We start from the raw sequence: 560,736 nt of genomic DNA, 5'->3' as shown, positions 1-560,736 counted from the left end.
ATTATTTTTTTCCCAAGAATAAAATATTGGTTGGAAGACATATTGCACTAACTGGAGTTTGCCAGCGCCGAGCCAATACCTGTTGCTAAGTGATACATCTTGCATCAAAGTTAAAAGTTAGATCCTCTAAAACAGATTTTGCAGAGGGAAATTTAACTTGTGCCAGCTTACTTACTCCATGGAAATAATTCACCTAAATTCCAGCTTCATTCATTATGGACTCTGTAGGTACAAGAAATAACAAATGTGTTTATAGTTATATAGAGTTAATCTTAAGTTAAATCAGGGTTGTGGAACCTGTGGCCCTCCAGATGTTGATCGGACTGCAACTCCCATCATCCCTCATCATTGGCTAGGGCTGATGGGAGTTGCAGTTCACCAACATTTGGAGAGCCATGCGTTCCCCACCCCTGGGTTAAGTGATTTGCAAAAAGGACCTTAGATAGAATTAACACTGTTATATTGCAAACCTCTCCCACCCCAAAACAGGTACACTGCTGTTGCTAAATAGAGCCCCCTTCACACATGAGTCCATCACACGATCACCATGGCCCAGCATAGGGCACACTGCTGGCCAGACCCAGAAGTCCATGTGTTGGTATGGATCTCTTCACCAATGGAGCAGACATGTGAGCCACTGCTCACACATTGGTTTCCATGGGATTGGGTCATCTGCATGATTGGGGCCCCCAGTTGCATGGAAGCCTACGTGCAAGCGGCTGCTCATGCCCACACTTTGCCATGACACTGTGCTAGTGTTTGGGGTGGGGCCAATAGCATGTTGGACAGCAGGGGCAGGTCACAGCCCCCCTCGATGGCCCACATGCAATTTATGCTGAAAGGGGCTTAGGAATGACTGCCATCTCGTTTCTTTCCAGTAGTTTTTTTGCAACAGATAGAATAGCAGCTGGTTGAGCTTTTCCCTTCATTGCATCCCAAGGGCAGAAATAGCTGCAGTGTTGAATTTCTATAGGGCTCGCAGCCATTAAGGCAGGAGTAGGGAACTTTGTTTGGATGTGGGACTGATGACCCCCCCCCCCTCTGCAGGCTGAAAGATGTCAGGGGTGTGGTCAAGGCCCCTGACATCAGAGGGCGGGGCGAGGGGTCATTTGGTCCCTGACTAACTTTGCTGTGTGCCAGCTTTCTCCAGCCTTGTGAGGGTAGCTTCACCTGCCCTACTGCTGCCCCCACTGAGGAATGATGAGGGGCAGGCAAAGCCCACCTCCACCTACGCTTTCCCTAGGCAGGGAAAGCCTGGACAGAATGAGCTGGCTGAGGGGTCAGGTGTAGTATCTACCCCCTGCTCCAGCCAGAGTGGCTTTGCTCACTCACTTCTTCCCCCATTGACCTTACCCCATTGGGGAGAACATGTGAAACCAGCCCTACAATTAGGCAGAGTGCCTCAAGCAGCAGATGCTGGGAGGTGGCAGCAAGGTGTCGGAGGAGAGAGCTGTGGGCCAGGCGGTCTGCCTTGCATCCCTTAAGCTATCCTGCTGCCTTCCGGTGCTGTGGAGAACGCTGTCTCATTGCCAGCATTGAAGAAAAATTCAACAGTCACCTTTTGTATGTGGCATGAGAAGGGGCAGCATCTTGTCCTCAGACAGCAAAATGTCTTTGGCTGGCCCTGAGAACGTGGTATGGGCAAAGCCAAAGGAGGCCTCGCCTAACCTGTCCTTTCCTCCATAGGGAAGGATACGGAGCTGGCAAAGCTGAGCCAGCTGAGATAGCAGCAGGGATCTCTCTCCCTACCTCCTCTCCAAGCCTCCCAGTAGCTGCCAGGAACAGAACCTCTGCCTGGAAAGAAGTAGAGGCCTAACAATTAGGGCCTTCTCAATGGTGATGCCCCATCTTTGGGATACCCGCCCCATAGAAGCTCGAGTGGTGTTGCATTTCCTATCATTTCAGTGCCAAGTTAAAACTTAGTTGCCCAGGCATTTTAAAGGTTTAAAATTGGTTTATGTTACTTTCCCCTGCTGTTTTTATGTCTCTGATTTGTTTTTATTATGGTGTTGTTTTATTATTTTATTGTATTGCATTGGGGACATATTTTAGTTTTTTCCATGCATTGTATATCATCTGGCATCCATTAGTTTAAAAACATTTTAATTAATGTAACAACAGCAGCAGCAACAACAATAATGTAAGCAAGTGTAACGTGACGCACGTTGGGGCAAAAAATCCCAGCTTGATGTATAACTTAATGGGATCTGAGCTAGTGGTGACCAACCAAGAAAGAGATCTTGGGATTGTGGTGGACAGTTCCATGAAAATATTAAGTCAGTGTGCAGCGGCTGTGAAAAAGGCAAACCCTGTGTTAGGCATAGTTAGGAAAGGAATTGAGAATAAAACTGCCAATATCATATGGCCGCACCATAAATCTATGGTGCAACCACACTTAGAATACTGTGTACAGTTATGGTCACTGCACCTAAAAAAATGATATTGTAGAGCTGGATAAAGTGCAGAAAAGGGTAAATAAAATGCTCAAGGGGCTGGAGCAACTCCCCTATGAGGAAAGGTTACAACAGCTGGAATTGTTTAGCTTGGAAAAAAAGGTGAATAAGGGGAGACATGATAGAGGCGTACAAAATTATTCATGGTGTGGAGAATGTGGATAGGGAGATATTTTTTCCCTCTCTTATAATACTAGAACCGGGGTCATCCCATGAAGGCTGATTGGTGAGAGATTCAGGACAGATACAAGGAAATATGCATACTCAAACTATGGAATTTGCTACCACAAGATGTAGTGATGGCCACCAATTTGGATGTCTTTAACAGGAGGTTAGGCAAATTCCTGGATGAGAAGGCTATCAATGGCAATTAGTCCTGATGCATCTGTGCTACTTCCAGTATCAGAGGCAGTAAGCCTATTGTAATGGCCCCAGGCCTGTAACCAAGTCACCTGTAGTTTTAGAGGGGTCTAGAGATCCATTATGCTTTGCTTTGATTCCCTATTAAGTGCAGTTTCCTTGCTAGCGGGCTCTGAGCTTGTGAGATGAGTCAAAGGTCGATATCACCGCCTCAGCACATTCCATGCTAATGAGCTACCGTTTATCTTATCAGGGCCTAGGCAGTGCCTGAGAAGCAAGGCTCTGTTTAGGCTCTGTTTACAGGTGTCTGTGCTGTCTCCCCTCTGACGTGGGGCTGTTAGTCTATGCTGGGAAAGTTGCAGATGAATGCTAATTAACGCTTGCTTCTGTCATGCTGCCCCACCGCTTACATGCATAGTATAAGACCCATTGCACCCCTTGGCTCTCGGTTCAGAGAAGCTGTCTGATCCAACCATTGGGTATGCCTGTGTACTGTAAGTACTCAGTAAAGTCTCCTTGTAAGCAAACCTGGATCTGGCTTATCATTATCTCAGCACCTCCAAACCTTAGCAGCCCACGGCCAGAACATACACCTATGTACTCCAGTTGCTGGGGAACATGGGTGGGAAGGTGCTGTTGTACTCATGTCCTGCTTGTGGGTTTCCCATCAATAGCTGGTTGGCCACTGTGTGAACAGAATGCTGGACTAGGTGGACCCTTGGTTTGATCCAGCATGGCTCTTCTTATGTTCTTAACAACAATAACAGTAATAATGGTAGTAGTAGCAGTAGTAGTAACCTAGCACCTTGGTTACAGGATGACTTCTCTTCCTACATATCGACAGTCTTAAGGAGGTATAACAGACACACTTGAACTGAGCTCCTGTGCATTTAAGCATGGAAGCCTGCATGAGTGTGAGATGCATCATGCATATAATAGACAGGATGTGGTCCTGGGGCAAATTTTAAAATTAGCAAAGTCACCCCTTCCCAAGCTAAAAATCTGTTTCACATCTTTGCTTTAGTAATACTGCAGCTAGTAAATGCAGAGCTATAGTTTAGATCAGGAACGCTGAACCTTTTTCAGCCCAGAAGTGAATTCCAATTTGGGGAGGGTCTTGGGTCTTGTTGAGGCTTAGGGCATGGGATGGGGCCAAAGACATAGAAAGCAAAGAGGGCAGGGCAGATGTAAAGAAAGATAGCAGGCTGAGCAACATCTGTGGGATTAGTAGGACATCTAGTTTGGGCCCTTGTGCTGGCCTCCAGCTAGGATTCCCTGACGAATCAACTAGTATAATGCTACAGAAATATTATAAAGTCTTGTCTCTCTAGTTAGTGGACTATAGCAGTCATCTGGTGATAAGTATGTTGATTCCCACTGAAGTTCTCTCATTAGCAGACAGTTGATGTAAGAATGAGTTTCCATGTGAGCAGCTGCTATGTAGAGAAATTGAGAAGAAAGAATCTCTGTCCTTGGTTCAGTCATGTTACTGAAAAACACAGTTGCCCTGTTACACCTGAGGTATATTTGGGGGTATGCCTCACACACCTTGACTCTAAAATCTTCATTTTATCCCAGAAGTCTGATTAAGCAAGATTTTAGGATCAGCCAGAGAATAAGGGCTACTATTTATAAGGGCTGGCCTCTAACCTAATTAAATTAAATTAACCACCTGGGATGCAAGGAATGGAGACCCTGGAATGTGCAAATGTCTTTGTCAAGAATGGGTTAATTGAGTAAAGCTTTTTGAGAGTCACTGGGATAGTCAGGTACACCACAGCACCTGGAGGTTGAGGAGTTTTGGTCGTTTTTCAGCCTGGCAGCTCAAGGCCATGAGTTGCTCTGCCTAATTGGGAAAGTGATAACAGCCCTGCCTGGTGGGAAGAATCACCCTCCTTGGGAGGGTGGGATGGGGTGACCTGAGACTGAATTTGGATTGGGTGCTCTAAATCTGCCTAGAGTTGCTAGGGCTAGACAATAAAAGGAGAGCAAAGGAAGGGGTGGGTGTCTCTTCTGGCCCTGACGGTACTAGGGGGCACTGCTGGTCGATGGCTATCCTGAGAGGCCCATACTTTGGTATGTATAGGATAGACTAGCTAGCTTTATTGTTTTACTCTTGGGAGTGTCTGCCTTGAGGTTTGGCATTTTTGGTTTTGTTTAGAGTTTTGTACTTGTTTGTCCTTGCTTGTAATTTCCTGTACAACCTACCACCTCTCCCTTATTTCTTTCCCTTTGCCCTTTCCCTTTTCAATAAACTTATCCAACTTTCAGTTGGTGTGGTCTATCTGAATAACTTCAGTGCTAAATACAGTGCCTATTGGCCTGGGTGAGAGCTACTGGGTTACTTTGGGGAGATTTGTGGCTGAGTTAGGCCTGTCCTACCTTGCAGGGTTTTTGGGGTGAAACCAACAATCCTTCACAGTCTTTCTGATTGCTGAGTCACTATCCTAATCAAGCTACTCAAAAGTGAATTTCAAATCAGCCAATCCAGAGCACTGGCAGAAGAGATACTATTCTAATATTAACTGTGTTATTGAATGGAATAAGTAGTATGCATGAGTAATAGGCTAGCCACTATCTCAATTATACTTTTACTTATTGTATTTGTAGTGTATGTGGTAATTTGCCCTGCTTGCTTTTTAATCGCAAATGTATGTTATTTGCCAAGATTGCTTAAGCAATAAATATCTATATTTTATGGCGCCACTTTGAGTTGTCTGTCTTGAGTGGTGTCTCAGGGAACATGAACTCAATAATTCTTGAAGCCCAGAACATTCAACTGAGATCTATAAATCTGTAACTGAGTGGAGGCCATCTATATAGCTACAGTTTCTCTCCTGGCCAAATGAGCCACAGGTGCACCTGGCTCAGGTCTGGGAAACTAGTTAGCCAGATGGAGTGGGGTTAGTCACCTTTATTTTGAAAATACCCCCCCCCCTCAGGGTGCTGAAGGAAAACACAAGTTGAGTGTTAACCTGCACTCCTTACGAATGGCTGAGCTGGTATGATATCGCAGAAGTCTGGAGGTCAGCGTTAACATGCAGTGCAGTGCAATTTACCTTCCCATGAAGTCTCTCCATCAAATTTCCAAAATGCCTTGTGGGGTTCATAAACCCCTGTATTTTATTAAACCATCTTTCTCATGATGCCTCTTCCCCCACCCCCATGCCTTTGGTTTAGTCAAATATTCCCTTCTGCCAGAGTCCTCCGCCACATCCAAAGGGTTTCTGCTAGGGCTATGCACTGCCTTGTCACGAAGCCTGAATAATGAGGCAAAGCGGGCTTATTCGGAGCAAAATCCTTGTGATATGAGGCGGGTCAGAGCAGTACCGAGGTGCCCCAGGGCGAAGCACCCCCACACATACATACAAAGCACCTCCTCCGCCTTGCATATCCGCAGCTCTGCTTAATGCTTGAGCAGTCCAGACAGGCTATCTCCAAAATGTATCAACTTCTCAATGCTCATGCAGAGGGGCATGAAGAGGGAGGGAGAAGGCGAGTGGATGCAGGAAGGTGAGTGCAGGAGGAGGAGGGAGTGTGCTTTGGTGAACAGGAATTCTCAGCCAGAACTGATGCCAGCAGTCTCCAATCAGAGAGAGTGGTGGAGGAAGGGGGTATATATATGTCGGCAAAAGGCTGCCTTTGGTTATTGCACTAGCTGTGTCTTTGGGAGAGGGCTGGTGTGGGTAGATGATCATGTGTGTGCGCGTGTGTGCATTCCTAAGAGTTGTTTCTTCAGTTTATTTGATATTGATCACTGTTAGGCTTTCCTCAAAATTTAAATTAAAAGGAAACCGCTTGGTTGAACTGGGAGTGTTCCCTCACTCCTTGCTTGTTCATCCCCTTTGGAACAGTATCTTTTGCAGCACCTCTTCCAGCCACCTTCTCCTATTACTTTCTACCTCTGACTCATTTGTTATTTGTATTTGATTAGATTCTTCTCTCCTTTCCATATTTTTTCAAACTAACATAGCTTTTCCTCACTTGTTCCTGCTATGCTCTCCCCTCCCCCCCCCACTCCTGTGTTTGTTTGTTTATCCTGATTTTGAAATCTAGAAAAGGCTGCATTTGTTGTTTAAGGTCCACCCTCACTTCTGCTTTCTCCATTCTATTTCCTTGTTGTTTTTGTCTGTCAACTCTGTCTCTTTTAGATTTTTAAAAACCCAGTCTTATTTCAATTTTTAAAAGCAAACATTGACTTCTGGGCATATCCCCCCACCTTTTTAAGCATATGCTTTTTAAGTCATATGCAAACATTTCATTTTTTTCTTTCTAAATTCTTAAAGAAAGGTATATTATAGCAGCCTATGTGTGTAGTGTTTGGTCACCCCACCCTGTGCTGAAGTGAACCATCTGTGTCTTCTCTCTGTGTTGATCCTCCCAAAACAGAAATTAAAGGAGGTTTAAAAAAAGAAGAAGTTTGATTTCTCTTGGCTCCTATCTTATCACCAGCGCTGTCCTGTATTTATTGAAGTTACCCTGCCTTCCATAAAAGAACATGAAATATAAAACAATAAATTAAAGACACCTGCTATTTGCTTAGGGAGTTCTGCTTTTCTTTATCTCTTGTGTGTCTGTGTCCATCCATGCTAGGTTGTTGTTCCACCAACACGATACTTCCAAATTTCAAGGCAGTGTTGAAAAAGCATGAGACACATCGTATTTATATTAATTACCTTCTTTTTCCAATAACACTCCACTGTGTGGCAAAGCAATCCAGCGCAATATGAGGCATCTTCGGGGGGTTGGCGGGGGCAGAGGTGGGCGAGGTGCTGCTGTCAGTAGCAGCACCGTTGGGCAAGTTGTCTGTGTCTTAGTCCAGATAACGCATCTTGGTGCAGTAGGGCAGCAGAGTGCAGAGGCCAGTTGCAGTGCTCGGGCGTCTCTGCTCAAGGAGGCTGGTGTGGGCAGGTGCAGTAGCTGCACTCTTGTCCAAGGCGGAGCAGCATCTCCTTCTGTAGTGGAAGAGGGGAGCCTGTGGATGGATGTTAGGTCAGAGGTTTCTGATGTCCTCAGCAAGGTGGAGGGCAAAAAGGAGGAGATCCTCCAGGGTGTGTTGGAGGAGGAGTGGCAGGCAGAGGCTCCAGCACCCAACCCCTCTTCCATTGTTCTCCCCGCTCGTCCAGAGTCAAGGCAGGCAGTCTGCATCTCCTCCTCCCCTGAAATGTCAGGGCAGCATTGTGTGGGACCACTTTGAGCTGGGAGCAGATCCCAGCGTTCCGTGTGCCACCACTGCAAGGCGTCTCTGAGCAGGGGGAAACAGCCAGGGCACTATAGCACCAGCAGCCTGCTCCTGCACTTAAGGAGGCTGCACCAGTGGGTCTTGCTTGGGGAACAGGCCCCCACGTCCCAGCGGGCCAGCATCAGGGGCAAGCATAAGCCTGGTAGTGCTGCAGGAGCTCCTGCAAGCTCTCCGTCTCTCACCCCCAAGAGGCTTAGGCAGGCCACCATGGAGGAGATAGGGTGGGGGAAGTATGGGTCTACCAGGTGGAGGTTTCAGCATTCAAAAATCAGTGGCCCTTCTGGGCAAGACAGTGACCGCTTTCAAAAATCAGTAGCCCTTCTGGGCTAGGCACTGACCATGCTCATTCAAGATACATTCAAAATACTCCATTAATGTGTGCTAGAAATAAACAAAAGCAGATAAAAAATAACCTCTTCCAGCCTGCCTTCCAGGTAGGGATGGCGGAGAATTCTGCCATGGATTCCAGTGAGGCCAAATTCTTTAGAATCCGGCCCCCCGGAATCTGTGGTGGAACGGTCTCCTGCCCCCCCCCCCAGGGAATCCCCCCGGGACAGCACTTACCGGAGCCGGATGCAGCGGTGGCGGATTCGGTGGTGGTAGCGGCGGCTCCGGCGGCAGTGGCTGGTCTCCTGGCTGGCCGCGGCAGGGCTGCTGCCGCCACCATTGCCGTCCTTGCAGCAAGCCGTGAAAGGCTATGTGAGAATTTACGTAGCCTATCACAGCTAACATAAAACAACAACAACAAACAAACACGCAGCGTACGCAAATGGCGGCTATGGCGGCCGTCATTTGCGTGGCCTATTTTTTGCCAACTTACCTTACGTCAATATTTACATAAGATAAAATGGCGAAAAAAAAGGGGACCGCCAATAGCATAGTGGACGCTGTTTGCGTTCCTTTATTTTTCCCCGTTCTGGCCTATGTAAAATATTTTTACGTAAATATTTACGTAGGCCAGAACGGGAAAAATAAAGGAACGCAAATAAAGGAAAAATAAAGGAACATGTCTACCTGGCAGGCAGGCTGGAAGAGGTTATTTTTTATCTGGTCTACGTAAATATTTATGTAAAAATATTTTACGGTAGGCCAGAAAGTGAAAAATAAAGGAACGCAAATAGCGTCCACTACGCTATTTGCGTTCCCCTTCCCCCCCCCCCCGTTTTATCTTACATAAATATTGATGTAAGATAAGTCGGCGAAAAATAGGCCACGCAAATGGCGGCTGCTGTAGCCGCCATTTGCGTACGCTGCGGGTGTTGTTGTTTTTTTTTACGTTAGCCGTGATAGGCTACATAAATTCTTACATAGCCTATCACGGCTGGCTGCAAGGATGGCAGCGTCCACACCAGGCTGTCTGCGGCTGGAAATCCGGCTGCGGACAGCCCTGGCCGGCTGCTCTGCAGCCTGGCCACGGAGCGGAGCCGGCCATCGAGGATTCCAGGGGGGAGGGCTGGATCGCCTCCCCCCCCATCGAGGATTCTGCGCGGAGGGATGGAGCAAAGGTAAGTCAGTTTCGTACATCCCTACTGCCAGGTAATGTGCGTATTCAGCCATAGAGAGGCTGAGCCGGTGATTCTTCTGAATAAGGGTTGTTTTGCACTTCAAAGAAACCTGCAGCAGAGATTAGGGACCTCTGCTTCAACACACTTTCCCTTCTGAGTTTGGTCTGAGTTTCTGGGAATATCAAATTCAACCTGCGCCTCGCACACAAGCCAGTGGGCCAAACTGCCCGGGCTTTGGGGGGAGCGATGCCCTCGAGGGGGGCTGGGAGAAGTCAAGGTGTCACATGCGTGTGTGGAAACAGGGAGAAGTTACAGCTCTTTGCTTTGAGAATGTCTGTGGAAAATATCAGATTTTAACTCTGCCTAGCACATAACCCACTGGGCCAAACTGTCTGAGATTTTGCAGGTTGCCACCTCTCCAGGGGGGTGGAGAGGTCCCCAAATTTCATGCCTGTATCTTTAAAACTAAAAAAAAGTTATGACCGTTTGTGTTTTCCTATGTAAGTCAATGGGAAAACGCCAAAAACGGGCGATCCAGATATCCGAATCTTACTTCAGATTCGGATCTGAGTTGGAGCGGAGGGGGGCCGAATTGGTCTGAGGTGGATAGGGGTTGATTCTGAGGATCCATTCACAGCCCTAGTTTCTGCCTCTATAGTCTATAGTACACTGACTAAGGGAACTTTCAAGCCAAGGAGACCCTCACCCCCCTTGCTTGTTCCCTTGCAACAATATACTCACCTTGGAGTCAGGAAGTTTTGGGGATCCTAACATTGCTCCCAGATATAAGGTAAGTTTTGAAGCAATTAATGCAACTTTAATTGCTTTAAAACTTACCTTACATCTAGAAGCAATGTTAGGATCCCCAAAACTTCCTGACTCCAAGGTGAGTATATTCTTGGACTGCAGCAAGGGGGTGGGGGTCTCAGTCAAAAGGCCATCAGAATCCAGAGGGTTGGACACTTTCTCTCTTTGGGGTGGAGGACCTGCTCCAGTGTTCAAATTACATGGCGTGCCCCACTCCTTTACCTTCTGAGACTGTCAGTGGTGTAAGTAGGTAATTTTCGACTCTGGATTTAATGGTCTCTATGGTGTTCCTAACAGTGAGAATACCTTTTCAATAAGGCCTTTCCCACAGCAGGCAACACCTTCTACCACACACAGGAACACTGCCACCAGGATCTTTACCTCAGGTCTGACACATTTACTTTGGGAGGTGTGAAGACACACTGGCTTTTTTTCTGAGCTGTATTATTCTGTCAGTTACTTTACCCTTTTTATAGCCGGGAGCAGTAGGCGTAGGTTTTTATAAATAAAGAAATCTTTATTAATTACAGCATTAAGACGTTAAATAGTAAGTAACTTTTAAAGCTTATATATATCTGTATCTATATCCTCCCTCATCCACACACACTTAATTTCTACTTTAGTTCTATATGCACAAATCCTAGTCACAATTCCTCTCTTCACAATCTACTTCTTCACAGACCCTGTCCAAACTCTATCTGTTCCCTATCCATTCCCTCTCTCTCTCTCTCCCCCCCCACAAGCCCTATTTGAATCACACAAGCACAGCACTGTTTATATAGCACACACCATTTCACACACCTCCAATCACTCAGCCAGTCATCTCACATATGCAATCATTCCTCCTGTCACTCATCCCACTCTCACTCTAGACCTACTTACGATATACACATAGAGTTAGAACATTAATACACACATATAAAATCAGGTTCATAATATACATACATGTAACATTCCAATCACTCTCACACACCTTTTAAATAGCCAAAGAATCATAGAATCATAGAATAGTAGGGTTGGAAGGGGCCTACAAGGCCATCGAGTCCAACCCCCTGCTCAATGCAAGAATCCAAGTCAGAGCATCCCTGACAGATGGCTGTCCAGCCTCATCTTGAATGCCTCCAGTGTGGGAGAGCCCACCACCTCCCTAGGTAATGGGTTCCATTGTAGTAATACTCTAACAGTCAGGAAGTTTTTCCTGATGCTCAGCCGGAATCCGCCTTCCTGTAACTTGAGCCCATTATTCCGTGTCCTGCACTCTGGGATGATGGAGAAGAGATCCTGGCCTTCCTCTCTGTGACAGCCTTTCAAGTACTTGAAGAGCACTATCATATCTCCCCTCAGCCTTCTCTTCTCAAGGCTAAACATGCCCAGTTCTTTCAGTCTCTCTTCATAGGGCTTTGTTTCCAGTCCCCTGATCATCTCTGTTGCCCTGCTCTGAACCCTCTCCAGCCTGTGTGCATCTTTCTTAAAGTGTGGTGCCCAGAAATGGACACAGTACTCCAGATGAGGTCTAACTAGTGCTGAGTAGAGGGAGTTAGTACTTTCTGGGATTTGGAAGATATGTTTCTATTAATGCAGCCCAAAAGAGCATTTGCCTTTTTTGCAGCCACATCAGATTGTTGGCTCATCTTCAGCTTGTGATCGACAACAATTCCAAGATCCTTCTCGCTTGTAGTGTTGTTGAGCCACGTATCCCCCATCTTGTAACTGTGCATTTGTTTTTTTTTTCCTAGGTGCAGAACTTGGCATTTATCCCTATTAAATGTCATTCTGTTGTTTTCTGCCCAGCGCTCCAGTCTATCCAGATCACTTTGAGTTTTGTTTCCGTCTTCCAAGGTATTAGCTATCCCGCCCAATTTCGTGTCATCTGCAAATTGTGTATTACTGTTGAGCCATGTGTATTACTCACTTACTTCAAAATGTAGTAAGCTAGCCATGATTATTTTGCTGAGTGGGGCTCTTTACTTCTGCCCCCAAATCATGCCCTGAACCTCCAGGGGTGGGTAACATGTGACCCTCCAGATCCTTTTGCTTATGACACCCATGATCCCCACCATTGGCTATGCTGGATAGGGCTGATAGGAATTGCAGGCCAAAACATGTGGAGGGCCACAAGTTGCCCACCCCTGGGCTACTGATTATAGGAGGCTATGGGGAGGGCATGATTGGCTAGTGTTAGGGAGGGATCAAGGGCTGGTGCTATGGATTTCATTATGTCCCTTGTTTTCTCACTCATGATTTGACCACTGTTGCAACTGTACTACATCATAGCTACCTTAGTGGTTCAGACTATTGAAAATTCTTTGCTTGCATTAATCAGTCTCTGGGCCGGTTCACACATCACAATAAGCTGTCCCGAAAATAAGTTATGGTAGGTTGGTTGTTCGCTCACTAATCCACATTACTCCCCATAGATGATCAAGTACTCTGTGGCTTGCTATGGCTTGTTTCCCCCTTCCCACCCACTCCAGGCATGTATCCCATGGGCCTTTGCAGCACAACCTCTGCAGTCTACTCCCTTACTCAGCTAATGACCGCAAATAGACTAATTAATAATGAGAGTTTATTGTGTAGATTTTTTTTTCACCTTCAGGAAGATTTGTGCATATTTAACTTTTTTTCACCTTCAGGGAGATTTGCACAAATTTAGTATTATTTATTTAATTATTTTAACTCTCGGGGAGATTTGTGCAAAATTGCTACTGCACTTTAGCAAATGTGTGCAAATCTCTCCAAACAGTAAAAACAACAACATAAAGTTAAATTTGTGCAAATCTCCGTTAAGGTGAAAAAAGAAAGGTGCCGCTGTCTAGGGAGGAGACTAAGTGGAGGAGTAAATTCACTAGTGTCATTTCAAGCTGTAATAGATTGGGGATATCGTTAGTGAGATCACAAGGAGCAACTGGGTTTTTTGCCACTCTTGCCAGGCAACTCTGTAGTCCTTTCCAACAAAACATGCACAAGCCACTCTGCTGGGTTCGGATGTCACAACAAGCTACCCTAAACAACCCAACAACAAACCATGGTCATGTTTGGATGATTGTGGGGGTGAAAGAACCCATTGTGGCTCCTTCTCCCACATGACCATGATTTCGATACTTACACGTGGTGCAGCGCAGGTTACTGTGTCTTTTGAACCTGGCACACATTGCCGTGGGTGTGGCTTCTTACCCACCCCACAACCCATGGCTTACAGTACAGGTTGTGGGGTGGGTGAGAAGCAACCCCTGCTGTGCTTCATGCCATGTTCGGACAACGCAGCACCCTGTGCTGCATCATACGTAATTATGCAAATCACAGTCACATGCGCGGGGGCAGGGGAAGAACCCATGATAGGTTCTTTTGCCCCTGTGATCATCCGAATGTGGCCCATGAGCTCTGAGGGGGGCTTGTGCATGTGTGTGGTTCCTCAACCACACTGAGGAAACCATGCCAGGTTTGGATGTCATGACAAGCCACCCTGAAACAAACAAGGCTGACAACCCACCATGGGTTGTCATGTCATGAGAACTAGGTCTCTGTGTAATTTGTTTCCTCCTGGGATCATATCTTCAGTCTCAAGGAGGAAAGTGCAATACTAGGAAACTTCTCTAGGTCTTCTTTAACAGGATTTTTCCAGACATTCACAGTGCCTGAAATGCAGCGGCCCTTTCTGAATTATCTACAACTTTTTTTGGCTAGAGGATGGGTTATTCATTTTTTCCTTCTTGGTCTCCATTTTTAAAAAGCCCAATTTGATGCCAGATCTTTAATCAAGAGTTGATCTATTTATAGATATTCCACTCCGCTGCCACGGCACATTCTTCAAACATATTTCAATAGAAGAAAATATCCAGTATTTCATTTTTTTTGTTGCAAAACAAACCCCTAGTTTCTTCTTTGATTTACTCTTGGGTGTCTTTCCTCTTAGACATTACAGCAGTGCAATGAGAATAAAATGAATGCAGAAGAGAAGGAAGGATCCTGACTCTGGATGCCATCCAGAAAAGCACTTGCAACTGCAATTGAGTTCACTCCATTCTACCAGTTTCCCCTGGGCTTCTCCATATCAAGTCCTTGAATGGTATTAAACAGCGCAGAAATACATTTTCTTAAGGATAGTGAATGTCAGGTCCATACTCATGCAAAAACATCTGAATCCCCCGATAAAGCTGGCAACACACATTGATCCTATATTTCTGTTGTTACATTGCATCTAATCTGGACAGGAGAACACAGTCTTTCACTACTTATTAGAGTAGAAAAGAAGATGAAGTTAAAAAAACAAGAGTAAACCAAAGGAGAGGGGAGGCTATGTTGGGAAGTGGTAACTCTACATCCGGGGTAGGCAACATGGTGCATGTGGGCACCAATATGCCCTGGACACCTTTTTGGCACCCGTCAAGGTACACCAGCCCTCCCAGTTAAAAAGTAAGCCATGAGGGCTTATTTTCCCTCCTCGCACATGCTGGTTGCGAGCCGCCTCATTAATATAATTACCCTTGCTGCGTGTATGTTGTCATGACATCTGAACCCAGTGAGTGTGAGTGGCTGGGGTGATTGGCTGGGGTGAACACCCTGAAAACCTAGAAGCAGCCACCATGGGTTATTTATTTCCCTCGGTGATTGTGGGAACCCAGTTAGTGAGAGAGGAGGTGTTTGGATGATTGCAGGTGGGGAAAAAGCCATCATGGCTTCTCCCCCCACTCCCATGCGTGCTGTGCGTGCCTGTTGTTTACATAATTACCTGCGCTGCAATGTGTGTTGTGCAAACCTGGCGCCCGGCGCAGCAGGAGTAACTCCATACCCTCCCTACAGCCCTTACTGCACCTACTCTTCTTTTGAGTTCAGTTGTAATCTGTTTCTTCTCCCATCCCCTCAGGGCAAGATGTTTCCTCAGAAGCCCTTCTGATGGCAGTTGGGGGAAGGAAGGGACACCACTGGGAGCTGCTCTCCCTAAAGTGATTGTCCCATTGTCAGGATGCTGTGCATTACCAGGGCTGAAATAGGATTTCAGGAAAATCCTATTCAGGAAATATTCCTATTTCAGGAAATAGGAAATAGGATTCAACTGCCAGTCTGGTTGGCTTCTGTACAAAAAATGCGGCGGGGTGGGGGGGAGGCACTCTTTGTCTCAGGCAGCAAAACATCTCGGGCTGGCTCTGCCAAGTGCCATTGCCACCACGTTGTGTACATTTGCCAACCATTAACCTAAAGACGGTGTGTTCTGTTCACGTTCATGGTGGAGAAAGAAACTCAGCAGGTGGGGTTTTTCCCATCATCATGGTCATGCTGTGAGGCAGAGTGAGGCAGCTACCTCAGGCAGCTGATTTGGAATGTCCTGTAAGGGCAGCAAACAGTTCTTTAATTTATTATTGTTGCATTTGTACTGCAAAAGAAGGGGTTTCTTATGAGTTTGTTTATTTATTTATTTATTTATTTATTTATATTTCATTTCTATACCGCTCAATAGCTGAAGTTCTCTGGGCGGTTCACAAGAAGGGGTTTTCTACCTCAAGTGCCAAAATAACTTGACCAGCCTTGGGTACTATGCATCTTAACTGTGTATGTGTGTTATTTGCCGCTCTGCCTCAGGTATCAAAATTGGGCCAGCCCTGAGGAAAAGCCATGTCTGCTGAATTTGTCCCTTCCATGGAAGTAATCAAAGGCACAGAGGGAAATCATACGTCCAAGCAACATAGGCTATTTGGAATTGAATGGTATCTTTTCTGTTCTGTTGCCAGAGCAAACTACAGTGCATCACTTCGTTTTATTTTTATGGCAAAGGTTTTCTTCAATTTACAATCGCTGCCTCACATCTTAATATGAGGTGACCTGCAAAACTACTCAATAACGTATGTGATTAGGAAGGTACAGCCCCAGTATTGTTGTTCAGGCTTTAAACAGAGAAGGCATGAAACCTGGGGAAACTGCCAGCTTTAATGTGCCAATCAACAACACACTAACATTCCAGCAAACTCTGCATTCACAGGCAGTTGCATAGCCCAGTGCTGAACATCTAAAGTAATAGGGAAGAGGAAAGAAAACCCAGGGCAGTTTGGCTGTTAAACTCTTTAGAAGACTTTATCCATCTAACACTGTCTAATGTTTCTGGAAGAAGGGGTGGTGAGGCAACTGATGTATTCTCATCTGGATACTTGCCTCCAGCTTTGCAGACTACAGTAGGGGTTACCTTAAGTTATTGCTAATGTTAAGCTTTCTTCATGAAGAGTGAAAGTCAATAATGAAGCAATAGACATAAATAGAAATTATTTCCTTCCGAACAAAAACAGAAAAAGAGGAACTGTCTGCTAGGACAATGTGTCCCTTTATTTGATCCTTTTCAGAAGGTAACTAGAATGTTAACGGTTGTGGTGGTGATAAATTTAAGAAGTGAAAACACTCAGAAAAGCTTCACTCAGGTGCTCCCAAGTTACTCAGTACTGGCATATATAAGCACTTCCCAAAGAACCTTAAGCAATACAATACAGCCTAATTTGTTTGAGTGACCTAGGGGATACACAAATGCTCAGATAATCAGAGCTGTAGCTAAAAGAAGCAATATTTACATAAACGTTATGTTGGCATGAAAATATGTGGGGAAACACACAGTGACCATGTTTGAATGATCATTATTATTATTTATTATGTTTCTATATCACCTCATAGCTGAAGCTCTGTGGGCAGTTTACAAAATTTAAAACATTAAAATGCAGTATACAAAGTCTAAAATCCATTTACATAAAAGCACACAGACCATATACACAAACAACATATAATTAAGAACAACTTTGAACAGTCAGTCATAACTAAAGACACATCCAGGACCTATTAAAACTCATCATGAGCTGCCAAATGCCTGGGGAAAGAGATAGGTCTTAACCTGGCACTGAAAAGATAACAATGTTGGCGCCAGGCGGACCTCATTGTGGAGCTTGTTCCACAGATGGGGGGCCACCACTGAGAAGGCCCTCTCCCTCGTTGCTGCCTTCTGAGCTTCCCTCAGAGGAGGCACTTGGTGGAGGACCTTAGATGCTGAACGTAGAGTACGGGTAGGTTCATTTCGGGAGAGGCATGTCGTCAGGTATTGTGGTCCCAAGCTGTGTCAGGTTTTATAGGTTAAAAAACAGCACCTTGTACTGAGCTCGGAAGCATATAGGCAGCCATTGCCAGTGGGCCAGAGTTGGTTTTATAGAGTTGTAGACCTTCAAGTCCAAGTTATCAATCTGGCAGCTGCATTTTGCACAAGCTGCAACTTCCGAGTCATTTTCAAAGGCAGCCCCACATAGAGCACATTGCAGTAATCTAACTTGGAGGTTACAGAGCATAGACAACTGAAGGCAGGTTATCCCTGTCCAGATAGGGGTGTAGCTGGGCCATCAACTCCATTCCACTGAGGTCACCTGAGCCTCAAGTGACAAAGATGGCTCCAGGAGGGCCCCGAAGCTACAGACCTGCTCCTTCAGGGGGAGTGCAACCCCATCCAGAGCAGGTTGGTTTATGAAGCTGTGGATGAGCACCCTCATCCTCATCCCCCCTCTACCCTCCTCTCCTCCCAGCACTGGCTTCAGTGCAAAGATCCTGGCTTGCTTTTAGCCAGAGTTCCCCATTACATCTGAACTGGGGATGTCTGGCTTAATGTCAGTTAAAAAAAATAAGAAAATAAGCTGGTTTAAGACAAGCCAGAATTTTCATGCCAAAGCCAGCATGCAATAGATGGAGGGAAGGGGAAAGGGTTGTGTGTGTGGCTATAGCACTTGTCCATCGTTTATGATGCGTTGGACGTTTGCTCAAATGTGGCCAGTGAATTGAATCATGATGACCTTCTGCTGCTGCTTCCACGCTTATTCCAGTCCTAATGCTTGTGCTGAATGAGGAATATTGCTCCTTGTTAGACTGTTAGATGCACAGGCAGGATATACCAGTGTGGCGTAGTGGCAAGAGTGTTGGACTAGGAGCTGGGAGATCCGGGTTCTAGTCCCCACTCGGCCATGGAAGCTCACTGGGTGACTTTGGGCCAGTCACAGACTCTCAGCCCAACCCACCTCGCAGGGTTGTTGTTGTGAGGATAAAATGGAGAGGAGGAGGATAATGTAAGCCGCCTTGGGTTCCTTGCAAGAGGAAAAGAGGCGGGGTATAAATGCAATAAATAAATAAATAAATAAATAAATAAATAAAATCTCTCACCAACTATGCAAAGCTCAGCCTCCTCTCACCCCACAGGCTTGCCATATGTAACAGAGGTTCACTGGGATCTAATCACCTTTCATGACATAGCATATTGACAAAGACACCAGAGAAAACAGCAAAGGAGGATGTCAGGGGAAAAGTGTTATGGCCACAAAATATGAATACTAAGCCATGGTTTAATGTGAGGTTTGTTTTTGTCTCCACATTTTTTTCCCCCGTATGTATTCCAGTGGGGAAACCTGCCCCTTTTCCCAGAAGTAAAATCTGAATCAAGTGATCAAGAATCCCTACTGATTCCCAGATGAAATCTTTGTGAGATACTATGGCAAAGTTATGCATCAAATTAACATTGAAATAATTTATTAATACAGCCACACAGAATCCCCCTGGTATGCATCCAGCACATGCAGCATGAAAAATAAATCACCATGGCTTATTTCCCTGTCCATGATCACACAAACCCGGTCATTGTAGGTAATACTGAGCTAGATGGTCTGATTCAGTATATGGCTGCTTCCTATATTCCTAACAGCAGGGACAAGGCATACCTTGGTATGTTTCTATAGGTATCCTTAGTTGATTTTATTCATATAAAAATAAAGAGCCAGTGTGGTGTAGTGGTTAAAGTGTTGGACTGGGACTTGGGAGATCTGGGTTCTAAGTCCCCGTTCAGCCATGAAGGTCACTGGGTGACTTTGGGCCTATCACTGACTCTCAGCCTGACCTACCACACAAGGTTGTTGTAAGATAAAATGGAGATGAGGAAGAGCATGGAAGCTGCTTTGGGTTCCTTGCAAAAGGAAAAGGGGATATAAATGGAATGAATGAATGAATAAAAATGGATACCCCATTTTTCCCCTCCAAAAAGGAGGCACAGAATCATAGAATAGTAGGGTTGGAAGGGGCCTATAATACCATCAAGTCCAGCCCCCTGCTCATTGCAGTCACTCGAAGAAGTTTACAAAATATAAAAAATACATAAAAATAATAATTCATATCAAAACAATGACCAAACTAAAAGTAGCATAAAGACAAACACACACACAGCCAAAACTATCAATACATTAAGGGTGCAATGCTATGCATGTTTAGATATGCTGGCTGGGGAATGCTGGGAGTTGTAGGATCTTTTTCTCTCTAAACATGTATAGAATTGCACCCTAAATTGGCAGCAAGAACATCTTTCAGTCTGGGGTTGGTCATCTGTAGATATTGTTCAGATAGCAGAAGATGATGATACTGATAATAATAAATATTTGAGGGGTCAAAGCACTGTTAGCTTCTGCTGGGCTAACAGGTAACACTGCTTGGTGCAGCTGTGCAAGATTCCTCCAGCTGGAGCCCTGCATTAAGCCCTTTCTCTTTGGTTGCCAAGGAGAACCTTAAAAGATCCCGCAACATTTTTGGCAACCAGTGTAAGAAACAACTCAGATGGTATGCCCCCAGATCCCCTCTTTCAGCAAAACAGTTTCTAACAACCATGATAGTGCACAAACTTTTACTAAATAAGCATATAATAGTTAGCTGTAGTTTGACTAGTGAATATGGACAATACCCTGCAGTTGCATTCAGCTGTGTTAAGGCTGAAACAGAACAAACAGCCAAATATTTTGCTGTGACTATTGCAATGAGATCACAATTAATTAATGGCTGACAATAATGGTTATTGGGAGATAAAAGGTAGGCACACTTTGTAATGTGAAGTTGGTTGCTGATTTTATGTTATGTTTGTATGTTTTGTTTTACGTAGTTTTTTTAATTATAAAGACACATTGTAATTGTATTAATTTATTATATATTCTATTCTATTTATTTTATATGACAGTTTGTCCTTGTTTTACTACTTTGCTGTAATAACTAGTGTTATGTGTTTGGGATCAGTCCATAACACCTCCAGGGGTCAGTACTGCAAGTACAAAGAGACTGAGGATTTTCCCCCAACAACTCAGACTCTTGAACTGGTAACCTTTGACCTACAAGGCCGGAGGGGGTTGGAGGAAATGAATCTTAGACAAAGAGAGAGGGGCTCTTGCCTTGCAGATGAAGATCCGCTGGGGCTGGGAAGCAGAGAAGAAGCAAGGTTTGCTTAAGAGTTCTGTTGTTGTAGGCCTTCATCCTGAGCACAGTGTAAATTAACCTTTATGAAAGGAACACAAGTCTTCAGTGCCCTCTTTCTAGGAAACCGAAGTCTGAATAAAGGGCTGAAGCCCCCTGCAAGTTCACCCCTCTCAGGACTGGGGTGCAGGACCGTAAAACTATTTTTATGTACTAATATGTGGAAAAGTTTATGCCTCTGTGACTCTAGACTCTACAGATAAATAAACACTTCTGGTTTGGGTTACTTGGCTGTGTGATTTAGAGGCCGTAGAATGGCTCAGGAAACCCCCCTAAGGTTGGAGACAGCACACCGACCTTGGAAGGGGAAGTCGCAGATCCAACCTCAGACCCCTCCTCCTCACAGCCAATGCAGAAAGAACTGCACTGGCTGCTTCTCTAAGGTTGGAAAAGACCACTGTTCCTCCCGCCCTGCTGCTTTAGACTGACAAGAATCTTGGAAGTCCCTGTGTTTGGGGGCTTCCAAGCGGCGAGGGTGCATTTCATAGGATTCCACCCTTTGAGTCCAATCCTATGCATGCTTAGACAGAAAAAGACGTACAACTCCCAGTGTGGCTGGCTGGGGCCTGCTGGGAGTTGTAGAACTTTTTTCTGTCTAAATATGCATAGGATTGCACCCTTAGTTGCCACCCACTTAACCTGGAAACAAAAATCTGGTTCCCCGGCAAGATATGCTGCTATGTAAGTAAGTCTTTCCAGAGTTCAAAGAATTGCAGTTAGCATTTATCAGTTCTACTTACTGTATACTGTGTATGTCATTATAAGTACCCCTTGGCATGTTGATTAACATTTTTCACAACACATAGGATACATAGTCATTTACTATGATCAGAAATTGTCTAAAAGCCAGGGGGCATCATTTTTATCTGAGGAAATAATATTGGTTAGAAAAGATATATTTTATAGTAGTATAAAACGTGAAGTGTTGGAACCTTGGCAAGAAGGAGCCGAGGTACAGAGATGAAATTAACAGAGTATCAGTGGTAGGCATTAATAGGAGGAGCTTGTAAATTATGTTGCTCTGGCACCTTGGGCAGGAACTCCGCTTGCCAGAGAGAAGAATTATCTCCCCTCCCCTTAGAAAATTCTAATAAGATCAAGATGGAACCATCCTCAGTTGAGAACTGAGTCTGTCCTCTTTTGAATTATTTTGAGGGGAGTTCAGTTGCAGTGTACTCAGTTTGTCTGAGGGAGTTGTGGGTTTGTGGGCTGAGATAATTGTAGAGTACGTCAGGGCTGCCTAAAAATAAGAATGGAACCAATTACCTAGGGATGTAGTGGGCTCTTCCACGCTGGAGGCATTCAAGATGAAGCTAGACAGCCATCTGTCAGGGATGCTTTGACTTGGATTCCTGCTCTGAGCAGGGGGTTGGACTTGATGGTCTTATAGGCCCCTTCCAACCCTACTATTCTATGATTCTATGTAAGGGTCAAAACAGACATTCTTATTCCTAGGGCATCCCTCAGTCAGTCACAGCACTGGTGATTCTCAGGTTGGAATCTACAGTTACTTCAGCTCACTAATGTCTATTACTTAATGTCTATTACTTAAAAGAGGGGCCGCGGTGGCTTAGTGGTTAAGACGCTGAACTGCAGACTGGAAGGTCGGCAGGTCAGCAGTTCGAGACCCGAGTGCTGCGTGACGGAGTGAGCTCCCGTCTTCAGTCCCAGCTTCTGCCAACCTTGCAGTTCGAAAGCGAGAAATTGCAAGTAGATAAATAGGTACCGCCTCGGCGGGAAAGGTGACAGCGTTCCGTGCACCTCGGTGTTCAGTCATGCCGGCCACATGACCACGGAAGCGTCTTCGGACAGCGCTGGCTCTTCGGCTTAGAAACGGGGATGAGCACCGCACCCTAGAGTCGGACATGACTGGTTGGGGACACCTTTACCTTTTTATTACTTAAAAAGCTATGTCTTTTTCATTTTTACTCTAGAGTAGATGCAGAGGATCCAATCCAGAATAAGACAGTACCCATGGGGGGGGGGGGACCTTTACGCCTTTCCCTATCAACCTGATCTGGATTGGGCCACCTGCACCTACTTTAGAATAAAAATGAAAAAATTATTTAGCTGCTAACTAAGTTGTTCAAGAAATGTATGTTTTGGCCCTAAGAAGAGCCTTGCTGCATCAGATCAAAGGCATATCTAGTCCAAAATCCTGGGTCGCACAGTAGCCAACCAAATGTCTATGTCTGGCGTCTCCAATATGATGCCTGCAGACACTAATGTACCCACGGACGCCTCTGTTGGTGCCTGCCAGACTCCCTGCCTCTCTTGATTTTTATGTTATTTGTTAAGATTATTTTTCTTTTTTTTTCTTTTTTTACTGGGAGTCAGATATGCTGCAAAGCAGAATACTGTCCTCCAGTGCCATCTTTGGGTTCAAAAGAGTGGTTTTGGATTTCGGAGCTCAGTCTCCACCTCTAATTAGGTTCTTGGAAAAGTTACTTTTCATATAGTCTCAACAGTTTGCCTTCTGGGAAATTTATTATTATTTTATTTATTTACAATATTTCTATACCGCTCATTCATGGATCACTGCCTTATTGTGGCAAAGGGGCTTGCGTAACTCAGTGAAGTCATAAGCTATGCCGTGTAGGGCCACCCAAGACGGACAGGTCATGGCGGAGAGTTCTGAAAAAATGTGGTCCACTGGAGAAGGAAATGGCAACACACTCCAGTATTCTTGCCAAGAAAACCCCATGGAACATATCACAAGGCTAAAAGATATGACGCCGGAAGATGAGACCCTCAGGTCGGAAGGTGTCCAATATACTACTGGGGAAGAGCACAGGGTATTTCCAAGTAGCTCCAGAAAGAGTGAAGCGGCTGGGCCAAAGCCGAAAGGACGCTCAGCTGTGGATGTGTCTGGTGGTGAAAAGAAAATCCGATGCTGTAAAGAACAATATTGTTTAGGAACCTGGAACCCAAGGGAACATTTTGTGCAAAGACGGGCATGATAAAGGACAAAGAAGGCAAGGACCTAACAGAAGCAGAGGAGATTAAGAAGAGGTGGAAAGAATACACAGAAGAACTATACAGGAAAGATCTTAATGTCCCTGATAGCCATGATAGTGCGGTCATTGAACTTGAGCCGGATATCCTAGAGAGTGAAGTCACGTGGGCCTTAGGAAGCATTACTAACAACAAAGCTAGCAGAGATGACAGTATTCCAGCTGAGCTATTTAAAATCCTAAAAGATGATGCTGTTAAAGTGCTGCAATCGATATGCCAACAAATTTGGAACACTCAACAGTGGCCACAAGACTGGAAAAGGTCAGTTTACATTCCAATTCCAAAGAAGGGCAGTGTCAAAGAGTGTTCAAACTACCGCACAATTGCGCTTATTTCACATGCCAGCAAGGTTATGCTCAAAATCCTACAAGCTAGGCTTCAGCAGTATGCGAACTGAGAACTACCGGAAGTACAAGCTGGTTTTCGAAGAGGCAGAGGAACTAGAGATCAAATCGCCAACTTTCGCTGGATCATGGAGAAAGCAAGAGAATTCCAGAAAAACGTCTATTTCTGCTTTATTGACTAGGCTAAAGCCTTTGATTGTGTGGATCACAACAAACTGTGGCAAATTCTGAAAGAGATGGGGCTACCAGACCACCATACCTGTCTCCTCAGAAACCTGTACGAGGGTCAAGAAGCAACAGTAAGAACCAGACATGGAACAACCGATTGGTTCAAAATTGGGAAAGGAGTACGACAAGGCTGCATATTGTCACCCTGCTTATTTAACTTATATGCAGAGTACATCATGAGAAACACTGGATTGGATGAATCACAGGTCGGAATTAAGATTGCCGGGAGAATTATCAACAACCTCAGATACGCAGATGATACCACCCTAATGGCAGAAAGCAAAGAGGATCTAAAGAGCTTCTTGTTGAGGGTGAAAGAGGAGAGTGCAAAAGCTGGTTTGAAACTCAACATTAAAAAAACGAGGATCATGGCATCTGGCCCCATCACTTCCTGGCATATAGAAGGGGAAGAAATGGAAGCAGTGACAGATTTTATTTTCTTGGGCTCCAAGATCACCACAGACGGTGACTGTAGCCTTGAAATTAAAAGACGCTTGCTCCTTGGGAGGAAAGCTATGGCCAACCTAGACAGCATAGTCAGAAGCAGAGACATCACCTTGCCGACAAAGGTCCATCTAATCAAAGCTATGGTTTTCCCAGTGGTAACGTATGGCTGTGAGAGCTGGACTATAAGGAAGGCTGAGCGCCGAAGAATTGATGCTTTCGAACTGTGGTGCTGGAGAAGACTCTTACGAGTCCCCTGGACTGCAAGGAGGTCAAATCAGTCCATCCTAAAGGAAATCAACCCTGACTGCTCCTTGGAAGGACAGATACTGAAGCTGAAGCTCAACTATTTTGGCCACCTAACGCGAAGAGAAAACTCCCTGGAAAAGACCCTGATGCTGGGAAAGACTGAAGGCAAAAGGAGAAGGGGACAGCAGAGGATGAGATGGCTAGATAGCATCACGGATGCAATGAATATGAACTTGAGCACGCTCCAGGAGAGAGCGGAGGACAGGAAGGCCTGGCATGCTATGGCCCATGGGGTCACGAAGAGTCGGACACGACTTAACGACTGAACAACAACAACAACTAATACCTTAAACCTGGCCCAGTAGCAAATAGGCAGCCAGTGCAGTTCCCTCAGCAAAGGAGTTACACGCTGAGGGGCAGCTCCCGACAACATCCGAGCTGCTGCATTCTGCACTAGCTCCAGCTTCCAGACCAGCCTTAAGGGCAACCCCACATAGAGCGCATTGCAGTAATCCAGTCTTGAGGTTACTAATGCCTGTACCACCATGGTCAAGCTATCCCTGTCCAGGAGAGGCCGTAGCTGGCGAACCAGCCAAAGCTGGTAAAAGGCACTCTGAGCTGCTGCGACCACTTGGGCCTCCAGCAACAATGATGGATCTAGGAGTACCCCCAGTCTACGGACCTGATCTTTCAGAGGGAGTGCAACCCCATCCAGAACAGGCAATGAGCCTTACTCCCGGATCCGGGAACCACTCACCCACAGAACTTCCATCTTGCCAGGATTCAGTTTCAGTTTATTGGCCCTCATCCAGCCCATTACTGAGTCTAGGCACTGATTCAGGACTTGCACAGCCTCACCTGTTTCAGATGTCACAGGGAGATAGAGCTGCGTGTCATCAGCATACTGATGGCATTTAGCTCCAAATCCCCTAATGATTGCTCCCAGCGGCTTCATATAGATGTTAAATAACATTGGGGATAGGATGGTACCCTGCAGCACCCCATAGCTCAATTGCCAAGGGGCCGAGGAATAGTCACCCAATGTTACTTTCTGAAATCGGCCCCGTAGGTAGGACTGGAACCACTGTAGCACAGTGCCTCCAATACCCATCCCACAGAGTCGATCCAGGAGGATATCATGGTCAATGGTATCAAAAGCCGATGAGAGATCGAGCAGAATTAACAGGGTTGCACTCCCCCTATCCCTCTCTCGAGTGTTTTGTGAGTGGCCATGCCCACCATGGCTGCCACTTTATGAATGAGCAAGACCCCCCCACTTGCCATTTTGTGAGACTCTTGTGAGACCATGAGACTCTCAGAATTCCAAATGTGCTCACCGACCCAAAAAGGTTGGAGATCCCTTGTCTATGGGAAGCCCGCAAGCAGGAGATGAGGGCAACAGTCCTCTTCCATGGTTGTTCCCCAGCAAGTGGTATACTAGGCAAAGTGCCTCTGATACTGGAGGTAGCATATAGCCATCATTAGTAGCTATTGATAGCTTTATCCTACAGGAATGTCCTTTTAAAGCCATCTGAGTTGGTAGCTGATCAATACATCTTGTGATAGAGAATTCTATAGTTTGAATATGCACCATGTAAAGAAGTATTTCCTTTTGTCTGCCTTGAATCTCCCACCATTTGCCTTCATGGGATGACCCTGCGTTCTAGTATTATGAGAGAGGGAGAAAAACTTCTCACTGTCTAAGTTCTCCACACAGTGCATAATTTTAAACATCTTTCATATGCCCCCTTAGTTGCCTTTTTCCCTAAACTAAAAAAACTCTAATATTATAGCATTTCCTCCTAGGAAAGGTGCTCCAGTTCTCTGATAATTTTGATTGCCCCTTTTTGTACCTTTTGTAGCTCTACAAATATATTTTCTTGAGATGCAGCAATAAGAACTGTACACAATATTCAAAATGTAGCCATTCCACAGATTTTCCTAAGGGCATTACAGTACTGCCACTTTTATTTTTCATCTGTTTCCTAATAAGCCCTAACATTTTGCACAACTGCTGCATGTTGTGTCAATGGTTTCATTGCGCTGTCCATCATGACCCCAAAATCTCCCCCCTGGTTAGTTACCACCAGTTCAGAATCCCATCAGTGTAGATGTAAAGTTAGGACTTTTTGCCTCACTTTACACTTACATACACTGAACTGCACCGGCATTTTGTTTCCCACTCACCCAGCTTGGAGAAATCCATTTGGAGGTCTTTGCTATCCCTTTTTGTTTTTACTACCTTGGATCATTTGGCATCATCTTTTGCAAACATAGCCACCACACTGTTCACCCCCTAACCGCAGATAATTTATGAACAAGTTAAAAAGCATAATACAGATCCTTGTGGGACCCCACTGTGAAAACTGTCCATTTATTCACATTTCCTGTTCTTAAACTTATCCTCAAATCCCATGTTTACTAAGGAGACTTTGAAGACGACCTTTATGCAAAGGTTTTTTGAAGTCCAAAGTGTATAGCATTTACCAGAGAGACAGTGAGGACACAGGCAGTGAGATAATGTCAAGTCACATGTGTTATAGCCAGTTATACTAGACCAGCCTTCACCAACCTGATACCTGCCAGATGTTTTAGACTTCAACTACCATCAGCCCCAGCCAGCATGGCCAATAGTCAAGAATTCTGGGGGTTGTAGCCCGAAACATTTATAAGGCACCAGGCTGGGGACATGCCCAAGGAAGGGACTGGGGTAATGGGGTGGGGAGTGGGAGAGACATGGAACAGTGGCAGCTGTTTGTCTCTTGTAACTTCTAGTTCTGCCCTCATACATAATGATTTCACATAAGAGATGTGAATCGACCCTCAGAGTGTTATAAACAGCACAACAATTACTTCCAAAGTGTACCTGATCTACAGTGCAGACACAGCCTTAAGAATCTTACTTTGACCTCCTTGTTAAAATGTATGTTTTCATGCAGTTTCCCCAACCTGGTCCCCTCCTTCCATATGTTTTGAGCAACACCTCCCAGCATTCGTGACCTTTTGCCATGCTGGCTAGGGCTGATGGGAGTTGAAGTCCAAAACTGAAGGCGCCAGGTTGGGAAAGGCTGCAGTAAGCAACCTTTCCTCCACTGCATCCTACTCCTAGTAAATATCAGGCACTTAAGGAGAAGGTAGAAAGGGGGTTTGGACTTCACAGATCAGCGGGAATGTGTTTTAATCTAGGACATTGTATACAGGCTTCGAGGGATGAACTGGTTAGACTCCCTAATGAACTGTGTACTTTTCTCTTTTTTTGCAAGTACCTGTATGGAGTTCAGCTTGCAAAGTTCCCAAACTTCTATGCTTTAAAACAACGGCAACAACATGTGAACGATATGTCCAATGGTTTCTGAAGCCAGTGGTTCATCTCTTTCCTAGCAGATGTGTTTTATGTTCTACTGGGGGTGGGGGATAAGGAATAACCACATAAATTGCAACTGGAAGCAATTTCTTCCCTGGCTGTCTTTTTCTGTCTTATCTATTCCTAAAGGGACAGTATATATAGATTCTAATCAGGCCTTCCTGTTCGTGTCAGGCATTTCAACAAGGCCAGAAAGAAAAGAGGCATTGCCTACTGCATCCAGAACCTTGCATCCATGTGCACAACATTCCCTAAAGAGAAATTACCTCTTTAGATTGGGGTGGGAGGGGAAATATTTATAGGGTCTGGCTCTGTTGGCCTGCATTTTTAAAAGGTGTGTGTGTGTGTGTGTGTGTGTGTGTGTGTGTGAGAGAGAGAGAGAGAGACAGACAGACAGACAGACAGACAGACAGAGAAAGACAGAGGGAGGGGAGTGGAGTGGAGTGGAGTGGAGTGCGGGGAGGTATGTTGCAATGTTCATACAACCAAGTGTTTTCTACTGTCTTTAAAAATTATTTTAGAATTGCAATCTCATGTCAGTCTAATGGGATAATCTTACAACTGTTATTCCAATAATTCATACATGTTCATTTATCTAGAAAGTCTCCAAGGATAAGGGAATAATACATTCTCTTGTTAAAAAAAAAAGTGGCCAGTTTATCAACAAGCATGTGGAGAGAGGTGTTCCAGTAGACATGGCTTCCTTGGACTGTCAACAAAGCCCCCCACCAAAAGATCCTGAGTTAATGTAGCAGTCATGGGATAAGACTGGGGTGTCCAACCTTTTTAGGCCTGGGGACACATTTGGATTTTTGAAAAAATGTTGTGGGTACTGTCACAAAATGGCTACCATGGGATATGGGCAATCAACACTCCAACAAATCATGCATTGCTCCAACAAATAATGCATTCACAAAAAAGCAAGCCAATTTCCTCAAGTCACCTCTAAATAAATTATTATACAATTATTTTCCCAACATTGATTTCCCTGAAAAAAAGATCACCCCCTTCATTCTCCCCCCAAACACACAAAACTCAGACACCCGATGCTGCCAACACACAAAAATCTCTCTCCCAACCTCTCCCTATATCACCATTACATATTGTAATGGTAGAGGAGTTTATCTACTGATAACTAGGTTATCTACTGATCTGCTGGATAGGAGGCTTTCTCATATCCAGCGTACCTGCAGTGAACAATGTTTGCTGTTCTCCATGTTTCACTTGCTATGTTTCTTTATCGCATAGCACAATGGTGTTGGATCCAGGATCTGCCTTCCATGCTAAGAAGGGACTTTCTATAAGAGGAAGAAAGGGATCCCCTGTAAGAGGAAGGGCTCTCTGGTTTTTGGGCATCCCTTGGGTCTCCTGACTCTATGTGTAGCATTCTCAGGGGGCTGGAGGGGCTGCTGTAAGAAGGAGAGTGCAGGAGAGTCCACTTCCATCAGCACAGTTGATCCAGTGTAAATCTGGATCCAACCCCATGTGTATATCTTGCAGTGTCAAAGCACATGACACCAGCAACTTCCTTTGCAATAGGGAAAAGTGAAGGGGTTAAGGCAATGGTAGTGGAAATGGTAAGATCTTGGCAAGAAAGTTGGATAGTCTCAGTGAGCCTGATATGACCATAGCCATTGTTGTTATGTTTTTCAATTGTATTACTTCGTTGTAAACTGTCTTGGGAGAGTGTTACTGAAGGGAGGTGCATATGAAGAGGATACAGCTAGGATGCACTGAAGGGGATGTGCATAGGTTGCTAATACCGCTAGCATCACATTGAGAAGTTTGCAATAAATGCAGATTCCACCCTGTTGGTTTTTCCTTTCCCTTTTAGTCCTCAGCTGGCTGATTTTAAGGTAGTGCTGCTGAAGATCTTTGAGCAGACATTATGGTTGCTGTGATCAGGAAGAGGAGTCCAAGAATGTTTGCTCATACAATGCAACCAAGGGCACCAACTGTTATAATCTCTTAAAGGGGTTGGCTGTGTTTACAGATGGATGATTAGACATTAATTAGCACATAGATGGGGAATCAGATGGGCTGTCTGTTCCCAGTTCTCTGTCTTTGCGTCATTCTGTGACCCTGGGCAATTCATTTTACCTTCCAGGGCCTATTTCCCCCACACCCACAGATTCACCGGCTGGTGTTTTCTATTCTAATTTTATCTGTTTTATCAAGCAAAATTAATTAACTGGAAACGGATATAAAAAATGGCGCAGTGGGATTAGGGGAAAGAGATTATTTCCCATCTGCTTAGTGCTGAGTCCTAGTGGTTTCTTGAAAGCATCTGAAGTTGTAGGCTATAAACGGGCTAGATGGTGGATCAATTATTCTCAAACAGAACTCCAGTGCTGATAATCCGCTCTTGTTTGTTTATCAAGCCAAGGTCAGGGTGGGTTTTTGTTGTTCCCTCCACTAGCCACCCCTGCACTCACATTTTTTACTTGACCGACATGAATGTTGTAAAAATAACCTATTGCACTTTCAGCATTTCTAAAGAATCTATTAAAATAAAACCTAAGTACAGGTAGAGATCTATGGGGATAACATCAAAAACACACACACCATGCTTTTGTGGTATAACTCTTCTTCAGTTATTTAGACAACTAATCACATTCTCTTTCTTTGATCTCAGAACTCAGAGGGAGAATCATGCTCAAAATCAGAATTCCAGGGTCACTCTTACACCTACACCAATCTGGATAAAATTTACTACAACCATGTATAAAAGCTCGTGGACAGCTGAAGGCTCATTCACATGGACATGCAGGATATGTGTGTACACATGTAATGGGGGAGGGTGCTGCTGCACTCATGTCTTGCTTGTGGGTTTCCCGTTGACAGCTGGTCAGATACCGTGTGAACAGAATGCTGGACTAGATGGACCCTTGGTCTGATCCAGCGTGGCTCTTCTTATGTTCTTATGTCCTATTCCAGGTTAAAGATAAAGAACCATAAGAACTGCTCTCCATCACCAGTGAGCACCTGGACAGCAGGCTGAACAGGCAGGACATGAGTGCAACAGCACCCTCCCAAGACAGGAGAGCCCTTCAAATAGAGGATGACCCTCTGGAAGCCTTTCAAATAAAAGACTGTTCTCTGTAAAAGGACCACCTTTGGAATGCCATAGCCCACTTGTGGGCTCCAGCCCACAGTGAGAATGCTACTCTACTGTGAAGGGCTCAAGCCAACATACATGCTTCTCATCTCCCCCCGCCCCCATGTTATCCTTACAAGTACCCTGTGAGGTAATCTGAGAGATAGCAGCTGACCAAAATCTTCATAGCTGAAATGGGATTTTTATCCACATCTCCCTGGTCCTAGCCTGACACGCTAACCAGGGTGGGAAATCTCTTTCAACCCAAGGGCTGAATTCAATTTTGGAGAAACTTGCTGGAGCTGCATTCCAGTTGTGTGTGGAGCCAAAGACAAAGGGGGTGAGGCCAAAAAGCAACCCCCCTCCCCCAGCATATTGCAGTTTAAAGCTCTTACTGCCTGTAACTAAGTCTTAGAAGAGACATTTCAGCCTTTTAGGATGGGGAATAAAACTGCACAAAAGCTGGGAAACCAGCAAACTATCGAAGTTTGGCGGAAAGGGGATGAGGCCAGGGGGAGGGGGCATGGTCATCTGGATTGAGACCCAGCAGGGCCAGATTTTTGTCTCAGGCCTTATGGTTCCCCATTCCTGGTCTAACCCTTACCACACTGGCCACTGATAACCAAAATGGCCCTACTCATGAGGGATCTGGCTTTGTAAAGGTAAGCTGCTGGCCAGGTGGAACTGTAAAGCGTTTCAAGCCAGTCGACGGAGGATTTTGCCCGATGGTACTACTGTTCCCATAAAACCCACCTTGGCTTGAGTCTGCTAGCTGGAGCCCATGTGAAGTGAAGGAGCTTTGAGACCACCTACAGTCATGTCAGTTTGTAATCCTTTCTCTCTCTCTCTCTCTCTCTCTCTGACATTCTGGTTTTATTTTTGGTGGTTTTATCTAGGTGGTTGATTAGTATGGATGGTGACAAATCTCCTGCTCCTTATTTTGTGTTGTGCAATCCTCCTTCTCTGCTCAAATTGCACTAGGGAAATATTTTAGAAAAGGGAAGAAGTAAAGGGGCTTTTGGTTGACTCACTTGGTAAATCATGTCTTTGAGGCATAAGGATTGTAGCATGACTCCACGGCTTGCTACACATTAGGTGAGCGGACAAGATTAAATAGGTCCTGCTTTTGACTCGAGCATCACCTGCTGGTTTGTGATCAAATTAGCACCATTAGCTAGATACCGAAACCTCTGCAGTCCATGAGAATGTGCCAGGCTTCTCCCTTGCTGAATATTCAATAAGGATGGTGAATGTAAATATCATGTACTTTCTCTATGAGTTCCTGCTCTTGTTCTGTGTTTTAGAATAACAGAACTAAGTTCCAAAACAGACAGTACTTCTCATTTTTATTCTAGAATACATGCAGGGCCCTGATCTAATCTGGACCCTAGTGTAGAAGGCTTTAACCCTTCCCTACTTCTATGGGCCCAATCCAGATCAGGGGACCCACACCTGCAGTTTCTATTGTAAAATATCCAGAGGGGTAGCTGCGTTAGTCTGTTGCAGCAGAAACAAGAATGAATCTTGTGACACCTTAAAGACTAATGGATTAATTCTGGCATAAGCTTTCATGAACACTGTCCACTTAATCAGATGCATGAAGTGTTAACCTCAAATTGGCAGATTTATATACACGTGCTAGGTGTGGGATGGGGAGATGTAAACTGTTGTCAGAGAAAACTGAAATGCAAAAAAGTACAGACAGTGATTATTATCTTAACAGTTGCCATTCACAAAATATTGTTGGGTGATAACACAGACATCATTGCAATGGTGAGCTGATTAACATCAACATATTGCAAACCAGTGTTCCATAAAGCAAAAAATCCACAAAGAGTGCCAGTGTGGTATAATGGGTAGAGTGTTGGACTGGGTCTCTGGCAACCTGAATTCTAGTCTAAATAAAATACAAAGTGGTCCCAACTTATCCATGAAGCAAACTGGGTGACTTTGGGCCAGTTATTGACTCTCAGCCTAAAACTACCCCACAGGGTTGTTGTGAAGATAGATGGAGAGAAGGAGTGCCATGTATGCCACCTCGGCTCTTCAGAGGAAAGACAGGATATAAATGTAACAAACAAACAAACAATGGAAATTAAAGGTATCAAAAAGACATACTAGAACCTGGGGTCATCCAAAGAATTTGGATGCTGGAAGATCCAGGACAGATAGAAGGAAGCCCTTCTTCACACAGCACATAGTTACCTTATTGAATGTGTGACCACAAGATAAGATGATGGTGCTCAAATTAGATGGCTTAAAAGGAGATGAGACAAATTCATGGAGGTTAAGGCTATCAATGGCTACATGCTACCTCCATAGGCAGCACACCTCTGAATACCAGTCACTGGGGAACAACAGCAGGAGGAGACTACTGCCCTCATGTCCTTCTTGGAGGCTTCCCAGGGGATCTAGTTAGCCACTGTGTGAAACATAGGGTGACCAGGTGCTCTCTTTTACAGAGGACAGTCCTCTATTTGAAAGGCTGCCAGAGGATGATCCTCTATTTGAAGGTGTCCTCTATTTGAAGGGCTGTCTGATCTAATTCCAGTTTAATAATAAAGAACAGTAAGAGTTGTTCCCCATCAAGAATTAGCACTTCTACAGCAGACTGAACTGAAAACTACATATGTTGCCTGGTTAAAGCCTTCCACACCATGGTGTGATGTATTTCCATTTAAATTGAAAACCCCTTTTTGTTCTCCTCATTTGGGCAAGACTTCCAGTTTCTGAAGGAACCTTCTTTAATAGCTTGCTTGACTCTGCTCATTAACAATGCTGGTGACCTCTTGGACCTGGTGCTACCTTTCCTGATCTGCAGTATACATTCTAGCTGAGCTTCTATGATTGTGGTTTTGAGTAACTTCCAAGCATTTTGGAGAGATTTAAAAGCATTCTGGAAATATTTAAAAGTGATGTCTTGCTTACCTGCATTGCTTCCCTATCTTATATAATTCACAGTCGGGAGTTAGTTGGTCCTCCCTTTTTGACTGCCTTCCCATTGACCGATTCTCATGAAACACACTTCATTGGAAAGCTCTTCACATGGAGATTCCACAAATAATAACAGGTTTCAGTATAATTCAGAGTCAGGGGTTTATTTATGTCCATAAAGCTTCTTCTTTTAAGAATTAGAAATCCAACGCCTGGAACACTGTCCCAAATTCCAATTTATTCACAACAAGTGCACCCTGGAGAGTAAATCTGTATTTGCTGCCTACCCTCTGACTGTTGGTAATGGTACCACTGGTAATGGTTCCCAGCTGTTGGAGAAGACATGATAAAGATCCCAGACTCATGCATTGTTAATGAGGACATTGCCATTGCTGTCTATGGGACTGACTTTAGCGAGGCAGATGTATGTGCGAATGCAGGAAAGGTCATTCTGTGTCCCAAGAACGAGCACCGTGACTACATCAACCAGACGGCATTGGATAGAATAGAAGGCGACGGAAGGACCTACTTGGGTGCAGACAAAGTCACTAGCATTGATGTGCAATACCCTTCGGAGTTCCTAAACAATCTCAACCCAAGTGGTTTGCCACCAAGCAAGTTGACTCTGAAGAAGGGAAAAGTCTGCATACCTGCATTTATGTTTGGAAAACGTACACTTTTAAAAATGGCACTTTAAAAATGCATGATTTCCCCCCAAAAAGGACTTATTTTCATGCTTTATACTATGGGAGGAAATGGTGCATTTGGATGTGCACTTAAAAAATGTGTACTAAAATGCACACTTTCCCCATTCAAACAAAAAGAAAACCAGATCACAATCAAAATGGATGCAGACAAACTGGAGAGGGGTCAGAGGAGGGCAACGAAGATTATCAGGGACTGGAAACAAAGCCCTATGAGGAGAGACTGAAAGAACTGGGTATGTTTAGCCTTGAGAAGAGAGGACTGAAGGAGGTATGATAGCACTGTTTGAGTACTTGAAAGGTTGTCACAGAAAAGGAGGACAGGATCTCTTCTCGATCATCCCAGAGTGCAGGACACGGAATAATGGGCTCAAGTTACAGGAAGGCGGATTCCGGCTGAGCATCAGGAAAAACTTCCTGACTGTTAGAGCAATACAGCAATGGAACCAATGACCTAGGGAGGTGGTGGGCTCTCCCACACTGGAGGCATTCAAGGTGAGGCTGGACAGCCATCTGTCAGGGATGCTCTGACTTAGATGCCTGCATTGAGCAGTGGGTTGGACTCGATGGTCTTATAGGCCCCTTCCAACCTTCCTATTCTATGATTCTATGAAAAATGGAAGCAATCCAAGGGGTAGAGTCGGAGAAGTTCAGCAATCTCAAACGTTGCTGATTCTCCCATCCCTACCTATGGACAGAACTCCCTTTGATTTCAGCAAAGAGCAGAACTGCCCTTTAGCTCTGATGAAAAAGGTAAAAGAAGGAAGTAAGAGCACCAAAGACTATAATGCATGACCAAACCACACCCAAAAAGAGGGCCTGCTATTAGAAAGAAGATTGTCAGCGCATTAGAGAATCCTGCAATCTAAAGTCTGTGAGGGTGCTAAGAATTCTGCAGGAGATTCCCTGCCCCTTCACAGAACTACAGGTTTTAGTGGCCCTGCTTTGCATTTGTAAAGGGATGCTAGAATAAATGTGTCTTTAAGGTACTACAAGACACTTGGTTGTTCTTGGTGGAAAGGGGCACCCAGAAGAGCCATTGTATGATATGGTAGCTTAGCTGTGTTCCAGTGCATATTTGCAGCTGCAAACCTCTTTTGCAGTTGTGGGACTTGTAGCTGGCTGAGCTGCATTGCTTAAAAGTACTGAAATTGCACATCTGCTCCCCCTGAAGTAAATATAAGCTGCTTCCATAAACTATTGACAGAGCAATAGCTTGCCTCACCTATTACTATCCTTTTTGGCAGAAACATGGAGGGTGTAAGGCAGAGGTCATTACCAGGCTAGGGTACTTGAAATTTTTGACTGCAGATTGACAGGGGTTGAACCTGGGACATTATACATGCAAAACATGTGCTCGTGCACTGATTTACAACCTTTTTGCATTAAAGATGTGCACGGACTCCTTAAGGTGCTATCCTCTAAAGAAGATCTGGAGCGAAGTCCTGGGGTGCTCAAATAAACTGCTCTTGCTCCTAGTTTTCTGTGTTCATGCCCTCATGAGTGCATTGTACCTTTAGCAATATTCCTGCACTCAATACCAGACCAGAGGCACTGAATGCTAGGGTGGCCACCATGTGCCCTACTTTACAAAGGACTGCCCAGTATTTGATGGTATCCTCTATTTGGAGGTCTGCCCAGTCCAAGTCTGGTTTAAAGATAAAGAGTCATTAGAAGGGAGAATGTGTAGAAAGTGAGGGGAGAATGAGAGGGAGGAGACTCAGAGACCATGACTGTTTATTATTTTCATATTTATACTGTAAATAATAGAGATCGATGAAGAAGTAAACAAAAATGTTAAGATGCAGTTTGGAAGAGGATCCAAAATCTGATGGAGAAGAAGAAAGAAAAGCAGCAGAGCCTGAAAATGAACAAGGGCAGCCAAAATGAAGCACTTGAAATCCTGTATGGCCTGAATTTATCCACCCTGGCAGTGAGATGCCAAAGGAAGACATCAGTAAAAGGGTAATGTTTCTGTCATCATCCGTCTTGGAAACCCTTCTTTCTTTTCCTGTGTTCTGAGACACCAAGCACATGGGAGCATCAGGGATTACTCCAAGCACCTTGAGATGTCTGACAGCTCCAATTCTGAATGAGAGTTGGAGCAGCTAGATCAGGGGCCAGGGGAGGGGCCCTCCCTAGTGAGCCAAGATACTGGGAGAGATTCCTCCTCCAAAGACCTTGACAAATAGATGGCCCAGGCTGAGTCCCTGCCCCTTCCCTCCACGTGAGAACTCAAGTTTTGGAGGAGGAAGAGGAGGAGGAAGAGGAAGAGGAGGAGGAGAGGTGTGACTTGAGAGACACTAGGGCATGTCGCAAAGCACAGCGAAAAAAGTTAGGGGCAGGGCTCAGACACTCCTCCAGGATAGCCACTCTTAGAAGCCAACATAGGAGGGAACCACCCTAAGGGAGGGACATCACTGCGAAGCCAGTGTAGCCATGAGGGTCATGCCCAAACTGTTGGCTACTTCACTACCCTCGTCTTCTCTAATTAGGATCAAAGACTAGTTGTTTAAGAGCCTGAAGCAGTCTGAGAGTTTCTTAGAATCCTGTAAAGCATTTGTAAAGAAGCTAGTTTCTAGCTAAATAAAGTAGTATTAAACTGAAGATTTGTCTCCCTGTAGTGTTAATTGCAAAAAGAGAAAGATGATCCATTTCTGACAGGGAGGAGCAGGAAACTTGAGGTGCGAGGGTTGAAAACAAGGCCAGAAGCCAAGGCTATCAACCACTCAGATATGGTCTTATGGTTGACTGTTACACGTTATTTTTAGATATATATTGTCTCTGTGTGTGCTGTCTGTTTATATGTTTTTATGTAAATGGTTTTATACATTGTATAATGTATTTTTGTAGTTTTTAATCTTTGTAAACTGCCCAGAGAGCTTTTGCTATGGGGTAGTATAGAAATGTAATAAAGAATAATAATAAAAAATAATAAAGTTTCCCATCAGCACTAGGCCCTGTGCAGCAAACTCAGCAGGTACGCAGGGCACCTGGTCACATTCTGCTCCACTATGGCGAAATGTATTTAAATTATAATCATAATTTATAAAACTGTGTGTATGAACGTGGGAGTGTGTGAGAGTGTGTGCTGAAGTCCAAAACATACAGATATATGCATGCATGCAGATTTTATGCAAATCTAAGTCCTCTTTTTTCTTTTGTTTGGTAACACGTAAGTGGTCAGCCTACAGAATGCTCTCTTTGTCCAGGGAGGATCCATAGCTCAATACTAGTGTTCCTGCTTTGCATGCACAAGGTTTCAGGTTTAATCCTTGATATCTCAAGTTAAAAGGTTCTTAGACAGGAGGGCTGGGAAAGGACATGCTTTACCTGAAACTTTGAAGAGCCACTGCTGGTCACAGTGGACCAGCCTTCCCCATGCTAACTGGGGATGATGGGAGCTGAAGTCCAACACTTTTGGAGGGCACCAAGTTGGGAAGTCTGGAGTAGACAGTATTGGGCTAGATGGACCAATGGGCTGGCTCAGTATAAGCCAGCTTCATATGTTTAGACTGATACCCATAACTTAGCCTTCCCCAACCTGGTACCCTCTGAAGGTTTTGGACTACAACTCCCAGAATTCCTGACTACTACCAATACAGGCTGGGGCCAATGGGAGTTGAAGTTAAAAACATATGGAGGGTACCAAAGTGGGAAAGCTGCCTTAACTTAACTAATCAATTCTAAGAGATTTATAGTGCAATCCTATGCATGTCTACTCAGAAGCAAGTCCTACTGAGTTCATAGGGACTTACAGGGACTTACAGGATTGCAGCATCAGAGGCATTTCCTACATGAATTTTTTCCATAGTGCAGTCTGTACAATTAATGTTTTTTCATAGGAACCCCCATAATTTAAACATAAAATAAAAACCCAACAAGTCAGTGAAGATGCTGGTTTTAAAGTCCGAAGAGTGTACCCAAAATGCACTCAAGAACTGGTCTTCACTTCCAAGCAAACCAGTTTAGGTTCAGTTGCAAGAGTATAAGTATCCTACTGGCATTTCTCAAATAGATCCCAGCAGTGTGTTCTAGTTAAGAAGATTATTATTAAATCTTATTTGTATATTTTAAGCATCTTTCATGCACTGCTCTTGGTTCATATGATAAAGCAGACATACAGACTGGACAGCCTGCAGTTGCCATGGTGACCAGTTGTGAGCTCGCATTGCTTAAAGGAGAAGTAGAGAATGACATTTAAGTATTTTAGAGGGATAAACCCTTTTACTGCAGAGGCCTGAAGCAGTGCTACAAAGTGCAAGCATTATTACTGGTGCCAATGCAGCAGGCCTAAGCTATCTTCTCATGTACTCCTAGATCAGTTGATTATTTTAGAGTTTGTTTGGGTTTGTTTTATGAAAAGCTGATGAAAATAGCTGTCTATTATTATTATCATCATCATCATCATCATCATTTCTATACTGCCCCATAGCCGAAGCTCTATGGGCAGTTTACAGAAGTTAAAATATTAAAATACAATATACAGAGTTTAAAAGCCATTTACATTAAAGCACACAGACCATATACACAAACAACACATGACTAAAAACAACTTTGAACAGTCAGTCATAAATAAAGAGACATCAAGGACCTAAAACTCGTCATGAGCTGCCAAATGCCCAGGAAAAGAATTGGCTCTTAACATGGTGCTGAAAAGATAACAATGTCGGGGCCAGGTGGATCTCATTGGAGAGCTTGTTCCACAGATGGCGGGCCTCCACTGAGAAGGCCCTCTCCCTCATTGCCACCTTCTGAGCTCACCTCAGAGGAGGCACTCGGAGGAGGACCTTAGATGTTGAATGTAGAGTATGGGTAGGTTCTTTTCGGGAGAGGCATGCTGTCAGTTATTGCAGATTAAATCATAGAGTGGCTGGGTGACCAGCCAGATGGGCGATTAATAAATTTAATAATAAAAAAAATAAATAAATAGGTTAAAACCAGCATCTTGAATTGAGCTTGGAAGCATATAGGCAGCCAGTGCAAGTGGGCCAGAGTTGGTCTTATATGTGCAGACCTTCTAATCCCAGTTATCAATCTGGCCGCTGCATTTTGCACAAGCTGCAGCTTCTGAACCATTTTCAAAGGCAGCCCCACATAGGGCGTATTGCAGTAATCTATCTTGGAGGTTACCAGAGCATAGGCAACTGAAGCCAGGTTATCCCTGCCCAGATAAGGCCGTAGCTGGGCCACCAACCAAAGTTTGTAGAAGACATTCTGTGCCACTGAAGCCACCTGAGCCTCAAGTGACAAAGATGGTTCCAGGAGGACCCTAAGCTACTGACCTGCTCCTTCAGGGGGAGCGCAACCCCATCCAGAACAGGTTGAACACCCTCCATCCAGTCAGCAGAACCACCCACCAACAGCATCTCGGTCTTGTCTGGATTGAGCTTCAGTTTATTAGCCCTCATCCAGTCCATTGTCTTAGCCAGGCACTGATTCAGCACATCCACAGCCTCACGTGATGAAGATGAAAAAGAGAGCTTCATGTCATCAGCATACTAATGACTACAAACCTCTGGATGACCCCACTTAGCAGTTTCATGGAGATGCATGGGGGACAAAACCAGCCCCTGTGGAACCCAATACTGGAGAATCCATGGGGCCAAGCAATATTCCCCAAGCATCATCCTCTAGAGTTGACCATCCATTAGGAGCAAAACCACTGCAGTGCAGTACCTCCCACTGCCAACTCAGACAATCAGCCTAGAAGGATACCATGGTTGATGGTATTGAAAGCCACTGAGAGATCAAAGAGAATCATCAAGGTCACTCTCCCTGTCTCTCTCCTGACATAGGTCACCCTACAGGGCAACCCAGGCTGTTTCCATGTCAAAATCTGGCCTGAACCCCAACTGAAATGGATCCAGATAATAGGTTTCATCCAAGAGTGTCTGGAGCTGCTTGGCAACCACCTGCTGAAGGACCTTGCCCAGGAATGGAACATTTGCCACCAACCTAACATTATTACGATTTTCTGGGTCCAAGGAAGTTTTCTTTAGCAGTAGTCTCATCAGCGCCCCTTTTAGGTAGCATTCTCTCTCACAAGGAGACATTGTTCATCTCCCTGGCCAAGCCAGCTATTCCCTCCCTGCCAGTTTTTATAAGCCAAGAGGAGCAAGGATCCAGTCCGGAAGTGGTTGCACGAACCTGTCCAAGCTCTTTGTCCATGTCCTCAACTGAAACTCATCCAAGAAAACTGGACCAGGCTGTGCTCTGAATACCTCACCTGGTTCACCAGCAGTAAAACTGGAGTCTTAAATCTTGGCAGATGCAAGAGATTTTATCTTGGAAGTGCCTAGCCAGTGCATTACAGCATTCCTAGTTGCCTTGGGAAGCAGCTGTTGAAAATTAGCATCCTATTGTGTGTGTGTGTGTGTGTTTAATATTGGCAGCATTGCATGCATTACCATTGCAAATGTTTCTGATACTCTGCTAGGTACTAGAGCAGAGGGGTGATGGTCAGGAATTCTGAGGGTTTTGGTCCAAAACATTTTATTTAATTTATATCCCTCCTTTCTTCTATCATGGAACTCAAGCAACAGGTGGCTACATGTTGTTCACAGGTGGTCTCACCTCCAAGCACTGACCAGACCAAGCCCTGCTTAGCGTCAGCAAGGTAGCTGTCTCATATGCCTTCAGACCATGCCTGGGACATCTAGGGAGCATCAGATTGTGAAAGGCTGGTCTAGGATGAGGCTGCTATCAGCAGGCAGTAAGGCAGGTGCCGATTGCACATTGACAAAAACACAACATTTTGAAAGGGAAAACGATGCCATCTATTCATGTAATAATCCTAGAGCAAATTGCAGATTATCCCTTTCTCTCAGAATCATACAGTTGTAGGGACCTCAAAGGAAGGAAAGCAGGAAATCCACTATAACAGTATCCCTAAGAGATGGCCAACCAGCTGCTACGTAAAAACCTCTATGGTATCCACCACCTTCAGAACAATCTGTTCCATTACTGAATAGCTCATACAATCAGGAAGTTCTTCCTCATGTTTAGTTAAACTCCTTCTTCTTATAATTTGCACCCATTGGTTCAGGTTGTACCATCTGGAGCAACAGAGAACAACATGACAGCCCTTCAAATATTTGAAGATGGCTACCATAGCTAGGGATGTCGGAGAAATCCACAAGGGATTCAAATGAGTTTGGATTTCTGTGAATCCAACCTACGGATTCTGTAGCAGACTGATTTTTTCTGAGTTGTGCAGATTCTGTGAACTTGCAGACCAGTGTTTTTTTTAACTTTCGGGAGAGATTTGCAGAAATTTGTGGTTGCACTAATGTGCATCAGCACTAATGCGTTTTAGTGCAAGTGCGAATTAGCACTAATGCACATTGGTTCGAGGGGAAATAAATTCTTGTACATCCCTAAAAAAAAAAAATGATTCCATCAATGATCAGACAATGGAACGAAAGATGTCTGTCAATCTGCAAAACACAGACAGAACAGATTTAACAAAATCTGTACATCCTTAACCATAGCACCTCTTAATCATCTCTTCTCCATGCTAAACGTACCCAACTATTTCAACCTTTCCATATAGAACTTGGTCTCCAGTCCCCTCACCATCTTTGTTGCCCTCCTCTGGACACATTCTTGCTTGTCAATATCTTTCTTAAACTGTGGTGACCAGAAATGGACACAGTACTTCAGGTGAGGTCTGAGCAAAGCAGAACAGAGTGATACAGTTACTTCTCATGATCTGGTTAATATCTTTCTGTTGATGTAGCCTAGAATTGCATTAGCCTTTTTAGCCACAGCATTGCACTGCTGAGTCATGTTAAGCCTGTGGTCTACTGAACCCCAAATTGTTTTCACATGTACTGCTATCAAGCCAGAGGCCACCCACCCTGTATTTGAGCAACTGATTCAACTTGCCTAAATGCAGAACTTTACATTTATATCTGTTGAACTTCATGTTAGTTTTGGGCCAGTACTCCATCCTGTGAAGATCATCTTGAATCCTGTTTCTGTCTTCTAAAGTATTAACTACCTCACCCAGTTTGGTGTCAACTGCAAAGTCCTGGAAGCCAGATTCCGGCTGAACATCAGGAAAAACTTCCTGACTGTTAGAGCAATACAACAATGGAACCAATTACCCAGGGAGGTGGTGGGCTCTCCCACACTGGAGGCATTCAAGACGAAGCTGGACAGCCATCTATCAGAGATGCTTTGACCTGGATTCCTGCATTGAGCAGGGGGTTGGACTCCATGGTCTTGTAGGCCCCTTCCAACCCTACTATTCTATGATTCTATGATCCTCTACTCCTCCATCCAACATCTGTAAAAAATTTAAACAATATTTGGTGTGCCTGCTGCAGCATTGCGAGAACTGCTTATTATATTTCTGCAGTTGCATTTTCAAGTCTAATGCTGTCAGAGCTGGGCTACCTGGCTCCTCAAGTAATTCAACCCGAGAGTCCTTTTGCATTCAGGCTTTTATTTCCCTAGATCAGGTTGCACAGATACACAGTCCAAAGACTTGTGAAATAGCTTGCAGCACTTAAACTCTCTCCCACAAACAATTGGCTTCTTCACAGCAAAGGCCCCTCAGCTTGACTCCAGAAAGATGATCTTAAGTTAAAATCCATTCAGTGTTGTAGCTCCTGGCAAATATTGACATAACTCGATACCAAATTATCATTAACAAGAGTTTACAGAGTGACCAAGAGAATTCAGACCTGGTAGATATCCCAACAGAAAAGACATTGATCTCCGCGAGATCTTGTCAGCTGGAGCCTACTTTAAATACCAGAGTAGGCCTAGTTAATGCCCCTGCTCAGACCACTGTTTCTTACCCAAACTTTAGCCCATAACCACAGAGAACACCACAGGGTGCGGCGCTGCTCCTCTGTCTTTGTTTGATGTTTCACCCTGGGTGACATACCCGATCCCCAGTCCTCCTCAGAAGCCTCTTGTTCTTTGGCTCCCACTGTCTCAAACACTAAACCATGGGTGTGACATGAAGCCTTATCTGGCAGCTGGGCCTGATCTAAAGTTACACTCCCTGTTGTCATGTAATCAGGTGCAGAGTCAGGCTGCACCAGTTTCCCAGGCCTTATGGTTTCCACTACAGTAATGGAATCTAAGGGCTTCATCACACAAGGCTAAAAATCCTACAGTTTACCAGGGCTTCTGCTTCCGGAATCTTTGTGGGATCAGATCAGGTCCTTAGCACATGGCTTTAAAAAAAACCCTAACTTCTCAATGAGATCTGTGTGTTTCATTTCAAAGCCACTAGGTGGTGCTCTTATTTTATTTGTAATAAAAGTAACTTTAAACTGTACACCCTCATTTATGTCGACTCCATCGTGGGAGAAGGGAAAATGCCAGACTTTCCTCATCATGGAAACAATGCATGAGGGCTGCATCATGTAGAGGACCTGCAAACTTCTGTGAGTAAGCAGTCTCCATACCAGGATAAAAGCCGGTGTGAAAGAGCCCTAAATCATCTTTCTCTGATTCGGAATCAGACCCAGACTCGTCAGTGTTAAGGCCCCCTGTGATGCTTGGGCCACTTCCCACAAACACAGGCATATTTTGGAGTTCTGAAAACTCTGTCGGGGCCTACCCTCATGGACCCATCGGGCAGCTATGTCTCGCAGTGGACTTTTAAGTTGTGGGCTTTAAGTTCATGGGTTTTTCAATGTATAAGCTGGGAGCCTAGGGCATTGTGCTGAGGTATTTCAGGGTCTCAAGCCAAGCACGAACACATACACATTTAGCTCCCCTTCCTTGACTCCTTCCCCCTATGTTCCCTAGCCTCTCTGCGTGTTTGTTCTTTTCCTCACAGTAGTTAGGATCCAAGGAGTGAACTTGCTCCAGGACTCTCCATTCCAAATTCTCATTTTGAACTGTATCCTGCACCTTTGCAGGGCTCCAGAGTGCCTAATAATGGCTTAGCCAGCTCTTCACCTCCTCCTCCTCATCTTTTGCCCAAGGGTCTAACCATCTTGGGATATACTAGAGTGAGGGATCATTCACACTGTGGTCCTCAGTCACATCCAGACCAAGGCCAAAGCTTGTGTGGTAAAAGCCAAGATAGCCCATGCCCATGAAGGCTTTCCTAGTGATCATGACCAACTAGGAAGTACAGTTCCTTATGTCCCCCTTCTTCTGAAATAAGGTAAATATACCCACTGTGACTTTATTTTCTCGTTTTTCTCCTGAAATCATTTTAAATCTTTCCATTCTGCTCGTCACGTGGCCCAGCCTTTGCCACTGGTACTTGGAAGTCCTCCTATTGTGCGTCACCCTTCAAGCTCTGCCTTGTCACTTCCCTAGCACACTCCTCAGTCCTTAATTAGTGAAACATAATTTATCACTATTATTAGGGGGTTAGTGTACTAATCAACCATTTTCTTTTCCACAAGCATATATGATAAGAATAACTTCTGTGTTTCAACTCTCAGTGTTCTTAAGCTAGGTTCCTCCATTTTGTCTAAGTTCAGTGTTAAACAGGGGTGTGGAATTTCAGGCCTGTGGGCCAAATCTGGCTCACCTGGGGTTCCGATCCAGCCTTTTTCCAGATGGCCACGCCCCTTCCCCTGGCCCAATCCCTTTTCTGCTGACTGCCAATCATTTGGTGGTTTCCTAGCTTTTGTGTGGTTTTTTCCTCGTTCTAAAAGGTTGAAATGTCTCTTGTAACAGTTTTATTTATTTATGTATTTATTCATTTACTACATTTCTGTACCACCCAGTAGCTGAAGCTCTCTAGTTATTGGCAGTAAGAGCTTTCAGCTAAACTATGCTGGCATTTGGGGTATTATTGATCCTTTGGCCTTGTCCAGCACTGGAATGCAGCCCCAAGAGTTTCTCAAAAACTGAATTTGACCTTTGGGTTGTGAGTTTCAACACCCCTGGTGTTAAATCTCCTATGTGTACACCATGCCTTTGTTGGGAATATTACAACCTCATCTACAAGTTACAGAAATGGGGCAGTGTTGCAGTTAGCTACTTAATGCATGGGAATGTTGGGCATAGCTAGCCTTAGGAGCTCTATAGTTTACCGTGCGGCCCCTCCACTCCCCTTGTCCCTCTCTGACCTGCCACCATTGCTGGGAGCACATGACTTGCTCTCTCTCTTGCTCCTGCCTGTGTAATGGAACACAAAGTGGAGTGAACAAACTCCTTTTGAAACCCTATACTATACCCGGATCTTCTAGGCAAGAATATTATGAGTAAAGCTGTTTTCTTTCTTCATTAAAGAGAGCAGTCTCCTTTTTGTTCTAAGAGAGTTTTGTGCACATGTGGGACTGGTACATGCTCATTCTGGTCTGCCTTTTGTTTTTTCTCTGCTAGCTGCCTTTTTAACAGGAGGCAGCAGTACCAAATAATCCCATTAGTCTCTGCAAAAGATCCCTACATTTTGGAGTTTTGTTGGGTATACACATACACATGCGGGTTTGTGTTCATGTATGAGCGAGTACTTTTGGTAACAACAGAAATAGAAAAATTATTACACAGCGAGGGCACTGGTAGAAATAAACATCACGAGAATGAAGCCAGTAGCTGACTCTCCCTGAATAATATAGTTCTCAAATTTCTCAGCTGAACTGTTACGTTACTGCACCCAATGCATAATCATGCTGTTGGCACAAAACATTAAAAAGTAATAACAAGGTAGTCCATCCCATTCTTAACCCTTGCCCTTCCAGTTCCTACAGCATGTCTTGTTTATATTTATTTATAAAAAATGTTGTTGTTGTTCAGTCGTTCAGTCGTGTCCGACTCTTCGTGACCCCATGGACCATAGCACGCCAGGCCTTCCTGTCCTGCACTCTCTCCCGGAGCGTGCTCAAGTCCATATTCATTGCATCAGTGATGCTATCTAGCCATCTCATCCTCTGCCATCCCCTTCTCCTTTTGCCTTCAGTCTTTCCCAGCATTAGGGTCTTTTCCAGAGAATTTTCTCTTCACATTAGGTGGCCAAAATATTTGAGCTTCAGCTTCATTATCTGTCCTTCCAATGAGCACTCAGGGTTGATTTCCTTTAAGATTGACTGATTTGACCTCCCTGCAGACCAGGGGACTCGTAAGAGTCTTCTCCAGCACCACAGTTCGAAAGCATCAATTCTTCGGCGCTCAGCCTTCCTTATAGTCCAGTTCTCACAGCCATACGTTACTACTGGGAAAACCATAGCTTTGATTAGACAGACCTTTGTCGGCAAGGTGATGGCTCTGCTTCTTACTATGCTGTCTAGGTTTGCCATAGCTTTCCTTCCAAGGAGCAAGCGACTTTTAATTTTATGGCTATAGTCACCATCTGCGGTGATCTTGGAGCCCAAGAAAATAAAATCTGTCACTGCTTCCATTTCTTCCCCTTCCATATGCCAGGAAGTGATGGGGACAGAGGCCACGATCTTCGTTTTTTTAATGTTGAGTTTCAGACCAGCTTTTGCACTCTCCTCTTTTACCCTCAACAAGAGGCTCTTTAGATCCTCTTCACTTTCTGCCATTCGGGTGGTATCGTCTGCGTATCTGAGGTTGTTGATAATTCTCCCGGCAATCTTAATTCCGACCTGTGATTCATCCAACCCGGCGTTTCTCATGATGTACTCTGCATATAAGTTAAATAAGCAGGGCGACAATATGCAGCCTTGTCGCACTCCTTTCCCAATTTTGAACCAATCGGTTGTTCCATGTCCAGTTCTTACTGTTGCTTCTTGACCCTCATACAGGTTACTCAGGAGGCAAGTAAGGTGGTCTGGTACTCCCATCTCTTTAAGAATTTGCAAGAGTTTGTTGTGATCCACACAATCAAAGGCTTTAGCGTAGTCAATGAAGCAGAAATATACATTTTTCTGGAATTCTCTTGCTTTCTCCATGATCCAGCGAATGCTGGCGATTTGATCTCTAGTTCCTCTGCCTCTTCGAAACCCAGCTTGTACTTCCGGTAGTTCTCAGTTCGCATACTGCTGAAGCCTAGCTTGTAGGATGTTGAGCATCACCTTGCTGGCATGTGAAATGAGTGCAATTGTACGGTAGTTTGAACACTCTTTGGCATTGCCCTTCTTTGGAATTGGAATGTAAACTGACCTTTTCCAGTCTTGTGGCCACTGTTGAGTGTTCCAAATTTGTTGGCATATTGAGTGCAGCACTTTAACAGCATCATCTTTTAGGATTTTCAATAGCTCAGCTGGAAGACTGTCATCTCCGCTAGCTTTGTTGTTAGTAATGCTTCCTAAGTCCCACTTGACTTCACTCTCGAGGATGTCCGGCTCAAGTTCAGTGACCGCACTATCATGGCTATCAGGGACATTAAGATCTTTCCTGTATAGTTCTTCTGTGTATTCTTTCCCCCTCTTCTTAATCTCCTCTGCTTCTGTTAGGTCCCTGCCTTCTTTGTCCTTTATCATGCCTGTCTTTGCACAAAACGTTCCCTTGAGATCTCCGATTTTCTTGAAGAGATCTCTAATCTTTCCCATTCTGTTGTTTTCCTCGATTTCTTTGCATTGTTCATTTAAGAAGGCCTTCTTGTCTCTCCTTGCTGTTCTCTGGAACTCTGCATTCAGTTGGATATATCTTCCCCTTTCTCCCTTGCTTTTCGCTTCCCTTCTTTCCTCAGCTACTTGCAAAGCCTCCTCAGACAGCCACTTGGCTTTCTTGCATTTCTTTTTCTTTGGGATGGATTGAGTTGCTGCCTCCTGAACAATGTTACGGACCTCCGTCCATAGTTCCTCAGGCACTCTGTCTATCAGGTCTAATCCCTGAAATCTATTCCTCACCTCCATTGTATATTCAGAAGGGATATGATTTAGGTCATAACTGAATGGTTTAGTGGTTTTCCCTACGTTCTTCAATTTCAGCCGAAATTTTGCAACAAGCAGCTCATGATCTGAGCCACAGTCAGCTCCAGGTCTTGTTTTTACTGACTGTATAGAGCTTCTCCATCTTTGGCTGCAAAGGACATAATCAATCTGATTTCGATATTGACCATCTGGTGATGTCCATGTGTAGAGTCGCCTCTTGTGCTGTTGGAAAAGAGTGTTTGCTATGATCAGCGTGTTCTCTTGGCAAAACTCTATTAGCCTTTGTCCTGCTTCATTTTGTACACCAAGGCCATGCCTGCCTGTTATCCCGGTGATTTCTTGACTTCCTACTTTACCATTCCAGTCCCCTATGATGAAGAGGACGTCTTTTTTTGGTGTTAGTTCTAGAAGGTGTTGTAGGTCTTCATAGAACCGATCAACCTCAGCTTCTTCGGCCTCAGTGGTTGGGGCATAGACTTGAATTACTGTGATGTTGAATGGTTTGCCTTGGATTCGTACTGAGATCATTCTATCGTTTTTGAGATTGTACCCCAGTACTGCTTTTCCCACCCTTTTGTTGACTATGAGTGCTACTCCATTTCTTCTAAGGGATTCTTGCCCACAGTAGTCGATACGATGATTTATAAAAATAATGTAAATACATATGCAGTTATATATTTTTAAAGATGCTTTCATCCATCCCTTCAAAGCAGCACACAGATTCATTCTTAACTCCTACCAGAAAATTGCTCAATTTAGCCATGTGGTGGACTGCAGCTTGTGCCCCCAGGAATATTTGAACAGGGCTTTATTCACTGTAGGCTACATGAAGAATGCTCAGATGACTTTAAGAAAACAACCCTGGAATATATTTGATGATAAGAGAATAAATGAGAGAATAAAATTCGGACATGTTAGCATCTATTCCTCTTCTTGATCAATGTTCACGGTTGGGGAGCTTCAGCAATCAGAAATGATGAGGAAGGTAGACACAAATGTCAGATTAGGGACATAAATTCCCTCTGGGCTTTCTAATGTCTAGAATCACTCTTGCTTCAGACAGGATGATTATCCAGGTGCAACACAGAAATATTGGCCTTTAAGGCTGAAAGAGGGATGCCAGCTGTCCAATATTTTAAAAATCTATTGCTTAGAATTCCATGCTAAGAAAGAATGCCACGTGTGGGAAATGCCACAGGGGATCACGGATGTGCACGTTTCCCCTTGAAAAGTGACTGGTTCCCTTTTGCCCACCGACCACAAAGCGCCATGTCCTTAAGAAGACATGCACGTGACACAGAGCTTTTTCTCGGAAAGCTTCTGCACTGTCTCTCCACAATATTTATTCTACTAGGATCACATCTCTCCATCAACTGTAGCAGAACAGGAACACTACAACACAACCAATAACTTTAATAACTACCCCAATATGGTATCATTTACTATTACGCTTCTTTTGTCTTCACAACAACTCTATGATATACTCCAGAGAGCTTGGCAGGCCCAACATGCCTCAGCAAGCTTTTTGGCTGATTATGGATTTGATCTTGGGCCTCCTCCACTCTAAGTCCAACTCTCTCACCGCTACCTGTCATTGTATAGATCAGGGGTGTTGAACCTCTTTCAACACAAGGCCGGATTTAATTTTGGAGAAGCTCTCAGGGGCATTCCAGGCTGAAGGCAAAAGATGGCAGTGTCACATTCCTTCGTCCTTCCCCTTCGCAATCAACACACTTCAGGAAACAAGGCTTTGGGCTACACTACTTTATTAGTTAAGACTAGCTTCTTTACAAATGCAGATTCTAGGAAACTCTCAGACTACAGTGGAAGAGCTAATACACATCATCGAGGAATATCAATAGAGGAGATGAAGTAGAAGTTAGAGAAGTTGCCAGCAGTCTGGGCATGGACTTCTCTGCCAGACTTGCTTTGCAGGGATGCCCCTCCCTTAGGCTGGCTCCCTCCTATGTTGGCTTCCACGAGTGGCCAACCTGGCAGAGCGTCTGAGCCCTGCCCCTAATTTTTCCTGCTTCACTGTGCGATGGACTGTAGCATCCCTGAAGTCATTCCCCTTGCTCTCCTCCTCCCCCTCCTCTGAAACCTGGGTTCTCATGGTGGAAGAATGGGGTGGGGGGCATCCAGGCTGGGCAATCTGTGTGTCAAGGCCTTGGAAAAAAATCTCGCCATATCTGAGCTCACTGGGGAGAGTGCCTCCCCCTGTTCTGGCTGTTCCCATTCAGATTCTGAATCTGAGCTGCCAGACATCTCCACACGCTCAGATTCATTCATGATAGGCAGGGCCCAGAATACCAGAAATACCAGCATACTTTAGCTTAAAGCTCTTACTTCAGGTGATCAGGCTTTAGGAGAAGGATTTAAACCGTTTATAATGAGGGAACAGTAACTGCAGTTTAGAGTAACTGCACATGTTTGGATTGGGGCCAGTGTACACCAGTAGGGGAGGATTAATCCCCCCCCCCATTTGCTTCCTGAAGTTCCCCCTGCAGGGATTTAAAAAGAAAAAAGTCTCAGTTGACTCCAAAAGCCAATAGAGGCTTTCTTTTTCTTTTTTTCATCCCTGTGCGAGAGGGCGGCGATGTGTGTGTGGGGGGATGATGGAATTTCAGTCGCACATCTCCCCCACTCTCTTTTGTTTAAAGAAGCAACAAATAAACCACTGCTGTTGTGAAATCTGGTAGTTCAGGTACTCCACCTCCTCCTAGCTACTATCAACTCAGCCCATTCATAGGAACATAGGAAGCTGCGTTATACTGACTCAGACCATTGGTTCATCTAGCCCAGTATTGTCAACACTGACTGGCAACGGTTCTCTGAGGCTCCAGGCAGGAGTTTTTCCAGCCCAGGGGTGTTTCTGAGTGCAGGGAGTGGGATAGCAGTTCAGATTCTGAAGGAGAACCATCAGATATACAGTCAGGGCCAGAAATATTGGAACAAGGATAACTGTTTTGGCAGTTGGCCTCTGTACACCACCACATTGAAGTTGAAAGGAAGCACACCCAGATGGGAGCGAAGTCAGGACTTTCAGCTGTAATTCAAGGGGTTTGACAAAAATGGAGCACTAACTTGTCATGGTGCTGGAGCTTGAGCACTTCAATGATGTCATGAGCTAAACCGTGAAGGGACACCCAAGACGGGAAGGTCATGGCAGAGAGGTCAGACTAAATATGATCCCTGGGGAAGGAAACGGCAACCCACCCCAGTATTCTTGCCATGAAAACTAAATGGATCAGTACAACCAGAGATATGTCGGTATACCATCGGAAGATGGGACTCCCAGGTCGGAAGATGGTCAAAATGCTACTGGGGAGGAACAGAGGATAAGTTCAACTAGCCCCAGATGTGATGACGCAGCTAGCTCAAAGCTGAAAGGACGGCTAGCAGCCGCTGGTGCTGGTGGTGAATGACAAATCCGATGTTCTAAAGATCAACACACCATAGGAACCTGGAATGTAAGATCTATGAGCCAGGGCAAATTGGATGTGGTTATTGGGGAGATGACAAGATTAAATATAGACATTTTGGGTGTCAGTGAACTGAAATGGGCTGGAATGGGCCATTTCACTTCAAATGACCACCAGATCTACTACTGTGGACAAGAGGACCACAGAAGAAATGGAGTAGCCTTCATAATAATAAAGTGGCTAAAGCAGTGCTTGGATACAATCCAAAAAATGACAGAATTATCTCAATTCGAATTCAGGGCAAGCCATTTAACATCACAGTGATCCAAATATATGCCCCAACCACAGATGCTGAAGAAGCAGAAGTAGATCAGTTCTATGAGGATCTGCAGCACCTACTGGATAGTACGCCAAACAAAGATGTTATTTTCATTACAGGAGACTGGAATGCTAAGGTCGGTAGTCAAACGACACCTGGAATTACAGGCACACATGGTCTGGGAGAACAAAATGAAGCAGGACATAGGCTGATAGAATTTTGCCAAGACAACTGACTGTGCATAACAAACACTCTCTTCCAACAACCTAAGAGACAGCTTTATACATGGACTTCACCAGACGGTCGACACCGAAATCAGATTGACTACATCCTTTGTAGCCAAAGATGGTGGACATCTATGCAGTCGGTAAAAACAAGACCTGGAGCTGTAGTTCAGATCACGAACTTCTTATTGCACAATTTAGAATCAGACTAAAGAGAATAGGGAAGACCCACAGATCAGTTAGATATGAGCTCACTAATATTCCTCATGAATATGCTGTGGAGGTGAAGAATAGATTTAAGGGACTAGATTTCGTAGATAGGGTTCCGGAAGAACTATGGACAGAATTCACAACATTGTTCAGGAGGCGGCAACAAAAAACGTCCCAAAGAAAAAGAAAACCAAGAAGGCAAGATGGCTGTCTGCTGAGACATTGGAAGCAGCCCAAGAAAGAAGGAAAGCAAAAGGCAACAGTGATAGGGGGAGATATGCCCAATTAAATGCAAAATTCCAGAGGTTAGCCAGAAGAGATAAGGAATGATTTTTAAACAAGCAATGCACGGAAGCGGAAGAAGAGAATAGAACAGGAAGGACAAGAGACCTCTTCCAGAAAATTAGAAACATTGGAGGTAAATTCCAGGCAAAAATGGGTATGATCAAAAACAAAGATGGCAAGGACCTAATAGAAGCAGAAGGGATCAAGAAAAGGTGTCAAGAATATACGGAAGATCTGTATAGGAAGGATAATAATATCGGGGATAGATTTGACGGTATGGTCAGTGAGCTAGAGCCAGACATCCTGAAGAGTGAAGTTGAATGGGCCTTAAGAAGCACAAGGCAGCAGGAGATGACAGTATCCCAGCTGAACTGTTTAAAATCTTGCAAGATGATGCTGTCAAGGTGATGCATGCCATATAGGGTTGGCGGAGAATTTCTCCCCGAAACTTTGGGGGGGCCGAGCGGCAACGTGTTCGGCCCCCCGAAGAAGTTTCGGGGAGAAATTCTCCGCCCCCCCGCACCCCGCACCCCCCCCCGGGACGGGACTTACCTTTCCCGAATGTCCCTCCTGGCGGCGAGTCCCGGCGGCGGTTCGTCAGGTCTTCATCAGGGGCGGGGGCAGCAGCCAATCTTTCGACCGGCTGCCGCCGCTGCCATTCCAATAAAACTAAAAAAAAAAAAACGCCCCCGTGATAGGCTACGTGATGATTAACGTAGCCTATCATGGCTAGATTTGCAAAGTCAGCCATGATAGGCTACGTAAATCGTTACGTAGCCTATCACGGGTGACTTAAAAAAAAAGGCTGACTTTGCAGATCTAGCTGTGATAGGCTACGTTAATCGTCATGTAGCCTATCACGGGGGCGTTTTTTTTTTTAACTTTTAATTTCGCGGCCGGGTGAGGCGAGGCGCCTCCTCCCCGGCCTGAATTTCAGCCGGGCGAGGCGGGAAGCCTCCCCCCCTGGCCTGAACTTCGGGGGGAGAGCAGCAAAGCGCCTCCCCCCCACCGCGAAAAGCTGCGAGACCAGGTAAGTGGCTTTCGTGCACCCCTAATGCCATATGCCAGCAAATTTGGAAAACACAAGAATGGCCAACAGATTGGAAAAGATCAATTTATATCCCCATACCAAAAAAGGGAAGCACCAAAGAATGTGTAAACTATCGAACAGTAGCACTTATTTCACATGCCACTAAGGTAATGCTCAAGATCTTGCAAGGTAGACTCCAGCAATTCATGGAACGAGAATTGCCAGATGTACAGGCTGGGTTTCGAAAAGGCAGAGGAACTAGAGACCAAATTGCCAGTATCCGCTGGATAATGGAGAAAGCCAGGGAGTTTCAGAATAACATCTATTTCTGTTGTATTGACTATTCTAAAGCCTTTGACTGTGTGGATCATAACAAATTGTGGCAAGTTCTTGGTGGTATGGGGATACCAAGTCATCTTGTCTGCCTCCTGAGGAATCTGTATAACGACCAAGTAGCAACGGTAAGAACAGACCACAGAACAACGGACTGGTTTAAGATTGGGAAAGGAGTACGGCAGGGTTGTATACTCTCACCCTACCTATTCAACCTGTACGCAGAACACATCATGCAATGTGCTTGGCTTGATGAAGCCAAGGCTGGAGTTAAAATCGCTGGAAGAAACATTAACAATCTCAGATATGCAGATGATACCACTTTGATGGCTGAAAGCAAGGAGGAGCTGAGGAACCTTATGACGAAGATGAAAGAAGAAAGTGCAAAAGCTGGGTTGCAGTTAAACCTCAAAAAAACCAAGATTATGGCAACCAGCTTGATTGAGAACTGGCAAATAGAGGGAGAAAACGTGGAGGCAGTGACGGACTTTGTCTTTCTAGGTGCAAAGATTACTGCAGACGCTGACTGCAGCCAGGAAATCAGAAGACGTTTACTTCTTGGGAGGAGAGCAATGACAAATCTTGATAAAATACTTAAGAGCAGAGAAGGAAGATAGATGCTTTTGAACTGTGGTGCTGGAGGAAAATTCTGAGAGTGCCTTGGACTGCAAGAAGATCAAACCAGTCCATCCTCCAGGAAATAAAGCCAGACTGCTCACTTGAGGGAAGGATCTTAAAGGCAAAACTGAAGTACTTTGGCCATATCATGAGAAGACAGGATACCCTGGAGAAGATGCTGATGCTAGGGAAAGTGGAAGGCAAAAGGAAGAGGGGCCAACCAAGGGCAAGATGGATGGATGATATTCTGGAGGTGACGGACTCGACCTTGGGGGAGCTGGGGGTGGCGATGGCCGACAGGAAGCTCTGGCGTGGGCTGGTCCATGAAGTCACAAAGAGTCGGAAGCGACTGACCGAATAAACAACAAAAACAAAAAACAAAAACAAAAAACAGGAAGTACAGCCAGTGGCATACACACACACCCATCGTTGGTGGCTCATAAGTAATGGAACAAACCAACATCATTTCAAACTTAAGGATCGCCTTTAATACCTGGATGAAAATCCTTTGCAGTCAATGACTGCCTGAAGTTTGGAACCCATGGACATGACCACATGCGGAGTTTCCTCCCTCGAGATGCTTTGCCAGGCCTTTACTGCAGCTGCCTTCAGCTGCTGCTTGTTTGTGGGTCTTTCTGCGTTCAATCTTGTCTTCAGTAAGCGAAAATTATGCTCTATTGAGTTGAGATCAGGTGACTGACTTGGCCATTGAAGAACATCCCACTTCTTTGCCTTCAGAAACTCTTGGGTAGCTTTTGCTGTATATTTTGGGTCATTATCCATCTGCAATATGAAGCGGCGTCCTATCAGTTTGGCAGCATTCGGCTGGATCTCAGCAGAAAGTATAGCCCTATACACTTCAGAATTCGTCCTGCTGCTTTTATCAGCAGTCAGGTCATCAATAAACACCAGTGACCCGGTTCCATTGGCAGCCATACATGCCCAGGCCATAACACTGCCTCCACCATGTTTGACAGATGATGTGGTATGCTTTGGATCATGAGCTGTTCCTTTCCTTCTCCATACTTTTCTCTTTCCATCATTCTGGTACAAGTTCATCTTGGTTTCATCAGTCCAAAGAATCTTATTCCAGGACTGGGCAGGCTTTTTTAGGTGTTTGCTGGCAAAGGCTAATGTGGCCTGTCTGTTCTTGAGCGTTACCAGTGGTTTGCACCTTGTTGTGACGCCTCTGTATTTACATTCATAAAGCTGTCTCTTGACTGTAGATGTTGACAATGACATGTCTACCTCCACAAGAGCGTTCTTGACCTGGCTAGATGTTGTGAACAGGTTCCTCTTCACCGTGAGCAGAATTCTGCCGTCATTCACTTTAGTTGTCTTCTGTGGTCTTCCAGGCGTTTTGCTGTTGCTGAGCTTGCCAGTTAATTCCTTCTTTTTCAGGATGTTCCAAACTGTTGTATTGGCCACTCCCACTGTTTTTGTGATCTCTCTAATGGGTTTATTTTGTTTCCTCAGCCTAATGATGGCCTCCTTCACTCGCATGGACACCTCTTTGGACCTCATGTTGGGAGTTCCAGTGAACAGCTACCAAATGCAAATGTCACACTCAGAACCACCTCCAGGCCTTTCATCTGCTTGATTGGTCATGGGGTACCCAGGAAACAGGCCACACCTGGCCATGCAGCTGCTTGTCAGCCACTCGTTCCATTACTTATGAGCCCCCAACGATGCGGGGGGGATGTATGCCACTGGCTGTACTTCCTGAATGGTTAGTGCCCCACTTTTGTCAAACCCCTTGAATTACAGCTGGAGGTCCTGACTTTGCTCCCATCTGGGTGTGTTTCTTTTCAACTTCAATGTGGTGGTGTACAGAGGCCAACTGCCAAAACAGTTATCCTTGTTCCAATATTTCTGGCCCTGACTGTAGGGGAGGTGTTTTCCAGATATAGTCCAGATATGAGTAGGTCTGCTTCTCAGGTTGCAAACATCCAGATGGCTGAGCTTGAGGGTCCCTCCTCACCCCCCCCTCACCCCATGAGAGGCAGCGAATAGGAGGATGACCTAATAGATGCCAGGCACAGGCACAAAGAGGGAGAAGGCAGGGGTGGAACTTAGTCTAACTGATTGGCCTTGCGTGAAAAGCTGTGCTTAAGAGGCCTCACGACAAGAGAGGGACCTCCCCCCCCTTAAGTTAGGCTAGCAAGACCTCCTCCCTCTTCAAACCGGGCAACTCATAAATTCCATTTGAATCCCCTGAAGGCATTCCTTTGTAGACGGAGAGTCTCTGAGAATTCGCATCTGCATGACCCTGTGAAGTAATGGATTACAAGGTGTAGACTGAAGCCTCCCATCTGTGTATGTTTGGGCATTGAAGTGAAGTGGGGGCTAAGGGAATCCTGACATCTACCTGGAGATGCCAGACACTGAACCAGGGACTGTCTACATGCAAAGCAGGCGCTTTACCACTGAGCCAGAACCCCGCTACTTGCCCTCTCCCTCTAGGTCTAATTACCACCACCACCCAGAGGAAGGGGGCCAAGGAAGTGGAAGCTGCTGCTCCTTCTCCTTGCGCTCATCACTGCTTGCTTGCTTGCTTGGAGACGGCAGGTGAACAAGGAGCAGCAGCAAGGAGAAGCAGCAACAACACGTCTCTGGATCGGCAGGAAGCCCCCTGCTGAAGGATGGGCCCTGGCAGGTTCCCAGTTATGCCTCCCATGACACCAGCTCCGCATCAGGCAACACTTTAGTTAAAATCATTGTGATAGATTCGTTCACAGAAGGCATGGGGAACTTCAAGCCCAGAGGCCAAATCTGGCCCTCCTCAGGTGCCAATCTGCCCTTGGGGGTCCAGCAGATGGCCCCACCCCCTTTGCCCTCAACCACTGACCATTAGGTGGTTTCCTGGCTTTTGTGCAGTTCTAGGTTTTAGAACCTATTCTAAAAGGTTGAAATGCCTCTCCTAAAACTTAGTTAGTGGCAGTAAGAACTTCAACCTACAATGTGCTGGCATTTTTTTGTATTTTTGCTCCCACCCTTTTTGCCTTTGGCTCCACCTACCACTGGCATGCAGCCCCTGAGAGCTCCACTGAAATTGAATTAAGCCCCTGGGTTGAAAAAGGTTTAACACCCCTGATTCACAGTAATTAAGATGGCCTATCTAACAGTGGCACAAAAAGTGTGGCGTAATTTCATCATATGCTTTCAAGGTCACTCATTTCCCTCCAACCCCTGTTCTCCCAGCACCGTCACTTTCGGAATTACTGTGGCTGATTGCTGGAAATCTAAAGTATATTGTCAGTAGATGTAATAGCCGGACCCAACCAATCAATACCTAATCTCACCAGCTTCAAAATGAAGTAAATTTCTATGTGTTTTGCAGATACAGTGTGCCCTAAAAATTTTGGCCCATGAAAGAGAGTAATATGTGAAAGAGTAGTCTAAATACATTGTTAGACAGGGCTGTGAAGACTGGATTGGGGAATAGCAAAATATGCACATTTGGGAGGGATGTTCAGGAGGCAAAGTATCATAAAGTTCCATCTTGTTCATCCCAAACATCTTGCAGGGAAAACATGTCCAATTAAACCATGCAGTAAGCTGACTGGACAAAATTGTGCGCTGTGCAGAAGGTAACTCATCATGCAGCAGGAGTGGCATCTACTGGCAGAAGAAGGTAATGTCTGAACATATTGCTTCCTGCAGAAATCTCCATTAGTATGTACCAAAAACAGGGTGATGAAAATATCAAAACATTGAATTATGTTTCTTGGGCTAGAAGACTCCCTGTGGCCTGAATTATGACCATTTTTAACTGTGTTTTCCTTTTAAATAAGAAAAAGAGGCCAACGTTAAACTATTTCACAGCAGAAATTCTTTCTTCAATGGCGTTTTTCTTCTTCTTCAGTACTATTATTTTTGCCATATGAAAATTTATGCAGATTTGATTATTCAGTTTATTAAAATTCAGATCATTTATCAACCAAGATTTCTTTTATCAGGTGACTGTTTCAATGTTGTTAAACATTATTACTATTATACAAATTATTACTATTATTTCAAACTTTCTTGTTTTTCCAGAACACTATATATCAACCCAGACTGCAGGATGAATTATTTTTGTTTCCAGTGATGTAATGTAATGCTTTGGAGATAAGGCTGCAGAAGTGCAAGTTAATGAAGCAAGGGGACATCAAGATATCATAGAGCAAGGCGAGTTCAGATAACCCTCCCTAGTGTTGTGAACTGCCCAGAGAACTTTGGCTTTGGGCAGTATAGAAATGTAATTAATAAAATAAATCATAAATAATAAACTGTGTTAAAAGAACATGGGAGGGGGTGCACAGTTGCACAGGCTAGTCCCACCACTGTGCCATGTGGTTGGCTAACCTGAGAAGCAACCTGGTTGGCCCAAGCCCCTCTCACATGGACTTCTGTGTGCATAATATCTGTACAGTGTTGGGCACATTAATAATAGGATGGTCCATGGCTCCCCAAGAATGGGCAACATCAGACCATTTTCTATAGGCACAGCGCCTTTTTTCAAAGGGATCAGCCAAAGTTAACAGAAATCCAACAGACAAGCAGGCAGATGGTAAAAGGGACTTCCTTTCAAGCTAAACTTCCCTTGACAGGTTTTTTTTTTTTTTTTTAATGTTCTACATCGATGTTTCCTCATCAGGGTAAAGAATCAAAACTTGAAAAGTTTACCCCTTCAAAATGTGTAGACAGGCCATTAAGAGAGGGGATGGGTAAATGTTTTGGCAAGAGATGGTCATTTGTTGTCTGGCGAATGATATTCCCTGAAAAACAAAGAGGGAATAATTGGGTTTCAGTCCAACTCCCCTAGGTCAGGGCATGTTTTCACTGTGTAAGTGACTCTGTCAGCTCATCCTTGTGGATGCATGGCTGGATGGTTTGGAGCAAAAACAGCTCAAGAAATAGCTTTTCTATCACCATCCTTTAAAAACAACAACAACACACCGCTTTTTGCCAGGGCTTGCAGCCACAGGGATGCCGGCAAGGTTCCCAGGCAGTCTGTAACAGCACAAACGGTATTGAGTAATGAGTTGTTCATACTGAGGGGCTGGGGTAGAGTGAGTGATTTGGTTGGTTCCTCAGGTCACCTGATCCTGCTGAGCTGAAAAACAGCAATGGCCCTCTGCAGGGTGGTGTGCAGATCAGGCACAGGGAGTAAGGTACCTGGATCCCATAGCCACTACCTTCAGCTTGCCACCTACTATTTGTGGTTGGACTCGATGGTCTGGTAGGCCCCTTCCAACCCTATGATTCTATGATTCTATTTAGGTGTTGAGCACTTAGGTTGTGTCCTTTCTCCAGTCCAGAAGGAGTAGAGGGTATGAACCTGGCAGTTGAAGAGGTCTTAAGAGCTTGGCACAGAGCCTCAAGGGATCTGTTGCATCAATGCCCATCTGGCTTAGATGGAGAGCCTGTGTAGGAGCTGGAGGCATCACCTTTTCCTGCCTCTCAACCAGGTGTTTACATGGGATTCACCCTCATCCTGAGTAGTCCTGTCATGTAATGGGCTGCATCAGGCAGCTAGCTGGGCACTCCACCAGCAACCTTGAAATTCTTGTCAGGTTTTTAATCTCTTCTGTTCCTATGGCCCTGAGGATGTCAAGGGTGCAGGTGTCTGACAACTGTTGTGGAGTCCTCCAGTGCTGAGGCTAGAACATTAGGGTCCAAAGACTGCGCAGCAACAATGGGCTCCAGTCAGGTTCCTGGCAGCGCTGGTCTGTGTGTGTGTGATGCTCCTCTTCTTCCAGGGAGACCTCAAGTTCATGGTCCGGGCATGGCTGGATCATGACAGGAGATGAACAGCTAAATCACGTGCACTGAACATGGCACTGCGAAAGGAAAGCCCTGCCATTTATTACCAGAGCAAAAAGACTGCCCTCTGTAAAAAAGCTAGCGGTATGCAAATACTGAGGTAGGTTGTCAAGCCAGGGATCAGGCAGGCCATCAAGCAGGTAAGTGGTGGAATGGAGAGCAGTTAGTCAGTTTGCGCAGACTGAGCCAGACCAGAGCCAGCAAGTTTATAGAACCCTATTGGTCCCTTGGGTCACCTGACCCTTGCTGCATTGACAATTGTAAAACAACCCCAGGTCATCCACAGCGATGGTGCTGAACTGCCTCAGAGACCAAGCCTTCATTCCCTTCCTCTGCCAAGTTCTAATGGGGTACACAATGAAAGGTGCCTGATTCCTGCTGTGAGAGCCAGGGCCTTAACAATGTCTCCCTAGATATCTGGAGATACCTGGGAGTGTCAGGCCTCCCCACCGCTCTGCTCCCTTTACAGAAAGCTGCAGTCTGTCATTAAAGCGCTAGATGGCAGCCTCAGACCAGACAAATTTCCACAAGCGCTTCTTTGGCTCCATGCATTGTTAACTACTTCAGTCCCAGAAAATGACACAAAAGACAGGAAAGGTGATGATGCCTTTGCAGAAGCCACATTTGTGGATGAATTTCAGCCTCAAGGCTATAAGGTAATTTTGGTTTTAAAAAAAGACAGGAAAAAGAAAGGCTGTTCCACAGTTATAGATCTCATCGATCTCATCTCATAGAATCATAGGGTTGGAAGGGGCCTATAAGACCATTGAGTCCAACCCTCTGCTCAGTGCAGGAAGCCTGATTCCCAGGCAGTCTCCCATCCAAGTACTGACCAGGGCTGACCCTGCTTAGCTTCCGAGATCAGCCAAGACTGGGCGCATCCATATCCTCCTCTTTATCCTCAGCTCTTCCATATGACAAGCATGTAGTCTATTAGTAAGATGAAAACCATGCCAAAACATGGTTTTAAAAATAAATTCCAAAATCCATATTAGTGTAATACCTTTATTAGGCCAACAAAGGTCACAAAAAACATGTAAGCTTTTGAGACCTCCAGATCTCTTCAACAGGCAAGTCATTACAAAGGGCGGGGTAGTGTGTGTGTGTGTGTGTGTGTGTGATAAAAATGAAAATGGCTGACATGATAGTGAAGTCATGATGTCTGCATTGTCTGAGTCTGAAGATGAAGTTGGGGATGAGGCTTTGCAGACATTCAAATTGGGCTTTACCAGGTGATGCGGTGGTTTCAGGCTTTACCTGCAGCTGCCCCTAAATAACTGCCCCTTGGCGTAAAAGGGCAAAACATTTTGAAAAGGGTTGTGTTGTTATACCTTTAGCACCACTCCCTCCACCTCCAGTGTGTGCTGTGGAGAATCCCACCAGCTGCTCTCCTGCCATGGCATTTACAGCCAGCAGGAAGGGGCGTGATGCGGTGGTGTCAACTTGTGTTCTCTCCTGCACTAGGGTGGATGTCCACGGTAGGAAAGCCTTCCTGCATAGTCTGTTAAGCACATAGGCCACCCTTGTTCCTGGAACACTGGTCATGCCGGGTTCCAGGGAAGCTTCCATGTGTAAAGGTTTAGGCACAAAGTCTCCGCCTCACATATCTGTGCTGACATGTGGAGGGAGCGGTGGGTGGAGCCATGCAACATCAGTGGTGGGGCCAAAGGCTAACCTCACAGCCCCTTCCAACTTGCTTTGCCTCTTTAAGAAACTACTGCACAGAGATGGCTGTATGAATAGCATCTAAGCCCTGCACAGGCAGTGTGCGTGCGCATTTGTGTGTGGCTGTGTGCGCACGCACACGCGATTGTAACTATGGCAGCAGTCTCCATCCCTTCAGCACACCCAATCTCTACTTGTTGGAGGACACATCTGCATAGTGGGCATCAACTTTGTGATCGGCACACCCCATTTTTTTCTGGTGTACGTGCAGTTGGTGCCAACACATAGGAGGTTAGGTAAAGGTAAAGGTGTCCCCAACCAGTCGTGTCCGACTCTAGGGTGCGGTGCTCATCCCCGTTTCTAAGCCAAAGAGCCAGCGCTGTCCGAAGACGCTTCCGTGGTCATGTGGCCGGCATGACTGAACACCGAGGTGCACGGAACACTGTTACCTTTCCCGCCGAGGCGGTACCTATTTATCTACTTGCAATTTCTTGCTTTCGAACTGCTAGATTGGCAGGAGCTGGGACTGAAGACGGGAGCTCACTCCGTCACGCGGCACTCAGATCTCGAACTGCTGACCTGTCGACCTTCCAGTCTGCAGTTCAGCGTCTTAACCACTAAGCCACCGCGGCCCCGGTTACATGCACGTATATTTACATATACGTAAATATACGTAGGAGGTTACATGCACGTATATTTATTTATAATTATTTTTAGGCTGCCTTTAAAGATGGAGCCCTCTCATTATGCAGATGCATGATGAATTCTTTTGTATTCATTTTTTATTTTGTAAATAGATATATTTTTTAGATATCTAAGCAATATACAAATTGATTAAATAAATAAATACACACACACACACACACACAAATAAAGTGCCCTTCAACATGTGGAAGTCAGGGCAGGACTTACCATTGTAGTCACAATCTTCTCACATGCACACATCTGCACAGGGCTCTAGTATATGGTACACTATGGCTTAGATGGCACTACATTATCAAATCTCTATCTACTTGCAGCTGTTTGGTATCCTTACAGACCACGGTGGCATCATTAGTTGTACTCGTTGAAACCTTTGGATTTAGGAGGAGGGGTAGGCAGAAAATGTTAATCTGCACTTAAGGGATTGTTTTAAGTAAGCAAGTAAACAGATCTTTAATTTGAAAATAAATCATTTACATTCTGCAGACTGAATGGGAATATAATGCAAAGAGAAATCAGGAATACATTAGTAGTAACTTGGCCATTTCACAGTTTCAACAAATTGCAAACTATTATTGATTTCTAAAGATAAGCTGCAAAAAAAGAATTATAAAACTTTTCAGGAGACTGAAAAGCCGATATCGACCAGCCTGCAATGACATTTAGGAGAGCGATGCTTAGCTGATGAAAATAAATAGCAGTAATATAGCTTCTCACTTGTAATTTTTATCTAATATTGTATGAGCTCAGTAGCCCTTTCCAAGTGTCATCTCATGCATCATTACTGACTGAAGAAACATGTAGAATGAACAAAGGATGAGCTCTGGCGATGGCACACCTGAGCTATTGAAGCTACGAAGAAAGCTATTAGCTTGATGTATGATTCTGTTCTCTGATTAAAATATAAAAAGAATTAGGGTGGATTTGTTCAATTCCTGCCCCTAACACTGTTGCTCTGATCTAGTTAGGGAGAAAATGTGCAGAAGCAGGCTTCCACTATGTCTCCATAGCATAGAGCACACAATGAGTAGCCACACATATGAACAAGTGCTTTTATATAAATGGTTCTTCTTGCATAAGCAGCTGCCTTAGGGTATCTGGCAGCAGCTCTGCAGGGTCTAAGCTGGAGATCTTTCATATTAGCTGCTACTGCTACCTGATTCCCCCACCCCCTTTTAAAGGAAGATGCTAGGGATTGAACCTGAGACCTTCTGAATACAGGGTGTGTTCTCTTCTACTGAACTGTTGTCATGGTGAGGGCTGAGTATTGTTAGGTGCTGGTGAGGCCTGGGTTATGGATCAGATCTTTACAGGGTTTGGGGCAAGTTAGGTCTTCTAGGAAGGCAGGAACGGAAAGACAATAGCACCATAGAAAGTTCCATGTGATGCTGGGCAGGTAAGCTTGCATGTATGTTGCTCCAACAAGCAGCAGATCATGACTGAGCCTTAAGCAGGAGTTTGACTCCCTTTAGGCAGGTTAGCCCTGCCTCCACACTGGCTAAGGCCACTTTCTCTTAAAGGGACCTGGTCTGTTTTAGCAGCCTCAGACTGTGATGACCCTGGGGTAGTTGTGGCATGTTGGTGTCTTCATGGCTGGTGTCCTCAGAGTCTGAGGCAATGTGCAGTGTGACCTCCTCTAGAAAGCTGGGTCCTGAGGAGGTAGAATTGTTCTACACTGCCTTGGTGGCTTTTTAGTAGTTAAGGTCGAATACGAAAATTAATATTAAACAAATAAATGAATAAATGCCTTATTATGCCTTTCTGTACCAGGTCCTCTCCCTGAACAGTCAACTCAGGAGTCTCTTCTTCTGAAGGCGAGAGGTCAGGATCCTCTGAGGATGAGGTTTTGGGGTTCTGGTCCATGTCAACTATGGTCCTTCCCCCAATCCAGTTCTTGATGCTCTGCATGCACACCCCAACAGATAATCTGTGAGAACACTGTGTGGGCAGCCAGCAGGCAGGCTTTGGGGGTGGCGGGGGGCTCTGGTGGGTGGTGCAGTGGAAGGCTTTGGCAGCATTGTGCCAGAGGGCCCACTGGATTCTGATGCCGGCCTTGGTCCCAGGCTCAGGAGAGGAAGTGGGGGGCTGGGCTTTGTCCCCCTGCTCTCCCTCATCCCAAAATAGCTGACTGGCATAACTGATGGATATCTAGATGCTGCCCGGCTTGGTTGCTCACATGCATAGTTGGACCTGAGGTGGTGATGTCTTTATAGTTGGACCCACATGGAACAGATAGACTGAAATTTCCATTGTGAGATGGATTCTGATGCCAACATTTTTTTTCCCAACAAGAAAGAGGTTTGCAGCTAGTCACAAATGTGGAGGCAGCAAGAGACAACAGTTTTCTTATTGGAAGGGACAAGAGACATAGAGTGAAAGAGAATGGAGTAAGGGAGCTGTGAGCGGCGAGCTGCCTGAAGGCTGCATTTATTCTCTAATTGTATATTTGTAAATAAAGCAAAAATTACCAAGGCACCAAAAGTCTCCAGTGCTCCCTCATGCATAGGTAACCAAAGCTGGCAGTGCTGCCTGTGGAACCTCAGGGAAGTGGGCAGCATGGAACAGAATCCATCCATTTAATTGTTTCTCTTTCACCATTGACTTCCTCGGCTCAGTTCACGTGTGCCATTATCCATTTGGTAGCCGCTGATACAGCCTCTTTCACCTTGTCTCCACAGTTCCCAAAGCCCCTCTTTGCTTCCCATGATTCCTTGGGACAATTCTAGGGATGATCCCGCTTCCCGCTTTGGAATACGATGTTTGATTTGATGACGGAAGAGGCACACCACATACTTGTCACAGTACTAGCAGGCTTGTTTGTGCTGGCAGGGGAAAAGTCACTGGTGGCACTAAGGAAGCCCTTTAAGGTGTCAAATAATTCTTCTGTGGTTTTAGCAGGGTGTGTAATTAAATTTAACTAGCTATATAATGGATGATCAACATACGGAAGCAATGTCACCCGGTCCATTTCAGCTAAATGAATGTCAGCTGATGACAGGCTCGGCTTCAGAGCTCTGTGTTTGCTGGTGCTTGACATATCTGTTCCTGCTAGGATGTTACTGCCATACGACAGGTAAATCTAAACTAGAAATAATTGTTTCGTGAGCCTGTACATGTACATATATGAGAGGGAATGGTACTCACATGTTTCCTTAGCAAGTAGATCCGGCCTCTTCCTTGGAGCAGGAATACCAAAATCAAATGCTCTGGAACTAGGGTGGCCACTTACATATCATCAAAAAAGAGGACAGTAATTTGCATTACAGTTGCATATGCTAATTTATATGCAGAAATACAATTTTAGAGATAATAACTAGCATTTAAATAGAAATACAATACATTACACCATAGTGAGGGAGAGTGACCAGGTGAGTTGTGTGTCTGCTCAGTCAGCTGTCCAGGTGCTAACTCTTGATGGACAACTTCAGGGCCCCTGGTGGTCTCCTGTTTTTTTTCTTTAAACGAGACTTCATCTGGGCAGTTCATCTAATAGAGGACACCTTCAAATAGAGGATCCTCTGTAAATTATGACACCTGGCCACCCTAGATACATCACCTCTGTACAGCTACCAACCTTCTGCCTTGTGTAGCCACCATCTTTAAGGGATTTACCAAGCTCAGACACGCTTCGATGTCATGATGTTCAAAAATTCAGAGTGCACAAGTCTGAGAAACATGATAGAAGTACCAGATTGGTACCACACTTGATAGCTCTTTATGCACGCACGCACGCACGCACGCACGCACACACACAAAGTAATAGCCCTACTGGAAATTCATGTTCCTGATCACTGAATGAAATGTGGGAACTGGGAAGGGAGAATGTTCCTCATTTGGGGGGAGTGGGGGTTACATTACCTCCCCCAGCTTCCTGTTGCAATCCAGTCCCAAGTTCCAGGCTCCCAGCTTTTCTTGCAGTGCAGCCAGTTTAAAAAAAAAGTTCTTTTTCCTAGTTTGGTTTTCATCATGATACACTGCATTTAACTTCATTGGCACATGCTCCTTATGAAATGAAAGTAGGGAGTGATTTCTTTGGCCGCCCACATCTGGTGAGGTCCTTTGCCTTCTATCTTTGTATTGGCATTGAATGAATAGAGCAGCTATTGAATGTAGAGATGGAAGGCAGAAGGTCTGTGGAGATGCTGACTAGCCTGGCCTGAAGTTTGTGTAAAGGGAGGGAATGTTGCTCAAAATAAAATTAGAGGACCCCTGTGGATTAATCTGAGAGAAATTCGCAAACTGGTTGTTTTGAAAGCTTTGTCTGCTCAAGTAATAGTTTCCCACACCCTTGATGCTGGAGTAATGACCCAAAGTGGCTTTTGGCTGCTGTGGAGGCCAACGTTTTTGCTGTGCTAGGTTCTGAGACTGCTGGATCCCTACAGCATGGCATATATCACAAACATGCTGAATTTGGGATGAGAGATATTTTATACTTTGACACACTGGCCCTGTTGTCATGGAACAATAAACCAGGATATTATGGATTTGGGAGGAGAAGGAGGAGGCCACAGAGGAGACTCCCAAGGACTGTACATGGCCATGGGCTGTGGGTTGCCCACACTCAGTCTACAAGATACCCTGCTGCAGGCCTGTGTTAAGAGCCCTGCCAGAGACATGTATAGAAAGCCCTCCTGAACAAACTGTTCCATTATTGAAATCAGTAGAAAAGGTTCAATGGACAACACACCCCAAAGCTAGCCCAAACAAGAGCTTTCAGAATCTGCCTATGACCTCAAAGGATTCTGCCAGGCTCCACTATATACTCTATTTCATAAAGCCACAGCAGTTGGTTTTTAGCTCATACTGACATGAAAGTTTCTGTATTTTGTTGTCACTTTCATACTGCAACCAATTTCATTGCAATGGGCTCTCTATTTTAAAGGCACAGTCAGGGAGGACTACGTGTAGCTCAGTGGAACACTCCCTGACTTCTCCCTGACATAGTTTTCTCCCTGATACAGTTTTTTCCCCTGTGCGCAGGGTATTCTTGTCTTGTTTTTTTTGTTTTGTACAGAAGAGCATTCAGTCATGTGACTGCAGTCTGAAGTTGTACAGCTCAGACAGATTTGTCACCTCAGTGAGAACTGAGGTCTCTAAGAACTAAGGTCTTAGGAGAACTAAGCTAGCCTAGTAGATAGTGCTGAGGTGGAGTCAGTGGTTGTGGTCCATGTTGGTACCAACAGTGTGGGGAAATGTAGTCATGACGTCCTGGAAGCCAAGTTTAGGTTGCTAGGTAGGAGGTTGAAATCCAGGACCGCCAAGGTGGCTTTCTATGAAATTATACCTGTTGCATGTGCAGGGCCAGCTAGACAGGCAAAGCTGAGGAGTCTCAATGCATGGATGAGACAGTGGTGCAGGGCAGAGGGGTTCAGATTTTTTAGGCATTGGGGAACATTTTGGGACAAGCTGGGCCTGTACAAGAGGGATGGGCTCCACTTGAACCAAAATGGAACCAGACTGCTGTCATTAAACATAAAAAGGGTGGCATAGTAGCTTTTAAACTAAACCCTGGGGGAAAGCTGACAGGAGCTGGGAAGCATCCGGTTCAGGTTAAATCATCCCAAAGGGGTGAAGATGAAAATGTTTTTGATTGCCCAAATGTAGAAGGGGAGGAAATAGGCCAGGAGCACATGGTAGAACATAATAGCCAATCAAAGAGGCCAACGTCCCATAGCAAAAGATGCACACGCCAGAGGCATCTGGGAAGGATACCATGTACAGATGTTTCTGTACAAATGCTAGAAGCCTCCGCGCCAAAATGGGAGAGTTGGAGTGCTTGATTTTAAAGGAAAACCTGGATACAGTGGGCATTACAGAATCCTGGTGGAGCGGAGAGAACCAGTGGGAAATGGACATTTCTGGGTATAAACTCTAGAGGAAGGACAGAGAAGGGTGTACTGGGGAGGTGTTGCCCTGTATGTCAAAGAGGGCATAGTGTCAAGCGGACTAGAACACCTAAAAGGGGTAGGCTCTTCCACAGAAGCTCTGTGGGTGACAATACCAGGCTCTAAAACTAATTTAGTGCTAGGAACTTGCCATCGTCCCCCAGACCAGAATGCTCAGAGTGACCTTGAGATGGAAAGCGAAATCAGGGAGGCCTCCAAACAAGGAAGTGTTGTAATAATGGGTGACTTCAATTACCCCCACATTGATTGGATAAATGCATGTTCCAATCAGGCGAAAGAGGTTAAATTTCTAGATGCCCTAAATGATTATGCCCTAGAACAGTTGGTCATGGAACCGACCAGAGGGACAGAAGCTAAAAGGGGGACTCAAGAAGATTAAATCCCTTCAAACTGCTTGGGGATTACTCAAAACCACAATAATAGAAGCCCAGCTAAAATGTATACCACAGGTTAGTAAAGGTAGCGCCAAGTCCAAGAGGTCACAGGCATGGATAACAAACAGTGTTAAGGGATCTATTAGAGAAAAGAGAGCTCATTTCAGAAAATGGAAGTCTTGCCCAAGTGAGAAAAACAAAAGGGAGCACAAGCTTGCACAAAGGCGATGCAAGCAGACAATAAGAAATGCAAAACAGCATTTTGAAAAGCATATCTCTAACAACATGAAGGCCAACAATAAAGAATTCTTTAAATATATCAGAAGCAGAACACCAACTAGGGAGGCAGTTGGACCATTGGATGACAATGGAGTAAAAGGAGTACTGAAGGAGGACGAGGAGATTGCAGAGAAGCTGAATGAATTCTTTTCATCCATCTTCACTGCAGAAAATATAGGACAGATACCTGTGCCTGAACTGATGTTTTCAGGAAGGCAGTCTGAGGAACTAGGGATGTACGAAACACCTACCTGGCTCCGCGCCGGGCAATCCGCAGTGGGGGGGAGGCGCTCCATCCCTCCCCCCGGAATACTCGATGAGGGGGGAGGCGCGCCATCCCTCCCCCCAGAATCCTGCCTGGCCGGCTCTACTCCATGGACAAGCCGTGGAGCCGCCGGCCGGCTCTGGCTGCCTGCAGCCAGACATCCGGCCACTGGGCAGCCCTGCAGGGACACAAATGGCGGCTGTACGCTGGGTTCCCCCCCCCTGCCATGATAGGCTACGTAAATACTTACGTAGCCTATCGCAGCCTCCACAGGGACGCAAATGGTGTCCCTGCGTTAGCCGTGATAGGCTACGTAAGTATTTACGTAGCCTATCATGTCTATGAAGAGGAGGAAGCGAATAGCGGCCGCAGGACAGCTGCCATTTGCAAAGCAGCGTGGACAGGAGCAGGTAAGTGCTCCGTTTCGCGTGCCTTTCGTGGGGTGGGGGGCGGGGGCTTCGTTCCGCGATGGATTTCGGGGGGCCGAATGCCCTGGCATTCGGCCTCACCGAGATCCGTCGCGGAATTCTCTGACATCCCTATGAGGAACTGTGGCAAATAGTGGTGACAAAAGATGAAGTTCTCAACCTTATTGATAAATTGAAAGCAAATAAATAACCGGGCCCAGATGGTATCCATTCTAGAGTTCTCAAAGAACTCAGATATGAAATTGCTGATCTTCTAACCAAAATATGTAACATGTCCCTAAGTTCAGCCTCTATACTAGAGGACTGGAAGATGGGCAATGTAACACCAATTTTCAAAAAGGGATCTGGGGGGATCTGGGAAATTACAGGCCGGTTAGCTTAACATCTGTTCCAAGTAAATTGGTCGAAGGCATTATTAAATATAAAATTAGTAAGCATATAGAAGGATAAGCCCTGCTGAAAAAGAATCAACACGGCTTCCGCCAAGGTAAGTCCTGTCTCACTAACCTTTTAGAGTTCTTTGTGAGTGTCAATAAACATGTAGACAGGGGTGATCTGGTAGATGTTGTTTACTTGGGCTTCCAAAAGGCTTTTGACAAAGTCCTTCACCAAAGACTCCTGAAAAAACTTAGCAGTCATGGAATAAGAGGACAGGTCCTCTTATGGATCAGTAACTGGTTAAAGAACAGAAAGCAGAGAGTAGGAATAATGGTAAATTCTCCCAATGGTGGGAAGTAAATAGTGGGGTCGCACAGGGATCTGTATTAGGACCAATGCTTTTCAACCTGTTCATAAATGATTTGGAATTATTTATTTATTTATTAAATTTATTAATCGCCCATCTGGCTGGTCACCCAGCCACTCTGGGCGATGTACAACACACCATAAAACAATTTAAAACAATAAAATTCTACCATAATTTTTTTTAAAAAAATACCCTAACCCACCCCAAATGCCTGCCTGAACAACCACGTTTTTAATGCACGACGGAAGCTCATTAAAGAGGGGGCATGACGGAGTTCCTTAGGGAGGGAGTTCCACAGAGTGGGGGCCACCACAGAAAAGGCCCTCTCCCTCATCCCCACCAGTCTAGCTGTCCTGGCTGATGGGACAGAGAGAAGGCCATCCGAGGCTGATCTTGTTAAGCGGCCTGTCTGGTGTTGCTGGAGGCGCTCCTTGAGATAGGAAATTAGGAGTGAGCAGTGAAGTGGCCAAGTTTGCAGATGACACCAAATTATTTAGGGTGGTTAAAACAAAAAGGGATTGTGAAGAGCTCCAAAAGGATCTCTCCAAACTGGGAGAATGGGCATCTAAATGGCAACTGCAGTTCAATATAAGCAAGTGTAAAGTGATGCATGTTGGGGCAAATAATTCCAACTTCAAGAATAGCCTGATGGGATCTGAGGTAGCAGTGACTGACCAAGGAAGGGATCTTGGGGTTGTGGTGGACAGCTCAATGAAAATGTCAACCCAGTGTGCAGCTGTTGTAGAAAAGGCAAACTCCATGTTAGGCATAATTAGAAAAGGGATTGAGAGTAAAACTGCCAACATCATACTGCCTCTATACAAATCTATGATGTGACCACACTTGGAATACTGTGTACAGTTCTGGTCACCACACCTAAAGATATTGTAGAGCTGGAAAAGGTGCAGAACAGTGCTACTAAAATGATCAAGGGACTGGAGCATCTCCCCTAAGAGAAAAGGTTACAACAGCTGGGATTGTTTAGCTTGGAAAACAGGAGGGAAACGGGAGACATGATAGAGGTGTACAAAATGATGCATGGTGTGGAGAATGTGGATAGGGAGGCATTTTTCTCCATCTCGCAAAATACTAGAACTCAGGGTCATCCTATGAAGCTGATTGGTGTGAGATTCAGGACAGATAAAAGGAAGTACTTCTTCACACAGCGCATAGTTAAACTATGGCATTCGCTACCACAGGAAGTAGTGATGCCCACCAATTTGGATGGCTTTAAAAATGCGTTGGACAAATTCCTGGAGGAAAAGGCTATCAATGGCTACTGGCCTCAATGGCTATGTGCTACCTCCAGTACCAGAGGCAGTGAGCCTATGTACACCGGTTGCTGGGGAACATGGGTGGGAGGGTGCTGTTGCGCTCATGCCCTGTTTGTGGGTCCCTGATCAACAGCTGTTCACAGAACAGAATGCTGGACTAGATAGACCCTTGATCTGATCCAGCATGGCTCTTCTTATGTTCTTAAGGTCTATTTGTTGCTCCTGAGAAACAACAAGGTTTGTTTAGGCCTTGTGGATATTTTGGACTTGAAGCAAGTCTATTTTCAGACTAACGTTGAACCTTTGCTGGCTTGTGAACATTCCATGAGTGCTACCAGGCAGTCCAGACTGGGGGCGGGGGCGGTGTCCTAGCACCAACCATCGAGAAGACATTGTGAAGCAATTCTGTCCTTGTCCCCCTGCCCCAATAGATTTTCCATGGTAAGGAAAGAGACCAGTGGAGCCTGGTGGCTTCAGTTTCGGCAGGGCTGTGCATCCAACCAGCCAGAACTCTAACAGAGTTGTCCAAGGTGCTAAACCTATTTGGGGGTGGGGTTCAGCACCTTGCATAGCTCTTTTAGAGTAATGGCTGGTTCTGACTGAAACCCAGAATGGATTCACAGAATGGATTACTTGCTGATTATATCAAATTCTCTTTGGTCTCTCTTTCTTTGAAATGACACTTGCCTTCATAAAATCCTAAATAGGGTTAACACATTGAATGTTCTTCCAATATAAACCGCATGAACTGAATGGGGTGAGTGGTGGGTAGACACCAAGAGGTTCTCCCCTGCCTGGCTCTGCTCATTTAGTTTCCATGTGTCAAATTAATTTCACCCACGGGGGTATTTTTTTGTAAACACCATCTGATTTAGAGAGCTGTGATTTCTCTTAACAATCAAAACCTGAATAGGGCGCAGGTTGGTTTTAAGGAACTGAGCAACACAATTTAAGAAGCAACTGAGGCGTGTAATTGAGTTTGTCAGGGTAATTGTATTTTGGGATAGATAGCACTTTTTATTTTTTTTAATTGCTAGCGAGTCTTGTATTTAGGGTGCTGATTAATTCTATTAGAGGAATTAATTAGACAGAGAAGGGAGCTGTGTGTTATAGATTACATCTAAATCATTGTAAACATTGTATCTAACTTCACTTTACTAATTCTGTGTACCAGGGATGGGGGCACGCAGGGTGTTTGTGTGTGGTTTGAACTCGTTAAGAGGGTTCAGTGTTGCTTGAAAAGATGAGCTCTAGCACAATGTTTTTCTTTCTTTCTTTCTTTCTTTCGTTCTTTCTTTCTTTTTGGATTTTTTTTTTAACAGATACGAGATTTGCTATCGCTGTAGAAAACAATACTAGTGTTCGCTCCAACCCAAAGCCCAAATTACAGAACGTTCTGTCTTGCAGGGCATAACATTAGGTAGAGCAGGGGTGGGGAACATCAGGGCCCCTCTAGCGTTCCCTAGATGGCCACGCCCCTTCTGCTGGCCCCACACCTTTCCTCCAACTACCAATCATTTGCTGGCTTCCCAGCTTTTGTGCATCTCCCCTGCCCCATTCTGAAAGGCTGAAATACTTCTTCTAAAGCCTAGTTACTGGCAGCAAGAATTTTAAGCTTCAGTGGGCTGGTATTTATTTATTTATTGCCCCCATCCCTGTTGCCTTTGCCCCCACACCCTTCACCTTCAGTCCTGCTCACCACTGGAATGCAGCCCCTGAGGACTGCTCCAAAACTGAGTTCAGTCCTTGGGCCGAAAGAGGTTCCCCACTCCCTAGGTAGAGTAAGGCTCACTCAGTGGAGTGAGTTTGGGGTGGGGCCTGTCATCACGGGCCTGTCTGCTGGGGCCTCTCCCACTGGCGGCTACAACTGCCAGCTGACCAGCCACTCCCCTCCTTCACAGGTATCTCAGAGCGGGGCTGCCAGAGGCACACTTAGCGTCGCACTTGGAGAAGCACATGAAGACCCTCTCCAGAGATACCAGCAACCAGTTACCAGCAGCAACTAGCAGCAGCAGAGGGCAGCAGCTTTAAAGACCAGGAAGGAAGGGACAAGTGCAAATCTTATCTGCTCCTTCCTAGCTGTTGCTCTCTTTTATATTGTTTATATTTTACATCTTAACATTTTAATATGTTCCTGGGAAGTCCATTGAGCAACTCAGAGGGTCGAGGAGGTGCCACCATAACTGTGGTCACAGGTAGGGGGAGGTATGGCGTTGGGGGCCAGCTGAGGAGAAGAGGGGCTTGACACCTTCTGGCTATCCCCTCTTCTGGTTCTTCCCCCAACCTGATGGTTCCTGGAAGCCTTACCAGTCTGCCCTTGGGTCTGGCGGTGCTGCTGCTGAATGCCAGGTTGGCCCAAAATAAAATCTCCCTCATCCATGATTTGATTGTGGATGAGGGGGCTGACCTGGTATGTATTACTGAGACCTGGGTGGGGGAAGTGGGAGGGGTCACTCTCTCCCAGCTGTGCCCTCCTGGGTACTCAGTGCAGCACCAACACCGAGTCGATGGTCGGGGAGGGGGGGTTGCCGTGGTCTATAGGAATTAACTTCCTCTCTCTAGGCTTCCTGCTCATTTCAGTGCAGATCTTGAGCACTTGTACCTTGTGCTGGGTACCCGGGACAGATTAGGGATTCTGCTGGTGTACTGCCCACCCCACTGCCCATCAGACTCCCTATCTGAGCTGATGGAGGTAGTCTCAGACTTGATGTTGAGGACCCCCAGGATGATGGCCCTGGGGGATCTCAACTTCCATGCCAAGGTTACTGTATCTGGAGCAGCTCAGGACTTCATGACCACCATGACAACCATGGGGCTGTCCCAACATGTCATCGGCCCAACACATGTAAAAGGACACATGCTTGATCTGGTTTTCTCGACTGGGCAGGAGGATGGTGATCTGAAAGTGGAGGAATTAACATCTATCCCTTTGTCATGGTCAGATCACTTCCTGCTGAGGTTTAGACTCTTGGCAGCCTTTCCCCTCTGCAAGGGTGGGGGACCTATTAAAGTGGTCTGCCCCTGGAGGCTAATGGATTCTGATGGATTCCAGAGAGCTCTGGGGGGTTTTCCTTCTGGTATGGCTGGTGCTCCTGTCGAAGCCCAGGTCGCTCTGTGGAATGCAGAGATGACTCGGGCAGTTGACATGATCGCGCCCAAGCACCCTCTCTCTCTGAGCAGAGCCCAGCCAGCTCCTTGGTATACACCTGAACTGAGGGCAATGAAGCAAGAGGGGAGACTGCTAGAACACAGGTGGAGGAAAACTCATGCTGAGTCTGACCGAACACAGGTTAGAACTCATTATCGAGCTTACTCTGTGGCAGTGAGGATGGCAAAGAGACAGTCTTTTTCCACCAGCATTGCATCTTCTCAATGTCGTCCAGCAGAGATTTTCTGAGTGGTTCATGGCCTGTTACATTCTGGGACAGGGAGAGAGACTTTGGAACCCTCGGTTGCACGCTATCACAAGTTTGCATGGCACTTTGAAGATAAAGTCACTCAGATTCGTCATGAATTGGACACCACGATTAATGCAGTTCCATTGGTAGAGGCATTCAGAGCACCGTCTGATCCAGTTTTATTGGATGAGTTTCAGTTACTGAGGCCTGAGGATGTGGACAAGGTGCTTGGCCAAGTCTGATTGACCACTTGTGTGCTTGACCCTTGCCCTTCATGGCTTATTAAATCAAACAGGGAGGGGATGTCTGGCTGGGTCCAGGAGGTTGTAAATTCCTCCTTCAGAGAGGGAGTGGTACTGGCCTCTTTAAAAGAGGTGGTAATCAGGCCACTCCTGAAAAAGCCTAACCTGGACCCAGAGGACGTTAACAATTATAGGCCAGTGGCCAACATCCCCTTCCTGGGCAAGGTGCTTGAGCAGGTGGTTGCAGAACAGCTCCACGCACTCTTGAATGAAATGGATTATCTAGATCAATTTCAATCAGGCTTCAGGCCTGGTTTTGGAATGGAAACTGCCTTGGTCGCCCATGGGATGACCTCTGCCGGGAGAGGGACAGGGGGAGTGTGACCCTGTTGATTCTCCTGGACCTCTCAGTGCCTTTCGATACCATCGACCATGGTATCCTTCTGGATAGGTTGTCTGGGTTGGGAGTTGGAGGCACTGCACTGCAGTGGTTCCGCTCCTACTTGGATGGCCGATTCCGGAAGGTGTGCTGGCAGATTATTGCTCTGTGCGTTGGCAATTATGCCATGGGGTTCCACAGGGCTCTATTTTATCCCCCATGCTGTTTAACATCTACATGAAACTGCTGGGGGAGGTTATCCGGAGGTGTGGGCTGAGGTGCCATCAATATGGGGATGACACCCAGCTCTACCTCTCTTTCTTATCAAAACCAGGTGAGGCAGTGGCTGATCTGAATGAGCACAGTAATGGACTGGATGAGTAATGGACTGGACTCAATCCAGACAAGACAGAGGTACTGTTAGTGGGTGGTTCGTCTGCCCGGCTAGGTGATATTCAACCTGTTCTGGAGGGGGTTGCACGCCCCCTAAAGGATCAGGTTCATAGTTTGGGGGTGCTCTTGGATCCAGAACTGCCACTTGAGGCACAGGTGAACTCAGTGGCACGGAGCACTTTTTATCAGCTTAGGCTGGTATACCAACTACGCCCTTATCTGGACAGAGATAGCCTAGCTACAGTGATCCATGCTCTGATAACTTCTTGTCTGGATTACTGCAATGCGTTATACGTGGGGCTGCCTTTGAAAACGGTCCGGAAACTTCAGCTGGTCCAAAATAGGGCAGCAAGATGGTTAACAGGGACTGGCCAGCAAGCTCATATTACGCCAGTACTTTTCCAGCTGCATTGGCTGCCAGTCCATTTCCAAGCCCGATTCAAAATGCTGGTATTAACATTCAAAGCCCTTAACAGCTTGGGGCCAGGTTATCTGAAGGACCGCCTCCTCCCATATGTACCTGCTCGGACCTTAAGATCATCTTCAGAGGCCCTTCTCCATGCCAAAGGAAATGAGGTGGGTGGCTACTAGGAGGAGGGCCTTTTCTGCTGTGGCACCCCGGCTGTGGAATGAGCTCCCTAGTGAGGTTCGCCTGGCACCTACATTGTATTCCTTTTGGCGCCAGGTGAAGACCTTTTTATTTTCCCAGGCATTTTAGCATTTTAGCTTTCTAGATTTTTAGCTTGCTGTTTTAAATCTGTATTTTAAATCTCTGTATTGCCGCTAGGTTTTACTCTGGTTATAGTCTGGTTGTATTGTTGTATTGTTGTATTGTGGTTTTAATGTTTTTATATTTTATATTGTTTTACTGTGTGCTTTTTGGTTTTAATTTTTGTGAATCGCCCAGAGAGCTTCGGCTATTGGGCAGTATAGAAATGAAATAAATGAAATGAATGAATGAATGAATGAATGAATAAGGTGGTGGATGGTAGGGGGCAAGAGCAGCCCCCCCATCCATTTCCACCCTCCTGAGCCAGTGCCCTGATGGTGGCAATGCCTGGACTAGCCTGGACTAGCTGGCTGTCTCGCCAAGGCACCTTCTCCCAACACCTCACAGACACCACCATTGGGAATGGGCCCTGGCAAAACAAGCAGCCAGAGAGAGAAAGAGTGTTACGGAGGAGTTCTGGTGGGCTGGATACATGTGTTTTGTGCTGTTGGCATTACTCTGACACCTTGGCTGCAGAAGCCATATTGTTCCATGAAAAGCTGCCAGAAATGACGATAATGAGGTGAAGGTCTGAGGCCCACTGTAATACACGTCCTAGGCACGTCCAGGATAAAATCTCTTGCATCCGCCGGGACTTAGGCCCCAATGTTACAGCAGGTGAATCAGGTGAGGTGTCCAGAGCACAGCCTTGTCCAGTTTTCTTGGATGAGTTTCAGTTGGTACAGCTTGAGGACATTGACAAGGTGCTCGGACAGGTTCGTGCAACCACTTCCGTACTGGATCCATGCCCCTCTTGGCTATAAAAACTGGCAGGGAGGGAATAGCTGGCTGGGCCAGGGAGATGATCAGTGCCTTCTTGTGAGAGAGAATGGTCCCAAGCCACCTAAAGGAGGCGGTGCTGAAACCACTGCTGAAGAAACCTTCCCTGGACCCATAAAATTGTAATAAGTTTAGGCCAGTGGGAAATGTTTATTTCCTGGACAAGGTCCTTGAGCAGGTGGTTGCCAACCAGCTCCAGATGCTCTTGGATGAGACCGATTATCTGGATCCATTTCAGCTGGGGTTCAGGCCAGATTTTGGCATGGAAACAGCCTTGGTCGCCCTATATGATGACCTATGTTGGGAGAGAGACAGGGGGAGCGTGACCCTGTTGATTCTCCTTGATCTCTTGGAGGCTTTCAATACCATTGACCAGGGAATCCTTCTGGAAAGATTGTCTGAGCTGGGAGTGGGACGCACTGCATTTCAGTGGTTTCGCTCCTACATGGATGGTCGGCTCTAGATGATGGTGCCTGGTTACTCAGCCCCATGGATTCTCCACGATTGGATTCCACAGGGGTTGGTTTTGTCCCACATGCTATTTAACATCTACATGAAATTGCTAAGTGGGGTCATCTGGAGGTTTGTAGTCACTGGTATGCTGATGACACGCAGCTCTATTTCTCCTTTTCATCTTCATCACGTGACGCTGTGGATGTGCTAGATCCTTGCCTGGCTGTGACAATGGACTGGATGAGGGCTAATAAACTGAAGCTCAATCCAGACAAGACTGAGATGCTGTTAGTGGGTGGTTCTTCTGACTGAATGGAGGGTGTTCAACTTGTTTTGGATGGGGTTGCATTCCCATTGAAGGAGCAGGTTCATAGCTTGGGGGTTCTCCTGGAGCCATCTTTGTCATTTGAGGCTCAGGTGGCCACAGTGGCACGGAGTGTCTTCTATCAGCTTCAGTTGGTGTCCCAGCTATGCCCCTATCTGGACAGGGATAACCCAGCTTCAGTCACCTATACACCTATCTAAGTGCGATTAGATAGAGGGAGGGAGGGAGAAAACGTGGAGGCAGTGACAGACTTTGTCTTTCTAGGCGCAAAGATTACTGCAGACGCTGACTGCAGCCAGGAAATCAGAAGACGTTTACTTCTTGGGAGGACAGCAATGACAAATCTTGATAAAATAATGAAGAGCAGAGACATCACACTGACAACAAAGGTCTGCATAGTTAAAGCAATGGTATTCCCCATAGTAACCTATGGCTGTGAGAGCTGGACCGTAAGGAAGGCTGAGTGAAGGAAGATAGATGCTTTTGAACTGTGGTGTTGGAGGAAAATTCTGAGAGTGCCTTGGACTGCAAGAAGATCAAACCAGTCCATACTCCAGGAAATAAAGCCAGACTGCTCACTTGAGGGAATGATATTAAAGGCAAAACTGAAGTACTTTGGCCACATCATGAGAAGACAGGATACGCTGGAGAAGATGCTGATGCTAGGGAAAGTGGAAGGCCAAAGGAAGAGAGGCCGACCAAGGGCAAGATGGATGGATGATATTCTGGAGGTGACGGACTCGACCTTGGGGGAGCTGGGGGTGGCGACGGCCAACAGGAAGCTCTGGCGTGGGGTGGGCTGGTCCATGAAGTCACAAAGAGTTGGAAGCAACTGACCGAATAAACAACAAAAAGTGTGCTTACTGCAATGCGGGGCTGCCCTTGAAGACAGTTCGGAAGCTGCAGTTTGTGCAAAATGTGGTGGCCAGATTCATAACAGCGAGAAGGAGGTCTGAACATAACACTGATTCTGGTCCGCTTGCGTTGGCTGCCTGTATGTTTCTGAGCCTAATCGAAGTGCTGGCTTTGACCTACAAAGCCTTACATGGCTCGGGACCACCAGTACCTGACAGAGTGCCTCTCCTGGCCTGAACCTACCTGTACGCTACACGAATCATCTAAGGCCCTCCTCCAGGTGCCTCCTCTGAGAGAGACTTGGAACGTGGCAACAAGGAGAGGACCTTCTCAGTGCCCCCCCCCCCCCAATTATGGAATGAACTCCCCAGCAAGGCCCACCTGGCACCAATGTTGCTATCTTTTTGGTGCCAGTTTAAGACCTTCCTCTTCTCCCAGGCACTTGGCAGCGTATGATAGGTTTTTAATCAGGTCATCGGATATTTGGATAGGTGTATGCGTGTCTGCTCTGTTTATATGTTGTAGCTAAGCTGTTTCTATATTATGCATAATGCTGTATTTTAAGGTTTTTAATCTTTGTAAACCACCCTGAGAGCTTTGGCTATTGGGCAGTATAGAAATGTAATAAATGAAATTGCTGCAGGGTCCGAGTAATTGTGTATGTGTTTCCTATTTTGATTAGACTAATGGGACTCATCCCCACGTAGCTACAGAAACATACAAATGTCTAACTGATTCCCAAGCCAACAAACCCACCTTTAGAATGGCCAGTCCAGAGCCTTGGCAGGAAATATGGCCCAGTACTGAAACGTTCCCCTTCATGGATCACTGCTTTGTTGTGGCGAAGGGGCTTGCGTAACTCAGTGAAGCCATAAGCTATGCCATGCAGGGCCACCCAAGACGGACAGGTCATGGCAGAGAGTTCTGACAAAATGTGGTCCACTGGGGAAGGAAATGGCAACCCACTCCAGTATTCTTGCCAAGAAAACCCCATGGAATGTATCACAAGGCTAAAAGAGATGACGCCGGAAGATGAGCCCCTCAGGTCGGAAGGTGTCCAATATACTACTGGGGAAGAGCAGAGGATATTTCCAAGTAGCACCAGAAAGAGTGAAGCAGCTGGGCCAAAGCCGAAAGGACACTCAGCTGTGGATGTGTCTGGTGGTGAAAAGAAAATCCGATGCTGTAAAGAACAATATTGTTTAGGAACCTGGAATGTAAGATCAATGAATCAAGGTAAGCTGGAGGTGGTCAAACATGAGATGGCAAGATTGAACATTGACATCTTGGGAATCAGCGAACTAAAATGGACAAGCATGGGTGAATTTAATTCAGGTGACCATCATATCTATTACTGTGAGCAAGAATCCCTTAGAAGAAATGGAGTAGCACTCATAGTCAACAAAAGGGCGGGAAAAGCAGTACTGGGGTACAATCTTAAAAATGATAGAATGATCTCAGTACGAATCCAAGGCAAACCATTCAACATCACAGTAATTCAAGTCTATGCCCCAACCACTGAGGCCGAAGAAGCTGAGGTTGATCGGTTCTATGAAGACCTACAACACCTTCTAGAACTAACACCAAAAAAAGATGTCCTCTTCATCATAGGGGATTGGAATGCTGAAGTAGGAAGTCAAGAAATCACCGGGATAACAGGCAGGCATGGCCTTGGTGTACAAAATGAAGCAGGCAAAGGCTAATAGAGTTTTGCCAAGAGAACATGCTGATCATAGCAAACACGCTTTTCCAACAGCACAAGAGGCGACTCTACACACAGACATCACCAGATGGTCAATATCGAAATCAGATTGATTATATCCTTTGCAGCCAAAGATGGAGAAACTCTATACAGTCAGTAAAAACAAGACCTGGAGCTGACTGTGGCTCAGATCATTAGCTTCTTGTTGCAAAATTTTGGCTTAAATTGAGGAACGTAGATTAAACCACTAAACCATTCAGGTATGACCTAAATCATATCCCTTATGAATACACAGTGGAGGTGAGCAATAGATTTAAGGGATTAGACCTGATAGACAGAGTGCCTGAGGAACTATGGACGGAGGTCCGTAACACTGTTCAGGAGGCAGCAACTCAATCCATCCCAAAGAAAAAGAAATGCAAGAAAGCAAAATGGCTGTCTGATGAGGCTTTACAAGTAGCTGAGGAAAGAAGGGAAGCGAAAAGCAAGGGAGAAAGGGGAAGATATATCCAACTGAATGCAGAGTTCCAGAGAGAATAGCAAGGAGAGACAAGAAGGCCTTCTTAAATGAACAATGCAAAGAAATGGAGGAAAACAATAGAATGGGAAAGACTAGAGATCTTTTCAAGAAAATTGGAGATCTCAAGGGAACGTTTTGTGCAAAGACGGGCATGATAAAGGACAAAGAAGGCAGGGACCTAACAGAAGCAGAGGAGATTAAGAAGAGGGGGAAAGAATACACAGAAGAACTATACAGGAAAGATCTTAATGTCCCTGATAGCCATGATAATGCTAATCTGGGTTGGATGAATCACAGTTCGGAATTAAGATTGCCAGGAGAATTATCAACAACCTCAGATACGCAGATGATACCACCCTAATGGCAGAAAGCAAAGAGGATCTAAAGAGCCTCTTGTTGAGGGTGAAAGACGAGAGTGCAAAAGCTGGTTTGAAACTCAACATTAAAAAAACGAAGATCATGGCATTTGGCCCTATCACTTCCTGGCATATGGAAGGGGAAGAAATGGAAGCAGTGACAGATTTTATTTTCTTGGGCTCCAAGATCACCGCAGACAGTGACTGTAGCCATGAAATTGAAAGACGCTTGCTCCTTGGGAGGAAAGCTATGGCAAACCTAGACAGCATAGTAAGAAGGAGAGACATCACCTTGCCAACAAAGGTCCGTCTAATCAAAGCTATGGTTTTCCCAGTAGTAATGTATGGCTGTGAGAGCTGGACTATAATGAAGGCTGAGCGCCGAAGAATTGATGCTTTCGAACTGTGGTGCTGGAGAAGACTCTTATGAGTCCCCTGGACTGCAAGGAGGTCAAATCGGTCCACCCTAAAGGAAATCAACCCTGAGTGCTCATTGGAAGGACAGATACTGAAGCTGAAGCTCCAATATTTTGGCCACCTAATGCGAAAAGAAAACTCTCTGGAAAAGACCCTGATGCTGGGAAAGACTGAAGGCAAAAGGAGAAGGGGACGGCAGAGGATGAGATGGCTAGATAGCATCACCAATGCAATGAATATGGACTTGAGTATGCTCCGGGAGAGAGTGCAGGACAGGAAGGCCTGGCGTGCTATGGCCCATGGGGTCACGAAGAGTCAGACACGACAGAACGACTGAACAACAACTGAAACGTTCACACCCACTAGGCAGGCCAATAGGTTCAGTTACCCCGTGGGCAACTCTTGAGCTGCCTTTTGTTTTGAAAACTTTACTGTGCTTGCAGCTAGATAAATGCCAGCCACTTCCCCCCTAAATCCCCCCCCCCGAATTTACCTCCATGCGTAGTGGGCTAAGGAAAAAATACCCTCCATTGGGTGATTTTAGGTGGGGGTGGGGGTGGTAGTGGCTGGATGGAAAGGTTTAACCCCCATACTCATGTGTGGCAGTCGCACTCCAGATTGGGCACCCGCATGCTTGCACCAGAGTAAAAAAAAAAAGGTAGTATGCAATGTAGCATGCAATTGAGCCCTGTCACTCAAGTGATTATGGAAACATGGACAGATAAGACACCATCCACCATAGATGCCTGGATCAAAGAATTGTTTGATATAGCCAGTAAGGGGGGAAAGTTATTTTTAAGAAAAGGGAGAATACGGAAACCTTTTCTTTTTCTTTTCTCATGCAGTAATTGATCTATCCACTTGGGACAGCGATACTGAGCCAGTAGCCCATGAATCTTCAGAGTACCAGCGAGTGCATGGAATCCATGTTGGATGGGAGCAGCAGGGGCAGAGCTGGCTCCAGGGCCCTTGGGCAAGGCCCCCTCCCTCCGTAAGTCTGCCTTCTCACCACCCTTGTCACCAGCTGCTATTGGCCCTCATCTTCTTTCTCACCACTGGTTGACAGGCAGAGAGCCAGTGAGCAAGCAGGCCGTGGCATCTGCTCCTCCTCCTTCTCACCGCCACTGTTGCCTGGGCCAGAGCAAGAGGCGGGTGAAGAAGCAGGTTGGAATGGCAGAGAGGAGGGGCAAGTCCAAGGGGCGCTTGTCAGTGGGCCCCTGCTTAGGTGTGGGCCCTTGACAGGTGCCCAGCCATGCCTACCTTTGATGCTGGCTCTGAGTGGTGGAGAGAGGGAGACTTGATGGGGGGATGTAGAGGCAATATGGTGCTCTATAACACCCATGGTTGACAGTTGATATTATTTTTAATATCTTTTTGTAATATGGAAATAACATTTTAAAAGACCGAGGAGCAGAAAAATGAACAACTCCCCCCACCCCCTCCCAATCTTGTGTGCTCAAGAAGTCATTGGCACAATATGATCTTCTGAGTGGCTGAGAGCACTGTGAATAGAGTGGTCGGTCGCACACTGACTGTTTTAGGGATCTGGGATGGCTTGCCAACCATGGCAACAAGCCACCTTCACTGGGTTCACGTGTCACGGCAAGCTGGACTGGTAAGGGTAATTATGTAGATCCCCTCCCCGCAGCGTGGGCAGTGGGGGAAATAAGCCACCGTAGCTTATTTCCCCCTCCGTGATCATGCAAACAGGCCCACTGAGAAAAAAGAGGACATGTGTTACCAAACCAAGTGGACAAAAGAGTACACAGATTTGCATGACATTTGCCTGCATTAATTTTTGTATGTACAGGTGCAAACTTAGAAATAATTACTGTTATTTAAATAGAAATACAGTATATCTCACCATGGTGGGGAAGAGTGTGGCCAGGTGTTGATGGGCAAGTTCAAGGCCCCTGCACTCCCTCGTTACAGGTTCTGATGGTTCTTTATCTTTAAACCTGACTTGGACTGGATGGCCCTTCAAACAGAAGACACCTTCAAAGAGAGGACTGTTCTCTACTGTCTTCTGACAGACTTTCAAATAGACACCTGACCTCTGTAAAGTAGGGCATCTGGCCACCCTAGGGAAGTTGTGGGAACAGGAGAGTTCAGACAAACCCTCCCCACATGTACGAGGAACAGCTGAGGGAGATCGGGGGGGGCTAGCACCACCCCATCAACAGTGCGTCCAATGGCCAAGCCCTCCCCCCCACCTGTGCATTCAGTGCATGTGAGAACAGGTACTATATATATACATACATACATACACACACACACACACACACATACAGTATAAGATAAATAAGAATATAAGAAGCCCCTGCTGGATCATATCATTGTTCTATCATGCCCAGCATCCAGTGGAGAACCAGATGCCTCTGGGAAGTCTGCAAGCAGGACGTGAAGGGCAGAGTTCTTTCCCATGGTTGCTCCCCTGCCACAGGTATTCAGTGGCACAATGCCTCTGAACGAGGAGGTTCTAAACAGCTATCATAACTGGCAGTTACTGATATCATCTGTGAGTGCCTCAGAATTTGCTTTATGACACCAAGGGTGCTTCCAGACGGATGGCTACAAGTGGTACCCATCAGAAGGCATTGCGCAGCTCTTCCATTTGTACTTTGTTAAAGGATTTTCTGCAATAAGAGAAAGGATGGAAGAAGTGGTGGGAAAACACAGGTGGGTTACAAGTTGAAGATGGGGGTGGTGCCATAAAAGCCTCACCTGGAAGCACCCCAAATGGGTTTACCATAAGCTCTGGTTATAATTTCCATAAGTGCTGATTGGCTTCCAACACCGAACTGTGTATTGCAAAAGAGCTGGACTTTGCTTACATAACACTGTGGTTTGCCTGCTCTTGTTCTCTCTGTTATGGGATCCTGGAAGCATCGGACAGGTCACTGTTGTAAACAGGATGCTGGACCAGTGGACCCCAGTCTGATATGGTAGAATTCTTTTCAGTGTTCTTAGTTTCCTTAATTCTTCTGTAACGATTAAATAAATGACACCTCCAAACACAAAGGGGCACTATTCCATTTTCTTACTGCGTAGCTAAGGTTCTATGTCTTGTCTTGTAGTGAACATTTCTCTACTGATTGTTATGGGGAAGGGCTGTAGCTCAGGGTGGGGCACATACATTGCATGCAGAAGGTCCTGGTCCAGTCCTCAGCATCTCTTGGTAGGTCAGGGAAGTACTCCTATTTGAAATCTTTAAGAGCCTATGCCAGTTCATGCAGACTGGCTTTTCCCAACCTAGGGCCCTCCTGACCTTTTGGACTACAATTCCCAGCATTCCTTGCCCCATGCTGACTTGGACTGCATGGACTGGTGGGAGTTGAAGTCCAAAACATCTGGCGGGCACCAGGTTGGAGAAAGCTGCTGCAGACAATACTGAGCTAGGTGGACTAATTGTCTGACTTGCTATAATGCAGCCTCCTCTGTTCCTAATTACAATGAAACTTCTATTACTAGATATAATCCTCACTAACAATATCATAGATATATATATTGTGGGCTTTTGTACATGAGGCTTTTAACCTGCATCTTTACCAAGGCTTCTGCATCTGGTTTCTTCGTGGGATTAAGATTGGCTCCTTTACGCGTGTGTTTTTCTCTGCCTTTCTATACGTATGTTCCATTACACAACCACTAAGTGGTGATGTGGTATAGCGGAATTGTGCAATTGCATGAGGCTTCTATATCGTCACTGAGAAAAATACCAGACTTTCCGCATTAGGAAAAAAACGCGATAATGCTTGCAAAGCACGGGAGGGGCCCTGGAGGATGATGACATTGTGTAAACTACCGTGAGTGAGCAATCGCTAGTGTACAATAAAAGCCTTATGTAGAAAGGCTCCATGTCTTTTTATATACGCTGGATTAAAAATAGCAGAGTGATAGCCATATCCTTAATAGCAACATAAAATGTTTGCAGGTCATTGCACTGATTTTAATGGAGCACAACTATGTATACCTTTGAGATCACAATATTGGTTTGAGGTTGTCCAGGCATCCAATAAAGTATTGGATCCCAAACCAAACTGGGACAGTAATAACTCGTGCCACTCAAATCTTTGTATAATTATGAAAAAATGACATCGTCATTAATCATTTTTTCTTAATGAATTCTGAAACAGGTGTTTCTACTGTTAAGCACTCAGAGGAGCCATTAGTTCTCTGGCTGGCTGTTTCTCCCCATCTGTTTGGATTATATCTACTGCAATTAGCATTTCAGCCAAATCACTCTCATCCTGTCCCTTCTCTCATCACCTCCACAAATTAATAACAACCACATTTCTTTGCAAGGGGAGTTTGTAAACAGCCGCAGTTCTTAGATATACAGCAAGTGGTACATCACAGCTAGAGCTGCCAATCCATGGCACAGAAGTGTGGATTTCATTTATTTGCAGCACAAAGAATCATGAGGACCTAGCTTTAAACTTGTTTCTAAATCAAATTTCTAGATCTTATTTCAGCACAGAAATGCTTTAAACTGCATCTATATATATGGACACAGATAGGAATTTCATCCTCTGCAGAGTACTTTACAGGCTTTTCTGGGTTTGCTTTGTTAGCCTTTACTGGGTTTATTGCAAAAACCTTGCAAGTTAAGATCATTACATTTGAAGGCAGAGAATAGAAGCTGTGAAAGTGTGACATACAAGTGCAGGGCAATTAGGTCATGACAGAGCTGAGGTTTCAGATCTGCCATAATCAAATACAGCTCTCTTTCCACTGGGCCTCATTGGCTCTCTGAAATATCAAAGCCTAGAGGGGAATTCATTAGGAATTCTAATGTTTAGGGTATAGGAGTTCAGTGTCCAGTGTAGTTCCTTGTTCCTTCCGCTTGGCACAATAGTACAGGTAGGTAATTTTAGACCTTGGATGTAATAGTCTTATAGGGGCACAGCTTTAGAAGGCCATATGTGTGACTTAAATTATGAAGCACATAACTAATATTTCTCCACACACCCTATTTCATGCTTTAAAACTGCTTCTACATTCATGAGAGGTTAGAGCAAAAAACTGTGTGCCAGTCCTGATTTTTAAAAAAAAGAAATACTCTGAGCATGTGCAGTTTTACATTTTAAACTCACTTCAATTACCACACCAAAATGACTACAGGAATAAAATGGTGTTTGCTTCTGCTGCCCTGATGCTAAACACATTTACTTGGGAATAGGCACCATGTTTTTGTAGGAAAGGGTAACATATTTTTCAAGTAAAAGGAATGAAATGAGCACCTGTAACTATGTACATGCCCTGCTGGATGCCCCTGATTATAAAATGTTTCAAAACATAAGGAAGGATGCTGTGGTGAGCAGCATCAGCCCCAGCGGGCTCCGGTATGCCTGTGCTGGTACTGATGCTGATATTGGGCCTATTTGCTACTGCCCCCATCACATGCTACTGTCTGGGTGATCATTTGTGGGCTCCTTGGGGTGGGCAGGGGCGGTCCTGGACTTTGGCCTTGTGGTCCAGCCCTGGCTGTGCCACTGACTCAGCAACAAGTATTCCAACACACCTGTCCTTTGTTACAATACTCTTCCTGCTTTCATTATCCCAGACTTTGGGCGGGAAGGGCGGGTAAGTGCCATAGCAACATAGATCCTATTGTGAATGCACCGGTTGCACTTTCCTAAACTCAGTGCTGCATTTCATAGCTGCACCACCACAGAATCCTGCAGAAGGGACACCACAATTCCACAGAGTCCCCTTTTTTGTTGTTGATGCAAAGTCTGATTTGGCATTTCTAGGGATCAGGGTCTTGTGGAAGTCGCCATGTGTAACCAATGTGGAATGCTCATGCCACCACCAGTGTTAATCTTTAAGGTATCATGGGACTTTTTGCTGCTTTTGCTCAATAGACTAACATGTCCGCTCCCTGGAATTTGTTAACAGAGAGCTAAGTACGCGAGCCATTTAATCAAATTTCTCAAGGCTTTGATATCTGCATAGCACATTGGAATAAATGGACATCTTTTTTGTGAGTATATAAGAATCAAGAGGAATGATGAAAGGTCATCTCCTCAATGGGAATTTCTGTTTAGTTTGTGTACACATTTGTACTCAGTGCCAGCCGCGATGGCAGAGTTCATTCCCCTTAATGAAGTATGTTTATGAATGAACCTTTTATAACTGAGCCAAATCAAATATCGGAGGGTGGGGGGGGGGTGTTGTAGAGAAATCCTTGAGCTGAGGGAATGTGTCCTAGCCAATGCTGATCATCTTCAGCTGAAACGGCTGTTCAGATAAATGACAGATGAAAAGATTGGGCCTGAAGAGTATGCAATTCCCTTCCGGCTCTGTTGAAAACAGCTTGCTATGCTGCTGGTTGTGCATTGCATAGAAGTTGGTGGTTTGTCTGGAAGAGAAGGAAAATCCATTATTGACTTACACACGTCAGTTCATTCAAATACAGGCACATTTCTCTTCTAGCTGAAGATTCTGAACCATTTTCAAGGGCAGCCCCACTTAGAATGCATTACAGTAACCCAACTGGAGGTTATCAGAGCATGGACTACCATGGCCAGGCTATCCCTATCCAGGAAAAAGTGCACCTGCGAAACCAGCTGAAGTGCCTCAAGCCACTTAGGCCTCAGGTGAAAACATAGGATCAAGGAGGTCTTCCAAACTGCGCACCTGCTCCTTCAGGAGGAGTATAACCCCCATCCAGAACAGGTAATACACCAATCTACCAGACCTGGGAACCACCAACCAACACTGTCTCCATCTTGTCAGGATTCAGCTTCCATTTCTTGGCCCTCATCCAGCCCATAACCAAATCCAGACAGTGGTTAGAAAAATAACATAACAAATCTGTTGGCACAGAATGCACATATTGGCTAGTGTACTGTTTAAACATTGAAAATGCTGCTGCTGACTTTTACTCAACACATTCTGGATTTACTCACTAAAATATTATTTGCAATCAGGCCAAATTTCTTCTATTTTACACGTGCATGTGCGCACGCACGCACACGCATGCACACACACACACACAAGCACATGGTGGCAAGAGCACAGGGGAAACAGACAGCTGGGCCATTTTTCTACTCTTGTCTTCTTTGGGGAGCAGGGAGAGATTTCAGCATGTATTATGTGTATTACAGATTAAAAGCCTTGTCCTGCATTTTAGTGCACCCAAATGCATATGATTGAACTGTAAATTGCAAAAACACAAATGTTAAGATTACTTTCGTTAAGACTACTTTTCATACCTCATAATAACCATTGTAATACTATCTACACAGATAGTTGGGAGGAAAGGGTTTTTTGGTGCATGGATGTGCATTTTTTTTTTGCGGATACCCATTTAATTGTTTATGGAAGTCAATCTGTGTTGGAACTTGATCTGAAAAGGAGGTAGAAAGCTGACTTTACTCTCTGCAGGAAATCCGATGGCACTTAGGGCTCCCCTTAATGTCTGATGCGGAGCAGAAATCATGAAGTTTTTAAACCCTCATTATATGCTCAGCCTATATATATATATATATATATATATATAAATAAATATAAACTTTATATCACAGAAGTCTAGCTGATCTCCTTCTAAGGCAACTGAAACTTCGACAAGTGCTGGATCCCCTGAAATTTCTCACCGGCCAGAAGTTGGATGCTCAAATATAACAGTTTTAGTTATTGTACACTGCCTTTAAGATGTTTTATTTCCTTAAAAGTTATCGTATAAATGCTGAAAATATATGCATTTTTATATTACGCAGCCACAAATAAATATATAGCATAAAGAAAAAAAAACCAACCCCAACGACTTCAACCAATAGATAGTTCTTCAGCTATTGGGTGGTATAGAAATAAATATAATTAATAATAATAATAATAAATTTCCCCGTCTCTAGCCCCTGTTAGCTTTTTTGTATGACTGTTGAGTTCAGATACTCGGGAGAAATTAGTATTGAACCACAGAGCTACGAAATGTAGAAACACACCAGGGCAGAGAGGACGGGCAAAGGCTGCGCTACTTGACGTTGCACATGCTCCCATGCAGCACATGGCTCATAGAGGCTCGTAGTAGAAGCTGATTAGCAAGCGATGGTCATGTGACAGCTGAGGGGGCGGGGTGGAGGGTTGCAATATGGCTGCGCCCATAGACTGCGAGTGTTTGAAACGTTTGCCGTGTCCGGCTGAATTCTTGTGGGCACATGGATCGGGGGGGTTTCTTGGTCTCCCTGACGGTGAGTGAGTGAGACGCAGAGGCTCGAACAAAGTTTGCTAGATTTGGTTAGAGATAGAAAAGCAAATGCAAAATTGGGGATGCGTTTTATTAAGGAGCGGGAGCTGGGAACCAGGGTTTCCTTTTAAACTGCACAGCGCCCTTCAAGCTAAAATATTTCGGGGAAGACGAATGGCGGGTCAATAGTCTGATCTTATGCACCTTTATTTGAAAGTAAGTCTTGCGGACACTGCAATTGTTATAATTAAAAAAAAACTGCAGTCATGACTGCGGGGGAAGGGGCACTTACTACGAAGTGTTAATAGGACTGAATCCTGCAGGTTGTAATTGAGGGTTCAAGAAGTTTGTTTCACTTCCTCCATAGAACGGGTGAAATTAAGAGCAGGGGGCCTGCTTGCAAAGTAGACGCGCGGAAAAGGGTTGGCTCGCTCCCCGTTACTGCGTTGCATTTGATCCGAAGTGGGTTCCCTTTAAATACTTGCGGTGTCGCATTTTGACATGGAGTTTGAGTTTCCTGGGGGTGCTAACATATGAGGCTTTTATGGCGCTTTTGCCCTGCCTCATTCATAGAATGTTATTGGGGTTCATCTTCCACTTATAATCCTCCTGTGTTTTCCCACCATTTCTTCTGTGTTTTTCCTTAATGTAGATAATCTGTTAAGGGGGAAAAAAACGGAATAGCCCCACAGTACCTTCTGATTAGTAGCGTTAGAAGCATCCATGCAAATGCTGTTTTCTGGCTGTGCTCACACACAGTAGTTCTTCAGAAGTCCCTTTTGGGCCCCAAAGTTACATGATGGATTTATCATCCATTCTCCTATTTGAGAGGTAGTCAGATATGTTTAAAACTCCATGGTTGGTGATAACATTTCAGAGCAAACTACTGTCTCTCCAATCCCAATTATCTCACATAGTTATTGTGAACAGAACAAAAAACACAGGAACTATAGAACACTTTCCACTTTAGATAGTGCTTCAAGAGTTATCAATAATAATGTTCTCCTTTCAGTGCTATGTATGTCTCTAATCGGGGCAAGTCTCATAACTGCTCTAATGCATTTTACAGCTCAGTCTTGTGCATGCTTACTTGGAAGTCATTGCAAATTCAAAGGGACTTGCTTATATGTACGTGGATATTTACACTGTGATCCTATGGGTGTTTTACTTGGAAGTAAGTCCCACTCAATTTAATGGGATTTATCTGGAATAAGTAGCAGGTATATGGGATGGCAGCTTCTTCTGAGAAAATATGCTTAGGATCCTGCTGTAGGTTTCTTTTCAGCCTTTATACCAATTTGGGCTAAAGGCATCAGTAGAGCTGACCTTACTAAACTGGTTAAAGTTGGGTGTGCATAATAATCCCACTGGATCCTGTTTTGCTTTGCTTGTTTGCATGAGTCATCTCAAGCAATTTCCCCCCTCACCACCTTAGGGCACAATCCTATGCATGTTTCGATGCATAGAAATTCGATGCACATGAACTGACCTACAATTCCCAGCATTCTCCAGCCACCATTCATCTTCTTTTGAGTTCCACATTCATGTGAGTCCTTCTTTTCCAATTGTAAAAAAACACACACCCTGTCTGAAATCAGTTCCTGTTTAATGAAGCTTGAAACAATCCTTTAGAACAAATTGGGTCTCTTTCCTAATACTGTGTGTTTGCTGTTCCTTAGCTCCAAAAGAATGACAGAAGGATGCCTGTGTGTAGATTTCTCTGAATATGCATATATGCACATCCTTCTACTTTTGTTAATCATTTCATTTTAAGGACAACTCTTAAAACACTTTTTGAAACTTGGGATACATGGCACCGTACTGAATCTAAACTCCTGGCAAGTCAAAATTTAGCTGCTGGAGGTATAGAAAGATTAACAGTGCAATCGTAAGCATGTTTCCTCAAATGTGCTGCTCTACGTTTGGTGGGATTTATTAGTGCGTTTAGGTTTGCAGCCTAAGGCAGGCTTCATGCAAACTTGGTGGGAATTTGTTTGGCCCAAGCAACATTTTGTCAGGCCCATTACAGATGTGTAGCATTGGACCCAATCCATCCCACTCCCTACATACTTAAGAAATAAAAGGAAATGGTATATGTAAGTAACATATGTAGGCCTTGCCACTTAACCGAGCTTAGGGCGCAATCCTATGGACTGCAGCCTTGCTATACAGAAGCCCCTGAACTTGAAGTCTTCCTAAGATTCCTATGCAGGAAATCTGGCAGGGCAGGAGAAGCAGAGGAGGTGATCTTTACCTCCCCATCCTCCGATCTCCTGTATTTTCACTTGATGGGCTTTTCAGCCCATCTAGCAAGGGTGCTTTGGAGAGGGGTGGACAGAAGCTGCGGAAGGCTCAGGATAAATTGTTTCCTGGCCTCTCCAGCCTCCTCCCCTCCCTGCCCACCAGCACCCCCGCCCCCTTTTCCCTATCTGAGGTCAACTTTCTGATCTTGGAGAGGCAGTCAGCATGAGGGGTCAGATCTCCAACTTCCCGTTCGAAGGTCGGAGCACTGTCTCTGACCTCAGAAGGGTTTTCTGAGCTATCCTATGGTCCTTGGGCGCTCACCCAGGGACCATAGGATAGCTGTAGCCAACAGTTACTGTTTATCCTGAGTATTTATTCTTGCATTGAATTCCCTTATCTTTGCTTATGCTATTAAGGAAAATGATTGGGATTTGGTGATTTCAGTAATAGTGGGGCTTACTACACCTTATACTGATGGGTATTTTAAAGTTTAAATACCATTACATTTTAGAATTGAGCTGTGCTTTCGTATTTCTGAAAGCTGTTGCACCGGGGCTTACTTCTGAGTAGGCACGTGAAGACTTGAGCTGTGCTTTGCACGCTTGGTGGGAAAATGTCCAAATTGGTAAGAATTACATTTGTGTATATCTGTGGGTCGATGCAATGAATATGGACTTGAGCACACTCCGGGATAGAACGGAGGACAGGAAGGCCTGGCGTGCTATGGTCCATGGGGTCACGAAGAGTCGGACACAACTTAACGACTGAACAACAACAACAATATCTGTGTGTACTCAGCATGTGTGGCCCTCGGGGTCCCCAGCATATCCCAGATGCAGCCCTCAAGGCCAAAAAAATTGTACACCGCCCATGATTGTTTTCTGTCGGCAGCTCTCCAGGGTTTTATTGAAGATGTTTCCTGGTCTTGCAATCCTTTTAACTAGTGATGCTTGAGGATTCAATCTAAGAGCACAAGATTTGCATGCTATGGGCTCTCCCCTAATTTTTTGAGGCAACAGGAGCAACTGCCGCCCAGCACAGGCCAAAAGACGGCCCCAAACTAGGCATCCTGCATACACAAAGCTGGTTCACATTGGCAGTACATTTTATTTATTTATTTTTAAAAAATTCTTGGCTGTCCTTCAGGACAGAAGCCCTCCCAAGGCAGCTCACAGCAACAAAATGTATAAAAACAGTTAAAATATTAAAAATGATAAAACATAAACACAAAACAGCAATAAAAGCAACAATAAAACCACCAGCAACAATAACAGCAACAATAGCAGTCATATTAAGAGAAGGCCATGGTAAAATGATACGTTTGCAAGGCCTTCTTAAAAGCCTACAATGATGGAGCATGGCGGACCTCCGATGGCAGCTTATTCCAAAGACTTGGGCCACTGCAGAGAAGGTCTTGCAAACGTGTGGTCACCCACCTAACTGCTGTCACAGGTGGGCAAATGAGAAGGGCCTCTCTTCTGATCTTAAAATGTGGGCAGGCTGATATGGGTGAAGGTGGTCCTTCAAGTAACTTGGTCCCAAACCTTTTAAGGCTTTAAAGGTCAAAACCAGCACTTTGAATTGGGCTTGGAAACACACTGGTAACCAGTGCAGCTGGTGCAGTATAGGCATTATGTGATCAAATTACCCCACCCCCACCAGTACTCGGGCAGCCGCATTCTGCACCAGCTGAACTTTCTGAACCGTCTTCAAAGGCAGCCCATGTACAACTCATTACAGTAGTCCAGCCTGGATGTGACTAGTGTGTGGATAAGTGAGGCAAGGTCCATCCTCTCCAGATAGGGCCACAGCTGGTGTACCAGCCTAAGCTGGTAAAATTCACTCCTGGACATTGCAGCCACTTGGGCTTCCCCAGTTAGCTCAGAGTCCAGGAGGACTCCCAGACTGCGCACTTGGACTTTTAGGGGGAGTGCAACCCTGTCCAAGACCAGTTGATGGGATACACTTGAATCGAGCTGCAGAAGACAGGCAAAAGCAGTTCTATGCGAAGATTTCTATTTACCAGCTTTAAAGGCACAGATGTAGCATTGAGAAAGGGTGTCTAAGTCCCCTTGTTGTCTAAAAAAAATACTATTTTCCACAGATGGAACTGGCAGCCAGGTATTTACACTCTCCTGCAGATGCTCCATTAGCCACTTCATGAATTTAAATTACATTTAAGATACAGAACTTTGAAATCCAAAGAAGCAATTAGCAACTTTTGATTCATGCTTTTGCCAGATGGCTAGATTAAAATCAGATCAATTTTCTTTTTCTTCTTTTAATCACTTGGTACAGATAAGAATTCTGATGGAGAAGGAGTAGAAGGATATGGGATGGAGGTAAAATCAATGCATGCAAAATAGACAAGCAGATTAAAAGAGTAATTAACTTATTGATTAAAACTTTAACTGTAGCCAGTGAGCACCTCTTGAATGGGGTGGAAAAGAATATCACAGCTGAGGACAACTTTCCTCAGCTTCTCTTGTCAAAGGATTCAGCAGTACTATGTGAGTTGAAATTAACTACTGTTCGCTTGATTTTTCAAAGCAAATGAACATTTGATGAATCTTTGGTCTTTATTTGGAGAACTAACTTGAGTTGTCATGCTTGCTGGCTTATTATGAGACAATGCCGCTTAATTTTACCATGTGATAGTGAAGCCTTGCAAATATGTCAACAACATTTTAGTAGTGTACACAAGTTTTTATTATTCCATCTGCCTGCATCGCCCTGGATTAGTCACCTTTGGTCTAAAAGAAAAAGCGTAATTGTAAAGCTTCCCTACCTGTTCATCTTTGTAAACTCTTAACTTGCCATTAAGGGCAAGCAGGCAAGTGGCTACTTAAAGGACTGTGATTGTATCAAGGGAGGAGTTGGGCTGAAGCAGCTTTGCTGCTCTGGTGTTAATAGTGGTTAAATGTCCTGCACATTTCCCTTTTCTAGTTTAGCATGGAGGTGAATGTAAGACATAAGTTAGCCCCTGCAGTTGAGCTTTTGGAGTTATTGTTGTTGTTGTTCAGTCGTTAAGTCGTGTCTGACTCTTCGTGACCCCGTGGACCATAGCACGCCAGGCCTTCCTGTCCTCCGCTCTCTTCCAGAGTGTGCTCAAGTCCATATTCATTGCATCAGTGATGCTATCTAGCCATCTCATCCTCTGCTGTCCCCTTCTCCTTTTGCCTTCAATCTTTCCCAGCATCAGGGTCTTTTCCAGTGACTTTTCTCTTCGCATTAGGTGGCCAAAATATTTGAGCTTCAGCTTCAGTATCTGTCCTTCCAATGAGCACTCAGGGTTGATTTCCTTGAGGATGGACTGATTTGACCTCCTTGCAGTCCAGGGGACTCGTAAGAGTCTTCTCCAGCACCACAGTTCGAAAGCATCAATTCTTCGGCGCTCAGCCTTCCTTATAGTCCAGCTCTCACAGCCGTACGTTGCTACTGGGAAAACCATAGCTTTGATTAGACAAACCTTTGTTGGCAAGGTGATGTCTCTGCTTCTTACTATGCTGTCTAGGTTTGCCATAGCTTTCCTCCCAAGGAGCAAGCGTCTTTTAATTTCATGGCTACAGTCACCGTCTGCGATGATCTTGGAGCCCAAGAAAATAAAATCTGTCACTGCTTCCCTTTCTTCCCCTTCTATATGCCAGGAAGTGATGGGGCCAGATGCCATGATCTTCGTTTTTTTAATGTTAAGTTTCAAACCAGCTTTTGCACTCTCCTCTTTCACCCTCAACAAGAGGCTCTTGAGATCCTCTTCACTTTCTGCCATTAGGGTGGTATCGTCTGCGTATCTGAGGTTGTTGATAATTCTCCTGGCAATCTTAATTCCGACGTGTGATTCATCCAACCCGGCATTTCTCATGATGTACTCTGCATATAAGTTAAATAAGCAGGGCGACAATATGCAGCCTTTTTGTACTCCTTTCCCAATTTTGAACCAATCGGTTGTTCCATGTCTGGTTCTTACTGTTGCTTCTTGACCCTCGTACAGGTTTCTCAGGAGACAGGTAAGGGGGTCTGGTACTCCCATCTCTTTCAGAATATGCCAGAGTTTGTTGTGATCCACACAATCAAAGGCATAGTCAATGAAGCAGAAATAGATGTTTTTCTGGAATTCTCTTGCTTTCTCCATGATCCAGCGAATGTTGGTGATTTGTTCTCTAGTTCCTCTGCCTCTTCGAAACCCAGCCTGTACTTCCGGTAGTTCTCTGTTCACATACTGCTGAAGCCTAGCTTGTAGGATTTTGAGCATCACCTTGCTGGCATGTGAAAAGAGTGCAATTGTACGGTAGTTTGAACACTCTTTGGCGTTGCCCTTCTTTGGAATTGGAATGTAAACTGACCTTTTCCAGTCTTGTGGCCACTGTTGAGTGCTCCAAATGTGTTGGCATATTGAGTGCAGCACTTTAACAGCATCATCTTTTAGGATTTTAAATAGCTGGGATACTGTCATCTCCACTAGCTTTGTTGTTAGTAATGCTTCCCAAGGCCCACTTGACTTCACTCTCTAGGATGTCGGGCTCAAGTTCAGTGACCCAAGTTCATGTTCAAGTTCATGGCTATCAGGGACATTTTTTCTGTATAGCTCTTCTGTGTATTCTTTCCCCCTCTTCTTAATCTCCTCTGCTTCTGTTAGGTCCCTGCCTTCTTTGTCCATTATCTTGCCCGTCTTCGCACAAAACGTTCCCTTAATATCTCCGATTTTCTTGAAAAGATCTCTAGTCTTTCCCATTCTATTGTTTTCCTCAATTTCTTTGCATTGTTCATTTAAGAAGGCCTTCATGTCTCTCCTTGCTATTCTCTGGAAGTCTGCATTCAGTTGGATATATCTTCCCCTTTCTCCCTTGCTTTTCGCTTCCTTTCTTTCTTCAGCTACTTGTAAAGCCTCATCAGACAGCCACTTTGCTTTCTTGCATTTCTTTTTCTTTGGGATGGATTGAGTTGCTGCCTCCTGAACAATGTTACTGACCTCTGTCCATAGTTCCTCAGGCACTCTGTCTATCAGGTCTAATCCCTGAAATCTATTCCTCACCTCCACTGTATATTCATCAGGGATATGATTTAGGTCATACCTGAATGGTTTAGTGGTTTTCCCTACATTCTTCAATTTAAGCCGAAATTTTTCCAACAAGAAGCTCATGATCTGAGCCACAGTCAGCTCCAGGTCTTGTTTTTACTGACTGTATGGAGCTTCTCCATCTTTGGCTGCAAAGGACATAATCAATCTGATTTCGATATTGACCATCTGGTGATGTCCATGTGTAGAGATGCCTCTTGTGCTGTTGGAAAAGCATGTTTGCTATGATCAGCGTGTTCTCTTGGCAAAACTCTATTAGCCTTTGTCCTGCTTCATTTTGTACACCAAGGCCATGCTTGCCTGTTATCCCGGTGATTTCTTGACTTCCTACTTTAGCATTCCAATCCCCTATGATGAAGAGGACATCTTTTTTTGGTGTTAGTTCTAGAAGGTGTTGTAGGTCTTCATAGAACCGATCAACCTCAGCTTCTTCGGCCTCAGTGGTTGGGGCATAGACTTGAATTACTGTGATGTTGAATGGTTTGCCTTGGATTCGTACTGAGATCATTCTATCGTTTTTAAGATTGTACCCCTGTACTGCTTTTCCCGCCCTTTTGTTGACTATGAGTGCTACTCCATTTCTTCTAAGGCATTCTTGCCCACAGTAGTAGATATAATGGTCACCTGAATTAAATTCGCCCATGCCTGTCCATTTTAGTTGATTCCCAAGATGTCGATGTTCAATCTTGCCATCTCCTGTTTGACCACCTCCAGCTTATCTTGATTCATTGATCTTACATTCCAGGTTCCTAAACAATATTGTTCTTTACAGCATCGGGCTTTCTTTTCACCACCAGACACATCCACAGCTGAGTGTCCTTTCAGCTTTGGCCCAGCCGCTTCACTCTTTCTGGCGCTACTTGGAAATTCCCTCTGCTCTTCCCCAGTAGTATATTGGACACCTTCCGACCTGAGGGGCTCATCTTCTGGCGTCATACTTTTTAGCCCTGTGATACGTTCCATGGGGTTTTCTTGGCAAGAATACTGGAGTGGGTTGCCATTTCCTTCTCCAGTGGACCACATTTTTGTCAGAACTCTCCACCATGACCTGTTTGGTGGCCCTGCACGGCTTAGCTTATGGTTTCACTGAGTTAGGCAAGCCCCTTCGCCACAACAAGGCAGTGATCCATGAAGGGGAGTTATTGGTGTACTAGTGAATAAAGCAACTGGTCCCAGTTTGCTGGGAAATAATTCAAGGCAAATAAGGTAACTTGTCAACTTGTAGGATCAGCAAATCACAATTTGTCTCTTGACATATTTCATGTGGCTAGTTGGCTATGTAGTCCGGTCTGGCTTATTTGTACCTTTGCAGATTTCAAATTGTTTGAACTGATTGAATTTGGCTATAGGGACCATTTTTCTATTTACTGGTATCTGGAATAGGTTCACTGCATCCTCCCTTCTAGCAGGTGTGCTGCTGCTCAGGGTTCAAGCCAGCCCTTCCCTCCAAACAGGGCATTCCGTGCTCCTCCTTTCTGTTTTCCTTTTTCTGTCATTCAAGTTTCCGTGGCAACTGAGCTTACTTACGGTGCTTTTATCAAACCATCACCCTGCCTTGTTCAGGGAGTTTTATGGGCAGTCCATACATCGTTATAATCACTGACTTTCATTCGTAACCTTTCCCTGTTTTCCCACTGCCTCTTCTCCCTTTTTTCTTAATGCAGAAAACCTGTTAAGGAGAAAAAGATGGAATTGCTGCACACTGCCTCCTAATTCAGAGCCCTAGGAGACCTCTGTCTGGAAGCACCCTTAGTCCTCATTGGCTACAACTGGGCATGCTTAGTCCTTGCTGGCTGTTTTTTTTGGGGGGGGGTACTGATGTTTTCAAGCAGCTATTTTCATTCTTTTACGAACTTCAGGGGTTCCCTAAACATACTGACACCTCCTCTTTGTTTCTCAGCAGTCCCATTTTGGCTCCAATCCTGTCTGCGCTCACCACTTGAATGCACTTTTAGAAGGAATGGTGATGATGTTATTTATTAAATGTAGTTACACAAGTGTGACCTGCAACAAAATGCTGCAGGACTAAGTGCTCCTGTTCAGGGTTCCAGTCAGCCAGCTATGCTTTATTTCAGGATATTCCATTCCATTCTCCCCCCCCCCCCCAGCGCTTCTCTTTTCTGTTGTCCCCAATCTCAAAAGGCACTCCATAGTCTGTGGCCGCTGAGCATGCCCAGTCCTCATCTGGCTGTTTTGGGGATTCATACTTCTGCAGACCTTGGGGTTCTTCTGAACTTGCTGATAGCTCTCTCTTGTGCATGGTTAGGGCCATTTTGGCTACTGAAGGATCGGTACTCAAAGAATTGAGTTTGCTAATAGTAGGGTGATGATTATGCTTATGTCATAGTGCACCGAGTGCTCTGTATCTCCCAACAATTAACAAGGGATAAGAATAATTTTTTTTTATAAGTTTGTAAAAATGTTTAACTCTGTTTTATACTTAAAAAAAAAAATCCCCATGAGTACCTTTTCAGTTTTGTTCACCAAGCCAGTTCCCACTTCTTCTGGATCCAGTTCCAACATTTTCCTGGAAAAGCTTGTGTTGATCTCTCTTACGCCTTTACTTTCACTGTCATGTGACTACCCCTTATTGCACAATTTACTTGTCAAGCTCTCATCCCTATCTCAGCTGAGATGGATACTGTAAGCAGGGGCTGTGTCAGTTCTTTTTACATCGTCGTGCTTAGCGTAATGCCAGTGATAAATAAATGTTAGCTATCTGGTCATGTCTTCCTGCTGTTGCTGCATACGTATATCCCACAACAATTTGGGGGGGGGGGGTGGCTAATGGCATATCATTCTGATATCATATTTGCATATTGTAATGTGCTTTGCTGGCTTATTTGTTTCTGTCATTTCACCCAAACTAGCAAAAAGCAATTACTTTTAAATTAAATAATGATGAAATGTGACTTTATTTCTCCCCCCACCCCCATGACATTATGCTGGTGGAAAACTGCAACACCCACTTATTGCACTAATAGGGAAAACATCTGGGGTTTTTTCTCACTCTAATCTGGACACTTTACACCTGGCTGTGTTATGCCCTTCTATGCTATATTCCCATGTGCTTGGCACTATGTTTGTTCCATTCATCACTCTTTCATAAGAGACTGGGTGAGGGGATCAAGGCGGTGGTGAACGCCTCCCTTGAGGAGGGAGTGATGCCATCAGCCCTCAAGGAGGCAGTGATAAGACCGCTCTTAAAGAAGCCCTCCTTGGATCCTCAAGTTCTGAACAACTTTCGCCCAGTCTCAAATCTGCCATTTTTGGGCAAGGTGATTGAGTGGGTGGTGGCGGTGCAGTTGAAGGCACACTTGGAAGAAACTGATTATCTAGACCCATTTCAGTCGGGCTTCAGGCCTGGGCATGGGACAGAAACGGCCTTGGTCGCCTTGGTAGATGATATGAGGAGGGCTCTGGATAGGGGTGAATGCTCCTTCCTTGTTCTCCTCGACCTCTCAGCGGCTTTCGATACCGTTGACCACGGTATCCTCCTGGAGCGCCTGGAGGGGTTGGGCACTGGGGACACCGTATTGCAGTGGTTCCGGTCCTTCCTCTCCGGCAGGTACCAGAGGGTAGCACTGGGAGAGGAGGTTTTGGACCCGTGGCCACTTACTTGTGGGGTGCCACAGGGCTCCATCCTCTCCCCGATGCTATTTAACATCTATGTGAAGCCGCTGGGGGCTATCATCAGGAGGTTTGGGGTGCAGTGTCATCAATATGCGGATGACACGCAGCTCTACCTCTCATTCAAATCTTCACCAAGGTTGGCCGTAGAATCCCTGTCCAAATGTCTGGAGACGGTGAGTGGCTGGATGGGGAGGAATAGGCTGAAGCTGAACCCTGACAAGACCGAGGTACTTTTGGTGGGAGACAAGAGGAGGCTGGGGGATGTTGACCTGGTGTTGAATGGGGTACGGCTGCCCTTGAAAGACCAGGTCCGCAGCCTGGGGGTCATTTTGGACTCCCAGCTGTCCATGGAGGCTCAGGTATCAGCTGTGAGCCGGACAGCGCTGTATCAACTCCATCTGATACGGCGGCTGCGCCCCTTCCTTCCTGACCATCTGCTCCCATCGGTAGTACATGCCCTGGTCTCCTCTCGTTTAGACTACTGTAATGCGCTCTATGTGGGGTTACCCTTGAAGACGGTTCGGAAACTGCAGCTGGTACAGAACGCGGCGGCTCGCCTGATTAAAGGCAGCCGCCGGCGAGATCACATCACTCCAGTGCTGAAGGAGTTGCACTGGTTACCAGTTGTTTTCCAGGCCAAATTCAAGGTGTTGGTTTTGACCTTTAAAACAGTATATGGTTCCGGCCCAGCCTGTCTTAAGGAGCGCCTCCAGCAGCACCAGACAGGAAGCTTAACAAGATCAGCCTCGGATGGTCTTCTCTCTGTCCCATCAGCCAGGACAGCTAGACTGGTGGGGACGAGGGAGAGGGCCTTTTCTGTGGTGGCCCCCACTCTGTGGAACTCCCTCCCTAGGGAACTCCGCCATGCCCCTCTTTAATGAGCTTCCGTCGTGCATTAAAATCGTTGTTGTTCAGGCAGGCATTTGGGGTGGGTTAGGGTATTTTAGAAAATGTTTTTATTGTAGAATGTTATTGTTTTAAACTGTTTTTATTGTATGTTGTACATCGCCCAGAGTGGCTGGGTGACCAGCCAGATGGGCGATCAATAAATTTAATAATAAATAAATAAATAAATTCATAAGAAAATTTGTTTTCAAAACTGTCTAGATAAGTAGAGTTCTACTCAGTTTTTGAACATCTTGTTTGGATTGCTAGTGGGTGGGCTCAAGTGCATTTTTATTATTTGAGTTTTCATTCTGTAGCATTGATCATGCTTTTAAAAATCTTGTTTTTGTACTGAGAGGTAGATAGTGACCTTGCCCAAGGCGACAGGTAGTGGTTTTATGTCTAAGCCAGAACTTTGAATCTCAACCACCAATATTCAAGGCTCACTTTCAAAAACATTGGTGTACATCAGGGATCCCCAGCATTTTCGTGCCCACACATTTGGAATTTCAGGAAAATGCAATGGGCACTGTTACAAAATGGCTGCTTTGGTAGGTGTTGTGCTAGTGTGACAAAAATACCTATTTCATAGAAAGGCAAAACACAAAACCACAATTTTCTGCCCCAGCAGAACACTCCTTTCACAGAGGATAAAATGCTGAGGCTAAAAGGCAAGTTATTTGCCCAGGAACCTGAGCTCAAGACAGAGGTGGTGGATGACCTCCAAATGCCAAGCCACATATTTTCCCACACAAAGTACCACAAAATACTAATTTCACAGAAAGGAAACTGGTGATGCTCAGAGAAACACACACAGGCAAAACATACACAAAATACCTCACTGCCTCACACGCACACATACAAGCACCCCCCCACAAAAAAACCAAAACATACACTGCAAACGCAGGCAAAACAACCCCCCAGCCCACCCGTCAAAAAGACACACCACAAACCTTCACAAACACACAGGCAAAATACGTACAAGAAATAAAAACCACACAAATACTCAGGTAAAATAGGCAACACAGTCCCTCAGGACCCCCCCCCCCCAAAAAAAAACAATAACCCTGTCACAGACATCCCAGCCCCATGCATACTCCTTCAAAGAAACTTCATGGGGTGACCCCAGGTTCTAGTATTATGAGAGAGGGAGAAAAGTGTTGTTGTTGAAACGTGGGTTATTGTGTTTTTTGAACCCAGCCGCACAAACAAACCATGATTTGTTAACCGTGAACAACCCACAAATCACAACCCAACAACAAACCATGAGTTCTCTTCATGGGTTGGTCATGGTTAACAAACCATTGTTTGTTAGCGTGGTTGGGTTCAGACAACATGATAACCCACGTTTCAGTAAGAACTCACGGTTGAACAACAACCCACACTCAACCCATAGTAAACCCTTGAGTGTGAGTTATTGTGTTGTCTGAACCAGCCAGTGGCTGTGTTTGGATGATTAGAGGGGAAAAAGAAGCCACTGTGGCTTCTTTTACCCGCCCAGTGCATGCTGCATGTGCGACTGCCATTTGTATAATTATCTGTGATGCCTCACAAGTTGCCATATCTGAACAGTGGGGGGAGGGCCTTCTTACCCACCCAACAGCCCCTACTACAAGCCATGGGTTGTAGGGTGTGTAAGAAGTCACTCCTGCTGTGCCCCGCCCTGGGTTTGGAGGACACGGCAACCTGCGTGGCGTTGCACGTAATTATACAAACGACAATCGTGTGCATGGCACGTGTGGGGGCAGAGGAAGAATCTATGTTAGCTTCTTTTCTCCCCGTGATCATCTGAACTCAGTCAATGTATTCTCCAGTTCACCTAACAATATTCCTGATTTTCTGTTAATATGAATCATTTTATTTTCTTGTTTGTCTTTCTGCTTTTCCATATTTTCAAAGGCTGGTGGACTAGCTGGAGCCTGTGTTGATCTGATATTGTTCCCTTTGGATACAGTCAAAACTAGACTACAGAGCCCTCAGGGATTTAAGAAGGCTGGTGGCTTCCGGGGCATCTATGCTGGTGTACCTTCTACTGCTGTAGGTTCTTTTCCAAATGGTAAGGTTGTGTTATATATGTTGTGTATTTGCGGTCATTGCTGTCACCTAGAACTGTAACCAAAAGCCATAATGCATGGCTTGGTTGCAGGCCTAGACCTTGCTAGTAACACTGCATAATGCTTGACAGCATGAAGATAGTGTAGAAACAAATACTATTATGTTTCCTTTCCCTGAAAAAAATCACACCAGCTTTCAGATCTTGTTCACTGTGTTTTATTTGAAAGGATTATGATGATGATAACACCTGTGTAGCACTTTCTAATGTCAAAAGCACTTCACATGCATGATCTGGGTGTAATCCTTACAACAACCTTGTAAATTAAGTTAAGCTGTTGGGGCGGGGGCAGGGGGATGAGGCTAAGAGAGTGCAGCCGCCTAGTAAGTTAATGGCAGAGGTGAGATTCAGACTGGGGACTGCTGTACACCACTATTCTACACCAGCTGTCCTTCAGACAGTGCAGGGGGCTACTCTTTCCTTATAGGAAGCTGCCTTAGACCTTGTCAGACCATTTGTTGATCTAGTCCAGTATTGTCTGTCCCGACTGGCAGCAGTTCGCCAAGGTTTCAGCCAGAGCTTCTTCACACCACCTGCTACCTGTCCTGCTTTTAAGTGGAGGTGTCGGGGATTGAACCTAGAACCTTCTGCATGCGAAGTGTGTGCTCTGCTGCTGGGCTGTGGTTCGTTCCCCATATCTTCTGCTGTCTTTAGGCTTAATCGCATAATTACTTGCCCTCCCGTTTTCAAAGACTCATCTCTGCTCCCTGGGCCTGAAGTCTTGGGCTTGCTGAATTCCAAGCGATTATGCTGCCTTTGGCATTGCCTCTAGAGCAGGCCTGTACAACTTGTGATGCCTCAAGCCAAATGCAGTCCACCAAGTAGGTGTGCGTGTCTTTCTAGCCTGACAGATCTTCTGGTGTTTTTGTTTCCTGCTTGCCTTGGACTGCAAAAGAAGAGGTGTTGTCAAGTACCTGGCAGGCTGTAATGCGTGGCTTAGTAGCCTGTGTTTGGCTTGGTGGGTCACAGGAGCTGTGGAGTAGGCTTCTTCTACTTGGACAAGGAGAACAGTAATGATTCTTACCATTTGGGAGATGCTTAGGTCCATAGCTTGTGGGCTGGTGAAACACTTTAAAATACTACTTGACATTCACGTTTGGGCAGTTGCAGAAATTGGGCAGAAATTCTGACCTACAGCCAATCATCCCCTTTCCTGACAGGTAATGCTACTTGTGTTGTGCTCAGTATTGATTGGCTAGCTCCATGTGATGTCCTAAAGTCACTTCACACTCCCTTTCTGGAGCAGCTTTTAAAAACTAGGTTGTGGATTTAAAACTATAGTTTGCCATGTTTGGATAAAATAGTAAACCATGGTTTTCCAAGAAGCCAGAAGTTGGTTTAGAAATTGCAGATTGAGAGGGAAGGCGGGATGGCTCAAGTCCAAGGTTTGCTCATGCCTGTGCATGTAACACCAAAGCATGGTTTGGTGTTAAGTCTGAAAATGGTCACTGTAAAGTTTCTTAAACTTAAAAAGTTAAAAAAAACACAGTGTCAACATGTGAAGAAATGCTTTTCTTTCTGTGCTCTTCTTGACATCTGTTAGTGGATGTTAATGAAAGCATCCTTGGGCACCTTCAAACCTTCTAAGCCCTTCCTAAGATGATATGAAATTTTTCTGTTCTTTATCTTCTCTGCTGTTATCTCCTTTTGGACAAGATAAGCATCTTTTGATTAGCAGCAGAGGACAGCAGATGCAACCCTGTAGCACAATTAAAAACTGTTCCTCTTGGCAAACTTTACAGTTTTTCTTTTGCACTATTTGCATGTTTAAATTCTAAGTGTGTTCTGGTTATAGGAATATAGTGAAGGTTAGAAATTTTAAATGACATCAGAGTAAAGGCAAATGTTTTGTTAGATTTCTCTACAGTACAAAATATTGCTACCATTTCAATATCTAGCTTTGACTTTTATGCTGCTGCTTATGTATACTTGGATTAGTGGTGATTTTGGGGGGGGGAAGAATATTGAAAATAAATGTTGACTAGAATTGGTGTTTCTGAACACTTGATAGTCTGAGTTGAATTCCAAATTGGTTGTGTATGTACAATCTGCAAGTTAGCTCCTCACCTTAAACTTCCTTGAGTTTAAAAAGCAGTTTGATTTGATGCAAGAAATGCAGAAGTGGAAATTACTTCTGGTACGTGTGTTAATTTTTTTACCCCCAATGTATTTTCCTCTCAACAACTCTCATATTAAATCTTCGAATTACATTTTAAATTCAGGCAAGTTTGGGAGGCAGTTTGGAGTATCACTGAGTGGAGAAGCTGAGAGAAACAAAGTAACTTGTTATACCTGTGCGCCTCTGGGAACTTGTAGCCTTTGTTTGTTTGGTCAATAAATCAGAACTGTGTAGGAATTTTTATATTTTATTTCACCAGAGGCAAAGAGTGTTCCTACCTCAAGGTAGGATTTAAATCATATTAATATATTCTGTCTATGGAATAAAAGCACTGGAGGTTTTTGTTTTTTTTAAACCTCAATTGGAAATTGCAAGTTCCAACTCAAAAACGTTTTAAAGGGACATTGCTTTTTTTTAAGTTGTTGAAAAGTTAGCACTTCTTTAAAAAATCTTTTTTAAAAATGTAATTCTACCCCCCCCCCCTTAATTCTATAAGGGTGTAATCCTATGCATGTTTAGACAGGGAAAAGTCCTACTGTGCTGACTGGGGAATGTTGGGAATTGTAGGACTTTCCCCTGTCTAAACATGCATAGGATTGCACCCTAAATGTAGTGTTAGCAAGGCTGAATTTCCACTTCCTATGTGCTAGTATCCATTTTTTTAGGTGCCTAGCTGACCAGGGGTTTGGAGTTTTTCTAGCTGTCTTATCTGTCTTCTATCTATAGTTGTAGACAAGAGGTTGTTTGTTAAAAACAAATGTTGGCTTTTCCGTGCTGATTTGCCCAGGACATTTGGTTGTTTTACTAAAGTTCCATGCCTGAAGCTTCGTCTGGCATGTCAGGCCACCTCCTCTCTTCAGCTTGTGGAAATTTGTTATCTGGATGATGCCATTTAATTGCAGGGGATTTTGTTTGGAGAATCATCTTGGGTTAGAAGAACTTCAGCTTCCAGCACTTGGAGTTTACACTGAAGCAGCAACTTCATGTGCTACCAGGGGCCCTTGAGTAGCTTAATAGTCATTCTGTTCTATGTTTCAGCTGCTGCCTTTTTTGTCACATATGAATATACGAAAGCCATGCTCCACACAGATGCGTCTCCATATTTAACTCCAATAACGCACATGCTGGCCGCGTCCTTTGGCGAAGTTGTAAGTAGAAGAAACGTGAAATATGAAATGTACAGGGGATGTGGGGGGTTCTTATGATTTAGCAATGCACGACTGGACAAGGACGCCTTATTTAGTGGTGCTTCTGTGGTCAGAGGCTGCTTAGCAGCCTGCAAGATGGCAAGCCAATGCAGATACAGCCTTTGGAAGGATAATGAACCTGATGGTAGAGTTGCCATATACCCAGCATGGCAAGATGTCTGCTTAAGACAGGGATATTGAACCTCAGGCCCGGAGCCAAATCAGGCCCACTTGGTGTCCTAATCTGGCCCTCTGGAACTCCCCATGGCCCTTTTCCCCGACTGCCAATAATTTCCCAGGGTTTGTGCATGACAGGTTGAAATGCCTTTCCTAAGGCTTTGTCAGTTCTTTCATCCTCTCCCTTCGCAATCAACATACTCCAGGAAACAAAGCTTCAGGCCAGAGCTGTTTTATTAGTCAAGGACTCGCTTCTTTACAAATGCAGATTCTAGGAAACTCTCAGACTGCAATGAAACAGCTAATCCACACATCTACAAATATCAATGGAGGAGATGAAGTAGAAGTTAGAGAAGTTCCCAGCAGTCTGAGCATGAACTTCTCTGCCAGACTTGCAACTAGGGATGGCGGAGAATTTCTCCACGAATCTCCGGGAGGCCGAATGCCAATGCATTCGGCCCCCCGAAATTGGTGGGGAAATTCTCCGCCCCCCGCCCCCCCCGGATGGGACTTACCTCTGTCAAATGTCCCTCTCGGCGGCGGGTCCCGGCGGCATTTCGGCGGGGGCGGGGGTGGCGGCGGCCGGTCTTCCGACCGGCTGCCACCGCCACCATTTCCCAGTAAAATAAAATTTAAAAAAAACATGTGATACGCTACGTAACAATTTACGTAGCCTATCACGGCTAGATTTTCAAAGTCAGCCATGATAGGCTACGTAAATCTTTAGCCTATCACGGGTGACTTTGAAGAAAAAAAAAAGCGCGTACGCAAATGGCAGCACCCATGGGCGCCGCCATTTGTGTTCCTTATTTGGGCACGGGTAGTCTACGTAAATCTTTACGTAGTGTTGCTACGTTGCCCTTATAGCATTGCCCTTATTTTCGCTGTAGTCTACGTAAATCTTTACGTAGACTACCCGTGCCCAAATAAGGAATGCAAATGGCGGCGCCCATGGGTGCCGCCATTTGCGTACGCGCTTTTTTTCTTTTTCTTCCAAGTCACCTGTGATAGGCTATGTAAAGAGTTATGTAGCCTATCACGGCTGACTTTGAAAATCTAGCCGTGATAGGCTACGTAAATCGTTACGTAGCCTATCACGTGCTCCCCCCCCAATTTACTTTTTTATTTCGTGGCCGGGGAGACGGGACGCTCCCCCCCGGACAGAATTTTGGCAGGGAGGGATGGGGCGCCTCCCCACCACCAAGAATTTCGGGGGGAGAACCGGAGCGCCTCCCCCCCCACCGAAAACAGCTGCAGGACCAGGTAAGGGACTTTCGTCCATCCTTACTTGCAACGCAGGGATGCCCCTCCCTTAGGGTGGCTCCCCCCTACGTTGTCTTCCATGAGTGGCCAGCCTGGCGGAGCATCTGAGCCCAGCCCCTGACTTTGCCCTTTTTGCTCTGTGACGGACCTTAGCATCCCTCAAGTCACGCCCCTCGTCCTCCCCCTCCAAAACCTGGGTTCTCATGGGGGAGGAATGGGGGAGCCGTTGAGGCTGGGCTATCTGTGTGTCAAGGTCTTGAGAAGAAAGTCTTTCCGTATCTGGGCTCACTAGGGAGGGTGCCTTCCTCCGTTCTGGCTGTTCCCATTCAGATTCTGAATCTGAGCAGCCAGACATCTCCACATGCTCAGATTCATTTCTAACAGGCTTAGATACTGGCAATAAGAGGTCTAAGCTACAATATGCTGGGTTTTTTTGGTATTTTTGCCCCCACCCCCTTTTGCCTTTGGCTCTGCCCCTTTTACCCCCACCCACCCCACTGGCATGTGGCCCCCAAGAACTTCTTTGAAATTGAATTTGGGGCTTGGGCTGAAAGAGGTTCAACACCCCTGAGTTAAGAGTTCTGAAGCAGGGCAGCATTCTACAGGTACAGTTTTTCCTGTCCTTGTTCTAGGGAAATCTGCAGCTATGGAATGGTTGCCTTCCATGGAGGTCTGAAGGAAATGTAACAATGTGCTGCACCAACAATTGGTAGGAGGCCACACCTGCTATAGGAAATAAGGCCCCAGAATACTAAGTATTGTATAGAGAAGCATATAACTGAAAGATTTCTCCTAGTAGAACACTGATATGCCTCAAAGCCCCTTTTGCTGTTGGCAACCTCCACATTAATGCAGCTCCATACACCAGCCTTTCTGATCTAAAATAGTTTTTACTAAGGTTCATACTCCTTTTCCCTGCATTTCCTCTTGTGAAGAATTGAACCAGGAGTTTTAGGTTTGGTACAGTGGCCCCAGAGGTGGCACAAATGTGGGAGATCTCTCTCTCCCTTGCTCACCACAGTCTAGCGTTCTTTGATTTTCTCCCTCCCATGTATCCCAGATTGCACACATCAGGGTGAATGTGAATGTTGTAATTATAGTTTTATTGATTAGTCATTACGTTTTAATCAAGCCATAACCACGGGAAAGGCTATTACTTTGAAAGTAGGCCTCAACTTTCAGCACCCTTCCCCCTCCCAACACTTTAATTGCTTGGTCGTAACAAACGGCTTCCATATTGGTGTGCAGTAATAAACCCGGAAGCACGAGTTGTGCCAGGGTTGCTAAAAAACCTCACTTCACACTTTCATACTGGCTCTCATACTGCAGAATTGCTGCCCTTCTATAGGGTGCATTGATGGAGCTCTGTAGAAAGCTCTTGTGCCTGCTCTTGCTTCTGGATTCCCGGGAAGCGTTTCAGAGAACTCTCTTTATCTTGTGGCTTTGTGTTGGGGAGGGAAAACTATGCTATGGGAAACATATTAGTGGTCCAGGGTTCTTGAGTCCGCAAAGAGACAGCGTTAAGGAGCTGTTGCTCAGATAAAATGGCTTTGTGGAAAGAACAAAGTGAGTTGGGCCGCAAGCTTATGCACACATCTAAAGAGGTAAAGGTGTCCCCAGCCAGTCGTGTCCGACCCTAGGGTGTGGTGCTCGTCTCCATTTCTAAGCTGAAGAGCCAGCGCTGTCCGAAGACGCTTCCGTGGTCATGTGGCCGGCATGACTGAACACCGAGGTGCACGGAACGCTGTTGCCTTTCCTGCCGAATCTACTTGCAATTTCTTGCTTTCGAACTGCTAGGTTGGCAGGAGCTGGGACTGAAGATGGGAGCTCACTCCGTCACGCAGCACTCGGGTCTCAAACTGCTGTCCTGCTGACCCTCTGGTCTGCAGTTCAGCATCTTAACCACTAAGCCACTGCGGTCCCCCAGGTAGATGCACACGATCTACCTGTCGGGGTTAAGCTCCGCTGAACACAGTGGGGCAATTCTATGCAAACATGCATAGGATTGCAGAGCATGTCTCTAAAAATGGAGTTAAGAGATTAAATCGATGCCTCGTAATAGTAAAAAGGAGATCGGAATATGGAATTGGGTGAAGGAAATTCAGTTTATAAGACAGGCATAAAGAAGGGTAAGATCCTGATAAGGTACAGGTTAAGGAATATTAGTTTAGAAATACCTTTTTGAGCTTTGTTCTTTCAGTAGAAAATGACAAGAACATTCTGGTATTATGAATTCTGTGTGACAATGCAATATAAAATGGTAGCATATTATAATATTGTCCTCTTCCCTCTTATTCCAGTCCAACAGACATCAGTAACTCCTTCACACTTAGGCAACACACTTTTACCTGAAGTTGTACTACAGGCCTACCTTGAATAATGTTTGAAACCATTGCAAGAGTTGATTCAAATATTCAGAAAAAAATCACATGCTCTTCCTGGAATCATATAACTTTAGAATGCAGATGGGTTTTTTTTTGTGTATAAAGGCTCCCCGTGTTGCAGATTTCTGTCATGTAGGAAGCTAGCACGTTGGTGTGAAGGATTCTAGGTTAGCCCTCTTCCTTATATGCTAATATTCCACATTGTAATTTACTCCCCCCATTTTATTGGGGCAGACCTTTCCTTTATTTTTGGTGTTCAGAGGTTGAGTGCCGTTGCTTACGTAGCCAAAATGGCACCATCCATGCAGCGGAGGGAGGTATTGGCAAGCTTAGAGAAACCCCAACACTTGCAGAAATATAACAAATCTTTTAGAAAAAGAAACACTAACAAGGAGGAAATTCCCGAATGAGCCGAATGAGGACTGACTGTACTTAGTGGCCATGAAATGTTTGACCCGGGGGGTGGGGTGGGGATGAAAAATGGAGGGTGGGAAAGTGGAATAGAGTGGTCTGAATCCACTCTCAGTGTTTGGACAGTTGAACAATACAGCTGGACTCTTGATCTTGTATCGACCCCTGTATTTGCAAATAATTTCCAAAGAGGGCATTAAACCTTGAGTGAATTGCATGTGCTGCGCATGTTGTAAATGCATACTGCACACAGGGATTATGCTGCCATGTAATGAGGTCACTTGGCTACAAATTGTGATGTCCACAGCAAGTTGTGTAACATAGGCATCAGAAGGAAATGAGCATTGTTTCTTAAATGTATCATGTTAGGTTCTGAAATATTCATAAACTATGCTGGGTGCTCTGCCAAGTGCTTGTACAGAAGAGCAATTGAGCACATTGTTAAAAACGTTGTGGAGAAAATGAGATTTGCAGTCATTAGGACCTGGTGGAGAACACAGAGAAGAGGGGCAGTTATATTGGAAGGAAACTCAAATTAAGGCTGCAGCTGGAAATTGCCTGTAAATAAAGATGAATGGAGGAAGAGAGCTACAGACGCTGCCAGCAGATTCATCACACAATTAAAGGCTGAGACCAGCAAATTAAGAACTGTCAGATACCTAACCAGCTGTCTACACAGGCTCCCGTGCATACATTCCTATACATGCATGTGTTCTCTTCCTGTGTTGTTCCTCCCATTACTTCAGTTTCTCTGGTTTCCCATCTGTCTGTGAACTTCTTTTCTCTCCCACCATTAACCCCACCCATACCAACTCTCTTTTTTGGACTGACGAACAGGATAGTAGCAATATAATTTCTGCAGTATAATTCCTGCAATGGAATTCTTTCTTTGTAACCATTCGTAATAACAGGGAGACTCAGAAGAAGTAAGAACACATACAAAAAATATATGTATTAAGATACCTTGTTAGGATCATTGTATCCTAATCCCAGCAAGGAGAGTGTGCATTTTATATGATTGATTTAAAACTATATTTCATTCTTGAAAATTAGTCATGAAATTTACTAGTGACACCCCCCCCCCACACACACACACATTAATACCCAGCCAACAAACACAATACCTGGAGGTGAAAATAACTTTAATCTCCAGATTCTTAAAATAATGATTAAAAAGAACTGTTCTTGGATTGAATTTTTAAAAAACAAAAACAGGGTGGGGAGATATTTTGTATTTTATCTTGATGTACACCTTAAAGAAAGCCATTTTGTTTTCATTTGCCAAAATGGCAAAAAAAGGCTGACGTTATGGTTGTTTACATTTAACTGCAAAGGAGTGTTCACAGCAGAGTTTTTTCAGCTGAGTATCCCCTTTCCTTTTGTTGTTCAGGAACTTAAGCCAGGCTTGCCAAGGACTACCTTTCCCCCCTAATCCTAAAACCTTTGAGCATGTGCAAAATGGTTGCTTACTCACTTCCCTGACTTTAATCCATCGGTACATCTAAAAACAGGAAAATCAAGGAAAGACTATAAAGCAAATGAACATGGACTCTTGAGTCACTGGCAGTTAATGAGCTTCGGTTACATATGAATGACCATACCAATGCTGTAGTAGGAGATGAAGAGGTACGTGCTGGAGAGGATGAGCACACAAATTTGAAGCTGGGGAAAAAGGGAAGGGAGACAAACTGTGAAAAAGTGTAGTGCTGGGTATCTCAAAATGGTGCCTGTAGAGGGAGGGATTAGTGGTATCTCTGGTAGGGCTGATATGACCACCATGACACCAACGCTTCTGCCATTCGCAGCAGGCAACTATATACAATATTTGTGTGATTACTGTTTTCCCAGCAATTGGACATTGTGATGCAGGCCTATGCGTACCTAAGAGTAAACCTCATTCAACTGAATAGGATTTACTTCTAAATAAACATGCATAGGATTGCCCTGTTTGCAGTCGTTTCTGGAAAAGAATTATTCACGTTGAACAGGAATGCTTTCTGGGGTGACACTTATGGTAAATTTGAATTGTTGTTGCCATCTGCTTGAGTGAAGGTAACCTCTGGAAGGGTCCTTTTTATCTGTGCCGTTGCAGCCATCTATATGTTTAGGTTAATTTTTTTCCCTTAAGCACAAAATGCTGTCTTGTTAATTATATTGACTTTGCTTCAATCTGTGTCACTGTTGCTCCCATTTTATAGATGGGGAGCTGAAGCTTAGAGATAGTGAGTGGCCAAAGCAATAACTGAGCTCTGATTTTGTATCAGAGAGTTTTCTGGTTCTATTGCACAATCTCCCTGGAGCTGTGTAAGTACATGCCCTCATGGTGCACGAAGGCATGAGGAATTCTCACATGGTGACATGGTGGTATTCACTACGTGGGGGACTCTTAATTCTCAGGTATTAATTGTTATCAAATGGGAGGCCATTCAAGGCCAAACTGAATGTGACCCCATTCACCCAATTAGTGTTTCCATGAATGGTTTTAAAGGTCTAAATAGCAGGCATGGGGTGTTGCGTGCTCAATCTGGACTGGGAGTGGGTGGAGTGGGCTTTAACCTTTTGGCTCCTGTTGTGGTCCCAATCTGTTCCCCCCCCCTCCATACCTGCTGTTTTCACTTAAACAACCATTCATAGAAATGCTAATTGTGTGAATGGGGTCACATTTAATTTGGCCTTCAGAAGAAGTACATCTCCCCAAGAAACTGAGGTAAGATTGTATAATGATTACCTTAGTATGTCAAAACTGAAAGAATTGGGTCTTGCTGATAGTGGCAGGAAGGTGTCTGGAGGCTATATGTGTCTTTTTACCTCAAGACCAAAGGCTGCTTCAAACTGGAACTTAACGTTAGATGGCGTATATATTTTTGCCTGGGTCATAAAGTTACTGCTGTAACATGGTCTTTTGAATCATACTTTCTGATCACATCCCAACCTGCCTCCTCTGATTAGGTGATGAGCTGATGTGATAAAAAGGAGTGATTGATGATATCAGTCTGTGATAACAGGCTCACGCGAAACAAGTTAAAATGATAAAATTCTACAGTTTGGAGGGAACATGTTTTTGAGGCATACTTATTTTGAAAGGTTCTTGAGGTTTTTTTTTAATTAGAAGGCCTGCTGTTTTATGTACTAAAGTAAGCTTTTAATGATAGTTAAAGGATTAAATTTCCTGCTTCTTCCCCACCCCCATTCCCTGGCAATATTGGCAACTTTAGTTGAGACTTTTGGAATGCACTCAAGAACTACAATTGCCCCCCCCGGGGGGGGGGGTAGAAAGGGTGTGGACACATTTTTTTAATTTAGGCTTTTAAATTATCTAATTTTATTGTTTTTAATGTTCTTATTAACTTATTAACCAGAAATGCCAGAGGTTGAACCTAGAACTTTGATACATGCAAAACGTGTGTTACGTTGCTGAGCTTTGACATGCCTTGTTGTTGTTGTTCAGTCGTTAAGTTGTGTCCGACTCTTCGTGACCCCATGGACCATATAGCACGCCAGGCCTTCCTGTCCTTTGCTCTCTTCTGGAGTGTGCTTAAGTTGATTTTGACATGCCTAGGAGGCATTAAATCATGACTTTTCAGATCAAGGGTAACGTCAAAGGTGATACCCATTTATTCAGGGTAGTTGTTTAAATGCAGCATTGTCCCATGGCAGCAGATAGAAACAAGTAGCTAGCAGTGCAATCGTATGTATGTTTTGTTGTTCTTTATTCGTTGAGTCACTTCTGACTCTTCGTGACTTCATGGACCAGCCCATGCCAGAGCTTCCTGTTGGCTGTTGCCACCCCCAGCTCCCCCAAGGTCGAGTCCGTCACCTCCATCCATCTTGCCCTTGGTCGGCCCCTCTTCCTTTGGCCTTCCACTTTCCTAACATCAGCATCTTCTCCACGGTATCCTGTCTTCTCATGATATGGCTAATGTACTTCAGTTTTGCCTTTAATATCATTCCCTCAAGTGAGCAGTCTGGCTTTATTTCCTGGAGTATGGACTGGTTTGATCGTCTTGCGGTCTAAGGCACTCTCAGAATTTTCCTCCAACACCACAGTTCGAAAGCGTCTATCTTCCTTCGCTCAGCCTTCCTTATGGTCCAGCTCTCGCAGCCATAGGTTTCTATGGGAAATACCATTGCTTTAACTATGTGGACCTTTGTTGTCAGTGTGATGTCTCTGCTCTTAACTATTTTATATTGTCGTTGCTCTCCTCCCAAGAAGTAAACATCTTCTGATTTCCTGGCTGCAGTCAGCGTCTGCACTAATCTTTGCGCCTAGAAAGACAAAGTCTGTCACAGCCTCCACGTTTTCTCCCTCTATTTGCCAGTTATCAATCAAGCTGGTTGCCATAATCTTGGTGGGGTTTTTTAGGTTGAACTGCAACCCAGCTTTTGCACTTTCTTCTTTCACCTTCGCCATAAGGTTCCTCAGCTCCTCCTCGCTTTCAGCCATCAAAGTGGTATCATCTGCATATCGGAGATTGTTAATGTTTCTTCCAGCGATTTTAACTCCAGCCTTGGCTTCATCAAGCCGAGCACGTTGCATGATGTGTTCTGCGCACAGGTTGAATAAGTAGGGTGAGAGTATACAACCCTGCTGTACTCCTTTCCCAATCTTAAACCAGTCTGTTCTTACCGTTGCTACTTGGTCATTATACAGATTCCTCAGGAGGCAGACAAGATGACTTGGTATCCCCATACCACCAAGAAGTTGCCACAGTTCGTTATGATCCACACAGTCAAAGGCTTTAGAATAGTCAATAAAACAGAAATAGATGTTTTTCTGAAACTTCCTGGCTTTCTCCATTATCCAGCGGATATTGGCAATTTGGTCTCTAGTTCCTAAGCCTTTTCTAAACCTAGCTTGTACATCTGGCAATTCTCGTTCCATGAATTGCTGGAGTCTACCTTGCAAGATCAAATCGCCAACATGCGCTGCATCATGGAGAAAGCAAGAGAATTCCAGAAAAATGTCTATTTCTGCTTCATTGACTATGCTAAAGCCTTTGATTGTGTGGATCACAACAAACTGTGGCAAATTCTTAAAGTGATGCAAGTACCAGACCACCTTACCTGTCTCCTGAGAAACCTGTACGAGGGTCAAGAAGCAACAGTAAGAACCAGACATGGAACATCCGAGTGGTTCAAAATTGGGAAAGGAGTACGACAAGGCTGCATATTGTCACCCTGCTTATTTAACTTATATGCAGAGTACATCATGAGAAATGCCGGGTTGGATGAATCAGAGGTCGGAATTAAGATTGCTGGGAGAATTATCAACAACCTCCGATACCACCCTAATGGCAGAAAGCGAAGAGGATCTAAAGAGCCTCTTGTTGAGGGTGAAAGAGGAGAGTGCAAAAGCTGGTTTGAAACTCAACATTAAGAAAACTAAGATCATGGCATCTGGCCCCATCACTTCCTGGCATATAGAAGGGGAAGAAATGGAAGCAGTGACAGATTTTACTTTCTTGGGCTCCAAGATCACCGCAGACGGTGACTGTAGCCATGAAATTAAAAGACGCTTGCTCCTTGGGAGGAAAGCTATGGCAAACCTAGACAGCATAGTCAGAAGCAGAGACATCACCTTGCCGACAAAGGTCCATCTAATCAAAGCTATGGTTTTCCCAGTAGTAATGTATGGCTGTGAGAGCTGGACTATAAGGAAGGCTGAGTGCCGAAGAATTGATGCTTTCGAACTGTGGTGCTGGAGAAGACTCTTACGAGTCCCTGGACTGCAAGGAGGTCAAATCAGTCCATCCCAAAGGAAATCAACCCTGACTGCTCATTGGAAGAACAGATACTGAAGCTGAAGCTCAAATATTTTGGCCACCTAATGCGAAGAGAAAACTCCCTGGAAAAGTCCCTGATGCTGGAAAAGACTGAAGGCAAAAGGAGATGGGGACGGCAGAGGATGAGATGGCTAGATAGCATCACCGATGCAATGAATATGAACTTGAGCACGCTCCGGGAGAGAGTGCAGGACAGGAAGGCCTGGCGTGCTGTGGTCCATGGGGTCACGAAGAGTCGGACACGACTGAACGACTGAACAACAACAACAACAACAACCTTGCAAGATCTTGAGCATTACCTTACTGGCATGTGAAATAAGTGCCACGGTTCGATAGTTTGAACTTTCTTTGGTGCTTCCCTTTCTTGGTATGGGGATGTAAGTTGATCTTTTCCAATCTGTTGGCCATTCTTGTGTTTTCCAAATTTGCTGGCATATGGCATGCATCACCTTGACAGCATCATCTTGCAAGATTTTAAAGTGTTCAGCTGGGATACCGTTGTCTCCTGCTGCCTTGTTATTAGCAATGCTTCTTAAGGCCCATTCAATCTCACTCTTCAGGATGTCTGGCTCTAGCTCACTGACCACACTGTCAAATCTGTCCCCGATATCATTATCCTTCCTATACAGATCTTCCATATATTCTTGCCACCTTCTCTTGATCTCTTCTGCTTCTGTTAAGTCCTTGCCATCTTTGTTTTTGATCGTACCCATTTTTGCCTGGAATTTACCTCCGATGTTTCTAATTTTTTGGAAGAGGTGTCTTGTCCTTCCTATTCTATTATCTTCTTCCACTTCTGCCCACTGCTTGTTTAAAAATAATTCCCTATCTCTCCTGGCTAACCTCTGGATGTATGTATGTTTACTTAAAAGTAAATCTCACTGTGCCCATGATTGCAGCCAGAGTAGCAGACAGGTGTATGCACTTCTCTGTGGTTGCTTGGTTCCCAGAATGGGAAGTGTACTTGACACTTGGGATTACAGGAGACAAGATAGGAAGGTGTGGATACACAGAGGTGTATGGCAATTGCAAAAGGCATGTAACTATGTGCAGAACTGAGCAAGCAGGATGGATTTGCAAATCTGGAGAAATGGGTTGTGATGTGAAGGCCTGGAAATAAGCCAGAAAAATTTGGGGGAAAAACTGTTCCCCCCTTTTTTCTGGGAACTGTTCCCCCTGCCCCATATTGGAAAAACTGAACATCTTTGGATTATGAAATATTTTCTTTTAGAATTTAATACAAAGTATTTATGTATTGTTATCAAGCCGTTACTCCCCCAAAAATGATTTCTAAAAAGTATGTAATAAGAATACTTTTATAGAAAGAGTAGAGAAATAAAATGTTTGGAAATAATGAAGCCATGGGGAAAAACATTTTTTAATCCTCTCTGTAAGATTCCCAGCATAGTTACTTATTTCATTCCTCATTAAAATTATTGATCTAAAGTATATTTTACTGATAGAAATTTATGCTCAGTTTTCCAGCGTGTGAGTAGAGTCACCATTGTGCATTCTTGACAGTAAATGTGCATTCTTGACAGCTTGGGTTTTGTTCTCTGGAGTCCTGTGTTTCTGATGCTGTAGCAGTCAATCTATTCAGACAGTAATTACAAATTTACTGAGTTTACTTTTAAAAGTGTTAAAATGTAATGATAATTTTATGACCAAACTAAGTCTTACATAAAGTAACTTTAAGAACAGAAAGGCTGCTATATGTTCCTAAAGCAGTCCTCCCCAACCTGGTGCTCTCCGGATGTTTTGTACTACAGTCCCCTGCATTCCTGACCATGGGCCATGCTGCCTGAGGCTGACGGGAGCTGAAGTCCAAAATATCTGGAGGATACCAGGTTGGGGAAGGTGGTCTTAAAGCAAAAAAATGACTTTAGAGCTGTGAAGAGCATTAAAAAAAATTAGTATTGCTTATTTTTCTAAAATTTCCAATTTTTCCACATCCCCCCCCCCCCCCCGAAAAAAACAACATTTTTTCCCCATGGCCTTAACATTTCAGGGAATTTTACTTCTCTAGTTTCAAGTAACTCTCTTATGAAGTTACAATCTTTGGTATTTTCACAACAAAAACTAAACTTGCACAGACTTAACATCAGTTATACCACAGACTAATAGCAAGAGATAAATATTGCTGTTGTGCATTCCTTGTGAGCTTACCCATGGCATCTGGCCAGCTTCTGGGGGGATGATTACATGTTAAGGTAAATGTGATCATTGTTGTGATCTGGCATGGTGGAGCTATTTGTCTCCCACGAATGTATGTGGTGTCAGTTGTATAAATCGAGGGTGGGGAACATTTTTGGCCTGAGGTTCCCCACCCTTTTGGAGAAGCTCTCAAAGGCCACATTCCAGTGGTGGGCAGGGCCAAAGGCAAAAGTGGGCAGGGCCCACCTACCGTCCCCAAGTTCCATTGTAGGCCATTTATAATAGGAAGCATGTCTACTTGGAAGCATGAACATCATGTCTACTGACAAGTAAGCAGGGCAGGCCTCTGCATGGCCTCTGAGAAGTAAGCAGGACAAACTGCTGGAGGGCAAGGCTCAGAAGGAAGCAGGACTGAATTAGTCAACGTCTTTCTCCCCTGGCCCCATCGCCTTTGCCCTTCAGGAAAAAGCTCTTAGCTCAGATCAGCTAAGTTACATACTTTTCCCTGCTAAGCACTGAGAAGGGAGCCTTTTTCAGTGCTTATTTTCGATGAGCTGCTAATCAGAGATGAAAACTTTACCCTCTGTGGCAGAGTGGGCAGGGCCAGGGAAAGAAGCTGCCAGGCTGGATGGGAAATCACAGGCCAGAGGTTCCCCATCCCTGGTACAAATCAAATGAAGTCCATTAAGTGTTACATGATTTAATTTAAAAATCATATAGTTGAAGGCTATATATTTTGAGGCTTTGGGACTGTTGAGAGAAATGTTTCCTGTTTAATGGTGGGGGGCTTACCGTGATAGACTACGACCTTCTGCCACCTTCAGTCTATCGTTACATTAGATGCTTCTTTAAAAGGTTTGCCACCATTTCAAGTAGTACTGCAGATTTAATCAACAGCAGCCTGGCAGCATTCCTCACTGCAAATGGCCCAATAGGAGCAATGCTACCTTGGATGCAGCAGAGTTCCCAAGGGAATTCCTGGTTAAAAATAAAAAGATGGTGCATCCCCTTCCCCCCCAGCGAGGAATGCTCTCTGCTGCTGATGGCAGAACTTTTTCACCAGTGTAAGACCGACAAACTACAACCCTCTGCTGCCTTGTATCTATCATTGCAACCCCCCACCCACGAGAGATTTCTCTGAACCCCTGACAGTCACACACAAAATATTTTAAGGGCCATTTTTACCCCCTTATGCCCTTACCCTGATATACTTTGGTCCAGCATGAGTTGGCACCTTACCATCCCATTCCTATCCAGAATGGCTGCAGTTACTTATTTTGCACGGCTTAATATTGCAAGGCTTAATTTAAGGTTGAAATTCATTTTATTCCACTTTTAATAAAGAGTGCTCTGGAAGCTTTTTATTAATAATATTGTTATTAAGCATAAGCTGTTACACGAATGGTGCTTTGACAAAAGACATTGACAGTCTGAAAACTGCTTTCTTATTGCCATGTGGAGTAATAACTTGCATAGTTCTTGCCCAGACTGTTACTGCGGCTACATCCGGAAATAATCTCATTCAATATTTCCATTCTTAGCCAGCTAAGAATCAAAAGGAGTCCATTAAGTGCTACATGGATATAGTTAAAAAATCATATAGTTGTAGGCTATATTATTCTAGACTTTTTAAAACCATCTTCTTGCTTCAGAATTTGTGTTTTCTCTGCCTCCCGGCCAATATCCTTTCAATGTAACATCACCCTGTATCCAGCAGTATGTTGGGACTCTTGTTTTTTCCCCCCAATTTATTTTAATATTTCATCCTGCGGAGCAGCTTCCATTTTCCGTGAACCAGTTGCCATTTTAGGTACGTCCCTGCGCTTCCTTAGCAGAAAACACTGTTTTTATTGTGTTTCTCTCATTTTCACTATCATACCGGTGTTTTCTTTTTCTTTTTGTTTTGTTTTTTGCTGCCTTGGGAGGGCTTCTGCCCTGAAAGGCAGCCAAGAAATATTGTAAGTAAAATAAATAAACAAACAAACACTGCACAGCCCTTGGCCCTCCCAAGAACAAAAAATGAGGAAGGTCTTGCCACTTTCATGGAAAATGTTTAAAACAGCCTTTCCCCACCCTGGTGCCCTCCAGATATTTTGGAATACAACTCCAAATGACTATTGGCCGTGCTGGCTGAGGCTGATGGGAGTTGTAGTCTAAAAATGTAGAGGGCACCAGGTTGGGGAAGGTGGGTTTAAACATGTGAGTACAATTCTGTAAAGAACTCCAATCCACTCTATATCAATAATCCATAATGTATATTCCTAATTACAATCTAAGAACTTTTTTGCTAGATAAAATTTTATTTATTTATTTATTTATTTCATTTCTATACCGCCCAATAGCCGAAGCTCTCTGGGCGGTTCACAAAAACTAAAACCAAACAACACACAATAAAACAATTTAAAATATATAGAACATTTAAACCACAATATAACAATACAACCACAATAAAACCTAGCAGCAGTAGAGGAGTTTAAAATACAGATTTAAAACAACAAAGACAAAAATTTAGAAAGCTAAAATGCTAAAATGCCTGGGAAAATAAAAAGGTCTTCACCTGGCACCGAAAGGAATACAATGTAGGCGCCAGGCGAACCTCACTAGGGAGCTTATTCCAGAGCCGGGGTGCCACAACAGAAAAAGCCCTCCTCCTAGTAGCCACCCGCCTCACTTCCTTTGGCAGGGGCTCACGGAGAAGGGCCGCTGATGATGATCTTAAGGTCCAGGCAGGCACATATGGGAGGAGGCGATCCTTCAGGTAACCTGGCCCCAAGCCGTTAAGGGCTTTGAATGTTAACACCAGCACTTTGAATCGGGCCCGGAAATGGACTGGCAGCCAGTGCAGCTGGAAAAGTACTGGCGTAATATGAGCTCGCAGGCCAGTCCCTGTTAACAATCTTGCTGCCCTATTTTGGACCAGCTGAAGTTTCCGGACCGTTTTCAAAGGCAGCCCCACGTATAACGCATTGCAGTAATCCAGACGAGAAGTTATCAGAGCATGGATCACTGTAGCTAGGCTATCTCTGTCTAGATAAGGGCGTAGTTGGTATACCAGCCTAAGCTGATAAAAAGTGCTCCGTGCCACTGAGTTCACCTGTGCCTCAAGTGACAGTTCTGGATCCAAGAGCACCCCCAAACTACGAACCTGATCCTTTAGGGGGCGTGCAACCCCCTCCAGAACAGGTTGACTATCACCTAGCCGGGCAGACGAACCACCCACTAACAGTACCTCCGTCTTGTCTGGATTAAGTTTCAGTTTATTGGCCCTCATCCAGGCCATTACCGTGCCCAGGCACTGATTCAGAACAGCCACTGCCTCACCTGGTTTTGATGAGAAAGAGAGGTAGAGCTGGGTGTCATCCCCATATTGATGGCACCTCAGCCCACACCTCCGGATAACCTCCCCCAGCGGTTTCATGTAGATGTTAAACAGCATGGGAGATAAAATAGAGCCCTGTGGAACCCCATGGCACAATTTCCATGGCACAGAGCAGTAATCCCCCAGCACCACCTTCTGGAATCGGCCATCCAAGTAGGAGCGGAACCACTGTAGTGCAGTGCCTCCTACTCCCAACCCAGACAACCTATCCAAAAATGCATGTTTTCTGAAAGGATCTAATAGTTCTGTTTGAGGAATTCAGTCCCTCTCTATTGGCTGAAGACCTAGAACTGATGAGATGACTTGAATGCTTCTGAGGCTCCAAATGATCAACAGGCAGCTGGTCTAGTAACCTGTTTTGAAAAAAGGGTATTAAATGTAACCAATAATAGGTCAGTTAGAATAGCAAGGTGGATATGCAAGATCTGTCAGTGTTGCAGTCTTCACTGTAACTGCTCACTTCGTAAAGTATCTTCAGCCATCACCCTAGTTTCAATGTCTTTATTGGGTAGTATCTGGACTCGCCAGGAAAGGTGAACAGAGGCACACGTTCCATCTCATCTCATTTGAATGACAGAATTGAGCTGTTTGCCTTATAACGTTAACTTGCTCTGCCCCACTTTACAAATCAGCATTCTAATCTGAATATTTAATTTTTTCCATGTCAGCCGGCACCGGATGAGTTCCCAAATCTTTATTCACCCCAACTAGAAAGGATGGTTACACCTGGCGTTTGTAGAGTGCACATTTTAAACAGCCAGAAAGCTTCACGCATCTCTGTAATCTTTACAATAGCTCTATACAGTAGATGAGCATTATTATTTACTCATATGGCATACAGGGACTGATGCTGAGGAGGTAAATGTTTATATAATTACAGTACAAATCGCAACTGATCTTGAGCCACTGCCAAACCACTGAAGAATGTGATTTCTTGACTATACACTTTCTAATGTTACGGAGTTCTGCAATGTGTTTTAGGTGTATTGCAGTCCAGTCCTGAGCACCAGATGGCAGCATTGATACATTTATAGGATAATGCAGATTTGAAGGCACGTCTCCTTTTGATGTGGGTCCTAATTAACAACTTGTTACCCTGAAGAGAGGTTTTGTGTACAAAAAGCAAATATGCATAGGTTCATTTCCAGTGTTCTAACTTGTTGCCTTTTCCTCCCTGATAGTATTTGTAATTAGGGATGGGAGAAGGAGCGATATTCAAGCTCACTGAGGTTGATGCTCATCTCCCGAATGTGAGCATCTTCCCCCCGTCCCCAAAAGGAAAAGTGCACATCTCTGAACATGAAAAATGTGCACTTTTCTTAGCACATCTTAAATGTGCACTTCCCCCATAGGCTAAAGGGGGAAAATGCGCAGTTTTAGTGGTAGTACATAGCAGCAGTAAACATGCCAGAAGCCTCATGTCTTGCTAAAGGTGCGTGTCAAATGGAACAATTGACAAATATCCGTCCCTATTCACACTGTAAAAAGTAGCACATTCCTATCACTTTCTCTGTAATTACATTTATAACCTGCCTTTTTTCCCTCTTGCAAGGAACCCAAGGCAGTTTACATGGTTCTTCTCCTCTCCATTTCACCCTCACAACAACCCTATAGGTTAGGCTGAGAGTCAGTGACTGGCTCAAAGTCACTCAGAGAACTTCATGGTTGAGTGGGGACTAGAACCCAGAACTCCCGAGTCCTAATCCGACACTCGCATCACTATACCAAACTGGCACTTTTTATATGTCCGTAAGGAACATGAGAAGTGGTCCTGGAGGCCCAGGATGTAATTTTACCGAAGTCTGACTTTAACATGGCATACCATGGTTCTATGCCCTCCCGTAGTTGCTGTGGCTGAAGTGTATGAGGCCTGTGGCCCAAAAGCAAAGAAGAAACTCATTTTTGTTACACTTCAAACTTCATGAAGTAGAAAGCAAAAGGCCTCCTTGCTTCTCCTTGCGTCCTGTCAGGTGCACGTGTAAAACGAATGTAGCAAGCCCAAAGTTCAGATGTAAAGTGAGAATGTCAGCCTTCCATCAGGGATAGACCCCCCTGCCCCCCAGTCTCTGTGCACAAACCTACGAGAGTGCCCTACACAACCACCCTGACAACAGACCTTCAGAATGACATTAGCTTTTATACCACTACAATGTGATGCTCTCTTTTTTTGTTCCTGTGCAGTGAAATATTCCCTTGTAGCTCAAATTCAAATCTGAAAGACATCAAAGTACAATATGAAACAAAATGGAAGGCACCGCAAGTGTCTGGGAGAAAATAGAGGGAGGTACATTACTTTGTAGCTCCCCTTCTCATGCCAAGATTGCAACGCCACAGAAGTCAGGAAGCCACAGTGGGTGCCTTGGATCCCCTTGGTAGGTTAGATTGTTTTTCATCTGTAGTATTTCTAAAGTCTTTTTCCTCCAGTATTAAGGAATAATATATATATTTTTAAAAAACACCACAGCCCTTAATATAAGGACATTGTGTGTTATGAAGCATGAAGTTCTATAAATATTTATGCCAAACTACAAAAAAAAGTTGACAGTTGTTATTTTCTCAGCCATATTGGGGTCATTTTGTTGTGTTTGACCACAGGATTGAAGAGCACACATGAGTTTCTACCTTTTCGGAATGACATTTGGATATTGGCACATTTCTCTCTCTCCTTTACTTTTGATGAGTTTCTGAACTGACCATTTCACAGGCACTTTTAAAACTCGCAGCAAGGTATCTAAACTAACAAATAAGATCCTGTGCCTTGTTGGCCACAACATCAAACCCTTTAAAGGTGGGGTTTCTAAAACATTAAAGCTGCAAGCAGTCCTGTGAAAAATGGGAATGAGTCCTTGGGGGACTTGCTTCCAAGTAAACATACATTAGGATTGGGCTGATGATGGAGTTGATATTTGGTTCTAGTGCTATGGGAGGTGCTGGAACCAAAGCCACGGCTCAGTGGTGGAGCACGTGCTTTGCATGCAGAAGGTCCCAGGTTAAATTCCCGGTATCTCCAAGCAGAGCTAGGAAATAATCCTGCCTGAAATCCTGAAGAGCTGCTGCCAGTCAGTGTTGACAGTACTGGGCTACATGGACCAGTGGTCTGACTGGCAGATTTCTGTGTTCCAGCATGATTACTGTAGCGGTTCAGGTATTATGGCTGCCTCTGCACACCAGTGCAAAAATTGTGGAGGCACTGAGCCTTGTGGCTTGTTTAAAGCAGGGGGTGGCAGACTTGTCAGATCTACTTTTTTTTTTACTAGAACCCAGATAGCCATCAAACAGAGCCAGGGGCGCAATACTTAACCCTTAGATTTAAAGTGCAGGGTACCTCTGAGCACATTAAGAGGGCAAAACTACATGCTACATTAAATATAAAGAAGCAGATAATCCTAACTTGCCTGTTCTCCTTCAAGTAAGTGCAAGGGCCCTGATCTGAATTGGGACTAGCACGTGTAGGTAGGGGAGGTTTAAAGCTTCCCACCCAACTGCTTTCCCCCTTAAATTTGCTCGTCCCCACAGCATGGGAGCTAAGAAGATGGGGAAAACCTCCATGGGCACCAATGCAGTTTTTCTTTTTAGCCCGTGTGTGTGTGTGTGTATTGGGGGCAGGGGGCTGCGGTGGCGTGAGGAGTGGCTGGTCCTGATCTGGGCTGGAGGCCTGTGCACTTCTTGAAGGAAAAAACGTTGGGATCATCTGCAAGCAACATATTTAACATAGTGTGAAATTTAGCTCTGAGCTTATGTGAATTAGTTTTCAGTACTAGAACTGACCTGAGCTCACGGTTCTTTTACACACAACAAGAGTTCTTTCAAGAGTTCTTTATTTTAGTAGCCTAGTTTAGGTGGGTGAAGTCATACTGTTGTTGTTGTTGTTACCTATTTGGGAATAAGCAATTCTTGCTGATCTACTGCAAATCACCCAGAGATCTGCTTGTAGCTTCCAATCTACCTTCTGCCCACCTCTGGTTTAAGGTGTATGCACAGATATGAGTGGGGCGGGAAAGACACATTGGGAAGGAATTAGTGTTCACTAGCGACTTCCTTTAGAGTAGACAGCTATGTATTGTCAAAAAAGAGGAAATGTATCACTCAAAAATAAAATTTGTTTTAACATGGAGTATTGTGAGGTTCAACTACTGGTATTTGCTCCCCTTTCCCTTAAGGTTGTGCGCATAGATATACTAATATAATGTGGCTCTAAACACAAAGGGTTGGGTCCAGAATTCATCTTGCTTAGAGTAAACCAATTGAAATCAATGGAACAAGAAAGTCTTGACAAACCTAAGTCCCATTGGGTAGATCTTGTTGTGCCCATGCACTTGTTGGAGTGAATGGGGCTTTCCGCGACAGGGCTTTCATAATTCTAAAAATAACACAAAACAAATGGAAACGCTTGTTTCTGGAATGGGGCAGGTGAGCGGAGCTTACAGAAGGGAGCTCTGTTGACCTGTCCCATTCTAGAAATGAGTGTTTCTGCTAATTTCCGGGGTTATTTTTTAGAAGCACAAAAGCCCTGTTGCACAGGTGCTTGCTCCTGCAAGCACAATGGAGGCAAAGCAGCCCCATTGGATACTACCCATTCGTTTCAGTAGCCCTACTCTAAGCTTGACTATGTCTGGATCCAACGTAATGCGAACCAGGGTAAGCATACTTCCTATAATAGGAGTCTCCTGGGCAACTATGCAGTGTTAGGTACCATTTAGCAGAAGTCACTTAACCATTTAGCAGCATACTGGTTAATCCATCGTTTCGATATAGTTTCCTAGTCTTTATTGTTACTAATTTGTATGGGAACTTGTTGAAATTGGCAGGATGATTTCAACAAAAATTAGTTCTGTTTTTATTCTGCATTGGTATATCATTGGTTTATTCTGCCTCAGTGAGTTACAGAGTATATCCGAGAGTTGCATTTTTGCGTGCTCACATGTTTTCGATATATAGCTTTGACTACAGGTACTTGCTGTTGGTCACTAGATGGCATTGCCTGCCTGCCTTATCTTTTAAGGAGAACAGTGTGGATGTTCCTGCTGTCTGAGCTTCCCAAGTACATGCTAATATTGGAAGAGTGCATACTTTCAATCTCACTTAAAGTACCAATAATTCCTTTATCCAAATCAACATTTGCTTTATGAGTGGAAGCCCTGGCAGAGAGTTGCAAACACACACGGCTGTTCAGAGAGATACAAAATTATATCTTGTTTCCCTAACAAGAAAGGGTCACTGGTTAAAGAAACGGCATCTTAGAGCATGTTGAACTCTATGAGCTTCTTACTGAGGTTTATGCTTCTTTTGCAGGTTGCTTGTCTAATACGGGTTCCCTCCGAAGTTGTGAAACAGAGAGCACAAGTCTCCCCCTCTTCCAGTACTATACGGATCCTTTCCAACACTATATGTGAAGAGGTAGGAACTGAAGCAGTAGCATCTTCTTTCCCTGTTTACCTGTCCCCACTGTGTCCCCTTCCTCTGTTGGTTTCCCTCTGTTGAAGTTTAGTTTACAAGCTTCTCGGGGCAGGGATCTATCCTCCCATCCTCTGTAAAGTGACATGCATGTTGAGGGCATTATCTCAGTGAATAGCTTTTAGTTAAGGAGAACTTTTGAACCATTAATGCTATAAGAATGCAAAGTCACTCATTTATTCTCCAAATCATTTATGATTCTTAATCTTAAAACTCCCTGCTCGTTTATCCATTCATAGAAATCCTACTTTTACAAAGCCTTTAGACACTAGGTTAACATATTTGTATTTAGCCTGCTGTTTCAAATGTATGTAATGCGTCTGCATTGTTTCTGTGGTTTTTAATTGCTGCCTTTTATGAAGATGCTGCGATATTGACCATGTTGTTTCATTGCATGCTGTCCTGAAATGGATGAAGGGTGGCATAAAAATGTTTTAAATTAGGGTGTCAAACCTCTTTCAGCCTGAAGGCCAAATTCAATTTCAGGGAAGCTCTCAGGGGCCAGATTAAAGTGGTGGGCAGAGCCAAAATGCCCCCAATACCAGCTTATTTTAGCTTAAAGCTCTTCCTGCCAGCAACTAAGCCTTACGAGTGGCATCTCAATCTTTTCGAATAGGGGAAAAACTTCTCAAAAACTGGGAAACCGCCAGATGGTTGGTGGTTGGGGAAGAGGAGGGGTGGCCCTCTGGGGAACCCCAGGGGCCTGGATTGGGACCCCAAGTGGGCCGAATTTGGCTCCCAGGCCTGAGGTTCTGCAGCCTTGGCTGAAATGAATAAAACCCAAAGCCATGCAGCTGTCTCAGGAGAGGTAGCCCTCATGCAAAAGATTGAAATGCCTAGTTGAGGAAGTAGTAGCTGTATGTTGTTGTAGGATGTGTGTCGTGTGGGGATGTGTTGCAGGCACAGCAGTGAATACTTTCGGCGGGGGGGGATGATGGAAATTGGGCTAAATTAATTGGCAAGGTGATGAGCAATGGTTTTGCAATTGTTTGAGTTCTTTTCCATTATTCTTAAATAGTGGCTCTTTGTGCCGCTGCAAACCTGTCGAAGGCAAGGAGTGTCTGAGCATAGGTATAGCTGTTGGACCACTATGAATGTATGGAATTGCATCAAAATAAGACAGTTTTCCCATGGAACAGTATGCACAGGTGCATATGTGTGTTTCCTGTAATAATATCTCCATGTAGGAAAAAACCCATTTGTTAAGGGACCCTCAACTAGGGGCTGCTTTCCATGTTCATTATGTTTATTTACTTAAACCATTTTTACTCTGGTTCTGCACCAAAAAAGCTCCCAGAGTGGTTTACATACAATTTGGCCGCAGGCTTACAATCTAAAAGACATGTCACAAAAGGAAAAGGGGATGAGGAAGGAAAAGGGAAAATAAGCAAACTCTGGTTCCAATTTGTAATGTTATGTGGTAGCTGTTAGGATAATGAGCTGGAATGGAAACAGTTCAGGGAGAGGAGGAGCCCAGTGGAGCTGATGGTATGGCCCATTCCCATCTCTCCCTCTGCTGCAGCCTGATGTAACATCTGGCAGCAGCCATTCTAATTTGGAGCCATGGGATTGCTTCTGAGAATCACTTGTACAACTAAAATTATAATGCAGGGAGAACTTCTGCATGAGAGAATCTTGGCATGTTATTGTCTGGTTGGTAAGCACACAAATGTCTAGACAATTGTCTTGTTACCTCTTCAGAAATACGAGTGGCTTGTAGTTGAACTCTTAAGAGGGGAATTGACATGATAGGTGTTGGGCAGGGATTTATCCTGTGTGCCACCATTAAGTTTTGGAAAAAGGGGACTGCAGGATGACCAGCCAGGCCTGTAAGAATCCTCAGAAGCACAGTGATAGGCCAAGGTATCATATGATACCATATAACTCAGGATGGGCCTGGTCCTTGGCCAAAGCAACAAGGCAACTTGGCTTGCTGCCATTCCCTCCCTCAAACTTTCCTTGTCTTCCACCTCAACACAGGCAACTTTGACTGAACTTATTCTTGGACCTCCTTTGGCGAATTTAGCAGGATTGATGACATAGAAGTAATTGAGAAGCCATAAAAACATAAGAAGAGCCATGCTGGATCAGACCAAGGGTCCATCTAGTCCAGCATTTTGTTCACACAGTGGCCAACCAGCTGCCCATGGGAAACCCACAAGCAGGACACGAGTGCAACAGCACCCTGCTGCCCATGTTCCCCAGCAACTGGTGTACATAGACATACTGCCATACTTGTCATTAAAGATGCTGTTTTAAGAAAACCAGAGGACAAGATCTGTAGAATGAACACAAATGCATTTTTAAATATTCTGCCCATTTTTGAAAGCAATGAAACCTTTTTTTCTTGGGAATAACTGAACCATTGCTCTTAGAAATTAAGAGTAGGCCTACAGATGCATTACATTTTGGGTTCCCATCAGCCTTGGAAATCCTACTGCTCTCTTTATATGCATTTGGAATAGCTGATGATTCTAGATACCAGCTATGCTTGGCAAGAATGAGTTCACACATTTCTATACCTTATTTATTTATTATTAAATTTATTTATTTATTTATTAAATTTATTAATCGCCCATCTGACTGGTCACCCAGCCACTCTGGGCGATGTACAACCCACCATAAAACAATTTAAAACAATAAAATTTTACCATAATTTTTTTTTTTTAAAATACCCTAACCCACCCCAAATGCCTGCCTGAACAACCACGTTTTTAATGCACAACGGAAGCTCATTAAAGAGGGGGCATGACGGAGTTCCCTAGGGAGGGAGTTCCACAGAGTGGGGGCCACCACAGAGAAGGCCCTCTCCCTCGTCCCCACCAGTCTAGCTGTCCTGGCTGATGGGACAGAGAGAAGGCCATCTGAGGCTGATGTTGTTAAGCGGCCTGTCTGGTGTTGCTGGAGGCGCTCCTTAAGATAGGCTGGGCCTGAACCATATAGGGTTTTAAAGGTCAAAACCAACACCTTGAATTTGGCCCGGAAAACAACTGGTAACCAGTGCAACTCCTTCAGCACTGGAGTGATGTGATCTCGCCGGCGGCTGCCTTTAATCAGGCGAGCCGCTGCGTTCTGCACCAGCTGCAGCTTCCGAACCATCTTCAAGGGTAACCCCACGTAGAGCGCATTACAGTAGTCTAAACGAGAGGAGACCAGGGCATGTACTACCGATGGGAGCAGATGGTCGGGAAGGAAGGGGTGCAGCCGCCGTATCAGATGGAGTTGATACAGCGCTGTCCGGCTCACAGCTGACACCTGAGCCTCCATGGACAGCTGGGAGTCCAAAATGACCCCCAGGCTGCAGACCTGGTCTTTCAAGGGTAGCCGTACCCCATTCAACACCAGGTCAACATCCCCCAGCCTCCTCTTGTCTCCCACCAGAAGTACCTCGGTCTTGTCAGGGTTCAGCTTCAGCTTATTCCTCCCCATCCAGCCACTCACCGTCTCCAGACATTTGGACAGGGATTCTACGGCCAACCTTGGTGAAGATTTGAATGAGAGGTAGAGCTGCGTGTCATCCGCATATTGATGACACTGCACCCCAAACCTCCTGATGATAGCCCCCAGTGGCTTCACATAGATGTTAAATAGCATCGGGGAGAGGATGGAACCCTGTGGCACCCCACAAGTAAGTGGCCACGGGTCCGAAACCTCCTCTCCCAGTGCTACCCTCTGGTACCTGCCAGAGAGGAAGGACCGGAACCACCGCAATACAGTGTCTCCAATGCCCAACCCCTCCAGGCGGTCCAGGAGGATACCGTGGTCAACGGTATCAAAAGCCGCTGAGAGGTCGAGGAGAACAAGGAAGGAGCATTATCCCCTATCCAGAGCCCTCCTCATATCATCCACCAGGGCGACCAAGGCCGTTTCTGTCCCATGCCCAGGCCTGAAGCCCGACTGAAATGGGTCTAGATAATCAGTTTCTTCCAAGTGTGCCTTCAACTGCACCGCCACCACCCGCTCAATCACCTTGCCCAAAAATGGCAGATTTGAGACTGGGCGAAAGTTGTTCAGAACTTGAGGATCCAAGGAGGGCTTCTTTAAGAGCGGTCTTATCACTGCCTCCTTGAGGGCTGATGGCATCACTCCCTCCTCAAGGGAGGCATTCACCACCACCTTGATCCCCTCACCCAGTCTCTCTCTGCAGCTCATAATGAGCCAAGATGGGCAAGGATCAAGTAAGCAGGTGGTCGGCCTTACAGATGAAAGCACCTTGTCCACTTCATCAGGAGGAAGAAGCTGGAACCGATCCCACAAAACCGGTTTGCCACAGGCCGCCTCTTGCTCACTAACTGTATCCACAGTGTGCAGAGTAACACACCTAATCTGATCAATTTTATCTGCAAAGTGCCTTGCCAAAGCCTCACAGGAGGCCTTAGAATGCTCCAGTGGTTCCGGAGCCACAGGACCGACCAGGCTCCGGACCACTTGGAACAGCCTCCTGGGGCAGCACTCTGCAGACGCGATGGAGGCAGCATAATATTCCTTTTTTGCTGCCTTCACCGCCACGTGATAGGCTGAAGATATAGCTCTAGCCCGTGTCTGATAGTCTTTGGAGCGAGACTTCCGCCACCGGCGCTCTAGCCTTCTCACCTCCTGTTTCAGAGCTCGTAACCGCGGATTGAACCATGGTGCAGTCCGAGCTCTGTTCAGGGGGAGAGGGCATTTCGGAGCCACCTGATCTAATGCCCCAGTAATTGCGGCATTCCAGCCACCCACCAGGGTCTCGACCGAGTGGCCATTGGCATGCCCCAGAGAATCCCCAAGCGCGTTCAGGAATCCATTTGGATCCATAAGACGCCTGGGGCGGACCATTTTAATGGGTCCTCCACCCCTGCGGAGGGGTTGTGGAACCGAGAAGTCCAACATCACCAGATAGTGATCTGACCATGACAAGGGGGTGGTGGATATACCCCCGACTTCCAGATCACTCCCTGTTTCTCCAGAAACAAACACAAGGTCTAGTGCATGACCGGCTACATGGATGGGCCCAGTTAGAATATGGTGCAGCTCCCAGGAGGCCATGGTCTCCATGAAGTCCCGAGGTGCTTCTGTGAGGATGGCCTCCGAATGTACGTTGCAGTCCCCCAACACCAGTAAGTTAGGGGACTGTACACGCACATCAGAGACCACCTCAAGCACCTCGGCCAGGGAGTCAGTCGTGCAGCGGGGTGGACGGTACACGAGCAGAATCCCCAGACTGCCCTTTGGGCCCAACCTCCAGTACATGCACTCAGCAACCTTGGTCTCCCGGAGAGGGGGTCTGGTGAAGTCCAAGGACTCCCAGTAGATAACAGCCACTCCCTCTCCCCGATCCCCAGCCCTCGGCTGCTGTGCATACAAAAATCCGGCTAGACACATGGCTGCAAGGGTTGGAGCAGCAGCCTCGGCCAGCCAGGTCTTCGTAATACATGCCAGGTCTGCACCCTCATCCAGGATCATGTCATGGATGAGGGAGGTTTTCTGGGTAACAGACCTGGCATTGCAGAGCAGCAAACGAAGGCCAGAAGATGGGGTCACGCCTCCCCCAGCCATCCTTTGGCTCTGGACAGGCCCGGAGCAGGGGACAGATACTACACATCTCTCCCTTGTTCCCCTTACCTGGCATGGACTGCTCCTAGCGCTCCGCCAGCACCTGCCGCCCAGCCTCGGTATGTTCCGGCCCCCAACACTCCCCCACTGCCTCCATCAGGTGGACACATGCCCCCTCGCTCCCGCCTATCAGGCAGGCTACCCACCCCTAAAAACACAACAAAATCCCCCCCAACAAAATAAAACAAACAAACAAAACAATTAAAATCCCCTTAAAAATGCCAGGCAGGAGTCCACAGGGAAGGCCTGGTGGCGGTGGTAGCGGCGACAGCGGCAGCAGGCCCAGCAGCAGCAAGCACAGCAGCAGCAAGCACGCCTCTTCCCCGGTGGTGGTGGTGGTGGCTTCTCCTGCAGGCCCTGGCTCTCCCAGGCCACCTCAGCCAGCCAGCTTATGTAGCCCCTCCAGGGAGGGGCAGGTGGAGCAGCACAGCTGGCTTGGTACCTGGGGACCTGGTCCTGCAGGGACTGGCGGTCTGCCAGGCAGAAGTCCACAAGGAAGGCCTGGTGGTGGTGGCAGCGGTGGCCGCAGCAGGCCCAGCGGCGGCCGCAGCAGGCCCAGCGGCGGCCGCAGCAGGCCCAGCGGCGGCCGCAGCAGGCCCAGCGGCGGCCGCAGCAGGCCCAGCGGCGGCAAGCACGCCTCTTCCCCGGTGGTGGTGGTGGTGGCTTCTCCTGCAGGCCCTGGCTCTCCCAGGCCACCTCAGCCAGCCAGCTTATGTAGCCCCTCCAGGGAGGGGCAGGTGGAGCAGCACAGCTGGCTCGGTACCTGGGGGCCTGGTCCTGCAGGGACTGGCAGTCTGCCAGGCAGAAGTCCACAAGGAAGGCCTGGTGGTGGTGGCAGCGGCGGCAGCAGCAGGCCCAGCGGCGGCAGCAGCAGGCCCAGCGGCGGCGGCAGCAGCAGGCCCAGCGGCGGCAAGCACGCCTCTTCCCCGGTGGTGGTGGTGGTGGCTTCTCCTGCAGGCCCTGGCTAATAAGTTACCTTCCTGTTCTTCCAACTTAATAATGTGACATATTATCCCTTTGACATGCAGCTGTAACTTATTATTTTTAGTAGCTGTTAAATAAGTTTTGAAAGTAGGGATAAAGCTCTCCTTTGTTAGTAAAGCTAGGAAGACAATATTTAGTGTGGTTTTAATCAATATTGTCAATTTGCTGGAAGCCTAGATATTAGGCTCAGTAAAGCTGTTATACCTGATATGTAATAATCAGTAAATTGCAATCTTTGCTAACTTAATTCTTAATAGCTGACACTTTTTCTTGTTGATTTGCAGGGTATTCTAGGACTCTACCGAGGTTATAAAAGCACAGTATTGAGAGAGGTAAAACACTTCTTTAAATGCTTGAATCTTATTTATTTATTAATTTATTTATTATGTGGGTCTTTGGACTTTCTTGAGTTATTTTTCCACAGACCTGTTATGATAGCAATGCAACTCAATGAAAAGGATGGAATTATAAAACGTTCTCTCTCTCATGCTTCCCTTTACCCAGCCAATCCTGACAGCGCCCCTCTTATAGGCAAGAAGGGTCAAATGGACTTTACAGCTCACTCGACTCTTCTTTTTCTTCGGTGTTATGCAACATATTTAAGGTATTGGCATTGTTGTTGCTCTGGCTCCTTTTTATCCCTGGCTGCAGAGGTTTAGTTTTATTATTTATTAATTACATTTCTATACCGCCCAATAGCCGAAGAGCTCTCACAACACTTAAAGCCGCAAAATACATAATAAAATACAATATAAAATATAAAAGTTTAAAACTACAGTGTAGAAGTATAACCAATGGTTGGGAGGATCGCAGTGGAACAAGAGATCGCAGAAGGATCAGAAGAAGCCTCTGCAGCTGCTTTCTGTCAAGGTGATAGAAACTTTCCTGGCCCTGTTTAGCTTGATTCTGTCTTTAGTGAGGGGCTCCAGCCAAGATCCCTCTCCTCTCTTCCTGTGGTGCACTGCCACTGCTTGAGGCAGGACCCTCCATGCCAGAGGTCCACAGTTAACATTAACTATGGTTCGTCAGTTTGGGTGATAGAACAAGCTTCGTTTAAGCGAAGACAGAAATGGAAACTCCTCTTGGCTATGCCAGAGGAGGAGAGGGGAACTGGAAGTGGGTGAGGCCAGGGCTTGTTTTGGATTGTTTGTCTCATGCTAACCTATGGTGCGGTGCCCATGGGACAACTCTCTTGGCGCCCACCAAGCTCCCTGCCCCTCCTTATTTTTATTTCTTAAGGTTTGGAGGGAGCAATCTTATGGCCGCTAGACAGCAGCTAGATGGCTGTAGGATATGTTGTTTTCCGGGAACCGACCTCGGAGCGCAGGCTCCCGGAGAACTGACCTCCCCCCACTTCCGCGCTGCCTTGGAGGCAGCGCAGAACAGCCCCATCCTCTGTGCTTGCAAAAGGAATGCAGAGTGGACGGAAAGGGGTGTGGCTGGGAGCATTCTGGGGCAGGGATTGCGTAACTGTCTGTACGACACATCCTATGTGTCGTGCAGCAGCCTCCTTCCCCGCTCCGTCCTCCTGCAACTAGACAGCTGCAATCAGCTGTCTAGCCAAAAAAGCAGGGCAGGAGAAGCACAGGAGGAACTATCCCCTGTGTGCTTCTCCAGCCCTGCTTTGGATAGGTGGTCGCCTCTGAGTTCAGAGGCAGCCGCCTATATAGATAGGATTGCTTCCTTAATTAATTAATTTTTATCTGGGATGCTGGCATGCTGCAAAGCAAAGTGCTGCCCCCCAGTACTGTATTTATTGGGGTTCAAAAGAGAGGTTTTTTGTTCTGGACCTCAGTCCCACCCTCTGCCTTGTAATTAGGTTCTTGGGCAAGTTACTTTTCTTTAGTCTCACCATTTTGCCTTCTGGGAAATGATTGTTTTGTGACTGGCAATGCCCACCATGGCAGACATTTTCTGAATGTGCAAGCCCCTCCCAGCAGCCATTTTGTGATACCACCCATGGCTACACTCTTTATTCCAATTGTGCCCACCAAACCCAAAAGGTTGGGACCCCTTGCTTTAGCCTGACACCTGAAAGTAGCCATTGTTATCACACAGTGTAAGAGGAATAAGAAACAAAATGCACATGCATATTGGAGCTGAGAAAACACTTGGCTTCTAAAAACTTGGTTTGACATCTGGGACAAATTTGAAAACATTTATCTAACTAGGATGATGGCAATATGTAGGAGGAGAAGGAACACAACTTTTACTATAATACCAAAATGTCCATTTTTCTCAATTTTTGGGGAGTGGGGTAGGAAGACTGGGGCCATAAGGCAAGAAAACTGAAAATTATAGTATGCTTGTAAAACAAAATTTAATACAATATAAATAACAGCAAAACAAGCTCAGAGTTCTTTGACAAGTGCAAAGTTTCCTAGTGTTTTAAAGAGAGCTTCAGCTATTGGTCAGTATTGAAACGGAATAAATACATAAAACAAACTACCAGTTGCAAATATTTCTTCAAAAATTTACTTATTCCTTTAAAATCTTTCCTCTGTGCATTTAGATCAGATGGTGATGACCACCTTAGGTTGAAATGAAATGACAACTGTTTTATGTCCTGTGTCAATACTTTTATATAACAATAAGAAATTCCACCCTTAGAATAGCTCTAGGTACTGGAGAACGGTAACGAGGTTTTCTTTGTTTTATCACCTCCGAGAGTCTCAAAAATTAGTTATTTGTGTGAAGAGATGACACCTGTTTTTCTCAAACCTAATCCCTACTATAGTTTCATCCTGTACTTATTTTCTGCCTCACTAAGCACATGTTACTTGTTGAGATTTCATCTGGTTGCAGGCAAAAGAGAAAAGCAGGGGGGACAAGGCTTTTTGATTTCTCTGAGGGTTGCTGAATAAATGTAGTTGCATCAAAGAATAGTGATCTGATGGTTACAACTGAATGCTATTCTCTCTCCAAAATGTATTTTGACATGTGTCAGGGTGGTAATTAATTTCCAAGCGGGTCTCTTAGCATAGTATGTGAACCTGCTGAGAGAACTCTGTTTACTCAAAATTGCAACACTTTGTTGGAAATTTAATTGGGGCTCTTTCCATTATGTGTATTCATAAAAGTTCCTTCAGAACCAATTTCAGCTGAAATATTGCTTTCTTTTTGTGTGTGTGTAGCATCTGCCTTGATGGAACGAGAAACAAATTATTGTTGAAACGAAATGTGGCTTCAGTTCAAAATCAAACACATCACAAATGATCAATTGTACAGCATTGCTGTTTGTTCTTAAGTGTCATGCGCTTAGCTCTGCGTTAAAATGCCCATGGTTTTCAACACTGAATATTTCTGTTTTGGGGAGATGTGTCTGTTAAATTGTTTAATTGGTGGCTTTTACACAGTCAGACATGGAGCTGGGCTTGTTCTGAACCTCCACACGTACATTGGATATGTAAATAAAAGAAAGCACACACACAATCTGTGGTGTTCTACTTCTAAGCTGGGGCAATTTCTGTATTGGGTGGGAGACACGGTATTAATTATTGGATATTTTCCTATGTTCTTTTTCCACACTGATTCTAGAACTAGATGTGACAGAAGCTACATGTGTCTCCTCTTTTTTTCTTGTCCTTGATCATGTGTAGAGAAATAAATCGTGACATGATGTCACAGCGGTCCAGTTTCCCCCACCTCCAGGAAGTGGGAGCCAATTAAATGGAGTGGTGGTGGGGAAATTGCACAATGTGGTGACCTCAGGTCATGGGATGTGTAGTTGTAGAAGTTACTGGAAAAAGCAGAGGACATGGGGATGCTGCCTTTGGCAGCAGCCATGCGATTCCTATTGCATCTAATTCCATGTAACTTTTTCCTGTCTGTGATGCCGCTGGTACGTGTTCCCTTTTTTCAAGCCTCTGAAGCTGATACTGTGTTTTATGTATAAAATCATGATTAAACCTTGGAAGATGACAAGACAAGCAAATTCCACCTCAGCATCTTAAGATGTGTCCTATTTGTCCCAACATAACTCATCCCATCCAGATACAGAAATGGAGATGAAATGATGGAATGCAGGAACAGATGATGCGATTGTGCTAGACACGTTGGGGACCCAGGATGCTTCCAGACAGAGGGCTGCTAGCACTACCAATCAAAAGGCATTGTGCACCTATTCCATCTTTCCCTCCTTAACAGTTTTTTTTTCCTGATAAGAAAAAAGATGGTAGGAGTAGTGGGAAAACATGAGAGTATTACAAATGGAAGATGTCATTGTCTGGGCCTTCTGTAAAATTCCATGAATGTGGCAGGGCAATTGCACAATAAAAGCCTCATCTGGAAGCACCCCCAGTTGCATAAAACAGAACCAAGGAATTTTTGACACAGCTTGTGTGAGTTTCCAGAACTGGAAAAATGAGAGCGTGTGTGGGGTAAATTAAGCCACAGCAGGGGGAAAACTTTTTTGTGGCCTTTGTGCATCATTTTTGCAAAGTGTTGTTATACTGATAAGGCCAGTTGAACGGGGAATTATACATTCTTGGGCTCATAGTTTGGTGATGAGCTGGTGACATCTATAGCTCCTCTGCTGAAAGTTTATCCTGGTAAGCTGAGCCAGGCTTTTCAATTTCTGTAGAATTCATTTTATTAACTATGACCAAGGAGAACATCTGTTAAAATTCCATTACATTTAGTTCATGGGAAAAAGGGGGTGGAAAGGAGGGAATCCCTCCCCTGATCCTCAATTTTCTTTAGACTTAAAAACAAAAACCTAATAGTCTTTAACAGATGCCTGAAATGGACATTATAATGAATGAAGATGTAGCATTAAAAAGCAACCCTTTATTGAATTGCAATGTTTACTATAGTTTGGTGTCTAATTATTTACTCTGGATGGTTGTAATATAATTAAGGCTGACATACTCCTCTTTATTTTAAATTGTTTGCTGCAGTGCTGTGAATCTGTAAGGGCTAGACTTTTAAAAGAAATTCCTATGACTCAGACTTCTATTTATTCATAAATGCAATGGAAAAGAAGGAAAAAATACCTCCTGCGTACTAAGCTGTAGTTGCCTTGTTTGAGAGGTACTTTTAGTACAGCTAGCCCAAGAGGATCTCTGTATTAATTTGACCCAGCTAAACTGGGCCATTTTGGCTAACACAAGAGACATAACTGCAGACCTCCACAGTTCAAAGATTGCATCTCTATTACAGAAGTTGTGGTCTGATTCCAGTGTAGCATTTCCTTAGTGACATTTTGATGATGGATTATCTATGTACATTTTCTTGGGATTACCCTATGAATGAGAACCTAGTTCTGTCCTGCTTCCTGTAATCTGTTATATGGATAACCTTTTAAAAATGCATGTAGGAAATAGATGTATACATATTCAAGACCATAAAAAAAACATTGTGAGAATAGGAAGTGCTAGTTCATCCAAATCAGGATCCACAGAAATGAATCCTGAGGGCAAAGATGAATCTAAGCTTCCAGTGAAATGTTTGTATTGAGCCCTGGAATATGCATTTTTCTCCCAGGAATCTTTATTTGACCTTTCAAATAACTATTTTTGTGATTTGATCTCCCAAATCCTATATCAAGACCCCTTAAATTGTTGAGAGCAACAATTTTCATAAAGATTTTCTTTTTTAAATCTGAAATTAGAAATTAAAAAAAATGGGCATATAACTTAAGATACTTGCTTTTCTGTGGAAAGTATATTAGAACTTGTGTTCCAGGAACACGATGCATGAGAGTTGTCGAGGACTCTAATCCCCTTAAAAAAAGGTTTTTGGCCCTGCTCCCCATTTTCCCTCAGAGAGCAATCAGATGTGCTCACATTTTTTTAAAGCTCTTCCTTTATTCCATTTCTTAATCTGCATTTTCTTGCTTGGTTGTTCTTTTGCTCTCTTGTGCTAGCAAAGCTATGTGCAGGATCAAGCAGTAGAGTTCTGATTTGGGAACACTACCACCTCTAATGGCATTGGTCCTAGGATGTACTCTGAGCTTTAAAATGGATACATCACAGCTTCTAGAGGTTCTAGTGCTCTCTACCATTGTGATAAGGTGCACAATGTGGTGGAATCAGGATAGGGCCTGCAAGTCTGCCATGTGGTGCACCTTCCTTAAGGCCATTTAGTCCTTTGTAGGTGGAATCTACCAAAGCAGTACTTTCGATATAGCCTGAAAATGTATCCCTCTGGCTTTTCCATTTTATTTGTTTACAAAATTTCTATCCTTCCTTTCTGTTTAACAGCGCTCAAGTTTTTGTAAAAATGTAACCATCAAAATTAGATCAAGTAATATAAAAACATAAATAAACATATACACAATAGCTAAAAACCGAGTGCTCTCAGGGAAGCAGTCATATACCCAGCTAACGTGCCAGAGTCTTGTTTGTTATTGGAATTAATCACAGAAATTGCTCCACCAACTAGGAACAGACAGAATCAAGAAAGAGCTATTGATCTGGTTCACACATAAAGACAACCCAGAGTACCGGTTGAGTATGGGTTGTTGTTGAAAGGTGTGTTAAGTGCAAATTCTGAACTATAGTTTAATTATATGTTCTTAACCACGAACAGACGTTTACTTCTTGGGAGGAGAGCAATGACAAATCTTGATAAAATAGTGAAGAGCAGAGACATCACACTGACAACAAAGGTCCGCATCATTAAAGCAATGGTATTTCCCTTAGTAACCTATGGGTGTGAGAGCTGGACCATAAGGAAGGCTGAGCGAAGGAAGATAGATGCTTTTGAACTGTGGTGTTGGAGGAAAATTCTGAGAGTGCCTTGGACTGCAAGAAGATCAAACCAGTCCATACTCCAGGAAATAAAGCCAGACTGCTCACTTGAGGGAATGATATCAAAGGCAAAATTGAAGTACTTTGGCCATATCATGAGAAGACAGGATACCCTGGAGAAGATGCTGATGCTAGGGAAAGTGGAAGGCCAAAGGAAGAGGGGCCGACCAAGGGCAAGATGGATGGATGTGACGGACTCGACCTTGGGGGAGCTGGAGGTGGCAACGGCCGACAGGAAGCTCTGGCGTGGGCTGGTCCATGAAGTCACGAAGAGTCATAAGCAACTGAATGAATAAACAACATCAACTGTGAACAACCCAGAGTTCACAACCTAACAACAAACCATGGGTTCTCTTCTTGGGTTGTTCATGCTTAACAACCCATTGTTAAACCATAGTGCAGGGTTCATATGTAATGCCAACTCACAATTTAACACCAACCCACGATTCAACCCGTACTCAGCTTTGTTGTTATGTGCGAACCAGGCACTGCCAATCAATTCTTTCTTCCAGAATAGCGTTGCACAATTTGTGAACCACCAAGCTGAATTCAAACACACTGGCCATGTACTGTGTTCTGTTAGGTTAGCCTTTCTATCGGGCATGTTGGCTGGTGCTGATGGAAGTTGTAGTCCATCAGCCCTGGAGGGTGCCAGGTTGGGAAAGGCTGTGCTCGGTGCTTGACAACCTCAGGGAGTAAAAATTAACTTATTTGGCTTGGTGGGGCACACATGTTATGCAGGCCTGTTCCAAACCAAGGGATTTATGTGGCTCATGGGTTGGATGTTTCTGTTCCTCTTGTCAAGCATGGTCAAGCTGGTTTAGTGGCCACAGTGCACTTATTGTGCTGTTGTTGATTATCTATAGCATGCAGTCAGGGTGCCAGGCATTTGGAAAGGTGTTCCTGAATCTTTGCTTAATATGCTACAGAAACTTCAGGCTGAGCCAACCGGGTTTGGTATGGTGATGACTCAGCACTCCAGAATCTTGGCTGCCATCTTTTTTCGAAGCGGTTCTTTGTGAACTGCAATTATTAGCTGGATACTTTGCACATTCTCAAGGTGATGTATTAAGTGATAAGGTGAGGCCACCATTGGGAGTTTTTTTTTATGGCACGTCACTAGTCATTTGAATGCTCTGACACATTGCAGGCATGTTGCAATTTTGCACTAGTCAGTACAATCTCAATTCAGCTTTCATAGCCTTATGACAAGGTGCCTTGGGTGTGGGAGAAGACACTGGGGAAGTTGTCTTTTTTTAAAAAAATTCCATTTTCCTTTGGCTGTGTGGTTTCAGAACATTTGGACTGCATGTAAGATGCTCTGTTAGGGAAAAAAAAGCCTTTCCCAATGAGATGTGATCTACAATATGTTACTCTAGGCTGGCTTTGATTTTTGTTCATATATTACTCAAGGCCTGAGTCAGGAAATACTGGAGAATTATTCCAGCATCATGTGTTTCTTACGTAATTTTTGCAGCTGCCATGATCAGCATATACAGTTATGTTACGCACATGCAGATGAATTATGAAATCAGATACAACACTTTAAATATACCTTTCAATGCTCAACAGGTTGTCTATATTGGGATTTTCTCTACAACCATGGAGTTTACAAACCTGTTCTCTTAAAACAAATAAATAAATATTTATTTTATTTTTATTTGTTTTTATTAATAAAATAAAATAAACTTAGATTGTGGGTTTGCAGAGCAGCCTCCACACTTAATCCTTGGACTATAGTAATCTTTAACATTTGTATATTATCTCAAGCACTTGTTGAGTAGAGGGGTGATTCAAAAATAATGAATAAAGAATAATGAATATAAGTATGTTTGATATGAGTAGCATGTGTTTTATATATGCATGCACACACAAACACCAGAAGGCAAACAATGCAATGATTGTATTACTTGGTTTTAGGCCCATTTCATAAGTTATACTAGGCATTGTTGAAAAATAAAAACTGGGAGATTTCAACACCGTTCAACTCCTCATTTGGGTGTAGTGTTTATGATAACATTTCTGACCTGAAACCACACTGGGACCATATCCATGTGCTCTTGTTTTTCAAACAGCTGACACATACTACTGTAACCCATAAATTGTGCCATATTTTAAATAATGATGTAAAATGTTGCCATTTGTACAAAAGCACAGACAAGCAGGTCTTTGTCTTCTGTAAGGCCAGTTGTGACACAATATTTTTCATATTCAGAAGAAGCTCTTAATAGGTAGGATTTACAAAGGAATTTTCTTTCTTGGGAGTAATATTTGCCCTTGATTTAAGTTGGCGGCAAGTTTCCAATTTTCTTCCTTCTGTTCAGATTTAAGTTATCTCTGAAAGCACATTCACTTGTTCTATACATACACCTGGTTTCTTTAAGTATTGGGGCCTTAGACTTTATGTCAAGCAACCAAGATTTTTTTGGATTTCCAAGTAATTTAGACCGGCTATAACAACACTGAGAAAGGAATGTGGATATGAAGGGTGGATTGAAGAGGTAGTTTGTGTGTGCAGATTCTGAACTTAAATTCACTAGCAGGCTCTATTAAAAAAAATTGTGCTAAAGCTTACCTTTAATAGACACTATTTTCAGTGTGACAGTGTGTTATTTTTTTTAGAGCTTTGAGTAAAAATGTTGCACTTAGATTTAATATGTTCGCAGGTTCCTTCTGACAGTGAAAGTAAGGACATGTTGTATCTTGTTAAAGTTTGTGAATGACTCATGGTCCTGCTTTAGATGTATGTTATGCTGCTTGATCACTGAGCCGTAGTTTGGAAAATGTCGGATAGGCCTGCAAACTGTTCCTCTCCTTCCTCCCTGCTTGTGCAAATTCACTCCCTTTCCAGGTTGGCAATCACTATGATTTACCATGATGTCTGAACAGCCAGGACCATAGTTAGCTTGTAAACCAGAGATTCTCATCCTCCTGATTTCAGTCTCTTGTTCAGAAGTGAACTGTCATTGATCATATTAAAGAAACATATATCATTCTTATCTCAGAAGCCTTTGCATTCTTGCTTAATGCATCTTTAAATGAAGTCTTCCTGAACTCTTTAAGATTTCCTGCTGTGTCTAAGCAACCTGTCTAATAATCTGTACCTTAAGTTTTTAAGGTTCAATCCTATGCATGTTTAAACAGAAAAATGTCTTACAACTCCTGGCATTCCCCAGCCAGTATGGTTGGCTGGGGAATGTTAGGAGTTGGAGGACTTCTTTTCTATCTAAACATGCATAGGATTGCACCCCTACTTGATTGTTACTCATATCTCATAGAGGATATTAAGGACAAAGGTGAATTCGATTCACTCTCATCGTAAACTTGTTTCAAAATTATGATATTTCATCTCTCCCTTTTTCACTCTGTCCTTTTCACATAGCTATTTTCTGTGAACGTAATGCAGGGATGGGGAACATTTGGTTCTCCAGAGGTTATTGGGCAATAACTCCCATCATCATTTACCATTGGCTATGCTTGCTAGGGCTGATGGGAGCTGCAGTCCATCAACATCTGGAGGGCAACACATTCCCCATCCCTGACTTTGTGTTTGCAAGTCAGTGACAATCATGATTGGGCCTCACTTAAAAAAAAAAAAATTAAACTAGGTCTCCTAGTTCATGCTGAACCAGTGCCCATGAAATCTTATGCCTTAATAAATTTCTTAGTCTTTACGGTGTCACAAGGTCCTTTGTTATTTTCGCCAGAAGACAGGCACAAGATTTCATATTGCCTAGTTAGCTAAGCAATGGAGGGAACAATCCTATGCTCCCTAGACAGCATTTGGATTTTATGGCCCCTAGACAGTGCTCCAACCTCAGAGCTGGGAATCAGAGCTCTGACCCCCTCCCCCCTTGCAGCTGATGCAGAAAGAACCATGCCGGCTGCCTCCCCGAGGTCAGGAACATAACCTCAGGACACAGGGGTGTTTTGGTGGGCAGGGAGAAGACTGGAGAGGCCAGGATACGAGCTGCCCTGAGGCCTCCCCAGCTTCCTTCCCTCCCCCTTGGAAACACTTTCACTAGAAGGGCAAAAAAGCTTGTCTAGCGAAAATACAGGGTGGGAGGATAGGGAGGCCAAGATTGCCCCCACTGCAGCTCTCACCCTGCACGGGATGACTGTAAGCCTGAGCTCAAATCGTAAGCCTCTGAGTTCAGAGGCTTACAATCATCGCAGTAGGATTGCGCCCTTAGTGGTGCCTAAATACTGTACCTATGGGGAAAAAAATTCTTAGAGGGACAAAATAAGAACATAAGAACCATGCTGGATCAGAGCAAAGGTCCATCTAGTCCAGCATTCTGTTCACACAGTGGCCAGCCAGCTGACAACCAGGAACCCACAAGCAGGACATGAGCACAACAGTACTCTCCCACCCATGTTCCCCAGCAACTTGTGTACATAGGCATACTGCCTCTGGTACTGGAGATAGCTCATAACCATCAAACCTGATAGCCTTCTTCTCCAGGAATTTGTCTAACCCCCTTTTAAAACTATCCAGTGTGTCTAAAAGGAGCAGTAACTATGGCTACACTGGTTCAGTTGTCTGGTAAACCATAGTCATAGTGAACCAGAACAGGGACAGGTGAAGAATGAACCCAAGGGGAAGCCTTCAAGGTGTGAGCCTTCAAGGTGTTCCTACTTGGGAAACCAATTGGGCAGCATGAAATCTGAACTGCACCATTCTATTCGCTCAGGTGGGGTATGTCATTTACATATTTGTTGAGATCCACACATCCTTAGCAGTTTCTTCTAGGTTGTTGTTGTTTAGTCGTTAAGTCATGTCCGACTCTTTGTGACCCTAATCACCCATCTGGCCGGTCACCCGGCCACTCTGGCCGATGTACAACGGTACAATTTAAAACAATAAAAATATACATTAAAACATTATTTAAAAATACCCTAACCCACCCCAAATGCCTGCCTGAATAACCAAGTTTTCAGTGAGTGGTGGAAGCTCATTAAAGAGGGGGCATGGCGGAGTTCCCTAGGGAGGGAGTTCCACAGAGTAGGGGCCACCACAGAGAAGGCGCTCTCCCTCGTCCTCACCAGCCTAGCTGTCCTGGCTGATGGGACAGAGGGAAGGCCATCTGAGGCTGATCTTGTTAAGCGGCCTGTCTGGTGCTGCTGGAGGCGCTCCTTGAGATAGGCTGGGCCAGAACCATATAGGGTTTTAAAGGTCAAAACCAACACCTTGAATTTGGCCCGGAAAACAACTGGTAACCAGTGCAACTCCTTCAGCACCGGAGTGATGTGATCATGCCGGCGCCTGCCTTTAATCAGGTGAGCCACCATGTTCTGCACCAGATGCAGCTTCCGAACCGTCTTCAAGGGTAACCCCACATAGAGCACATTACAGTAGTCTAAACAAGAGGAGACCAGGGTATGCACTACTGATGAGAGCAGATGGTCGGGAAGGTAGGGGCGCAGCCTCCGTATCAGATGGAGTTGGTACAACGCAGTCCAGCTCACAGCTGACACCTGAGCTTCCATGGACAGTTGGGAGTCTAAAATGACCCCCAGGCTTTGGACCTGGTCTTTCAAGGGTAGCCGTACCCCATTCAACATCAGGTCAACATCCCCCAACCTCCTCTTGTCTCCCACCAAAAGTACCTCGGTCTTGTCAGGGTTCAACTTATTCCTCCCTGTGCAGCCACTCACTGTCTCCAGACATTTAGACAGGGATTTTACGGCCAACCTTTGTGAAGATTTGAACGAGAGGTAGAGCTGCATGTCACCCGCATATTGATGATAGCGCACCCCTAACCTCCTGATGATAGCCCCCAGCGGCTTCACGTAGATGTTAAATAGCATCGGGGAGAGGATAGAACCCTGTGGCACCCCACAAGTGAGCAGCCACGGGTCCGACACCTCCTCTCCCAGTGCTACCCTCTGGTACCTGCTGGAGAGGAAGGACTGGAACCACCATAATACGATGTCTCCAATGCCCATCCTCTCCAGGCGGTCCAGGAGGATACCGTGGTCAACGGTATCAAAACTGCTGAGAGGTCGAGGAAAAAAAGGAAGGAGCATTCATCCCTATCCAAAGCCCTCCTCATATCATCCACCAAAGCGACCAAGGCCGTTTCTGTCCCATGCCCAGGCCTGAAGCCTGACTGAAATGGATCTAGATAATCGGCTTCTTCCAAATGTGCCTTCAACTGCATCGCCACCACCCACTCAATGATCTTGCCCCAAAATGGCAGATTCGAGACTGGACAAAAGTTGTTCAAAACTTGGGGATCCAAGGAGGACTTCTTTAAGAGCGGTCTTATCACTGTCTCCTTGATGGCTGATGGCATCACTCCCACCTCAAGGGAGGCATTCACCACTGCCCTGATCCCCTCACCCAATCTCTCTCTGCAGCTCATAATGAACCAAGATGGGCAAGGATCAAGTAAGCAGGTGGTTGGCTTTACAGATGAAAGCACCTTGTCCACTTCATCAGAAGGAAGACGCTGGAACCAATCCCACAAAACTGGTTGGCCACAGGCCGCCTCCTGCTCGCTAACTGTATCCACGGTGCATGGAATAACACTCCTGATCCAATCAATTTTATCCGCAAAGTGCCTTGCCAAGGCCTCACAGGAGGCCTTAGAATGCTCCAGCGGTTCCAGAGCAACTGGATCGACCAGGCTCCAGACCACTTCGAACAGCTTCCTGGGCTCTGCGGATGCGATAAAGGCAGCATAGTATTCCCTTTTTGCTGCCTTCACCACGTGATAGGCTGAAGATACAGCTCTAGCCCGTGTCCAATTGTCTTCAGAGCGAGACTTCTGCCGCCAGCGCTCTAGCCGTCTCACCTCCTATTTCAGGGCTCGTAACTGCGGATTGAACCATGGTGCAGTCGGAGCCCTGTTCAGGGGGAGAGCGCATTTCGGAGCCACCCGGTCTAATGCTCCAGTGACTGCAGCATTCCACCTACTCACCAGGGTCTCACCCAAGTGGCCATTGGCGTGCTCCAGAGAATACCCAAGCATTTCAGGAATCCATTTGGATCCATAAGATGCCTGGGGCGGACCATTTTAATGGGTCCTCCACCCCTGCGGAGGGGTTGCGGAACCGAAAAGTCCAACGTCACCAGATAGTGATCTGACCATGACAAGGGGGTGGTGGATATACCCCCGACTTCCAGATCACTCCCTGTTTCTCCAGAAACAAACACAAGGTCTAGTGCATGACCGGCTACATGGGTGGGCCCAGTTGGAATAGGGCACAGCGCCCAGGAAGCCATGGTCTCCATGAAGTCCCGAGGTGCCCCCGTGAGTATGGCCTCTGAATGTACATTGAAGTCCCCCAACACCAATAAGTTAGGGGACTGCACACGCACATCAGAGACCACCTCAAGCACCTCAGCGAGGGAGTCTGTCATGCAGCTGGTTGGGCGGTACACGAGCAGAATCTCCAGGCTGCCCTTTGGGCCCAACCTTCAGTACATGCACTCAGCAACCTTGGTCTCCCGGAGAAGGGGTCTGGTGAAGTCCAAGGACTCCCAGTAGATAACAGCCACTCCCTCTCCCCGATCCCCAGCCCTCGGCTGCTGTGCATACAAAAATCCGGCTAGACACATGGCTGCAAGGGTTGGAGCAGCAGCCTCGGCCAGCCAGGTCTCCGTAATACATGCCAGGCCTGCACCCTCATCCAGGATCATGTCATGGATGAGGGAGGTTTTCTGGGTAACAGACCTGGCATTGCAGAGCAGCAAACGAAGGCCAGAAGGTGGAGCCACGCCTCCCCCAGCCATCCTTCGGCTCTGGGCAGGCAGATATTGCACATCTCTCCCTCGTTCCCCTTACCTGGCCTGGCCTGCCGTAGTGCTCCGCCAGCGCCTGCCGCCCAGCCTCGGTATGTTCTGGCCCCCAACACTCCCCCACTGCCTCCATCCGGTGGACACATGCCCCCTCGCTCCCGCCTATCAGGCAGGCTACCCACCCCTAAAAACACAACAACCTCCCTGCTCAAAACCCACCCCCCAACAGTTAAACAAAAATCAAAACAAAACATCCCCTTTACCAATACTGGCTCTCCCAAGCCACCTCAGCCAGCCAGCTTATACGGTTCCTCCAGGAGTAATAGGATTTTAATCTTTTTATTGATAGCGTGAGACTACATCTATTTGTGTCACAACAATTTCAGTATTGCATGCAAATATTTCAGAGTTTAATCCTCAGTAGAAAGGTTGTGATTTAAATGTGGAAGTTCAGTAACCTTTAGTATACCAGTTAGATTGTTATGCCTTGGAGGGTAAGCCCTGTCCAGTTTTCCAAAATGAAATGTGCTGCCCTGTTTGAGAATCCTGCTTAGAATGTAACCAGTGAGGGGCAAAAATAAATGTAGGCATAGGGACAGATTTGTTGCCTTCCTGCAGCACTACAAACCTGGATTAAAGTTTATGGAGATGACAAGTAGCTACAATACAGAAAGGATCTATCCTTTACTGGGTAAGCAGATCACACTGCCAGGACATATTTACTGATCTTCAGATAAATGTGGGTGAAGGAGATGCAAATAGCATGAACCATGCTATAGTAAGGTAGGAAAAAAGATTCTGGAAACACCCATTCGGTTTTGGGTGTACAGTTTATTTTGGATGCAATTGCATGTCCCCAAAAGATTAGATCTGTAGCTTGGGGGAGTTGCTGGTCTTGGTGCATCATTTGGATATGCAGGTAGTGTTGGTGGCGAAGGGGACCTTTTTTGTGCGTCAGCTGGTATTCCAGCTATTATCCTTTCTGACAAAGTCAGACCACGCCATGATCAGACCAACAGTCCAGGTTAGGCCATTGTAATGAGCAGTCAGAGACTTCCAATGGGTGTAGAACGCTGCTGCTAAGTAGCAGGGTGGGACTAAGCATTCAGAATATCTTACACCCATTTTGTTCGATATATACTGGTTGTGACTTCGTTTCCGAGCTCAGTTCACGATGTGAGCGTTAACTTTTAAAGACATAAATGGCTTTGGATCAGGGTACCTTCTTCAATATGTTTCTCTCTGCATGCATCCAACATATGAGGCCTTGCTCCGTGTTCCATGGCCAAAAATAAGGTACAATGGGCAGTTGCTAGGAGCAGGGACTTCTTGATAGTGACCCCACTTGGTGGAATGCCCTCACAAAGGAGGTTTGTCAGCCCTCAGCACTTTATTCTTTTTTAGATGTCTGCCCAAACTTGGGTGTTCTAGAAGGCTTTTTTAGTTGAATGTTCTCTTGGCTTTGTTATTTAAGTGCTGTTCTATGAATGATGTTCTGTGATGTTTGATTTTTGGTAATTTTATAATGGATATTTTTATATGTATTGCATAATATTTTTATGCTGCTTTGAGTTCACTTGTGAAAAAACTGAGGGGTATAAGTTTTCTAAACAAACAAATAGTTGTTTAATATAAATATCAAATGGTAACCTGTGAAAATACTGGTAAAACGAGTATGCTTCTATTTGACTCTTAGTATTATGAATGTCTCAGAACTGAACGTGGTTGTTTAATTCAAAATGTGTATATGTCTGAGGATCTGTTTGCATGTTCCTTTGTAATGCTGTGTTTTTGATTACTTCAGACAGGATATTACATGTTGCTAAGGCAAAACATTCTTGTAAAGTCTCACACTCCCCTTTGCCATTAACTCCACGTGATGCTTGCCCTCCTCTTGCTTCTTCTTAGCTACATACAAAGGATACAAGGAGGATACAAAGAACTTTATTTATAATAGGTGAGGAACCACTAATCCATGGGCCAAATGTGGCCTGTGGCCTCCTGTCCTTGACCCCGTCACTGTATGTGGCAATTAGGCTTAGGGAAAAAAAGGTCCCATTCACATGAATGAGAACCTTTTCCCCTAAATTGCCACATTACAGGGGGTGGGATTTTTTAGGTGAGGAAATGGGAAGGGGAAGGGAAGAAAGAGAAGGAGGAGAGAGAAGGATGTGGGAGAAAGAGAAGAACATAGGGATGTCAGAAAGAAAATGAGCTCTGGCTCCACGCACTTTTGGCTTTGCCATGGTTGCTCTGGCCCTTCCCACCCTGATATGTGCCCTTGCCTGAGAGATTTCCCCTGAAGGAATGTGGCCCTTGATATAACAGATATTCCCCACACATACTTTATAAGAAGTTGGAACATAAATCATTCTAGTCCAGTTCAGTCTACTCCAACTGGAAGCCATTCTCCAAGTTCCTTGAAAGTCTTTCCCAGCCTCTGCTACAGGAGGTTCTTCAACTGGAGATTCTGGAACTGCTTTATGTGCAAAGCACATGCACTACCATTCAGTGGCAGCCCCTTTCCAAAGAAAGAGCTCAGTTCCCCAACTCCTGTGAACCATCTTCTCTCCAGTGTTCCGAAGTAAATTACTTTGGCCTTTTCAAATTGCTATCCCTTTTTGCTCTTCTTAGCTTATGTGGTGTTTTTTTTCAGCATGGAAAATGTGGTTGTCCTTGGAATTTGGAAATAAGGAAACAATTTTTCTTTTGTATTTTTTTTAAAGGCGTATGAAAATTGGAACACTAATTCAATGAATTAGCTTGAATGCTTTTCAGTAGCGTGTTCCTGCATTCCTCTTAAAAATGAGTCTTGAGCAACCCAGTGGCAGTTCCAAAGCAATACACTAGAGGGTATCCTAGTGCCTGTCTTTCCTGTACTTGAGGTGCTTAAAGCAAAGCTCTAATCTCACAGGATCTTCACGCCGGAGAAATCTGTTCAAGCAACCCACTTATTCGCTTTTTGTAGAAATCATACCAAATTTTCCATGGCTTGTTTGTGTGAGGGCTTTAGAAAAAAAAATGAAGTGAGATTTATATTTGGATTACTATGATTTATCAGCTTGGTTTTCAAACAACGGAGTTTCCATGGGATGTGATTAGATTGTCAGCATTCCAGATCTTTAGTTCTTCAGCTGCAAGCTAATTCAGCTGCCCTTACTCTTGCCTCACTTTGAAAGACCGTTTAGATTGTAAACCAAGATCAGGCAACATAGTAGGTTTGGTATGTTTCAAACATAATGGTTTCCCTAAGCCAGTGGGCAGCCAAACTTAAAATAAAAAATAAAAAATGTGTATTTGTTACATTTCTATTCCTCTATTTATATTCCACTATTCCTCCAAGGAACCCAAGGTGCTGTACATGAACTTTCTCCTCTCCATTCTATCCTCACAACAAACCTGTGAGATAGGTTAGGCTGAGAGTCAGTGACTGGCCCAAAGCCACCCAGTGAACTTCATGGCTGAGTGGGGACTGGAACAAGGAAATAGGTTCAAGTGTGTGTTAGGGACACATGTTCTGAGTAAGCATAGGAACAGTATAACGTAGCACAAGTAGGACCTGCAATAAAATGTTGCAGCATGGTGTGTTGCTGTTTAGGTTTCTAGCCACTCTATTCCATCCCCATCCCCCTTCGTTTTCTGTCCCCCCTCTACGCACACGCACAAGGTCAGCAGCATCTGGTTTCCACTGAGCATGCTCAGTCCTCATTGGGCTGTTTTGGGTCAGCCCAATGGTGATGGTCGAGAATGCTGATACTTTCCTCTTCTGTGTGGATGGTGCCATTTTTAGCATCTTTTAGATTTCTATTGTTGATCATGCAGTACTTGAAGAGAATATTGGATTTGGCTGAGTATACTTATAGTAGACCTCGTCTTATATGTTGTGACAGAGCTTTTAATTTAATAGTATTTTGTTTTTTTCAGCCTCTGCAGCTGTTCTGCTAATATTATGAAAAGAATAGCATACTTTCCCAGAGTCACAATGGTGCAGGGAAGAATCTTCAAGTCTACAAACCTGAGTAAGGTTGAACCTGTGGAAATTTTTAGCAGCCATTTCATCACTACCTTCTGTGGCCCTCCATGCCAGAATCAAGCAGAACCCACTCGAGAATGCTTCCACAGACAGCCACCAGACCGCATAGTTATTCGTAGCTTGCCAGTTACCAACAACTTAGCTATGATGTAATGGAGAGATCGTTAATAGTATCAGTGGGCTACACTTTTTCCATATTGTCATGCCTATTCTTATGGGATGATTGGAAGTTGCCTTACACCAGGTCAGTCCACTGGTGCTCTCCAGATGCTTTGGAGTACAACTCCCATAAACCCTGGCCATTGCCCATGCTGGCTGGAGCTATTGGGAGTTGTAGTCCAAAATATCTGTAGGGAACCAGGTTGCCTACCCCGATCTAGACCACTGTTATCAGGCTGAGAAATGAGCCAGTGTGGTGTAATGGCTAGAGTGTTGGACTGGGAGGTGGGAGAGCTGGGTTCTAGTCCCCACTTGGCCTGGCCATGGAAGCTCACTGGGTGACTTTGGGCCGGTCACAGACTCTCAGCCCAACCTACCTCACAGAGTTGTTGTTGTGAGGCTAAAATGGAGAGGAGGAGGATTATGTACGCTGCCTTGGGTTCCTTAAGGAGGAAAAAAGGCAGGATATAAATGTAATAAGTAAATAAATGCCTCTTCAGCATCTTGGGCAGAGGCCTATCCAATCATTTGATAGCTAACATTTGAAGTGGATATGCCAGAGCTTGAACCTGGGACATTCTTCATGCAAAGCATTGTGCTTTGCCATTGAGCTATGGCTCCTCCATCAAAGTGGATGGCCTGTTTCCAGGAAATCACTGGTGTCCAGCTGCAGTTGAAGCTGGAGAGCAATTGTAGTTATAGGTCTTCTAAAAATGGTTATCATTCAGAATAATCACCCATAAGCTCCTTTTAAGAGGGTGTTTTCTTCTTTTATCGCAGTCCAAAGTATGTTTTTCTAACACTACCAATCCAATTAGATGCTAAATCCTGGTAATAGGTTTTTTAAGACAGCTTTTTAATTATATACCCGGAGTGTTATTGTTTCACAAGCTGCTAATTTGTAGCAACAAATGTTTGCATTATATATGTTACTCAAGCAGTGTGACCAGTTCTCAAAAGTCATTGAAATGATATGCGTATTTAGAGTGGAAAATTAATTTTAAACCCTTCCTTTATACTTCAGACTTGTCTGTCAGCTTCAAGGCATTTTCAGACTTTCTGTTGCATTATATTTTAACAATTCCAGTGGCAATTATTCTCTGATAGAAGATTGCCAGATGACTGGGTAGATTTTTTGAGAAAAAAACCTGGCTTCCTGACATTATTAGTAATGGCTTGTTATCTTGCTTTATTCCTGACTATACTTGACCATATCTTTCTCTTCCTGTAGTATCCATAATGGTATTTTTTTCTTCAAGACCTCTTTGTACTTTTCTTTTAAGATTCCAAAGGTTTCTGTCTTGGTTCCTTGCTCTGTCAAGGTTCTGCACAGCCTTACCTGACTCAACTGGACAGTTAATGCATGGTGATGATAAATCTCTCTTCACAGGTATCAGTACCACTGCCAAGGCTGTTAAGAACATAAGACTTGTCATGCTGGATCAGACCAAAAGCTTCTCTGGTCCACCATTCTCCTCCTACAGTGGCCAACCAGCTGCCTGTGGGAATCCCAAAAGCAGCACATGATGGAACAGTATTCTCCTGCAATGTTCCCCAGTAACTGGTATACAGATGCATACTGCTTCTGATACCAGACATAATATAGCCATCATGACTAGTAGCCATCGGTAGCCTTACGCTCCATGAATTTGTCTAATCACCTTTTACAGCCATCCAAGTTGGTGACCATCACTACACTTTGTGATATTAGAGAGTCTTGATTGAACAACTAGGTTAAACATGTTCTGGTGAGTCGTTGCATAATGTTCCAAAATTTTCTGCCTCCCCTACACTCGCCAGTCAACTCAATAGGACCTGCTGAAGCGCTGAAAGCAATGACCTCCCAGTTCAGGTGCAGAAGTATTCTTATTCATGCAAATTTCATTTCCCTGCACCCACCCACACAGTGACTGGGTTCACAGAACACGATAACCCACATTCAAGGTTGAGTATGTGTTGAACTGTTGGTTGTTGTTGAAACGTGGGTTGTTGTGTTGTCTGAACCCAACCAGGTTAACAAACCGTGGTTTGCTAACCATAAACAACCAATGAAGAAAACCCATGGTTTGTTGTTGGGTTGTGACCTGTGGGTTGTTCATGGTTAACCATGGTTTGTTATCATGGCTGGATTCAGACAACACAACAACCCACATGGTTCAACAACAACCCACACTCAACCCATACTCAACCATGAGTGTGGTTTATCATGTTGTGTGACTCCAGTCAATATCTCTGAATTCACCATATCCCTACTGAAACACCTGGACGATGCCAGCATTATTACTAATATCACTATAAGTACAAGGTCTAAAGTTTCATCATGGGCACTACCAGCTCCTTCTTGGCTGGCCAGGATATTTCTTGAACAGGTTTCTTTAAATGCCAACTTCTGCAAGTGGTAATTGCTTTTAGGAAGGCTAACGGGAAAAGGGCTCTCTTAATGTTACGTAATCTGTACAAAAATGAGTTCATTCTGGCACTCTCCCAGGGTAGTTATCTGTGTTTGTGTATGTTTGTACATGTAATAACATTCTTGCACGTGTCCTTTTCCCAGACCCCCATCACAGCTGACTACACCTTTTTCCTGTCTCTTTCTCCCTTTCCCTTCATCCCTTTTCTTACCCCACAAGAAAGGATCACAGCCATCAAAATTGGCAACCGTTAAGCATGATAATTAGTTCAATACACTGACCAATTCTCTGAATTACAAGTTCAAAGAAACATGTGGACATGGATGAAATCAGATTTTGGCATTTCTCACTCTGATTGTTCCAGGACACTTGGAGCTTCTTTGATCTGTAAATAACTGATGGGTTTTAATGCCTGGCTCAAAATACTTCAAACACGTTTTGCAAAGTTTTGTTTTTAGTCTTAGAGCTAATTTTATGTTACAGCTTTGAACCATAGTAATGAAATTATTCATGTTTTTGAGAAATTAAGGAGTACTTGTATTTTAAAAAAAATTAAGAAGGTTTTCACTCTTGGTTATTATATAAGGCTCGATGCATGCATGCATTTGTATCTGTACTATACTGTGTAATTGTTTGGTTTTTTTCCTTAGCTAGTATGAAAGACTAGATGGTAAACTCAGAAGAAAATTATTTTGTTTTATTCCTGCCTTTCTCCAAAGGTGTCGCTCATCCAGGACTCTACACACATACAACTGTATTTATATAGGCCCTTCCACATGACTGCGAATTCTGTGTGATCATGCCCCACACCCCCAGACACAAAAATTGGTCAGGGAAAACAGGACTGCAATCTAGCATTCTAAGTGCCATACTGACACTTGCATTCTTCTTGGTTTCCCTTTTTGTGTTACTTGATGGCAGTAGTTACCTTTTTGGAAGAAAATTAAAGAGCTGTTGTGCATTAGGCAGAGTGAGGCGGCTGCCTCAGGCAGCTGATTTTGAGTGTCATGAAAAGGGGAGCAAACTATTGTTTAATTTATTATTATTGTATTTTTATCCTGAGGGAGAGGCACTGGTGGGATTTTCTGCCTCAGGTGCCAAAACACCCGGCCAGCCTTAGATACTATGCATCTTGATTGGGGTGCGGGGAGCATTGTCATGGGTGCTATTCCCAAAATGTCTTGGGTTGGCCCTGGACTGTGGGCCTGGGAAACCTACATTCACATTCCTGTTCAGCTGTGAACTTTTCTGGGTGCTCTTTTGCAGCTTATCTTAGTCTAACGTACAGGGCTGTTGAGAGAGATGGATCACCAGGGCTGGTTCTACCATTAGGCAAAGTGAGGCAGTTGCCTCATGTGGCAGATGCTGTGGGACAGTGGTAGCAGCCTCCTGGCTGTTCTTCTTTGTCTCCCTGCGTGTTTCTCTATGTTCAAGGACACAGCTACATAAGCCACATGACCTGTCCTGGCCCCACGAAACTAGCCTGTTGCCTCAGGTGTTGTGGAGGACACTATCCCATCACTAGTATTGAACTAAGAGTCAGCTGCCCACCCAGCTGGCTCCTATACAAGGAATGTGTGTGGGGGGTGCCATGTTGTCTTTGCCTCAGGCAGCAAAATGTCTTGGGCCATCCCTGTGGATCACTATTGTACCATGTTCCTGAATTTGTGAAAAGAATTTGCCATTTTTTATGCTAATACTGAAGCAGTATTTCCAAAAAATATTTAGATCTAAGGTGTCTGGGGTCTATGTTGTGGGAAGAGTAGCTATGAGGAATTTATGGGATTCTGGTCCTAACTATGAATGCAGTTCCTGAAAGTGTTAACAGCCTTTCTCTTTCACCAAGCTGTGATAATGAGGAATAATTTCTAAGCATCCAAACCAAAACTCTTCAATGGGCCAGACCATTAAAAATACTCCGGGTGAATGACTGGCTGCAAAAGTGGTGCAGATGGGAGAGATTTGGATTCTGGGACTACGGGCTATACTTCCTGGTAGATGGACTGTTGGCAAGGGATGGGCTGCACCTCACAAGGGCTGGAAAGAATGTGTTTGGCCACAGCATGAAGAATTTCATCAGGAGGGCTTTAAACTGAAGCCTACGGGGGAGGGAGATGTAAAGTTGGGGGTAACAATGGACAAAGGTTCATCCATCACAATGGAGAGAACAGCTCTAATAGCGCCCAATAGTAGTCTTCAAAAAAATGTAGGAAGAAAGCTAGACTATAAAGCACATGGTCTTCAGGGTCTATACTAATGCCCAGAGTATGGGAAATAAACAGAACAAACTTGAACTCTTAATATGGGAGGGAAATTATGATTTGATAAGCTTCATAACTGAAACTTGGTGGGATGACTCCCATGACTGGAATACAAGGATATAACTTGTTCAAAAAGAACAGAAGGAACAGAAAGGGAGGTGGAGTTGCATTCTATGTTAAAAATATATCTCTGCACAGAAATATAGGAGGATGAGCTTGGTAGCCCCATCGAGAACATCTCGGTTAAAATAAATGGAGCAAAGAATAAAAGGAACATGGTGGTTGGAGTCTATTACTGGCCACCCAATCAAGGAAAAGACGAGGATGAAACTTGAAAATCAAATTGCCAGTGTTTCAAGAAAGCATGATGTAGTAGCAATGGGGTACTTCAGTTTGCCCAATATTTGTTGGGAGACAAATTCTGCAAAACATGGCTCCTCCAAAAAATTCCTGACTTCTGTGGTGGAAAGCTTCCTTCTACAGAAAGTGGAGGAAGGAACTAGTGGATCATCTACCCTTGACTTGATCCTAACCAACAGAGAGGACTTAGTGGATTAAATAGAAGTTATGGGAACTCTAGGGGAAAGTGACCATGTTATACTTGAGTTCTCTGTTCTAAAGGAAGCAAAAGCTGAGTGTAGCCAAACGCATACCTTGGATTTTAGGAACGCCAATTTTAATAAACTCAGAACAATGATAAGTAAGGTCCCATGGCAAGTGACTCTAATGAGAAAAGGAGTCCAAGATGGGTGGGTGTTTTTAAAAAAGGAAATTCTCAAGGCACAATTACAAACCATTCCAACAAGAAGAAAAGGCGGAAGACAACAGAAGAAGCCAACGTGGCTTCAGAAAAGGCTTAGAGAAGACCTGAAAACAAAAGACACATATAGGAAGTGAAAGGAAGGCCAAGCTACAAAGGAAGAGTACGGGCAGGTAGCACAGAATTGCAGGGATGGAGTCAGGAAGGCTAAAGCTGAGAACGAGCTGAGGTTAGTGAGGGATGCTAAAAGCAACAAAAAGGCTTTCTTCACTTACGTGCATAGCAAAAGACAGAGGAAAGAAATGGTGGTTCAGCTATTAAATAAGGATGGCAAAATGATAACAGATGACAAAGAAAAGGCAGAAGTGCTCAATTCCTACTTCGGCTCAGTCTTCTCCCAAAAGAGGGTCTATGACCCCCCTGGCAAAGGTGAAGTCCAGGCTGAAGGGGCAGGATTGCAGCTTGAGCCCGATAGGCATATGGTCAAGGAACACCTAATTACTTTGAATGAGTTCAAATCTCCAGGGCCAGATGAACTGCATCTATTATCTTTGAGCAGTCATGGAGGACGAGTGACGTGCCAGATGACTAGAGGAGGGCTAATGTTGTCCCATCTTCAAAAAGGGCAAAAAGGATCAACCTGGGAACTACAGACCAGTCAGTCTGACATCAATCCCTGGGAAAATTCTGGAGCATATTATAGAACAATCCATCTGTAAAGATCTTGAAAACAATGCATTGATTACTCGAAGCTAACATGGATTTGTCAAGAACAAATCCTGCCAGACTAATCTGATCTCATTTTTTGATCACGTAACCTCCCTTGTAGACTGTGGGAATGCTGTGGACTTAATATACCTCGACTTCAGCAAAGCTTTCGACAAAGTGCCCGATGATATCCTGAAGAGCAAACTAGCTCAAAGTGGGCTAGATGAAACAACGATCTGGTGGATCCACAGCTGGCTACAGAATCAGACTCCAAGAGTGCTTATCAATGGGACCTTCTCAAACTGGGGAGAGGTAAGGAGTGGCATACTGCAGGGCTCAGTCCTAGGCCCAGTGTTGTTCAACATTTTTATTAATGACTTGGATGCGGAGGTACACGGAATGCTTATCAGATTTGCAGATGACACAAAATTGTCTAGCTAATACCTTGGAAGACAGAAACAAAATTCTAAGTGACCTTGATAGACTGGAGTGCTGGGCAGAAAACAACAGAATGACATTTGATGGATAAATGCCAAGTTCTGCTGTCACAGAGAGGAAGGCCAAGATCTGGAATAATGGAATAATGGGCTCAAGTTACAGGAAGCCAGATTCCTGCTGAACATCAGGAAAGACATCCTGAATGTTAGAGCAATATGACAGTGGAACCAATTGACTAGGGAGGTGATGGGCTCTCCCACACTGGAGGCATTCAAGACGAGGCTGGATGAAAAAAAAAATAAAAAAAATCCTCTAGACTGCAAATGGCGGTGGCAGCGGCCGGTCAGAAGACCAGCTGCCGCAGCCGCCACCGCCTGGAACATCCGCCCCATGTAAGTCTCGTCCCGGGGGGGATCCGCGGGGGGGGGGCGAGGGGGTGGCATGCCGTTCTGCCCCAGATTTCGGGGGTCTGAATGCACTGGCATTCGGCCTCACCGAGATCCGTGGCGGAATTCTCTGACATCCCTACACCATCCCTTCCTTTGACTCCACCCAGTGAAACCTTCTCTCAGCTGTTCCACCCCAGCTCAACTGAAAGACATCTCTTCAATCAGCTCTGATATCTACATAGAGGATATCTAAAAATATGTTTTAAAAAATCGGACTGATCCATAATTTTGTTTTTGTTTATTATTTGAAAATAAACCCCTGGTGATTACAAATATGGAGGTGGCCATGTGTGCACTGATCTTAAGGGCTTTTGTTGGCTTTTTCCAAAGTGGTGGTGGTGGTGGTGCACTCTATACACTGAATAAGAAACTGCTACTGAGACTCTGAAGGTTTCTGAACGATTGAGACACTACTGTGATTTCTGAAAGGATTACTTCTGGGTAGAGAATGATACTTGCTTGTTAAGTGAGGGGTTGTTTGGTGGAACAAGAAGCACTGATAAGACTTCAGTGTGTTGCAACTTGTGTCATTGGTTTTAGTGTGACTTAAGAATGTCTAACTTCCTGGTTTGAGGCCAAGAGTTTTATAACAGTGGTATATGTCTGTAGTGGTTAAATCTTGTTGGGAGTACGTCTGTCTGTCTGTCTGTCTGTCTAATCGATAGACAGTTGAGCCTAAATGGCCCTGATTTTTGTGGCCCTGTTCATGGGTAGTGAATTTGGAGAGGCTATTTCCCTTGAGGCTTTTTTGGGGGGCGGGGGGCAAATTCAGAGGGTGACTCACCATTAGCAGAGGCTTCTTGTCCCTCCCCCCCCTTCTCTGCTGGCAGCTGGTGTGCGCATGTAGTGGTGGCAGGGGCTGATGCCATTCTCCCCTGGTGCCCTGGAATGACACTGAATCTAGGGCAGTCTGGGAAAAAGAAAGTGGTGCCAGAAAAAAGCACTGTTGTTGCTATATGTAGCAGTAGTGAAGACCAAAAAAAAGGAAGACATTAACATTAATCATTGTTAATGGTGAGCTTCCCCTCCCTCCCCAATTATTTTTTCTCAGCCTTGTTCAAGGGCCTGATTTTTACCTTCATACACCTCTTCCAGATGTCTCTGAGAGATTAATTTTACTCATTTATATTAATATATAAACAAGCATTGCAATAAATATTAGCAATGAGTGAGCGTGTGGGAGGATGACACCATATATACCACTAAATGCCACTGGCTGTATTTCACAGCCATTGTGACTTTGTTCTTCTGCTTATTCCCTGTACCACCGGAGGTCATTGTATTACTGTGTGTTGGCTGGAGTTATTATAACTTCCCTTATTTACAACTCTAGTACCCTTACCCAGGACTGGCAATGCATAAGTACCCCGCTAAATGTGCTCAGTGCAAGGGAAAAAGTGCTACATGGGTTAATGTGCCTGCCCCCTTCCTAATACCTACGCATCCATCCCACTACATGTTTAGGGGTAGGAGCTGAATTCTAAAACCCAAAAATGGAGCTGCACCAATAGTAGGTTCCCTGTGCGTTTCGAGAAAACTCTTTATCAAGGGAATCTCAAACTCTTCTCAAACAGAGGATTCTCTCTCCTTTTCCTCATCCTTAATAAGCCAGAATATGCATGAACCGGCACCTCCTTGTACCTGCATACTGACCCTCTGCTGCCACTTTGCTCCTCCTTTTGTGTGAGAGGTGAAACGAACCAGGATTCTGCACTTGACTATAGTTTCCTGATGCATGTGAATCAGGAGCTATGGTAACGGCTTCCAAAGAAGCCAGGATTCAGAGGCCAGTTTTGAATCATGGTTTAAAGTTTTCTTTGGAATCTTGGTTTCTTTGGAAGACATTAACCATAGCTCTTGGATCTCGTGTAACAGGAAGATATGGTTAAGTGTAGCTACCTAGGTGCTGCTTTGCACTTGCACAAAACAATGAGCAAAGCAATAAAGGTACACAGAGCTTATGCATATCCTGACTTATTAAACTAGGATTTTATTGTCTGAACTGGGCCAAGGAGAATTTTTGCTGCCTGATTTGGGTTTGTAAAAGAAACTAGCCCGATTTTTCTTTAACAAGTTTGTGGCAGATTTCAGAATAAATAGCTTTGTTAACCCTGCACCAGAACAAAAGTCACAAGTTGCTCCAGTTCTCTGTCAATGTTTTTTTTTGTGGCAAAGCACTATACTTTGCCTACAAAGTAATAACCAGATGGAGAGCTAGGGAAATACGCTGTGCAAAGAGAGAGAACATTTTGGAGTGACGTCGTGTTGTGAGAATTCTTTTCAACTTTGGAACAAATTCATCGCGCATCTGCTATGACTTGGCAGCTAGCTTCATTTCCGTCTCATGAGAAGCAGGAGGAGGGAGGAGGGAGAAGGGATGGATGTTTAGAAAAGACCCTGAGGTATATATGTATAGCATGGTATAACAGGAAAGTGAGTAACATCATATTGCACTCGAAGCTGTCATTAAAAAGTGTGTGTATGCTGTGGTGCCGGGGGATGGGACAGGGGAGCATTTATGCATAGCAACAACTAAATCCATATTGTTCTGATGAAAACCTTGAACATGGTCTCAAAGGGGGATATGGTGTAGAGGAGGAATGAGGGAAGAGCAAGTTGACTGGAAAAAAGGATGCCTTTAAAACAAGGTGGAAGGAGTAAAAAATGGGGATTGAAGGAGTGGAAGGGCTTATATCTCCTCTTTTAGATCCTAAGCTCTTCTTCAGGCTGTTTCTGGAGATTTATCATATGCTGAAGCAGGCAAGCTCTTCATGTCAGTGGGCTTACATTTAGTTTCCTCTGAGATCTTTCTCATGGATCCGTTTCAACCCTCTTCCAGGGCTGAGAGCCAGCTGCATCCCCCCCCCTTTCCTCTTTCCCAACAGTCATTAACCCCATTATCATTGTACTTCTGTCACAAAAACCTAGCACCTGCCCACCCTCCCAAATTGAGAATTCTCCTCCAGAAAAGTGTGTAACTGGCTGGAAAAGAATCCCCAGCCCAAGTAACTTTAAATCTCTCCTAAAAATTACTAATGCCGTTACGTAAATATTCACAAAGCTGTAGGCTTTATTTGAGCCTGGAATATGATTTGATTTGAATATTATTTTCTTTTTGCCAAGGTGTGGTGGCAGGAGGAAAAGTAGGCGTTAACAATGGGCAAAGGGCTTTTGTGCAGTGGGCATGAAAGGAGATCATGAAGGTGGGACATATAAGCATGTATGAAAAACGACTGAACTCTGGAGAAGTTTGTAGATGCTGCTTCCATTTTTCACTCCTAACACCATAATGTTATCATCTAGGAAACTGGTTTAATTTGTTAAAAGCGTGTGAAACCTTGAGCTTATAGAATCAATGAAATTCTTACATGATTTAAGATTTAAAGAGTGATGAAAGAGAGGTATAACCTTGGCCATTCAGTACCTAAAATCTATGGTTCTGCTTTTCTCAATATGTGGCAAACTATTTACAGAAACCTTAACCATGGAAGAATGTGAGATTCCTTGCTTTTTGGTTATTCAGACTGAATGAGGTGAGAGATATTTAAGAAGCTTTAAGATGGGTTTTAAGAAAAGACTTGAAGGCTGTAATCTTATACCCACTTACCTGGGAGTAATCCTCATTAAACTCAATGGAACTAAACCTTGGGGGAAAGCTCACAGGAGCTAGGAAGCATCCGATTTGGGTTAAATCATCCCAAAGGGATGACGATTAAAATGTTTTTGATTACCCAAATGTAGAAGGGGAGGAAATAGGTCAGGAGCGCAGAGTAGAACATAATAGCCAATCAAAGGGGCCAACATCCCATAGCAAAAGATGCACACGCCAGAGGCATCTGGGGAAGGATACCATGTATAGGTGTTTTAATGCAAATGCTAGAAGACTCTGAACCAAAATGGGAGAGTTGGAGTGCTTGATTTTAAAGGAAAACCTGGATATAGTGGGCATTAAATAAACCTGATGGAGCGGAGACAACCAGTAGGTTACGGTCATCTCTGGATATAAGCTCTAGAGGAAGGACAGGGAAGGGTGTACTGGGGAAGGTGTTGCCCTGTATGTCAAAGAGAGCATAGTGTCAAGTGGACTAGAACACATAAAAGGGGTAGGCTCTTCCACCAAAGCACTGTGGGAGACAATACCAGGCTCCATGTCAGGATTCTCATAGCCCCCACTTCACTTCAGTGCCCAAACATACACAGATAAGAAGCTTCAGTCTACAGCTTTTAATCCATTACTTCACAGGGTCATACAGATGCAAATTCTCAGAGACTCACTGTCTACAAAGGAATGCCTTCAGGGGATTCAAATGGAATGTATGAGAGTTGCCCCGTTTGAAGAGGGAGGTGGTCTTGCTAGCCTAACTTAAGGGGGGGGAGGTCCCTCTCTTGTCATGAGGCCTCTTAAGCACAGCTTTTCACGCAAGGCCAATTGGGTAGACCATCTACGTTCTGCCCCTGCCTTCTCTCTCTTTGCTCTGCGCCTGCGTCTGGCATCTATTAGGTCATCCTCCTGTTTGCTGCCTCTCGGGGGGGGGGTGAGGAGGGATCCTCAGGCTTAGCCATCTGGACGTTTGTAACCTGAAAAGCAGGCCTACTCATATCTGGACTAGCCTGGGAAAACACCTCCCCCATTTCTGATGGTTCTTCAGAATGTGAACTGCTATCCCACTCCCTGCACTTAGAAACACCCCTGGCACTCCAAAACTAATTTAGTGCTAAGAAGAGGCTATCGTCCCCCAGACCAGAATGCTCATAGTGACCTTGACATGGAAAGAGAAATCAGGGAGGCCTCCAAACAAGGAAGTGTTATAATAATGGGCAACTTCAATTAGCACCACATTGATTAGATAAATGCATGTTCCAGCCATGACAAAGAGGTTAAATTTCTCGATGCCCTAAACAATTGTGCCCTAGAACAGTTGGTCATTAAACCAACCAGAGGGGAGGCGACCTTGGATTTAATCCTAAGTGGTGTTGCCCAGGACCTAGTATGAGATGTAAATGTTGTTGAACCAATTGGAAACAGTGATCACAGTGCTATCAGATTTGATATATATTAAAGTGGAAAAGTGCCTAGGAAGTCCAATACAGTCACATTTGACTTTAACAGAGGAAACTTCTCTAAAATGAGGGAACTGGTAAAAAGGAAGTTAAAAGGGAGAGTCAAGAGGATTAAATTCCTTCAAAATGCTTGGAGATTACTCAAAGCCACAATAATAGAAGCCCAGCTAAAATGTATACCACAGGTTAGGAAAGGTAGCATCAAGTCCAAGAGGTCACCAGCATGGTTAACGAACAGTGTCAAGGAAGCTATTAGAGAAAAGAGAGCTTCCTTTAGAAAATAGAAGTCCTGCCCAAATGAGGTTTGCACAAAGGCAATGCAAACAGACAATAAGAGATGCAAAATAGCATTTTGAAGAGCATATCACTAAAAACATCAAGGCCAACAATAAAGAATTCTTTAAATATATCGGAAGCAGAAAACCAGCTACGGAGGCAGTTGGACCACTGGATGACAATGGAGTTAAAGGAGTACTGAAGGAGGACGAGGAGATTGCAGAGAAGCTGAATTAATTCTTTTCATCTGTCTTCACTGCAGACGATATAGGACAGATACTTGTGCCTGAACTGATGTTTTCAGGAAGGCAGTCTGAGGAACTGAGGCAAATGGTGCTGACAAAAGATGAAGTTCTTAACCTTACTGATAAATTGAAAGCAAATAAATCACCGGGCCCAGATGGTATCCATCCTAGAGTTCTCAAAGAACTCTAAAAAGGAAATTGCTGATCTTCTAACCAAAATATGTAACATGTCCTTAAGATCAGCCTCTATACCAGAGGACTGGAAGATGGCCAATGTAACACCAATTTTCAAAAAGGGATCCAGGGGGATCCAGGAAATTACAGGCCGGTTAGCTTAACGTCTGTTCCGGGTAAATTGGTTGAAGGCATTATTAAATATAAAATTAGTAAGCATATAGAAGGACATGCTCTGCTGAAAAAGAATCAACACGGCTTCCACAAAGGTAAGTCCTGTCTCACTAACCTTTTAGAGTTCTTTGAGAGTGTCAATAAAGACATAGACGGGGTGATCTGGTAGACTTTGTTTACTTGGGCTTCCAAAAGGCTTTTGACAGAGTCCTTCACCAAAGACTCCTGAGCAAACTTAGCAGTCATGGAATAAGAGGACAGGTCCTGTCATGGATCAGTAAGTGGACAAAGAACAGAAAGCAGAGAGTAGTAATAAATGGTAAATTCTCCCAATGGAGGGAAGTAAATAGTGGGGTCGCAAAGGGATCTGTTTTAGGACCAATGCTTTTCAACCTGTTCATAAATTTTGGAATTAGGAGTGAGCAGTGAAGTGGCCAAGTTTGCGGATGACACCAAATTATTTAGGGTTGTTAAAACAAAAAGGGATTGTGAAGAGCTCCAAAAGGATCTCTCCAAACTGGGAGAATGGGCATCAAAATGACAACTTCAGTTCAATGTAGGCAAGTGTAAAGTGATGGACGTTGGGGCAAAAAAATCTCAACTTCAAGTATAGCCTGATGGGATCTGAGCTAGCATTGACCAACCAGGAAAGAGATCTTGGGGTTGTGGTGGACAGCTCAATTAAAATGTCAACCCAGTGTGCAGCTGCTTTAAAAAAGGCAAACTCCATGTTAGGCATTATTAGAAAAAGAATTGAGAGTAAAGCTGCCAATATCATACTGCCCCCATACCAATCTATGGTGCGACCATGCTTGGAATACTGGGTCCAGTTCTGGTCACCACACCTAAAAAATATATTGTAGAGATGGAAAATGTGCAGAAAAGGGCAACTCAAATGATCAAGGGGCTGGACCAGCTCCCCTATGAGAGAAGGTTACAACAGCTGGGATTGTTTAGCTTCGAAAAAAGGAGGGTAAAGGGGAGACATGATTGTTGTTGTTGTTCAGTCGTTCAGTCGTGTCCGACTCTTCGTGACCCCATGGACCATAGCACGCCAGGCCTTCCTGTCCTGCGCTCTCTCCCGGAGCGTGCTCAAGTTCATATTCATTGCATCCGTGATGCTATCTAGCCATCTCATCCTCTGCCGTCCCCTTCTCCTTTTGCCTTCAGTCTTTCCCAGCATCAGGGTCTTTTCCAGAGAGTTTTCTCTTCGCATTAGGTGGCCAAAATATTTCAGCTTCAGCTTCAGTATCTGTCCTTCCAATGAGCACTCAGGGTTGATTTCCTTTAGGATGGACTGATTTGACCTCCTTGCAGTCCAGGGGACTCGTAAGAGTCTTCTCCAGCACCACAGTTCGAAAGCATCAATTCTTCGGCGCTCAGCCTTCCTTATAGTCCAGCTCTCACAGCCATACATTACTGCTGGGAAAACCATAGCTTTGATTAGACGGACCTTTGTCGGCAAGGTGATGTCTCTGCTTCTTACTATGCTGTCTAGGTTGGCCATAGCTTTCCTCCCAAGGAGCAAGCGTCTTTTAATTTCATGGCTACAGTCACCGTCTGCGGTGATCTTGGAGCCCAAGAAAGTAAAATCTGTCACTGCTTCCATTTCTTCCCCTTCTATATGCCAGGAAGTGATGGGGCCAGATGCCATGATCTTCGTTTTTGTAATGTTGAGTTTCAAACCAGCTTTTGCACTCTCCACTTTCACCCTCAACAAGAGGCTCTTTAGATCCTCTTCGCTTTCTGCCATTAGGGTGGTATCGTCTGCATATCGGAGGTTGTTGATAATTCTCTCAGCAATCTTAATTCCGACTTCTGATTCATCCAACCCAGCATTTCTCATGATGTACTCTGCATATAAGTTAAATAAGCAGGGTGACAATATGCAGCCTTGTCGTACTCCTTTCCCAATTTTGAACCACTCGGTTGTTCCATGTCTGGTTCTTACTGTTGCTTCTTGACCCTCGTACAGGTTTCTCAGGAGACAGGTAAGGTGGTCTGGTACTCCCATCACTTTAAGAATTTGCCACAATTTGTTGTGATCCACACAATCAAAGGCTTTAGCGTAGTCAATGAAGCAGAAATAGACGTTTTTCTGGAATTCTCTTGCTTTCTCCATGATGCAGCGAATGTTGGCGATTTGATCTCTAGTTCCTCTGCCTCTTCTAAACCCAGCTTGTACTTCCGGTAGTTCTCGGTTCGCATACTGTTGAAGCCTAGCTTGTAGGATTTTGAGCATCACCTTGCTGGCATGTGAAATGAGCGCAATGGTGCGGTAGTTTGAACACTCTTTGGCATTGCCCTTCTTTGGAATTGGAATGTAAACTGACCTTTTCCAGTCTTGTGGCCACTGTTGAGTGTTCCAGATTTGTTGGCATATTGAATGCAGCACTTTAACAGCATCATCTTTTAGGATTTTAAATAGCTCGGCTGGAATACTGTCATCTCCGCTTGCTTTGTTGTTACTAATGCTTCCTAAGGCCCACTTGACTTCACTCTCGAGGATGTCCGGCTCAAGTTCAGTGAGCGCACTATCATGGCTATCAGGAACATTCAGCTCTTTCCTGTATAGTTCTTCTGTGTATTCTTGCCACCTCTTCTTAATCTCATCTGCTTCTGTTAGGTCTCTGCCTTCTTTGTCCTTTATCATGCCCGTCTTTGCACAAAACGTTCCCTTGAGATCTCCAATTTTCTTGAAGAGATCTCTAGTCTTTCCCATTCATGGTGTGGAGAATGTGGATAGGGAGACATTTTTCTCTCTCTCTCAAAATACTAGAACCCGGGGTCATCCTATGAAGCTGATTGGTAGGAGATTCAGGACAGATAAAAGTAAGTACTTCTTCACACTGAGCATAGTGCAACTATGGCATTTGCTGCCATAGGAAGTAGTGATGGCCACCAATTTGGATGGCTTTAAAAGGGGGTTGGACAAATTCCTGGAGGAGAAGGCTATCGATGGCCACTAGTCCTGATGGCTATGTGCTACCTCCAGTACCTGAGGCAGTGAGCCTATGTACACCAGTTGCTGGGGATCATGGGTGAGAGGGTGCTGTTGCACTCATGCCCTGCTTGTGGGTTCCTGGTCAACAGCTGGTTGGTCACTGTATGAACAGAATGCTGGACTTGATGGATCCTTGGTCTGATCCAGCAGGGCTCTTCTTAACTTACTTTTGAATAGCGATGTAGAGGCTTGTGCTGGAAGAAGGATATATCCAACATGATTTGTCTGTGTTGTCGAATATTAGGAGATTAATGTATGTTATTATGGGGGATTTCCTCATCCCAGCATTGTCATTACATATGGGGGATTTTCTCTCTTCACCTATGGGGGAACTGCTCCTTCACTGGGCAATCTCACCTATGGGGTTTCTTATTTATAGAAAATGCTTATATTTCAGGGCCTAAAGAACTCTCTGCCAGTATAACTAAGAGTTCCACAAGCTGACCTTTTTCTGCTACCGCCAATTCTCTTGGAATACTTTAAAACCTCCTAGTAGCTTGGGATAAGAGGCTTAGGCATGACATAGGAACCAACACTAGAGACAAGATGAACTATTAAATAACTTAATTTATTAAAGGGATATTTTGCACATAAGGGAATAGCAATATTTACTTCGGGGTTTTCAGAAGACTGACTGCTGACACTTCTTAAGGACTCAGGAGACACCGTTGCTAATACAAGCCTTTTAATTACTTCTTTTACCTCAGGTCAAATTCCCTAAACCTCCACCCCAGCCAAATATGCTCACAACCAGGTCCAGCTCTTGGGTACAGCCTTCCTCTGGCTCCCAAAGCTGCTCCTGTTGTATTTCTGGCTGCTTGGACAGTTTATCTGGGGTTTTTTAACCATCTGCTTGTAGAACCACCTTGTGGCAACATCTTAGGGCAGCTTCTTGACATGGCACAGCCACCTTTTCCCTACTCCTTATCTTCACCAGCCCAGTAAGCTTATCCCACAGACAAGGAGTAGCTTAAAATTCAGGCCTTAGCTATTTCACTTTCTCCTCAGCTTTCTCCTAGATCTTCTAGAACACCACACCCCAACCAACAGACCTCCCTCCTTGTCTACCAACTGACTAACTTCTTAACTGTCATTTCCCAACCGCTCTTTTCCACCTAGCTAGAATGTCCATCCAATCAGAACTGAATATACCTGATCCAAGGTGCCTCTGACAATATTCAAAGCAATTGTCTCTCTCTCTCCCCCATTTCAGACTGTCATTAAGCAACTACCACACAGGCCTTTGACAGTAACAAAGCAAGGCCTCAGGCCTACTCAGACACATTATTGCCTCCGAGGCCACACAAAGTAAACACTGCAGAACAGCAACAGTTCAGTGCATGGCATTTCTTCACAGATACCTTTACATTTCAGCACAGTTCTTGAACATGATTGAATTGATATGTGCACATTTCATTTAAGGGCGGCTTTCATACTGCTTAGATTTCACATATGCCATCTAGGGGCTTGGATGTAAGATATTGGAACATACTTTACAATGCAGGGGATATCTTGCATTATCTTTCTTGGATCTCCTGTACATGAGCATGATGAATACGCTTCTTCTTCTTCTTCCGTTAAAAGGCTGTGATCATTAGCCCTATCTTCCAAAATGTGACTTCTTACTAACAAATCACAGTGTGGTGACCTACAATGCCATATATGCATGTCTGCCTGGAAGTAAGCCCCATGGACTTCAATGGGACTTACTGCAGGTAAGTGTATATAGGATTACAGCCCCGAAGTAGCAAGTTCTTAGCTAGCATTGGCCAGATGGTGTCAAATTTTCCTCAGTGTGTGTGTGTCTTTGCCAGTTGGATTTTTTTTTGTGTTAACTTATGTTTGGGAAATGATATTAACCTTTGTTTTTTGCCTTTGATAATGTCTGTATTTCATCATGAATTTATCTTTTTTGTATTATATTTTGTAATCTGTTTCAACTTCATATTATTTTAGTATTTTATTTCAATGTATACAGCTTTGTTAGTTTATATATGAAAAAACAAACTAAATCCAAATGGAATTATTTATTTATTTATTTCATTTATTACATTTATATATCACCCCATAGCTGAAGCTCTCTGGGCAGTTTACAAAAGTTAAAACATTAAAATACAGTATACAAAGTTTTAAAACCTTGTACATAAAAGCATACGGGCAAAATATACAACAACATATATCTAAAAACAACTTTGAAGTAAAACTTTTTTTTTAAAATCCAACAATAAAATAACACAGTTTAAAGCAACACAGCTTAAAAACAGTATAGAAAAATTAGCAAAAGGAACAAGAGTTCTAAAATGGGAAGGCCTGCCGGAATAATAGAGTCTTTAATGCCAACTTAAAAACCTTCACATTGGTCAGCAGGTGCATTTCAACCTGCAGGTCATTCCACAACTGAGGGGTGGCCAAGGAAAAGGTCCTCTTGCATGCAGCTGCCAATCTCACATTAGGCAGCCGCAGCAGATAGCTGTCAAATGACCTTAGGTGGAGGACTGGGACGTTATTTCTTGTAAAATTCTAATTCTTATAGATCTACTTTTTGTGGAGAAAGAAGTGTAACGATATGGAATGCTTTCAGTGACAATTAGCGGTGCATTTCCTGTTTTTCTTTTTAAATATCTAAAATAAATTTGAAGGATGACTTTTGTAATAAGGAGTTGTTACAGGAAAATGTCATCACAAAATTGTGAATGGCAGGGAAATTCCATGGTTATGTTAATTCTGTGAAGCTGAATTTCTTGCAATTTTGTTTAAATTTCACTGGAGGAGGATGGGAGGAGAGATGTATTTCATTATTTTTAGAAAAGGGAATAACTGAAGAATTCCAGGAAGAGTCACACAATGGTGCCATTTCACTGTAAAATCTGATAGTAGAAACCTGTTATAAAGATGCCTTGCTTCAGTTCTCGGGAGTTATGTGCGTTCTCAGACTCAATGCCAGCTTTTATGGTCTGCTTCTCTAAGGATTAAAAATTGTGCAAGCCTGTTAATTTAGTCATCAGTGTCTTTATTTTCTCTGCATACAGCACTGGCCTTCAGCTAGGACCACTCTGCCTTTGCCTAGTGAAGGGTCATTTGCTTTACAAGTCTTTGATGGTTGCTGTATCAGCTGTTTTTCCTCCCAGTGTTTACAATACAGCTGTGTAGAGGCTCTTTTCATCCATTCATGCTGATAATTCATTTGAACTTCAGCATTCAAGAATTTAACTGTTCACTTCCTGTGATTTCGAAAAGGTGATGGAATATTTTTTTTGTAGATGAGAGGTGTCCCTCAAAGAACTCTGAACATCTAACCTAAACTTGCATATCATTTTGACAGAGTATGTTATTAATTTCTTCAGTTATTGATTTCAGTAGAAATCAGGGATTGAACTAGCCTGAAGAATCACATTTTTGCAGTGGTTTTTGCGGTGTTAGGCATCAGGTATGTGACTTGAAGAAGGAACTTGGATTGAGTTTGCCTTTTAATATTTCTTGTGTTTAAAAAAGAAAGGGGGTATGTCTGCACCTGCCATTTTTTTTGCCCAAGCTCACACTAGGGTAGCCACTTATACAATGTCCCCAAAGTGGAAAGGAATCATCAAAAAAGAAGGCAAAAGAAGACATGGGTTTGCATAAAACTTGCATGTGTTAATTGATATGTATAGATGCAAATTGAGAGAGAATTACTGTAATGTAAACAGAAGTATAATACACCTCGCCATTGTGGGGAAGATGGTGATCTATATGTCTGCTCAGTCTTCTGACCAGGTGCTAACTGTTGATGGGCAACTTCATGACTCCTGCTCTCCTTTCTTCTTCTAGTTCTTTATCTTTAAACCAGACTTGGACTAGACCAGTGGTGGGCAAAAGTTAGATCTCCAGTTGGTTTAGATTTCAGCTCCTGCCAGCGTGGCCAGTGGTCAGGAATGCTGGGAGTTGAACTTCTAACTTCTGCCCACCCCTGAACTAGACAGCCATTCAAACTGAGGACACTTTCAAATAGAGGACACCCAATCCCAAGGTAACACAAAGAGCTAGTAAGGTGTGTGTCTCATGCTCTGGCTTGGTGCTGATTGTGTATGATCAGATTCTAATTTCAAGTTGCTTAGTATGGGAGTAGTACCTCCTCTTAAAGAGGTATTAGCCTCACTATGGTGCCCCTTGCTTATGACTGGACAAATGTCTCTTAATGTCCCTCATCTTGATTTTGTCCTGCCTCTCCTACATTCTTATTGGATCCTTTCCTTCTTAAAAAAATAATTTGGACATATCAGTCTTCTTTATTATTAGAGTATTCCACTTTAAACTAGTCTATCCTTAGTTTGCATATAATCTACCTGTTCACCTTAGATAGCACACTAACTGCTTGGGTAGAAGTGGAGGGGATTGTATCTGTCCTTGCATAACTCTGGTTTCTTGATAGTGCCATGGAGAAGGCATGAGGGAGACTCTAGTAGACAGGTATTGTTACCTCCATGGGTTGTGTATTTTTTGTTCTGTCATGTTTTTAGGGTGTATGTTCTTCTAGAGGCAAAATGCGTGTAATTATGTTGAGTGGAATGTGTGTTGAGGGACAGCTTATATATTGCAAGGACCCCAGGGGTGTGGTACATCTTGATATGTTCTGCCCATATATTGATATTGCGTGTGCACGCTCTTCCTACCTTCCAGAAATTTTTTCATCAAGGGACAGGCCACCCAATATTAGGAGCAGAGAGCTGATTTGACTGCTCTCAATAGGAATGAATGGTAATCAATATTCACTTATATCAGAGAAAGTGAAATGAGTGCACTGAAATGGAGACATCACTGTGGTAAGGCTTAAAACCCCCTCCCTGTCTCTGGTAGCTCTAGCAATTAAGAATCAAGCCTGCTGCTATCTGGCCACCTCATTTGCACAGATCCATCTTTGGTTCTGTTTCTTGGTTGCTTTAAAACACTGGCTTTCAAGCTGTGCTCCTGGGAACCTTGGGATTACTCAAGGTAATGGTGGACAAGCTTCCCTGTAAGACAGCTTATCCACGATTACTGATATATAGATATGGGCTGTGTTGTGTGGTGCACACTCCTTTTCACACAATGCGATGGAAAGGCCCCACAAACTGGGCTAGAGCCCCATATAAGCTATGCCCTAGAACATGCTCCAGAATTCTATGCAGTGTGCAAGGGCTTCTCAGCAGAAGAGTGGGCTGGAAAGTGTTCCTTGAAGGTAGAAAATGTGAAAACCACTATTATAGTGACTAGGTTCGAGGCCAGCCATGGTGGGTTCTCTGTTGTCCGAATCTGGCCCGTTCTCCACAGGGTGGCTTATTTTTAGCAAACAAGCCATGGTGAGAACCCATGGTTTGTTGTAGGGTGGTTTGTACCCATGGTAGGTTGTCGTGTTTTCCAAACCTAGAGAGCAGTTTCATCATGAGTTGCTCGGATCAGCTATACAGCCACTTGGCAAGACCAGCAAAAAATCATGTGCCGCCTCCAGCCTCCCTCGCCAATGATTGCCCTTCCGCCAGTGCTGAAATGGCACTTTGGAAGGACCATCACTTGTTCATGAACTTAAAAAAAAAAAGTGTCTCTAAATTGTGCAGATGGGGTCGTAAATTCTGTTGTTGTTGTCGTCGTCGTGTCGTTGTCGTTGTCGTCGTCATCTCATTTCATTTCTATGCTGCCCCATAGCTGAAACTCTCTGGGCAGTTCACAAAAACTAAAATTATTATTGTTGTTGTTGTTGGTCTTTTGCAAGAGTGCAAGTGTGCACTTACGGATGTCCAGTATGTGTTGTCTTGCCTGGACAATTTCCTTGTATGTTTCAGCTGTCAAAGAGAGCTCCCAAGTGGAATAGGCAACATAAAGGGAAATTGACAAGATGAGGCTGCATATAGGCTGATTTGTGCACCATTGCAAAGGACCAAGGGAGAAATAATAGTAAGAGAAAGGAGGGACCCATGAGAGCAATTCAGAAGCACCAAAAATGGGGGATGGGGAAGGCAGACAGAGTAAGTGTACCAAAAGGGGAGGGGGACAATATCTCCCCCTTGACAATGTGTTCCTCTTGGTTTTAAGTGTTCAAATGACACTTCTCAGTGTCCTCCACCTTTTCAGCCCTTTCCTGAGTCTCCAGCTAGTCTAGAAAGGGGAGATATTAATTTCTCCTAGCCTTTTTGTTGCTTCTTTTCAGAACAGTTAGTGTTGTAGTTCTTGAGCTTCAGCGGATGTGTGCACATCTCCCTGAGAGTTTTTTTTTTTAAACAAACCAAAGGTGGCTGCATGGGACAGAGTGAATGGGGCCCCATGGGGGACGGGTGTAAGTACTGATGGTGCAGGTGCCCCACTTGTTCCGTCCTGTTCAGCCACCCTCTAAAGTTTTTTTTTTAAGTGTCAGGAATATTTGTGCAAATTTAAGGGTTGAGAAGTAAATGGAGGGCAAATGGTGCACAAATTTCCCCTGTGTTTACCATCAGGGAGATTTGTGCACTCCTCTAAAGTGCAGTAACTGCTCCATAGAGCAGGGAAAGGTGCAGGGGCAGGGAGGTAATATTTTCCTATTCTGGACCAGCTGGAGACTCGGGGAAGTGTTGAAAGCATGGACGATGCTGAGAAGTGTCAGGTCAACACTTAAAAGTGAGAGAATCACATCGCTAAGGGGGAGATATTGTGCCCCCCCCATGCACTTACTCAATTAACCTTTTTTCTCCATTTCCGGTGCTTCTGAATTGTGCTAGTGGGTCCCTCCTTTCTCTTACTATTATTTCTCCCCTTGGTCCTTCACAATTGAGCGCAAATTAGCCTATATGCATTCTCGTCATGTCAATTTCTTTGTAAGTTGCCTACCCCACTTTCCCCCCACTGCTTCGACAGCGGAAACATACTAGGAAATTGACCAGGCAAGACTATACATATTGGACAGCTGTTAAGTGTGGACTTGTGAAAGACCGACAATAAAATAAAATAAAATTATGCCCCCATTTGTGCTTTTTTGAGGCACTTTTTTTTTTTTTTTTTAAAGTCGGAGAATGAAAAGGGGTAGTAATCGGAGAGGGGAGGGGGCTGGGACAAGGAGACAAGATGGTTTCTGCCACAGAGGTGCCTGGGATACATGCTGTAGCTGGTTGGAGAACTGAGGGGGAAGGAAGGGAAAAACAAGCAATGGCAAGCCTGATTGTCTGTTGGGTGTACTGTGGGTTGTTCTGTAAACAACCAGCCCACTGTGGCTTATTTGCAGGGGGGCTTAGTGGGATGTGTGAACTTGCCCAGTGTGGAGAAATGTTGGGAACTGGTTCATATATATCCCAGTGTGGCTCCTTCTCTTCCAGGATTTTCTTGTTACTCTTAAGACAATTTCATCTTTATTTTCCTTTAAAAAAGCTTTTTATTTTAAATAGAGCTATTTTTAATTATAAAAGAACCAGTATGTGTTAACCAACTTTTTAGATATATAAGATAGACTTTGTCCTGATAAAGTGCTAACAATGAAGCCATCACTCTCTTGTATTCTTGCAGAATGACTAATCATTTGGTGGCCAAAAACAACAATTTGAGCACAAGCAAGTATGACATATGCTTGTTGGCCTCATGAGTTTTCAGCAGTTGTGGGAGCCAAATGGGTGGGGAAATGGCAAAGTTTATTCTGTTTCACTTGCAGGCAAGTATATGCCAATGTGCATATTGTGTGCCATTTCCCCTCTTGTCCTTAATGATAAGAGTAGAATTTTCACATATCCTTATGGTACCTAATAAGAAGATAGGAGTGAGATAGACATTCTAATTCGGTTCGAGATAGAGACCATAACCTGGCCTGCGGAGACGTGAGTAGCTGTTCCAAAGGTAGAGAGGCAAGAGAAGAAAGGCAGAATGAATGAATGAATGAATGAAAGGGAAAGAGACTCAAGCAGATATTACTTTTTCAAAAATGAAGGGGGTAAAAGGGGCTGTTATTCAGGATTTGCTGTGATCCAAGACTTTGTCCTTTGGACCGGAGCACTGTGGTTGCATGTGTTGTTGCTTATGAATTATGATTGGGTTAGACACCCACACTCTTGGATAACAAGATGTAGCTTGTTGATTAGAGACGCCCAGGAAAAAGGCGGCAGGGAGGGGCAGACAGCAGGCTGTGCCCTTGTAGGTTTCCTTGAGTCCTGTATGGTACGGATGTTAAACAAAAGGCAAAACTGAGTTCTTCTTGAACTCAGACTGGTACAAATTAGTGCACTGGCAAAAGTAGGAGGAGGTGAAGACAGTGTCTCTTGCTGAGCAACAGATAAACTCACTTAGAGGCAGATGGAAAGCTAGGCAAAAAATGACCCGGACAAACCAACTTCTAACTGCAAATAATTATTTTTTAAAATCATTGGTTTTGGGGAAGGGTTTTCCCCTGAGATCAAAAGAGAGGACAGAAGGTGATGCTGAGGGTTTGATTTTCCCACTATAGGTATCTAGTGCAAAAAGGTGCAAAGCGCAAGAGTAGGTTGTGAGCATATTTAAGGTGTAGGTCTTTACACTTCACGGATGCAGATGGGTGTTAATGGGTGACTAAATACTTGCAATGTGTTTTCCAGTCCGTCCTGCATGGTGCTTTCCCTCTTTATGACACTAGAGCAGCCAATTGAAGGGTTTGCCTGGATGATTTGTTTGCAGTAAGAATCAGGTAGGGATTCAGACATCTGCATGTTCTGCAGTTACCAGGCCTGCTGAACAGTGGATGAGAACCATTCCCTTGCTGTATGCTAATGAAGGACAGCCGGAACACATTGTGGCTTTGACTATTCCCTAAGCCTCTGTTTAGTGTATCTTCCCAGGCAAAATTGAGTTTCTTTGAGCCAAGATGCTAGGGAGATAATCAAAATGGCAGTGAGGCCGAGTCTTTTGGTAACACTGCTTTAAGGATCAATCTGACTTTTTAAAGCACATGAGTATCATTTTTTGTATCCACATTGGAGTGTTCTTTTCCCATCCTTTATTGCCATGTTAACTTATGTCCGGCTTTCATGCATTTTGCCCTTTTGCCTGTAATCCAATCTTGGTGACACAATCTTATATCTGTGGGGTTCACAGGCAAGGGTGAATAAATTCCACGATCCATTGGGCACAAACAAGCATTTCTTCAAAATCGGACAACCATACCTTTTTTGTTCCACTGTTTTTCTTTCCCATCTTCAACATATGCCATGTATGCTGGGGAAACCCTGTCTCTGTTTATTATGTCTTGGGTTCTTTGTATATGTCTGCCTGTGGCTGTCTCTGCTCTCTGTCTCTTTCATTAGGATTTCATTATGGTAGGATTGCCAACTCACGTCTCACAAGGGCTCATGTCCCTTTCATATTCATATGGTAGGGAAAGGTTTGGCAGGTGCAGTTTCATCCATTACGGTGCTACTGTGATGTGAGAAACCATGTCTCCTAGGCACCATTCAAAGTTAGATCCTGGGCCTTTTATACAGGATCTTGATGCAAGCACTGTCTGCTTATTGTAGGTGGCATGAAGTGAGAAATAACATTGAATTTTGCGTTTTCAAAGCCCAAGAGTAATTTTAATATCATGTTTCATTCTTCTTAACTATTGTTTATTTTATCTCTTGCTGTTCACCCCTCTGGAATCTGCTTAGATGTGGAGGGGTATACAAATGTTGTAAATAAATAAATATAACTGCATAAATGTGCTTAGTTTGCATGCTTAATTTACATTTAGTTATACAACTTGATTTTTGGAAGGTATTTTTGAAGCATTTATAATCTTTATGTTCAGTTGTTTTTATGGAAAAGAAGGCTTGAACTCATGAAAAATTACAGAGCAGTGAAAATATGCAGGAAGCATAAGCTGAGGAGCTGCAAGGTGTGTTTAACTGTATGGTATTTGCTGAAGAAGCCCCCTAGCTTCTCCTGACCTCTGTAATCCACACTCCTGTTTAATTACCTTATTTGTTGTGGTAGAAAAAGCGGAACTTCTGAGCTGGTCAGGATCATTATGTTTGTGTTAAGGCAGATGAGCAACAGTGTTGTGGCTCAGTTTCCCCTGGGTTTGAAATGCAGGGCTAGGCAGCACAGGCATGTATGGAAATGCTTTGTCTTTCTTCCTCATGGCTGAAAAGGTAGAGAGTAGCATTATAGTTGCTTTTCTGCTTGGGAAATGAATGCTGTGGTGAAGATGGCGGGAATACTGGGGCAGTGCAGGTAGGGTGAAGGACAAAAGTGGAGGTGGTGGGTAGGCAGTGCTTGCAAAGCTCATTACAAGAGACTTGTTATATGCACTAAATAAATTAGCTTTATTTAAAAAACAAGGGCTTATTGGTTCTCATTTACCTCAGTAGCAAGTCCTGTATATTTCGGGTCCTTTGTGCAATTTCATGGATACATTTGGTTGTCTGATTATAACATTTTGTTTATGTCAATTTGCTAAGATTATTTTATTAAATAACTTAGAGATATCAGTTTTAAAAATCTTGCGCTGCTTTAATTACACAGTTTAAAATCCCTGTTCAAATGTAACAGTTTGCTTTTTGCCTCTTTTTTTTTTTTTACTAATGTTTGACCTTCTGGGATATATTTCATTTTGTCTCTGTGAATGTAATTAGCAACTGCCACCTACATTGTGGGACAGATAGGTAATGACCAATTCACTTTTGACATTGTTTGTGTCCCTCACAAGTGCTAGAAGCCCTCTGTACTAATCACTCGTTTCTACCTGTCAAGTTCTAATAAATACATTTTGTTTGAAAATTTAATGAGAGAGAGAAGATTAGGTGTGTTCAGCTTGGGCTTTAATTGAGCTATACACTAGAGGCCTATTCAGACTTATCCGTACACTAAAGACCTATTCAGGCATTCTGTACCTGAACAGGGCAAACATGTGATGAAAGGGAGGGCTCCAGCCTTGCCCCCTCCTTCGTCATGTTTGTTGCCCTCTGTTTATGGAGGGCAGCTGTTTGAAGAGGGGAGCTCCTGTATCCGTGGAGACTTTCCATGTGAGCCAGAATGCTGAAAAATCCATGTTCTGGCTCACGTGGAAAGCCCCAACAGATATAGGAGGCTCCCAACAGATATAGGAGGCTCCCCTCTTCAGACAGTCACCCTCCATGAGTTGAGGGTGATGAAAGAGAGGGGTGGGGTTGGAGCACACTCTCTTCATGTGTTTGCCCTATACAGGTACAGAATGCCTGAGTAAGGATATAGTTGCCAAACGGAGATAATTTGATCCTGACAGACACAAATTATCCCACCAAGCAATGCCAATACATTCACTGAATTTTCTAGGGAACTACTTAGAGCTGAGTCATATGACAATGACCAATCTCTAAACTTGCTGGTCCAGTGGCCTAAGTCACATGGTGAAAAAAGAAAGGTTGCTCCTTCTTACCACCATGCTCCATGTGATGCACCATATGAGTGGTTCACACTGAGACCCATATCCAGAATGGTTTGCTCTTTGCCATTTCCCCTTATTGGTATGACAGCTACCTAATCTACCATAAATTGGCCTTTGGGTTTTTTTTAATTTGGCTGTTTTTGAGTTGTATGAATGTATCTTTTTTCAAACAGTTCACTTGTTTGCTTATGCAATGGATTCATTTTCACCCCACAGTTAAGTTTCCAGTAAGGCAAAGCAAATAAGGTAAGGGCAAGTAGAGGGAAAAAAATACATTCAGTGAACCCAAAGCAATGTGTCTGCCCTTCCTTCCAGTTGAGTTAGTTATTTCCCCAACCATCTAACCGTTTAGGATTGGGGGAAAATATTAACATTTATGTCTGTATTTGTCAGATGGCAACTTAAAATCTTTTCCAGACAGGCGTTCACCAATGGTTGAAAAGCTGGAAGGATTAAGTCTGTTTGCTTTGTCTTTCTGTGTCTCTAAATAATAGATTTTAAAGTAGAGAGCGAGAAGGGATGCATCTTCCTTCATCCTCTGCCAGTCCTATAAAATGTGGTCAAAGAAATATCTAAAAGGAAAGAATTCTGTTTAGTGATGATGATTACGCAATTGTGTGTTTGTGTGTGTGTTAAAATCCCATCTGTCTATGACCAAAAGGTCTGTACTGAGAATACGTTTTATAATTTTAATGCTGTCATGTGAATTGCACAAGCTGAGATACCATGGTTGCAAAGTGTAGATGTTTAAAAAAAATATTGGGGGGAGGCTGTTTTCCAAGAATTATGAGGGAGAAAACTTACGCTATTCGTTTTTAAATGAAGATGCTCCAGATTTGGGGGGATTCCCCTCCTCCACCCCATGTAAAAGATTACATGTTATAAATCTGGGTTTTGTGTGGCTTTATTGTACCCACACATTAACTAATAGCTTAAAATAAAGATAAAAGATACAGAGTGATGTGTGTGTGCATGTGTGTGTGCCCGCGCACATGCATTTTCGGGGCTTCATTGTCTTTAGGATGCTTGGAAGGTGTGTTTTTTTTTTTTAATTAAACAATTATATAGGGCAGGGATGGGGAACCTCCAGCCTGCAGGCTGGCTTGGGAAGTTCCCCATCTACCTACCATCTTGGCCAGGGCAGCTTTGCTGCACATGGGCCTTCCCAATAGGAAGCCCATGTGCAGGGAAACTGAGCCCCTGGCTGAAGGGCTGGGTGGATGATCTACCTGGCGCATCTGTCAGAGACTAAATGACATCAAGAGGCATGGCTGCACCCCCAAGGTCATTTGGCTCATGGAGGGCGGGTTGGGGAATCATCTGTCCTTGACCCCAAATTAGATAAGAAACCAAGTCCAAAAGCATGTCAGCATAGTTAAGCAGAAGAGTCTGGGAGGTTATAAACAGCAAGGGAGGTTATTATTCTTTAATAAGTTGGAGCCTGTTGAGGAAAATAGAAATAATTCTGAAAAAACAAATATGAATTGTTACCACCATTCTCATCTTGCATCCCTGAGAATTGTAAAAATGTGTACATTTCACACAAGGATTTAAAAATACGTGGTAATGTAACAGAAATGTGGCCCTCAGTTACACAAGTTCTTGCCTCCTTGACCATTGGAAGCCCTATGTGAATGTCTTCTTTTTATTTTTATTTTTGTATTAGTGGGAAATACAACAGAGTGGTGGCTAGAAAGGTATCTGCCCTCTGAAACAGAGTGGCAGCTAGAAAGGTATCTTAAAAATCAAAATAAAAAACTGAGATCTTCAGCTTCCCCAAAATAAAACATTCAGTGTTAAAAGATAGATGCACAACGCTCCAAGCTCCTGATGAAGTGGGCTATAGTCCACGAAAGCTTATGCCAGAGTAAATTTGTTAGTCCCTAAGTTGTCACAAGACTCTTCGCTGTATTTGCTGCAATAGCGTAACACACCTACCTTCTGAAAGATGTTCCTATGACTCCAGTAATGATAGGAAGGCAGTAACAGAAATCTTGACCAATATTTTTCTCAGATATACCTAGGAAAGTTTTTACAGTGTGTTGGATGCTAACATCTGATTCATACCATACAGATGCACTTGGCTCATTAGATTGCCTTTGTCTTACTTTTCCATATGTAAACTAGAAATTTGAACTGTTGTCCCCCCTGAGAGTTTGTTAAAGTCTTTTGAAAATTAGAGTCTATAAGACTCTAAAAATGCAATTTTTTTAAATATGCCCTTCTGTTTCCCAAGTACTGAAGAATCACATTAATGGGAAATACTCCAGTAAGAGATCATCTTTGTCATGGATTATGTAGAGACAAAAGGCCAACAAGATCACATTACACCAGTACTTTTCCAGCTGCACTAGCTGCCAGTCCATTTCCAGGCCTGATTCAAAGTGCTGGTATTAACATTCAAAGCCCTAAACAGGTTGGGGCCAGGTTATCTGAAGGATCACCACCTCCTATATGTGCCTGCCCAGACCCTAAGATCATCCTCAGGGGTCCTTCTCCGGGATCCCCCACCAAAAGAAATAAGGCAGGTGGCTACCAGGAAGAGGGCCTTTTCTGCTGTGGCACCCCAGCTGTGGGATGAGCTCCCTAGAGAGGTGTACCTGGTGCCTGCATTGTACTCCTTCCAGCACCATGTGAAGACCTTTTTATTCTCCCACTAATTTTGCATTTTAGCTTCTTAATATTTTAGCTACAGTGTTCTAAATCTGTATTTTAAATCTCTGCATTGCTAGTAGGTTTTATTCTGGTTGTACTGTTATATCGTGGCTTTAAGCTTATATTGTCTTATGCTTCACTCTGTGGTTTTAATTTTTGTGAACTGCCCAGAGAGCTTTGGCTATTGGGCTGTATAGAAATAAAATAAAATAAAAAAAAATAAAAAAGGAATGTGATTACTTTGATATTTTGACATCTATGCTAATACTAATCTTCCCCTACCTAGTGTGGACTCCATGTTAAGATACGTAACCGAGATTCAAGATGTTTCCATGGCCTTTGAAAGTTCAGATATCAGACATCTGTAAGGGAACATTGTACAAAGACCAGAATTGTCCCTCGCATTCAATAAATAGCTGTCTCCTTAGATAATTTGTGCCCAAACAACTAGAAAAACTCATAATATGGTGTTATCACTGCATGGGTGTTACATGCATATTGTGGGAAGCAGACCCTTAAAAGTTTGTAAAATCCTCAAGAACTTGGTGACTGTAATGTGTACTTCAGTAAACTATGAGTTGATAGGCTACTGCTCAAATAAGTAAAATCATCCACGTATGAATCCCTTCTGTCACAACAAATTCCTTAATATATTGTCTTGAAATTGCTGAAACAACTATAAAGAAGCTTATAGAAGAGAATTGGGCCTCTTAAAGCAAACATAATAGAACAGACCTGTATCTTTGTATGTACAGAGATCTGTAACAGAGCTATCCCAGAGATCACCAGAGGGGCAGAATGGATAGAACATAATTGGGCAGAACAGAATGGATAGAATATAGAATCTTATCTTTGGTAGAACATAATTATTCTAAAATTGATTAAACTAGTGTCAAAAGTGTTTAATTTAAATACGTCTCATTCTCATTTTGCTAGAGTAAACCTAAACTATGAAGTCAGGCTTAGCATAGGCTGACATTTTTTATTTCTTCTGTGATCTGTCTTATTTGTTTTATGGTACTCCTGTTTAACCCTACCAGGAGTACGTCTGCAATTTAAACATTGGTTGTTTCTTCATCACGGTGCAGTTCAGCACATCAGAAGCTTTGTGTCTAGTTTTCTTTGAAAGAGAAAGATGCAACACAAAAGGAAAAAGAGCAGGAGGGAAGAATAAAACAAGCAAACTCCAGCACTGGTTCTTAAAGTTATGATGTTCTTATAATGAGCAGCTTGACTGGAAACAGTTTAGGGAAAGGAGGCATCAAATGACGCAGGTCTCTTAGCAGAGCCCACAGAGTAGACTTTTCAGCCCCATCCCTCTCTCTACTGCAGCTGGGTAAAATGGCTGCCACTAGGTGACAGTTAAGGGAGGGAGGAATCATCAGTCAACCAGCTGTGTTTCTCAGCCAAGCTGATGGCCCTGCTTTCTATTCCTCTGCTACAGCCTGATGGAATAGAATTATCAATAATTATTCATATGTTACAGATGTATAACACCTGTCCAATAGTGATTTGCGAAAGAAAATCCATTGGGTGACATCCAGTGTCATGTGAGCAGACTTTGCTTCGTTTTCCTTCCCTCTGCATTTCCCATGTGTCCCCCAAATCTGCTCCAGAGAGTCCCCCAACTTACCAGAGCAGATATGAGAGCAGGGTCAGGGAGATGACGACGCAGGGGCAATCTGTTATGCTGGCAAATGGACACTGTTGGATTTCAGCCATTGATTCCAGGACAGAGCAAGAGCCCAGTCTGAATGTCAACACTCTTTATCAACACCAGTTCACAATATTTTAGAACAACTGCCATATGAGAAACATGGGTGGATGAATAGATGAATAAAACGGCCGATAAACAAGCAAACCAACCCCTTATGAATAATAACTGTGTCATACTTACATATGTGGTGGAAATAGTCCCCAGGCTTCCATACTGACCTAATAAGAATCTTGGTAGCTGTCTGGTCGTGCTTGGTTATAATTTCCTTTTGGTGACTAATTGCTCAAGTAGGTAGGCCATCATTGTTTTATCCTGGATTAACCACTTAAAGATATATAATCTGAGGCTGACTTAGTTGTGAGCTTTGGCTCCAACACAAAATTACAATTTACATAATGTTGAGCCTCCCCCCTCCCACTTTAGCTGTAGTGCCAAAGAAGTGAAATTTATTAGTCCCTCCCTCACGTTGCACTCTCTCCAGTGTTTACTGAGTGGCTAGCCAGGGCATACCCAAAAGTCCTGTGATGATTGACCATTTGGAATCTGTAGGTATACCACCTTGGAACACAATGTTGGACAGTAAGATTTTGCATGCCTCTTATATGTGTGTGATTTTGTGCCATTCGTACCAGGGTAAAACAGGCTTCCCCTTTAGTAATTGCCAGGTGGCTCCATGTTACACTAGAAGTAGGCTAAAGTTACGCACAGGTACAATTGCACTTACCTTTAGTTACTGATTTAGAGAATGGCTTGCGTTTAATTTGTAAACACAGCAGCTACCTCTCAGTATAGAAGCCAGTTGGTTTAATGCTAATATGTATGCATTTTGTACAGGTTTACCATCTGTGGTAGAAGCAGGAATATAACTGAGGTTGCAAGGGCTCAATCCAATGATTTTCTCATATAGCAACTTTTTCTTGTTTCCTCACATTTTAAAATTGTAGGCAATAATCAGATTTCCTCTTCTTAAATGGTGGAGGTTTAAGGTAAGTTTTCTCTCCCTTCCCCACCACCTTTAGCACCTTTTCTATAGCAGCTCATGGTTCAAGCAGCAGCTTGTCTGAGTTTTTTCATTGGCTGTGAGCTCCCTTTTTATTCTTCGCTGTTTCACGGGGCTGCATATTTGTTTCCCACAGTTTTCTGCGTGTTTGTCTGAAATGAACCGTGAAATGATTCAGTGCCAGCATGTGTTTTCAATAACCAGGGAATGTGGGCATATGGAAGGATGAGGAATGTTCAGTTTGATGTTCAAAGTGCATAACATGGGTTAAAACTCTCTGTGGAGTTTTCAGTGCCACTCTTGGCTAGGAATGGTTAATTATTTTAAGATTATGCAACGTCTTGCATGAACCATCTGTAAGTTTCAGCAAGCATTAAATGAGTTACAAATCAGGGATGTGAATGGGTGAATTTTTAAAAAGAGTCTTTGTGGCAATAGGCCAAATAAATTTATAGAGTTAAAAATTGCACTTTGCAAACTCTCTGTGTAAGTTCCTATGATGCCTCTCCTATGAACTCACACAGGTAAACTTTCTTCTCTTTGCTTCTAGTCCTTGTGAGAATTCTCATATACTTTCCCATCTCCCAGGAGAGACTGAGTCCACTCATACAGCAGAATGAGGTGAAGGAATGCTGAGATGTTAGAATGGACAGTACTTCAGACTTCATGTGCAGGATAACATTTTTGACTGCTCCCCCAAGATAAAAATGAAATGTCCCTGTAAATTGAACACTAACCAGTCCTTTATGCTGCCTCTGCTGGTTTTCTGTTTCCAGAGAGCTTCTCCTTCAGTTATAGTCTGAAGTGGTGCAGACCGTTCTACCATTATCTACCATTGTCAGGGTGGACACTGAGCCCATAGAATCCCAGAGTAGTTCTGATTCTGAGGAAGTGCAGTTGCTCCTGGGAGAGGAGCGCGCTCCTCTTTCCCAGGACCAACAGCTGACGGAGATTCCTCCCACCAGCATTCCTAGTTTAGTTAGCAGTCCAGGGAGTGACCGAGCACAGATAGCAGACTTGGTGGATGCGCGACACAGACGCAGAGAGCAGCGCCAGATGGAGGGCGCGGAAAGGAGGCGTAGTGCCCGGTTGGCGCGCAAACAAAGGCTGCGCCCAGAGGATCCAAGGGAAAAGGGGAGGGACTCTCCCTAGTCCTTAAGTTCAGGGGTCTGCCAGTAATTCCCTTTCAAACGGGGACCAACTGTTCCAACTTAGGGCATAGGTACTGTGCTGCTCAGATCTAGTTGCTAACGGTAGAGTTGTTAAGTTGTAAAAGAAGAATAAAGCTTTGAAAGGAATCCCTTTGTCTGTGTCTGGACTTAGCTACTGGATTAGACTGAGAGAGCCCTCCAAGGAGCCCTTGACAGCTATCAGAACTACTCTGGGATTCTATGGGCTCAGTGTCCACCCTGACAACCATCAATAACCCATGGCTTGTTTTAGGATAGTGTGAGAGCTGTCTAACCCTCAAAACAACCCGTGCCACCTGGGTTTGCATGACACAACAACCCATGGCAAGCCGGAGGCCCATGGTCACCATGCAAAAAGCACCTGCAGTCAGCCAGTGTGACATGACAATCCCCATGGGTAAATTAACCCATGGTGGGGCTGTTGTGTTGTGCAAACCACCCCATTGTGTTGCATGTGCAAAACAGGCCAAAGTCATTACAGTCCAGATGACTTGTTAGGAGAAGAATCCCAGTCAGTTATGACTCACCACATTTTGTGGCTTCAAGAGGTTGCTGTGTATGATCCAAGAAGTGCATCAATTGCAATGTCACTGAAGACATTCAGGTACAAATCTCCCATTACCATAAGAATTGAACTGCTTGGCACTCGAAGGGAACCTTGGGCGCTTCTCTCTCATCACATGTTGCTTTGCTGGTAGTGCTAAAAATGCTACTCAAGGACACCGCTTGAGTTGCTTGTACTGTATTGATCCTGATGTTCATGGAGAGGAAAGTCACTCTGCTCTTGTTCTGTCTTTCGGTGTATATAATCCTGGCTCAGGTTTGCTGCATAATCACATGAAATAATTTCCTCTCTGTAACTGTCCAGAGAATCCTTGAACTCATTTCTAAGCTCTATATAACTTATTTTATGCCATCCACACTTAATTATATTCTAGGATCTAAAACTTCTCGGTTTAAGAGAAGGGCAAGCACTGACCATTTCACTCATGCACCAAAAGGCACGGAAAATGTAACGTAATGTGCCTGCCTTAACTCCTGCACCGTGTAAGCAAATATATCTGTATAATAAATATATCTTAGTGCCAATGCCTGACTCAAATAACAGGCTGAAAGTATAAATAATACATTGCTTACTTTTTAAAAAATCCAATATACATGATGTATGACTAATAATGCCTTTAGTGTCAATGAGCTGCTACTTACGCTCTTCATTTAGTTGGGTTGAGTCGAGTCTGTTCTCTCTCTACCACAAGTTGCCTCCATAAATGGAGAAAACCGGAGACGTTTTATTTGGTTTCAGAATGGCTAAAGCAGCTGCTCCTTACAAATATATTTCTTTTTAAATTTCACATAATGTTTATATTCACTTCAAGAGATATATAATAGTTAAAATATATAGCATGCGTGTATGTGTTAAGTTTTTGGAAGGCACCAACCTTTATGTGATTTTATTCCAGGACCAGACACTGAGAGAAAATTAGATGCATTTCATAAGTTTATATATGACAACAAACCCTCAGTCACTTGGGGTACTATGAGAAGCCTGTATTGATTCAGACATTACTCAGTTTGCTTTGCTGAAAGATGTGGCTTGAGATTCAAATTCCAGGTCTCTTGAAATGGTGTCAAAGGAGAGGTACTAGCTTTTTAGTTTAAATAAGTTTTTTTAATCCCAAACTCTGCCCACCAACCTGCTGTGGAGTGCTGCTGCCTTTTTTCTTTTTGGTTATGAACAGTTTATTTGACACCCCCCTCATTTTGCAATACAATGCAAACAGTGAACCCCCCCCCCCTTCTGCCACCATTCCCTCTGCTTTGGGTTTCTCCCCTCCCTTCCTCATATTGCCCTGCATTTAAGAGTAAATGTTTCATGTCTATAAGTAAAATCATTATGCAAAAACTGGATAAATTGATAGTAACATAGAAAAATAAATTTTAAAATAAACCAAAATAAATAGAATAAAAGGGTTGTGTCAAGCATGTCTCTTTGTTGGCCTGCACTGGTTTTGTGGTGGATTACATTACCCTACAAATAATTCAAGAAAACTTCCTCAAATTACTTGGAATTTATTTTCTTTTAGTAATTTGGTGTAATATACATTTTCATGGGCAGCTCAAGTCAATAGTTGCTGAATCTGCCAAGTCCCATTTGGCCAAAATGTATCCCACTGAGGCATAAGCATTATTTACAATGGGGAGGTTCCAGGGCCATGTTGATCCTGGTTAGGAACATAAGAACAGCCGTGCTGGATCAGACCAAGGGCCCCTCTAGTCCAGCATTCTGTTCCCAAAGTGGCCAACCAGCTGCCCACGAGAAACGTCCAAGCAGCACCGTCCTGCCCATATTCCCCAGCAACTAATGAACATAGGCATACTGCCTGTGATACTGGAGGTAGCATATAGCAATTGGGACTAGTAGCCTTTGATGGCCTTATCCTCAATAAATGTGTCTAATCCCCTTTTAAAGCCATCCAAATTGGTGGCCATCACTATGTTGTGTGGCAGCGAATTGCATAGTTAACTATACACTGTTTGAAAAAGTACTTCCCTTTCTCTGTCCTAAATCTCCCACCCGTGAGCTTCATGGGATGACCCCAGGTTCTAGTATTATGCGAGAGGGAGAAAAATGTCTCCTTATCAATTTTCTCCACACCATGCATAATTTTGTACACCTCTATCATGTCTCCCTTGAAGCCAGAATGGCTTGATTATTGGTCAGCTCCATAACATACGCACTAGATTAGTCTGTGGACTGTTACACAGGCAACACTTAGCAACCTTTGAGATGCCCAGGCATTTGAATCGTTCTGGTATCTAATGTGCCCTGTATAAAATCCCTGGCTGTATAAGCTGCAGTCTGAGATCTATGTTAGATGGTTTGACAGATTTCAAGCCTGCCTTCCAGTGGGAAGGCTTCAGTTTAGTTTCTATCTCTGCATTCCATTTAGTTCTCGGGTGGTCGAAGTCCGGAGCAAGGGTATCTTGAACCAAGCCATATGGGAATTTGCTGGTATGTATGTATGTATGTATTTAATTTATTAATCACCCATCTGGCTGGTCACCCAGCCACTCTGGGCGATGTACAACAACAAAACAGTTAAAACAATAAAATTCTACATTAAAAACATTATAAAAAATACCCTAACCCACCCCAAATGCCTGCCTGAACAACCACGTTTTTAATGCGCTGCGGAAGCTCATTAAAGAGGGGGCATGGCGGAGTTCCCTAGGGAGGGAGTTCCACAGAGTGGGGGCCACCACAGAGAAGGCCCTCTCCCTCATCCTCACCAGCCTAGCTGTCCTGGCTGACAGGACAGAGAGAAGGCCATCCGAGGCTGATCTTGTTAAGTGGCCTGTCTGGTGTTGCTGGAGGCACTTCTTAAGATAGGCTGGGCTGGAACCATATAGGGTTTTAAAGGTCAAAACCAACACCTTGAATTTGACCCGGAAAACAACTGGTAACCAGTGCAACTCCTTCAGCACTGGAGTGATGTGATCTCGCCGGCAGCTGCCTGTAATTAATTAAGTCTGTCACAGCTTGTGCCATTTGTGCCACCATTTTTACTACAGAAAAGCAGCGGGAGGCACTCCTTTTAAGGCTCTCTGCAGTGAGAACCCAAACTTGGATTGGGGCGAGGCACTGTGGATGAGGTGGCCCCGTAGAGTAACTATGCTGCCATGACCATCACCATCGCTGTCACCACCACCACTTTGTCAAAATGGCAGCAAATGCTGTTTTAAAAACTTTAAATAGTATTTTAATGTTTAACAAACTTTATCCAGTATTTGCTGCTGTTGTGGTAAAGAGGCCGCATCACAGGCACTTGCCAGGACAACCTCACCCACAATGCTTTGCTCTGGTGAAGGACCCTGTTCTTGGAGTTGAAGTTCCTGTGCTGCTGCTGCTGCTGCTGACGACAGTGCAACAAAAACTATTTAGCTGGGAGGAGGTGCCAGAGGTGTCCCACCCACCTCAGGTGGTGCAATGTCCAAAGCCAACCTCGACGACATCAGAGGCTTTAGTAACAGCAGAGGCTGCAAACTGAGACCGTCAGTTAGTGCTCAGGTGACATGGCTTTATAGGCACTGGCTGCCAGTCCCTGTCCGGGCCTGATTCAAAGTGCTGGAAATAACATTCAAAGCCCTAAGCGGCTTGGTGCCAGGTTATCTGGAGGATCGCCTCCTCCCATACGTACCTGCCTGGACCCTAGGTTCATCTTCAGGGATCCTTTTCTGGGAGCCCCTGCCAAAGGAAGTGAGGCAAGTGGCTACTTTTCTGCTGTGGCACCCTGGCTGTGGAATGAGCGGCCTAGAGAGGTTCACCTGGCACCTACGTTGTACTCTGTCTGACACCAGGTGAAGACTTTTTTATTTCCCCAGCACTTAGCTTTCTAGTCTTTTAGCTCTGCTGTTTTAAATCTGTATTTTAAATCTCTGCATTACTGCTAGGCTTTATTCTGTTTGTACTTTTATATTGTTTTAAGCGTTCATATTCTACGTTGTTTTATGCTGTATCTTGCGGTTTTATCTTTTAGAGATAAAAGAGAGATTTGGCTATTGGGTGGTATAGAAATAAATACATAAATTAGCAGTTGCTCCTAGGTTCTGGCTGTCTTTATAGTTCTCTGGCTCAGATGGGTGCAGTGGCCCTGATCTCCAGCTTATGCTATATGCTTCTGTGACAGGGGTTTGTTGTTTTATGGGGCAGTGGCCCTGATCTTTACCTGCTCCAGCCTGTGCTATTGCTTTCTGCAGACAGTCATGACCTGTGACCATGTGAGTGTTTGGTCCCTTTGGGCACCTTTCCATTTCTTCTTGGATGGTGCGGGGGAGGGGGACATGGCTGGGTTCTGGAACCAGAGGAGGTGAATTAATGGAGAGGTAACTTGAGGTCACCAGATGATTTATTTCATTTCATGGCTAATGCTAGAATTGGCACATTGCATTTTATCATCTAATGTTTTGGAAGCTTTGTTTTCAAAAGGAGTTTAGACTTGCTTGGTAGTTTTTCTGCAAATTGCATTCTAGGGATATGTATCCATGAACAGCTATTCTGTCATGCTTTACTCATTGACCTGGTTTGCATATAACAACAACCCATGGTTTAATTAGCTCATGGGTTGTTGCTTTACCCAGACTTAACCCAGAATATGCTGGCCAGACAGTTGAGCAAACCTCTGGTTGTTTGGTCAATTCCTGGATTGTTTGCCCGCTCCCAGCACTGTAGTATTGGTTTGTAGAACAGCTGTGTTTTTTAACCACTTTTGCCTGCCACCTCTGTACTTGGGCGAAACAACCCATGAACAACCCACAGTTCACACATAATGACAACCCATCATTTAAACAACCCAGAGTTCACAACCCAACAGCAAACTGGGCTGGTTCTCATGCAGCAACAGCCTGCAGCGCGCCTGGCACTACCACTTTTACTCAGCAACCCACGCTGGGCAGCCTGTCTTCTCTCTTCTACTTGTCCCCAACAGCCTGTGGGTTGTTTAACCCATGAGCTGTCGTTATGTGTGAACCAGATCACTATGGATTTTCTTTGTGGGTTGTTCATGGTTAACAACCCATAGTTAACCCATAGTTCTGGGCTTGCACATAATGACAACCTATGGTTTGTTACGTGTGAACCATGTCATTCAGTCCTTTCTAAACAGCTTGGGGTCAGATTACTTGAAGAAGTCCCTCCTCCCATATTTACTTATCCAGAGCCTAAGATCATCAGAGGCCCTTCTCCAGGTGTCCCCACCAAATGAAGCAAGGTGGGAGCTACCAGAAAGAGGGCCTATTCAGTGGTGGTGCCCAGAGAGGCTCAGCTAGTGTCTACATTATGCTCTTTTCAGTGCTTGATGAAGACCTTTTTATTTTTCTAGGCATTTTAGGAACGTTTTAAGTGTGTTAAGATATTTGCAGTATTTCATCCCTGCTGCTGGTTTTCCGTCTAGTGTTATTATATGCTTTGGTGGTTTTATCTTGTTTTTATCTTAATTATTAATTATTATTTTTATTGCCACGTTGTATTTTATATTTTAATTGGTATATCACTCGGAGAACTTTGGCTATTGGGCATTTTAAAAGTGAAATAAATAAATTTGCCTCTTCTGTTCAGATGACAAAGTGAGTAAGGTTTTTTTGTGGGATTCATCTTTGCTTCTGTGTATGGATACTATTGAGAACATGAACTGGGGATTAGTCTTTGTTACCTGCAACTTCCTTGCATCATTATTTTGAACACAATATGACCCGTTGGGTTTTAAATCTTACCTAGTTTCTGTTTTTCCGGAGGAAGAATTCTACTTGGATTAAGGCACATATTTTGCCTGAGCAATAAAGAAATAAGTTTCTTTTGTACCATTAGATAACGGTAGAAAAAATAACGAAGTACATGTGTTGCAGCATCAACACCTCAAGCCTAAGAACTTTTGCCTACAAACAGATGTCTTAAGGCTTGAACTCCTGCTGGAGGTAATGAATTGCCTAATAAAGTATGCATTCTGACAGTAGGGTGGTATCTGGGAATTCATTTGCAACCCCAGTTCAATTGAGAGCTCCTAAAAACTACAATTACCTTGAAGGAAGCAGTGAATCTCTGTCAGGTGTTTAAATGATTTCTATGCAATAAACTGTCTTCCCAAGTGCAGGTGTCTTTTCTTCTGTACGTGCAGCTGCACAAATTTAGCAGGATGAAGTGCAAAAAACCTGCACTGTCTACACTACAGAAAACTCAGTTTTGGGTCTGAACCCTTTGAGATGGCAATGGACATTTCTAGGATTGGTTCAGAAGGGATACGCAGATATGGCCTTGCATCTAGGAATGGGTTGATATGGGAGAATGACTATGGTACATTATTTAAGGAGGTGTCTCAGATCAAAAGGCAGTGGGCAAGTTCACATGTCATGATAAGCCACCCTGAAAACAAACCATGGTGGTTTGTTTAATCCATTGCAAACCCATGCCGCTGCCGTCAGACGCTCAGGCGCTCCTTCGTTTGCCAGGGTTTGTTTCCCCCTTGGTCCTCCCACCTGCTCCCAACACATATCCCAGTGACCTTTGCAGCACAAGAACCCTTCTTTTAAGAGCAAAACTTTGTTAAATCGGTTCCATCTGTGTTTCACGGATTGTCGGGCATCTTTTTTTAAAAAACAACTTCCTGGAATTGTATGCAAATTTAGTTGGGAGGAGAGAGAACCAGAGACCAAAAATACGCATTTACTTTCCCATAGGCTAAAGCATGAAAATGTGGATTGGGGGAGATTTGCGCTTTTTAACATCCCCCCCCACACACATATTTGGGGAGATTTGCGCACATTCACATGTCACAACAAGCCACCCTGAACAACCCAGGTGGTGGATTTGGGGGTGACTTGTAAGAGCAACAGGCTGGTTGGGCTCTGGTGTGCCTCAGTCTCTAGCTATCTTACCAGCCGCTTTGTTCTCTGACTCGCTTGCTGCCTCCCCTGCCTCTTCCAAATTGAGCATGTGCATGCCTTCCCTTCCTCCTGTTGGCTTGGAGGGAAAGGGGAAGGTGGTGGTGCAACAACTGGAAGAAAAGGAACAAAGGAGGAAAGCAAGACATCAGGAAGAAACACCGCCAACCACCCCTGCCTCTCTCTGCCTGTTTACTTGCTTTTCTGCCTGCTCTTCACTTCTCATCCCACATAGTAAGTGGGTGCCATGCCATGCTAGCCCAGATGCAGAGTGGGGGCAAAGGGGGACGAGTGTGTGTGTGTGTGTGTGTGTGAGAGAGAGAGAGAGAGAGAGAGAGAGAGAGAGAGAGAGACTGGGTATGAATTTGTATGTGTGTCTGTGAATGAAAGAGATATTTTACCAGCGCTGCATCTTTATTCAGAAGCAAGTCCATTGAATGCAATGGTATTTACTTCATTCCTTGGATTCTAGTTGATGTACTTTAGGACAAGCACAGAAATGCAAGGTATTTTTTAATTACATTTTTATCCCCACCTTCTTCCAAGGAACTCAGGGCGATTTGCAAAGTTTGCTACCCACCGTATTTTATCCTCACAACAATTCTGTAAGGTAGATTAGGCTGAGAGAGTGTGACTGGCCCCAGGTCATCCAGTGAGCAGCATGGCCCAGCAAGGGTTTGAACCTGGATCTCTCTCTTGTCTTATTCCGACACTGTAACCACTAGACATTAAGCTGCAGTTTGTGTGGTTCTTTTAACTTGAATATAACAAGGCATATTAAAAAAAAGAGTTGCCATTGGTTTTGCTGATTCTACAAAATATCTAAAATTGTGAATGCAGTCCAAGGAAAAACATCAGTGCAAACTATCATATTTTGAATGCAGTAGGTTAAAAAAATCCTTGCTTTATTTTGAACTATGCATAGCTACATGCACGACATCAAGATATTTCACTAAACTTTTAAGCAGCCCATGGGGGAGCGGGTATTGCTGCATAGATTCCAGAACATAGCAAAAAATCAAGGTATTTAGTTTGGAAAACTATTTTCATTCTGAACTACCAGTTGTGGCAGTGAAAACAGCTTTTCATTGCAAAATGGATTCTTTTGCTTTTGAAATCTACATTTGAGGAAAAGGATGATGTGGGAATAAGAAAAAAGTTACTTTTCTTTTGCAAAATGCATAACAGGAAAATACCCTGTCCCCCCTTCCCCAGTTTTTCTAGTTGTACTTTTTCTGTTAGTAATCTAATTTGTAGGAAAATAATTTTTTAAAAAAATAAGCAGAGTTAAGTAGCCAACAGCCAATGCCAACAGCTGGTGATATTTTGAGATGACATATTGTTAACAAAATACTATTGCTGCAACTGATTTAAGGGAGTGAAGAAACTTCACAAGGAACAACATGAACGGATATTATAAGATTCACTGAGGAAAGCAAAGGACACATATTTATTTGTATTCAATTACTGCATTTATATACACATATGTACGAAGTGTGCATAGTATTGCGGCCTAAGGCAAACAAGCTTGCATATCTAGGGATTACAGTTAGTTTCAAGAAAGTGTTTAAACTGTCTTTCATTTAGTACAGGAATGTTACAAAACCTCCCTGAGGTTCATGAAACTGAATAACAATCCCGGCACCAGATTTTTCTTTTAAGAGTTGGCATCTTTGTAACATGACCAGGCTCTGCCATGCGAATGTCAGGTTTTGGGATGCCTCTGACATGGCAACCTTTAGCATGTTGTTCAGCAGCACCAACCTATGCATAGCCTTAGCAGGATGTGAAAAATGAGGGTGAGGAATCAAAAATCTAGTGGCAATGAGTAATGGCTAGCAGAAAGAAGCCTTCTTGTAGACCTGGATTCACCTCTTCCTTCTCTAGTTGTCTTTGAATGGCTTTGGGCAAGTTGCTTACTTTTTACCATAAGTAACAAAAGAATTTGACTTTCCAAAGATATAAGCTCTTGGGAGAGTATGGTTTAATTACCATGCACTTGTCCCTTTATAACTGATTAATTGATATTGTGAGAGCAAGAGGTCAAGAAGTCTTCTGGTTTTTCCCAGGAATAGATCAGGTTCATTTTTCTCATCTGTTTTCTGCAAACAAGGTTTTATTTTCACTCATATTAATTTCCTCTCAGACTTAATAAGATAGATGCTTTTTATCTAAGAGACAAAGATGCTGGAGTTGGTGACTGGATCTCCTGTGCAGCTTTATTTTTCTTTTCTTTTTTTGAAAGCTCAAAGTAGCCGTGTGTGTGGTAGACACATTGAATTGGGGAAGAGGTACTGGGCAGAGGGTGTTCTAATCTTCCCAACCATGCACCATTCTTCTGCTCTAAATCAAGATTCTGCAGGCAATGACTCCATCTAACAGGTTGACCGGCTGCTGGAGCTGGTGATCCAGAGCACCTGGATGCGTGCATCCCTTCTCCTTTTCATATAATCATAGAGTTGGAAGGGGCCATTTATGCCATTGAATCCAACCCCCCGCTCTTTGCAAGAATCCAGTTTAAAGCACCCCTGACAGGTGGCTGCCCAGTCTTTGCTGAATACCTCCAGCGACAGACAGCCCACCACCTCCCTAAGCAGTTGGTTCCATTGTCGGACTGCTCTGACCACTGGGAAGTTTTTCCTGATGTTCAACCAAAATCTGCCTTCCTGTAACTTAAGCCTGATATTTCATGTCCTACAGTCTTGGATGATAGAGAACAAGTTGCAGCCCTCTCTTGTGTGACAACTCTTTAAGTACTTGAAAAGTGCTATCATCCTCAGTCTTCTCTTCTCAAGGCTAAACATATCCAGTTCCTTCAGTCTTTCCTCATAGGACCTAGTTTCTAGTCCCTCTTTGTGGCCCTTCTCTGAACTCTTTCCAATGTATCTGAATCCTTCTTAAAGTGTGGTGTCTAGAACTGGTCAAGGTATTCAAGGTAAGGTCTGACCAACGTAGAATAGAGTGGAACTATTACTTCCTGTGATTTAGAAGCTATACTTCTGTTGATGCAGCCTAAAATTGTATTTGCCTTCTTTTGCAGCCACGTCACTCTGTTGACTCATATTCAGCTTGTGGTTGACTCCCGGACCATAGCAATAGTCTTTCCAGGTGAAGGTTCCATCCCTGTGGATGGCCTAGGGCAGCTATCACTGGTACTATAGAGTAGCTAGAAGGACATGTGTGCTTCTCCTCCTCCTCCTCGGGCGTTGAGTGGCTCCTTCATCCTGGCAGGTGGCTGATCTTTCAGGAGTGGCTGAGGCTCCAGAGTAGGGATAGATGAATCTGCCAATTTTGACTTCTCTCAGTTTTTCATTTTTCCAATTTTAAGATTTGTTTTTAAAACTTTGCATTAGCATCTCTATGCGTTTTTGCCAGTGTTTCTCCCAATGCATGGATTTTTGTAGTCAATTTTGCCTAATATGCACATTTTTGCAAGTAGTTTTTCTAATACAACACATTTTTACATTTTATTTTTCACTAATATACACATTGAAATACATCTTAAAAAAAAAAACCCTGGAGAACTTGGAGAAGTGCAAATTTCGAAGGATAACTGAGTTTCAGTTTGCCATATCAGCTAGAAAGTGCAAAATTAGGTAAGTTTACATTAAAATGAGAACCAAATTACTTTCTCCCCCATCCCTGCTCTGGAGTAGCTGAGCATGTACACACCACTTTCTCCTTTTGCAATGCAGGAACAACTTCAGGTTCTGGTTCCAGCCTACTGGACTGGCCAGAGCTGCTTCTGTGACTCTGGAGAGGCTAGGTGTGCATATACTGCTCATTAGCCTCCCAGGCTGCAGAACACATTAGTTCTTCTAGCTTGGTGTTGTTGCTGCTGCTGCAGGTTCATTCTTCTCCTCTCAGACATACTCTTTTGTGCTCAACACATGGAGGTCTGAAGTGGAGCAGGCATACATGAGGACATTGGGGGCAGGGTTTGCAGGCCCACCCCCATCTCCCTCCCCAGTATAAGCCTCACACGTTTGCTCGAATGTCTGAATGAGGCTACTGTTATGCTTCATTTCTGTATTATTGGAGGATTATTTTACAGCATTGGTTGCAGTTCAATGGTATGCTATGTTCTTCTGCGGGAAATGCCGAGGGAGCTTCTGTTTTCACTGAATTTGGCTGGAGTAGCGTGTACCTTCATGGATTAAGCCAAACAAGTCTTCTCCTGAGTCCATTGGGGTTAGCCCATTGATGGGACTTCTCCTTACAGCTACTATCTTGATTGGAAAGTAATTTAAGATAGCCCTTGCATAATATTGATTCTCAAGGTCACCCTCACACTCTTGTTAAAATGCTAAGAGATATGTAAAATATTTCATTTGATGCTGTCATTATGGAAACTCTGTACCTTAGTTTATGGGAGCTGACAAGCTGCAGACAATTTATGGCAGCTGAGATGTGTTTGTGGCTCCTGCTTATCCTTAACAAGCTCAGGTTTGGATAGTGGTGTATAAAAATCTTCTCGGTATAAACGGAAAGTCTGTTTGCTGCTGTTAAGCTCCACTGAAGCTTATTTTTACTGGATTATAGAATTTTTAGAAGCACCCTGGAAACACATTGCCCAAAACACAGGAGGCAAAATTAAACACCCTGGAATGCAGCTGAGAGTCTGAAGATGTCTGTGTACCCATTGTGTGCCCTGGTTTTCTTGAGATGTGGTTGCCCTTTTGTAGGCACTCATTTCATCTCCAGACCATTTTTAACAGTACACATTGCAGAAATGACTAAATGTTATGACATGCCCTGAAATAACTTCAGTTCAACTTGTATAAATTCTACATGTGCGGTGCTTTTGGAACTTGACAGGTGGAATGTTATTGTGATATTATTTAGCTCTCTTGACATAGTAAAGACTTTTGCCATTTATCTTATGGCACTATATGTTCCAGAGCAAACGAGTAAGAGTTTATATTTGATTTTTAAAAATCAGCCTCTTAAAGAAAAGGCAGTTGCACAGGGAGGCTTACAAGTGTCTGGATAAGCCAATGAATTCTCTTTTTATGGCCCAAAGTGGCAATTTTCAAAGTGTGAAGTGGGCCTCCCTAAGGAGGCATAGATGGGTTGTCAGGGGGGTTAGTTATGAGCTTCTCTCTCTCAGTGGGTTATCGTAATTGGGCCAGGTAGCAGAGACATCTACTGCATCACTGCTGGGATGATATAACAGATAGACTGTCGAACTAGGACCAGGGGCGGGAGGGGGAGATCTGGGCTCAAATGCCCATTTGGCTATGGAATGCATTGAGTGATCTTGGGAGAATCACTGTCTCTCAGTCTAACTTACCTCACAGGGTTGTTGTTATGGTACAATGGAGGAAGGGAGAAGCATGGATGCTACACTGAACCCCTTGGAGGAAGGGCGGGATATGAATGAATGCATGCAGCTGATTGTGCTCTAAAAGTGATTTCAGTGGAACGTACAAGGAAGTAAGTGTGTTTTCGATTGAAGCCTTGATCTTAATGAGTGCTTCTTCTAATAACATCGCTAAATGTTTTTGTCTAGCATGCATGCGAAGGTTTTCACATTTTAGATGAAGTGCTGTTTAACTATTTTTGTCTGCTTCAATTATTATTGGTTTCCAGTATACATATGGCCATTTCAAGTCAAGAGGTTTCACAAGAATCCCTTGGAAACCTGTTCCACTATCCCAAAGTATTGATAAATGGGACTCCAGCTGATGGATATGCAGCACCAAAGCTGTCCACGTGCTAGGCAGGAGGCTGTGGTTGCACTCATGTCTTGCTTGTGGGTTTCAAGTGAGCACTGAACTAGATGGACCCTTAGTCTGATCCAGCATGGCTCTTCTTATATTCGTATGTTCTTACTATGTGATAAAACCATTAAAAGAGCTTCAAAAATAATTTCAAAACTGTCCTAATCAAACTACTAGCAGAGTTAGATTCGCACCTAGAGTTTTTGTTTTCTGCTTCCAAGGGACTTGTAATTGCCAAATAATCCAGACAAGGGGCTGAAATCTAAACAACTGTACTGACTGATATGTATGCTGAAACATTTCTAAAAGATCACCACAATTGTCTATTTTTAATAATGTTATTTTCATGCCTGATTGTGCATCTTGGATTATCTTCTGGTATTCATTGATCTGCTCCAATACCGTTTCTATTTTCCTGTATGATTTTTTTTTCTTGTATTGATTATTTTTATATTGTCCCCTGTGCCCATTTGATGCATTCCCTTCCCTTCCTTTCTTTTCTTAGGTTTTTTATTAGAACGTATGCTTCTGTGACAGGGATTTGTTGTTTTATTGTTTTATTCTGTACAGTGCCATGTACATTAATGGTGCTGTATAAACAACAACAACAATAATAATTGTATGTATTTTATCATCTTTTTGTAAGCTGCTTTGCATATTCTCCATCATAAAAGTAATAAAACTAAGGACATAATCGTATGCGTGTTTAGACAGAAAAAAAACTCCTACAGTTCCCAGCATGCTGGCAATTGAAGGACTTTTTTCTGTCTAAACATGCATAGGATTTGTCCTAAACTAATCAAAATAGGAATTGCACTTTTACCAGGAGCAGGCACCAGAACACAGCGACAGTCCTTTGTAAATAAACACATACAGAGATGTAAATAAACACACACACACACACCCTATGGTCTATATCAGGGGTAGGCTACCTGGTGGCCTCTAGATGTTTTGGACTACACCTTCCTGACTATTGGCTGTGCTGGCTGGTGCTGATGGGAGTAGTAGTCCAAAACATCTGGAGGGCACCAGTTTGTCTACCCTACCCCTACTCTATATGTACTTTCCCTCCATCCTGCCAATAAATGCCAAAATTAAAGCAGACCAAGACCTGGGCCTGGTGAATGGCCAGGAATAGGAAGCCCATATGCTGTACTTTATGAGGACTGTCCTCTATTTGAAGGGCTCCCCAGTCTAAATCCTGTTTAAAGATAAAGAACCAGAAGAAGAGAGAGTAGCAGGGGCCTTGAGGTTCCCTGTCAACTATTAGCTCCTGGATAGCAGACTGAGGAGGCACAGAAGACACCAGGTCACAGTCTTCCCCATGATGGTGAGACTGATTGCATATCCATTTAAATTATAGTAATTATTTCTAAATTTACATATATACATACAAATTAACATGCCCTTTTTTGGGTGGCAGTGGTGATGCCTTCCTCCTATTTGGGGTGCATCATCCCTCCCCTAAAAGACATTTGGAGGTGATACTTGGGAGCATTTGAGGCTGCAGCATTGCTAGGAGCTAAGCAGGTGTGGGTTTGCTCAAATTGAGAGACTACTGGGAGACCCACATAAGAACAGGATATAAATATAATAAAATGATACTAAAAAACACACACAAGAAGACCCAAAGTGCAGATCATTAGATTATAATAAACAGAGTGTGGTGGTGCTGGTGTGTGTGTGGGGGCAGTTCTTAAATATTTACAGCGTTTGGGGACAGACAGGGTCTGTGAAAGTTAAAATAATGACAATTCATTTTGTTTCCAGAAGAAAAAACCTCTGCGATAAATTTCTCTGCCACATGATGGAGATGACGGTGCAAGATACAGTCAATATGACTTCCTAGCTAAAAACGTCTTGGAGAAGGAATTAATTAGTATTTATTCCTATTCACTCTTGTGTAGTGATCTTATAGTAATTTTGTCTTTTGATTAGTTTTCTCTATAATGAGTAATTGAGTTTACATGATCACAGATAATAAAAGGGAGATAGAGCGATAAATACCCAAAATGAGTGTTCCCTCTTTGAATATTTTGGTCTCATTTTCTTAGGGTGCCAGGGTATGCATGTTTACATAGAGAAAAGTCCTACAACTCCTAGCATTCCCCAACCAGCCATGTTGGCTAGGGAATGCTGGGAGTTGTAGGACTTCTTTGTGTCTAAATATGCATAGGATTGTGCCTTTTAATAATTCCAAAACTGAAGATCTGTAAGTGACTTCAAAATTACTATTTGAATTTTAAGATCACCATATAAATGGTGTGTGTGTATGTGTCTGTGTATCTCTCTCTCTCCAGACACATATGCGTGCATATAGTGTGTGTGTGCGCATGCGTGCGTGCGTCCCGGGTTGTTTAGTGTAACATCTAAATGCGGAATTGTGGGTTGTTGTTATCAGAACAACCCAGACATGTAAGCCATGGTTTGTTCTTGAGTTACAATTTGGGTTGTTCCTCCCCTAACATCCCACAATTCCAGATTCGGATGTCATGCTAAACAGCCCAGGGATGGAGCATCCCTAGGTTGTTTACATTGGTGGGGGTGGGCGGGAGCCACCTTGCTCATTAGTTTCCACTTGTTCACGATTACCCATGGATTAAACAATCCATGGTAGTTGTGATGTGCAAACCGGGCTATATTGTCTGCAGACATGATGGTTGATTTCTGGTTCTCATGATGAATAACTATGAATCTTCCAATCTTCAATATCTATTTTCCAAAATTTATTGAATTTCTTTTTTTTTTTAGAAACTCTTTTGTTAGTGGTCATCGTGTGCTGATGAATTCATAGGTTAGTTGTTTCAAGTTCTTCCCTTTTTTGTATAAAATCACTGAGTCCATCAGTATCACTGGATCTCTTGAATTCTTGTAGTTTGTCAGTGTTTTGTTAACTTTCTCATATCCCTTGATTTCATAGTTTCAGCTGAGTCCCCCTCAGTTGTCTTTTTTTCTGAGCTAAAGCTCCCCCAAATAGTAAAGACATTGACATTTTGTGAAATTAAATATCAAGTTTCTTTGGTTTTAGAACATGGGAATATTTATGAACTTCATACACATAGGGCACACAGTTAAATGCATTCTAGCCAAAGTGTTTGACTCTCCCGCTGAAATTAATGGGACTTAAAGTTCAGTCCTATACATGTCAATTCAGAAGTTAGTCCCATTAAGTTCAATAAGACGTACTCTCAGATATGTTTTGTAGGATTTGAGCCTCAAACATAGCTAGATCTTGCTCATTATTGCTTGGTCTTTTTATGAATTATATATTAGTATATTTCAGGTTAGTATTAATGGAAAATACCATATGAAAAGAAAAGTAACACCAAAGCCCTGTGTTGCTTTAGTCTGTTTAAATAGACTAGTTTCCCATGCAGAATTGGGCATGCCAAGACCATTTCACTTGGGGAGTTCCTTGGATTTAGGTGTGTCTAGATCTGCATAGGGTTTATCAATGTTAGGCATGCTAGTTGCTATTATTACTGGTTTTAAGATTGTTTTGCTTTAAATAAGAACAGTTGTTCTCAGTGAGCATGACCTAATTAAAGTGAAGCACTTTTAAGACACCTTAATTTTGGAAGATGAGTTAACCACATGCTTAAAGCTTTCCCATTGACATCAGTACACCTTTGGTTGGATTGTGCCAATATCTAATCAAATATAATATATATTCTTAGGTGTTAGACACAGGCAAACCTAACAATAGAATGTGGTCCTCAAAATGCTTATTTTGACAAGACTAATATAAATACAGGCACAGGTTCAGGATTCTAGTGTAAATTTAGGTATAGTTTCAGGGTCGAAATGTTTCGGGGATTGTGAACAATAATGGTAGCTTCTTCAAATAACATCCCCCCACCCTTGCCCTCTTCTCTTACATCTGTGCTTCAGAAGTCATCCACCTCCAACCCACCCCGAAATGCTGTATTCCATGCTCAAGGGGTTGGCTGTTATGGGATTTTTTTTTCTGCTGTGAACAAAGTTTTGTCCTTCATGGTCCTAAACTCAATGCATGTGCATGACTTAAAGGCATTACCTACCAATAAATAGGAGATTAGCTGCGGCTTGTATATTTCCTGATCGTTTCACATTTTTTCAGATGGCTCATTGTTATCCTGTTTCCTTTAACGATGGGACACTCTAATGAGTTTGCCATCTGACATACATCTGCTTCCTGTTAAACAATACCTTCATTCTTCCAGAGCTGCTAAACTCATCTGTTATCCTATGAGATTTGTATCTTTGCCTTGAAAACAGCAAGTACCAGTAGATTGCTGTATATTCCGTTTCGATATTATGGCTGTGTGTGTGTGTGTGTATGTGTGTGTGTGCATGCGTCTTGTCACACTGTAGTTAGCAACCAAGGGAACATGCTGGAAATATGTAATCATCTAGAAGATTGCAGCTAATTTGCATTCTTTGGATGCATGTTCCTGACATAATTTTACCTAGTGTTTCATTAATTTATGGCCCTCCATCCAGTTGAAGGGCATGTTATAGTGATTCCATTATGGTTCCTTCCAAATTTGAATAATTTCAAACCAGTCCATGTAAAATTTACAAATGTGCTATGTGACTAGGAATATGTGTTAACATTTTGGACTGTAATAGAGAGATTCAAAATATTATTGTAAGTCTGTATCACATACTTCTTAATATTAAAAATAAAACTGAATGAATGAATAAAAATGTTTTTAAAAGAAACTCATGGAATTGCCTTCTTCATAATTGTTTCCTCTCCTTTCTCTGACATTAGGGGATGTAGAAGAGAAGTAAAGTAAAGCTCTCTAGCTTGATCTAGTATTCCTTCACAGTTAGGGCTATGCAGTGTCTCTTTCAACTTCATTTGTAGATTTATTTTTAAGCTATGTTTTTCTTCTCTTTTGGAGACAGTTTATAAAAAATACTGAATTAAGCTTGGAAGGTTGTTAGTATACCCATAGCCAGGGCTCTCTGTCCCTGGAAGAAATGTGATCCAATCTAAACCATAGGTGGGCAATCTGCAGCAAGCCCCCCCCCCCCCCCAGCCCCATGGTAAGGGAAGTGAAATTGATGGCTTATCTATGATGGGGGTGGGGGGGTGGGTCACATCTAGTCTTGTGTTGTTGCTCGTTTCTTAGCTAATTGGGTGAAGATTGCATATGTACTGTAGAATGCCCTCCCTTGGAAGCCCACCTGACCCCATTTTAAAGTCTGCTCCATCACGAGTGAATTTTTAGGGAGGCTTTTACAGGAAGCTGACTGTTGGCAACATTATTCTCTTGCTGTGATTGGGGGTAAGCTTTTTTCTTTTTGCTGACTACTTCTGTATTGTTATTTGTGGTGGTGGTGGTGTGTGTGTGTGTGAGACAGAGAGAGAGACAGAGAGACAGAGCGCTACCCCCCCTCTCCCTGCCTCTCCTGCTATATATTTATATAAGTATCTATATCTGTGTCTATATCATCTTTCTGTATAGAACCATCTCATAACAGTAAACTTAGAAGCCACCACTCTTTTGAACAGTGCAATGTATGTTTTCCTCCTCCCTTTCCGATGAACATGCACTGGAGTTGCCCATCACTGTACCCTGAAATTCCTGCCCATATGCATTTGCCCAATGATAGATCTTGCCTTGCTTACAAGGGAACATATAGGTTTCTGTTGTTGTTGTTCAGTCGTTAAGTCATGTCTGACTCTTCGTGACCCCATGGACCATAGCACGCCAGGCCTTTCTGTCCTCCGCTCTCTCCCGGAGCGTGCTCAAGTTCATATTCATTGCATTGGTGATGCTATCTAGCCATCTCATCCTCTGCTGTCCCCTTCTCCTTTTGCCTTCAATCTTTCCCAGCATCAGGGTCTTTTCCAGAGAGTTTTCTCTTCGCATTAGGTGGCCAAAATATTTGAGCTTCAGCTTCAGTATCTGTCCTTCCAATGAGCAGTCAGGATTGATTTCCTTTAGGATTGACTGATTTGACCTCCTTGCAGTCCAGGGGACTCATAAGAGTCTTCTCCAGCACCATAGTTCGAAAGCATCAATTCTTCGGCGCTCAGCCTTCCTTATAGTCCAGCTCACAGCCATACATTGCTACTGGGAAAACCATAGCTTTGATTAGATGGACCTTTGTCGGCAAGGTGATGTCTCTGCTTCTTACTATGCTGTCTAGGTTTGCCATAGCTTTCCTCCCAAGGAGCAAGCGTCTTTGAATTTCATGGCTACAGTCACCGTCTGCAGTGATCTTGGAGCCCAAGAAAATAAAATCTGTCACTGCTTCCATTTCTTCCCCTTCTATATGCCAGGAAGTGATGGGGCCAGATGCCATGATCTTAGTTTTTTTAATGTTGAGTTTCAAACCAGCTCCTTTCCCAATTTTGAACCAGTCGGTTGTTCCATGTCCGGTTCTTACTGTTGCTTCTTGACCCTCGTACAGGTTTCTTAGGAGACAGGTAAAGTGGTCTGGTACTCCCATCTCTTTCAGAATTTGCCACAGTTCGTTGTGATCCACACAATCAAAGGCTTTAGCGTAGTCAATGAAGCAGAAATAGACGTTTTTCTGGAATTCTCTTGCTTTCTCCATGATCTAGCGAATGTTGGCAATTTGATCTCTAATAGGTTTCTGTGCAGTGATATTTTAATATCTTGGACTTATTTCTGTGATATCAGTAGAAATCCGCTTCAGTATTTTGTCTCTTGTTCCGTTTGTATTAATGTTCCTGTCCCTGCTACGGATAAAGGAAGCATCTGTTCATTATTGTCCAGAGGAGAACTCAGAGGACAAAACACACACTGCATCACACTTACTGTGACATATTAATTGAAAGGAGAAGTTGTTCTATACAAAAAGTTAAGGAAAAGGTGGTATGTGGCATAAAAGGGACAGATGACAGGAGTGAATGAAATATCACCTTGGTGCTTTCGAAGTTGGCCACAAACTTCAATAGTTCATCTGGATGTTGAGATTTCTGTTTCCTAGGGCATTCAATAGAATTGAAGTGAAGCCTTTGAATTCCCCTCTCCTCTCCTAGTATTCAGTGAGTCAGAATGTTTCCAGATGGAGGGCATTTAGAGTGTCAGGTATGCTAATTGAGCATGTCCGAAACCCGCAAGCCAAATGGGTTGTGCTGATCTCTAAGGTGAAGGCCAGAAGATGTATGCTGTTGGCAGAGATGAGGAGTGGTGGTGCTTGTGTATGTGCGTGAGAGAGAGAAACGCAGGCATGCTGTGTATACAAGGAGGCACATTGAAAGACAGGGTGGCATAAGAAGTGAGAAAAACTAGACCAGTCTTCCCCAACCTGGTGCCGTCCAGATGTGTTGGACTACAACTCCCCTCATCCCCAGCCAGCAGGGCAATTAGCTGGGCTGGCTGGAGATGATAGGTATTGTAATCCTACACATCTGGAGGGTGCCAGGTTGGGGAAGGCTGAACTTAGGCAGTAGGTGGAAAGCAACTGTTTGATGCTGCAATGGGTGGTGGAGGTATGGAATTAAAGAAAGGTGGCATAATGAAGAAGCCCACATAGGACTTAGGGCTTCATGCTGTTGGCAGGGAGGAAGGAGAAGGCAAAGGAACTTTGGGGATTGAGGACCATTGCCTGGTGAACCAGAGGATTGCTAGGTCTATATCCTTAGAGTGTTCTTGCACCTGTAAGAACAGAGTTGCTTCTTCTGTTACCATGGCACTGTGACCTGACAAAGTTAATGGGGAACGAGGGTCAAAAAGCAGTGGGATAAGGTGTATATGTGTGTGTGTTGACTTTCTCATATTAATATGAACTAATTTACCACTTCTTCGACTGTAGGCTACTAGTCCTATTTCTAGATGGCTGGATAATCAGTACCTTGGATTATTTTCCAGCAATCACGATGATAATGATGATAGACAGTCTATGCATGAACAAGATCTGAATACCTTAATAATTTTGTCCTTGGAACTTGTTAGAATTCTTAAATACTATTACAGCTGCACTGTTATGATGCCCAGTACTCAGCAGGGTTTCCTTTTTTTTTTCCATACAAGCAGATAATGCACATTTTACAATATGCCTGCATCAACAACTTCTCTTCCCCCTGCCCCTGATTAGATTTACTCTTTTGCTTCAAGCTACCCAGCCCCTGTCTTCCATACTGTTGATCTGCACTTCAAAGGTGGGGAGCTGTTGGTGGTGTTGTGGACAGACCAGTGCTGTACACTGGCAAAAGAAGTATCTGTATAGATTCTCCTTTACCATGTTATTTCTCTGTATATCTTTTTTTTTTAAATTTGCAAAGCATGTTGCTTGTGTTCCAACTTCAGTGCCAAAAGCTGGAATAGGAATGGAGGGGAAAATCATGTACACATTGTTGTCCTCTAGACTGATGGAACAAGAGGGCCATGGCAAGACTGAAGAGTCTATTACCCTGTTCGTACATAACATTGTTTACCCCAGGAATTGCCGTGGCCAAGTGGAAGTTTGTGCGCTGCCCCCCACATGCTTGTCTCTTCCATTTTCAGTCAACAACCCAGGAATTTGGTTGTTATCATGACGTCCAAACCAGAGCTCTGTGTTGTGTAGGGGTTAAAGAACCCAGAGTTAATCCATCAATTGCCAAGGAACCGCTGTTACGTGTGAACTAGGTCTATTAGTTGTAATTGAGCTTTTGAAGATACCAATGGAAAAGGAGGAGGAGGACAGGCATAAAAATACCATTCTCCTGATTGCTGGCAAAAATACCTTTGCTAGGGACAATAAGAAATTCATTGGGTTCACATTTTAATGCAAACTTACCAAACTCACACTTCTCGAACCTAAACACAAACAGAAACAGTTTACTACAGAAAGTCATACATTTCCAAAGTTTGTGATGCAGTTCGCAAAAATGCATATAAAATTGCGTATTTTTTTTAAATGCACAAAAGCGTACACTTGCAAGTGCCCACAAAAACGCACACATTTTTTAAAAATGCGTACATTTTTTTTAATGCAGACGAAAAACAAGAATTTTTGTGCAAACAGAAAAAATAAATGAGAAGCTGAGGCAGAAACAAGACAGAACAAATGTAAAAGGGAACAACAGAGAACCTGAGAGAAATTGCGCTTGAGAGATTTGTCCATCCCTGGTCCTTGGGCAGCTCTGTGTTACAACTGGTATTTTGTAATTGTTTTAAAAAAAGATTCTCCTGCCTGAGTCTTAACATTACCAATATCATAATCCTGGGTTTCTTTTAATTCTTCCCTTTTATTTCTTCTTCCCTTGCTCTCTGCTAGGCAAAGATGCTTTTTAGCCATATGGGGCAACTAGTCCTCACACCAATCCTTAAGGCCATTCATTTGTTGAAGTTTAACCATGTGTTTTAACTGCTGGGGTGATGTATTCAGGCTCTCCACAGAAAGACAAAGCTACACCTGTTGAACTAAACAAAGGCCTTCAGTACTATGAGGTGAGCTAGTTCTCTCCTGAGGCTGTTTACACAGATCTCCTCTTCCAGTATTTATTTTAGAGTTTTGTAAAGGGAGATAATTTGGAGGGCAAACCCGTCCTGCTTCAGAAACAGACAGAACCTGAATAAACAAACGCTTGCTGCAGATTAGTAAGAACATCTGTAGTTTTTAGATTGTTTTGAGAGCACATACCATTTTTTTTTCATTTGGGGGCTCTTGTTTGTCCATTTCCCCCCCTTCCCATCAAAAAAAAAAAAAAACAGTCACAAAGGATGGGGGAGAAGACACAGCTGCACTAGGCATGACATGCCACTGTTTTAATTTTAAGTTTTAAAGGCCCAGCAGAAGAGTGGCTTTATTGTATCTTAGGAGAGAATAAAGCCACATGCAAATTCCAGCCATGGACATCTGTTTCCTCTTGATGTGGAAGAATTCTAGCATTTTGAAGGCTATTTCAGTTCTGAAGGAGTCTGCCTTTCTCATATTTTGCTACTCTTCAACATGCTTTGCCTGTTGCCTTCTTTCCAAACCCGGTTCTGCAGTCCATCAGGCCTCTTGTTAGGCCAGGGACACTGTTGTTTATCAATCCATTTTGTAAATTAGGTTACCAAATTGTCCCCCAGCTTATTTTCTCACTTGTACGAGCTAATTCCAGCAGCATCTTCCCATACTTGAGCAAACCTGGCATCTTTCTTCTGATCTTATAAACTTTAGTGCTGTATGGTATAGGGATAGCTGCAGCTTCTCATGTATAGTTGAGCCAGTGGCTTCTCCATCTTTTACTGTTAAGCGTAGTAAGTTTTCATAGCTTGCTTAAATAAATATTCAGTTCCCATCCACCCTTCTGCTGCCTCCTGCCAGGTATAAAGAGTGCAGCAGAGAGGGGTGGTTTCTACAGTTCCCTTCCTCCCAGTCCTGCTTCTTTTTTTCTTATTTCTTCAACATGACCTGGAACGGACTGAGAGAAGCAATCTATGGGTCCTAGATGGGTGGAAAGGCTTTGTTGCTACCTGGTGACCATTGTCAGTCCTTTGACTCAGTGGCAGTGTTGGTTAATGGCATCCCTGTTTGTGGGTTAAAGATGTACTTACTTCTTTAACTGGAACGACTACTTCTAGTCTGTTGATCTACAAATAAGTTGGCAGTCATGTTAGAATGGGATAAAGAATGTTTTAATGTAATATTTTGACATGTCTTGGATATGCCTTAACTAAGATAGTTTGATGAGCCAGAAGTTTTAGGCTGTCTTTGGATTTCATGTAAACCTACCCAAAATGGTTTTAGTTACATCTGAATGATGGATATACGTCCAGACTAGTACAAGCACTTGTGAGCAACCCCAAAGTTACTAGATGAAGATTCTTTAACAGTGCTTCAGTGTACTCTGCAATTTGGGTTTCTTAACTCTTTTATGGTTGCTTTTAGCTAAACATTAAAGTAACTAAACATAATTCAATAAGAGAGCATGTATACATCTGTACTTTCTGTAACAGTATTTCCTCAGTCAAGGATGAGAGAAGAGTTAAATATCTTGCTTGCTAACTCATTGAAGGGATTTTCAGGAGCGGGCAACATCTTTGGGTTCAGGGACCATATTGGTCCTTGTGGAATCTATCGGGGTGCATGAATGGGTGGAGCTGGTGACTGGGGCAGTGGTGGGTAGGGCCAGGACACCCCCCCATTCACACCCCCACATAGCCATTCGCACATACCCCCATCCATCCATCTCTCTCTCTCTCTCTCTCTCAAACACACACACACACACACCTATTTGTTGTGGCATCAATGGAGGCTTCCCTCCCACAGCAAATAGCAGTCTTGGGGCGATTCTTGTCAGAACCATGGTGGGAAAGGAAAGGGTTAACCCTGGCTGCCTTTGCAAGGTCTGTTTGATAGCTGCAAAGAGAGACACAGTACTTAAAGTTGACATGTTTTGTGTCCTGGCTCTAAGTGGGGAAACACACACTCACACCCACACACACACACACACAGTGCATGAAGAAGAAGGAAAAGCATTTACAAAGTAAGAACAAAAAGCCATGCTATACAAGAGACTGCAGTCAGTGGCTGGGTTCACACAACACGCTAACCCACACTCAGTGGTTGAGTGTGGATTGTTGTTGAACTGTGGGTCATTTGATAAATACCATTAATGCTCTGAGGCTCAGTTCCAAAGACAGGCAGATGATGTTGCCCCAGCCAAATTGCTGTAGCTGGAGAACATGTTCAGTATTATGTGCTAATTTGGTAGCACATGCAGCTACTGTTGTGCATCAGAAATAGGTTCAGCATCTCTTAAAGCAGGTATTGTTGGAGTATATAAATATAATATCTTAACAACACGTACCATATAAACCAAGACTGAGTTAATTTTGAGCAACCAAATCAGTAAAACCTGCAACATTTGTTGTCATACATTAGAAGATAGTATTTATTATTATTAACATTGATATTATTGAGTTAAAGTATATGTGGCCAAGAGAAAATCGACAACGTTGATCTGTAAAATATTCTAAAATAATTGATGTCTGTCTGGAAGTAATTCTAGTGTTAGTCAACTCTGCTGAATAGTCACTACAGCTATATAACATCAAGCCAGACAGGCAGAGAGAGCTGGTACGCTGGTGTCTGTTTTCTGTGAACATTGTAGGAGAGTTGATGGAGCCAGCCAGCATTTTGCTGGCAGAAAGTTATCCACATGTGCGGAACACATTTTCACTGTTGTTTTAACATATTTCAGGTGTAAATATCAATGCTTGGCAGGGCGTGATGATCTTCTGTTTCGGTGATTTCTTTAGGAAAATAATCACAAAATGCAATCAGTTCACAAACCGCCAAAAAGAGAAGAAGCCTTTTCTGGAGCAAGACATTTTAATCACCCTAATTGTGGTGTAGCTGTAAAAAGGCTTGCGGTGAATCCAATCAATTTTTGTCACTCTTGGAATGACCTCGTAAAGAAAGCGGTCTTTGTATCTGTGATTCAGTGTTAGGGCCTCCCGTTCCCCCCTTCAAAGGGTGTTCTGCTAAGATGGTGTCAACATGTAAAGACTTCTTGGAAAGAAAAGATTTGGAGAATGCTTTAAAAAAATATATCACAATTAGTGTGAAATTGCAGCTTGTGGTAGCAAAATGCGTTTGTCCTGTAGATTATTATCTAGTTTCTTCTTACTGTATGTGAAGTTTTTTGAACACTTGGAAAAGCACTATATGAACACTTACCATCAGTCTCTATAATAATGTCCCAGAAGTCTGTGAATTTGTCTACTTCTTCCCTTCTCCTCCTGAACTATATTGGCAGCAGCAGGGAAAAAGCCCATGCCTTTCAGAAAGTTGAGTGGCACGGAAAGGTAATAGATTGTGGTTGAGAATCTGTTACTGTTTGCTAGGGAGGGACATATTAGTTTATTTCCAGTCCATGTTGGTTTCACATGTATTCATTCATAAATCTATTCTGTTCTGTTTCTACTTTAATCTGCACATTTTAAAAAACCTGCACAAAAATTCATATTTAAACACATTTTCAAATGTATTTTTTCTCAAAATACAGATTAAAACAAATATGATTTTATTTTTAAATCTGAAATAAAATATGATTTTCTAGATGCATTTTGGCACATTTTTTGAGATGAAAACTACATCGCAAAATTCGGATGTGTGTGAAATCCACAGGGTAGCCACATTCCGATCTGCACATTAATTGGTTTGCTTTGAAATGTGGATTGGATAAAATCCTTGAGCATCCCTGCTTTTGGCTTGAGAGGTGCCTCCTCCCATGACTACATCCTCCCAGGAATGGCTGTAAGAAAAAGCATTTCTCAGTGCAGAGTTCCAGGCCATTGTGACATCAGATGCCAATCTGTTTGTTGGAACATTCCAATTTCACAGTGCCATGTTAGGCCATGTTGCAGAATTCAAAAGTTCCCACCATTTGGTGGGCAGTTCACTGTAATAATACTGCTCTTCATCTTCCATGGCAACTAACTTCATAAGTTTATCTTACGGCTGGACAGTGTATTTGCTATTTAAATATGTCTGCCTTCTATGGCTGAGCATTGAATATCTAGTACAAGCATTAGCACAAGCCAGGGAAAGGGCCACAATTGAAAGTTAGAACACATGCTGTACATATATAAGGCCTCAGACTAAATCCCTGGTGTCTCCAATAATGGATCCTGGGTAATTAGCCTGGCAGAGTCCTGTGCCTGACATTGTAAAGAGCTGTGGCCCGTCAAGATTCACATTACTATCTTTATAGTAACCACAGGCAAGTGTGTGGGTAAACTGCATTAAAAACATCCATGCTTGTGCCAAGTAGTTAACCCATATTGTATACCAAGAATAGTAGCATTAGATCGTTGTATAAGAGATGCTTTGTAAATATGCCCTCGAATGTTATTAGCTTACAAACATTTTTACTTGCCGACCAAGAGGCCGATAGTCTGTGTTTCCATGCTGACTGTGGAGGAGGGGAGGCATGGAAATGAAGGCTACTAGTAAAAAACATTCCTTCTACCAAGCAGACAGGCAGAGGAGTGACGGAGTGATCTGTCCTCTGCCAGCCCATTTCATTTCTGTGCTGGTAACAGTGGGAGAGGCTTTAGAATGGTAACCATGTGGGCTGGTAGAGGAGGAATGGAGTACTCCATCCAGCCTCCACCAGCCCACTTACTTTTCTGCATGGAATTCCTTGTTGCTTATGGCTACCAGGCAAGTTGTTAAATAACAGTCTGATATGGAATCATTTTACATCATACATTTTGCTTCTTTTTGCTCTGGGGAAGTTTAATGAGCTATGCAGGGCATGGATGCCACATTCCTTTACCCTCTGAAGTCCTGCCTTGCCCCCTTGTGTATCCATTGCCCATACATTTTTGAGCCTGTATTCGCAGCCATAAGGGCTGGAACACTTGAAAACAATTGGAAGCCAGGCTGCTGAATTTTCCGTTTGTATGGTGTAATCATGGAATTTGGGTTGACCTCATTCTGGTTCAGTTCAGGCACCCCTGATATAATATAAGGTGATGTTGCATTTGATTCTAGGGGGCAAAGGGATCGCCCAGTTAATTCCTGCTTAAGAACGAGGCATCCTCTTGCAAGCCTGTATCTCCTCGTAAATGTATTATGCCTTTTGCTGGAAAATGAACAGGGCTTTGGCACCTGAAATTGGGAGCAGGAAGAAATTTAATCGCAGCACTTGAGTTTCATGGCCCTGATAAATAAGAATCATGTTTGACCTTTACTGTGGGGCTTTGAGATGCCACAAGGGAAATTCTTTCTTGTTTGCAACTACAAACTTCCTATGAGATTTCAGTTTGTCAGCTCAATGTACAGCAGTGACATTGATTTCTTCTCATTGCCACTTCCTGCCTGACTAGATAACAAATTTCCCATGGCAGGTGTCTGTCTAGCTCAGTTTTGCCTGACAGAGGAATGGTGTAGACTCATTTATTAATCATTAGCTGTAACATGATGAACCAGACAATAATCTTTAACTCTTGTGGTGTTGAAAAACATGGTGGAGGATGTAGAGGAGCTTTCCCCAATAAGGTGCCCTCAGATGTGTTGGACTCCATCTCTCATCGCGCCAGCCTGCATAGTATTATTCATTTATTCATTTCATTTCTATACTGCCCAATAGCCAAAGCTCTCTGGATGGTTCACAAAAATTAATGGTAGTGGGCATCCTGGCTGGGGATAATAGGAGTTGTAGTCTAACAGATCTGGAGGGCCTCAGGTTGGGGAAGGCTGATGTAGAGTGATAGAGACATTTCTGGTTGCATGGTAGGATTTTATTGTAGAAAATAGTATGTATAAAACTAACAGAAGTTGTTAGAGCTTTTTCATACTGGGCTTGTATCTCCGTATGTAAAACCGTGTTTTCTCCCAGTTTCATAGGTAAACTTTTCTCTGCATACCCATTATTGTAAAGAATGTCACTTTTTGTAGGTTACTCAAAACAGAACAAAAAGCAGTTAGAAACAAAAATAGCCCTTCCAGCTTCATTTATGTGAAATGGAATGCAATCTAGACCATCACAAGATTATTGAGTGATTAAAACTTGCGGTAATATTGAAACATGAAACCCAGAAAAGCTATTACTTAATGATTGATTCAATTAAGTCAAGTAAACAAGAAGGATAGAGAGGTTAAATCTGTGCCTTGTTAGCTGTCACCTGACAGCAGCCTTTCCATCATGCTGCAGCGGAGAGAGAGATGGGAATAGGTCACTCAATTTGCCACTCACTCTGAACTATTTCCATTGCAGCTGGTCATTTTAATGTACTGTGTAATTTTAAGAATTGGTTCCTGAGCTTGCTTTTTCCCTCTTCCCTCCTCATCCCCTTTTCCTTTTGTGTCATAGAGTTCAAATTTTAAACCTGCATCCAGGGACCATCTTGTTTGTTATTGATCTCATGTAAGCCACTCACGCCTTTTCAGGTGAAGAGTGGGTAAAATGCTTTAAATAAATAAATAATTTAGAAATCATATTGTGACTATTGTATGATTTCAAACCCAACAACATGAACAAAAACTGGAGTAACTATGAAGTTGTATAGTATGAAGTGTGTCATGTGAACTGCGTTGCAGGAGAAAACTCAAAACCAACAAGGAGTCCCCTGAGCCTCTCCTGTAGCACCCCTGAGGAGAAGAGAGAAGGAAGAGGAAAAGGCAGTCTCAAGGCAATCCCTCTCCTCAGAGATTGAGGCTGGGGAACTGACCTGTGAGCCCAGCTTTGACTTGGAGAGGTGGAGGCATATGGGAGGGAAAAGAATCAACCCAGCCTTCTTCCTGCCTGTAGCTATGGGGTGGATTTCAGTGGACCCCCTAGAAAGTACTCCTATCCTAATTTCAGTAGAAAAACTTTCAAAAATAGAAATACTGTGCTCATCCTTTGAATTGCACTTGAGAAACCTCAATACCACATGTACCACAGTGTAACTGGAGGTGTGGAAACTGTATATTGCAGAAAGATCAGTTTCTTTACCTCATGGTAGTTAAGAGAGAAACTCATAGCCATGAAAAGAAGAAGAGTGAGTACACATTTTGTTAGACTGGGTTTCCATTTTTGGAAGTTGAAATTGAGATGTAGACAGATGGTGATGTGGACAGATAGCCAGATGCAAGTGGGGTTTTTTGAGTGAATATATTAGGTTAATGTTAAGCGGTTACATCTGTTTCTGTGTTGTTTTGTTAAAAATGTATGTATTAAGTTAGTCATCTTCATAATTAAAAAAATAAAGCATAAACAATTCATGCCAGGGCTCTTGAGTGCATTTTAGCATCACATTAAATTAAATGTCACAATGAATGTTTGGCTCTCAGCTTCACTCTTCCTTATTATATGTCTGTATAGATTTAATACGACAGCTATGGTCTATGATGTAAACTTGAATGAGCTGAAGCCTGTCGTGTTGACAGTCATGGTATAATAATGTTTTACATTTAAAGATTGTAGCGCCTTTATAGAATACAGTTTTTGCACAAACACTTTACGGACATAATAAAATAACATGATAAAATAATGAATATTCTATCATAACAATGGCTACAGTCCAGGATACAGTTAGGCATGCTGAAGTCCTGTTGACTCAAGAGAGGTATAAGCAAAAATACCTGTGTACATGTGTGTGTTGCAGCCAATGGAACCAGCATAATGTTGCCTATAAGGATTAATAATGAAATAAACCTAGAAAGTTTCACTAACACATTTTCTCAACTTGTGATTTCTTCTGATGTATGCCTTCTAGGGAAGAAAGATTCATGGACAAATCCCAGAGAGTTAAAGCCCAAACAACTAGCAAACTAGATCTCCCATCGTAGCCTTAGTGGCTTAAGAGTCAATTCACACAGTCAATTTTCCCCACAATGAAGTGGTGGTGCCTCATTCTATGAATGGATTCCATGTGCATTTAGCTGGCTTCTATCAATATATAGAGGAAGTTTGATTTTCGAGACTGGCTGTGTGGATAAGAGGTTGTGGAACTAGCAGAAGTGATGAGTAGCAGAGCATGTGCAGTTGTTGTTCGGTCGTTAAGTCATGTCCGACTCTTCGTGACCCCATGGACCATAGCACGCCAGGCCTTCCTGTCCTCCGCTCTCTCCCGGAGTGTGCTCAAATTCATATTCATTGCATCGGTGATGCTATCTAGCCATCTCATCCTCTGCCGTCCCCTTCTCCTTTTGCCTTCAGTCTTTCCCAGCATCAGGGTCTTTTCCAGGGAGTTTTCTCTTTGCATTAGGTGGCCAAAATATTTGAGTTTCAGCTTCAGTATCTGTCCTTCCAATGAGCACTCAGGGTTGATTTCCTTTAGGGTTGACTGATTTGACCTCCTTGCAATCCAGGGGACTTGTAAGAGTCTTCTCCAGCACCACAGATTGAAAGCATTGATTCTTCGGCGCTCAGCCTTCCTTATAGTCCACCTCTCACAGCCATACATTACTACTGGGAAACCTATAGCTTTGATTATAGAAACCTTTGTCGGCAAGGTGATGTCTCTGCTTCTTACTATGCTGTCTAGGTTTGCCATAGCTTTCCTCCCAAGGAGCAAGTGTCTTTTAATTTCATGGCTACAGTCACCGTCTGTGGTGATCTTGGAGCCCAAGAAAGTAAAATCTGTCACTGCTTCTATTTCTTCCCCTTCTATATGCCAGGAAGTGATGGGGCCAGATGCCATGATCTTCATTTTTGTAATGTTGAGTTTCAAACCAGCTTTTGCACTCTCCACTTTCACGCTCAACAAGAGGCTCTTTAGATCCTCTTCGCTTTCTGCCATTAGGGTGGTATCGTCTGCGTATCTGAGGTTGTTGATAATTCTCCCGGCAATCTTAATTCCGACCTCTGATTCATCTAACCCAGCGTTTCTCATGATGTACTCTGCATATAAATTAAATAAGCAGGGCGACAATATACAGCCCTGTCATACTCCTTTCCCAATTTGGAACCAATCGGTTGTTCCATGTCTGGTTCTTACTGTTGCTTCTTGACCCTCATACAGGTTTCTCAGGAGACAGGTAAGGTGGTCTGGTACTCCCATCTCTTTAGGAATTTGCCACAGTTTGTTGTGATCCACACAATCAAAGGCTTTAGTATAGTCAATGAAGCAGAAGTAGACGTTTTTCTGGAATTCCCTTGCTTTCTCCATGATCCAGCGAATGTTGGCGATTTGATCTCTAGTTCCTCTGCCTCTTCGAAACCCAGCTTGTACTTCCGGCAGTTCTCGGTTCACATACTGCTGAAGCTTAGCTTGTAGGATTTTGAGCATCACCTTGCTGGCATGTGAAATGAGCGCAATTGTACGGTAGTTTGAACACTCTTTGGCATTGCCCTTCTTTGGAATTGGAATGTAAACTGACCTTTTCCAGTCTTGTGGCCACTGTTGAGTGTTCCAAATGTGTTGGCATATTGAGTGCAGCACTTTAACAGCATCATCTTTTAGGATTTTAGCTAGCTCAACTGGAATACTGTCATCTCCGCTAGCTTTGTTGTTAGTAATGTTCCGAAGGCCCACTTGACTTCACTCTCTAGGATGTTGGGCTCAAGTTTAGTGACCGCACTATCATGGCTATCATGGAAATTAAGACCTTTCCTGTATAGTTCTTCTGTGTATTCTTTCCACCTCTTCTTAATCTCCTCTGCTTCTGTTAGGTCCCTGCCTTCTTTGTCCTTTATCATGCTCATCTTTGCACAAAACATTCCCTTGAGATGTCCGATTTTCTTGAAAAGATCTCTAGTCTTTCCCATTCTATTGTTTTCCTCGATTTCTTTGCACTGTTCATTTAAGAAGGCCCTCTTGTCTCTCCCTGCTATTCTCTGGAACTCTGCATTCAGTTAGATATATCTTCCCCTTTCTCCCTTGCTTTTCTCTCCCCTTCTTTCCTCAGCTACTTGTAAAGCCTCATCAGACAGCCACTTTGCTTTCTTGCATTTCTTTTTCTTTGGGATTGATTGAGTTGCTGCCTCCTGAACAATGTTACGGACCTCCGTCCATAGTTCCTCAGGCACTCTGTCTATCAGGTCTAATCCCTGAAATCTATTCCTCACCTCCACTGTACATTCATAAGGGATATGATTTAGGTCATACCTGAATGGTTTAGTGGTTTTCCCTACGTTCTTCAATTTGAGCCAAAATTTTGCAATAAGAAGCTCATGATCTGAGCCACAGTCAGCTCCAGGTCTTGTTTTTACTGACTGTATATAGCTCATCCATCTTTGGCTGCAAAGTACATAATCAATCTGATTTCAGTATTGACCATCTAGTGATGTCCATGTGTAGAGTCACCTCTTGTGCTGTTGGAAAATAGTGTTTTGCTATGATCAGCGTGTTCTCTTGGCAAAACTCTATTAGCCTTTGTCCTGCTTCATTTTGTACACCAAGGCCATGCTTGCCTGTTATCCCGGTGATTTCTTGACTTCCTACTTTAGCATTCCAATCCCCTATGATGAAGAGGACATCTTTTTTTGGTGTTAGTTCTAGAAGGTGTTGTAGGTCTTCATAGAACCGATCAACCTCAGCTTCTTCGGCCTCAGTGGTTGGGGCATAGACTTGAATTACTGTGATGTTGAATGGTTTGCCTTGGATTCGTACTGAGATCATTCTATCGTTTTTGAGATTGTACTGCAGTACTGCTTTTCCCACCCTTTTGTTGACTATGAGTGCTACTCCATTTCTTCTAAGGGATTCTTGCCCACAGTAGTAGATATAATGGTCACCTGAATTAAATTCGCCCATGCCTGTCCATTTTAGTTCGCTGATTCCCAAGATGTCGATGTTCAATCTTGCCATCTCATGTTAGACCACCTCCAGCTTACCTTGATTCATTGATGTTACATTCCAGGTTCCTAAACAATATTGTTCTTTACAGCATCGGACTTTCTTTTCACCACCAGACACATCCACAGCTGAGTGTCCTTTTGGCTTTCGCCCAGCCGCTTCACTCTTTCTGGTGCTACTTGGAAATTCCCTCTGCTCTTCCCCAGTAGTATATTGGACACCTTCCGACCTGAGGGGCTCATCTTCCGGCATCGTATCTTTTAGCCTTGTGATACGTTCCATGGGGTTTTCTTGGCAAGAATACTGGAGTGGGTTGCCATTTCCTTCTCCAGTGGACCACATTTTATCAGAACTCTCCACCATGACCTGTCCGTCTTGGGTGGCCCTGCACAGCATAGCTTATGGCTTCACTGAGTTACGCAAGCCCCTTCGCCACAACAAGGCTGTGATCCATGAAGGGGAGCATGTGCTGTACCCATTAAGAAAACCAGATCTCTGTCATAAAGGGACTGCAGAGAGTAATCAAGTGGTAGAAAAGAGTGGTCATTAGAACCTTCCCAAAGCTTCTACCACCACAGTCAAACCCCTGAGTCTTGAGTGTGTGAATGGAAATTCTTTATCTGAGCCTTTATATCTTTGAAATCAGAGGATGAAAAAAGGGGCCAATGAGTGTTTAGGTGTTTAGATGTGGATGACCGATAGAAAAGGTGGATGGCTAACCTCTAAGAGATACATTTTCAAGCATTGACAACTTGGGTTCTCAAGAGATTAATAACTCCAAGGATCTTCTCGATTTCCAGTGGTCAGGATTGCCTTGAGGACAACCAGATATTATAAATATACTTTCCCTTATTAAGTGTCTCAGTCTTCAATTAAACGTAAATCTTTGTGATGGCTGAGCTGGCAGTTTTTTGGCAGGCTGGGTTTCTGTACATAGTTTCTAAACCATCCTCTATATTACTTTTCCAGACTTTAAGTCAAACTTCAGAACTTACCATACTCAGCAGTGCCAGTTAGCACACTTAGAGCCCACCCTGGTTACAATACACTAACCTCTCGGCAGGGAACATGCTAAATGAAGTCAAAGGTTCTGTAGCAAAACCAGCCATCTAACAGCCATGTGTATAATATATTCCTCCAAGATTTATAATTTTAATAAGTTACCATTCCCCAAATGAACAATAACTTTTCCTAATTTAGTAAGCCAACTAACATGCCAGCATAATTTTGCTGATGTGACCAGTGTGATTTTTCTCTTTCTCTCTCCTCAACTCTAGATTCCGTTTTCTCTTGTACAATTTCCTCTGTGGGAGTACTTAAAGGTAAGTCCCTCATATTGAAATTCTGAATGTAAAAATCATTGTAATGTGGATGATACCAAAGTAAAAGAGAGATCCATGGTCAAAAAGGCAATGCAAAATGAAGCAGGGGTTAAAAGAACGGGCAAACAGTAATAAAGACCAAGAAAGGCTAACTGCAGAAAACCAGGATAAAGCCAAGGAAAAGGTTTTTGTATAGTGGTCAATATTTTAGTTAATGTGAGATCAGTATAACATAGCAGTATGTTTTTCATGGATTTGTACAAGAGATAGAAATAGAACTGATAGGGCAGCCTGATTATAAGGTTTGGCAGTCTAATCATATACAAATCTGTTCTTCTTCCCGACTTTCCTTGTCACTGACCAGCCTTCCCCAACCTTGTGCCCTCCACATATTTAGACTACAACTTCCAGAAGCCCCAGCCAGCATTCCCAGTGGTCAGGAATGATGGGAGTTGTACTCCAAAACATCTGGAAGGCTGCACTAAACTACCCTGGAGAGAAGAACATTGCTGTCACCGTACTGCACTGCTATACCACAGAGCTTATTGTGAAGGTTGGGAGAAAGTGAAGAAACTAAGAGCGCAATCCTGTGCACATTTAGACAGGAGAATGTCTTGTGACTCCCAGCATTCCCCAGCCAGCCATGGTGGCTGGGTAATGCTGGTAGTTGTAGGACTTTTTCCTGCCTAAACATTCATAGGATTGCACCCTAACTCTCTTTGTGGCAAATTGAGGATGCCCTGAGGAAGAGCCTGTAGGAATGTGAAACCCTATAGCATGTTTAAAGATAGATTGTATTAAAGATATGTGTACAGGCATCACCCAAGTATTCTTTATTACACAATGACTCATATTTCTTATCCCTTGGTTCCTCCTTTTTCTGTCCCCCTCCCCCCAGCCCCAGTCCTAAATTTATGCAAAGTACATTATCAGTGTTGTTCATTCTGGGTCCAGAATGTGGGTCAGCTTGTCATAGCATTTGGATGTTTTTAGAGGTGGGGGGCACGGATTGCAAAATCCAGTCTGCCCAACCTAAAATTTACTGCACTGATTATTAAGTGTGGTCATGCAGAAATATTTTGTTCAGGGAAACTTTGTGGGCTCCTCTTCTAAATCATGCTTTGAACTGAGGCACAGTTAGCTTAAATTGTACTGGTGGTTTTGGAGCTGAATCCACTTGCCCACTTGGAACTTGACTGAGACCACAAAATAATTTTACATAAACCACCAAACTGCTGTTAGATTCTAGTAGATTTCAGCCACTACCAGGATTTGCTTGAGTGACATAAAAAGAAATCTGAGATACATTTTCCACATCCTGCTGGATGAAGCCCCAAAGTGTAGCTTCACATAACTTGAAATCAAGAGAATAGTGTTTCTGATCATGTTTAGCTTATCCATGTTTAAATACCTTATTTGGATAGTTTGAAGTATTGTATAGCATTTTAAGAGCAACCTAATTTATTAATGGGGCACAGGGGCAGGATGGCAAGAACAGTAGGAAATGCAAGGAAGCTTCTACAGCAATTATTATCAATTATATTATTACATTTTAAATATGTCTTTTTATAATTTAAAGGATACATTTGAGATGTTGGAAAAACAGTTTCATTTTGACATTTGTGTATTGGAAATGCCATTTGTAAGATGCCGTTGCAAATTTTGTATTGGCAAACATTGGACTACAGTTTTGTAGACTGAGTCCTTTGAATAAGGCAGAAAACAATAAAGGAACTCAAATGCATGTGATGATGGTGATTTAAAAACTGTATATGCTGCCTATAGCTGGGCACTCAGGCCAGCTTACAACAAAGATAAAAAAGTATTTATGTAAATAAATCAATGCAGCATATAAAAACAAAGCTCAGATAAATGGAATTTTAAAGCAGGAACAGGTTAAAATTCCTGAGAAATTAAAAAGGTATTTGTCAGGCCATAGAATGACATCAAGGTAGGATCCAGGCAAGCCTTTCGGGTGTTGTCACTGAAAAGGCCCTGATATGAGATGGGTAGCCGCCCATCTCATATCAGCTGGCAGAAGCACCTGGAGAAAGCCGCAGGCGAAGATCTTAAAGTCTGGGTAGGTGAATAGAGGTGATCCTTTCAGATGTCCTGGTCCCAAGCCATGAAAGTAAAAACCAGTGCTTTGAATTGGGCCTGGAAATGGACTGTGAGCCAGTGAAGCTGGCAAAGCAGTTGTATGATACGCCCAGCCCCAGTTAGCAGTCTTGCAGCTCTGTTCTGAACTAACAAGTTTCTGGACCATCTTCAAAGGCAGCCCCATGTATAACCCAATGCAATAGTCTGAACAGGAGGTTACCAGAACAAGGATAACTGAAGCCAGGCTATTCCTATCAAGGTAGGGTCATAATTGGCATACCAGCCAAAACTGATAAAAGGCGATCTATACCGCACAGGTAATCTGTGCCTCTAACAACAAAGGTGGATCAAGGAGCACCCCCCCAACAACACATTTGATCCTTTAGGGGGAGTGCAACCCCCTCCAGGATGAATGCCACTCATCTGGGAAGATGAACTATTTATTAACAGTATCTCCATCTTGTCTAGATGGAGTTGCAGTTTGTTGGCCCTCTTCCAGTCCATTACTGTGCCCAGGCCTTGATTTAGCAGCCCGCCTGCCTCACCTGATGAAAAGGTGAAATAGACTTGGTGTTATCCACATCTTGACGACATCTCACTCCAAACCTCCAGCTGACCTCACTCAGCGGTTTCATGGGAGATACTATATGGGAGTATGGGAGATACTATAGAACCCTGTGGGAGCCCAAAACACAAATGCCAAAGCGTCAAGCAGAATTCCCCAATACCATCTTCAGGAATTGGCCATCCAAGGAAGAGTTGGAACCACTATAGAAAAGTGAGCCCAAGCCCAAGCTGCCTGTTCAGAGGGAACTATAGTCAATGGTTGCCAAAGCTGCTGAGAAGTCCAGGGCAATCAACAGGGTCACAGTCCCCCTGTATTTCTTCTAGCACAGGTCATCCCATAGGTGTCCAGGATAGTTTCCGTGCCAGATCAGGACTGAAACCCAGTTGAAATGGATCTAGAAAATCAGACTCCCCTAAGAGTGCCTGAAACTGATCAGCAACCACCCACTCAAACCCCTTTCCTAGGATGGGAATTTTTGCCACTGGCTGATACTTAATAAAATCTGGGTCCAAAGCAGGTTTCTTCAGGAGCGGTCATACAAGGCACCTGGGACGAGAAAGGTGTCTGGGGGCCAACTGGACAATCCCAAACCCAGAGATTCCCAGTTGAAGCTCCAGAGTCCCTGACATGCACTTACTTGGGAAATTGCTAAATTTATCACAAAAATGTATTGGGTAGGATACAGTTTTACGAAACCAACTGGCTGGTTATAAGATGCATTTTGGCAAAAGTATTCTCATTGTGCTAGTATCTGGGAATTGTCTCAACCTACAGGGTAACTTCACTTACCTTATTAGGAATCTGTTTTAATACCATAGTATAGGAACGGTTTCCTATTAAGTTGTATATTGTAGAGCTACTCTGACATAGTAATTGCTAGGTAAGTATAATTTTGTTCTGGACAATGGAGATGACAGCATTAAGGGGGAGGGAGGAAATAGACAGCGTGCTCTCCAAAACCACTTAAAACAGGCACATGATGTAATGATTCCCAGAATACAAGGCTGTTTCGGCAAACATTCACAATGCTGTGGAGGTGAAAGAGCGTAAAGTTACGCCAGTGGAATTCAGCTCCCAAGGTAAATACGCAATTCAGGTTTTAGATAGAAGGTAATCTAAATATGGTTTCCAGTAAAATGCAGGGTCTCTTCAGTAATAAACGCATTGCAAGATGTTGATTCAGTGGTAGCATGAGCCTAAAATTAATCTCAAGTTGCTCAGGTGGCTTCAGGCACCGCATCCGAATAAGAGGCTTAAAGTTTCACGTATTATTTAAGGTATTATTTAAGCGTGGCAGTGCTTAAGGCTGAAGCCCTGGCTTTTCAGTAGGAGGAATTTTATATGGGTTAGTTACACCCTTTTTAAAAAAACAAAAGAAAATGTCATGAAGAAGAATGCTACTGTAGCCCCTTTGGGCAAGACGATTTGCAGAGCTGGCTTAGCAGTGGAATGATTGCAACTGGGGTGGCTGACTTTTCAAAGATTTCACCTCAACAACCTAGCTGGGAGTAGACATTGGTCCTGTTTAGACATCAGGGTAAGCCCTGATTTTGGAACTCTCCATGAAGGCTTAGCGTGATGTCTGAATGGCATTTTTCCAAACCATGGTGGTTTATTAACCACTCTCACTAACCACTTGCTGCAACATGGTTAGCAGCCCTAACGGTGGTTTAGTGTGACGTCTGAGCAGGCCGCTATGATTAACTGAGTGCTACCATAGAGCTCGGGCGCAAGAGCGGCCAAAATCAGCCCAGCCACTCGTGTCAGTGCTCCAAATCTCCATTGTCAAAATCTGCGAAAAACACATGATGCGGCAGCCAAGAGCCAGCCTCCTCATTCTATGTCCCTGCCCGCAGTACGAAAATTGGAGAAGCGCGTGGGGAGCAAAGATGCTTTTGATCCCAAGCTACTGTTATTGGCACACCTTGAGCACTTAGTACTCCCAGGGACAAGCACCTGTGTCCACCAAGATAAGGGAAGACATCCCTGCCCGGCTGGCAGCTGGCTAAGCAGCAGCATCCCTGCCTCAAGCAGTGCCGCTGCCCCCAAACCTGCACCCCCCTGTCCCTGTGAAATGGCCACCTGCGGTTGCTGCGGTGCCAAGCCCAAAGATAGCTGCTGGCCGCTGCTGCAGCACCAAGCACCAAAATGGCCACCCGCAGCAGTTTCCTCCACTGAGGCCCCCAAATGGCTGCCTGCAGCATCTTCCTCTGCTGAGGCTCCAAAATGACCACCCATAGCAGCTTCCTCCGCTGAGGCTGCTGGGATGCATGGTGGCCTGTCCAGACTATGGAATTTAGTGGTAACCATGGTGGTTAGTGAGTGGTTAGGCTAACCACACTGCGGGCTGTGGTTACCTGCACATGTGGCGAGGGCTTTCACACTGTTTAGCACTAACCACCCTTCCCCGATGTGCATCTTCCCCATTGATACAAACTATTTCTGTGTCCTAACTTTGGATACAAGAACTGACTATAGGATCTCTGCTTAACCTTACATGTCATCTCAGAGCCCCAGCCCATGATGGCTTGGAACAGGGCCTTTAGTATCACAGCGCCCGCTCTCTGGAACTCCCTACTAGTACAAATTAGACAGGCTCCAACCATTCTGGATTTGTTGTGCCTACTAAAAACTTGTTCCAGCAAGGTTTCCTAGAACAGTGATTTGTCTTATATATTTAGGGGCAATCCTATATATGCTTAGGCAGAAAAGGTCCTACAACTCCCAGCATTCCCCAGCGAGCCATGCTGGTTAGCAAATGCTAGGAGTTGTAGGACTTTTTTCTGTCTAGACATGCATAGGATCACATCCTTATTTATATATTTTATTTATTTATGTTTTGCCTTTCTACAAAAAAATGGTGCTTATTCCTTGTTGTCATCTTATTGTCTGTTCTTATTTTTATACAGTATTTTATTAACTATGTAAAACATTGTTTTTAAAACTTTGTCTTTATACAGTATATTGTATTCTAATTCTGGTTTTATACTGTATTTGTCTATCATTCAGACATTTCTTTTTAATGTAAGCGATTCATACATATCAGTAATTAATCAATAACATAATATAGAAGCAGGCCATGAATACTTCCAGGGAGGGAAGGTGGTTGATCGCTTCACTGAATAGCATACGTGTTCTTACTCTACAGTCCTCTGCACGGTTCCTTGGAATGACTGTAAAGTACTTACCTTGGATTCAACTTGCATAGGATTGGGCTACACAGCAATTTTTCCTGATTACTGACATAAACGTATCCAGTGGCCACTCGAACCCATTGCTCTTTCTTCTTTCCTCAGCGGTCAGAGGAAAGAGTTTGGTGCTTAAAAATGGTTACGGTGCATCACAACCCTTTCCCTCATTACTATTCTAAACAATCATTCTGAGATGCTCCAGTGTTATAGACCTGTACAGCTGGGGTGGGCAACTTGTGGTCCTCCAGATGTTTTGGCCTACAACTCCTACTGTTCTCACTGTTGGCTGTGCTGGCTGATGGGAGTTCTAGGCCCAAACATCTGGAGGGTCACAAGCCCCCCCCCCGAAGCATTGTTGTTATGCTTTAAAAAAAAATCAGTTATTTCTATTGATAATTGATCCATTTATTTTCAGTGTTTAGCATCTTGCATCTCTGACAGCTCATGGGGGACATGTGCATGCTTGCTATCTCTCTCTCTCTCTCTCTCTCTCTCTCTCTCTCTCTCTCTGTATAGCGCACTTCTTGGCAATACCAATATTCCTAAAATGGTTCTCACTGAGTTCCAAGCAAGTGAATGTTCTCCCATATTATTTCCTTTTCTCTCTTTCTGCTGTCTGTTCCCCCCACCCCCACCCCCACCCTGCTCCCAGTGTAGCTTTCCATTTCTCTTCTTACTTTTCTCAGTGGCATTTAAGCCCAGGGTTGATGAAAGCCAGACAAAGCCTTAAACCCATTTCCTTGCAAGCTGTTCAGTAAGCGTTCTACCATTCCCTTCTCCATCTTGGTGTAACAACTCTGCTTCTTTGGGGGATTAAGCACTAATCGTCCCAGTTACACTAACGTGTCTGCCATTTGTTTAGGTGCTCTTTCACGGAAACCAGATTTCTAGTGCACTGTTTCAAGGCAGATGATGTCACTTTCATCCAATGGGGAGTGCAAATTCCATTTGCCTAACGGCCGTCTTACCCACCCCACCCCCAGAACAATATAGCCACAGCTGTTCAGCAAACAAAACCTCACTTTATTAGTGTCACAATAACAGTTATTCACAGTGGCTTTAAAATACTGTCAGACATTCTTGTGCACCATCTGTAAGTTGCCGTATGCTTGGAACAGTGAAGGGAAAGGTAGTGCATTACTGGCCATGTTAAAACACCCTTTGAAACTGTTCAAGAGTTTTGAAAGAGGAAGCATGTTGGAAACAGGCTCCCGAGGATGAATCCACATGGAGTTTCTTCACTGCTTTCAGTCCTGTTTTTAGAATGGGGAAGCGATCCTAATTCTAGGGAGTTTGTACATGCCTCGTTCTAAATATGTACTGAAAGCATTCTCGGCTCCAAAGCTTGTTACTGCCTCTGGAGTACTTCTGTTCTTAGAACACCAGTTTGGATAGCACTGCAACACAGGCAGATTAGTTCTTTCTTTCTGATCAGGAATTCTTGGTTAGTACTATTGTTTTTCTGTTTGCAGCATTATCTACAGGAAAAGAGTTCCTTCATAGGGCGCATTGGAAAATCTTTCCGGTATACAGTACAGTTAGAGAAAAGTAGGCATAAGTTGGAGGGGATCTCATGAGGAAATCAATCCCACTCTTTGCAATAGCAGGATGAACTGTCCTTAAACCAGGGCAGAGATGTGTAGCCCTCCAGATGTTGTTGGACTGCAACTCCCAGCAACCCTAGCCAGCATAGCCAATGGTGAGGGAGCATGGTAGTTGCAGTCTAACAACATCTGGAGGGCCACACGTTCCCCACCTCTGCCTGAAATGACTGCTGGTAGAGGCTCATCCAGTAAACATTAAAGCTGAAAGCCTAGCTCAGCCCTGTAATATGTCCATTGCATTATACAAAGAGGGTGCCTTTAAGCATGTGTGGGATGCAATTAAAAATATTCTGCCATATAGATTCAGTCAACCCCCCCCACACACACACACACACACATTGAAAGAATGCATGAGGAGGTCATGGGGCCATGCTGTGTAGCCCTGCTGCCAAAGTGCATACCGGCTGCATGAAGACGTTCTCACACATGAGGGAGGGGGGACCTTATTGGCCAGATAGGACCCCTTCACATGGCCGCTGAATACAGGGCCAGGTGGGGCTATGCTGCACAACCCCCTTCATGTATTCGTTCAGTGTGTGAAGGAGGGTTGAGCTGACTGCCCTGTTGAGTCAGACAATTGGTCCTTTCAATACAGTTCCGTCTAATCTGACTGGCAGCGGCTCTCCAGGGTGAGGGCTTTTTAACTGGAGATGCCAAGCAGTGGTGCAGTAGGTGACGAGGCCATCAGGGCAGCAGAAGCAAACTCCCATTTTATTCCTGTAGTCGCAACAGTGCTATGATTTACAGGAGCTTAAAATGCAAAACTGCACATGCGTGGCGTATTTTTGTTGTGATCATCCTTGGAAAACATTCTAACATACCTGGAATGTAGAAGCAGTTGTAAAGCATGGCATGGCAGTTGCGGAGATGGGGTTGGGGGGAAGGAGAGAAATGTCAGTTATGTGCTTCACAACTGAAATCACATGCGCAGCTGTTTAAAAACCTCCCCCCACCCCTAAAGACCATGAAGTCCAAGGTCTAAAATTACCTAGCTGCACCAAGCCTGGCACCTTCTCTGTGCAGTGCATGGTGTTGTAGCTCCTCTACTTCTGTTCCCCTGGATAATCATCTGTGATGAGAGGGCAGGGCTTCTGGACAGGCAAGAACGTCAGCACCTCTTTTCTTAGAAATTCAGAACTGTGTCACGCTAGGAAGCAGAAGCTGAGAGCAGCAGTAAGCAATGCTTGGCCCAGTTGGGTGAGAGAAATACAGAGGCCTGATCTGGAGCCTGGCAGAAACTTTAAAAGAATGTAACATATTCCATGTATCAGAACCCTTTTATGTCCTGCTTGTGGGCTTCCCAGAGGCATCTGGTTGGCCGCTGTGGGAAACGGGATGCTGGACAAGGTAGGCTTTTGGTCTGATCCAGCAGGGCTCTTATTACATAACCTCCATCACTTTTAAACAAGCTGGAACGTGCCCAGACACCTTGGAGAGAAGTTGATGGGAGGCCGAGCAACTTTACCAAGGCCCCTATTGTTGTTTTAACGTATTTATATCCTGCTGTTCTGCTCATACAAGAAATACAGCAATTTTTTAAATTATAAAACCATGCCAATTTGCAATCGAAAACAGCAGCTGATGGGTTCGATCCAGTGATACGTGGAGTAGAACTCCTCAAACTGGATGATCTGGCAGGCGGAAGAGTGGTGGACTTTTCTCTCATTCCCCCTCTCTCCTGCAGCCCCTGATCTCCCCCCCACAATTGCTCTGGAGGTTTTGGGAGATCTTTCAGAGCAGTGTGTGTGTGTGTGTGTGTGTGTGGTGGCAGCGGCTTAGGGGTTGCCAGGGGGGAGGATGAATCTGCAGCAATTGCCGCCTTGCTCCCTTTCTCCAGCAGGATGTAGACCTTGCATTCATGGAGGAGCAACACCGGATCCAGCTTAATAAACATTAATTTAAAACAAGCAAAGCTTTGGTGGGGAAAAACACATTATTTTTGTGAATACTTGAAAAAACGTGAGGGTCTATTGAGCATTTGCAAGGCAAACTTTAAAAAACTCAAGTTTTGGCTACTGCCTGATGCTCCTGAGCATAATTTGCTGTGGGATGTGAGATTTGTAGGGTTTTTTTCCTGTTAGTTTTCATGCTCAAGAACAGGGGTGGACAACATGCTGCCCCTGCTGCCTCCAACTGTCCCTATAATTCAGTAAAAAAAAAATGGGGTAGGAATGGCATCCATAGTGGCTACGGAACACCAGAAGGGTAAAAATTAGCCCTTTTTAATTTTCAAAGTTTTTTGGTGCCTGCAAGAGGGCGGGGCAAAAGTTCCCCAGACCTTCTGCAGTTGCCCACCTCTCCTCAAGAGGCTGGAAATGGCTAACATTGCCAGAATGTGCTTTTGTTGGGAAAGGCGGAGGAGAGACCAGGAGGCCTGAGGTGTGAATGTAGAAATACACTGTTCCCCCAGGCCTCCCCAGCCTCCTTCCCTCCCTCTCTGCAGCACCCCAACTAGGTGGGTGAAAAAGCCCATCTAGTCAAAATGCAGAGCGGGAGGACTACAGAGGCGAAGATCACCCCTGCTGCTCCTCTCGCTCTGTTTTGGATGCCCGTAAGCCTCCGGGTTCAGAGGCTTATGAGCATTGGGATAGGATTGCGCCCTAAAACATAAAAAAATATAAAATAGCCAAAATCAATTTCCACTAAAATACCGTAATAAAACAACTAAAACAGCCATACAGAATAAAAAGCTCATCGTATGCCTTCAAATGCCTGGGAGCAGAGGATAGTGTTGACCTGAAAGTACAATGCCTTCCCGAAACATATGTATTTTTAAGCATTTATGGACAGTATCCAAGAGGGCCACTCTGCCTCTGCTGGTTCTGTTGCACTCACAGGAGTGATATCTTGCACAGTGGGGCCTTTGCACTTCTAAAAATAACCCCGTATTGGTACAGTCAAGTTCCGCTGACCTGCTCCATTCTGGAAATGAGCATTTCCGCTCGTTTCAAGTTATTTTTTAGACGTTGCCAAGAGTGGTTGCTCCTGTGAGTGCACAGGCACAATGTGCCACTTTTCCAACAAGTGTTCCAAGTGGCTAATGAGCATAGTTATTACGGAAGATGGTAGTTGTCAGGAGCACCCTAGCGGCCTCTTTCAGTACACTCCAATAGCCAACTCAAGACACAGATGAAAGGATTCTTTTCAAGGCTTTAATCCTTTTGCAACTTAATATTTCTTTCAGATGCTAATCACCAGCAACTAAGCAATGAACAGCAGAGTAGCCTATGCTCCAGGTTAGGCAGTTGGTCCCCGTTTGAAGGAGAATCACTTGAAGACCCTGAACTTATGGGCTAGGGAGAGATCCTCCCTCTTTCCCTTGGGTCCACGGGACACGGCCGTTGCTTGTGTGCCAAATGGGCGCTACACCTCCTTTCCGCGCCATCCATCGCTCGTCGCTCCCTGCGTCTGTGTCGAGCATCTAGCAAGCCCCCCTCCCGCACTTTCTCACTGCCAGGGTCACTATCTATCTCAGGAATGCCAGCAGGAGGAATCTCTGCCAGCTGCTGTGCCTGTGAGGGATGAGCTGGCTCCTCTCCCACGGATTGCTGATCCTCCTCAGAATCAGAATTGCTCTGGGGTTCTATAGGCTCAGTTTCCACCCTGACAGTAGTTTTGCTGAGTTTGGAGCAGAATAAAACAAGGATGGGAAGCCTCACGTTTGTCCAGTACTAAAAAATAGGATAATGGCTGGGGATGATAGGAGTTGTAACCCAACACATCTGGAGGGTGCCAAGTTGGGGAAGATTGTTGTAGAGGATCTGTAGGTCATAGAGGATCTAGAAGATCTGTTGGTGGTTAGCATTATTAGCAGGGCACTGTGGACTCGGGTTTTTAAATAGAAATCAATACAATTATTCTTTCCTCCCCAGAAATAGTTAGGAAGTGATGTCTTCATCCAATACAACATCTTCAATGGTGCCCTCTTTCTCCTTCCAAGAGAATGTGGGATAGCATTAGTTTGAAATATGGGAAGGGGTAAGTAGAGGCTGAATGGGTAGCTAATCATAATAGGAGTAATTATGGCAGGTGGATGAAAAACGAAGCTAAAGTAGTTACTTCAAAATTTTGCAGGGAAAGAAAATTAGATATTGTCTCGGGCGGGGGGAGTGTAAACTAGGTTTTGAGTTTTGACTGTATGTTTCATGAGTGTGCACGAAATGTATTTTATGGAGTGCGGAAGTGTGCTTGTCCTTCAACTTAGTCCTACATTGGTATTTCTCAGACTTATTTTTTTTAAAAATAAACACAGCTTAGCATACAAGTGACCTAGGAAGCTAAGGAGGGCCCAGTTTGTATGAGTTTCCATGTGCTTCAGCCAGAAGATTTATTTCCAATTTGTTATTCATAAGGGAAGAGCGCGAGATTGGGATGGGTCCTTTGAAGTGGAAAACAAAGTCTTCTATTCAGTCTTGAGTCTAATAGAATACACATGACACAGGCTTGGCATCACAGCCTGTTTTAAAAGCGCAGCGCTTGTCATCTTTTGCTTTCCAGTACTGGGAATGCTGGTGGGAATGGGTATTGCCCTGAAAGAAAAACATGGCTAATTATTTCCTGCTGTCTTTAATAGTACACGCCTGGAGCAATCAGACAGGGAATCATTAGAAAGAAACAGGATGACCAACTCCTTGTGTACATATTGATACCTAGTCACTGTATTTACAATTTCAGCTTTACTTGGACCCAAATAAGGGAGAGAAAAGGAAACTTCCATAATTACATGCATTGCTAGTTCCCTTATTCTTTTCAGGGGTATACAATATAGTGCCCTCCAGATGTTTTGGGCTAGAACTGTCATCAGCCCAGTCAGTATGGCCGGTGGTCAGGAATTATGGGAGTTGTAGTCTAAGACATCTGGAGGGTACCAGGTTGCCTCCTGCTTTAAGTGTGTGTGTGTGTGTGTGTGTGTGTGTAAAATTAGTTTTACTTAGAATGCCAAAATAATTGTACTGTTAATCAGCTGCTTGGTCCCAGCATACAAGACCATTTTTGATTTATGAATAATCGGATGGCGGTTTTCACGTGCAAAGAGTTTTATAATGTTCATTTTGTTCGACTACACAGCAACCCTAGGGCAGTTATTCACATTTTATTGATGTGGAGCTAATGTTGAAAGGTCAGGACTGCCCAGTGTTATCCATTGGCACACTCTGACTAATTTTGGTCCTGAACTCAGATCTCTCAGGGCCAGGTCACACATTTTATATATCAGCTCAGTATAGTAGAGATAAGCTGTTTTCACCATTGGCGTTCAGCTGCTACTTACGTTAGCCCCTGTCAGGAATGCATTTATGACAAAGCAACATTTGTTTTCAGCAGTGACGGAGTACTGTGGTGTGTGAGTAATGCCTTACCATTAGGTAGGGTGAAGCATCTTTTTAAGCAACAGAGTTTGGGGTGCCATGAAAGAGCAATACACTGTCTATTATGTAGTTTCTTATTATATTTGAATCAGCAAGAGGGGCGCTATTTGGATTTTTTGCTTCAGAAAGTAAGGTGGGTGGGGGTGGGAGTGACATGAAGGATCCTCCGGGGGTCTGCCATCTTGTGATAGCTGGGAGGTGGGGGTGCACCTGTTTTCTTGTCTCCAGTGGTGTGTTTTGCTTACACCTGGCAGGGGCCCAAACCTGCAATCTCACAGGGAAAAAGAGGGCTGTTAGATCCATGACCAATGGCCATGCTGGCTGGGGATGATGGGAGTTGTAGTCCAATACATCTGGACAGCACCAGGTTAGGGAAGGCTGCCTTAAATGAACAAGAGCCCTCTTACTGGGTGCTTAGTTAACAAATCAAGCTTTCATTCAAAGTAAAATAGTCCTGTAAGCTATCTGATCTCTCAGCTAACAAGCACCCACCATATGAGATTGTTCAGAAAGATTTAAATGTAATTAGAGCAACATACATGGCAAAGAGTTTACCATATGTGGTTGCTTAGCAATAATTTCAGACAGAGGAATTCTTGATTGTCGTGTACCTGAAACCTGCAAGTTAATGTGCTAATGCCGAGATTGCTCCATGTTTTTTCCAGATGGCACATTATGAGCTATCATAGTCAGTACCAGCCGCAAAATCCAGAGGCATTGTGGTTGTATAAAACTCCTCCTCTTGTTTTGTGGAATTTCCCTCCCTCCCTACTCACATGCACACACACACACACCCTCCTCCACACATTCCCAGTGTGAAGGTGGGTGACCAACATGCAGCCCAGGGGGAGAGAAGGAGGACAGGAGGGGGAAAGGGGGCAGGGAGCCAAAATGGATGGAGCTTGGAAAGCCCCCTGCAAGTGATCAGTTCAGATCTGTGCCTCCCCTGGCAACCTTCTGGGTGGACAGAGAAAGAAAAGAAAAAAGGGGAAAAGAGACAGAGTGAGAGAAAAGGGGGTGGCAGAGAAAGAGGGAGAGAGAGAGAAAGAGGGTGACCGGGAAAGAGGGGGGTGCAGAGAGAGAAAAGGGAATGGCAGAAAGAGAGTGACAGTGAGAAAAGGGAATGGCAGAAAGAGAGTGACAGTGAGAAAAGGGAGTGGGTCCACTGGAAAGGTTCCCCACCCACCCCTGTTCTATAGTTAAAGATTCCATCTTACTGTGTAGGCTTACAATGATCTTCTCCTTCCCTTTGGTTGATGCGTTCATTCCCTCTCTCTTACACATTTCAGTTTGAAACAGAGAGATGGAAAGGAACATATTATGTCATCCATGTCCAGTCTTTGCCAGTGCAGGATTATTCCCTGTGGTATGTTCTCAAGTGTTGCCTTCTACAGTCTATTTTTAAATGATCCAGCTAGGAGGGCTTTTCCTCCTTCCCTGGGGAAGACTATGCACCATAATTATGTTGGCCCAGCTATGAGGGGATTTTATTATTTCCTGTTGGCCAGCTTGAATTCTCCTTTGACCTTGGTCCTCCAAACTGGTCTGAGTTCTGCTGTTCAAGGGAGTTGCCCATTCTTAGGTCTCTCAGCTTAAACATGCACATTGGTCAGAGGTAAGAGTGCAGTAATTAAGTGAGCCAGTACAGTCTAGGACTTGGAGTCTAAGTCAGAGTACAGAGATTCCGCCTTCCAGGTTGGTTTTGCAGCTCTGAGGTGAGCTGTACTTCACCCTGCCTTTGCCTTCTCTACGACACAAGATTCCAGGGTGGATTTTCACTCCACCTGTGCTGCGAGCAGGCTTTTGATTTCATCAAAACATCTTTTCCATGGCATGATTAATGTTTATTCAACACCTTTTTTCCTCTTTTTTTAAAAAAAAGTTGTTGATTTTGTTTTCACTTGAAACATTGTTCGTGATTGCCGCAATGGCCAGCCAATCAGTTGGCTGGCCACTGCGGCAATCAGATGGACTGTATATCCATCTGGGGAGGGCAGAGGGAGGTTGATTGTCTATCACAAGGGATAGACAATCAACACTTTGGATAGCTGGCCACATCTGTAAAATGGGAATAATAGTAACCTACTACAGCATAGTCTTTTAAGTCTACTCTTAGTAGTGGTGGCTATGTGGTCTACCTTGGTTTGAGATTAAAGCAGTGGGTTATAAAATCTTGTTAGTGTTGCTCACCTCAGCTTTAGGGCAATGAATCCGGGTACGGAGTAATGTAGAGACTGTCCTTTGGAAATGGTTTTATTTGGCATGTAAGTACATATTGGAAACCACTGCTGATATTTTTCCAGCGTTCTCTTTTGCGTGTGTGTTTTATCTTCCCAAGAGGAAGAACAATCCAGGCAATATCTGCAAAATTGCATTGCTCCAGGCTGAAATGAATATATACTTAACTCTGCATACGCGCCTATTCTCTTTCAGTTCCATTTATCTTTCCCAGACCATCTACTTTTCTGAGCAATGAGGACCTTTGGAGGGGGAGGGCAGGCGGGCAGAGGAATTACTTATTATATAATTGAAAATGCCACAAAAATAGCTCTTTAAAACTCTTGTTTCCATCCTCTCTATAGCTAACTCGCAAGTTGGAAATGGGGCAGATACTAACTCCACCCCCCCAATCTCTTTAAACACAGGAACTCTGGTCATGGAAGCAAGGACACGTGGTCGATTCTTGGCAGTCTGCAGTCTGTGGAGCTTTTGCAGGTGCAAAGGATTATATGTTATCCTGGGAAATGCTAAAGAAGAAAGGAGGGGAGGAGGGGAAATGTGCAAATCTATTAAGGCTTGCAGCGTAGCAGCATTCTTTTATAATTCCAGTTTGTTTAGAGCAAAGAAAATGGATCTCTTTGCGTGGACGGGGCTGGAAGGGGGTGGGAAGAAAGGGAGAAAAAGGTGAGGTTAGGGAACCAAGGCAAGGGTGTCTAGTTGAAAGACAGCCAATTTGTTTTTGACAAATTTCTGTTATTGAACAAACAGGTCCTGTCAGTCAAGCTCTAGGATTATCCAAAGGTTGAGTTGTAAAACCCTCTGTGAGAAGAGAGACCCCATTTGGGTGCGGGTTTGTGCAGCTGTCTGCCCTGAGCTTCTCTTGAGGGCTTTCAGTAAGGGGCCATGATTCACTGTTCATGTGACAGCTCTGACAGCACTCTAGATTAAGTAGAGTCAGGAGAACAGAATGTCTAAATGCAGCAGCCTCGAGGCGGAAACTTTCCATGGAGGAGAACTGGAGGCTGAAACATCTGGGCAGTCTCCGGACACTATCCCTGGAATGAAGAGTGGCAGGACATGCTCTGGGACGATTTATTGCAAAACAAGCTGGAAGTTAATTGAATTCTTAAAGAGCCACCTTGCCTTATTATAACAGCCTGCTTTAAAATAATTTCCTTTAAGATGTCACGAGTGGCTCATCCCACACATCTGACAAGGAGCAGGGAGGGGAAACTTAATGGTCTGATAGAAATCTCAGGTTAGTGGCTGCTCGGGATGGAGGGGCAAGATCTTTTTTCCAGAAGGAAGTAAAATGTACAGCATAAGGTTCTGAAGCGGTCATGGGGAAAAGGGAGCCATGAACAGGAGGAATAGCAATGCAACTTCTGGATTGCCCCAAATTATACTTCATCCTGTTTTAACATTAGCCTACTTTTTAAAACAAAGCAGGGAAAAGGGTTTCCTCCAGAGTATGTAGTGCAGACATGCAAATAGGAAGGGATTTTTAGGCTGTATTCCTGTGTTCACTTGCCTGGGAGTAAATCCTGTTGATCTCAGTGGGCTTTACTTCTGAGTAGGCATGTATGGGATGACATGGCTAGTCACCCATTTGATGGTGCTGGTAACCTACTCATAAAATTTACCATAACACGTAATAGCATATTTTAGTAACTGCCTACTCTGCCCACGCATGCCCCTATTGGATTGCCCCTATGCTTTCCATACTTGGAAGTATGTTCCACTGAAACTGACAGGACTTCTTTCCATACAAGTGTATTTAGGATCACTTGCCCCTTTATTCTAACAATTTCCAGAGGGGTAGGCTGTGTTAGTCTGTTGCAGCAAAAACAACAGAGAGTCTAGTTTTTAAAGACTAACAGATCCAGGACTCTCTGTCAATGACCTCAAGGTGGCCATTTTTGAACAAAGGAAGTTCAAAGAGATATCAACACAAATGTGATGAACTACAATTCATCAAGAGATTCAACTCATATTTCCAGTAGTCTGAATAAGGACAATGTTGTGTGTGTGTGTGTGGTCACACTACATATGTTAATTGGCTCACCACTGCAGTGATATCTGTGTTATCACCCAACAACTTTTGTGAATGGCAACTCTTAACGTAATTATCACAGTCTGTACTTCTTGCATTTTAGTTCCCTCTGACAGCACAGTTTACATCTCCCCACCCCACCCCCTATCATGTGTATATAAATCTGCCGATTTGAGGTTAACACTTCATGAATCTGATGAAGATTGCCAGAATAAGTGTGTTAGTCTTTAAGGTGCCATAAGTCTCTTTATTCTATTTCTTGAATTCTTGTTGCTATCACTATCATGGTCTCTTGCACCCCTGAATCTGTGGCTCCATTTGCTGCTTCTAACCATTGCTGCCACCCACTCTTGCATTCCCACTTTCTTAGGCTTCCTCGTGATACCTCCATTGGGGCATCTCTACTCATCTTGGGCACACCCATTACAACCTTTGCCTCTTTCACAGAATCATAGAATAGTAGGGTTGGAACAAGACCCTCGAGTCCAACCCCCTGCTCAGTGCAGGAATCCAGGTCAGAGCATCCCTGACAGGTGGCTGTCCAGCCTCATCTTGAATGCCTCCACTGTGGGAGAGCCCACCACCTCCCTAGGTAATTGGTTCCATTGTAGTAATACTCTAACAGTCAGGAAGTTTTTCCTGATGCTCAGCCGGAATCCGCCTTCCTGTAACTTGAGCCCATTATTCCATGTCCTGCACTCTGGGGTGATCGAGAAGAGATCCTGGCCTTCCTCTGTGACAACCTTTCAAGTACTTGAAGAGCGCTATCATATCTCCCCTCAGTCTTCTCTTCTCAGGGCTAAACCTGCCCAGTTCTTTCAGTCTCTCCTCATAGGGCTTTGTTTCCAGTCCCCTGATCATCTTTGTTGCCCTCCTCTGAACTCTCTCCAGCTTGTCTGCATCCTTCTGGACACAGTACTCCAGATGAGGCCTAACCAGTGCTGAGTAGAGGGGAATAAGTACTTCCCGGGATTTGGATGCTATACTTCTGTTAATGCAGCCCAAAAGAGCATTTGCCTTTTTTGCAGCCACATCACATTGTTGGCTCATCTTCAGCTTGTGATCTACAACAATTCCAGGATCCTTCTCGCTTGTCGTGTTGTTGAGCCACGTATCCCCCATCTTGTAACCGTGCACTTGGTTTCTTTTTCCTAGGTACAGAACTTGGCATTTATTCCTATTAAATGTCATTCTGTTGTTTTCTGCCCAGCGTGCCAGTCTATCCAGATCACTTTGAATTTTGTTTCTGTCTTCCAAAGTATTAGCTATCCCGCCCAATTTTGTGTCATCTGCAGATTTGATCAGTGTTCCCTGCACCTCCTGCCCCAAGTCATTCATAAAAATGTTGAAGAGTACTGGGCCCAGGACTGAGCCCTGTGGTACCCCGCTCATTCTGTCTCCCCAGTTTGAAAAGATCCCATGGATAAGCACTCTTTGAGTCTGATTCTGTATCCAACTGTGGATCCACCTGTTCGTTGTTTCATCTAGCCCACTTTGAGCTAGTTTGCTCATTAGGAAAGCATGGGGCACTTGGTTGAAAGCTTTGCTGAAGTCGAGGTATATTACGTCCATGGCATTCCCACAGTCCACAAGGGAGGTTACCTGATCAGAAAATGAGATCAGATTCATCTGGCACAATTTGTTCTTGACAAATCCATGTTGGCTTCAAGTAATCACTGCATTGTTTTCAAGGTGCTTACAGACTGATTGCTTTATCATCTGCTCCAGAATTTTCCCAGGGATTGATGTCAGACTGACTGGTCTGTAGTTCCCAGGTTCCTCCTTTTTACCCTTTTTGAAGATAGGGACCACATTAGCCCTCCTCCAGTCATCTGGCACTTCCCCCATCCTCCATGATTTCTCAAAGGGAATAGACAGTGGTTCTGAGAGCTCTTCTGCCAGTTCCTTTATTACTGTAGGGTGCAGTTCATCTGGCCCTGAGATTTGAACTCATTCAAAGTAATTAGGTGTTCCTTGACCATATGCCTATCGATCTCAAGCTGCAATCCTGCCCCTTCAGGCTGAACTTCACCTTTGCCAGGGGGGTCATAGACCCTCTTTTGAGAGAAGACTGAGCCAAAGTAGGAATTGAGCACTTCTGCCTTTTCTTTGTCATCTATTATCATTTTGCCATCCTTATTTAATAGCTGAACCTCCATTTCTTTCCTATGTCTTTTACTATGCACATACTGCAGCTGAAGAAAGCTTTTTTGTTGCTTTTAGCATCCCTCACTAACCTCAGCTCATTCGCAGCTTCAGTCCCATCATTCCACTTTACAGAACTTGTGAGCGCCTTTGAAAACAACCCCCATTACCTTACCCTTCCATTTATACTCAGCAAACAACCTCACTCGTCATTTAGCCCTATTGACAATGTCTGTTTCGCACACACATACTCCAAACCCTTTCAAGCCTTTGCATATTAAGATCCGTTCCCTTAGTTCCCCTGGGGGTTCTGAGTAATGGGCTGTTCTGCAGGAGCACCCTCACTAGTTTTCAGGGAGGCAATCCAAGTTGCATTTGAGAAGCCATTCCTAACAAATTTTATGGTTGAGGGTTTTGAGATTTCTTCCATGCCCTTAAAAGCTAGAGTCTTTTAAACATATAAATATATCTTACATGTTTGTTAATTGCTCATTGCTGCCTGGGAATGATGGGAGTTGTAGTCTAGCATATCTGGAGGGCACCAGGTTGAGGAAGGCTGCTATATACAATTGTGTTTGGAACTTGCTTGTGTTGCATGTAATTGCCTTGATACAACAATCCCCTGCAAATATGGAGGCTCTGCTCAGGGTGGGTTGGGGTGCTGGCCCAGGAATATTCCAGACCTTTTCCATAATTTTTTTAGCTTTAGTTTAAAATAAAAAGTAAGTCTTTGGTCCTTCTACTTAGAGAGGTATAAGGAAGGAAGAGTGGGCTGACAATGTACTGCCCACTTCTTCAGTAAGAGTAAACCTCTTTCACTTGCTAGTGAGTACAAAGGCACTGGAATAAACTGACAAGTCATTTATGTTTAAATAAAATTAAATGTTAATATTTCATTGCATTAAATATTAACATTAAAGAACTTTCAGACCTTGACTTAAGTTTCAGTTTTGTGTGAGGGCTCTGTCATCCCTTTTTTTCCTGAGATACTGGCCTTAGAAAGGGTGCCATCTTGAAATTGGACTACATGATAAATGTACACCTCTTTCCCAAGTTATAGGGCCCATAAAACAAGAATCAGGAGAGAACCATTTCAGTGTAATGTTTGCACACAGCTTCTGTGCCAGACCTTGGACTACAAGGTCCTGGCTGTTCTGCATTGATGACCTCCTCCACTGATATGTATCCTCACCCTCACCATAAACGTTCTGGCTAAGGGCTGCTCTGATGTCCACATGGCCCTCCCCCACCAGTGAGGGATTCTCTGTAACTTTTTGTGGAAAGTGCAGTGCCATTTACATATTATACACATGTTTAAAGGTTTGTACACGTTCTGTTTTTAAAAGGTGGCTCCGGGGCAGACATCTCTTGTGGGCCATGTCAAGGTGCTGGGGCCCCAGCAGCTGTCCATAGATCCAGGGTGCTGATGCTGGCCATGGTCTTTCCTGGTTCATCTATAATGGGTGGGCAACTTGTGCCCTTCCAGATGTTTTGGCCTATAATCCCATCAACTTTCACCATTGGCTTTGCTGGCAAGGGCTGATGGGAGTTGTAGGACAAACGATCTGGAGGGCCACAAGTTTGCTCAGCCCTGATCTATAAGGTGGAATCTGGGTTAGCTGCTTTTAACCTCAGAAGAGGTGTGCTGTTGATGGGGACTTGAATCTTCCCTCATGTTAGGTTTTCACGCTCTGTCACTTCAAGTTCTTTCTTCCCAACCCAACTCCAATCCCAGAAGTGGGTTGATCTGAGGAGAACAGTGCTTGAAGCATGGGGAGTGCTTTAAGATGGGGGAATGGGGAGACAGTGTGCAGCTCTTCTTTTGATGTAAAAGCACCCCCACCCCTGCTTTGTACATGAATAGGGCAGACATGAGAACAACCAACAAGATTTCCCCCGAAATGTCTAGTTCCGCCATACCTTAAATCCTGCGTTTATATCCTAAGAGGCTCATGATATCTCACTTGGAATAGTGGTGCCCTTACACACTATCGCGTGCAGGGGGAGGGGAGGATGTGTGCTAAAAAACTGGGATGTGGAGGTGGGTGAGGAACCCTTGGGTGGATGCTGAGCAACTATTAAAATGCTGTATTTCCATGCTGAAGCAGTTGGAATGCATATCAGTGGTTGCTTTGAAAAGATATACTTACATGTATTTTGGAAGAAACTGGGGAACAAGCCACAGATGGGGAGGGTTTCAGAGTCCAGTGAGATGATTGTTATTTATCTGCTTGATCCCTTTTTCCCCATCAGTATGGCCAGCTCTCCAAAATGCTACATGAAGATATCATTTTTGCATAGGTCATCAGAGAAAAGGGGCATATCATGGCACACCAAAATAAAACCAGACATAAATACTGCAATTTGTAAGCATAAGTAAGTAAAATCAGTTGTGCGAGAGTTGCTTACATTCGTCACCATGTTGCAGGTCTCTTGGAAGGGAAATAAAAGTTTATAAGCCCAAGTCACTAGCCAATCCTTAATCACAGCAACATTGCCAATCCCACAAAGAGTGTATTCAGACACTATAACCATCTGAGACTCCCTAGCTGCTCATGTTCTTTACTTTACCACAAAATTTACTTAAAGCCTTTTAAAGGTCAGTGGAGAGAAAAAACATTAAACAAGATAAACGCACCCTCCTGTTTTGAGCTCTTGTGCTAACCAAGAAACATTACTGGCTGCTTTCTTTCTTAATCATAATGTTGTATACTTGGCCATGGGAAAACAAACATTACTTGCCAAGTTAAATGGTCAACACTATCTTCTTTTTTAAGCCTATAAAATTGCACTAGTTGAAGTAAACTTTCTATGATGCTTTAGCAGTTTGTAGTGTATTGGTTCCAGTCTGTTCCTTTTATCCATGTGCCTTATAAAGAACAGCACATCTGTCCAATAAAGACCCAGGAATATAAACTTTTAAATAAAAATTGGAAGTCTGCAACTAAAGAATTGGCTGGTTGGTTAAATTCAGTATCTGAAATTCTGAATCCATTCCCCTCACTAACTGCTTCCCCTCTAGTTACCCTCTTGGGTAAAATCCATTCTTTGTTTTGTATCCTTCAGCTACCTTGACCCTTAGTTTCTCTGTCCTTTGGGACCTTTTTCCAAGCTCTGCCTGTCACAAAACACTACTCCTCTCTGTAATACCATATGAGGTTTTATTTCTAGCCAAACTGACGACTTTCTCTTCTCTAACAGAAGGTGACCTGATTTGTTCCCTGAACAGACAGAATGTTCATGAACATTCCATTGGTGTCGGAGGGCCCCCCCACACACACACACACAAATGTAATAGAATATAGATCCCCGGGTGACCATATTCTGTCCCCTTTCTTGGTGTCAATAAGATTAGCATCTTGTCTCCTTTTCCTGATAGGCCTTCTATGTCTTTAAAAGCAGAAATAACTGGCAGAAATGTGATAGGTGCAGCATTTCCCTATTGTGGTATCTCTGAGGTGGGACAAGCTACAGCTTTGCACTTCTGCCGGAATGCAGCTGTGAAAGGCGGGGGTGGGTGGGGGGCAGGTGTAAGCACCATCTTCCTCGGATACCGTTGCAACCATTGTCCAATCAATGAAATAATGCAGGGATGTGGAACCTCAGGCTAACGGCAAAATCTAGCTCTCCTGGCATTCCGATCCAGCCTTCCAGGGTTCCCCAGATGGGCATGCCCCCGTTCCTGGCCACACCCCTTTCTTCTGACCACTGATCATTTGGTGGCTTTGTAGCTTTTGCACATCTCTCCCCCTCTCCCCCATTCTAAAAAGGTTGAAATGCCTCTCCTAAGACTTGGTTACTGGCAGTAGGAGCTTTAAGCTGGTATCTTTGGTATTCCTGGCTCTGGCCCCTTTTGTCTTTGGCCTGCCCACCACTGGGATGTGGCCCCCAAGAGCTTCTCTGAAATCGAATTTGGCCCTTGGGCTGAAAGAGGTTCAACACCTGTGGTGTAATGGGCGAGCTGAATATTTGGTGACCATTCTTTAGCTGGGTGGTGGGACAGCTGTTTGGAGGTGCAAAGCCTTTTAGGAGCAGGAGTGAGATGCAAGTGAGAAAAGAGCCAAGATAATGTTTTGGGTCACAGGTTGTTTAGAACCATTGGTGGAAGAGACAGGTTGCCAAGGAACTGCTCTATAGAACTGCTTCCAGTTGAAAACTTTATTATAGAAAAGATTGCAGTAGGATTGCCACAAGCCTGAGGAATGTAAGTCCAGTTTCCGCTGTCAACCACATAGGATGCATTTATGCAAGACAGAGCATCCTATAGTGACAGCATGGCAACTCGTTACTAAACCAGGCGTCTCTGTGATATCTACAAAATGGAAGGAGTTACGGGTTTCTTGGCTCTTGGGCCACATTCCTCCACGTGCTCTTCGCCACCTGCACTGACCCCATTCTTTCCGCTTTCCGATATTTTCACTAGTGAGGATCAGCATAAAGATTGGTCCAGTTGCTGCATGCTTGTGGCACTCGGAGGCCCTAAATGAGTGCGAAGTAAGCAGGGAGCACAGCAAGTTCCCTGCAGAAGCTCCTTCTTTGGCCGATGGATGGGGCCAGGTTAGTCTCCACTTTGCCATGATATTTATCCTGGGAGGTAGTGAGTGCAGCTTCCCAGTGACCCTTGGTCCTGTAACTGATGGATGAGGCCAGAGCGTGCTGCCCTTCACTTCTGCAGTCCTAAGATCAGCACTTTGGGCAGGACCAGCATTTTGAATTGGGTCTGGAAGCCTACTGGTAGCCCATGTAATTTGTATTCCAGCCAAGAGAATAAGCATGCTATCATGAGCTGGGATTGGCAAATGGATCTCCATGCTCAGAGGCAGTGTATTGCGGCATTCTAGATGCTAGACACAAACAGAGGTTTACCCTTCATGCTCTGCTTGTGACTGGCCAGGGATAGCAATTTGGCTGCTGTTGATAACAATGTTGGAATAGAATCCAGGGGTAGACATCGTGGTGCCCATGGACACCTTTCTCGGCACCTGCCAAGGTGCGCCCCCCATTCAAAATACATTTTTAACACATTTTCTTACTGGCAGCTGGGATCACATCAAAGCAAAGTGCTCCAATTGCCATCTTAGTTTCCTACGAATGCCTCTGGGCTCAGAGACATTTGTAGGAAATGAAAATGAGGGAAAGAGAACATAGGTATGTGTGTGTAAGACAGAGAGAGTGCATCTATGGGTGGTGATTCAGTGTGAGAGAGAAGAAGATGGCGGAATGAATTGGCTGGCAGAGGAGTAGGAGAGAGAGAAAAAGAGCTTGCCTTCTGTGAGCACTGAAAACTGTGGGTTCAAGTGAGTATATTTGTTGGGGGTGAGACCCCACCTCTGCCTTGTACACAGTTTTTTAAGCAGGTTACCCTGTCCTTTGTGATGAGCTGTGCCTTCCATGGCAGCCATTTTGTGGCAGCGCCAACAACAGTTTCTCAAATTGCCAAATGTGCCTACTCCCGGAACAGATAGAACTTGGTCTGATATAGCAAGGGAATTATTTTGTTAATTTACTGAAGGAAGTCAGGGTACTTTAAAAGGCTATCTATTGGTAGGGTTTTGTTTTGTTACTTTCTCTGTCTTGCACAAGGCAATTGAACTGGTGGGATGATTGATCTATTCCACACTGGCATTTCTTACAGTGCACAAGATAAGCAGTATTACTTTGATGCATTTGAAGAAATTACCTTACTGAAAGTTGTTGTCTTTTCCACTCCATTCTATCTATAAAACATATGCCTTTGCTAATCAAGGGTATGTTGTAGGGGCAGAATATATATCGGAAGTGAGGATTGCGAACAGTGACATGCTAGTGATGGCTTTTTGTGCAATAAACCTGGACAGCTGCCTTGGTTTCCCTTCTGCTCTAATGAGCTCTGACAAGTTTACAGTGCTGTGTTTTGAGAGCCTCCTTGCCCATACAAGGTATAAAGGCAATGATGAAATCTCTTCTTAGAACTGACTCTTTACAGATGCTGAAGACAGTTATTCCAAACCTAAATTGGTTAAGTAATTACAGATGAAATGCCCAGTCCCAAGGTTTTTGCCTCCCATTGTGACTTGAATCTTCCTTTTATAGACTGGCCAAATTTGCTGACTAACTGATGGAAACATTAAGGATACCATTGAGCTAGTCTTATGGGCTACAGGAGCTTTCAGTCTGATCTACACCCGGTACAGGTGTGGATATTCTTAAATCCAAGTATTCTAATACTTTTAAAAATGCTTTTTCCAGGCTTTTTAGTATTTCAGTTCTGAAAGGCACCAACATATTTTTAAATCCTGGCAATGCAGCTGCCCTCTGAGGTTGGTTTTAATTTGGTTTTATTCTGTGGCTGTTTAATTTGTTTTAGATTTTCCATTATGCTATTATATTTATGGATTTTAGGGTTTTACCCTTTGTTTTGTGAACTGCCGAGAGAGTTTCGGCAATTGGGTGGTATAGAAATGCAGCAAGTAAACAAGGGTGCAATCCTATGCGTGTTTAGATGGAAAAAAAGTCCTACAACTCCCAGCATTCCCCTACCACATAGCTGGCTGGAGAATTATGGAAGTTGTTGGACTTTTTAATGTCTAAACATGCATAGGATTTCACCTTGAATCTCTTAACTGAAAATCGTGGCTTTTTAAATAGTGGACATTGGGGGTACATTTCTTATAGTATTCTGGGCAGTAGCAGTTTGTAAAAATGAATAGCCCAACCAGCCTCATTGCTCGATTGTGTCTCTTACTTTGCCCACTGCACTAGTTTGCTCACTTAGTGTGGTCACTCCAGCTCAGGCTGTGCTGTGATTTCAAGGTCTCCCATAATATTTCACAACTACACTCTCCCCTTCCCACTCCACTACTCACTGCTACAATTGCCATGCTTAATCTGTCCAAAGACTCTCTTTATTAACAAACTTTTTGGTGTCCTTTTGATCTCATAATTTACTGCCAGTCTTGCGGAGATCTGTATTTTATCAGCAGTGCACTGATAGAACCATGGAAACATGAATACAGCCTTCCCCAATCTGGCACCCTCTGATGTGTTGGACTACAATTCTCAGCATCCCCAGATATCATGGCCCTTAGCTGTGTGTTCCTTCTCCACAGCAGGATGCAGACTGGTATTGTTCGTTCTCTCTCTCTCTCTCTCTCTCTCTCTCTGATGTGCAGATGTCACAGCTGCATCCAGATTCCATAACTACGGACTGTACTCTGCTCTGCCCAGGGGACTGAGGTAGTGTAGGCTGTTCTTCTGCAGTGCTCAGTACAGAAAGAAAATCAGGTCCACCACCATATCGTAATAGTTACAGTTGGTGGTCCTGTTGCTGCCATTTTCTTAGGCCAATGCTACATGCTACCGTTTTACCATGCCACTTCCTCTAAATTCATGGTTTGAGTATAGTTAGTCGAGAATGCTAGTAAATCCCCCCCCAAAAAAGTTAGTTAAATACATTATAACATGGAGCATGGAAATTACTCCATGCTCCATTACTCAATTTCCTGTCATTTTTCTAGACCTCAGTTGTCAGTTGGAGAATCCATAGTATCAAGGAAACCCAATGTCTGAGCTCAACTAACTCTGTTCTATGTATATTGACCACATTAACTGCATTTCATTCCTTTCTACAGGTTGTTTTTTCTGTCTGAATGTGGATGTTGAGTATATGAAGTTAAGCTTGCAAAACTAATTGTGCAATCCTATACACATTTACTCATAAGTAAGTCCCATTGAGTCCAATGGGACTTACTCTCAGTCGAGTGTGTTTAGGACTGCAGCCTAAGACAATCAAGGGAGCTTTCCAGGTTCATTCAAAGTCAGTTGAAAAATATGGTTTTCGATCATTTCCAGATTTAAATATCTGTCTCCCACCCACACTTTGGAAAAGAGCAAGTTTTCTATATTACAGAAAACTGGGAGGAAAAGTCAACTATTTATAGATACTTCCCAAGACAATGTGCTGGGCTGGACCTTTTGGAACATGTACTCTGACCTTGGCTCTGGATATGCTGCTCACTCCTTAGAAAGGATCTTGCTTTTTTAACCTCTCATGGCTTTTTCTCTTCTTTCCTTTTATTCTGCACTGTGATTCTTTTAAATAGTTTGGTTTTGGTACAGCTCTACCTCTGTCAGAACTGTAAATTCGGCCCCCGGTTCTAAATGCACTGACGTGTATTTAATTAATCTTTACTTTGGGACTGGTGACGTTATTGCTGTGGAAGAAACAGCTGTAGCTCCTCATCTCTCCCAGCACCATGTTGCTTCTTTCAACCAGGAGGGTTGGTAAATATCAACTGGGGCTTGTTCAGACCTAGGCAGTTTCTAAGCTAGTCTTAATATAATGGCTGTGTTTGGATGTCACCCTAGGCCAGGGATCCTGGCGTAATAAACCACGATGTGAACAGGCAGCCTGCTGTGTAGGCAGCCTGTTCACGCCTCCCTTTGCAAGAGCAGATAAACAAATCAGGAGATAATAGCTTTCCATTGGCCATGTTCACACCGAAAGATAAACCAGGATTCTGGCCTCCTTTGCATGTGGTCACCCTAAAGAGGGTAAAAAATAGGCATATTTGATGGTTAAAAGAAACAAACCTGAAGTGGGTCATATTTGTAGTTTGGGGGGAAAGGTGAGGTCTTGATCTGAAAACTACTGGTATACACAACTTGTGGGTTATAGGGGGCAGCTCTTCAACAGCTTTGGCTCGTGCAAATTGTGGCCATCTGTGTCTTGGTGGTGGTGAGCTGTTAGGAACACATGGGCAATATCCAATATTGCTGTTGCCCCTCTGCTAGTTCCATGGTGCCTGCAGGACCAAGTGCTAGTGCATCAGGAACTAGTGCTTCTGAAAGCAGCCCCTGGAAATGAGCAGAAACATTTGTTTCTGGAATGGGACAGGTCAGCGGAGTTCCTTTCTGCAAGCTGTGCTGATCTGCCCGGAAATGAGTGTTTCTGCTCTTTCCAGTTGCCTTCTGAAGTCTCCTTGTATGAACTTCCCTCCCTCCTGAGTTCAACTAAGGAGGCTTTATTTTTATATCATATAATCAATACACATTAATATTATTATGATATTGCCTAATGGACACATTTAACAAACACAAATGTATATTCAATAAGGAAATAAATGGACAGTGCTATACAATAGGTACACATCTCTCTCTTTCCATCTATATTTTAGATTGTGTCTATAAGCACATATAGATTTACTGCATCTTAGATGCTATCAGTCTTGCATGAGACAAATAAACTCCATCTTTCTATAAACCTAAGATAAAAGAGATGCTTTGTTTTGAGCGTCATCTTTGCACATAGTTCAGACTAAGAGGGTGCAAGAGAGGGCCTTCTTGTGATGACTTGTACTCCCCAGAGAAGCCAACTGGTGTGAACCCAAAGTACAAGCAAGTAAAGAGATTTTAAGCAAGCTTTCAGTGATCTGGATCGATGATTATGTGGTTTGTATATAGATTGGCTCTATTTTCTTTGCATTGCTGTTGTGGCATAAATATCTCAAAGTATATGTTATTTAACTTCTAGCCCATATTTCTCCTCCCCAACCCATCTAACGTGGTAGTTTAGTGCAGCTTACGACAACAATAAAAGTGAAATAATTGCATTATACAAGCCATAACATATATCGGCCTAACAATGCCAACAGCAATTAAGTAGGATGTAACACAAAGGCTTCCCCCTAGAGTCCACTTGAAAGAAGATGGTTTTTGCCTTCATCCTGTAAACCTGGGGTGTTGGGTGGGCCTAGGCAGGCTTCTCTTTGGAGGGAGTCCCAAAATGGAGAAGAGGCACAAGAGGCCTTTACAGATTTAACCTTGCAGCCAGATAGAATGCAGAACTGTCCCTCAGTAACTGATGGTTCATAAGGAAGAACGTTCATGGAGGTTCATAAGGAAGAAATAATTCCTGGGGCACACAATCCATATGAAGCTTCAGAGGTAAAAATCAGCACCTGATCTTTTTTGTTTTTGTTTTTTCATAAGTCATCTTGATTTTATTGCAAGATAGGGTTAAGGTAAAAGCATTTAAAATAAATATATAAATCAATTAAGGAATCCAACCCATAGCCCTTTCATGGTTGTTTTGCAAAAAATGGTAGGCTTGTTTCTGGAGGGCTTGGGGTGTGAAACTCTAGTCCAGTATTTCTCAAAATGTTTTTGAGCTTGGCCCCACTTCTAAACATTCTCCACTTCTGTCCCACATCCCCCAGCCACTGTCTCTTTAGTAGATGCACACAGCCTGTAGAATCATCCAGACACAGCTGCAGCCATGCGACCTGTGGCTGCATGCATAGGGATCTGTGGACTGGGCCATGCTAATCCAACATTGACATTAGAAGAGAACTAGAGCAGGGAATCTCAGACTCCTTCCTAAAACCAGTCAGCTAGAGAAGGACATAGGAGCAGGGAAGAGTGCCGCAGACAGAAGCCTGCGTGTGTTCTCTGCTTTTCTGCAGTTTCCGTTTGGGTGGCTATAATGCTAAACTTCTGCTGCTGGGAGGGACGCATCTCTGGCTCCGACTGCTGCAGGCTGTTCTCCTTTCCTGGAAGTTCATGCCTCCCCTCCAGGTGTCTTGTGCCCCAGCCAGGGGGATCTGCCCCACTGCTGTTCTTGTCTAAACACATCCAGTTGTTTATCTCTACACTTGAGCTGAGTTCTAATGGAACTTTCTGAGAGCAGCCTCCAGAGCACCATAGCTAGGGAATGCTATGTGCAAGTCAGAGGGGTGCTACCCTGCCCCTTCTCCTTGCTGAAATGCTCCACCACTACCACCCAATTTTCTGCTCCTTTCATACCTGCTTTGACTGTACCTGAAGGCCATTCATTTCTACTTTTGTACCTCCATGAACAGAGGAGGGTCTGAGGAAGCGCCACCATCGGCTGCGTTGAGTAGGGAGAGAAGGGCTCAGGTTTGCAACCTGCCAGCTGGTACACAGTGTCCTCCAACCACAGGGCCATAACTCATTAGTAGAGCACATGTTGTGCTTGCAGAAGGTCCCAGGTTCAGTCCTGAGCATCTCCATTTAAAAGGGTCAGGTAGCAAATGATGGGAATCGTTTCTCCCTGCTGGGGACCCTGGGGAGCCGCTGCCAGTCTGAGTAAGCAACACTGGGCAAGAGTGTGTTGAACCTCTTTCAGCCCAAGGGCTAGATTCTATTTTAGAGAAGCTTTTGGCGCTGTGTTCTAGTGATGGGCGGAGCCAAAGGCAAAAGGGGGCATGGCCAAAATACCAAAATTACCAGCACATTTTCGCTTGGAGTTCTTGTTGCCAGTAACTAGGCCTTAGGAGAAGCATTTCAGCCTTTTAGAATGGGGGAAACAACTGCACTGTGGTTGGGGGTCTCGTGGGGTCCCTGGGAGGGCTAGATTCGGAACCTAGGCAGGCCACATTTTGCCCCCAAGCCTGAGGTTCTTCAGCCCTGGGCTAGATGGACAACTACTGTGATCTGGTAGATGGCAGCTTCCTATGTTCTTAAGTGACAATCCTAGACTCCTGTCTTTGGGAAAATTGGACAGGACTAATGTGAATTCAGAAGTGTGGATGAACGAGACCGCCATCTGCATTAGGTAACAATGTAGGGCTCCGAAGACAGGACTTTGAATAAAGGGCATATTATTTTTTAAAAAACAAAATCGGTGGTGGTGGTGGGGTTGCACTGATTACCACAACCTACCGTGGCTCTGGCTTCAGACAAATCTACCCAGATTCTGAAGTGAGAAACAAGCTGTAAGCATTAATAATGAAGCAGTTTTGGCAGAAGCTGTGGGAACTATGGGGCTGTGCAGCATGCATGTTTAACAAACAAAGTCTTGCTTGTGTTCGGCATTTTTATACACTCAGGTGGATTCGCAGCTGCAGTCACCACCCCTCTGGATGTAGCCAAGACAAGAATTATGTTGGCAAAGGTAAGAGCTAGAAGAACAGTATGGGGCTGATTGACAGGTTTGCACGTTAATAACTCTCCGGTTTTGCTTAGTAGCAACTAAATGGAACCCAGCACCTTCTAATGGTTTCTCTTCTTGTGTTTTATGTTTGAGGTATCTTGTGTCTATAACTCTGGTGCCACTATTCCTGGCTTTTCCTATCACCTCTAGTTTCTCTTTCCACTCAGCTGCTGCTCTTCCCAAAGGAGCTATCCAAGTTGATGCTGAGTTTGATCTATTAATTTAGATTTATAGTTTGGCTCTTTCTTATAACTCAAGGCTGATATCCACTTACCCTAATTCCATTCATCCTTGCATCAATACACTGAGGTGGACCAATGCAATTCCTCCTTTTCAGATAAGAAGCAGAATGAGAGATGATGGTCTGTCCAAAGCCATTGTAAGTTAGGCTGGGATTTGAACCCATATCTTCCAGGCCAAGTCCTGCCAGTCCCTCTCTCTTTTTAGACTGTATGGAGAGAGATATTTTAGCACCACATTCCCAGTGTGCTTCATTACAAGAATCTTAAGAAGAATAAGGAGGGTAGATGAATTGGACGTATGTCATATTCAAAGAAGGGTAGATGAATGGGACGTATGCCATATTCAAAGAAGGGTAGATGAATTGGATGTATGCCATATTCAAAGAAGGGTAGATGAAGTGGATGTATGCCATATTCAAAGAAGGGTAGATGAATGGGACGTATGCCATATTCAAAGAAGGGTAGATGAATGGGACGTATGCCATATTCAAAGAAGGGTAGATGAATGGGACGTATGCCATATTCAAAAAAGGGTAGATGAATGGGACGTATGCCATATTCAAAGAAGGGTAGATGAATGGGACGTATGCCATGTTCAAAGAAGGGTAGATGAATGGGACGTATGCCATGTTCAAAGAAGGGTAGATGAATCGGACGTATGCCATGTTCAAAGAAGGGTAGATGAATGGGACGTATGCCATGTTCAAAGAAGGGTAGATGAATGGGACGTATGCCATGTTCAAAGAAGGGTAGATGAATGGGACGTATGCCATATTCAAAGAAGGGTAGATGAATGGGAGGTATGCCATATTCAAAGAAGGGTAGATGAATGGGACGTATGCCATGTTCAAAGAAGGGTAGATGAATCGGACGTATGCCATGTTCAAAGAAGGGTAGATGAATCGGACGTATGCCATGTTCAAAGAAGGGTAGATGAATCGGACGTATGCCATGTTCAAAGAAGGGTAGATGAATCGGACGTATGCCATGTTCAAAGAAGGGTAGATGAATCGGACGTATGCCATGTTCACTACTCCAGTAAATTACTCCCAACAAGTCATGGGAGCAAGCCCTTCTCTCAAAATAGTAACGTGACAAGCTGCTCTCCAATTCAGTGCTTCTTTGTTGTGTGATGTTCTAGAGCAGATATGTTTTCCAAATACTGTTCAGTAGAGTAAAAAGGAGAACAGTGGCTGCTCTGTATCTAGGGATCCATAGTTCAGTGGCAGGACATGTGCTTTGCATGTATAAGTTGCCTGGTTCCGTCCCTGGCATCTCCAGTTAAAAGGCTGGGAAAATAGAGCTCTCGCGGCTCCATAGTATACACCGGAGCTGAGAGCAATGATGCAGGTGGGGAGAGTACTTAAGTGTAGATGGAGGAGAACTCCCAGCAGATGCAATCTGAGACTCTGGTGTAGAGGCTGGGCAATATGATCCAAGGGTTCAATGTTGAGGCAGCTTCATATGTTTATATATGTGTTTTCTTCTTCTTCACAGACTGGCTCCAGAAATGCAAGCGGGAATGTCTTGTCAGCTCTGCTTGGAGTGTGGAGGACCCAAGGGATATCTGGGTAAGGATGAATGGACAGGAAGGTGGGGAGAATAACAGTGTCCCAGCATGCAGTGTTTGAACACAGTCTTCCATAAAATGCTGGATTTGACTCCCAACCCAAACGAACAGATACAATATATTTTTTCTGCATTTGTGCCCCTGTGCTTAATGTTTCCATCCATGTTGCTTGGTAATAATTTGCGAGAGGAATTTGTGAAATTTAAATTTACTAATTTCCTAACTAGCCAGATAGATGTTGAGTATACCGTAGGCAGAGTACTAGGGCGAAACGTGGACAAACTAGCTAGATGAGCACATAAGACAAGCGGTGTTGGATCAGACCAAAGAATAGCCTGTCTTCTCCAGCTTTCTGTTCCCACCGATGCCTCTGGAAAGCCCACAAGCTGGAGGGGGAGCACAACAGCACTCTCCTGCTTGTGTTCCTCAGCAACTGGTATACAGGAGCATGCTGCCTCCAGTATGAGAAGTAATATCATATAGCCATCACGACTAGTCGCCATGGTTAGCCTTACCTTCCATGAATTTGTCTCATACCCTTTTAAGCCATCCAAACTGGTGGCCATCACTACATCTCGTGGTAGCGAATTCCATAGTTTAGCTATGCACTGTGTGAAAAGACTTTGCCATACAAAAACGTACACCAAGTAATTGTTCGCTGATTTAATTTTTTAAATATTTGATATGGGGTATGGGAGGAGGCCTTCCATTTAGGGAAGCCAACAAATCTACCTACCATATTCAGCGACAGGTGTTTGTTTAAAGAGGGTGCAGTAAGAAAATCTACTCATTTATATTGGACCAAAGGATGGCAGAGCATTTTTCAGTGGAACACTAGTGGAGGTGTGATCAGCCCAGAGGGCTGTGGGTCCAAATTCTCACTTGATACATAATGGGTTGGCCTTTAATTGATTTTTCCACTCATGTGCTCTTAGTAATGTACCACAATGGCTCCCTGATCTGGGGCTGTTACCAGCACTCTATGGGGGTGTTCAGACGATCGCGTAGGGAGAAGACACCGTTGTGGCTTCTCCCAAGTCATAGATTGTAGGGTGGGTATGAAGCCACCCCTGCCGCACTGCGCCGCAGGTTTGGACGACATGCCAACCCACGCTGCATCACGGGGAATTGTGCAACTGATGGTCACAAATGTGGCACACGTAGGGGCTGGGGAAGAAGCCACAATGGCTCCTTCTCCCTACGCAATCATCTGAACCCAGTCTGTGTGTATACACATGTATGTTCTGCAGTGTACTTGTAGCATAGTAGTTCAAGGGTTTAAAGGGAGAATTTCATAAGGCTCTTCTGTTGCCTTGCTTTCTAGTTGCCTTCCTTCCTTCAACCTCTATTTTGCAAAACTTACTGAGTAATGTACACATTAAAACATTTTTTCTTTTTGTTCTCTCTGATTGCCAGAGATAAGATAAATTCATTACGATCATAGATCAGCCAAAAGACTAAATAAATGGGCTGATAATAGGCTTCATCCTAAAAAAATAAAAACAAATAGGAGATAGCTGGAAGAGAAAAGAAATCAATCTGAAGAAAGCCTGTTTGTGTGGGCCTCTGTGGGATCATAGATTTATAGAATTAGAAAGGCTTCAGAGATGATCCAGTCCAATCTTCTGCATGAGGCATGTTCTTTTTACAAATACTCTGCTTAAAAGAAGTGTAGCTTAGGGCCAAACTAGATGTGACAATTGTATGAATTAAAATACACTTTTTTAATGTGCAGGGAGTGAAACTTCCCATCCACATTTCCCGACAAAAATTGCCTTTCCAAAGCTACTGTTCGCTTTTCAAGGGAAGTTCCCATTTGGCACCAATAGAAGCTTCCCTTGAACGCAAAGCAGCTTTGGACAGCCATTTTTTTTTGTTGGGATGTCCCATGACAAGGAGAGGGAGAGTGAAACTTTCCCTTCCCACCACCATGGATGCTCATACATCCCTATGGCTATTTACATAGCAAAAAACATGCAGATCCAGTTTGGCTCTTAGAATGCCCAGGAGAATTTTCAAGCCGGTCAATTTGGCAGGTCAGTTTTGTTCTGTGTGATATTTCACGTATCATTATTGCATTGCAGTGTGTAGCGATTGAAAATGTGGAAAAACTCAATGGCTATAGCATGCCCATATTTTATCATGGTCGCACTGCATCATGGGGTTTCTGGTATTCACAATGTGGGTGAGATTGCAAAAGGTGGCTTGGTGCAAAAGCTGCAAGTGCTGATATTGTGAGAATACAGAATACTCATGAATGTAAAGCATAAAAATGATGAAAACATTCCAGTTTCCTTGTGAATGACCTTCCTTGGTAAGATTGTTCGAGTTTTTAGGGCAATATTTTGAATTGGACCTGGCTTAATGGTGAATTTTCTAAGTAGTGCTAATTCATAGAACATCAGTTCTCAGATGTTAGCGTGTAATTAAGATTGTCAACAGGTTTGGCTAAATTTTGCCTTGTTAAGCTTTCATGTCTTTGTCCTCACTTATAAGGGTTCCTTTGCTATGAGGCCCTGACACTGGGCTCTTTTACATGTTTGGTTAAAACATGGTTATTCAAGAAAGCATTTGGCTAAATGTTCTTCTGATGTGCCTTAATACTGTGCCCGTTATGTTTTATGATGATGCTTATAATTTGATACTATTTATGTTGTTATGAGGCTGTATTTTGTAAATTCACCTGGTTAAAAAAAATACAAGGTATACGTTTGTTTAAGTAAATAAAAAAGAACAGTTTTGAAGGACTTGAACCTTGCTTTGTTGTTTGGTTTTGAAGCAAAGCCTCCATTCTTAGCATTCAGCCCTAAGGGCCTTTGTCCACTTCCCAAACTTTTTGCTGTCAGGATGAGGAGGAGGGAGCCCTTGAGGAACCCTAGAGAGGAAGGCGGCCTTTCGGTGGGCTCATCATCATGATGGGCTCAGGCCCTGGGATCCTGCTTGTCCATCCTAGGAAGCGCCCGCCTGTGCGGCTCACTAGAATGGCCGTAGCGCAAGAAATTAGGCTGTGGATTAATGGGGAGTACGTGCAGTTGCAGCTGCAAATGAAATTCCATTCCGCAGTTACACTCCTTGGCCTGTTTTTGATATTTCATTTATTTATTTATTTTGGGTGACCGAAATCTGTCTAAACGTGTATAGCCAAAAAAAAATAAAAAAAAATAAAAGCAATGAGCAATCTCAAGGAAAAGGAGAAGTGGCAAGCTGGGGCAACTTCAGGGAAAATCTTGGGAGGAAGGCTGGAAATCCTAGCGGCCAGTGCTGCCAGGCCTGCTGCCAATTATAAATCTATTAATCAAGACAATAAAAGCGTCAGGCACTGTGCCTGTCTGAAACTGAGCATGATGAATGCCTTATCTAATCAATCGTTATTTCAGTGCAAAGGAAGACAAAATATGGAGCTATACAGTGCAGCTTGCCACCTTGTTAAAACCAGAGGGCGCATTTTGCTTCCTGTTGGCACCTGTGCTGTGGGCCAGCAAATTCCTGTCCTGTCTGGGGGAAAGAGAAGGAACTACCAACAGCAGCAATAGGCATCTTGGCAGTGAAGTAATAGAGTATGAAAGGAGATTAAGGGGCCATAAAACAGACATATGTTTGTACTGGTTTTGTGCTTTCAAAAGGCTGCCTACATGAGCTGCTTCCCAGTTTCATGTGGACTGGCATGTCGCGTGCCTTGTTGCAGTTTTATCTGAATCCACGCAGAGCAGAAGGCAATAGGATATCAGGAGTGACATTTTGGCATCCTGAAAATCTCAGCTTCCATTTTTAAAGCATGTTTCTAGTACTCATGGTCTGGGATATAAATCTGAAAATGGATGGGTAGTATTTAGTATGAAGTTACAAATTACAGAGAGAGGGTTGGATTGAGATTTAGTCATTTTTTTAGTAGACCCATTGAAATCAATGAGACTTACATCAAAGTATGACTAAAACTGGACCCAGCCCAGACTGTGCAAGGCTTCCAGTGGTCAGGGTTGCAAGTTAAGTGTCCTGTTAAGCTTTAAACTGTTGGTAACTGGGACTTGACTGGTGGGCACTGAAGTTCCACATTTCTTCCAGTATAGTTGGAACTTGTAGGACTTGGCCAGTGTTGTAGACAGGGTGCTGGATGTTATGGACAATTAAAAGCGCAATCCTATGCATGTTTAGATGGGAAAAAAGTCCTACAACTCCCAGCATTCCCCATCCAGCAAAGCTGGCTGAGGAATGCTGGGAACTGTAGGGCTTTTTCCATCTAAACATGCATAGGACTGCACCTTAAGCTAACCTTTATGGTTGCAGTCCTAAGCACACCTACTTAGAAATAAATTCTGCTGAAATCAGTGGGATGTATTTCAGAGTAAACGTGGCTGGGATTGGGGTGGACCTTCTGCATCAGGACACAGATAATGAGGTTGGGGCATCCTAGCAGCCATAATGTCAGTGCTAACAGCTTTGCCAAGAGTGTGAGTTGCTACAGCTCCGTGCTATAGACTGCAGTTGCCAGACGCATCCTTACTAAAACTGTATATGCGCATCCAGAGTTAAGTGACATTAAGGGGTTGTTCACACACCACTCTAACCCACACTCAGGGATTGAGTGTGGTTTGTTTTGAACTGTGGGTTGCTTGTTGAACCGTGGGTTAGTGTGTTGTCTGAATGCAGCCAGGATGGCTTGTTACCTATGCAGCGTGGCTTATTTTCTTGAACAAGCTACCTTGAGAACCATGGTTTGTTGGGTTGTTCAGGGTGGTTAACAAGCCACGCTGCATGGTTAACAAGCCACCCTGGCTGTGTTCAGACAACACAACCCACCCTACGGAAAATGTTGCATTCAGACAACATGCTAACCCACAGTTCAACAAACAACGCACACTTCAAAACAACCCACACTCAACCACTGAGTGTGGGTTAGCATGTTGTGTGAACAGCCCCATTTTGTGATTAACACAAGAGCCAATAGTGGCCACGGGTTTGACATTTCCCGTGAATTTTCACCAGAGCAGCAACTTGAACCTTAAATTACTTTCTCTACTCAGTTGGGTCTTAAAAGAAGTTTGGTGCTGGAAAGGCTATTAGAGTGGTACCCCGAGATAACTTTCGTGGATTACATCTAGAGCGTCAGTACCCGGTATTGTGGGCCAAAGCAGATGCTACTTTAAACATGTGCCTAGCAGCTATGTCTTTTTTCACAGATGCAGTGGCCCTGATCTGGATTGGGACCCCAGTGTGTGTGGGGTGGGGTGGGGGGCTTTTAAGAGAGGGATTGGCCCCCTGGGCTTACTCTGAAGTAAAAATGAAGAAGAAAAAAGAGCTGCTAGACACAGGTTTAAAGTAATGTCTGTTTCGCCCTGCATCTTTTGATACTTTTCTGTTGAAACTAGGGCGTCCACCCAGTCCAAGAAGTATGACAGAGCGTTTCTGTAGTGAGAGCATTGCCATTAAAGCACTAGAAACAAGTATGATGATGATTCCTAGGCTGCAAACTAAACCCAGGGTGAAGACCTGTCAACACATTCTACTCTCCGAGCGAACTACACCCAAACACTGAAATGTTGGTGTCAGGTGAATAGGCTAATTGCAGATTCTCTCCAACTACCGTGCTGCACACATTTATTTGGAAGTAAGCCCCATTGGTAGAACTTATCTCAAAGTAAGCATGCTTTAGGACTGCATCTGCCGAAGCACTGGGGAATGGAAAGTGGACTTGCAGAGGCTGGGTTGGATCCAGACTTAAGCTGGATCAACTGCTCTAGTGGAAGTGGACTATCCAGGGCAATCTCTCCAGATCCCTGAAAATGCTACATGGAGCGTGGGGTGAGTTGTGGTGTGAGGGGAGGGGGGATCCCCAAAATCAGATGGAGGAATCTTCCACCAGCAGAGCCCTTCCTGTTGCGGAAGGCAGGTCCTTGATCCAGCCTGATGGATATAAGCACTGTACTCCCAGATATGTGTCACCCTATTCCTTTTAATGGCCTGACAGTGGCTTACAAATAACAGACATCCCATAGAAAAGGAACACAATTTCAAACCATTGGGGAGAATTTGAAATGCTCTGAGTGAATCTGATTTCCTGCTTTGGTTGCTTTGGAGGAAATCCGAATGTGGCCTTAGAATTCAGGTGTGTCAGTCTTAAAGCTGCCTTGTATATGGAAGGTGCCATAGTTAGCCACCGATGACTGAATGAAACCAGGGCCAAGAGACGACTTGGTAGGCTGGCGTCATTGGTGTGTCTTTGAGATTTGCCAGGACACTGTATGCGGTTTAGTGTGTTGATGCTGAAGTTACGTGAGGGTTGCTAGTCAACAGCAGCATCTTTGGCAGGGGATAGATCCTTTCCAGCAGGACTCTCTCAACCTCCAAGTGAGAGATGGCAGCATTTCTGTAGAGAACAATGATGCTGTACCACAAGATCTGCCCCTGGAATGTTCTGTTGGTACTTGCCTTGTTACAAATTACTTCGCTTTAAAGCTGTAATTATGGTAATAGAGTGAACTGCTGTCTAGTGAAACCATAAAACATTTCCATCTGCCTGCTGCAGCCCTGAAGCAAAGCTCATTACCACAGACAAGTGCAAGAGCAGCAGGGAGGCTAACGGAGCGCTGGATTTGACTTAGCAGTGACATGAGGAAGAGAGAGAAAATTCACAAGTATCTGTTGGAGAGTGGGCACCAGACTTGCAAAAGCCCATACATTATTCCAAGGGTGTTGGCTGGTTTGATAAATCCTTTATTGCAGGAGAAATGCTGAGCCAGTTATGACGTGTTATTTTCTTCGATGGAGGAACACACGAGAAACGTCATCAGTCTGCAAAATCCATGTAGAGTTTTGATGGTGTGTGTTGGGGGGAGGGAGGGAGTTATGATACAATTGGCATCGGTTTGGTGTGTACAAGAGTTGTGCTTGGATTATAAAACCCTGGTTTCATAAAGGAGCATGTTGAATGCATACAGTTGGGAACGGGTAGATCTAAACATTACATAGGCTGTAGGTCAATGTATGACCCATTCATGGAACAGTCCTGAGAGATAAAAACTATCTCCATTTAGAATTACATCTGCTTTCAAAAGTGCTGAAATAAGACTCACTCAGGACAACTCAGCACAGGTCTTCCAGAGTATAGGCAGAATTTATCTCAGATGAGGGAAACTGGCAATTGGCTGGTAGATGGGCAGCTTACACATGGCCTAAGGTTTCGACATCTTGTCTCCATGATAATAGAACTATTAGATGACAAAATCTGTTTCAGGAACCCATTTTGGATGATACAGAGCCATTTTAGGGGGAGAACTTGATATGTATGCAGCCTTCATATGCAGCTTCTTCATAGGCTCAAAATAACCTTGGCTTTTGTTTCTGTCCTTTCAGATTGTTTGCAGGCATTGTCCCTCGAATATCCGCCATCAGTCTTGGAGGCTTCATCTTCCTTGGGATGTACGACAAGATACGTAGTTTGCTCTTGTGAGTTGGCTCTGGGACTTGAAGCGAACAGCTGAGGATTTCTCTCCTAAGAAAAATGCACGTTCATGAAAGTTACTCATTTGCCTTCCCACAAGTTTCTCTCTCCACCCCCCGAGCCCGGCCGGCCTCCTGTGGCTCAGCAGCTGTTCAGCAGCCTGGACTCTATTCTCACTATTTAAACAACAGCAAAAAACAACCCCCTTAATTCCATTCCCCTAATATAAAATTTCCGTGTATGGAAACCCCTGTTCTAGTGGTGAGCTCATTGAAAGGCGTGTGCCAAGAAAGCCAACTTTTGGGGGCAAATGGCTCATTTTATGGGCTCCAGCCTTGTGCCTGAAAGGCATTATTATTAGAACTCGTTTAGGGAGAATGATGTGCAAACGAGAAGAACATGGCCCGCGCAGCATGGCAGGAACTAAAGGAGACGTCTTTTTTTTGTGACATTGGAATTGCAGCATTGAGGAAGACAGCACCATTTATTTACATCGCCGAAGGCCTACTCTGCTCCAAAGGAAGAAAGAAGCTGTGTGCAGGTTTCTTTAACGGGGAAAAGGCCACTTGCTTCTTGTTTGAACCCTGTTTGGGAAGTTTAGGCCACTGTTCATACCTGCAGGTGCATAGTAAGCATTCTTGCTTGGATAAGCAAGGCTGCCTTTTTTAATTAGACTCAGATTTCTCCAGTAAAAGTACAATGTTGTATTATTTTACTGTCTAACAATGTTGCCTGTGAAAAAGAAACAAAGCCCTTGTTTTTTTTCTCTTTCCAACCCCTGGCCTCTATAGCAGCCCAGTCTCGCAGAACTAGAAAAAGGGGATTTGGGGGTGCAGGGGGGGGGGGAGCTGAGGAAGAAGGGGTCAAGGAAAAGTCCATCTGTCCTTTTACTGTAGGGTAGTAACCAAAGTTAGTGAGACTGTTCTGGGATGAATGAGCAATGGGTAGCATTCGATGCCACAATTCTCAGGATAGCATAGCGACCTGGGTCTCAAGACTGAGTTTCTGATTTTTTTTTACCCTTCTTGGTAAGCTAGTATTGAAAACTTGAGGCATTTCAAAACTGGCTTTGTGATGCAGCATACAGCGCTACATGTTGAAGACAAAACATCATGCTGGCTGTATGGCTGTGTTCATTCCCCCCACCCACCCCCCAAATGAGCTTTTCTGGCCAGTCTGATTTAAGTACTCCAGCTTGGTTACAGAGTTAGTCATGACTAATTTGTCCCATTGATTTCAGTGGGCTCACTCTAAGCATGATTTTGGGTTGGATCCAAATTTAGTCAGAGTAGAACTATGTGAAGTCACTGGGACATTAACTTAAGTTTCTCATGACCAGCTTAAATCCCACTGATTTCAAAGTGTCTACTCTTAAGCACAACCAAGTCTGGATCCAGCCCACTGACAGCACAATCCTATGTGTCTACTCAGAATTAAGTCCCCTTGCTCTCAATTATTATTATTATTATTACTACACTGGGGCCTATTCTCAGGTAAGTGCACATAGCATTACTGCCTAAGGTAGACAGGTATAGGATTGTGTTAACTTCAATGAAATCAATAGGTTTGAGTGGGCTTGTGTTGGAGTATGGTGTAAATCAGTTGAGGGGTGGTTCAAGCTTACCCGGAAACTACACCTGTGCCAAAAGCCATAATCTTATATCCTAACAACAAATAGAGTGCCAACCCTTACGTAGCCAAAACAGCACCATCCATGCACAAGAGGGAGATATCAGCAGCCTTGGAGGGACCCCAAGGTTGGCAGAAGCACAAAAAATATTTAGGACCACCCCCTCACCCAGTGAGAAATGAGCATGCTCAGTGGCCACAATGTCCTGACAGGGGAGGGAAACAGAAAACTGGAGTGAGTGGCTGGGAGAAAAGATTGCAGCTGCTGGAACACCAAACAGACACATTCTACCCTATAACATTTCCTTGTAGGACTCCAGGCCCACTTGTTCTTATCCTTTCCATTCCAACTGGAAAGGGTTCTCTCTGCACATATCCATCGGTCCTCTTTTCTCCAGTCTATTTAAACATTTGTTGTAATGTTCCATTTCAAGCGTTCCAGGCTCAACTTCAGCTCTGACTTGACACAGAAGCCGCATGCTCCAAGCCCTTGGCGTGCCAAAATCCAAGTCTCACACAAAACCAAACCAAACCAGCAGTAATCAGGGTTTTCTGCTGTTGAGGTATAGTGCTGTGTAAGCTCTGGAGATAGCCCCTACTTCTTTCCTTCATTTCAGGAAGGGTTTCCCAGGCACATCTCCAGAAATTTCATTTCAAGCCAAGGGGACTATGGCTAATTGAGCATTTTCCTCCAATAATGTATGAGTGGGGTCTGTTTTAGCTTAGATGATTTACACCTTCCCACAAATGTTTGGAATAGGTAAACCCATTCATCACCATATCTGTGTATGTTAATTCTGAACGTTCATAGAGTGTGTGGAGAAATATTTCCCTTTGCCAGTCTTGAACCAACCCATTTCCTTAGGCAACCTCCAATGTGGGGATCATGAAGAGAGGGAGAGAAACTTTGTATTATTCTCAGTACACAATTCGTAATTCTGGTGACATCTGCTTCCCCGGCAGCGCTTTAAAAAGAAAATCCGTCTTCCAATCCTTTCCTTGAAAGGAAAGTATTCCCACTCTCACATATCAGACGGGAAGTGCCGGAATATTGTTTCTGATTACCTGCTGAAAGCTGATTGCTACGCGTGTATCAATGGGACGAGAACTACCTTGTCATGGCCTGGGAGCGTCTGTGGAAACTTTTCAAGCAAATATCAGGCCCTGTACTGATCACGAGAGCAGGTCCTGAGTCACGAGCAGAGTGAAGGAGGAATGAGGGAGGGGTGAAATAAATACCGAACAGTTCAGGAAAGGGGAGGCAGGGTGAGACTGTGGTTTGGGACTGAACTGGAATTGGAGTACCAACGTAGCCTGAGTTGGATGATCCAGGGCATAGCACTATTGTTGTTGTTATTTGCTCAGTTGCTTCCGACCCTTCGTGACTTCATGGACCAGCCCACACCAGAGCTTCCTGTTGGCCGTCGCCACCCCCAGCTCCCCCAAGGTCGAGTCCGTCACCCCCAGAATATCATCCATCCACCTTGCCCGGCCCCTCTTCCTTTGGCCTTCCACTTTCCCTAGCATCAGCATCTTCTCCAGGGTATCCGGTCTTCTCATTATGTGGCCAAAGTACCTCAGTTTTGCCTTTAATATCCTTCCCTCAAGTGAGCAGTCTGGCTTTATTTCCTGGAGTATGGACTGGTTTGATCTTCTTGCAGTCCAAGTCACTCTTAGAATTTTGCAGAAATGGCATGCCCAATTGTGGCAGACTAGCCCCAGTAAGATATTGAGAAATGTTTCCTGCACATGCCATTTTGCAGATCCTGTTAACATTTAAATAAATGCGACCCAAGTTCACCCGACAACCTTGTCTTGTCTTTTTCTTCCACCTTCTTCAGCAACATCATGTCAACTTAGAAAAACTTTCCCCACTCGCTGATATTAAGGATACAATCTTATGCATATTTACTCAGAAGCAAGTCCCACTGTGTTCAATTAGACTTACTCCTTAGTAATTGTGTTTAGGATGGATTGCAACCTAAGAGGCAGCTTAGAAATCCCAAAGGTGTAGGCACTGACAAATTTTGTTTCTCATCTTACCCCCGCCCCCAAATCACAGATCCTGATCTAGACAAAAACTGTTGATATTATAAATGGACCTTTATTAAAGACACTTCAATGCCGTTTGTTAGACACTTCCAATATTTTTACAATGTACTTCTCAATGTACAACATTGTACCAAAATTTTCTAATAAATAAATAACTTTGTACACAAAAGTAATACTTCCTCTTTCACATTGCCTCTCAGAAGCAGCAGATTCACATATTTAGTGGAAGTAACAACATTATTTAAACAGTTAACCATATCCAAAAATACAATATTTTTCAAAACGTTAACATGGCAAGTGTGCTTAGCATTTTCAATGGTGGTAACTTTTTCCTATGCTTTCTTGTGTATGTGTTCCCTCAACCTGTTTACTAGTTTGCCCCCTTGAAAGCATTATCAATTCCTTCTTGATACAATGAAAAATGCACCTGGAATATTTTTGTTTTTCCTATTGGCCACTCCTTTTTTTTTTTTCTAATTTATTGAATAGCTATGAAGTTGGCACCTCACATAATTAGCCACCTACCACAAAGTGCAAGTGTATCTACCATCAGGAAGTGACAGAGACAGTAGCTGGCTAATTCATGCACTGCTTCATAAAGGCCAGCTTCAGCTAAAAAGCAGATGGCAACACTTTTGAGGTCCTTGCCTTACACATCTCCTCCTATGGGTTGGGTTGGAAGTAGGAGTTATTTTAATGGAGGTGCAAAACAGCCAGATGTTTACAGGCTCTACCCAGCTTTAAGAGGAAAGGTTATATTTTACCAGATTTCCTGTTAGAAAGCCCATCACACTCACACAAAACTAGAGGGTCAAATAGTCACAAACATCTGGTTGTTTCCGGTGCAGGTGCAGTAGAAAAGTACTGATGAAGGAAAGAACATACCTCAGGGTTGAAGAATAACCTCTGTGCTAACCTGGCCTCATGATGCCTATTCCATGTAGCACTTTCCAATACAGGGACTGTTGTTGAGAGAAAGTTTGGTGCAAGGAAATACTCAATGCCTTATTCAGAACTGACTGATCAATCTGATCAAGATGACTCCAGCACCAATCGAAAGGCCTCCACCTATGTTGAGTGTTAGCTTAAGCCCACTCTTGTATGCTGTCCCATAGAGATGAGGCCTTCTAAATTGGGGCCTGCAATCCTTAAATGAGCTCATACAGTACTGCCCTAAACTAAATGTTCTTGCTTCCCAACATTGCTCCTCTGAAACTGGCCTTTAAGTCATGGCTAAGAATAATTAAAAAAGAGAAAACCCAAAATGCCATTCTGCCCCTCTTAGCCCAAATCATAATTTAAATTCAACAATCTTGTATTAGAAGAGCCCAAACTACAAACCAACAATTATGGAAAAATGAAAATTTCAACACACAGGTACAAACATCAAGAAGCAGCAGCACTTCTATAAATAAAAAAATGTTCTATACTTACGTTTTAAGTAAAACAGCTTTTCCTGTGTGTGTTCACATTGGTATTTTTTTATGTGTTTGCTTTACAATAGTGCTTTAGATGGCTGATAACTCTCAAAGCAGTATTAAAAAAAATAAAAACAGTAGCCTAGTGTGGTTACATCCTTTGAATAGTTTTCTTGGTGGAACTTAAAATCAAAAGACCTAACTCGGAGAGCTTTCTTGAAAATCAGACAGAGCTAGTCACTATGAATCTGAATTCTAAGCCAGAATCCAGACAAAGAAAAATAAAATTAGGTGTATGTGTGCAAATGGATTATTCAGTGTGCTGGATTACTGCATAATAAAATAACTTGGCATTAGCAACATATGTTAAGATTTCCATTGTCAGTGCTAAGATGCCACATTGAAAATAGTAAGGGGTTTCCTTAGACAAATTTCAGAGCAAAGGAGGATCTGCCAATTAATAATCCTCTTCTTCCTTTTGCCTGTTTTGAGGTATATGTGCAGTTTGAGGCTGTTCCACTGGGATGCAGATTATCACTAGTGCAATGAAGTTAGTATTTAAATACAAATACAGATTGTGGTCCTACATCAGGCTGTGTGCATCTAAAATTTGTTTGAAGTCAACTGGACATGTATGTGTATATCCCAGCACAACAGGAGCTAGGAGATTTAAGGAAAGGTTCCTCCTGTGCAAGCTACCGAGTCATTGCTGACTCCTAGAGGGACGCCACTTGCGCTGGCGTTTTCATGGCAGACTACCCCAGCAAGCTGGGTACTCATTACTTAAAAAAAAATAGTGATTGCTACCTGTTTTTCCTTCTTCTGGCACAAGCCCAATTGCACTAAATGGAAACACTGCTCATGCACACTGATTTAATCACATATGCCAAGGATCAGATGCTTCAGATGTTCCTGGCATGTTTTGCATCACCTCTCCTTAGCAATGCTGAAATAATAGCTCTCAGTTTAAACTTTAAGACTGCATAGATTTGCGCTGTAAGTGCAGTATTTCTGAGGAGACATTTGAACTAACAAACCAGTACTATAAAAATAAAAAAATGGATAAAATTTCACCAGCAAAGTCTTCTCCATTAAATGTATATGGGCCTCTCCTTGAAGTTCTACCTAAGGCACCAGAACGTTTGGGTGGGTGGAGTTTAAGGAAACCTAACAACCACCTTATAGTGAGAAAACAATGTATATCGTCAACATCGTATAATTTCACTCAGTTCGATCATGCACCAAGGAATAAAATAACCTCTGTTAGAATGAATGAATGAATGAATGAGAAAATATATATATATATATATATATATATATATATATATATATATATATATATGAAAACTCTTATGTACACATTTGTTATCAAATACTTTTCTTTTTACTTTACATAATAACCTTTTGCATTTCTGTGCTTTATATGCAAGCCAATGTGTGAGCCACGGATACTTCTCAGGGAAGTTTAAGAACTATGTACAAGTGGGCACCACTTAGGACTTTGTTCCCCCATGCAAGCTTGCTTCTTATACCTCATTTTGTTTTCTTTTTCTTTTGTTTTCCTTTGAGAAGCTGTCAGTCTAGAACTTGAGGTAGAAGTAGCCTAGATAATTCTGTGCAAAGAAATTCCTAGATAGATATAGTACGTTCCATTCAATTTGCACATCGCAGTTTGCTCAGTCTGTTGTGAACTTTTCAGTGGCTTGACTCGCGAAGGGAGTCACGTGACCTTGGTAAGTGTCCATTGGATGGAAGTGTTTGTTTAGCTTCCATTTCTGGCAATGTCTGAGACTGAGTTCCTTTCAGGTGCCTCAATGAGCCTTCAGAAGGCAGTAGAAAGCTGTAAGGCTCTGAAGGTTTTGCTAATGGCTGTGAAGAACCTGTAAGAAAACAACACAAGAGTTTTCGTTATGGAACTTTTCAAAACTTTGTTATTATCTATCTCTTCCAGAACATACACACACACGCACACATTATCTATGTGTATATGATACCCAGAATTCCCTGGCAGTAATGCAAGTGTTCCTGGGAAAGAAGATCAATTCAGACTGGAAGCAACAGACAGTTGTCTCTAGCCTTACCAAGGCCTCCATCCAGTGAGAATACATCCCAGCTTCTTCCGTGACAGTGCAGAGGGCTGAGGCAACATTTTCTTATCTTAGGCACTCGTCTCTTATGCTTCCCCACTAGCAACATTTTGGCTGCTACATACACCAAAACAGTTTTGGAGTTCTCCAGGGCAAAACTGCCTGATATCTAAAAAGCTAGAGCTGATCTTGGTTTCATGTTTATTTTCTGCAAGATGTTCTATGAAAATATATTCTGTACACTCAGGATGCTTCCCTGCTAATTTGCATGCCTCTAGGATATAAACTGCATATAGGAAAGCAACTCCACAGGGGTTATTTGCCGGAGTGGCATGGGCTGATCTGAATTAGATCAAAGTGGCCATGTCTGACTTGCGAGCAAAATATCTATCTCCATCCTTTTTCATGTTACAGTCTTACAGATGGGAGTGACTTATGAGAGCAACCTGAAAAAGTATTGTGGGAAGTATGTTTACGACAGCCATGGGGAGCCGCTTTCATCCCAAGGGTCGAATTCAGTTTTGGAGATGCTCTTAGAGGCTGCGTTCAAGTGATGGGTGGGGCTGAAAGCAAAGAGATGGGGCAAAAGGGGTGTGTCCAAACACCACCACCACCCTGCACGTGCAAAAACCAGTATACTGTAGCTTGAAGCTCCTACTGCCAGTCACTACGCTTCAGGAGAGGCATTTCAACCATTCAGAAGGAAGAAGAACTGCACAAAAGCCAGTGAATCACCAAATGATCAACGGTTGGAGAAAAGGGTGGGGCCAGGGGAAAGGAGGGTGGCCTTCTAGGGAATCCCAGAAGGCCAGATGGGGCCTCAGGAGGACCAGATGTGGCCCCTGGGCCAGACGCTCCCCACCCCTGGTCTAAGAGATAAAACACAGGCACACACACACCTTTGCTGTCCTCTTGAGCTGGCACACTTAGGCTCGCCGGTTGTATCCTGTCGTGATTGCTGGGGTAGATGGTACCACGGACATCTGATTTCCTGCTGCTCATGCTCCCATTGCAGTCTGAAGGGCTCTGACAGTTAGCAGGAGGAATACTATCATGCCTGGTGGGCTCTTTGCTACTGGAAGCATTTGGTGGCACAGTCTCTGCAGGCTGAAGGTAATAATTTGGATCCTTGGGGTAAATGGCGACGCTCATAATATCAGTGCTCCCACTGCAATCAGTGCATACAACTGGCAAGCTGTAATCTGGAGGTGGGGAGGGAGGCAGGGAGACAAAAACATGACTTGGGATCTGGACTAACTGTGGGCAATGCGCAACATAGCCTGCCCATGCACGGGACCCACTGCTGCTTTCATTCTGCATATGGCCAGCCTTGCCAATTCCAGTGCGCAAGCAGGACCTGCTACTTGCACAACAGAGAGTCAGCACTTCTGGGGGCAGGCCCCGAAATGAGCAGAAATGCTGATTTCTGGAAGAGCCAGCTCCACTGGCCTGCCCCATTCCAGAAACAAGCATTTCAGATCGGCCACAGAAGCACAAAATCTCCATCCCGCAGGCAGTGGCTGCTGCTTCCAGACTAGAACCAGTGGGGATGGACGTGCACAGGCAGTCACCATTTCATTCTGCCCTATGCTTCAGAAAGAAAAGGCAGCAGTGGCTTCATGGACTGGCTTGGGTTTTTTTACAAGTCAGGACGCTCCACTCATTCTTCAGCATAGCTAGGACTATGCCTATACTGAAATTCTATGGCAGCATAGAAAAGACAGAAAATTTGATACTGGCACATAATTTAGCTTCGTGAGCTCTATTTACATTTTAAACATTTAAAATGTAAACATATTTACATTTTAAACAAGCAGCAAGTTCCTACCCCTCATGACAGGAAATGCAATAAAATGTTTGCCTAATGCCTAGTGAAATATCAGAAGCCAGAGGAATTTTTAGATAAAATTTCCAGTGATCACAGGTGGGGGTATAGTTCTCTAAATAACTTACTGCCTTTTCTTATGGCTAGCAAAAGCAGAGTAACTTATGCAAAATACACCATGCATCATACTTAGTTTGCATGATTACATAGGTCACAGAATCCATATTTTTGTGAAGCAAAATTTGATTAGCCCCTTCCCTGCATGCTGCTTTCCCCGCCAAGATGGAATTCTGGATGTGCATTATATAAGGGAGAAGGCTGAAGGGGTGGGGTGGAATTGGTAAGCAGGAGACATCTTGAGAATCTTGCCTCCTGCCAACCACTTTTCCGATTTAAATGGTGGCCTCCCTATTTGCCACAGTTCAAAGGAAACCCATGTCTCTACCACATATCTAGTTCTACCTTATATATTGCAAGTGTTTATATTTTTCCTTGCCTGTAGTTCAGCTCTGTGCTATTAACCAACTAGATAACTGCAGACTGATAAAGCCTTTAATCAGACCAACTCTATGTCGCTGTGGGTAACAAATGGAATTGCTCTAAGAGTTCTGTGCAACAGAAGCTGATTACCCTTCATACCCAGGTATCAATGAACCATTCTGGATTGCAATCTTCTCAAGAGATTCTCTTATATAATTCCCACTGAAAGGGATGGGATCCAAGCATAAGCATGAAGGATATTCTTGCATCACTCCTATTTATTTTGGTGGGGCCTACACAGGAGCACTTTCCAAATGATTTGTGCTCTCTACATTCCACCTAACTTTCTTTTGGACTAACAAAGCAGCTGCATTCACAAATGTTAGATTTTTTCACCATCTTTTTCCATAAGCATAAAACTAATTGGAAACAAGCATCTTATATGATAACAGTAAAATATGTTTCTCTGAAAGTCTAAAAAAGCTGCCTTGATTTGCAGGTATTTTTTATTAAGAAGAATTGTTGCAAAACCCTCTCCCAGATTAATAGGCTCTGTACCTGTCTTGTCAGCAGTGAGCATCTTTTCAGCTATATCTTCGCCTTTCCAAGCCTCCTTATTGTATCCTAAACATAGCTTTGGCTGTCGGTAAACAACAGGATGAGCGTCAACCTCTGGATCCCTCCCTCCTTCAGTTTGGCAAACACCTGTAACAGAACAACAAAGTGGCTACCAGACTGCAGATGCTGCAAGCTTTTGCAGGTAAGGAAGATGTTCAGATCATGAGATGTTTAAATTATGGATTAAAACCAGGGAGGTCCACAAAATCCACATGGCTTAATAGCCAACTTCACTCCAAACACCCTCCACCTCCCAGTCTTCTGGCATGTAAAAAGTGCTGCCGGGATTTTATCTCATTTGTTGTAGGACCTAGGGCAGGGATGCACAACTTGCGGGCAGCCCCCCCCCCCCAACAAGCCCTCTTGTATACCCCTCAAGACCCACAGCCACTGCCAAAACATTTGCAGTAGCGCAGCACTAATGGTGAGATCACTGCTAATGGTGGCGGTCAAGGAGGGATTGGGTAAGGGGTGGCTGGGGAGGAGAGTAGTGGACTGCCTCTCCCCTCCTCCAGTGACCCTGCCACAGCCTGGATTGCTGCTTTATGGCTGCTAATGGCAGTCATAAAGCAGTAATCTGGTCGGGCTAGCTGGGCTGCGGAAGGGGTGTTGAATGGGTGTGAGTGTATGAGCGTGAGCATGCAATGGTGTGCGTGAATGAGCATATGCATGAGTGTGAGTGTATGTGTGCATGTCCGTGTGCACACCCTGGCACCCAGGCAGACACCTGACATGGCCCTCAGGGCCAAAAAGGTTGGGCACCCGTGACCTAGGGTGCGGAGAACGTATTACAGATCTGGCTAGATTACAAATCTGGCTACCTGCCATGTTTTGCGTGGATATACTGTGTATGGGCTTTATGTTACTGGGCCAACAAGGCTCTTATTCTCTTTACTCTGTCCCTGCAAGCAGCCATGCTAACCTGTAAAGCCGGATTTATTTATTTAGTTTTATATTGATATCTTGCTTTTCAACCAAGACTGGCTCTTAAAGTGGCGTATAGTTAATATCCACACAAATGTACAATATAATTAGGGATATGGGGGGGGGGGGCTGGATTCTCTTGTGGCCATGATTCAGTCTTCCCTCCAAAGGGAAGGAGCAGGGTACTGCAGAGCCTAGAGCCTTGTCAGTGGGTCACAGCATAAGCAGCACAGTCACAATCATCACAAGGAACAAATGTTTTAAATGTGGATATGGATCTTTATGCAGCTCATCAAGCAGCTTTAAATTGCTGCCAAAAAGATTAGAGCGGCAAAGGCTTTAAAAGCTATTGCTGTAAGTGGTTCACTTGATGAATTGATTTGATCAGTATCTTCGTTTTTTCCCTTGTGAAAATTGTAAGAACATAGTGTTATATACAATAAACCTGACTGAAAATATTTTAATGCAGTTGAGGTCTAGAAAGGGGACTTAACGATGTATCTCTTTCCACCAAGACAACTCCAAGGTACCAAGACCATCCTGCAAATGCTGAGGCATTTTGGCAAGGACACTGTACCACTCTAGTCAGACAACCAGAACAAAAAAGGGGGAGCTGTAGAATGATACACAGCTCTCCCCTGAGACTTGGATATGCACTGAGACTAGGATGTCAGTACACTTCTGCAACCATACGGTCATACATGCAGAAGCCTGCTTTTGTATACTCCCCCTTCCTTGATTTTCTTGAACGTGTACTATATCCACTATGTGCAATTAAATAATTACAAACAGTGAACCTGTATAAAGTGTATATTGTTATGACAAATCAATCCGAAAGTAAACTTTTAAAAAACACCCCTATAAGGAGACATGTGGGAACATCTGCTCTGCAAATGTTTCAGTGGAACTAGGCTTTTTCACCCTAGGTTCCACCAGAATTTTCAGGTTTATTTCAAGAGTGGGCATTCAGGATTTAGAAACAATGACATCACTTGCCCTCAAAGACCTAAAAGGATTCCATGCATGCATGGTGAAAGTTGGTGTAGCCAGGGTACATCTGCTCAGGAAGTAATAGTTTGGTTATCCATATTTTTAAGCTGATCTACATATTCAGAAAAATTACAGTGTAGAGTCCATCATGACCTGTACTACTTCTGATAGCAGTATTTTTTAATGTACTCCTCTATTAAAAGCAAAACAAAAACTCTGCAGGTAGAAAACGAGCAATTTAGAGAGAAAGATTCTAAGCCTAGCTCTACTCTTGATGTGTAGCTAGTTCTCTATGTGCAGGGACATGTATGTCATGGGAGAACATTAAAAAAAAAAATCTCCCCAACCTTGAGTCTGATGTGGTATAGTTCAGGAAGGACTCTACCATGTGATTTTGCAGAATGTTACCATCTCTTTGTCCCTTAAGAGAAGCAAAATGAACACAGTAGAGTTCTTCCAAGCCATACCATTGCTCTGTATGTGCCCGTTGGGCTGTTGGCCATTTTCCACTGTGACCACCGATTCTTGTCGTTCTGAAAGTGTCCCTTGGGATGACAGATAGCTTGGCACATCAGGTGGTACAATGGTCTCATCTGGAAAGACAGGGAAATGAGACAAAGGTGAAGGCCACTGCTGCAGCACAAGGTTGCTGTTGAAACCAAGGAAGACCACGGCACAGCTTGTGCATTTATCACAGGCCAGGTTAGAAGCATCTTGAACAGGCTTTTCAAGGGTTAGCTGACAAGGCATGGGGGACTATGTAAAATAAAATTGTTCTTTTGCTCTTTGACTTTTGGTTGAAAGCTTGCTCAGGGCTCCCTTCTTAGCCTTAATTGTTGCAGAGAATCTCCCCTCTGCACAGAGAACGATATTCTCCTGTCCATCCTTTCCCATTAACCATACATCCCCAATCTTCAGTGTGGTGCTCCACAAATTGCCTTTACATTAAGTCTTTTGCTCATGTCGACTCTGGAAATGATCCAGTTGTTATTCTCTAGTTCAGCCTTCCCCTACCTGATGCCCTCCGGATGTTTTGGACTTCAATTCCCATCAGCCCCAGCCAGCTGAGCCAAAGGTCAGGAAACCTGGGAGGTGTTGTCCAAAACATCTGGAGGGCACCAGGTTGGGGAAGCCCACTCTAGTCAAACAGATCCTAAAATTTCATCACGGGATATTCCCACAGACTCCCCCACCTCAAGGTCTCAAAAATAAAAGTAAATGAAGGCTGGCAATGTTTGGAGGCTGTGTTAACCAGCAGAGGCCCTTGGGGTCCCAGAAATATAGGTTCAAGCTCGGGAAGAGGCAGTCTCTGGAAAAGAGGGGGCTGCCCTGAACTTTCAGCACTGTGAGTCAAACAAATAAGGCAGGTATACACACTCACCAAGCTACACCCACTACATTAACTCAGAAGAGGGTATGCGGCAAATTTACTCTTCACTTGCTGACCCAATCATGGGCCACAAAAACAACTAGGGCGTGGGCAGCGAAGGTGTCAGAGAACAAGATGTGTCTCACTTAGTGACCTAGTAGGCCTTTATGGATGTGGATCACATTTCAAGAGCTAGGACTCTGGCCAGAAACCAAATAACTAGAGTTGTATTACGGATCATGCAATCAGCAACTTATTTTATCCGTTTCATTTTACAATTTAGTACAGAAGTCAGCAATGTGGCGCCTGGCACCCATGGAGTCCTCTGATGGCACCCATGAAGCTTTCCAACACCCTCTCCCCTTCAAAAATTTATTTTTAGCTCAAAAAACCTTGAAACATGTTAGGACGACAGGTTCTACTTCCTGTTCCTGAATCTGTCGCTGGTCAGCTGTTCGGTGGGCAGGAAGAGAAGGTAAGAGATGCTTCCTGGCCCCATCCAATCTGCTTCTGCTCACACAGTCCTTTCCCCTTTGCTCTTTCTCTCTCTGCTCCCAGCCTCTAACCACACTTTTTCTTCCCCCATCACACACACACACAAACACACACCTTTTTACCTTGCTGTTTCTCCGACCTCCTAGCCTCCAGTCTCACTATTTCTCTCCCCACACCTCTTCACCTCCGTTTCTCCCTCTTTCCTTGCCTCCAGCCTCGCTCTTCCTTCCTCCTCCCAGCCCTTCACCTCTTTCTCTCTCCCTTTCTCGCCCCCTCTCTCGTTATACACACAGATACACAGCACCTTCCTCTGCAGGGACTCTGATGGCAGAGGGGGAGCTAGGAGTGCCAGGTGGTGAACAGAGTGTCTGAGCCTCGAGTTGAGGTAGGGAAAACCTTTTCTTTCCTTTCGGGGATGGGGGCATTTTTCTTTCCTTTGGAGCTGGGGAAAGGTGTGTGTATGTGGACAGGATGCATAGAGCAATCAGATGTAAGTCTATTCTGAAGTAATGCCCATTGAGTTCCACGTCAGCATGCATAGGATTGCAACCTTAAATGGGTATTTTGTTGTGCTTCTGTGGGGTCAAATATGTAGGTTCGCTTTGGTATTCAGACCCTTCCTCTGTTTGCACTCAAATTTCTTGGGTGAATTGTCTTTTGACTAGTCGAGCCCTTGTGGCAGCTGTTATGTAATAAGCCACATCCTCTGTGGGAACCATTTTGTGCTGGTGCCCACAGCAGTTTCTCAATTTCCAAAATGTGCCCACGGGTCCAAAAAAAAGGTTGGGGACTCCTGGTTTAGTAACACTAAACTATGCAGCATGTGCAATTCTGTTTAATTCAGCAGTTCTGAAATGGGACAGTCTTTACTTTTGAGAAACACCTCCTCTTGTTAGACAGGGAAGAGTCTATAGCAGAAAAGACATCGAGGGAGGGACTTCTCCTCAGCTCCAAAACCGGCTCTGCATGTTTGGCAGGCAGCGAGTCTCTGGCATTGCTTGTATCTAAGCTGTTGTGACACTGTTTGAATTTTACTTCTGCAAGTCATTTCTTTTGAGGGAAAGGGGCATCGTATTAGGCAGGGAGCCGGGCCGTGCTTGGGTTGCACCCTGACCCTAAAGCATGAGGACAAGAGCATTCCTGAGGAGAGAAGAACGTTCCTGAGAAGAGGTGGCCTCCTCAGTCAGATAGTGGGCTCCTAAGAGTGCTCAGGGAAATACAGGATGGTGGTACAATGGGCTATGATTCAGGAGAAGCAGAATTCCTGGGAAACATGTGGTGTGGTGGGGAACAGAACCTCCCTATATGCCATGCGAACACTTAACAACTCTGCTTGGAATATCTGTACACATCAATTGCTGTCCATCACATTTGCAGAAACGTATGCCAAACCTCAGCAACAGAGCACATGCACTGCATCCAAAAGGTCTCAGGTTCAATCCCTGCCATATCCAGGTAGGGCTGGTAAAGACCCCCGTCTGAAATCCTGAAGACCTGCTGCCAACCAGTTTGAACAATACTAAGCTAGGAAAACTGATGGTCTGACTTGGTATAAGGCAGCTTCCGATCTGTCTGTCTGTCTGTCTGTCTGTCTATCTGTCTATCTATCTATCTATCTATCTATCAATACTTATGAACCGCTTAATATAGTAACATCTCTAAGTGGTTCACCCATAAATATTAAAAATCACATTGAAAATACACTATTTCAATGAAATGTTAAAATACACTATGAAGGCTGCAGTAACACTACACAGCATGGCTTCAGAAATAGACCCCTCCTGATCAGTGCTCCATTAACCAAAAAAAAAACCACCCTGAGCTTACCTGTGTTTGTGACACTGTATTCTTCACTCTTCTTTCTGGTCTGGTAGATTATGCACACCCAAATGATGGAAGTCAACACGATGCTGCCCACTACAGCAATAGTGATAATCCCAACCGTGGTTCCATCCTTCCGGCAGCCAAGTGAAGGCAACACACTGACATGGCTGTGTGCCCGCTCTGTTCCAACTGTGTTTGAGATTTCACAAGTGTATTTCCCAGCATCTTCCACCACAACATTCCGGACAATAAGCAACTGGTTGCCTGGAGTAAAGTGATGCCTCTCAGTGATTATCAGAGGCCGGTCACCCTTCAGCCAGTTAATGCGTGGAGGTGGACTTCCTGTCGCTTTGCACTGCAGAACCACAGTTTCACCAACAGATACAATGCGATCTTCCAGTGGGTGAACCAAGCTTGGAGTCTCTGCAGGGATCCAGAAAGGGGAGTTAGCCTAAAGATGTTCTATGATGTTGCTGCAAAAGCTCTTGACTTTATAATGACATGGACAGCAGAGATCTGAAAATCAAGCTGTGGGCAAGGAAGAGTTCCTTGCAACACCTGAATTCCTCAGTTCTGGACTATACTCTGCCTTTCCTTGTACCAAAGACTCAGTTGAAACTCATACCTCCCAAGTTTTTCTCCATGTCAAAGAAGTAGGGTTTCCACCTCTCCCAAATAAATACTCAGTTGCAAGTGTGTGTGCATACGTGTGTGTTTAAATTTGTGCAAACAAAAAACTGGTGACTAGCTCTGAGATTCCAAAAAGGCACAATAATAATGCCACTGCCTGTCCACCCAACCCATGAACAACAACTAGGCAGACTACTTTAAAACAGGAGGTTACAACCCTAACATGAGGAAAATGGTCAAGAATCGTATCACCATATACAGCAGTCATAGAAAATATTACTTCTCTGTTCCTTAGAGATGGGGGAAACACATTCATTGTAGCTTCCAGACCTCTAGTGTGCTGAAGCCAAGGTCCTGTGTTGCAAGGATACCCAAACTTTTTTTTTTGCTAAATGCTTTCCGAAAGTTCCAGACCCCAGCCCAGAAACTCTTATATTGCCATCCCAAACAACCTGGGTAGTCAACTATCATTGCACTCCGCCCACCCAACCAGGGTTAACTCAGATCCTGCTTTTTTAATCTCTCTCTTATCTGTTTATACTCATCCATATTGTTTCAACATATTTAAGGGGCTGAATAAAGTTTGGGCAGCCGTGGTTCCCCATCACATCTTGGGCCACTACCCTCCCATCCTGACCACTTCATTCTTTCCAAGTCACTGGGGTAGAAGTGTGTGGTGCCTCACTTCTTTGCTTTGTGTTGGCCAAGAAAGCTCTCCTCCCACCAGGATCTAAAAGGATTGTTTTGCTATAGGAAGAGGAATTGTATAATGTAATTCCTTTTAAAATATAGTCCCTAGTTGTTTATTCCTGATAATGGCACCTTAAAGGATCATGTTCTCTAACTTTCCAAAGATGGACTTATATAAAAATATCTAGAATTAATGTGTTTGCAGTGTATCCCCCACTTTGCCTATCCCAAAGGAAGCACATTTCCTTACCTAGCACCGTCAGGGTAGCATTTGCTGATACGGAACCAGCAGAATTCTGAGCAGTACAGCTATAAATGCCCATGTCCTCTATCTTCACATCTGTGATGAAGAAGACATCATCATCGGGCATGACGTGCATTCGCCGCTCACGAGCTGCGGGGAAGTCAGTGCCTCCGTCTTTTTGCCAAGCAATTTGCGGGGTGGGGTGACCACCAGCGGCACACTCCAACCGGGCTGTTGTCCCTGTCCGGGCTGCAATGTCATGGGGAGTTTTGAGGAATGATGGCAACACTGTGAAGGACAAGGAGAATGATAATAACAAAGACTCTTGAAGAACACTGGCCATGCTTTCAAGGGCGAAAGAGGACTCAATCCCATTCTTTTCTACAGGATACTGGAGGCATCCCCAATTTCATTTCTTTCATGAACTTGCACCGCAACATACATCAAGTTGACTTGCTTTGATGGCTTTATTTTGGCTGCTCAATCTACTTTTGTTTGCCATAGATTGGAGGCAGTAAACAAAACTAATGGAAATGAGAAAGCAACAGGCTTGTAGGAATTATGATGCAACACTGTGGAATGGTCGGGAGGGAGAGATCTCAAGACTGCTGGAACCCAAGACCACCTCCAGTTCCTAGCTGAGCAATCCTCTGGATGCATTCAAAGGACTGCTGCTGCACCGAGAGCTTCATGGTGCAAGCTAGTCAGCATCCCAATTCTAGTTGAGAATTGATGGCTGGTTTGGCTTAAGGACTTTGGCTCACAGCATTCATGATTTTGGGTTAGTGTCCTCATTTTGTGATCTCAATGCTGCACCATATAGGCAAGGGTGGTGGAGTCCCCTGATCCTACGGACTGTGGACCAGGTTATGCCACTCGGTCAACCTGCTCCCACCATGCTTCCCTTCCATCCACATCTGATCCAGCCCTTGCACCAACATTGATACATGCACTTTGTTGCACCAGTGCAACCTCCTAAGTGTGGAACAATATGACTTTCAATTCTGCATGGATCCAAGAGTTCTTGCTCTTCTGTATTTTGCATTGGTTGCCATGATCAGTCTGTTACAAAGAGGATGGAAACCAGAGTTGAAGTGCAAGTAAAAGGGCGTATTACTAGGACAGACTACATGTGTTACAAAGGGCTTTCTCTGTGACAGCATCCTATCACAACAAGTTTTTTTATGCTGCTTTTAGTCTGGTAATTGTGCTTTAATGATACATTATGGATTTATTTATTTTGTAGGCTACTTTGGGTGAATTTGGAGGGGGAAAGTCAGGCATAATTCTTTTTGTAAAAGAAGTGGGCCTTTTCTGTTGTGACACCCTGGCTGCAGAAGGAGCTTCCCAGAGAGGCTCGCCTGGTGCCTACGTTGTGCTCTTTTCAATGCCAGGTGAAGACCTTATTTTCCCAGACAGGTTAGTCTTTCAGTTTCTGTGATTTTAAACCTGTTACCGTATTTTACATCTTTGCATTTCTGCTAGGTTTTATTCTGTGTTTTAATTTATATTTTATACTGTAGCTTTAAACTTTTAAATTGTATGCCATCATGTTTTATTTTATAGTTTAATTGTTGTGACATGCCCAGAGAGCTTCAGCAATTGGGAGATATAGAAATTTAATTATGTAATGATACAGTTACGGAGCAATCCTATCTAGGTAGGCGGCTGCCTCCAAACTCGGACGCAACCGCGTATTCAAAGCAGGGCAGGAGAAGCACGGAGGGGATTGTTCCCTCCGCGCTTCTCCTGCCCTGGTTTTTTGGCTAGAGAGCCTATTGCGGCTGTCTGGCTGTGGGAGGACAGAGCGAGGAATGAGGCTGCTGTACGACACATAGGATGTGTCGTACAGGCAGTTACGATCTTCCCGTCCTAGAATGCTCCCAGCCACGTCACTTTCCAGCCACTCCACGCTCCTCTTGTGAGCACGGAGGATGGGCCTGTTGATTCTCCAGGAACCAACCTCGGAGCAGAGGCTCTGAGGTCAGTTCCTGGAAAACAACATATCCTATGACCATCTAGCCGCTATCTAGCAGCCATAGGATTGCTTCCTCCAGCAAATATCCAATTTTGCACTCTCACAATTAACAGAATTACCTTTGATTACAAGAACTGACACAGAATATTTAACTGAGCAATTTTTTAAGCAGCAATGAAGGATAGGTGCCTGTTACATTTCCCAAACTTTAGAAAACACTATAATTTCCCCTATGCAGAAGCTACAAATAATATTAAGTTGTAACATTTTTGGAAAGATGAAATAATCAACTGTTGTGATTTTAATTCTGCAAATGTAAGTTTTTTGTTTTTAAATCTGTCAACCTCGAGACTTTGCAATTGCAGCTAAATTCCAAGCTGCAACTGTACGCCAGCTGCCACATTTAATGAAAGTGCCTAAATAGAGAGGAGTCAGAATTTTAGTTGTATCACATTGTCAGTGATTTCTAGGAAGAGCAACTCATGCTTGATCTAAGCATGTCAGCAGAAGGAGGTGGTAGAGTTCTGAAGAGGTCAAACGGCTCGTACAACTTCAGACTACAGGTGAGAGTAACATTTCCAAAATCTCCCTTAACATAAAAACCTCCCTGCAAATAAGAAAGCTTAGCATAGCAGGAAGAGGGCTGGACTACAACATTTCTCCCCCCTGTGCTAGTTTTCTTCTGGCAGGGATTTTTTTTTTTTTTAACATTAGGAAGCATTTAGGGATGGTATCCTACCCCCTGCAATCTGAGACTTTAGCACTTAATTCTGCCATATATGTAGGCCAAGCCTCGTAACCTTCTCCTGAAGTGCTGTCTTCCCTGTGAAATTTAAGAGTTAGAATTAAAATGCAGGCCCTCCAAAGGAAATGTTTTAAAATTAAATTTTTAACATAGTAGGCTGCCACTACGACAAGAAGGGGAAAACATCCAAACTGGTGAATTTATATTTTATACTGTAGCTTTAAACGTTTAAATTGTATGTTATCACGTTTTATTTTATAGTTTTAATTGTGTTAATTAAACATGCCCAGAGAGCTTCAGCAATTGGGAGGTGTAGAAATTTAATTAATTAATAATACAGTTAGGGAGCAATCCTATCTAGATAGGTGGCTGCCTCCAAACTTGGACGCGACCGCGTATCCAAAGCAGGGCAGGAGAACTGGTGAAAACCAGTATTTATAAAAGTAGCCTGATGCATTTCAGGTCTCAACTCTTCTTCAGGAGAATAATTTTTACACAGAGGTGCCCTGTCCTTTGGGCACTTAAATCTGCAAATGAGTGATAACCATCTGTACCATTTTGGATTCTTACCCTTTTTGTCACTGCACTTTAAAATCTAGAAATATGCCATTTATAAAGTTAGCAATTTGAAAACAGAGGTATGAAAATCTGGTTCCCATAATGCAGGTTCGTTTCAAGTGCTGGGTACAAAGGCCTTCTTCCTCACTCACCATTCACAGTAAGCTGAGCTTTGTGGGAGTATGTTGAACCAAAATGGTTGGTGATAATGCACTGGTAGCGCCCCTCGTGGGTGAAAGTGACATGGCGCAGGTGCAGAATGGTGGTGTACTCTATCACCACACCATCTCTCGCCCGGACATGCGCGAAGTTCTCCATCTCAGCGTGGTGTAGGATTTCATTGTCCTTCTTCCAGGCAAAGGTCATGGGGGAGCTGCTGCTACTTGCAGCTGAGCAGGTGAAGCGGATGTTCTTACCGAGGACGGCCATTGTAGTTTCCGGCTCAACGATAATCTTGGGCTTGGGGAAATCCTCTGAAAACAACCAAGCATTTTCACTTTAGAAAGATGCCACAGCCATGAGCAATCCAACCTCACTGCCTTCGAGAGGTGTGAAGGTCAGCTTTCTCCTGTTGATCAGTGCTAAGAAACTTCATGTATGTCCAGACCTTGCAATTCAAATGCAGTCACACGCTCCCGCACCCACACAGAGAAAGAATTTGCATCTTAATTGTTCACCTTAAATTTTCTCCCCCACGAAGTTCCAGTTTGTTTGTTTATTTATTTATTTATTATTAAATTTATTAATCACCCATCTGGCTGGTCACAGAGTTTACTGTTAACTCTAAACGCAAAATACTTGGGTTTCTGCAATCATGCTATTTGCCTGACCCATCCACAAAAAAGCCCATATTTGCATACATGAATCTGTATCGCAGTAGGTGGCATGCAAATATCAGAAGGAATCCACCACATGTTTTCTGGATGCAGGCCATAAAATGTATACCATGGGATAACCTGGGATAACCTGGATAAAACAGCAAAATTGAGGCACATGGCAAAATATGATTGCCATAAACCCTTTGGGTGGATGGAGAAACCAATTATTTCTGGTGACTCACCACTGATCCATCTGGCCCATTTATTTAGTGAGGAAAAGAATTCCACAGTATGCAGAGAAATATGACATACATGCACCACTTCATTTCCATCTTCTTGTGTTGGCTGGTCATCGTGAGATGCCCTCCAACTGCTGCTTCCACACATGGACGTTGTTAATTTGTTAAGAGTTAAAGCAACTGTTGCAATTAACGTCACCAGTGACAAGCGCTGACAGGCAGGAACAGCATCCTGGCACAAAGACATTGAAGGAAGGCAGATGTATCTCTTTGTCATCCTTCCAAAGCAAAGACTTGTGCACTCAGGGCCTGACAGTGAAGACTATTTGGTTTAGCCAAGTTCCAACCAGCTTAATTTATTAGTCACACAAAAGCATCTCTGATTTCAATGTAAAACATTTCCCCCCACTCCAAAAGCACAGCCATACCAATGGAAAGGAGGAACTCAATGGATCGACTGCCACCAAATCATGTTCAGATAAAAAGAACAGTTTGGAATGCCAACATATTAAAGATAGACTGAGAGCCAAATCAAAACGTGGAGAAAGCACGTGGTACAGCATTTTCCCCAGAATTGTAGACCTTCAGACTGCAGGTGGCTCCATCAGATTGAAGCAGGGAAACCTGCACATGGAAGGCCAGCATGTCAGATGAAGGAGTTTTATTCCAGCCTTGTCCCTGACATGCTAGCTTTCTATGTGAATGGTGGTAAGAGGTATTCAAATATGAATCTCACCAGCTGTAGTCTGATACCATACAGCCAACCGAGGGCTTGTATCGTGTATTATTTCTGTGCCTTCGAGTTGGCCCTGAGGGAATAGTCAATGCATACAGTTGATGCATTTCAAGTTTTTGCTGACAAGTCCTACCATACATTCTTTATGGGAGGGGAACTGGGTGGTTGCAACTGGCTGGTAAACGATGCTATGAGCTTGACAGTTCCAAAGTCCCTTATTGTGGTGGGATCTGACAGAACCTTCATTTACAGACTGAATATTTCATTAGTCTCCAAACAGTGAGAGAAATGTGGCTCTTGCAGAAACAAAAAAGTAAACAAGGTGATCATACTATACCAATTCTCTGCCTCCAAGCACATACCAGGCATGTCCAAAGGAAGTGGGCTGCATGGGTCAGCTGCTGTGCCACAACGAGCAGCATTACTCTGACTGATTGGAGCAGAAGAAACAGCTTCTAGTCAGAGAAAGATTGGCCGTTCCTTTCCGGGGGATGTTGCAGCCACTCCCACCAGTTACAGCAGTTCTGGTGATTGTTGCTGGGCCAGGCAGCCTCCCAAACTTACATATGTCTTTGCTGGCCCTGACAGTATAAGCAATGCCAATGCAGTGCCTGCACTGCTAAGCAGTGGAGTTACATATGAGATCCTTGGTTCTTGCTGTTGGGAAGCATAACTCCTCCTGTTTATGTGCTTTGTGGCTTAGTTTCCCAACCTAGTCAACTGCTGTTGTTTTCCTCAACAGAGAATGACCTCAGCTTCATGCAGTCAACAAGGTGTGGCCCCAACCACGGATGACTATAGCAGGTAGGACTGCAGCGTTATCTGTGTTGTTGCCTATGGATTTCTTAATCAACTTTTAACACACGCGCAGCTGGAGAATTAGATCATCCAAGTAGCTGAGATGTTCCTGTATTCTGAGCTGGTGTTTGTATATTTGGACCTATCCGATTGCCGCGTCAAGCGTGGACATACTCCAATGAGACCGACAGATTACGCTTTCACCAGAAGAGGGATCCTTCTGATGTTGTTATTCTGCATGCAAAGCTAGCAATGCCTAACAAATTATGGCAGCTTCAGTTCTACATTAGTAAACAAGCTGGGCCAAAGAGAAAGGTTTCTAGAAATCGGGAACCATTTTGCTGACAGGAGGGAAGTATGATTAACCACAACTTTGGCTGTGGCTCTAAACGTTTAAACTATTCCACTTTAAAAGACAAAAAATGTTATGCACGTGTGCATTCAGCTGCTCTGTATGTACTATGCTGGTACATAATCATTCCCTGAACCAATAGTACAGAAAAGGCTCAGATTGCTCAGAAGAAAAATGTTAATTATTCCATACATCACGGCAATGCTTCCTATTAAACAACACACACCTCTCAATAGGTCTTCTATGCATTACAGTAGGGGTTGGGAACCTGTGGACCTACAGTTGTTGTTGGACTCCAACCCCCATCAGACTGTGAGGAATGATGGGATTGGCAATCCAACATCTGGAGGGCCACAGGTTCCCTACCCCTGTATTATAGCAGCTGTGCTATTGGGAGCGTTCACAGGTTAAACTAAATACACTGAATGCAAGGTGTGGAAATTAGAGTTGCGAGGCAGCTGACAAATTATTCATCCATGTTGTAAGGCAGATGTTTTGGTCTACAACTCCCATCAGCCCTAGCCAGCATTGCCAATGGTGAGGGATCATGGGAGCTGTAGGCCAAAACATCCAGAGGCCCACAAGTTGCCTTCCCCTGCTGTAAGGGGTTTAGATTCTGAGGCAGCAGCTCTCAAGGGTGTTCACTATGCATTGCAAAGTACAATTATGAAGGTAATATCCATGTTGGACATTTGCACTGATTTGACCACTCAGATTTATTTTCTACTGAAGAGAAAACGAAATTAGCGAAACTGAAAAAACAAGATGAAGAACACCTGCCATGGCAAATCAAGGCAATATCAACCAGGCTGGAAACCAGATTAGAATGCATCAGGGTAGGATGTGTCATTCAGGAATGCCTGGTATTGCTTGGCCATAAAATTTCCATGACCTCCTAATGGGTCCCCCAAGCCCCCATTTGGGAATCATTGTTTCAGATATATCCTACCACATGCTGTCAATGACCTGGTTCACACATAACTCTAATCCATGGTTTATTTAACCCATGGTTAACCTATAGTTTGTTGCACTACACAGGGTTTGTCTGGCAAATGTTCGAACAAACCCTGGTTTGTTTTCTCAAGCCTTGGTTTGTTTGTTTCTGCCCTCCTTCGCCTTTTCCCTGCCTGTATCCCAAATGCCTTTGTGGCACCGTAGCACCGGCATGCAGAGTGATTGGTTTTTTAACCACTCTTGTCCGCCACCTCTGCAGCTTGGCAAAACAATCCCTGAACAACCTACAGTTCTGGGTTCACACATAAACTAGAAATCACAACCCAGCAACATGGGTCTCTTTCTGGGCTGTTCACGGTTAACCATGGCTGGTTAGTATGGCTGGGTTCACACAACACAACTACCCAGAATTAAACAACCCATACGATGGTTGGTTAGCTTTATGTGTGAACCCAGCCAACATGATTTACAGTTTTGACCGGAAATCAACTCTGCTCAGGGATGAATGTAAGCATACGAAGGGTGTGTATGTGTGTGCTCCGCTCCACAACATACAGAAGAGTGAGCTGGCCACAAAGTACAGACACATTCTTGGGCAAGGGCTGCCCTCCAAACTAACCTCAAAATTACCAGGTTACAGCCAAGACTTACCACACACAAAACTTTCTGGCACCACATCGAAAATGCTTCTGCCCTTTAATGACTCTGGATGGGCACAGGTAGCTTCCACAAATGGCTGCAGTTCCTTCTTGGTTAACCACTGCGGCAACCACTTGAGCTGACAATCACACAGGAAGCTCTCACTATTTATGTGGCTAGACGGAAGCAAGCAAAATGCAAAAAACGTTTTCTGTGAAATGTGCAAGGGAGTTTTAAAGCATCCACACACTTGCCTTTCATTAACATGATCAGCAACCCAGATATTGACAAAAGAAGTAAGCAGGTATTGACAAAAGGACCCAGATATTGACAAAAGAATCTGCTATCTTCACACATTATACAATGACCACAAAGTAACCCCAAAGCAACACAAACTCCATGGTTGCCAGCAGGCAGATGAATGCTGGAGAGGTGCACAGGTTTCTGCTTTTAGTATACTAGACAAGTTGGATTTGGACTGAATAGTCAGGGTAAATGACAGTTGGATATACGAGACATTGTTCTGACCCTGAATCAGGGGATGGATCCAGATTTAAGCAGGATCAACTGTGTTGATGGAAGTGGACTTCCCTGCCCTTTGAAAATGCTATACAGAGAGTCAGGGAACCATGCTGAATTGGGTGAGCTGAGACATGGCAGCAGGGCACCCCCAAAAATCAAGCAGAGGTCACTTCGTCTAGTGAAAGGTCCCTTCCTCTCTCAGAAGGCAGATGCTTGATTCAACCCACTGTTTATAAATACCATTTTGCTGGTCACCCAGGATGAGTAAGACTGTCTCCACGTGACCAAGCAAGGAATCTCTTAGAAATTCTAAGAGGGAGAAGAGATGGTTACTTGTTTCTTTCAGGTCATCCATGCATCATGATGGACTAACATCGGTATATGCGGGCTAGGAAAAAAGTCTGTACTAGCTAATAACTTTTAACTTACTTGGAAGACCACTACAGGACAGTAGGACCTCTACGCAAATACAAAATATAAAGCTTTGAATATAATACCCATCCCCAAATTAAACAGACCAGGCCCACACCAGCTGGAATTTGTTTTCTCCTATAAATATTCAGATATATATTTTGCAGCAAATAAAAACTAGATGACCCCAACGTCATATGTCAAGATTAAGGTAGACATTACTTTTAAAAGCAATAATCTTGTTTGCTAGGAATAAAGAGAGCAATTGTTTAACACTGAGAATTCTCCCAAAGACTTGTGGAACAGAAATATTGGGTTGTAGTTCAAATCTGAAAGATGCAAAGGTTATACAAAATAAGTCTGATATTGAGAATACAAGAAGAGCCCTGCTGGATCAGCCAAAAGGCCCATCTAATCCAACTTCCTCTTTCCCACAGTGGCTAATTAGATGCATCGAGGAAGCTCTCAAGCAAGGAATAACGCCAGCAGCCCTTTCCAACTCTTGCCCCCAGCAACTGATACTCAGTGGCAGGGCCGGTGTCAAGGGTAGGCATGGTTGGGTTCTTGCTGGGGGCCCACAGCCCAGCAGGGGTCCGTTAACAAGAGGCTCCTGGACTTGCTCCTCTTATTCACCATTGCAAACTGCTTGCTCAACTGCCTCTCACTCTGGGCGAGACAAAGGCGGTGGTGAGAAGGAGGAGCAGTAGATGCCACCGCCTACTTGCTCAGTGGCTCTCTGCCTGCCTGCCATGCAAGCAAGTGGTAGCAGTGATGAGAAAGAAGGGGAGGAACAGGAGCAGCTAGTGACAGGAGCAGGTAGTGAGAAGGTAGAGTCACTGAGGGAGGGGCCCATTGAGCCAAGGGGTCTAGACCAAGGGCTGGAGCCAGCACTGTGGCATACTGCCTCTGAAGCTGGAGGCGCCATATAGCCACCATGACTAACAGCCATCCATTGACCTATCCTCTGTGGATGTGTCTCTTTAAAGGCATTTAAGCTAGTGGCCACCACCATATCTTGTGGCAGCAAATTCTATAAATGTAATTACTTCTTTTCATACTCAGGCAGGTGGCAATTGCAATACCTTGAATGGAAATGAACATGTCCTCTATCTCAGCTAAAAGTATACGCCTGATGATCAATGACTGCTTATGTATTTACATGGGGTACAGATCTTGGATAGGTATATCTAAGGTTTTCTGCCTGGAGAGCAAGCTAATAACATTTTGGGCGGAGCAGGAGATGGAAAGTATCACAAGACAGGATGTTTGCTATTTAGTGTGCTAAACAAGATCCTGCTCATGCAGCTGAAACATCAGATCTGCTAATAAGTCTGTAATTCTCCCATCCTGAGACCAAGTGGGCACAAAGATCACATTCAAAGCCTGCATACCATGAAATGGCAGTGCCCCTGAAAAGTAGATACAAAAGGAAAGCCAGATTTGCCACTAGAAATTAAGTAAGTCACTGAATGCTCTGCAAGACTAGAGAACAGGAGTCTAGATTTCCTAAGCAGAGATGGATAAGGGCACAGATGCAGCCCAATGAAAGAAGCTGCTGAGAAGATCCAATTTCACTCGTTACTGAATGTGAGATGAGTCGCTGACATCTGCTCTACTGTAAAAATAGTCTGCAGGGGTGGCAAGTGGGAAGCAGTGATAGTAGGAGTGTGGTGGTGGTGGAAGCAACCGCTGGGGGGAAGAAGCGTCACAACAATAGCCCAAAGATACAAGATAGAATAATAGCCCCATTACTTACAGCTTCTTCAGGTTCTTCAGTTTGGTAAATGCGTCCTCCTGAACAGACCGTATGGCATTGTCTTTAAGGTCTCTATGGAAAAGAAATGTTTTTTTTCCCCCTTGTATAACACACACCGACACACACCTATTAATGGGATGTGCTACTATACAATGCTTTGTGCCAGTTTAATTCTTTAAATGGTTTATGGCTCTGCATACATTCGTAACATTTGCACTCCTACTAATCAGAGGCTACGTATAAACAGAAATTGTTGCCTTCGCACATAAAGCTGACATTACAAGGATGAGCCACAGTGGCAGAATCCTGCTTGAGACCCTGGAGAGTCACTGCCAGCCAGTGCCAACAAGGGTCTGACTCACTATAAGGCGGCTTCCTGTGTTCTCCTCCTCCAGCGTGGTTGCCAGGCAGGAGTTTGGAAGCTTTTCTTTCCATTTTAGACTAACCGTGGCATGTTGTGACGTCTGAACTTGGGCAAACTACTTTAGTCTCGACAGTGATTAGTGAAACAAGTCTACTTTGAACCACAGCTTATGAAGCTGGCTTGTTTTCGCTAACCACAGTTAAACTAATCACAGTTTAAGGCTCTGATGTAAAGCGAAAGTGTTGTTAAGTTTAAAAGAGAGGCCGAGGCTTGCTGCAGCTCATCCTGGTTTACAGCACTGTGTGTGAGGGCTTAGTGTTATGTGTGAATTGGACCATCGTGTCATAGGAACATAGGACGCTGCCTTATACTGAATCAGACAACTGGTCTATCGTCAACACTGACTGGCAGCAGCGGCTCTCCAGGGTTTCAGGCAGGATTCCTTCCTAGCCCTGCCAGCAGATGCCAGGGATTGCATCAAGGACCTTCTGCATGCAAAGCAGGTGCTCTGCCACTAAGCTATGGCCCTTTGCTGAACTAATCATGATTTACTGGCTTGTAGTGGAAAATCTTTTTAAACCTGTAAAATCCCATGTGTTCCCTGGTCCCTAGCAAGCCTCAGCCTCTGTTTTAAACTAGCAACATACTATCTGAGCAATGACTGAAAAGTTCTACTTGGGGGGAAGATACAAATGTGGTCAACTTTTCTTAATTAATTAAAAGTTCCTCCCCCACCCCACAAAAAAATGTGAATCTCACTCCGGTTCTTGTGATGAGATTTGGGGAGATTATAAGGAAAAGGGAGAATCGAGTTTTATAGCTTCAGCCAAATATTTTTCCTCTTAAAAAATAATTATGATGATCCAAAGACTGCTTAGGGGAACACACATGTTTGTAATTTTCAATAGGAATGGCAGCTGGGCTGCCACCTGATAAAAGAAATCTAAATCTAAATCTCTATACATTTGCATATAAGTAACAATAATACTGCTGCAGAAAAAGAGCACACTTTCTTTGGGTATGATCCACGCCAGTGCAGGTGTAATGCAGGTGCACAGAACATTCCCATAGCCTCTATAGAGTCTTGCCCCCACTGCCTGCCCCTGCACAGGCAATCTGAAGCGCCATTAGAGTGAATGGAGGCTCCATGCATACCTTCTATATCCCATCCAGCCCTCCCACTCCGTTCAAAGCAAGTTATGCATGTTCCGGAGCGTGAGTAACTTGTACTGAGATTAGAGAAAGACCAGATGGGGATATGGAGACGTGCACAGACTTTCCATGGTACCTGGAACTGCCTACCATGTGCAAAGTTAGAGTGAGGGAGGAAAACAGGACTCTGTTGAGCTGATGGGAACCCCTTGCATGCAGGCATTGTATCCACTGTAGCCTGGATCATGCCCTTTGTTTTTAGATGATGTTTGCATATATTCACAGAAGATATAACCTTACAAGAAGCATTCCCTCTTGGGCTAACAGGGAATGCCTCTTCTAAAAGGGTGCTTGTCATCTGCAGATTTTGAAACTACTTGTATACAAAAATAGTAAATTAAAAAAAAGACTCCTGGCCAATTAACAGGGGCCTTTTAGTTTTCTAAAAGTTCACTAATGTATTATCTACTTGTGGTGTTCCTAATGCCAACAGATGATGAGACAGAGACTGATCTTTATAAAAGCTTTAAGCTACAAAATGGCAGTGTAAAAATGTGATTTGCAGAAATTGAGGCAATGCAGAAGAACACGCCACCCACTCAATGTTGCCCACTAGTTCAGCTTGCCCTACTGAGAGTTCATTTCAAGCAGCGAAGACAACTGCTGAAACAGCTAAAGCAGTAGCTCCATTGATGCTTATTATACTTTGCTAGCAAAAGCAGCAGTGAGGCTCTCCTGTGGTAATGGACTTGCAAAAACCACTTTTTGCACATCTAAAACTTCAGCCCAGGTGGAAAGGAAGAATGGAGTGAAGGATACTGCCCCAGGACACTGGGAAAGGAAGAACGGAGCATGGGGGCAAGGGAATAGGTCATGTTTCCCACTAGGTTAGAATTCTTGTTATGCCTTTGTGTGAATAAATAAGATGTACTCCATTGTACATTAAAAAAAATTAAGAGCATGCAAATCGGCCATGTGTTCTATAACTTTCCTCCTGGCAGAAAAAAAGCCAAACTTGGAGCTGACTTATAATGAGAAGGAAGCAGCTGGCTCTCACAAATGGACTGACTTCTCAGCTTACAAAGATGCTATTAAATTGCTTGCAGGCCTTTCCAGCAGCCACTTCTGGCAGCTTCCCCACTCCCACCCAGCCACTTCTCTTCAAAACTGCAAAGCATTGTGGGTTACTCACAGGTGTTCCAGGGCCTCCAAGCCTGAGAACGCCTCCTTGGCCACAGACTTGATCTTGTTTCCAAACAGAGTTCTGTAGTTTCCAAACACCCAGCGTCAGATAACCAGTAGAAAGGGGGGGGGGGGAGAGCAAAAGAAAAGAAAATGAAAATACCCCAATTAGTGTGGCTATATCTGATTAAACATCCCCATGTAAGGTGCTGGATATACGATCCGTGGAGATTAGGGAAGCTAAAGTATGCATACTCTCTCCCCTTCCCTGAAATTAAATACTTTTATCTTTATTAGAACTTAATAGTGATGATAGCTTTACACAGGACACTCTGTACTGTGTTAAGAAATGCAGGTTTGCTTTGGTTACTGGGGAAGGGGAGTCAGAATAGGAGTTGACCTTCACTTATCAGACAGAACACAGTTTAAACAAGACACTGGTCTCGCCTCAACACATTTTACTCCCGATCTTTTCCCAGTTGGTAATAAAATGGCTCACAATACAGACTGATAATTCCCCGAGAATCCTATGAGGTTTCTGGACTTCTTTACTAGGGGCTGGGGGGGGGGCCCTCGGGGGACGGACAACGACACCCAAAACACTTGATAACCTTTTGAAGAAATTGCTAAATCCAGCACAGTGGGTTTACGTGAAGCTTCCGGTGGCCAAGGACCAGGATATCTTTGCTCTGCATATTGCTCTCTTTCTGCCTCTAGAAACTGTTTGTATTTATTATGCATCTAAAAGGGGTGCTCCAAACAAAGTTCTTTGTGTTCCCATTCATGCTTCTGATCTGTTAGCAAAATACCTGGCGAAAAGAGCCCACGCATTCCTTCCCTCACCTCACCCTCAACAGCATACAGCAGTCAGGTATTCTATTCTCGGTTCTTAAAAAATCCTTGATTATTTTGGCAGCTAAACATGGATTTGTTGCCACAGAATGTGGAAGCACTTTGAGGCAGAGGATGTTCCCAGTGCATACCCATCAACTCATCTACTATCAGAAGCTGAACGATCACCTCCCAAAAGAATCCACGACAGTGCCAAGATGGGAATCTCTACCTTTTCAGAAAGCCATTTCTGTCTCATTGGAAAGTGTGACCATTTCTTTCTTGCCACGGAGTCAGCAGGCCGGATCACCATGTGACCAAAAGTCTTGGTATTGCTAGATTTTGCAGTTTAAAGTCATGAGTCACATATCCCCAAAGTCATATGATTTGGCAAGCTGTGATGTGTGGGGTTTGCTTTTTGCCTAACTCTTCACAATATATCCTCAAAATTCTCTGTAGCGTGAGGACAAAGAAGTCTATTTTAAAAGAAAGGCAAGCTACTCCAAGCCATATTACCTTCCAACATGGAGTGTTTGCAGCTGTGTTCCACCCTGCTCATACAGAAATGCAATGTGGGGCCATTAGAATGCCATGGTCATGAAATCAAATCTGGGAAATGCTGGATTTCCACAATCCAGGAAATGCTTTGAGACTTTCCTACTTCTGCTGGTGTCTAATAGCTGAGCTAAACTGGCATGGAGGTGTTTAGTTTGGGATGTTCTTGGGCATTTTATCCTGTTATTTATATCCAATTTCTAGCGGTTTCCTTGTTTTTTATTGCAATGTAGCCCATCCTAAATCTTGATGACAGAGGAGATTAAAATTTTGCAATAAATTAATTCAGCTCTGGAATGCTTCTTGCATTTCAGTTTTCATTAGCAAGAGTATCCCTGTAACTCTCTTCCTTGAATAAAGATGCGAATCAAGATTGTGGCATGCCAAGAACATAGGAGACCATGGGGTCAGGAAGACTCTTCCCCCTGTGAATCTAATCTACAAAGGGTGGGTGCAGTGAGATTATATGTAGATGCCAGGGTAGGAATTCTTCTGTGAATTAAGGATATCACAGAATGAAGAGCAAACTTCTGTAGGTATGTGCTCTATTTTGCTAGATTTCTCATACTGTATTCTAATACAGCAATCCTATGGTCCCTGGAAGAGCAACCCAGGGACCATAGGATTTTTGGGATTCCCCCTCCAAGGTCTCGGGAGGTTGACGCTCCTATGACCTCGGGAGGGCGACTCTGGGTTCTGATCCCTCCCCCTTGCGGCCGCCATGGAAAGAACCACGGTGCCTGTTTCCCAAGGTCCCAAAAATGACTTTGGGGAGGTGAAAAGGGGGTGTTCTGTTGGGAGGGGAGAGGCTGGGATCCACAGTATCCTGTGGCCTCCCCAGCCCTGGTCCGGATCCCAGAAGTGCAACCTCTCTAGATGGGGCTCAAAAACAACAAGGTGGACTGAAAAGCTAAAATTGTCTCTGTCGCTCCTTCTGCTCTGTCAGGTGTCTGCCCAGAGAGCATAAGATATTGGGACCTCTCTCACATCAGAGTGCTCCTTCAAAGGATATAGGATTGCACCCTAAGTTAATCAGCACAGCTTTGCAGCAGAGCTTTATGATGAGCAAGTATCTAAAAGTTGAGTGCAAACATGTAGGAAAGATTATACAGGTATCTATTGCACAGAAGAAAAGCACAGTTTTCAAAGTTCTGAAAACAGGCAACTTTGTCTAAATGTGGAATAGACATGAGTGATGGGCTCTACTCAAGAGCCTCCAGGTCTGTAGGATTTAGATCCCATCAATAGAAGTGGTTCTTATGAAGAAGGAGATGGACAACTTCCATAAACAAGATGCACATGAGTAGAAAGGAGTGCAACTTTACCTAGACAAAGACCTATGTGGTGCTACTTGCAAATGACCCCCATAGTACAAGGCTCGTGGCACTGTGGGAGATTCACTGTTTTGAGAGCTGGGAACAGCTGCTGAAACAGCTTGTAAGAAAAGCAAAAAAAATATCTCAGAGGTTTACATAAGTAACCCGCAAGTGTAATCACTTCCACCCAAGAACACACCCTATTGTCTTTCAGATGTGCCTTTCCTGGCACATTGGTTCTCAGGCACACCCAGTCAAAGCTAGTGCAACAGAGGAGGAGCTGGCAAAGAGTGCAAAGGAAGCGATCTTGGCTGCCCAAACCAACTTTCCCAAGTAAACCTTGCCTATGCTTGAGCTTCAATGCTAATTCTCAGTTTAATCCTAAAAGGAGCACTTAGGTGAATCAAAGTTCATAAAAGGAGTTAAGTTCACCTATCTGTTCTCCAAAAGAAATATGCACATTATATGTAATTCAGTATTACCTTCTCACAGAACTTCAAACTTGAATAGTTGTCTCGAGAGGGTAAAAAAAAACATTCCAAAAGAAAGACGATGGCCAGAGGAGAGAAGCTCATCAGGCTTGAACCTCTCAGATAGGTTCAAGGGGGAAGGGCTTGGCAAAGATGTTTGGGAACTCCTGCTCTAAATAATTTTAGGTCAGGGTAAGATTTTTCATCAAATTTCAGTGTTGAGTTGTGATGAAGTTAGGTCATGTCTGCACTTCAGATTATTTTTAAAAAACGTTTAATTGTCATAGTTTCCCTCAAAGGGCACTGGGAACTGTGAGAAAGCCAAATTTCTGACAAGAGAATTCTTGACGCTTTTTGCTAAATAAAGTTCCTTGAGAGGTAGGGTTACCATTATGGACTGAAAAGAGGAGTAAACCCTCTCACACACCATTTAATGGCAAGAGATACACTTAAGGCAACTGCTGGTCAAGGTCAAATTCAAACTAAGAGGGGGACTAATAGTGTAATTGGTAATGTGCTTTTAATCTTTTGGGGCATATAGTCAGAGAGGTCCCCACATAGTCGGCCTATTTTCTCCCAGCCCAAGGTTTGCAGCTAGAATTCTAGCTACCAACTGGCAATATTTGTTAGCACCTTCTTCTCCCTGTTTGTGCTCCAAAAGCAAACACAACCGCTACCTCATGGGAAAGAGAGGGGGCAGCCCATATTGCCTGCTTATTAGGGCTCACTATGTACAAGCACAGTGTTGCCTAGCTGTGGTCCAGAGACAAGGCAGCATGAGTCATCAGATGACACGTTATGCTGAACGTGTAACGTGTGGCAGCATCTCCATTTAAGTTACAGCTGCAGGGTGGTGGGTGAACCTTACCAGGAATGGAGCACACAAAGTGAGGACGTTTATCTCAGCACAACTGGAACTAAAGTCACACACACATGCCCCCGACACGATTAAAATGCTTAGGAAAAGAGTTCCCATTGCTGACAATGGGAGCTTTTTTCCTAAACAATCTAGTGGCTCTGGGGGGTGGGGGGATATAGTTCCAAGTGCACTGGGGGGGGGGAGAAGTAAGTCTCCCCTCCCTGTGTGCCGCATTCCTGGTAAGGATCACCCACCTGCCACCAAATAAGTAAAAAATTGGTGGTGTCGCTACCTATACAAAGTACCTGAGTTTGAACTTAATATTAAGCCCTCTGGCAGCCAGGTTTTCTGAGATACTGCTATTCAGCCCTGTGCTGTATACCTGAGTAGCCAAACCCCAGTAGGCGGTTACCAGGGACAAGGCCTTTTCACTGATGGCATCCAAACTGTGCAATAGCCTCCCTGAATGAAATATCTTGGCATCCATTTTGATCATTCTGGATCCAACTTAGTGCTCCTACTTGAAAAAGCTTATAATGATGGGGACTTTCTGCTCCTGTCTACGTTTTTAGCTATTACTGTCATTTGTTTGGATTCAGTTATTTCAGTGTAGTTCTAGTATCTATTTTATTTTTTAAACCAGATTTGTATTTAATATATTTGTATTAGCAAACTTTTCACCTGTACTCTCTAAATGAGAGATAGGTGTTTTTTAAATAAAACAGCTGAATAATAAGGCGAGTAAGAGACTAACAGCTCCCCAGTGATTCCCACCATGCAGTTTGCGCCAGCGTACTTTTCCGATTACTCTTCCGAGGCAATGTTTTAATTTAGGCCTGCTTTCTCCATAGTGGAGAACCTCATCTATAATTCAGAGAAGGCTACTGATTTGGCCTGCCCCTTTCTCCCAGTTTAACACCTTCAATATGCTGAACAAGGCACTGGAGTGCTCACTGCAAAACCCTTTCAGAAGCTTATCCACAACAGATCAAAAGGCGATCAGCTTTTAAAGCAATCTCCAAAGCGCTGGGGTAATTATTAATTCATTTGAAGGTTTCCTCCTAAGTGTCTATTCCCCCCTCCCCCTTATGCTAATGCATTTAAGCGCCTGCCAGTTGATAGTTTAAACACACGGTCCTGCCTGATGAAAAGCAATGTTTACTATAAGAAAGTTAATTTTTGATGACTTTTTAATGAGAGGTTGTAAGTATGTGCTGAGTGCATAAAATGCCAATCATCAAACAATTATTGTCTCAAAAATAAGGAGAGAGCAAAACCTCATGTGTGCTTGTGTTTACTTACACCACATGCAATTCTAGATGAAACAGAAAGACCTTTCTGCCACAGACTGTTCTGAGCTAACATGAGCAGCTGATGGCTTTTGTGCCTTACCTGAAATAAGAAAATATCCCTTTCCACACCAAGAAAAAAAAAGAGGGAAAGAGTGAGGAGGGGACATTAATATTTTGCTGGCATGGCTACATATCAGCTCATGGCTATCTGTTTTCCTGGAGAAGTAAAAGTGAGAAAGACAGCGTAGGTGGTTGGAAAAGTCCGCAGCCTTTTGTGGTTACTTAGCAATTGCTTAACAGGGTCCCAACAACTTTCAATTTGAAGTGAGGGAAGAAAAAACATCCCCCACAGGAGTGGCAAAATGGAGCTAGGCTTAAAAATGGCTGCCCAGTAGAAATGAGTGCCATGATTCTTTCCAGTTACTGCCAGCTGGGTGAACATCTTCTAGCCTAATGGTCCAACCTGACTTTTCTGATGGGCCCCAGACCTTGTTAAAAAGAAAACAGGAAGAAGCTGCTGGAAGCCAATTCACTGACAACCTCTGACCCTGCTGAAAGATTTTCCTCAGCAAGCCTGCCTGTTTATCTAGCTCCCCAAATCCACATGTCCTGCACCTGTCTGGTTCTGAATCCTGTCCAATCCCTGCTTGTATTCTAATCCCGATAAAACTTCCTTGGATGTTTTTCATCCAGCTGGAGCAAACGTCATACACAGGCCTGACCCTGATTCTTGCCTGTCTAGCCTCTTGCCTTTGGGCCCATCCTACAAACATTTTAGAAACTAGCACTTGCCAAATGCCTCCTATCTGGGCCTGTGGGGCCTGTGACAGGAGGCAGCCTAGGGAGTTGGCTGCAAAAGCACCTTCTACAGTCCAGACTAGACCTGGCAACGATGAGGTGTTTTACCAGCCCTACCTATATTTTGGCCCAGTTTTTTGGCCCTCAAACTGGTAGCTATTATTTTAATTTCGAAGCCAGTTAAAAAAAAAAAATCCTCTACCAAAATCCCCCTCCTGCCCCCACATCAGTTTCCCTCCATAAAATGTTGCTCCTGACTGGCTCTGCCTTTTCTCCTGCCTTCTTGCCCTACCCCTGACTGAAGTTGCAGCTGCTTAAGGAAAACCCTTTTTATTATCACTTTGTATACTCCAGGACTTGGCCCTTTTATTAACGAGAGATTCCCTGTGGAACAAATCAGACCCTGATCACACAAGAACCCTTCTCAGGTGTTATGCCTCATGCAACTACAACTGCATTACAGGGAGAGTGGGACTGTGGTCGCTGGCCCTGCTCTCACTGTCGTGCCCCTTGCCAGCCCTGCCTCCTGCCATTCATAGATTGGAGGGAAGTCTGAAGAGGAAAACATGCTCTATGTGCATGGGCTCCCTCCACAATTTAGAAACCTGATCACACAGGGTTCTAAATCATGCAGGGAGCTTATGTGTGTAGAGTAAGATCCCTTCTTCAGACCTTCCCTCCTCCAATCTGTAGACAGGGGTGTGGGGGGGGGGGTGGAGGTGATCCAACAGTAGGGTTGGGGGCAATAAGCCACTCCCCCTCATGTGATTGTAATGGTGTAGGGCATAACATTTGAACAGGGCTAAAATCTTTGCCAATTATACAGTACTGCATATTATAGGGCCACAGTTGGACAAATCACCATTATGACCAGCAATTAGGGGGGCAGCAGGTACTATGGCTTATACTCAGAAAACAGCTCAGAGAACTGATCTGAAACTTGGCAGTGTAGGAGAGGTCAGTTTGAGGATGGTCCACAGAGATTCTGAGATAGAAAGGTTAGGAAATGGCTTATTTATAGGAGTCTGAAGTTTGAGGAGTGACCTTCAGCAGGTATTGTCTGTTTTCTTTTCATAGACTTTGCTGGGGTTAAAGTTCATGGGCCAATTTCCCCATTTGTACAGCATCTTTTAGGAAACAACTTGTTGTGTCAGGTCTACTACTACTGTAACATGTTTGTAGTTTTTATTAAAAATGCTTTTGGCCCATTTTATCCTATGGAAGTTCATAAGGTCTCTCCCTGGGCATGCCCAGAACGATCTTGCAGGAAGGTGGGGCGTAATGTGGGTGTGGCTGGTTACCAGGAAGATGGTGTAGAAAGGGAGGAGAGGAGCAGGGAGTTATTGTCACTTCAGACACTTGGGAGACAGCAGGGTTTGGAGGAAACAGGAGCTGCAGCATTCGTTATATTTTAAACGTATAAGTTACTTATGCTTTTGTTGTTATTAAACTGCAGGGGTGGGAAACAAATGTGGGCCTTTTTAGAAGTATAACTTAAAAATTAACACATTCTGGAATCCAGCTTTCCCAGAGTTTTCCCTGACACAGTCACTCTCTAGGATATTTCCTTCCACTCTCTAGCAAAAACAATATTTTTTTATTGAAAATCTGGGCGCAGAGACAGAGAATAGTGTGCCTTTTATGAGATATGGTCTCTTCAAAACTACACATCCCAGAATTCCTTAGTTCATGCTGGCATTTTCTGTGCACTTGCAAATTCTGCTGTTAAATTTATAGACCCCAGAAGGCCTGAAAAAAGAAGACTCCAAAATTTACACAGTCCTCAAAAAAAGAAAAATCTTCTTTTGGGCCCAGATAGTATGAAAATAAATAAGTAAAAAACCCCTCACGCTAGAGTCCAGTCTGGATTGGGCCCTTTGCACCTACTCAACTGTAAAAATGAAACACAGCTGCTACCTACGTCTTTAAAGTAATGTCTGTTGGCATAGCCTTGTCAAAATGTAATTAAATTCAGTTAACAAAAAACCTTTCAGTTTAACATATTGTCCAGGTTCGCATGATTTGACATCCCACTGTGGCTTAAGTACATAAGAAGAGCCATGTTGGATCAGATCTAGGGTCCATCTAGTCCAGCATTCTGTTCACACAGTGGCCGACCAACTGCCCACAGGAAACCACAAGCAGGAAACGAGTGCAAGAGCATCCTCCTACCATGTTCCCCAGCAACTGGTGTATATAAGCTTACTGCTTCTGGTAGTGGAAGTAGCATATAGCCATCAGGACTAGTAACTTAATTTACCTGCAGGGTTGGCTGTTTTATCGTGCAACCCAGGTAATTGTGTTAAGGGTTTTCCATGTTCACTGAAGCTCTAAACTGCTGGGAAATTACAGCTGTTAAGGGCCATGCCTGTAGCAGATGCATTAATTCAGGCAATACGGATATGGTATGGTATCCTGTGCTGTGGCTAGTTCAACCTTGGCACTGGATGGCTGTCAGTGGCAGAGTGGTGGACCTAAGTCCCAAATCTGTCTGTTCATTTTAATAGTCACATGGTGTCTGTGGGCAGCTTCATATGTCATGCTAAGTCACCCTGAGAATAAGCCACCATGGGCTGGTTGTTCACTCGCTAACCCAACAGATGATCAGGCGCTCTGTGGTTTGTTTCCCCTGTCAGTCCTATCGCTGGCTCCCAGCATATATCCCAGGCACCTTTGCAGCCGAACTCATCATTTCCTTAGTCCCTGTGTCAGCAACCTTTTGGAAATTAGTCCGCTGGGGTTGCAACTCCTGAGGGAAACTCTCCCACCCCCCACATCAGATTGCCAAATGAATTTAGTTTTCTGAGCCCTTATGGATGCAGTAATGTGTTCACAACGTTTTCGGGGGGGTGTCTTCAGCTATTTAGCTTTGCATACTGTACCCCCTCTTATAAATGTCCTTGTCAATTTCATCCTCCATTTTGGCGCTTCCCTTGCTAGCGAATGCCCTTTCTTTAAAGGCTGCTTCACGTTTTACTGAAGTAAGAACACCTGCCCCAAAGCTCCTTCTCTCCAGCAGTTGTCAACTGCTTTCAGCTCCCCAGCCACTTCACCCCACTCTGCTTCATGCTTGTCGCCTCCCTCCTCTGTTTCTAGTTGTCACATATACATATGTACAAAGCAGTGAGTGGGCTTACTAAACATACTCAAATCTCATGGCAAAGCAATAAAACATAGGGGGAAACTGCAAATTTCAGGTATGCCCAGTAAAACTAAGTGGGAAATTGTGCCAATCTCATGGCATAGCAATAAAACTAAGAGGAAAACTGCACAAATCTAAAGCAAAACAGTAAAACGTAGGGGGAATCGTGCAAATTTCAAGGCAGAGTAATAAAACTAAGGGGAAAATTGCACAAATCTCATGGTAAAGCAGTAAAACTAAGAGGGAAATTGAGAAAATCTCATGGCAGAGCAGTCAAATGAGGAAATTGTGCAAATTTCAAGGCAGCACAGTAAAACTGAGCTGAAAATAATATGAATTTCCTATCAGCAGACATTCACTCTTGAGCAAGACCGGGCTGGGGGGACAGGAACTGCCAACACGTTTCAGACACTCTCCTTTCTTCTTCATTTTTAGGAGCATGGGGCAGAGGGCACTGAGAAGGAATGAGGGAGGATGGCAGCAGCACTAGCAAGATTGTGAGGAGCAGCGTTTTGCAGCTCTTGCTGGACAGCTCTTCCGCTGTTCCTGACAACCCACAATGAAGTTGCCCTGCTGGGTTCAGAAGTCACCAATTAGCCATGGTAGGTTGTTGTGTCGTGCAAACCGGGTCTATGAAACTGAAGCTGTCATGCAACTGAAGCTACCATTCCATGTTACAAGTATCCAAATGGCAACCAGTACTATCCACACAGAATGACAGAAGTGCAAAGGACCTTGAAGGTCATCTAGCCCAACACTCTGCCACAGGTAAAGCATTTTAAAGCATCTTTCCTTTTATCTAATTGAGAGAATGAACAGTTGATTATTTGCTCCCACATGCATATCAAATAGGATAAGCCCTTTGTATTTTTTTTCAGTAAAATGCAAGTATTTTGGAGTCTTAGGTCACTTAAAAATAAAACATTTCTTTATGGCTTTGTTTTTTCATCTCTGAAAATGACTTTTCTAAGATTAGCATGTGTTTAACATAAATGGAACACTGCTGGGGTCGGACTGGGGGCTATAACAATGTTAGAACACTGTGCAGTCTCCAAATGTGAAAAATAAACAATATCATAACAATCAAAACACATGATGACTGCTTTTCTGATAAAATCAGCATTTGGACACAATTCTTTGAAAATACATTTTTAATAATGTCTAAATCCCTCTCACATTTATTGGTATATTTGTAGATGTTCAATATCAGGTATTAGCCATTTGATAAGGGTACAAAGAAATACTGGCTTTTGTAACTAAGTTAATAAAATAAGGTGCACCTCTCTTTTATCCTTAAGAATGAAAAAAACCCTTTAAAATTACAAACTAAGCAAAAGGATATGCAGCCTCTGAAAAGCTGAGTTTACTTCTAAGAGATTTGCTGCTAATAAAAAATATTTGCACTCCATTTAATGAATGTGGAGGAACTACACATAATATTTCAACAGATTCCTCAGATTCTCCCATCCCTAAAAGATATATATGCTGAGTGCAATGCAAGGAGGAGGAAAGCGAATTGCACAAAAAGCAACCACTTACAAAAACAAAACATCTTAGCTACTCACAGCTTGCTTAGGTTTTCCAGGCCTGTAAAGGCCCCACTGGTGTCTTCTATTGTGCCTGAAATCTCGTTATGGTCCAGATCCCTGGAGGGAAGAAGACAAAAGAAAGCTTGCAATCAATTTCCCAGTTTGTGAGCTCAATGTTAAGAGACGAAGGGTAACCTTTAGGAAGAGTTTACCAAAGGCCTCCCCTTTTGTCCCTATAGCATAAAGCTTTTATCAGAAGTGCCCAGTACTTGCAGGAAAAAGCAGAGGTAATTAACTTTAGCAGACTAGACCTGGCCTCTTTGCTATTGTTTTCTTTAAATGAAGACTTCCAAAGTAATGCTCCTGCTATCTGACCCTCTTCACTGCTGAAGTGGATTTTGATTTTTCTCCTTCTAGTCCCCAAGACATTTTTGCTACTTTTGAGCAACACAGAAACTGGGCTTTATTCCAAATTAGACAAAAATCAAGAACAATTCAAGCCACAATCACTGTGCCAGAACTGGCACTGAGCATGAGGGTTGCAACCCAGCCATCAGGGTGTTGCTGGGCATGGTGACACAGAAGTGGCTGCTTGAAAGATCTCTGTGCAGATAGAAGCCAAAGAACTGGTGCAATCAGTGCAGCATGTTATGGGTGTAAACAACAACGAAGCAATAAGAACAAAAAAAACCCTGAGATCCAAGTCAAGATGGCAAAGGCTTTAAAAGTCCCACATGCTAGGAGTCCAGGGCTACATCAGCAGGGTTAGCAGCAAACGTTTGCTTCCTGAATCACATATATTGGATTCTACACGTATTCCATGAGTAATTTTTATCTTAGTCAAGTGTTATTTCCCTCCACTTCTGTTTTTGCAAATCTATCATTGGAGGAGTGGGGAATGGCAGTGTCTTGTAATGCCATATCTAAAACTGGCTGTGGACGTTTGGGAACAGAGTATGCAGGTGAGTTCTCTGAAGCACACCTTTTTTTTTTTAGTTAATTGACCTTTACATTGCATTTTCTTAAAAAGGAGACAGAGAAAGCATAGCTTATTGCTATGCAGGTTCTTCCAAAGGAGCATGAAATGCCTTTTAATACCAAGGAAATAAAGGGGGGGGGGACATACTTTCACACACACAAAAGTATAGGGATTCAGTATTCTGGTCCAGTTTTCTTTGCATTCACTTTGCTTTTCTCCCAGCCCCTGTTGCCAATTTCCTATTCTTTCTGGCTGGCTGGCCCTGAAAGCATACTGCCTTGTTAATCATTCTGCTGTGAGGTCCCGGGCCTGACCTCTATTTGAATAGCTTCGCATTTCAGCAGTTTCACACCCACCAAAGGCTCGTCAACAATAGGCCGTAATTAAAGCATGCCCAGCTCTTTTTCACCAGGTGCAGGACCCGATGGGCCTTCCTCTTGATTCAATTAGAACTTGCTCTCCCACCCTCGGTTCTCTATGGGCATTGGACACAAAAGATGACCAAGAATTAGCTGCAATCCAAACACTCTTTTTGGCTTGGGAAAGTCTTTCGTCCTTTTTCTGGTCCAGCTGCCTAGGGGAAGGGCCATTCTGAAAGTAGGCATGGGATTGAAAAGTGGTTCTGGGAAATGCAAAGAAACATGAAGCACTTCCTCCCTCTGCTCAGTAAAAGGAATAAATAACTGCACAGTACGGAACTAAGGGGGGAAGTTTTTGCTTTCTTTCAATTAAACCAAAACCTTAAGGCGTCTTAGGAGACAATATATTTTTTAAAAAATTGAGTTTTATTCACTTGTCTTAAATATATTTATTTATTATAAGGAAAATGTATCCCATAAACACTGGCTAGGATGCAAAATCATGTTGGAAAACAGGGACTAAGGATTTCCTGACACTGGAGGATTAATAATTGTGCATGCATAATCTCAAGGCAATAAAAGCCAAGATAAATTGTGGGAACAAAGAAGCCACTGCGTTGCTAGCTCCTATATAACCCAACTGAAAATGGATAGTTCCATCAAGTACAGTGGTAAAATAATAGTTTTTAGTCACACCAACCATGGGAAATCAGAAAAGGGATCCTTGCTAGGCTGGGAAGCTGCATTGGAAGCTCTGAGATAAAGAAAAGTAATATCCCATGATATACCAATTGCACTTCAGGTCAATGGCAAACACGTGAAAATATCAGAAACAACCCCTTTTATTACGGGGGGGGGGGGGCATCTGGCTAGGCAGAAAAGGAAAATCTAGAACACATACAGAATACGCAGGCTTTTCAGTCCCTTGAATGCTCCCTCTGCAATGTGGCTGATGGAGTTGTGGCTGAGCTGTAGTATTTGCAGTCCTCCCAGGTCCGCTAAGCTCCCCTCATCCAGCCTAGTTAGGTTGTTAAATGACAATGACCTGGAAACAAGAACAAAGTATCAGTCTAGCATTTTCCCAAAGTTCTCATTTATCCCTCTCCAACAGCTCCATTTTGCTTGTCAGAATCTATGTCTTGACAACAAACAATGATTCTGTAACTAATATGACCAACATCTTCACTGTGGGAAAATGGCTCAAATGTACTTAAATCAGGTAATGTGTTTCTAATATAAAGTAAGTCACAAGCTATTTTACTTAGCTGTTATATTTGCATTCCATCCAATACTTCATTCAAGAATATCAGAATGTGATATGTAGGGTTTCCAAAAAGGGTACCATTCAGTTACTGGTAAAGCCAAAGCCCGTTTAGCTTCAGAGATAGAGCTAATTTTAAATTTGTCTCAGGACCTTGGTGATGCCATAGCAAGCCTTCCCTAAGTAAAGGAAAGAATTATGTAAGCTGCCTCAAACTAAAGAAACAAATAGAAGCTTGCTTCCTCTCCAAAGATGTGCCTTGGAAACCCACAGATTCAGAGTCAACCAATACCTTGGGGCACATAGTGTCCAAGCATTGTACTGAATTAGTGAAAAGTGAAAGGTGGAAGTTGGCATTCTGCCATCTAGTTCCAATCACAACTGGCAATAAGGCCTAAGTCAGACAATAACGCCTAGGTCAAACATGTTTTCTTGCTAAATGAACAAGCAACCATTGTGCTTGCATGATACCACCCTTTTTTCATGCGCAAGAGATGAGATCAGAAGCTTTCACTTTTAAGCAACGTAGCTACAATTCTCTATTATGTCTAAACCCAGGTATGTTTAAACTCTGGCTTTTTTAAACTATGACTAGCATCAAACTAATCAATCAAACTAGCATCAAACTAATAGCATTCAAATCGCCAACTTTCGCTGGATCATGGAGAAAGCAAGGGAATTCCAGAAAAACATCTATTTCTGCTTCATTGACTACGCTAAAGCCTTTGATTGTGTGGATCACAACAAACTGTGGCAAATTCTGAAAGAGATGGGAGTACCAGACCACCTTACCTGTCCCCTGCGAAACCTGTACGAGGGTCAAGAAGCAACAGTAAGAACCAGACATGGAACAACCGATTTGTTCAAAATTGGGAAAGGAGTACAACAAGGCTGCATATTGTCGCCCTGCTTATTTAACTTATATGCAGAGTACATCATGAGAAACGCCGGGTTGGATGAATCACAGGTCGGAATTAAGATTGCCGGGAGAATTATCAACAACCTCAGATACGCAGATGATACCACCCTAATGGCAGAAAGCGAAGAGGATCTAAAGAGCCTCTTGTGGAGGGTGAAAGAGGAGAGTGCAAAAGCTGGTCTGAAACTCAACATTAAAAAAACTAAGATCATGGCATCTGGCCCCATCACTTCCTGGCATATGGAAGGGGAAGAATGGAAGCAGTGACAGATTTTATTTTCTTGGGCTCCAAGATCACCGCAGACGGTGATTGTAGCCATGAAATTCAAAGACGCTTGCTCCTTGGGAGGAAAGCTATGGCAAACCTAGACAGCATAGTAAGAAGCAGAGACATCACCTTGTCGACAAAGGTCCGTCTAATCAGAGCTATGGTTTTCCCAGTAGTAACGTATGGCTGTGAGAGCTGGACTATAAGGAAGGCTGAGTGCCGAAGAATCGATGCTTTCGAACTGTGGTGCTGGAGAAGACTCTTACGAGTCCCCTGGACTGCAAGGAGGTCAAATCAGTCCATCCTAAAGGAAATCAACCCTGACTGCTCATTGGAAGGACAGATACTGAAGCTCAAATATTTTGGCCACTTAATGCGAGGAGAAAACTCTCTGGAAAAGACCCTGATGCTGGGAAAGACTGAAGGCAAAAGGAGGAGGGGATGGCAGAGGATGATATGGCTAGATAGCATCACTGATGCAATGAATATGGACTTGAGCACGCTCCGGGAGAGAGCGCAGGACAGGAAGGCCTGGCGTGCTATGGGGTCCATGGGGTCACGAAGAGTCGGACACAACTGAACGACTGAACAACAACAGCATCAAACCATGGTTTTAGATCCTGTTTTTTTCATTAACTACAGTTAAAACAAACCCCGTGCCCCAAGTTTGGCATAACAGGACATTTTGGTTAATTTAAAACCAAATGTGGATGCTTCCCATCTCTTCCTTGCAGCCACATAAGAGGACAGGAAATGTCCTCACAGAAGCTTATGCAGGCTGGTTCATGTAGCAGGAAACCATGGTTCCCGTTATGTGTAAACTCCGGTCTAAACGTGTAAGTTGAAAGGCTTCCTGTAAACAGGGGCTGCTTTGCATTTTGTGAGCATTTCAGCAATGTCACCTCATACAAAGCAACATAAGAAGCAATATTTTGTACATATACTGTGATCATATCATTGCAGAGTAACGGAACAAACTGTATGTAATTTTGTCCACTTCTAAACCTCCATATTTCTCTTGCAGATTTGGCTATTATCAACACTGCCATGGGGGAAGCACCTAGGGTAAGCATGAAAGTTAACAGCATACGCCAAAACCTAAGTCAAAACAGACACATTTTTAAGTACTAGGATTGTCATTTCCTTGGCAAATAAGCTGTATGTCTTTTGTAAATGTGAGCAGAGACAGCAGCAGTGCAACTAAAAGCACTGGAAGAAATTCAGAAGAGATTAATGGCTTTCAAGAAGGCATGGGACAACATACATTCGTTCCTAAAGCGGCTGTAGTGTTGAATTATGAAGAAATGGCAGCCAGTCAAAATTATTTCCTCACCTGCGATGAAAGAATGTTTCAAAGGGGGAGTGGGGGTGGGGTGGAGAAAAGAAATCCAATGCTAGAAGGTAATGCTAAACTTGACTAGGAAAAAAATGTTTCCTTTGATATTCTGCATGGAACTTTCTGTCAGAACTGGTAGAAGCATGTTTCTTTTCTGACATCATCTAGAGATAGCCAAGAGCAAACTTCAGAATAAAACTTCAGAATATCCATCATTAGGGTAGCAACCAACTGGAAATATGCATATACCTGCACACATTCTAGCATTACCGGTCTCCTTTCCTTCTGCATATTTACCTACAGCCTGCTTATGAAGCAAGAAGGCTGATTAAACAGCCCATTCTCCTTCAAGAATTGGAAGACTGTGGGTCTGTAAAGAAACGGGGGCCTTCACAAAGCCCTCACAATAAGCGTGTGCGCGCGCACGCGCACACACACTCACCCTGTTTCTTTACAGATCCAGAGCCAAGGAAATGCCTGAAATCTGAGCACATTTACAAAACAAAGTGTAAAATAACTTTCTGAACTCCCTTATCTGCATATATCTGCAGGCAATAACTGGAGTAGTGGTCAAAACAGAAGGTTCTTATGCCAAAGGAAAAGCTTGATGTCCTAGAGGGCCACCATCTGGTGCTTCCCAGTGCTATTTTCTTTCCATGGTATCATCGTGGCTTATTTAAAACTATTTATATGCCACCTTTTTATCCAATATCTCAAGGCAGTTCAGAAAAATTAAAATAAGCAAAACAGGAAGAATACAAAACAATCAAGCACAATTAAAAAGTCAGAGAGTTTTAAATACTTAAATATAATAACATGTTTTAAAATGTCTGAGTAAACAAAACATTTTTTTTTTGCCTGGCACCTAAAAGGCAGAAAAGTTGGTGGCAGTTGTGCTCTCTGGGGAGAGTATTCCAAAGCTTTAGCACCACAATTGAGAAAACCCTCTCCCTTGGAAAAGAAACCTGACCTCTGATAGAGGTGGCATCTTGAGAAGGCATCAGCCAATGACCTTAGTGTGGGGGGCCAGGTGATACAGGAGGAGCTGCTCCTCCTAGTACTTGGGTCCCAAGCCCTTTAGGACTCTAAAAGGCAAGCATCAGTGCTTTGACTTGGGCCCAGAAACAAATAGACAGCTAGTGAAGTTCTTTTAAAACTGGCAAGATATGATTTGTACCAGGAGTTCCAGACAAAACTCTGGCCACTGCATTCTGCAATAATTGAAACTTCTAAAATGTTTTCCAAGGCAGCCTTACACATAACACATTGCAGTAATATCTACTTTTATTGTCAACTGTTCTCCCCACCCCCATCCCACCCCTGAAGTGGCTAACTCACAGTTCATTCAGCTTTTGGCAGAAGCTCCATCCAACAGGACTAATGCGCGATATCAAGTTGTTACTGAGATGAAATTGCTGAAGAGATGCAAGACCATACAAGGATCCACTGTTAACCTCTGTGAGGATATTGTACTCCAGATGCCTAGATGGATGGCCAATTTAAACACTTTGATTACACAAAGGCTCACAGCTCAGACTGATTTTTTAAAAACAACAACACACACATGATGCCATTAACAAAACACACACCCAAGAACACGCTATCCTTGGATCTCCCCTGATCCAGCTACTGGCTTTAGCATGCCTCGTTTTTTTCTTGGTCCAGGAAGTGTAGTATTCTCATAATACCTTTCTTTGCTCTTATGGGTAGTGTTTTCAAACTTAGCTCAAGATGCCCTCCAGGGAGATGCTCATATTGCCTGGATGAATATACCAGCAAAGAATGGGTGGCCAAAGATAGCCAGTATGCAGCAAATCTATAGCAAGAAACCCCAAAGAGATAGCCTTTGCTTGAAGACCTCTATCAAGGGAGAGCCCACCACCTCCCTCAGTAATTGGTTCTACTGCTGAACTTGGTACCAAAGGGAGTTTTTATTTACTAGTGTTGACTGTTTCAGAGGGGATGGGTGGGTGGGTGTTCCATACAGCTGTGGATGGAAGGGCACTGTACAGACAAAAAGTAAATGAGTCCTTTTAAGGGGCATGAGAAAATCTATTTTAAACTATATTTTTATTGGAAAAAATGGCCATGTCCAAAAGACAACAAAACAAGAACCATTAATCATGGTGCAGCGCAGAGTAATGTGTCAGCGGAGATTATTCAAAATATCACAACCAAGAAAAATACAAATTTTACAAGGTAGGTACATCTGTCCAAAATGATTTGTGGCTGTTTAGTATAAAGTATAGTTGGGTTTCACCTTTCTTTGGAAGAATCCAACTGTGCAGGAATTTGGCCACATGTATTTGTAGACCATCTTTGCATAACCTTAATTGCTAGAAAATCCCTGCACACTGTCTCACTAGGACCACCATACCTCAATTTATTGCTCCTTCCCCTAACTTCAATCTAAACCAGGGGTGTGGCCCTCCAGATCTTTTAGCCTACAAGTTCCATGTACCCTCAGCACTGGCTATGGTGGCTAGGACTGATGGGGAGTTGTAAGCCAAAACATCTGGAGGGCCACAATTTGCCCACCCCTGATCTAAATTGGCAACTCAATCCTGTGTATGTTCACTCAGAAGTAAATCTCACTGCATTCAATGGGCTTACTCCCAGGTAAGTGTGCAAAGGACTGTGGCCTAGAAGTAGAATGGAAGTTGTGCTATCGCATAGCAGGATTACCCTCCAGGCACCTGCACAATACAGGTCTGGAAAAGAGATTGCCAGAGGATTGCTTATATTCTGTCAGTATAACCATCTTTTAACTTACAGAACTTGCATTTTGGCCAGACCCCAGAAAGCTCCATCAGTCAGCTTGCTTATGTTGTTGCGTTGCAGTTTCAGAACTTCTAAGCTGTCCAGCCCTTGAAATGTCAGGCCTTCTATCAGACGAATACGGTTCCGGTTTAGCTCTCTAAAATTCCCGACAACACACAAGGATGTTAACCCAACCATTTCCAGTGTACTCATCTTCACAAGCACACTAGCCAAGAGCCAGGCCTTGAACCACTTCCATCAGGTTCAAGGCTCCACAACAGCTGCCCAGAAACAGTAATCTGAGGTGCTTTGGATCTTAATAAATCCCACAGTCAGCAAACCTGTCCACAGGCAGAGATAGAAGGGTGGCAATTCTTAGCACTAGCCATGTTTCTGACAAACCACACAGTTAATATATTTTACTGAGGTTCTCTTTAAAATCATTTAACTGTTACAGTATCACATTCTTAGAATTCACATACTTAAGAAATCAGTGGTTTCTCTCTTAACCTAGCAAGAATGTAAAGGCTTTCAGCCTCAAAACATAAACGTCTGTTAATGAAAGCCAAAGGGCTAGTATACATGTTACGAGTACATCACAACCCCACAAAAATAAAATCTGTAAATTTTACAGATGTACTCAGAAATTCATTTTTTAAAGGAAAAAAGAGCAAACTTGCAGTAAGTTCCAAATATTCCAACCTCACAGTATTCACTTAATTTTAGGCTATTAAAACTTATTTCTTTCAGATAATGCTCTGGCTCAGTAATGGCTATAGCTGTGGACTATACTTGACTATAGCATAGACAGTTGTAACTGTTTTGGTTTCAGCAAGCAGAGTAGTATCTTACTGTATTAATTTCTATTGGTGTAGAGGCAAGCTAACATTTACAGTATACAGGGGCTTCTTCCTGATGAAGGATTCTGTATATCCCCAAAGCTTGCATATTCCTACATGGGGAAAAACTGAGTCAACACTACCTATTTTGTACATCTACCACATTTAAGCATTGATAAAGGATTTACTTATTGTTATCTAGAGAAGAACAAATGGGTGGATAGATAGACAGACTGACTGACTGTCTATAGGAAGAAACTGTATGTGTAACTTTCAACACTTTGGCCATACTTTAAAGTCACCTTCTTAGTGCGAATATATCGAAATGTCAACACTAGAAAGCCATGACATTCATTTATGCCCTTAACATGCATAGTTTGAAAGATGGGGGCCAAGAGGAAGGGGGGCCAAGACGAAGGCTATGCTTTGGATCCAAACTAGTGTTGTATCAAAAGAACTGTGAATGGAAGGAAAATAGCCACTAGCACTGTTCTGCAATGCTTAGGAGTTTACACATAGCTATAAAATGTAGATTTCTAGAGCAGTCCTCACGTTTTTGTTTGTGTAAGACATTGCACAAGCAGAACAGTATCTTGCGATTTAGTTTCCCGTTTATCATACAACACTCTAGAGCAAAGCATAAAACAGCTCTTCTGAGAGTAGAAGAGTACCTTTGGATCCAACCGTATGATTATATTCACAAGATAAGAACACTCCCAACATCATTTTTGGGATTCTGTATTACATTCTTTGGATAGCTGTAGAAATAATTCACTATAACTTAATTCGGGTTGCCCGGAGTACAATATTGGACCTGTAACTATGAATGCTATGTAGAGAAGCCCCTATATACCTGCACAGGATTAGCGGTTTATATTCCAATGCGCCAAATATATTCAAATAAAAAAGTATCTCAGAGATGAGAACTAAGCTCCAAAATCCTTTATGCACTTTTAAACATTACCCTTATAGGGTATTGCTAATCAGGATTTGCAATAATGAAAATATGAATCTTCTACGCAAGAGAGGTAAAAATGTAAATTCACTGTATAAACAGGTGACCTGCTCAGTAATTAAAGAAAATCAGTTTCTTTGGAAGAGAAAGCTTAACCAAAATTCTAGTGGTAATTTGATTTCAGTTTAAAAGGGATCTCATAAGCTATTTTTGTCTCTTTTCACATAAAACTTTATTTTTTATATCACTACTTGAAATCTTATACCAAATGGTACATGATCTAACCACTGAGTCAGGTTCCAAACTTTTAGAAAGCAGCAAGCAAATGTTGAAGCCAAAGGTCAATTATCTGCACATAAAGCACTTTCATAGATGCAGATGTATATTTATGATCAAATGCAGCCCACGTTACACTCTAGCTTAACAAACAACAACGTGTGTGCTAACGCATCAAAAGTACCATTTTGTCCATCTAAATGTCAACTGCACACTTTTAACGGCCTTCCCTCGTTGTAGTTTTATTACTACATAAAGACACATGTGTGGTCTTGAAAATTGGGTTTAAAAAAGCCCTCTGACCTGCTTTATTTTCAATGCCTTCTCATGAAACAAAGGGGGATATAACAAGGAGCAAGAAAAATAAAGGCACTGGCAGGTTTGAAGGGGAATGAGGAATCTAAATTGTGTATTCTAGATAACCAATATACTGATTATTATCAAAGGGTTTTTTCTTTCTCTTTTTTGTCCTGTTACGTGTGTAATCTGTGAAGTCAATACCATGTGGGACCACCAAAAAAGAATCTACTCCTAATTTGTTTTATTAGGTGTCACCATAGGGCCATTAAAATATAGTTTATTCAACATTTTATAGATGCGGGGTGAAGAAGGATTGCATTTGGTGAGTATGTCCTTAGGGAACATTTGTCTCCATAAAGCTTATGGGTAGCCATAATTAAAATGCACATTTCTACTCACAGTTGTGTGAGCCTGGGCAGCTTGAATGCTTTCAAAGGAAGCTGAGTGATCCTGTTTTTACTCAGGCGAAGCGTTAGCAGGGATCGTGACAGAGTATCAAACGCCTTGGTCTCCAGGATGCTGATTCTGTTGCTCCCCAGGTAGCTGCAATAGTTCATTACAGAACATTCAAATGGCTATGTCAGAGGTCCCAGTCTTCACTCTTTATCCAAAAGACTGGCGACATTAGATATATTGTATTCAAAAATCAAGTGTGTTTCTCCCTCAGACAAATCAAACCAATTTTTCCATTAGCACAATTCAGACAGCAGATAGTAGGAGATTCCCTGAGGTACCTCAGCACCTTCAACTTCCGTGAGCAACTTTCCCCACCTTGGTGCCCTCCAGATGTTTTGGACTTCAACTCCCATCAACCCCAGCCAGCATGGCCAATGGCCAGGAATGCTGGGAGCTGTAGTACAAAATATCTGGAGGGCACCAGGCTGGCGAAGGCTGTCCTAGAGGAATCAACTTCCTGTCAGCCCTATAGGGTACAAGAGACAAGACCCAAGCCACAAACAGAACAAACACACACTGCATCCTCCTAGTAGGTAGAGTGTGATAATTGAAACTAGGACAACTGTGAGTTAAACACTGCCTCACAAATGACTTCTCTCAACATTAATTCCCAGTCTCTACTTAAGGCTTGTACGATCTTGGCTTTTTTCTAGAATCCCAGAGCTGAGTGCAAAATACTGGCCAGCAGGCAGGGGGGACAGGGCAAAATAGTGGGCTCGGGAGGAGGAGCCAATTACCTGCTGTAACCCCATGACTAAACAATGACCTGCATACCCATGTACAAATCTCCATCTGAGTTGCTACAGATCAGGCTTTCTAACAGCCCTAAACTACGGGGATGGGGAGAGAGAAAAACCCAGCCTAGAAAAGGAGACTTTGGGATATTGCCTTACTAGAAAAATTAACCTTATTATTATTATTATTATTATTATTATTATTAAATTTATTAATCGCCCATCTGGCTGGTCACCCAGCCACTCTGGGCGATGTACAACATACAATAAAACAGTTTAAAACAATAAAATTCTACAATAAAAACATTCTCTAAAATACCCTAACCCACCCCAAATGCCCGCCTGAACAACCACGTTTTTAATGCACGACGGAAGCTCATTAAAGAGGGGGCATGACGGAGTTCCCTAGGGAGGGAGTTCCACAGAGTTGGGGCTACCACAGAAAAGGCCCTCTCCCTCGTCCCCACCAGTCTAGCTGTTCTGCCTGATGGGACAGAGAGAAGGCCATCCGAGGCTGATCTTGTTAAGCGGCCTGTCTGGTGCTGCTGGAGGCGCTCCTTAAGATAGGCTGGGCCGGAAACATATATAACCATCTGGAAAGACCTGATTAATACTCCCTAACTAAATCTAGATTGGTAAACCTTCAAGAAGAAGTTTAGCCCTTCAGTTTTATCTGTCTGTATTACTATATGCAGGTCATTGTTGATAGGTTATTTCATGCTTGGCATCAACTGTATTTTCATGTTGCATTGTTTGTCGATGAAATAATGTAAAAAACCCAACCTTTTATCTGTTGCTATTATTAAGCCATGGGGAATGAGAAAACCTTTGCCAATTTACTGTGATACATCCAGTGACCTACCCTACTTATACTGATCTACCTTACTTATCATTTATATTCCAACTTGCCTTCAAGGACTTCAGGGTAGTATACATAGCTCTTCTTCCCACACTGCATCCTCACAACAATCTGATGAGATACTGGGGCTGTTCGCATGACATGCCAGCCCACAATAAGCGGAGTGTGTGCAGATGCCATTTTGAATATGCAACCCCTGCTGGGGGCTTGTTGTGTTGTGCAAACCTGGTGAATGTGGGTTATGAAAGGGTTAAACAACCCCCACATAACCCATGATCTGTTTTATGCAACAGTTGTTTAACCTTTGCATAACCCACGCTCAGCAGGTTTGCATGATATGACAACCCTCAAGAGGGGGTTGCATATTTAATTTAGCACCTGCAGGCACCACAGGTTGTCATGGGTTAAATAACCCACAACAAGCTGTGGTGGCATGTCATCTGAACCCAGTTAATGTGACTGGTTCAAAGATCACCTGGTGAACGTCAGGGTTGAACAGGGATTTGAACCTGGGTCTTCCCAGTCCTGGTCTGACAATCCAACCACTACACCACACTGGCTCCCTTCTGTCCACCCCTACTAGCCAGCATTTTACCCATTGAAAAAGGAAATATACATTACGCTTAGTATTCATTTTCATTTAGCAACATTAAACTGCTGTATGTCTGAAGGGTCATGTAAAACAGGTTTACCAAAGTACCCTTTTATTGGTATGGATTTTGCCTCTGACCTTCTGCCTCAGATCACTTTTGAAATTTACGGTCTCCATACTGAAAAGCACCTCTGCCATATACCATCTGCTGTTTAATACAGTTCAGTTGTGACATACTGTTAAGTCAAAAGTCAAACCACTTGCCTTTTTCTTTTCTTGTTTATAAAAATAGACATTTATAATGTTAAGACAACCTTGCAACATGAGTATTTTCATCATATATGATAGAGTAAAAAAAGGTTTTATTAAAAATGTGATACAAATATCAACACGCAACTTTGCCTCTCTCTCAGCTCCCCATTCACTTTTCATTGGGGGCACATACCTAGAAAAGCTGATGTGTCTCATTCTCTCCCCTCACCTCCACTCCGGTCACCACCACATGCCTGTGCTATTTGCTACACCAAGTGGGCCGGAGAGAATGCAGCAGTTTAAAGTCAGAAGACTCCTGCCCTGGCCCTGGCATGGTCAGTTTCCCCTGCCCCACCAGCTGTTACAGAGACCCAGTTTGCACGATCACCATGACTTAAACAAGTAGAGGCTGGATGGCAATATGTTAGGGATGTTGGAGCTGACTCTTGCATTGCAGAGACTGAACTGAGCAGGGAGTTAGCCTTGCTCAACCTGGCCTGGCCTGTCATTGGGTTATCTGAAGGTTGTTTCTCCCCTCAAACAAACCACGTCACCCAGGTTCAGATGACATGGAAAGCCACGGCTGGGCAGGTAATTAGGTAAATGGTGCCTGGCACATGCCGTGGCTTAAACATGCCGCCATGGCTTTTTTAAGTCACAATGATCGTGTGAACCGGGCCATTATCATAGAGTTGGAAGGGACCTTGAAGATGAGCCTTCCCCAAACTGGTGCCCTCCCGTTGTTTTTAACTATAACTACCAGCATTTCCTGACAATTCGCCGCGCTGGCTGGGGCTGATGAGAGCTGAAGTCCAAAACATCTGGAGGTTGCCAGGCTGGGCAAGGCTGATCTAGTCTAACCCCCTCTCAATGCAGTCTCTGCAATGCAGGATGCAGCTACAACATTCCTGACATATGGCCATCCAGCCTCTGCTTAAACACCTCCAGCACAGCAGAACCTACCACTTCCCAAGGCAGTCTATTTCACTGCTGAACAGCTCTCACTGTTATGGAAGTTTCTTCTCATGTTTAGCTGAAATCTGTGTCCCTGAAACTTCTAACCACTGATTCTAGTCCTGCCCTCTAGAACAACAGAGAACAAGTCTGCTCCATCTTCCGCATGACAGCCATTCAGATATTTGAAGACCGCTATCATGTCTCCCTTTACTCTTCTCTTTTTCAGGCTAAACATACCCAGATTTTTCAACCATTCCTCATTGAACTTGGTTTGCAGACTCCTCACTATCCTGGTCACTCTTCTCTGGACATGCTCCAGTTTGTCAATGTCTTCCTTAAAATGTGGTGCCGAGAACTGGACTCCAAATGCATCCTGACTAATGCAGAATGGATTGAGAACTATTACTTACCATGACCTGGATGCTATGCTTCTGTGGATGCAGCCTAAGACCGCATTAGCTTTTTTAGCAGCCACATCACACTGCTGGCTCATATTCATTGTAAGCAGGCAGAAGAGAGCAAGGGTGTTTCTTCAATAACAAGGTTTTTCTTCAACCCCTGCCATTAAGTAATGTGATCACTCAAAGAATGGGTACTTAAGATAATATACCCACAAATACACACATGAGCAACACCCATCTGATTTACAATCCATAATTGCAATCTATTTGCAAGCTTTAAAAAAAAAGTATCAAAAGATCAGTCCTTCCTGTATAAATGGATACTTTCCCATAAAATGTTTAAAAACAAAACAAACTTACAGATCCTTTATATGAAGCCCCACTGGGAAACAACCACTTCGGATTTCTGTGATGTTATTTGAGCTCAGGTCCAACGTTTCCAGGGAAACATACAGCTCCAGTTGGCTTGCTTCAATGCTATGGATCTTGTTGCGATTCCTACAATGCAGAATGGAGAAGAATTTGACATAATCCACTTTGCCCCACCCCCCACCCCTTGGGTTAAAATAAAATAAGTACAAACATAGAACAGACACTGTCTCTCATATCATATTTGTCTCCAGGCTAGCATTTAGTATGTTTTGGGGAGAGGGGAAATGATGGTTAGAAGTAAAAAATTAAGGTAAGAAAACACCTTTGATTAAACTAACATATACTGGCATAGACAAGCTTTCCAGTTACACAGAGCAATTCATCAGGCAGAATAGAAAGCAAGCTTAAAAGCTAACTGTTTAGATTGTGATATAGTGACACACATACATCAGGCCTCCCCACTGTCTGCTAGAGAAGAGTGAAATATATCATGGGAAGCATATGCAAGAGGTTTTGGTCACTTATTAGATGTAAAACTCTACACTGCTCAGCAATGGAATAACATAAGAAAAAGAGATAAAAAGCTCTTGAAATTTTGCAACATTTGTGGCAACAATCCTAACTCCATTGTCATCAATGGATGGTTTCATGTGCTTCAAGTACATGTTTCTACAACCCATGCTTTGCCCACATCAGATGTAATGGTAAGCTATGGGCTGCTATTCATCTGGAAGTGAGGGAAGGAATTGGCACTGCTGAGGAAAGGAAGGGGACACATGAACACAGGGCTCATTTATGTCATGCCTATTCCTACTTTGGAGTTATATCTGAAGTGATTCTCTGTGTTGATGAAAGACCACAAGACAGGAATGAATAGTGAGAGGAAACAGTACTGATTTAGGCCCTGTTCGAATGTAATAACAACCAACTCTGGGTAGAGTATGGGTTGTTGCTGAATCGTGGGTTGTCATTACGTGCAAACTCTGCATTATGGTTTGACACTAGGTTGTTAACTGTGGGAAACCCAGGAAGAGAACCCATGGTTTCTTCTTGGACTGTGAACTCTAGATGGAACATTGGTCCATAGAAGAATCTATTTTGCCACTTCTGTCAGATAGACCACTTTAGGCAACCTGGTTTGGTTAATGAGGCTCTACTACAGTGATTCAGGACCATACTCAAGCACGATCTATGACCTGATTCTGTCTTTAACTGGTGGGTTGGGACCCACTATTGTGTCACAACGTGAACTAAGCCGGGTTGCAACAGCAGCACTACCACTTTACCAATATATGGTTGAAAAAAACACAACGAATTGTGGGTCTCCAAATGCATGTTTGGGATAAAGGTGGGTGCAGATCTGGAAACGATGAAGACTATAAGTGCAGGCTTGAGAAGCATCTGGAGATGAAACACCAGACACTCCTCTTGCCTCTCCATCTAAAGACACATTTTGATTCAAGAAGTAGGAAATGCTACCAAACATTTTCCCTTCCTATACAGTAAATACTGCTGCTTCTTTAAAAAAAACACCACTGTTTTATTACTAACATAACATGGGAAATGCCAGTTGAAATCCAGAAGTATGTGTGCACAACACATCACCCTGCACATACTCCAATGTTCCCTCAAATATTTCCCTCCCAGCAGGTGCCTCCTCAAAACACACAAGCAGCCTTTTAATTTCCCAGGAGTTGTGCCCTGTTGGCAATAGATATATCAAAGGTAATAATTCCTAAAGACAACACCGCCCCCCCCCCCACACACACACTCCCAACAGCTGTGAGCAAATGTTTTCCCTCTGGAACTCTTAATATGCGTTGACTTGGATTCCAAAACATTTTAAGAATTGACACAGAAACCGAGTGGCATCACAGAGGTTTTCCAATGTATCCACCACCTATTATCTGGGCGGTGGGCTCCCATTTTATTGCAATGTGTATACAAAGACCTTTATGCCAATGAAATATTAGTAAAGCTTGCATATTATTAGTAGCTCTCCAACTCATTTCAAGTTTCCAAAGGAGCTTCCCCTCCATCCCACCCTCAATGCCCAACAAGCCCAGTAATGATCTAACTCGATTGAAGAAAAAAACACTAGGTGAGAGGTGGGGATTTATGGTTAATTTGGAGGAGATGGAGTTGCTTAAATTAAAAGCTCTGAACCAAGTGATCTAAGTTGGTGTGTGTGTGTGCGTGGCAGGGCGGGGGGTCAGTAAAGACTACAACCATGCTACTTTGGGTAGCCCAAACCAAATTGTTTTGTATCTTCCCATAGCTCCACCTACTTTCTGTACTTTAAGTCCTACTCAAGTTGCACAGTATGTCATCACCCTAGGGCTGTGCTGGTGAGATTAAAGTCAAGATCGCATCTTGTGGTTTTGGTGAAGGAACACCCAACTATCCTGGCCTCTGCAACTTCCCAATTTTCCTGCACTATTCAAGAGTAATAATGTATTTGGGCTTTTTAGTATATATTTAAATTTATAGTATATATATAAATTTAAATAGTATATATTTAAAATTTATAGACTCCAACAGTAAGTAAGTATTGCACTATTTCTAGCCATGTTCAATTCAAAAACTTCAAGAAATCGTACTCTGCATGTTCAGAAAGGTGTGAAGTCCCAGAAAACTAAGTAAGCCTTTCCAGGTAGTTGTAATAAGTTAATATTGCTAAAGCTTACCATGAAAAAAGTGAGTTGAATTCCATGGTCATGAGAGCTAGAAACTTCCCAAGCAGAAGATGTATCCAGCAATCATTTGCCATCCTTGTAGGAGTTATTTGATTTAAAACAAGTGCTACATGCATTAAAAATATGTTTTACATAGTATACATTCACAAGCTGTCAAGGAGCAAACACACCTAGAAACACTCCCCTGTCCTCTTCACTGACTGCTATCACCTTTACTACTTTGATTGTCATATATGGGCAACTGTCATATATGGGCAATGTAAGAGTCCCACCCTTTGCCTGTTCAGAGCAAGCTTCTTCACGCATGAAGCTATCCTATTGTCCTTCAAATGATGTAAATGCAGCTTGCTTACCTGTAACTGTAGTTCTTCGAGTGGTCATCTGTGCATTCACACATATGGGCTCTGCGCCTGCGCTGAGTTTCATTCAGGAAGCTTCTATAGCTCAGGAACATTTTTGGTGGGAACCCTCCCCCACCGTCCACTGTGCATGTCGTACGGGGTTCCCACCCATTCCCTCAGTTCCTTGAGACTGCCTAATGTGGCCTCAGACCTGAGGGAAACCAATCACGCCTTGGTACCCAACATCAAATCTGACATTGACACTGAAGCGGGGATGGTGGGAGGGTTGTGTGAATGCACAGATGACCACTTGAAGAACTACAGTTACAAGTAAGCAACCTGCATGTCTTCCTTGTGGTCTCTGTGCATCACACATATGGGCGATTAACAACCTCACTTACATGGTGGTGGGTAAGTGTCTTATGCCAAGACTGATGACAGAACAGCTCGCCCAAACGCACAGAACATGCCTTGACATCGAGTTTGTAGTGCTTCACGAACATCAATGGTTTTGACCAAGTCGCTGCCCTGCATAAGGCCAACAGCGGTAAGGCTTTTGTGAAAGCTGTAGGCGTGGCTACAAATGAAAAGGTGTTACGTGGTACAGAACGGTGCTGTCCTGGATTTGTAAAAGGCTAATGCCCTCTTGACATCGAGAGCGTGCAACTTCCTCTCCAGCTCAGAAGACGGGTCTGGGAAGAAAGCTGATAATGATATGGTTTGGTTGACGTGGAAATCAGAGACCACTTTCGGAAGAAAGTCAATGCCTGGTCTCAGGTCAACCTTGTCCTTGGGGAAGTTCATGTAGGGATGATCCACTCGTAAAGCACAGATTTCACTTACACATCAAGAGAATGTGATAATGACCAAGAAGGCAACTTTCCACGATAGCAGGCAAAAGTCTGGTGTGGTCAGAGGTTCGAAGGGCTTCAAGAGAAGGGCATGCAAGACAACAGAGACACTCCATTGAGGAACCAGAGTCAGAACTGGAGGAGTCAAGTTCTTTAGACCTTGCAGGAACTAATGAGAAGTAGGGTGAGTGAAAAGGGAAAAACTTTGAACTGGCCCTCTGTAACAAGGAAGACCACCAAATAAACTCTTATGGATGAAAGTTTTAAACCTTTTTGAAACAAACTATGCAGAAAGAAAAGAACAATCTCAACCGATGCCTGAAGAGGATAGGACACATGAAGATTTGCAAAAGTCAGAAAAGATTACCACTCTGCAGCTTAGGACCAATGGTAGCCAGTTTCTTAGCCGCATCTAGGACTGCCTGAACTGAGTTGAACTCAAAGGAAAACATTCATTGTTGAAATCTCCAAGCTGTTAGCTTCAGAGTGTCGAGATCGGGATGACGAATCCTGCCCTGGTCCTGAAAGATCAGGTCTGGGACTTGCAAAAGGTGCAAAAACTGTGTTCCTGACAGACACAGTAGAGCTGGAAACCTTGGTTGCTTTGGCCACCAAGGAGCAATTACAATGCAGTCTGTCTTGTCGTGTGTTACCTTCTGGAGCACCTTGGAGAGAAGGGGAAACAGTGGGAACAAATAAAAAAATTCCCCTTGGCACTGTATCTGGAATGCATAGCCCAAAGACAATTGACCGATCCCCACTCTCGTGCAGAATTGGGAGCACACAGCATTTGCTGGGGTAATGAACAAATCCACTGAGGGATGGCCCCAGTCCAGAAAGAGATGATCCAAAATGCAAGCCGACCTCCACCACTCATGAGGAGACTGGTATGCCTGACTTCGGGTGTCTGCCAAAACATTGTCTTGCCTGGCAATGTGAAGATTACTCAAAAGGATGCCCTGTTGAATTACCCATTGGAAGATATCCAGGGTGAGGTTTACAAGTCTGGAAGAGTGCATTCCGCCTTGCTTCTGGATGTCCCACAAGACCATCATATTGTCGGTCAGGATTCGTACATGTTGACCTTGAAGGTAAGGTTCAATAGGCTGCATCTCTTTCCAAGCCGCAAGAAACTTTAGGAAGTTTATGTGACACTTCTTTTCTTTTGCTGACCAGAGGCCCTGAGTCCACAGTGGACCACAATAGGCTCCCCATCCGGATAGAGATGCATCTGTTGTCAGGATTCATGTAGGAGACGGCTGGACGAAAGGCAAGCCTCAGTTCAAATTGCGGAGCTGCATCCACCAGAGCAGGGAGTCAACACTTCGTCCAGGATCATGAGACAACAATGCCAAGCATCCGAAGTGGAATCGAAGCTTCGAAGTAACCAGTTCTGCAGTGGTGGCATTTGGAGTCTTGCCCATCAAACAACTGCAACCGTAGCTTCCATGTGACCCAGCAGAACTTGAATGGTGCGGACGGTGACCTGGCGATTAAGGAAGACAGTCTCTGCAAGAGTGACTAGCTGATCCTGATGGTTTCGAGGGAGGTAAGCATGTGCAACTGTTGAATTTAGTAGCACTCCTATAAACTGGAGACATTGAGTAGGTTCCAGAGTTGATTTTTCTCTGTTGACATAAGTGGCCCAGTGCACCCAGAAGGTTCAGAACAATCCCAATGGCATGGTAAAGATCCCTTTTGGAGTCTATTACAAGGAGCGGTCATCCAGGTAAGGATAAACCTCGATTCCCTGTAGTCTCAGATATGCGTGCACAACCGCCATACACTTCATAAAAAGTATATGGGGCGGTCGCCAGACCGAAGGGCAGCATCCGAAACTGGAACGTGTCAGTGCCGATGATGAAACGCATGTATCAGTGGTGTGTGTCCGCAATTGCTATATGAAAATACACATCCTTCAGGTCTATGGCAGCAAACCAAACATTCTTTCGAAGAAGCTGGAGAATTGTAGCCAACGTGATCATTCTGAACTTTCTGGGGGTGATGAACTTGTTTAAGTCCTTAAGTCCATGATGGGACGGAGGCTTCTATCCAGCTTTGGTATGGTGAAATACCAAGAAAAGAAGCTGTCTTCCGACAGGAATGGAAGGACTCTCTAGATAGCTCCTTTTTGAAGCAAGATAGACATCTCCAGAAGGAGGGCTTGTGATGATGGGAGTAATGCGAACAGTCCCTAGGGGGGCGAAGGGTATAAAATTCTATCATGTAACTCTGAGCAATTATATCTAATACCCAGGTGTCAGATGTTATTGCCTTCCAGGTTGGCAGGAAACATGCCAGAACGGATCCATGCACAGGCTGACTGAGGAGGTCGGGGGCAATGCTTTGAAGATGATTCAGGCCTGCCACGACCCTGACGGAACTTTGAAGATGGAGTGGTCTGCGTTTTTTGCTGTTTGGTTGCATATGGTTGAGGCTGAAACCACTTGTGGCTTCTGTATTTGTGCTATGTGGGTTGAGGGCCCAGGACCATCGTTCAGGCGGTTGTCTTCGCTTTCTGGACAGAGTCCATTTGCTCATCCATTTTCGAGTTAAAGAGCCCTTCACCGTCAAAGGGCAAATCCTCTATTCGGAACCTGCTTCAGGAGTCAAGCCCACAGACCTTAGCCAAGCACGCCTCCTGAGGGCGATGGCACCAACCATCAAATTGGTGCTACAGTCCGCCTCATGCTGAGAGCTCTTAATTTGCTGTCTTGACAGCTTTACAGCCTCAGCATGGAAGACCCTGGTGAAGTCCTTTTGGTCCTCTGGGAGGTAGGCACAAAGGGAGTCCATTTTTTAGCTGATATCTGGCCATCATGGCCTGCTAACTGGCCATACAGAGTCCCAGGGCAGCAGAGGTATTCATTCTCCTACCCCAAAGATCCAGCCTTCTCCCTTTCTGATCAACAGGCGACGGATGAGGTTTCTGCAACCGTCCCTGCGCCGATTCCACGACAATGGAGTTGGGTTGCGGGTGTAAATACAAGAATGCTGCGTCCTTCTCCTGCACCCTATACAGGGACTCAAGGCGCTTAGATGTTGGATCCATGGAAGATGGAGCCTTCCAAGACTGATGAATGGTCTGAAGAAAGGTTGGGAGGAAAGGCACCACAACCATTTTCAACGATTCAGAATGGACTGCGTCGAAGACAGGGTCATGAATATGCTCCTCCGGCTGCTGTACTTCAATGCCCAAAGAATGGGTCATCCTGCCAATTTGCTCAGCAAAGTCGAACATGTCCTCCAAAGGGGAGGCTCCCTCCTGGGATCCCACTACCTCATCCAGAGATGTGATGGAAGGCAGGATAGAGGAGAATGAAGATGAATCCGACTGGTAATCATCAGCTGATTCATGATGAGAGGCTGCTTGTGGCAAGGGGTCCAGAGGCAGGATTGGCTATGGTTCCGATGCCGGAATCGAGTGAGTCGGTTTAGGTGGCTCCAACTGACTCCGCAGCAACAAAGAGGAATGAGGTGGCGCGGGTGGAGGCACGAGGAACTCATCTCTCACAGGAAGATATGAAACAGTTTCCGATGCCTCTGGCAGATACCGAGGTGACGCTGCTACCATATATCTGGAGTGGTCAACGAAGTATTCTTGGTCCCGAAGAGTACGCCAGTTCTCAAAATGGCAAGGTGGAGGGCAAGACCACTCTGAACCCCTCTCCCAGTCACCATGTAGAGACCTTGACCTCTCCTTATAATGGTAGTCAAAGTGGCAATACCCATAGGGGGAACGACCGCAGGCCAGGATGAAACCGATGCTCTCAGTCCTGAGTAGATGGGATACGTCAACATGAAGTCTTGCCTCATTGGTGACTGACAATCTCCAGATGGAGAAGTCTCTTGATCCCAAGAGACTGGTAGCGGAGGGGGGAAATCCAAGATTTCACCCTCAGACACCGTCGACACTGGCTCGATGACTGGAGTAGTCGGTACTGGTGACAATACACAAATTGGCGAATCCAGCAACGGAGGAGGTGCCAAAATCTTCACTTTGGAAGATTTTTTTGACAGCCTTCTTTTTCTTCTCTTTTTTAAGGACATTCGATTCCAACTGTGGAATCTTTGCTTTTTTTAGTTACCTTTCTTGTGACCAAGAGTGCTAAGGAGCACCCCAGAGTTGGAAGATCAGCCCATTCAACCAAAATTCTCAGGCAAGGGGACATCGACTTCGATGATGACATAGTTGCCCCTGCTTTGTCTTTTGCAGAAGACCCTGCAGCATTCTTTGGATCCATAGCCAGTAACGCTCTTCTCCACAGCTGTGCCTTAAGCCTGTCTGATCTGTTCTTTTGTGCCTGTTTAGTAAATAATTGGCAAAGGGAGCAGGAATCAAGTAAATGGCCTTCACCCAAACAGAAAAGACAGAGGAAGTGAGGGTCAGTGGGGGGCAACTTACTCCCACACTTGATATACTTACAAAAAGGTGCCTTTGCAGCCGTAAGTGACACCGCAGCCGTGGTCAACAGATGGATGAATGTCAAAGGATTGGGGGTGGTGGTGGACTGACAACGAAAACAGGGGAGACCACAAGAACAATAACAAAAAACAATGCCCGCAGGAGCAGCAGAAGAAAAAACACTGCAATTTTCTTTCCCACAGAGAGGAAGCTCCGAACGGACTATCCACTATGGTGGTCGAAACAGAACTGAGGGAACGGGCGGGAACCCCCTAGGACATGCACAGTGGACGGTGGGAGAGGGTTCCCGCCAAAAACGTTCCTCGGCTATAGAAGCTTCCCAAATGAGACTCAGCACAGGCACAGAGCCCATATGTGTGATGCACAGAGACCACGAAGAACTTGAGCCTACATATGTTTTACTTGATAATAATAAGCCCCACTTACTTCAATTTTTTATGTAAATTATGTCGTGTGCAGCTCCTCTTCTCCTTTTTAAAAAATTCTGGTAAGGATGTGAGGCCACAATTCAGACTGGGCCAACCAACCCTAACCTCCCCATCAGGCAGGACAGTTTTTAAAAAGCTTCTGTTGGTTCCAATGTTTCTTTCTTTTTAAACTGCTGCGAAGGGAGTGGGATTTCAGTAGGGAAGTGGCTGGGGAGGAAAGGATTAAATTTTGTCTTTCCCACAAACAGTGGTCCTGGTATGGATGGGGCCTGTATGTTTACTTTGGAGTAAACAAAAAGAATAGGGTAATAACGTAAGGTGGAGCCTGACCCTTAATCTTCACTAAAAGAGCCTATAACTGTAGCCTTAGTCAGCCTTGAGCTTTCTCAGGAGTAGTGAGAATACGGCTGATTTGCAGAACCAAAGAAACCTCCTTGTATTGATTGCTCAGCATAAAGATTGTTTGCAATTTCAGCAGGAGGTGTGGTTAAGCAGAAGGTGAGACATCGGAGTTTGCGTGCACTAGAGGTGGAGTGAGAAGTGACAGGATAAAACAGGTGGTGCTACTTCAAAAGATCATGGCTTTTCTAGGAATACTGGAGTATGCTTTAGAAGGTAAGGTTGCACCTTAATCCCAGTGGGTAGGCCAGTGCTAAATGTCTTCATGAATATTTATTGATAAGTCTTTTCAGCAACCTTTTCCTCAAGGGGGAGGGGTGAGACTCTCCTTCTGATGCTGAAGAGGTAATATTTGCTCTGCACAGTGAAAGTTATTTTTGGTTTACCATAAGGAGAAAGAGAACAGGGAGGCAGGGAGAAATTGCACGGTTGGCCTTCATCTAGTATCGGCTTACAGCATTGGCCAGGCTTTGTTAATTTAGAAAAAAAGAAGCCTTAATACAGCAAAACTCTATTAAGACACCACCTGCTTTAAGCATCAAAAACAAAACCAAGCTTCAAACGAGAGGGGAGCTCTGCACATCCCTCTCCGTTCTATTAATATTCAAATATGTTCATGTGCAAGGAGAACAATTAAACCACCTAAAAATGTCTGGTACCAAAGGACATGCAAGGTCTTGTGTCATAGAGGAACGTCAGACCATGACTGGAGATCTAGATCAAAAAGAGAAAGTGACATGAGATGAACCAACCACTGCTGTTAGGAACAGCCCTTCCGGCTTTCCATCATTGCCTGCAGTCTGCTTAGCCACAGCCAGTTTCAACTTCTAATTGCCCCAAAAGAATAAGAGAGGCTTTGACTTCAGAGGTAGCCATTCCTCTGGGCCCAGCTGAGCCTGGTTCCAACACATCATTGTATGCATACCTCCTACCTTGGCGATAATTTATATGTCCAGGCTTGCCTCTACTGGTTTTCCTGAATTTCTCAGCATGCAGAGGCTTCTGCAGGACAACTGCAGAAGTTACTCACATGACAACTCCCTACCACACAAACATCACACAATAACTTCAGCCCTGCCGTCCACAGGAGGTCAGACAAGCATAGCATTACAGATATCAAGGGGAATCAACGTTGGCACGCAGTCTTCTGGAGAGAATCCATAGGCTTTTGTCTGCTGAATGCTCCATCCTCAAATCATTTCAGCTAAAGCTTTAATCAGGTTCATTCAAATATATGAAAACTTAGAAAGCAGAGACATTATCCACTAATTTAACTTATATGTCAGCCATGCCCTCTGTTTGGCCACACGATTGCTACTGGTCTGGCCATATGATTTGGCCACGTGATCTGCTGCCACTGTCTCTTCCCCTGGAAAGGAAACACAGCACTGAGCAACAGACAGACAGAAGGTGTCCTGCTTACGTCTCAGCTGCTCGGCACTGGGAGACTTGCAGTGCCAGGTCAAAGTGCTTGCAGAACTTGCAGTGACAGCTCAAAGTCTGAACCAGAACCTGACTTTACACTGTGCTTTTACTGCAAGTCTGTCCTAAAATGGAAGAAATATAAGTATGATGGACTAGTCTAGTCTAAAGACACAGGTATGTACCCTTGCAACTATGATAGTAGGTCAATGCAATGTGCTTCACTTCATTCAAATCAGTTACATGGTTGCTTAGTAAAAAGCCCTTTGAATGATGCTCCTTATCCTAAACTGAAAGCCTCTGCTGCCTTTGGAATGGCATCATGCTTCAGAAAGTAAACAGCAGTGGCTATAACTACGTTCTTCAGGCAGGAAGAGAGTATCCATAAAAGCAGCCCCCACTTTTCTCAGAGGCCACTGAATCACTAGTCCCCCAAGGGAACGTCTGGCAGATTCTCAAGCCTATTGCAGAGACTGTTTGTTCAGGTGGAGCTCAAATGCATAACAAGAGCAGTCCAGGGGTTGGATACGTGCTGCTGACATGCTTGGGTCAGCCACTGTGAAACTCCACATAAGCTGCACACACCAACTGCTTAATCAGTTACAGCACAGGCCCTGGAGCAAGATGGGCGATATGCTTCCTTTGTAACAAAAAGGAGAGAAGAGTGCCAGCTCCTACCCTAATCTCCTATCTACAAGGAACCATTTCTTTTCCAGGAATGACAGGAAAGGAAAGATCCAGCAACATTGGCTGCACCGAAGTACAAATACAACCAGCAATCACTGGCTGGATAAATGTTAGGGGCTGCGGCTTAAACCAACCCAGTTCTGGCAAAAAGACATCTCTGGCTGCCTTTCACTAAAGCAACCTCAGAGAATAAGGCCCACTGAAGTCAGGCCACATTGCTGCTACCCAATGAGCAGGCTAAGGGGCAAAGATGTTCAAGCAAGCACAACTACAAGGTGGAAATTGCAGCAAGTGGCATGGCAGCTGATGAAGGGAGCTGCAATGGGAATAGCTTCTGCAAGAAGCCATTGGGCAGATAACTCTGGAATGAAAGGCAACCTCTATAGACTAGTAATTAAAAAACGATCTAGGGGTCTCTCAAGCTGAAAGGAAGTCAGACAATCAACCTCAATGGAAGGTTGAGTCCTTCTCTCAAATGCATGCAGAAAAGCAGTAATGGAAGGGAGGAAGCCGCTACTCCATGCTTCCAGTCCCCAATACTGTGTTTTCTCATCTATCATATTCAGAAGCTTTCTTCTTGTAGTCAGTTTCCTGGAAAAATATGCACTGCTTGCAAAAGTGAGTTCTGAGGAATGGTGGTCTCTGCTCTAATGGGGCCAACCCAGTAAGCCTTGGGCCTGTTCATCCATTCTGTTTCTAATACTTTAGCCAAGTTCCTTCTGTCTATATGCTTTTCCCAGAAAACTTTCACATAATTAAGTCCCTGTATCTTATTTGTTTATTATTTTATTTAAAGCATTTTAAAGACAGCCTTTCTGGATGAAGTCCTCTCAAGCTGGCATAGCGCAGTATAAACCAAAAAACTGAAATAACATTTTTTTAAACTATTAGAATTACAAAAATTCACAAATAAGAAACATTCTCAAACACAGAACAGCCCTCAAAGTAATTTCCACAAAGCACAGCAATAAAGTAATAAATCAGCAGCATATCTAATAAAATTGCATCAGTTGAAAGCCACCTGGAACAGATATGGCTTCAAAGCATTTCTGGACACCAGTACTGAAGGGGCCACCCATACATCCCTTGGGAGGGAGTTTCACAGAGCAAAGGCCCAGTCCCTAGTATTTATCAAACTAACCAATTCTAAAGGTAGGCCAGCAAGCAGGGCTTACAACAGTGATCTCAAGATACATGCAGATTTGTACAGAAGCAGGCGGTCCTCCAAGTAACTCAGTACCAAACTATTTAGGGCTTTTAAGGTCAAAACCAGCACTCTGAATTGGGCCCGGAAATGCACTGGTAACCAGTGCAACTGGAAAAGAATCAGTGTGATATGTTCTGACACCTAGCCCCATTGAGCACCCAAACAGCTGCTTTCTGTACATGGTGGCATTTCTCAGTTGCTTTCAAAAGCAGCCCCATGTAGAGCACATTTACAGTAATTTAGGCTGGATTAACTAGCGCATGTGTAACCACGGACAGATCTGCTTTCTCTAGGGAGGGCCATAGTTGTCGTACTAGCCTAAGCTGGTAAAAGGCACTCCTAGCCACCTCTGCCACCTGGAATTTCATAGACAGTGCCAAGTCCAGGCGAATTCCCAGATTATGAACTTGGGTCTTTAGGGGAAGTACAAGCCTGTCCAGAAATGGTTGCACCCCTCTAACCCTAATCAGTCAGTTTCTGTACCCCAATATTTCCATCTTGTCTGAATTAAGCTTCTCCTCATTCTCCCTCCCACACACGTGCTGAAGAGTCCAACAGCCTCCCTGGAATTTGTAGGTGGAAAACAGAGGTAGAGGCTACTGTGACACCACAGCCCAAACAGCCAGCAATTTCATGTAGATGTTAAACTGCATGGGAAACAAGATGGAGCTCTGCAGCACCCAGGATGCCAAAGACTACACGGTGGAGCAGAAGTCCCCCAGTATCACCTTCTAAGACCACCCTTCCAGGAAGGGCCAGAACCAATGTCATGCCATACCTCCTATACTTCTGGTAAATGGCCAGAGTGACCAAGTCCATTTCTTTCTCAAAAATGGATTGGAATAGATCCAAATAATCGGTATAGTCCAAGACCACCTTGAGATGAGGCCACCACCCATGAAGTCCTATATATCACAACAGTGTCTTCCCAAGCTGAACAGGGATATGCAATTGCTCAATTCCCAAATTAATTCTAAGCAGGAACCCTATATCCATCTACCTCCCCTCACAATTCAAGTTAGGTATTTATAGATCTCATAGTCTAAGGACAGAAAGGTATAAAAGTAAACTTCTTCATGGCTAAGTGTCAGGGGCTCCTTGGAGGCCTCTCTCAATCTAATCCAGTAGCCAAGTCCAGACACAGACAAAGGGATTCTTTTCAAAGTTTTATTCCTCTTTTACAACTTAACAACTCTACCGTTAGCAACTAGATATAAGCAGCACAGTACCTATGCCCTAAGTTGGAACAGCTGGTCCCCGTTTGAAAGGGAATTACTGGCAGACCCCTGAACTTAAGGACTAGGGAGAGTCCCTCCCCTTTTCCCTTGGATCCTCTGGGCGCAACCGTTGTTTGCACGCCAATCGGGCATTACGCCTCCTTTCTGTGCCCTCCATTTTGCGCCGCTCTCTGCGTCGGCGTCGCGCATCCACCAAGTCTACTTCCCGCACTCGGTCACTCCTTGGACTGCTATCTAAGCTAGGAATGCTGGTGGGAGGAATCTCCGTCAGCTGTTGACCCTGGGAAAGAGGAGCGCACTCCTCTCCCAGGAGCGACTGCTCTTCCTCAGAATCAGAACTACTCTGGGATTCTATGGGCTCAGTGTCCATCCTGACTCTAAGGAATAAGACTGTAAAGTATTCAGGGGTGAGAGTAAAACTAAAAAAAGGAGGTTAAGGTACAAGCAGTACTGTAAAGGCCCTACATACCACATACATATGTTTTTTAAAAGTGTATTTTACTTATTTATGTTTACTTATTTACTTATTTTTACCAACTTAATTAAGTAAATATACTTCACCTTCATCCCAAAACAGATTTCAGGGAAGCATACATAAAAACTAAACATTCAGTACAAAAAACTACTTAAAGTCTAAACATAAAACAGTAAATTTGAGTGCCATAAAACTATTTCACCCACCTTAAAAAATACAAATGTTAAAATATAAGATCTTTAAAAAATGAATGCTGTGGAAATGAAAAGTTTGGGAATGATAGGAGTTGTGATCCAGCAAGTTAGGAGAGCACTAAGTTGGGACAGGCTGCTTTAAGAACTCTAGGGAAGAAAAACTCCACAGAAGCACCTTCTTCCACACATAGTGTTGTATTTATTGGAGGAGGCAATGACAGCTCCTGTTCCAATTTCCCCTGATACAAAGTTAATAAAAAGGAGTACAGGCCTTGTTTCGTTTGGAATATACTCACCCTAGGCAACTCCTCCAGTCCTCTCTTGACATGCTACAGACCTCTGGCCAAGTTCACACTAACAGATACTTCAGTTTAACAAGCACACTTTTAATTCCTTAATGCTCTTTAAGTCTTGTATCATTTGCAATTGAGAGAAATGTTAAAATGAGGAAGCAAAGGATAGATTCCCCTTTAAAAGGGGCTCCTAGCCTCTCCTCAAATTGCTCATGTGAATTTTAGAGGAATTGAATCCTCTTTTCTCCTTGTCAGGATATCTATTTCCACCAAAGAGATTGCATCTATGTGCCCTGTAGGAAGCAGTTATCAAGAACAACTCTGGGATATCTCCACGCAACAACATAGAACATTGTTCCCTGAAAGAACTCCCACCCCCAAGCATTATGTGCTCCTATGAGTGTGAATATTTAAAAAGGCATATCCTCCTGAACAACAAAGAGTACTGAGGTACCTTAAAGGCTAACAAACTTAGGATGCTATCTTCAACAAGACAGCTCCATTGAACACAGCGGGAGTAGAACAAGTAGGATTGTGCTGGTGCTATGGCATAGCGGGTTCTAATCCACAATAAATCTGTTAGTCTTTAAAGTTCCACAAGAGACTTTCCCATTTTTGCTACAACACAGCTGCCTATATAAGTTGATACCTCTGAAAACCCCATAAAAGACTGAACACTGTTTGCTTCTGTTCACATACGCATAACCTTCATGTCACAGCTTCACCAACCACCTGAGTTTCATCGTACAGGGAAATCAACGGCTCATATAAATGGCATAAATGAGCCAGAGTGAAAGTCCACAGCAAGAGCAAGGAAGATGTGGTGATAGGACACCAACAGAGGTTGGAAACAAGAGCTATAACAAGCACTAACAAGAGATGGAAAGTTAGGTCAGTGAACTGATAGCTGAGATTATTTCATACTTCTGTCTACTTCTTTACACCTGCCGTACCAGGAGCCTTCAAGTTAAAAGAAATCCATCATACAAACTTTCTGCAAGATTTCAGAAGGTTGAATTACCCCAACTGACAGGAAGTACCTTCTTAGGAGACAGGCCTCACCCATGTGTTCATGGTATGATGCGAAGAGCACGAAAGGGCACAGCTTACAGAACCAGGCACAGGGACACAAGTCCTTCATCCCCTCTGGTGCAGGAACAGCCGCTGGCATTCTTGCACAGGCAGGTTCCCCTTTGGCCAGTTGGGTGGTTAAGAGTGGAGCAGCAGTCAATGAGCAAGGCACTCTGTACCTCACTGAGTAGCACTCTATGGGCCTTCCTGGCCCACAGGACAGCGGCGGGCAACTTTGTGGGATCCAGGTGCCATTTTTGCAGTGGCTGTCACAGAAGGGGCTGCATGTGGCTCGAGGGCCACATGCTGCCCACCCCTGCCACAAGAGATGCAAAGTCCAGCACAAGCCTGTGCTAGTCACTTAACACTACGGATGTTTCCAAACGAGACGTTTAATGTGTAATTGCCCTGCCCCATTCACGGAATTTTAGGGGGGCTCAACACGATGACATCATCCATTTGTGATCCTCCTGTTTCCCCATCACTTCCTCTGTCTTTTTTCTTACTGTGGAAAATCCATTAAAAAAGAGAAGACGGAACAGCTGCACAATGCCTTATATGGCCTCTCCATCTGGAAGCACCCTAAGGCTGGGAGATGCAGCAAAGGAGAGGAATGAAAATTCTGTTAAGCTACATTGGCATATCTATTTATGCTGCTTTAATTTAGGCTAATCCATAACTGGTTTGAAACTCAACATTAAAAAAACTAAGATCATGGCATCTGGCCCCATCACTTCCTGGCATATAGAAGGGGAAGAAATGGAAGCAGTGACAGATTTTACTTTCTTGGGCTCCAAGATCACCGCAGACGGTGACTGTAGCCATGAAATTAAAAGACGCTTGCTCCTGGGGAGGAAAGCTATGGCCAACCTAGACAGCATAGTAAGAAGCAGAGACATCACCTTGCCGACAAAGGTCCGTCTAATCAAAGCTATGGTTTTCCCAGTAGTAATGTATGGCTGTGAGAGCTGGACTATAAGGAAGGCTGAGCGCCGAAGAATTGATGCTTTCGAATTGTGGTGCTGGAGAAGACTCTTACGAGTCCCCTGGACTGCAAGGAGGTCAAATCAGTCCATCCTAAAGGAAATCAACCCTGAGTGCTCATTGGAAGGACAGATAATGAAGCTGAAGCTCCAATATTTTGGCCACCTAATGCGAAGAGAAAACTCCCTGGAAAAGACCCTGATGCTGGGAAAGACTGAAGGCAAAAGGAGAAGGGGACGGCAGAGGATGAGATGGCTAGATAGCATCACGGATGCAATGAATATGAACTTGAGCACGCTCCGGGAGAGAGCGCAGGACAGGAAGGCCTGGCGTGCTATGGTCCATGGGGTCACGAAGAGTCGGACACGACTGAACGACTGAACAACAATCCATAACATCATGTTGTGAAAGGCTTCCAGTATGGCCAGTCCTCACAAATTCCATGGCAAAGGTGAAATGAAATTATGTGCCAGCACTGGCTTTGCAGTGGCAGCAGTGGATGAAGGCGAGACATTCCTTTAAATTGAAATTTAGCATCCTAGCAGCCGAGTTTTTATTAAGAGACTAATTTTCCCCAAAATAAAGAAAAGTTTTCAACAGTAGCATCTCAATTCCTATTTATTTATGTAGTGTATGTGTTCCACAAAGTGCTCCACAATGTTTATACTATTTGCTCTAAATTTAACCTTTGTGGGGTAAATGTTATTACTTGTATTTTAGAAATTAGGAACTGAAGCAAATCTGAGTTGTAACCCGAGTACAGGTGTCACTTTAGCTGAGCATGGATATGAGCCCGGTTCAGTCAGACTATAGCCTTCAGTATGCCCCACAGTCATTGACAATAGGTGGGCTCTACAAAGCAAACACCGCAAAAGATCTTCTCAAGGAGAACAGTTTATAGCAAAATCCTGCCTTCTAGTCCCCATGTGCCTGTCAGTAACTGCACAATAATGACTTGGCACACAATTAAGCATTATGAGTTTGCAGTATTTCCCCTCTTGACTTTGACAAGAGTAAACAAATGCTCATTTCTATTTCTAACTCGCTCCATCTCACTCAGCCCCATTACAGAACTCCTGTGCATTTAATATGTGCATGCATATGCTCATCGATTACCTCACTTATGGGTTACATCACCTTAGCACTCACCACAAGCCAAACAGTTACACAGGACGCCTCAGGTGTCTGTCCCACAGGCCTGCAACCCACATGTTTTTCCAGAGTCAACGTGGCAAGTCACCATACAGGAGTCTACATTGATTCCATTCATATTCCCACTGGCTTGCCAATATCATCTGACCAATATGAAAAGAATACTCTGTTTTAACAGCTGCTCAGTGCTTTGATTCTTTTTTTAAAAAAAATCCCACTTTGCTCTTGTGCTGAATATCACTAGGAGCTGGTGCAGACATAATGGAAGGAGCAGGACACAGGATTGGACACCTTCCCCTGCCCCCTTGCTTAAAAATGTCTTTCACTCTTGCCTGTCCTAGCTCGTCCAACCATGAGCCCTGAACAGGCAATCTCATGGACCTCTCCTAAATCATGGTTCTACATCAAGCTTACATCAGCCTTAAGTTTACTAACTTTGACATCCAGATATAGAAGGCGGGCTGATACAAATCAAGAACATCAACACAGCTGCACTTGATTCAGCAGGTCTATAATTTTAGCAATATTTGTTTCATCTTTGTTGGTCCAGATCAAGGATGCAAAGACAGGGTTTAGATCTGAGGCATCACAGAGGCAAATCCTGAACATCTGCGGAGAGACTAGGGTAGTAATCTGGGGGTCACAAGGGAAAGATTGGGACCTTAAACACCTCCTCCCTGTAGTTTCTAAGCACTGAACAAAAAGCATGCCTGAGCTAACTGCCATGCCCTGAAAACAATATGCAATAACAAATGGAATTAATTTAACCTAATTACCAACTGTGTTCTTCAAAATAATATAATCTTAACTAAAGTAATTACTACTTTTTGTTTTGCCTCACCTGTTTTTTCCCTTACAATGGTAGTGCAAAACTTAAACTGGACTGAAGGCAGAAAAAGGCTTAATTCAAAAGGTATTATTTTCACTGCTGAAGTATTAGAATTGCATTAGCTACTTTGTTTTTTAAGTACTTAGTATAACCTGAGACCTGCAGGCATGACATAACAAGCTGCAATTTAGTGGCCTGATAACAGCTTCTCAGCAAAATGGTCAAGGGTCCAGCTTTCAGTAATGAATAAGAAAATTGCTGGGGGGGGGGGAGGAATCTCTCATACATGCATCTCTCTTATTATGAACCTTTGGAGATCTGAAATACACAAGAATTTTATAAACAACTTATTAGCCCACTAAAATATATATAGTTTCCTCCAATCCTGTTACTCCAACACACTTCCTAATTTTACTTTATAACCACAGGCCATTATGTATCATGTGGTTTTAAATGTTTTCTGCTATAGGAGAGTAAAATCATTTTAGCTGACCAATAAATTGAACTAAACTTTGAAACAGTCTTCATGGTAGCATTCAAACTACCATTAAAAGAACATCACAAATAAATCATAACAATAATAAACTAAAGCATTTTCATGATTACATGATGGCTACCATTACTCTATGATTCGTCAAATAAATTCCATGCCAGTGTGATGCAGTGTGTAGAGTGTAGTGTTGGGTATGGCAAATGTGCTTAGTCATGAATTTCAATGAACGGCCTTGCAGAAATAATCTCTCAGGCTAGCCTACTTCACAGGCTGTAGCAAGCATAGAGTGTAATTAATAATGGGGCACTTATTCATTTACAGGACTACATACACTTGCCCAAATTTAACCAATTGAAGATGAAGATGAACTGCCCAGATTTAACCAGTGAAGATCAACAGCTATCATTCTTCCAGAACAGTGGAACTCATAACACTTCACTACCACATGCGTGACTGGCAGCAAAATAAATAAATGTTAAAATGGCTGACTTCTGCTGTCAAAAGTCAGAAATAGAACAGAGAAAAAAGCAAACCACTGCAAGAATGTACAATTTTTGAAGGTTTTTTAGTCTCTCCAACTGCTCAGAGAGCTTTGGCTATTGGGCAGTACAGAAATGTAATAAACAAAATGAAGATTAAGAGTGCAAGACTTAATGATTTTGCTCAATAACTTTTAAGCTTTCCAGAACTCTCACAGGGAAGTATACAGACTTTTAAAAGTTATACATTCATAAAATTTCTCTCCAAGTATTTACAGCCACCACCACCCCTTTATTTCATTTCCAGTAACTATCCCCTTAGTTTCTAAAGGAGTGATTCCATTCCAAATTCAATAGGTCTTGGATTTAGGTCTCATTATATCCATTTTATCACTCCACATTCAGGATTTCAACACAAAATGTAGTTTTAAAATTAGATCTTTCAAAAATGATTTGTGGCTTTCTTTGACTTAAGTTTATTATCTAGTAATCTGGTAGATAGACAGATCCACATGAAATTTACATATGGCTATTATTTATATCCAATAGTTAATGAGATGCTATGAGATTTGATAACATTATTAAAGCAACTTGTTTTTCTTCTGAATCCACTTTAAACTATGGCAACTATGGCTGAGCATCCCTTGGTCATTGTGGAAATAATAAATGTAATCCTAGGAAATTGCCTTATACCAAGTCAGATCATGGGCCCATTCTGTGTACTGATGAGAACTTCCCAATTCTGTTACCTGAAATCATTTAACTGGAGATCCTGGGGATTGAAACTTGGACCTTCTGCATACAAAGTGTGTGTGGTCAGCCACGAAGCTATGGCCTCTCCTACACTGCTTACTTTCAAGGAGAAGCAGCCATGTTCCCAAACACAGTTTGTCCACTGTTGCAATACAATTATGCGCATAAGAGGCATTATGTTTTCAGCATTTTTTGAAGTTTGGAGACAGCTGCGATCATGTGGAGAACAAGATATTTTTTCTTTCCCTAACAATGGTAAATCAGGGGATTTGTTTTCTTTAAAACTGCATTTTCTTCCAGTTTGGAGTTGCCCTTCCCCCAAGATGGCCGGTTTAGTCAGTGAGAGACTTTTGACACTTTTATGGGATGTGTCATTCTGTTCTGTTGTTGTTATTAATGCAGTGTAACCCTCCTACACCATTTTTTAAGCAGTATTGACTGGATGGAATTTATGATACAGGCAAAATGCTAAGTTGTTTTTCCTACCCTATTTTGATAAGTTGCTGAGGATAGAACAGACATGAATTAGCTAAGGCATTTGGTAGTTTCACATTCCCATTCATAGGGGTAAATCAGTCCCCTGATAAGCTTAGTAAGCTAAATGTGTATTTTAAAAAAATACTGAAGGGGGAGGGAAGCAAGAGACAAAACACCACAGCACAACTGTTACCATAATTGTGGGAGTATAAAGTGCTTTAGGTTCGCTAAAAACAGATTTACAAATATTTCAAACAGCTGCTGGGGTCCACAGCAACCCCATTAGTTTAAGAGGGTTAAGTATGTGGGGATAGACAGGATTAAGAGCCTCAGTCTATGGACATGAAGAAGAGGGGCTTATGAATCACAAGGACCACAAAACCTGTTGCAATATCCAAGCAAATTAAGATGCCTCTGTTGCTTGCACAATTACTCTGCTAGTTATTGGTGGAGCCATTTTCATTGTGCTTCTGATTGAGGAGCTAAGTAAGACACATCCACTTAGCAAGCGCTTATGCTCCCAGCTGGACACCGCGCAATGTACAACCAAGAGCGTAGAAATTGTTCTCTGAAGGGATCATGTGCAATTTATTTATCTCAAGCTCTACAATCGTGTGGACTACTGAGACCTAGTGTGCTAAAGGTACACACATCACCAAACTGCTTGCATGCTTCCACCTAACATTTCAGCATTTTGGATGGGGAAGGAAAGGAACTTGAACTAAATAGCTGCAACAAGTAGAACCATGCCAAAGAAAATTACAGGAAGGAATTGGGGGAGAGGAGTGCTTCCCCCTTCAGCACCCTAATGCTGTGTTTGTACTATGGTTTCCTTAATTTCTAAGGGAGTGACCAATGGTCTTTCAACATTTGAACATGGAGCTCCAAAACTGGGATGGGGGGGGGGAGTCACCTGACTGACAACATCCTCCTACTCCCTCTTTTTGAAGCAGCCTTCTCTGACCTCTTCGACAGCTCTGGTGGGCAACCACATGGCTCCCTTCAGGATCAATGAAGCAAAACTCTCAAAGGGGCAAGGCAAGTTCTGGTTGCTGAGTAATAAAACTGAGCCACTCTGCACCCCGTTCCCCCACACACACACCACTTTTCAGCCTGACAGAAATTTACCCTACCTCCTCCAACAGGGTTTGTGCCTCTGCAAATGGTTAAACCATTTTAACCATTAAAGGTTAAAGGGGTGAATGCTCCTTCCTTGTTCTCCTCGACCTCTCAGCGGCTTTTGATACCGTTGACCACGGTATCCTCCTGGACCGCCTGGAGGGGTTGGGCATTGGAAACACTGTATTGTGGTGGTTCCGGTCCTTCCTCTCTGGCAGGTACCAGAGGGTAGCACTGGGAGAGGAGGTTTCGGACCCATGGCCACTTACTTGTGGGGTGCCACAGGGTTCCATCCTCTCCCCGATGCTATTTAACATCTATGTGAAGCCACTGGGGGCTATCATCAGGAGGTTTGGGGTGCAGTGTCATCAATATGCGGATGACACTCAGCTCTACCTCTCATTCAAATCTTCACCAAGGTTGGCCGTAGAATCCCTGTCCAAATGTCTGGAGACGGTGAGTGGCTGGATGGGGAGGAATAAGCTGAAGCTCAACCCTGACAAGACCGAGGTACTTTTGGTGGGAGACAAGAGGAGGCTGGGGGATGTTGACCTGGTGTTGAATGGGGTACAGCTACCCTTGAAAGACCAGGTCCGCAGCCTGGGGGTCATTTTGGACTCCCAGCTGTCCATGGAGGCTCAGGTGTCAGCTGTGAGCCGGACAGCGCTGTATCAACTCCATCTGATACGGCGGCTGCGCCCCTACCTTCCCGACCATCTGCTCCCATCGGTAGTACATGCCCTGGTCTCCTCTCGTTTAGACTACTGTAATGCGCTCTACGTGGGGTTACCCTTGAAGACGGTTCGGAAACTGCAGCTGGTACAGAACGCGGCGGCTCGCCTGATTAAAGGCAGCCGCCGGCGAGATCACATCACTCCAGTGCTGAAGGAGTTGCACTGGTTACCAGTTGTTTTCCGGGCCAAATTCAAGGTGTTGGTTTTGACCTTTAAAACCCTATATGGTTCCGGCCCAGCCTATCTTAAGGAGCGCCTCCAGCAACACCAGACAGGCCGCTTAACAAGATCAGCCTCGGATGGCCTTCTCTCTGTCCCATCAGCCAGGACAGTTAGACTGGTGGGGACGAGGGAGAGGGCCTTCTCTGTGGTGGCCCCCACTCTGTGGAACTCCCTCCCTAGGGAACTCCGTCATGCCCCCTCTTTAATGAGCTTCCGTCGTGCATTAAAAACATGGTTGTTCAGGCAGGCATTTGGGGTGGGTTAGGGTATTTTTTTAAAAAAATTTTATGGTAAAATTTTATTGTTTTAAATTGTTTATGGTGGGTTGTACATCGCCCAGAGTGGCTGGGTGACCAGTCAGATGGGCGATTAATAAATGTAATAAATAAAAATAAATAATAAAATAATAAACAATGAGTTGTGCCTTTTTATATCAGGCCAGTATTGGGAAATGCTTAGAAGATGAACCTGCTCATTTGACCCAAGCGAAACCACAGCTGCAACAGGTGACCACCATAGTGGAGAATGGGGACATTTTAACGCTAGTGGGAGCAACCTTTTGCTGCTCAACCTCACCTACCCCTTCCAGCATCTCCCTGCTACCATCATCATGTGCCCAGCCTGTTGCTAGTGAGCCTACCTCTCTTCCTGTGGCAGCTACTTCTGTTTCTCATCGAAAGGAATGCAGTGCATTGCTATGTACTCCAGGAGCCTGTGACAAGTTTGCCCTCCTCATAAAACACACCAAGTTTCCAACCATTGCAACAGGTGAACTTTTGTAAATGGATACATGAACTGAGCAACCTGCTAGAATACTTAAGCTACAGAGCACCCCCGCCCCAAGTAATCTGATTTATATAACAGATGATTGAAACCTCTGCGACTTACATGTCCTGACATAAAATATAAAGCCTGACATGTTTTTAGGTGTTTAGCTTACTTAAATGAAAAACCTGAAACTTCCCTACAAAATATCTTTTGTTTACATCCTAATATAGATGGCTGAAACCAATGCCAATTTATATGGAAACATATCCTATAAAATCTGACGTGTGTGTGTGTGCGCGTGCGTATGGGACACTTCCCCCCAATTAGGCACTCTTTCATATGAATATCTTTTTGCTTACCACATAAGATGCATGATTGAAACTGCTCTCATTTTCTCTCTAGGTCTCTGCCACATCCTCTAGTCTACAGTCTAAGCTCCAGTTAGACATCAGATCAGCTGACTAAGAGATCTGAATGAAGTATAATGAAAGCAGAGGCCTCATTTAATTAGCCTATTTCTGACACCTTACCAGTTCGAGTGTAGTGCTGTTGGACATTAAGAACCACACAGCACAAACATAGCTTTTGAAACATGGAATGTATCTGTTCCTCTATGCTTGGAAAGTTTTAGGCCTAGCTGAGGTGCTGCACAAGATGTCCACCATCATTATTTTAAGGAAAAGTTCCCACCGTGGTTGCCAACTGAGGGAGACAGAGGGAATGGCCTGGCCTGCTCCTGTGATTTTGACAGCAGCTTAGCATGCAGGAGTCAACAGCAGGTGACGCTTTTCATTACATGGAGCTAAACATGGTCATCTGATAACTGCAGCACACCCAACTGTTGTTAAAAAAGAAAGTTACGGGGCTGGTTCAAAAATTAGGAGCCAGATAATGAAAATGCATCACATACCATACCCTGGCCATGAGAGACTGGTATACTGGGAAAGAGAGGTGGGAAGCATGAAGCATGGAAGAGGTATGGGGAAAATCCTGTGCACTTACATCGGAAGTTCCCCACCAAGGCTGCAATCCAGAACACGTACCGCACAATCCTAGGTATTTTTACACAGGAATAAGAGTCTCACTGTTTTCAATGGTAAATGTACACCTATTCCCTGGTAAACGTGTTCAGGATTGCAGTCTTACTGGGGATGGTCCGCTGCACCTTCTCCTCCCTGGGCTAGCATTTTTGTGAACTGTTCTTGAGAAGATGCTTGTTGGGTTTTTGCTGAAATCAGTTGGATGGGATGGGGCTTCTAAAAGGCAGCCTTCTGCAGGCAAAACAAATTTCTATGTAAGCCAGTCATAACCTCTGGGGATTTAAAGTGTCTTAACCACTCAATCACCATCCTCCAGACAAGCTCAATTTTATGTAAAAAGGGCAGCAACAGCACTGATCAAAAGTAAAAGCTAAAACAAAAACAAGCCTCCCTCTTCCACAGACCCCACCCTGCCTTGTCTAGCCATATTCAGCTAAAGCAGTCTTCCCCAATTTCATGCCCCCTAGTTGTGTTAGACTACAACTCCCAGCATTCCCAGCCAGCCACTCTCACTGGTGGATTCTAGGACTTGTAGTCCAACACATCTAGAGGGCACCAGGTTTAGGAAGGCTCAGGTAAAGGTAAGCATCTTTCATATCACAATCCAGAACTCCAGAATAGGTTTTTGGAAGATTGTTTCTATTTCTGACTCCTATAAAAGGTATTGGGCCAGTTCGCACAATCAAAATAAGCCATGATGGGTTGTTGTGAGCTCCAGTGCATGCTGGACACAATTTGCATGATCACCGCCAGACCACGGCTTATTGTGTCATCTGAACCCTCAAATAACCCTACCAACAAACCACAAGTTATTTGAGGTCTGTTTATCCCTCCAACAAGCCAGGCTGCCCAGGTTCAGACAACATGATAAGCCGTGGCCAGGCAGTGATTATGCAAATCATGCCCAGCATGCACTGTGGCTCACAACAAACCACCATGGCGTATTTATTTAGGCCATGGTGGCTTGTTTTGATCATGCTTGTTTTGATCATTGTTTAGGTCACTGTTTTATAGGCTTGTAACAAAAGCTTATGCCAACTTTTATGCACTAGTTTAAGTTTTTCCTTATATACCACAAAACCATGCCAAATTCAGCACATGTCATTGTGCTGGAATTTTGAGCTCTTTCCGAAGTTGGAACTCTAAAAGCTCTAGGAGCAATTATGTACTATTCTGTTTAACAGGATATTGGCTCTTCTTCCTCAGATTGCTGTGGACAGAGGCTCTTATTACATAATCAGGCATGCATACTCATATCCAGATCCTAAATTTGGACTGGGGGCAGGGAGGGTGAAACGCTACACAGAGAAAATCCAGTGTGAATATTTGTGGGTTTTTCTTGCTTGGCAGGATGGAGGAAGGATATGTTAAAAGGCCAGACTTTTTTTTTAAAGCCACAAACCAAATCTATTGGCTATGCTAGATAAGACAGGCTTCTGATCTCAGGACTCATTACAGGCAAACATCTATATATCACCACACAATTTATTATGTCTGAACACTATAGTTAGTCTCACAGGCCAGCAGACTAACAGAAATTGAACGGATTGTAATGAAAGCAACAGGCCTTCGAATGAATTGGCTTATTTCTGACATCCCTCCAGATCAAATGTGCTGCTGCTCTTAGATATTAGGATCAGTGCAGCAAAAGCATGGTTTTAAAGACACGGAGAACTGTTCCATTGTGCTAAGGAATGGAGAGACTTTGCTGAAGAGCTGTACCAGACATCCAACTTCATGTTGGAAGAAAGTTCTGGCCAGACTAACGTGGAGCTCTGAGAGCAAGAAATAATATAGAAATGGTTTGGAAGAGAACAGCACTATACTGAGAAGCCTATAGAACAACACAAAAGCATTTACAAAAGCAGTCAGCCCAATGGCTGCATTGCTGGCCTCAGATGTAGAAAACAGAGTGTTCATGCCCCACCTCTGATGCAGGTTCTCTATATGGTCTTGATCAATTCAGACACTCAACTTCAACCTTTCATCTCTAATATGAGGGTTAGGGGATGGACAGACGCCCCCGAGTTCAGGTCCTCCAGGCACCTGCTGAGCTGCTGACACACCTTGCGCGCCCACGCTCGAGTTCCCCCCTGCTCACCGAGCAGCCCGAACTCACCCTGGACCCATCCACGAGTGCCATTTTACGAAAGAAAATGGCGATTGTGAATATGCACACATCTAGTCTTACGCAAAATGGTGCCATGAATGGCCGATATGGGCAAGATTACAGGTGTAAATGGGACATTGTGGGACCATAGTGGGCCACAGAGTGGGCCATAGAGTGTATATCAGCCATTCATGGTACCATTTTGCTTAAGACTAGATGTGCTCCAATTCGCAATCACCATTTTCTTTCGCAAAATGGTGCTCGTGGATGGGTCCAGGGTGAGAATTGATACATTTCCCCCCAAGCTCTCCACAAAAGGAAAATGCCTGAGAGGGCAAAGGGAGAGGAAAAGAGTGTAGTTTTATGGCATCTGTAACTTCTAACTGCAGGGAATAATTTTACCAGTGCTCTCCAATCACAGTGCTTTGGGGGAAAACAATTTGATATATCAAAGATGTTCTAGTCTGTTCTGTGCTTTTTGCTAATTTGGGAGTAATCCTATGGACCCTAGACAGCGTCGGAGGGGCGATAGGTTAATTCTGATTCCCTGATCCGAGTTTGGAGACAGTGCTCCAACCTCGGAGGGGGGGAATCGGAGATCTGCCCCCCTCCCCCTTCCCCTCCCCCCTGGTGTAGGAAGAACCACGCTGGCTGGCCTCTGAGAGTGGGAACTCAACCTCAAGGAGGGGGCAAAGGGGGTATTTCAGTGGGCGGGGAGGGGAGGAGATTGGCGAGGCCAAGATGCAACTTAGCCTCTGCCAGCCTCCTCCCCGCACCTCTGAAACACCTCCGCTAGATGGGCAAAAAAGCAGGATGATGGGGCGGCAAAGATTGCCTCTGCTGCTCCTCCCACCCTGCAGAGGATGCTTGTAAGCCTCCTAGCTCAGGGGCTTATGTTCCTCGAGGGCACAACCCATAGGATTGCATCCTTTGTCTCTTAGGAGGAGAACTGTTTAAAGAGTGGTGGTGGAGTGTTGGAATGTTTTTGGCTAGTGTTAACAAAACGTACTGCCTATTACCTTTCCTTATTCAAACCAAAGCTCTCACTGAGAGCTGAGGTAGGTAATCTGGTACCTCCAGATATTGGACTACAACTCACACCATCCTTGACCATTGGCCATGTTGCTGGTGTGATGGGAGCTGGAATCTACGAACATCTAGAGGGCACCAGATATTCTATTCCGAAACTAAATGATGCTGCAGATACTAAATAGCCTTAAACACACTAGGCAAGGGTCTTTGGGGGGTACCTGTCTCCTCAGTAACTCATGACAACAATGGCCTAATTATCCCTGGGTCTGGGCTGAACTATTTAGGTCTGCAGGTAGGAGGTACACATGACTCAATGCTGCTCCCTTAAAAAAAAATGCTGCATGGGTCAAGTTCTACCCAGACTTTACCCTGAAACAGTATTTTTCAAAGTGGAGGGATTTTAAATTTTTTGTAATGGAATAATATTGCATCATGTGAGCCCCAACTTGCAGAATGAAGTTGTAACAGCATAGATGCAAGTTTTCTATCTCAGTGAGAAGGCCTCGATTATGCAAAACTGTAGAGCAAGGGTGGGCAATATGTGGCCCACGGGCTATATGTGTCCCCCCTGTCCCCTGGTGTGGCCTCTGATGGCAAGAAGATTGGTGGTTTCCCAACCACCAAACTCCTATGGAGGCCTAAAATGGAAACATTTAGCTTGAGAACAAGCTAAATTTGTCCTTTTGAAGCCTCTGTAGCGGTTCACTGCCAAAATACAGTGGCAAACCACCACTTTTTTGCCACTGCCAAATCTTGGCCATGCAGCGGCGGCAACAACATAGCTTGCAGGGTTCCAGGGGAAGGAAAGTAGCCCCTAGACTCCCAAAGCTGCCCATCCCTGCTGTAGAGTCTATAGTATAGACCTGCTTTCCTCAACCTGGTGCTCTCCAAGTATTTTGAACTTAACTTCTAGCAGCCCCAGCTAGCATGGCCAGTGGTCAGGGATGTTGGGAATTGAAGTCCAAAATATCCGGAGAGCACCAGATTGAAGAAGGCTGGCATAGAGTCTGCCACCAATTCTACAGCAGACAAAATTATGAATCTTCACTATGGGCCATGTAGCAAGGAAACCAGTTCCTTGAATTAGATCAAAATCAATCAAGGGTAGTAGGTATGTATATATCACTCTTTAAGGTAATGGGGAAGGACTACATGGTCTAAAAAAAATCAATCAATATTTTATAGTCTTCTAAATAAGTGGAAGTGGATCTCACTGCTAGGAATATCCATTCACGCCAGAATAGACTGTGGTTGGAGTGGGGAGTGAGATTAACCTCCATGGCGATACTTTGTTAATACTTTCTTGATCACTTTAGGCTTCTGTTAACACTTTCAAGACATACAAGATAAAATACGGCTGGCTGATCAGCCACAGCATGAAGCCTGCTCACTTGCTGTTGAAAGGGCTTATCAGTGAGTGTTGTAAGAAAAATGGTGAGATATTGTAGAGAGTAAGTAGGCCATTTTGGGGGTGGGGGAGGCTTTCTACAGCTCTGTGGAAATGGGTGATGTACATCAATACAACAGGTTTTAAAACAATACAACTTTACATTAAAACATTTTTTTAAAAAATACCCTAACCCACCCCAAATGCCTGCCTGAACAACCACGTTTTTAATGTGTGGCAGAAGCTCATTAAAGAGGGGGCATGGCAGAGTTCCCTAGGGAGGAAGTTCCACAGAGTGGGGGTCACCACAGAGAAGGCCCTCTCCCTTGTCCTCACCAGCCTAGCTGTCCTGGCTAATGGAACAGAGAGAAGGCCATCCAAGACTGATCTTGTTAAGTGGCCTGTCTGGTGCTGCTGGAGGCGCTCCTTGAGATACGCTGGGCCGGAACCATATAGGGTTTTAAAGGTCAAAACCAACACCTTGAATTTGGCCTGGAAAACAACCGGTAACCAGTGCAACTCCTCCAGCACCAGAGTGATATGATCATGCCGGCGGCTGCCTTTAATCAGGCGAGCCACGGCATTCTGCACCAGCTGCAGCTTCCGAACTGTCTTCAAGGGTAACCCCACATACAGCGCATTACAGTAGTCTAGACAAGAGGAGTCCAGGGCACGTTCTGCAGATGGTTGGGAAGGTAGGGGCGCAGCCGCCATATCAGATGGAGTTGGTACAGCACTGTCTGGCTCACAGCTGACACCTGAGCCTCCATGGACAGCTGAGAATCTAAAATGACCCCCAGGCTGCGGACTTGGTCTTTCAAGGGTAGCCGTACCCCATTCAACACAAGTCAATATCCCCCAACCTCCTCTTGTCTCCCACCAAAAGTACCTCTGTCTTGTCAGGGTTCAGCTTCAGCTTATTCCTCCCCATCCAGCCACTCACCATCTCCAGACATTTGGACAGGGATTCTACGGCCAACCTTGTGAAGATTTAAACGAGAGGTAGAGCTGTGTGTCATCCGCATATTGATGACACCGCACCCCAAACCTCCTGATGATAGCCCCCAGCGGCTTCACATAGATGTTAAATAGCATCAGAGAGAGGATGGAATCCTGTGGCACCCCACAAGTCAGTGGCCACGGTTCAGAAACCTCCTCTCCCAGTGCTACCCTCTGGTACCTGCCAGAGAGGAAGGACCAGAACCACTGTAATACGGTGTCTCCAATGCCCAACCCCTCCAGGCGGTCCAGGAGGATACTGTGGTCAATGGTATCAAAAGCCGCTGAGAGGTCGAGAACAAGGAAGGAGCATTCGCCCCTATCCAAAGAGATGATTCAGATTTGCAAAAGACAAAAATCTCCTACATCTTTGAGTAGGTTGGTCCCATTAGCAAAGAAAATATATTAAATGACCCCTGAGGGATACATGTGCATTCCTTTTTAAAACTAACATAATTCAAACAATTGTGCAAAACAGGTCACAGAAAAGTGTTCAAGGAAGTCAAGAAATGGGAGAAACATTCACTAATTATACAAATCAAATCTATAACACAATGTCCTCATTTGAGGTTTTGCAAAAGCTTCAGAAGGCACAAACCAGCAGGCTAATCTGGCAGAAATCTTTCTGAAATAGTTACAATTATTCCTTTAGCTGTCTCCATTCCAAAAAGGAAATGTGTTAATTGCTATAAAGCCATAAATCTTGGAGAAAGACTATACTTTATTCACCATGACCACACAGAATACTTTCCACATACACTCAGGCAAACAGTCTTACCTTTCACAGAACCATGCTAATGTAAGAAATAGTTTTGGAATGGACCAATATAACTGTAGCTTACTCTTTAAAAAGGCCCTACTGCTGCTTCCCAGTATTTTGACTTCTTAGAATTCTAGACACTGATAATGAACATGTAGCCAAGACAGCATAAGCCATGCACAAGGAGGCATCAGCAGCCTAGGGGATGTAGAACTACAAAAAATCTTGAAGAGAAAAAAGCCTTAAGGGGGAAACCCGCTCCAACACCACCACCACCCAGCCCAATGAGAACTAAGTATGTTCAGCGGGTACAGAATGCTAACCGATTGTTTGGAGGAGGAAACTGAAAAACGAGAGGTGGTAATGGCAAGAATGGTCTGCTTTGGGGTGTCTGGGGGAAAATTTCACATACACCCGCGATCCAACTGGAAGCTACACCCCTACCACCGCTAAAAAAATCAGCGACGGGGGGAAAACAATCAGCAGTTTGCCATCAAATTCTGGCAACATAACAGAGGATGAAAAGGGCCAGATTTAGCTTGTTTTATCACTACATTTGGCCCTTTTCAGCCTCCATCTTCTGAAATACTGCTGATTACCTCCCTCTCCGAGTACAGTGGTGGCAGGGGGCGGGGGGGGGGGCATACTAAGGGCCAGGGGGAGCATGTAACCTGTATGTTACCTACCCCTAGGTAACTGAATGGAGTATCCTGGAAGAGAAGTACAATGTGTGGAAAATCCACAAGTATCCAGAAATATTAAAAATATTAATGCTGGCAATGGAAACAGATCCTTGAATAAAAGAAGACAAATCAAAATACACGTTTAAACCATTAGGAACACATGATTGCAAAGTGTAAATCTAGTAAGCCTCACACTGAGACAAAATTATGTGGGGATTATGTCTCCTGTGTGTGACAATTAGTATATACTCAATGGCTAAAGTCTCTGATTATCCGGGGAATGTTTCTTGTCCCAAAAGTGAGATGTTAAAGGAGCCTCCATGTTTTTGGTTTTTATTTTACTTTTATATTTAGTAATCCTAGTTCTCCTGGAACTAGAACTAGGATTTAGTAATCCTATGCCAATGTTCAAAGTGATCTTGATAGGCTGGAGCACTGGGATGAAAACAGAATGAAATTTAATAAGGATAAATTTAATAGGGATAAATGCCAAGTTCTGCACCTAGGAAAAAGAAACCAAATGTGCAGTTACAAGATGGGGGATACTTGGCTCAACAATACTACAAGTGAGAAGGATCTTGGAGTTGTTGTAGATCTCAAGCTGAATATGAGCCAACAATGTGATGTAGCTGCAAAAAAGGCAAATGCTATTTTGAGTTGCATTAATAGAAGCACAGCTTCCAAATCTCTACTCAGCACTGGTTAGGCCTCATCTGGAGTACTGTGTCCAGTTCTGGGCACCACACTTCAAGAAGGATGCAGACAAACTGGAAAAGGTTCAGAGGAGGGCAAGAAAGATGATCAGAGGACTGGAAACAAAGCCCTATGAGAAGAGACTGAAAGAACTGGGCATGTTTAGAGAAGACTGAGGGAGACATGATAGCGCTCTTCAAGTACTTGAAAGGTTGTCACAGAGAAGAAGGCCAGGATCTCTTCTTGATCACCGCAGAGTGCAGGATACAGAATAATGGGCTCAAGTTACAGGATGCCAGATTCCGGCTGAACATCAGGAAAAACTTCCTCACTGTTAGAGCAATACGACAATGGAACCACTTACCTAGGGAGGTGGTGGGTTCTCCCATACTGGAGGCATTCAAGATGAGGCTGGACAGCCATCTGTTAGGGATGCTTTGACTTGGATTCCTGCACTGAACAGGGGGTTGGACTCAATGGTCTTATAGGCCCCTTCCAACCCTATTATTCTATGATTCAGCTGTCTCCTAGTCTCTCCTTCATAAAGCAAATAGCATGGAACAGGTTAACATAAATTACACTGGAGGAATAAAAGATGGAATAATGGTTCTAGTAAAACACCTTGCGGCACAAGGACAGCAGGGGGAAGGGGGGCGCCCTGAAGGCTGGGGGGGGGGGCATGCAGCCAGCGAGCTGCCCACCCCTGGGTAACGGAATGGAGTATCCTAGAAGGGGGCATGGCTGGCTGGAACACTGATCAGAAGCACTCCACACTGCAATGTTTTGTTGCAGGTCCCACTTTTTATTCATGATTAGTATGGTCTTGCACACTTTAAACACTTCGGACATTAGATATGTACTCAGAGTAATGTTTTCTTTCCCTAAAATATAACTCAACATTAAACAGCATTGACAAGTATAACATGTTTCCTTTCAACCACTTTCTCCCCATCGGCATGTATTTCTCACTAGTAGCATTATACACAGACTTTAGTGTGCGGGGGGGGCGGGGGCAGGGAGAGATCTTCAAAAATAAATAATTGCAAGTACAGGCATAATGTATCACTCTCTACTTCACATTAATTACGTGTGCTTTCAAGTTTTTCTTCTAGGATGACCCTTCACAGATCACACCATTACAGTTACATCACAAATACTAAGCTAGGCAACAAGGAAAACATGCTTTCCCATAATCCCTTTCTACAAGAGCTCATTCTAGGTTCTGAAAGATGAACACTAGAACCAAACAGCTCCAGGATCAACCACTGAAGTTTCAATCACAAGTCAATTAAAAACACCTTAAAATTTAAAAACATGAAACGATGTCAAGGCTTTTCAATCCTATAAAATAACCAGTATTACGGGGGCTAAGAGGCAACCAACTAGGGGGAAAACAGTCTATTACAATTTTAAATTATTGAATGTGTATAACAGGTAAACACTCTAATCTATTTCAGCTTTCACTGGAAGATAAAAATCACCTTTTCTGTTGTTCCTATAAGCAGGCTAACCTATATTAGCAAAATGGATACTGTGATGGATAACAACGTGTAGGGAACTGGCCTGTATGTTACAAGGCTACTCCTGGGACCCTTTGATGGAGACAGGGCTACGCTGTACCGGTAGGGTGCACATATTTTGCTCGCACCAGAAATAAGTGCTTTTCTTTTCTCCACACAGAAGTGCATGAGAGCCATTCACTTATATAAGACCACTCACAGGGGTTTGGACCAAAATTTGCTCCAAATCTGTGTCCTCAGTTGTTTTGGTACTGGAGTGCTGTAGAACTGGGATAGACAGAATGTTTTTGCATATGTGTTCGCATGTTTATGCACGTACAGGTTTAAAAGCCTTTTAAAAAGATTTAACAATTTTCTCATGATTTGTTTAAAGAAAACGTAACACAATATTATGCGTTATGAAACGCCACTATTGCGTTTCATTGTATAAGCTGATCTCTGATATCTATACTTTGATGTAGATATGTGATGCAGTTTGACATGAAGGAACAAGTCAAACAGAATTATTATCAATGTAAAATACTGGTGGTGTGTTTTTTTATTACTAAAAAACTAAAACATTGGCCATGGAAATCAAGGCCCCTGCCTAAAAATGGAATTATTTTTGCCCACAGCAATCTCAAACAACCATGGAACTGCTAGTGAATTCCCATCTCCAACATTCTAAGTGTCAACAAAGAACACCTTCGTTTTAATTGAAACAGCTATTTACATTTGAAATTCACCCAGACTATGAGCAAGTTACAGAAGAATTCTCTTTGTAGCACTTTCTCCTAGTTGATATTTATATTAGATTAGACAATCTTCTGGCAGGTAGAAATATCACTCCAAGGTGTTAGAAGCCAAGCATGAGGCTGCTTTGCAATCAGGTATTGTGAGTTGCAAACTACTCTAGTATCAATCCTTTACCTGGCACAGATCTTTCTTATGCAAAAGCACCCACAAAACCAAGTTGGGCAATACAACATAAATCTCTGGAGGAGGCTTGGCATTGTGTTTTCCATTCCCAGAGATTATGATGCACAGAAAGGTTACTGTAACCTTGGTCTAGAACAGAGCACATCCTGCAAGTGAATTCCTTATGGAGCTTTATTTAGTGTGTTGGAGCTAGACAGCCTTCAGGTGCATTCCAGACTAGTCTTGAGGCATTTCATAGCCTCTTACTTTTACATTTTATTTACTACCTTTCCATCCATTGCGTGCTCCTGAGTGCAGTACAATTCTCAACTTGGTGGGTCATATGTAAATTCCACATAGCTTTGCCTCAATACCACCTTTTGTCATCAGTCTCTCTTCTCCATGTCCTATCACCATCTGAAGTTAGGTGGGTGGTGATTGGAGAAAGCACCTTTCCTGTGATGGCACTCTACTTATGCAATACATTCCTAAGGAAGACTGAACTGGCAACAAATGTAATGTAATTCCAGACAGCAGCAAAGATCTTTTTATTCTCCCAGTCTTTTAATAGGTAATATCAATGTACTGTATGAGGTTTTTATCTGTTTGCTGCAGTCCTATGCTGAACTCAGGATACCTGAAAGAGTGCCTTCTCTTTTATCAGCCTGCCTGGTCACTGAGGTAATCAGAGGGCATGTCCCTGATGATTCCACATGGACCCATGGCCCAGCTGGAGTCCACCAGGAAAAGAGCCTTCAGTGTGGTGGCCCCCTTCCTGTGGAACTCCCTGCTTTTGGAGGTCAGGCAGGTGCCAACATTGTGTTGCTTTCAGCACCTCCTGAAGACATTGTTATTTCGAGAGGCCTTCCTTGAGTGACCAGCCGTGGTTTACTGAGTTCAGAATGTTTCATTTAAAATGTTTTAATTGTTCTAATATGGTGTTTTATTCTTTTATCTTGTTGTTAACCGCTCTGAAATCTTTGATGTGGAGCGGTATATAAATATTGTAATAAATAAATTAACTTTTGCATTGTTGCTCAGCTCTGTTTATATGTGACTTTATATTTATACTGGTGTTTCATAATGGTTATTGAGCTTTGATGAAGGATGGTCTAAAAGTCTTTTAAATAAATATACAGGTGGATTGCTGAGGAAAGCACAAAATCATTTTGGGTGGTTTCCGTCAAAGAGGAAAGCCTCCTTCTCCTGGAGATTTACCAAAGCTTCAGTCAGATTTGGAAGAATTACGAATCTTGGCATATCACTGATGGGTTTATCTGTTCAGTGATTTTAATTCACTATTTTATTATTTAATGTATGGTATAATAGATTGCCTTGCCCAAAGCTGTTGGAATCAGACAGGCTTACTGCCTTAATAAATACAGTCTTGCCAACATATCACTGGTTGGTGAGTGATGATTCTTTGTGATGTCACTGTTGACATAGAAACAATGTGCCCATACAAGTGAAAATGCTATTGAGCCAGTATTAACAGCATGGACATCTGAGACAGCAGGCAACATCAAGTCCAGCAGGGTCATCAAAGCTGTTCAACTGAAAGAGGAACTCTGTACAGCTCTGAGTAACGTTGTTGTGAAGCTGCTCCCAATATGCCTCACAGCTCCAAAGATACAACCTTCACTCCTGCTCCTGAGGGCTCGTCCCAGACTGATACAGCCGTATCAGAACAGACCAAAAGTGTTACAGCTGCATGTGGCAATATAAACCAGCCAGAAAACCAACTAATAGATCAATTATCAGTCTCAGTAACAAAGTTGTCCTTATGCACAGCTAAAGACAACAGCTCCAATACAGCAACTGACGACTTAACAGACAAACAAAATGGTTCTGGTGACTCCTTTTCAGAAGGGCAAACATCAGCTTCGCCGGATAACGGTGAACAATTAACTGACTCTGAAGTAATAGTGGGCAACCAGAATGCCGATGACAGCCAAGTGAATAAAGAGCTCCAGGCTATTCTCCAGTGGATGGTTGCTTCTCATCTCAATGTCCCCAACTTGACATTCATAAATGAGAATGACAATGAACTGTCTAAGCTTCCATTATTGGCTGAGAAAGCAGGCAAGAAGGCGTACACAGTGGGAGACATTCTTCAGGAGGTAAAAAGGTACTTTGTACAACAACAAACAGGCACAGCTGTGGGAAATGCACCCTCATGTGGACTTCTGGACTGGCTGCTTGCTAACCTGTGAGGACCGAGCCTTCCTTCTCCCTTCATGTTGTCTCAACCAAGCTCAGGTGTCCAAACCATGCTTTTACAGGAGCAGCAATTACCATTGTCACAGCACCACTGAAAGCTGCAATGCACTGAACTCAACTTGTCACTACAATGGTAGCCTGGCAAGATCATCAATAAAAAAAGAAATTAAAAAGCGAGATGGGAGCAAGGCTATTTTCTTAAAACTTTCTAACACCACCTGGTACATAACAGGCTACATTGCCAAACACTGCAAAGGAGAGGAACTGATTCATTTGATGGTAGAGCTACTATACTGATTTGATGGGTGAGCTCTCTCAGCTCACCTCAAAAACTATAATTTTTCAAGTATTCTTGGAAAATGCTTCCCAAAAAATCCTCAAGATTGTTCAAGGTTTTCCAAGAAAGCTAAAACAAACCCCACAAATGGGTGAAGCATCCCCCCACTCTCTTTTCAAGCCAAAAAAAAAAGTCATTTACCTTTGAGAAGGGGGGAAACCAGTGACCAGGAGGTCTTACTAGGGACAGGAGAGGTCTTAGCTTCTTCTTAGTATGAAATGATGCTCCTGACCATGCTTAGAACCTTCATTTCCTGCCAGGAAGCATGGGATTTGTAGTTTTCTCTGCATCGCAGATTGAATCAAGAGAGAAAGCTACAAAATCCATGCTCCCCAACCATCATTCCTTGTAATTTATCAATAGTGTTTTATGTGATGAAAACAGCAATGTCATGCAATTTATTGCATTTATCTTATTACTACAGGTTGTGAAATTCTGTTTTGGAGAAAGGTCGGTTTTTGTTAGGACCAGAAAGAGGTGGAAGAAGGAGGGCTTCAACACAGGAGCTGCTGAGGAAGGCTAGGGGCATGTGGAGGGGAGAAGGGGTTGGGGATATGGAGTTGGAGGGGGAAGCCCATTTTCACTCAAAAGTCTTATCAAACACCCACCTGGTTTCACAAACTTTGAAGTCCCTGCCTCTACATGACTTCACCACAACCATGAGGTCTATATGAAAATAAGAAAAGCCATACTAGATCAGACCAAAGACCTATCTTGTCCCGCATTCTGTTCACACAGTGGGCAACTAGTTGCCCATGGGAAACCCACAAATAGGATACAAGCGCAACAACACCCTCCTGGTTGTGTTCCCCAACAACTGCTGAACCTAGGCATACTGCCTCCAATACTGGAAGTAGCATACAGCCATCAGGACTAGTAGCCATTGACAGCCTTATCCTCCATTAATTTGTCTAATCTGCCTTTAAAGCCATCCAAGTTGGTGGCCATCACTATATCTTGTGGTAGCAATTCCAAAATTTAACTATGTGCTGTGTAAAGAAGTACTTCCTTTTATCTGTCCTGAATCTCCCACCATTCAGCTTCATTGGATGCCCTGGGATTCTGGTATTCTGAGAGGAGAACAATGTCTCTATCTACTTTATCCACACCATGCATAATTTTGTACACTTCTATCATGTCTCCCCTCATTCAGCATTTTTCTAAGCTAAACAGACATTGTAGCCTTTCCTCATAGGGAAGCTGCTCCAGCCCCTTGATCATTTTGGTTGCCCTTTTCTGCACCTTTGCCAAATCTATAATATCCTCTCTTCTTTATGTGTAATGACCAGAACTCTATGCAGTATTCCAAGTGTGGTCACACTATAGATTTGTGTAAGGGCAGCATGATATTGGCAATTTTATTTTCAGTTCCTTTTCTGATTATGCCCAACATAGGATCTGTCTTTTGAACGTGAATGAATATACAACCTCCTCAATTAAAAAGCAGAAAGATTCAGAAAAAAAGACACCGGATTCTGCATTAGTACACTCAGTACCACACTGGGTCATTTCACACAAGCATCTCTTGATTACTCAGCATAACCTGTATCTGTGATGGTTCAGTTTACAAATGCATGTCACCACTTGATTCTGCCACGATCAAGTGGGGTGGTTCACACACACGTTCATTATTTGAGCCTTTTTCAGACTTTCATAATCACATAAACATGAAACGGGTGAGCGGGATCGTGTGCCCACTGATCCCACCCCACAGACATAGAGCAGAAGTTCTGAAAGGGGCCACCATGCACAAAGAGCTGCACGAGTGTAGGGTTGCCCACATGATCAACACCCTGGCTTGATCAGGGTTTCCAACTGTGTAGAAGACCTCATATGCATACAGATGTACATGAACAGAAGCCCTTTCCAGAATATCCGCTGAACAGGTGGCAGTCGGGAGCAGCCAGGAGGCACAATCCTGCTTCCCCAAGCGTGCTCGGTATACACGATTCTGAAGATCTGAAAAGGGCTTCAGCGACTGGCCTGTGTTTACCAGCCATTTTTAATCATCATCCCCCCCCCCATTTTATCCTCACAACAACTCTGTGAGGGAAGTTAGGTTTGAAAGCGCATGACTTGCTCAAGAGAGAATGACTGGCCCATAGCTGAGTGGGGATTTGAACTTGGGTCCCCCCAGTCCTTGTATAGCGCTAGCCTTCTACACATTTAGGCATACGTAACAAGTAGTTAGGTGCACAGAACTGGTGACAGATCTTCTATAGGACCAAATAATGGTTTAAATAATGTTATATGCTTTTGGAGTTACACAGAACCCTTCACCAGGCGAAATTTGCATCCACAGCACACATAAAAATGTTAAAAGACCCTCACATAACTATTTCAAGTTTGGGGCTAGGTTGTTTCTACAGAAGACAATGGCTGGTATGGTTGCAAATCAGATTTTCTCTTGGCCAGAGTTGGATGGTTCTTGCTGGTTCTCAGATTACAGGACTGGCAGTGTCCAAGTAAAACAGTGGAATGTATATATATATTCCTGAAAAGCTGTCTATCTTTTAGGGCAACATTCCAACTTTGAAAAGGTATGAGATGGTGAACAGAAATGGCAAAATAACATTGCTTAGGCTTAGAGCCATCCTCCCCCCACCACCCCACCACCCACTTCAGCCACAGTATGTCTAGTTGAAGGTCTTGGTGTCGATCCCTTAAATTAACTTCACCTCTCTTGTGTTTCTTTTGAGAATCAAAGGGACAGACTGTTTTCCTGCTACTTCTGAATATACAATTCTTATTTGGACAACCAGAGTATATCACATAATAACATAACAGATTCCAAATGTCACTTTGCCCTGTCGTATCAACTATGTGGTCTGTTTTTTCACAATGGTACTTTATACATCTTTTTATTCCCACTGAAAGAAATTAATAGCAGTATCACTGTGATGTGCCACCGTAAGATACCCATGAACAAATTACCAGAGAATACTTCAGAATGCATTGAATATCCTGTGGCACCAAATAGCTAGCAAAAATAGCTACTAATTTCAGCATGTCTACCTACCTTCCATGGTCATTTGGAAGAGGGAGAAAACAAACCAGAAAGTATATATTCCAACATGAAGTTGGTAACAGAATGGTACTAACAATGCATGGTTGTTCTATGAAGCAGATGTGGTACTTGAAAACATGAGTGTTGTAAGGCAGGGGTGGGCAGACACAGATCTCCAGATGTTTCAGACTTGGACTCCCAGCATTCCTGATGATTGGCCATGCTTGCAGGAGCGTTCTGGGAGGTACAGTCCAAAACATCTGGAGATCTACCTTCTTCCCACCTTTGTTTGTAAGGGATGGTTTACACCATGATAATTTAAAGAAATATGCAAAGTCAAAACCAGATTTGTCAATGTGTGTACATTAAAGATGGAACTGCAGCTAGTTACAGCTTCCCAATGAGTCTACCTATTTCATAAGATTTATTTGTAAATATGTTGGTCACATCCACACTTTTAGGGGTACACTTAGAATACCTTAGTGGAACACCTGAAACTATATGGCACAAACCATAGTTAAGGATATTTTTTTCAATCCCACTGATGTTAAAATGAGGGAGTTAAACACACATTAAAAATCTCCAATCGAACAAAATGGGACAAATCTAATGAATTTTGGCTGCATCACGCCCATTATGAAATGAAACTTTCAGAGTCAGTTTACACTAGGTTAGCTCTAACCAGGTTTGCCCCTGGTGCTTCATTTACTTAACTGGACAAAAGTCTATTTTTAAAGCAATATAGTTAACGTAAGCATACATGTTACACATGAAACCTTAAATCTGGACCATTAAGACTGCAATGTAAAATCACTCATACACTCCCTCTTTTCTTCTGCCCAAATCCTTCTCAATAAAAGGTGATGGTTGGCAACTAATCTCCTTTTTCTCTAGGCTAAACACACTGGATTCCTTTTCCTAAGATTTGTCTTCTATTGACTGTATCCAATGGTACCTGCCCACCAGCAAACAGACACTACTGGCAAAACAGACCTCCCCCCAGTTACCCAAATCAGCTTCTAAAGGTGGAGGGGCCCCTCTGGAGCAGGTCTGGAGGTTGCGGAGTTGCAGGGGTAAGAGGAGGAAGGGGAAGTCTCATTATCAGAGCACAAATCCATTTGCATGATGTTGGATGGAGCCCAAACACCTTTACAGCTCTTTCCCACATCACCTTGTATCTTCTCCTACACTACGGATACTCCTGTAGAGAGCCCCAAAGTTCTATTTAAAACACCTCGGTATACAAGAAAATTCCACGTGTGTGTATTTTGAAAGACCAATGATAGAACAAATAATTTAAAGTTTGCCTTCCCATTAGATTTCTCTGTTTAATTACTATTTAATGTAAATTCATCTGTACATTAGTAAGTCCGCAAAAATGACCAATGTTTTACAAAAAAGACTTGTGCACTGTTTGGCAGCTGAGTAATCCTACTAATCTCACTCTGGCACTAAATACACTGCAGAGCAATGCTATGTCCTTTATGAATTACCTAATCCTATTTCTTAGTCTTTTGGTAAAAAAATCCCGAACACCCTTAATTCTACTTCTGATTTCCCCATCCTCAGTGCTTATTCTTACCAGGATCATAAGGCTAAAATGCTTCAAGAATATAGATTTCAACCAGTAAGTAGCTGGGTGTTCTGGATCACAAATGCATTTGACGATTGCAGTAAAAAATAACAGTGCCAGCAGTTATTGCTTCGAGTTCATTTCTTCATTCTAACCCCATTACAAAAGCAAGTGAGACCCAATGCCGAGTTAACAGTGGTCATCAAAAAACACAGGTAAATGTGAAAGTGAGATGTGGATGAGTGCCAAGAAGTCACATTTGGCCAAGGCTCTCCAATATGTGATGCCCAGATGCCACAAAACAGATTATCTGCTTCACAGTGTTTACAACTGCAAGCACATATACACACAGCAAATGTACCAGTGCCACACAATGCATCAATTAGCTCAAGGAATATAAGAAGTGATACAAATTAATTAGGCAAAGGGAATAAGAAAATCTGTTACATAATTCCTGTAAACTTCCAAAATATGAAAACTAACAGTGATTCAATAAACATAGCAAGCCCTCATCTCCATTTTCCTCCCAAAAGGGAAAAATGTCCAAGCAGTGACGTGTAGCAAAATCCTGAAATTAAATTTTTCCTCTGAAAACTACGCCTAACCAAGAAATCCTGAAGTGTGAAAATTTCCAACATTTTAAAATAAATTAGCTGATCTAACAGATCACATGATTTCCCCAAATAACGTCATGGAACAAATGCAACTGATATTCTGATTTAAGAGTAAATAAAGCAACAACAACACAGCAAAAAAATGCAATGAAGTTGACTAAAAAAGGGACAGATGAACCTCCTCAACAGCTTGCATATCTCCTAGGTTGTTGCTGAAACTGGAAATTTCTTCTTAGCACCATTATAATCCATAACACAAAAGCTACATGATAATCCAATAAAGGCAGCCACTGGTTGTGATCACATCACTCCAGTGCTGAAGGAGTTGCACTGGCTACCAGTTGTTTTCCAGACCAGATTCAAGGTGTTGGTTTTGACCTTTAAAACCCTATATGGTTCCGGCCCAGCCTATCTTAAGGAGCGCCTCCAGCAACACCAGACAGGCCGCTCAACAAGATCAGCCTCGGATGGCTTTCTCTCTGTCCCATCAGCTAGGCTGGTGAGGACAAGGGAGAGGGCCTCCTCTGTGGTGGCCCCCACTCTGTGGAACTTCCTCCCTAGGGAACTCTGCCATGCCCTCTCTTTAATGAGCTTCCGCCATGCATTGAAAACGTAATTATTCAGGCGGCATTTGGGGTGGCTTAGGGTATTTTTAGAAATACGATGTTTTAATGTGTAATTTTACTGTTTTAAACTGTTTGTACTGTTGTACATCGCCCAGAGTGGCTGGGTGACCGGCCAGATAGGCGATTAAGAAATTGAAATTGAAATAAATAAATAAAGACAGACAGACAGACAGACAGACAGACAGACAGACGAAATATGGAGGGACTTTGAATGCAGACTACAGCATCTTTCCACTCCTTGAACTACACCTCTGTTCTATCTTGGGACCAACCTACTGGATTTTATTGCTTGACATGAGCAGCATGCACTCCTATTTTTAATTGGGAAGGATCAATTCGCCTTTTAGCAGCCACTCCGATTCCTTTGCTTGTGCTGCAAAGAACTGTCAGTAAAGTATTCTTTGGATGGATTTGTCATCATAGCAAATGGTTCTAACAGTCCTGGAAGGACTCAAAAATGGCGTTTGCGGGTGGGAGGCAACAGATAAACCACTGTGCACCATCATTATACAGGTTAGCCATATAAGAGGCTGACAACGCTCAGCCCATTGGCTTCTTTTGGGCCACTCCTCATTTTGCAAGTCTCTAGGCCTTCTTTTTCCCCTTCATGGATCACTGCCTTGTTGTGGCGAAGGGGCTTGCGTAACTCAGTGAAGCCATAAGCTATGCCGTGCGGGGCCACCCAAGACGGACAGGTCATGGCAGAGAGTTCTGACAAAATGTGGTCCACTGGAGAAGGAAATGGCAACCCACTCCAGTATTCTTGCCAAGAAAACCCCATGGAACGTATCACAAGGCTAAAAGAGATGACGCCGGAAGATGAGCCCCTCAGGTCGGAAGGTGTCCAATACGCTACTGGGGAAGAGCAGAGGGTATTTCCAAGTAGCGCCAGAAAGAGTGAAGCGGCTGGGCCAAAGCCGAAAGGACACTCAGCTGTGGATGTGTCTGGTGGTGGAAAGAAAATCCAATGCTGTAAAGAACAATATTGTTTAGGAACCTGGAATGTCAGATTAATGAATCAAGGTAAGCTGGAGGTGGTCAAACATGAGATGGCAAGATTGAACATCGACATCTTGGGAATCAGCGAACTAAAATGGACAGGCATGGGCGAATTTAATTCAGGTGACCATAATATTTACTATTGTGGGCAAGAATCCCTTAGAAGAAATATAGTAGCACTCATAGTCAACAAAAGGGTGGGAAAAGCAGTACTGGGGTACAATCTTAAAAATGATAGAATGATCTCAGTACGAATCCAAGGCAAACCATTCAACATCACAGTAATTCAAGTCTATGCCCCAACCACTGAGGCCGAAGAAGCTGAGGTTGATGGGTTCTATGAAGACCTACAACACCTTCTAGAACTAACACCAAAAAAAGATGTCCTCTTCATCATAGGGGATTGGAATGCTAAAGTAGGAAGTCAAGAAATCACCGGGATAACAGGCAGGCATGGCCTTGATGTACAAAATGAAGCAGGACAAAAGCTAATAGAGTTTTGCCAAGAGAACACGCTGATCACAGCAAACACTCTTTTCCAACAGCACAAGAGGCGACTCTACACATGGACATCACCAGATGGTCAATATCGAAATCAGATTGATTATGTCCTTTGCAGCCAAAGATGGAGAAGCTCCATACAGTCAGTAAAAACAAGACCTGGAGCTGACTGTGGCTCAGATCATGAGCTGCTTCTTGCAAAATTTCGGCTTAAATTGAAGAACGTCGGGAAAACCACTAAACCATTCAGGTATGACCTCAATCATATTCCTGATGAATATACAGTGGAGGTGAGGAATAGATTTCAGGGATTAGACCTGATAGACAGAGTGCCTGAGGAACTATGGACGGAGGTCCGTAACATTGTTCAGGAGGCAGCAACGAAATCCATCCCAAAGAAAAAGAAATGCAAGAAAGCAAAGTGGCTGTCTGATGAGGCTTTACAAGTAGCTCACGAAAGAAAGGAAGCGAAAAGCAAGGGAGAAAGGGGAAGATATACCCAACTGAATGCAGAGTTCCAGAGAATAGCAAGGAGAGACAAGAAGGCCTTCTTAAATGAACAATGCAAAGAAATAGAGGAAAACAACAGAATGGGAAAGACGAGAGATCTCTTCAAGAAAATTGGAGATCTCAAGGGAACGTTTTGTGCAAAGATGGGCATGATAAAGGACAAAGAAGGCAGGGACCTAACAGAAGCAGATGAGATTAAGAAGAGGTGGCAAGAATACACAGAAGAACTATACAGGAAAGATCTGAATGTCCCTGATAGCCATGATAGTGCGGTCACTGAACTTGAGCCGGACATCCTCGAGAGTGAAGTCAAGTGGGCCTTAGGAAGCATTAGTAACAACAAAGCTAGCGGAGATGACAGTATTCCAGCCGAGTTATTTAAAATCCTAAAAGATGATGCTGTTAAAGTGCTGCATTCAATATGCCAACAAATCTGGAACACTCAACAGTGGCCACAAGACTGGAAAAGGTCAGTTTACATTCCAATTCCAAAGAAGGGCAACGCCAAAGAGTGTTCAAACTACCGCACCATTGCGCTCATTTCACATGCCAGCAAGGTGATGCTCAAAATCCTACAAGCTAGGCTTCAGCAGTATGAGAACCGAGAACTACCGGAAGTACAAGCTGGGTTTCGAAGAGGCAGAGGAACTAGAGATCAAATCGCCAACATTCGCTGCATCATGGAGAAAGCAAGAGAATTCCAGAAAAACGTCTATTTCTGCTTCATTGACTACGCTAAAGCCTTTGATTGTGTGGATCACAACAAACTCTGGCAAATTCTTAAAGTGATGGGAGTACCAGACCACCTTACCTGTCTCCTGAGAAACCTGTACGAGGGTCAAGAAGCAACAGTCAGAACCAGACATGGAACAACCGATTGGTTCAAAATTGGGAAAGGAGTACAACAAGGCTGCATATTGTCACCCTGCTTATTTAACTTATATGCAGAGTACATCATGAGAAATGCCGGGTTGGATGAATCAGAGGTCGGAATTAAGATTACTGGGAGAATTATCAACAACCTCCGATATGCAGACGATACCACCCTAATGGCAGAAAGCGAAGAGGATCTAAAGAGCCTCTTGTTGAGGGTGAAAGAGGAGAGTGCAAAAGCTGGTTTGAAACTCAACATTAAAAAAACTAAGATCATGGCATCTGGCCCCATCACTTCCTGGCATATAGAAGGGGAAGAAATGGAAGCAGTGACAGATTTTACTTTCTTGGGCTCCAAGATCACCGCAGACGGTGACTGTAGCCATGAAATTAAAAGACGCTTGCTCCTGGGGAGGAAAGCTATGGCCAACCTAGACAGCATAGTAAGAAGCAGAGACATCACCTTGCTGACAAAGGTCCATCTAATCAAAGCTATGGTTTTCCCAGTAGTAATGTATGGCTGTGAGAGCTGGACTATAAGGAAGGCTGAGCGCCGAAGAATTGATGCTTTCGAACTGTGGTGCTGGAGAAGACTCTTACGAGTCCCCTGGACTGCAAGGAGGTCAAATCAGTCCATCCTAAAGGAAATCAACCCTGAGTGCTCATTGGAAGGACAGATAATGAAGCTGAAGCTCCAATATTTTGGCCACCTAATGCGAAGAGAAAACTCCCTGGAAAAGACCCTGATGCTGGGAAAGACTGAAGGCAAAAGGAGAAGGGGACGGCAGAGGATGAGATGGCTAGATAGCATCACGGATGCAATGAATATGAACTTGAGCACGCTCCGGGAGAGAGCGCAGGACAGGAAGGCCTGGCGTGCTATGGTCCATGGGGTCATGAAGAGTCGGACACGACTGAACGACTGAACAACAACAAGGCCTTCTTTTGGCTTCTGAGGCTGGAAGCTGGATTCTTGTGTTGCATATTCTGCCATGGCTGCCAACAGTGGAAATTTACTCCCCAGTGAATAAGTAAACTGAAATATACTTTAGGCTTCACTTCAATTACCAATCCATTGTGGCACTACTGATTGTTGCATGTCCTGTGTCAGACTGCACCTGCAACACCTGAATTTCAGCAGCAATTTGAAAATAGAAGATTTCATTATAAAAAGTGAGTTGCAAGATCAAAATTGGGGATTCCCCTCCCACCCACCGAAAACAGTATAGACCAACTCATTTATTTGCAGCTTAGTTTTTTTATATTTTATATCCACACCTGGAAAATACCCTAAATATTCATAAATAGCAAGTGAACAAGGATCACAAAGGTTGCTAAAAATTGCTCACTAGCAAGCAGATGCCCCTTACATGGGATTAGTACTAATCGCCCCTAGTGCGCATCTAAACCATAATGTAGAGCCAGTGTGGTGTAGTGGCTACGGTGTTGGACTGGGAGCCGGGAGATCCAGGTTCTAGTCCCCACTCAAGACATGGAAGCTCACTGGGTGACTTTGGGCCAGTCACAGACTCTCAGCCCAACCTACCTCGCAGGGTTGTTGTTGTGAGGATAAAATGGAGAGGAGGAGGATAATGTAAGCCGCCTTGGGTTCCTTGCAAGGGGAAAAAAGGCGGGATATAAATGAAATAAACAAAATAAAATAATAAATAAATAAAATAATGTAGACAGCATTAAGGCGGGGCTGCCAGAGGGTGCTCGGGAAGGAGCCTGGGGAAGGAGGACCAGCCAGCAGCTGCACCAGGTGGATCCTGAGCCTGAGCCTGCTTCTGCCCCCGCCCACAGGTACTTAAGGTGGGGCTGCCAGAGGCTGCTCGGGAAGGAGCCTGGGGAAGGAGGACCAGCCAGCAGCTGCACCAGGTGGATCCTGAGCCTGCTTCTGCCCCCGCCCACAGGTACTTAAGGCGGGGCTGCCAGAGGCTGCGCCTCGGCGTCGCGCCAAGTGCGATGCTAAGTGCGCACTTAGCGTCTCACTTGGAGTCGCGTAGGATCTGAAGACCTACCCACCTGCCTCTCCAGAGAGACCAGCAGCCACAATACCAGCATCAAATAGCAGCAGCAGAGGGCAGCAGCTTTAAAGACAAGGGGAAAGGGGCAAACGTGGACTTTATCTGCTCCTTCTTAGCTGCTGTTCTCTTTATCTCTTTTATCTTTTATATTCTTTTAAACTGTTGTGCATTTTATATCCTAACATTTTAATATGTGCCTGGGAGGACTATTGGGCAACTCAGGGGGTGGAGGAGGTGCCACCATAACTGTGGTCATGGGCAGGGGGAGGTATGGCGTTGGGGGATTAACAGGCCAGCTGAGGAGAAGAGGGGCTAGACACCTTACAGCTGTCCCCTCTTCTGGTTCTTCCCCCAACCTGATGGTTCCTGGAAGCCTTACCAGTCTGCCCTCGGGTCTGGTGGTGGTGCTGCTGAATGCCAGGTCGGCCCAAAATAAAATCTCCCTCATCCATGATTTGATTGTGGATGAGGGGGCTGACCTGGCATGTATTACTGAGACCTGGGTGGGGGAACTGGGAGGGGTCACTCTCTCCCAGCTGTGCCCTCCTGGGTACTCGGTACAGCACCAACACCGACTTGAGGGTCGGGGAGGGGGGGTTGCCGTGGTCTATAGGAATTCAATCTCCCTCTCCAGGCTTCCTGCTCATTCGAGTGCAGATCTTGAGTGTTTGTACCTTGTGTTGGGTACCCGGGACAGATTAGGGATTCTGTTGGTGTACCACCCACCCCGCTGCCCATCAGACTCCCTGCCCGAGCTGACGGAGGTGGTCTCGGACTTGGTGTTGAGGACCCCCAGGATGATGGTCCTGGGGGATCTCAACTTCCATGCCGAGGCCGCTGTATCCGGGGCGGCTCAGGACTTCATGGCTGCCATGACAACCATGGGGCTGTCCCAACATGTCATCGGCCCAACGCATATAAAAGGACACACGCTTGATCTGGTTTTCTCGACTGGGCAGGTGGATGGTGATCTGAAAGTGGAGGAATTAACATCTGTCCCTTTGTCATGGTCAGATCACTTCCTGCTGAGGTTTAGACTCCTGGCGGCCTTTCCCCTCTGCAAGGGTGGGAGACCTATTAAAATGGTCCATCCCCGGAGATTAATGGATTCCGATGGATTCCAGAGGGCTCTGGGGAATTTTCCTGCTGGTATGGCTGGTGTTCCTGTCGAAGCCCAGGTCGCTCTGTGGAATGCAGACATGACTCGGGCAGTTGACACGATCGCGCCCAAGCGCCCTCTCCCTCTGAGCAGAGCCCAGCCAGCTCCTTGGTATACACCTGAGCTGAGGGCAATCAAGCAAGAGGGGAGATGGCTAGAATGCAGGTGGAGGAAAACCCGTGCTGAGTCTGACCGAACACAGGTAAGAGCCCACTATCGAGCCTACTCTGTGGCGGTGAGGGTGGCAAAGAGGCAGTTCTTTTCCACCAGCATTGCATCTTCTCAGTGTCGTCCAGCGGAGCTTTTCCGAGTGGTTCGCGGCCTGTTACATTCTGGGCCAGGGAGAGAGACGGTGGAACCCTCGGTAGCACGCTGTGACAAGTTTGCATGGCACTTTGAGGATAAAGTCGCTCAGATTCGTCATGAATTGGACACCACCATTAATGCAGTTCCATTGGTAGAGGCGTTCAGAGCACCGTCTGGTCCAGTTTTACTGGATGAGTTTCAGTTACTGAGGCCTGAGGATGCGGACAAGGTGCTTGGCCAAGTCCGATCGACCACTTGTGTGCTTGACCCTTGCCCTTCATGGCTTATTAAATCAAACAAGGAGGGGTTGTCCGTCTGGGTCCAGGAGGTTGTAAATTCCTCCTTGAGAGAGGGAGTGGTGCCTGCCACTTTAAAAGAGGCAGTAATTAGACCACTCCTGAAAAAGCCTAACCTGGACCCAGAGGATGTTAACAATTATAGGCCAGTGGCCAACATCCCCTTCCTGGGCAAGGTGCTTGAGCGGGTGGTTGTAGGACAGCTCCAGGCACTCTTGAATGAAACGGATTATCTAGATCCATTTCAATCGGGCTTCAGGCCTGGTTTTGGAACGGAAACTGCCTTGGTCGCCCTGTGGGATGACCTCTGCCGGGAGAGGGACAGGGGGAGTGCGACCCTGTTGCTTCTCCTGGACCTCTCAGCTGCTTTCGATACCATCGACCATGGTATCCTTCTGGATAGGTTTTCTGGGTTAGGAGTTGGAGGCACTGCAATACAGTGGTTCCGCTCCTACTTGGATGGCCGATTCCAGAAGGTGATGCTGAGGGATTATTGCTCTGTGCCATGGCAATTGTGCCATGGGGTTCCACAGGGCTCTATTTTATCCCCCATGCTGTTTAACATCTACATGAAACCGCTGGGGGAGGTTATCCGGAGGTGTGGGCTGAGGTGCCATCAATATGCAGATGACACCCAGCTCTACCTCTCTTTCTCATCAAAACCAGGTGAGGCAGTGGCTGTTCTGAATCAGTGCCTGGGCACGGTAATGGACTGGATGAGGGCTAATAAACTGCAACTCAATCCAGACAAGACGGAGGTACTGTTAGTGGGTGGTTCGTCTGCCCGGCTAGGTGATAGTCAACCTGTTCTGGAGGGGGTTGCACTCCCCCTAAAGGATCAGGTTCGTAGTTTGGGGGTGCTCTTGGATCCAGAACTGTCACTTGAGGCACAGGTGAACTCAGTGGCACGGAGCACTTTTTATCAGCTTAGGCTGGTATACCAACAACGCCCTTATCTGGACAGAGATAGCCTAGCTACAGTGATCCATGCTCTGATAACTTCTCGTCTGGATTACTGCAATGCGTTATACGTGGGGCTGCCTTTGAAAACGGTCCAGAAACTTCAGCTGGTCCAAAATAGGGCAGCAAGATTGTTAACAGGGACTGGCCTGCGAGCACATATTATGCCAGTACTTTTCCAGCTGCACTGGCTGCCAGTCCATTTCCGGGCCCGATTCAAAGTGCTGGTGTTAACATTCAAAGCCCTTAACGGCTTGGGGCCAGGTTACCTGAAGGATCGCCTCCTCCCATATGTGCCTGCCCGGACCTTAAGATCATCATCAGCGGCCCTTCTCCGTGAGCCCCTGCCAAAGGAAGTGAGGCGGGTGGCTACTAGGAGGAGGGCTTTTTCTGTTGTGGCACCCCGGCTCTGGAATGAGCTCCCTAGTGAGGTTCGCCTGGCGCCTACATTGTACTCCTTTCGGCGCCAGGTGAAGACCTTTTTGTTTTCCCAGGCATTTTAGCATTCTAAATTTTTATCTTTGCCGTTTTAAATCTGTATTTTAAACTCCTGTACTGCTGCTAGGTTTTATTGTGGTTGTATTGTTATATTGTGGTTTTAATGTTCTATATATTTTAAATTGTTTTATTGTGTGTTGTTTGGTTTTAATTTTTGTGAACCGCCCAGAGAGCTTCGGCTATTGGGCAGTATAGAAATGAAATAAATAAATAAATAATAAGTCATTGCAACTGTAGAGCAAAAGTGGTTTCATGATCCACTTTGGTGACACCAAAGCTTTAAATCCACAAAAACTGGGGATATAAAGCAGGATGTAACTGAGCCTTTCTCTAGTTCTCCAGGGTGGCAAGCATGCGCAAACCCAGAATTCATTTCCATGCCATGCTGGGTATACAGTCTACATATCAACCTAATCCATGAACCAACCCTGGGATTCTGTGGACATACAGGAAGTGTAGTGCAGGTTCAGTTCCAATATTATTCTCTCTTGTGTTCAGGATAACCCCAAGATCTTGTACGATTCTTCTAAGGGACTGAACAACAGTCAGTCAATCCAGTATGACAGTAACTGGATCTTCTAGTATGCTCATGTACTTGATGAATACATAATGTCCCACTGACAGTCCAAATGGAAGCACCTTAATCAGGAAGAACTGGGAGATCACAACAAAGGGCAGGAACATGAAAAAAGTGGTGGTAGCAATGAATCTATAGAAATATGCATTGTTGAGGTCCAAGCCTGATACCTGTGATCTTTCTTCAGCAAAGAGAAATTGTTTCCCACAGAGACCACTCAACCTGCTCTGCTTGATAAATTTATTAAGCATTTTCAGTTCCACAAGTGTCACTAGTCTATGCTTCTGTAAGCAGATTAAATAAAAGCCATTGGTGGTACTTCTTCCATAGCTCCTTTGCTATAAACATATTCCCAATTTCTTGCACCAATATGTCGGGCACTATGCCACTAGCCCCAGTGCCACTGTGGGCCCTATGGTTTCAGAGCCAGACTCTGACTCAGACAGAGAACGTAATAATTTGGAACCCAGTCTAATCATGAGACACTCGGGACCTGAGAGCCCTGGCTCGTCCTGGCTTCCCATCTGATTGCAGACCGAGGGAGGATGAGACTCCTTTTCAGCTGCAGCTGCAACATAAGGTTTTGAGTGAGTCCACTGATTTACAGCCTGAGAATGTGGGAATTGGGCAGGAGGAAGACTCCACAGGAGAGGGGGTTTCAGGGGTGTCACCCAGGGTGAGATATCAACTCAAGAGGGCAGAACAGAGATGCCCTGTCCAGCATAGAGCTTGTCTACTGGCTAGATTCCCCTGTCAGGACAGGACATCAGATGATGGGGTCTAGCAGCCCCTCCCCTGTATTTTAGCTGGTGCATAGGTTGGAAGCCTTCACTAGAAACATCGTTTATTTGCCTGAAATGTTTTCTTGCTTGGACTGTTTGTGAACTCTTGTCTGCCTTGAACTGCCTGGACTTATCATGAACTTTGGACTCTTGTCTGCCTTGCATCCAGAACCATGAATTCCATGATGGACTTTAACTTTGATACTGCATGAAATTTAGCCTTGGGACTGTTTCTTGAACTAAGCAATGCGCCGATACTACAAGCCTTCGCTATCTGATTTATGAATGTTGTAATCATTAAGCTTTTGCCATGAAGTGCAAGAAGCTGACCTGATAGACTGAAATACAAGACTTTGCTGTTATTTGTGTTTCTGTGTCAGTTTGCCAGGGTGTGACAGAAAGTCACACTTCGTTTCGACAGAATAAGTTGGTTTCTCTCAAATCGACAGAATAAGTTGGTTTCTCTCAAGTCATGACATGTGGGGAGGGGAGGGGAGGAGAGGGGATGTCAAGAACATGGCATCTATTACATACTCTTCAAGAATGATTTTCAGTACTCAATTGTCTAATGTAATAAATGTCCAAGCTGGGGGCGGGGCATGCCCAAAGTTGGAAGAAGAGGCTGGGTGAGCTCCCAACTTCTATGCAAAAACACATCTCAATAGTGCACCTCAAAGAGAAAACTCTTAACTGAAGAGTCTGCCTTTCTCTTAAATTCGTGGAAGTTCATGTTGCCCTGGAAGGACTGGTTCCATCTGGCTCTATTGTCAATTGGGCCAAAGTCCGTCTGCCTGTAAGAGGAGTAGAAATTCATTCCAAAATCTCATGTTGGCTTCAAGTAATCACTGCACTGTTTTCAAGGTGCTTACAGCCTGATTGCTTTATCATCTGCTCCAGAATTTTCCCAGGGATTGATGTCAGACTGACTGGTCCGTAGTTCCCAGGTTCCTCCTTTTTACCCTTTTTGAAGATAGGGTATTAGCCCTCCTCCAGTCATCTGGCACTTCACCCGTCCTCCATGATTGCTCAAAGAGAATAGACAGTGGTTCTGAGAGTTCTGCTGCCAGTTCCTTTATTACTCTAGGATGCAGTTCATCTGGCCCTGGAGATTTGAACTCATTCAAAGTAATTAGATGTTCCTCGACCATATGCCTATCGATCTCAAGCTGCAATCCTGCCCCTTCAGCCTGGACTTCGTCTTTGCCAGGGGGGTCATAGACCCTCTTTTGGGAGAAGACTGAGCCGAAGTAGGAATTGTGCACTTCTGCCTTTTCTTTGTCATCTGTTATCATTTTGCCATCCTTATTTAATAGCTGAACCACCATTTCTTTCCTCTGTCTTTTGCTATGCAAGTACCTGAAGAAAGCCTTTTTGTTGCTTTTAGCATCCCTTGCTAACCTCAGCTCGTTCTCAGCTTTAGCCTTCCTGATGCCATCCCTGCAATTCTGTGCTACCTGCCTGTACTCTTCCTTTGTTGCTTGGCCTTCCTTCCACTTCCTATATGTGTCCTTTTTTGTTTTCAGGTCATCACTAAGCTTTTTGTGAAGCCACATTGGCTTCTTCTGTTGTCTTCCACCTTTTCTTCTTGTTGGAATTGTTTGTAATTGTGCCTTGAGAATTTCTTTTTTTAAAAACTCCCAACCATCTTGGACTCCTTTTCTCATTAGAGTCGCTTGCCATGGGACCTTACTTATCATTGTTCCGAGTTTATTAAAATCGGCTTTCCTAAAATCCAGGGTACGCATTTGGCTACACTCCGCTTTTGCTTCCTTTAGAACCAAGAACTCAAGTACAACATAGTTGCTTTCCCCCAGAGTTCCTGTAACTGCTACTTTAACCACTAAGTCATCTCTGTTGGTTAGGATCAGGTCAAGGATAGCCGATCCTCTAGTTCCTTCCTCTACTTTCTGTAGGAGGAAGTTATCAGCAACACAAGTCAGGAATTTCCTGGAGGGGCCATGTTTTGCAGAATTTGTCTCCCAACAAATATCGGGGAAATTGAAGTCCCCCATTACTACTACATCATGCTTCCTTGAAACACTGGCTATTTGCTTTTCAAAAGTTTCATCCTCGTCTTCTCCTTGATGGGGTGGCCAGTAGTAGACTCCAACCACCAGGTTCCTTTTATTCTTTGCTCCATTTATTTTAACCCAGATGCTCTCGATGGGGCTACCAAGCTCATTCGCCTGTATTTGTGCAGAAATATGTATTTTTAACATATAGTGCAACTCCACCTCCCTTTCTGTTCCTTTTGAACACGTTATATCCTTGTATTCCACTCATGGGAGTCATCCCACCAAGTCTCAGCACACCTATCAAGTCATAATTTCCCTCCTGTATTAAGAGTTCCAGTTCGTTCTGTTTGTTTCCCATACTCTGGGCATTAGTATATGGACATCGAAGACCATGTGCTTCATGGTCTGGCTTTCTTCCTGCATGTTTATGAAGACTATTATTGGGTGCTATTAGAGCTGTTCTCTCCATTGTGGTGCATGAGCCTTCATCCACTGTTACCCTGAACTTTACGTCTCCCTTTCCCGTAGCATTCAGTTTAAAGCTGTCCTGATGAAGTTCTTCATGCTGTGGCCAAACACATTCTCCCCAGCCTTTGTGAGGTGCAACCCGTCCCTTGCCAACAGCCCATCTTCCAGGAAGTATAGCCCGTGGTCCCAGAATCCAAATCTCTCTCATTGGCACCACCTTCATAGCCAGTCATTCACCCGGAGTATTTTTCTTTCCTTTTCTATCCCTCTTCTAACTACTGGAAGGATGGATGAGAAAACTATCTGGGCCCCAAAGTTCTTGAGTTTCCTTCCCAAAATTTCAAAGTCTGATGTGATTTCTTCATAGCTCCGCTTGGCGATATCATTTGTTCCCACATGGATGAGAAGAAAGGGATACCTGTCAGTGGGCTTTATGAGTGCAGGCAACCCTTCAGTCACATCTCTAATCCGTCCTCCTGGGAGACTGCATACCTGGCGAATCCACAGGTTGTCGCAACATACTTGGGTTTCAATCCCACGCAGCAAGGAGTCTGTCCTCCAGTCTCATCCTCAAGTACCTGAAAACGGTTCCATAGTTCCAATGCTTCCACTGGTGTAGAATGGATTCTAGTTCTTCTGCTCCTGTCACCCTTTTCCAAGGAGTATTCTCTACTGCATTTTTCCTCACCTCTGCATTTCCCTCTTCTGCCTCAGCTTGCTGTTGCTCTTCAAGCTTCTGGTCTTCACTTTGCTCCTGTAGTTCCACCATTCTGTCCAAGAACTGTTTGTGTTCTCTTATTCCCTGGAGGGTCAACAGTCGCCACTCCAGACCTCTTACTTTTTCTTCCAGCAATGTGATCAACTTGCACTTACTGCACGTGTAGGCCATGTTGTTCTCAGGCAAGAAAACAAACATTGCACACACCTTGTTATTATGGTTCTCACAGGAAAAGGTTAATCAAGCGAAGTCAGGCACATATCCTTCGGGCAAACCCATCAGACATGGATCATGCTGCACCGCCCATGACAAATTTTGCTGTGTTCAGTCCTTTGCTTGCTCGAGGACCTCCATCTGAAATACCATAAGCTGCTTTTTCCTCTCTCCAAAGAGGCCCCTTCCAACCCTACTATTCTATGATTCTATGAAAAGACAGCTCTCATTTTCTCCCACAGAAAGGACCAGTATATTGCCCTCATAACATACTGTTTAGCCTTGTTAATTCTTAAGAGCAGACTTTATGCCCAACAATTTCCCAGTTTTCTTCCCCCTCTGTCAACAGATGAATGAAAGGACTGTTTTCCCCTGCCTGCCTCCACTACTGAGGATTTTGACATTGGGTGATTTATCATGAAGGTGGCATATGCCATTCAGATTTCATGAACGTTCATGATCCTTTGCATGGTAGACGGTGATGAGCCTCGTTGTCTCCACATATGCTCTTACTACAATCAACAATATGTAGTATGGGAAATTTGTCCTAGCAAGGTAAGTGAGGAATCTTGAAGAATCTGTCTTCTTTTGACAGTTCTCACATGACTAATGTAATGTCTAATCCAACATGCCTATTATATGTTCTTTATACTCCCCGACCCTTTGATGTGAGACACCATCATGAGGTCTCCTATCATGCAAGCTGACTACAGGTTTGATGTGTTGGTGGCCTTATCGTCATCTGAAGAGTCACTCTCTATTGCTAAGGTTAGTCTGACGGATAGTGTGTGTTGGACTAGAACCAGGGAGACCCAGGCTCAAATCCCCACACATGGAAGGCCCATAGTTCAGGGGTAGAACACATATTTTGCATGCAAAAGATCTCAAGTTCAATCCCTAGCATCTCTAGACTCATGTCTAAAGCCCTAAGGAGCCACTACCAGTCACTGTAGACAATATGGAACGTGCTATGGTCTATACCCATGAAGCTCACTTGGGGCCCTTGGGCCAATCATTCCCTGTCAGCCTATCCTACTCAAAGGGCTGATATGAGATTATAATGCGGGAGAGCCAGGTACATCATGCAGGACTCCTTGGAGAAAGGGCAGGATACAACTGTAATAAATCAGTAACATAAAAAAGGGCAAAAGGCAGCTCACTTCTCATTTAACTTGCATGGAAGTGATCACTCTGACTCAACTCTCAGTCATCAGAGCCAACCCCTTGTCAGAAGTTAAATGCTGGTCTCAGATGTTTGTGCCCCAAACTAGGTTCTGGCGCTTAAAAGGCATATCCTTCATCCTAGAGCCAAAACAGACTTTATAGATGTAGCTAGCAGTTACATCTTCTGTTTTTCATTTTTATTCTGGACTAGGCGCAGGAGCTTGATCCATGTGCTTTATGTATCACTATTTTGCAACAGAAATTCCAGGTGCGGGGGGCCGTAGTGGAGGTGGAGACTGTTAAGCCCTCTCCTGCCCCCCACACAAGGGTCCCAATCTGGATCGGGGCACTGCACCTACTCTAAAGTAAAAATGGGTGGGGAGAGGACGTAACTGCTAGCTACATGTAACGGACATTAAAGTAATGTCTATTATGGCCCCAGTAATAAAAATCGTTGGATTTGCCACTGAGCAGTTGTCCCCAAGTGGAAGGGCTCAGTGCTAGTACCAACACCCAAGGATGATGGAAGGAAGGGTTCCGTGAAGTCACAGGAATTACAATGGGCACATGGTGGCCCCCTGATCCTGTATGTGTTGATGAGCACTGAGGTACATACATATATACTGCAAAGGTTCCTAAAAATAAAAAATATTCATACAGACAGGCATGCTGAAATTGACACTTACAGATACAGGGAGGTTATGTGGGCTGAAGCTGCTCCAAGGGATGGAATAGCTGTCAGTTCGTTGTTATTCAGTCGCCTGGAAGAAACAAAAACCAAGCATTTAAATACAAGCAGCTTTTTAAAAAAGTGCACCAATCTGGCAAGTTTCAAGTCGTTCTTTTGTTGCAAGGATGAAGCTCATTATCGGTCATCGTTAACAACCTGAGTTACCTAGTAGTCTGATTATTTCAAGAAATATATCTGTCCAGTGCTTCCTGTATCTTTGCAACTTTCCAGCCAAGTCTCTGCCAAGAACACTTGTAACAGAAACCCAGCTGCACATTCCATGCCTACTTTAGTTATTGCTAACACATATTTATGGAATAGCAGCATACGCCAGTTCCCTGTCAAGGGTGGCCGAACTACAGATCATGACACATTCAGCTCCCAAGGAGTATAATCTCCAGTTCCCAATCCAGTCTTATGCACAGAACCCCACCCCCACACCGTTGGCATCTCGCTGATATGTTTAAATGTTGGACAGGGTATACAAATGGACAAGAACTGGCATGACCAGTAGTTGCAACCAACAACTTAGTGGCAGCAACAAGTAGTTGCAACCAACAACAAAGTAGTTGCCCAACAAGAGTGTTACACTGTCAGCAGTAAGTGAACAGCACCATAGTCACCAAACTATGTGCACAGCCACCCCTCACATGCGGCAGGCTGAGGCGACCTGCTTCAGGCAGCACCCTGAGGAGGAAGGCAGATGAAAGCAGGAACTGGTATCTCCACTTCAAACAGCAAAAGGTATTGGGCCACCACTGCTATCTAAGAGCACCGTGTAAACGTGCAATTCGATCCTAGGCTCCAACTTCAGCATCCTGAGAGTCTGAGCTTTCATGTTTAAAATGCCTGACTCTGGTTAGATTATCCTCCCCACCCCTTTAAAAGCCCCACTGGCTTCAAACAGAAGAGACTGGAGCAAATGCTTAACCCACCCACTGAAATCAAACAGGTTTTAAACATTGGGCATGAACCAGCCAAAGTGAAGCATTTTGAGAATGCAACCCTAAGCACACATTTTCCCATTGAACATAGAAGGACTTGCTTCTGAGTAAGCACAAACAGGTTTTCTGGTGGTCAAGGATGTAGATGAATACCTCCTTTGCCTGTCCTACAACTCTGAACATATGACATTGCCTTAGACCAACTCAGGCTATTGGTCCATCTAACACAATACTTTCTACTCCTACTGACAGCACCTCTCCAGGGTTCTCAGGCAGAACACGTTATCAGGAATCAAACGTGGGATCTTTTGCGTGCAAAGCACGTGCTTTATCACTGAGGTACAGCCCACATTCAAAGGGGGAGGAGGATAAACATGCAACAGATTGCACTGCATATCCGGTTTATTTCAGGCTCTTCCTACCAAGATGGATGAGTAGTTTTTTAAATGGGTACCAAGCTCTCCAATTCCTGCTCCTAAACCTCCTGCTGATCAGTGAACCAAAATGTCTGAAAGAGCAATTACCTCACCTCACCCACTCTTTTTCTGCCCACGTTTTCCCTCACTTTTTCTGCCCTCTCTGAGTGATAACATTGTGCCTCCTCCATGCCACTCCATTCCCTCCATGGCAGTGATCCGGCTTGTTGCAGCCCTTCCTTTACACTATGAAAAATGGCTGACTGCAGGACGAAGGCAGAGGAAGCAGCACCCAGTTGCCAGCAGAATTCCAGCTGCTGCACCCAGTGAGTAGAGAGCCTTTGTTTTGTGCCTGGGATATGAGTGTGAGAGAGAGAGAGAGAGAGATAGGATAAAATGGCCAGAGCAATCTAGGTCTAGTCAAAAGACAGCCATTTTGTGGTGGCACCCACGACAGATGCAGAAAAATCCAAATGTGCTCACAGCCACCACACACACACACACACACACACCCCGCCAAAAGAGATTGGGAGCCCTGCTGAAATCTCAGAAGCCCAGCAGGGAGAAGGAACCAGACAGGTTTTCTGGTGGTCAAGAACGTAGATATATTATATGCCATATATAAATACATATTCTGATTCTGCATACTATGTACAGTCTGCATACTATGCCCTCTCAAACAGCATTTTTAAAACTTATTATTATTGTGTGCAGAGTATGCATAGTTGTCCACGTACACAACCAAATACTGCTAGAATAGCTTCATCTGTGATAATCACTCAGTGTTTCTAATTAGTGCCTGCCCAGCTCCACACTGCTGTCTTGTTTCAACTCAGGCCATGCTACCAGAATAGCACACAACACTGCGGCAAGGGACTTAACTTCTGCCATTCTTTCTCCTAGCCTGTATGGCAGAAGTAGTCTCTGACCCTCAAGTTTTGGGGCAGGGTGCCACAGCAAAGCTTGAAGCAGCTTGATTTTTCCTGCCCTAGAAAAAGAAACAGAGCCTCTGTTCTAGAAAAAGAAACAGCCTTCAGCAAAGGCTGAAATGGAGCATCAAACATTCACGTCTTTAGCTAAAGGAGGGAAGAAATGATAGATGCTTAATTCCTATTAAGAAAATAAAAGTCTTGCGTTCAAACAAAGCAAAACTATTTTATAAAGAAAATACCCAGCAAACGTGTGTGGACATTTCTATAAGCAAGCCTTTTCTAAGGAAAAACGGAAGGCTGTTATTAAGAGAATGTTATTGCTCTCTATTCCATTGCTATGCTGTGTTATCAGATACAGGAGCACACCCTCTCAGTGGCATAATGTTTGGATTCTGGCACTAAGTGAAAGCTGATCTGGGTCACATAGCATGCTCCCTTCTTGATTTAAAGAGCCCTTGTTTTGTATGTTGAATTAGTCAATTAATTACCATAATAACAGTTGTTTGTCTGGCAGCTTGAAAACTGCCTAATTTCCTGGCCTTCTTGCTGCCTGGCCTTCACCCTCACACTAGCAATTAGAACAAAAATTAAAATAAAATCAGAGCAAAGATGGTTAATTCCTGCATCCAATCATGATAGTGTTTCTAATTCTAACAAGGAAACGTATAATTGGATCTCATTTATTCACCCTTTATGTTTTCAGAACAGCATCATTTAAAAGTTATTTATTTATTTAGATTTATAGTTCATGACATCCATAAAACTCAAGGGACGGGGAAAGAGAAGAGAGAAAACTAAGGAATAATGTAATGAAAACTGAGATCTATTTTTGCCCCAATCTCTTTAAAAGTACAGAAAAACTCTGTATTAACTATTTATGTATTTATTTTTAAAAGGAGACAGACAATATTAAGCAATAGCTTATAATTTATATTTATCTAGTATAATTCATATCTGTGGTAACCAATTACCAGCATCAACCAGAAGTTTCTTGCAAGAAACATATACAAGATTTCTGGTTTCGATAATATTATCCGGAAATGAACATGAGGATTCCTGAAATGTTTCTGATGAAGAGATACAGATGAAACACTGCAGTTATGAAGACACACAACATACGTCTCGGTGATCCCACAGCTCAGTATTCTAAAATTCTGCTTGGAGCTCAAGAGATCAGCACAAACTTGCGTGTATGACTTGTTTGAACAAAATATTCCAGACAAGAGCTACCACATGTTGAAACATCTTGGGAAGCGTACGAAGCGGACTCACCTGTAAACCTACTTTTCAATAATCGCCAGAAGAATATTTTGAAGACATCATTGCCCTAATCCAGCTATCTCTTACGGGTCCAAACATTAAACATTGTGCACATGAATTTCCTCTGTTCACAGAGCCTTCTCCTTTGTTTTTTGTGAAAGGCTGGAGCTCTGCATGCAGTCAACGGGATGCGCATGCAGCCAAAATAAATGGGGAATCCTGTAGGTGGAGGAGCTCCAGATGACCACCAGAGCATGCACGGGGCTTCTGATTGTGAGGAATAGCTTCATTTGTGAAGATTTCCCCAATCTCAACTGTGGAAGCAGAAAGGATTTCAGCCTCAACCAATAATAGCAGATCAGTGGGAGCGTAGGGCTTTGGTCTGGAGCTACCGCATTTTAAATTATCAGAACCTCACAATCTCCCATACCACCCGTGAAAGCGGAGAGGTTCATGTCAAAGTCAGAACTAACAATCTGAACAGTTACTCTTGTTTGTTCTTTTATTTTGACAGAGATTTGCTGTTAGCATGTGTTGTATAAGTTGCTTTGGCACCTGGTCTGGAGCTTCTTTCAAAAAACAAGCAAAGCTGTCCACTCTCTGCAACAACTTTGGTTGAAAACTCTGCTTTCTACCCTTTGATCATGCTACTCTGTGTGGTAAGAAAGGGAGGTGGGAGTGCCACTCAGTATAAAATATTTACAGCCCAGTTGCCAGGCTAATGTCATGTTGAAATGGATCCTGCTCAAAAATAGCACTGTTCTCTTGAGGATTCAATGAAAGGCACTTAGATTTTATTTTTTTAATTTTATTTTTTGTAAAAAGGGAGATGTTTGGGAAAGGAAGTTTACTCAATTTACCACTCATTTCTTATAAAAATGATAGCAGAAAATCAAATATATATTTTATATTGAAGAACAAGCATGTTTTTTCTGATCTATGGAACAGAACACCGTGCTTGAACAGAAAACAAAAACAAGAAGAGGGGCTCCTTAGAACAAGTTATGAACAACACAACGATGCTGCAGCAAACAGTACCTCCAGGTGCAATTCTCCCTCTCCCTATAATGCCCAGGGTAACTTGACCCTTATCATAACATCACCACATTGTGAGTTCTCCTGCCTCCCACACTCCACATCACTGACTGTCACAACACAGGGTAAGTGATCTTCAAGGTTAAGATCACTCGTAAGAGGTCAAGACCTCAACATGGGGATGACGATTTCAGCAGCATCGTTGTGCAATGTGTAGATTCAGCATTATACTCCATAGGAGACTGCAGTGGCTTGCTTTACTTAGCATATAGCTGCAGTAGCACGGTTTTATGGCAAGGGTGGGCAACTTTGGAGGGTCTGTAGGCCAATTTTCACCCACTGGGGGCTGCATACACAACACACCCACGTCGAAATGCTGCCAAAAAAATCTGTATTTCTGATTTCAAACAAGGTGCATGCTCAGTGCGTGCCTTTTTTAAAAAAGGAAATGCATCTTTCAGGTGGCAGGGCAGCAGCACTTGAGGGGCATCAGGAACCGCAAAACAGGCCAGGGAGGCGATATGTGGCTGTTGTATTGCCCACCCACAATAAGAAAAAAAATAGAGTGATGTTGCATCACACATGTAAGTGGTTGATGTAATGCAGTAGTTAAGAGCACAGAATTATAAACCGGAGGCCTCCTGTTCACATTTCAGGTAAGCAATGAATCTTTTGAGTACCCTTAGGAAAGCCACTATCTCTCAGCCCCCTATGTGTAATAGAGGAATAAGGATACTGGCCTAATTTAAACAGAAGACTACTGAAATCATGTATGCATTTCAAGCACTATATTAAATAACTATAGCTAACTAAGCTATACAGAAGATTAGTATCTCATTCTCATAGAATAAATATCTCATTGTAAAGCTAACCCAAATTAATTACTGCAAATCTCTCTCTCTCTCTCTCTCTCTCTCTCTCTCTCTCTCTCTCACAATCTCTTTTTAAACTTCTTGCCAGTATTAAAAGACCTGCATTGGCTGTTTCTGGGCACAGTTCGAAGTGCCACCTCACCATTAAAGCCCTAAACAGTTTGCAACCAAAATTCATAAAGGGACACCTTCTCCCATTGAACTCACACAGTCACTGGGAACTACTTCAGAGGTTCTATCTAGGTGCCGCCACCTTCAGAGGTTAGATGTGTGGCAATGGGAGGGAGGGGGTCGCTTCACAGTGGTAGTGCTCACCCTTAGATTTATGGATTTGTCTTTTTCACACACACAAAAAGACTGAAGTTTGTTCAGTTTACTGATGATGGTACTTTTCTCCTGCTTTTTAAAAAAATGTTTAATATTGTAGGACTGTATTGTTCAAACCTATATAGTGAAATTGGAATCTTTACCTATAGAATAAATTCTTAAGTTGCCTTTGGAGACTTTTTGTTGAGAAATTAGTCCAAAATTCTTAAAATAAAAGAATCAAACAAAACCTTTTAAAGGGTTAATGTTAGGGGAGGGGGGTTACTTTGCGTTGTATGCAAGTTCAAGTTGCAACTGTGAAAACCCCAACCATCATTAAAAGAAGCTGCTATTTAGGATAAAATAAGAATGTAGTACAATAAATCCTGAAATCTTTATACTAATAAAGTAAGATTGTTCTGCTAAAGCAGATGCTTTGGGAAGGAGGAAGAGCAGCATGCCTATTTGAACTTAACAGTACTAATAAAATCCACTGTAATGCCTCCTGAGAAGTGAATTGGAAAATGGGATGTTCACAACTAAAATCCTAAACTTCCCACAACTGAATCTGAAAGTGAATCTCAAACTTGACACGTATTTTGGTGCAGACAGCTCTTTCCTTACAGTTCCTTCCCACACTAAAAAACTAATCTAATGACCCACACCTCCAGCAGAAAAACACAGGAAGTTATTTTATGGGTCTAGTGGCAAGTGCATAGAATACTTCAGAATGTGGGCAGCATTCAAAGCACATTTATTTTTATAGCCTGTTGCTTATTTTAAAGATGTCTGTGGTTTTGGTTTTTAAATGGCCAGTTGGTTTAAGGATTGGCTGATAGGGGTTTAATAAGACACATTCGTCAGAAGTCTTCTCTAGCCAGCTCGTCCTTTCTCTGCCTACTGCCACTAGTAAGATGATGTTGTGATGTGTACTACACACTCATTACTTTTTAAAGTTACTTTTAAAAAAATGTTTTCCCCAAATACACAGACAGTTCTTAAAAGAGTCACCAACCCACCATCAGGAAAGAAGTTTAAGCTTATAAGAAGTGGTTCCTACTTCAAAACTCACCATTTTGGGAAGAAATTGTCCTTCCTACTAATTTTGCACTAGCAAAATGCCCATCTTTATGACAGGCAGATGGGGCATGTGCAAAGGGAGGACTTGTGCATTACAAGGATCTCAATGCATTTCTTTTCCTTCTGCACTCAGATGTAATTGCACCCCGCACCACAACAAGAACTTTAGTTTATGCCCTATTTTTTTCCTTGAAAGAGAGCCGGTCTGCACACACAAAGGGACACGCACATAGTCAAAATGAATAGGGAATCCTGTTTGTGGAGGAGCTCCACATGAACACTGTTCAAATACAGGGCTTCTGATTATGAGGAATAGTGGCAAGGACTTCAACCGCATCCTATAACAGGAGTCCAGTGTATGTTCAGGGCTTTAGTCTGCAGCCATGGTATTTTAAATTATCAGAATTTAGAAATCACCCATATAAATAGAGAGATTCAAGACCGAGTCAGAACTAAATATCTGAACAGTTACTCTTGGTTGTCATTTTATTTTGACATAGATTTGCTGCTCGTGTTGTACATGGAAGAAAGTCAAGAGCTGAAGGCAGAATACAACTGAGGCAGGAGCTAAGCCTGTATCCTACTTCTGAGGCGCCCAGTGACTCCAGTCATCTACGCGGGTCTCCTTCTCAATCTACACAGTGCCATTATAGGTTCTGTTTCATGGTTACGTGAGAGTGTGATGGAATACTGAGAACTGGGCTGATTATCAATTATTACCTCTAATACTAAGCTTGGAAGTTCCATGCCCAACAGTAGAGCAGGGATGTGGCACTTCCAGCCTGTGGGCCTAACGCAGCCCATGGAGGTTCTACATCCAGTCTGCAGAGCCTTTGTAGGTTCCTCCAGGGGGCAGGGCTTGGCCTCCAAGACCTGCCCCCTGGAGGAATTCCCACTGTTATCTCAGATCTGGGCAGTGGAGGATTCAGCTGGTGCTGGAGGAGCAGGAATCCTCTCCAAAGATTTTTGAAGCAAAACCTTTAAAATATTCTGAAAAGAGAAGCGAAATCACGGTGGTAGGGCGGGAGGTTCCTCCAGATCAGCCGCAAGGAGAAAATCAGAAGCTTTCTCTTCCTTTTTCTGCTACAGTTTGTTGCTAATTTTGCACCTGGAACTGTGGTTAATCTTAAATACGGTTTAGGGAAACAAGTCAGGACCAGAAACCACAATTTGAACTTAGTGTGAAATGAACTTCGCAATTGTGGAACTGTGACTTCGGAACTCCTCCCACAGCAAGCACTATTTGATGTTATTTCAGCACCAGGAACATACCTTTTTATTCACTTGGGCACTTTCATTATTGTGCTTAAGTGCTGTTTTAATCTGACTCATGTTGTTGCTGTTTTTATCTTATCTATTTTTATGCATCATCATTGGTTTAAATTATGTTGGCCACTCTGAGAGGATCTGGCTTGCTAGAGCAGGTTATAAATCTTATTTATTTATGTGGATGTTTGTCTGGATATTCATTCATTCATTCATTAATATCCAGCCAAACTTTAGCAGCCATCACTATATATATAAATATTGTTGAGGTTCTGGGGCTGGTGAAAGGGAGGTCTCAGAGTGTAGAAGTCTTGCACTATTGTGCTACAGTGGAAATAATTTTCCGATCATTTATTTCTACTACCACCCTACAATATAGATTCTTAAAACACTGAAGAGTTCAGTTACCTGTTATTAAAAAAAAAACTGGGCTAGCAGTTTGAGGGAAGTCACCATAAAAGAACAGAAGAAACTGTTTCTTCACAGAACAGCCTTCCTGGTAAACACAGATAAATATTAAGTGAAATGTACTGAAATTCGGTTTAAGATTAAAGTTTTTTTTAAAAAATGAATTAGCAAATAAAAATATCTTTTTAATTCTGGCCTCCATACCGCAACCAGTGTTAGCCCAATCTCTCCCAACACTGCTAAACCCAGTATTTCCACCGTGTCTCTTGGGCTAGCAAACAGAAGTTGGGTGGAGAACAAGTTAATTATTCTGTAGTACAGTACACTACACCTTTGTTTCCTGAGAGTTTCAGGAAGGGTTAGCATCAGATGTCACAGATGAGTTGACTCCCCCTTGCTGGAGGAAAGTGTATCCACGTGGTCAGGTGTGGTTACCTGAATTACTCTGGCTCTAATTCCAATTATGAAGTGCAGAGAGAAAGAGAGAAAGAGAGGGAGAGAGAGAGAGAGAGAGAGAGGAGCAGACAAACACCAATGATTTCCAATAAATGTACTGCGGTTTAATTGAGATGTTGTGTTCTACTAATTGACTCCTTAATTTAAAAAAGCACACAGGTACCATATGAAAGAAAAACAATAGCTCAGATTTAATCCGCTGATGCAAGCTAGCAGTACAATGGAAGCATGTCATGGGAAACTGTATACATTTTCCTACTGACATCCCAGCCAGAATGGAAGTGAAGACGGAGGGAAGCCGAGATTAAAGCTCTTTTGAGAGTAATACTTACACCTCCCGTAGGTTTGACAGCTTTGTGAAGGCAGAAGGATCAATCTCTGTCAACTTGTTGTGGCTCAGGTTTCTGTTGAAAAGACAAGACAGTAAGATCAGCATGGCAGTCCCTGCAATAAGTGCTAATTATTATGGGATTGCACTGCAAGATTACCTGTGTTTTTATAACAGCATTTATAAAATGAGCGTGAGTTCATGAAGAAAGAAAACACATTATATTTACCAGATTAGAGAAAATGTTTCCATTCTTTGAAACAGGCTTAACACCCAACCACCTAAAGCAATCTTACATTTTAAATCTCTCTCTCTCTCTCTCTCATTCTCCCCAAAAAGATGCTCCAGTTTGAGTCTCTCAGAGAGTCTCAGAAGAAAGATTGCTCCCCAAATTGTAAGGGTAATTTTTATGTGTGTGGGCACAAAGCTGCCCAAGCATCAGGACTGCCCTAAGACATTTGGCAGCTTGAGGTAGAACAGTAAATTGTGCTGCCCTCATGTTGAGGTGTATAATACCCAAGGCTGGCCAAGTTATTTTGGCACCTGAGGGAGAAAATGTCTCTCCCTGAGAATAAAAATGCAATAATGATCAATCCAATATGCCACACTAGTGGAACTCTCTTCTCAGAGAGGCATGCCTGGTGCTGCATCTCTTGACCTTTCAGCACCAGGCAAAGGCCTTTTTATTTACCCAGGCTTTTAACATCTTTTATCTGCTCTTAGCGTTAATTACCGCTGATCCCTTCCCTCCACCCCATTTTAGTAACTTGTTTTGAGTTTCATAATGTCATTCAATCCTTTTTATTGCTTTGCCTTATAATTGCCAGCAACCCCAAGTTTTCTAATTGATACTGGGATATATAAATAAATAGATAAACAAACCGCTCCACCTTTTAAATTGAACATGCAAACATTTTGGTTTTTAGAACCCTGGAGGTTAATGAAGTCATATAAAACCATGAGAGATTACCAGTGAAACTGCAAGACTTAAAAATATGTCTGCTGTTCTTACACAAGTGCGTCCAATTCTGTGCTTATGTGTGCATTCCTTTGGAGAAACAATTTACTCCAGGGCTCATATGCATGTTACCTGCCCTTTTTCCTCTTCATCTCAATGATGAGCTCAGAGCTGACTTTGTGGTTGGGGGGGGGGGGGGTTTGTGGAAGGGATTCTTTGCCATCATAATCTGGACAAATTGCATTTTTGTTTTGACTTACTTATTGGGATATATTGACTTAGGTTTGAAAGCATCCTGGAATTTTTAATCATGTATTTTGTTGAATATTCATCTCGTTGAATTCATAGCATAGTAAGGCTGCCAATTTCTGGCCCTGAGAGAAAACTTGGTCCTTTGGAAACAGCGCGGATTGGACAGGGAAAGTTTGGCAGGTATATTCCCCATCTCTTTGGCATACACTTATTTAAAGGCACAGGCACACCATTCAAGGCTAGCTGGTTATGGTTTTCCCTAGCAAGCTGAGAGCAGCATTTTTCAAAGTATTGCTTGTATTCTTTGATTATTATTTTTTAAACACTATTGGGCACTCAGGAAATGACGTATTTTAATGTAGCAGAAGAGGTGCTTCTTTTCTGTATTTGGTAAGATACTATCATCTGAAGAAATGCAAGGTAAAGTTGAGGTGTACTAAGCCTAATAAGCGATATCGCTGTAGCTTACTTTGTATCTCATTCTGGTGGCTCAACATGTTGACAATACATTAGCTGATAAGGTTCTGAAGATACCTAGTTTAGTTGTTTATTCCTTAATTTTACTGCTGGTTTGTTTTTCTACTGACACAGTCCACAGAAGATTGTTTCATACAGAGGAAGATAATACTCTCATAGAAGGGATAAAGGTTAAAACCCTGTCTTTGGGACTCTGATCTCCAGCTTTTGTTATGGATAACTTATGTTTGTTGAAGTGGGGGGAAACTACCTGAGATGTAAATTCTGATCGGTAGCATAATCAGTCAAACAGCCTGAAGGTGAAATCCTATGCATGTTTAGACAGAAAAATGTCCTACAACTCCCAGCATTCCCCAGCCAAAATGCTAGGAGTTGTAGGGCTTTTTTATGTCTAAACATGCATAGGATTGCACCTTTAAGCTGCAATCCTTTACCCACTTAGCCCCAGTGAACTCAAGGAGTAGACATGTATTAGATTGTGCTGTCACTCAGTTTCATAGACTGTTGTCTGCACGGTCACTGGGCTTTCAGGGCTAACATTCACATCCTGTACCTGTGTCCAAGAACCTTTAAATGGCACAATGGTACAACTGAAGTATATTACATTATTGCAGGGATGGGGAATATGTGGCCATCCAGATGTTGTTTGCAACTCTTGTCATTCCTCACCTTTGGCTATGCTAGCTAGGACTGGTAGGAGCTAACAAAATCTGGAGGGCTACTCGTACCCCATCCCTGCAACACATTCCCCATCCCTGAATGATTGCAATGAAGACTATCTCACTCTTTATCCATGTCATGTAATAAACGCATAGTTCTTGTTTTAATTATTTTTTCTTTTGGAATGAGTGAAATGCTTCTTAAGACAGTTCAAAAGTCACCAGGTCAAGATGGCATACACTGAAAAGTTGTGAACACAAATATGCTAATCATCACTAAAACTGGCCTCCTTGATGGAGAACTGGAAGATAGGCAATGTAACACCAGTTTTAAAAACAGATCTGAACAGAGCCTGGAAAACAAAGCCTGCTTAACACCACCTGTTCCAGGTAAATGGTGGAAAGCATGATTAAAGCTAGAATTATTAAAAACGTAGAAGTCTTGCTCGGGAAGAATTAACATCGCTTCTGATACGGCAGGGATCCTGGAATCTCTGTAAGCATTTTCAGCCAAAGGCAACTGCAGAGGCCTATTCAGATTGCATGCTGAAAGCACATAGATCTATGATGTAGCCAGGGGCATGGAAACGTCTGGGGGCAGGCTGTGTGTCCTCACCCATACCCCCTACACAGTTTAGCCCTTCTCGTGTTGCAGGAGAACACTGACACAAGGCTTATGTGACAGAGCTTAACTGTTCACTGTACTACTAGTAACATGGAGAGTGAGGCTCTGAACAGGATTACTTGGTCATCTGTGAAGCAGCTTGAATTTTCACACATTTGAAGATACTCAGAAAGTTAATACAGCACGGGTGTACACGCGCACGTGCACAATACAATATACAGCGTGGCTTACTTCTGGTATGTGATAAATATACGTATCCGTAACACCACAGCACTATCGGCTTTTTCATTCAACAGGTCAGATTACCTCACAAACATTTACCTGTAATTGCATTTTCAGCAGAATGCATCCAAACCCTTTTGGCACCATTTGCTAACAGGCAGAAGAGGAACAGCAACACAGAGGGGGAAAGTCTAGGAATGTCTGTTAATGCCAAATGCGGCTTTCATTAAACACTTTGTCAGCTTTTGTCCTAACACAACTTTTCACCGTTTCAAACACACAAAAGGCACCAAGAGCCTTGAACAATCAAAATCTTGCAATAGAAATTCCTCTGACTAATCTGTTGAAAGATAGCTGCCTAGTCTGCAGCTTACTGAATAGGCACCCCACCCGAATCCAAGAAATCTCCACAGATGCCTCAGCATGGCAAAACAGAGCACCATGCACACATGGCTGGAGCTGAATAGGAAAAGGAAAGCTGCTGACTTGCGATGCAGGGACCGTATATAGTGGGGAACCAACAAGAGCCCCTTTCTGACCAAAGAAACAGGCACAGCTTTTCAACAGGCTACAACTGAATTGCAACCTTATAAACCAGTTCACAGATTCTAAGAGGGTTTTGATGAATTCACTTTTCCCTTGTCATTGCAGGATAAAATCCAAAAGAGGAAGCTATGACACAGGCTCTGTTCCCACAAATTATTTTGAAACGTGAACACATCTTTGCAAAACATTTATGGCAGAACAGGCTATCACAGAATGTTTCCAAAGAAGATTCTATGAGCACAATTCAAGATTCATCTACAATCGTGCCAACGGGACATGTGGGGCAGAATTACATAGATGATCACTCAGAACTAATTTTGCCAAAAGTATATACTTGGGCATCATGGGGTAAGCAGGAAATGGTTACATCAGAACTGATGCTCAGTATGTTTCGGCCCCAATCAGCTGAGAAAAACTAATCAATTTCCCCCACCCCACAATGTTTGTGATTTATGGCATTTCTACTAACAAACCTGGTCGTTATTCAATGTGAATTCCATAATATGTGAATACTAAACGAATAGCTGAACATTTAACTACAGCAAAAACTGTATGTGTCTATAAAAACGGAAGCCCTCCTTCACACACTCACAGGAGGGGCAGCAGGACTGTACAGTTTGCTCAGTCTTCGACAATGTCTGCCTCCCTGGACCCATTCCCCAATATCCACACATTGGCTGTCAAAGCCTTCCTTGCTCAGACACCCACATTCAACGTCGGGGAGCAGTACTAGGAAAGCTCTTGACACCAGAGTAGGGCCTCAATTTGAGATGTAAAATTTTTGGAAATTTTGAGGCCATGGGAAAAAATATTTTTTTCCCCCGGGGTGGGGGGGGGGGGTGTTCAGAAAAATTGGAAATGTTGAAAAAACTGAAAAATAAGCAACACTTTTTTTTTAGCTCTCTTCACAGATCTAAAGTCACTTTGTTGCTTTAAGACAGCCTTCCCCAACCTGGTGCCCTCCAGATATTTTGGACAAGCTCCCATCAACCTCAGGCAGCATGGCTAGTGGTCAGGAATGCTGGGCACTGTAGTCCAAAACATCCGGAGGGCACTAAGTCGGGGAGGGCTGCTTTAGGAACATAAAGCAGCCTTTCTGTTGCTAAAGTTATTTTATGTATGACTTAGCTTGCTCATAAAATTATCGTTAAATTTTAAAACTTTTAAAAGTAAACTCAGTTAGTAGTTTTGTAATTACTGTCTGAATAGATTAGAACTACATTAAATGACTGCTACAGCATCAGAAACACAAGACTCTAGAGAACAAAATCCAAGCTGTCAAGAATGTACATTTACTGTCAAGAATGCACAATGGTGACTCTACCCACTTGTTGGGAAACTGAGCATAAATGTCTATCAGTAAAATATACTTTAGATCAATAATTTTAATTAGGAATTTAAGAACTAACTATGCTGAGAATCTTACAACGAGGATTAAAAAAAAAATTTCCCCATGGCTTCATTATTTCCAGACATTTTACATCTCTAGACTTTCTATAAAAGTGTTCTTATTACACAGTTTTTAGAAACACTGGGGGGGGGGAGATAAAGGCTGGCTAACAATATATAATTACTTTGTCTTAAATTCTAAAATAGAATATTTCATAATCCAAAACTGTTCAATTTTTCGGGGGGAAATAAAACAGTCCTCAGGGAAAAAAACAGAAGAAAACTTTTTTTCCCAAATTCTGTTTTTTTCCGGGCCTTCATATCTCTAGCCTCAGTGCAGCCCTGCTACCCCTTCTTACTTGAGGGTGGGAATGACTGTGCATTTCTCTTCTGGACCCAAGTGCTGCTCAAATAATCATACTGCCTCTTTTCTGAAGCTTCATAATACATTTTAAAAAGAGATTCCCATTTATGTATCTGACAGGATAACAAATTTATCTGCAGGTGGTTTCATATGGCCTTTACAACATTATGGCAGTCTGGTTCTAGTTAATGAGAGCTGCAGCCAGAAACTGGGAAAACACCTGGAACACTATCACCAACCAGCAATAATTTAGGAAGCAGTTTAGATGGTGCTAGCTAGTTAAACTGCTCTCTGCAATGTAGGTACCATCAGGGTGCAATCTGGGCCCATAAGGCTGTCATGTTTCAACTTTCATATGGAGAACTGTGTACAGTTCTGGGCGCTCCAGGTCAAAAAGGATACTATAAAGCTGGAAAGGCTGTAGAAAAGTGCAACCAAAATGACTTGGAGCACCTTTCCTATGAGGAAAGTGCTTTGGGGGAGGGATTGTGTGTGTGTGTGTTTTTAAGATGATAACTGAGTGAGGAATACGATACAGATATATAAAATCAAAAGGGTTGTGGAGAAATTCTCTCTCCCTCACTCATAAGGCTAGAATTTGGGGTTAGCCAGTCCAACAGATTGGCAGAAGATCCAGGACAAACAAAGGTACTTTGCACAACATGGCCACTGGCTTATCTCATGGAGGTCTATCAAAAGCTTATTAGCTATGACAGTAAATGGAACTTCCAGGTTCAGAGATAGTGTACCTCTGAATACCAGTTACTGGCAGGGGGAGAGGGACAACAACATAACAGCAAGGATTATTAATACTGGACTATTCGATGAACATTTGGTCTGATCCAGCAAAGATCTTAAGTCCTTAACCTCGTCAGGCTGCTTGGGGTGCAGAACAATTAAGTCTTAAGGATAAAAATTACTTGCTCCATTTGATTCAATGGAAAGAATCCAGAACCAGTGGTTCTGAATACCACTGATAATGTAGTTAGCACTTCAGTGTTTTATTCACAAGCCAAAGGCCCGTGAATATGGGGATCTTGAATGAAAAGAGGGTTCCAGTTCCTTGCCCCATTCCGATTTGCAATGGCCCTCTCACAGTATGCTGAAGGTTCTTCTCTCCACTCCCCACCCCCACGAGCACAGTCAGACACACAATCTCCCATCCATTTCCTCTCCCAACTTGCCAGAGGGAAAAAATGTGTTTGAGATGGTACTTCTTCACACAGCACATAGTTAAACTATGGAATTCACTACCACAAGAGGTGTGGATGGCAACTAACAGAATTGGCTTTAGAGGGGGGATCAGGCCATTCATGGAGGATAAATAGCTACTGGTCATAATGGCTACATGCTACCTCCAGGATCAGAGGCAGTACGCCTCTGAATACCAATTGCAGGGAAACAACAATGGGAGAGGGCCATTGCCCTCATGTCCCTCTTGTGGGCTTCCCATAGGCACCTGGTCTGTGGGAAACAGAAATCTGGACTAAACGGGCCTTTGGTCTGATCCAAGAGGGCTGCTCTTATATACTACTGCTTAAAGTGGTACCTTTGCCCCACCCCAAGATGGCTACCACACAGCTCCCTTCTCAAATTCTCTTTTTTCATCTTGGGAGCAGGGCCAGCCCTACAATTAGACAGAGTGAGGCAACTGCTGCAGGCAGCAGATATTGGGGGGCAGCAGCGGCAGCTACCCAACCATTCCTCCAGAGCCTCCCAGTGATTCCACGCTGTTGGAGAGCAAAGCTGTGAGTGCCACAGAGCCTCTTCTGCATGCTCTACCTAGCCTGCTGCCCTCAGATATGGTGCGAGACACTATCCCTTTGTCACGACTAGATTCAACTGCCAGTCCAGTCAGCTTCTGTACATGGAATTGGAGGAGGGGCACCATCTTATCCTCTGCCTCAGGCAGCCAAATGTCTTGGGGCCTCCCTGCTTAGAAGAGAAGATGAGGCAGCAGTACTGAGAAGGGGAGGGGCAGTGCCAAAATGGCAGGTCTTTGACAACTGTTCCCTTCCCAAAAAGGCTTTTGATTAAGTTATGTCATGACTGGTCCTCCAAGAGCAATGGAAGTCACATAACATGGCAGAATTGATTCAACTGCTTTTAATATGTATTTCAGTGATTTCTCTGTAACTGGAGACTCAAACCATAAAAGGTGTACCCCCCTCCGTTGTGTCCCATGATGTAGTTAATTTATTTGCCCCACACAATTCAATGGGACCGTCTCAGAATTAAAACCATTCCTCATAGCCCTACCCAACATAGGACCTGTTTCTTGGTGTGATGCTATAGTGTAGCACAGCACTGTGAATAATAACTGCGTAATGGAATCTTGGGATATATAAAGTCATTCAGTTACGGCAAGGCAGGCATTAATGCAAAAATATTACAGTTTTGGCTACCTGCTGTATATTGTAGGTGGACATTGCACACATATGGAAGTTTGTAAATCACCCTGGAGACACAGCCCAGATGGAGCAGATAAGCCCCAGTGAAGCCAATGGGACTACTCACAAATAAATTTGCCTAGGCACATCTTTACAGTAAAAGACCCTAAATGCCTGCACTATGGGACCAAAAAGAGTCTCTACAGAAAACCCAAGAAAAAGCAGGGATGGGATGATGCTGTCAGAAAACTCGATCTCTAGTTCTGGTAACAACATAAGTACCCTAAACATAGACTGTCATTATGTGCAAGCTACAAAAGACATTTCATCATGACGGCACACTCTCTGCTTCAGAAACTAGAGCAGAGTCAAAAGGCCCCATTGTACAGCAAACAGAGATGCACATTGCCTGTGCTTAACATGCTTATGCTTAATTGCAGCAAATAAAGTGAAAAATTGCTGGTTCTGTTAACATGCACTGCCTAAAGGAAAGGTTTTCTATTCACTCACTGATGACAGGCAAGCAGGATACTGAACATTTGTTTTTTGTTATTGACAAATTCAACAAGGAATGCCATTTCAAAAATCTCCTTGTTCTGTGCCATCCAGCTCAACAAATGTTGCAACCCAGTGCCCAAAGAGAAGGTACTGCTGATAACAGGAGTATCTGTCATTAGACCAGATAGTTGTTTTCTATTTATTTGTTTAGTTATTTCTATACCACCCAATAGCCGAAGCTCTTTGGACAGTTCTACCACAAACCTCTAAATAAAAGGAATTTAAAGGTAAAAAGGTAAAGGTGTCCCCAACCAGTCGTGTCCGACTCTAGGGTGCGGTGCTCATCCCCGTTTCTAAGAGCCAGCGCTGTCCGAAGACGGTTCCGTGGTCATGTGGCCGGCATGACTGAACACTGAGGTGCACGGAACGCTGTTACCTTTCCCGCCGAGGCGGTACCTATTTATCTACTTGCAATTTCTTGCTTTCGAACTACTAGGTTGGCAGAAGCTGGGACTGAAGACGGGAGCTCACTCCGTCACGCAGCACTCAGGTCTCGAACTGCTGACCTGCCGACCTTCCAGTCTGCAGTTCAGCATCTTAACCACTAAGTAATTAAAATGTGGTATGTTTGCATGGTGCTGAACATCCCTCCTCTTGTCCCATATAACTATCTCATTCTATATTTTACTCAAAGAAGCTATATTGGCCTATAAAGCATTGGGCTGAGAATCGAGACACAACAGTTCATGCCTAAACTGTCAGGAAGCTTACTGATTGCCCTTTGAAAAGCTGACCAGCTCACACAGTTGATAATTCTTTATTAATGAGGGCTTTTACCCATTTTGGCAATACATCCTCCTCTTAACTAGCCTTAATCTGAATTAACTCTGAATTGCCATGTTAGACCTGTGATACCTAAATGGAGAAACTCCCACTGTAGTTGCACAGTAAACCAGTGGTTTAAAACAAAAACAAAAAAACCCCACATACTAGTGCAAACATATCCAAAATATTCTATAAAATCCAAAATCTGCCACTGTCAAGGATACATAAGTCACGCATTTACTTTTTAGCTGGCAAATGAAAATTACGAATATTTGATTTGCAAATACATCCTATTTTACCTACAGAGAGATAACTCATTGCCAGCCTCACATATGGGATGAATATCATGGATATTCTCTGGATTCAAGTAAACAAAGTTAATTAATAGTATACTTAAATTCATATATTTCAAAATGCACTTCACTTATGCTATTGCCAGGTGTCTTGCTTCACCTCCATATAAAAGACAGCCGCCACGTTACTTAAATGAAAAGGAAATAAGGTGATTAATGAAGTTCACATGTTCATGTAAGATACATTCTGAAGTCTTGTTTTGACCAGGCTCGTTGTAGATTATTTAACCCATGATGAGCCATGGAGCCCACAGGCACCAAGTTGCACATGCAACCCCTGCTCAGGGATTGTTGTGTCATGCGAACCCAGCGAGCATGCATTATGTTAGGGTTAAACAAACTAACCATGAGTTAGCCAGGGTTGTTTAACCCTTGCATAAGCCATGCTTGTCAGGTTCGCACAACACAACAATCCCCGAGCAGGGGCTGCACATTCAAAATGGCAACCACACGCACCCTGCACATGCCACAGCCTCACCATGGGTTAAATAAATAAGCCACAGTGGGCTGCCATGTCATGCGAACAGCCCCTTTGTCTCAGTGTTCCAATTGCACATTTCAAAACACACCAAAGCTTCTGGGGATTAACAGTTGCAGTACAATCCTATACATTTATGAAGTAAATCAGTGGGTCCCAAGTAAATGTACACAGAATTGAAATCTTCATTACTGACTTCTATTGTAAGTCTGGTTCAGTCCTACGGATTTCAATGGGGAGTACGCATACAGAATTGACTCAGGGATCTTATCTATTTGAAGTCATCCATAGTCATGAACAGTACTGCCTTTGACTTCTGTGAGATGCAGATTGAAACATGCAAGGATGAAAATTATTTTAAAAATTATATTGTATTTTTAATTTCAGTTGTCCTACTGTCCTGAAATTATTTAAATTTGCCAGTGGTTTCAGTGAAGTACAAAGAAGACCATTCTGTAACCATTTATATGTTCAGAAGTATTCAGGTAAAAAGACTAGCCATTCGCCTCTTGAGGATTATATTGCTTTAGGGCCATCTGTCTTAAGATAAAACAGATGAACTAGATAATTCCTTAGGGTTCTCCTCCAATCCTATAAGAGCACTAGGAAAAGAAAATGGAGGTTCAAATGCCCTTACATCTCTCATGGAACAGCTGCTCCTAGGAACAGAACCCCTTGACTTTGTTATGGATGTATTAATCTCACGTTCTAGTAGGCACAGGCCAGTGTGAATCAATCACCCCAGACCAATGGAGCAGATGTCCAGTAATAGTCTATTATGGGAAGAACAAACAGTTCTAGGAATTGATCTGAGCAGTAAGGAAGGTATGCTGGACAAGCATCAACAGAAACCATGAAACACTCCATTGCTTTTACTTTGGAAAGGTCTTCAATCAGCCTACATTTGCTTAAATGTATCAGATTGCCCATTATTACATCATAATCAGTGACGCACTTCAGGAGGGTAATGGGGGAGCAGGGGAGAAACATTTCTGAATTAACAATGGAGCAATTTAAACATAACCGCTCCCAAAGCTAAATGTGCCTTTACTCTTAATTTAGGAGAGGGAGGGAGCAGAGAAATGAAGCCATCTGCTTTGAAAATAAACTTACTGCACAATGCATAGTTTAACTGATACCAACATTATTCTTCTGATCATTCTGGCAAGTCAGAGTAAAGCCATTGTGTTCAAGCGAGAGCTACAAAACAGCAAGGACTCTATTTTTGATCCCAGCCAAACCCTTTTCCAGTCACCGAACATGGACTGATCCTGCCCACTTTGGGGAAAGTGAATCCATAAAACAATCAATCATTACTCTTCTACAGAGCAAGCAGGGACAGTACTTACTAGGAGTGTTGACTCGGCTTTCTGAGAGTCTCTCTGTCCATCTGTTCTTATTTAGCAATTAATAAAGGAAGGCCAAATCTGCTCCCCAAACAAATTGTGAGCTTGGAAAGATCACAAATGAAGTATCTAGGTATACTTTAAGACTAATGACATACTTTTTAAAAAAAGTATGTATTAACCAAATATGTGAAAGCAGCATGCTGGTGTTCTACTACTACGAATTATACTATCCTGTTGTGTTCTTGGCACGCTTGAAAGCTCACAGGCCCTTCTCTAGATGTCCCCATCTTTGAAGATGAGATAGGTGGATAGGTGAAGAAGGTCACATCTTGACTGTGGAACTGCGTCCTACTGGAGATCTGCCTAGCACCTGTTTACCCAAGCTTCTGATGGATGATGTATGACTTGGATATAACTTTGGGGAGCTTAATTTTTGTTAGGCTTGTAGGTGGTTATGGAATGTAGACTCCTGGCACTGCACCAATTTGCTTCTTATCATAGAATCATAAAATAGTAGGGTTGGAAGGGTCCTATAAGACCATCGAGTCCAACCCCCTGCTCAATGTAGGAATCTAAGTCAAAGCATCCCTGACAGATGGCTGTCCAGCCTCATCTTGAATGCCACCAGTGTGGGAGAGCCCACCACCTCCCTAGGGAATTAGTTCCATTGTCGTATTGCTCTAACAGTCAGGAAGTTTTTCCTGATGTTCAGCCGGAATCTGGCTTCCTGTAACTTGAGCCCATTATTCCGTGTCCTGCACTCTGGGATGATTGAGAAGAGATTCTGGCCTTCCTCTCTGTTACAACCTTTCAAGTACTTGAAGAGCGCTATCATATCTCCCCTCAATCTTCTCTTCTCAAGGCTAAACATGCCCAGTTCTTTCAGTCTCTCCTCATAGGGCTTATTGATGTGTTTTGTTTTGTTGTTTGTTTTTATGGGTGGTGGGGCTGTTGTTTTTATTTTGTGTGTGTGTGTCTCCTGGTATGTGGCAGGAAGGCAGCATAAACAACAAAACAAAAAAGTAGCTAACAACAGGTAAAGGAAATAATTAAACAAAATTTATAAATCTCATTAAAGATATTTAGAACAGCAGCATAGATATTGAAAAAGAACATAACTACAGTGATACTAGAATTGAAATGCATATTAAAATAAGAAATCCAAAAATCCCTGGGCAAATAAAAACTTCATTTGGGGCCAAAAAGGGCATCAAGTTCAAGCCTACCAAGCGAGCCTCTCTGAGGAGGGCATTGCAACTACTGGGTGACACCACTGAAAAGGCCCTTTAGGTCACTACCCTCCTCACCTCCAACAGCATTAGCTTCATGCACACTCTCATGAGAAACTCATCTCATGGGATGTGGGTGAGGATTTGCTCAAGAGCAAGCATGATGTAGCTTTGGCTAAAGAGAAGGCTTACTGGTGGCTTTTGAGTGGAGAGGACTAAACTGTGGCAAGACTTAAACATTATTAATGAAGAGTAAATAATACCTGCATCAGCAGAAGCCAACATTTCAGGCATGTGATAGAACTCAGAAGTACAAGAGAGTGCCACCCATAATGCAAGACCTATTCAGCCCACCCCCATTCCTTGGAGTGGTTTTGCCTGTTGTCTGGAGCTGGGGAGCAGGCAGTATCACAGAAAGGGAGAAGCACCTGGAGGATATCCCTGGCTAGGTCACATCCTGGTCCGTAGAGTCCCTCCTCCTCCTGTCCAGGAATGCCACGAACTCCCAGCTACTGTACCACTTGTGGTACTGGTGGTGCTACCCATGATACATGTTGTTCAATGTGTGAAAGTTATGTACTATAATTAATGAAGCATCGTATGGTATTAAGGTAGCCTTCCCCCAACCCGGTGCCCCCAGATGCGTTTGACTCTAAATCCCATCATCCCCAGCCAGCATGGCCATCAGACAACCTGGCTGGAAATGGTGGGAGTTGTAGTCCAACACACCTGGAGGGCACCGGGCTGCAGAAGGCAGATATAGAGCTTTCATTTCTAACATTAAAAAAAACATACACCATAGCATGGTCTTGAGGGTTTTTTCTTCCTCCTGTTCCCTGTATTTAAAAGCACCAGGCCAGGGGTGGGGGTGTTGCAATTATGAACAGCACCTTTATGCCAAACATGTTTACTATTTTTTAAGCAAACAAACAACCCAAACCTAAAATTGGCTAGTTTAAACGGAGGTGAACAATTTCTACAGCCATATGCCTTGTCTCCTTCTAAGAAATCAATGGCCAATAATAATTTAGTCCAAGTCATGGTAGGATTTTATTACTAATAAAGCACCAGGCAACTTAATGGATCCTGAAAACTGGAAACTGTAAGGATTCTTACTAATTTCATTTGCCCCACCCCCCTCAGAAAAGCCTAGATGCTAGAAAACGCTAGAAATAGAAAGCTTCATGAAAAGATAGAATTACATTGGGAAAGGATCATCTCAATGTGTCTACTAATTCCTTTTGAATTATCTGTTCTTTACCTTCAGGGGTTCCAAATGGTCCTGGAATTGTGCCTTTCTCCTAGTTGCTATATATCCCGAGAAAATGTATATATTTCCACTTATTTCTTTATCCCTGAAGGGGCTTTTTATCATACATCTTACCAGCATGGGCCTATTTGTAATATAATCAACAGTGTCTTGCTTTAATTAAGCCCCTGCTTTCATTCTGGGAGCATTCTTCATATATCATATGCATGTATAATTTGCTCAGAAGAACTGCATGCAACTCAACACCTTACATCTAACAAATAGGTAAGATGTATGATAAAAAGCCAGTTCACCTAAATAATATCCCCTCAAATGCTCTGTGATAACTGAGAGCCAGTGTGGTGTAGTGGCTAGTGTGTTGGACTAGGAGTCAGGAGATCCTGGTTCTAGTCCCCACTCAGACATGGAAGATCACTGGGTGACTTTGGCCAGTCACAGACTCTCAGCCCATCCCACCTCACAGGGTTGTTGTTTTGAGAATAAAATGGAGGAGGAGGATTGTGTAAGCCGCCTTGGGTTCCTTGAGGACGGAAAAAGGCAGGATATAAATGTAATGTGGAATAATTACTTCCCCAACACAAACTTGTTCTTAAAGAGTAGCAATGCCTTCCTATGATCCAAACAAGGACAGCATAGATTAGCTTCCTAAGAAAAAAGAACAGGAGAAGAGATTTAGTAACAGAAGTGAGCAAGCAAGTTTGCATAACACAACAGCAAATTTGCAGTCTTGAGATATAAGACACAGTCCCAAATCAGTCCCTCCCAGCTACCAACCTCTCAACGTTTCACTTTAGCCCAAACTAATTTGTAGAGGATTTTTGTTTTTACTTCTTTCAAAGCACTATCAAAAAATTGGCAACAAACTGGCATAAAATAAATCAAGTTAAAACAGGATCCACTTTACAGGATCAGAAGTGGAATATCATTTGAAAGCTGAAAACGGAATGCAAGGGCTTCCCCTCTTCCCAACCCTTTCTATATTGAGTCATCCATTTATTTTAAAAATGTCAAGCCTGATATACAGCAATATAGATACCTTGCTATACCTTGAGGGATCTAGACACCTGTGTGTGGGTGTATATATCATAAGCATAAATTAGTGAACAGATCGTTTGTCATTGCAGCTGTTCTCTGATATCTGATCAGGACTGGGAAGTTTAAAATAAAAATCAGCAGGATGTTAGAGCCCAGATTTCATGGGAGATAGCCATGGCACAGAATTTTAGTACTGCATGGGAAGATCTGTTTTACAGTCCCTTGTAAGCACGTCTCATTGCAGACACAGGTGAGATACAGTCAGGGCCAGAAATATTGGAACAAGAATAACTGTTTTGGCAGTTGGCCTCTGTACACCACCATATTGAAGTTGAAAAGAAACACACCGAGATGGGAGCGAAGTCAGGACTGTCAGCTGTAATTCAAGCGGTATGACAAAAGTGGGGCACTAACCATTCAGGAAGTACAGCCAGTGGCATACACACACACCCATCGTTGGCGGCTCATAAGTAATGGAACAAACCAACATCATTTCAAACTTAAGGATCGCCTTTCATGCCTGGATGAAAATCCTTTGCAGTCAATGACTGCCTAAAGTCTGGAACCCATGGACATGACCAAATGCTGAGTTTCCTCTCTCGAGATGCTTTGCCAGGCCTTTACTGCAGCTGCCTTCAGCTGCTGCTTGTTTGTGGGTCTTGATGACTTCAGTCTTGTCTTCAGGAAGTGAAAAGCATGCTCTATTGGGTTGAGATCAGGTGAATGACTTGGCCATTGAAGAACATCCCTCTTCTTTGCCTTGAGAAACTCTGGGGTAGCTTTTGCTGTATGTTTTGGGTCATTATCCGTCTGCAATATGAAGCGGCGTCCTATCAGTTTGGGAGCATTCGGCTCAATCTGAGCAGAAAGTATAGCCCTATACACTTCAGAATTCATCCTGCTGCTTTTATCAGCAGTCAGGTCATCAATAAACACCAGTGACCTGGTTCCATTGGCAACCATACATGCCCATGCCATAACACTGCCTCCACCATGTTTGACAGATGATGTGGTATGCTTTGGATCATGAGCTGTTCCTTTCCTTCTCCATACTTTTCTCTTCCCATCATTCTGGTACAAGTTAAACTTGGTTTCATCAGTCCAAAGATTCCATAACTGGGCAGGTTTTTTTAGGTGTCTGCTGGCAAAGGCTAATCTGGCCTGTCTGTTCTTGAGTGTTACCAGTGGTTTGCACCTTGTTCTGAAGCCTCTGTATTTACATTCATAAAGCTGTCTCTTGACTGTAGATGTTGACAATGACATGCCTACCTCCACAAGAGCATTCTTGACCTGGCTAGATGTTGTGAAAGGGTTCCTCTTCACCATGAGCAGAATTCTGCGGTCATCTGCTTTAGTTGTCTTCCATGGTCTTCCAGGCCTTTTGCTGTTGCTGAGCTTGCCAGTTAATTCCTTCTTTTTCAGGATGTTCCAAACTGTTGTATTGGCCACTCCCACTGTTTTTGCTATCTCTCTGATGGGTTTGTTTCTTCAGCCTAATGGTGGCCTCCTTCACTCGCATGGACACTTCTTTGGACCTCATGTTGGGAGTTCCAGTGAACAGCTACCAAATGCAAATGTAACACTCAGAACCACCTCCAGGCCTTTTTCCTGCTTGATTGGTCATGTGGTGCCCAGGAAAGAGGCCACACCCATTACTTATGAGCCACCAACGATGGGGGTGTGTGTATGCCACTGGCTGTACTTCCTGAATGGTTAGTGCCCCACTTTTGTCACACCCCTTGAATTACAGCTGAAAGTCCTGACTTTGCTCGCATCTGGGTGTGTTTCCTTTCAACTTCAATGTGGTGGTGTACAGAGGCCAACTGCCAAAACAGTTATCCTTGTTCCAATATTTCTGGCCCTGACTGTATACTAGTGAAACTAGGGCATCAAATATATAATAGAGGCAGAGGTGGAGTATGTACAAGTACATACATGATGAATGTCAGATTGTTTGAGCCACTTTGACTATTCATATAGTCTCCAGAATGACAAGGAGAGAAACAGTGTGCTCACATCAGTTCAAAATAAAACTCTGCCATGCAGCTATGCCTACAGTCCCATTTGGTATGCCAATTTTTAAATAAACAGGATTTCAAATCGTCTAGATTGTAACGTAGGTTGAACAGTAAACATATGAGCTGTCCAGACCGCTTCCTCAAGCAAGAAAGAAGAGTTCTGTGCAACTCTAAAAATTTGGCACATTACCAATAGTTTTCAAACTGTCTGAAAAATGGCTGAGTCTCTTTGAGACCACAAGCAACTATTGCTATAACAATCTATTTTTATCAAAACCTCTTTAATTTTTATTCAATATCTTTTTCAACTTCTTTCACTCATATGAAACCAATATTCAGAATGCTGGTGAAACAATGCAATAAATTACGGGGGAAACCTTTGATCAAACATGAACATATATGAACTAAACTGTGATCTTAGGCACCAAAAGCCAATCTACACATTACACAGAATGAGACTGAGAATGGAAGAGGTAGAATTTTAGACTATACTATTTCAGACGTAAGGTGGGATGTCATGTTTTTTGTAAGTTCTCCTGTACAGAAACCCGCTTGCCAGGAGAAAGTACAACCTGTCCTCAATCAAGCAGGGCACACAGCACCACACAGATCCCTCCCTCACAAGTCTCACTGCCATTGCATTTTTCAAGCAGATGAGGAACAGGAGGTTTCCCTGGCACACAGTGGTAGAGTCTCCCACTGTTTCTTACCTTCCCCATATCCCACACAAATAAGAAAACACGCTGCTGATCTCTCCCAAGCCCCATGTTCATGCCAGGGGTTGCAGGGGAGGGAATTAGTGGCAACCACAAATCATAGCTGCCTAGAAAGCCAAGCCAACATTTGTGAACCCCACTGGTCATGTAAAAGCCATCAAGGAGAAGACTATGCACAAGCTCTCTCTCTCTGATGTGCTACTCAAGTGCTACATGCAGGAAGTTTTTAACCTAGAGAAAGAATTTAAAAATGCAGCTTGTCCCCATCCCCCGCCACCAATGGTACAATCCAGAATTCTACCATATATATATATATATATATATATACCCAACTCTAAACATTTTCTCCAAAATAAAAATAAAAAACCACCACACACTATCCAAATGCACAGCTCATTTTAACAGTTCTCTAGAGAATTGTGCTATTATGCCAAAGGAAGGAGAACACTTAATGTCAAAGTCTTCTCAAATTAATATCCACAAGGAAAACACAAGTGCCTCAGCAACAAAACTGATGTAACCAACTCATTAAGCAAACATACACAACATTAACTTGGCTCCCAAACACTACATACAAACAGCTTCACACATTAGGTGCCATAAAATCCACAGCTTATAACAGCAAACTATACTGGAACTCTCCCATTTGGTAACGCACCATTTTGTTGAAGTGCCATAGAAAGTACAGCTTTACAACCTCCTCTGGAAGTTGATTTAACTTTGAAGAAATGGAACTCTGAAGGGCCTTCCAATTTAATACACATAATAGTCTCCTGGCATCTTCCCAGACTCTGAAAGACCGTATCTGCTCAACAAGAGTAACATGCACCTCCATTTTAGCAACCATTCTTCTCTTGCCACATCCTCTCTTACACAAAATGGCACGCCTCCAATCAAAGTGACTGGTAGAAGAACATTCTTCTCCAGCTGCATTCACACAGAGACAAACAGCAAGAAGTACATTTCTATGGTTATCTAGGAACAGGAACTTCATTCCTGTGTTATTCATAATTAGAAAGGCACATGTATTTGTAAGCAGGCAAAGAATTGAGATATGGACTTTTCTTGAAAAAGGAGCACACAACTCTGTTCATAACGTACTCTCTACATAACATATGAGCTGAACTGCAAGTTAAGTAAATGAAAATCTTCCATTGGCTGAGTAACTTGCTCATATGTCCCTTCCCTTGGCCTGACTCATTTCCATCTGGCCTGGGAGGGCGGGGTCCTCAACTGACTCTAACCACAAAGGCTGCTCCTACAGCTGAGGGTGCTGGAGTGTGTGATGGTTTCTAAGCTCCTGAGGTTTCTGGATGAGACAGATTATCTAGATCCATTTCAATCTGGGTTCAGGCATAGTTATTGGTCATAGACTGCTTTGTTACCTTGGTGGACGATCTACCCCGGGAACTGGACAAGGGGAGTGTATGTCCCTGCTGATTCTACTGGAACTCCCCCCCCCCAGTTACAATTTAGTAAGTGTGTGAACACGTGGGTGCTGATGCTGAGCATTATGAACTGAGGTGAAATGTGGAAAGGGGTTGGGCTCAATTCATAATGGCAATGGTTTTTTTTCAACTGGGGGAGTTGGTTTCCAATCCCTCCCCTTTCTGAAATTCTTCTCCATCTCTAGTAAAAATTATTCACCCTCAGTGAAGTCCACCCTCTTGTGTTTCTATGCATGTCATCATTCTGGATGCACTTTCTGACTGGAAGGAGACAAGCACTGACTGATCAGTGACTCATGCAGATACATATTGAGCAGCCTCCTCTGAAGTGGCGACTTTTTGCTCACAGCAGCCCCTAACGTGTTTACTTTCTGCAACATATGGTTTGGAAAAGATGAATCTGGTACAAAAGGAAATGGATTTGCCATATACTGTAAGCTGGAAAGGAAATGTCAATATATGTCACCATAAAAGTCACCCTTGTTAATTAGGAGGTAGGGTTTTAAAAAATGTTGCTCCCGTTATTAGGAACTGTTATTGTACTGGTTCTATGTCTTTTAGCTATATTTCTAGTATCTGATTTTTTTGGTTATTTTATTCTCTGACTTGTTAGCAGCCTTACACTTTAATGGAAAGGCAGTGAATACTTTAAAAAACCAAACATTTGTAGCACAAATGCATCAAAATACTTTTATTCTCTATAACCTCCACATGCTTAATTATTTCAAAGCTTTTTTAAAAAAACATTTCTCTGCATATCTGTTTTCAGGAGTCTGTGGTTTCTACAAAAAAAATGGTACATACCATTTATACATGATTTCCTGTGATTTAGCTCTTCTGTGTCTCTCCCATGTTAGCTGAACACCTGCCCAAAACATAACTCAAGCAGCAGTACAATATGAATGAAATATGAATCAGGATTAAATATTTACTTATTGTTTCAACGTATATCCAAAGGATAGGGGTGTATAGGTAGACAGCTAAGCTACTGCAACAAAGTAGTAAATGTTTCCATCGAGCCTCATGTGTATGCACAGTAAATATTATAAACAACGGCAGAAGTTCTAGCATGGTTGGGAAAGGAATTCTACCCTTGCCCAACATGCAATGAGGAAAAATGTTCCTCCTCAATTTCATTGGAAATTACACTCGACAAATATTTGTTTATTTAATATATTTATGTATCACCTTTCCTTATCAAATCATATAACACAGAACGTATTAAAATAAAAGACAAGGACAAAAGCAACAACGTAAGCCCCAGCCAACATGGCCAACTGTCGGGGACTATGAGAATTGTAGTCCAGAACATCTGGAGGGCACCAGGTTGCCTCGCCCTGGCCTCAGAAGTAGGGCACAGCCTCCATACCCTCTCCCTTAGTATTAAAAATGGACAGTGCCACATCTGAACCAATGTAGCTGGCTTTGCATGGTACATCTGTGCCAAGAAAGGGAAAAGGGAACTGTTGGAGTCCCCAATACTGACAATCGGACTTACCATTTTGGAGCCAAATGAAGAAAGCTGCTGTGGGCAGCCATTTTGGTGCTTGGTGCTGCAGCAATGGCCCTCTTGGGGCTCAGTGCCGCAGCAACCATGGGTGGCCATTTCACAGGGGCTGGGGGTGCAGGTTTGGGGTCAGGGGCTGGGGGTGCAGGTTTGGGGTCAGGGGCACCATTTGAGGCAGGGATGCTGCTGCTTGGCTAGCTGTTGGCTGGCTGGGGATGCTTTCCCTTATTGTGGCGGACACAGGTGCTTGTGCCTGGGAGTGCTAAGTGCTCAAGGTCACTGTGCCTATAACAGGGGTGTGGGATCAAAAGCCTCTTTTCTCCCCATGCACTTCTCTAATTTTCATACTGCAGGCAGGGATGAGAAGTGAGGAGGCTGACTCTTGGCTGCCATATCATGTGTTGCTAGGCAAATTTTGACCATGGAGATCTAGAACTCTGGCAGGAGCGACTGGGCCAATTTCAGCCGCTCTTGCTACGGAGCAGTATGGTAGCACTCAGTTAACTATGTGGTTCTGTTCAGCTGTCACGCTAAGCCATGTTTAGGGCTGCTAACCATGTTGCAGCAAGTAGTTAGTGAACGTGGTTAGTCCATGATTAATAAACCACCATGGTTCGGAAAAACACCATTCAGGCATCATGCTAAGCCATCATGGTTAGCTCAAAAATGCTAACCATCATGGCTTAGCATGTCTGAACAGGACCTGTGAATAGTTAAAGAACAGTAGCATGCCAGCATCTCCTCCTGCCTTGTATCTTTACAAACAAGGTAATCCAGTAGCTCGGTCTTCCTCAATCTCATGCCCTCCAAATGTTTTGGTCTACATCTCCCAGCATTACAGACACACACACACCCGCCGCCATGTTGGCTGGAGCTGATGGGAGCCAAGGTGCTAAGTATCTGGAGGGCAGCAGGTTGGGGAAGGCGGCACTAGTTGTCCTGTATTAGCCATAGGCAATACACCAGATGCTCTCTGTCCTTCTGGGGATATATTACTAACACATCTTTTCCTCTCTCCACTATATATTCCGAGGGGCTTCATGGGTATACTTTGCAGTTCCTAGCTGGCACGTAACTGGCCAGACTAATTTCAAAGCAAGCCCGAGGACCTAAACCAACACCTTCAGTTCCCCATCATTTTATGTTGCTGGGCAGGCACAAGCAGGTTTCCAATTCCAATTCATTATCTTAGTCCCACACCTGTATCTCAACTGTCATGAATCCTTCAACATCCCCCTACTCCCTTGGCCTTCCTTCTTGCCTCCGCACATCTCAGACAGACAGCAGGCCCTTCACACCTCCCTACTGTAAAGCTGTCCATAGTAATTACCCTACTTCAGCTAGATAGGCCTGAGAACACACAGCAGTCTAATTTATAGCTGGTGCAGCCACAACAGCAACAGCAGGGCGCCCCCAGGGGCAGAGGTGGTGGGGATGGGGGGACCTGAAACTGCTGGAAGAGTGCAGCAATGCAGAGAATACAAGTAGGCATGTCCAGCTTGCTTGCTGAGCTGAAAGGTTCCTAGATATAAGCAAGGTCCTCAGGCTCTCTCTCCTCATTCTCCCTGTGCCATATCAGACTTGTTTGTTCCGAAACACATTGCAGTGACCTTAAAATATAGTCACAGCATTAAGAACATAAGAAGAGCTGTGCTGGATCAGACCAAGGCCAACCTGTTGCTCATGGGAAACCCAGAAGCAGGACATGAGTGCAACAGCACCCTCCCACCCATGTTCCCCAGCAACTGGTGTACATAGACATGTTACCTCTGATACTGAAGGTGGCATATAGCCATCAGGACTAACAGCATTGTTTCCTGAACAAGTGTGCTAAGTTAAGCAGTTATTAATTGAATTTGTTTTCCCCTCACAGCCACTTCACATGCATCTTTAGATGTGCACCCAAGTTAAGGGTACACCTAAAATATAAAGCCTGAATGTGACAAACATATGCTTCTGAGAGAGACCCTCATCAGGAAGTCAGGACTAGCTATAGGTCCCTGTTAGGTGCACTCTTGGGCACAAAGATAGGTTTGCCTCTGCAGAATGTGTGAACTGGACCAGTTTTCCATTAAGCCTCTACTTCACTTTAACTCAACTGCTAAATTAAAACAATTAAGTTGTGCTACGTGTGGGATCTTCACCTGTAGTTGGGAGTCAAAAATTAAACCCTGCAACCCCGAAAGCCAATTTCTACAAGTTTACCGCATCTCAATATACATGATGCAAGTTACTAAAGATTTCAGAGAAATTGCTTAATCTTATATGTTACATATTGACACCTGCAATAGGGTAAAAATTCTTTCTCATTTGGAAAAAGAAAAAAAATCAGACTATGGGAAGAACAGACTTGTGGGATGTTGGTAGAGGCAGAGAAACAGATACCGTGAAGCCTGAGTAGCACAGGGAGGTTTGTAGAGCAGAATCATAAGCCTCTTCCTAGGCATTATTAACTCCTTTCAAAACTTCTCACTAGATCCCACACAGAGCGTTCTTACGAATCCAAGAAAAAGCTACCTCTCATATAGGAAGCCAAACTCTGCAATTATTAAGATACTGACCATGCAGTAAAGAAAGGTTTATAGAGTACTAGCAATCTTTCCATCTATACTACCCATATATCAGGATAAAATCTGTTGTAAAATGAAAGAAGGGAAGCGAAAAGCAAGGGAGAAAGGGGAAGATATATCCAACTGAATGCAGAGTTCCAGAGAATAGCAAGGAGAGACAAGAAGGCCTTCTTAAATGAACAATGCAAAGAAATCGAGGAAAACAACAGAATGGGAAAGACTAGAGATCTCTTCAAGAAAATCGGAGATCTCAAGGGAACGTTTTGTGCAAAGACGGGCATGATAAAGGACAAAGAAGGCAGGGGCCTAACAGAAGCAGATGAGATGAAGAAGAGGTGGCAAGAATACACAGAAGAACTATACAGGAAAGATCTGAAAGTCCCTGATAGCCATGATAGTGCGCTCACTGAACTTGAGCCGGACATCCTAGAGAGTGAAGTCAAGTGGGCCTTAGGAAGCATTAGTAACAACAAAGCTAGCGGAGATGACAGTATTCCAGCTGAGCTATTTAAAATCCTAAAAGATGATGCTGTTAAAGTGCTGCACTCAATATGCCAACAAATTTGGAACACTCAACAATGGCCGCAAGACTGGAAAAGGTCAGTTTACATTCCAATTCCAAAGAAGGGCAACGCCAAAGAGTGTTCAAACTACCGCACAATTGCGCTCATTTCACATGCCAGCAAGGTGATGCTCAAAATCCTACAAGCTAGGCTTCAGCAGTATGCGAACCGAGAACTACCGGAAGTACAAGCGGGGTTTCGAAGAGGCAGAGGAACTAGAGATCAAATCGCTGTCAAGGGCTCCTTGGAGGGCTCTCTCAGTCTAATCCAGTAGCTAAGTCCAGACACAGACAAAGGGATTCCTTTCAAAGCTTTATTCTTCTTTTACAACTTAACAACTATACCGTTTGCAACTAGATCTGAGCAGCACAGTACCTATGCCCTAAGTTGGAACAGTTGGTCCCCGTTTGAAAGGGAATTACTGGCAGACCCCTGAACTTAAGGACTAGGGAGAGTCCCTCCCCTTTTCCCTTGGAGCCTCTGGGCGCAGCCGTTGTTTGCACGCCAACCTGGCACTTCGCTTCCTTTCCGCGCCCTCCATCTGGCGCCGCTCTCTGCGTCTGCGTCGCGCATCCACCAAGTCTGCTATCTGTGCTCGGTCACTCCCTGGACTGCTAACTAAACTAGGAATGCTGGTGGGAGGAATCTCTGTCAGCTGTTGGTCCTGGGAAAGAGGAGCGTGCTCCTCTCCCAGGAGCGACTGCTCTTCCTCAGAATCAGAACTACTCTGGGATTCTATGGGCTCAGTGTCCACCCTGACAATCGCCAACTTTTGCTGGATCATGGAGAAAGCAGGGGAATTCCAGAAAAAGTCTATTTCTGCTTCATTGACTACGCTAAAGCCTTGGATTGTGTGGATCACAACAAACTGTGGCAAATTCTTAAAGAGATGGGAGTACCAGACCACCTTACCTGTCTCCTGAGAAACCTGTACGAGGGTCAAGAAGCAACAGTAAGAACCAGACATGGAACAACCGAGTGGTTCAAAATTGGGAAAGGAGTACGACAAGGCTGCATATTGTCACCCTGCTTATTTAACTTATATGCAGAGTACATCATGAGAAACGCCGGGTTGGATGAATCAGAGGTAGGAATTAAGATTGCCAGGAGAATTATCAACAACCTCCGATATGCAGACGATACCACCCTAATGGCAGAAAGCGAAGAGGATCTAAAGAGCCTTTTGTTGAGGGTGAAACAGGAGAGTGCAAAAGCTGGTTTGAAACTCAACATTAAAAAAACGAAGATCATGGCATCTGGCCCCATCACTTCCTGGCATATAGAAGGGGAAGAAATGGAAGCAGTGACAGATTTTACTTTCTTGGGCTCCAAGATCACCGCAGATGGTGACTGTAGCCATGAAATTAAAAGATGCTTGCTCCTTGGGAGGAAAGCTATGGCAAACCTAGACAGCATAGTAAGAAGCAGAAACATCACCTTGCCGACAAAGGTCCGTCTAATCAAAGCTATGGTTTTCCCAGTAGCAATATATGGCTGTGAGAGCTGGACTATAAGGAAGGCTGAGCGCTGAAGAATTGATGCTTTCGAACTGTGGTGCTGGAGAAGACTCTTACGAGTCCCCAGAACTGCAAGGAGGTCAAATCAGTCCATCCTAAAGGAAATCAACCCTGAGTGCTCATTGGAAGGACAGATCCTGAAGCTGAAGCTCAAATATTTTGGCCTAATGCGAAGAGAAAACTCTCTGGAAAAGACCCAGATGCTGGGAAAGATTGAAGGCAAAAGGAGAAGGGGATGGCAGAGGATGAGATGGCTAGATAGTATCACCGATGCAATGAATATGAACTTGAGCACACTCCGGGAGAGAACGCAGGACAGGAAGGCCTGGCATGCTATGGTCCATGGGGTCACGAAGAGTCGGACACGACTGAACAACAACAACAAGATGAACAGTCTATCAGAAACGTGGTAACAATTTAGGACGCAATCCTATGCACGTTTAGATAGAAAGATGTCTTATAACTTCCAGCATTCCCCAGCCAGCCATGCTGGCTGGGGAATGCTGGGAGCTGTATGACTTTTTCTGTTTAAACATGCATAGGATTGCGCTCTTAGTTTACTAACTTCTAATCCTAGTTTACACCGAATGTATCACACTGATGTAATGTTAAATGTTAAACTGCAGTAGGTGAATTCAGACATTTTATTTTCAACAGGCATGCATTGCAGATGCAAGAATCAATCACACCTCTCACACGCAGTGCAAAAGTAAATTCCAAATTACTGACAAAGGGACATCAGCTATGGACAAATCCCAATCCTACAACCAACTCCAGAGTATACAGATCTTTACAACATAGGCAATATTCACACACGGATAAAGTAAAGACACTTAAATGCAAAGTCTCTATGGGAGGTGAAAAACAAATCAATTTTAACCTATCAACGTCTGAAGAAAGTCCTCTTATTTAAAAAGAACAAGATAACTGCTCCTTAAGAGCTTAAGAAGAGTATTTGTTAAAACGTGTACCATGTTACCTGCTAGCCCACAGCTGAGAAACTAAAGTTCACATATTAGGAAAAAGGTAGGTCCATATTGGGTAACAATATAACAATAACAGACACTGAAGTTATATTACATAAATGCATTTTTATTAAGCCGTTTTGTAGATATTTCAGGCTGATTCTGGTCTACCTGATATTTCTAGACAAGCCTCTAAAGTCATAAAAGAATCCTGTTTGCATATTACAGCAGCATAATAAAAATACTTCAAGGTGATCCAAACCAGATGTACCAGGTATAGGCCTGTATACTTTAAAGAGACATTATGGCTTTCTATGCCCAACTGTGGCACTGACAGGATTTGCACACAAGTTTAGATCACAGGTATACAATAAATTGCAACTGGGTCATGATGGAGTTAGGGAACAGTGAAGAGAAAGAGTTGCATTCTAGCACCGGTAGATTTGCTTAGTTTTCACTTACTAGAGGAGAAGCCCAGGCATCAAAGAGAGCTGTGTCATTCCACTTGTGCAATAAACTCCTTTCACCAACATCACTTCACACTTTGCAGAGTGCAAAGTTCACAACACTGATATTGTTGGCTCTCCCACTTGCTGGTTCTTGGCAACCATCATCTCTGCTTGGCTGTTCATTAATACGCAATCAGTACATTAAAGGCTTTGTTCTATGGCTCTAGACAGGGTGGTTGTGTGTGTGTTTTTAATACTCCATCCCCACTGGTGGAGTTCTCTTGAGTGAGACAAAGAACACTTTTTCCAGCTTTATTACTAGAAGCAAGCATAAAATTATAGACACTTGCACATGCCATTTAAACCAACCCTCGCAAAAATTACACCTCATGCTGAATCCAATTGGTCTGGACCTCCAACCTCCACTCTAACCAAAGATTTCTATAGCAGCACTCAACTGAACATTAGCTGTAGTTACGTGCTATGCCATATGTAGTTCTGCCCACTTTTATAGCAAATCCTTCCTGCTTTTAAAAGTTTGCACTCACGTAATGCTGTGACATAGTCACACTGCCTAATGGGTTCATAGCTGAAAGCTGAAGAGGCTGCAAAAATAAAAGCGGGTCTCTTGTTTGGTTCAGCCACGTGAGGGGACAAGTTATGAAACATTCGCCCATCAGCCCAGAAAATTTCAATGAGTCACAAGATACACAGGCCATTTTCTACCTCACATCTTATGAACAGTAAGTGGTATTTTTCAAAGGTTGATACTAACAACCAAAATGTTATACATTTTCAACAATAAAAACAGAGTTGCTCAAGGACATATCGTTTCCCAATTAAATTGATTAAGGCTACAGTAACATCTTTTTCAGTTTCCGTGTAGCACCTATGGGGGGGAATCATTAAATAGGTGTGAAAGCTCAAGATATACAGAACTTCCTAAATCTGGCCAGGAAAAGCAGTCAATTAAAAGGGCAGTACAAGAACATAATTAGAATATTTTCTTTAAAAATAGATTGGTGGTAGTTACTGATTCATTAAGAGTAACAATGAAATGTAGCATTTATATATGCTAAGCACTTCAAAGTACTTCACAAACATTCTCAATAATCCTCTCAACAATCCTGCTAAGTAGGCTAACATTAGCGTTCACATATTACAGAATGGGAGACCAAGGAACAGTGGTATGCTTATGGCCACTTAGACTTCCTAACCACAGTTCACACAACCACTGTTCTGAAAGGTCATACATTTTGAAAGTTTCCCTGCTGGAAGTTTAATTAACTATAGCCTCCGTTTGAAATAAGCCTCATGGTATCATTCTCACTTTGCTGAAAGCAGCCATCACTCTCCAGCTGAAGCACTTCCTTTCTGATCTCCAAGGAGCCTTGTAGCCAGGAAGGAAAAACAGCTAAGGCCTCCTAGACTTCATTTTAGCACTGGCTTTATCCATTTCAACTTTGTAGAAGTCTTGTTTCCATTTATATCTTAGCAGGGAAGGCTCCAAACCACAAGCGCCTTTGCCTTGTTTTCCAAGGATTAGCCCACCTTGCCTTTTCTATGCTATCAAGAGGTCAACTCAGATGCCAGCCTTCTGTGGGTGACTTACATATCTTGGAGAACTTAAGCTCTTGCACTGATTCCCATGCCAGTGCACAGCCCCCTGCCCCCCTAGATCTCTCAGCATACTTTCTACCTTCAAAGCATTCCTTAAAGCTATAGTTTATTGACAATAACCTGCCCCATAATATGCGTATTTCAAGAGGCTTTGAAGGGGTGGATGTGCATCCAGTACGCATAAAATCCGCCAAATCCACATCTGGCCATGACGTCCCATCTCACAGGACCACCACCTGCTCCTCCTCCTTTTGACATAATTAAACTCTGTGGGACAAACTTGTCTACAGCAGTTGCACTCAGAAAAGACTTCAAAACGCCCACCGTTTTGGCCCGAACAGATTAAACCCTACAATCTGTGGCACTCTCGTTTCAGACCAATTTCTGCTTTAAAAAGATGCAATGCTCAGGACATGTTTTCCACAGCTTCAGCTTTTGGGGCTTCTTGCTGACCTTCATAGCACAAACACATTATGAACCTTTTCCATCTCTCTGAAAAATGCCATGATCTGTTAAACATCTGGAGACGCCAAATGGAGAGATTACGTTAGATCAGCTAGCCAAACATGCATGTGCAGCACAGGGTCAGAAGAATAACAGCGCTTAAAACCAGAATGTATGCTTTGTATTTATAATTGATTTAAGAGATTTCACTCCAAACATGGACAGTGGGCTCACTCTTTGCTCAAAACAGTCATGTATGAACCACTAAATATTATAGCAACAGCAAACAGCAAGAAAAGAAAGAAAGCTGGAGACCTATTGGCAACACTGAATGGCTGGAGGGCCACATCCAATTTGCATACTATTTACATGAGCGCAATCGTATTTGAAAACCATTTCCATAAACATGACAGATGCCAAATACAGTCAGTAAGCGTGTTACAGTTTTTCTATGGCAAGATTATTTTGAAACCAGTCCCTCAAATAAAGCCCAGAGTCAGGGCATGAAGAATCAAATATGTGGTACAGAAATAATTAGGTCCAGAACAATTAATTTGGAAGACTCTGGTTTAACACGCTTCCTTAGCCCTGTTCAGGCATTCAATGTGGGTAGGAATTAAATGCATGAGGAGAAAGAGTGCTCCACCCACCATGGGCATTCCTGACACCCTCTACTCAATTGATCTAAAGTAGGGATGCTGGAGAAATTTGAGATGCATTAAAATGAGCTTGGATTTCTAAGAATCCAACTTGTGGAATCCACTGTGTCCGTGTGGTGTCTGTGGACTTTCGGATCTTTTTTACTTTCCCGAAATGTACACAAATTTATTCATACAAAAATACACATGTTTCTGTTGAGACTGGGAAATATAGGTAGGGAAAAGTTGAACAGAATGGGGGACAATATGTTAAATGTTATGTACTAACATAAATTACGTAAATTGTTGCAAACCCTCTTAAGGAATTGTGTATTTTTCCGCATAACAAAAACCCCCAAATTGGTCTGTGAACAGATGCCAGAACAAATGACACTACACAATCCACAAAATACACACAGGGTGGATTTCACAAAATCCGGGCATCCCTAGTCTAAAGAGAGCCTCCTGTATCTGTGAAAGCTCTCCACATGATCCTGAATGCTGGAAAATGTGTTCATCCTGAACAGTGAGAATTTTTCCAATCTTTTTTTCCAGTACATCCTGAACTTTGAGATTTTTATTTTTATTTTTTAACTTCAGATGAAAATTTGCATGCATGTTTGTGTACATGTCTCCTAACGCATACGTTTTGGTATTTTGCCTAATATACACATTTTCATAAGCAATTTTCCTAATATATGCATGGTTAGCATGTTGTCACTAATACACTCATTTTCGTGAGCATTTTCCCCTAATATACACATTTTTGTATACATTTTTTGACTGGAGAACTCCACTGCAAAATTCAGAAATGTGTGAATATTAACGGACAACTGATTTTCAGTTTGTATATTTGTTTGAAAGTGCAAAATTAGGTACATTCTCAATAAAATGTGACCTAATAAATTTCTCCCCATCCCTACCTGGGACAATCAGGGGAAAAGCCTTTGCATTTGTGGCACTCCATGGTTGGAATGTTTTCCCTAAGGAGGTTTGCCTGGCACCAAATGTAAAAGGTCTTAGTCACCAGGCATCTTTCTATTTACCCAGGCCTTTTAAAATCTTTAATACCTGAAATTATTATTGCAGCCTTCAGTGTTATTGTTTTATTTGTTCTGCTCTTTTAAATGTCATGTACTGTTTTTTATTGTAGCATTTAAATTTTATTTTTGTACGCCACCTTGGAAATTACAAGATTGGAAGGCAGGATAAAAATACCAAGATAAGCCATGATTTACATTCTGATATCTCAAACAGTATCTAGCATACAAAAATGGTGGAGTCAATTCAAGAAACTTCTGACTTGAGGCTCTCAGTGTCTCGACTCAAAATTATTCCAACAGTTTCAATTTGATGTTTTGCTACCACACACAAAATCTGTGAATATGCCTGAAACTGAAAGAGAGAGAGAGTCTTTAACAAGATTCTTTAAAATATGAGATTTCTAACTCCGCAAATGGTTACCAGATGTAAAGGAATTTGTAAATGATTCATCTATCATGATGATGAGTGTACAGACAATGAAATCTGGGTGAAGGCAATTTCAGAAAGTCTCTACTTTTTGAGAAGGGAAAATGGGGTGGGGGAAACGAAAGGAAAGGAAAAGCCTGGCTGATTGGTTTAGCTGAACAAACGTTTGTTTTCAATTATATTTCAGATTCCTCTAACAATAACTGTGTGGCGTCTGGCACCAACTCATCACAGCTTTTGAAGTGGTTCTTAACTTTTAAACAGAAAGGGAAGAAAAGGAGAGACAAGTCAATCAGCAATTTCAGCTTTTAAATCTCAACTTTTTCCACAAAACAAACATTACAGCAGCATTTGGACTTCCTAGCTAAAGATGTATACATAAAATGACAGAGAGAGAGAGAGGTGTTTCTTTTTTAAGACATATGTAAGCAGGTTGAGATCACAGGAAGAGGCTGTTCTTCCTAAAACTTTGAAAGAGCTGCCGAACTATGATATAGTGGCAGAAAGCAGGCACTAAACTTCAATCTGTTCAGGTACTGCAAAAGGTAGTTAAGCTCTATAGTACCATCACTCAAAATCATTCCCAAGACCATCAGAAGGGAGAAGCTAGCTCAACTTTACACACTATTCATCTGAACTGAAGAGGAACTTTATTTAATCTATTTCTGCCCTGCCTTTTAAGGCAAGGCCTTTACAATAAAAAATGATAAACACAAAACAATTCAACATGCATAATCAAAAACATCCGATTCAAAACATATAGTGGGGGGGAGGACCTCTGGAACACAATCCAGACCCATCCCCCAGGCCCGTTTTTATCAGAACCCGTCTCCATCATGAAACTGCACCTCCTCTGGCCAGGTCTCACCCCCTCCAGCCATCCCCAACAGACACGGCAGCAAGTGCCCCTGATCTGCCCAGCAGCCATATTCTCTGAGAGCAGTGGGGAGGAGAAAAGGAAAAAAGCAGCTGCAAGCTAGACCAGCCTCCTGTTGTCCCATGGTCAGAAGCATGGCCAGTCTTGAAGCAGCATGCAGGCAAAAAAGAAAAAAGCACCTGAGAGAGAAATTGGGGTGTTTCTGTATGTGCACGTCTGTGTGTGTATTCACACATTACTCATGTGTAAGGTCTTAGTATGTAGGAGCAGGAGAGGGGCTGTGCTTTTAGCACCATCGTCATGTGTCCATCCTCTGATGTCTACATGTTGAGTGCAGTTGTTTATAAAGGAACCTCAGTGCACAAACAGCTGCTCGCATGTAGGGGCTCTGTGCAATCAGAATACCTGACTGCAGGGGTGTCCCAATCATATGAAGCCCCTACACGTGAGGCGCTCCTTGAGCACTGATGCTCCTTTGCAAATAACCACACTCAGTGTGCAGATGTCAGGAGATGGATGCAAGATGTCTGGGGCAGGGCTAAAAGCGCGGGCCCACCCCTGTTTGAACACAATAAGACCCTACATGTGAGTAATACATGAACAGGGCCTGTATGTATGCTTTCGCCTCACCCACTTTGTGCTTTGACCCCACACATGGCCAGAGTGCAGACCCTCAACACTTTTCCCCAAATGCAGACCACCAGAGGAAAAAAGCTCCCTCTGCCTGAAATATACAGAGTCAGCAATAAGACTGATAAAAATCTTGACAGATTTTTTTTAAAAAACTCTTTTGGAACTGCTTTAAAGCCACAGGGGAGGGGGAGCAAGTGAAGTTCTCAAAGGAAAGAATTCCACAAGCATGGGACCACCTCCAAAAATGCCCTGTACCTGGGGCTGACAAACCTGACTAACCCTAGTGGTAGGACAGAGAGCAGGGCCCCTAAGGCCAATCTTAGGGCCTGGGCTGTTTCCTAAGGATGAAGGTGACCCTTCAGATAATCTTGTCCCAAACTGCTCAAGGCTTTAAAGGCTGGCGTTCGCACTTTAAACTAACCCCAGAAATGAATGGGTAATGAAACTAATGCACATTTTGTGCAATAGTGGCTGAATTCTGCACCAGCCAAGTTTGCAGACTGACTTTAAAGGCAGCCCCACACAGAGTGCATTGCCGTGGTCGAGTCCAGCTGTAACCAGCGTGCACATGTCTGAATAACTGAAACCCGGTCTGTTTCTTCCAGATAGGGTTGTAGTTGGTGGAGCAGCGTAAGTTGGTAAAAGGCACTCCTAGCTACTCAGGCCACCTGTGCCTCCATAGATAAAACGGGGCAGGATTACCAGCAGCGGCAGTGGCATGCCTGATTACATGCCCTAGTGGACACAAATCAGGGACTGTTCTGTCCAGGAGTTCAAAGGAAGGAGAGGAGGAAACCAATTGAAATTCTGTGCAAAACCAACAGCAATTAGTGACATGCTGCAGTCACCACTGTGGAAAGCAACCATACACATACAAAATAATGACTGTTGAAGTGAGCCTAAAAATGTCCCTGAAAAAACTGGCCTGGGACTGGAGAACAGAAGGGAAGCACACGCTGACTACTCTAAACAGCCAGGGGACCTAGGGCGACTGGGAGACCGCACTGCCTCCTTCCCAGGAACGACATCAAGCCAAGGGGGAAGCCAACCTGGTCCATCTATCAGCCGGAGAAGGAGCAGCTGCAGGGAGCTCACTTCCCCCTCTCTGCCAGAAAGAACACTTAGCTCCAACTAACAGCTGCTCCAGGACTGCAGAAGCAAAGGGAAGGAACTCCCTGGACCTATCCATCAGCCAAAGGAACAAGAGCCACCAATTGCTAGTCATGCAAGAACACCAGCAAGAAAGATCAGCCTGACCCTACCTATGTATAACTGCTCTCTTAAGAGTTCAGCACATGCTATGGTCTGAAGGAACTGATATCCTTCGTCTACTTTTTCCCTCCACTCCCTTACCCTTGTGCATCTTTAGTTTGTAAGCTTGGTGGCAGTGCCTTCTCTTTAACTCATGTGAGCCACTTCAGGAGACAATAATTGGGCAAAACTACATGAAAGAATGAAAACCGCACGCAGATTCTCTAGTAGAAGTTATGACCAAACTACTATTTCCCCTTCCCTTTCTCCCCAACAAATCTGTGAGCAAAATAACTTAGGGTGCAACCCCATGTATGTTTAGACAGAAAAAGCCCCTACAACTCCCAGCATGGCCAGCCCTACTATTATATAGAGGAAAGCAGTTGCCTCAAGTGGGGGATGCTGGAGGATATGGGGAGGAAGCAGCAACACCTCCCACATCCCACCTCCTGTTGTTCCTCCTTAGCCCCACAGTCATTCTCTCTTGAAGGAGAGCATACATCTGGTGTATGCTCCATGATCTGCCCTGTGCTCCTTAAACTAGCTTGCTACCCTCAGGTACAGTGACCTTTCCATAGTGTTGTAGATTCAACTGCCAGTCTAGCTGACTTCTATATGTGAAATGGGGGGGGGGGCAGAGCGAGAAAGAGACAGACAGACAGACAGACAGAGAATGAATCTTGTCCTCCACCTCAACCAGCACAGTGTCTTTGGCCAGCCCTGCCATGAGTAGAAAAAACTATCCAACGGACAATGGTGCATGCCGAATTCTTAAATCTTTAGCGTGCTCCTGCAATTAGCTTACATGGCTATAGAGTGAATCCATAGTTGAAGTGAAATGTGAATTTAGGATAGCCACGACCAAATTCAGCACTCCAGTCAATGGCTCTTGAGCCAAGCCAACTCACCATAATCCATTCAGGAAGTATGCAGAAACCGAAAATCCAGGCATTCTTCTCAGAATACTAAACTTTTGCCCGGCAAACACAACCTCTCTACTTAAGAAATGCTTGCACTATGGGAAAAGGAAACCATACCATTTCTCTGAAATGGCTTCAAAGTAAAGTCCCGCCTTTTAAAATATAGGGGAGAAATAAAAATGTACAAATGAGGATCATTTTCTGTTTAGCAAGAGGACTTCACAAGCAGCTGAAACTGAAATATCACCCAAAAATCACATTTTCCCAGCTGGGTTTCCCTACCACGCCAGGAAAACCTTGTGTGCCTTGCAAGGCTGGTGGGCTTGGCATGAACCATTCTATGGAGAGGCAAGTTTGCAATGGACTAATAGGAACTTGCTTCCCAAATGTTCACTTTCATGGCTCAGGTTTTTCACTAATTCCTCCAAAGACAGCTTTATATTTGAGGGAGTACTTTCTCTTTTTCTTCCAACAACTCTCCTTAATTCAGTATAAAGATCAGCTTTCTCCTCAATATACTAAAGATCACAGTCTTGCACTGTGTCAACAAACAGTAATTACCATCCCCTGGTTCTGTATTTGCATTCACTAAGTACCTTTCCAAACAACAGAAAAGCAATGGCTTCTTCTCCCACTATACTAGTAATAAGACCAAATCTTGCATAATAGGGGAACATTCTATCACCACAAGATAGATATTACAAAAGATGCTTTAAAAGTATCACCTGCTTTTTACTGAACCTTATTTGTTTTAAATAAGGCAATCTATATACTCCAGTGGTAGAAATGAGGAATGTACAACCTAGAATTATTTTTAGATAGAAAAGATTTACAAAAATGTGGCAGATTGCAATCAAGGAAAGGGGTAGCATGTTCTCTAGATTCTCCCCCTTAAGAGAAAAGTAGGTGATTAATTTTTAAAATCTTTCTTTAAAGTTTATAGGAAAACATTCAGCATTACTTTGGGGGAAGAGAAAAAGTGTTGCTCGCTGCACTAACCAAAAGATGTGTTGCACAACTATTTCCCATACTATGTTCAAAAGTGCAACAGATACACTAGGTAGGGTGGGGGAAAGATATTCAGTTTTCCCAACAAAAACATATAATGATTAAATGCTGGGAAAATTCAGTTTCCCCACAAATTCACTGGCTAAAGTACAGACACTCCCGCAGATGACCAAATATCTGCTGCACATTTATTATGCAATAACACAATTATCTTGAAAGGCTATAATATGGACTAGATTCCACAATCTGTCCACAAGGATGCATTTCAAAGGTGACAAATCCACCAGTTTACTAACTCTTTAACTACAGTAACTGCAAGTTTGGCAGTCTGATTAAAGGAACTTTAAAAAGTTCCTATTGAGGTTTAATCCAAGCCTTGGAATTCATTTTCAGCCCTGGAAGATACAATATGAGATAGTAATGAAGAATAGGACCTCTGAGGAAGTACAGGTTCTTTGGGCCTGCAGTACATATGGGCCCTGCTTTACACACATGCATATGCCCAAGAAGGTGACATGTTTCATTCACCTTGCCTTGAAAGATCTAAACTCAGCCTCCAGCTCTGTGTAGGAACAGGAAGTGCAATTCTGTACATGATGTGACTTATGAAGAGGAGATATAATTACTCAGTAGTAAAAGTTTAAAAGGAGGGAACTTTTCTATTCTGGTTTGGATTTGTTCTCTATGGACTGAGATCTAACCAGCAACGTGCTATGTGGCTCTTCCAAAACAAACATATTACATGATGGGGGTAGTAATGTTCCTGCTTTGCAGCTGACATGCTCCAGTAGCCACAAAGCCACCCAAACAAGTGGAAGCAAAGGAATTCTGTGCTGGAAGTCTGGAAAAATAAACAGATCCCACACAAGTCGAGAGAGGAAAATGTTCTGAGGAAATCTGGGATACAGCAGACAAACAACATTTACCAAACAGCATTTCAGAGCACATTTCCATTTTTAAAAAAAATCCAATTCCAAAGCGACACTGGCTCATCACATCACAAAACACACACCACCACCACTCCTTAGCTTGATTTCTGGAGGGGAAAAGACTGCACTGAAGCAAGCTGCTGGTCAAAAGAATTCATGCCAATACTACAGTATTTTTACACCTCAATCTTAAACACCTTTACTTGAGAATAAATTCTGTTGATTTCAACTTACTCCATGTAACCACTCTAAGGCCTGCGCCTGGTGGGACATTAGGCGCCAACAGAGGATTTCCTCTCAATGCAAGTAGTACCTTCAGAGGAGGGATTGTCCTCATGACAGCAGCACTGGAAGAAAGGGTGACAGCAGCACCGGAAGGAAGGGTTACATTCCCCCTTCCCACCTACTGCAATCCAACAATTCAGTCCATCCCACACTCCTATGCTATTTGCATTTTTTAAAATCTGCACATTAAATATGAGTGTCAAGGGCTCCTTGGAGGCCTCTCTCAGTCTAATCCAGTAGCCAAGTCCAGACACAGACAAAGGGATTCTTTTCAAAGCTTTATTCCTCTTTTACAACTTAACAACTCTACAGTTAGCAACTAGATATGAGCAGCAGAGTACCTATGCCCTAGGTTGGAACAGTTGGTCCCCGTTTGAAAGGGAATTACTGGCAGACCCTGAACTTAAGGGCTAGGAAGAGTCCCTCCCCTTTTCCCTTGGATCCTCTGGGCGCAACCGTTGTTTGCGCGCCAATCGGGCACTACGCCTCCTTTCTGCGCCCTCCATTTGGCGCCGCTCTCTGCATCGGCGTCGCGCATCCAGCAAGTCTGCTTCCCGCGCTCTGTCACTCCCAGGACTGCTATCTAAGCTAGGAATGCCGGTAGGAGGAATCTGTCAGCTGTTGGCCCTGGGAAGGATGAGCGCGCTCCTCTCCCAGGTGCGACTCCTCTTCCTCAGAATCAGAACTACTCTGGGATTCTATGGGCTCAGTGTCCACCCTGACAATGAGACACATTTAATGCTGCATCTAGTCTGGTCATAAGAATCAGACCAAGGGCCTATTTAGTCCAGCCTTCTGTTCCCGCAGTGGTCAACCAGATGCCTGTGGGAAGCCCATGATAACATGAGTGGACATGAATGCAGTAACACCCTTTCAGTCGTGTTCCCCTGCAACTGGTATACAAAGGCATTCTGCCCTCGATGCTGGAATATATAGCCATCATGGCTAGTAGCCATTGATAGCCTTAACCTCCATGGTGTTTAGTCTGTGAAGGATGTTCTGGTGGTGTTTCTTACACAAACAACAGACAGCTTCTCCAGACTAGGCCACCATGTTCTAGGCTGCTTGAAACTGCCTCTGCATGGCACCTCCTCCATATGGAAAGCCACTTAACATGCACCAGTTCACTACTGAGGTTGGTCCATCTTACCAAGTTTTTACCTGCACTACCACAAGTTGTCTTTGTAATACAAAGGGCTGATGGCTTGCTCATTTTTAAGGAGGGGAAGAGAGAGATGTTCACATTCAAAGGATTCCGCAGCCACCAGCAGATTCTTCAGTAGACCATGCAGATTACTACATACTATATTAATAGTGAATACACTATGGGATGGATCCAGACTTAAATCATGCTTTGAGCAGACCCACTGAAATCAAGGGGACTCAAGTTAGTTATGAGTAACTTATCCAACTGATTTCAACAGGTCTACTCTAAGCATGTCTAAGTCTGGATTCAACTCTACGTTAATAAAGAATGATAATTGTAAAGAGGAACTAGGTCCTGAAGTGATGGAACAGATGGACGTTTCCAAAGCAATAAGAGGTCACAATAATTCAGGAAGCCATAGAGGAAGCAATCGAAAATTATTAGACAAAGGAACTTCCCCACAACACTTCCATGAATTCAGAGATGAAGGAGGAGTCCATACACTGAATGTTTTTCATAATGCTAAATATGCCATTTAAATAGCCCATTGGCAAGCACTTGTTGCTTTCTTTAAATTCTGTCAAGCTGGGAAGGGCCCAACAATAGGACACATGGTTTGCGTGCAAAAAAAGCCCTAGGTTCAATCACTGGCACCACTACCTGTAAGCCAGAAATGTTTAGCAATAGGGAAGGGGAGAGAAAAAAGTAATGAGGGTAAGTGGCTTATTAAAAACCCATACAAATGCTGTTACATACTGCTAAACCAACAAAGCTAACCTATCAGGGCTGTGTACACATAGTGGCAGCATTTGGTGGCAAATAGTGGCTTAATTAAGCCAGGATTTGCAGGGAAACTTGCCACACACGAGCCACTTCGTTTTCAGCAACATCCTACAAACACCCCATTCATAGGTTGTTAGTGTCTGAACCTGGACACTTTGGGTTATTTGTTGGTTAAGCCACCCAAAGTTAACCTAACAAATCATAGGTTAACTTTGGGTTGTTTAATCCATGAACACCTCAAAATGTCCAGGTTTGGACGTCACGTTAACAAACTATGAATGGGGCTTTTGTAGGCTGTTGCTGAAAACTGGAAACAGTTCACACACAGCACACGTCCCCACAAATCGTGGGTTAATTAATGCCAAATGCCGCCATTATGTGAGAATCAGGTCATTCAGAATTGTTCATAGAGATGAGCACTGAGGCTGCTGGTTAAGTCTTCTAGCGATCTTCTCCTGCTGCCATACCCCTCCTGGAAGACTCCTTTTCAGAGGAGGAGCTAGAGCTCTCAGAGACAAACAACACTGACAAACAGCTCATGCCAGAAGACTAGGAGGAGCCTGGGCTCTTGGGAAATATGGCCCCGAGTCTATCCCTGCAAGACGAGGCAAATGCTGAGACAGGGGCCGAGCAACTTGCTAGCACCTAAGAGCAGTGGTGTCTGGAGGCAGGCCAGAACAACCCCTGTGAGATGGAGTGCCCATTTACAAAGGAAAGTTCCTCATGAGTAAAGGATTTCTCATGAGTAGGGCTCTCCTCTTGAGGACTTCTTCCAGAAGTCTCTGATGTGCTGCAGCAGAGTCCTGGGTACTCCTCTGGAAGCTCCAGTTTATGAGCTCTCAGTTGAGATCTGCTGATTGCTGGAACACCTATATTTCAGCTCTCAGTATCTTGAAACCTTCCTTTTCCTTGGAGTGATCTCTTATGCTGCTGAATCCTCATCTCTTGATAAGGGCCTGCTTTTGGACTGCCCTTTTCCCTGCACTGGTAATGCTGTGCTTTACTTACTGATTTTGCTAGGTGGACTTACCCCTAGTTTGCTCCAGGAGTGAGCTTGAACCAGCCAAAATAGGGCCCGGGGGGGGGGGGGAACCAGCCTGCATCTTCAAAAGCATCAGATGGACAAACATGGAACCCTCCTTGCTTACCAATGCTTATAACCTAGCTCCAAGTGGGGAGGGGGTCACCAGCCTCCTGAAGTTCCCCTGGGGACAACAACCAGCCAGTTGCTTTATTCAAGTGAAGGCATATCATGCAGTGATCAGGAAGAAAGGCAGCAGCACTGGCCCCTCCCCCAGCTTCCTGTCCCCAGGCTGGCTCCATCCTCAGTGTCCACACACTGAGCAGCCCTGATCCCTGTGTGACACCCCTTCACTTAGGTCAGGAGCAAAGGAAATTATAGGAGAACACCAGTCATATCCATCAGTGTCATTTCACAAGCACAAATGACGGCAAGCTAGCAGAAATCAAGTTCTGAACTATACATGGGGGGAAATCCAACTAAAGTTATGGTTGCACAACTGCTTCTAGATCTTCAGAAGTGCATTTGGTGGCAATGCAAAAGAGGGCTTCTCGGTGGCCACTCCCAGGCTGTGGAACTCCCTGCAAGGGAGGCTTGGTTTGCTCCCACTCTGCTGTCCTTCCACCAGCAGGCAGAGACCTTTTTGTTCAAGCAGGCCTTTGGTGTGCAAGTGGGCCTACTGGACTGGATATTGTTTTTCTTCTTTTATTGTTGTGCTTTTAACTGCACTTTAATATGCAAACTGTGCTTTTGCTTTATTATTGTTAAATCAAGTTTTATTTATGATTATGAACCTAAGATTATTATTTATTTGATTTGTACCCCCCAAGAAAAATGGCACTTGGGGCGGTTTACAAAGTGGTCCGCTAGCACTTGTGCAACAGGAAAAGGTAGCGGAGCTCTAATAGCACAGCAACTTCTTCCACTAATGGTACACTGGATTTTGGCCAAAGGAAGCTGCCTTATATCAAGTCAGGACACTGATTCATCGAGCTCAATATTGTTGACACTGACTGGAAGCAGCTCTCTAGGGCTTCAGCCAGAGATCTGTTCCCGCTCTACCTGAAGATGCCTGGGATTGAACCTGGGCCGTTCTGCATCTAAAGCCTGTGCTATACCACTGAGCCACAGCCCTTCTCAGTAAATGCTATATTAGGCATATTTTGAGCCAATTGCTGGTACAACCTCTATATGTTATATTATTAGAACCTTAGTCTCTAGCTGCTATTGGAACTATGTCATAGTATATGGAAACCTTGTCCATTATCACATTAAAAAGGTAAAGGTGTCCCCAACCAGTCCTGTCCGACTCTAGGGTGTGGTGCTCATCTCCATTTCTAAGCCGAAGAGCCAGCGCTGTCCGAAGACGCTTCCATGGTCATGTGGCCGGCGTGAACACCGAGGTGCATGGAACGCTGTTACCTTTCCTGCCGAAGCAGTACCTATTTATCTACTTGCAATTTCTTGCTTTCGAACTGCTAGGTTGGCAGGAGTTGGGACTGAAGATGGGAGCTCAATCCGTCACGCGGCACTCAGGTCTCGAACTGCTGTCCTGCCGACCTTCCGGTCTGCAGTTCAGCGTCTTAACCACTAAGCCACCACGGCCTCTATTATCTCATTAGTCCCAGATAACTAAGACACTGGCTATCCTAGGTAGCTAAAACACTAGCTATCCTAGGCTATCCATCTCTAAAAATGGAGCTCTGCTTCCCAGGATTACTCATTTTGCACTATAATGGCAGTTACTACAGGCAAGCAGCCTATGGGGCAACAACTTTCTACCCGTCAGTAACAGTGGCAAAGTGTCAGTGCAAAGGCTGTACCAGATGGAATAAGGTGGTGAGGGAAGGATGAATTTGCCCAAAATGTTTATTTTTAATACAGTAACAGCACATGTTCTTAAACATTCATGTATAGTTTTCATATAAAAGTACTGGCTAACACCTTTGAGAGGGAAGTATTATTTCTGCCTGCCAGGAAGTCATTTATTTTAACCTGGAAGCCCAGCCCAATTCTAAATAGGGTGGAATGAGCTGCAGTTACTGAGTGGGGAAGGAAAGGAAAGGCATTCTTCATATGCTCAGAGGCATTCATGTCATATACTTCCTCATGTATTACATGAGGCAATGAAAGGTGTATCTGGATTACTCTTTGTACATCCTGACTTACCATAAGCTGTGCATGGAAGTCTAAAACCACACGGATTGATAAGACTCAGTGTTGGAAGGGACTTTGGAGGACACCCAGTTCAACCCCTTGCTCGATCTGCAATATAGGATGCAGCTACAGCATCCTTGACAGATGGCTGCCCAGCCTCTGTTTACATCCAGCAAAGGTAAGCCTACCACCTCCCAAGGCAGTCTGTTACACTGTTGAACAGTGCTTACTATTAGGAGGTTTCTCCTAACGTTTAGCTGAAATTTGCTCCCCTGCAATTTCCACCCACTGGTTCTAGTCCTGCTCTCTAGAGCAGCAAAAACAAGTCTGCTCCAGCTTCTGCATGACAGCCCTTCAAGTATTTGAAGATAGCAATCATATCTCCCCTTAATCTTCTCCTTTCTAGGATAAACATACCCAGCTTTTGCAACTATTCCTCAAAGGACATGATTGTTTCCAGACTCCTCACCATCCTGGTCGCCCTCCTCTGGACGTGCTCCAGTTTGCTGACATCCTTCTTATAATGCAGCACCCAGAAGCAGACGCGGCTTCTGAGCTGATCCTGCCATTACCCCCGTGCCACTTAGGAACAGCCGCTGTTTCAAATGGCTTGAGAAATGTTCCAGCTTCACTTGAAGCTCCGCTGCCCTCTGCAGAGTTACGTTACGCAATAGCCAGGAGACAATTTCCACCCATACCACTCATGAAAACTTGCACGTGCGAAAAAAATTTAATCAATTTGACATCCATGGAAGTTGGGCTGGACGGCTTGGTTCATGTCATTTAGTGCTTTAGTTGTGTATTCTACAACAGCATGAAGGCAGTCCTCTGCTGGCCAATAAAATTAAGTGATCCAAGGCAAAACAAAGTCATGGAGGCTATGCAAGGCCAACCTTGGTACATTATGTTTCTGAACTACAGCTTCTAAATGAAGAGAACTGTGTGCCTTATTGTTGGACAACATCCATGTGTGCTTAAACTGTAGATATTAAGGCACAATCCAAAGGAAATCTGCTGTTTAATTTTATTTCCCCCATTCCCCCAAAAATGTAACTGCACTTGCTTATTTAAATCTTTTCTTCCTCTATCAGAGAACATCCTTCTATTGTTTTAAGATTGCCCAGATATGAATACCACAAACACATGACTAGCTACAAAGACAGAGTCTGGCAAAAGTTTCAAAGAATATTATGTGTTTTGCTTACAGTTTCTGGAATTTAACAACTCTTCCTGTATGGTCAGAACAAATGAAATACAAGTACTTGTCGAGTCAGAACCAATGGCTTTTAGCAACATTTAAAAAAAGATACTATGACACAGGCGGAATTTATATTGCTTTAGGCAGTGTTTGAATTGAGACCTGCTATCTTGCATAACTCCAAGAGAATAAGAGAGGTAAACATGATCCAAATTACTTGAGGAAGCCCTGATCAAAGCACTATCCTCTGGAGGAGAACAGCAAAATCATCACCAGAATGAAAGACTGGACCATAATAAAATAGTAACATAGGATGGCACAGATTATGGCATTTATAATAGCAAAAATCTACAAAACTGGATTTTGATAAAGCCATCTTACACCTTGCTATGCATACAGAAATTAACAAAAAAAAGCAATTATCTGTCAACAGCCAGTCACTTTTGAAATCTTGCAAGTAGGAAATCTGAGGTTTGTGAACTCTCATACTCCCTCCGACTTCTCATAGCATGTAAGTGGGAGAAAGGAATGCAGAAACACTAGCGTAGAATACAGATGTGACCATAGCCCTATTCAGACGTTCTGTTTTAGGGAATAATCAATACATCAGGGAGGAGAGCAAGAATGAACACGCTAGTTCCACACGCTGTCCTCTACATGTTGAGGGTGCACTTCTACAGCAGAGAGCCTTTTGTATCTGTGGAGGGCCCTCACATGATTTAGAAACCTAGAAAACTAGGATTCTAAATCGGAAGGCGAGCATACAGAGACATGAAAAGGCTCCCCACTGCCAACAGTCAATCTCAACCTATGGAGAGTGATGAGGACAGGGGACCAGAGCTAGCATATAGAATGCCTGAATAGGGCTCATATAACCACACATTCCACCACAAATCTGCACTTCATGGTGGCAAAATCTTGCTCATTACTTGTCATGATGACAGAAGCCCTTTCTTGTTTAAGGGGAAGCAGAGGCCTGCAGCAGTCCTCCAGTCCATATACTGGAGTTCAAAAACTGAAAGGACTCTTAGGAGCATAGGCTTCCATATATGCCCTGGAACCCTAATTGCAGGGGTGCCAGATCATGTGGACGTTTCCGCGTGAAGGCTTCCCCTCTCTAAATATCCATGCTCAATGTTCAGACATGGGAGGGAGGTGGAAGGTGTCAGGGCAGGGGCAGCAGCTCAACCCTACTTCCCTTGGATCATGTGGCAGAATCATACATAATAATGTGTGAAGCAGGTTATGGTTACCTGAACTAACAGACGTCAACCCACAGTAATTTGCTCATATGTATGGGCTTTGTAACCCCTCAGACCACTCTAATTTGTTCCATTCTCATCCTGCAACCTCTGCCCTGGTGGTTTTAAGTTGCTACAATTGGCAAGTAAAAGAGAAGAAAGCTGGTTATCTAAGGGACAGATATTAAGATGTGCAGGAGGGGGCCTTTTGAGGGCACTATTACCCATGGAGACCCATTTGTCAGGCATGCATGAAATGGATTTCTCCTGTATTGTTCCCAAATTCTTGAATGCACTCCCTCAAGAGCTATGATTGGTCCCACTCTGTTGGCTTTTAGAAAAGGTGTGAAGATGCATCTTTTTAATCTTGCCTTTTAAATTATGTAATTGTTTTAAAAACATTAGAACGTTAAGGGAGCAATTCTGGACATTGGATTGTTCTGTTTCTGCACTCCCAAGTCACAAACAGGGCTCCAACCTCAGAGCCCGGAAACCGTGCTCCCTGCCATCTCCCTCTCACAGCCAGCATGGTTCTGGCTACATCTCCACTCCACTCAGACTGGGAGACAGGAAAAGGGGGGCGTTCCCAGGGGTGGGGCAGGGAGGAGACTGGAGCAGCAGCCATACAATGTTTCCTACGGCTACCCCAGCCTCCTCCTCTCCCCCTCCACAGCGCTGCTGCTAGATGGGCGAAATTGCCCATCTAGCAGAAATGCAGGGTGGCTGCAGAGTGGAGGCAAAGATCATCTCCACACTCCAGCCACCCCACACTGGATACTTGGCAGCCTCCAAGTTCGGAGCCTGCCAACTATCTTCATGGGATTGTGCCCTATATGTTCTTTTCATAGTTTAAGGTGTTGCTGTTGTTATTATCATTATCCATTGCTGTGCACCACCTTGATGGCTTTTTAGCAAATACGGCAGCATATAAACGTTAAAATAAATCAATGGAAGTCAGCCATGCATGCATCCCACTAAGTTTATTCAAGTTTCTGTTTTGGAATGATAAATTTAGAGATAATGTTCACTTGTTTTCACTGATCTGAATTTTTGTTGTTGAAAGATATGTACACATGTATTGGGTGAGTCTTTATGTTGATTTTTAAATTTTATTTTATATGATTAAATACAGACCAAAAAAAGGAACTTTAAAATGCAATCCTATGCATCTTTACACAGAAAAATTGATACCACTCCCAGCATTCCCCGAACAACATGGCTGTCTGGAGTTGTAAGACTTTTTTCTATCTAAACATTTATAGGATTGCGCTCCAAGTCTTATTTTGTTGCACTTTATATATCAAAGGGTTACACCCATATATTGGTAGCTTACGCTTTTAAAAAAATGACAATAGTGATAGAAATGGAGAAAAATAACTAAAATTAGAACAAAAACATGGGAAGCTTTGAAAAACAACAACACAGTGGCATCCCTTGGGTGGTGGAAAACTAATTGGGAAGAAATTTTTAATTGTGCACCCAGACTCAGTCACGCATCCCAGAAAGGATACTACAGGGCTTGAGAAGATAATGTTAAAGCATCCTTTCTGCAAAGGTTTGCAAAATTGGTATTTCAGGATATTTGGTGAATCAGCCTATTTGATTCACCAAAACAACTGCTAACATCCATCACTTACTGCTGCCACCACTTCCCTAGATGTGGGAACAGCAATGACTCAAAAAAAGGTTTTGTTGTTTATTCGTTCAGTCACTTCCGACTCTTTGTGACTTCATGGACCAGCCCACGCCAGAGCTTCCTGTCGGCCATCACCACCCCCAGCTCCCCCAAGGTCGAGTCCGTCACCTCCAGAATCATGAAAATAATGATGTGAGCCCAATAGTGGAGTGAACTAAAGCATATTTAGAGTTATTCTTTATCAAACATCCAATTTTCAAAGAGAATGGCAAACGATTTTTGAAACTCAACTATGGTGTTTTGAAAGCAGTTTGTGATATTGCATTGGGGATATTGCATTAAATGGTCAAAGTAAGAGTAGTCAAAGAATTCCACTGGGCTAATACAAGCTCCTTGCGTGGGCCTACGCAGCTCTTTGGACCCCAGCAACAGTGTGTTGCTCATATACTCTCATGCTGATGGAAGAGTTCTCCACAATGCAAACACTTATGTACGTAGAAGAATAGAGAAACAGGTAGAGCTCATGCTCTGAATGCAGAAGGTCACCGGTTCCATCTTAGTATCTTCTGGTAGGGTTGGAAATATTCCTGCCTTAAACCCTGGGAAGCTGCTGCCAGGCAATGTCAACTTTACTGGGCTAGATGAACCCCTCTACTCAGCACTGGTTAGGCCTCATCTGGAGTACTGTGTCCAGTTCTAGACACCACACTTTAAGAAGGATGCAGACAAACTGGAGAGGGTTCAGAGGAGGGCAACAAAGATGATCAGGGGACTGGAAACAAAGCCCTGTGAAGACAGACTGAAAGAACTGGGCATGTTTAGCTTTGAGAAGAGAAGACTGAAGGGAGATATGATAGCACTCTTTAAGTACTTGAAAGGTTGTCACAGAGAGGAAGGCCAGGATCTCTTCTCGATCATGCCAGAGTGCAGGACACGGAATAATGGGCTCAAGTCACAGGAAGCCAGATTCCGGCTGAACATCAGGAAAAACTTCCTGACTGTTAGAGCAATACGACAATGGAACCAATTCCCTAGGGAGGTGGTGGGCTCTCCCACACTGGAGGCGTTCAAGATGAGGCTGGACAGCCATCTGTCAGGGATGCTTTGACTTGGATTCCTGCATTGAGCAGGGGGTTGGACTCGATGGTCTTATAGGCCCCCTTCCAACCCTACTATTCTATTATTCTGGCTCAGTATAAGGAAGGTTCCTTATTAGAAATGTTCCTAATTTTATTATCTCACTTATTATGGCAAGGGGACAAGTTCAGGTGCGAAGGTGGACAAAACTCAATTTGCAAGACCATGAAGAAGGGATGGGAGGCCATGCTCAACCTTAATTGACTTGAATTCAGTACTGCACACATTCTTCAATCTGCCTGCAAACTTCACTGGATACAAGTTCATCAAATCAAGTGCAATTTGCAAGGTTCACAATAGATCCTTATTCTGTTTTGTTTTAAGCAAGGATGATCAACACAGTTCGAAAGTTCTTTGCAAATGAACAGTTTAAAATTTACACAGCTGACTACAGCCTCAAGGGACCTATACACATAGATACCAGGTATTTTTAATCAGCCTACAATACCAACCCAATGCTCCCACCCCGCCTCCCAGTAGATTCAGTCATTTATTCCCACCAACAAAAAAAGTCAGGCCATTTAAAAGTAAAGTTGTGCAAGACAAGTCAGCTTTCAGTGGTTCAGACCATCTGGGCTGCACACTAAATTCCACCCAACGCCAGTTTTCTTCTATTTTTCCTGAGCTGGCCAATGAAACCAGCTTCTCATACACATACGAGAAGGATGAAGCAGCAGTGTTTGGACAACTGGAAGACATTTGAGGGGTTATATTTCACAGGGCCTCCAACCAGGCTAGTTTCCTATGATATCCATTTTATTATCCCTGATAGCATTTGCAGGCCAGCAGCTCCCTAATCTGTTATATCTTCCACTGCCTCTTCTCTGCGGCAGGAAACTAAGAGGGGTGAATCTGACTGTCCATGCAACTGCCACCCTGGAATGCTAAACAAGCAAAAGGGAAAAGACGCTGAGCATCTTTACTAACAGGAACAGGTATAGTTGCACCAAGAGTGAGAATTGCAAAAGGCTAGACCTTTTTTTTTTAATCCCCAATTTAAAAACACAAAAACTACCACTCCAGCTCTGTAATACCACAAAACCAGATACCTTAAATATAACCCACCTGCATCTAAAAACCTCTATCAAAAGGGATCATAGCAATGAAAATAGAAGAGCAATTTCATTGCTCTCATTTATCCCCACAAGCCTGTGATGTTGGGTCATAAATAGCCACATTAATATCCTGTGGGGAATCGAGGAAAATTTACTTTCTTACATTTCTAGCCCACCCATTCTCCAAGGAGTTTGGACTGGTATTGTGACTGCTATCCTATCTCATGCTAACAAGCCTAGGCTAAGAGATAGCGCCTGGCCCAAGGAGACTTGGTCATGCTTACACTTCTCTAGGTTTCAATAAGCAAGCCCATGGTTAAAACCAATTTGAACCCAGTCCCTGTTCTCTCCAGGCCAAGTGCAATGCCGTAGCCAGTGGATCTGTTTGATCTTTTCATGTAATCCAACAGAATGCTCAAATGGAACAAATTCAGCACCATGCTCAGTTATCACTACTATGTCTTGCACTGGGGTGAAATGCTTGGGGCAGGAACAGTTCTTCAATGCGCTTGGGCAGGGCATAACTACAACGAAGCACATGACCATAGAGAAATATCATTTGCAGTGGAATAACTCAAGGCACATTAACAATTCATAATGGATCCACTTCTCGCTATCACTGAACTGTATGTTTCTTTAGCACTGAAACTATTTGCATTTTATCTGAAGAAGCTTATTAAAGAACAGGCCCATTGGCTCACCATGCACGATTTTCACTACACAACTGCATTTAGAAGTGTTGGCTACACTCTTCCAATACAGATTTTCCTACACTTAACAAGGATTGCAACTATTACATTATGCACATTACGACTTGCCCTATTTTCTCTACCTATGCAAGTTGTAGATAGGGATAGATCTGTGCCAATAACACAAAAAAGCTTGGTGATAAAACCCAGACAGCAATATCCAATACCATGGCGGTGCTCCCTTTTGCCCCACTGAGCCAGTGAGACCCACCGCTTGCATAACGGGGAACTAGCGGTTCAAAATGTAACCCCGCAAACAAGCAGAAATACTTGTTTCCTGATTGGAACAAGTCAGCGAAGCTTCCTTCTGCAAACTTCGCTGAAGAAACTCTTTTCCACTCATTTCAGGTTGCTTTTGGAAATGCTAGCTCCTCATTGTGCTAGTGGGGGGGGGATGTGTCCCCACTGGTGAGTGGGCAGGCTTAAATACTGCCCAAATAATGTACAAGTTTAGCAGTATACAGAAGCAACTGTCATGTATTCTAGTTCCACAATCTCCCCACCCCCACATATTCCCACTTTAGAAGGCCAACTTTAAGCCCCCACTCCATTAGTTGTTGCTATTGCTTCACAAATCCACCCCCCCCCCCGCCAAATGTGGTCCATGCAGATATTCCAAGCAACCTGACCACAATAGTCCCCAGGAGACAAACGCTGTTGCATTTATCTTAATCAAGTCTCCACAGAAACTGTGAGAATGCTGGGTTAAGAGGTGCTTTTCAGAAAGGAACTCTTAGTACATTCACATAGCCAAGATCTTCACACAGTGATTGCAATTATTGTTTTAGCTTTTACAATTTGACAGCAGCAGTCATCAATGAGTAACGTTCATCCCTTGCTACCCTTGCCTCTGGCAGTCCCACCTTCTCTGCTGATTGTTACTCTTCATTCTCCCTCTGTTATCTTTCCCCACTGCCAAATTTTAGATTCCAAACCAGCTTTCCCCAATCTGGTCAAAGGCCATGCCATCTGGGAATGATGACAGTTGTAGCCTAACGCAGCTGAAAGCACCAGGGTGGGGAAGGCTCCTTTAAACCCTTTGAGGCAGAGACCCATGCCATCCCCCTCTTGTATCACTTATATTCAAGCTTATCATTCCACTATACTATGAATCTGCTCTTTAAAAAGGAGAAAATAGTGCCCCATAACAATGCTAATTGCTAAAGAGGTGGGAGGCCTTGCATCTTTCTGTCATAGACCTTATTTGCACAATTTTTGGCCACATAATGAGAAGACAGGACACCCTGGAGAAGATGCTGATGCTAGGGAAAGTGGAAGGCAAAAGGAAGAGGGGCCGACCAAGGGCAAGATGGATGGATGATATTCTGGAGGTGATGGACTCAACCTTGGGGGAGCTGGGGGTGGCGATGGCCGACAGGAAGCTCTGGCATGGGCTGGTCCATGAAGTCACGAACAGTCGGAAACGACTGAACGAATAAACAACAACAACACTGGTAGTGGTTCCCAGTATTGTCAATGCCATTTCAAAGTATTGTTCCGTGACTGAGCACTGTGTATGTGAGCGTATTCTCATTAACCAAAAGGTAGCCACATACCAATGCTAGCAAATAGCGCCTTATGCACTATTGTCAGTACTGTTACATCATAACTAATATTTCTATAAAGGAAGGCTTCCAATAGGAAATGCTTTCAGTTCTCACTGGTACTCATCTGTCCTAAAGCATCCCATGCAACTCCTCAACTGAAGAGGATACCCATCATCTTCATTACCATAGTTTATTTATTTGAAATTATTTTTAGACAGCCTTTAAGGGTGGAACCTTCCCCTAAGAGGAAATCTCCTGCAGGTTTTCAGAGGTTGAGCTATAACCTTTGCAATGCTCGCATGTTCTCTGGAGACCCTCTCCAGAGGTAACACAAAGGACTGCTTTTGCATAGCAGAGTTCAAGTGACCTATTTAAGCTTTTTAAGAATCAGCATTACCAATACTGTATCAGTTTTGTTTAGAATTCTACAGCCTGCTTTATCCCTAATATGCCCAGGGAAAAAAAAGACCTACTTATCAGTTCCTTATCTCATTAATCCCCATAGTAGCATTGGGGGTGGGTTGCATTATCCTATTTTGCAAGTGATGGTTGAAGCAGGGAAGTTACCTAGCCAACCCCTGGACTCCAGAGCAAAGGATGAAGAAGCACATGACAAAGCAATAGCCTTTAACTTTTCCACACTCAGGAGCAACCTTTAGCCCAGTTTTGCATATGCTCAGAAGATACTATCCTGCAAAAGTTTTTACTAGCCCAGTTGCCAACTCATATCTGGAACTAATCTGTAGGCTAAAAGTATTAACAGACAACTTTTGAAAAGATTTCCTGCCCGGTCTCCTGGAAGCCATTCTTGCCACAGGCGACAAACAAGTGGCTGTTTGCAATTGTGCTTCAACCCCATCTTGCAATATGGGACTCCGTTTTTAATCCCCCACACACACATCTTTACCTGTTTGTCTCTCTCTCTGCCATTTTCCTTCACTCCAAAAAGTAGCTGTGGTACATATGTGACCAACTTTAGGTCAGGGTGGAATCCAATACCTGGAGACCAATTTTTTTTCCTTTTTTTTTTTTTTAAAGGACAACAGCAAAAAACAACAACCTGAAATAAAGACCAAAACTAGGGCTTAGCATTCACAGTTTCTCCATCTTTTAACGAACCCTTGGGATCCTAGTTTGCTGCAGAAGCAATTGATCTTAAGAGACCTCTCAGGACCATCCAAAACAGAATTCTCACATTTCCTTCCTTGGAGTCTGATCAGCTTTGTACAGCAGATACTTCTAAGCATATTTGTTCAAGCTTACAGTTTTGGGTGCAAGGACATTCAGTTGCGATAAAAAAATATTGCAACTTTTTAAAAATCCCCTTCTCAGCAGCACTGAACATTTCCACATGCTGAAACTAACACATTTAAAAGAACAAAGATACATGGGTTGTGTTTGTATGTGCGAGAACAATTCATTTCTCCATGCCTACTGGGACGGTTGTTTTCCTGTCCTAGAAATGTGTCCTTCAACCCTACTGCTCCTCCCCCAACTCTCTATCATGCAGGCCCATTTATTCTCTACCTTTCAAACTTCTCCCTTTTGTAAGTGGTTCTGAATATTAACACTATCTATTGAGCTGTGGCTCCCATTGTATGTGGCCCTTGCGTTTCAAATTGCATTCACTGTGAGGAGGAAAAGCGAGCGAGATTAAAGGCCACAAACAAGTTTCCCAAGAGGAAGAGAGGTCCTGAGGATTTTGCTCTGGGGTCCTGAAGTCCTTTAGTTTGAATGACACTTCAGAAGGCACCAACAAGAGCTAGGCAAAGTGCACCATTAATTGAGACATAAGTAACTATCCTTTCAAAATTGCTGATAATCTATAGCAATGAGCACTGGCATTCTAGCAGAGCCTTTCAAAACTCCCCTGTATCCCATCTGACTGGACAGGCCCAGCCTATGTCCCAAAAGCGTCTCTACAACAGCAAGGGACTCATTAAACCATGGTCTCTGGGGAACAGGGAAAGCTAACCAAAGCATGCCAAAACCTGTGAATGGTTTTGAAGGGAAAGGACAAAGCACACATACACTGGAATGACAAGCAAGGCTGCTAATTAAAACAAAAGTTGCTGTTCTAAATGTGCCTTAGTACTGCTAAAGGACATATGCATTGATGCCGGTAGAAAAAGCTTTCAGCCCTTAGAGTTATAAGGAAGTTGAATCTGTAACAAATACAGTTTCAAATCTAACTTTGTACAAAACTAATAAAAATGCACTGGTCATGGTGCGTAATTAACAGATCAATAACCTGGAAGGCATTTGTATGTAAATGTTTCAGGAATTTCCCCCAAAGGCAACCAGTTTGAGAGTACTCTGCACTTAAACCTTCTCAGTTGTGTTCACTGGTTCCCTCCCACCCTCCCAATCCCCAGCAGATGTCAACAAGTGTCACAAATTATCACTACAAAACTTGGAGAAGTTACCGGCTGCGTAATCAGGATTGAATTACTGTGGAAGGAAAGTTAAAATGGCACAGTATAGGACCGCTCCTAAAACAGAGATAAACAAGTTTTGCAGAGGGCAAAAAGCTCACACAGAGGACAAAAATAAAGACTTGAAAATGCTACGACTTCAAATTTGTGCTCTGTATATTTTGACTGACACAAAATGTGGATGCAAGAATGGTGTGTGTCAGGTACAATTTGGATACCATAAAAGGGATACAGTTTAGTATAGTTTACTTATCAGCATTTCCATTCAAATAATAGTGACATGTATACCTATTATTATGCATGCTGTTGAGTCACAGCTGCACGCTTAAACTGTAATCAAAACCAGACATCCTAGGAACAAGTATAATATAACTTACACAAGTTACTGATGTATTCTTGTTTAATTAAACTCAGTCTCTGAAAGATCTGCAAGCTGCAATCTATACACACTTACCTGGGAGTTAGTCCTACTGAACTCAGTGGGGCTTACTTTTGAGTAAACATGTACAGCAACCTGGTGCCTTCCAAACGTTTTGGACTTCAACTCCTATCAGCCCCAGCCAGCATAGCCAATGATCAGGAATTCTGGGAGTTGTAGCCCAAAACATCTAGAGGACTGGGAAAGACAAACATACAGAATTGCACTGGCAGTGTCCCATTTTCACCACAATGTCAGAAAATTGAGGAGTTGCAGAAATGTAAGAGTAAAAATGTCTCAGCACTTTCACATACTCCCCTGCTTCTTAAATTTGGGGTATTTCTAACTTCACTCCTAGAACAAAGGATGTTAGAAGATGACAGGTAGTAATCCATTTTAAAAGGCTCCTGGGTTCTCAAAATTAACATGATAGCACTTTCATGTACTGCTTAGCGGTTACACCAATATACATGCCTGTCACTGTAAATCAAGGCGAAAACTCCATTCAAGATTCCCTGAATGTAGCTTAGGGAAAGCTCTCATTCTCTAAGGCTCAGGGGGAAATTTAAGGTCCCTGACTTCAAGAGAAGCCTATGAAATATACACCCTGTTGAACCAATAGCAACAGTCCATTTATATGGGCAAGCCCATAACTCACACAATAAGCCCGCTACACAGATTCAGACATGTTCAAAAAATGAGAAGTTATTCACATGGGAGCCATTCACACAAACAGTTCCGAATGTGTGTGGGAGGTGGGGAAGCAGGGAGAGAATCACACGTTGTGAAATCCTGCAGAACTTACTTCCTCAAAAGGAGGTGTCCGAATCGGCCCTCTTGGATGCCACAATCCTTAGAAAATGTACAAGGAAGTAAGCCTCACTGAACTCGGTGGAGCTTGTCTCTGAGTAAACATGCTTAGGACCAGGCATGTGGGTGGGAAAAGTTGGGCAGGGAGTCACAGAGCTTGACGGTTCCTTTAGATGGCAAACAGTACAAATTAGGAAGCATATACGGCTACATTTCCTAACAGGAGCAGACCAAGATGATGTGGAAAAGCAGAGAGCAGGACAGTAGCTTCAGAGAGCTTGCTGTGTACAGGACAGGCGTCTCAATGCTAAAACTAAAAGAGGCGGGACATGTTTTCAGAAGGAAGCATGGGGGGGAGGGGAGGGGGTGGAACAGGAATCCTTATGCTCTCCTCAGTCCTGCTGAGCTAAACAATCCAGCCTTTGGAGATTACAGCATATTCTCCGTTCCATTCCATTTGTTCAGCGACAGGATTTAGGGGTATGAAGCCATAATTGCCAAGCTTGAGTGAGCGGCTTGCCCTCGCTTCCACCCACAAGCACATCAGTGTGCACGCACACCCACAGGCTTGCTTCCTTGCTGGGGCCAGCTTTGGCATTCTGATTTTCTTTTCTTTTTTTAAAGACATTTCCTATTTTAAAGCTTGTAAAAAGGTATCTCAAAACTGCCTACCCAAGCACCCCCTGCGAGCACCAGTATCCTATGGAACTAAGCTAAATACTAAGAAGTTGGTTAGCCACTCTGGGAGCCTTTTTGGCTAAAGAGTGGGGCATAAATACTGTAAATAAATACATTTTTAAAGTGTTAAACGAGCTTTCCCATCTTCAATATGTCCTGCCCTGCTAAGGAGACTCACTTCCAAGTGAGCGTGCATAGGACTGGAGCCGAAGGATGCCGTAATCTGAGAGCAGGTGACTGGATAGCCCAACAGAGCTCTGAAATAGAGCAGGCTGGAAAGAGCCATATCCCAGTGTTTGTCCCCAGAATCTGGTAACCATAAAAATGAAGCCTCCATGTTCAGACAACGCATAATCTGATAACTGGTGCACAGTTATGAATAGCCCTCCCCCAAACCGCATGAATTTCTCTAACTTTAGTACTGTATTTGTAGGGTACATCCTAACTACCAACAGACCAGCTTCAAAATATTGTCCCACTAGTCCATCCCCCATTTCTGTTTAATTTCATTTTTTAGGGACAAAGTTAATATTTCTACTAACTTTGCATGTTAAGTGAGCAAGAAAATAGATGGAAAAGGGGTTTCTGGTTTTAAAAATGCAGTCAGGTAGAGGGCTGTATCTGTGATTGCCATTTTGATGTTCGCCACGATTTGCACCTGGCCTCTCTATAGGCAACAAGCATTTTGTTTCCTACATGCTGCAGTCAAATTTTACACTGCGGATAATGTTCTAATGCAAACACACTTCAGCCGTTTTATATCTTTTGATGTGTATCTTAGCTTCAAAGGCAGGCACCAAGAAAGAAAGTGGGGGGAGGGAAACCCCAAATGGCTGGCTAGGTTTAGAGCCTCTTTTACCTTGCCAAACACACACACACACACACACACACACACAGCCCCTTCTTCCCTAGCCACACACGCTGATGCTCAGTTTCAGAACTGCATGGAGTGTGAGTGCAAAGCAAGTTACTCAGAGAGTAGTTGAAAGTTCAAATAGTCTTATGTAATCTTTCTTACCCACTGTACAGAAAGAGTACACAGTCCTTTCACATATACTAAGTCCCATCTCCCAGTGGACTCTCTTTAAAAAGAACATTTCCCCATGCACATTAGCTAGACATTACATTATAATCCTTTTTTCTTCCAGATCAATATGTACTTCTAATAAAGGGTTTTGTTTTTTTAAAAAAGTAATCCTTTAAACTGTCTAGGAGGTCTTGGCAACAACACAAGCAAGCAAGTTCATAAGACACAATGCTAGCACTGAAAGCATTTGCTAGTATTTACAAAACATAAAAATGCCCAAGTTAATTCTGTAGCTGTCACAAGACTTCAGTGAGAATATGTGTTTCAAGTATTATTAGCAGTCTTCCAGGGACAATATGCGTTGTATTTTTTTATCTACATTTATAGGAAATTTTATACTGCTGATATGTATCTCAACCTGTTGCAATAGAAGGCAGGGTGGGTCAGAAATTCAGCAAATCAATAAAGCCTAGACTTCATAAGTCAGTTCCAGGGACTTCAGTGGGGTTGCTCCCCAGTAAGCATACTTATGATTGTACAGCAAGCAGTGTTTAAGTTTTCAAGTAGAGCAAGGGCAGACCTTCTTAAAGTTAACAAGCGCTTGCTAAAAAGCACTGCTCCTCTCCTCCAATCCAAGTGCGCCAGGAGGTGGAATGGAAGCCTTGATTCTCCACCTGAACATTATCCCAGTGAGCTGTGTACCTCCCCACACACATGATGGCTGAAGCCACTAGACCAACAGAATAACTCTAGACTGGTTCTTTAAAAGTTTTCCTAGGACTCTTTAAAGTGCATCATCATCTCTTTCTATCAATCTACTTCACCTAAAGTAAGCTTTCCTGCATATAGGCTGTGATTACACCACCCAAGGACAGACATGGTATATTCGACATACGATTCAGCATTCAAAGCTTCAAAATTTTTATTAAAACTATTCTAGCCTTATAGCTGCAGAGATAAGCTTTAACAAAATCTATGCAATGCCAAAAGACGTCTCAGAAGCTAAATCTGGAGGAGGGGGAACCGTGGGGGGGGGGACACAGTACGATTTTGGGGGGCGGGGGAATCAGTGTCCTCTGTAGTTCTTTTGCCAATCCCCATGATTAAAAGAAGCGGAATAGAAGTTCCACAAAATAAGCAAATATTCACAGAATTCAGCATTTGGTTTTGTTTTTCTTCCTAAGTCAGAATAAACAAAGCTCTGCCTAGAACCTGGGAAAGTTATCTTTGTTTCATTTAAGGCCTGTTCCAAGTTAATGCTTTGCACCCCTGGTATGGCTCTGGGAGGGACCAAATCCCACATCTGCAAAAACATCATACTGGAATGTATACTTCATACAAATTGCTCAGTAACAACGTTCTGAACATAAACCTGGATTCATAGTGATTTGGTCACCTTTGCACAGTGGCTAAAGCATTCCTAGGAGAACAAGGTTCAAATCCCCTACTCAAAGGCAAGGCTCACTGCTTGGCCTTCAGAAATGTCCTATTTCTCAGCCAAATCTCCGTGGGCTCTAACAAATATGAAAGGCGATGATGATATATTGTGGTCTGCAATGGCAAGGGAGAAAATAAAGTTCACCAAAAAATATTTTTGCCAGAACATTACATCTATGCAATTAACAAGACGTATTGCAAAATCTATCTCAGACACAAAACCACTGGCAGTGCCTAGCTTTTAAAAAAATGGGAAGCTATTTAAAATTGTTTATCAACTTGGAAATAAGACATGCATTGTTCCAATTTACACAAGTTTTCTTTCATCTTCCATTCCAGCTTAGACTCAAAAAAGGGTGTGTGTTTATTTTAATCTTATATGGAACAGGCTGTTGATGGAAAATCATCGCAAAAATTAAAAGGTCCCAGGGTAGAGAGAAGAGAATTCAAATACATTTATTGATTTACAAGAAGCAGGAATAATGTGGTCACTTCTAGTTAATGTACTTGAGTATTTCCCTTGTGTATTCAAATGCAATTCAATTTTAAGTATGAAGGTTTAAAACAGGCAACATGATTCTAACACATAATTCAGAAAAATCAGCTGATACCCATTTTATAATGTCATGATATTAGGCAAGACCACAAAATTACTCTCTCTACTGGAGATTTCCAGGAACAAAACTAGCATTAATACAGCCACAAATCCAAAGGATTTAGATCACATACAATTATTCGAAGGAAAAACAAAATCCTGTGATACCTTGAAGATCCAACACATTTTGTGGGCTAGAGCCCACTTTATCAAATGCATAGGAGGTGTTTCTAGGACTCCTTCAGCTCAAAAAAGTTCATGCACCAATTACTGTGTTAGCCTTCCAGGTGTTGTACGATTCTTAACTGGTATTGCTATAATAGTTTATAGACAGTACTGTGGACCCCTATTGGAGCTTTACCTCATAGAAATGCCCTCCACACATTACAATAATTATAACTAGCATTCAAGTAAACACACAAGATTTAACACCATTGGTGATCTATCACTAGCACTGTAATTACTGTCAAAACACAGTTGGTTTATATTGAAGAGCAATAACATGTCATCTAGATGTCCTCACATTGTAGTATTAGCTCTGAATTATTAAGCTTCTTAAATGGTGCACATGTACAGTGAAAGAGAAGAGTGCAGGTTTAGAGATGGGAAATCTTTAAACAAAAGTTTAGCGGAACGTAAGAATTAGCAGAAGTAACTTGCAGAACCGTGGCAGCAGTGTTCTTCCAGCCTAGTTTAAACATACAATATATTCCATAAGAACTGTATTCCAGACTTTTATATGTCTGTAAGGCACAGTGGTAAATAACTCTTGAGATAGTGATATAATTATTGTGGTGGTAAAGAAATTATACCCTAGAGACTGGAAACTCAATTATAATGACATCAACCTGAATAAAAAATTCACACTGACACAGCATTCATGGTGGGTATAAAAATCAAACTGCATTAATTCAGTTTCTCTCTCCCTCCACACATTCATGTAAGAGGAATTTAGCCTACACTGCACAGTGGTATATATAAAATAAACAGAACAGCAAACTAACAAGTGCAGAATTCTATTCAAGAATTTGAATGGAATATAGAAATGTTAATATTTTAACCACCAATCCCTTTACACACAATTCTTTGGCATATTTTCAGCTCTATTTAGGTATCGGACTCTCAGTGGCAGAACCTCTTATTTTGATTTTTCAAAGTGGCATGCAGTCTGAAATATTTGGGTACACAATACATGTACACATATGTTTAGGCTAATCTGCAATGTGGTGGGCCAAATAAAGTGATTTTGTCCAAGTTCTTCTCCTTAGATTGCCTGCATGTTTAATGCTAGATTTAAATACACTCTATTCTGTTACGTTAATGCTGACATTTCTCAAGTTACAGCATATGTTAAACTGCTCTAAAATCTTTAAGTAAAACACCACACTCAATTTATGTATTCTTTCAACTCAAGTAGCTCTTTGCTAAAAGCCTTTTGCCTTGAGTAGGCTCCAGTTATTGGAATAATGCAGTATAGAAAAATCAGTTTTCCAGGTACAATGTTTTAAAGAATAAATCTAACTTGTGATAACCTAAGATGGCTATAGATAGTCAGGTTGTATGACCAGAACTTATTCACAGGTAATCTTTAATACTCTTTACCTTCTGACTGAATAAAGCATGAGAATATTATTAGATTTCATTTCACACCACAGGCTGCAGGCCAAAGCACACTTTCTTCCAAGTAAATATTAGAGTCAAAGGAAAATAATTAAATGTGAGTGTTATGGGAATCTTGAATGCAAAAGTTAGTGAATATCACAGCAACCACAGGTTCATTTATCTACATTTTAATACTTTAACCTCAAGTTGCTCACATGGGCCCTAATTCTGAAAACAACATAAATTAAGCATTTTTAATAGGAAGATTGAGTGTCTCACAGAATTATTCTAACAGATAACAAGGGCCCACTATGCAGCAGCCCAAGGGGAGGCATTTGGCCTACATCTGCAAACCATTTGCCTTTTTCCCCCTCAAAAAAAATCATCTTAGTTTTCCCCACTACAGAGTGCAGCTATTAGTTCCTTAAAAAACACAAGGAAGAGGGTCAAACAAGTAGTAAGATTATTCTTTGTCCCAAAGAGGCAAACAGCAACCTTTTATTCACAGCCCCTCCAACTTTCACCACTGAATTAGACGTGAAACTTGAGATATGTAATCTCACACAGAGCTTGGAGGAAAAAGTCTAAGAGCCAGTTCTGAATATCTGTAAAAAAGTATGGGCCATTTTTAGAAATGTGTATCTTAAACCGGGGGGGGGGGGGGGGGTTATATCACACAAAACTCTCACCAAGACACCACAACAGCTGTTTACATAGTGCTTAGTATATGATAACGAAAATGCACTGTTCTTGCATTACCTCTGTAAGAATCACTTTGCAATCCCTAACTTCCTGATCTTGCGCATAGGATTCTTAACAGTCCTGATAGTTTACAACAAGAGGTCTTTCTGGGATTTAAACGTGGGCTATAATGACACATAGAAAGAGAGACTATAAACTGATTTTTCACAGTTTATGACAAGTTTAATTGTCTTACGGGTGTGATAGGAAAATGCAAAAAAGGATTTATGAAAATCTTCCACCTGTCAGCCACCTTTAAAATGCTCAACTCAACGACTAATCTGATTATTAGGTTCTTTTGGATTGATGGTCCTCCCATGCTACAAAGAAGTCTTATAGCACTATAGTCTAAGGATCCAAGGATCTTGCAAAATACATACATGGCAATAAACCCAACACAGACCGCTCATGTACCTGACTGAGTGTGCATGTGTTTCAAAAACAAACAAACCCTGAAACCCTCTTTCCCACAACTGTGCAATATACTCAGTTTAGAACATTGCCAGCAACTTCAGTTTGCTGAACTTCCACAATTTTAAAAACATTGCAAGTTTGCGGACTGGGGCCCAGAGAAGTGAGTCGGTTTAGAAGGAACACAGGCCCCACTGGCTGGATGGCAGAATTCCCATAAAAGCCCACATGCACATACACCTTAATGATCAGGATGTGATGCTTTCCCTTTAAAAGGCTGAACATCTCGTTCTGCTGAACATCTCTAACTACAGGGGGAATGAGCAGCCTCTATTCCCACTGGGATCTCTCTGCAAGGATATGAGAACTCTCTACCCCCAAAGGGATCTCCTAGTTAGTTGCTCAGCAACTAGCTACAACTAGATCTCTCAATGAAGGGGGAATTGAAGGTAACATTAACCGCACACCGCAAAGAATAAAGGAGTTAGAAACTGCCCTTCAAGAAAGGAAGAAGCCAGGATATTTTGTGTGTGCGTGTGTGTGTGTATGTATTTATACACACACACACACACACACACACACAGAAAAGTAGTACATTTTTCAGAAGGAAGAGGAAGAACTCTGACGTTACAGATACGAGAGACTTACAGATAAACTACCCAGGTGGGCAGTTCCTCAGGAACTTCTTGTAGCCCCCGGCTGCTGCAGTCCAGAAGATCGCCACTACACGTACAGTTCGAGTCGCAGAGTTGCCCTTCTAAACAGGACCCGAATCCCACGAACGTTTGGAAAATCAAGAGCAAAGCCCAAAGGGCATCTGAAAACAGCAAGGACCCCAACTTTCCCCATCCCTGCAGCGCCATTTTGTATCCCGGATGAGAAGCGGGGACCAAAAGTACACCCAGAGTTGGTGGTATCCCGCGGAACTTTATTTCGCTGTTTTGGAGAAGTCGAACGAGTCCCAACGTGTTTTCTCTCCTTCTCTCCCCGCCCCCCCCGCCCCCGGCCCTGGTCTGCCGGCACCGTCTCTAGGCCTCCGGGGGCACTTCGCTAGACCATGGCAGCTCCGCCGAGGCTGCGGCAGCTCCTCAGGCTCCTCAGGGGCCGCTCTCGCGTCTGCGGCGCGGCGGGGCTCGTCGCGGGGCGCGGCGGGACAGCAGCCCGGGGCTGGCTCATCCGGAGACCCGGACTCACGCGCCCCTGAGGCGGCGGCGCAGGCAGGACGAAGCCTCCGCAGCTCTTGGCGCCCGCGCCCGCCTGGAAGTCCTCCCCCGCAGGGGTGGCGGCTCGCGCAATAAGCAAGGGTCTAGATCCGGAGAGGAGGTCCCGCGCCCCGGTCCAGGGAGGAGCGCCTTGCTGCTGCGGCGACCCGGCCGGAGCCCCAGGAAGGCTCAGCGTCCGCCGAAAGCTCCTCCGCCTTTTTCTGCCCCCGCCGCCTCAGCAGCCCGTCTCCCCTCCGCGGCAGGAGCGGGACGGGAGGTCTCCGTGCGGCGCGGGTCACGCCGCCGGGGCGGGCTGCATCGCCACTGCCGCCCCCTGCGCGAGCGGAGCGCCGGTTTCTGGAGCTCCCCTCCTCCCGGGGCTCAGACACCTCTCCCCGGCACGGGCAGAGCGGCTGCTTTCTCTCCGCCTCCGCAACTTTCTCCCCTCCTGGCTTCCCCCGCCGGCCCCCTCCCACTCCCGCCCGCCCTACTCAGCCCTACCGCCCAGAACGAGCGCGGCCAGCCAGGCCGATCAGCGCGATCCTCTCGGGGCTCGCCCGCCGCTTCCCCGTCCGCAAACCCGCTTTCCAGCCCCGCGAAGCGTCGCATCCCCGACTCAAGCCCACGTCGGACACATTGCAACATGTTCCCTCTCTCTCCCCCCCGCCCCGGTCCACCTTTCTCTCCCCATTGGCTGCTCCGCGTCCCACGGCGTGCCCGCGCGCCGGCCGATTGGACGGCCGGCCCACCCTCGTTTGGATACACAACGTTCCATTGAAGGTTGACGAGCCGTCCATCAGAGGCGAGAGGTCCCGCCTCCCTTTCCCACCCAAGGTGTGAAAGCGGGAGACTCCCATTTCAACAACCGCGTCTTAAAGGGGAAGCGCGCGCGGGGAGAGGAAGGCGAAAACGGCGCCCTGCTTCCTCACAGGGTGACCCGGTAGCTGAGATCCTCGCCCTTTGGCAGCAACGGCGGCCTGTGAGGGAAAGGGAAAGCCCGCTCGTCTTCTTCCACTTGGAGCATCACTTAGGTTACTTGGAGCATCACTTACAGAATCTGGAGCAGCAACGATAACCGGAGATTTGCAGAGCCAATAAAACGAAGAGGTTATGCAAAACGCAAGCAATGGTGTGAGCTGACCAGAAATTGCCCGACGACACAAACCACTATGAGAGGCAGGGGTGTGTTGGTAGCAGAGTAAAGCCTGCAGGGCAGCATAACCACGAAAGCTTACCCCGGAATACATTTGTTAGTCTTTAGGGTGCCACAAGACTCTTCAGTTGTTTTTTGTTGTCAGTAGAGTTGGCAAGCAGTGACGGTGGCCATTTGCCTTCCCCAACACATTCTCAGGTGCTGCTTTCCTTTTCCCTCTCCGCTTCTGTAAGAAGTAGGGGGGGGGGGGAGTTAATGGAGCATCTGCATTTTTCTGGGTCAGTAAGGAAACATTTCTAAACGTAGATCCTGCCCTTCAAATAAATAATATCTAGAGTGGCTTACACAACATTCAGTTAATAACATGGCTGGCTTAAAATACCATTTTAAAAAGTGGGCAACAGTGCATCACATAACCAATACCGATCCAGAGGGTTGGACTTGTTATCGAAGGCATAAGTATAACAGGGTGCAGGGGCCAAGCATCATTGTTGAGGGCCCAGTACAAAGTAATAATACAGGCTCCCTCCCACACATTTACCATAATCCCATCCCAAACCATTCTTGGTCAATAGCAAAACACCTACAGTGTAGTAGGAGATAAGGCTGTATTTTCTAGATGATCCGTCCATATGCCTCTGCCATAGAATGGCCACTAAAGAGGAAATGCATCACCCACCCCAAAGGGCACATGTTTGCATATGTTAAAACACAGATACAGAGAGAGAGGGAAAAAATGTGAAATAATTATAATTTAAATAGAAATACAATCCATCTCCCCACAGCTGGGAAGACTGTGACCAGGTAACCTGTGTGTCTACTCAGTCTGCTGCTCAGATGCTAGCCACTGATGGGTCACTTCTGGCCCCTGCTGCTCTCCCTTCTTACGGTTCTGTATCTTTAAACCAGACTTGGACTGGACAGCCCTTCAAATAGAGGACAAAACAAAAATACAAGCTTTTATTACAAAGGTGTTGCAAGGTGGGCTGTATGTTGCATTGGGATCCCAACCACTCTCCACAGGAACTTAGCAGCATACATGGGTTTCCCTCTTCTTTTATACATCAACTCCCGGTTGTCCGGCCTGGGCCTAGCTGCAGTCTGACGTAAGCCAGGAGCCATAGAATCCAGCAGCGTAGTCAGAACGAAAGGACAAACCAGGAGGCAGAAGCAAGACAGAACCAAAATATAACCAGGCATGCAAAAACATGTCAGAGCTCTGAAGACACTGTTGCTCCAGCAAGGCTCAACTGGATGAGGAAGCCCTTTTATTATACCCTTCCTGCCTGGGAGGATCCAATGGTGTGAGCAGAGTCAGTACAGGGCCTAAAGTAGGAGTGGGGAATGTGTGGCCCTCTAGAGATTGTTTGACTACAGCTCCCATCAGCCCTAGCCAGCACAGCCAGTGGTGAAGGATGATGGGTGGTGCAGTTGAACAACATCTGGAGGACCCCACCTTCCCCATCCCTGCCCTAAAGGTACTTCATTAAGAAGCTGCCCCTTGCAGTTCAGTAGTTTACTGCACCGGGGGGCTGCACACATATACAGCGATGAGGCAGATTCGGCTGAGAGAAAGTGACCAGCCCAAGGTAGAATGATAGGGTTGGAAGGCCTACAAGACAATGAAGTCCAGCCCCCTGCTCAGTGCAGGAAGCCTGATTCCCAGGCGGTCTCTCATCCAAGTATTAACCAGGGCTGACCCTGCTTAGCCGACGAGATCAGGCACATCCAGCCCTTTCACCCAGTAACTTTCATAGGTAAGTGAGGATTTGAACCCAAGTTTAACCCAATTCTATAACTGCTAGATAACACTGTCACTGGATTTCCTGAAGAAAAAAGCACTCCCACACACACACTTTGGTTTGCAGTCCTATGAAGTATGCATGCTAGGAACTGAAAACCCAAAAGCTAATGTGGCATGTTCTGTAAGAGACAGAGGTAAATAACCAAGTCCATGGTTTAAATTTAACCTCAGTTATAATCTCACTAGGTGGCCTTTGGCGAGCAACTCTCTCAGCACACACACAGCCATGTGTACAATATAGAGTTAACAAGTAACTACCTTACAGGGCTGATGTAAGAATTACTGAGATAATGTCAGTGAAGCACTTTGAACACTCCAAAGTGCTTTATAAAAGTGGGTTTTAATTACAAAAACTAAATATATAAGTATTATATTAATTATATTAGCAATTAATTTAAAACTGATCAGCAAAAGAAAGTAAAACACAAATAGATAAAAAAAAACAATGGCACAAATGTTAAAGCTCTGAATTTATTTGGTAAGGTCTAACGGAAAATGCACGAAGTACATAGGTCTTTGCTCTGAAAGGAAGGGAAGAATGTGCAGCTAATGTGATGTAAAATCCCTAAGAGAGTATTATAGACTAGGGAGCCACCACTGAGAAGGCCCTGTCCCTAGTTCATGGCAATCTTTGCTCCCAAATTGGTGGGATATAGACCAGGGCTTGATGAAAAGATCTTAATGCTGGGGTGGAGGTTCATTACTATATGTTTTAGAGGCAGCCATTTCAACACTCAACCATTTCAGTCAAAAGAAAAATGAGTTGTATTCAGTGAGATCTGGATTCGGCTTATGTACTGTCAAAGGAGAAGAAAACACCCCTTGTGTTTTCCAATATGCTGGGCTCTGTGCCTGAAAATATTCATGCATTTGGATGCAAACAATAGGCATCAGATCAGCCTTAAGCACCATCTGGAGGGAAGAAAGCTTTCCTTTCATTTCCCAATACACATCTGATCCTGACAAGCACTTACGGCAGGCTGCAACCTTTTACCCACAGAGTCCCAATGAAATTAAAATTAGGCTACGCAGTATATTCACTTCTGAAGTCACACTTCATGTCATGTTGACATTTGTGGTGGCCCCAATCCCAGTTCTTTACCTATGTTTGTAATACATGATTCCTAATTTTTTTAAATGTTGTAGGCTACTAAAGAAGGAAAGTTGCGGACAAGGGAGCTGAAATTATTTCTGTGTGTATGGATGATGGAAACCCCTGATTTCTTTTTTAGCCAAGTTTCAAGTCAGGTTAGGATTGCCACATTTTCCATAACAGAATCTATCTATATCCTCAGTCACCTGTCAGGCAGATTTTCAGCACGTGGAGCTTTCCCTGGTTCAAAGATGCAAGGAACAGCTACACTAGTTGAATTTCTGCCTGAGATGCAGTTCTGAAAGGCACAGAACCACTGTTTGGAAAAGAAAAGAGATGGCAACACTGTTGTTGTTTATTCGGTCAGTCGCTTCCGACTCTTCGTGACTTCATGGACTTGCCCACGCCAGAGCTTCCTGTCGGCCGTCGCCACCCCCAGCTCCCCCAAGGTCGAGTCCGTCACCTCCAGAATATCATCCATCCACCTTGCCCTTGGTCGGCCCCTCTTCCTTTGGCCTTCCACTTTCCCTAGCATCAGCATCTTCTCCAGGGTATCCTGTCTTCTCATTATGTGGCCAGAGTACTTCAGTTTTGCCTTTAATATCATTCCCTCAAGTGAGCAGTCTGGCTTTATTTCCTGGAGTATGGACTGGTTTGATCTTCTTGCAGTCCAAGGCACTCTCAGAATTTTCCTCCAGCACCACAGTTCAAACGCATCTATCTTCCTTCGCTCAGCTTCCTTATGGTCCAACTCTCGCAGCCATAGGTTACTACTATCGCGCATACTGTTTGTGTGGCAGACAAATGTTCCTGCATCTCAGTCCAATATTTAAAATGATCTTTAAATGTATCAGTAGGGGGATATAGATTAGCGTTTACTAAGGCGTAATTTATAGCTATGTGCCTGCAACTATGTGGGGAGCTCGTCTGCAGTGTTCACGAGAGGCTGACTGTGCTCCACTACTCATAGAGGGATGTGATAGCAAGGGCACAGTAAAATTATCATTGCTATGTGCAATTACCAGTTCCCAGCATGTTTGGATGCACACTGATGTAGCTATCACTTCCTGAATAGCAATTCCCAAGTGTTTCTGGAACCTCTACTTACTTATATCATCTTTGGAGCTAGGCACACATCTTCAGCCTTTCTATATTATGTTTTTAATAGGGCTTTGGGTACAGGTGGGGGTGCTGCTGACACATTCCACATATCTCGCAGACATAACGTGGGAAGAGATCTTGAGCCACAGACCTCACCTGGTGGCCATGGGTGAGGTCTGTGGCATAGCATTCTTCTTGAAGCATGATGCTCAAATTTAAAGGAAGATCTCACACCAGAACCTGATTAACCCCCATTGCTTAGACCACGGGCAGACAATAAGAAAAATCAACATGCATCACATCAGGGATAGTTTCAGATACAGATGAAGCTGAGTCACCCCTATGGAACTCTAGAGCAGCCTCCCCTAACCTGGTACCCTCCAGATGTGTAGGAATACAACCCCATGGCCCATGCTGGCTGGGGATGATGGGGATTGTTGTCCAGCACATCAGGAGGGCACCAGGTTAGGGGGAGGCTGCTCTAAAGTTTGCAGCCTCAATTCAGCATCTCCACCAGGAGAGAACTAGCAGCTATCCTACACTACAAAGAAGCTGTAACTGTTAGGGCTAAGCTGTGGGCAGAACTCTGAGGCCAAGAACTGTGAGACAAGGCAGAACTAAAGGCCAACAGAAGACAAGGTCAAAGAGCAAGTCAGAAGCCAGGCCTGAAGAACAACCAAAGGTACAGGAACACACCAGAGCATAAGGTAGCCTTCCCCAAACTGGTGCCCTCCAGATGTTTTGGACTACAACTCCCAGCATTCCTGACCATTGGCCATGCTGGCTGGGGCTGCTGGGATGTTGAAGTCTAAAATACCTGGACGGTACCAGGTTGGGGAAGACTAGCATATGAAGAACATGTTTCTCAAGCAAGATTCAGCTAGCACAGGAAGCCCTCTTCTGTACCTTCCTGCTCAGGAAGATCCATTGACAAACTTGGGTGGATGGATTCAGTCCAGGAAGCCTGAGTGTACGTCACTGAGAAGCTGCTACTGCAGTTCAGTGATGCCCCACTGCAGCTCCTGACAGAGATAAATATGGTACTGCCAAAATGACTTTTGAAATTGTAATAAATGGGACACTTTAATTTGTTGTCCTTTGTATGTTAAAAACAATATTTTCATCATGATATAAAAACCTTACACACACACACACAAAGAAACCACTCAGGGAACCACTATCAGTCCCTTTGGTCATGAACTACCCACTTGGTTGTTTTCCTGAGCTGTTCATTATTCATTCCTACAGTTGGGGATGCCACCATTAGGGCCTTTCCTGGTAGAAATAGTATGTTGTAGCGGCATTTCTACCTGTTTGGAAATATAGCAGTAGTTTGTCTTGGATGACACTACTCATGCATGCCAAGTCTTGAATGCATGCATGGTAAAATTCAAGATGGTGGTACAAGTATAAAGGGAGAGAGAGCTGTCTTGCTCAGCTGATGCCTCAATTTCATGCTGCATCAAGACATCAGGGCTGCAGTCCTCTGGTGGGATTTAAGCCACCTAAAGGCCATGACAGACGTTACTTTAAATCTGTTAGTAGCAGCTCTGTCTCCCCGCCGCCCACCGCCCATTTTTAGCGCAGAGTACACACAGGGGCCCAGTCCAGATCTTAAAAGCCCCCCTCCTCCCACTCTCGGATCCTGATCTTGCACCTACTCTAGAGTAAAAATGGATGGGGGCAAAGACATAACTGTTAGACATAGAATTAAGTCAATGTCTGTTTTGGGCCTTACTGTATGCAGTATAGCAGCAGTGGTGTAGGAGACCGGGGGCTCAGAGGGACAAAGCGCTAGCACTTTTTTATTAGCAGGGGTGCTGATGTTATCTGCCACCCACCTCAGACTTCCCTTTTCCCTCTGAGCTTAGCTGCAGTTCTCACAGTAGTTGGGAGGAAATTAATTTCCCCAGCAGCAATATATTGTTCTGTGCTGTAATGCAAAGTATTTGAAGTGGATTGGTCTTGAACAGGCAATTAATACCCATTAACTTTACAAAAGACCTGCTCTGGCAGATGAAAACTTCAAGAACTGGCTTGTTGATATGCATCCACACTGCTGCCTGCAATTTTGGACTCTCCTTGGGGGCATGGCTGTGGGGACTTTCATAATCAGCACCGGCAGCACTTCAAAATGGACTACTGCACCACTGAATAGAAGTCATGCTTGAGATGCAGTGAACATTGGTAGAATTTTCCTACATATCTGTATATAGCATTACATTGTATTACTGTCCCCAGCAGTATTGTTATCTTTCCGGAAGCAACCTAATTTCAAGTGCATGTGTCTAGTTGACGGGTTCCATCCATAATTTTAAAATTGCAGTGAACGCTGCTTTTCTCTTCATTTCGTTTAATGTTAAAAAAGGCAAACCCATATATAACATTTGCTAATAGCTCCATTCAATTAAATAGTAACACTCTGATGACTTGGCTCCAAAACGATTGAAATCGTTGGTGGTTAAGCTTGCCGTGAAGTGGGTGGAGCCCAGAGTCAGAAGTCTCTCGATGTTGTGCTGAAGAAAGTGTGGCAGGGAAGGGGGTTGGTAGCTTTGGCAAGTCACCCAGTCAAATATGAAGTAATGTCTACTCTTCGTACCCACTTATGGAGCTTTGCCTAACCTGACAGCATTACATCCCATTATTTTTAACATGTTCTGGGAGAATAAGGACGCTGACAATTTGGAGAGGTTTGCACGAGGCTAAATGGCAATTAATAGGCAAGAAGTGTAGAGAGAAATGCCTGTCTTTCTGACTTAGATGTGTTGATGTTGCTCTAGCAAGAAAGTTGGTACTCGGAAGCTGGATATGTGCAAAGTCAGATGACTCTTTTTCCATCTCAAGACTTTGGCAACCAGTCAAGCAATCTGTCTTTGGTACTAGTGTTCTACCTATGGGCCACACACAGTGGAGGATGCGTACGAGCCAAAACTAACAGCAAAGTTTCTGGGATTTTTGCCTTTGCGCTATGTGAAAGGCACTGCACCACCTGCATTACTAACCTGTCAACATCAAGACCATTTAATTGGCTGCCTACTCCTCACTTATGGTTTGGCCTCCATTGCCTTGGATTTTCCCCCACTCTGCAGGTTTCTCAGGGGGCCTGGCTGGCAGGTATTGCTTGTGTACTCAGGGTCTCACATTGACCATATTATTTGGGATCAGGAAGGAATTCCCCCCCACCCCACCCCAGAATATATTGGCTGTCACACATGGCTTTTCCAGAGAAGCCAGGGAGGTCTAGTGGAAAGAGCATTAGATTTGGATTCAAGTGACAACATGGACCATTGATTCAGTGGGTAGCTTTTGTACAAGACTCTCTCTCTCCACCCCTCCCTGATCCCTCTCATTTCCTCAGTTAAGAATAATAATTAATCAGCTCACTATGCCATTGCAAAGATGAGCAAAATGAAAGATTATAAAATACTTCCATCATGTACAGCACAATACATAGACCTGTTTGAGAAGAAACACCGGAAATTGTTACCGAATGTGCTGCTCTGGACACGTGTACAAACTTGTGCATGTTCTCAAAAAAGGACCTTTTTGACTTTGGCAATAGGACCTCCAGCAGGAGGAACCCAAACCCAAACACACACACACACACACACACACACACACAGGCTTCTTCAAGAATAGCTTAATTTATTAAACACAAGCAAGCATTTTAAATGTACACTCATTAATCAGGGAAATTAACTTGATAGAGCATTCATGAATCAAAAGAAGCAAAACATACACAAACATGCAAGAAACCCTCAATGGATGCAGACAGAACCAGATTATGGGGATATTAGTTTACTTCTCATGGCGGCTGAATCCAAAGGCTCCAGTGCTTAAAGCTAAGCCACGGAGATGTGTGAACAGTCCAGGCTGATGGGGAATGGTCTTGCAATTGTGAAGAGGTGGAGATTAAGTAGAGCAGAGTCTGCAACTTTCTTGGGAAGGGAAAATAAAGGTTTTGGATGTAAATGTGGGGAGGAAAGAAAGGATTTGAGCAGGTTTGTCCTACCAAGGGGTGGCATGCTCAGGCTCGTCCTGATGCATGGTCAAAGTAACCAAAGGGGCTGTGGGGAGGAAGTTACCTAGAGCTCTAAATACATTCACTCCAATTTGCAGTGCTTTGTATGCAGTGCTTTGTATGTAAGCAGCCAGTGGACCCCATGTGGCCCGTGGTTGGCAGGTCGTACACCCCTGATCTAAAGGATACCCCTTGGGCCTTTTCTACAGAATTGGCAAGGCTCTGAGAATGGAGGTACATGCACATTCCATGGGGGAAACCATGTGATTTGCCCCAACCACATAATTGGATCATTTATCACATCAGCATTGAGATTATCTTTGGAGGCCGTTCTCTGGATGCCCCTGTCAGTTGAAGCAAGGCTGGTGGCAACCAGGGAGAGGGTTGCCATGGTGATGCCACTCCAATGACCATGCTATGCCCAAGGAAGCCCCCCTGGTGCATACTCCTAGATCTGTTCAGTTCAGTGTTTATGCTGCATTGATTCTACTGTTTTATTCTTGTTTTGTTGCTCTTAAAGCATTTTTTTTTACCCTGCTCTGCAGCTGAAAGGGCTCCCAGAGTTGCTTACATATGATCAAAAAAAGCAACACAGTCCCTGCCCACAGCACAGAATATAACTGACACATCACGAAGGGAAAAGGAACGGGGAGGAAAGAGGAAGAAAAGCAAATTCAGGTGCCAATTCTTAAAGTTAAATGGTAGTTCTTATAATGGCCAGAAGGAATGGAAACAGTTCAAGGAGGAGGAGCCAGCTGGTCTCTCAGCAGAGCCAACAGAGTGGCTTGTTTCCCATCTCTCCCTCTACTGCAGCCTGATGGCAGGGCCGGCATCAAAGATAGGCATGGTTGTACACCTGCTGAGAACCTGCACCCCAGCAGGGTGTCAGATGTGGATTGTCCTTCCCCCTTTGCAGTCAACACCACAAGGAGACAAAGCTTTAGGCTGTCACTACTTTATTTTGCTAGGAACTGGCCTCTTTGCAAATGCAGATTCCAGGAAACTCTCAGACTTCCTCAGAACCTTAAACCACTAATCTGGGATTCCTAATTAGAGGAGACGAACCAGAGGGTAGTGAAGTTGCCGACAGTTTGGGCATGAACATCATGGCCAGACTTGCTTCACAGTGACGCCCCTCCCTTAGGGTGGCTCCCTCCTATGTCGGCTTCCAAGAGGGGCTGTCCTGGCGGAGCATCTGAGCCCTGCCCCTAACTTTTCCCTCTTGGCTTTGTGACGTGCCCTAGTGTCTCTCAAGTCACGCCCCTTTTTCTCCTCCTCCTCAGAAACTTGAGGAGTTCTCACAGTGGGGGGGGGGGCAGCGACTCAGTCTGGGCCATCTGTTTGTCAGGGCCTTCTGAGAAATCTTTCCCAGCATCTTGGCTCACTAGGGAGGGCCGCTCCCCCGGCTTCTGATCTAGCTGCTTCAGGTCTCATTCAGAATTGGAGCTGTCAGACATCTCAATGCACTGGGACTCATCCCTGACACAGGGGCCCACTGACAGGAGCCCTCTGGACTTGCTCCTCCCCTTCACTACTGTAACCTACTTGTTCATCTGCCTCTCTCTTTGGCCCAGACAGTGATGATGTTGAGAAGGAAGAGGAGGAGCAGATGCTGCTGCCTACTTGCTCCCTGCCTGTCAAGCAAGCAAAGTGGCAGCAATGATGAGAAAGAAGATGGGGAGCAATAGCAGCTGGTGACAATGGTGGTGAGAAGGAAGGCTGAGGGAGGGAATCCATTGAGGGTGCCTTGCCCAAGGGCCCTCCAAAACCCGGAGCTTCCGCTGTCTGATGGAATGGCTGCGCCAGTGGAAGGGGGTGGGGGAAAGTTTGTCATCCAGGAGCCAGATGGGCCTGCCTTCAATCTGTCTCTCGCTGTGGTGCAGCCTGAACATTTTATTTTATTGTTGTATTTTAATTGTTAGCCACTCTGAAAAGATTTGTATTGAAGGATAGGGTATACCTTTAGGAAACAAATACATAAACAACAACATTTAGCTGTTCCTCCATCCACACTGGAACTGCTTATGGAGAAGCAGTTCCCACATGGCTGGGAGAACATCTCTGAAGAGTACCAGTGCAGTGCTAATTTTGTGGGAAAGATGCAATTATGTCCACACAGCCATGTGGGATTTGCTCACAGGTAAGCAGCTGTCACATATGGCTGTGAGATTGTTTGTGACTCACTACTTTGGAGCTGCAGCAGTGCCAGCTTTACGTTCTGCTCCCAGGCTCCCCCTGCCACTGTAACCATCTACTCCAGCATGTGGCTGGAAAGGAAGAGGTCCAAGGCAGCATAGTGAATACAGTGTTGGACCTCAGTTTCAGATTATGCCACCACCTCTAGTTCCAACATCAGCTTCAGATTATGCCAACTCTGGGTGGGCAACAAAGCTTAGTCTTATTTCTCTGGCCTAGTCGCTAAAGACGGTCAAGTGTGTGGATCTTCCTCTCTTTATCCCCAAACATCTGGCCTCAGTTCCCACGACACATGACAAAAAATATGCTTATTGCATCAGCTCATTGTATTGGCAGCCTTACCCACAAACCACTTAAGACAAATTACTTGGATTTTAGCTGCTTTAGTACCACGGAAATCAATGGAATGAAGTTGGCTTAAATCCAAAGACTCTGGCATACCACATGTAATTCCTATAAAGATGCCTACATCTGAAAACTTCATTTCTATTCTGTCAACGCTCCACATCACACCCAAATGCTGACAGCACTGGCAGGGTGGGAGGAGGCTTTACAGTTTCTAAAAGCATATATATATATATACATATATATATATACACACACACACATATACACACACACACACATATATATATACACGTATATACACACACACGTGAACATGAACATTTCCTGACTTCTTAAATTAACTTTCTTTTCCTTTTTCTTTCTTTTATTTTCTCTCTCCCCCCCCGCCCCGCCACAACCCCACTTATTTTTTTTGCTCAGAGCTTTGTTATATGCAAATAGATTTGGCTGCAATTTGGCACGCAGCTAAGCTCCTTAAATCCCATTGAAGTCATGGGGAGTTGAGACGCTTGACTGTGTGCTGGATTGCGGCCTTTGTCATCCTTCCAAATGTTTAATAGTCTCATTACTTTTTCCTGAACTTTCAGAACAAGCTTTCATTTCACTTCAAGTTCAATCTGCTTTTAAATGAAGTAGAATGTACAAAAGAAGCACTGAGCTTTCTTTTAGTTCTAGAGGACATGAGTTCTTTTTGTAATGTTCGTAACATGCGTAGTGCTTGCCAGCCTTACCCAATCACTGGTCTCTCGGGACAATATCTATTTTAAAAAATGCTGTAAAATCATCCAATAAAATACTCTTTTAGTGCTGTGATCATATTACGCATCTTCTCTTTAAGTCTCTGCCTCGGCTCCCCACTGAATCAGCATCATTCACCTGTTCCCTGCATTTAAGCCTCTCCATCTCAGATGACATATTTTCTCCTGCTGCCCTCCCACTTCTTGCTACTTCTATTCTGTGCAAGCTAATTTACTCTTGATTCCCTACAGGGCTGATAAGAGGGGACTAACACACACACCCAATCTCTAAGAAGTCTCCAAAACAAGGAGAATTTTTCAGAGAATTTTTAATGGCTAAGAAAGTTGCAGAATGGTTTGCCTTAGACAAACCATTCTCAGTCAGATGCTCATCTGAAATATAGGTATAATAATACTGGTGGCTTCCCTTACAGGGTTGTTCTGAGGATTACTGAGATGCAGATGAAACACACTGAATAGTTAGACACTGCCCTCATGCCCAGCTTGTGGGCTTCCGAGAGGCATCTGGTTGGCCCCTGTGGGAAACAGGATACTGACCTAGATAGGCCTTTGGTCTGACCCAGCAGTGGTCTTCTTAGGTTCTTCTTCTGCTAGTGTTGTATTGCAGAGAGCATGTGTAGGTAGGGTAGCCATGTGTCCTACTTTACTCTATTTCAAGGCGTCCTCTGTTTGAAGGGCTGTCTAGTCCAAGTCTGGTTTACAGATAAAGGACCATAGGAAAGGAGAGCAGCAGGGGCCTTGAAGACGCCCATCAACAGTTAGCATCAGGACAGCACACTAAGCAGGCATACAGGCCGCGAGGGCTGCATTGGGTGTCTGCTGGGGTGCCAGGGGCTGCATATGTGTGTGCGCACACATATAAGCACGCACACATATAAGCGTGCACACATACACTCAGAACTCAGACACATGCTCAAACTCACACAGGGGTCACTGCTTCGTGGGGGTGGCTGAGGGAGGGAGGGGGAGAAGAAGCTAAAGCCCCCTTCCCATCCTAGAGGCCCCAACCTGATTTCTGCCTACCGTGATCCAGGCTGCTTTGGGGTCACTGAGGGAGGAAGCTAAAGCCACAGACAACCTGACCCGATTACTGCTTTATGGGCACCATTAGCAACAGTAAGGCAGCGACCTGGGCTGGTTCAGGGTCATGGCGGAGGCAGCCTCCTCCCCATACTGGCGACCAGCTTCACTGCTGTTATTAGCAGTGTTTTCCATGGTGGTGGCTGGGGGCTTTGGGGCGGCACACACTAGGGCTTGAGGGGGGGTCACCTGCAGTCTATGGGTTGGACACTCCTGATTTAAACAGCAATTATTTCTACATCTGAATTTCTACATATAAAACAGCATACGTTAATTTTATGCAAATCTGTGTCCTCTTTTGTCCTGTTTTTTGTGATGTATTTCCTCTTTTTTTGGCAGTGGGTAAGTGGCCACCCAATGGCCCTGTTTGCACATAACGGCACGAGCAGATGCGCTGCCTCCCTGCACACTCGCCTCTTCCCCTTTTACCCCATGATGGCCTGCCTTCACAGGTTGTGGAGCATGACGTGTTAACCTGGACCACTAGGTTGTTCAGGGGCTAAACAACTCAGTGGTTAACCTAACAACAAACCTTGGGTTAACTGATGGGTTGTTGTTATGTGAGAACCAGGTCAATGTGTAGGGCTTAGACCAGAGAAGCCTGGGAACAAGTCTTAGGAAGCTCACTGGTTCACCCTGGACTGATCACTCACTGTCAGCTGAACAACCTCACAGGTTATTGTGAAGATAAAATGCATGTGTGTGGAGTACCTTAAAGGTGCTCTGAGCTCCTTTGAGGAACAGTGCGATAAAAATTTAATAAATATAATTACTCCTTATATTTAGAATTGTTAGCAAAGCAGTAGTCACTGCACACTGCACTCGAGTTCTCTGCACACTGTGATGCTTCTACAGAGCTCTTATGCACAGGAGTGTCTCCAAGTATTTAAAATTAGGGAGCTAACCCTTGGCCACTTTAGTTTTCATGTGGGAATTGACAGTTGTCATTCAAATGAACTGGGACATTCTTGCAGACCTGGAACCCTAGCTGGCAAAGGGTGGGAACCACCAATGAATGTGATTGAGAGGTTTGGTTTGTTTTGCTTTTGTTACCTGACCCCAAGCTTTTGGGATGAGGTGGGCCATACATCTAAATCCAACACAACCTGTCAGTACTGCACATAGGAACTCTTGCACCCATGAGCAACTGCTGAAATTGGACAAATCTATGCAAACAGTAAAGCAATGTGGTCTCTAAAAAATTATTTCAAAACCTAAGATTTAAACAAAGCCAGCAAATTAAAGAGATGATCACCACAACTGATATGCTGAATGAACATATGCAAAGACAATATTGTCAGCCGCATTGTGACAATGAGGAATGGAATCAAGCAACAAAACTAATAAACAGAGTTTTGATATTTTGCAATGTTCTACATTTCTTCCCTCCCTCCTCCATTCCCCACCCCAAATGAATTAAAGATGTCATTGAAATTATGGTAGTTTGCCAGGCCACTTTCAAATGCAAGACTTGCGAGCCCTTTAGTTCGTCACCATGAACTAAGGCGTACTCTCTTCTTTCCTTCTCCCTTCCAATCCCTTTTCCTTTCAGATTGTAAGCCTGAGGACAGGGACTGCCTTACTGTTTTGATCTTTGTAAGCAGCTCCGGGAGCTTTTTGTGGCTAAAGAGTGGGACAAAAAGGCTTCAAATAATTAAATAAATCTCAAGTCGATTGTGGGTCTCTTGGAGACCAGAGTGTATGTGTTTCTGTACGTTTTGATAAAATGGTTGCCACTTACCCCAAAGTAACTGAAGGGCCACGTGTTCCAGTCTGAGGCTGCCTGACAGCTGCCTCATAATCAGAGTCCTATTTCCCGGTTCACCCACCTGTAGATGTTAGGCAGGTGGTTAACTGGGCAGAGGGCTTTTCAGTGTGTGGGGGTGTGGAGTGTGGTGTGGGGAGGGTGCCCTGACTATGGAATTCTCTTTCAAAGGAGTTTCTCCTTGCTTCTTCTCTACAAACGTTGAGGTACCAGGTGATGTCTGTCCTATTCGCCAAGGCCTTTGGTCGCTAATTAAAGGGGGCTTCACATAACACCTCAGAAGTAGGGGCTACATGAGTGGGATCATGGCCACTAGGGACACTCCCCCGATGCTGAAGTGCCTGCCAGCCATCCCCCAGGGCCTAATGTGTGTACAACTTTTCCTTGTAATTAGGTGCCCTGGCCCAAGGAATGGCCTTACCTGAAACAAGCTCTCCCTCACTAACACCAAACACACAGCCCCAATGGGAGTTTCCAATGTCTCCTATGCCAAATAGCTCAGGGTAGGGCGTAGGGTAGCCATGTGTCCTCTTTTACAGAGGACGTCCTCTATTTGAAGGGCTGCTACAGGACTGTCCTCTGTTTGGAGGTGCCCTCTGTTTGAAGAGCTGTCCAGTCCAAGTCCAGTTTAAAGATAAAGAGCCCTCGGAAGGAAGATCTGGGCCCTGAAGTTGCCCATCCGAAGCACCTGAACAGCAGACTGAGCAAGGCACACAGGCCACATAGTCTTCCATGCTATGGTGAGATGTACTGTTACTCTATTTGAATTATAAAAATTACTTCTAATTTTTCAACATCACGGTAATTCAAGTCTATGCCCCAACCACTGATGCCGAAGAAGCTGAGGTTGATCGGTTCTTCTACGAAGACCTACAACACCTTCTAGAACTCACACCAAAAAAAGATGTCCTTTTCATCATAGGGGATTGGAATGCTAAAGTAGGAAGTCAAGAAATCACCGGGATAACAGGCAAGCATGGCCTTGTTGTACAAAATGAAGCAGGACAAAGGCTAATAGAGTTCTGCCAAGAGAACACGCTGATCATAGCAAACACGCTTTTCCAACAGCACAAGAGGCGACTCTACACATGGACATCACCAGATGGTCAATATCGAAATCAGATTGATTATGTCCTTTGCAGCCAAAGATGGAGAAGCTCTATACAGTCAGTAAAAACAAGACCTGGAGCTGACTGTGGCTCAGATCATGAGCTGCTTCTTGCAAAATTTCAGCTTAAATTGAAGAACGTAGGGAAAACCACTAAACCATTCAGGTATGACCTCAATCATATCCCTTATGAATATACAGTGGAGGTGAGGAATAGATTTAAGAGATTAGACCTGGTAGACAGAGTGCCTGAGGAACTATGGACGGAGGTCCGTAACATTGTTCAGGAGGCAGCAACTCAATCCATCCCAAAGAAAAAGAAAAGCAAGAAAGCAAAGTGGCTGTCTGAGGAGGCTTTACAAGTAGCTGAGGAAAGAAGGGAAAGTGAAAAGCAAGGGAGAAAGGGGAAGATATATATAACTGAATGCAGAGTTCCAGAGAATAGCAAGGAGAGACAAGAAGGCCTTCTTAAATGAACAATGCAAAGACATCAAAGAAAACAACAGAATGGGAAAGACTAGAGATCTCTTCAAGAAAATCGGAGATCTCAAGGGAACGTTTTGTGCAAAGACGGGTATGATAAAGGACAAAGAAGGCAGGGACCGAACAGAAGCAGATGAGATTAAGAAGAGGTGGAAAGAATACACAGAAGAACTATACAGGAAAGATCTGAATGTCCCTGATAGCCATGATAGTGCGGTCACTGAACTTGAGCCGGACATCCTCGAGAGTGAAGTCAAGTGGGCCTTAGGAAGCATTACTAACAACAAAGCTAGTGGAGATGACAGTATTCCAGCTGAGCTATTTAAAATCCTAAAAGATGATGCTGTTAAAGTGCTGCACTCAATATGCCAACAAATTTGGAACACTCCACAGTGGCCGCAAGACTGGAAAAGGTCAGTTTACCTTCCAATTCCAAAGAAGGGCAGCGCCAAAGAGTGTTCAAACTACTGTACAATTGCGCTCATTTCACATGCCAGCAAGGTGATGCTCAAAATCCTACACACTAGGCTTCAGCAGTATGCGAACCGAGAACTACCGGATGTACCAGCTGGGTTTCGAAGAGGCAGAGGAACTAGAGATCAAATCGCCAACTTTCGCTGGATCATGGAGAAAGCAAGGGAATTCCAGAAAAACATCTATTTCTGCTTCATTGACTATGCCTTTGATTGTGTGGATCACAACAAACTCTGGCAAATTCTGAAAGAGATGGGGGTACCAGACCACCTTACCTGTCTCCTGAGAAACCTGTACGAGGGTCAAGAAGCAACAGTAAGAACCAGACATGGGACAACCGATTGGTTCAAAATTGGGAAAGGAGTATGACAAGGCTGCATATTGTCACCCTGCTTATTTAACTTATATGCAGAGTACATCATGAGAAACGCTGAGTTGGATGAATCACAGGTCAGAATTAAGATTGCCGGGAGAATTATCAACAACCTCAGATATGCAGATGATACCACCCTAATTGCAGAAAGCGAAGAGGATCAAAAGAGCCTCTTGTGGAGGGTGAAAGAGGAGAGTGCAAAAGCTGGTTTGAAACTCAACATCAAAAAAACTAAGATCATGGCATCTGGCCCCATCACTTCCTGGCATATGGAAGGGGAAGAAATGGAAGCAGTGACAGATTTTATTTTCTTGGGCTCCAAGGTCACCGCAGACGGTGACTGTAGCCATGAAATTAAAAGACGCTTGCTCCTTGGGAGGAAAGCTATGGCGAACCTAGACAGCATAGTAAGAAGCAGAGACATCACCTTGCCGACAAAGGTCCGTCTAATCAAAGCTATGGTTTTCCCAGTAGTAATGTATGGCTGTGAGAGCTGGACTATAAGGAAGGCTGAGCGCCGAAGAATTGATGCTTTCGAACTGTGGTGCTGGAGAAGACTCTTACGAGTCCCCTGGATTGCAAGGAGGTCAAATCAGTCCATCCTAAAGGGAATCAACCCTGAGTGCTCATTGGAAGGACAGATACTGAAGCTGAAGCTCAAATATTTTGGCCACCTAATGCGAAGAGAAAACTCTCTGGAAAAGACCCTGATGCTGGGAAGGACTGAAGGCAAAAGGAGAAGGGGACGGCAGAGGATGAGATGGCTAGATAGCATCACTGATGCAATGACTATGGACTGGAGCATGCTCTGGGATACAGCGCAGAACAGGAAGGCCTGGCGTGCTATGGTCCATGGGGTCACGAAGAGTCGGACACGACTGAACAACAACAATGTATAAACTAGCATATGCACATTTTTTGCAAATCAGCGTCCTCCCTTGACCTCTTTTTTTGATGATGCATTTCCTCTTTTGGGGGCAGTTCACAAATGGCTACCCTAGGCAGGGTGTGTGTGATTGTCATCAGGAACACAGTACAGGAGGAAAGGATTACCACCCCAACCCCACCCCCTGGGCATTCCATTTCCAATCCTGACTGTGCTATCAGCACTGCTATTTACAATACCTATACATGACGTGAAGCTATGTGTTTAATATCACAGGTAGTTTGGCCTTTAGCGAGGCTTACCTGGCTGGGAGAAAAGTAGGTGAACCGTGAAAATGTCTGTGGGAAGCACAGGTGCAGCTCCTTCCTGTCCGCTCCCTCAGTATGGCAGCATGCCTCCCGGACAACAGTTCTGATGAATAATATATAACCAGAAAATAGGTTTGTTATAAAGTATTTTGTTAGTAATGACTTTGCATTAAAAATGGTTGTTCTTTTCTGACTAAAGCCAATTACACATCCCATAAAGCATTAAAAAGGAAAATGGAGCACACCAGGGTAGAAGATGATCCCACAGCATTGTTGGGGCAACGCACCTTTTGATCAGTCTCATGCAGGGCCCTGTGCGTGTCCCATTAAGATGGTTTTCCACTCAGTGATTTGCATCCAGAGCCTTTTGATAGGCTTGGACTAATTTCAGAAAACACAGACATGAGAGGTAATTGCAGACAGCATGCAGACTCTGTCAACCTATAATTAACATGCTACAATTATTCTAATTGCTTCACTTGGGCTTCTCTTTGTTTTAATTGGACAACAACTTGCCAATGAAGAATTAAACTGTAATTCATATTTGATGTGTGTTAGACAATGTACCATGTCAAGTAATAAATGATGCCTCTCGATACTAAATATAAATGGAAAGATTATTTTAAATAACAGTCGACACATACTATGAACTTCAGTTTAAATCTCTATGTGGGAACTGATCAATGATGCACAAATCCTTGGGTATGATCTTAACAAAAAGTGTTTACATTCAAGCAGACGCCCTGGGGACGATTTTGCATGTATACATGTAAATTCATTATGCATTTTATCGTTCTGTCAGGACTTATTTCATGGCCCGCTCCTGTGTTCAGTATCGGGCTCAACTCCTGGAACATGTGATGCAATATAAGAGGGGTGAGCAATCACAAGTGGCTTGTGGCTGATTTCAAAAGCCGTCAGCAAGCCATCAGCTCAAGAGAGATCTGTCTCTCCTCTGGAAACCTGCTGTGTGGGGTGGAGGGAAGAAGGAAGGGGGTGGGAAAGAGATGGGTGCCACGCCCACTCTTGACTTTGGTCCCGCCCACTATTGGCATGCAGAACCCGATGGATTGCACCTGAGGGAATGTGGTCCTCAGCAGAAAAAAGGTTCCCCACCACTGCAATATAAGGATGAGTGGTTATGATCACGCAAAGAACTAATTTGGTGTAATGGCTAGAGTGTTGCACTTGGACCAGGGTGACTTAGATTCAAATCCTTGCTTAGCCCTGAAGCTCGCTCAGTAATCCAGAAGAAGTTGCAAGAAAAGAGAGCAGAATTACCTCTGCCATGGAAATTTTCAGCAGAAAACCAGCTACAAAGGTCGCAATTAACCCAAGCGAACCGTATGCTGCCAAGCTGTTGAAAGAACAAAGAGGAGGAATCTCTGGACATTTCAAGGCAGTCAAGATGGCCTGCCGCAACATATCTTCTCCCATCTCCCAGATGGGGCAGAAATATGTACTGTTTATTTTATGGTTTTTTAAAGAACGTAAGAACATAAGAAGAGCCCTGCTGGATCAGACCAAGGGTCCATCTAGTCCAGCATTCTGTTCACGCAGTGGCCAGCCAGCAGCCCATGGGAAACCCACAAGCAGGACACGAGTGCAGGAGCACCCTCCTACCATGCTCCCCAGCAACTGGCGTACATAGGCATACTATCTCTTGTAAAGGAAACCACTACTGGTATAGTAGAAGGCAGAGCATAGCTCCAGGTAGTTTTCAGTGTGGTAGCCCTAATGTCATCAGCCAGCACACCAGAATGACTGATAGATTTTTGTTGCTCTGGCAAGTGAATGACGTGATAAAGAGGCTTTGAAGTTTTAGGACAATTTGTGAAAAGATCAGCATTGAGGAAGTCAGATGAGGAGGAAAATAATTAAGCAGAAAGTGGATATTTCTTTCCATTTCTTTGATGGTGTTCCTACTTCATGCTAGCAGTTTAAATGGTAACAGCTCTTCACAAGATTGTTTACATTTCTAACGAAAAATGAACGGTTGCATTTCAGCTGTCTGAACTCTTTTGCTTAAGCTTAATGTGTTTTATAGATTGAACCTATGCAGTCAGATGTGAGCAACACTGGGTTCAATGGAGGTGAATTGCAGGATCCAGGACTGCCATCATGCTGTTCCTAATAAATTGAATATGCTTCATACTTCTGCTCTTTCGGGGGAGGGGGTGTACATAGAATGTCATGATGAGCTCCTGCACTTCAATATTTACCTCTACACCACTGGAAAAAAAACACCAGAAAGCTCTAAAGAAAGAACTAGATTTTGTTGGTTAATTTCAAATTTGTTATTACTTCGTTCCTATCTAATTTTTCCCCCCATGGCTAGTGGAAAAGGTACAAGATAGTAAAATGTTAGTCACTTCAGCTGCTGGGTGTTTTATGAAGACATCGTTTACACAGCTCAAGTATAATTATACTTCAAGGTTTATAGTTTGTGTCAGTTTAATTGCTTTCACCTCTGGGCTGGGCTGGAAGCTTGGAACATCCTAGCTCATGAGGAATGCATTAGACACAGTCATGAATGACAGGTCAAATGTGAAGGATGGAATTTAGAATTAATTTAGAGCACCTGCTACTACCTGCAGAATTAAGGGTGTTTGTTCACAGGAAAGAAAGGTGAAATTCTCCAAGGGAAAGCTGAACTTTCCACGCGTCACAGAACTGTCCACACTTCGGGGGGGGGGGGGCATTCAAGTCTATACCGTTCCTCAGAAGAAGCATTTGCATGTGTTCCTGATACGGCCTACTTCAGACTTATCTTGGAATAAAGTGGAAACTCAGGGTAGTTCAATGCAGAAATGGGTAGGCAGCATAGTCAGAATGGACAAAAGGAAGTACTAATCAGTGGAGGCTGGAGTCTCCAATTTCAGTGGGGGTATGAATCCATTCTGGGTGTCAGTCAGAACTCTAAAGGAGCTATCCAAGGTGCTGAACCCAATGCCCAAAGTACAGTCAACACCTTGGATATCTCCTTTAGTGTTCTGGCTAGTTCTGACTGAAACTCAGAATGGAATCACAGCTCCACCAAAATCAGAGCCCCCAGCCCCCACTGAGTACTATTTCACACCAATGCATAGTTGACTTATGGAATTCACTGATCCAGGATGTGGAGATCACCACTAGCTTGGGTGTTTGTTTGTAAAGGATGACAGATTTGTGGAGGATAAATCTCCCAAAGACAAATAGCTTGGATAGCTATATGGGACATCCCTGCTCAGAAGCAATAGACTTATCATCTGTGGTGCCCCTTACACATCGCCAAAAAGGAGGAAGCATGTCACCAAATATGGAGACAGAGCTGCGTACAATTTGTCTATGCTAACTTATACATATAGATGTAAATTTAGAAATAATGACCATAATTTAAATAGGAATACAATACACTTCACCATAGTGGTGGAGACTGTAACCAGGGATGCTTCCAGTCAGAGAGGTCCTAGCGCTACCAATCCAAATATAGTGTGCACCTATTCCATCTTTTCCTCCTTAATACATTTTTTGTGTGGAAGAAAATAGAAGGAAACGGTGGGAAAATACAGGAAGGTTACCGGTGGAAGATGCCATCGTCTGGGCCTCCATGTAAAATTCTGTGGAGCAACTGGACAATAAAAGCTTCATATGGACACACCTCTAGTGAACTCTATACTTGCTCAGGCTGCAGTCCAAGGGCACAATCCAGCAGGGCACCAACGCCCTGAAGAATTCTCCTATGTACCGCCAATTGTGTTGCACAAGCACCACCCCCAACGCTTGCGCAATGGTAATTTAGTGCTTCTGGGTCAACCCAAAATCAGTGGAAACACTCATTTCTGGAAGGAGGCAGGTCAGTGGAGCTCTCATAATGGAGAACCGCCAACCTGCCTCCTCCCAGAAACGAGTGTTTCCGCTTGTTGTGGGGCTTCCTTTAGGAAGCACTAAATCTCCCTTGCGTAAGTGGTGTGTCCAAATTGTGCAACGGAATTGATGGGACCCACCACTTGCGGAAGGGAATTGGCAGGGCGGAAAGGAATTGGGAGGGGCGTAGGCACCCCATTAGATTTTGCCCCAGGTGTCGATAGGTGACTTAAAGTTTCCCGCTTCCTCTTCTTATGGCTCTTCATCTTTAAACTGGACTTGGACCAGGCTGTTCTTCAAATAGAGAACTACCTCTGTAAAACAGGAGACATGGCTACCCTACGATACTGGGGAAGTCCCCAAAGAAGTGCTAGAATAGCTTTATCAAGTAAATGTACCATCAAAGAGGCAACAATACCGAACATCTAAAACATGGTGGGAACAAGAAGCAAGGAGCGGTAACGCCAAATTGTTAGAAATGTTCTTCTACAGATAAAATTGTAGCAGCTACTTTATTGCACACAGGCCATTTCAAGGTCCAAAACAGACATTACTGTAAATCCGTATCTAGCAGCTACATCATTTTTTCCTTCCACTTTTACTCTAGGGTAGGCACAGGGGCCCCAACCTGGGTCTTAAAAGCTCCCCTACCTGCCATGTTAGGGTCCCTATCCAAATTTGAGGCCCTCTGCTGACTGTAGAATAAACATGGAGGGGGGGAGGTGTAGCTGCTACATACAGATCTAAGAGTGCAACCCTATCGATTGTGCCCTCGCTGCTCAGAAGCCCCTGAACTCAGAGTCTTCCGAGTTTCCTGTACCCTACTGGGCTGAAGCCAGAAGGGTGGGAGGAGCAGCAGAGGTGACCTTTGCCTCATCATCCTCCATCTTCCCTGATATTTGCTAGATGGGCTTTTCAGACAAAGAACCAAAGATAAAGAGCCAAAGCAACGGCACTTTGGATGGGAAGGGAAGGAGGCTGGAGGAGACACAGGACAACTCGTATCATGACCTCCCTGGTGTCTTCCCCTCCCTGCCCGCCACAACGCTCCCTTTCCTCCTCCTCTGAGGTCTCTGTTCTGACCTTGGAGAAACAGCTGGTGCAGTTCTCTCTGCACCGGCTGTGAGTGGGAGGGTTCTGGGGTTGGATCTCCAACTCCCCCTTCTGAGGCCAGAGCCCTCTCTCTGACCTTGGAGGGGTTTTCTGAGCTGTCCTATGGTCCCTGAGACATTCACCCAGGGGCCATAAGATTGTTCTCTAAAATGACATCTGTTTTGGCCCTAAAACTCATTGTATTGGGGAAAATGAAGGAATATCTTTAAATGCTGACAGTAAGGCAATGCTATATTGTGTTATTTCTGCTTTAATCCAAATTCCATTTCTAATCTAAACCTCTGATTCAGGTCTGTAAAATCACTGAAGGCATGGAGCAAAGAGAAATTCCGCCTCGTAACATCTTGTGCCCACTGTGTGCCAAATTAAAAGTGAATTGCCTTAAACAGAGCATGGGGCAAATATAAATAACTGATACTGAGGCAGTCTCCTAGGCACAGAAGCTTCTCACTGGCACATTAAGGGAATATATTGGGCTGCTGCTTTTTAAAGAAGTTATATTGCTATATTGCGGATGACACCCAGCTCTACCTCTCTTTCTCATCAAAACCAGGTGAGGCAGTGGCTGTTCTGAACCAGTGCCTCGGCACGGTAATGGACTGGATGAGGGCCAATAAACTGAAACTCAATCCAGACAAGACGGAGGTACTGTTAGTGGGTGGTTCGTCTGCCCGGCTAGGTGATAATCAACCTGTTCTGGAGGGGGTTGCACTCCCCCTAAAGGATCAGGTTCGTAGTTTGGGGGTGCTCTTGGATCCAGAACTGTCACTTGAGGCACAGGTGAACTCAGTGGCACGGAGCACTTTTTATCAGCTTAGGCTGGTATACCAACTACGCCCTTATCTGGACAGAGATAGCCTAGCTACAGTTATCCATGCTCTGATAACTTCTCGTCTGGATTACTGCAATGCGTTATACGTGGGGCTGCCTTTGAAAACGGTCCGGAAACTTCAGCTGGTCCAAAATAGGGCAGCAAGATTGTTAACAGGGACTGGCCTGCGAGCTCATATTACGCCAGTACTTTTCCAGCTGCACTGGCTGCCGGTCCATTTCCGGGCCCGATTCAAAGTGCTGGTGTTAACATTCAAAGCCCTTAACGGCTTGGGGCCAGGTTACCTGAAGGATCGCCTCCTCCCATATGTGCCTGCCCGGACCTTAAGATCATCAGCAGCAGCCCTTCTCCGTGAGCCCCTGCCAAAGGAAGTGAGGCGGGTGGCTACTAGGAGGAGGGCTTTTTCTGCTGTGGCACCCCGGCTCTGGAATGAGCTCCCTAGTGAGGTTCGCCTGGCGCCTACATTGTACTCCTTTCGGCGCCAGGTGAAGACCTTTTTATTTTCCCAGGCATTTTAGCTTTCTAAATTTTTATCTTTGCTGTTTTAAATCTGTATTTTAAACTCCTGTACTGCTGCTAGGTTTTATTGTGGTTGTATTGTTATATTGTGGTTTTAATGTTCTATATATTTTAAATTGTTTTATTGTGTGTTGTTTGGTTTTAGTTTTTGTGAACCGCCCAGAGAGCTTCGGCTATTGGGCGGTATAGAAATAAATAAATAAATAAATAAATAAATATTGTTTTTATTGATTGAATTTCCTGTTAAGAGGTTAATTTCGCTGTTTAGCTACTCAGTACCGTGCCTAATCCCGAGAGGTACTGGACACCTTCTGAATACCTCAGTGGGATATTATTAAATACTATGAATGTATAAATCATGGCTGAGAGTACTATTGGCTCTCAGGAAGGCCAAAATGCATATCAGGAGTGCAGAACATCAGGCCCAGGGAAGGAGGGGCAAATTTGGCCCTTCCAAATTTGGCCCCCTTCCCCCCAACCATCAATCGTTTGGTAGTTTCCCAGCTTTTGTGCAGATTTTCCCCTATTCCAAAAGGCTGAAATGCCTCTCCTAAGGCTTAATGACTGGCAGTAAGAGGTTTAAGCGAAAACGGGCTGGTAGTTTGGGTCCTGCCTCCTTTGCCTTTGGCCCCGCCCACTGCTGGAATGTGGCCTCTGAGACCATCTCCAAAATTCAGGCCCTTGGGCTGAAAGTGGTTCAACACCCTGATATATAGATATAGATACATATACAGCTATATAGATATAGCTATAATGCTGTGGCTATGGCTGGAGTAGAGCTGATTGTAGATGATTCTTTGGCCATTTTATAAGCTGCCTTTCAGTTTTCTGGTGAGAGCACCAATATGCTAACCCACATAACTGGACCGCAGGGCTGAAAAACTCTGCTTGAGTGATCAATTCATATGACGACTTATAATGCACTGGTCAACATGAGCTTGCTTTTTTCGGTGGAGATGTATTGTTGAACAGGTCTTGTGAAATCTCCCACCATTGTCCAGACTTTCATGACCTCATTCTGAAGTATGGCTGGTTGAGACACAAGACAGACCCTTGCCTGTTGTGGCAGCCAGAGTGTACAACTCCCTAGAAAGATCTGATTGGTTGCTAAGATTTCACTTTGTAAGAAAACGTTTGTTTCTCCTTGCTGATTATACTTTCATATTTTATTCTGTTCCCAGTTTTTTTATTGGCTTTTTATTGTGTTGTGTGTGTGTGTGTGGTTTTATGTGACCTACGGGGGGGGGGGGTAGGGCCAAAAAGCAGAATATAAATAATGGTATAAATGCATTTTCGACAATTTTGAATTGAGGAAACAGGCTCTATTTTATCCTAGGAGCAAAGGAATGGCAAAGAGAAATATGATTGGAGGTCACAAGAGATCAGGTTCTGCAGGATGTACATGTTCTGCCTTAAATCCTGGATTCTTCTGAAACACATGGCCTGCATATTTTCAAATGTAATCTCCATCACCATGAGAGCTAGAAACATGTTTTTAAAATACAGCTGTAATTCTCAGGACACTGCTCTATGTAATTGATTCTGCACCCAGATACTATATTCCACATAATATTTTCCACCTGCGAAATGAAGATAGACCTTTACACCCCATTCCTAACTGTACCAAAGTTTTTATTTGTAAACCACCTTGAAAAATCTTTTGATGAGGCAGGGTAAATATATATTAAATAAGAACGTGTATGCATGCTTAGTTTAAGTACATGTAATTTTATTTCTTCCTCCCTTGCCTTCTGAGCTTCTGTTCTCCCTGCTTCCTTTGTGGGAAACACAAGAGTAAATGGCCTCCACCCCCATGCTGCACCTGGAAAGCTCTGCACCCTGGTGTAGAGGAATAGAGTAATTTGAATCATTGGATCAAGTATCAGCTGCAAAGTCCATGTTCTCCCTTCCACTTGCATGGAACTTGAGGGTTCCTTTGTCTTTTACATTTGGACCAAACAGTGAGAAAGCAGGTACAGTTGGATATGGTGTATTGGTATAAGGGTTAGTGGAAGTATACAAGTACCACCTGAAGCTATAAGCTTTAAAACACCATGGCTAGGGACCAACTGCAGTGGAATAGCGAGGGGACAATGAACCTAGGCTCAAAGATCTAGGGGGACCCCGCCCAGGCTGAAAGCCTATTATCATGAGCAAAAAAAAAAAAAGGAAGCTAAATTACAGATCAGGTTTTATTAGGCAAACTTGTTTTCTTGCAGTGCTGTAGTGCAGTGAGAACACACAGGAGTGGAGCTCAGTGCAGGAGTGATGACGCCATTTTCTGGAGTGCCCGGGTAACTGATGGACCTTCTTGCTCTGGCAAGTGATAACGAGGGTTTCAGGTTTTACTATGAAAATAAAAGCACCAAAGGTAGCTGTGTTGACCATAAGAAAAATTCAAAATCCATGTTGCTGTAATACTTTGGCCAACCAAAACATCACCAAATATTGTGCAAGCTTTTAAGATCCCCAGATCTCTTAATCAAGCAAGATATTATAAAAGGCAGATGGGGGGGGGGAAGGAAAGGGAAGAAGTGGGGACTAGACGGTAGTCCCAAGGTGTAGTGTGGGATGAGGACAGGTTGACAGGTCATGTGATCATTATAGGACCGTCCCACTGCCCCTGGTTACACTGGGAAGAGGAGGAGGGGATCTTTGATCCTCCATTTCGGGGAATATAAAGTCCAACTATTCTCAGAAACATCCTGGTCAAAATTCATGGGCTCCGTGAATGGCTTGGGGTGGGGTGGGGGACACTTCCAGCCACACCCTTTTTTGCATTTTTTCCCCACACCAATGTAAATTAATTATAATTGAAGAGGAGCTACTGATTTGGAATGATCTGGGGTGGGGTATAAATTAATTGAAAAAAATTATTTTATTTGAGGTGATCTGGATGAGAAATTAATTGGCTGGCCTTGCCTTCTGTTCAATTTAAATAAATCCTAGTTTGCATATATAGAGATAAATTAGCATATGTGATTTTTATGCAGATTTGTGTCCTGTGGGCCTGGGCACGCGAGCATTCCTAGGCATGTTTTAAGTGCCTAGGAATGCCCTTGCTGTCAACTAGTAAGTGTTGGTGGGTTGATGATACTGGGGTAGGGTGGGGTGGGGGCCCCAAGGCCAGCTTGCCCAGGGGCCCCAAAACCTGGAGCCGGATCAAGGGCAAAGATCATCCTGATCTGGACCACACTCTTAGCTTTGGTAGGGCCGATCCAAAACCCGTCACACGCTTTGGCTTTTATTTTTGCATCTCTGCTTTGCAGCACCTCTGCTTTTTGCTAATTTTATGGGGCTGCTTTCTCATAATTCAGCAAAAAGCCTCATGCGGCTGTGGCACCTCTGAGCAAACCCTGTGAAGCTCTGCAGTCTTAGCCGAAAGAGTCGAGCTGTTTCTGAATGCGCCTAGAGTGCCTCGAAATATAGAGATTTCACATTGCTTACTTCCTCTTGCTGAAAAGTTTATAATCAAAAAGGCAACTCCTGACATGAAAAAATCAAGATCCACAAAAATCCAGCTTGTCATTAGTCTAGCACCCAAAACAAAAGGGGACATTTAAACCATCATTACGCCTTCCTAGTCCTCAAAAGCCTTTTTCTAGAAAATATTGAGAGGGCTGGTTATTTTCTTGGTTGAGTTTCCTGTACCCCCACTCAAAAATAAAAAAGGGATAAAACAAACAGCAGTTGAAATAAATGAACAAGCTAGATATGTGTATGAAAAGGTTTGGACCCCTAAAGCTATTGATTTCACAGTCTGAGACAGGTGAGTACAAGCAGCTGGGAGTGTGACAATTGCATTTGGATGGAATCCCAACTTTTCATTTTCCTTCAGCTTTAGTTGTTGTCTCCCAGGTGTGAGGGACTCACCGTCTTTGCCAAATCCAATCAAACTTGTGGTTTGGAAGTCAGTGGGAAAGGAAATTGAAGAACATCTGTATATAACATGACTTTAACTTTTAAGAATCTCAGTATTTTGTTTTTTGTCTTTTTTAAAGAAGCAAACAAACAAGAAACCCAGCCTGTTTTTTCTCGCTGACCCAATGCGACTGGAAGCTGGTGGTGCCAATATGGCTCACATGAAAATGAGGGCCGCTGAGATCATGTCAGATGCGGCAGACTAGTGCAATGATGCGAACAGAATGCTGGACTAGATGAACCATTGGTCTGAACCAGCATGGCTCTCCTTATTGTTGGGAATACTACAACCTCGTCTGCAAGTTATAGGAAGCAGCCAGTATTGCAGTTAGTTAATTCATGGTTATTTGGGGCATAGCTAGCCTTAGGATCTCTATAGCTTACAGTGTGGTTTCCTGTTCCTCCACCTCTCCCTCTCTGACCTTCTACCTTTGCTGAGAGCACATGGTGTTTGCTCTCTCTCTCCTGTCAGTATTATAGAACAAAGAAATGGAGTGAACAAACTCTGTTTGAAACTCTACGCTGTACCTGCATTTTTATGCAAGAACATTGTGAGTAAACCATTTTACCTAAAGAAGGGTGTGGTCTCTTTTTTAGCCTTATGTGCATGTGGGACTGGTAAACACTCATTCTGCTCTGCCTTCTGCTTTTCTCTGCTAATTGCCTTTCTAAGAGGAGGCCAAATAATTCCCATTGCTTATGTTCTTATTATAAGCCTGATGGGGATGAGATCAAGACCAGAACCAGCTGGACCATGGGCCCGAAGCCCCAGGGCCCCCCTAAATGACCACCCAGAGGGCAACGGGAGATGGGGCAGTGGCAAACAGGCCCTGCATCAGCACCTGGGCTAGCATGTGCATGCTGGGCCCACCAGGACTGACACCGCTCACCGCAGCACCCCTTCTTTCTTCTTATTTTTAAAAGTATGTTATAATCAGGGGGAAGCTGGCTTGAGTAAGTGTGTTTACAATCAAGGCAGCAGAAGCCTGATGGCACTATTTGGTATTGCTGCCTCCTGTTAAAAGGCAGTTAGCAGAGAAAAAAACGAAGGCAAACAGAATGAGCATTTACCAGTCCCACATGCATTAGTGAAGTAAAGAAAAACAGTTTACTCACAAATATTCTTGCATATACATGCAGGTACAGCATAGATTTTCAAAGGGAGTTTGTTCAGTCCATTTTGTCTTCCATTGCACAGGCAGGAGTGAGAAAACAAGCACATGTTCTCCCAGCAGTGATGGAGGTCAGAGAGAGGAAGGAAGGAAGGAAGGAAGGAAGGAAGGGGAGGAGCAGAAAACCACACTGTAAGCTATAGAGATCCTAAGGCTAACTATGCCCAAAATTCCCATGAACTAACTGCAATACTGCTCCCTTCCTGTAACTTGCAGATGAGGTTGCAATATTCCCAACATGGCCAACTGCTTTATTTCTGTAGTCATGATGGTGCTATGATTTGAGTTTAAAATGTGAAAATGTACATGCTCAGAGCATTGTTTTTTTTAAAAAAAATCAGAGTTGACACACAGTTGTTATTTGCTCTAACATGTCAGGAACATAGAAGCAGTTGTAAAGCATGGGATGGTGGAGGTGGGGGGAGAAGAGAAATGTGAGTTCTGTGCTTCACAATTGAGGTAATACACATGGCTGTCTAAGTGAGAGGGATGGGGCATAAAACCATTAAGTTCTAAAAATTACCTAGCTGCATCACTGCTATCAAGTCAGTGTAGGCATAAAACGTGGGGCAAGGAGGACTGCTTTGATCAGACACACTGAAATTTGGTTGACCTGTGAAGGACTGGAGGGGGCAGCAGGTTCACAGCACACTGTCCAGCAAGCCAGTTCACAGGTTGGAGGGTGGGTGGCTACTGGGACACCGTGCTCTTCCACCTTCGTAGTTGTGGAGGAGATAACTTTGAAAATATGCAGCCTCCAGCATCAGGGAGCCAGAGTGTCTGTGTTCTGTATTGCCTGCTTGTCCCTCTGCAACTATTTATGCCAGCTCAGATTTGGATCCCCTGTAATCCCTAGTCACTGGCCCAAGCTGCCAGGGTTTCTCATGATAAGGTGTATATTTCTGTATCATATACATATGTTAGAATAGAATGGGCTTCTCACATGATTACAGAGGGGGAAATAAGCCATGGTGGCTCCTGCCCCCCGTGTGTGTCAGTCGCATGCCAGGGGAATTAGCATAATTCTAGCATGGCTTCAAGTGTTGTGAGAACCTGGTCCAGGGCGGCTTGTTGCCGTGGTTAATAAGACACCCCAGAATCCTAAAACAGCCCATGGGCTGTGGGTGGCTTGTTAACCATGGCAACACGCCACCCTGGCCAGGCTGGCAATACATGGCAAGCAGAGCTGGCGAGGATACTTATGCAAAAAAATCACCCCGGCATGTGACCAGCACACACGGTGGGGGAAATAAGCCACTGTAGGTTATTTCCTCTTCTGTGATCTTGTGAGCCTGGTCAATATATTTCCTTATAATAGATACATGTCCCTTATGCCTAGAACTCTCACTCTGAGTAGTTATATGTTGCCCTCCCCTTCCTTCACCTCCCTCCTTAAAATGTCTAGGTACATTGGTGATATTATGGCCCTCCAGATGTAGGCAACTTGTGGCCTTCCAGGTGTTTTGGCCTACACCTATCATAAACCTTACCCAGCATAGTTTGCTTTATTCAGACCAACCAAACCTCATGGTCACAACATCTAGCCTAATCTTTGTACATTTTTGGGCCCTTCCCCATTGCTTTTTGTACAATCTAACCTGATGAAGAGTCCTGGAGAATTTGAAAGCTTGCACACTCTTTTGTGGTCCAAACTTTGGATTGTTATTATTGTTGTTTATATTATTGTTTAGGGATAATTCTTTGTTTATTTCATTTATGCTTAACCTTCCTCCAAAGAATTTGAAGAGACCTGTGTGGTTCTCCCCCACCCTCATTTTATGCTCACAACAACCCTGTGAGGTAGGTTAGGCATAGAGATAGCGACTGGCCCAAGGTCAACCAGTGAGCTTTGTGGCTTGGGTAGGGGTTTGAATCCAGGTCTTCCTTCTCCCAGACTGACACACTAACTGTTACACAGGATTCTTATTAGTGACATATAGTTATAGAAGGCTGGGCTGGTGCAAGCAACTATTGAGAGAGCTGAAAAAGAATAAAGGAAATGGCAACTGGAAGGACACGAAAAGAGCCAATATGGCCTATTATGATTTGCATATTTCTAGCTGAGAAAGAGAAAATGTATAGATTGGCTTCTATATGTAAGTATATTCTTGCTCCTGGAGTGCTTTCTCATGCAACATGGGTCAAATGTTGACCCATCTTGCAACCAGGGATGTCTGGAGGCATGCTTGAGGTCTTTTTCCAGTATAGACTTCTGCTTACCCTCTTCTGTGGGTGTATGTGCTTAAACATCTGGTTCCCATTTGGCCTGAACAGATGTGTTTCCACTTTCAAAGCATGTCCTGTGCATTCTTTCCTTAAATGAATACTAACAACAATTGTACACTTTTAAGGTGTCTAGTCTTTTTGAATCATGAGGAAAGGGGGAGGGGAAGCTTAGTTGTCATTGATTATTTGGATTTTTAGCTCACCCAATCCCATAAACTCCAAAACAACACCCAGTTAAAAGCCCAGTCCAAACAAAGGTCTCAGAATGCTTCCAAAACAGGGTTAGGCTTTTGTGAATATCCAGGGAAAGAGAGTCCCAGAGGTGCAAGGCCACCAAACTTTTGTTCTCCAAATCTGGCACATGGATGAAATAAATGGATGTGGCCTTCTAAGAGACTGTGCTACCTGATGCCTGTAAGCCAGGAGATGCCCCTTATATCAGAAAGATCTAATTTTGTTAGTTTCCATAGATTATGAAGGTACTGTAGGCCTGTTCAGACCTTGAGATTGCATGTGTGCCGTGAAAGCATGAAGAAGGGGATAGCAGGACCACCTCACTGACCCCACCTTCCCATTGTTGAGCGCCCTGCAACAGTCTTTGTGCATAGAGCCAAAGCTCCCCAAATGGGTACCATCATGCACAGAGCTGTAGCCATGTAAGTGCTCCACATGATCAGGGTTTCTAAATGTACCCACATGTATACAGCTGGGTTACAACATACCTCATACCTAATTTACAAACAAAAGGTGTCAAACCTCATAAAATCCAGAAAAAATAAAATCTGTACTGATGCTTCCTCAGTTCTAGGCCAGATGAAATGGAAGATGCTTATGGTCTGATGAATTTCAAAGAGAAGGCATTTTCACACTGCTAAGAAGGCCTTACCACATGCCCTCATCATATGGATCCATGACTGCTGAAATTGAGAGGCTGTCTTAGATTTATAGATCCTAGTCTTGTGCAAGTATGCAGCCGTTTTTCACTCTTCCCCCTTGAGAGCATCTCCTTGCATTGTGGTCAATATTATTTTTTGAAGCTTCTCTGGGTTTTGGAATGAGCTGTTGAACAGTGCAGAGGATAGACATCTGTGCGTAACCCGGAACTATTTATTAGTTACCACAAATAAATAAATCTGGAGGATCCAGGGCAAAAACAGACTGGTGTAATCTAAAAGAACCTATCCCTTGCCGTGTAATCCTACACCTGTCTACCTGGAAATGAGTCTCATTGAGTCTGATGGAGTACGACAAGGCTGCATATTGTCGCCCTGCTTATTTAACTTATATGCAGAGTACATCATGAGAAACGCCGGGTTGGATGAATCACAGGTTGGAATTAAGATTGCATGGAGAATTATCAACAACCTCAGATATGTAGACGATACCACCCTAATGGCAGAAAGTGAAGAGGATCTAAAGAGCCTTTTGTTGAGGGTGAAAGAGGAGAGTGCAAAAGCTGGTTTGAAACTCAACATTAAAAAAACTAAGATCATGGCATCTGGCCCCATCACTTCCTGGCATCTAGAAGGGGAAGAAATGGAAGCAGTGACAGATGTTATTTTCTTGGGCTCCAAGTTCACCGCATGAAATTAAAAGACGCTTGCTCCTTGGGAGGAAAGCTATGGCAAACCTAGACAGCATAGTAAGAAGCAGAGACATCACCTTGCCGACAAAGGTCTGTCTAATCAAAGCTATAGTTTTCCCAGTAGTACTGTATGGCTGTGAGAGCTGGACTATAAGGAAGGCTGAGCGCCGAAGAACTGATGCTTTCAAACTGTGGTGCTGGAGAAGACTCTTACGAGTCCCCTGGACTGCAAGGAGGTCAAATCAGTCCATCCTAAAGGAAATCAACCCTGACTGCTCATTGGAAGGACAGATACTGAAGCTGAAGATCAAATATTTTGGCCACCTAATGTGAAGAGAAAACTCTCTGGAAAAGACCCTGATGCTGGGTAGGATTGAAGGCAAAAGGAGAAGGGGACGGTAGAGGATGAGATGGCTAGATTGCATCACCGATGCAATGAATATGGACTGGAGCATGCTCCGGGAGAGAGCGCAGGACAGGAAGGCTTGGCGTGCTATGGTCCATGGGGTCACGAAGAGTCGGACATGACTGAACAACAACAACAACAACTCTGGGGTAAGTTGTTATAGGATGATTGCAGCCTTCACTTGTCTTTAACTTAGTGCACTCTTTAAACAATGCAGGAACTAGCTACTGCCTGAAAGCAGTGTTTTATTAACTACTTTGAAGTGCTGGAAAGCTGCTAGAATGAAGTAGTGGCATGAAGCATTCTGCCATAAGCAGTTCCTGCTGAAAATGCAGTAAGACAAAAACTGTGGGATTCTGTTCAGAAGCATAGACTTGGAAACTGTGCTGTGCCTGTGTGCAGAGTTCACCATGTGGTCCTCTAAATGGGGACCCGTGACAAGATAGAGGAGGTAGCTATGATCCAGTGCCAACCTTACTTCAAAGGTGACTCAAGTTGTCAGATCAGGCTGCAATTTGAAGATGAATGTGAACATTTTAACTCTAGGGAACCCACAGGGCCAAACTAGATGTGAAAATAACATTGAGATTGCAATTATGCTAAGTTTCAAAATTTTAAATATCAGCTGCAGGGGTGAACATCTTCAGGATCCTGACCACAGCACATGAAGGAGGTAGGTTAAGTCTTTCCTCCCTACTGCTGTCCCGATGAAAACTGCCACCCGCCCCACTGCAAGCTGCTACTTGCCACTGAAGTGACGCTTCCAATGGTTAGTTTCTGCATTTCGGGACTGCAATGGGTGTGTCGGGAGGGGTTATGCCCCCTTCCTGTGTGCTGCAGCCCCAATCCTGATCCTCCCCCTCTGAAGTTGCTATTTAAAACCTAAAATCAGACACATTCATTTCAAACATGCAATTAGCATCATGTGTAGCCTGGCCCTTGGTTTCTCTCTTGCTGGGTGTAGAAACTTGGGGAGGGGGGAAAAGAACAGCTGCAGCCTGTGGTGCTTTTTCCAGCATTCCCATATGATATCTTCTGGATTAGGTATTTGCCGGTTTGGGCACATGCGTGGCTGCTTGAAAGATGTGTATAGCCGCTCTCTTTGTTTTGGCGTAGTAGGGGCTAAGAGACTAATGGCACAATCCTACGCTTGTTTAGGCAGAAAAAAAAAGTCCTCCTGCAGGAATGTTCATGCTGGCTGAGGAATGCTGGAATTGTAGCACTTTTTACTGCCTAAACATTCTTGCACCCTAAGTGACAACTCAGAAGTCCCTGGTTTGAATGTCACCTCAGTCTCTCCCCCGCCACCATCTCCAATATGATGGATAATAATGACTTCTCTACAGCATTATTGTAAGGATAACTAGATAATACATGCAAAGCGCTGTGAAAACAGGAAAGCAAATGTTACAGTTTTTTAAATTATCATTGTTGGTAACATCATTGTTGTCACAAAATGTCCAGGGCCACCAATGAGTCACACTCTTCATCATGTATTTATTATTTACTTGTAGTAATTATATACCGCTTAATATAATAAAATCCCTAGGTGATAGTCCTCAAGGCCCCAAGCCTTTTACAGGGCCCCATATATTGCTTAATGATGTGGCAGGCCTCTACACTGTATGCTCATTGCAACTTCCAAACAGCCTTAAAAGGCAGGCCCACAGGAAGGCTTGAGGTCAGGTTACACATGTATGAAACAGAGAGAAAGGGAGGCTTACAGCACAGGTAGAGTTGGTGCTCCTGGCTGCTCTCACGAGCCAAACTGCCATGGTCCAGGAGCAGTACAAGAATTGTTAACTCTTGTTCATATTCTTGTTTAGCCATCACCTAACTGGGCAAGTCGCAGTCATATAGCCTCTGTTGCCATCTGTTTAAACAGGAAAGCAGTGTGAATTCACTGGGGGGGATTCCTTGTTTTGAAAATGAGGACAAATAAGGTAAAAGTTGTAGAGAAAGTGTGACAATGGCAATAATAATAATGTGGCAGAGCCAGGTGACTCCAAAACATCCCTGACAATCACAGGGCTTTGAATTATGGGGCAATTAATCATCTTCATTTCCTAACATGTCTGCAAACCCTTACCAAGGATAGCTCCTTTCAGAAGCTGCAGCCATGGAATGCAAACAAAACTTCAAAGGCAGTTCGTCTCCTGTAACTTCGCAGAAGAACAAAGTTTTGTAGAAGACGGTATTCCCCACTGTGCTACAATGGATGCATTTGAATGCATTGTCCGCTGGTAAACCTACATGAAGTTTCTGAACGTCTCCTTGGAAATGAGATGTCAACACACTGGTATTAGATATTTTTGACTACTGGGTTGAAGAAGCTTACGGTTGAGGAACCTGGTCTGTTTAAAAAACAAAACACTCCAGCATTTGCTTGAAGGGAATAATGTAATTCAATTTCTTAAGTACACAAGAGGCAAGATAATGAGCTGGCCCGATTTAGGACCTGCCTCCATGTGGAGTGGTAGCATGTTGTCCTGTTAGGGTGCAATCCTGTGCATGTTTAGACAGAAAAAAAGGCCTACAACTCCCAGCATGCCCCAGCCAGCCAGCCATGCTGGCTGGGGCATGCTGGGAGTTGTAGGCCTTTTCTCTGTCTAAATATGCATAGGATTGCGCCCTTAATTTTTTAAATTTAACTCTTTGCTTAAAATAGTTTGCCTAAAATAAAGGAAAGGGTCCATGATGCAGTAAGGCATTGTTGCTGGTGTGGGATGGAGGGGTTTGCTGCATTTTCTTTTTTGATGTACTGAAAGGGTATATAAACCACTGTTCAGTATTGCTACCCCATGGGCAGCTAGAAGTCAAGTGAACCTGTTGAGTGGTATCCATTGGTGGCGTTGCATTCGTGGAAAGCATGTAAACTTGTGCAAGGTGGGACATGGACTATTTGTGAATCTGCCCCACCTACTGCATCCCTCTGCTCCATATCCCATACTGTACAGAAGGTTCCCCAACCCTCATGAGCGGCTCTTTGGCGAAGCGGGGGTATGTGCAGTAGATAGGGGGATCGGAAAAAATGGATGCTAGCACAGGACTGCCATCGGATTCAGCCCATCAACAATAACATGATCATAAAACATACCATTAAAATGATATGAAACACGGTGAGGCAGAAGAAGCAACGAAAATCATACCCACAGCATAAAACCTGTAAATTCAGCCACAGTTTTAAAAAGACATCTGAATTATTGTTATTTTTAAAAAGGTCTTCATCTGGAGCTGGAATGATGCAAAGCTAGATGCCAGGGAAGTATGAGTGGGGCATTCCAGAGGTGGGCACTACAAGGCAGAGACCCTCTTCCCAGTTACCACCTGCCTCAAGTCTAAGGAAAGAGACATTAGAGAAGGCACTGAGAAGATTATCTTACTGTGCAAGTAGGTTTGTGTGAGGCAAGGTACTCCTTCAGGTAGCTGTACAGGGCTCAACAGCCCCAGTTAGTAGTCTAGAAGCTATATGTTAGACTAATTGAAGTTTCTGAATAGTCTTCAAGGCATTCCCATGTGGAATGCATCACAGTAGTCTAATATATATGCACTCCAGCACTTGAATGGTACAGCAAGGGAGTGCTCAGCCTCTAAGGCAGAAATAAAATAAAAAATATTCTAAAATGATCATAATGTTGTATGACAATGGGCTGGGGGAATTATGTTGTTGTTTGTCATTAGTGATATCACAGCTACTATCCATTAGGTGCCCTTAGATACTTGTGCAACTACACATTCCGTGCTGCAATCACAGTTCAAACTGATAGTGGGTGGGAGAGGATATTTTTCCCTCTAGTGAAAAATTATTGTACTTTGAGTGCTAGGAAACCATGATATCACCGCTAAAGCAGCACTTCCTTTAAGAAAGCCATCTCGATCCTTTGAGACATATGATTAACACCTGCATACACTGCATGAAAACAAGAAGATAATCTGAAGACTCCTCATGTAGCTAGCCCTACTCAAACAATGATGTACATTTGAGTTGGGAAATGGAGATTTGCAGAATACAGGCAAAGCTAATGGAAGGAATGTATTATATAAATCTATACCAAACATAGGAGACATTCACCTTATATTTATCCCACTGTTCTGACCACCAAATGTGGAAGATTGGATTTTCCTGCAATCCCTTTTACTGCCAACAAATGTGGGCTTGTAGTTTCAAATACTACTTTTATGCCATCCAAATTGTCAATGTATAATAAATGTATCTTATTATTTATTCCTAAATTTCTGCTGCCATCTTTTCAATTCCTACTAAAACCTTATACCCTTAAGACATAGTCAGTAGTGCTCTTCTAGGCTATATGGATGGGATAAACAGACCAGGTGATTTATTTAAAGGTTAAAATATATTATTATTATAAACCTATTTCTTATTTGTATATCAGGATTTCAGTAATCAATATGCTTTAATGGTTACTTGCTTTAAAGATATTGTTTCTGTAAGGAAGTAGATATTTCCTTATTGACTTCCCTATTAAACACACTTGCCAATTATGCCTTTTCTACCTCTGTCCCAATTAGCTCACCCAGAATGACTCAGTGATCTAGATCTGAAGTTCTCCCTCTGTTCAGGAACTCACTGGAAGGATACAAGGTTGAACAAAGTTTGATGTCTATCATAGTAGACTCCTGGCTTCTTCAGAACTAGCAGGCCTGCTGTGTTTCCCCTGAAGTCTTCCTTCTGGTCAGAGATTTGATGGCCAGGGCACCGCAACAAAGAAGCTACTCAGTTGCCTCCTCCAAAGTCTGCCTTTCACTGTCACTCTGCCAGAAGCTTTCTAGTAGAATAGTTTCTGAAGCCGATCTCTCCTTGCAGCTCTCACAGCTTTTGCCTTCAGTGATTCTAACCCCAGTTCTTTTTCGGCCATTGTCTAGACACTGCTGCCGTTCCTCCTCAGGCTCTTTTCTCCAGGCTATTTGAACTAGTCCAACTGACTCTGGACTATGTTGGGTCTGCCCTTTTATACTCTCCAGCTCAAACCCTCTGACCAATACCTTTTTAATAGCTGGCTAATTGCCCATCCATTGGTCTAAACTTAAGAACAATTAAATAAAATGTTCTCCACAGCCTGTGCTTTTTCATTCTACTATCCAGTATATAAACACCTGGATCAACTGTAAACCTGCTAAAGTCAAAGCTGTTTCCTTGGTAACACAATAGTAACAGGTTTACTGGCAGTTGGCAGGCGGTCAACCATAGGCCTCAGTTACAAAGTTACTATAAACCTTAAGTCAGAAGTCACCTTTTCACCTCTCACATTTAACCATTTATATTCACAATAAAATTATATTATATAATACACTTATTTATAACTTTTACACAACATTTTAATAACTTTTACTTCAGAAAGTTTCTCCACAAGCTATGTCTGCTGTGTTCACCATGCTGCTGAAAGATGGTGTTGTAGTATATCTCTGCAAAGAGCCTTCCTGGTCTATTGCCCAACTTTTCTCCCATTGGAACCTGCAGTGGACAATCAAAGGGAGTTATTTCTGAAGAAAGGCCTAATATGGGACTGCAGTGGAGCACAAAAGGAGATGGGTCTGCTGCTAGCTTTGCCTTACTTCCTTTCCCTTTAAAACACAGATGGCTGTGTCCTTTACAACCAATTTTTGTAGTTCTGTGCGATAGCTGAAGTCCCACAGTCTCCTAGTTTGAACCATGGCTAAGGGCCAGTTAGAAGCACATGTAATCCATATTAGCCTATACTGTCTTCATTAGAAACAGCTGGGAAAGTAAGTAGACATGATGGTACTATACTGGAAATGTTATTGGTTTGAAGGGGACAGCATTTGCCTGCTAAAACTCAACCCACAAAATAATTGTGCATGGATAGAAGCAGGACCAAATTGAGGTTGGTGGGGGATTTGGAGCTGTAATACTTGATTTTGGACGGTGGGAGAGGACAATATGATGACCTCCCATTTTCATTCTTATTTCAGCCAAGTATTCACACCCAGCCCTAAAGCCCACCTCAGTGTTGAATTACTCATGAATTTTGATTGTAACCAGTTTGGTACAGTGGTCAAAATGTTAGTTTAGGACTGGGGAGACTTGGGGTCACATTTCCGCTCAGCCATTCAACTTACTGGTTGATCTTGGGCCAGTCACTAAAGTTCACTTCAATGGGCTTTGGGTTCCATCCTCTTTCTTATACGTAAAGCAGTACTGAAGACTTAAGGCTGCTACACCCTGGAGATCTGTACTATACTTTTTAATTCCATGATGGCACAGGTGATGAGGCGGTGGTGGCTTCTGCAGTCCATTCCTTCCCTGGCCCTGTTTTCCCCTCCCCTCCCTCAACTTCTGTAAAGAGGAAGAGTCCAGGTGTGCTAACCAGCAGCAAAGGAGGGCGGTAGACAATGGGACAGGATGGGAGGGAATGAAAAAGTGGGCAAACCCACAGCTGACTCATCCCTCACAACATGGAGAATTTAAAAGTACAGTGCAGATCTCCAGGGTGCAACATGGCAACCCTAACTGACACAGTTGTTGTGATATGTGTTGAGAGTACATCAGAAGAGATGGGCTAGCATAGGGTTTCAAATATGGCAGCATGTTTTAAAGGAACATTAAGCTCCTTTAAAAACAAAAACAAACTCTCAACAAGTGCAGCAAGTTGAAGGAACCAGCTGTGTTTTGCTAGTTCATTATGCCAGAATTTTAAATGCTCTTGCTCAGTTTGCCAACCATTCTTTCTGAAGCTGCCTAGTTGCTTTCCGGGGTCCTTGAAGTGGTTTTCCCAGTTATTTGAACTCATCTGATGACAATGCCTCATTACTGCCTGAGAAGCAGAATCCTGTGTTCCTATGCAAAAGATTCCTGCCTCCTCCCAACATAGACAAAGCCACTGCAGAAAGTAGAACCAGATTTTAAGGGGGGGAGGAGAGAGAGAGAGAGAAAACAGGCACTTTAAAGCTTGCAGTTCTTAAGTGTGAAAATGTGAAGACAGGCCATTTATGAAGCATTGCTTCATACTCTTCCCCGCATTGTGATTCATTTGCTCCAATCCGTCACTGATTTATCATGCTCATCTGCTAAGGCTTTCAAAGCCTTATGCATCTGCTTCAGCCATTCAGTCAGTGAGAGAAATAAAAGGCAAGGATGAACCAAGGAGAACGTGTTGCCATTTCCATTAATGCCCATTAATGCTGGTGGAAAAAAGGAGGGAGAGTTGGGAAAACATCGCTAAGAAGCACCAGAAGAAATGCCTACTCAACCTGAAAAGTCAGGAATTTGGGGATCAAGGTGGAGAGCTTATACGTAAAGAAAATAACAAATTATTCAAGCAACAACTCTTAAATTACATGCTAGGGCACATTAGTGTGATTGGAAGGGAAAACAATCACTCATGTGTACTGAGAAAGAAATGAATTAAATAAATTAATTCAGGAAACTGGACTTGCCTTCAAGAAACAGGTAGGCTTTGTCATTGTTCAGTCGTTCAGTCGTGTCCGACTCTTCGTGACCCCATGGACCATAGCACGCCAGGCCTTCCTGTCCTGAGCTCTCTCCCGGAGCGTGCTCAAGTCCATATTCATTGCATCAGTGATGCTATCAAGCCATCTCATCCTCTGCCGTCCCCTTCTCCTTTTGCCTTCAGTCTTTCCCAGCATCAGGGTCTTTTCCAGAGAGTTTTCTCTTCGCATTAGGTGGCCAAAATATTTGAGCTTCAGCTTCATTATCTGTCCTTCCAATGAGCACTCAGGGTTGATTTCCTCTAGGATTGACTGATCTGACCTCCTTGCAGTCCAGGGGACTCGTAAGAGTCTTCTCCAGCACCACAGTTCAAAAGCATCAATTCTTCAGCGCTCAGCCTTCCTTATAGTCCAGCTCTCACGGCCATACGTTACTACTGGGAAAACCATAGCTTTGGTTATACGGACCTTTGTTGGCAAGATGATGTCTCTGCTTCTTACTATGCTGTCTAGGTGTGCCATAGCTTTCCTCCCAAGGAGCAAGCGTCTTTGAATTTCATGGCTACAGTCACCGTCTGCGGTGATCTTGGAGCCGAGGAAAATAAAATCTGTCACTGCTTCCATTTCTTCCCCTTCTATGTGCCAGGAAGTGATAGGGCCAGATGCCATGATCTTCGTTTTTTTAATGTTGAGTTTCAAACCAGCTTTTGCACTCTCCCCTTTCACCCTCAACAAGAGGCTCTTTAGATCCTCTTCGCTTTCTGCCATTAGGGTGGTATCGTCTACGTATCTGAGGTTGTTGATAATTCTCCTGGCAATCTTAATTCTGACCTGTGATTCATCCAACCCGGCATTTCTCATGATGTACTCTGCATATAAGTTAAATAAGCAGGGCGACAATATGCAGCCTTGTTGCACTCCTTTCCCAATTTTGAACCAATCGGTTGTTCCATGTCCAGTTCTTACTGTTGCTTCTTGACCCTCGTACAGGTTTCTCAGGAGACAGGTAAGGTGGTCTGGTACTCCCATCTCTTTCAGAATTTGCCAGAGTTTGTTGTGATCCACACAATCCAAGGCTTTAGCATAGTCAATGGAGCAGAAATAGACGTTTTTCTGGAATTCTCTTGCTTTCACCATGATCCAGCAAAAGTTGGCGATTTGATCTCTAGTTCCTCTGCCTCTTCGAAACCCAGCTTGTACTTCCGGTAGTTCTTGGTTCGCATACTGCTGAAGCCTAGCTTGTAGGATGTTGAGCATAACCTTGCTAGCATGTGAAATGAGCGCAATTGTATGGTAGTTTGAACACTCTTTGGCATTGCCCTTCTTTGGAACTGGAATGTAAACTCACCTTTTCTAGGGATGTACGAAAATCACTTACCTTTTGGGGATTATGCTAATAGTTGGGGGGGAGGCATTCCTCCCCCCCCGGAATCCTGGCCGGCTGGCTCCGCTCCGCAGGGATTCTGCGGAGCTGCTGGCCGGCTCCGCCAGCGGCCAGACATCCAGCCACTGGCTAGCAGGGACGCAAATGGCGGCGGCCGTAGCCGCCACTGTTTGCATCCCTGCAGTCAGCTGTGATAGGCTACATAAATGTTTACGTAGCCTATCACGGCAGATTTAAAAGGAAAAAAAAACGCGTACGCAAATGGCGGCACCCATGGGCACTGCCATTTGCGTACGCGCATTTTTAAAAATTTTTTAAATCAGCCGTGATAGACTACGTAAACATTTACGTAGCCTATCACGGTGTTTTTTAAAAATCTAGCCGTGATTAGCTACATAAATCTTTACGTAGCCTATCACGTGTTTTTTTTTTTTTTTAAGTGGAAATGGCGGCGGTGGCAGCCGGTCGGAAGACCGGCAGCCACCGCCGCCGCCGCTAAACCGCTGCCGCCGCCGCCAGGAAGATCTGCCCAAGGTAAGTCCCATCCCGGGGGAGGCGGGGGGGCAGACCATTCCGCCACCGATTTCGGGGGGCCGAATGCGCTGGCATTCGGCCTCCCCGAGATCCGTGGCGGAATTCTCTGACATCCCTAACCTTTTCCAGTCTTGTGGCCACTGTTGAGTGTTCCAAATTTGTTGGCATATTAAGTGCAGCACTTTAACAGCATCATCTTTTAGGATCTTAAATAGCTCAGCTGGAATACTGTCATCTCCGCTAGCTTTGTTGTTAATAATGCTTCCTAAGGCCCACTTGACTTCACTCTCTAGGATGTCCGGCTTAAGTTCAGTGAGCGCACTATCATGGCTATCAGGGACATTAAGATCTTTCCTGTATAGTTCTTCTGTGTATTCTTTCCACCTCTTCTTAATCTCATCTGCTTGTGTTAGGTCCCTGCCTTCTTTGTCCTTTATCATGCCCATCTTTGCACAAAACGTTCCCTTAATTTCTCCGATTTCCTTGAAGAGATCTCTAGTCTTTCCCATTCTGTTGTTTTCCTCGATTTCTTTGCACTGTTCATTTAAGAAGGCCTTCTTGTCTCTCCTTGCTATTCTCTGGAACTCTGCATTCAGTTGGAAATATCTTCCCCTTTCTCCCTTGCTTTTCGCTTCCCTTCTTTCCTCAGCTACTTGTAAAGCCTCCTCAGACAGCCACTTGGCTTTCTTGCATTTCTTTTTCTTTGGGATGGATTGAGTTGCTGCCTCCTGAACAATGTTACAGACCTCCGTCCATAGTTCCTCAGGCACTCTGTCTATCAGGTCTAATCCCTGAAATCTATTCCTCATCTCCACTGTATATTCATAAGGGAGATGATTTAGGTCATACCTGAATGGTTTAGTGGTTTTCCCTACATTCTTCAATTTAAGCCGAAATTTTGCAAGAAGCAGCTCATGATCTGAGCCACAGTCAGCTCCAGGTCTTGTTTTTACTGACTGTATAGAGCTTCTCCATCTTTGGCTGCAAAGGACATAATCAATCTGATTTCGATATTGACCATCTAGTGATGTCCATGTGTAGAGTTGCCTCTTGTGCTTTTGGAAAAGCGTGTTTGCTATGATCAGCGGGTTCTCTTGGCAAAACTCGATTAGCCTTTGTCCTGCTTCATTTTGTACACCAAGGCCATGCTTGCCTATTATCCCGGTGATTTCTTGACTTCCTACTTTAGCATTCCAATCCCCTATGATAAAAAGGACATTTTTTTTGGTGTTAGTTCTAGAAGGTGTTGTAGGTCTTCATAGAACCGATCAACCTCAGCTTCTTCGGCCTCAGTGGTTGGGGCATAGACTTGAATTACTGTGATGTTGAATGGTTTGCCTTGGATTTGTACTGAAATCATTCTATCGTTTTTGAGATTGTACCCCAGTACTGCTTTTCCCACCCTTTTATTGACTATGGGTGCTACACCATTTCTTCTAAGGGATTCTTGCCCACAGTAGTAGATATGATGGTTACCTGAATTAAATTCGACCATGCCTGCCCATTTTAGTTCGCTGATTCCCAAGATGTCGATGTTCAATCTTGCCATCTCATGTTTGACCACCTCCAGCTTACTTTGATTCATCGATCTGACATTCCAGGTTCCTAAACAATATTGTTCTTTACAGCATCGGACTTTCTTTTCACCACCAGACACATCCACAGCTGAGTGTCCTTTCGGCTTTGGCCCAGCCGCTTCACTCTTTCTGGCACTACTTGGAAATACCCTCTGCTCTTCCCCAGTAGTATATTGGACACCTTCTGACCTGAGGGGCTCATCTTCCGGTATCATCTCTTTTAGCCTTGTGATACGTTCCATGGGGTTTTCTTGGCAAGAATACTGGAGTGGGTTTCCATTTCCTTCTCCAGTGGACCACATTTTGTCAGAACTCTCCGCCATGACCTGTTTGTCTTGGGTGGCCCTGCATGGCATAGCTTATGGCTTCACTAAGTTACGCAAGCCCCTTCGCCACAACAAAGCAGTTGTTGTGTAGGCCTGAGGTGTCCCAAATGTTTTGGTGTCCTCAAATATATTAAATATATACACAGACAACTAAAACACAACATGGGACTTTTTTTGGTATTGTACTTAAAGTTCAAAGTCACCGAGTGTGCTGGGATATAAAGTGATCTGCATGCATGTGTGAATCAGCCCCAAGACTGCAATCTAGAAGGAGTTAAAACAGGAGTGTTTGGATTTAAGTTGGCTTTGAGCAGTGGGTCTCAACAGCTTTAATTTCAGAACTTTTGCATGATTGGTTTAAGAACTGGCTTGTGTCATTGTTTCCAGTAGGCACCCTTGAGTTGAAACCATATATAACAAATCCTTGAAAATCTTTCTCAAACTGGAGTCTGGCTATTGTAACAACCACCTTTTATAACTGGGCATTCCAAAATTTGGAGGCATGCTGTATAGCTGACACTGGCATTTTAATGGCTTCTAAAGAACCCTATTGCCCTGACCAATAGGGACTGCTTTGTTCCCTTACCAAATAACTCAGGGACAAGAGCGAATACTGTCTTTATTATGTCATAATGACATGTGAGGAGATAAAAGTCGTCTTTCTTGATTTAGGAATTCTCACCCTCACAAAATGTGAAGTTCCCTGGGCTGAACAAAGGAATGTGATATGGCAGTTTTCATATATCCGAGGCTGTCATTGAAGAAGATGGAGAACAACCATTCGCCAGAGCCACTGAAGGAAAATCGAGGCTTGTCGCAAATCAAATTTAAGCTAAATAGCAAATAATAAATACATAAATAATTGTTATAGGAAGAGCAGTCAGTAACAGAACAAACTGCTTATGTCAAGTTGCCTCTACTTTTTTGAAAGAAACTTTCTGTCACAGGTGACTTAACTGTGATCAATCTATGTATTTATTACATTTCTTTTAGTGTATAGATAATACTAGACCATTTAAAAAAAAAAACCACCTTTCCCCACATAAACCTCCTTGAGATCTTCCGGGGACCTGCTCCAGGTACCTTCACCAAGTGAAGTGTGGCAGGTCACAGGTGACTACCAGGGACATGGCCTTTTTGGTGGTGGTGCCCTAGTTGTGGGGCAACCTCCCCAGAGAGGCTTGCTTTGGCACCATCTTTAGAGTAATTTCAGCATCAGGTGAATACTTTTTTATTCACTCGGGCCTTTTAAAAATCTGTCATTCTAGTGTTTTGACCAGTGTTTATTTAGCCATCTGTTTTTATCTCTCTGACAAAAAGAAACATTTGCTATGCTATAAGTTGTGATTTTAGGATACTGTATTTAATATTGTATTTTATCATTTTATAATTGTAAGCTACCCAGGGAACAATGTTACTGGGCAGCCTATACAAAAATATGGTGAATAAATAAATACAAGAAATAAATAGAACGGTGTTTCTGATATCTGAGGTACATTTTCTAAAATTAAAAATGGGGGCACTCTTCCCTTTTTCCACTTCAAAGATTTACTCTGAGAATGTAAAAGAGTAAAAAAAAAAAAAGTTTTTACCCCACACAGAAAAGCCCTCTCTGTGTTTCTCTGTGGGTCACATAGTGTGCACTCTAATTTAGAAGGAAACAAACCCAGAGCAGTGACTCATCTAGAGATGCAACAGTAATTATGACAGAGGGGAATTCTGAACTACAAGCTAGAAACACAAGACCCACACTTTTTAATTATTATTTATTATATTTCTATACCGCCCCATAGCCGAAGCTCTCTGGGCGGTTTACAAATGTTAAATCATTAAAATACAATATACAAAGTTTAAAAACCATTTACATAAAACATATGGACAAAGAACATATAACTAAAACCTACTTTGAACTAAAAACAATTTAAAAAATCCAACAATAAGACACAGCTTAACACTGATTAAAAATAATATACAAAAGTCAGCAAAAGGAACAAAAGTTCTAAAAAGGGAAGGCCTGCTGGAATAACAGCGTCTTTAACGCCTGCTTAAAAACTTTCAATGAGGTGAGCAGGCTCATTTCAACTGGCAGGTCATTCCACAACTGAGGGGCATCAAAGGAATAGGTCCTCTTGCGTGTGGCTGCTGGTGTCACATTAGACAGCTACAGCAGATAGCCCTCAGAGGACCTTACATGGCGGACTGGGACATAGGGGAGAAGGCGCTCTCTAAGGTACCTTGGACCTAGACCATGTAAGGCTTTAAAGGTAAGAACCAGCACTTTATATTTTCTCTGATCTAATTGGTTATTGATACATCCACTGTTTGTTTATTACTATTGTGTTATTGTAGTAGGTGTTGTTTCATAGAATCATAGAATAGTAGAGTTGGAAGGGGCCTACAAGACCATTGAGTCCAACCCCCTGGTCAGTGCAGGAATCCAAGTCAGAGCATCCCTGACAGATGGCTGTTCAGCCTCGTCTTGAATGCCTCCAGGGTGGTGCTTTAGCAGTCAGGAAGTTTTTCCTGATGTTCCGCCAGAATCTGGCTTCCCGTAAACTTGAGCCCATTATTCCATGTCCTGCACTCTGGGATGATCGGGAAGAGATCCTGGCCTTCCTCTCTGTGACACCTTTTCAAGTATGTTGCATGTTTTTTTTTATATATAATTTCCATTGTATTTATACATGTTGAATTGTTGTGCATAGACAGATATTACATTCTAATTTTTCTACAGTTTGGGTCTTTTGATTTGGTTTGTTATTGTATAGGTTTGTAGCGTAAGGCTGCAATGTTGTATACATGTATCTCAGAGTAAGTGCCATTGAACTCAGTGAGTCTTGCTTCTGAGTAGACATACATACAACTGTGTTGTATATCTCAGATTCAGGATGAAAGGTGTTTGAAAAGTGAGTTATGAAAATGGTCCCTGGTCAAAATCAGACAAAGCTGTATTATTTCACCTCAATATATTATTGACCTCTTCTACATTAGCTGTCAAATCTTCCAAGTGTTGTTTTTGTTTCTCTTTCTTATAATCTGAATGCTTTATCTAAATGTATTGAGATTCTGTATGCAAATATTCCCTTTTTCTAGTTTTATATTCTAAATTTCTAATAAAATGTAAAGAAAAAGCAAAGAAAAATCATGCAAGGTTATCAAGGCATTTTATTCCTTTATCCTGATTTTGAATGTGTTGCTTGAGCCAAAGGGTTATTGTTAAATATATTGTGTTTGCTCTCTTTCCCCTTTTTCCTAGGAGTTAGGACATTAAAGGACTTCTGACTGGGTGTGTTAAGTGTATGGTTTCGTTGGCTTTTGATACCATGGAGTTTTTTGCACTTTCCTGTATGCTGTTACCCTTATGTCTGGCAAGGCTTGTCTATCCACATCCTTGCATGGGAGGCAGATGGGGAGTGCAACAGAGCTGCAGAAAGATGTGCAGAGTTTTGAGGTCTGTGCCTAATGTTTAGATCCGTGAAGTGAATCATCTGATGGAGCTGAAGAGTATAAAGAACAGGATACAGCTGCTTCAGAATACGGATTTCAAGATCTAAAACAAATATTAGAATTGGACCAGTACATTGGATGGGCTGGTACTACAATTGTGGACTTTAAGGACATTATTGAGGCCAGCCTTCCCAAAACTAGGCCTCTCCAGATGTGTTGGACTACACCTCCCATAACCCCCAGACAGCAGTTATGGGGGTTGTAGTCCAACACATCTGGAGGGCCCTAGGATGGGGAAGTCTGATTTAGGTGATACACAACTGGCAAAGAGGTAATAGTAACGTGGTTTGCACGATCGCAGGGTGGTTGTACGGTTCTGGGGTGGTTTGTTAATCACCCCAACAACCTCCCCTAGCTGGGTTCGGACATTATGACAAGTTGTGCCTAGCAGGGCTATAAATTGGGCAGCACACTACTGTGGCTTATTAGCCACCCTGCAGTCTTGCAGACCAGCCCATTTTGTGCTAAATGTTCCCATACTGCAGCCTTCCTACCCCTTTTCTCCAGAGATGCAGCTAGGTGACTGGAGACCCTGAACTTAATGGTGTAATGCCCCATTTTAGACAGCCATAGTTCTGAAGCGTACAACTAAGAGCGTACAACTCTTCTCCCCCTCCATCATTCCATGCTTTACAGCTGCTTCTACATTCCTGATATGTTAGAGGAAACAACAACAATATTGCTTTGTTTGCCAACCCTAATAAAAAAAAAATTACTCTGAGCATGTGCAGTTTCACATTTTAAACTCACTTACATCATGACTACAGAAAGAAAATGGAGTTGGCTTCTGCTGTCCTGATGCAACACACTTAGTTGGGCTGGCTGCCCCCTGACTGTAACATGCTTTTAAAAATAAGAAGAAAGAAAGGGTGCTGTGGTCAGCACTGTGGGCTCCCTGGCATGCCCATGTTAGCCCAGGCGCTGACACCGGGCCTCTTTGCAGCTGCCCCAAGCAATCACCTGCTGCTCTGTGATTGGTCATTTACCACCACCATCCCAGGCTTCAGGTCCCTGGATGATGGCCCCAAGGTCCAGTCCTAGTTGCACCATTGCTTCTCCCTACCCACAATGCACCTGAGTTCCTGAGCAATATTTGTTAGAACTCTTCTGCTATCATAGGACACTGCACAAAGGTTTCCTTCTGTTCTGTTTTCTCTAGGCACTAAATAAAGTAAGGTGTCCTTGCAACTTTAAATCATTAGGCAAATTAAGAATCAGTAGGTAAATTAAATACTTCCTGTTTTGAATGATGACTGTGCTCACACTTGACTCCTAATTTTCAAGTTTAATTCATGTAAATCTAGAAAAAGAAGAAATATCAAAATAGCCCACTTGGTTGGGATGAATATAGGGGTGGGGGTAAATTTGAAATAAGCAAAAATTCATTCAGTATGTAGAATTCACCTTCATGGCTTTTTAACTTAGAAATGATGGGGGTTGGTGTTTATTCATTCCTGTACTGTTCTAATGGTCCAGGTCTTTGCCAGCCTGCAACTAGCTTGCTTGTAAATGGAAGTTGCAGCGGTCACCATTAGATGGAGCTAGTCCAGACATGAGAGATATTTTCTGAGTAATAAGTTATCAGATAAGGCAAGCTATCTAAAGAATTCTCTTCGGCAGTGGCTGGCTTCAAGAGCCTGGATAAGCAGAGATGGTTATACTCTGGTTTGCCTCTAGGTGCATTCTTCTAAGAAGGCACTGTGACCTCGGCTTAGTGGCACACTCACATGCCTTATGTGCATGAACTGGAGTTGTTGTTTTGTCTGAAAAGGTCCCTGCAGTTTCTCCTGCATGAGAACAGTATGAGATTTCGGAATGCATTTCGGCATAGATATAGACTCATAGGGTTGGAAGGGGCCTACAAGACCATCGAGTCCAACCCCCAGCTCAGTGCAGGAAGCCTGATTGCCAGGCAGTCTCCCAGCCACGTACTAACCAGGGCTGACCCTGCTTAGCTTCCGAGATCAGCCGAGATCAGGCGCATCCAGCCCTTTGCTCATGTGTATTAATCCCCTCCCCTCTGTGTTTCCTGTCTTGTTGCTCTCAGAATAACACCCCACCCTCACTACCCCACACTTCTCCTAGGGTGGCCAGGTGTGCTACTTTACAGAGGACAGTCCTCTTTTTGAAGGACTGCCCAGTCCAAGTCAGATTTTGAGATAAAGAACCATAAGAAACTGTAAGAAGGAAGAGCAGGGCCTCAAAGTAACCCATCAGCAGTGACTGAACAGCAGACTGAGCAAGGCACACAGGTGACCTGGTCAGTGTCTTCCCCACCATGGTGAGATATATTGTCTTTCTATTTAAATTATAATAATTATCTCAAAATTTGCATTTATACATATAAATTGGCATATGCCGTTTTTGTGCATCCTGCTATCCTCTTTTGTCCTCTTTTTTTGCAATGTGTAGCTGGCCACCATACTTCTGCCTAAAGGGAAACTCTCACAGCTCAGGTGCATGCAGATTTGCTACAAGGATGTGCTTCTAGATCATGGTGGCCTATGCTGGTTTGTAGTCTATAGTCCTTGTCTTGATAAACAGTTCATTAGTCGTTGCTGCTGAGTTACCTCTATTTCAAGTTCAAAGTTTCCTTTTCAAGGTAACTTGGGTAGGGGATGAAATGAGACAAGGAAAAGTTTTTGCCTCTGTATATGTCTCCATGACCTCTGGTCTTTGCCTGTTTAAATGCTGGCAGAGAAGATGATTAGGGGCAGCTTCAGGCTTGTGGGGCCCTCAGTATCCTGACCTGGTGGGCCCTGTCTGTGCTTGTCTTCCTTCTGTGGGTTTACCCAGCCCATGGCAGCCACCATTTCAATTTCCCATAATGCCCCCAATGTTCGGTGAAGTTTAAATGGTGGCTGCCTGGTCACCAGGCACTGAGCACCAAGGGAAAAAATTAAACATTAAAGTGGGAGTGGTGGGCGGGCAGGCATTGGTGACACTGGGCCTGGAGATGATACAGGAGATACAGGCAGTTTGACATTACAAATTTATATTGGTTTTATGCCAGAAGTGGGCAGTGGAGGCTGGTGGCTCCAATGTCAGTGGGGCAGTAAATCTGCTCTGGGTTTCATTCAGAACCACTCAGAACTCTAAAGGAGCTGTCCAAGGCACTGAGCCTATTTTGGGGATAGCCTGCACTGGAAGCAGGGTTCAGGCTCCCAGAACTGGGTGTTCTAGGGGAAAGTTTTGGTGAAGCTCCCTGGCAAAGCCTTGTGGCTTGGAAAGTACTTTCAGCAGAGTTGTTTCAGCAAGGAACCAAGGCCCTGAGAGCCAAGGGGACCGGTGGGGATCACCGGAACACTGGCGACCCAGAGTCCAAGTTTCTATTAGTGTCTCAGCAAAGGGACAAAAACTCTGGAACAACCTTATAAAAAGTGGAAAAAGAGGGGAAGTTGTCTCAGGCCAGAGCTGACAGTAGTTTCAATAGGGCAGAGTCCTTTCCCCTGAGCTTTACTCAGGCTGGGCTAAATCTAGTCAAGACCACCCTTCTCCGAGATTGCTACACTTAAGGGTGAGAAAACGTCATCTAGCCACCCAACCTATAGCTAATTATGCAACACCTTGGAGGCATAGGTGTTCTTTTTCTAGGGTGTATTCATGGCTAGTTTCTGATCGGTATGCCTACATCTCATCATGAGGCATATCACAATCGAGTAATTTGATTAAATCATCATGCTGAATTTCTACCCAGATGATAATGGCTGTTGGCTCTGTTGTCACTAGTGGGGCGGTGAATCCACTCCGGGTTTCAGTCAGAATGCATCAGAGCTCTAAAGGAGCTCAGCACCTTGGATAGCCTTTAGAGTTCTGACTGTTCTAACTGAAACCCGGAGTGGATTACTGCCCCACTGACATCAGAGCCACCAGCCTCCACTGTAATGACTTATTGACAAGATGGATTGCCCTGGCCTCTTCGCCCCCTCCATCTCGAGATGCGAGCCTTCAACTTTTACTTTCACTCAGTGGGCCAGACTGTGCTCCTTAAAGCAGCGGTCCACAGCTTCACAAAATGCAGGCATATGCCAAGTCTCCAGGCCGAGCTACCTGCCAACAAACCTATCCCTGCTACTGGATGTGCATGACACCTGAAAGCAAGAAAACCAGTGACTTCAGATACTAAAACAAAACCCTGTTCAGGTTTTACAAAAGGGTTTTGCAGTTGAAGCCTTACTTGGAATCATCCTTTGACTTTTAAACATTGAAATCTTGAATAAACGGAGCCTGCATAATACAATCTTTGTTTGAAATTCAGTTGTAAGCTGACGGTGAGCCGAGACTTTAATAACAAACACCAACTGTTTTGACATTTTTACCTTTTCCAACTATTTATGTAAGCACAAATATTTTGTTTAAGGACTGCAGCATACAGTTAACATAGAACAGTCCACTTTTGAAAAATACAGTACTTTTATTTTTTTGGCTTTGGGAGATATTGTTTAATGAAAAGGTTAATTATGTTTTACAAGGTCATGTGGCTGAAATGAGTAAATAAAAGACCTGCTTGCTAGTTTCTGTCTTGGAATGAGGTGAGACAGAAGTTCCATGCCCATGCCAAATTCTGTCTCTCACAGGCATGGATTTACTAGCAATTTTGCCTTCCTTTCTGGGCCGCCAAAACAGAGAACATTTTAATAAATAAAAAGTCACTAGAAATAACCTTGACTTAGTCAAGACTTGGGCCTATTGAATACTTTTCACAACTAATGACGTTTAAATGAGATGCTCCTTAGAATGGCATTTGTGTGGAGAAATGCTGAGGGGCACTGAAATCAAGTCTTACTCACTTTGCAGAGATATGATTTCAGCAAGCTGTACCGAGGGAGGCAAGCGTGGGAAGCATGACCATTCCACCACCCTGCTGAAATACTTAATCTTTTCCTCTTCCCTCCCCATTCCTTTTTCCTTGCATATTGTGTCTTTTTAGATTGTAAGCCAGTGCGCAGGGCCTGTCTTGTTTACTGATTATATGTAAGCCACTCCAGAAGCCACTGTGGCGAAAGAGCAGGATAAAAATAGTATAAGGGTGCAATCCTATGCATGTATAGACAGAAACATGTCCTACAACTCCCAGCAACCCCCAGCCAGCATGGCTGGTTGGGCATGCTGGGAACCACAGGATCTTTTTTTCTGTTTAAATGTGGATAGGATTGCACTCTAAATAAATAAGTAAAATAAAAATGAAATAAAACAACAAGAAGCAATAGCAGCAGCTAGGAATGAATGGATGTTGTCAAATCTGTTCCGTCTGTGTTTCGTATACTGCCAGGTGCCTTTCATTCTGTTGTCCATTCATTGGCAGAATCGGATTTTTTCCAATTTCCTGAATTTGTGCAAATTTGCACTTGCAAAAATGCACAGCCCCCTCCCCCAATGCACATATCCCCCCGCCCCGAGTATTTTCATGCTTCAGACTATGGGGAAAATGTGCATTTTTGGCTGGTGTTTTTTAATTTTACGTATTTTTCTATGACTAAATTTGCGTAAAATTCTGGAAAGTAAAAACACCGGTCCACAAGTCCGCAGATGCTGTGTGAAAAGCTGTGTGAAAAGCTGGTCCGCTGTGGAAGTTGCAGGTCAGATTCATAGAAATCCAAACCCATCTGATCCTGTTGTGGGTTTCTCTGACATTCCTAGCAGCAGCAAATATGAAGGGAACCCTGCTGCCATTCTTACATCACTGAAATTCGCTGGCATGGCGGCAGCAAAAAATGAAAATAAAAGCCAGCAGTTTGCTGCAGTTTGTTGTCAAGCTAATTTTGTCCCTTTTAAGCCTCTGTCACAAGCTAGCAGCCAAAATTTAGTGACTAACCGCATCTTTCTTTCTTTCTTTGGCTACTACCATGCCATTTTTCAGCAATGCTGGGACAGCAACAGGGTCTGCACTAGAGGCTGTGAGGGGGCATGAAGCCCATGGCCCATGTTTTGCCAGCTTCTACTTTAAACAGAAATACAATATATCCCACAATTGTGTGGAAGTCTGTGACCAGGTGACCTGTGTACCTCCCCAGTCTGCTGTAGGGATGTACGAAAATTCCACCACAGATCTCAGGGAGGCCGAATGCCAGCGCATTCGGCCCCCCGAAATCGGTGGTGGAATGGCCTGCCCCCCCATCCCCCCCAGGACAAGACTTACCTTGGGCGGATCTTCCTGGCGGCGGCAGCTCCAGCGGCGGCTCCGGCAGTGGTTCGGCGGCGGCGGCAGCTGCGGTGGCCAGTCTTCCGACCGGCTGCTGCCGCCGCCATTTCCAGTTAAAAAAAAAAAAAAAGTGATAGGCTACGTAAAGATTTACGTAGCCTATCGTGGCTAGGTTTTTTTTTTTAAAAAACCGTGATAGGCTACGTAAATCTTTACGTAGCCTATCACGGCTGACTTTAAAAAAACCAACAAAACCAACACGCGTACGCAAATGGCGGTGGCCATGGCCGCTGCCATTTGCTTTCCTTATTTTGGCACGTCTTAGTCTACGTAAACATTTACGTAGACTAAGATGGCGAAAATAAGGGGAACACAAATAGCATAGTGTCTACGCTATTTGCGTTCCCCTTATTTTTGCCATCTTAGTCAGACGGCGTCCTAAGTCAGCCCTTCAAGTAGAGGAGTATCCTCTGTAAAGTAGGACACATGGCCATCCTAGGTGACACTGCTTAGTTCCCAAGGGGCTAACAGCAACCCAGACTGTTCTTTTTATAATATGTTGTAACCTGCTGAGAGATTTGAGGACTGGTTGGGGTCAATAGTGTAGTGGCAAATTCAGAAGTGCAGGGTCCGTCCCTGACAGCCACAGCCACGTGCCTCGCAGCCACGCCCCCTTCTAAGATTGTACAACCTTGTAAGATATGCAGCCTTCAACTGGGATCCAAGAACAGTGCAGCTGAAAGTAATGCAGGGGTATCGGCTCGACGTCTGAGAAAAAATGCAGGGGTGTTAATCTTTTTCACTCACTCGCTCACTCACTCACAAACATTTTAGGTTTTCAAAATATGATACTCTATATTTTGCCCACCTAATGCGAAGAGAAAACTCTCTGGAAAAGACCCTGATGCTGAGAAAGACTGAAGGCAAAAGGAGAAGGGGACGGCAGAGGATGAGATGGCTAGATAACATCACTGATGCCATGAATATGGACTTGAGCATGCTCCGGGAGAGAGTGCAGGACAGGAAGGCCTGGCGTGCTGTGGTCCATGGGGTCACGAAGAGTTGGACACAACTGAACGACTGAACAACAACAACAATGGAAGCTTCACCCTCTCCACTCAGCCCTCACGGACAGATCCCTTCTCATTTAAACAGCCCCCTTGCACACTCCCTTAGCGCCCCAACATTACCCATTAGCCTTTCCTAAGCTCCTTCACTCTCCCATCCTGCAACAGAAACATCCACACACCCAGCTGGATTGAACCACACACACACACACACCCCTACCTTCTTTCTCTTTTCCCCCAACTGATTTTTTTTCTGCTTCCCTTCCCTCCACCAGGGTTTGTTTGCCCAGATACATGCCAGCCTTGTACCAAAAAGTATAGCTGACAGAGCAGGTTGCATTTGGCAATTCCGCTTAGTGTAGAAATTAATGTTCAAGAATTAACAGTGCAATCCAATGGGTGTTTATTTCGAATTGAATTTACAGAGCTCTTGGGAAGGCAGGGAAGGCTGCAGTCCTATGCACACTTACCTGGGAGAAAGCCCAGTTGGCAACTGAACATAGTGGGACTGAGTTCTGAGTAAAATGCATAGGATTGTGTGATAAATCCTAAAAACTGGCGCAAACCAGCCACCTGCCCTGCCCCATGAGTAAATAATGGTGGCAGCACCCCCCCCCCTCCTGCTGCTGCCATGGCCAGCAGCAGCAGCCCTGAACGAGTGGCCGGTGTTGCAGGAGACGAGGGCAGCGCTAGGCATGCAGACACAGAGCAGGGACTGGCAGAGAAGCCAAGAGCTGAGGAGGAGAAGGGGGGGCAGAGGAGGCTGCACAGCTCCCTCAGGCTCCCTCTCCCTCGCTCGCTCCCTTTGTCTGGCCGGCTCTGCGTAGTAGATGAGAGAGGCAGCCAAGAGGCAGCCGCCTGCTCTCCCTCTGCTCCCTCCTCCTTCCCTAGCAGACTGCGACCCGGCTGGGGGCTGGCTTCAAAAAAAGTGCCAGAGTGAAGCCCCGGCGCGACCTGCCACCACTACACTGCTGGTTGGGGTAAAAGCAAGGAGACAAATAAAGCTTTCTGTTTAATTCAGTTTGTTTTCTATTTTGTGTCCTTTTTACTGGATCAGATTAAATTAACTTGTTAACAAACAAATTAACTTACTAATACTAGTTCTTAATTTTGACCATTTAAAAATAATTGGATGGATAACCTGATGGCTACCATTTTATTAATAAAAGAAGGACTTAAAGGCTGGCACAAAAATATAGAAAAGTCCATATATTAGCAAGGGAGTGAAACAGCAGAAATTGAACTTGCTGTTCTGACATCCCTAAATAAAAACAAATCCTTTAAAAAGGCATGGAAATGTTAAGAGGCAAACTCAGTTCTCAAGATCAAACTGAAGACCAAGTGTGGGAAGGGAATTTGCACTGAATGGAGTCTACAGATGGTGGGTAATGGAGTAGGTGGAAGAGGGAAAAGTGAATCAAACCTTTTATATAGCATATTCTTCCTTGCTTTCCTCATGCTATAGCTGACCATAACCTTAACCCTAACCCTTACCAGATCTCATTTTGCCAAAAGAATAGGCCTACTGTCTTGACTTCCATCTGCATGTCTTTGATTGTTGTTCTATACACATACGGCATAAATGATCTTCAGAGCAGAAAAATATTTATTCATTTCTCGGACTTGTATATCGCCTGACATTTTGTTTTTAAAATCCCTAAATGCCGAAAGGATTGGAACATATAAAATGACAATAAAGCAGCTAAAGAAATTACAATTGTCCATTAAAACTATTTGAAGAGGAGGAGGAGGAGGAGGAGGAAGAAAGTTAATAGCTTACACATAACCGCCAAAGGGAGTATTCCAGTCCAAAAAAAAAAATCAGTCCAGATTCCCAAAGGGTTGACTGAAACAATAAGTTTTAGGTTGCAACATTATTTTTGGCAAATGCATTTTCCTATACCCATGTTTGCCATGGGAACTGGGAGTCACTCGTTGGAGATGAAGGTGCACAGGAGAGGGGTGCTTAGCTGTGCAAAGTACACTACTGAAATTATTTTCACATCAGCCCCCCAACCTTCCCTCTTAAATGGCAGACTGAGGTCATTGCAAGTGGATCTGCTGTATGAAAAGGCTCCAGCTTACCATTCTACGTGTCTCTCAGCCCTAGGCTGCCATTTCATGTGGCATGCTTGCAGTGGGTCATTGTTCGTCTCGCTGGATAGGTGGAGCAGGTAGATATCAAACAGTGAACCACTGTTGTGGCACGTTGATCATACATCTCAGACCCAAGCCCCTCCAGATCAATAGAAGATCTTGCTGACCTATCGAGAGAAAACAATTTCCACCTGACAATTTTATAGTTCTGTACTCTATGCATCTCAACTGAATAGGATTGTGTTTGAAGATTTTCTTAACTTTATGTTTAGCACCTATTAACTGTACCAAAAAATTGTATAAAAATAAAGTTAAAAAGCGAATCCTTTCTTAAAGCCTTCTGTTTGATCCAGTCTGTTCCAGGTAAAGAAATAGCTACAACAGTTGGGGCTTTAGGACAAGGAATTTGGGGAACTGATGATCATTACACTGAGATGGAATTGACATTTTTGGTGAAGAATGTTGAGTGTGACCCCAGGTCTTCTGATGGGTCTATATGAACCTTCCAGCTCACATGAGTTTTACCTCTCAGCATTCAAGTTACCCATAAGCATCTGCAAACTCTTTGAATGCCACGTTCCAATTTCTGACAACCATTTGGCCTGATATGATCCAAATATATTGAGACTCCTCCAAGACCAGCAGGGTGTGATGGCTGGGTGAGCAGATGTGACCCATCTATTTAACAGCTTAGAAGACCAGCCTTGGCTTTGGAGTAGACAAGCAAGGTTTATTGTTGTTCAGTCGTTAAGTCGTGTCCGACTCTTCGTGACCCCATGGACCATAGCACGCCAGGCCTTCCTGTCCTCTGCTCTCTCCCGGAGTGTGCTCAAATTCATATTCATTGCATCGGTGATGCTATCTAGCCATCTCATCCTCTGCCTTCCCCTTCTCCTTTTGCCTTCAATCTTGCCCAGCATCAGGGTCTTTTCCAGTGACTTTTCTCTTCGCATTAGGTGGCCAAAATATTTGATCTTCAGCTTCAGTATCTGTCCTTCCAATGAGCAGTCAGGGTTGATTTCCTTTAGGACTGACTGATTTGACCTCCTTGCAGTCCAGGGGACTCGCTTGTAGGATTTTGAGCATCACCTTGCTGGCATGTGAAATGAGCGCAATTGTGCGGTGTTTGAACACTCTTTAGCGTTGCCCTTCTTTGGAATTGGAAGGTAAACTGACCTTTTCCAGTCTTGTGGCCACTGTTGAGTGTTCTCCCCGAGATCCGTGGCGGAATTCTCTGACATCCCTAACCTTTTCCAGTCTTGTGGCCACTGTTGAGTGTTCCAAATTTGTTGGCATATTAAGTGCAGCACTTTAACAGCATCATCTTTTAGGATCTTAAATAGCTCAGCTGGAATACTGTCATCTCCGCTAGCTTTGTTGTTAATAATGCTTCCTAAGGCCCACTTGACTTCACTCTCTAGGATGTCCGGCTTAAGTTCAGTGAGCGCACTATCATGGCTATCAGGGACATTAAGATCTTTCCTGTATAGTTCTTCTGTGTATTCTTTCCACCTCTTCTTAATCTCATCTGCTTCTGTTAGGTCCCTGCCTTCTTTGTCCTTTATCATGCCCGTCTTTGCACAAAACGTTCCCTTAATTTCTCCGATTTTCTTGAAGAGATCTCTAGTCTTTCCCATTCTGTTGTTTTCCTCGATTTCTTTGCACTGTTCATTTAAGAAGGCCTTCTTGTCTCTCCTTGCTATTCTCTGGAACTCTGCATTCAGTTGGAAATATCTTCCCCTTTCTCCCTTGCTTTTCGCTTCCCTTATTTCCTCAGCTACTTGTAAAGCCTCCTCAGACAGCCACTTGGCTTTCTTGCATTTCTTTTTCTTTGGGATGGATTGAGTTGCTGCCTCCTGAACAATGTTACAGACCTCCGTCCATAGTTCCTCAGGCACTCTGTCTATCAGGTCTAATCCCTGAAATCTATTCCTCATCTCCACTGTATATTCATAAGGGAGATGATTTAGGTCATACCTGAATGGTTTAGTGGTTTTCCCTACATTCTTCAATTTAAGCCGAAATTTTGCAAGAAGTAGCTCATGATCTGAGCCACAGTCAGCTCCAGGTCTTGTTTTTACTGACTGTATAGAGCTTCTCCATCTTTGGCTGCAAAGGACATAATCAATCTGATTTCGATATTGACCATCTAGTGATGTCCATGTGTAGAGTTGCCTCTTGTGCTTTTGGAAAAGCGTGTTTGCTATGATCAGCGGGTTCTCTTGGCAAAACTCGATTAGCCTTTGTCCTGCTTCATTTTGTACACCAAGGCCATGCTTGCCTATTATCCCGGTGATTTCTTGACTTCCTACTTTAGCATTCCAATCCCCTATGATAAAAAGGACATTTTTTTTGGTGTTAGTTCTAGAAGGTGTTGTAGGTCTTCATAGAACCGATCAACCTCAGCTTCTTCGGCCTCAGTGGTTGGGGCATAGACTTGAATTACTGTGATGTTGAATGGTTTGCCTTGGATTCGTACTGAGATCACTCTATCGTTTTTGAGACTGTACCCCAGTACTGCTTTTCCCACCCTTTTATTGACTACGAGTGCTACTCTATTTCTTCTAAGGGATTCTTGCCCACAGTAGTAGATATGATGAATTAAATTCACCCATGCTTGTCCATTTTAGTTCACTGATTCCCAAGATGTTGATGTTCAATCTTGCCACCTCCAGTTTACTTTGATTCATTGATCTTACATTCCAGGTTCCTAAACAATATTGTTCTTTACAGCATCCGACTTTCTTTTCACCACCAGACACATCCACAACTGAGTGTCCTTTCGGCTTTGGCCCAGCCGCTTCACTCTTTCTGGCGCTACTTGGAAATACCCTCTGCTCTTCCCCAGTAGTATATTGGACACCTTCCGACCTGAGGGGCTCATCTTCCGGCATCATATCTTTTAGCCTTGTGATACGTTTCATGGGGTTTTCTTGGCAGGAATACTGGAGTGGGTTGCCATTTCCTTCTCCAGTGGAGCACATTTTGTCAGAACTCTCCGCCATGAGCTGTCCGTCTTGGGTGGCCCTGCACAGCATAGCTTATGGCTTCACTGAGTTACGCAAGCCCCTTCGCCACAACAAGGCTGTGATCCATGAAGGGGAAGCAGGGTTTAGCAGATGTATTACTGTGTACAGCCATCTGCCTGTTTGGATTGTCATACACTTCATTGTAATTATAACAGCATCTTTAAGCAAAATTGCATGAGAAATTCAGTATCTACTTTAACAACGATAACAAAAATGTATGGAAAGCCTACAGTGATACCAACTCCCCACTCCCATTAAACTGCCCAGAAAAACTAATTATAGATACCAAAGAGTTCTAGCAATCCTCTTATTTGAACAATGATTTTATCCTTCTGCTCTTTTAAAAATAAATGTCAGACAATATGCCACTTGTTTTAATCATTTAAGTGTGTGTGTGTGTGTGTGTGTGTGTGTGTTTAAAAGACCAGCAATTTGGCAATAATAGGTAAAGGCTTGCAGCTGAATACGTCACCCAGATGAATTAATTAAGATTCTGGGACATTTTCTCTCTGTTTTAGAGGGATCTCCAGAAAAAGCTGGTATCATTACAACTAACTGTGAGATGTTTTTGTTAGGCAGGCTTCAAAGAAATATAAAGATTAAAGTGCAGGAAGTGGGGGGGGGATGGGGCTATACTATTTCTGAATAAAACACCTCACAAATATTTATTAGGAGGGAGAGTGTTTAATATTATTCTATATTATTCACATTGTTCTATTTGCTTCCATCTATTTGCTTCATTGCAAAAGAGTAATTACAAATTTAAGGCATGGCCCAGACAATTAAATTTAGTTGCTTGTTAGTTTCATTAAATTCATATCCCACCTTTCTGCCAAAAAAGGCACTCAGTTTGTTTGGTTGGAGCCAGACTTAGTCTGGAAAGGACAATGGGATTAATTTCTCCCGTTGATTTTAATGGGTCTACTGTAAGCATTACTAAGTCTGGATCCATCCTGTTATTTCATATTTTCTATTTGTTTCTAAACATGTTGCCCATTGTGGGCCCATCAGGATATGTGAAATAGAACTTTAAGTAAATATGGGCATGATCCAGCCAAAGATACATACATTTTGGTCTCACACATTTCAGTGGAAGAATTAAGCACACTGAAAATCAATTGAAATCCAGCTGAAACCAACAAGACTTAAAAGTGTTTACCTTGGCAGGATTGTACTCATATTTATTTAAAGCTGTATTCTCCACCTAACCTGTTAGCTCAGGATGGGTCATGTCCTGAGTCAAAATAAATTGTGGGTTGGCCACAGTGCCCCTTCCTATCCCCACCTGCACCTTTGTTGTGACCCCAGTGTGCAAATCTCATGCTGCTTCCATTGTGTTCTGGCTAGGGATCCCAGGAGCCTTCGAACGGAAGTGACAACAACTGGAAACTGATACAGACATCACTAATTTTTCTAATCATGAAAGAGTAAACATCACAGCGTTATGTGAGTCTTCCTCTGAACGTTACAGTGCTAACGCAAGAAGATGTTTGCGGGACAAACTAGATGTTTGCTTCATACAGTAGTGTGCAGCTACGTATCTGTTTTTTTTCTTAATACATTACAGGTGTAATTATCATTATTGGGAACACAGCCTGAGGGGAGGTTTATCTTTTCCCTCCCTGGGAAGATCAGGACCAAAATAGCCCCTCCTCATGCAACAAGCTTCTGCACCAGGTCTGAGAATACCATGCTGTGTGCCCTTCCTGTTCACACATGGTGCAAGAATGGTATTGTAAAGACAGTGGTTGGTCTTATTCATTGTACTAGAACTAAGGGAAGGATGCGATTCTTAAGCAATGCACTATGTATGGATCCTTTCAGCATAGTCCGCAAATGCGTTAAACAGGAATACTTGGATGTAAGATGATTGGTTGGCATTAAAGATAAATGCATGTATTATTATGCCACCCTCCTGCCAAAAATGGCACCCTCCAGATGCATTGGACTACAATTCCCATCTTCCTCAGCCAGCATGGCCATTATGCCCATGAGGGAATATCATATTCAGTTAACCAGACCAGATAGATAACATTCAACTCCAGTGGCAGGTTAAAAGTCTGATTAAGCAAATATTTAATCTACTCTCCTAAAGGGAATCAGGGATGACCAGAGATTAAAATCTCTACGTAAGGCATTGCAGAGAACTCCCTGCAAAGTTGGAACTATGCCTTTGAAAAAGATAATCTATCAGGGGTTTGATCCAGGGTCTGCCTTCTTCAAGAGGAAGGGCTCTGCTCCTGGAAGGTCCCTCTGCCTGATTTGGGGGGATTTCCTTCCTGCCATCACAGAGCATCCTATTCAGCAGGGTCTCCTGACTCTCTGTGTAGCATTTCAGGGGGCTGCTGTGGAAGGAGGGGTGGGGAAGTCCACTTCTGTCAGCACAGCTGAGCAGTGTAAATCTGGATCCAGCCCAAGGTCTGTTTTTAAAGTAAAGCCGAGAAACACATTCTTCTGGGTACTTAAAAAAACAACAACACCTGGAATATAGTTCCAGCATTCTGGATCTTCCACTTTAATGTGAAGTCTGGGCATGTTTTGAAGGCTGTCTTGCCTCAACTGCAGTTGGATCATGCATTTTCTGGCTCTGAAAGCCCTGGCACAGAGTCTACAATTTTTTTCTGAGGCACTCCCAATAGATAGTACAGTTATCAAACAGGAACTTGTATGATATAAGGCCAAATTACATCTGTGTTTTATAGCAGGTTGGTATACACAGCTGCATCAGCTTATACAGAACTGGTGTCCTTGGAGCTTTGAGTGTGAGAGTTCATAATGGAGCCAAAGTGGTATTGATACATATAGCAAGAATGATAAAGAATCACTGCCTTATTGTGTTGTTTCTTGGTGGCTCTTCTTCGGATAGATCTCTCGGATGCATAGATCAGGTAGTTTCTGATTGCTACGAAGGAGTGCTGATAAATGGATAATTATACATCTAAGGTTGGATCCAAATTTAATTGTCCTTACATTGAGATCCATGGGACAAGTTAGTGAGGACAAAGCCCAATTGATTTCAGTGGGTCTCCTCTAAGCCTGACCAAATCTGGATCCAACCCATAATGGGATGTTTCAAGGATTTTGAAATGGTGATGGTGGTTTATGAGCCCATGTCCTGTTCTCAAAACCAGGTCCGTGACTTTCTTTGAAGAACTGGTTTAGAAATTAGAAGATCATGCTTTTTGAGCCAGTGGGGGCTTCTGTCTGTGGAAGAGAGGAAGAGGTGATTTTCACCGTTTCTCCCTCACCTCTGCAGCTCAATGTCCCCTCCCAAATCTGCTCCAGAGGTTTAGGCGACCCTTTGGAACAGCATGGGAGGTGTCACCTGGGGCTGCAGGGTGGAAGGAGAAGCAGCAAAAATCTCCTCCCTCCCCATTTTGCTGTCGGAAGCCTCTGCTGGATCAAAGCACCTTCCATCAAAGTGCCTTCCATCAGTAGAGGAACACCACTGGATGCAGCCCTCAATCACGATGAATGTGGGGAGAAGCAATGGTAACTGGGGGCAAGATCTTCTTGATCTTCTTCCACCATGAGCTGGTGGTATGTTTGATTAGTTTCAGCAGAAGCTCTCCATGATATCATCGAAGCTGATATACAAGACTCAGCACTGGTGAAACAATGCTGGGCTCAACTCCAGTCCCAGCTGGTCACTAGCAAGATCCTGTCAAGGTCAGATACTTTTGCACAGCTGTGTGATTTCATAGAAAGCAATGATGAGTGTCAACATTTTATCACTGACTCAGTTGCCAAAGTGAACTAATTCCTTGCAGATGATAACATTCCATCTTATGCAAAATGCTGGCTGATACACAGTGCAAGAATAGAACCAAGATGACAGGAACATCAGAACCTTACCTTGTCTTTTCATAATGCAAGTAGCAAACTCCTTTTAAGAAAAACACCTTTATTTTGATATTTTCATAACAACATTGTAGTTAACAATTGCTTAAGACACCACTTAGCTTGTCACATTTCCCCGCTTTTAGACTCATCTTGCATAAGTCCACTTGGGGGAACCTCCTAAATACTGGCTAGACCATGTGGTGTGGCACATATAATTTCAGCCTAGCAAGTCTCTCTATAAGACTCCATGTGAAGCTGGACAATGAAGAGCCTCCTGGTTAGTGTAGGGAGATTCAATAAATGTATACCAAAGTTCATAAAAACCTTTGTTTGACCACTCTGTACCTGAATCTGTTTTGTGAGCTTCTCCATTAATGCAAGGTCCCAGACGTTCTGTTTCTATACCATAACAGAGGGTCTTGTAGCAGACTTACAATGTTTCAATGAACAGCAGAGCAAAAATAGTCTTTAACAATATGTACCATCAACAAAAGCCAAGGTTAAGGGAAATATATACCCCCAAACAAATTGTTTAATACAAATAAATACAAATCTGAACCTTGAAACTGTTTCAGGAAAGTGGAGGAGAAAGTTTTTTTATGGATTTTTTCATCTAAATGTTCACTGTTGCTAACTTTTTTTGATGGCCATATTATTAAGCAACTGCTTATCTAGGATGAACATACTTTTAAGTTGCATGGATGGATTTATTCAGCCCTCCAAAGTTTTATTAACTAGAATTTAGGCCAAGTGTTCTTGTAGGCCATTGATGAAGACTGATGTTGAAATGCATTTGGCCTATTATGTCGAGAGCCTCGTGTGGCGCAGAGTGGTAAGCGGCAGTATTGCAACCGAACTCTCCCCACGACCTGAGTTCAATCCCATGGGAAGCTGGGTCCTGGGTAGCCGGCTCAGGTCGACTCAGCCTTCCATCCTTCCGAGGTCAGTAAAATGAGTACCCAGCTTGCTGGGGGAAAGGTAGTCACGACTGGGGAAGGCAATAGCAAACCACCCCGCTACAGTCTGCCAAGAAAACGCCAGCGCAAGCAGCGTCCCTCCAGGGGTCAGTAATGACCCGGTGCTTGCACAGGAGGAAACTTTCCTTTCTATTATGTTACAGTTTTTAGGTTCTATGTATTCCCGTTTTAATTTTTTATACACTGATATATATGTCATTATATTGCTGCAACATTTGTATTTATTTGTATTAAACAATACTGCTTGGAGTATATATTTTCCTTAACTTTGGCTTTTGTTGAGCAGACTTCCAATGTGCTAGTATTTCTAATTGGGCCACAGACCAAAAGAAAGCTAAAAGTTCACTATGGCATAATTTTGCATTTGCCCCAATATATAATGAAAGCAGGCCTACTACTGCAGAGGCCTTTATACCTCATATGTTACGTGCCCAGCAAAGACTAAGACTTCGTCCCAAAAGCTTTGCACTGGTGGGCATTCCCACCACATGTGTTTATAGGTTCCATTTGCTTCTCCACATCACACCTAAAAAAGGATATTGTAGAGTTGGAAAAAGTGCAAAAAAGGGCAACTAGAATGATCAACTTCCCTATGAGGAAGGTTACGTCAGGCATTGTTTAGCTTAGAAAAATGGTGAGTAAAGAGAGACATGCTAGAGGTGTACAAAATTATGTATGATGTGGAGAAAGTAGATAGGGAAACATTTTCTCCCTCTTTCATAATACTAGAACCCGGGGTCATCCCATGAAGTTCATTGGTGGGAGATTCAGGACAGATAAAAGGAAGTATTTCTTCACACACCTCATAGTTAAACTACGGAATTCACTACCAAAAGATGTAGTAATGGCCACCAATTTGGATAGCTTTTAAAGGGGATTAGATACTTTCATGGAGGATAAGACTATAAATGGTTACTAGTCCTGATGGCTATACGTTACCTCCAGTATCAGAGGCAGTATGTGTAAGTACACCAGTTGCCAAAGAACACAATCACAAGGGTGCTATTACACTCATGCCCCAGTTGTGGTTACCCAAGGATAGCTGGCTGGCTGGCCACCGTGTGAACAGAATGCTGGATGAGATGGACCCTTCGTCTGATCCAGCAGGGCTTGTCTTATGATAGCATGGAGCGCAGTGATTTCAACAGCATGGAACCTCACCTTCGGATGGCATTGAACCATGTGGGTTTATTCAGCCAAGGGGGACCTTAGCTTTGGATGGGAAACTTGAAACCCTAGGTCAGGGGTGGGGAACCTCTCTCAGCCTGAGGACCAAATTCAGTTCTGAAGAAGCTCTCAGGGGCAGCATTCCAGTGGCTGAAGGCAGGGGATAGGGCCAAAAGACCAATGATACCAGCATAATTTAGCTTAAAGCTCTTCCTGCCAATAATGTAGCCTCAGGAGAGGCATCTGAAACTTTTAGAAAGGGGACAAAACTGTGGAAAATCTGGGAAACCACCAACTGATCAATGGTTGAGGAATGGGGGTGGAGCCATCTGGTGAAGCCCAGATGGCTTGATTGGGACCCCAAGTGGCCTGGATTTGGCCCATGAGCTTGAGGTTCCTCACACCTGCCCTACGTTCTTATAGGGTAAAAATAAAAGCTTCAAAGGGACCATAAGTGTGAGACGAGACCTAATAATAACACAAAGGAGAGAGAGGAAGACTTAACAGCAGTTTTGGGTTGCCAGAAAAGGTGAGTACCACTCATTACAAGAGCCATCCTGAATGTCAAACTGATGAGCTTGGGTGGCAAAAGTTAATTGAGGTGATGTTTGTGCACAAGGCTATTTGAAGTGGGGACATTTCCAAATTCCCGTTTTGGACCTGAGGAGATCACTCCAGGGTTGAAATTTGCTTGCATATCTGGTGATCCAATTATAATTCCCTCCACCTGAGATGCTTAACTGCATGCAGTGGCCTTTAGCAATGCTGTGCCCTGGGCGGAACCGCTTGGCTAATTGTCTTTCCAGGTTTTCCCACCTTTGCCTTGCCTGTCTCTGGCTGGGTTTCTTAAAGTGACAGACCAAGAAGGTTGCCAAATACCAAGGGAGCTGGCAGTGCCTGTTCTACTACCAAGGAGCTTGCCAGCGCCATGATAAATGCATGTCAGTAGTGCATGGTAGTGGTCATACTGGTTGAAGCACCAACAAAATTTGTGAGGTTTTTTGTAGGATATTGAGGTCACTTGATCTGACATATAGGCCAATGTTCAACTGTATAACAATTGCTTTTGCCCCCAAACATGATGGGCTGGATTCAGACTTTGTCATACTTAGATTAGACCTATTGAAATCAATGGGATTTAAGTTAATCATGACTAATTTCAGTTCAAGAGGTTTTAATGGATTTGCTCTGACTAAATCTGGATCCAGCCCAATGATGCTACTGGCTTATAAGAGCCAATCTATACATGCATATACATCAGTTGAGTACTCAGCATGCGGTGATTCACAGCCGAATGTGGAGACTACTGAAAAGTACTGCGTTTGAGGCAACATGGGGTGATATGGAAGTCCAATCTGTAGTACTTTATCTGTTTTGACTCAAAGAAAGCTATCATGTGATAATTGTAGTTCTCAAGTGATAAACATGTGCTAGTATGAACATGCACAAAGTTAATACCTGGCTGGTTTTGTTTTTAGAAGAATGTGGGCACCTTTTGTGCTGTAGGAGGGCCAGTAGAAACTTTGAAATAGATTTTGAGCTAGTGGCTTAGCTTGCTGTACAAATAATGAAGAGACTCTAAGGTTTAAGCATTTCCAGATGTCCTAACAGGTAATGGCTTTGAAAATGACGTTAAATAAGTGCTGAGTTCTGACCTGCAGGTGAAATGTACTCTGGTGTGACACAAATGATACTGCTTTCAAAAATTATCCTATATTATCCTAGTCCTCATGATGGTAATAACCTAGGGGCAGGAGACTTGATTAGTTTCCTGTCTGGAAGGTAAAGTACATTGTAGTTACTGTCTGCGATTTATGCCTGGAGTAACTGGGCACAATCTTGTACACTTCACAGTGGGTTGCAGTGACTCCCCCCACCCCCGAACCCCTGCCCCAGCAAGGTATGAAATGAAGGAGAAAAAAGTTCCTGTAAGTTGCACACAATTATTAACTGGATGGAATCTTGCTCTTACAAAGCTACAGCTATTGGGCATCACAACACTGAAACTAGGAATCAGCCATAACCTTCTTACCCCCTGTGCCACTAGAGGTCCAGGTCATCGAACCCTTGTAGACCGTTTCCTGGTTGGTGCCATTTTAATGCTGTGTCTATTATCTGATATTTCAGTTAGCGCTAAACCACTTTTTAGCCTAGCCTACGAACTTGAGCACACTCCGGGAGAGAGCGCAGGACAGGAAGGCCTGGCATGCTATGGTCCATGGGGTCACGAAGAGTCGGACACGACTGAACGACTGAACAACAACAACAACCTTTAAAACATAGTTATTCATTGTGCAATACAGCCCACATTTTAAAAAAACATTTTAGGGAATTTTTTTTTTTTTTAAATGGATGCGAATGGGTTTTAGACAAAAGGCATGCTAAAGGGATGTTGTCCCTTCTTGGCCTACTCGGCTATGTCAGCTCCCGCTACTGTGGACAGGACGTAGCAGGAAATACACACACAAAAAGTTCGGTATCCCTCAAATGTGACAAAGTCAACTGCAATTCTGTAGGTAGCTTACAATGGAAAGGCAATGTTTGGATAGCAATAGGATCTACTAATCTCAAAGCACCTCAGGATTTCAAGCGAGGGTCTTTCCTGGTCCTGTTGCTACCAAAGATTCTTTAACCAGAGAATCGAGGGATCAAACCTGGGACTTTGTGCATGCAAAGTAGGTGACCACTCAACTACGTACCCTCCCAAACAACCCACTTTTACAAGTGCCAACGAGCCTTTGGCAGGGTTTTATTATTCTGCCAACAGTGTGGTGAATGCAGTGCCACAAGGTGTTTAATATGAATGTGAAATATTTATGCAGATGGACAATAAAAAGCTCCATAAATCTTTCGAAGGTTGGTTGGTTTGTTCTCAGAGTGCCGTTGTCTGTCATTAATAAAAGTGAAAAGTTGCGAGCAGCATACTCTGATGTTTACAGCTTCTCCTACAATGTACAGAATAATTCATAGTCTTATGTGATGGATCATCTGAAAAACAACCCTGAAAATTCACTCCCTCCTCCTGCCCCCCACCAACCTCACCCTGTAGTCCTTGGCCTGAAAAACAGCTTTCAACTCTTCAGCGTTTGCATTCTTTCCTCCACCTCCTAAGTCCACCCCAGATGACATATGTGCTATTTGTAGAGACTGTTTGTCCAAACCAGGTGGTTAGAAGTAAAAATGCCAGCAGATCTGCCTTTTGTAACAGTGTGAGCAGCTTGTTAAAATTAGTCACCCCGAGCTGCAGTACATCTGTGCTGTCAGATTTCCAAAGCACTATCAGTCCTGCCCATGAAAGTAAGACTCCATCTTCCATTCCCCAGATGGGAAAAGCTACAATGCTGCGTTTTTGGTGTTAAACAGACTGCTTTTATTCCTCCCAAGCGCCTTCTTTGTTCCTTCTCCTCCTCCTTTGGTAGACAACTCATGTTAGCTGCATGAATATTTTTGTTGCCTAAAATGTACAAGCAAATCCCCATACTCAGTAAGACTTAGAATCCAAAGGAGTAGATAATTTTTTTAAAAAAAAAGATGTTCCCACACCGCAATATCAAGAGATTGTGTGTGTGTGTGTGTGTGTGTGTACATGTGTGTGCACGTGCATTTATTTATTTATTTGGTATATATCCTGGCTTTCTGCTAAAAATAGGGTTCAAGGTGAATTCAGAAACATTTCCTCTAATGAAGCCCAAGGTCCAGATTGGACAATTAGTTCCCACTAAACATCTCCGCATGTGATGGGGGCGCAAGATAGCACCCCCCTGTCCTGCTCATTGGGTATGCCATGCATTTGACTATTGGCCATGTGCATCCAACATTCATTGACTTAAAAAGCACCATTGAGTTCCCTTATGCAAGCTGTGGTGGGCTTATGTTGCAAAGTGACACACTTGACACCTTGTCAAGTGACACACTCACAGTGGATTCTGGTAGGACAGGTGTGGGCAAGGCTGGAAAATTGATCTCTCTTCCCTGCTCTGCATAAGGAGAAGATCAGGGAGAAAACACAATCCTGTGTGTAACAAGGAGGGGCCATAGCTCAGTGTGATAGAGCACATGCTTTGCATGCAGAAGGTCCCAGCTCAATCCCTGGCTTTTCCAGATAGGCGAGGAAAGAATCCTACCTGAAACCCTGGAGAGCTGCTGCCAGTCAGTGTCAACAATACTGAGCTAGATGGGCCAATGATCTGACTCAGTATAAGGCAGCTTCCTATGTTTCTAAGTTCAATTATGCAAACTTTTTGGTACCTATCTCTTGTTTCCCAGTAGTCTTCTTTTACTACATAGCCATCGTAACTCAGCACCTGAGTTTACAATTACTATATACAAGTGGGACCTGCAACAAAAGTTTGCAGTGTGGAGTGCTCCTGTTCAGTGTTCCAGCCAACCAGCCATACCTACTTTCAGGTCCCACCATTCTATCCCCCCGACAAACTTCTGTGGCCACTGAGCATGCTCATCAGAATGTCTTGGTGTTGCTGTTGTTTTTGTCTTCATATGTTGATTCCCTATTTTTTCTGCTTCTGCAAACTTTGGGTTCCTCCAGGCATGCTGATATATCTCCCTCTTGTTTCTCAGGAGCCCTGTGCCATCATAACTCAGCATATGAGTTCTCTCTCTCTCTCTCTCTTATATGTGTGTATGTATAACATTTTATGTGCAAACTATATGCAAATATAGAAATAATTATTATAATTTAAATAGAAATACAATCATCTAACCATAGAACATTTTATATGCTATGGACACAAATGTAGAAATAATAACTATAATTTAAATAGAAATACAATCATCTAACCATAGGAGGGAAGACTGTATGCCCGCTCAGAAGGCTGCCCAGGCGCTGTGGATGGGCAAGTTCAAGGCCCCTACTGCTCTTCCTTTTTACAGTTCTTTAAATTGGACATTCAAAGAGAGAACACCTTCACATAGAGGACTATCCTCCTGAGAGCTCTTCAAACAGAGGTCTGTCATTTGTAAAGCAGGGTACATGGCCATCCTCTTCTGGCTTGGAAGTAACCTCCTCAGTATTTAAAACCAAAATGGCAGACTGGGTGTAGGATCTGTGGGGATATGGCAGTGCTCAAATTATGAGAGTAAGACTAGGGTGCCCTTGATGAAATTCACAAGCCCCATCCACATTTTTAGCCAAATCATGTCACCTCATAGCTACCTAAGACAATAGCTAAGGAGACCATCACAAAAGGTGAGGAAGCTGGGACATTTTTGTAACTCAAGTGCTGGAACATGGTGGTCAATATTTTCATAGCTGTCATATGCTGAAAGATATGAGATTGCATCTAATTCTAATTTACATCAGATTACTACCTTCAAATGCAACAAGCCAGAAGTGGTTGGTTTTTGTCTGCTTAGTGGTTGACTTTGGTGCTGGCCTCATACACCCTTATCTGCCACAGGCACTCGTGTTCTTTAACTGTACTGTCCAAACAAGGGAAAGGATTTGATGGAGACACACCATAACCCACTGGATAGCATCTTGGACCTGTGAGACATGTGTTCTATATTCTAGCTTAATGGACTCTCAGGGATTCTGTGAATAAAATAGGGATAATAAGGATGTTGGCCATAGGGCTGTTCTGTAGACCAACCTATGGCTAAAATGCTGCAGTCAGATGTGGAAGGCATAGATTCAGAATCACCGCTTAGCCACGCAGGCCACTGCTGCACGCATGTGTGTGTCCCAGTGCACTGCAGTCCTCAGAAATATCAAAGAGCAAGGATTGAGACTTTCAAAGACACACACAGACTGGAGAGTTTTAATGTTGCTGGTTCAACACATGAATACCTCCAGACTACTCCTCTGTTCTTCATTCCAGAGTGTCTTCTGTCATGATAACCAAATATAAAACCTGGGTTTAATTATTCAGGATTTTCTGGAATCCTCATTCTCTCTCTCTCTCTCTCTCTCTCTCTCTCTCTCACACACACACACACACACTCACTCACTCACACACTTCTCAGCTCAAGTATCTTCTTCCTTACCATCTTCAGGAACCATTTTATTCCATTTATTGTTTTATTCTGCAAGAGGACAATTAAAGACTGACGCTTCAGTGAGCTTCATAAACATAGGAACAATAACATAAAACATATCTTTGGATTTTATTGCACATGAATAAGGAGAGTGGTTGGAAATCAAACTTGTACGCTGTGCTATGCTGTTTGGACAGCAAGTGTGTAACTACTGCCCTGCGCATCTGATCACTCTGAGCGCCGCTTTGGAGGGCTGTCTGATAGAGGGTCCCACATTCCTCAAGACAAGATGACATGAACAGTGAACCTTTGTGCTCAGGAACATCCCCGTCTGCTCATGCATGCAAGTCTGTCAAGCCCTTGTATAGCGAGGTCTCTTGAATACCACGCTTTCTTCAAGAATTTGGACTTAAATGTGAAAATTCTCTACCACACAATAAAAGTGGCATTCCTTTGCCCTTTAGCACATCAGTCTTCCCTTGTGAATAGAGCCCTGAGTTCTTTGGCTCTTTCCATATGGAACAATTGATCCCTTTACTTAATTTGCCAAGAGTAATCAGTTATTTCTGCTAGCTATAAATTTTAACCCGCCTTTAAAACAAAAACAGGAGGCAGGGAAGAAAGCAAAGCAATAAAAGTGGGACGGCAATAAAGCATGCAGCTGTCAGAGCAGTGACGGCTGGGGTGGTTTAGCACCGCAGGGGGAAAAAAGAAGAAGCAAAATACACTTCTAAGCCGTTTTCACCTGTTGGTTTCTCAGGCCCTGGGGTTCAGCTCTGAGAATGGGTCATTTTTCAGTTGATTCTTTGGCTGCCTTAAGGGTCAGTGTGTACCCTGTCCATTTTGATCTGAGAACCATTTGACTTCTTTGGGCTGTTAATGCCACACGGAAGGACTACCAGAAAATCTCAGGAATCCATCAGTGGATTACACTGTTGTTTTCAACTGGCTTGGGTTGGAATCCAGTTGCCTACTTCCTGGAGGGGCATATCATTATTTATTATTTATTTTATTATTCATTTATATATTACATTTATATCCCACCTTTCCTACTCCACCTCTCCATTTTATCTTCACAACAACCCTTTGAGGTAGATTAGGCTGAGCTTCAGTGTCTGGCCCAAAGTCACCCAGTGAGCTTCATGGCTGACTGGGGACTAGAACCCAGGCCTCCCAAGGCCTAGTCCAACACTCTTACCACTACACCACACTGGCTCTCATAAATAATTGAGAGTGCATTGCTCCATATCATCTGCAATAGCACTTCATTGCCAAGTCGTATACATAGCACGATTTTATCAACTGCACTATACAAGTGCAGAAACTGGGACTAATCACAGATTTCAGCTGCCTATGAATCTCAGCTTCCCTTTAAAAGAAAGAAAGAAAGAAAAGAAAGAAAGAAAGTGTTTCTGGGCCTTAAGGTTGTGAAGATAGGCCTGGAAATATATGAGCAACACTTGTTCAAATCTCAGGTGCCTTTTTTGGGTTAAGTTCTTCAATCTTCTCCCACCTGTTTTCCAAACACAATTTGTGAGCTCTATTTTAACGCAGAACCAGGTAATTTGTATTTCCATTGAATTAAATGTTTACTTCTTAGGCTGTATCTATACCATCTGGAGCTGCAAACAGAAGAAGTAAAACCTCCTGACATGCATCTGTATTTCTCACAGTACAAAGCAGGAAGCATGAGGTGATTTAATGCTCGGAGTACTTTTGTGCATAGGTAAAGATGCACAGTATGGTGTTGTGGCGAGAGGTTTGGACTGGGAGTTGGGAGATCCAGGTTCTAGTCCCCACTCGGCCATGGAAGCTCACTGGGTGACTTTGGGCCAGTAACAGACTCTCAGCCCAACCTACCTCATGGTGTTGTTGTTGTGAAGATAAAATGGAGAGGAGGAGGATTATGTACGCCACCTTGGGTTCCTCCAAGAGGGGAAAAGGCGGGATATAAAAATAATAAATAAAGGCAGTATATAAATGCAATGAATACATTACATTTATGGAGGAAAAAATAATTACATTATTTTTACATTCTTACATTTATTTACTTATTTTTACATTAATACATTAAATAAACTTCATTTGAGGAAAAAAGGCGGGATAGAAATGTAATAAATAAATAAAGATGACACAAGATCACACCATTACAGACTGCATGGCTTGGTTGTGCCTCTGCTGTATGTATATATTTATGTAATTTCTTAATTGCCCATCTGGCCCGTCACCCGGCCACTCTGGGCGATGTACAATGGTACAATTTAAAACAGTAAAATTATACATTGAAAAATTATTTTAAAATACCCTAACCCACCCCAAATGCCTGCCTGAATAACCAAGTTTTCAGTGAGTGGCAGAAGCTCATTAAAGAGGGGGCATGGCGGAGTTCGCTAGGGAGGGAGTTCCCCAGAGTGGGGGCCACCACAGAGAAGGCCCTCTCCCTTGTCCTCACCAGCCTAGCTGTCCAGGCTGATGGGACAGAGAGAAGGCCATTCAAGGCTGATCTTGCTGAGCAGCCTGTCTAGTGTTGCTGGAGGCACTCCTTGAGATAGGCTGGGCCGGAACTGCATAGGGTTTTAAAGGTCAAAACCAATACCTTGAATTTGGCCTGGAAAACAACTGGTAACCAGTGCAACTCCTTCAGCACCAGAGTGATGTGATAACGCCGGCGGCTGCCTTTAATCAGGCGAGCTGCTGCATCCTGCACCAGCTGCAGCTTCCAAATCATCTTCAAGGGTAACCCCTCGTAAAGCGCATTACAGTAGTCTACACGAGAGGAGACCAGGGCATGTAGTACTGTTGGGAACAGATGGTTGGGAAGGTAGGGGTGCAGCCACTGTATCAGATGGAATTGGTACAATGCTGTCCGGCTCACGGCTGACACCTGAGCCTCCATGGACAGCTGGGAGTCTAAAATGACTTCCAGGCTCCGGACTTGGTCTTTCAAGGGTAGCCGTACCCCATTCAACACCAGGTCAACATCCCCTAGCCTCCTCTTGTCTCCCACCAAAAGTACTGCGATCTTGTCAGGGTTCAGCTTCAGCTTATTCCTCCCCATCCAGCCACTCACCGTCTCCAGATATTTAGTCAGGGATTCCACGGCCAACCCTGGTGAAGATTTGAATGAGAGGTAGAGCTGTGTGTCATCTGCATATTGATGACACCGCACCCCAAATCTCCTGATGGTAGCCCCCAGCAGCTTCACATAGATGTTAAATAGCATTGGGGAGAGGATGGAACCTTGTGGCACCCCACAAGTGAGCAGCAACAGGTCCGACACCTCCTCTCCCAGTGCTACCCTCTGGTACCTGCCGGAGAGGAAGGACCGGAACCACCGTAATATGGTGTCTCCAAAGCCCAACCCCTCCAGGTGGTCCAGGAAGAAACCGTGGTCAACGGTATCAAAAGCCTCTGAGAGGTCGAGGAGAACAAGGAAGGAGCATTCACCCCTATCCAGAGCCCTCCTCATATCATCCACCAAAGCAACCAAGGCTGTTTCTGTCCCATACTCAGGCCTGAAGCCCAATTGAAATGGATCTAGATAACCGGCTTCTTCCAAGTATGCCTTCAACTGCATCGCCACCACCCACTCAATGATCTTGCCCCAAAATGGCAGATTCGAGACTGGGCGAAAGTTGTTCAAAACTTGGGGATCCAAGGAGGGCTTCTTTAAGAGCGGTCTTACCAGTGTTTCCTTGAGGGCTGATGGCATCACTCCCTCCTCAAGGGAGGTGTTCACCACTGCCCTGATCCCCTCACCCAGTCTCTCTCTGCAGCCCATAATGAGCCAAGACGGGCAAGGATCAAGTAAGCAGGTGGTCAGCCTTACAGATGAAAGCACCTTGTCCACTTCATCAGGAGGAAGAAGCTGGATCCGATCCCACATAACTGGTTTGCCACAGACCGCCTCTTGCTCACTAACTGTATCCATGGCGCATGGAATAACACTCCTGATCTGATCAATTTTATCTGCAAAGTGCCTTGCCAAGGCCTCACAGGAGGCCTTAGAATGCTCCAGCAGTTCCGGAGCAACTGGACCGACCAGGCTTCGGACCACTTGGAACAGCTTCCTGGGACAGCACTCTGCAGACGCAATAGAGGCAGCATAATATTTCCTTTTTGCTGCCTTCATCGCCACGTGATAGGCTGAAGATACAGCTCTAGCCTGTGTCCAATCGTCTTCGGAGTAAGACTTCTGTACACCAGACTTATACAATTCAGGATATGCAAGTCAGTCACACATTAGATTCCATATGCATTCTAGTTATGTCAAATCAAGTGTGTGTGTGATTTGTGCCCTTATTGCAGGCAGTGCAAATCTTTCTTGTATGCATGGTTGCAGTACTAGTCCAAAAGAAATGCAGGATGCAATATGACTTCTGCAGTGTCATTTCTTTCTACCAATAGTCATTGTAGCATAGTGATCAGGAGTGGAAAGAGGTATTTAGGCCTAGTTGTTTCATTTAGGAATGGATTTATGTAGACATTTATGCCCCACTGTTTGGTTACAAGAACCCCCAAGGCAGCTTACAACATAATTAAAATAAATGTAGAACAATGGACACATTTCTGAAGATGCTCAGCATATAGATACAGCTTTTCCTACAACTTTGGCTGAAAGATCTGAATTTTATTTAGTTTACTTGTAGACTAGGGATGCGCGAATCAGCAAAACTGGAGCTCACTGTAGTTCTCTGAATTCCATAGAATCATAGAATAGTAGGGTTGGAAGGGGCCTACAAGGCCATCGAGTCCAACCTCCTGCTCAATGCAGGAATCCAAGTCAGAGCATCCCTGACAGACGGCTGTCCAGCCTCATCTTGAACGCCTCCAGTGTGGGAGTGCCCACCACCTCCCTAGGTAATTGGTTCCATTGTCGTATTGCTCTAACAGTCAGGACGTTTTTCCTGATGTTCAGCCGGAATCTGGCTTCCTGTAACTTGAGCCCATTATTCTGTGTCCTGCACTCTGGGATGATCGAGAAGAGATCCTGTCCTTCCTCTCTGTGACCACCTTTCAAGTACTTGAAGAGCGCTATCCTATCTCCCCTCAGTCTTCTCTTCTCAAGGCTAAACATGCCCAGTTCTTTCAGGCTCTCTTCACAGGGCTTTGTTTCCTGTCCCCTGATCATCTTTGTTGCCCTCCTCTGAACCATCTCCAGTTTGTCTGCATCCTTCTTAAAGTGTGGTGCCCAGAAGTGGACACAGTACTCCAGATGAGGCCTAACCAGTGCTGAGTAGAGGGAAACCAGTACTTCCCGGGATGTGGAAGCTATGCTTCTATTAATGCAGCCCAAAATAGCATTGGCCTTTTTTGCAGCCACATCATATTGTTGGCTCATATTCAGCTTGTGATCGACAATTCCAAGATCCTTCTCGCTTGTAGTGTTGTTGAGCCACATATCCCCCATCTTGTAACTGTGCATTTGGTTTCTTTTTCCTAGGTGCAGAACTTGGCATTTATCCCTATTTAATGTCATTCTGTTGTTTTCTGCCCAGCGCTCCAGTCTATCCAGATCACTTTGAATTTTGTTTCTGTCTTCCAAAGTATTAGCTATCCTGCCCAGTCTTGTGTCATCTGCAAATTTGATCAGCATTCCCTGCACCTCCTCCTCCAAGTCATTCATACAACTGTTGAAGAGCACTGGGCTGAGCCCTATGGTACCCCACTCGTTGCCTCTCCCCAGTTTGAGAAGGTCCCATTGATAAGCACTCTTTGAGTCCGATTCTGTGGCCAACTGTGGATCCACCAGATCGTTGTTTCATCTAGCCCACTTTGAGCTAATTTGCTCATCAGGATATCTTGGGGCACTTTGTCGAAAGCTTTGCTGAAGTTGAGGTATATTATGTCCACAGCATTCCCACGGTCCACAAGGGAGGTGACTTGATCAAAAAATGAGATCAGATTTGTCTGGCAGGACTTGTTCTTGACAAATCCATGTTGGCTTCGAGTAATCACTGCATTGTTTTCAAGGTGCTTACAGATGGATTGCTTTATCATCTGCTCCAGAATTTTCCCAGGGATTGATGTCAGACTGACTGGTCTGTAGTTCCCAGGTTCCTCTTTTTACCCTTTCTGAAGATAGGGACAACATTAGCCCTCCTCCAGTCATCTGGCACTTCACCCGTCCCCCATGATTTCTCAAAGAGAATACACAGCGGTTCTGAGAGCTCTTCTGCCAGTTCCTTTATTACTCTAGGATGCAGCTCATCTGGCCCTGAGATTTGAACTCATTCAAAGTAAGTAGGTGTTCCTTGACCATATGCCTATCGATCTCAAGCTGCAATCCTGCCCCTTCAGCCTGTACTTTGCCTTTGCCAGCGGGGGTCATAGACCCTCTTCTGGGAGAAGACAGAGCCAAAGTAGGAATTGAGCACCTCTGCCTTTTCTTTGTCATCTGTTATCATTTTGCCATCCTTATTTAATAGCTGAACCACCATTTCTTTCCTCTGCCTTTTACGATGCACGTAGCTAAAGAAAGCCTTTTTGTTGCTTTTAGCATCCCTCTAAATCTAGCTAACCTCAGCTTTAGCCTTCCTGACGCCATCCCTGCAATTCTGTGCTACCTGCCTGTACTCTTCCTTTGTTACTTGGCCTTCTTTCCACTTCCTATATGTGTCCTTTTTTGTTTTCAGGTCATCTCTAAGCTTTTTGTGAAGCCACATTGGCTTCTTCTGTTGTCTTCCACCTTTTCTTCTTGTTGGAATGGTTTGTAATTGTGCCTTTAGAATTTCCTTTTTTAAAAGCTCCCACCCATCTTGGACTCCTTTTCTCGTTAGAGTCGCTTGCCATGGGACCTTACTGATCATTGTTCTGAGTTTATTAAAATCAGCTTTCCTAAAATCCAGGGTATGCGTTTGACTACACTCGGCTTTTGCTTCCCTTAGAACCAAGAACTCAAGTACAACATGGTCGCTTTCCCCCAGAGTTCCTGTAACTGCTACTTTATCCACTAACTAAGTCATCTCTGTTGGTTAAGATAAAGTCAAGTATAGCCGATCCTCTAGTTCCTTCCTCTACTTTCTGTAGGAGGAAGTTATCTGCCACACAAGTCAGGAATTTCCTGGAGGGGCCATGTTTTGCAGAATTTGTCTCCCAACAAATATCGGGGAAATTGAAGTCCCCCATTACTACTACATCATACTTCCTTAAAACATTGGCTATTTGCTTTTCAAAAGTTCCATCCTTGTCTTCTCCTTGATTGGGTGGCCGGTAGTAGACTCTGACCATCAGGTTCCTTTTATTCTTTGCTCCATTTATTTTGATCCAGATGCTCTCGATGGGGCTACCAAGCTCATCCTCCTGTATTACTGTGCAGAGGTATGTATTTTTCACATACAGTGCAACCCCACCTCCCTTTCTGTTCCTCCTGTTCTTTTTGAACAAGTTATATCCTTCAATTGCTGTATTCCAGTCATGAGAGTCATCCCACCAAGTCTCAGTTATACCTATAATCTCAAAGTTCATTTTGACTCAAGTCCGTATTAGACCGTGAGCATTGCTTTTTTTTCTTTTTGCGTATTTTCATGTGTATTTTTCCAAATGTATACATCCATTGTGTGCATATTTGAAAGGTACACATTTTTCTCCCACTGATTAAAGCATATTTGTATGCATTTTTCAAAAGTACGCAGTTTTCCATGCACATTTTTCAAATGTACACATGCTAGCAAGCACATTCTTTTTGGTCCACAAATCACATTGTAGGCACAGAAATGTACAGACTTCAACCACAGACTGCGTCCGAGTCTGTGTTCAGTCCAGAAGATGAGAACTGGGTAAATCCTGATCAAAACCAAACTGAAATGAATTTCTCATACATCCCTAATGCATGAGAACCTGACAGTAAGGTAACCACCTCTGGGAAACCTTGTGTCCTTTGATTGCATTCCACCCAGCACCCTTTCTTCCCTTTCCCTCCCTAACCTCCCCTTCTATTTTGTTATTGGTGTATTTATGTTAGTATTGTGAAACTTGTCATAAAACATATTCAAAGGAAGTATAAGTATTATTATTATTTAGAAAATACAAAAATACAACCAGATGATACAAAATACTGAAAAATTGAGAGCTAAAAACCAGAGCGACACTAAATTCATCCATAGCAGCAAGGGCAACTTTAAAATAATCCAAAATGAAAATGGCTTCACTTTTTGCCTAAGGGGTAAAAGAGGAGGAGCTTGCCAGGCCTTCTGAGGAAAGGCACTCCAGAACCTTGGCACCACTACTGAGAAGGCTCTTCACTGTGTCCTACCCAACCATGTTGCTGAAGGGAAAGGAACACAGAGCAAGGCCTCAGATGTAAAGGGCAGGAACTCATGTGGAAGAAGACAGTCCTTCAGATAATGTGGCCCTCTAAACCATTAGCTGCTACAAAGAGCAGATGAGGTGGTAAAATGTGTTTTGACACCAACACGCCAGTCTGCAGTTGATGGTTCACCTGACTGAATGCTTTTCCAAGTAAAAAAAAATCTCCTCTCCACAAAACGTAGATGTCAGGTAGAAGGCTAAGCTAGAACCTACAAACAGGCCCCCTCCTTACCATCCACCCAGTCCCCTATATTGCCTCACTCACTGATACAGAGATACAGGGAACATAGACTAGTCCAAGGGTTCCCAATGCGGTGCCTGTGGGCGCCTCCAAGGGTGTCCTATGAAGCTCTCCACTCCTTGCCCCTTCAAAACAATTTTTAAAAACTTGGAAAATGTTAGGGCAGCCTTCTTTCTCTCCTTTTCTAGCCTCACTATTTCTATCCCCCTACCACGTCAGCTCACTGTCTCCCTACCCTCTTAGCCTCTAGCCATTCTATTTCTCTATGATGGGATTATTTAGTAACGACGCCTCCTGTTAGAAAGGCAAATAACAGAGAAAAAATAAAAAGCAAGGCAGAATGAGCTTTTGCCAGTCCCACATGTACACAGGCTATCTTAGAACAATAAAAGGAGAACACACCCTTCTTTGGTGAAGAAAAGGTGAAATGGTTTTACTCACAAATGTTCTTGCATATAAAATGCAGGTACAGTGTAGAGTTTCAAAAAGTTTGTTCAGTCCAGTGTGTGTTCCATTACGCAGGCAGGAGCAAGAAAGCAAATACATGTGCTCCCATCAATGGAGGAGGTCAGAGAAAGAGGTGGGAGGGGGCAGGGAGGAGAGGAGCAAAAGGAATAAATCTCAGGAAACCACATTGTAGGCTATAGCGATCCTAAGGCTAGCTGTGGACAAATTTCCCATGATCTAACTGCAACACTGCCCCCTTCCAGTAACTTGCAGACGAGGTTACAATATTCCCAACACTCTACACCTTTGCTTTCCTGTTCCCCCTCCCTTCCAGCATCTAGCTTCGCTCTTTCTCTCCCCACCTCTTTACCTTACTGTTTCTCCCCCTCCCAGACTCTAGCCTTGCTCTTTCTCTTTCTCCCCATTTGCCTTTCTGTTTCCACCTCCCTCCCAACCTCTAGCCTCACTATGTCTCCCCCCCCCCACACCTCTTTAGCTCACTTTTGACTAGCCAGGCCCCCACGGCAGCCATATGTGACTAGTCTCATCCTCTGAGGGGGCCATTTTTTGGTGCATTTCCACAGCGGTTTCTCAAATTCCTGAATGTGTCCATGGGTCCAAAAGGGTTGGGGGCCCCTGGCCTAGTCATCTGAAAAATACAAAACAGCAGTGGCACTACTTCAACTGGTGTCTATAGGAAAATATAAAGTAAACCTCCATCACCCCTCCCTCCTGCAAAATTTAGTGAGCCCCCACTAATGGTACCTCATCTGCTGCTTGTGGGAACTAGGGCTCAGATTATTTGAGAGTATTTCAGAGGCTTGGCCATTTGAGGCTGACTTGGAAAACAGTAGCGATCCTTTGGGGGTGGGGAGTGGGCCTGGGAGAACATGAGGCCCTGGCACAGTTGTTGAAGAATGGATTGCATGGCAGCGGGTTCTTTGTCGCTCTCCTTTCCTCCGGATAAAAGCAATGTGATGAATCCTTTCACTGCAACATCCAATCTTGGATTCCTCAAGCCCTAACATTGCCCAGAACCCCTGCCGCCTGGAGTCAGCAGCACAAAAGAAGAGAGAAAGTAACAAGAAATAAATATTGAACATTTGATTTCAACTGAAGAGCAAACAAAGGGCGTTTCTCTATTTAACAAACATTACAAAAGACAAAAAGATAAATAAATTAAAAATGGAATGTCCTTGGTGACCCTTTTGTTTATTCAGTTCCTTTGCACATTTGATCTTGGATGAACCTCTCCTGCTTTGCTGCTTTATGTGTGACATTTTTACTTCCAAAATTTCTGTAGTCCTCCCAGCATCTTGCGTGGAAACAGGACACCTCAGGCCTGGGGTCCTAATCTGGCTTGCCTGGGGTCCCAATCCAGACCTCTGGAGTTCCCTAGATGGCCCCCTTCCCTTTCCTCCAACCACCAATCATTTGGTGGTTTTCTGGCTTTGGGACAGGTTTTCCTCCCATTATAAAAAGTTGAAACGCCTGTTGTAAGGCTTAGTCACTATAAGCTAAAATATGTTGGCATTTTGGCCAGGCTCTTTTTGCATTCGCCTGGCCCCTTTTGCCTTCAGACCCACCCACCAGTGCAATGCGGCCCCTGAGAGGTTCTCTGAAATGGCATTCGGCCCTCGGGTGGAAAGAGGTTCCACAACACCCTTGCCATGTACCTGGCTCATCTTTGGCTTTGTGTTTGAGGCAGGGCTGCTTTAAAGGACTTCATGCTACATGATAGTTTGGGGCACCCAATTCTCATCTCTCCCCTTGTGTCCTTCCCTTAGATGTGCCCTTTGTACTCTGTATCCCTGATAGGTTGGCTGCCACGCCCTTCCTGATGCAGGCCTCCTGTCCCTACCACTGTGGTAAGTCCGCTTCCTTTTAAAAAGTGACCCCCTTGAAAGGACCTGGTGCACTTATCATCGTAGCTTAATTGATTGAATTATGGATGAAGGGGTGTCCTAGTATGTATAACATAAACTTGGGTGGATGAACTGAGAGGAGTGGATCTGTGAACCTTTGTCGGTGAAGGGCAGTCTAGACCTTTAAAAACAAACAAACAAAAATTGGCTATCATGTCTGTTTACTTGAAGTTTCTATTATTTTAATGTGCATTCATGGTGGCATTTTAAAACCGACAGCCATTGTTGGCATGGCGATGTTACTGTTGGGCTCTAGGAAGTCATGGAGCCAGGCACAATTAATACTATTATTGCCCAGGCAACGACCCAGTTTGAGCACAACACTTTTATGTTCCCTCTAAGTCAAGGCTAGCTAATGGCCCTCTTCAGTGGGTACAGCCAACCTAATGTCAAGGCGCACATTGCTGTCCAAGGAACTGTCTAGCTTACGGCCCTTGTGATTAGGCCCAAGGGGCAGCCGCACACAGATGTGAGGGTTCCAGATTCTAGGCCCTGACAGCTCCTGACTGGTGGCCATGGTTAGATTGGTGCTTTAATGGTAGGGGTACATTAGAGAGAAGGCAGCTGGGACACTCTAGTCTCTTGAATAAATGCCTTTTGCTGTCCTGAGGGCTGATTTTTGGTGCATCACCGAATATTTCATTCATTTGATAGGAGGGGCCAAATGTATGGAGCGGCTGCCACAGTATGATGTTTAAAGAATATGGGCAGATATTGAAGTTCTGCCTCTGGTATTTCACCTGTGATGGCTGCTTCACACATGCAAGTTACTGCTTGACAATGCACGCATGAAGTGATGAACATGCAAGTGTCACATCACCATGACAGAAGAATTAATAGGAATAAGAGATCCCTTTTTAAAGGGAAGTATTTACTTGCAATTTTGAATTGTTTGCTTATGCAAACATTATGAAGGAAGAACCACTTCTCTCTTTCCCAGAGTGCTTCAGTCCATCAACCAGAGGACTGCTTCTGCTCCAGACAGAAAAGCAGATAAGGGCTGGTGTCAGGGGTCAGTATCATTGGGCACCTGCTGAGGCCCACGTCCTTGCAGGGGGATGACTGCTGACCCCCCAGAGGTTCCTGGTTCCTCCATCTTGCTGCGGCTGCTGCTTCATCTGCCTTCTCTGAGCATGCAAGGCGTGGCTAGATCTGCACTACTGCTTTATAGCAGTATTGAAGTGCATTGATAAGTGTTGGGGCACATTACACATTTGAAATACCACTTTTGTAGTGTTATTTCCTGCTTTTTATTCCACATTATCCAATGTACCACAACAAATGTCATTGTGTGTCCTACGAGGTATAAATGCACAAGAGGGATATAGCGTTACCATGATGGGATCGTAATGATGTGACACAAGGCGCAGATCTGACCCGTAACAAGGATGAGAGGATGGAGCAGCGGCCTTGATTTGCTTTGCACTCTCCCTCGTGGGGTGGGGTGGATTAGGCACACAGAGTGAGCAAAGGGACAGCAGTGATGCTGACAAGCAAAAGGCAGGCCCACTCATGGAGGAGATCCCACTGCGGGCATTTTGCTCAAGGACTCCCCCCCAATCTGGAGTTGTCACTGAATATGGTGGCCAGGTGGCCTGTTTTATAGAGGACAGTCTTCTATTTGAAGGCTGCCAGAGGACCATCCTCTACTTGAAGGCATCCTCTGTTTGAAAGGCTGTCCTGTCCAATTCCAGGTTAAAGATAAAGAGCCATAAGAACAGTTGTCCGTCACCGGTGAGCACCTGGACAACAGATGGAGCAGGCAGGCACACAGGCCACCTGGTCACAGCCTTTCACGCTATGGTGACAGGTACTGTATTTCTATATTTCTATTTAAGTTATAATAACTGTTTGTAAATTTGCATCCTCCTTTGTCCTCTCTTTTGAGGATTCACAAGTGGCCATCCTAGCACTGAAGCAGATGAGAAGTCTGGAATATCCTCCCATATCCTCCTAATGGCACAGAGAGAGACAGAGGGAGAGGCTGGTGTAAAGCGGCACAACAGCAAAGTAACAAGGCAGCTCTGGATCCACTGTGGATGCTGTCAGTCTCAAGTTGAAATGTATAAGAACAATAGAAAGACTAACAACAGAGTATTCAAAAAGCGTATTTTAAGCTAAATGTTTCAGCTTCTGTTCTGCCCTCATCAGTATCCGTACTGTGCTTTTAACAGCACAGCTACTGATGAGGGTGGAAGCCAAAACGTTTAGCTTAAAATGTTTTTTGAATGTCGTTAGTCTTTCTAACTTTCGTGTGTGTGTGTGTGTGTGTGTAAGATGTCCTTCCATATGTAAAAGCCCCAAGCCATAGATCTCACTCATGCTTGTGAGTCTCTTCTCCCTTCCCCTCTTCCAAAAAGTTGACATGGGGGAGAAACTCTCAGACCTGCACTCTCCCTCCCAGGCAGGAGAAACAGAGGGTCACTGTGGGGGCACTAGCAAGTGAGCAGACAGTGTGTGCAGACCCCTGTACTGTGTTCCCTTTGAACATGATGCAAGCAAGTGTGTGAGATGTAGGTAATTTTGCACCACTCTCTGCAGCCTCATGCGCATGAGGCCAGGCCTCTTTCCCCATATTCAGATCATGCTCTGCTGGATTGATTGAGGCCAAAGCATGCTTGAACAGTAGAGAACCCTGTTGCCACCTCCTGAGCATCTCCTAGAAACACCCTCTCTCCACCTCTGTTTGCTCATGTGAATGCAGGCTAAGGTACAGCAGCATTAGCCTGCCAGGCAGGGGAGACTGGTGGATCCGATTTCGGTGGGGCAGAGATTCCATTCTGGGGTTTAGTTACAACCAGCCAGAAGGCTAAAGGAGCTATCCAAGGTATTGGACCCATTTTGGGGATAGGGTCCAGCACCTTGGATAGCTCCTTTAGACTTCTGGCTGGTTGTAACTAAACCCCAGAATGGAAACTCTGCCCCACTGAAATCAGATCCACCAGCCACCCCTGCAGCCCGGCTAAGTGCAGTACCAGGGCAAAAGGACTATAACAGTTGAGCATGAAGACCTGCACATATATAAGCAAGGCAACAGGCCCATGTCTCTGTGTCCTCCATAATTCATGGCAATTCTGCATTTTTAAACATAGATATATTACAACAATGGAATGAGAAACCCTCAGTCCTTTTGTTTTTTTTATACTTTTTGAAGTTTACTGCTGCAAACAGGGATTTCTCTAATCTCAGGGAAGGGCTGGGTAGTTTTAAGAGGAAAAGGCTTGATAAATATTATTTCGGTGTACAAAGGAACTTTTATCAGCTTCTGTTTCCTCCAGTGCTGCTGATATCTGACAAGGTGGGTGGGGATCTGGAACATGAAAGACTTATCGAAAGGAAAGACAGCTTAGGTTTGTGGCTGAATCTAAAGCACACTGAACTTAATATAAAGACACCCATTGATTTCAAACAGCTTTATATTACACAAAATGAGTCCCATTTCCCAAGGGCAAATTGGAGAAGGACATTATTTTGTAATGGCTTTGTTATGCTAGGTTCAGTCTTGCACTATTTTTCACATAATCGAACGAACAATGCATGGACGAGCTAGTACTGAATCTAGCAAATCACAAAGGCATTCTGGACTCTCGAGCCTAGCAAATCCTTAAGGCATCCTCAAACTTTGTAATTATGAACTTCCAGAGTGAAAAAAGAAAAAGAATGGTGCCTTCACTACTATGTTGAGGACCAATGAATGAAACCTGCTGGAGGGATTTTATTTTGCAACTCGTTTTCTAATCTTGGACAGATGATTTCAGTGGAAAATCTGGCCACCAGTTCAGATTTTAACATGTGCTCTTTGCCTGTCAGTATTCAGTTCATTCAATAGAATCAATCCCTTTCTTTATAAGAGAGGAGAAGAGAGCCACGACTCTGTGGCAGAGCATATGCTCTGCATGGAGAAAGTTCCAGGTTCAATCCTACAATCTCCAGTTAGAAAGATCAGATAGCAGGAGATGGCAAAAACCCTTCTTTGCCTGAGACCCTGGGAAGCCATTGTTAGTCAGAGAGAGTAGACAATATTGGGCTAGGTGGACAAACAGGCTGACCTAGTATAAAGCCATCTGTGTTTTCATATGTTCAAGCATATGTGCTTCAGCTGTGAGAATGAAGATAGTCAGCACTAAATTGGGGAGGGGGTGATTCTGACTGGGACCATGGCAGGGGCAAAGTATCAAAGCTCATCTCTTCCCTCGGGATGTACAGACTTTGTAAAATCCATTTCGTCTGCATTTCACAGATTGTCAGGTGCTTTTAGTTCTGTCATCCGGTCATTGGCGGAATCAGATTTTTTCCAATTTCCCAAATTTGCGCAAATTTACATTTGCACAAATTTACATTTGCACAAATTCTCACTTGCAAAAATGCGTAAATCCCCCCCAAATGCACAACACCTCTCAAAATGAGCATTTTCATGCTTTAGCCTATGAGGGAAATGTGCATTTTTGGCCGGTGTTTTTTTATTTTACGTAATTTTCTACAACTAAATTTGCATAACATTCCAGAAAGTTAAAAAAAAAACCAACAGTCTGCAAGTCCATGGAATCCATGTGACTCAGAAAAAGCCAGTCCGCTATGGAATCCACGGGTTGGATTCACAGAAATCCAAACTCATTTGATTCCACTGCAGATTTCTCTGACATCCCTATAAAATCCTCCCACACCGTGGTTCTGATCATATACACCACAACACACACCCTGGCCACACCAGGTATTTGTTAAAGAAAAATTAATCAGGTAAGGGCAAACCGCGTGACAAATATCATGACTAGTTTGGACCTATGAAAAATATCTTCAAACAGACATAAGCAATATTATAAAGGTTTACAGAGATCAAGTATCTGTGCATCATTTTTTCCCTACCTGATGAGCAATACGAGACAGATAATGTTCCCTTTGTCTCATCACCAGGATAGGGGGAATGTCTGTATAGTGTCTAGCCATATGTGGGTACCTAGGTCTAAGTAAACCTACTCCATGCTGCTGTCATGAGATAATAACAAACTAAAATGATGGGTGTTATAGTAGGAAGGAGAACAGTTTGTCTGCAAATTAATGTAATGAGTAATGAAATCTATAACCATCTTACCATGTGGATGGATACAATTTTGTTCCATTGCATGGTTCATATCGGATGAATTTAGAAGTGTATATATACAATACAGAACGTCCACCATGTGCAGTCTTAGAAAAGCAAAAAAGCTTACACATTCCAGTTGTTAAATGATGCAACGTCCAGGTGGATATTTAATGGGCCATAGCAAATCTTGAATGACACTGCAGACTCCATAAATAATCCCTTTAAACAGATAGAACAGACCCTCTTTTTATGAAAAGCTGTTACCAGCTTCTTCATGTGGCAGCCATATTTTGCTGTAGTATTTTTAGTGTCTCCCAAAGACATGCACATGTGACTGACTTATCAAGTTCAGTTAATGAAACAAAGAGGCAGAACCCAGACTGCAGCAACAGCTCTAGATATATTACACTGAGGAGTTTATCTTTAAGAAAGATAAGACGAGCCTTGCTAGATCAGGCCAAAATTTCCATCAAGTCCAGCATTCTCCTTCCAACAGTGGCCAACTAGAGGGTGCTCTTGCACTCATGACCTACTTGTTGGTTTCCCACAGACAGCTGGTTGGCACTGTGTGAACAGAATGCTGGACTAGATGGACCCTTGCTCTGATCCAGCAGGGCTCTTCTTATGTTCTTAGATGTTCAAGCAGGGTATGAATGTGATGATGTTCCCCTGTTGTCTGTTCTCAGCATCTGGGATTTCTAAGATATATTGTTTCTGTACATGGAAGTTCCATTTATCTACCATAACAAATATCATAATGACAAATAACTAATTTATCTATCATAACTAATATGATAACTAATATTGATTATAACAAATAAGAAATCTACTAAGTTACCATAATAATAAGTAATAATTAATCTCCTATACATTTGTCTAATACCTCTCAACTATGCTAGTGGGCCAGTCCTAAATTCCTCTGAAATCCACAGATCTTCCTTCCAGATGATGTGTTTAGGGCTGAGGTGTCATTTAACCTTCATACAAAATCCCTTTGTGTGCTTGTTCCATTGATTTGCAGGATGACCAGATGCAAAAGAGGGCAGGGTTCCTGCATCTTTAATAGTATCATAGAAGAGGGAATTTCAGCAGGTGCAACTTGTCATGCAATCTACACCAGCTGAAATTCCATTTTCTACACAACTATTAAAGGTGCAGGAGCACTCTCCTCTTTTGCATCTGGCCACCTTACTATCAAGGCATTTCCAAACCATAAAAGAAAAATCCATTACCATGATCCACGAGTCCTTTCTTAAAGGCCTTTGTTGAAAGGTTTTTTTCTGCAAAGGCTTCTGACAAAACGAGTGTACAATACACTGACATGTTGGCTCTTATTCATATTGTTGTTGGCACTCTAACAGAAAGCTTTAGGAAGCATGACTTTCCTTTATGAAAGGGGTATAGACTTTCCCTTTCCAAATTATGTTTACCTATTGACTAATACTGTAATCCAATTCTTTACTATAGTTCTTTTGCTAACTGAATTTGCCAATTGAATCCTTTCATGAAAAACCTTTATCAAAACACTGCCACCTTACACAATAGTGCAAAATTCTCTATCATGGGGCTGGATCAATTCTAGAACAAGGGTTCTTAACCTTTGCTAGCATTCCTAGGCCATATCTATGCAACACAAATATAAATGAGTTTTGTTGTCATGGTTTCCCTCACAACAAACCCTGGAAACATGACTTTCTATGAAGGGTAGCCACTTACGCCTTGCCAAAGAAGAGGAAATGCATCACCAGAAAGGTGGCGGGAGAGGACACAGGTTTGTATAAAATGTGCATACGCTAATTTATATGCATAGTTGCAAATTTAGGAAGAATTACTATAATTTAAATAGATGGACTGCAAGGAGGTCAAATCAGTCAATCCTAAAGGAAATCAACCCTGACTGCTCATTGGAAGGACAGATACCGAAGCTGAAGCTCAAATATTTTTTGGCCACCTAATGCGAAGAGAAAAGTCACTGGAAAAGACCCTGATGCTGGGAAAGATTGAAGGCAAAAGGAGAAGGGGACGGCAGAGGATGAGATGGCTAGATAGCATCACTGATGCAATGAATATGGACTTGAGCATGCTCTGGGAGAGAGCGCAGGACAGGAAGGCCTGGCATGCTATGGTCCATGGGGTCACGAAGAGTCGGACACGACTGAACGACTGAACAACAACAACAACATCTCACCACTGTAGGGAATGGTGGCTGGGTGATCTCTGTGCCTCCTCAGTCTGCAGTCCAGGTGTATAACCGCTGATGGGCAACTTCGAGATCCCTGCTGCTCTTCTTCCTTATGATTCTTTATCTTTAAACTGGACTTGGATCAGACAGCCCTTCAGAAAGAGGATTGCCTACCCTAGTTGTGTGGGGAAGCTAGCCGCCTTGAGGGCCATTTTCTTGGGAGAAAGGCAGGGTACACGTCAAATAAATACATAAATAAAAATAATCTCTGCCTGAAATTGTCCACCACCTTCATAAAGCTACACTGTGAAGGCTATTTAGGGAAGCCTTCTGAAGTTGGCACCAATGGGAGATCTCCTCACAATCCAAATGCCAGCTTTAGAGGAGGGATTTTGCTCAGCACCACAGCGGGGCTAGAAAGGGTTAAATTCCCTGTCTATTCCTGCTCTGATGCTGTTAATTCTCAGCCCCCACCCACTACCTGATGCCATGTTTTGTATTTTTGAAAACTTCCACAATAAATGCAAAAGTGCATTTAACGTCATGTCTAGTTTGGCCCTGGAAAAGATGTGGTGCTGCTTTCTCCCTGAGTTGCTCCCCCCCACCCCGAAGCCAAGAAGTATGCCTGTTTATGTGTATGTTTTAATATGGGGAAGGATTTTAGCACAGGATCCCTTTCCTGCATCCCAGTGTGGTACAATCCCAGGAAAGCTGTGCCATGTGCTTTTTCTGAACATCAGAATCAGCTCTCAGGCTCCAGTTTTGGTGAGTCATTCTCAACGTACCCTTGTATAAATGTAGCATTATGATAGAATAATCAGAAGGGCGTCAGATGGTCATGTGTCCTACTTTGCAGAGGACAGTCTACTATTTGAAGAATTCCCTACTTGAAGGGCTGTCCACTCCAAGAACATCTCTACACCAGCCTAAAATCCCACATTTAAAACAGGGTTTTCTGCTTCCCTTTTAAATGCAGGATCACAATGGATTCCCTTTACATGCACTCCCCCCCACTCCTTTCCCCCCTTATCTGAGTCTTTCATATGTTTCATTATATAGCCGCTAGATGGTGCTGTGATCTAGCTCTTACTGTGGCTTTTCCTTTTTCAGGAGGGAACTCGAGCATGGTAATTCGATAGCTCATTATCTCCAATCTTTTTACAAATGGAATAAAGGTCATTTAGTACCTGAGACACCCTGGAGGCAAACTTCCATGAGCAACCAATCTCAATAGCAGGATAAAAGCTCCCTGTGAAGAAGCCCCAAGTCTGTTTTAAAGATAAAAAGCCACAACAAGAAAGAGCAGCAAGGGCTTGAAGTTGCCCATCAACGGTTAGCACCTGAACAGCAGACTGAAAAGAGAGGGACACAGGTCACCTGGGGCCAATCTACACTTATGGGTTTTTTTGCACTTCCAGTAAGGTTTCACCACTCGTCTTTCACACTACGCAGGACCTGCCTCGAATTGGGACTGGAATTTCCCACTTCTGTGCTCCCGCGTTCAATACCCTGCTATCCCGGTATTTCCCATTCATGTGCTTGGCTCTTCTGTGTTCATTACCTTATAAGGTCGTAGCCCTCTCCCATGCCTGTCCATATACAGCAGTGTTTGTATTTCCCTCCTGTCCAATCACAGCTCTAGATGCCCCCACCTGGTCTTCTGGCTACTGATAGCATAGCTTCCTTAGCACTGGAAGTTTTGTCACCAACCAGTAAAGGGCTAGGGGTGCCCGCTCTTGTCTGATCTGGGAAGCTAAGCCGAGTCAGCCCTAGTCAGAATTTTGGATGGGCAACTGCCAGGGAATCAGGCTTCAGGGGGTTGTTCTCTCCCTTCAAATGACACTAACTTTTACCTCCTTCTATCCACCGCTTTGGCTTTTTTTTAAAAAAATAAAAATTAAGTATCACAACTGAGTGCCTTTGGACATCCTGCCCCCCCCCCCCATTCTAGCTTAACTGGTGCTGTAATGTTTTCTCGTGGCCCCAATCCTAGGCACTCACTTACTCGAGAGTAAGCCAGATTGAACTCAATGGAACTTACTACTGAGTAGACATAAGATCACCCTGTAAGTGATCTTTAAAAAATAAAATAAAATAAGGCATTATCTTGAAACCTTCAGATCTTCAAATCTTCAAAGAATAGGGCTTCCCCAGCCTGATGTCCCCATGCACAAGCATAAATTTCTTCACGTGGCAGTCTTCGAATACACAAGCAGCCCCCCCCCCCGCCCCGACCTGAGCGTCTTCTGTCTCTGCATTTCTCAATCGGATGGAGCAGAGGGTAAAATGCCTCCCTGCGATGAACAGAGACATCTCTGATCCCCCACCCCACCAAGCTCAGACGCAATGCCCTCTTTTGTTCCAGAGCATCCTATGGGGCTCAATGGGGCTTACTTGAGGTTTGCAGACTTACAGGGTGATCTTATGTCTACTCAGTAGTAAGTTCCATTGAGTTAAATGTAGCTTACTCCCAAATAAGTGAGTGCCCAGGATTGAGGCCACGAGAAAACATTACAGCACCAGTTAAGCTACCGGGAGAATGGGATGTGGGGAGGCAGCGTGTGTAAAGGCACTCAGCTGTGACCCTTAATTTTTTTTTTAAAAAAAGCCAAAGCAGTGGATAGAAGGAGGTAAAAGTTAGTGTAATTTGAAAGGGAGAGAACAACCCCCTGCTAAGTGCAGGAAGCTTGATTTCCAGGTGGTCGCCCATCCAAAATTCTGACCAGGGCCGACTTTGCTGAGTTTCCAAGATCAGACAAGAGCATGCACCTCCAGCCATTTCCCTGCTGCTGATAAAGCTTTGAGTGCTGAGGAATCTATGCAATGTCATCTCACAGTCTTCAAAGCTGCGCAGCTTTGAAGCTTCGAAGATGCTAGCAGCCCCCCCGCCCCAAGCTGAGCGCTGGGTGCAGTCGCTGCTGCCCCTCTTCCTCGCGCTGGCTGCAAAGGGCTGGCGTGGGGAAAAGAGCATCGGCAGACACCCCCCAGCCTCTTGCCCTGGCTTCCAGCAGGTGGCGGGGGGGGGGGAGAAGAGGATAGGTGCCTCCTTCTTCCCTCCACCTCCACCTTCTACAGCAGCAGCAGCAAGGGACAAGCTCTCACTGGGCTTCGAACCCCAACAGGATGCTCGCACCATCCCCCCCCCCCACACACAGAGGAAGAGAGGGGCAGTGGGTGGGGAATGAGCAGAAACAGGGAGAGTTTCTGTTCCTCCAATGAGAGCCACTGTCTTTAAGAGCAGGAAAACAGCACAGCTCTAGAGTGTGAACTGAGCTCGCCCATTCGATCAAGAACCGCAACAGGGAAAATGGATGAGTGTGGATAATCACGTTTTAATGCAAGTGTGTTTAACCCGACAGGACCCCGACTTTGTTGCGATGGCAAGCGCAATGTAGATCGGCCCCTGGTCAACATCTTCCCTACTATAGTGAGATGTATTGTATTTCTATTGAAATAATAGTAACATTTTCTAAATTTGCAGCTATACATATAAGTGATCATATGCACATTTTATGCAAAGCTGTGTTTTCTCGTCCCCTTCTTTGTTGATGCAACACATAAGTTGCATCCTAAGAGGGGGTGCTTTTAGGGGATCTGATGGATGGCGATGGGAGAGAGGTGAAGAAATGGTCTGTAAGAAAGGCATGTAGGTCTGCAGACAGGTAGAGTTAGGGTGCAATCCTATGCATGTTTAGACAGAAAAGAGTTGTAAGACCTCTTTCTGCCTAAACATGCATAGGATTGCACCCTTAAGCTTTTAAATGTTTTGTGCTGTTAGTGTAATGCCCTTTGGATGAATGTACTCAGTCTGATGGGTGGCTGAATAAATCATGTGAAAATGATGCTGGGAAGAGGTGTAAACAGGTGCCAAGGGGGCCCCAGCAGCTGTCGCCCAAGCAGTACAGTGCAGAAGAGAAGGAAGAGGAGCCATAACTGGAGTGAACTTTCCACTACATCCTTGTACTGAAAGAGTGTGAATGAGATCATAGGCCAGGACTCCCCTAAAATTATTAATCCTCCAAGCCCTCCAGAATGCTTAATCTGGCCTAATTATTGCTCCCACCCCCAGCTGATGTCAACCAAGCCAAAACTTGACTCACCCCACTGTTGACCTAGTTACTCTTTGGTATAAGCATGCAGTGAAAGGCATTCATGGGATATCCACAGCTACACTTCCTAGAAACTCAAATCCAAGGCCAAATCCTTACAGCAAAACCACAGCGTGATACCTTACTATGTGCAGCTGCATGACCTAATGCAGAATCTATTACAAATGTTTCTGTGCTGTCATGAATTATGACCTCCCTCCTAACCTTCTAGGACTAGAACTGTTAAAAACTCTGGTATAGGCAACTGAGTCAGTGGCTACTGGCTACTCATGCTATTCCCAGTTTTACTGATGTTGGGGGGTGGGGGCAGGCTTCACAGTAGTGTACATGATAACTGCGTCACTATGTCTGGATCAGCTCAAGGACCATGCACTTCTTACCTGTGTACATAATCTGAACCTCTTCAGCACTGGCATGGGAAATGCTTACTTGCATATCCAGGCAAGCAAGAACAGATAGAGATGTATGCAGCATCTCTCTCTTCTCCAGGCAATTTGCAGGCGTTGGGTAAAATCCAACATAGGTCCAACTTAGAGAAGATTGATTAAAATGAATGGGACTTAAATTAGTCATTACTAAGTCCCATTCATTTCAATGGGTCTCCTCTAGATAGGACTTATGTTGGATTTTACCCATTATGTCCATTCAGAATAAGATTGATAGTAAATAATCATCTGATTAACAAAATCTTACTTGATTAATCTTTTGGGTTTTAATACGGTCATTAATTGATTCAATCTGCATACATTTGCATGTGATCAAAACAATAGTTTTGAAGGAAAAAAAGCATTTATTAAAGATGAGGCGATACATTGCAGCAGGCACCACCTTAGAGGCATTCCCTCCCATGTGGAACTAAAAGGGGGAATGCCTCTTCTAAGATGATGCTAGCCATCCACAGTTTTTAAATACTTATATTAATAATAGACATGAGGTGTGTTTGTGTGTGTGTGTTTAAAAAGTATTTCCTGATGAAGTTGGGAAACTGATAAAACCTTAGAAAGGGTTTAATCATTTACTCCAACCAACTTATTGATTAGGGGTGGAATTCTATGCATGTTTGGTCAGGAAAAAGTCCTACAATTCCCGGTGATGGGAACTGTATGATTTTCTGTCTAAACATGCATAGAATTGTGCTCTAAATGTATCAACACCCTAATTCCCACCATCCAATGCCTCCAAGAAATACTGGAGCAAGTCAATCAGCATGAACCCTAGAAATGAAAGATATTTGTACTTCTGCAACCCTTGGGGTTCCTCCAAAAATGCAGATATCTCCCTCTTGTGGTACCAACAGCACTCATGCCTCAGCATCAGAAATAGAAGGGATCCCACCCCATTACCTTAATCCTATTCAATTCATTCAGACCTCAGTGAGACTGGTGGGGTGTGATATATCACTTTCACCACACAAGCCCATTTCAGGCTTTTTGAAAGAGTGAAAATAAAGTAAGCAGATGTTGGTGGGGCTGCAGTTTTCATGCATATGTGATATTCTTGTTGACACAGGTGCAGATGCCCTGCCTATATTGGCATAGGGCTGCACCAGGTCTCTAGTTACTTTCTTTGCCACCAACAGTGCACAGCTGCTGGCTAACTGTTTTAAATTCTGGCATAGAAGTTCAGATGCACTGTATAAAATGCACCAGCCATGGCTGGGCAACAACAGATTTCTCATCTGGAAAAATAAATACAAAACGTCTGAGAAAATGGACATGAGAACAAATCCCATGGGGTGAAATGATAATCCCATATGATGGTCTCCAAGAGAACTGATTTTGTCTAGAGACAATCGTATTTTAATTTACAGCCAGGGCCAGAAATATTGGAACAAGGTAACTGTTTTGGCAGTTGGCCTCTGTACACCACCACATTGAAGTTGAAAGGAAACACACCCAGATGGGAGCGAAGTCAGGACTTCCAGCTGTAATTCAAGGGGTTTGACCAAAGTAGGGAACTAACCATTCAGGAAGGACAGCCAGTGGCATACACACACACCCATTGTTGGTGGCTCATAAGTAATGGAATGAATGGCTGTCAAGCAGCTGCAAGGCCAGGTGTGGCCTGTTTCCTGGGTACCCCCTGACCAATCAAGTAGATAAAAGGCCTGGAGGTGGTTCTGAGTGTTACATTTGCATTTGGTAGCTGTTCACTGGAACTCCCAACATGAGGTCCAAAGAGGGGTCCATGCGAGTGAAGAAGGCCATCATTAGGCTGAGGAAACAAAATAAACCCATCAGAGAGATAGCAAAAACAGTGGGAGTGGCCAATACAACAGTTTGGAACATCCTGAAAAAGAAGGAATTAACTGGCAAGCTCAGCAACAGCAAAAGGCCTGGAAGACCACAGAAGACAACTAAAGTGGATGACCACAGAATTCTGCTCATGGTGAAGAGGAACCCTTTCACAACATCTAGCCCAGGTCAAGAACACTCTTGAGGAGGTAGGCATATCATTGTCAACGTCTATAGTCAAGAGACGGCTTTATGAATGTAAATACAGAGGCTTCAGAACAAGGTGCAAACCACTGGTAACGCTCAAGAACAGACAGGCCAGATTAGCCTTTGCCAGCAAACACCTAAAAAAAGCCTGCCCAGTTAGGGAATAAAATTCTTTGGACTGATGAAACCAAGATTAACTTGTACCGGAATGATGGGAAGAGAAAAGTATGGAGAAGGAAAGGAACAGCTCATGATCCAAAGTGTGCCACATCATCTGTCAAACATAGTGGAGGCAGTGGTACGGCATGGGCATGTATGGCTGGCAATGGAACCGGGTCACTGGTGTTTATGGATGACCTGACTGCTGAGAAAAGCAGCAGGGTGAATTCTGAAGTGTATAGGGCTATACTTTCTGCTCAGATTCAGCTGAATGCTGCCAAACTGATAGGACACTGCTTCATATTGCAGATGGACAATGACCCAAAACATACAGCAAAAGCTACCCAAGAGTTTCTCCAGGCAAAGAAGTGGGATGTTCTTCAATGGCCAAGTCACTCACCTGATCTCAACCCAATAAAACATGCTTTTCACTTCCTGAAGACAAGACTGAAGGCAGAAAGACCCACAAACAAGCAGCAGTAAAGGCCTGGCAAAGCATCTCAAGGGAGGAAACTCAGCATTTGGTCATGTCCATGGGTTCCAGACTTCAGGCAGTCACTGACTGCAAAGGATTTTCATCCAGGTATTAAAGGCGACCCTTAAGTTTGAAATGATGTTGGTTTGTTCCATTACTTATGAGCCACCAACAATGGGTGTGTGTGTGTATGCCACTGGCTGTACTTCCTGAATGGTTAGCGCCCCACTTTTGTCACATCCTTTGAATTACAGCTGAAAGTCCTGACTTTGCTCCCATCTCGGTGTGTTTCCTTTCAACTTCAATGTGGTGGTGTACAGAGGCCAACTGCCAAAACAGTTATCCTTGTTCCAGTATTTCTGGCCCTGACTGTATTTATATCCTGCTCTTACATGTGTTAATCTGCTACTAAAAGGGTTAAATAATCCGGTATTAAAAGGGTTCCCAATGGTCTACCACCTAGGGGGCAGATCAGGTCTACACCAGTTTAGCTTCAGCGGAGCTGCTCCTGGACCATTTCCTAGCCCCCCCAAACCGCATTTATTTTATTTTTTTAAAATGAAACAATCAGTGTTATTCCATGCTTATCAGACTACTTTATTTATTTATTTATTTATTATTAGTAAATTTAATAATCACCCATCTGGCTGGTCACCCAGCCACTCTGGGCGATGTACAACATACAATAAAAACAGTTTAAAACAATAAAATTCTACAATAAAACCTTTTTCTAAAATACCCTAACCCACCCCAAATGCCTGCCTGAACAACAGCGTTTTTAATGCACGACGGAAGCTCATTAAAGAGGGGGCATGACGGAGTTCCCTAGGCAGGGAGTTCCACAGAGTGGGGGCCACCACAGAAAAGGCCCTCTCCCTCGTCCCCACCAGTCTAGCTGTCCTGGCTGATGGGACAGAGAGAAGGCCATCCGAGGCTATCTTGTTAAGCGGCCTGTCTGGTCTGGAGACGCTCCTTAAGATAGGCTGGGCCGGAACTATAGGGTTTTAAAGGTCAAAACCAACACCTTGAATTTGGCCCAGAAAACAACTGGTAACTAGTGCAACTCCTTAAGCACTGGAGTGATGTGATCTCGCCGGCGGCTGCCTTTAATCAGGCGAGCCGCCGCGTTCTGTACCAGCTGCAGTTTCCGAACCGTCTTCAAGGGTAACCCCACGAAGAGCGCATTACAGTAGTCTAAACAAGAGGAGACCAGGGCATGTACTACCGATGGGAGCAGATGGTCGGGAAGGAAGGGGCGCAGCCACCGTATCAGATGGAGTTGATACAGCGCTGTCTGGCTCACAGCTGACACCTGAGCCTCCATGGACAGCTGGGAGTCCAAAATGACCCCCAGGCTGCGGACCTGGTCTTTCAAGGGTAGCCGTACCCCATTCCACACCAGGTCAACATCCCCTAGCCTCCTCTTGTCTCCCATCAAAAGTACCTCAGTCTTGTCAGGGTTCAGCTTATTCCTGCCCATCCAGCCACTCACCGTCTCCAGACATTTGGACAGGGATTCTACGGCCAACCTTGGTGAAGATTTGAATGAGAGGTAGAGCTGTGTGTCATCCGCATATTGATGACACTGCACCCCAAACCTCCTGATGATAGCCCCCAGCGGCTTCACATAGATGTTAAATAGCATCGGGGAGAGGATGGAACCCTGTGGCACCCCACAAGTAAGTGGCCATGGGTCCGAAACCTCCTCTCCCAGTGCTACCCTCTGATATCTGCCGGAGAGGAAGGACCGGAACCACCGCAATACGGTGTCTCCAATGCCCAACCCCTCCAGGAGGATACCGTGGTCAACGGTATCAAAAGCCTCTGAGAGGTCGAGGAGAACAAGGAAGGAGCATTCACCCCTATCCAGAGCCCTCCTCATATCATCTACCAAGGCGACCAAGGCCGTTTCTGTCCCATGCCCAAGCCTGAAGCCCGACTGAAATGGGTCTAGATGATCAGCTTCTTCCAAGTGTGCCTTCAACTGCACCGCCACCACCCGCTCAATCACCTTGCCCAAAAATGGCAGATTCGAGACTGGGCAAAAGTTGTTCAGAACTTGAGGACCCAAGGAGGGCTTCTTTAAGAGCGGTCTTATCACTGCCTCCTTGAGGGCTGATGGCATCACTCCCTCCTCAAGGGAGGCGTTCACCACTGCCCTGATCCCCTCACCCAGTCTCTCTCTGCCGCCCATAATGAGCCACGATGGGCAAGGATCAAGTAAGCAGGTGGTCGGCCGTACAGATGAAAGCACCTTGTCCACTTCATCAGGAGGAAGAAGCTGGAACCGATCCCACAAAACCGGTTTGCCACAGGCCGCCTCTTGCTCACTAATTGTATCCACAGTGTGCAGAGTAACACACCTAATCTGATCAATTTTATCTGCAAAGTGCCTTGCCAAGGCCTCACAGGAGGCCTTAGAATGCTCCAGTGGTTCCGGAGTCACAGGACCAACCAGGCTCCGGACCACTTGGAATCCAGACCACTTGAGATCTAAGGACAAAAGCCACAATCCTGCCTATATTTAAGACCTTATGATTTCAAGCTTTACTCTCTCTCAGAAGGACAGTTTAAAAATGGTTGTCATTACCATCATTATGATGGGATTTGTATGGCATTGCTGCCTCTTGTTAAAAAAGCAGTTAGCAGAGAAAAGCAAAAGGCAGAACAGAATGAATGTTTACCAGTCACACATGAACACAAAAGGTCAAAAAAGAGAGAACACACTCTCCTTCAGTGAAGTAAAGGAAAAATGTTTTACTCACAGTTTCTTGCATAAAACGCAGGTACAACATAAACTTTCAATATCAGTTTGGTCAGTTCATTTTGCCTCCTTTGCACGACAGGAGAGAGAGAGGAAGCCATGTGCTCTCAGGAATGGAGGAAGGCAGAGAGCGAGAAAGTTGGGAAAAGGAAGGGGAGGCACAGGAAACAGTAGGCTACAGAGATCCTAAGGCTAGCTGTGCCCCACATCCCCATGCATTAACTAGCTAACTCAACACTGCCCCCTTCCTGTAACTTGCAGATGCGGTTGCAATATTCCCAACACATTGGCTTCACTCTTTTGTTTCAAGTCAGGACCATCCTAGCTGCATGGAAAACGGCATTTTCCAGCATCCTCTACAAAGTGCAGGATGAGAGATCTGCAGCTTAGAATCATCAGCATCCTTATATACCAATGGTACAGAACCCTTTGAAGGCGGGAGGCCAATCTGCCCCCAGCAGGCTGGATGATATCAGTAGTGGGTGCCAAGCCCCACTCGTTCCTCAGTGTCTGCTGTCTCAGCTCCAGGGGCAGGGTTTGAAGGCCACTGTCGGCAGATCCTGGCAAGTTGTTCTTGAGACTGAGTAACTCTGGAGGGTCTTCAGAATCCTCCACTGTGGTGGAGTTTTCCACAGGGTCCCATGTCTCCTCTTCAGAAGAGGTCTCCACAGGGTCCTGGTCAGGCTAAGTCCGGACACTTTTGCTAAATCCAGGTGGTGCCATCTTGTATTACCTGGAACATAGGAAGCTGCCTTAGAGGAAGTCCGACCATTAATCCATCTAGCTCAATATTGTCTACACTGATCGGTAGTGGATCTCTAAGGTTTCAGCCATAAATCTTTCCCAGCCATACCTGGAGAGATCAAGGATTGAACCTGAGACCTTCTGGCTACAGCCCTTCCCTGTAGGTACATTTTGCCTTAATTCCACAATTCCACCCAGCAGGACTCAAATCCACATTTTCTGTTTCCCGTTCCAGTGCTCTGTCCAAGTGAGCAAAGGGGGGGGGGTTGCTCTGCTTTCTACAAAAAGGTAGAAATAGAGATAATCTCAAACTGGGTCCAGATTCGCTCCGAAAATAATTAGGTGTGGGTTAAAGAGGAAGATTTTAAAAATGAAGGGAAGCATACATGCTCCATTATTTAACAAGGTTAGGCCTGCTCCTCTTGTAAATAAGCAGCACACATTCTTGAAGTAGCATTTTTATCTCTATTTATTTAATATCCCTCCTCTCCTTCTTTTCAAGGTAACTCACAATACATTAATTAAGCCTTCGGTTTGAAGGATCAGCCTGCAGCCTGACCTAAACTGGTTTTACGCTCACTGGCTGCCAATTTATGCAATTTTTTCTTCACACCTCTGATTTTTTTGAGACATCTATGTCTTTATGTCAGAGATACGAGGCCATAGAATAATACTCCATATATAAAGATTATACTGCCATGTTGTCTAACATAGGTTTCTGCTTATTAGCCATTAGATGGCACCACTTTTTTCTAAGCAGGTTAAATAAGCAAACCCACAGTTTGAGAGTTGCTCTGGTTCTTGCAATCCATCTCTGTAGCTCTGTAGCTCTGAAGGTCCTTCTGACTGACCGCTGTTGTTGTTGCTATTGTTGTTTGTTGTGTTTTTAGTTCTCCATCTAAGAACATTGATGACGTTCAAAGCTGCTGACAGTTTTTTGACTCATCCAAACACTATGAACGCCTTACAATCCTATTCAAGAAAAACAGGGCCAAGTGTTGGAGGAGGTCTAAGGTTCTTCTTATTGCAAAGTTAGCAGAGTGCTTTATTATTGTGTTTGCATCAACCCACATAGATGAAGCACCCTTCTGTGCACTAATCAGGCTCCATCTCTGCCCCACGAATAGAGTATTTTTGCCTTGCAGTTACTGACTGGGAACAAGGAACGCTCTGGTTCCTGCCCACATGGCTGTTTTTGACCTCTCTCCAGTTTTGAATCTGAAGGAAAAAGAAATAATTATTTCTCAAGTGTACTGGGGACTAATGCTTTCCATCCTCCAACTGTGGCAAACTTCTGAGGTACCAGTTCTGGCAAGCAACTAGAAAGAAGATGTAAGTCTGTTTTGAATGCTGTTAACTTCCTACAAAATCAACGATAAAAGAATGTCACTGTTATACATGAATGGAGGGGATGTTCACCTAACTTAAGCTGATAGACAATTCCTGCATCATCCTTAAAAACTGAATCGGGAAACTGCATTCTTCTTGGTTTACATGCAGCCACAGGATATAAAATTCTGATTTATGGTCCCCCCACCCCACCCCGCTACAAATGTTGGTAACACAAGTGCAAGGACCCCATTGCCATTAATAGCTAGGTCCACCCAATCATGAGGCAGTATGATGGCCCTACCCCAAAAGGCAAATCCGGGGTGCAATTAAAAGGTAGAAACACTGGGCACATCTTTGTCTCTTGCAGCAGCAAGGGAGGAATGCTTCCAAGATGTGGCATGCCTGTTCAGGCCAGTTTCCTAGAGTGGTTGCTACTGAGTAGCATCATCTTGCCTTGCTAATGAGGCAAGTGTAGCAAAAGGGCAAAGGAAAAGGAAGGTGATAGGAAGAACTGGCTTTTTCACCTCAAGTACTGAAAAAGACTAACGCTGGGATATGCAACTTGTGTCAGGTGCCCATGAGTCATCTTTCACATAAGACAGTCCTCTGTTTGAAGGGCTGCTAGAGGCTTTAACTGTCCAAGTCTGGTTTAAATATAAAGAACCATCAGAAGACAGAACAGGTCAGAGTCCTTGAAGTTGCTCATCAACAGCAGGCTGAACAGACAGGCACATAACCCAGGTTACTGGGTCACAGTGTTACACACTATGTGAGATGTACTGTATTTTTAAATGTAAATTATGATAATTTCTATTTGCATTTATACATATAAATTAGCATATGCAAATTACTCTCCTCTTTTGACCTCTTTTTTGGTGGTGCATTTCCTCTTCTGGGGCGATTCACAAGTGGCCACCCTAATGTTGCGGCTCTGAACCATTGAACCTAATTTCAAAAGCCTACAGGTTGGGAAGGAAGAATGAGAGAGAGAGAGAGAGAGAGAGGTGGCCCTGCCATCTATTGCCAGTATGTGGCCGCTGATAGATTAGCCCCAAGGTAATCAGGCCCTTGACACACACAAAAAGATTCCTCATCCCGGGGCTAAAACCATCCCTGATAGGACAGAACGTTTGAACCTCTTTTGCAACCCATTCAAGGGATAGTAATGGATGTTGGCTATTGGCTTAGTGCTAATCACTGATTTCTTTACCCTCTAATTGCCAAGAGTTGCCTACTAATTTCTTGCATTAGTGGACAACTCTTGGCAATCAGAGTTAGTGCATCGAGTTAGTGCAATCTTTGAGTTAGTGCACTGCTCAAGGAAGGAAATTGAAAAGGGGAAGTAGAAAAGGAACAGATAGGGCAGATGCCTCCTGTGTCCAGAAATAGAGCTCAAAATTTGCCTCAAGAGAAAGATGTTGCTAGGTTGTATCTCATCTTTCAACCTGTAATAACTTCATTCTGAATGCCTTCCAGCTGCTAACATCTGGGCATTGGCTGAGGACAGTAGATCTACCCATCTGCTTCTGCTTGTATCTATTGGCAGGTCTTGTATACACCTCTCAAAGCAGAAATAAGTTCACTGAATTTCAGGTGATCCAGGTTTAGCCCGTTTGCAAATGTCTTGGATCACAGGCACGTTCATTTTGGAAAAAACACTAAAAGGTCATCCCTTTAAAAAACAAACAAAAAAACTACCACACATATCCTGAACTGGCTCAAATCGGCTAGCTAATATGAAGTACAAGACCACATAGAAAGTCCAGCCATCAGAGAAGGAACTTCTGTTTTAGATATAGGCCTTGGCTACTGCTTGGCAAATGCAACGCATAAGAGGAGGCATTGAAAAACACACACACACACTTAAGTCATTTTGTCAATAATTCCAGAGGGCAAATGTGTTGTTTGCCACTTGGTACATTCTATATTGCTATATAAATAGAGAAGGCCATTACCGCCCCATTCTTTTCAGAAAGTTATGCTGAACTATATAAAGAGCACCAGCAACCAGAAAATTATAGTTTGTTGATATACAAACTCACTGTCTCTAAGGTCTAGGCAGACTTTGCACAAAACTTATTTGGCTACATTAAGTTACTAGGCTACTATAACACTCAACTGGAAGGTTAATGAACAATGTAATTTCCTTATAGCTAATCTGTACTGCTTTAATTCGGAGAGTTAATTGAGAGGGGCTTACCCTTAGAGGTGGCATTAAAATAATTTAAATAAAACAAAATGCATAGTTTTTCTACTTCTGTCATTATAAGTTACTAGAAAGATGCCCATCAGTTTAACTGGCTGCATGTGTGTGGAGGGAGGGTCACCCATCATAAGAAACGGTGGACAGGATTTACATCTACTACAAAGTTTTTGTGAGCTGACCAGAGAGCTGTAGCTATTGGGAAATATAGAAATGAAATAAATAATAGTAATAATAATAGTAGTAGTAATAATAATAGTAATAATAATAATGTTTTTTCCATAGAAGTGAATGGCAGAAATCCATTTATATCGCCGCTTCTTAGGGCTGTACAAGAATGTTATTCCTATTCGCAAATCATGCAAACATGTCATGATCGCATCCCCAAATCCAAGCAGGAATTCAATTCCTGGGAAATGTTCACAGTTTTCCAAACTTCCATTTGCATTTGAAAGTGCACATTTGTGTTTGCGCAAATCCTCCAAGAATTCATGTTTCCATGCATTAGCCTATGGGGGGAATGCACATTTCTGATCAGGAAAAAACTGTCTGATCTTTTAAAAAAATGCACATTTTTCTCAGTTGTTTAAAGGCATTCACATTCAGGAACACATAAGTGAAATGAGCTTTGAGGAAGAATTCGGAGAACGTCAATGAGCTTGAACACTGCATGTTCACCCATTCCTAATCTTCTTAGGCTCAGCCTACGTAAGTAGCAGAAAGAGGTGGCAGGGTCCTGAAGCGGTAGAATGAATCAGCTGCAGGTGGGTGATTAGATTTTTGAATGCAACCCTGTGTATGCAGGTGTATATATAGTCTGTCTGTCTAGGCTCCCTACAACTAGAATATTCAGGGATGCATAAACTTTTGGGCTCCAACAGTCGCATCTGGTGTCACCTGGGGGGGCGTGAGGCCATACATGTGCGTGTATGCACGCACACGCACAGACACTCTCCCGTATACACACACTCCCCCCCCACATGTCTCAGTGTACAGGGATGAGGAGGTTTACACCTCCCCTCTGGCCTGCTGAGACCCAGGGATTGCAGAGGGGCGTATTCAGTCCATATGGCCACTGCATTCTGCTGCATTTGTAGATCAGGTCTTGGTGGCAGAGCACAAACTTGCATGCAGAAGGTCCCAAGTGAAAGAAGATCTCAGGTAAAACGACTAGAAAAGACGCCGGTGTGAGACCTTGGACAGCCACTGTCAGAGTAAAGAGTATTGGGTTAGATAGTTCCAGCTTCATAAGTTAGTATAAATGTGGCTCACTCTTTCTTCATTTTGGCTGTCATTTTCTGTAAACTTCCCATGCTGTGATAGCTTTTATAATATGAACAGAATTGTTCACAGTATTCCAAATGCAGGCACACTGTATGATACTGGAAATTTTAATTTCAACCCCTTTCTTAATAATATTCGGTGTTGACTTTGCCTCTGCCCCCCACAACTACCACTGCCACTACACACTGATTTGACATTTTTATTCATCTGTCCACCATGACACCAAGATGAGCACAGGCAACATCATCATATATTGTAGAGACCCTTCATGGTCTGCTGTAGATTTCAGTTTGCTGAATAATCTGCTGAATAATCTGCAAACTTAGCTACCTCACTCCTCACCCTTAACTCAGACTCCAGATAACTTATGAACTGTATCAGTGCCAATACAGGTTCTTGGGGAACTTACTTCCCTATATTGTGAGAGGCATCCATTTATTCCTACCTGTCTTCTGCTTCCTGTTCTTTAATCAGCTACCAATCCATAAAAGCATCCTCTTATCCTACGACTGCTGAATTTTCTTAGGAGGCTTTGTCAAAAGCTTTTGGGAAGTCCAAGTATTTCATGACGACTGGATTCTATCAACCTGTTTGTGGACACTCTCAAAGAATTCTCAAAGCCTGGTGAGTCAGGGCCTCCCTTGGCAAAAGTTGTTTGGATTCATCCTCAGCAGCGCTTGTTCTTCTGTTTTTAATAATTCTTGTCTTAAAATTCTATCTACCAGGTTACATGGGACAGAAGTTAGGCTGACACATATGTATTTCTTAGATTTCTGCCCCCAACCCTTTTTAGAATGTGGTACTAGGTTGGCAACCCTACAAGGAGGTCATTTAGGAGGCCATGTCGCTGAAAAATTCTGGAGGGCACCAGGTTGGGGAAAGCTTAATACACAGTTAAACCTGAGACAGATTTGCTTGCCAGACCCCAGCCATATTGCTGTGGGGCCTAATTTCAAAACTCAGGAAAACAGCCCCCTACTCGGATTGGATGCCTGGTTGACCAATATGGGTATAACCCTGTCTCCAGTGTGGCCAGTCTGACATTCAAATCCCATTGAGGACTACAGTTGTGTGACTCTGAAGTGTAAGAGCAGCAACCACTGTAATTAATCATAGTCTTCAAGGATTAGAAGCCCTGGGCAACAGAATGGGTCCATGCATGGCTACCGCACAAGCAGTCAAATGGGATTTGGTCACTCTGTTTGCTCTCCTTGTTTTAACTTTCATTCTTGGCTCCGTATGCTGAAATAGCTCAAGGCTAGATAAGTATGAAAATCTGTTTGTTTCAAATATTTGACATGTATTTGTATTTTTTAGGCAAGACTCCCTGCCCAGGTGCGATTCCTTTCCCCCCTTTCTTTCCTTCTTCCTCCTCGTTTGTTTACAATTCAAACCTAGGTCAGGAAACATTCTTGTGCTTGACACATTTTTCATAGAATACAAATAGTTTATCTCTCTGGCCCTTTGGCTATTTTGCCCAGATTCTATATTTATTTACTTTTAGAATTTAACACCCGCCCCCTGCCCCACACCAAACAGATAGAGGAGGGGGAAAAAATCTAGCCAAGAGGAAAAGATTGCAAGAGAAACTGAAATGAGTGATCGCTTATGTGAAGTGCCACGAACATTCCTGACATTCTGTCAAGTATTTGGAGCTGCCAGACGTGGTTCACCTGTCAACATTTGATGGAAAAGCAAATCTGCCACACCGAGGCTTTTTGGCTGCGCCACAGACCTTTCACCCTTTCCTCCCCTTGAATTTCCCACAGAACATCCCAGGCCTTTGAAATATTTCCATTTAAGGATCCCCTCGAGTCCTGTTTGCCGTTCAGCATTTTAACACCTGTTCTTGACAATACAGCAGAGGAAAGCCCTAATGTATCCCTCACCCCCTGCAAAGAATGATCTCCTTCTCGCATTCTGTGAGATTAATCGTGACCAATAATTTACTCATCCCCAGCAGATCTGGGTCCCTTCACGCAGTCCAAAATGTCTAAATGGAGCACACATCCTAGGAGGAAATGACATGTCCTATAGACCGCCCGGGTTTCAAGGTGGTCACTTACGAATCGCCAGAATTGAGGACAAAAGAGTGCAGTTTGCATAACAACTGCATATGTTAATTTATATGTAGAGATGCAAATTTAGAAATAATAATTATAATTTAAATAGAAATACTGTACATCTCACCATTGTGCGGAAGGTTGTAACCAGGTGACCTGTGGGCCTTCCTGTTCAGCCTGCTGTTCAGGTATTAACTCATGATGGGCAACAGTTCCTCTGCTTCATTATCTTTAAACTGAAATTGGACAGGGCAGCCCTTCAAACAGAGGACTGCTGTCTGTAAAAGAGGACACCTGGCCACCCTACATGGTCTTTATATTTTGAGGGGGAGATCTTGCTTACCATACCACAGCCTACTGAGGTTCACATGGTTCTGGTGCAGAGGAGAGCCTTCTCCACTGTGGTGTCCACCAGGTGGAGTGATCTCTCCACTAAAGATCAGGTGGGGTCCTACTGTGGAGTGTTTCTGATGTCATCTGAAAAAAAGAAGAAAACAAAAGGAGGTCAGCATGCAAGGTAAATCACAAAGAAGAGAAACGGGTTCTTAGGATGCAAACATAGAATTATCATACGAAGCCCTATAAAAAATTTATTATAAAAATAAATTTATTATATGAGGCTTCCTATAATAAATTTATTTTTGCATGCTGAAAACCCATTTCTCTTCTTTGCGATGACATCTGAAGACACATTTGTTTGCTTAGGCATTTCCCTAACTGTTACCATTGCCAGCTCCCTCTGGCTATTTTAATGAAATATTATACTGTTCAATTACTTTTTAAATTTTATTGACTGGCTTTATTGTATTTCATTATGGTTTTATTTTGTAAACCGCTTTGGGATTTTTTTAAAAAAATGAAAAGCAGTGTATAATTTTTCCGAAATAACTAAAAAAATAATAAATGCATGGGATAGTAGATACCTTGAAAAGCAAGGTTTCAAAAAGAAAATATAATAAATAAATAAATAAGCTATGTGGTTAGTCATTTTGAAACAGCTGTGTAATTCTGGGCGTGCTTAAGGGACAGCCCAACTTAGGCATCCATCTTTGGTATCTTGTTAATGCTTTAGTTAATCAACATGTGTGTGAACAGCATAGTGCAGGCTACTTGCAGATCTACAAAAAACAAAGATGTGCTATTGACTCTCTTGCACCAAGCTATTCCAAGTATTTACTCAATACTGCTTCTTATGGGACGCAGCCAAAGTTCTTATTATTCAGCAGCTTGGCTGAACAGGAATAAAAAATAATGGATTACTTTGCTGCAATACAGGGCTGGTTTGACCATTACTTTATAGTTTATTTTCCTTTTTTTCCTTTATTCAGTTTCTATACTGCTCCATAGCATTGCTTCTCTGAGAATTTCCAATAAGATACAGCAGTGAAATCAAAGATAACAATAAAACAAGTTCATAAAACATCACAAAGGCAAAAATGAAAGCCAGATTAGATTTCCAAATTCAGCCAGAGGGCGGGGATGGGGGGACTTGCCTTCAACTGCTTTCTAAATTCAACTGGGAAGATATCTGATGGGGCAGCCAGTTTGATATTCTGGATGCCCCCGAGAAGACCTTGTGACAAGCTGCCATGCTCAACGGAGCTTCCTCGGGTGATTTTAATGACTGTAGAGGCATATCTAGGAGGAGGGGTTCCTTCAGGTGAACAGAACCATGATCATAAAGGGTTTTAAAAGTCAATAGCAACTTCATTTGAGCCTAGAAATAACAGATAAGTATAGGTCCATATATAGGCTAGGACAGAATTCCTTGTGCCCGAACATGAAAAATGTTCTGGACACACCTCTGAATTTAGTTGCAACTGGCTTGTGCGAGATTGAACTTTTTATGCATAAGAGCATAGAGTTCAGAGAAGCCAACAAAATTGGCCCCTTAATTGGTAGTTCAAGCTGTAATTTTTATTATCCAGTGCCTGGCATATGGAAGGCATTAGTGGCTTGTGCCTTTTTCTTGTGTTTTTAATAAAGATCCATACTTTTGCAATAATTTATCCAGACCAGCCTGTAATGCTGAGACAGGTAGTGTAAATGCATCTTAGCAGAAAGCACTCAATGTCTTTTCAAATATTAAATGAAGGGAGCACCATTTCCTACTAAACAGATAAGACTAAAGAATGTCTCCTCC

General features: G+C 43.8%; 2 protein-coding genes across 10 annotated transcripts; one reads left to right on the top strand and one right to left on the bottom strand.

Moving 5' to 3' along the window:
* The first annotated feature begins 91,341 nt into the window (after positions 1 to 91,341).
* On the top strand, positions 91,342 to 267,368 carry SLC25A26 (solute carrier family 25 member 26). Of its 8 annotated transcripts, none has more exons than XR_014788570.1 (10): positions 91,342 to 91,467; positions 105,202 to 105,358; positions 108,573 to 108,682; positions 129,565 to 129,669; positions 136,587 to 136,906; positions 223,463 to 223,507; positions 238,982 to 239,051; positions 254,583 to 254,647; positions 256,426 to 256,499; positions 263,849 to 264,673. XR_014788570.1 is itself a non-coding variant. In XM_084840454.1 (10 exons), the coding sequence occupies exons 1-10, from the start codon at positions 91,435 to 91,437 to the stop codon at positions 263,943 to 263,945; spliced, it is 804 nt and encodes a 267-aa protein (XP_084696580.1). In that variant the 5' UTR covers positions 91,342 to 91,434; the 3' UTR covers positions 263,946 to 267,368. The 8 variants fall into 8 exon arrangements, 6 of the variants coding, with proteins under 6 accessions (XP_084696580.1, XP_084696584.1, XP_084696581.1 ...); XM_084840454.1 differs by having other exon boundaries at positions 136,587 to 136,634; positions 263,849 to 267,368; XR_014788571.1 differs by lacking the exon at positions 238,982 to 239,051.
* Positions 267,369 to 270,441: 3,073 nt separating this feature from the next.
* On the bottom strand, positions 270,442 to 450,027 carry LRIG1 (leucine rich repeats and immunoglobulin like domains 1). 2 transcript variants are annotated; one of them, XM_084840452.1, is made up of 19 exons: positions 448,638 to 450,027; positions 387,422 to 387,493; positions 378,071 to 378,145; positions 320,071 to 320,208; positions 315,859 to 316,002; positions 313,103 to 313,246; positions 311,668 to 311,811; positions 307,447 to 307,590; positions 305,244 to 305,324; positions 294,426 to 294,497; positions 291,718 to 291,789; positions 289,041 to 289,204; positions 284,645 to 284,965; positions 281,218 to 281,499; positions 279,651 to 280,070; positions 276,427 to 276,552; positions 273,986 to 274,132; positions 272,022 to 272,324; positions 270,442 to 270,915 (listed from the first exon to the last, which is right to left on the bottom strand). In XM_084840452.1, the coding sequence occupies exons 1-19, from the start codon at positions 448,850 to 448,852 to the stop codon at positions 270,731 to 270,733; spliced, it is 3,249 nt and encodes a 1,082-aa protein (XP_084696578.1). In that variant the 5' UTR covers positions 448,853 to 450,027; the 3' UTR covers positions 270,442 to 270,730. The 2 variants fall into 2 exon arrangements, with proteins under 2 accessions (XP_084696578.1, XP_084696579.1); XM_084840453.1 differs by lacking the exon at positions 276,427 to 276,552.
* Between the last annotated feature and the right edge of the window lie 110,709 nt (positions 450,028 to 560,736).

Source organism: Heloderma suspectum, chromosome 2 (genome assembly GCF_057233095.1).
Source record: "Heloderma suspectum isolate Gila_16-S chromosome 2, 16-S_ref, whole genome shotgun sequence".
Classification (NCBI taxonomy): Eukaryota; Metazoa; Chordata; class Lepidosauria; order Squamata; family Helodermatidae; genus Heloderma; species Heloderma suspectum.
This window is presented reverse-complemented; position numbering and strand designations above follow the sequence as displayed.

Bases quoted from the DNA above. Each gene is read 5' to 3' on its own strand.
- SLC25A26 (XM_084840454.1), top strand. From the start codon at position 91,435: ATGGATCGGGGGGGTTTCTTGGTCTCCCTGACG. The intron at 108,683-129,564 runs GTAAGTAGAAGA...CTTCTTTTGCAG, and splicing joins CCGCGTCCTTTGGCGAAGTT to GTTGCTTGTCTAATACGGGT. The intron at 256,500-263,848 runs GTAAGGATGAAT...CTGTCCTTTCAG, and splicing joins AGGACCCAAGGGATATCTGG to ATTGTTTGCAGGCATTGTCC.
- LRIG1 (XM_084840452.1), bottom strand. From the start codon at position 448,852: ATGGCGCTGCAGGGATGGGGAAAGTTGGGGTCCTTGCTGTTTTCAGAT. The intron at 387,494-448,637 runs GTAAGTCTCTCG...TCTTTTCAACAG, and splicing joins CCCACCTGGGTAGTTTATCT to AAACCTGAGCCACAACAAGT. The intron at 313,247-315,858 runs GTGAGTAGAAAT...CGGGAATTTTAG, and splicing joins CTGCCCAGGCTCACACAACT to AGAGCTAAACCGGAACCGTA.